Here is a 576,716-nt window from a genome sequence, read left to right as displayed (position 1 = left end):
AAAGTCAGGTAGCGTGATGACTTCAGTCTTGTTATTTTTTTTAGGATTGTCTTGGCTATAAGAGTTCCTTTTGGTTCCACATCAATTTTAAACTAGTTTTCTCTAATTCTGTGAAGAATGTCAATGGTAGTTTGATGGGAATAGCATTAAATCTAAAAATTACTTTGGGCAATCTTAGCTCACTGGTACTCTTGCCTCCTGGGTTAAAGTGATTCTTCTGACTCAGCCTCCCAAGTAGCTGACACTACAGGCATGTGCCACCATGACTGGTTAAGTTTTGTATTTTTAGTAGAGATGGGGTTTTGCCATGTTGGCCAGGCTGGTCTTGAACTCCTGATCTCAGGTGATCCACCTACCTCCACTTCTCAAAGTGCTGCGATTACAGGCATGAGCCACCATGGACAATAAGAACACATGGACACGGGGAAGGGAATATGCACAAGTATGTTTATCTACCTTTTTTCTTTCATTTCAAACTTGAAGAATCTGATGATTATGTGCCTTGGGGTTGATCTTCTTGTGGAGTATTTTACTGGAGACTCTGTATTTCCTGAGTTTGAATGTTGGCCTGTTTTGCTAGATTGGGGAAGTTCTCCTGGATGATATCCTGAAGTGTGTTTTCTGACTTGATTCCATTCTCCCTGTCTCCCTAAGGTACTCCAATCAGTCGTAGGTTTGGTTGTTTTACATGGTCCCATAGTTCTCAGAGGTTTTGTTTGTTCCTTTTCATTCTTTTTTTCTCTAATCTTGTCTGCCTGCCTTATTTTAGCCAGATAGTCTTTCTTCTACTTGGTTGATTTGGCTATTGATGCTTGTGTATGTTTCTCGAAGTTATTCTGCTGTATTTTTCAGTTCCATCAGGTCTTTTATGTTCCTCTTTAAACTTCTTATTTTAGTTAGCAGCTCCTGTAACCTTCTATCATGGTTCTTAGCTTCTTTCCACTGGGTTAGAACATGCTCATTTACCTCAGCAAAGTTTGTTATTACCCACTTTCTGAATCCTACTTCTGTCAATTTGGCCATCTCGTCCTCCATCCAGTTCTGTGTCCTTGCTGGAGAGGTGTTGCAATCATTTGGAGGAGAAGAGGTACTCTAGCCTTTTGAGTTTTCAGCATTTATTCATTCATTCTTTCTCATCTTCATGAGTTTGTCTAGTTTCAATCTTTGAGGCTGCTGACCTTTGGATGAGGTTTTTCTGGGGATTATTTTTGTTGATGCTGTTGTTGTTGCTTTCTGCATGTTTGTTTGTTTTTCTTTCAATAGTCAGGTCCCTCTTCTGTAGATAGCCACTACTGCCATTTTCTAGGGGATCACTTCAGGCCCTATTTATCCGGATCCCTCCCGCATCTGAAGATGTCACTGAGGAGACGAGAGAACAGCAAAGATGGGTGCCTACTCCTTCCTCTGAGATCTCTGACGTTGAAGGGCACTGATATGATGCCAGTAGGATCACTCCTGTATAGGGTGTCTGGTGACCCTTCTTTGGGGGTCTCACCCAGTTGGGGCCATGGGAACCAGGACTCGTTTAAGAAAGCACTTTGGCTGTCCCTTGGTGGAGGGGGTATGCTACCTTGGAAAGAAACCCACTCTTCTGGGCTGCCTAGATTCCTCAGAGCTAGCAAGAGAGAACACTAAGTCTGCTGGTCCATGGAGACCATGGCCACCCCTCCCACTAGGGGGTGAGACCCAGGGAGATCAGAGTTCTGTCTCTAAGCCCCTGGCTGGAGTTACTGGAGTTTCTGCAGGGAGGCCCTGCCCAGTGAGGAGGGATGGGTCAGGGCCCAGCCTAGAGAGGCAGTCTGGCCACTGTCTGCCACTGCCAATATGCTGCGCTGTGGGGAATAACCCTTGGGAGGAAGTCATCCAATCTCCCCAGCTCCAGCAGGGGAAAAACACAGCCTGGAGCTATAATGATGGCTGCCGCCCTTCTCTCCAGGAGTTCAGTGTCTTAGGTAGGTAGCAGCTTGCAGTGATGGCTGCTGTCCCTTCCCTGGGGAGCTCAGTTTTTTAGGCAGCTGACAGCTGCAGTGATGGCTGCTGACCCTCCCCCAGGAAGCTCAGATGGCTTAGACAGCAGGTAACCACAGTGATGATGGCTACCCCACTCCTTGAGAACTTGTTAGTCTTAGGCGGATTCCAGCTGAGTTGCTGTTGAGAATCTGCGCAGTTCTGTAGTTGGGACACAAGGGCCTGGTTGCATGGGCTCACAAAGGGGATCTTCTGATCTATGGGTTGCACAGTCCCGAGGAAAAAGCACAGTTTCCCAGGTTGGGTAGCATGCTCACTCACCACCTCTTTTGGCTGGGGGTGGGGACTCCCCTTGCCCCATGTGGGATCTTAGGCAGGCTGATGCCCCACCCTGCTTTTCCTTGCTCTCTGTGGATCACACCAACCGCCTAGTCAGTCCTGATAATAGAACCTAGATACCTCAGTTGCCAGTGCAGGATTTGCATGCTGTTTTGTTTCTTCTCAGTGGGAGCCTCCAAATGCCACTGCTTCTAGTTAGCCATCTTGGCCACACCCCCATCCCATGAGTTTTGATGAACTTGTTAAAATCACTTTAAAATATACTTATCACCATAAATTAATCAATTATTACCAATATTCTTCTAAATGTATTGCTCCTGGTGAGTGGATCACTAAAATTTACCTTCTCTAAGATATTTGTCTTAGCATTTGCCTTTCATTCCTTTGCATGCTAAGCATTTACGATTGGAACTAAAATCATGTTGAAGGAAAGGGTTAAAAAGACAACTGGGGAGAAAACTAATACTTATTAAGCACCTACTGTAAGTTAGGTATAACTATTTACAAATATATGATTTCATAAAATCCTGATAGGTTTTAAATTTTTTCTTATGGTTGAGAAAACTGAAGCTTCAAGATGATAAATAATTTTCTTAGAATTTGATTCTAAGTCCTTCAGAAGACTGAGGTTATGCTCCATTTTTATCTCTTCTACATAAGATAAATGAAGTTGAAAAGTTGTGTTTAATCATCTGGATCTTCATGTCAAAACTACCTGTGTTTGAACTATTCCAATTCATTTGCTCAAAAGCCAGCATCTGGAATACCTGCCTTGTGAGCCGTATTGTACTAAACCCATTCCCAACCTTCTCATTCTCTATGATCTTGTCCTGAGTGAAGAACTGGTCTTGCGAACCTGTTTTTGATACAGGATATAGTGTCATTGTGAATGTAAACTTATTTAGTTTCTTTGAACATCAGAAGGACCTTTGTTCATTGATCTCCTTCAGAGAGATCTGAGGGGTAGGAGGAAAGTTAAATTCCATGACTTTGTATATTTTAATCCTTTGACTTGAAATCACAAGGATACTAAACTCAGCTGGCTCATTCCAATGACCCAAGTGACAAACTGGGCTCCATCCTGAGTGAGTTTCACACAGAACAAACAGCCCTTTGTAGATTCAAGAGTGACCCAGGCCGGGGACTGACAACCCCAGAAAGCAGCTGTGCTGGTCCCCATAACATAGTCCTAAGTAGAGAGACACAGCAGACAATAAGAAAGATACTGAGACTGTGTCTCACAATGCCAGAAAAATAAAATCCAATCTTTCCCTGATTTCTTCTACATGAAATCAAAATATTGTATTTCTGGAAACATCTGGATGACAGTAAATTTTTGCACAGCTTCATCTGAATATTTGATAACATTTAGACACAGCCTGAGGTTCCTAGACTCAAGTCATCCCCTACTGTTAGGAATAATTTTTTCTTCTTTTCCTCCCCATAAAAATGGGTTCACTGTTCTTTATTTAGTCTAACAGAAGGATCCATGTACCAGCACTGCCTTAGCTTTGGTTGGCTTCAGTTACACAAACTAACCACACTCAGTTGGACGGCAACTGCCGTAGCCGTGTGCCTGCCCTCTCCAAATTCATGAGTGGAGTTTTTCCACCCACAGTGTCAGGTACAAGATCTGAAATAAGGATTAACTTCTCTAGTACAAATAAGGGGAAAATTTAAATGAAATAATACTTCTGCTAAGCTTAAGTTATGCCCAACTGCTCCCCATGCAGAAAACCTAAAAGCAGGCAGGTTTTCAACAGATTAATCACTATCATCCTGGCACTATGCTAACTTCCTTACATATATTATCTCACTTAACACTTTACCTTTTAAGGAAGGCAATATGGAATTCATCTATAGAGTAATTTATCAAATTCTTAACTGCTTGAATATATGTCTCTCTTACTTTTTTTTCAATCATAGTTTGTTTTAATCCAGTTGAGCTGCTGGTCCTCCCCTCCATTTGTGGTCCCTGAGGGCTGTCAACTCCCTGTTGCCATGAAATACCAATTACATACTTCTAGACCGCTAATCTCTCTCCACCCCACCAGCTTTCCTGCTCCTGACCACAGAGTGACAACATCAGCTGCACCATGCCACGGAAAACAGGACTCAACATTTTCGGAGAACCAACTCAGCTAAGAGTTTCCTGAGTTGTGAAAACCCTCTTAACATGTCAATATTGCACGAACCTTAATGTCACCTGCTTTTCTTTTGGGCACAGGGGTCATTAGTCATGTAAACATCTTCAGTCCAACCACAAACAGAAACAGGACGGTTGCTTTTACCCTGGGGGGCCTTCTAACCTTGGCAAGAGGGTGGTACAGCTCCATGGGCAATGTGGCAAAGTGAAAATCCTGTTGTAGTGCCACCTAGAAAACCAAGATATTGTGGGAGCCTGAGCTAGTATTTAACTTTTTGGCTCTATTCTGAGCCAAATTGGAGTTGCCTTATAAAAACAGTTGGATAACTCCTAGTCAAACATTAAAGAAAATACCTCCACAAGTGAGCACAGGCCATCACCAGTCCCTACCTATAGTTTAGGTGATATATCTTACAACCGTGTTCAACCAAGGTTTGTATGGACCCTCATCAGGTCTCAGTGTTCTTCCCTGGTTCAAAAGCCACTGACAGGACTAATGAAACTGTATTTTTCCAACTGTATACTCACTTTCAAAACATCATATCACTAAGCATAGGTATGATATTCTCAACTTCTTCTCTAGTGTATCTCTTTATTATTAATGAGCACAGTTGGTCATTCTTGGAACTTTGATTGGCTCTTATGGGGATTTTGAAGTTTAAAACAGAACATAAAGATTTATAAGTTAATTCCTTTCTGATGATTTCCTTTTTTTCTTTTTGTTTTTTCCTCCTTTTTATTTAACCTCAAATGCATTGCTGGATCCTAATGCTATGGTGAACATGGGATGAAAATAGATTCTGGTAACATGTTACAAACCACCACATTCATCCATCTTTCATGTATTCCTGTATCCTGACTTTCCACAAAAGTGTTGGATATAACTATTTTCAAGGCTTCTTAATCTGTTTCTGAAAAGCCGGTTTTATTAAAGGTCATGTGGGGAGTTGAGAAGCAAGTAAATAAAGTATCAAAATAAATCACTACTCTCTTCGTTTGTTTTTATAATGGGGAAGTGACATCATAGGGTGCATTAAGACTCAGCCACAACCACATAGCACTGCAGTATATGGGAGACTTGGTATCAAAATTCCATCGATGATCTAAAGCTCTCACATACTGTGATACACAACACATGATACTGGATTAAACTAAGACACTCCTTTCTTTCCAAAGTCATTACAGGGAAAATCATTCCCTAAGCAGGTGGTGCTTCTTACCCAATGCCTTCTCAGCGTTCTGAAGTAAAAATATTGAACACAGCACCAGAATTGGCTATTTGTTCATAGGGGAGCTGAAACTGGAATAAATTATGTACATTTTTTATTATGAAACAAAGAAAGGACTTTTGACAGCAGATCAAATAATTCATCCAGATTCAGAGTGAACATTTTATTTATACTTCTACTATGAATAGTTTTCCTGAGTACAGAAAAAAAATGAATATAAAGAAAAGGAAATAAGTCATTCATTGCTCTCTTTTTGACAGAGTCTCACTCTGTCATCCAGGCTGGAGTGCAGTGGTGCAATCTCAGCTTACTGCAACATCTGCCTCCCGAGTTCAAGTGATTCTCCTGCCGCAGCCTCCCCCATACCTAGGATTACAGGCATGCACCACCATGCCTGGCTAAGTTTTGTAGTTTTAGTAGCGATGGGGTTTCACCATCTTGACCAGGCTGGTCTCGTACTCCTGACCTCAGTTATTCCGCTACAGGTGATCCACCCATCTCAGCCTCCCAAAGTGCTGGGATTACTGGCATGAGCCACCGTGCCTGGCCCCATGCACTACTTGTGAAGAATGCTGTAGTCTCGCATTCTGGAGACGATTGGCACTTCCCTCTGATTTGTGACTGTCAATGATAAACTGACAATGGAAATAACAGTCAAGTATATATACTTTCCTCTGCTTTCAAAAATCTTACTTAAAAACTTATTAAAATTTGAAAAACAAAGCTAATACCTTATTGTTCTAATCAGAATCTGCTCAGAGTCACCAGTTATTTCCACTTATTACCAAGAATTATAGGATATGATTTTCTTCTACTCCTTATAGCATATATGCAAATATCACCAGCCCAAATTTTCTCTGCATTCCAGCCCAGAATAGAAGGTGAAAGCTTTGGGCTCAGTAAATGTTTCAAATAACTAAAAAGGCCACTAATGATGACCTTTTCATTGTAATGTGCTTGGCAGGATAACTTGTGGGTATCCTCCTTATATCCACTCTTTCTTGACCAGGCTGCAACCCCAGCCTCAGCAACTTTGGCAAAGTCTCAGGCAGAAAGAAAGAAAATAATACTTTCAGGGTCAGGAAGTCAGGCAGAAAGGAGAAGTTATGTATTTGATAAGCTGAAACATAACCTGAAAAATGAGAGAGATCTATAAGTCCCCTAAGTATTGCCTGCATATGCCCTAACAGCAACCTAAGAAAGTGGCAAGACTTCAAAGGGGGAATGGTTGAATAGGGTGTGTAAGGAGCCAAGATCTCAGACACCAAGATTGCCTGATCATAAAAATTTTCTGTGCCCAAGTGCAACACAGAAACAGCAAAACTTCAGACTAAATTACAATGTAAACTGGATTAATGTTGTAACTGCAGTTCAACTGTGGCAGACTACTGACCAATATCTGAATAAACTTCTCCAATGCTTTAGGACCAAGCAGAAACACACAGTTTTGGAGGATGGGAAAGATCAGTCATACTGATGATGAAATTTGGGGTCTCAAGATTGATAAAAAAGTTTTTAATGTGGTATTTTTCATATAAATATGTTTATTTTGTTTTGATAAGAGGCAAACGTCCCTGATATGTCAGGTGCTGTTAACATAACAAAAACCCAGTACCCAACTATGTATTCTTGAAAGTCAGAAAACCTGGTTTCTTTCCTTGCTTCTACCTTGGGTATGTGCTTTGACCTTAAAATAAGTCACTGAAGTATGCTCAGATTCCTTATCCTTAACTTGGAAATAAGTGTAGCTGTCAGGCTTATCTCACAGGGCCAGTAGACACAGAATTACCAATAGTAGTAGTAGTACCAGTGTTAGAGTTGGTGCTATTGTTGCTGTTGTGGCTTATTTTGTTATGACACATCTTGAAAATGGTATAACTTCCCTAATAACATCTTCCAATGACTATTATTAATACAATAACTGATAAACATCATACTTTCTCTGGCTGGAAAAGGTAAATGTTGCAGATAATATAAATGTGCTTTTATATATTAACTTATGTTTTGATAAATGTATTAAGCCATAACTAGAAATCAGCTTTCAGGTTATATTTCTAAAGGAGGGATAATTATAAAAAGCTCTTTCAAAAATCACTTATTAAATTTACGAACCATCTGAGGAGATGGTTGGTTGATTTTGCTCATGTGAGTAGTATTCAAATATAGGTAGTTTGCCTTTTAAAGGATATTCCAATAACCAAATTTTGGTGGCAAACTGATTTGAAATAGAGCATGGTATCTTAACCAAGCAATATTTTTGCTTTAAGTCAGGGAAACAAGAGCTGCAGAACCAGGAAATGTGGAGGAGCATGGAAAATATTTAATCAACAGTTATTCCGCTACAGGAAAATCACTGGTGTCCATAAAATGAAGCAGATGACAGCGTTGTTCTGCTTCTTAGTATTGTGGGAGGAGGTGCTAGGCATTCAATTTCTTTCACTTAAAGGGGGGAAAGAACAGAGAGCAGAATGCTGAAATCTGGTAGGGAATGGGGCTGGGAGGGTGGGGGTAGGCAGTGAGGAGAGGTGTGGAATCTACATAACATTCCAAAGATGAATTAGAGCTAGGAATTCTACTTTTATAAACTATGCAGACAAAGGAGAAATGATGAATGAGACCATTAAAAAATACCTAAGGGATCTGAATTTTACCAGTCTATAATTTGCAAAACCTTGATATTCCCTTTAGCATAACTATATTATCATGGAAAATCCTGAAGTCAGTAAGTAGTTCCTACTACCCACTAATAAGTTACCTATTACAACAATAATCTAGAAATCTACATTTAAATGTAGCAGTGAAATTCTTCCATTATCTTTGGAGTTTTTATTTCCTATTAGTGAAAAAGAGTGACTCCTCAAAAATTACTCAGTAACTGATGATCATTCTAATTAAAATCTAAAGGTAGTGTTTGTATTATTTAATTCACATGCATTATCACATATCATGACAGGAAAACACATCATTTTACTATAATATTCTATCTTGACCAGAAACACTTAACAATCTTCATTTTTTCTACTTCCCTGAGATGTTGGTCAGTCTTAGGTGCCTACTCAAAAAAGTGGAATAACCACTTGTTACACAACTAGGACTCATACTCAGCATACCAGGACAAGAGTCTGTTTTTAATTTAGACCAACTAGATTATAGCCACTGTGACCCTGGCCACTTCAAAAAGCACATAGATTCTTTTCATTGCACACACACACACAAATCAATCTATGTTGGGAAATTAGACCTCTCTTTGCAACTATCATTTTTGAGAAATAAGCATTGTTTCTGTGGGAGTGCAGGATGAACCTATTTTAAATGGATGACGTAACTAGCCCATTAGAGATGAACCAAGATTGTGCTAGAAAATAAGTGTGAACAAAAATCATCAGAGTTAATGCTGCAAAATGGCCTGAGTTCATTTGCACTGAGAAGTGCCACTTGGGCTGAATTATTTATAATGCTAAATTCCCTCATGTGGTAAATATAATGCAGTAGTTGGGAGGATTCTGTTTAGTTGGTTAGTTGTTTTTAAGCCACTGGGCCTTTAAAACCCCAATACTCTTAAATCTGGGCCAAGAGATGGGATGTGACCACATTATGTCTTGTAAAGTCTGTATTAATCTCCTTTTTCTGTTGTCTCATCTCCCGTCTCTCAATACTAAGATGATGAAGAGTAGACTAGGTAGTCATAGTATGAGACTATGCAGGTGTACATTAGCATGAGTTTATGTAGTAGATTAGATGAGTAAAAGAAAGTCCGTTACATCCACTCCTTTGCCCATAAGCTGGGACAAAGCATTTGATTTGACTGTTGCCCTTAAAGGGGTCCAGGATGCCCCCTGGTGGGGAACCAGAACTAATATTTAAACTATACTCCAGAGAATCATTACCAGTTCTTTCAGTTCTTATCCATGACTTTGATACTTATAAATTCTTCTAGGGATTATTGCGAACACATGCACTGTAATCACTCAACTTGTAGTTACTGTGGCTCCTAAGCGATGATTAGCTTTTAAGCAAACAAAGTCTATTAGATTGATCTTAAACACCTATGTTGCCAGCTGATTATTGGATAACAGGCAGAATCTATTTCTGAAGGTAGTGGCTTTTTAGAAGACTATATCACCAGGCTCTCTCTTAAAATAGCTTTCAATTGGAGAGTTTGGATTCATTCAGTCCAAATAAATGAGACCTGTGCCTAAAAGTTCAGTTATTTTTATTATTTAAATGTTTCATCCTGTGGTGATTTTGTCTCCCTCCACAGTCTTCTATTCAACATCAAGGCAATAAAAACAAACTTTTAAAAAATTGTTTTGGCAATGTAAGTAAATAAAAATATTTGCTTATTCCTCATGCATAGTCTAATTGAATGATATATTCTTAGCATTACCCCTGATATTTCATATATTAACAGACATTTTGCATTATTGGTTTTGTTCTGCAAGCATACTGTTTTGACTCAAGTACCCTTTAGAAAAACTTCTCCATCTCTTTGTACATGTCTATATTAACAGTTAAGTTTGCTGCTCCAAAATAGTACTGTTATCTATTCAATAAAGAAGCATTAAGCCTTTGTTGTTCTTTAGACTCTGCAACCCTCTTCTCTCTTTCCATCTTGACTCCAGTCTGCACACTTAGACAACCACATTTACAAGGACCAATCTTGACTTTAGGCATACTGACTTTAAGCATCTCCATATTCTTTGACTTGATATCTTTACTGTTTTTGTTAGTCCAGCCATTACTTTCTTCATGCATATTTAGTGTCTGAGTTCTTAGGTTATTTATGTACTCAGAAATCTTTGGAAATAAAACCTTCATTGCATTTTTCAGTTCTCCACTGTGCTCTTCTTGTTGAAGGCAAAGGGGCAGGGCCTCTGCTTCCCGCTACTCTTTCTCCCCGTTGCCCATTTCTCTTATCCAGGATTCCAGATTATCACTTGCTCTCACACTCCCTATTACAAGGCTATTTTCCCAATTGAAATAACAATTCCCTCATTAGACAAGTTCCTCACACACCCCAGACTGCTGGACCAGTTACTGTCTGTTATATAATAGTTCAGGTTGAAGTTATTCCTCTCTCCTGTAAATGAGTCTGTTTCTGGCACAGAACATGCTCATTACAGTGGAAGAGGCCAATTTCAAGTCCTGTAACCTCTCAACCTGGCCTGTTCCACTGTAATTCACTATCCATAGTAAGTCATGTATAACATGCAGGAGAAAACAAGGATATCAAGATATGTGACCATTGGCAAGAGAGATAATCAGTATAGTTTATCGGAAAAAAAGCTTTAAGTTGGATCAAACCATAAACAATTTCCACTTGATCTCCTTGTAATCTAGAGACAGCTTAAGTTTGTGGACTGTGTTTGGTGAGGTATCTATATCCTTTTTCTAATTGAACTCCATTCAGGTGAGGAGCAACATTGTAGAGTCAAAATAGCAGACACACAAACATTAGAGGATCTATGATCTAGACCTGGCTTTGCCATTTACTATTACCCTGCCATTGAGCAGGTCTCTTAACATCCTCTACTTGTTTCTTCTAGGTTGTGTGGGGACAGTAATGTTAATTAGCAGATACCTATAAACCACTGAATCTTCAAGACTTGGCTATGGTGAATTAGAAAAGCAAGGAATAAATTCCTGGCCAGAGCAATCAGGCAAAAGAGAGAAATAAAAGGCATCCAAGTAGAAAGAGATAAAGTTAAACGTTCCCTGTTTGCAGATAATATGACTCTATACCCAGAAAAACCCATGTTCTCTTCCCAAAGGCTCTCTGATCTGAAAAACAACTTTAGCAAAGTCTTGGGGTACCAAATCAATGTACAAAAATCAGTAACATTCTTATACACCAACAATATTCAAGCTGAGAGCCAAATTAAGAACTCAATATCATGCACAATAGCCACAAAAAAAGAGTAAAATACTGAGAAATACAGCTAACCAGGGAGGTGAAATAGCTTTACAAAGAGAATTACAAAACATTGCTCAAAGAAATCAAAGATGACACAAACAAATGGAAAAACATTCCATGTTCATGGATAGGAAGAATCAATATTGTTGAAATGGCCATACTGCCCAAAGGAATTTACAGCTTCAGTGCTATTCCTACGAAACTACCAATGACATTCTTCACATAATTTAAAAAACCTATTTTATTTTATCTTTTCTTCAACTTTTATTTTAAGTTCTAGGGTACATGTGCAGAATGTGTAGGTTTGTTACATAGGTAAATGTGTGCCATGGTGGTTTGCTGCACAGACGAACCCATCACCCAGATATGACACCCAGCATCCACTAGCTATTCTTCTCGATGCTCTCCCTCCCTCTCCTCAACCTGACAGGCCCCAATGTGTGTTGTTTCCCCTGATGTGTCCATGTGTTCTCATTGTTCAGCTCCTACTTATAAATGAGAACATGCAGTGTTTGGTTTTCTGTTCCTTTGTGAGTTTGCTGAAGATAATGGCTTCCAACTACATCCATCTCCCTGCAAAAGACATGATCTCAGTCCTTTTTATGGCTGAAGTATTTCATGTTGTATATGTACCACATTTTATTTATCCAGCCTATCACTGTTGGGCATCTGGGTTGATTTCCTGTCTTTGCTATTGTGAATAGTGCTGCAATGAACATATGCATGCATGCATGTATCTTTATAATAGAATGATTTATATTCCTGTGGGTATATACCAAGTAATGGGAATCCTGGATCAAATGTTATTTCTGCCCATAGGTCTTTGAGGAATCACCACAGTCTTCCACAATGGTTGAATTAATTCACATTCCCATCAACAGTATAAAAGCGTTCATTTTTCTCCACAACCTAGCCAGCATCTGTTGTTTCTTGACATTTTAGTAATCCCCATTCTGACTGGCATGATATGGTGTTTCATTGTGGTTTTGATTTGCATCTCTCTAATGATCGGTGATGTTGAGCTTTTTTCCGTATGTTTCTTGACCGCATGAATGTCTTCTTTTGAGAAGTGTCTCTTCATGTCCTTTGCCTACTTTTTAATGTTTTTTTTTTTTTTTCTCATAAATTTGTTTAAGTTCCTTGTAGATTCTGGATATTAGAGTCTTATATCCAGACCTTTGGGTATTAGACCTTTGTCAGATAGAGAGATGGAAAAAAATTTCTCTTACTTTGTAGGCTGTCTGTTCACTCTGATGACAGTTTTCTTTGCTGTGCAGAAGTTCTTTAGTTTAATTAGATCCCATTTGTCAATTTTTGCTTTTGTTGCTATTGCTTTTGGCAGAAAACCCTATTTTAAAATTCATATGGAACTGAAAAAGAGTTCGAATAGCCAAGACAATCCTAAGCAAAGAGAACAAACCTGGAGGCATCACATTACCCAACTTCAAACTATGTTACAAGGCTACACCCCATGTGAATAAAGTTCCCCCATGTTCTACCTGCGGTGAACAGCGTGAGTCAGAGTCCTGTGGGAACACAGAAGTAGGGCACTAACCAGGTCTGCAAGGATTGGAAAGACTTCCCAGGCCAGGTGATGCCCAAGCTGCTTTTCTTGAGATGCAACCAGATTCCCCAGAGCTTTTTATGCATAAATTCTGGGGTCAAAACAGAGAAATGTCACCCTCTAACTACAATGAGCTGGTCTCTAAGGAACCTCAAACCCTAATGGGGCACACAGGCCTTCCCTAATCTCATCACTGCTTACCACTATAGTACATAACTGGGCATCTATGGAGCCAGGTTGACCATGATAATACATCCAGAAGAAAAACTCTAAGTCCAAAAACATCGATAAGCAGGGTAGTTCTACTAAACTCTTTGTGGAAAAACAAACGGCATTACATAACACAATACACAAGAATTCTTCTTAAAAACCTCATTAACAGCTGCTCCCTTTCTTTAAGGTTCTCATGTCTGTGGTTGTTGCTGTCTTTCCTGTTCTCTGTCTCCTTGTTTAATGTCTGTCTTTCAACGAATGTCTCGATCTCTGTCTCTGTTCCCTCATTGCCTGTCTGTCTGTGTTCTCTCTAGGTGTCCCTACCTCTCTATCATGTGTCTTTCATTATTACTGTCTTATGTGTGTGTTTGTATGTGTGTGTGTGTTTTTCTGTCTCTCTTTGACTCTCTCTTTCCCTCTATCTCCACCACCTCCCCAACTTTTCCACATGTTTATTTCTCCATCCTGACTGTGGAAGGCTCTATCTCCCAAATCCTTTGTTCTCCCAATGGGTCTATCATCTTTTTTAGTATTTTCAGCTTCTTTCATTTTCCATTTCAATTTTTCACCCCATTCAGGAAATAAGGACTGTTATCTCTGAAATCCACATTTCCTAGAATATCAGAGATGGAAAATTGTAAATGCTTATAGTTTTATCATCCTTTTTCGCCAGTCTCACCTGTTATTATTTCCTTCTTTTCACTCTCCTTATAAGGAATAGAGAATTTCTTGCAATTTCACAAACTCCTTCCTCCTTAGAAGGCCCTTTCCAGCTTGTCTAACGTATGACTTCCTCCTGTTCCCTGGATAACTCCCATTCTTCTTTTAAACACTAAGTGTCACCTACCCAGAAAGGAGGCTGCCCCATTCAATGCGGAATCAGATGTTCATTTAGTGCTTCCAAAGCCTTCTGTGCTTACCCTTACAGCATTCATCACACTGATTAGGAATTGTTAGTAGGGTTTAATGTCTTCTCCATAAGACATGGCTTCTTAGACATATGAACACATGTATTTTCAGTGCATGGTTCAGGCTGGTGCTCCATAAACATCTATTTAATGAAAATTGAAATTCTAAGGGATAAGAGTGATCCATGCCAATTTCCATTTTCTTTGAAAGATTTCAGTCTTAAATTGCAAACAAAAAGAGCAATGTGCAATTACCAATCAGCCTCTCCATCTTTCTCAGATGACCTCAGCAAAGAGAGAAAAACAAACAAACAAACAAAACAAGAGTTGCAAAGGAGAGAGGAAAAAGACCAGGTTCAGTGGCAAAAATCACAAAGCAATTCTTGCAAATCATAAACTAAAACATCTTGGCTGCAGAAAGCTGCTTTTAAAGCAGAGTCGCATAATTAAAAAAGATAATTTGTATAAGGGATGCCATAACTTTGGCCAACAGTTCTCTTACCACTGATTTAAGAATCTTGGAATAGGTAATTCCAAGGAAAAGGCTTAAAATAAATGAAAATATATTCAAATTATAATCAAATGAAAATGCTACAGAGGAGATGGTTAGGTTGAATTTTTTTTCAGGGCCCTACATTTAACCATATGATATTATTTTCCAAATATCATCCTAGTCTATCTCTGGGAATGGATTTGCTTTTTAATACTAAACCACATTTCATCACATGGATGGATCCTAACCTCCCTTATTTAGTTATTTCCCTTGACCACAGATAATTTTCCATGTTATATATACAGCATATACATAGCATGATGGTAGCTTTTTCAGACTTGGCAAACTGGAGCTACAAATATACAAAATAAGCAATGGTTAAAATCTGTCCTCTTCTCCCAATGAACTGAGTTACCTGCACGAAATACTCTCTGTGGGGATATTACAGCTAACTGTTTCACAATGAAGTATAACAAAAAGATGAAAAAGGGGCAGGTTTATGATGTGTGAATGATGTGTTTAAGTCATTTTATAGACAAGCTCTCTATAAGGCACAACTATTTAACTGTAGGTTTAAGCAATACTACATTAGGTATTGTTTAAATCTTATTTACCTGGACAATATTATTGATGTGTTAATTAGCCAAATGCATACAGGGTTTCTCTAAGTGTTGGGGACTGGGTAAGGTTTCTGCTATGGAGTTGAGGGTGTGAGTGAACTTTTGGGAAGGTTGAATACCAAGAAGAAAAACAAGACTTGGCATCTATCCCAGAGAAGCAGACACTTAAATAAAGAAGAGAGACTTATAAACCTGCAATTCAGCAAAGAGGAAATCAATGGCCCTTCTGGGTCCATTCAATGGAAGGAATCTTAACCATCAAGTTTAAGATAGACCTGCCAAGGATGCAAAAGTTGAGCTAGAGTATTGGAAGTGAGTAGGGAGTAGTAGAGAAACTAGCTAGAATGGTAAGATTTAGGAGAAAGAATTGCCAGTTTTTGATGACTGGTGAATGAGGGGGGCGGGAGAGAGATAACACCTAGATTTCTGCTTTGGAAAACAAGTGTCCTGGTGTGCTGTGAGTTGTGTTCTTTGGAAGCAGATGCCAAAACAAAGACTGGCATGACAAGTATTTATTAGAGATCAAATTCTGTAGAAGGAAGGTGGAGGAAGCAGGGTTAGGTGGAAGGAGAAGATGAATCGCAATGCAGGCCTGATGCCTTGGTCAGTCTCTCAAGAGCTCTGGGTAGCATGTGGCTCATCAAAGTTATCCTGAAGGGAGCTGAAATGGCTGGGGCTTTGTGCTCTCACTGTACTCAGTAATTGAATGTAGACCAGTTCAGGAACAGCATGGTCTTAGGTAAGATGGCTCTCTGAAGCTGTGGAGAAACCTGTGGGAGCTGACAACTGAGACTGCTTGCTGACAACCTTTCCAGCTACTGAATACAAGTCTTCCTTGAGGGGTATCTGGGCAACACAGGTTGGGGCAGGAAGTGGTTTGAGTGAATATAGAGTTCTATCTTGGACATATTAAGACTGAAAGACATTTAGCCAGAGCCAGCCTGTAGCCAATTAGTTGTATAAGAAGTCTTTGAGTGCTGGAGAAGAGTTTGGTCCAGAGACATAAATTTTGGAATTATCAGTATTTGAGACTAAATTGAAGCAATGGGAAGCTAGGCAAGCTCACCCAGGCATGTAAAAATGGCAGAAGAGGACCAAGACTGGAAGCCAGGAGAGCACCAGCTTTTCTGAAACAGCCAGAAAGAGAGGATATTGACAAGGTTTAAGAGAGAATGAGAATCCAAGAAGGATCATTTCATAGTAAACAAAGAAGGAAAATTCTTCTAGGAGGAGAAATTAGACAGGAGTCAACACTTGCCTTAGAAAACTTCAGTAAGATAAGGACCCAAGTGTCAAGTGCGTGCGTGTGTGTGTGTGTGTGTATGTGTGTGTGAGAAATGAGCTATCTATAAAGTCCAGACCTCAGGATCAAATCACATCTTACCTCAGCATCTCTATCTCCATCTGCCATCTTGTCCTTATCTGTAGTTTTGAAGGAGAAATGGTCTTTTCTCCATATTAAATGTTAAATTACTTGTTGGTTTATCACATTTAACTCCTTTCTTTATATATTTCTCTTCAGTTGACTATTTCTACCAAGTACCCTTATGTTCTGCCTTATTGCGACAGATCTACCCTATAATGGCAGGTGGAAGGGGTGGTAAAAGTAAGGTTAGCTTGATGCCATCTTCTAGCTATCATCAGATTTCTCTATTTTCTTTATTAGTTACTTTTCTTGTATTAGGGGTATATTTCTATTATTTTTATCTCCTCTTCATTCATTCCTCACCACTGAAATGATTGTTCTCTTGAAGACTGTTAATAATAACTACCTATGTTTTTCTAATCTTTGTATTCAAGTTATTAGGTAGTAATCATAATTTTGGCTTTACCATTGAGGCTCAGAGAGATTATTTGATTTGCCAGAGATTGCAACATTATGAAGTGGCTTGACCGGGATTCAGACTGGCATTTGCTTGGCTGCAAAGCTTTCCTGGAACAGCCCACTGCCTTTCTCACATTCAGGACTATTGATAAATTCAGAGATCTTTTTTCCTTATAATCCTTGTCATCAGCTGCATTTGATATTTTGGCTTTCCTCTTTGTGGAAGACATCTGTTTTTGCCAGTCTGGAATTATTTTCTTCTAAATTGGGTAAGAGTATCCCAGTTTTCTCTTTAGAGACGCACCCATTTCTCTCATTTCCAATATGTCTATCTCAGCACATTAGGCTGGTCTCACTCACTCCCAGATCTAGAGGTAAGCACATGACATAAAAGAAAGCAAATATAATAAGGCCAAAAATCCTGCATACATGCCAATGTTCCTGATTATTTTAGGTACCCCATTCCTACATAACCCTTCTACTTCTAGGGGGCAATACTGATATACCAGTTTGAAACATGGACTTGCTGAAAATAACAACTACTTGTATGATTTGCTGAAATCCCTGTCCTCTTTCCACTGCACCACAATGATCCAGTGTTTGGCTGGTGTCGTCCCAATTCAGGCCTTAAGCTTGTAATTTGTATGGCCAGCAGCCACCAGAAATGAGTCACAAGCTGGCCAGCTTGTTCTCTGCAACGATTTGGGGTCTTCTCATTTTCCTTCTGCCTTGTTCTCATTCTCTATGTGGTCTTAGTGTCTACCAGACTCTTGTTCTTTCAAATTTTAATTTATGCTGACTTCCACTTCCAAAAGTGATAGAACTTGGACTTCTCCATAAATAAATAAATAAATATATATATATATATTTATTTATTTTATATATATATTTATTTTATATATATATATAATTTTTTTGAGATGAAGTCTCACTCTATCACCCAGGCTGGAGTGCAGTGACACGGTCTCAGCTCACTGCAACCTCCACCTCCCTGGTTCAAGCGATTCTCCTGCCTCAGCCTCCGAGTACCTGGGATTACAGGCACACACCAACATATACAGCTAATTTTTGTATTTTTAGTAGAGACAGGGTTTTACCATGTTGACCAGACTGGTCTCCAACTCCTGACCTCCTTTGCTCCCAAAGTGCTGGGATTAGAGGGTTGAGCCACCACACCCAACCCAAAAATATTTTTTATTGTCTATTTCTTGGTTTACTTGGGGTTTGGGGTTGTTTTCATATTTTTACTTACCAAGTAATTCTGCCCATTTCTGGTTGCTTCAGAACACTTACAAACCAAAGATCCAGCATCCGGGAACCCAAACATAGCACTAATCCATTTGGCCAATACCCAAACTTGTTATGCTGGTTTTTCAGAAAAGGAGGATCAGACAATTTTTTGAATTCACGTTTATCTCTCCTGCTTATAAGCAAGAATCTCAGGGATGAGGACCAGGTCTGGTTAACTTTTGGTTCTTACAGTCCCTGAATAACAGCATGGTAGTTATTGAGAAAATCCTTGCTAAATTAAACTGGTTGGACCCCATATGGCTTAGGATTAGAATCTTAGAATTTCAGTTTTTAACTGTGACAAGAATTCTCCCTGCAACCTGGAATGACTCAATATTTCCCTTACATATAAATTAGGGATGCTGATTGGAATTGTCTACAAAAGACTGTAATATTTTAATACCCAAAACTGAATATTATAAAATATCCTTTATGACTATTACATGATAGAGAAAACCACAAAGAAAAGAGGTTTTCATCTGTTATGATTTCTAAGCTTAATTTCAAATTTTATCTTTTTTATAAAAATGTCTTCTGGAAAAAAATTTTAGGGTTTGGAAGTTTTCATTCAAGTTTCAATATGAGAAAATCCTAGAACAGTGGAGAATCATATGATATTGGACAAGATCCAATTTTCCAAAGAAGGAAGCAGAATTTCTTTTGCACATTTCTAGTCTTTTTCTACTGTTTTAGGTGGTAGTATCTTCTTTATTTTGTTACCTGTATGGCAAAAATAGAGAACAAAATGTGTGACCACAGGAATTCTAAGCTGAATTTATGATCGTGAGAGAGACATGTTTAGGCATCACAGAGGGATGTACTTTGGTCTCTTCGGGACAATGAAGTCATCCTAAGAGTGGTTATGTCTTGCCTTAATGAAATCATGGAAAGATTTCTATTTGAAACTACCACAGGTAGAACAATACATTCGTGAAATGATAGTTTTCTTCAGTGTATAAGGATACATATATTGAAGAGTAACTCTATGTGGAAGATGATATTGAAGCTTGAAGGGACTATTAAATAACCCCCTGGTTTTCCCTCTTGAATTCTAAATCAATTGAGATGGGCAAAGGAGTGAGCCAGATGAACATAAAAGTAGGACTCCCAGGGAACATGTGACAACAATGAGCTTCCCGATTATGAGCCCTGGAACTAAGCAAACATATTCACCCACTCACTCTGGGGGAAGAAAAGCAAGCTTACAACCTTTACCACTAAGCTTTCCATATGGTCCACTAGAGCAGATTCTCTGCAGGCAGGCAAATCCCAAAGACCAAGGGGAGAAGAAGGAGCTACACTTGCCAGGTTCTCCTCCAAAACTCACCAATCTTGAAATTAGTCTGCCTCTCCTTGGGAAGAGAGAGTAAAGAGCCTGAGAGGGGAAAATTCCTTTTGAAGGAAAAGAGGAGTGAGGAATAACAGCACTTCTGGCCCCTATCAGCGCCACCAAATGATGTGTACTTGGCACACTCCTGAGTGTGAGATTATAGGGGTGAGCCACTGTGCCCAGCCTTTTTAAACTTTCTTATAGAAATATCTTTTCAAAAATTCTGGATGCTCAAAATGATGATATTATCTCAGTAATGATACTTTCCCTAGAATATATTGTTTGATGTGCTATATTGTTCTACAATGGTTGAGTTCTTAAGAACCTTTCTGTTAAATATGATGGTAACCTTGTTTACTATCCAATTTATCATAATTTATATTTCTGATACTTATACTGACCAGCTGTGGCATGAAAGACCTGCAGAAGATTTTCTTAGATGTTGATGCCTATGAAGAAGACTGAGAAAGAATGGCCAAAGGTGGGAAGCGAGACAAGAAGAAATTCTCTTGGAATCCAGCAGCGTGGGGGAGTAAAAGAAAATTTCCATGGAGGTGCATTTTCTAAGAACTATATTAAAATTTTTTTCCCATCAGTGATTTTGGCTTTGCAAGGTCACTTTCTAAGTGTTTATTTTTAATTGTACCACAGATCATTAGAAATTTGTCTTTTGGCCGGGCGCGGTGGCTCAAGCCTGTAATCCCAGCACTTTGGGAGGCTGAGATGGGTGGATCATGAGGTCAGGAGATCGAGACCATCCTGGCTAACACGGTGAAACCCCGTCTCTACTAAAAAATACAAAAAAAAACCTAGCCGGGCAAGGTGGCGGGTGCCTGTAGTCCCAGCTACTCAGGAGGCTGAGGCAGGAGAATGGCGTAAACCCGGGAGGCGGAGCTTGCAGTGAGCTGAGATCCGGCCACTGCACTCCAGCCTGGGCGACTGAGCGAAAAAAGAAAAAGAAAAAGAAAAGAAATTTGTCTTTTACCTTTCTTCTTTTTATTTATTTATTTTTTATTTTGTAGAGACAGGGTCTCGCCATGTTGTCCAGGCTGATCATGAACTCCTGGGCTCAAGCTATTCTCCAAACTTGGCCTCCCAAATTCCTGGAAATCCAGCAGAGAAGATTCAAGAAGATTCCAGAAGTGATCAAGATATTGATGTTAAACAGTTAAGTAAAATAAGAACTGAAATACATATTTGCCTCTGGCAAGTAAGAGGTTGCTGCATACCTCAATGAAAGTAGTTTTAGTCGAATGGTAGACTGAAAGCCATTTATAATGGGTTCAGGAGTAAATCATCTGTGGAAATGGAAACGGCTATTATGAAATGTAGATTTCCACTTCTAAAGATTTACTTATGAATAGAATCAAAAAGAAAGTACAAGATTTTACAAGACATGTTAGGTCATAGGAAAATGAAAGGTCAAAGGAAAATCAATGTTCTTTCATAAAAAATTACTACTAATCTAATAAACATACTGAAAACCTATAGTAATTAGTACATTGCTGATGTATTTCTACATAATGGTATCATACAATAAATTACAACTACTTTCTGTGGTCCCTGTAATTAGACCATACAGTATATGTACATATACAGTACAGTATATGATGGAACTAAATGTGATGAAAAACAATATATACAAGAGAGTTCTGAATGCACCAGGAACTTTATCAAAGGCTTCCTGGAGGGAGTAGGGCTTGGCCATTCATTAAAATTAGGTGGAATATTTAAAAAAAAAAAAAAAAAAACTTGGTAAAAAGGACAAAGATTTTTCAGGATGGCAATAGAAGGAAAAAAGGTATTGATCAAGGCATAGCACTTAGAATGCAATTTTTGTTTTTGAAATATGAAATTAAATGAAAATTCTTCCCATTGCCTGTTCCTCCTTCAGAGGCCCCAAACAATTGCTCAGCCTCAACCTTCTTCTTCTTCTTGAAAAGACTCCCAACCCTGGAATTATTAGTCAAACTAGACATGGGTCAGGGTGGGAAAAATAAAACAGATTGAGGTGGTTTATGTGTTCTTCTTTTTCTTTACCTAAGAACATATTTATAATATATCACAGGTAGTGATTACTATGTACAAGACACTAAATCAAGCACTTTTTCCATATTAACGAACTTTTATAATTTAATCCTCACTATAACCCTATAAGAAAAGTATTTCTATTTTGCATTTTACAAATGGGAAAACTAAGACATAGACAAGGTAAGTAAATTACCCAAGGTTATCCAGCTGGTAAGTAGCAGACCTAAGATTTAAACCTAAACAGTCTGGTGCCTGGGACTAGGCTCTCAAATGCTTTTCCTCTGCTGCCTTTATGCTTTTTTCTATATTTCTTGTTATTTTCCACTAAGTAAAAGTAATACAAGCTCAAGATCCCAAAAAATAAATAAATAAATAAATAAAATCAAAAGTATGCTGTCTTATAATGAAAACAATGGTCCCAAACCCCACCTCTCCCTTCAACCACTGCTTTTTAATATTTCTATGTTTATATAAGTATGTTTTAATGTAAATTTTATAAGTAATACATCTTTATATTATAAATACACATATCCTGAAAGGTAAATACAAACACGACAAAATTCCCACCTACCCAATGGTACAGACATCTTAGAAAATTGACAAATAAATAGCAAAAGCCTCCCTGCTTCTCACCTATCCCAAAGGTAATTATCAATCCCAATTTGTGTAATTCATCTTAAGAAAAAGAATATTTGCACATAACCAAAATAGATGTATCCATTGATATACTTCTTTTAAAAAGCACACAGAGTAAATGTATCATCTTTATGCACTGTGCTGTGCTTTGCTTTTTTTCTTCTATAATGATAATTATTTAATTTTTATACAACAATATTTATTATTTGAACAATCTCTAAAGAGTAGGTGTTTCACAGATAATGATATATGTGCAAAAAAATGAATTAAAACATATCCAAAGCCATGTGGTTTGGGGCTAATTCCTTGTTACGTGTTTTTACTTAATATAAATATGGGTATGTCCTGTGAGCCAGGAAGTATGGGAGAGTACAGAAGAGTACAAAATGCGGTCCCTGTCATTAGTAGCTTATTGTGAAGGTCCAAGAAAATGTCAAGTAAAGGCAAGTGTGCGTCACTGCCACCCTCTGCCCTGCTCTTTGGTCAGGGCCTCCAGTGCTTTGTTCTGCAGCTGCAATCTTAGGCCTGTCCTCCCACTGTGCTCTGAAGAATATAACTTTTCTGGAAGAAATTCCCTTCTTCAATGCTTTAGGCCAGTTAGGAGTCTCAAAATAAGTGGACAGAATATCAAATACCTGATTGATGGCCACCATCCCTAAATGATAGTTATTTCCATGTTGGTGTCTGATCATGTATCCCTGGAATGACAGACAAGTGGGCTGTCATGAAAGAGTATTCCTGGGCCTTTCAAAATGTCACCTTCTTCTGAATGCTTTCATCTAAAAGTCCATCAAAGATACAAACTTTGTTTATATCAACATCTTCAAGAGTGTATTCTGAGTTAGGAGTTGGAAACACAAGGGTTTCCAGAGGAAATAAACTAAAAGAAGTCTTCTTTTATGTCTAGTAAGTCGCTAGAAAATTCATCTTCACTCTTCACACAGGGCACTGTCTACCAAGAATCCAGTCAGGCAGATCCAAATTGGCCTATTAGATTTCGTTTGAACCATACAACCTTCATATCTGTCCAGCCAGTCTACTCAATTCCTTCTTTGATATGTGGTAGGTCATACTCAAATCGATACACAGCCTTTGTCCTGAGTGTTTGTCTTCCAAAAGAATCTCTTTGCTTAGAGATCTCAGAAAATATTTGCTGTGTTGGGGGCAGATTCCTGGATTTTCTGCACAATTGGCTTTTCTTCTTTCTTTTTCTTATTTTCTTTTACTCTTCTTTACTGCAACTCTCTTTCCCCAGTGTCTCTGTTTTCCCTGGACATTTTTCTTATGATATCCAAAACACCAAATTGTTTGAGAATAAGCACCATCCTGCACTCTGGTGGTCAGGGTCTCTCCCTCCTGGCATTTGCATTCTGCATCAATCTGCAGAAACTGGAAACTTTCAGATATTTCAGGTATTCAGATATTTCAGATATTTCAGGTGACTGTGCTCTAAGCACTCCCTTCTAATTCACAGTCCATGTGCCTAGTCCATGGATCCCATCATGCACTTTGCTTTTTTCAATTGAAAACGTGTCTTCAATCTTTTTCCACGTCAGGACACACACATCTACTTCCCTTTCTTTTAAAGGTTGCATGATATATATTAAGATTACACTATAATTTACTTAATCAATATTTGTATATATTGATGGATACTTTTAATGTTTCCAGTTGTTTTAATTTTCCTGTTGTTGCATTTTTCTTAGATTTGTTGTGAAATTGAAAGAGTTAATGCGAGTAAAAAATGTGTTTTTTCTCTCTAGCAGAAATCCAATTATAAAAATCTAACAAAAACAACTGTACATAAAAGTCAAGACCTAAATATGAAGAAGACTGAAATGTGGCATGATTTTAAGTAGTTAGTACAGTGTCAGCAAATATATCGACTTTTGCGCTAGGATTTTTTTTAGCAACACATGGCTGTAACATTGGATGTATAAAGAAGCCCTTGTAATCTCAGCATTCTAACTCACCAGTGAACAGTTCTGTGTGTAACAACGGGGAGAGGAAATGGGCGAACAGACTGATGCAATACATACACATATATCAAAAAAATAACTCTCCTCCTTTTAACTTTACTTCTCATTACTGCTCTTTCTCCCTGTCAATGGGGGGTCCAAATATTCTCTAGGCACCACCAGGAAGATGAGCTGACAATGGTCCCAACCACACATACACACATACACACACACACACACACACACACACCCCTCAAAGCTCCCTTCCATATATTCTGAGCTATAGCTGCCTCTGCTCTACTCTGTCTCATCCTTCATCTTGCTCCCATCCTCTTTCCAATTTCCAGATATTTTTTAAAATCTAATTTTGTCTTCCAGCCTCCTATCTTTCCTAGGCATTCATTCCATCTTGTGTTTCTTTACTGTAATTTTCATAGAAAATTAGCCTAAACTGGAAACCACAGGGAAGATATTTTTAAAGAGATTAGTGATTGTTAATTATAGTTATAGCCTAAAGACTATATTAAGATGAAAGAGAGGAGAAACACAGGAAATTCTGAGAATAACTGATGAATCAGTTCCTAAAGAGGGCAGTAAAGTTGGATTCAGTGTGTAAACAAAGTTCTTTAGCAAGGAAAAAAAGATTCATTCATTTCAAAATTCGTTACTGAAGTTCTACTATATTCCAGCAATGTCATAGCCACTGGAAAGTATAGTGGTACATTTTTTTAAATCCCATTTTTATGGATCTTGCATTCTAGTCAGAGGAGGCAAACAAAATGAATATACAGAATGTTAGATGGTAGTAAGCACTATGGAGAAGATTAAGACATAAACGGGAAATAGAAAACAATGTAGAGTATCAAGCAATTTTAAATAAAGTGATTAGAATGCCTCAGTGAGGACAGGCATGGTGGCTCACGCCTGTAATCCCAACACTTTGGGTGACCAAGGTGGGTGGATCACCTGAGGTCAGGAGTTTGAGACCAGCCTGCCTAATATGGTGAAACCCCGTCTCTACTAAAAATACAAAAATTAGCTGGGTGTGGTGGCAGGCGCCTATAATCCCAGCTGCTTGGGAGGCTGAGGCAGGAGAATTGCTTGAACCCGGGAGGCGGAGGTTGCAGTGAGCTGAGATCATGCCATTGCACTCCAGCCTGAGGGACAAGAGCCAGACTTCATCTAAAAAATAATAAAAATAAAAATAAAAAGGAATGCCTTTTTATTTTTAATGATAAGAAAACATTCAAGCAACAATCCAAAGTAAGTAAAGGGAAAGCCAGGCAAATATCATGGAGAAGACCGTTCCAGGCAAAGGGAACAACAAATGCAAAGGCCCAAGGCCGAGCAAGGCCACTGTAGTCAAGGGACAACAAGGAGATGAACGAGTGAGGAGAATAGTGGGCCATGAGGTCAAAGAGGCAATGGTGAACCCAATGGTATGGAGCTTTAAAGGCCATTGCAAATACTTTGGCTTTTGCTTGGCATGAAATGAGAACACATAGATAGTTCGGGGCAGAAAACATAATCTGATTTACATTTTTAGCAGAATAACTCCAGATACTATGTTGAGAATAGATTGCAGGTGCACAATGTTGTGGGAGAAAGAGGATAAATTAGGAGGTTATTGATATAGTCCAAACATGAAATGATAATGACTTGGCTGGCAAGGATAACTCCAAAGTGTGTAGCCTAAAGAGCTGCAAGGATGCGACTTGCCATTACCTGGCATGGGGAAGATGATGGGACAACTTCAATCAGTGAAGTTTGAAAAGTGTGTTGGATACCCAGTAGAGATGTTTAATAGGTAATAAGAAATAGGAGTGTAGTTCAAGAGTTTGGGTTAGGCTGGAGATACAAAAAGCACACAGCTGATAAATATTGACTCATTTTCCCTTATACAGAAAAGAAGGATGGATACTACCATGGGAAGTTTTATAATGTAGGGAAGAGAAATTGCTAATATCTGATGGTCTCTATTTTGTCTATGAAAACTGAGGCAAAGTAATCTACTAAAAGAGAAAAGGTTGAGGCTGTTAACCCACATTTAGTGAAAAAAATTGCCAAGCAACACTGAGGGCTCCGCTGGACTTGAAAACCCTGTTTGCAGTAGTTTTAGTTGGTAGTTATACAGTCTTACTTCTGCACTGTTCAGTAGCCTGTATGTTCAAACAGGGAAGAGAGTTCTTGAATTCAGTCTTGAGGATTTATTGCAGTAATGTGGAAAAAGAAAAGAGTAGCAGAAAATTAATAATTCTGGCGAGGGTATCATAGAGTTGATGACCATAGAACCCAAACTGAGTGAGAAACATGCATAAGAAGGATAGTTAAAAAATAGGAGGATGAAGAAAAGTTGGTTAATGGGCATAAAAATACAGTTAGAGAGAAGAAATAGATTCTAATATTCGATAATACAATAATGAACAACAATAATAAATTATCATTAACTATAATTGTAATTACTATATATTTCAATATATATCATATATAAGACATACATAAGGTATACTACATATTTCAATATATATCTTTTATATGATATATATACCTTATTTATATATAATATATAAGTATATTATATATATTTCAAAATAGCTAGAAGAATTTTAATATTCTCAACACAAATAAAAGATAAATATTTGAGGTGATGGATATTCCAATTACCCTGACTTGATTATTATACATTGTATATATGTATCAAAACATCACAAGCACCCCAAAATATGCACAACTATGATGTATCAATAAAAATACAAGACAATAGATAAGAAATTGATGTAGTATACTAGTATAACTCAAATGAGCTAGACATCACGTAACAGAAGTTATGTTTACAGTACCAATAGCTTCATTCACACTAACAAGAACACTACTGAACACACGATATATAGGACATTCAAAGAAGAAAACAAGTTTGTAGTAAAATCGATGCTTTTCATAGTTGTGACATTTAGTTCACTGCTCAAACTATCTTTGCTTTTTCATTACAAACTGATTTAATCTGATTCAAGCCAAAATCCCATATGCTTCTTTCTAACCTTCTCTGGAATTTTTCAACAGACGTAGGCATAATAATATAATTGCGATTGGTCAAGTCCCTTAACAAAGGACAGAATGTCCTCTCGTAGCATTCCAAAGAGATGAGTTTGTCTAAGCTGAGTGGAGTAAAAGAGACGCAATGGTCACAGACATAGAGGCTCTAGGCTTACGTTGACTTGTTTTAATTAAATAATTATCAATATGGAAGCTTTTTTGAAAGAGTCTACCAAACATCAAAATTTTTAAAAGATAAATCTAGAGACTAATGAGTGTCTTTTCCATTATGCTTCCAAAAATACCAGGGTGTTAAACAGGTTTATAACAGGTGGATAATGAGAAGGAATTCTCAAATTACATTCACAGAATTCACAGCCTGGCAGTAAGAGAAACCATATCTGGCTAGTTTAAGGATAAAGAGGACTGTATTGGAAGGATACTGAAAGCAACTGGAAATCCAAAGATGAGGTGAACAACCAAGCTTGGGGAGAATAGGAACCAGGGCTAATTGTAGACTGAGAGGTAGGAGCTGATGGGACTTAGCTTTAGAGAGCTGTTAACACAATTCAGCTTCCGCCCCCTTTAGGCTCTACATCTCTTTGTTCAAAACTCCAAATTCTTGGTAGAATGAAAAAAAATGGTCACCTAAATTAGATGCTCAACTCTGCATGAATGGGCAGGATGAGAACAGGAAGGTGGGGAATGGTAATGAAGTTTAGAAATGGAGATTCTGAGAGATCATTCCTTTGTACAGTAGACAGTGTCCAGAAAAGATAAACTATTGGATCAAACAGCCACAGGAGGTTTCTACTACAGGGAAAGACTGGCGATAAGACAAGGAACTTCAAAGGTAAAGAATAAGAAAGAAAAAGAAAAAAGATTGAAGAAAAGACATAGCCAAGGAATCTAAGTATCAGAGAAGAAAATGATATGGAAACAGAGGTGGGAAGGACGTGCCAGAGTTAGCTGGTCCAAGATGTAAGAAAGAGTACGCATTCCAGGAGAGACATCATTCAGTGTGAAGAGTCCTGAAGTAGGGGAGAGCATGTCGTGTTCGCCATGCTGGTAGAAGTCTGTATAGCCAGAGCACAGGGAAGCAATATGGAGAAGGAAATTTAGGTGGTGAAAAGCCTCAGAGACAATGTTAGGATTTTGAACTTGATTCTACAGGCAATGGGGAGCTGTAAAAGCATGGCTGACAGAATCAGATATGCCTTTTAAAAAGACCACCCTGACTGCAGCTGATTTAGCCACAGTCACCTGTAGGCCACCTGATACAGGAAGATGAAGGACATTAGGATTAGACAGTGCAGGGTTAGATGCCTGGTGCTACCGGCTGCTTGTGTGGTGTCAAGTATTATGTTGGTGCAAAAGTAATTGCAGTTTTCGCCATCAAAAGTAATGGCAAAACTGCAATTATTTTTGCACCAACCCAATAAGATACTTAACCTTTGAAATCTCAATTTTGGCATTTGTAAAGTAAAAATAACAAAATCTACCTTTCAGAGTTGTTGTCACTATTACTAAACATAAGCATAAGTTTTCCAGAGCATCACAAACAATAAATGAGTTACTTCTCATATTACTATCTTTCCGACTTTTTATTTGCCATCTAGTTTTCCCTCATCTCTTTTCAATTCTGCTGGCATTCATTGAATACTTACTGAATGTCATGTAAAGCTGAGTGCTTTATAAGCATTTTTGCATCTGAGTCTCAAAGCAATTCTCTAAGCTAAGTACTATTATTATCCCATTTTTGAAGATGCAGATACTGAAGTTTAGAGACTTAAGCAACATACTCAAAATGAGACTTCTAGGAACAGAATTGCTCTTTGAAAGCAGAAACAAGTTCCAATTTCTACTGCAGGGTCTAGTTCATTACTATTCAGACAACAGACAACCAGGTTGTATTGGATGAAAGAATGGATGAAATCCTCATTTGGAATCTCAGAAGATGTAAAGAACCCACATAAAAGTCCATAGGAGAGTTAGAAAATGACTATTTCTAAGTAGCTTAATATAAGTACTCTTTTGCTTTATTTTTTATTTTGAACTTATAGATCAGTGTATTGTTTAGCAGTTCCTGTGTAAGAAATCACCCTGAATTGTAGTAACTTAAAACAACTGTTTGTTATAGTTTGTATTTCCTGAGGGTTCTAAATAAAGATCAGAAGTCTAGCTGGACTAAAATTAAGATATCCACAGGCCTGTGTTCCTTCTCGTGGCTTTAGAGAGGAATCTGTTTCCTTGCCTTCTTTAGATTCTAGAGGCCACCTACATTCTTTATCTCATGACTCCTCCCTCCATCTTGAAAGCCAGCCATATACCATTTTCAAATCTCTCTATGATATCTACCCTGGCTTCCATTACCCCATCTTCTCTGACTCTGAGTCTCCTGTCTCCCTTGTGATTATAATAAACTCACCAAGATGATCCAGGATAATCCTCCCATCTTAAAATGCTTAGTCACATCTTCAAAGTCCCCTTTGCCATGTAAAATAACATATTTACAGGTCCTAAGGATTAGGATACGGACATCTTTGCAGGGTAGTGAAGCTAATTTTGCCTTACACAGACAGCTTCTCTTACCTACCTGGCAGTTGGCAGATTGTCAGCCCAGATGCCTCAGTTTTCCTCCACAGGATCTCTCTTTCCCCCTACAGGCTTGTTCATGCTCATAAAACGTGGTCGTCTCAGGCCTTTAGCTCAGCAAGAGGCCAGGCTCCAAAGCACAAGCAGTTTTCACATTTGCTTATGTCCTTTTGACTAAAACAAGACACATGGCCACCCCAGACTCAAGAGGTAGAAATATATACCCCACCTCTTTATGGGAGGAGTTGTGACATCACATTGTAAGAACCTTGATGCAACAAATGGGAAGAATCTGTGGCTACTTTTACAATTTACCAAAATTAACATAATATGTGAGTGAGAACTTCTAAAACCTTCCCTCTTTGATTGCAATAATTGAGGTTTTGCACAGCTATTTCCTTTGCCTAGAATGCTCAAAATGCATTATCTTTTCCTGGCCAAATTATTTACCCCTTTCTTATTATAGCTTCGGTATGAACACCTCCAGGAAAATTCTTCTAACCCCAAACCCCATATTGTTCCTGGTGCTTTATCTTAGTGTTGTCATTATAGTAAGTACTTCCTCCTAATATAGCACTTAGCACTCTGTATTGAAATCACCTGTTTATCTTCTTGCCTTTCAGCCTAGACGATAAGCTTCTTGTGGACAAGAAAATGGGTCTTAGTTTTTCACACCTTCTCTGTGACTTAGCAATGTATCCTGTATATAGTAGGTTAAAAAGGTTTTATTGAATACGTGTATTAACACATATTCTATAAACTCTGATTATAGAGTTTCATTTACCCTTTTATCCCTCAATTGCTACTAATTTTTTTAAAATAGGTTTCTTTACTTAGTGAATCTTTAATCACATAGTTTTTTTCCTACTTTGGAACCTAGCCTTTCATTGATCAGCTAAATAAGAAAGGAAGGAATTTCTAGTACTAACCATCAGTCATAGAAAAAGTTTTCCTTAGAATAAAAAGCTGAATTGTGATTTTGGTACCTTGATAATACAAATTGATTGTGTGACATTTAGTAAATCCACAAATTGCTGCCAAGGATGTTGATTTGCCAAACTAGTCATCTCTAAGGCTGTCTTCAGCTGGGTGGTCAGTCAAAATTAGGAGCTCAGGGATAACTTGACTGATATTTCTTCAAACTAAAACCAAAATAAAAGTTGAGGTATTTTGGGATGTTTCCAGGAAGGTCTTAAGAGGCTGCCTGATTGCTGTTAATACATAAGGCAGAAGGCAAAGATTTCCAAAATTACATGACTCAAGGGCTAAGACTCCAGAACTGCAGACACAACATGAGTAAGCAGACCACTCCAAATTGCCAGTGGAATTAAGGAATTAAAAAGGAGATGGTGAGTTACAAGAAACAGAGCTTGTTTGGGGAATGGATACTCTGTGTGCCTGTAACCAAGAAAGCCAGCTATAATACAAGCTAAAATGAAATGTACAGATGTTTAGTATAACTAAATAACCAAGGAGGAACCCACCCCTGTGTTATTCTCCTATGTAATATGTCATGTTCTACAGACCACGCTTGGAAGATGGATGGTTGCCCTGCACATTTTTTAGCTCAGGTAATGATATTTTTATAACTTGAGTTATAAAGACAGCATTGAAGTCCAAAGACAATCAAGTTAGCTGATGTTTAAATATCTTGAGAGTGTTTCTATGCCAATGTTAAAACTGTCACCGTTAATGCACTGAATATTTTGCAGGATCTCAGTTCATCAAACCTTAAAACAGATCACAGTTTAACAACAATAACAACAAATTCTAGGCTTTTTGAGAAAGGTTCTGAATTCCAAGTCTGCAAGGAGAATATACAATAAAAGGCACATTCTTATCTATTTGGAACTTATTCATGAGCTCACCCATGCAAATTGGCTACAGCCTATACATTGTCATTAATTTTGAAGTCTTGCATTTAAAACCTCAAAGATATAATTCATTTAATCTTGGTGACAACACTGAGAGGTGGGCATTATTATTACCACACTCGTTTTTCAAATGCAAACTTGGCACAAAACATTTAGCTAATTGTCTAAGGTTACAAAATTATCGTATAACATACTTGAATCTAACCTATTCCCTCAACCCAAGCACTACACTGCCTCTCTTAAAATATACCATGTCACTTGTCCTAAAGTGTATATTTAGCATGCATGCACATGGAGAATTTGGAAACATCCTAATATGGTCATTTCGATTTAACAAATATTTCTTGAGCCCATGTTAAGTATAAAGTTCTTTATTAGACTTTCCCCCCCAAGAAAAAACTTCATGAAAAATATATATCAAGTGATGGTTTACTGGTTTTATAATTTCTCTTAAACTAATTTTACAATTGTCTCATGAACTAATAGAGACAAGTATAAATCTGCGCCCACAAATTTAGAAATGTCGGAAATAATACTTATTCATTACAATTCAACCTATTTAAATCATTGCCACAGCTTCCCTGTGTTCACCTAGCAAGAAACCCTTTCTACTGTGTTGCTCTTCTCCTCCAGCATTGTCAGGGACTCAGTCTTACGTCATGCCAGATTCTTGGGGTTGGGGATAAATTAGTCCCTTTGTTATCTCTTAGAATCTCTGAATGTCCATTTCCACAACTTGTGTGGCTCCTGTAAGTCTGATTCCTCTGTTGTGTCTGTGCTCCACGTTTTGGGTAAGGGAATCACAGGCAAGGCTGGGAGCCCTCAGACCCAGGACCATTTTCCTTTGATGCCCCATTTTTGCCATGTTTCTTGGACATGATCTTGTCATGTCTCTAATATATGATCTTGAAATGGGGCAAGCTTCTCTTCTGATCACAGATTTCTGATCACTGACCCCAGATTTCTCTAGCACAACCGAAATTTCTTCTTTCTGCTGGATCTCAATACCAATACACGCAATTGGTATATTTCAGGATGCTGAGGTTTGGGGTGTGACTGATCCCATCACCCAGGTACTGAGCATAGTATTCAAAAGTTACTTTTTCAGCACTTGCCCCACTCCTTCCTTTCCATATTGTGGAGTCTCCACTGTCAATGTTGCCCATCTTTGTGTCCCTGTGTACCCAATGCTTAGCTCCCACTTATAAGTGAGAACATTTAGTATTTGGTTTTCTGTTCCTATACTAATTTGATTAGGATAATGACCTCCAGCTGAATCTATATTGCTGCAAAGGTCATGATTTCATTCATTTTTATGGCTGTGTAGTATTCCACGGTGTATATGCACCACATTTTTTTATCCAGTCCACCATTGATGGGTACCTAGCTTGATTCCAAGTATTTGCTATTGTGAATAGTGCTCTGATGAATAAATGAGTGCATGTGTCTCCTTGGTAGAATGGTTTATTTTCCTTTGGATATATACCCAATAATCAGATTGTTGGGTCGAATGGTAGTCCTGTTTTAAACTCTTTGAGAAATATCCAAGCTGCTTTCCACAATGGCTGAACTAGTTTACACTCTCACCAATAATGTATAAGCATTCCCTTTTTTCTGCAGACTCACTAGCATTTATTATTTTTTGGCTATTTAATAGTAGCCATTCTGACTGGTGTGAGGTTATATTTCATGGTGGTTTTGATTTATATTTCTCTAATGATTAGTGATTTACAGCACTTTTTTCATGTTTGTTGGCCACTTGTATGTCTTTTTTTGAAAGTGTCTGTTCATGTTCTCTACCCACTTTTTAATGGGGTTGTTTTTTGTTTGTTGATTTGTTTAAGTTCCTTATAAAGTCCAGATATTTGAGCTTTGTCAGATGCATAGTTTGCAAATGTTTTCTCTCATTCTGCAGTGTATCTGTTTTCTTTGTTGACAGTTTCTTTTGCTGTGCAGAAGCTCTTTTGTTTAATTAGTTCCCATGTGTCAATTTTTGGTTTTGGTGGAGTTGCTTTTGAGGTCTTAGCCATCAATTCTGTGCCACAACCAATGTCCAGAATGGAGTTTTCTTCTAAGAATTTATAGTTTGAAGTCTTACATTTAAATATTTAAATATTTAAACCATCCTGAGTTAATTTTTGTATACGGTGAAAAGTAGAAGTCTTATTTCATTCCTCTGCATATGGCTGACCAGTTATCCTAACAGCATTTATTGAACAGAGAATCATTTTCCCATTGCTTGTTTTTGTCGACCTTTTCAAAGATGGACAAGGCTGTAGGTTTGCAGTTTTACTCCTGGCTTCTCTATTCTGTTCCATTAGTTTATGTGTCTGTTTTTGTACCAGTATGGTACTGTTTTGGTTACTGTAGTCTTATGTTACAGTTTGAAGTCAGAAAATGTGATGCCTTTGGCTTTGTTCTGTTTGCTTGAGATTGCTTTGTCTATTTGGGCTCTTTTTTGGTTCTATCTGAATTTTAGAATAGTTTTTTCTTATTCTGTGAAAAATGACATTGGTAGTTTGATAGGATAGCACTGAATCTGTAGATTGCTTTGGGCAATATGGCCATTTTAACAACATTGATTCTTCTAATCCATGAGCATGGAATCCTTTTCCAGTTGTTTGTGTCATCTCTGATTTCTTTCAGGAGTGTTTTGTAGTTCTCCTTGCAGAGATCTTTCAACTCATTGGTTGGAGGGATTCCTAGGTTTGTTTTTCTCTTTTGTCTGTTGTGAATGGGATATGCATTCTTGCTTTGGTTTTCTTTTTCTTTTAGAGATGTGGTCTTGCCATGTTGCTGGTCTCCAACTCCTGGCCTCAAGCGATTCTCCCACCTCAGCCTCCCAAAGTGCTGGAATTACAGGCATGAGTCACTGCAACCACCTCATAAACTCTTTTAAATGGAGTGTAGATGTTTACAAAAGGCCCCTTAGTTTAAAAAGCTTCTGCCTTACACTTTCCAAAAACATATGTGGGAAAAAATGGCTACAGATCAGCTCTCTCCTTGAAAACCAGGAAGCAATAAATACATCTATACAAATTAGTATTTCAATGAATTAACCTGGCCTCAATTATAATTGAAATAATGAGATTACAGAGTTTAGCTCAGCCTAACACTCCTTTAGTCTAAGTCAATGGTTCTCAAAGTGTTATCCTTGGACCAGTGGCATCAGCATCACCTGAGAACTTCAAATATAACTTCTTGGGACATATCCCAGATGCACTGAATCAGAAGTTCTTGGGTTGGGTCCAGCAAACTGTGTTTTTAAAAAGCTTTCCAAATGATTTTGATTCCCACCAAGTTTGAAGACCACTGGGTTAGGCAATGTATTTCTCTAGCATGGACTGTATACTCTTGAAATCAGCTATTTATTTGTCTCCTCCGTTAGACTGCAAATTTCATAAGAGTAGGAACCATGCCAGTCTTTTACATTGTTATATTCCCATTGCTTAATATTGATGGTAGGGGTAAGGGGTATATAGTGAGTGGTCATAAATGTTTGTTGAGTACACCAATAAATGAATGAGTTAAGAGATATTTTATTTGTCTATGGGATTATCATTCTAGTTTTACCAGATTATCATTCAGAGTGCAGTCATGAACTTGGAACAATTCCTACAATGAATTTAATAACTTTTGATGATATAATAGGCCTTTGAGCCTACTTTTCTTAGAAGAACTGAAAACAGATGTGCCTTGCAATATTCCTGAGTACGGTTGTTTAACTAAATTCTTGAGTTCATTCATTCACTAAATATTTATTGAATAGCTACCTATTTTTAGGTCTTCTGCTAGTAGTTTTGGGAGCTAGATTGATAAGTAAAGTGTATTTGTGGCTCTCAAAAGAGTATTCATCTCAGTAGTTAATTAATTCTAAACGTATTACACAAATTTGTTGAGCACTATGCATTATTGGAGAATGAACCGATAAAGCCATATGTGTCTTCTGAATAAAGTTGAAAGTGTGCAAACAATTGCAGTTTACCAGCCTTGTCAATTGTTTTCTAGGACCATTCAAGCTATTACAGATAGATGGGCAATGTATCACACAAATAATTGAACATGTATATTTTCTTTTTTTTTTTTTTTTTTTTTGGAGATGGAGTCTCACTCTGTGGCCGAGGCTGGAGTGCAGTGACGTGGTCTCAGCTGACTGCAACCTCCGCCTCCCAAGTTCAAGCGCTTGTCCTGTCTCAGCCTCCTGAGTAGCTGGGATTACAGGCACGCGCCACCATGCCCAGTTAATTTTTTGTATTTTCGTAGAGACAGGGTTTCACCGTGTTGCCCAGGCTGGTCTCAAACTCCTGAGCTAAGACAATCCACCTGCCTCAACCTCCCAAAGTGCTAGGATTACAGGCATGAATCCAGCCTGAACACATGTATTTTCTTAAATCTGTTTTTGCATTTCTAACTACTTACAGATCATATTCATTTGAATGATACATGGATCCTTCAGCTAATGATGATTACTAATCATTGCATTTACTAACACTTACTGGTCCTTCACTGTGCCAGGCAGTGTCAAATACAAATTTGTGTAATAGGTTTAGAATTAATTAACTACTGAGATGAATACGCTTTTGAGAGCCACAAATGCACTTTACTTATCAATCTGGCTCCCAAAACCACTAGCAGAAGACCTAAAAATAGGTAGCTCTTCAATAAATATTTAGTAAAGCTAAGAGATCACATGAAAAATAAAGATGGAATAAAGTTTATGAAGCCCCTTAATGATGAACTCTTTTCCAACTTAAGATGAAGGAGAGGGCTTCTGTGACAGCTAGCAAGGAAGATTATTGGCCTGGGCTATAGATTAATAGATTTAGTTGTTACTTGGCTTTCTAATTAACTATCCAGACCAATGTGGCCTGAGAACCTACCTGTCCCACAAGTCTGCTCGCTGTAGTCCAAAGGTCTTGGGATGAGATACACTTCTTTTGAAGAGTGCAACAGAAGACAGTCCCATGCAGAATTATGGGCAAAGCTATATTGTGGGTGAGTTAACATGGTGGGAGCCTTTACAGTGGCAACCTCAAGAGTATAGTAGCACATGGACTGCATAGCAGGAGAGAGGAATGCACACAGTGCAAAATGAGAAGCAGCATTGTCACAGTGCTAACAGGACAGGATTTGGGCAGTGGCAGTGGCATGCTGTCCCTGAAAGTGATCATTAAACATACACGCTTACAGGAAAAATGAGAATGAACTCTGTCAGTAAGGCATGTATTTTGTATTTTTTGTTATTTTTCTTTGTATTTTTCCTAAAAGATTTCTGTAATGAATATGTATTGTGATTACAACCAGAAAACACAATATGCTGGTTTTGAATAGCACTCAGATTTCCAGGCAATCAATCTACCTGCCAACTTCGAAAGGACAAATAGCTACTTACCTTCTCTATTATTCTGTAAGCTGATATTCTAAAATCATTCTGACTTAAAGTAGAGAACTAAGAAAATAAAAAAGCAGCCCAAACTATAGCATCATGATCCCACAAAGTGACCAGGCTTTGATTGTTTTCTAATTTGGAAGGAAAAAGTCATGAAGTAACAACTGGGCACAGAGAAAATGTTGAAAGCAAAAGCTATTTTCTATATCACTTTATATCATCTAAAAAGTGATTTATATATGGCTCAAGTGATGACATCATTCTTGAATAAGTATGGGCTAAGAGTTGTTAATAGCATCCCTGGAAGCCAATCAAAGCTTGTTGTTTTGGAAATAATTATTAATCTCACTGTTTACATAAGTGTTTCTTGGCCCTAATGCTAACTGATGAAAGTCAGGGGTCATTATCCCCAGATACAAACTAGGCCAAAATGACAATATTTTTCTGAACCAATGCATAGTTGTGACAGACTGACTAAACATAGGTTGACTATATAAAATATATTACTGTGTTTTTTTTTTCCAAACAAAAAATGTGCTAATCTCATATATTTAATGCCCTAAGCCTGAAATAAGTAAACATCCAAGATTCTTCCACAGATTAATTTTGAGAAAAAGAAATGAAGAGAATAACTATAGATTGAAAAAAGCTGATATAGAAGATTTTAAAAGTATAATCAAATAAATATAGTGACTAGAGACATACATTTAAATGATGAAGCTAAAATAAAAATTTAAGAAGTGATTACTATAGGCCAGGCACAGTAGCTCATGCCTGTAATTCCAGCACTTTGGGAAGCCGAGGTGGGCAGGTCCCTTGAGGTCAGGAGTTCAAGACCAGCCTGGCCAACATGGTGAAACACTGTCTCTACTAAAAACACAAAAATTTGCCTGTAATCCCAGCTACTCAGGAGGCTGAGGCAGAAGAATCACTTGAACTCTGGAGGTGGAGGTTAGAGACAGCCGAGATCACACCACTGCACTCCAGCCTGGGCAACAGAGCAAGACTCCAGACTTCATCTCCCACACACACACACAAAAATTAGTGATTACTATAAAAGAGTAAAAGAAGAGCAGTTACTTTTGAGAGTATGGAGGGGGTTACAACTGAGACAGGGGATATAGGAGAAGTATCTAGGCTAACTGACAAAGTACTACTTCTTTCCCTGAGTGGTGATGTCAAAGGTGTTTGCCTGATAATAATTTATTAAGCCTTAAAAGTTAAATTAAAATTATTTTAAATTAGTGCATACATACCCACAAAAAATCCACATGTATTTGGTAAAAGCCAATACATTAAAAATTCTAAGAGTGGTTCTCCGCTGGAGACAATATCTCTCTCCCTTCCCTATTCCCCATGGAGGAAAGTTCGGAAATTTCCTGTAATACATAGGGACCAAAATGAGTCATCAAAAGTACTGTGGGTGCATTTTTCATTGTCATTATGACTGGAGGAGCATTAGTAACATTTTACAGGGTCAGATTTGTAAACATCCTATATAGCATAAGAAGAGCTCTATATAATAGGAAAATTATCCCACCCAAAAGGTGAAGTGTCACCCATGTGAAATTAACTAATCAATTATGATCACCTAAAGTCTATGATGCCACATTTATTTATTTCATTATACTCATTTCTGCCCTTTCAGAAGGGAAACATCATGTGTACACATGCATATGAACATACATACATATGCATGCATATATATATGTGTGTGTGTGTGTGTGTCTGTGTGTGTGCATAAAGAACTAGTCTATCAATTTCTAGGTTGACCAATTCATTTCAGAGTTTACCAAATTGTAGTTGATTGCATGTGGTTAAGCTCATGAGCTTTAGAGTCAAACAGCCTGGAAGCAAAACCTTGAGCAAGATACATAATCCTTCTAAAATTTAGTTTACTCCTTATATAAACTGAAAATAATAGTATTAGCTACATGTACCACGTAGCTATTGCTAAGTAACCAACTACCTTAGAACTTAGAGTTTAAACCCAAAACCATTTATTATTCCTTACAATCTGGGCTGGGCTGGGCTTGGCTGGTCTCAGTCAGGGCTCACTCAGGCTTCTGCGATTACCCAGAAGAGAAGCTGGGGCTTGATAGTTTAGGATGACCTTGCTTGGGATATCTTGGCTCCTTTCCACATATGTCTCATGTCTCTCCAGGAGGCTGATGGCCTGTTTGCTGGTGGTGGCAGAGATCCCAGCGACAGAAGGGAAATGTGCAAGCACTTTTTCAAGTCTCGGCTTGCATTCAGTTTGCTATTGTTCCATTCGCCATGCAAGTCGCATGGTCATGCCTCAGCCAATGTTAAAAGAAATTACTAAAAGGTGTGGATGCAAGAAGGTGTGAAAAAATGCAACTATTAACACAATCAGCCCACCATACTGCATCACAGAGCTGTGTGAAAATTACACATGCCAATAAGTGTAAAATACATAGTACAGTGCCTAGCACACAGTAAGTGCTCAATAATTGTTAGTAATTATCAGGAGTAAGAGGCTACACATAATATTTCAAGCTTTCTACCTACTGTAGCTGAATATGTTATGGAATTATAGCTGTGTCTGAATTCAAGACTACTTATCTCCACATAAACATTTTTTTTTTTTTTTTTTTTTTTTTTTTAATGCTAGAGACTTTGGAAATTTCACCAAGTTACTGAAAATTTGTTACTTAGATCTGGGTTGACTTAGTTTGAATCTATTGAAAAACTGCAAAACCCGGGGCCTGTCATGGGGTGGCGGGACGGGGGAGGGATAGCATTAGAAGGTATACCTAACGTAAACGACGAGTTAGTGGGTGCAGCGCACCAACATGGCACATGTATACATATGTAACAAACTGCACGTTGTGCACATGTACCCTAGAACTTAAAGTATAGTTTAAAAAAGAGAGAGAAAAAAGAAAAGCTGCAAAACAAGTAATAAAAACAACATGAAGATTATGAGAATATGTTCCTAGAATCTTATTAACAACAAAATAGAGTGTTAGTAAAAATTGAAATAACAAAAGAACATTTTTTAAGCATAAAGCTTATTTCTCTACAAAAAAGTTGAATAGACAACCTTAAAAACTTTGAACTTGAACCCCTACAGGTGGAAAAGTATGTGCAAATTTCTAAGCAGGGTTCTTCACAGGATTACAAAAGCAAATTCTCATTTTTAATTAATATTGTGAAATAATATTATATTACTGGACTTTGAATTTAGCTTGGAAAAGCTTTAGGCAAACAAAAATTTTCACTGACCCTTTAGAATCTGCCCTGGCCCTTCCCACAGTTCTACTTTCACACCCAAGTATGAAATGTGAAGACATGCACGTAGAAGTGCAGTTAGCATTTGGCTGTGTTAGCTGAATGTGTCTGCAAAGAGAGCTTGGTAATGCCAGGAAAGTAGAAACACACAATGAGCCTATCTGTTAGGGGACCACCAAAAAATTTTCTTCCCACCAATTATTTTACCAACTTTGCTTTCCACCCACAAATATACAAGCTGTAAAATAGATCACATTTTCAGTGTTTTGGCTAGAGACTTGTCACTAATTTTTTCTCCTGGAATATTGGATCCTTACTGCTGCTATGGCAAATTACCACAAATTTAGTGGCTTACGACAACACAAATTTAAGTAAAGGTATCAGTAGGCCTGCCCTCCTCTTTCTTTCTGTAGGCTCTAGAAGAGAATTTATTTCCTTGACTCTCAGCTTTTCAAAACCATCTGTGTTCCTTAGCTTGTGGCCCTTTTCTTTTCAAAGTCAGCAACATGGTATCTCCAAATCTCTTTAATTGTCTCTGTCTCTCTCTGCTTCTGAGATCACATCTCCTTTGATTCTGACCTTTCTGCCTGCCTTATAAAGATCCTTGTGATTATATTGGTCCCACTCAGATAATCCAGGATAATCTCCCCATCTCAAGATATTTAACCTCATCAACAAAGTCCTTTTTCAATGTGAAATAACATACTTACAGGTTCCAGAGATTAGGAAGTGGGCATTTTTGTGGACCATTATTCTGCTTACCACACCTGGTCAAAAAGGAGATTAGATATTTTAAAACATTATATAATTAATATGTATTTCTTAACTGTCAGATACAAAGAGCTGACATTTCAAATGGGAAAAGTGATATTTGACCTTCCTGATTTATAAGTTTATTGTAAACATTAAAATAATATGGAACAATTTTTGCATTCTGCATGCATGTAGAAATAGACTAACCCTCAAATTTGAGAATATGATGCCTGAACTTTTGCTTGTCAAGAATAGCAGGAGTAGTGAGAAATTTGATCTGCGTTTTATCAAAGCCCTAATCCTATCCACATTTTAATTCCAAGTAACCTTTTGCTTAATAGTATCCAAGAGAGAAAAGAGTACTTACTATGGTAGAGAGCTACTGGAAGCTGGGTTTGACTTGACTGATCATGGCCAATGCACAGTAGCTGAGACAAACTTTCCTTTCCTTTCATTTTTATTCCTTGAGGAGGGGTGAACCCATTCCCTGGTGTTATGGCCAGTAAAGAGAGCTGGATTCCCAGAATCAAAGCACTTTCACTTCTTTTACTCAGCCACTTCCTCAGGATAGAGAGCAGAATGTGCCATATAAGGCATGATTCCTGAGTATACTCAGGCAATGTTGTTCCTGGGCAAAGTGATCTCCAATGGTTGTGTCCAGAGATTTGATGGGGAATCAGATCCCTTTTATGCTGCCCATCGCTGGCTGTTGGGTTCTTCACAGACTAACATACTGAACCTCAGGTAGACCTGATCTTCCAAAATACTACAGCCTTAGTTTTCAGATCTTTGGGGTCTTTTATTCCTCAGGGCAAGTCATTCCCAAGGAGAGTTGATTTAAAGCTGATTCCAAATGGAAAACATAGACATAGCTGCTGCTTCAAATATAGAGTATAATGCTCACTCTTTTCCTCCTGCTAGGTGCCATCGTTGTCTGATCTTAATGTTAACTTTACTTAAAGACTTGTCATTGATGGTTGGTCGGGACCACTTTAATACTAGCAGAGCTCCCCAGTTCTGAATCTGGGCTCCTCATACAGGCTAGCCAACTGCCACTTAAAAGTTCCTTATACTGAAGGAAGGCTTAAAGAATAAGAAGATCTCCTTGCAACTTTTTGTTGCTTTAGCATTCTATTCAGCATATATTCACTTACTCAGATAGGTACTAAAGCCTTTTCCAAGGAGACCTTGCAACTCTACAGAGTGGTGGGCAGCTACTTTTCCTGATTAAGAATATAAAGTAATAAAATTCCAGTAGGACTTTCTGGTTTAAAGATAATGTATATGAAAGAGCTCCATAGACTTCAAAGGGCTATTTAAAAGTTTTAGTAAATTTTATCTTTTATCGGGGAATCAAGGAAAGGACATCACAAAAATTAGCCAATCTGTCTATTTGAAGAAGAACTTAGAGTAGTCTCTGATCCTCAATGGGCTTACAGTCTAATTGCAAAGATGAGGTTAAGTGTCCTTAAAGTATTCAAGAACAATGCAATACAACATTCAATCAGAAGAGAGAGACCAACAGAAATTCAAAGTAGTAAAAAAAATTAGTCAAGGTTGCAAACTGGAATAGTCATAGAAAACTTCATGAAAAGGGATGTAAGCTGAGATTTCTGGTTTTAATGAATAGATTCCAGCTAAACAGAAAGTCTATTTGCAAACCTTCTAAGTGAGGAGAGACATGATATTAAAAATTAACCCAGTGCCAGTGAGGTGAATGAGAATTGTCTTGTCTGTTCTAAAGATGTGTTTAAAGAATAGCAAGAAATTAAATTTAGTAAATTTGAAGATATTTTCTATAACATCTAAAAAATTAGCAAAGCATTTTGAGCTGATTTAAGAGATGCTGGATCCTACTTCAGGCTTCTGAACAGAGGAGAAATCCAAGGAAAACATTGTCTTCAGAAGCACATAACTCTATGGTATGCAGAAAGGATCAGAGGAATAAAAGATCGGAGGCAGCAGCCTCAGCAAGAACATGATTTCAGTCTCTCTAGTGGAAAGCCTGGGAGAACATCAGTAACAGGAAAAAAAAAAAAAAAAAATGAGCGAAGACCAGCCATATTATTGATGAAGAAGCAATTGTTTTGGAGTTTTGTTGTTGTTTAAATTGAGTTAATATTGAAAAGATGAGGAGAGAAATTTGAGGGAGGAGTCAAGGGTTGGTTACTTTTTTAACAGATACAGGAGAGATTTAGGGAGAGGCCACTTGAGTAGTGAAGGCAGAGAACTTGATTTGGCCAGGATATGTTTGAAATTGTGGCAGCATGGGACTGGAAAACTGTAGAATCGGGACTGGAGGTGAAGATGAATGCATATTCAAGGCCAGCTATAATGGGAGGTGACAATAAGAAGGAAGGGAATCTTCTTGATAGCCCTCCATGCCAGGGAGTAAGATTTACTTTGGGAAGGACAGAAACCTCTCAGATCACCTCTACTGCTCAGACTGTGATGCTGACTTCTTCACTCTGAAGTGCAGAATCTGGAGGCTCCTTGATGCTGTGAATACATTATTGTGCAGATTCATCGGCACTACCCAGATTCTGGGGCCTGAATCTAGGCCACCTGCAATGTTAAGTTGAGGAAACTCTTTCCCCACATGCCTAAATGTTAAGTTGAGGAAACTCCCCGCATGCCTAAAGAGGAGCAGTGCTCTTGGTTTTCTTAGAGTGAAGGGTCCCCTGAAAATCAGCCACATTGCCAGAGTAAAGGAGGGAAATGGAGAGGCCATCCATGAACAAAGGAAAAGGTTTGGAAAGAGCGGAATAAATTTCCAACTGGTGTGGGTAGCCTTATTCTGCAGGACATCTCAGAAAGTTACAACAGGCCCACAGGACAGCTGTCTTTCCAAAATGATTCATGGATTTTAGGCTAATGTACAGTGTTGGGAGAGAGGAGGAGTAATTTATAGGGGGAATAGGAGTAGCATTTGGTTAATCATAGAAGCTAAATAATGTTAAAGCATGCCCAGCAACTCACTCTACAGTGCCAAAACATGATTTTCTCTTCTTGCTTTTAAGCTTGTTTCATCAGCTGCTATTCTATAAATGCCATTTTGTTGGGATGGAGGCGGGGAGGAGAGTTTTTTATTGTGACTTCTCCAGTTATTCTGTTTCAGTTGCAATTTTCCAACCAGAGTGTTAAGTCCTACGGCCATAAAAACACTCCAGGTGACTGCTTTGTGTTCTGTGCCCACACTCTGCCTCTTCTCTCGATGCCCATGGGAAATGTCAGTGAATAGCCTCAGTTTGCCACTAATTTTTGTCATCTTCTACTTGGTAAATTGCTTTTCTGTCTTTGGCTTATATTCACTTCCTTTAGAGAAAGATGCTTTTCTTCAAGATTTCTGCAAAGTAATTTTCCCATTGAAACAACATAAAATAAAATACCAAATATTTGCCCTATCCAAATAATGCTTGACTGCTTAAAAATGCATATATGAGAAAATTTATGCCTCATGTCATGGCAAGCAGAAGAGGTTTAGTTGCCCCAAATCTTTACACGAGTGTGATCACCACTGAAACAAGGCAAGGAGCATGGCTAAGATCCATTAGAGAGTGTGAGCTTTGGAAATCAGTATTGATGCTAACAATTCCATAAGCATGCTCACTGGGGAGCCAGCTAAATCTTCCAGAGAGACAGAACATAGTAAGATGGATAAAAACAAGGACTGGAGGATAAACAAGACTTGGTTCCAATCCCAGCTCGGGCACTCACTAGTTATATGGTCTTGGGAACGTTATCCAATATCTCGGAGTCTCAATTTCCTTATCTGTGAAAAGGGATAATGGTATATCCATCGTGGATTCTCATAAGGGATACATGAGATCAAATCTTAAGTTCGTAATTACTAGTGTATAAGTATCAGTTATTCATTACCGACCAACCTAAATGAAAAGACAGCTGAGATTCAGGTAGAAAAAGAAAGGAGAGATGCTTAGCCTAATCAGACAGGGAAGAGATAGCAGCACAAATTTTTTATTTGCTTGATAAATTTCTCCTGAGCCAGTGATGGTTCTTGCCCTTCAAAACTTAGTATTTTCACAATTGAGTAATGATGGCTCATAAAGAAATGTAAAAAAAACCCATTGTTTCTTGGGGAAAGAACGAGTATGAAATGATGGGAAAAAAAAGTCAGCGATTATTACAGTAATCCTCTGAGTGCAAACCACTTTGCACAGAGATGACAGATTTTTCACAGAAACAACCAACGCTTGAGGTTTTTATTTCATGCAAGTCATAAATGTGTGTTTTTTTATTACTCTGAAATAAGAGGATTACTGCCTAATGGGACCATTATTTGAACACTCTTCTTTCCAGTATGGAATCATTAACTTTGTACACTCTGGGCCCAAGGCATTCTGAATTAGAATGAACCAACCTTAAATTTTACTCATGCAAACTAGAAGAACACATTCTTCTTAATGTTCATCAGAGAATCATTTTAGAACTGAGAGTGATCCTGGTCCAATTCTCATTTTGTAAATAAGGCAATTGAGGTCAGAGACTCTCACATTAGGTTACTGACTTACTCAGAAACCACACAGCAAGAAAATGACACAGCCAAGAGGCAGACCTAGGCCTTTTCCATGAAATCCAAAATGACTAATCTAACATATTAACATGTTAATCTAACAATGAACAATAAATGTTCATTGAATGAGTGAATGAATCCTAACTCCCAAATTTGTTCATTTTCTACTTCATGTGACTATTCACTTATTTCTTTTTTTCTTAGGTAATTTTTATTTAATCATGGTCCTTGAAATAGTGGTTAGAGGTTTATTTAAATAAATTAATTTTCTATAAATTTCTCATCTTTTAAAATTTATAACATCATTGCATTTTCTAATGATATATACATTGTGATTGGTAAATGTGGAACAATTCAAGAAAATAGAGTACAAATTGTTTTTGTTATTGTTATTTGTGACAAGAAAACAACATAAGAACAATCCACTTAGCAAATTTTTAGTATGCAACACAGTGTTGTTACCTCTTCTTTCTTAAAGATAGCATTTTTTCTGTCCTATCATACTCTCTAGTTACCATCCATTCTTTTTCCTTTCCTCTATACTTAATCTTCCTGAAAAAATTCATTCACATATCCTGCATCATCTACAGTTTGAAGCCTGTCACAGCCTCTCTAATACCCTCTCGGCTGGGATAACATCCTTCCTGTGCATTCTTATAGCATCACTGAGTTATTCTGTAACTATTAATCTCTACCGTATCCTTCTGTTTACTCACCTGCCTCCCAGTTGAAATGGTAAGACTCCCATGAGGGTAGGAACAAAATCTTACCTGCATTGAAGCTCTAATGTCAATTGGGCACAATGCCTGACTTATAGTAAGGGCTCAATAAATGTCTGATAAATAACAGCTTGGAATGAATATGGTATTAATTAATTTCATCTAACTATCTACACCCCCAGTGACTTGTATTGGTCAAAACAAAAGTAGAAACATTTCTATTTGATATTTTCTAACATCTGATATTGATCTACAAAAATAGAGGAATAAGGAAAAGAAGGGGCACCAAAAGCCATCGCAACAAAAGCAAAAGTTGACAAATGGGAACTTAAGAGCTTCTGTACAGCAAAAGGAACTATTCACAGAGTAAACAGACAACCTACAGATTGGGCAGAAGTGTTTGCAAACTATCCATCTGACGAAGCCTAATATCTGGCATCTTTAAGGAACTTAAACCAATTTACAAGGAAAAGAAGATAAATCAGAAGTAAGTTTCATAGCTGCTTCTTCCCATTAGCCTCAAACCAAATACGAGTCTCTACCTAAATATGTTGGGTGTTTTGAGTGTGCTTTTGACACCAAGCAGAAAGCAAATGGGAGAGTTATTCTCACCATGCTTCAAAAATTCTTGGAAGGCTAAAGGAGGGCAAAGTTGTATAATCCTGTTTTTCACAGGTGACCTAACAGAATCAAACCACATTCAAACTGGCAATGTCCTTTCGGGCTTGGAGGCTGTGCCCAAGGCTGAGTAACCTAAGGGTCTTAGATTCCTTCACACTACACTACCTGCAGCACCCATGTCCTCACCAACACCACTTCAGGACACTTTCTATTAAGCATCTGTGTTAGATTGCTAGAGCTGCCATAACAAAGTACCTCAGGTCCTGGAATAACCTGGTGGTCTTGTTCAATACCATTCATGATAACACTGATGGGAAAAAAAGAATCTATTCCCAGCCCATGCCACTGTCCATGTAGTGTTTGTTCTTCCCATGTCAAATTGGGTTTTCTTCAGGACTTCAATTTCTTCCCACATTCTAAAAATGTGCACATGAAGTGAATTTCCATGTCTATTTGGTCCCGGTATGAGTGAGTGTGGGTGTATGTGAGTGAGTGAGTGAGTGTGCCCCGCAATGAAATGGGGTCTTGTCCAGGGCTGGTTCCTGCCTTGTGTCCTGAGCTGCTAGGATAGACTCATGACTCCTGTGACATGGAACTGGAATAATTGTGTTAATGATTCTTAATTATTTAATAATTAAGATTGAATAATTTTTATTTAAATAAAAAAATTGTTTTTATTAATCTTTCTTCAATGTATATACAGCTCACATTTATTTCAATGTTTTAAATTAGAAGTGTCTTATAAAATGTGCTAGGGAGGAGTACCTATTTTTCTATTGTTTGGAAAACAGAAGGAATGGTACCAGCTCCCCTTTGTACCTCTGGCTGTGAGTCTGTCTGGTCTTGGGCTTTTTTTGGTTGGTAGACTATTAATTACTGCCTCAATTTAAGAACTTGTTGTTGGTCTATTCAGGGATTCAATTTCTTCCTGGTTTAGTTTTGGGAGGGTGTATGGGTCCAGGAATTTTTCCATTTCTTCTAGATTTTCTAGTTTATTTGCACAGAGGTGTTTATAGTATTCTCTGGTGGTAGTTTGTATTTCTGTGGGATCAGAGATGATATCTCCTTTATCATTTTTTATTTTGTCTATTTGGTTCTTCTCTCTTTTATTCTTCATTAGTCTAGCTAGCGGTCTATCTATTTTGTTAATCTTTCCAAAAACCATCTCCTGGATTCATTGATTTTTTGAAAGATTTTTCATGTCTCTATCTCCTTCAGTTCTGCTCTGATCTTAGTTATATCTTGTCTTCTGCTAGCTTTTGAATTTGTCCCTCTCTTGCTTGTCTAGCTCTTTTAATTGTGACATTTGGGTGTCAATTTCAGATCTTTCCAGCTTTCTGATGTGGGCATTTAGTGCTATAAATTTCCCTCTTAACACTGCTTTAGCTGTGTCCTATAGATTCTGGTACATTGTCTCTTTTTTCTCATTAATTTCAAAGAACTTCTTTATTTCTGCCTTAATTTCGTTATTTACCCAGTAAATAACCCATTATTAGTAAATATCCACTATTTCCATGTAGTTGTCAAGTTTTGAGTGAGTTTATCTATCTATTTATTTATTTTTTATTGTTATACTTTAAGTTCTAGGGTACATGTGCATAACGTGCAGGTTTGTTACATATGTATACTTGTGCCATGTTGGTGTGCTGCACCCATCAACTCGTCAGCACCAATCAACTCGTCATTTACAACAGGTATAACTCCCAATGCAATCCCTCCCCCACCCCCCATAATAGGCCCCAGTGTGTGATGTTCCCCTTCCTGAGTCCAAGTGATCTCATTGTTCAGTTCCCACATACAAGTGAGAACATGTGGTGTCTGGTTTTCTGTTCTTGTGATAGTTTGCCGAGAATGATGGTTTCCAGCTGCATCCATGTCCCTACAAAGGACACAAACTCATCCTTTTTTATGGCTGCATAATATTCCATGGTGTATATGTGCCACATTTTCTTAATCCAGTCTGTCACTGATGGACATTTGGGTTGATTCCAAGTCTTTGCTATTGTGAATAGTGCCATAATGAACATACGTGTGCATGTGTCTTTATAGCAACATGATTTATAATCCTTTGGGTATATACCCAGTAATGGGATGGCTGGGTCATATGGTACTTCTAGTTCTAGATCCTTGAGGAATCGCCATACTGTTTTCCATAATGGTTGAACTGGATGTGGAGAAATAGGAACACTTTTACACTGTTGGTGGGATTGTAAATTAGTTCAACCATTATGAGTGAGTTTCTTAATCCTGAGTTCTAATTTGATTACACTGTAGTCTGAGAGACTGTTTGTTATGATTTCCTTGCATTTGCTGAGGTGTGTTTTACTTCCAAGTATGTGGTCGATTTTAGAATAAGTGCTATGTGGTGCTGAGAGGAATGTATATTCCATTGATTTGGGGTGGAGAGTTCTGTACATGTCTGTTAGGTCCTCTTGGTCCAGAGCTGAGTTCAAGTCCTGAATATCCTTGTTAATTTTCTTTCTCGTTGATCTAATATTGACAAGGGGGTGTTAAAGTCTCCTACTATTATTGTGTGGGAGTCTAAGTCTCTTTGTAGGTCTCTAATAACTTGTTTTATGAATCTGGGTGTTCCTGTATTGGGTGCATATATATTTAGGATAGTTAGCTCTTCTAGTTGCATTGATCCCTTTACCATTATGTAATGCCTTTCTTTGTCTTTTTGATCTTCATTAGTTTAAAGTCTATTTTCTCAGAGACTAGGATTGTAACCCCTGCTAATTTTGCTTTCTATTTGCTTGGTAAATATTCCCCCATCCCTTTATTTTGAGCCTATGTGTGTCTTTGCATGTGAGATGCCTCTCCTGAATACAGCACATCAATGGGTCTTGAATCTTTATCCAATTTGCCAGTCTGTGTATTTTGATTAGCCCATTTACATTTAAGGTTAATATTGTTACGTGTGCATTTGATCCTGTAATCATGATGCTCGCTGGTTATTTTGCACATTAGTTGAAGCAGTTTCTTCATAGTGTCATTGGTCTTTACATTTTGGTGTGTTTTTGCAGTGGCTGATACTAGTTTTTTATTTCCCTATTTAATACTTCTTTTAGGAGCTCTTGTAAGGCAGGCCTGGTGGTGACAAAATCCCTCAGCATTTTCTTGTCTGGAAAAGATTTTATTTCTCCTTTGCTTATGAAGCTTAGTTTGACCAGATACAAAATTCTGGGTTGAAACTTGTTTTCTTTAAGAATGTTGATTATTGGCCCACATTGTCTTCTGGCTTGTAGGGTTTCTGCAGAGATATCCACTCTTAGTCTGATGGGCTTCCTTTTGTAGGTAACCTGACCTTTCTCACTGGCTGCCCTTAACACTTTTTCCCTCATTTCAACCTTGGAGAATTTACAATTATGTGTCTTGGGGTTGCTCTTCTCTAGGAGCATCTTAGTGGTGTTCTCTGTATTTCTTGAATTTGAATGTTGGCCTGTCTTGCTAGATTGGAGAATTTCTCCTGGATAATATTCTGAAGTGTGTTTTCCAACTTGGTCCCATTCTCCCTGTCACTTTCAGGTATACCAATCAATCGTAGGTTTGGTCTTTCAACATAGTCCCATATTTCTTGAAGGCTTTGCTTTTTCCTTTTCATTCTTTTTTCTCTAATCTTGTCTTCACACCTTATTTCAAAGTTGATCTTAAATCTCTGATATCCTTTCTTCCACTTGATTGATTTCGCTATTGATACTTGTGTATGCTTTGTGAAGTTCTCATGCTGTGTTTTTCAGCTCCATCAGGTCATTTATGTTCTTCTCTAAACTAGTTATTCTAGTTAGCACATCAGAATGGACAGGTAATCTACAGAATGGGAGAACATTTTTGCAATCTATCCATCTGACAAAGGTCTAATATCCAGAGTCTACAAGAAACTTAAACAAACTTACAAGGAAAAAAAAAAAACATTAAAAAGTGGGCAAAGGATATTAACAGACACTTTTCAAAAGAAGGCATTTATGTGGCCAAGAAACATGAAAAAAAAATCTCATCATCACTGGTCATTAGAGAAATGCAGATCAAAACCACAGTGAGATACCACCTCATGCTAGTTAGAATGGTGATCATTAAAAAGTCAGGAAACAACAGATGCTGGTGAGGATGTGGAGAACTAAAAACATTTTTATACTGTTGGTGGGAATGCAAATTAGTTCAACAATTGTGGAAGACAGTATGGCAATTTCTCAAGGATCTAGAACCAGAAATACCAGAAATACCATTTGACCCAGCAATTCCATTTCTTGGTATATACCCAAAGGATTATAAATCATTCTACTATAAAGACACATGCATACATATGTTTATTGCAGCACTATTTACAATAGCAAAGGCTTGGAACCAAGCCAAATGTTCATTGATGATAGACTGGATAAAGAAAATGTGGCACATATACAACATGGATACCATGCATATACCACTATGCAGCCATAAAAAAGGATGAGTTCATGTCCTTTGCAGCGACACAGAGGACGCTGCACTAACTCCAGGTAGATAGTATCAAAATCAAATTCAATTACAGGACACTTAGTTGGTGTCTGCAGAGAACTGAATTTTTGCGGGACAAGAACCTACACATTTGGTCCCTGAAATGTTCTAGGTTGAGTGTGAATACAGACAAAAGTTTTTTATATACATTCAAGAAAGTGATAAATTGGTGAGAGATAACTCTACAGCTTCTAACCAGGAGTATTGCAACCTAGGTCAACTTCCACTATAGACCAGACTATCAACTAATGTACCAAGTGATGATACTGAGCATAACTCAGAGAGCCAAACTGCAAGCCATTTCTGAGTCTTTATTTGTAAAGTTGCTTTTGACTATTTTATTTTATTTTATTTATTTTTTTATTTTTGAGACAGAGTCTTGCTCTCTTACCCAGGCTGGAATGCAGTGGCACCATGTCACCATGTCGGCACAATGTCAGCCACCCAGACTCAAGTGATCCTCCTGCCTCATCAGCCTCATGAGTAGGTGGGATTACAGGCATGCACTGCCATATCCAGCTAATTTTTTTGTATTTTTAGTAGAGACAAGGTCTCACCATATTGCCCAGGCTGGTCTCAAACTCCTGACCTTAAGCCAACCATCTGCCTCAGCTTCCCAAACTGCTGGGATTAAAGGCATGAGCCATCATGCATGGACAATTTGACTCTTAATAAGCCCCAATAATCAGCATCATTCCCCTCACTATGGGTCTCAGTGAAGATTCTGGTCTCTCATTTAGGGTATTTTTTCTTAACCCTCTTTCTGTATTCCTTTAGTGACCACATTGTGAAAGGTTCCTCCCCTTTGAGTGTGAGAAGTCTTCTCAATGTGATTTCTTGAGTACAGAAGCAGACATAAGAGTAATGGTTAAACTTTATTGAGTGCTTACTGTGTAACAGGCACTGTGCTAGAAATTTTAATTTGTTATCTCATTTTTTTTCTTTACAACAACCATAGGAGATAATGATTAGCATTATCCCTGCAGGTGACTTACTTAAAGCACACAACTCAAATATGGTGAAGCAAGAATTTGGATTCCTTCTGTACTGTTCTAAATCCTATGTTTCTATGTCATACTATCTCCCACATCACTATAGATCATTCCCCAGATGGCACAGGTGCCCACAGGAGCTAGATACCATATGACGGAGTCCTTTGTCTACAGCTTGTTTTATTCAAGGGACCATCTGGGAGTGTGGGAGGAGGGAGGTCAATCTGAGATTCCTCACTCTGGTTGTAAACTATAGCAGTTTTGCAACCTCCTCCTCTCTAAAAACCCAAGTAATAATGGAGAATGAAAATGGAATTTGCACATTGTATATACTCATTTTTTTCTTTACAACAACCATAGGAGATCATGATTAGCATTATCCCTACTTTATAGGTGACTTACTTAAAGCATACAACTCAAATATGGTGAAGCAAGGATTTGGATTCCTTCTTTATTATTCTAAATCCTATGTTTCTATGTCATACTATCTCCCACATCACTATAGATCATTCCCCAGATGGCACAGGTGCCCACAGGAGCTAGATACCATATGACGGAGTCCTTTGTCTACAGCTTGTTTTATTCAAGGGACCATCTGGGAGTGTGGGAGGAGGGAGGTCAATCTGAGATTCCTCACTCTGGTTGTAAACTATAGCAGTTTTGCAACCTCCTCCTCTCTAAAAACCCAAGTAATAATGGAGAATGAAAATGGAATTTGCACATTGTATATACTCATTTTTTTCTTTACAACAACCATAGGAGATCATGATTAGCATTATCCCTACTTTATAGGTGACTTACTTAAAGCATACAACTCAAATATGGTGAAGCAAGGATTTGGATTCCTTCTTTATTATTCTAAATCCTATGTTTCTATGTCATACTATCTCCCACATCACTATAGATCATAGATCATTCCCCAGATGGCACACTGTTTATACATTTTGAATTATTTTTATACACTCAAAGGAAAGATGATAGTATTAACAAAAGAGAACAAGAGAATTTGCATATTAAAGATTTTTTTTAAGTCTCCACAAAATGACTTCTAGCCAATCCAAAATCACCTAATCTTGTTTAGTAATGACCATTAAGAAATCATTTATGGATTTCTTGTGAGTGTTCAGAGATACTAATGGGCTTTAGAATGACTTGGGAATCTTCCTGAGGTCAAAGGAAGAAAATGAAGTATGAAGTGTTGATAAAATGTATGAGGTGACTAATGGGCAGGTTGTATATATAGATAGATAGATAGGGTCTAGCAAAAAAACATGGAATTTTTATAGCATACATTTCAACAAATGGAAATCTCACTGCCATAGCCTCTTATCTTCACTTAAGAGCCAGGAAGAATGATAACGTTGTGTGTAACCGTCTTCCATATCAGATTGTCAATGATTTTCCAGTCCTCAGGTCACTCGCCCAGCCCACCTCCACAGCCATCACACCCTCAGCTGCTGAAATCTTATGAAAAGCAGTGGGAAAATAATGCACATTTGATGAGGCACCAATAAATGACTTGCTCTTACACAGCACAAGCAGCTAATTTAAACATGATTGTTACATGGCAAACATTAATACTACAACCAGCCCATCTAGGAATCAGGTATATCTCTAGGCTTTTGCTACATATGTAAGCCAACAAAATGATACTAAATCTAATGAAATTAAGGGGTTCATAATATGACAAAATTCTGAATTGTAAGAGGCACATTCAGAGCAGAATTTTATGATTTTATTTTGAATCACACAATAGCATTCTGGATTTTTTCCAATATAGGGACAAACAGAATCATGTTTTATAGAAAATAAAAGTATTAGAAATAATGTAATAATGTAAATAGTGTAGAAAATAGTTGTAATACAAACAACAGGATAGTGGACAAGTTATCATTTTAAAAGACATTTGTCTTGAGTCATCAATGAATCTAATTAAGAAGCCTGAATGAGATGCTGAATTGTTGTTTAATAGAAATGATCCCAATTCTGGGTCAGTAAACCAGGTCGTAAGGTCAAGTCAATTATCTACATTATTCAGTGATTCAGTTATACACTGATTATGTATTTGGAGTATACTTAAAGTTTATATGAAGTATGCTTGACTTACTATGTACCCCTTACATACTGTTCCTGTATTTAAGGAATGTATTTGTTTGAGAAAAGACATAATTGGTATTTTCTAAATATAATTTTTTTAGGCATATTCGACCATCCCCATAGGAACATTAAGCTTGCTTGCAGGTTAACATTGGGTAGAGAGTCTTGAAAATAAATAGATTTTCTCAAGAGCAAGACAACAACAAGAATTATTTTGCATAGTAGGCGACAGGGTAGGCACATTGGGGATATTAAATGATATATATTTGATAAAGTATACTCTGCAAACATTTTGATTGCTATACCTTATCTTTAAACCTTAAACTATGATCCTATGTTTAATCTAAAGAATTCACATCTGCAATACATAATTTTGTGTTTTGTTTGGAAAAGAAAATCTAGAATGGTCCAAGATAATTTTTAGTACCAAGAAGGGAAGAGCAAAGCTACTTGTGAACTGGAAAGCAATAGATGCAAACACTTTCAAGGGAATACTGGAAAGAAATATGTTAGTATTTAACTGTGATCTCATCGGATGACTATATAGAATGTTTACCTCATCACATGTTGATTTGTTCTTTATGGTATGAACACAGGAAAAGTTTTTTAAAAAAGCAAATGCAGAATTGAAAAACTTGGAGCCTTGCTTTCACGTTCCATTCCTATCCTTTCACGTGTGTGGTTTGAATTGTGGTTAACAGTTTAAAAATCTGTATGTTCCCTCTTCCACATGATTAACAAATATGCAAGATAAGCTTTAGGGGTCTAGGTCAAAGTCTCCCACCACTGGCTGCCCTGTGAGAAAAACACATCCAAATTCTTATCTTTCTTCACCTCTCACCCTCCACCTCTCTCCCCCAGAGTTTTCATTAACAAGACAGAACGTTCTGTGGGAAAACTATGTAGAAAATCTAAATGTTTTAAAATATACTAGATAGGTTAATTTAAGTAAGTATGGCTCTCTCTCTGTCTTCCTACATTTAGCTAATACATTATCTCTATCTTTTTCTGGTACTTTAAAATATAATGAAATAATCTAAAACATGGCATTTGAGGGATAATGAAATAAGAAGGAACAATGAATAATTTCATTCAGCACATTATAGACACACAGTTCGTATACAGTTAAAGAATAATAAAGGTTTACATACCTTTATCTTTACTATGGTCTTTAATTCCATAGAAAAGGAAAACACGTAGATATGGCTGACCAATCCAAATATACTCAATGCCTATTAATTATATGTTCAGTAAATAGGTGTTATGAGAAAAATGAAAGATATAAAATAGAGTGTCCTACCATTGAAATGTTTAAAATTTAGCTGAAGAGACTATGTATACCTTAAACAAGATATGTATAGTTAGGAATATATTTGCATATCTATTTTGACATGTCAGAAGACAGAGTTCTGGAATCCGTAAATTTTCTTTAAGGAAGAAGTGATCACTTTTTCTTGAGGTGATCTACAGACAACCAGGCCTTCAGTTACGGATGTAATTTTTAGACTTAAGGAAGAGAGGAATAGTATAAGCAAAGGTATTAATGTGAGAAAACCTTTAAAAGCTTCTGGAAAAAGTGTGAGTAGTTCACAAGGGTCACCCAAATTCTTTAACAGTAAGTTATTGCATTCATTATTCTGCTACCTTTCTATCTGACTGGCTAAGGCCAGGTTAACTCTTTAAAGATCTTGATGAATAGATTATGATGTTATTCCCATCCATACACAGACAATATTTAAAATAAAGGCAAGAGAATCTATAAAAGGAAGTCAAAATTCTGATTTGTTTTATTTTGGAATAATAAAATTCATCGGGTGGGGTGCCGTTGGTTCTCCCACTTTGCTGATGAACTAAAGTAAATTGTCAAGACTATGCATATCCTGACATTGGGAAATCTGACTATGGCTGGAAGAATTAACTTTGAAGAATCTTATTATGTCTCCCAAAGTTTTCAGATAAGAAAGATTAGACACAGTTTCTCAAAGTCACCACTATAGGTATTTTGAATTTGATAATTCTTTGTTTTAGGGAGTTGCCCTGTGTAGGGTATTGAGCAGTATCTCTGGCCTTTACCTACTGGACAGCAATAGCAGTTGTAACAACCAAAAATGTCTCCAGACATGGCCAAAAGTCCCCTGAGAGAAAAATCCAGGGGACATTCTGGCTGTTTGAGAACCACTGGGTTAGAGGAAAGCATCAAAACTAGTAAATTAATAGGAAAGTCCATCAACTTTCCCCCTGAAAATTAGAAATACATTTTCAAACTCTATTTGCACTTGCAACTGATCAATTACTTAGGAGTGAAAGATACTTAAAATATATATTAATATATTAAGGCTAGTGTTGGGCTAAGACGAGTAGATAAATAACTAATTATATACAAGTATAAAGATTAACACAAATCAGGAAACCATTAAAGGCTATTCACAGCCAACATAGAAACAGTTATCTGCACCTAGGAAAAATACTGGAGATTAAGCAATGAAGCCTGTTAGAAAGTTCTCAGTTTCTGGGAAAAGCTGTTTTAAGACTACTAGCTTCCTTGAACTTCAAAAGCCAACAAGAGCCAGCAGAACTAGTGCCCACTTAGAAAAGGGTTTGTTTATTCTGCTTATCTGGAGCCAAAGACAACAGTCTTAATAGTTTTGAAGATCTAAATGTTTCACAGCATTTAGGAAGGACCTAATTTGTAGACAGAAGTGTCTATCTATAAATGAGCACATATTCTCACAGGGTCTTGACATATAGTCAAAACTAATTTAAAAGCATTTACATTTAACTATTTCTAAACAAGGAGTAGAGGACCAATACAATTATGAGTTGGTTAGTTTTTTTCTCTCTGTGAAGGTAGAAAGCAGAACATTTGTAAAAGGAGAGGTTGGCAAAATAAAACCACACCACCAGAGTTTTTCTGCCACTATTTTGAGAAAATTTCTGATTTCTGATTCTAAACTTTTAAGCAATTTCAATATACATACCATGTTACTTTAATCTTTGTATTCTTAGCACATAAAACATGCCTGGTGTACAGTAAGTATTTAATATATGTTTGTGAAGTGAATCAATAAGAGGAAAGGAAGGGGAAAATTTTTAATTCGACACTAGGAAATATGTAGCATAAAGTTGATTATGAAAGAAATTTAAGTCTCTTATTACTGTTTTTATTCAAATAGATTCCCATCCTCTCATTTCAAAATTTTATCTTTTAAGATGATCAAGTTTACTTTATACGAAACTATAAAATACTAAGGTAACGTCACAGAATTCCCAAAATAAGTCTGTGGGGTAGAGGCCATTATTCCTTTTACAGAAAGCATATAACATAATGAGTTCAGAAAGGTTAAGTGATGCCCAAAGCCACAAATAGTGGAGCAGGAACTCAACACAAGCTTCAATTCTAAAACCACCCTGAGTATACAGTATCTCAAGTGATGTCAGTGGAGGATAACATTTAGTTTGTTGCAGTGTTTTAATTGCACATAGTGGTTAAAAAAACATGCATTGGTGTCAGCCTCCCATCTCCACAAATTACCAGTTGTGGGATCTTCAGCAAGTTATTTCCACTCTTTGAATCTGTCTCTTCATCTGAGGAACTGAGCTGACAACATCTACCCTATAGCCTTGATAAGATAATATAAATGGAATTTCACCCATGTACCATCAGTAGTGGTCATTGTTATGCACCATTGTCAGTGTGATGGAATCTGTGGGTGCTGTTATATGGAGTTCTGAGGGTACCTAGACTGTTTATGGCAACACTAGCACTTCTGGGTTTTGAAAACCTCTTCTTGTTTTGCCCTTTTATAAACTCTCACCCCTTAAAATTTGAATTCAAAATTTAAGTAGATTACATGTTAAGATACATGTGAGGTCCTGGGTTTGGGAGAGTAGAATTTGATTGTGGAATGTAAGAGAAAGCATTCTACTGAAAAAAATTCACTAGGAAGATTTTTCTACATATGTAAATTTTAAAAGGCAATATGCATCTCCTTCATGACCAGAAATAAGGAGTGCTTGAGTGCTTATTTTGTGCCTGGCTCTGTTGTAAATGCTTTGTGCATATTCTCTTTCAAAACTGACACCAACACACTTGAGGTAGGTTCTCTATTATTGCCATCCTCATTTTACACAGATGGGGTGACAAGCACTAAGAAATTAAATAACTTGAGCAAGTTCACCCAGCTAGTAACGCAGATGATTGGAACGCAGAGCTACCTCCAGAATCCATGCTTGTAACTACGGTACAAGCTACACCTCTCACCAGAGATGTCGCGTTGCTAATCACCCACACATAAACATGGATACGGCAAAGCACTTCTGTACTTTTCCCATCAAGTTTCCCATCATAGAACCCTGTGTAACAGATGCAACTGATACCCTGCTCCATACTCCCTGGCTGTCCAGTTCACTTACAGCTACAGTAAAATTCACACACAAAAAATGGACAGCTTCCCACCTGGGCCTCTCTAGACCTTGCCTGAGGGCATTTTCAGGGAGGGAAACCTGGAAGCAGGACCTACCAAAGACCTGCACAACCTAGAACTGCAGGAGACTTAAAGGCTCTCAGGGCAAACTTTAATTTATACAAAACAGAAATTGATAAAGAAATACTCAGCCTCCCCATCCCATTCACTTTCTCAGAGAGTCCTCAGTGGAATTGAGTCTAGTGAGCCCACAGCAAAACTTGTTCATTTAAGCGCCTTGTATTGGCTCGTCACACTTCCCTGTCTCACTTCCCAAGTTCCTCCCTCTGTTTTCTGCGATCACCTCTTAAATAGACTACCTGTATCCAAGGCTTAGTCTTGGGGTCTACTTTGAGGCAACTCAAATCAAAACAAATTCAGCTGGGCATCTGGAAATTTCCTGCTCTCTCAAATCTCATAGCTTCCTTGACCCCAGCTCTACCTACATCTGATTACCAAGGACAAGGCATCATGAGAGCAGCAGGAGTGTCACGAAAAGAGCTTCAGGAGACTTTAAATCCCATGGATTCCTCAAACTGAAAGATAAACATTTCCTCTTATTGACATTGACCATTCTCATAATATCAATTCGATGTGTCATAATGAAAGTTTCTTTCTCTTTACTCTCACTAAGGACCTATGAAAGAGGCAAAGTAGAGGTGTGGAAGGGGTAGGAAGAGAAGTAAACACTGTCCGCTCAGACAAGGATTCCAAAAATTGAAAAAGGGTTAATAATCATATCATGAATGCACTGTCATTAGGAGGCCAAATGTCCTTACTAAGTGATATCTTTCTGAGACTTGTAATTTACTAGAAAGAATATACACAAACCTGGAAACATACAGACCTGAGTTTAAATGCCAGCTTCACCACAAAGGATATGACCTGGAGCAAATTAACTTCTTGGGGCCTGATTTTTCATACATGTATAATGATGTGGGAATATCCGCCTTCCAAAATTGTTAAAGGCTTAAATGAGATCATGCATCTGAAAGTTGCTGACAGGTGTTTAATAAATACCTTTCTATCCCTACCCATATCACATTACAACCCTCCACCCCACAGAGAAATAGCCATGGGCAATTTTCCTAACTCTACTCAGTCTGACACATGCAGGGATATCTGCTGATCTGTTGTATTAACCTCCTGGAAATTCTACACATTTATAGTCAAAAAATTTTACTCAATGATTATTTCTTTTTTGCCCATTATCTGCCAGATTCTTCAAGTTAACAAAGGTAAACTAAAGAACTCAGAAAATGTAGATGAAAATAAACATCGGATTTTGAAACTATTGTGAAACTTACATGCATTAACGTAGCTAGATATGTGGAAAGTCAATTTAAGATAAACAGTGATAGTTGTACCAATGATAATAGCAAGGTAAATAAATAATTATCCCTACCTCTATGACAAATAGACTATTTTTCAACAAACTAATGCAAGAGAAGGAGGAAGAAGAAGAGGAAGAGGAGGTGGAAAAGAGGAAAAGAAAGAAGAGGCAGCAGCAAAAAGCATAGGCCATCTTTTGTCTCTGATTCCAACGTAGACTCTCCTCCTTTTGCATTTCTCCCACAAAGAGTTATGTGGTTCATACATTATATGACTCTTCTAAATACACAGACATTTTAAGGATTCAGCTGAAGATCTTATACATAAAAGACTTTTTAACGTTTTGAACAACCTAGCAAAATGCTGTAGCTTCAAATTACAGAAGCATGCACAAATGTAAATAACTGCTTTCCTGGGACATGAGGGCTGGACTCTGAGGCCTCCTTACTCCGGGCTTCAACTCTTTCAGAGTAGGAGCTCTGCTTAAGATCCTACCGGAAAGCTGGAGATAGGATGAAAAGTGTACTATTTGTTCCACCACTGCTCACCCACAGTTATATCCATCCCATACAGACAGAATAAAGCACAAGGAGCTGTGTGGCCAGGGGTGTCCCAGCACCTGGCTTGCTGCACAGCCTGCCACATATGTCACAGTGGCCCATGTGCATCTTTGGTGACTTGAAATTGTGGAGAGTGGACAGGCCTCAGTCCTCTCACGGAGTCACACAACAGAAGCAATACCTGCATTTGCATGTGGGATTCACAGAAGATTTAGAACCTTCTGCAGGACATTTTCATGCCTTCCAACTTTCAGTAACTGAACTTCTTACTCTGCTTATTCTTGGACTTTTAGAAATTATTACTCAAAACTCCTGGTTGCCGTTTCCAGTTTCTATTCCTGGAAAGCAGTATTTTATTTTCTAATATTTATTTTGCCATTTGGATATAAAAACATAAATATCTGAATTTGAATACTTACCCTACCACTTAATAACTATATAAGCTCTCTGTATCTCAAATTCCTCACCCATCGGCTTGATGATATTTATACAATAAAATTGTTCTCAAGATTAAATAAAGGTAAAAAACTGTGCTATAAACTGCTACGTCTCATACAAATATAGTATAATAATTTTCTTTCTTAGAAATCAACACTTTTAGAAAGAAGACTACAGTTTACCAGGTTCTTGGATGGGGCCTGGGGTCTCTCATGCATTATCACCCTAACAAGTACTGGGCAATGATGCTGACAATGATGGTTCATTCTTGTGGGTCACATTTTGCTAACTGGGTGAAACATTGTGTCTGTTTTGTCCCATTAAGCCATTTAAAAATCAAAGCAGTACACAAGGTCACTGACCCTTCTCTAGTTTAATTAAAAAAATACTAAACATAAGTAACTCCTCTCAGAACTGAGAAAGTAAATGACATTTCAATTCATTTTCTGTGTCATCTTCTCCAACTAATATGTAGCATTTTCAGTGCATCAGTCCCTACAGACTGGACAGTGGTGGGAAAGACTTACCAAGCAACATCAAACAGCACAGAATCAGATCTTTATGGAAGTACTCCTCCAGTAAGTACTGATAACCAGCCACAGAGCCACCTTCGTATAGTGCACAAACCAATATATTCAAGCTGGAACAGAAGAGCCTTTAGGATTATCTATCATGTGGTTCCTTAGGTCACAGATGATGAAACTGAGGACCAGAGAAACAAGATAGTAGAAAAACTGATTTTCCATTTACAGTGAAGTTTGAGTTCCAAAACCAGCCTCAAGCAAAGACCTAAAAAGGAAATTATACTCATCAAAATATATACAACCTAGGAACTGGTCAGGATCCCCACCAACAAAACCTTTTTTACTCATTGCTACTGCTCCAAAATATTTCAGCACTAGCATTCATTCCATATATCGTTTAAAATGTAGGGCTTACTTTCAAAATATAGCCTCTGGAGTTGATAGACATGGAGTATATCAAAGACAAAAGGCATAAAAGGCTTTAAGTTGCTGTGAGAGAGGCAGCGAGGGAGAATGGGGTGCCTGAATGAGCTACTTCTGTCAATTCTAAAATAGGACAAAAGCTTGTTGTGGGATGCAGTTTCCTCGTTATCCTTCTTCAAGGCAGTAAAGATAGGGATGAATCATTCATTCCTTTACCTGCACTATAAATCTTAGCATCACGACCCATGCCAGTGCTCCCAGGACACAAGCTGGGAGAATGGTGGTAGGGAAAAGAAACACCTCAGGAAAACTACTTGAGACATAGTGGGGTTCAACACTGGTAAACTTTTCTTGCAATTAGGGAAGTCCCAAGGCTGAATTCCCAAGTGGGTAAAAATTTTATTTTATATGTTTTCCTCCTCTTTCCAAGATCTTCTCTGAGGACTTCGTTCCCCTACTTTCTCTCCCCCACCTCCCCCTAGGGCTCGTTATATTCCATTCATTCCATTTTTATGGGGTCAGGGTTCTTTCTGTTAGGTCAGCTGTAGGAAGATTAAATTTCTGCCAAATTATAATACCCCTCAGTTATATCTTCTTTGTAAATGATGACTCCCTGTAAAACCAAGAAGCCTTCAAAAGTCAACCAAATGAGGTTTGAATGGAGGAATCTTAGACAGGCTGATAAATGGATAAGAGGTCCCCTTTAGACAGTGTGGGGTAGTGGGATTTCCTGCACCCCAGAACCAAAAGCATCTGCAATAGCCGCTGCTTCTTTGTTTGGTTCCAAATTTGTAGGATTTACTTTAAAACAAAAAGTCCATCAGTAGCATTAGCACCAACTTCATCAAAACTAGAGGAGATCCTGAAGAACCCATAGGCCATAGTACTACTTATGCTCCAAATTAATTAAGGTTCATGAGACCAAAGGACCAAACTAAGGAAAAGAGTAAACCTCACCCTCATCAGCTCCTTCTACTTCAGGGCCTTTGCATCTGCTTGCATTTGCATGAATTCTTTTCCCAAGGATACTCCTCAGTTCGTACTTTTGCCTCACTAACGCCTACTTATCTTTCAGTGCTCAGGTGACATGTGACATCATGGAAGAGTTCCAAGATGCCGAGAATAGATCATCTCCTCTTCCCACTCTAAATTGCTTTGCTCTACCACTATATATAAATATATATATAGTCAGATGACATTAACCAACTCCAGGTATATTTATAATAATCATCTAAGGGGGATCATTCACTCAGAATTTTACAAGAACAATACCATCTGTTGGCAACAATAGTGCTACATGGTAGAGCAACAACTATGTGAAACTTAAATCATTTGAAGCACAAATCTACATAACAATTCAAAGTTCCAAGCATCAGCTTAGCAACCAACTTGGAAGCTAGTTCACTTCTAAGGTGGTATGCGTTGGTATGTCTTCTTATGTTGGTATGAAAATCACTGTACTGTAAAGATCTTGTTAAGTGGAAACAGAAATGGAAGTGTTTTCCAAGAACATATACCTGCCATAATGCCAGATCAAATAATAAAATAATTCTTGCCCTATTTTATATATCAGAATTGCCTATTTAAAAAAAGCTCTCCCAACCGTTCCACTAAATACTTATAAAAATTTTGGACAAAAATCACCTAATAAAATAAAATAAGTACATGATGTCAGTAAAATGTTCCATTGGGATTCTACAATGCAGATTTTAGCTAAGCATTGTATTCCGCCTGATTTAATGTCATCTTATGGAATAAAGTTACTTTTACTGTTCTTTATTTGTTTACTTTAACATCAAAGGAAAACTGCAACAAATACATAGGAAGTACCCGTGTGGAATGGTATGGTGTGCTGCTCACATTGCCCTTCAGAAATGAGGAATTTATTTCCTCAGCTTCTGGCAGTACTGCCAGAGCATGGCCCTCTGCCGCGAGCACTCTTGGAAGACTGTCTCAGCTGAAGAAACACGCTTTGCCTAAGATCATGTCTACTTTCAAAAGAAGCTCCTATCCAGGCCAGGCACAGTGGCTCAGGCCTGTAATCCCAGCACTTTGGGAGGCCAAGGCACGCAGATCACGAGGTCAAGAGATTGAGATCATGCTGGCCAACATGGTGAAACCTCATCTCTACTAAAAATACAAAAATTAGCTGGGTGTGGTGGCACATTCCTGTAGTCCCAGCTATTCAGGAGGCTGAGGTAGGGAAATCACTTGAACCTGGGAGGCAGAGGTTGCAGTGAGCAGTGAGATCACGCCAAAAAAAAAGAAGCTCCTATGCAATCCCAATCATTGCAGGGATATAAAAGCCCAGACACCTTACCCCAACTCTAAAGTGTCATCCCAGATCCAGAGCTCCCTACGGGACATGCTGAGGTCTTCAGCATGATAAATCTTCCTATGTTGGTATGAAAATCACATTTCAACTTCTTTCTCTACAGAATTCTGTTTTCTTCTTCTCCCTTCCACTGGTATTGATCCCCAGGGTGCTTCCTAATAAATGTCTTGCACATTAATCTCCATCTCAAAATCTCCTACTGGAGAAAGCCACCTACAACAGCCTGGAAGTGAAAGCCCTCAACAGTTACAGTTGAGTAGCTGTCAATAGAGAAGTGGCTGAAAATTAAGGGCCTGTTAACTGGAACCTCAGCTGCTTCTTCCTGTCCAAGGGCTTTGGTTTGTGTGGTTGGAAGGTTGAGGTGAGAGAATTTCTGTGAGGGAAATTTCCAAGGAAACCACTTTCTAGTATACAAATGTGTCTTGTTTAATAATGATCTGAGTGCTAACCATTCCCTAGGTGAAGGCTTTGCAACCAGGAGATATGTGACCTCTAGGCCTTTGAGCCTATGGCTGTCCCCTCCAAGCCATCCTTGGAACTGGTCTTTGCCCTCTCTGTAGCTTCTGTCCCTCTGGGCTGTTCAGCATCTCCTGGGATAGAAAGGGTAGGAATTGATGATTTATTAAGCCAGTTTACTTTTCTACGTATCCGCTTTAACAAACTGAGAATGGAAAAGAATGACACTTCTAGTTTATTTCACCTCTCATTCAAGAGAGTCCAGAATATTGACCTTTCAATATTGTATGCTTTGGTCTCATGTTATTTTAATAATGCAGTTTTTATTAGTATGGTGCAGGTCTCAGAACATTCTATTCATACAATTCTATACTTGAAATAAAAATATAAATTTAATTACATTATACTACTAACACCTATTTGATTATTGTATTTTGTTTGTTTGTTTTTGTTGTTGTTCATTCATTCATTCATTTATTCATTTTACTTGACAGATATTTATTCAGGATCTTCTATGAATCACATATTTTAATATTCCTGTGAAGAAATGTGACACTCAATGCCCAGTTGCTGACCCCTCACCCCAATGCAGTGTTCCTGCTAAAGTCAATTTTTTTTTTGAGTCCTAACTTTGAGTTTCTCACAAAACCCCCCATTCTACACAACTCATCTATTATTAGGATCTACGTGAATTCTACTAAAACATTGCAGGTGGCTTAGTAGCATTCACATGTTACATAAGTTTAATTTCTCCTCCCTCTTCCTACAGGAATTTTCATAGTCGTATTTTCTAGCTCATTCTTTCTGGTATCTGTAAACCTTCTTCTTTCCTCTCCTTCTTTCCTCTTGCTTTCTTGTCTTTGCAAGTCTTGTTTCTATTCCCTTTCAGTTTCTCGCCACTATTAGAACATTTCCTTGAGATAATTATTCTTAAAATTAAGCTAAAAAGTATCAGATCCCTTTGACATGCACTCAGGGGTATGCGTACCAAGGGAAATAAGGAGAAAATACTGATTTAAGATTAGTGAAAATGGGAATTACTTTAGTTTGGGCTAAAGCATAAAAAAGAAGAAAAGGGAAAGAAAGGGTAGCAGTATTGCAATATGTTGAACTGAAATTGTTGCATAAATTTCATTCATTCACAATTTTTAATGATTTTTAAAGTGACAGTCTATAACATTGCATAATAGCTTATTTAATCTTTTTTATTAAAAATTATCTTATTAAAGATTATTTCAGTTCATTTATATTTAAAAAAATACCCCAAGCAAAAAAAAAAAAAAAAAAAAAAAAAACTTATGAAAATGGTACTTCTCCCAGTATTCTCAAAAATTGAATATTATGTGTTAGGTTCCTAAATGCTCCACATACAATAATACAAGGAAATTTTTACTTTTATTACCCCATTGGAAGATGAAGTAAACTGCGACTAAGGAAAATGAGGAAATTTGCTCAAAGTTTCAGTCAAGGGATTTGAATTCAGGTAGTCTACCTTGCAGTTTAAAACACTCCTCATTAGGACATGATACTGTCCCATTTGATGGAAGATCTAGAGCCCTAGGGAATGTGTCTAGCCAAGATGAAAAGCCCATCAGAGTTTGTGGGTTTGGAATTTGAAAGAGAATTCAGACCTCTTGGCATTTGCATTCTCTTTGTGGTGGACAAAATGCAAACTTCTATTTGAAAAAAGGGAAAGAACATGGTCTAAATGGCTTCAAGGTTTTTGAACATCAAACAGTTTTTACCAAAGAACAGTATAATCACTGAAGTGTATCCAAATAAAAAAATACATGGATTTGACAGCAATCTGATTCACAAAATACCCAGAGCCATTTCGTGATTGTCATAGTTCCAAGTTAAATAGAAAGCTCTGTGTTGTATTCTTCTCTCTCATTAATTGATTCCTGACTGGGTATTCCTGATCTTCCAAGGGCATGCCAGTGGGCACACATGGGGAGCTTCATCATTCAGGAAATGATGTTGGCGGGCCCCAGAGGTTTGGCAGGGTGAGTGGCTTGGGGGCAGCCCTGGCTGGAGCTGCCTCCTCTCATATGGTCCAAGTCAGCAGCACCAACTGAAAGTAGGCACTTTCAGTCTGGAAATTTCACAATGGGTGAATTTTTTTTTTTCCCAGTCTTTCAAAGTCTGTGGATGAAGAAATGGGCAAGTAATTTGTGCTTGCAACTTGGTAGTGTGGGCAGCTAGGATCAAAGTAAGGGAAATTGTACAAATTGTCCACTTGAATATGAAAACAGTAAAGAAAGCCCAGCCAACTCAATCAAATATTGCTTTTTTTCTTCGAATTCTTTATTTTTATAATTCAGAAGTTTATGTTTTCAACGACTGGGTAGCAAAGTGGCAAAAGTGGCAAGATTTTGAGATTGCTACTAGAAAACCTGACTTAGAAAGCAGAAGACTGGACTTTTTATTATTTTAATGCCAATGAGGCATAATTCAAATAATCATGTCAAGCAAATTTAGGCTTTAATGACTTACAGAATACGGAGTTAGAAAATAGTTCTTCTTCAACTTGAAGAAGAAACTAGAACCAGGATGCAGCTGGAGCATAAAAACCTCACAAAACACATTTCTTATCTTAAAAACGAGAGAGCTGAACCACCTTCTCCAAGGCTCTTTCCCATTCTAACATTCCATGACCCTATTTTATACTAAATGTATGTGTGGAGCTGGATAGGTCACTTTATCTTTAGTCTAAAGGCTTTTGATAATGCATCGTAGAGTCCACCGGTTCTTTAACTCCTGTTAAAGCTCTGATCTTGTAGAACATTCCAGACCCCAACGCTGAAAGTGAGATAAACTAGACTTGACCCAGATCTGACATTGGTTAGCTACATGCAATTGGCAAGCAACTAGTTTCATTTCTTAATCTGGAAAATGAGACTAATCCTTTCACTTCTAATATTTGGTTATCAAATAATCACCATTTGTTATTCTTATGACCCTTCATAAAATTACGTTAAATATTGTTTTAATTATTTTAATATTTCTTGAGGTAGAATAATGTTAAGTAGGTTTTAATATCTTTAACATCAAGGAACCTATGAAATATAGGCAGCATCCTTAATACCATTTTTCTTTAACATAGAAATAATGTGAGATTAAAGAATCCAAGAATCAGTGCCTTACATAGTTTGGCCGTGTCCCCACCTAAATCTCATCTTGAATTGTAGCTCCCATAATCCCCAAATGTCATGGAAGGGACCCAGTGTGAGGTGATTGAATCATGGTGGTGGTTATCCCCATGCTGTTCTCATGTTAGTGAATGAGTTCTCAGGAGACTTGATCGTTTTATAAGGGGCTCTCCTCCTTTTGCTCAGCACTTTTCTCTGCTACTGCCATGTGAAGAAGGATGTCTTTGCTTCCCCTTCAGCTGTGATTGTAAGTTTCCTGAGGTTTTCCAAGCCATGTGAGTCAATTCAACCTCTTGTCTTTATAAATTACCCAGTCTTGGGTATTTCTTCATAGCAGTGTAAGAACAGACTAATACAGTGCCTTAAAAAATACATGTAAGTTATTAACAAGTATTTGAAGATATACCTTCTGGTGATAGATGACATATCAGTTAATTGACAGAAAAATTTAGTCACACTGTTTACCTGGCATTGTTAATTAATTGGAAAGGAGATGAAACCAAAGATGTTGCTGAGGAAGAATTAAAAATCAGGCAACAACACATATAAAAGTCCTCACTTAGCCAAACTCTGTCACCAGCTCATATTTGTGTATTGAATTTCATTCCAGCAAGAGCACTATCTATTAATTTGAAACACCATTATGTTTTCTATGAACACAACCGTATCCTAGAAAACTAAAAAATATCCCAAGGTTCTATAATATGAAATACTAACTGTAATTTACTTGTGATGAATAATTAGTATGTTGGAGAGGTCGGAAACATTTTATTCCCAGATATATTACATGACTTGTTTGTATCTTCTTGTACCCTAGCAGAGGAAAGTTAGTGATTCAGATTTATTGTTCTTAATGTCTCCTATAAAGTCGTTATCTAAGTTTACTTAAGCTCCTAAATCTTTGGAAATGGAAATGAGAAATTTCACCTACTGCAGATATACATCCTATACTTTAATCCATGGATCTCAGACACCTTTCTAACATGACCAAATTCTCATTTACTTCATGCTTAAATGAAAATACTCCATATTTACATGCTTTAAAACTCCAGAAATTGAGGCAAATATTGACTGCTCTGGATAATAATTGTTCAGAGACTAAATGATTCATATAATCTCACATAGATTATAGTATATTTTGAGGACAGGATCAGGTTTTTCATATTTTATCGAGTCCTTTCCACTCTCTGAGCACCATTCAACCAAAATTTCCCCAACACAAATATTGCATACCTTGAACTCCGTAAATGAGGCAGAGTGAATAATAGAATTGGTATTTTAATTTCCACTTCATACATGGTGGAAACATTCATGTGAGTTTTGTCATTGCTCAAAACCCTCTAGTGGCCTCTCATACCACTTACTCAGAGGAGAAGCCAAAGCCTGTGATCCTTTAAGTCCCCTCCTGTTTAGCCTTTCTCCCCTACCTGCTGTCCTCTGCTCTTTCATGGCCCACTCCACTGCTATCCCAGACACGCTTCTACTTCAAGTCCTTTCCAACTGCTGGTTCCCCAGCCTGGACACTTTTTTTCTAAGGCATTCCTGTGACTGTTCTGTTTCCTTGACTCCTTTAAGTTCTACCCAAATGTCGCATTCTCAACTATGCCTTTTCTCTCCACTTTTTCAAGAATTTTTCCCATTTTCCCACATTCTCTTTTTGATACTTAATCACTACTTGATCTATTGTACAAGCTATTTTTTTTATTGTCTTTCTACTGACTGTATCCTGCAACTAGAATGTAAGATTCATGAGGGCATAGATTCATGTTTCTATTTTTTCACAACATATTTAGCACTTAATAAATATTTATTGAATGAACAGATGCATTTCTGGAGGTCCATAATTATAATTTAAAAAGAGCATTTACACAAACTGGCACTAAATAGGTAGAGTCAGCGCCCTTGTCTCCCCCAGTCTCAGGGAAGGATTAACTCAGTCCTTCTCAATATCAATTTCAGTAAGTTTTCTCTTTTACCTTCTAAATCCACATTTGTGCTCCTTGGATAATCTTCATCAGAATCAACTTGAATCTTTGTTGAAAATGCAGATTCCTAGGTCCTAGTTCAGGTCAAAATCTTTGGGCAGGGGATGGGACATTTGTAACTTATATTTTTAATGATCTTTTCAGGTGATATTTAATGCACACTAAAGTGAGACAGCCACTGACAGAAATATTTTTTGGCCCATTTATTTTCTTACCATCTTTCTTCTTCTGTTCTGAGCTCTGCATTAGGGTGTACCCTAGCCAATGTCAGTCTATGTAGTAGGGACCATATCCACATGGTTCTTCTTAAATTATGCTGAGTACAAGGACATACATGCTTAAGCAATTTTTTGAGGGGTTTTGATGGAAGGGATGAGCAGAATGACAATAATCATTGCAAAGAGGTTTATTTTGACCTTCACATTCTTCCTTTTTACTAAATAGGGTTTGGGAACTAAATTACTTTCAAGTCTGTTTGTTGTTGCAATGATAAAGGCATTTTTCCTGCTTTTCATAAACATCTATCATGTCCAAGCTTCTGAATTTTTTCTGTCTTGCTCTGTCACCCAGGCTGGAGTGCAGTGGTGTGATCTTGGCTTGCTCCAACCTCCGCCTCCTGGGTTCAAGCTATTCTCGTGCCTCAGCCTCCCCAATAGCTGAGATTACAGGCACCTGCCACCAAGCCCAGCTAATTTTTGTATTTTTAGTAGAAATGGGGTTTCACCATGTTGCCCAGGCTGGTCTCCAACTCCTGACCTCAAGTGATCCACCCCACTGGGCCTCCAAAGTGCTGGGATTACAGGTGTGAGCCACCACACCTGTCCCTGAATATTTTAAGAAAAGTTTAACTTAAACATGTTAAACTTAAACAAGTTAAACCGTTGGACTCAGGTTCAGCTGCTTCTCTCCTGAAAGAACTTATTTTAGATGAAATTTCCAGTTAATATTCAGCAATCAAATAAATCTTACCAATACATCTTACCTCATTCAATCCTTTGAAATCTATTGAGAAACTTCAGCCTTGCTTATGTGCATTCTCAGAAGTATTTATCTGTATAACTCTTTGTCTCCAATGATCAAAGAGGGAAACCATAAACTTTGCAACACCTTTTATAAAACCTAGCTTCAAACTGACTTGAAGTTTTTAAATGAATGTGAGGTTTCACAAGGCAAGAGGGAAATAAAATTTGTTTTTGTTTTTTTTTTATTTGTTTGTTTACCTAAGCAGCACACACATTTTTCAACAATTTTGGTTTGGCATTACCCACAATGCATCTGGCCAAACACTATTTTTCCTTAATTTTTATAACCAAAGACATTTTCAGGGAAATTTCATCCACATGTTTCTGATTAATTCCCTATCCAGTAATGTTTCAGTAAAAGAAGTTTGATTCCAAGACCTCTGGAAAAGATTCTTTATCTACAGTTTCTAAGATGGCAGGTAAGTGAGTGTAAATAACAGGCTCACTCAAGGTGGGAGATCAGGCACGGCAAGACTGACACAAAACGCAATGAGCCAAACAGCCCTAAGGGACCAGTTTCCTCAAGGTTCTGGGAAGTTGAAGTAGCCTATTTTGACCTCAAATTCCAAGTGCGGTTAAACCAGTATCAGTTTACCAGCAGGAGTAATTCTATTTGCATAGAAACTCTACTCCAAAGGCTTGAGTATTCAATATTTATTGCATATTTAAAATGTGCCAGGTATTATTGCCACAGTCCATGGCGAAATGAGAGATTAATACTCTCTCATACTGATGTGAGTACTGATCTCAAAGAACTTCGAATTTAGTAGGTGAGAATAAGATCCAGTGAGTCAATACCAATGTTCTTCTTAAACCTGTAAGACAGGTGGTTTTTTGTTTTGTTTTGTTTTTTGTTTGTTTGTTTTTGACAGAGTCTCCCTCTGTCGCCAGGCTGGAATGCAATGGCACAATCTTGGCTCACTGCTGCCTCCACTCCCAGGTTCAAGCGATCCTCCTGCCTCAGCCTCCCGAGTACCAGGACTACAGGCGCCCGCCACCACACCTAGCTAATTTTTGTATTTTTAGTAGAGACAGGGTTTCACCATGTTGGCCAGGCTGGTCTTGAAATCCTGACCTCGTCATCCGCCCGCCTCGGCCTCCCAAAGTGCTGGGATTACAGGCATGATCCACTGTGCCCAGCCATTTAGTTCTCTACATAGGCTACATCAGCAACCTCACTCAAATCCTAATACACAAAAATACATGCATAGACACATGTACACACATACACATACACACAGGATTGTAATCTTAGATCTCAGAACTAGGATATTTTATTCAATTTAACCAAAATCTATCTTTTCATCACATATAGCATAGAAAGCATTTTAAACATGATACATGCTAAGTGAATAAAGTAATATAATGCAATCCATTTTCTTGCTTGTTTTATAGATTAATTTGCAGAACTTGAAAGAATACTGTAAGATTGGGATTGATGCCACTTGAAAGTGAAGAGCCAAACTGAAAAAGTCATAAGTATCTTCAGAAGTTCGACTTCAAACTAAATTCGAGGCCATTTATGGACAGAATACCATAGTGGGTGGTGTCATCACTATATGTGACACAGCAAGAGCTTCTACAATATAATTAGTGATAATTGCATTCGGTTTAATCAAAGAAAAGTTTACCGTAACACCAACAGGCCGTCATTTTATAGTTATCAGGTGGACCAGAAACCAGAATCTAATTGCACAGATTCTCTTAATAAAATGTTAGTCTACGTGTTTGTTTATTGGCTGGTTGGTCTAAAATGGTTGGTTTATTCATTTTAGACATTCTAATTTTTGACTCCTCAATGTATATATTGTGCATTTTACACAAATGTACTTTTAAGTGAAACTGTTGAAATTCCTCTGCAGATTAGTCAGATTATATTTTTCAAAGGGGACCTCAACAATGATATGCATTCTGCATGTTCTCCTGTCCTGTGACCTTGTCCCATTCCGAACATCAAGAGCTGGAGTGTATTTCTTCACTTCCTTGAATCTGGGAGGCCCTGTGATTATTTTGACCAATAAAGCATAGGGTTGAAGTGTGATCACATGCAAGAAATGTGATTACCCCAAGAGGACTGCACTGTGAGACGCCCAAGTGAACTGGAAAGACTCTGGATGCCACCTGCCATGCAGGCAGAGGCAGGCCAAGGAACGCCATAGCACCTGACAGTGTGAATGAAAGTCACCTTGGAGTATATCCTCCAGTCCCACTGCCTCAGCTTACACCATAGGGATAAAAGACAAACCACCCAGTCAAGCTATTCCTGAGTTCCTCACCTCCAAAACCATGAGTACAATAAAATGGATGATTTAAGCATCACGTTTTGGGGTGGTTTGTTATGAAGCAATAGAGGACCGAAACACAGACTTCTAGGGAGCTTTCTGCACTCTGTCCAAACCTGTACTCATATGTGAAAAGAAACACTTAAGAGTTACAGAAGGCAAGGTCAGCATACTGAAGAAGTTTGAAATCTAGTGAGTGCCACAATGTGTAAGACTCCAGGGAGATGATCAACAAAGAAACAAATAAGAACTACAAGTCATAAAATATTAATGGTAATAAACAGAATCCCCAGAAACTTTGGGGATGAAAGAGATAATCAGTGCTCTGACTTGAGTACAACTATCACATAAGGCTTCTCATAGGTAAATTGCATCTTTAAATAGAGGTGAGTTAGGATTGTCAGAAAGAGGGTAGACATTTCTTGAGGAAAATAGTAAGAGTGAAAGATAAAAAGAGGAAAGATAAAGAAGGAAGGGGAAAAATAGAAGAAAGGAAGAAAGAGGATCAAGAAAAATAAAAGGGAGATTAAGAGGAACCATCATAAAACTGGTTTGGCTGAAATGAAGAGCAAATTGGGATGGGAAAAGTGTATTTTATACAAAAAAAAAACCATTGTATTTGAGGTAGATGAATAAACACAAATACTCACAGAAATATATATATACACAGTGAGTTGTAGCCTAAGGAGCTACAAAAACCACACAAAGGCTTGTCATACACCCTAAGGCATCATACCCCTAATTTGGATATGAATTTGATTTCACAAAGCAAAGACATAAAATAAATAATTAGATGTCACATTGTTTTACCCAAACAACCACATTTGCGTACATCACCAGTGAGGGTGCCAGCTGCACCAAATGTCACCAGTTAGCAATCAGCCTTGGGAAACCTTGCCCCACTTTACAAGTTTCCTAGATCTGGCTATACACAGGAATCTAAGAAGCAATTAGCATATTTGGTAGGCTTTCTTGTCCTGCTGATGCCTTCAAATGACAGTTATTTATGTTGCTATCGAAGACTTGGGAAACATTGAGTAGTGTCACCGGACTTATTAATATCTGGCTGCACAATGAACCTTAGACATCATCTTAGTTCAACTGCCTTTTGCAAGTGAAAAATTGTGGTACTCAGATTCGGCCTGTTTAGGGGTGGAATCATGACTTGAACTCAGACTTCTACAAGTCAGTTTAACACGTTTCCTCAAAAAAAACTTAATATTCACCTTGAGGATTCTGTCAACATGTCTAGGAGGAAGCACAGGATAGTGAAAAAGAACATCGGAGTGGGCTCCAAAGACCTGGGTTCAATTCTTCTAATCCCTAAGAGATATTAAGGAAGTAAATTTCTTTCTTTCTCTAAGTATCAGTGCTCTCTTTGAAAAAATAGATATTCATTAGTTCAGTCATAGGTCAGATACTGTTCTAGGAACCTATGATACATAAATGAACAAAATTATAATCAATGCTTTTATAGAGTTTACATAAACATAACAAACAATAATAAAACAAGGTAACATGATCTGACTTGCTGTTAAAGGATTACCCTGGCTGCTGTGTTGAAAACTGATTCTAAAGGGTTAAGAGCAGCCGTAGGAAAACAAGTTAGAGGCTATTGCAATTATCCAGTAGCCGATGAGTGTGGCCTAGACTAGAGTGAAAATGGAGGAAGTGAAGGAAAGTAGTTAAATTCTGGATGTATTTTTACTGTAAAGCCAACAACATTTTCTGATGGATTATAACACGGGGAGTAAAGAGAAGGGTCAAGGGACTTGAAAATTAGGGACCTGAGCAACTGGAAAGATGCAATTATCATCAACTGACATGAGAAACATTCTGGGTGGAAAAGGTGTGGGAATAATGTCTGGAGATTATTTATAGGCATTTCAAACTTAGAATATCTACAAGATAGCCTAGCAGTGATGTTGAGTGGGAAACTGTATATTCAAGTCCAGAGTTTTGACTGGCTGAAGATGTTAGTATGGGAATTGTCAGCATATAGATAACACAATCTACTTGGTTGCTGCAATTGCATTGGGTAGCACATCCAGAGGGAGAGATAAGTCTTGTTAAAATAACATTTTTAAGGAGTAAAACCACCTGATTTTGTTCCATTCTGAAATCAAAAGTCTTGCTTGAAAGAATGAAGGATACTCTATCAATTATCCAACTGTAATAATCACAAGGATCCTTCATTTTTAGACTTAAAGATAACAACAAAAAGTAAATAAATGTAAATGGCTAAAAGCACATTATATACTGAATGCTATATATATTTCACTAAAATACTGATTCAGGCATAGATTTCAAAATTAATTTCAAATTACTTACAGCGTGTTTCTTATGTCTTAGCGATATCAGTCTCCTTACAATTCAGAGATTTCTGAGTTTTTGTCTGGGCATTGAACTCAAATTTATTCTTACACAGTAACTCGCAGGATTACTGAGGAGGTTTTTGTTTTTTGTTTGTTTTTGTTTTTTAAAAACCTCTGCAAAATGCTGATGACCTGACTGCTACTAAAACTCTATTCTGCATTTCTGTAATTTGGTACTTCTTTTTTTTTCTGCTTTTGACCAATTAATTGATAATTTGAGGGGGGTGGTGGTTGTTGTTGTGGTTTGTTTGATTGTTTCCTGCCTCCTTCCACAACGATTTTAAGGATGGTTTCAATAATGTATCCAATTTGAAAGGCTATCATAAAAATATGCCACAGAGCAGAGCTTTCCAGTGGTATACCATGAATGGTTTTCTGGTACACAAACATGCTAACTTCTTGGCTTTCAGGGAAGCCAAGTGTAGTTGGATGGCCCAACTCTGGATTGGTTCCCTCCAACCATAAGCAGTCTCTTGTTTTCCTGAGCGTATGCTATCGTTTGAATATGTCTCCTCCAAAATTCATGTATTGACACTTAATAGTAAATGTGATAGTATTAAGAGGTAGGACCTTTAAGAGGTGACTGGGTCATTAGGGCTCCTCCTTCATGAATGAGATTAAGGCCCGGAGAAAAGAGGCTTCAGGCAGAATTAAGCTACTCCTGCCCTTCTGCCCTCTGCCATGTGAGGATACAATATTCTTCCCCTTGGAGGATTCAGTGATAAGGGGCCATCTTGGAAGCAGAGAGAAGCCCTCACCAGACACCAAACCTGCTCCTGCCAGCACCTTGATTTTGAACTTCCCAGCCTCCATAACTGTGAGAAAATAAATTTCTGTTTTTTATAAATTACCTAGTCTCAAGTAAATTGTGTTATAGCAACACAAAGGGACTAAGCCTGCCACGCAAGTACAAGCATTTTCTTTGTTTCTGACTTAATAAAATTTAGAAAGGTAGCACCTTAATAAACTTTCTGTTTTAAGATACATTAGTTCTTGGGATCTAATGTACAGCATGGTGACTATAGTCAATAACACTGTATTTTTTACTTGAAATTTGCAAAGAAAGTAGATTTTAAGTGTCCTCAGCACTGCCCTCCCTCCTACTCCCCACACAAACATACTCACAAAGGGTAACTATGTACAGTGATGGTGTGCTGATGAATTTGATTGTAGTAATCATTACACAATGTATATGTATATCTAATAATTACTTTGTATAATTTGAATAGATACAACTTTCTCATGTTAATTATACCTCAATAAAGATGGCAGGAAAAAAGGAAAAGGACACTCTATAGTAAAAAGAAGAAAGAAAGGAAGGAAAGAAAAAAGGAAGGAAGGAAAGGATGGAGGGAAGGAGGAGGAAGAATCTAAAAAGTTGCTAGAAACAACAATATTCTTAGTGGCCAAAGCAAAAAAGGAGCCACATAAGATTTCTTTTTAAAAAAAGAATTGTTATCATGAAGAGGTCACACTTTTCTCTGAGAAAACCAAAATAACTTTTCTATGGCTCACTTTTATGTAGTGAATAATGTCCTAACAATACACCAACAGTAAAAACAATGATTAATTTTGAATAAATATTTCTATGGTATCTTTCAATATAGGATGAGGCACAATGCTGAAACACTGTTTATTCAAATTCGTTTTATAATGACTTAGAACAATAGAGCATTACTGCTCCACTCTTGGTAGTGTCCTTTAAAAAGAAATATTGAAATATATTGAAAGTCCTTTAGATATTTTTCCATAAATATTATCACAAATAACTTTTCTTTTATAAATAAAAATTGATCACTAAAGAGTTCAAAGAACATTCCCCAGGAAATGAATTCAGTACAAATATTTTGTGTTACATATTTAACAACCAACTATGCAGAAAGTAAAGTAAACATTTTCTTATGAAGAATCTAATCAAGACACAGATCTGAATAAAGGCACACCTCACTTGAATGGCCAAGAACTTACCTGCAGTGCTAACATTTTTCTTTTGCAACAGGCCTGGTTTTCAGTCACAGATGGATGAATGGCTAATCAAAACTTCAAACTTCTAGATTTTATATGGCATGTCATAAGAATTTCAACTGTGAATTGCCAGTCATCTCTCAGAATAATATAAAGCCAATTATAGTAATTCATTATAAGGATAATGTCTAATTTCAGAACATATAGTATACATGTATGCTTTCTGAGATGAGTTTTCTGTATCCTGGGGTAAATAAATATCTTGTTTTGCACTGAACTATTGGATAGAAACCAAGTAAATATCACTTGAAATCTTGCAGGATAAATGAGTTGAAAATCAGAGTGTTGATCTTAAACTATCCTTTTGACCATAACATATAGCAAGACTAGCTGAACATGGTGGTTATTTCTAGAGTGTGATAATAAAATCCAGTCCTCAGTAATTACTCAAAATAACCAGCACAGTTGAATGTTTACAACAGGATACACTCTGTTCTAATTGCTTTAAATATATTAACTCATTCAATCCTCATGACTCTTTGAGGTAAATGTATTAGAATTCTCACTAAGGAAATTCAGATACTGGGAGATTATTTCATTTGCTTAAGATTACATAACTAGAAAGCAGGGAAGCTGAGATTCTAAACATGGCAGTCTGATCCTACAGTTTACATTTTCATTATTATTTTATGCTTTCCAGTATGCAGAAGAATTATCTTTCGAGTCTCACTACAAGGGAACAACAGCCTATCTCATTTAAGCCAGATCATATCATTAACATACAATTAGAAAAGCACAGAAACTAAAAAACTCATCATGAAAAATTGCAATTATTGCTGCTTTTTCTGTAGTCTATCCTGGTGTTTTCTGAAAACTAAAGTCTATCCTTGTGATTGGCCTTTGGCCTCCTTCTCCTTCTCCTCCTCCTTCTTCTTTTTTTTATAAAGAATCCTAACTTTCTAATTGGGATACAACCTCTTTAGTCTTTTTTTCTGATAGGCAAAAACCTGCATAGCAGAGCTCTGTTAAATTATCTCGGAGTGCAGAAACTACAAGTAATTAATGTTTAATCAAAATTTATGTTAAAAATTATACAAGCCATATTTTAAAAATGAATTCTGCAAGAAAGTTTTCAGTAAGCCCATGTGATGCTCTGAAAATACTATTCAACGGTTTGGGATTTTGAAGGTCCTTTTCACATTTGGGTAAAAAGACTGTCCTTGAATTAACTGTCATTGTCATATGACATTGTCAATGTCTTAACTGTCATTGACTCTTGCTGTCAATGAAGCCTTGGTGTTTTCGAAAAAATTACACTTAGAATTGAAACACTTTAAGTAGAAAATTATTACTTAGCAAGGTGTCTTATCAAGGTTGGTGGGGAATTCTGTCACCTGCACAGTTGTTTCCATTCATTCAGTCACAAAAGAGATAACAGCTGAGATGGAAGAGAAATCACTGATAAACAGCACTGTAAAATGATTTCCTGACACGCAGACAAGAGTTTTGTTGACTGTTCAGAGACATTTAGAATAGGTCCATTTCTCTTTTTGTGAAAACTGTTGCCTAATGGTAATGAAAGGATCATATTACCGTACAAAAACATTTTTATGAGAGCCTTTACAGTAAAGAATTACTGTGTTTGTCTTTCGTCAGAGTTTTCTTCCTCATGTTTGCTTTTCCTTTTTAACTCCTTTCTCTAGCTTTGCACGTTTATGTTAGGTTTTTCTTCTGTAAGAGTGAAGAATGAATCATATAGGTAACTCTCATCCGCAAACAACACATTGGCAAAGATAGAGGGGGAAAAACAGAAGTATCAGAGAAATTATCACAGATGTTCACTTGCTATCATGAAAACTGAGGCTAGACCCAGTCTCAGAGAAAAAAAAGAACTGGAGAGTTGAAAATTTCACTTAAGTGATAGCAATCTTATTTACCAGGACAGGAGACAAGTAACTAAATAATAAATTATAAGTTTTATTTATTTCATATTAATTTTATATAATACCTGTTGCCTCTTTTTTACCTTACTTCAGGCATTTTATTAGGTCATAGGGATAAAATAATCCATGAAAATTGGACTCTGCTCTCAATTTGCTCACAATTTAGAGGGCAAGTATACTAAATAAACAATTGATATTAATTTCACAGCCATAGAATCAGTTATGCAAAACTGGAATTTCCAGGTCAGCAGTGAAAAGCTTAATCTAGCCTGTTTCAGACACTTCCAGTTTAAAACTTAGTTTCTTTGTTGTTCACATGTCAGTTAATTCAGGGATTTCACTCCCCACTTGTCCTTCCTTTCTACTTGGGTGGTGTCTGATGTTGGAGGAGGCTCAGATACCATGGTATCCAGGAAGCTGGAGATGGGAGGAGTGGGCACACGTCCAATCCATAGTAATCACCTGGCCTCCCTGGGCCTTGCTGAGGTTTAATGTGTCTTGCCTGTTCTTGGCCATTGGCCACTGAACTCACTATTTCTGGAAGCTGATGAGACTCGGGGTGCTGTGTGGCATCCAGTAGTTAGGGCCACACAGTTTGTGTTTCACAAGACCTCTTCGGGGCCACTTTTCTCCCTCCCCTTTTTTTCTCATGGTTATGGGAAAATGTTGAATATTCTCCCAAGTGATGAGAGTTTGGAGGCTTGTCTCAGGTCATCTCTCCATCATTCCCTGCCTTTTTGCTTTGCTATTCCAACCTCTGTGTATCCTGGATGTGGGATCTCTAAAATGTGGGCAGCATTTCCTGTGGTGATCCTACAAAGAAAGACACAAATCTTTGCTCCATAGGCCCCAGAAACCTATCTAGAGCTTCTATGCCAATGTACACTTGGATCAAGGGAAACGTGAAGATCCCTAACCCTCTGCTCAACTTTCTATTTTCATCTCCCTTTCTCTGAAGTATCTGTCCTCAGCCTGTCTACATGGTGGTAAAATCATTAAATCAATAGGCATTCATTCACTTTTTGGTAAATTACATAAAAGCCTGAACCTCCAGGCTTTTGAAACTCAGAGCAGAACAATGATTTCTTTCTTTCTTTCCTCATTTCTTCAGAAGTGATCAATCCTGAGGACAATGTGTATAGAAAGCCCTCAATGCTGAGACCATCAGAGTGAAAAATACGTAGTAAAGAATCTAACTGCTATCTTGTTATACATCTGTAACTTGTCTGTTTCTCTGCTAAGTCACCAGCTACATTTGATAAATGATTTATCTTCTTCCCGTTAACACATGGTGTTTAGTTAGATAAAGATCAAAATGACAATTTATAAATTAAATTATAAATGGGGATTAAAAAGGGACTCTTTCTCTTTCTATTTTGGCTGAGCTACCCACTCACATTCCAAAGTGAGCCTACTCCCCTACCCAAGTAGGACTTGTAAAGAAGATGGCAGAGAAGACCTTGTGACCTACAGCTGATCATTAACATCCAGCCTGTAAAATAGGCTGGGGAGTCTGAGACACATGAGTAGAAAATTGGAGTCCTGAGGATGTGGAGAAATAGGAACACTTTTACACTGTTGGTGGGACTGTAAACTAGTTCAACCACTGTGGAAAACAGTGTGGCGATTCCTCAAGGATCTAGAACTAGAAATATCATTCGACCCAGCCATTCCATTACTGGGGATATACCCAAAGGATTAGAAGTCATGCTGCCATAAAGACACATGCACACGTATGTTTATTGCGGCACTATTCACAATAGCAAAGACTTGGAGTCAACCCAAATGTCCATCAGTGACAGACTGGATTAAGAAAATGTGGCACATATACACCATGGAATACTATGCAGCCATAAAAAAGGATGAGTTCGTGTCCTTTGTAGGGACATGGATGCAGCTGGAAACCATCATTCTCAGCAAACTATCACAAGAACAGAAAACCAAATACCACATGTTCTCACTCATAGGTGGGAACTGAACAATGAGATCACTTGGACACAGGAAGGGGAGAAGGATAGCATTAGCAGATATACCTAATGTAAATGACGAGTTAATGGGTGCAGCACACCAACATGGCACATGTATACATATGTAACAAACCTGCACGTTGTGCACATGTACCCTAGAACTTAAAGTATAATTAAAAAAAAGAAAGAAAGAAAATTGGAGTCCTTTTTTGGAGATAATTGTTAATGGGCTATGAGACCCACCAGGAATGGGGCTAGTCCAGAGAGATAAAAGAACACGTGCATAGCTTCATTTGTGAAGAGCTTAGGGGATATGGTACACTGGACTGACCCATGCCAAGAGACTTAAAGGGCAAGAAAGGCAGAGCAGAGAGTTACGCTTTGGGAAATGAGGTGTACTTTCCTGTGAACTACATGTGTATGTGAGGAAAAAGAGGAAGCACGCCCTGACCTGAAATAATCTTCATTGAATTTTGCACAGAAGAGCCACTGGGACAAGTGTTGGAAGACTCACACTGAGAGTTGGTGTGGAGATGATGCATCATCTGTGTCAGGGAACTGGAGGTGAGAAATGTGCAAATGAAGGAGCAGCATCTGAAAACTCTGCAAATGAGAGTCAGTTTAGCTTTAAACATCCAGCGATGCTGGGACAAATGTTAGCTCACAATAGTGCCAGTCTAGTAACACTTTTCCTGACCCTTAGCTCTTCTCCACATTCCAACCCTACCTTTTAGTACTGGGAATGCCAAGAATGGCCTAGTGAATGGAGTAGAAAAAGAGAAGTGCTGATAGGGTGACAATAGTCAAAAATGACATATTGCATATTCTTAAATAGTTAAGTGTAAATTTCAAAGATCTCACCACCAAAAAATGATAAGAAAGTAAGGTGATAGATATGTTAATTAGCTTGACTTAATCATTCGACATTACATACATATATCGAAAATTATATTGTAGGGGAAAGGACTCCTTTTCAATAAATGGCACTGGAATAACTGGTTAGCCATATGCAGAAGATTAAAATTAAATTACATACCTTCCTTACACCATACACAAAAATCAACTCAAGATGGATTAAAGGCTTAAACGTAAAACCAAAAATTGTAAACACCCTGGAAGACAACCTAGGCAGTACCATTCGAGACACAGGAACAGGCAAAGATTTCATGATGAAGATGTCAAAAGTAATAGCAATAAAAACAAAAACACATTCTATCCTGACTCTCCCATTGAATGCAGCTAAAAAACCAGGACAGGACACAGGGAGTAGCTGTTTGAGAACTGAAAAGTACAGAGTAGCAGGTGGATTGGGGGAAGATACCAGAATTCAAAGTGTCACCTAACTAGTGGTGAGTTTACAACTTCCCTTTCCTCTGCTATCACCCAACCCAGCTGGAACACAAAGCAGTCAAAAATCCAAAAATAGCATAGGCACGCAAAGTAAGAGCTAGAGGAGCAGCCCTATAGTTCTGGCTCCAGCAGCGGGAAAGGGGTCCCCTAACCCTCAGGATAGAGAAATTTCCCCATGAGATTGGTAACACGTCAAGGATATTCACTCTCATCACTCCTGTTCAACATCACACTGTTAAGTCCTAGCTAGTGCAATAAGGTAAGATGAAATAAAAGGCATACAATTGTACACAGATACACAAAAAGGTCCATTTTACTCTAAAAAAATTAATATAAAAGGGGAAGGGAAAGTTGTTGGGAAATTTCTTGTTCACTCCTTTGATTTTCTGGTAATAGACAATAGCTTGCCAAGAACTTCTAGCCAGGCTGAATTGTCCTACCAGACATGCATTAAATTGTCTAGCTGAGATGTGTCTCTTAATCATACAAGCACATTACTGAAGGTGTTCTCCAAGAATTACAGAAGAACTTCCAAAAAATTTGTCAGAATAAGAACTGCCAAAAAAAAAAGAAAGAAAAGAAAAGGAAGCTTAGGGAAGCCAGACTCTGTTATTCTTGGGAAGCTTCATTGCCAAACTAAACCTCTTCAATTATAAGATAACATTTATATGGCATTGGGACGATTTCCTTTCGTACTAAGGGAATGGGGCACTTACCTATTGCTGATTTAAATACATGAAACTGAATGTTATTTCTTTTGGAAGATAAAGATCTCAGTTTCACTTGTTCAATTCTGATTTCAAAGTTGGAGGGGCGCACTCAAGATGGCCGAATAGGAACAGCTCCAGCCTCCAGCTCCCAGCCTGAACAACACAGAAGACGGGTGATTTCAACATTTTCAACTGAGGTACCCGGTTCATCTCACTGGGGCGTGTCATGTTGGACAGTTGGCGCTGGTCTGCGGGTGCAGCCCGACCAGTGAGAGCTGAAGCAGGGCGAGGCATCCCCTTACGTGGGAAGTGCAAGGGGGAAGGGAATTCCTTATCCTAGCCAAAGAAAATTGAGACACACAACACCTGGAAAATCGGGTAACTTCCACCCTAATACTGCGCTTTCCCAAGAGTCTTAGCAAACAGCACACCAGGAGATCATATCCCACACCTGGCCAGGAGGGTCTCACGCCCACAGAGCCTCCCTCATTGCTAGCACAGCAATCTGAGATCTAACTGCAAGGGGGCACGAGGCTGGGGGAGGGGTGCCCGCCATTGCTGAGGCTTAAGTAGGTAAACAAAGCCCCAGGGAAGCTCGAATTGGGTGGAGCCCACCACAGCTCAAGGAGGTCTAACTGCCTCTGTTGACTCCTCCTCTGGGGCAGTCTAAACAGAAAGCAGGAGACACCTCCGCAGAGGTGAATGCCCCTGTCTGACAGCTTTGAAGAGAGCAGTGGATCTCCCAGCATGGTGGTTGAGATCTGAGAACGGACAGACTGCCTGCTCAAGTGGGTACCTGACCCCTGAGTAGCCTAACTGGGAGACATCCCCCACTAGGTGCAGACCGACACCTCACACCTCACACAGTGGGGTACACCCCTGAGACGAAGCTTCCAGAGTGAGAGTCAGACAGCAACACTCGCTGTTCAGTAATATTCTATCTTCTGCAGCCTCTGCTGCTGATACCTAGGCAAACAGGGTCTGGAGTGGACCTCAAGCAAATTCCAACAGACCTACAGCTGAGGGGCCTCACTGTTAGAAGGAAAACTAACAAACAGAAAGGACACCCACACCAAAACCCCATCAGTATGTCACCATCATCAACGACCAAAGGCAGATAAAACCACAAAGATGGGGAAAAAGCAGTGCAGAAAAGCTGGAAATTCAAAAAATCAGAGTGCATCTCCCCCTCCAAAGGAACGCAGCTCATCGCCAGCAATGGAACAAAGCTGGACGGAGCATGACTTTGACAAGTTGAGAGAAAAAGGCTTCAGTCGATCAAACTTCTCAGAGCTAAAGGAGGAACTACGTAACCAGCGCAAAGAAACTAAAAACCTTGAAAAAAGATTTGAGGAATGGCTAACTAGAATAACCAGTGTAGAGAAGTCCTTAAAAGAACTGATAGAGATGAAAACCATGACACGAGAACTACGTGACAAATGCACAAGCTTCAGTAACCGACTCGATCAACTGGAAGAAGAGTATCAGCGATTGAAGATCAAATGAATGAAATGAAGCGAGAAGAGAAGTGTAGAGAAAAAAAGAGTAAAAAGAAATCAGCAAAGCCTCCAAGAAATATGGGATTATGTGAATACACCAAATCTACATCTGATTGGAGTGCCTGAAAGTGAGGGGGAAAATGGAACCAAGTTGGAAAACACTCTGCAGGATATCATCCAGGAGAACTTCCCCAACCTAGTAAGGCAGGCCAACATTCAAATTCAGGAAATACAGAGAATGCCACAAAGATACTCCTCGAGAAGAGCAGCTCCAAGACACATAGTTGTCAGATTCACCAAGGTTCAAATTAAGGAAAAAATGTTAAGGACAATCAGAGAGAAAGGTTGGGTTACCCACAAAGGGAAGCCCATCAAACTAACAGTGGATCTCTGCAGAAACTGTACAAGCCAGAAGAGAGTGGGGACCAATATTCAACATTCTTAAAGAAAAGAATTTTCAACCCAGAAATTCATATCCAGCCAAACTAAGTTTCATAAGTGAAGGAGAAATAAACTCCTTTACAGACAAGCAAATGCTTACAGATTTTTTCACCACCAGGCCTGCCCTACAAGAGATCCTGAGGGAAGCACTAAACATGGAAAGGAACAAGTACCAGCCATTGCAAAAACATGTCAAAATGTAAAGTCCATTGATGCTAGGAAGAAACCGCATCAACTAGTGAGCAAAATAACCAGCTAATATCATAATGACAGGATCAAGTTCACACATAACAATATTAACCTTAAATGTAAATGGACTAAATGGCCCAATTAAAAGACACAGACTGGCAAATAGGATAAAGAGCCAAGACCCATCAGTCTGATTTATTCAGGAGATCCATCTCACATGCAGAGACACACATAGGCTCAAAATAAAGGGAGGGAGGAAGATCTACCAAGCAAATGGAAAACAAAACAAAGTAGGGGTTGCAATCCTACTCTCTGATAAAACAGACTTTAAACCATCAAAGATCAAAAGAGACAAAGAAGGCCATTACATAATGGTAAAGGGATCAATTCATCAGGAAGAGCTATCTATCCTAAATATATATGTGCCCAATACGGGAGCACCCAGATTCATAAAGCAAGTCCTTAGAGACTTACAAAGAGACTTAGACTCCCATACAATAATAATGGGAGACTTTAACACCCCACTGTCAACATTAGACAGATCAACGAGACAGAAAGTTAGCAAGGATATCCAGGAATTGAACTCAACTCTGCACCAAGCGGACCTAATAGACATCTACAGAACTCTCCACCCCAAATCAACAGAATATACATTCTACTCAGCACCACATCACACTTATTCCAAAATTGACCACAGAGTTGTAAGTAAAGCACTCCTCAGCAAATGTAAAAGAACAGAAATTATAACAAACTGTCTCTCAGACCACAGTGCAATCAAACTAGAACTCAGGACTAAGAAACTCAATCAAAATCACTCAACTACATGGAAAGCGAAAAACCTGCTCCTGAATGACTGACTACTGGGTACCTAACGAAATGAAGGCAGAAATAAAGATGTTCTTTGAAACCAATGAGAACAAAGATACAACATACCAGAATCTCTGGGACACATTTAAAGCAGTGGGTAGGGGGAAATTTATAGCACTAAATGCCCACAAGAGAAAGCAGGAAAGATCGAAAATGGACACCCTAACATCACAATTAAAAGAACTAGAGAAGCAATAGCAAACACATTCAAAAGCTAGCAGAAGGCAAGAAATAACTAAGATCAGAGCAGAACTGAAAGAGATAGAGACACAAAAAACCCTCCAAAAAATCAATGAATCCAGGAGTTGGTTTTTTGAAAAGATCAATAAAATTGATAGACTACTAGCAAGACTAATAAAGAAGAAAAGAGAGAAGAATTAAATAGACGCAATAAAAAATGATAAAGGGGATATCACCACCGACCCCACAGAAATACAAACTACCATCAGAGAATACTATAAACACCTCTATGCAAATACACTAGAAAACCTAGAAGAAATGGATAATTTCCTGGACACTTACACTCTCCCAAGACTAACCCAGGAAGAAGTTGAATCCCTGAATAGACCAATAGCAGGCTCTGAAATTGAGGCAATAATTAATAGCCTACCAACCAAAAAAAGTCCAGGACCAGACGGATTCAGCCGAATTCTACCAGAGGTAAAAGGAGGATTTGGTACCATTCCTTCTGAAACTATTCCAATCAACAGAAAAAGAGGGAATCCTCCCTAACTCATTTTATGAGGCCAACATCATCCTGATACCAAAGCCTGGCAGAGACACAACAAAAAAAGAGAATTTTAGACTAATATCCCTGATGAACATCGATGCAAGAATCCTCAATAAAACACTGGCAAACCAAATCCAACAGCACATCAAAAAGTTTATCCACCATGATCAAGTGGGCTTCATCCCTGAGATGCAAGGCTGGTTCAACATACGCAAATCAATCAACGTAATCCAGCATATAAACAGAACCAAAGACAAAAACCACATGATTATCTCAATAGATGCAGAAAAGGCCTTTGACAAAATTCAACAGCCTTCATGCTAAAAACTCTCAATAAATTCAGTATTGATGGAACGTATCTCAAAATAATAAGAGTTATTTATGACAAACCCATAACCAATATCATACTGAATGGGCAAAACCTGGAAGCATTCCCTTTGAAAACTGGCACAAGACAGGGATGCCCTCTCTCACTACTCCTATTCAACATAGTGTTGGAAGTTCTGGCTAGGGCAATCAGGCAAGAGAAAGAAATAAAGGGTATTCAGTTAGGAAAAGAAGAAGTAAAATTGTCCCTGTTTGCAGATGACATGATTGTATATTTAGAAAACCCCATTGTCTCAGTCCAAAATCTCCTTAAGCTGATAAGCAACTTCAGCAAAGTCTCAGGACACAAAATCAATGTGCAAAAATCACAAGCATTCTTATACACCAGTAACAGACAAACAGAGAGCCAAATCATGAATGAACTCCCATTCACGATAGCTTCAAAGGGAATAAAATACCTAGGAATCCAACTTACAAGGGATGTGAAGGACCTCTTCAAGTAGAACTACAAACCACTGCTCAGTGAAATAAAAGAGGACACAAACAAATGGAAGAACATGCCATGCTCATGGATAGGAAGAATCAATATTGTGAAAATGGCCATACTGCCCAAGGTAATTTATAGATTCAATGCCATCCCCATTAAGCTGCCTATGACTTTCTTCACAGAATTGGAAAAAACTGCTTTAAAGTTCATATGGAACCAAAAAAGACCCCGCACTGCCAAGACAATCCTAAGCCAAAAGAACAAAGCTGGAGGCATCACGCTACCTGACTTCAAACTATACTACAAGGCTACAGTAATCAAAACAGCATGGTACTGGTACCAAAACAGAGATATGGACCAATGGAACAGAACAGAGCCCTCAGAAATAATACCACGCATCTACAGACATCTGATCTTTGACAAACCTGAGAAAAACAAGAAATGGGGAAAGGATTCCCTACTTAATAAATGGTGCTGGGAAAATTGGCTAGCCATAAGTAGAAAGCTGAAACTGGATCCTTTCCTTACTCCTTATACGAAAATTAATTCAAGATGGATTAGAGACTTAAATGTTAGACCTAAAACCATAAAAACCCTAGAAGAAAACCTAGGTAATATCATTCAGGACATAAGCATGGGCAAGGACTTCATGTCTAAAACACCAAAAGCAACGGCAACAAAAGCCAAAATTGACAAATGGGATCTAATTAAACTAAAGAGCTTCTGCACAGCAAAAGAAACTACCATCAGAGTGAACAGGTAACCTACAGAATGGGGGAAAAATTTTGCAATCTACTCATCTGACAAAGGGCTAATATCCAGAACCTATAAAGATCTCAATCAAATTTACAAGAAAAGAACAAACATCCCCATCAAAAAGTGGGCAAAGGACATGAACAGACACTTCTCAAAAGAAGACATTCATACAGCCAACAAACACATGAAAAAATGCTCATCATCACTGGCCATCAGAGAAATGCAAATCAAAACCACAATGAGATACCATCTCACACCAGTTAGAATGGTAATCATTAAAAAATCAGGAAATGGCAGGTGCTGGACAGGATGTGGAGAAATAGGAACACTTTTACACTGTTGGTGGGACTGTAAACTAGTTCAAGCATTGTGGAAAACAGTGTGGTGATTCCTCAAGGATCTAGAACTAGAAATACCATTTGACCCAGCCATCCCATTACTGGGGATATACCCAAAGGATTATAAGTCATGCTGCTATAAAGACACATGCACACGTATGTTTATTGCGGCACTATTCACAATAGCAAAGACTTGGAATCAACCCAAATGTCCATCGGTGACAGACTGGATTAAGAAAATGTGGCACATATATACCATGGAATACTATGCAGCCATAAAAAAGGATGAGTTCGTGTCCTTTGTAGGGACATGGATGCAGCTGGAAACCATCATTCTCAGCAAACTATCACAAGAACAGAAAACCAAATACCACATGTTCTCACTCATAGGTGGGAACTGAACAATGAGATCACTTGGACTTGGGAAGGGGAGCATCACACACCAGGTCCTATTGTGGGGAGTGGGGAGGGGGAGGGATAGCATTAGCAGATATACCTAATGTAAATGACGAGTTAATGGGTGCAGCACACCAACATGGCACATGTATACATATGTAACAAACCTGCACGTTGTGCACATGTACCCTGGAACTTAAAGTATAATTAAAAAACAAAATGCACACCAAAAAAAGTTAACCTTACAATTTTAAAGACTGCAAAACTGAGCCTCTTTTTAGGTACACAATGATGACATGAATGGCAGAATTGGTAATACAATAAAAGACTCAGGGAAACCTATTCATTGGTAATACATAGGGGTTGGTAAAAATATACTTGTATATACTTTCTTTACTGAAATAACACATAACATCTCAATGAAAATATAAATGCATATGTATATTTTAATTTGTTCTTAAAATAAAAACTCAGTACAAACACTCAAAACAAACACTCAAAATCCTTTAAAAAAGTATGTTGTTCCTCAGAAAAATAAAGGAAAAATAATAATAGCTTTTTAAAAATCAGGACTTTTTTAAAAAAGTTTTACTTTAAGTTCTGGGATACATGTGCAGAACGTGCAGGTTTGTTACATAAGTATACATGTGCCATAGTGGTTTACTGCACCTATCAAACCGTCATCTAAGTTTTAAGCCCCATATGCATTAGATATTTGTCCTAATGCTCTCCCTCCCCTTGCCTACCACCCCCCGACAGACCCCAGTGTGTGATGTTCCCCTCCATGTGTCCATGTGTTCTCATTGTTCAATTCCCACTTATGAGTGAGAACATGCGGTGCTTGGTTTTCTGTTTCTGTGTTAATTTGCTGAGAATGATGGTTTCCAGCTTCATCCATGTGGCTGCAAATGACATGAATCCATTCTTTTTTATGGCTGCATAGTGGTGTATATGTGCCAAATTTTCTTTATGCAGTCTATCACTGATGGGCATTATGGGTTGGTTCCAAGTCTTTGCTATTGTAAATAGTGCTGCAGTAAACGTATATGTGCATGTGTCTTTGTAGTGAAATGATTTATAATCCTTCCGGTATATACCCAGTAATGGGATTGCTGGGTCAAATGGTATTTCCTTGAGGAATCACCACACTGTCTTCCACAGTGGTTGAACTAATTTACACTCCCACTAACAGTATAAGAGTGTTCCTGTTTCTCCATATCCTCTCCAGCATTTGTTGTTTCCTGATATTTTAATGACTGCCATTTTAACTGGAGTGACATGGTATATGACTGTGGTTTTCATTTGCGTTTCTCTAATGACCAGCGATGATGACTTTTTTTCATATGTTTGTTGACTGCATAAATGTCCTCTTTTGAGAAGTGTCTGTTCATATCCTTCACCCACTTTTTGATGGGGTTGTTTGCTTATTTCTTGTAAATTGGTTTAAGTTCCTTGTAGATTCTGGATATTAGACCTTTGTCAGATGGATAGATTGCAAAAATTTTCTCCCATTCTCCCGGTTGCCTGTTCAATATTGATGATAGTTTCTTTTGCTGAGCAGGTCTTTAGTTTAATGAGATACCATTTGTCAATTTTGGCTTTTGCTACAATTGCTTTTGGTGTTTTAGTCATGAAGTCTTTGCCCATGCCTATATCCTGAATTGGTATTGCCTAGGTTTTCTTCCAGGGTATTTATGGTTTTAGGTCTTACATTTAAGTCTTTAATCTATTTTGAGTTAATTTTTATGTAAGGCATAAGGAAGGGGTTCAGTTTCTGTTTTCTGCATATGGCTAGCCAGTTTTCCCAGCACCATTTGTTAAATAAGGAATCTTTTCCCCAATGCTTGTTTTTGTCAGATTTGTCAAAGATCAGATGGTTGTAGATGTATGGTGTTATTTCTGAGGCCTCTGTTCTGTTCCATTGGTCTATATATCTGTTTGGGTACCAGTACATGCTTTTTTGGTTACTGTAGCCTTGTAGTATAGTTTGAAGTCAGATAGCGTGATGCCTCCAGGTTTGTAATTTTTGCTTAGGATTGTCTTGGTTATACAGGCTCTTTTTTGGTTCCATATGAAATTTAAAGTAGATTTTTCTAGTTCTGTGAAGGAAGTAAATGGTAGCTTGATGGGAATAGCCTTGAATCTATAAATTACTTTGGACAGTATGGCCATTTTCATGATATTGATTCTTAAAATCCATGAGCATGGAATGTTTTTTCATTTGTTTGTGTCCACTCTTATTTCATTGAGCAGTGGTTTGTAGTTCTCCTTGAAGAGGTCCTTCACATCCCTTGTAAGTGGTATTGCTAGGTATTTTTTCTCTTTGTAGCAATTGTGAATGGGAGTTCACTTGTGATTTGGCTCTGTGTGTCTATTATTGGTGTATAGGAATGCTTGTGATTTTTGAATATTGATTTTGTATCCTGAGACTTTGCTGAAGTTGCTTATCAGCTTAAGGAGATTTTGGACTGAGACAATGGTGTTTTCTAAATATATTATCCTGTTATCTGCAAACAGGGACAATTTGACTTCCTCTCTTCCTATCTGAATACCCTTTATTTCTTCCTCTTGTCTGATTGCCCTGGCCAGAACTTCCAATAGTATATTGAGTAGGAGTGGTGAGAGATGGCATCCTTGTCTTGTGCTGGTTTTCAAAGGGAATGCTTCTAGCTTTTGCCCATTCAGTATGATACTGGCTATAGGTTTGTCTAAATAGCTCTTATTATTTTGAGATATGTTCCATCAATACCTAGTTTATTGAGAGTTTTTAGCATAAAAGGGTGTTGAGTTTTGTCAAGGGCCTTTTCTGCATCTATTGAGATGATCATGTGGTTTTTGTCATTGGTTCTGTTTATATGAGGGATTATGTTTGCTGATTTGCATATGTTGAAACAGACTTGCGTCCCAGGGATGAAGCTGACTTGGTGGTGGTAGATAAGCTTTGTGATGTACTGCTGGATTCAGTTTGCCAGTATTTTACTGAGGATTTTTGCATCAATCCTTTTCAGCGATATTGACCTGAAATATTTTTTGTTGTGGCTCTGCCAGGTTTTGGTGTCAGGATGATGCTGGCCTCATAAAATGAGTTAGGAAGGAGTCCCTCTTTTTCTATTGTTTGGAATGGTTTCAGAAGGAATGGGACCAGCTCTTCTTTGTACCTCTGGTAGAATTTGGCTGTGAATCCATCTTGTCCTGGGCTTTTCTTGGTTGGTAGGCTATTCATTACTGCCTCAGTTTCAGAACTTGTTATTGGTCTATTCAGGGATTTGACTTCTTCCTGGTTTAGTTTTGGGAGGATGTATGTGTCCAGGAATTTATCCATTTCTTCTAGATTTTCTAGTTTATTTGTGTAGAGGTGTTTATAGTATTCTCTGATGGTAGTTTGAATTTCTGTGGTCAGTCATCATATTCCCTTTTTCATTTTTTATTGTGTCTATTTGATTCTTATCTCTTTTCTTCTTTATTAGTCTGACTAGCAGTCTATCTATTTTGTTAATCTTTTCAGAAAAAAAAACTACTGGATTCACTGATTTTTTTGAAGGGTTTTTCATATCTCTATCTCCTTCAGTTCTGCTCTGATCTTAGTTATTTCTTGTCTTCTGCTCGCTTTTGAATTTGTTTGCTCTTGCTTCTCTAGTTCTTTTAATTGTGATGTCGGGTATCAATTTTAAATCTTTGACTCTTTCTCATGTGGGCATTTAGTGCTATAGATTTCCCTCCAAACACTGGTTTAGTTATGTCCCAGAGATCCCGGTATGTTCTTTGTTCTCTATGGTTTCAAAGAATCTCTTTATTTCTGCCTTAATTTTGTTATTTACCCAGTAGTCATTCAGGAGCAGATTGTTTAGTTTCCATGTATTTGTGCAGTTTTGTGTGAGTTTCTTCATCCTGAGTTTTAATTTGATTGCACTGTCATCTGAGAGACTGGTATGATTTCCATTCTTTTGCATTTGGTGAGGAGTGTTTTACTTCCAATTATGTGGTCAATTTAGAATAAGTGCTATGTGGTGCTTAGAAGAATGTATATTCTGTTGATTTGGAGTGGAGAGTTCTGTAGATGTCTATTAGGTCTACTTGGGTCCAGAGCTGAGTTCAAGTCCTGAATATCCTTGTTAATTTTCTGTCTTATTGATTTGTCTAATATTGACAGTGGGGTGTTAAAGTCTCCCACTATTATTGTGTGTGAGTCTAAGTCTCTTTGAAGGTCTCTAAGACATTGTTTTATGAATCTGGTTGCTCCTATATTGGGTGCATGTATATTTGGGATAGTTATCTCTTCTTGTTGCATTGATCCCTTTACCAGTATATAATGCCCTTCTTTGTCTTTTTTGATCTTTGTTAGTTTAAAGTCTGTTTTCTCAGAGACTAGGATTGCAACCCCTGCATTTTTTTTTTCTTTCTGTTTGCTTGGTAAATATTCCTCCACCTCTTTGTTTTGAGCCTGTGTGTACCTTTACATGTGAGTTGGGTCTCCTGAATATAGCACACTGCTAGGTCTTGGATCTATCCAATTTGCCAGACTGTGTCCTTGAATTGGGGCATTTAGCATATTTACATCTAAGGTTAATATTGTTTTGTGTGAATTTGATCCTGTCATCATGCTGCTAGCTGGTTATCTTGCACATTAGTTGATGCAGTTTCTTCAGAGTGTTGTTGGTTTTCATATTTTGGTGTGTTTTTGCAGTGGCTGGTAGCAGTGTTTCCTTTCCATATTCAGTGCTTCTTTCAGGAGTTCTTGTAAGGCAGGCCTGGTGGTGGCAAAATCCCTCAGAATTTTCTTGTCTGGAAAGGATTTTATTTCTCCTTTGCTTATGAAGCTCAGTTTGGCTGGATATGAAATTCTGGGTTGAAAATCCTTTTCTTTAAGAATGTTGAATATTGGCCCCCACTGTCTTTTGGCTTGTAGGGTTTCTGCAGAGAGATCCACTGTCATTCTGACAGGCTTTCCCTTATAGATAACCTGACCTTTCTCTCTGGCTGCCCTTAACATTTTTCCTTCATTTCAACTTTGGAGAATCTGACAATTATGTGTCTTGGGGTAGCTCTTCTCAAGGAGTGTCTTAATGGTGTTGTATTTCCTGAATTTCAATGTTGGCCTGCCTTGCTAGGTTGGGGAAGTTCTCCTGGATAATATCCCGAAGTGTGTTTTCCAACTTGGTTCCATGCTCCCTGTCACTTTCAAGTTTACCAATCAATTGTAGGTTTGGCCTTTTCACATAGTCCATGTTTCTTGGAGGCTTTGTTCATTCCTTTTCATTCTTTCTCTAATCTTGTCTTCACACCTTATTTCAGAAAGTTGATCTTCAATCTCTAATATCCTTTCTTCCACTTAATCGATTCGGCTATTGATACTTGCGTACGCTTCATGATGTTCTCTTGTTATGTGTTTTTCAGCTCTATCCAGTCATTTATGTTCTTCTCTGAACTGTTTATTCTAGTTAGCAGTTCCTGCAACATTTTATCACGGTTCTTATTTTCCTTACTTTGGGTTAGAACATGCTCCTTTAGCTCAGAGGAATTTGTTATTACCCACTTTCTGAAGCCTACTTCTGACAATTTGTCAAACTCATTCTCCATCCAGTTTTGTGCCCTTGCTGGAGAGGAGTTGCAATCAACTCTGCTTGCTGAATTCCGTGGGAGTGGTACCCACTGAGCAAGGCCACTTGGCTCCCTGGCTTCAACCCCCTTTCCAGGAAACTGAACTATTCTATCTCCCTGGGGTTCCAGGTGCCACTGGAGTACGGAAAAACAAACAGAAAAATTCCTGCAGCTAGCTCTGTGTCTTCCCAGTGCCCAAACAGCTGCTCAGTTTTGTGCTTGAAACCCAGGGCCCTGGTGGTATAGGCACAGGAAGGAATCTCCTAGTCTGCAGATTGCAAAAACTGTGGGAAAAATGTAGTATCTGGGTTGGATAGCACAGTCTCTCATGGCTTCCCTTGGCTGAGGGAGGGAGATCTTTGGCTTCTGGCTTCTTGCATTTCCTGAGTGAGGCGACACCCTACCCTGCTTCTGCTCACCCTCTGTGGATTGCACCCCACGCCTAGCCAGTCCCAATGAGATGAACTGGGTACCTCAGTTGGAAATGAGGAAATCCCCTGCCTTCTGTGTTGGTCTCACTGGGAGCTATGGAATGGAGCTGTTCCTATTTGGCCATCTTGCCCTCCCCAGGACTATTTCTTAAAAGGCAGGTGGAAAACACCCACCCTCACAAAATCAGGGATTTTTAAAATGGCTTGACTTTAAGAAGAAACATCAATGAATATGTAGTGGCATCAATTCAATGAGTGGACAACCTCATCCCACCAATGCGGTTCTTTCTCATAAATGTATTTTAATCTCATTTCAATAACCATTAATGGTCCAGTTTTTAATCTACTGTTAAAACATTCCAGGTCCCAACTTTCTCCTCTCCTTTGCTGATACAGACACAACAAAAGTAAACACACAGGCTAATAAATAAATAATCATGCATGACAGAATATTCAGACATACCCTGTTGTTTTAACAACTAACCTATTTCAGGATGATGATGTCTGTAGACATGGCATTTATACTCATCAGGTATTTGGATACCTATTCAAGGTTTAGCAGTGGTGTGTTTCTTAAAGTGTTTCCTTGCCTGGGTGGTTTGGAATAAATGGAAGTAGGTATTCATGTATATAAAGAATAGCAGGTGGATTGAGGGTAAATATGAGAATTCAAAATGTCACCTAACTAGTGGTGAGTTCACACCTATAGTGCACACACATCAGACATGTATTTTTTGTTTTTGGAAATCTATTTTCCTATGAGTAGGAGAGATGGGCAAAGGAGGAGGTTATTGCTTCCCTCTTGGTAGGAGGCTCCAACATCTCCATGGCCATTTATACCTTTTAGGGAAAAGAAAGCAATTAGTTCCAAATTTTTGCAGCTGAACCCTCCTAATCTGAATTCACTGCCAGTATGCACACATTCAACAATAGTCTTTTCCCCAAATACATGTCCTCCTTCTTGATCTCTGATCCATTCAGTTTTTTAGATTATCATGTAATTGATTAGATAAAATATATATATATAGCAATAGTATATCTGGCAAAAATGCTTAATAGAATTAGTTAACCAAATACAAAATTAACAGCAACTAGCCCAAGATGATTGTACATTTCATTTCTCTCCCCCACTGCCCTGACGTTCTGTTTTGTGGAGCTAAACACAGGAATGGGGAGATTCTTGCCCTTTGGGAGATTCACTTGTCTCCTTATTCCAAACCCTTCTCATCTTTCTGTATGCCATATGCACCTACAATAGTCTCCATTTGTTATACACCATCTTGTATGAAGTGCTGTAGATATATTTCTTTAACCCTGAGAATAGCCCTGAAGCATAGCTCTCATTAACCCCCTTCCTCAAATAAATCAGTTGAGCCTCAGGAAGGTTGCAAAACTGACCCTAACATGTCTAACCATCAGAAGCTCATTGGGGATTTTGGCTAAAGTCTTGTGGCCTCACATTGAGTGAGGTCCAATGAACTCCTATAGATGTGGTGACTACATGTCCTAGTTTGCTCTGGACAGTAAAAGATGTATGTCTTTTCTTTTTGCATCCTGCCAGACTTCACATTTTTCCCTGACTTTCTTCACTTTCAGAAGCATCCCAGTTTGGACAATAAATAACGGGATGGCTGTGCCTTTGGAACACTGATACCACAAAGGGGAAAGACGTGTTTTTTGATTTCTTCCTTTCTCTCTCTCTCTGCAATTTTGCTCTTGATTGATTTTCCTTTACATCTCAGACAGCACCTATAGCCTCTCTTGGGGCATTCCTTCTAAGTTGGTCTTCTGAGAGCTTTTCTCTATTAGGATTGTATAATAAAACAGATATGCCCACCAAGAGACTCAATTGTAAGAGTGCTATTGTTAAATATGAAAAGAAAGGATTTTTAACAAAGGTTTCCAAAGTTGTCCCCACTGTTTTTCGTTTGTTTGTTTGTTTGTTTGTTTTTAAACAGGAATTAGGAAGGAAACCCAAACTAACGCTTACTGAATGCCCATAATGCAGTAAGTGCTGTGCCAAGACTTTTACATAAATAAATTTCTCATTTTTTCAATGAAAAACTGAGATGCAAAAGGATTAAGTAAACTTCCCAGGGCCTGAATAAGGATCCTAACCTTCACAGTCTGATTCACATGCTCACTTTCCCTCTCCAACATGCTGCCTCCTACTTAAATGCAAATATAATTCATTCATGCATTAATATAAAAATGTGGCTGAGTGGATTAAGATCTACATATTTCATATTTTAAAAATTTATATTTTTCCAAGGCATTTTTGACCTATATACTCTTTTCTGAGTCACACAGCCATGCATTATTACATGGGCTTGTGGTATTCATTTTTCCTTTTATTTCTTGTAGAGTGACCAATGATGTGTATGACTGTGTGATCAGCTTTAGTAGTTTTGGTTTGGGATAGAGGGTCCTTAAGTGGCAGAGAAAATTTTGTCCGTTGGTATATTGTTTTTGTTTTTTAATAAAGTTTGGCAGAACAAAGTAAGGCTTCTCCGTAAAACGTAACAATGCCAAATTTACACAGCACTCACTTTTGAATTAACCTGCAAAGTTTTGGATTATTTAAAACCAGTTCTTTAATGATATCTCTATAACATGCATTCTACCTATAGAGAGTCTACGGACTAAGAAGATTTGGGCTTGTATATACTAAGAGAACTGATAAAAAGCACTGAGCTGAAGCAAAGAAGTACAAACCAGAAAGGCCACTGCTAAGAGAACAGATTTGAGGAACTTTTAAATGTTTTCACCAGCAAAAAAAAGTGATGTTCGTGGATAATGCATACGTTAATTAGCCTCATTTAGCTATTCCACAGTGTATATTATATCAAAACATCATATTGTTTCAAGATCCCTTGGAAAGGAGAAAGTGTGAAATTACTCCAGAGACAAATGCCAGAGGCCACATGAGGAAGAGCACGGACTGGAAGTAGGCTGCTGGTTTGAATGGCAGCTTGGACGCCCACTAGTTACCTGACCTTGGACAAGTTCACCTTTCTGTGCTTCACTTTCTTTCTGTACAAAAAGGGGGTGGCAAGAGCATCTACCCTGTGGGGTTCATGATCAATGTACAAATCCCCAGTTTAAAAAAAAAAATCATGTTTTATACTATAAATACGCACAATTTTTAGAAATAGCAAATAATTTACAACAAACAAAAACAAGCCAGAAAGAGCATATTTCCGTCAATTACCTATGCTCGTTCACAAGCAGGCGGGGCTACTTTTCTGCACAGTTTGATGTCACCAACCTTCTGATTGTGGTCCCCTGTCTGGAAAAAAATGGCATTTTTGTGTTCTTATACCATGTGTGAGAACATACCTCCCATGTGAATTTGGTGGTAGCCCTCAGTACAATCCCCTCCATTCTTCCCAGCCTTCCACATATACAACGCTTCTGCTTTGTGGTCCCTGTGGCACTTTTGTGAATCTGGGGACACTCCAAGTGAATGACTCAGAATATTTCAGCAGCCAAAACCAGGGCACTGAGCATCTCTGGCCCAGCTGCAGAACCAGCCTGCCATTGGCCAGGTTCTCCTGGAATCTATCCTTCGTCCCCAGATAAACGAAAAGGAAACATAAAGGTTTCGTATCACAGCTTGCAACCAAGGGAAACTGTGAAGCAAAGTCTCCCTCTGCAACTCCTTCTGCAGCAGAATTCCAATCCCCTTGACACCAGGCCGGGACTAGAGCTCTGGAACGAATGTAATGCGGCAGAAAGAACACTGGCCTACAGACTGGGTGCTGGTTCTAGTTCTGCCACCAACTTGCTCCATGACCTTGGGCAAGCCACTGCAATTCTCAGATGTTCAGAAGCTTCATTGTCAAACAAGAGTGGACTCTATGCTTTCTGAGTTTCTTCTGGCTCAGGTATTGCAGGATTCTCTGAGTTTCTGATTAACTGGTTCTTGCTAATATATTACATTATTATACACTGTAAACAGCAAGCCTCATCATTTATTCTGCCTGTCTCCCATGATACAGAGAACACTTTGAGGACAACGTCTGCATTGTCCATTTATGCCCTAAGACCAAGTATAATGTCTGACACATAATAGGTACTCAGGAAAGGGGGTCTGGCTATTTCTTGGCTAGCCAACAGCTGTAACGGAAGTCCATTTAAGAAGGGAGGATGCCACAGCTGATTTTCAGCAGAAGAGTTACTACAGAACAGGACATACTGTGTATTGCATTTCAAATCTTATTTCAGTGGCACTGACTCTACCACTTTATGATCAGCCTTAATTCATCACATTAATATGTTTATCAGTGTAACCCACATGGCTATTTGCTTTGTTTTATTTTCAACTTTCTCAACACAAAATATGTGGGAGAAGGGAGAAAAACCTCCCCTTGTGTAGTTAACATTTCAGTTTGGAAATGCTTTTCTTGCTGTGCCATTTAAACAGATCTCACCTTCCAAAAGTAAAAACTGGCCAGAGATGCTTTTCTTCATACCCTAGCCCTTCTCTACTAGCTAGTACTGAAATGTGTTAATTGGGTTCATTAATTAGTTAATCTGTTAATCAACGGACTTAATAGAAGAACTAATATTAGAAAGAAAACAACATGAGATAGCAAGAAAAACTGTTAAATCAATAACTTTGGTGGGTCACTAAATAATATTCTGTTCAAATTTCATTACCATTGCCCAGGCTTCTGACAAGTAAACTGTGACAGTCAACATGCCAGATTCCCCAAATTAAACACACTTCTTCATAATTAAATATCACAGCTTCATTGTTCCGATAACAAAATTGAAATATTTTCCACCATGATAATATCCTTAGCAGATAATGTCATTGGAATAGAATGATGTTACCACATGATAATAGGCTCTCAATGCCAAAAGCAAGTTAGACTGTTTATTTTCAAAGCAGATCATTACATTGACTTTTTTTCCATTACCAAGTGATTGATGTAGCTTTAAAGGTGACCAACAAAAATTTCACAAAAAAATGATCTAACGATGGAGTTATGTGCTGAATGATTCAAATACCAAGGGAGATGCCACATACAGCAGCATAGAATCCATTTAAAAATTAAGCTTTACCAAACCTTCAGCAGCAGTTTGCTCTGCAAAATGAGAGCCGCTGTAAGAGTCTCCAAAAGTGCCTCAAAACACAATAAAAGCTTGTGTTGGCATAGTCCATTTCTCGATAACTATGGAATTCTGGAATAGAACACCTGTCAACAGAGGAACCTGGCGTACAACTAACAGACCTGAGCCAACTTATCTTGACAAGCAGCCTGAAGAAAGGTGGCACTACAAATACCAGGCCCCACAAACAGGCTCTGACCACAAACCAAAGAAAAGCCTTCTCACACGCCTCCTAGACCACAGCTCTTTCAGCCACTTGGGGATAAAATCCTATCAGTGAGGTCATCTTCAAATACTAAAGACTAACAATGAATACCTTTCTCTGAGACTCAAACAACCTACAAAAGTCCTTTCAGCCAGAACATGTGCAGTGCAAATGATTGCATTATCACGTTTCGTCTCTCTGCTTCAGAGGAAGGCAAAGGGAGAGGAGTACTATCTCTAAAATAAAAATACTAGGTGATTCGACTTGGAGTGGTTGACTTTCAGAATCAGATGTGGCATTGGAAAAAATACACGAAGTTCTGTACACTTCTCATTTTAACAAATATTTAATGAGTAAGGCATTGTGCTAAGGGCTGCTGGAGGTTGAAAAAGAAAACAAACAAAACCCCAAAAAAGTCTACTTTACCCATATCATGCTGCCTGCTCACTGTTATTTATTTTCTCTGCATGAAGTCATTGGGGCTGGGAGAGTTCCAACTGACAGTACTTTGCAGTCAGTGCTTGCTGCTTGCATGAGATGTGTGCCATGCACAATATTTTTGATGTTGATGTTAATTGGTGTTGAATACAACTTATTTATAATTCTAAAGAATGATACATGTGTTAGGGATGCCTGAGGCTTCAAGGGTCTAAGTTGCATGTTAAAGATTAAAAAGGAGCTGGGCACAGTGGCTCACGCCTGTAATCCCAACAGTTTAGGAGGCCAAGGCAGACAGATCACGTGAGGTCAGGAGTTCAAGACCAGCCTGGCCAACATGGTGAGACCCTGTCTCCACTAAAAAAACAAAAATTACATCAGGTATAACTCCCAGTGCAATCCCTCCCCTCTCCCCCCTGCCCATGATAGGCCCCAGTGTGTGATGTTCCCCTTCCCAAGTCCAGGTGATCTCATTGTTCAGTTCCCACCTATGAGTAAGAACATGCGGTGTTTGGTTTTCTCTTCTTGTGATAGTTTGCTAAGAATGATGGTTTCCAGCTGCATCCATGTCCCTACAAAGGACACGAACTCATCCTTTTTTATGGCTGCATAGTATTCCATGGTGTATATGTGCCACATTTTCTTAATCCAGTCTGTCACTGATGGACATTTGGGTTGATTCCAAGTCTTTGCTATTGTGAATACTGCCGCAATAAACATACGTGTGCATGTGTCTTTATAGCAGCATGATTTATAATCCTTTGGGTATATACCCAGTAATGGGATGGCTGGGTCATATGGTATATCTAGTTCTAGATCCTTGAGGAGTAAATGACGAGTTGATGGGTGCTGACGAGTTGATGGGTGCAGCACAGCAACATGGCACAAGTATACATATGTAACAAACCTGCACGTTATGCACATGTACCTTAGAACTTAAAGTATAATAATAATTTAAAAAAAAAAGAAAAAATAAAAAAATAAATAAAACTGAGGAATTAAAGCTTAAAAAAAAAAGGAAAAAGAAAAACAAAAATTAGCTGGGCGTGGTGGCAGGTGCCTGTAATCCCAGCTACCTGGGAGGCAGAGGCTGGAGAATCACTTGAACCCAGGAGGTGGAGGCTGCAGTGAGCTGAGATGGTGCCACTGCACTCCAACCTGGGTGAGAAGAGAAAAACTCCATCTCAAAAAAAAAAAAGTGAATAAAAAAAGGGACAGATTTCTCAACAGGACAATCCAATAAGGTGACACTAGCTGGTCATTGGTAAGTATAATAGCCAAAGTGTCTGAGAAACAGTGTTAGTACAATCTTTAAATGATTGCCCATTTATGAGAATAAGCACAGTAATTCAGAGCCCCTTAAATATATTTCAAGAGAGCATTTCTCAATGTCACATGTTGCCCTAGGGAAGATCTTGTCCACAAAGGGCTAACCAAGAGCTCTTCAGCCCTGATTGATATAGCTGTCCCACAAAATCCTTAGAAATGCCTTCATGCCAAGCTCCTGTCCAGTCCTCCAGCAGCTTCCGCTGTGATGTCCCTACCTGAAGGAGATTCTCCTGTCAATAAAGTTTCTAGTTCTAGGCATGCTTGGTCTAGTTTTGATTTTTCTGTAATGATCTGTCTGGATCTCTTGCTCCCATAGTCTTTGTTCTACTTTCTTAGCACCCTATGCTTCTTTTCAGTAGCACTTATCCCACTTGTTACTGGTCTAATGTCTGTCTTTCTCATTAGACATTAAGCAGCATGGCATAGTAGTTAACATCTGGCTTGTTCTCTACTGTATTCCCAAAACTTAGCACAGCCTTGACACATAGTAACGGCTTAATTAATACTCGCTGACTTTCTTGATTCTCACATCTTAATCTTTACTCAGACTCTGGAACCTGTTCATGGTCAGGGGGAACACCGAGTTCTAGCTTAAAACTCATGGAACTCAGAAGCAAATCAAACTTGCTACCAAGGTCAACTTTACCTTGTGCTGCCTTGTAATAATGCAACATTTGACTTATTCCTCAGGAAAAAAAAAAAGCCCTAACTCTGAACCCCAGTTTGCTGGTCTAGGGCTGGGACCATGGCTTGTTGCTATTGCCAGTCCTCTCTTGGTGAAGGTAAGTGTTGTATGGCTACCTGCCTGCAACCTTCCCTAATGGCTCATATTTCATAGTCTCCACCTCTGAACTCTGCCTATCAGATTTCTCAGATGCTTTTTCCTGGACTTATCTGATGCTGTTTGCGTAGACATCTTTTTGTTGCTTTTCATCATACTCTGACTCATTCGAAACCTAGTTTAGCTTTGGACAACCTTACTGCTAGAAGTACCATGCAGTTTGTATCACATATATTTTTAAAAGCTTTATGTCACTTGTTAAAGATAATTAATATACTATTTTGATGTAAAAATTTTGGAATATCTTCATAATTTGTTGTAGAAATTAAGTAAAACACATAATTCATTTAATTTAAAATTAGCATCAAATTCTCTGTAGTCATCATTTATTATTGAGACTTTTGGCAAGTTAAGAATATCCAATCTAGAAATTGCTTTCAAAAATAATTAATGTTTAATTAATAAGAAATTTAACAGGTAATAGAGTAATATGATGTTATACCTTGTATATATTAAACTAAACATTTATTAACTTCAACTTTGCTGTTATCTTTTCATATTTGGAGCCAATACATTTTTTAAGCCTCAAATATTTTTATGGGCCCCTGAGAAATTCATGGCCCCTGGACAATATTCCTATAATGTCAAAGGCAAAAAAATGCCTTGTCTTAAGAAAGATTTTTATTCCCATGAACCAGTGTAAAGTTCCACAAGCTAGCCTTTGCCAGTCTTCCAAGGCTTGCAAATCTGAACTCTTTAACGGGCAGCTGTGTCATGGGCAATAAACAAAGCTCTTCCGTTGGGTTAGTGAAATCTCCATGCTATGTTGATTTCCCCATCATTGTTAAATACTGATAATTTTTATAAAGGATTAGGACCCTAATCAGTAATCTTTTCAAAGATGTGTATCTGAGAAGCGCTGTGTCCCTCAGCCACTCAGTAATGCAAGCCTTCATCAGGCTCAGGCAAAGCGGTGTCTCCTGCCTAATGCAGAGGCCAGGACAGGCTTTCTCCTGGTAACCAGGCAGGCACACAAGGACAAACATGCCATACCAACTGCAATTGGATGTAGGTCCCAAAATAGATACTCCTGGTTATAATAATAATTTACTTCAAATTACATATGCATCTCTGAAGTATTACCAAATAATATGTTTCACAGATACTGGAGATGGGAAAACTTCGTTAGATCATACAATTCTCTCTCTCTCTCTGTCTCTCTTTTATTTCTGGCATCTAAATGATTTCTCCAGTACCCTAAAATTAGTGGAATTGGTCATGACTAAACTGTCAACTATTCTGGAAGCACTTACTTAATCATATTAGCAAGGGACAGGTAAAAATGTGATGTAATTGAGTCTATATTTGCTATTCTTCAGAATTTGTTTCTACCCACTGCATTGGCCCCACAAATAAAGGTTATTGCATGCTGTTTCAATAAGTAATATGCTGTTAATTCATCTTTCTAACCCACATAAGTCTGCTAAAGATCTGAACATGGTTAATTATTTTACATTGCTAGAAAGTTTCTCCTACATTCCTCCAGGGAGCCAACTGCTCATTTATAGATCTATCAGTGAAACACAACTGGGTTGGTCCACCAAAGACTCAGCTCCTTTGGATAAAACCTGGTGGATTTCCATCTTCTTTGGTCAGATGATTGAGCAACAGGAGCAATGTACTGAGTCTGAGAAATGCAGCTGGATTAAAGGCCTGGGTCTGCTATTTACTGCTTGTGAGTCATTGAGAATTTTTCTTAACGTCTCTCTCTCTTCTTCACATCTTCATAGAGAAAATCATGCTGGGAGTAGGACCCACCCATAAGGTCACTTGTAAAGATTAAATGAATTAGAGTAGTAAGCAGTCATAGAATAAATGTTCAATAAGTGAAATGTGATTTGTTTGTGCCACAAGGGCCCAAATATTTGGTCAAACATTATTCTGGATCCTTTTGTGAGGATGTTTTGGATGAGATTAACACCTAAGTCAACACACTGAAAGAAGCAGATTGTGCTCCCTGGTATGGGTGCGTCTCATCCAATCAATTAAAGCCTTGAATAGAATGAATAAAATCATCCGTTCCTGAGTAACAGAGAATTCTTCCTGCCTAACAGCCTTCAAGTGGAAACATTGATTTTTCTGGTGTCAAGTCTGCCAGTCTTTGGCCAGGAACTACACCATTTGCTCTCCTAGTTCTCAGGCTCTAGACTTGGACTGAGCTAAACCATCCACCGTCATGGATCTCTTGCTTGCCAATTTACCCTTCTGATCCTGGGACTTGGTCACTGCCATAATTGTGTGAGTCAATTTCTTATAATAAATCTCTTTATATACGTGTGTGTGTATATATATCATTATATATGTGTATATATACATCTATATGTTTGTGCATATCTATCTATCTACAGTCATATGCCACATAACAGTATTTCAGTCAATGACAAGCTGCATATATGATGGTCGCCTGGTAAGATTATAACGGAGGTGAAAAATTCTTATTATCTAGTTATGTCATAGCCATCGTAACATCATAGCACAACACATTATTCAGGTATTTGTGATGATGCTAGTGTAAACAAACCTACTGTGCTGCCAGTCATATAAAAGTCTAGCACATACAATTATGTACAGTACGTAATACTTGATAATGACAATAAACCACTACATTACCAGTTTATGTATTTACTATAATATTCTCTGTATTGCTATTTTAGAGTGTGCTCCTTCTACTTATTAAAGAATAAAGTTAACTGTAAAACAGTTTCGGGAAGCTCCTCAGAGGTATTCGAGAAGAAGGCATCTTAAAACAACAGCTCCATGTGTGTTATTGTCCCTAAAGACCTTCCAGTGGGGCAAGATATGGAAGTGGGAGACAGCGATATTGGTGATTCTGACCCTGTGTAGGTCTGGGCTAATGTGTGTGTTTGTGTCTTAGCTTTTAACAAAAAGTTTAAAAAGTAAAAATGAAAATAAAAACTTTTCAAAATAGGAAAAAGTTTATAGGCTACAGATATAAAGAAAGAAAATATTCTTTATAACTGTGAAATGTTTGTGTTTCAAGCTATCACAAGTCAAAAGCTAAAAAATGTAAGTTTATAAAGTAAAAAAGTTACAGTAAGCTAAAGTTAATTTATTATTGAAAACTGTTTTTATAAATTTCATGTAGCCCAAGTGTACAGTGTTGATAAAGTCAACAATTGTGTAGACTCACAACTCACCGACTCAGCCAGAGCAACTTCCAGTCCCACAAATTCCATTCTAAGTGCCCTATACACGTGTATTGTTTTTCATCTTTTATATCATATTTTTACTGTACCAGTTCTATGTTTAGATATGTTTAGATACACAAACACGACTGTGTTACAATTGCCTGCAGTATTCAGTACAGTAACATGCTGTATAGCATAGAGGCAGTACGTATAGCCTAGAGGCAGCAGGCTATACCATATAGCTTAGATGTGTAGTAGGCTATACCATCTATGCTTCTGTAAGTACACTCCATGGTGTTTGCATGATGATGAAATCACCTAACAGCACATTTGTCAGAATGTATCCTTGTTGTTAAGTAACACAAAATGTGTGTGTGTCATATATATAATAGACATTATATATATAAAATGTGTGTGTGACATTGTCACTTAACTATGACACATACACACATATACATAATATAATAAATATAATATAGTATATGATGTGATACATATGTTATGTATATGTAAATCTGGCTAGAAGATGGATGGGGCCATGTAGGAAGAAATGTGGGAAGCTTCTTGGATGCTGAGAAAAGTCCCTTCCTGACAGCCAGGAGGGAAACAAGGACCGTGATCCTACAACCACAAGGACTGAATTCCCCCAGCAAGCTGAATGACCGACCTTGGATGTGAATTTCTCCTAGAACCTCTAGACCAAAGATTTACTTCTTTCTAAAAATTCTCTCTAATATCCTAGGAGCATAAATTAGTATTATTATCTTTAAGGAGCAGAAACCAAGTTTCACAATCATTAATCAATCACCCTTTCTAAGATCACAAAACTAGTAAGTACTAGAGCCAGGATTTGAACTAAAGTCTCCTTAAAGATATAGCTTGGGGGTGGATGCAGTGGCTCATGCCTGTAATCCCAGCACTTTGGGAGGCCAAGGTGGGCGGATCACCTGAGGTCAGGAGTTTGAGACCAGCCTGGCCAACATGGTGAAATCATGTCTCTACTAAAAATATAAAAAAATTAGCCAGGCGTGGTGGTGGGCACCTAAAATCCCAGTTACTTGGGATACTACGGCAGGAGAATTGCTTGAACCCAGGAGACGGAAGTTGCAGTGAGCCGACATGGTGGCACTGCACTCCGGTCTGGGAGACAGAGTGAGACTCCATCACACACACAAAAAAGATATACATATATATGTGTGTGTGTGTGTGTGTGTATGTATGTGTATATATAGTCTGCTATACTATTTCCCTATTTAATTACTCCCATATAATTAAAGACTGCCCATCCTCCTCAGTTTTAAAATAGTGTACAGTGAGTTCCTAGTTCACTGGGTTAGGAAAAAACAGAGACAATGAGTCAGTACTTATTCGTCTGTTTTCTGCGCCAATTCCTTCTTCAGTCTCCAGGCTGTCGCCCTCTTCTGTGAATGTCCATACCATGGGTATTTGAGCTGAAGCCCTGGCAGCTCCAGGCTGCCCCTGCACCATGTTTTTTCTCTTACTTGAAGCCTTGATTAATCATCTTTTGCCTTCAAGTGAGAAACTCAGTTCTTGAAAGTGAAGAAATTCAAGAAATTCAAAATTTAGCTAGTGACTGCTGTATCAATGGGTGAATCATGCCTCTGTGAGGAGTGAGATCAACAAAAATAAATGAAAGTAATGAGGGTGGCAGCCAGGGCAAAATCACGCTTTCATTACAGTACTTTCTACCAAATAACTTTACAGTGTTCCTATCAGAAGGAAGAAAAAAAGACTTCAGAAGAATTATAATTGGCAATCCTTCATTAGAAAAATTAAATCAATCAAGAAAGGCCTCTAGTTCTTTGATTTGGGTTCAGCACATTCAGTTTCCTCACTTCGAAAGCCTTGGTTTCATGTCTCCCCCAACCCCCAACTTAAATTTTCAGCACCACGACAACCATTATATATTTTACTTGTGTATCCATTTAGAATCTATTTTCCACCATGCAAAGTCCATGAACGTTGAAGGTTTTTTTCCTACTTTATTCACAGCTGAATTTCCAGTATGTAGAACAATTTTTGACACATAGTACATGTTCAGTAAATAAATTACTTTTTTCACATCAACATCAAATTTATTTCTACTACATGATGCCAAAAAATGAGGTATAAATTATTACTAAAAATAATAATAACATTAACAAACTTGAGGGATATGTAGTGAAAATACTCCTAGTAGTGTTTGTATGGAGCTACATAACCTTGAACAGTTAATTTCTCTGGACTTCATTCATCTATAAGACAGTGAAGCAAATTAACCCTTAAGATCCCTTATAGCTCCAGAATCTAAGGATTCTAAGTTTAGGGTCAACCAAGGAAATGAAAGAAGAGAATGGAAGGGCCAATATCTCAGAATGCTTTTAATAATGGAATGGTGGCCTCAAAGGGTAAAATGGGACAGTGGTAAAAGTGAGAACAGGGTGTGGGGAAGTAGAGAAACTGGTCAGTCAACTCTGAAAAGCAGGGCAGAAATGAGAGAGTTCAAGAAGAGACAGTTCATGAAATGTTTGTCTTAGGCAATCATTGTGCACTTCAGGATGAAAGACACAAGACCAGGGATGTAATTTGTCATCTCTTAAGAAGTTGTTGAGGAAGAAGCCCTGAGTTAATAACTGCAGGAAGGAGAACTACTCAGGAACAAAGTTTTTATTGGGACCCTGGTATTGCCACTCATCCCTGAGGAGCCTCGGTTTCATGGCTGACTCAAGGCTGCTGACAGTGTCTTTTCATTCTCAGCTATGACGGTAGAGGGTGAGCTGATGAAGTGACTCAGACACATCCTTACACTTGAAAAATCCAAAGAAAATTCTTAGTGGCCCCTTCTAGAAAATCTCAGGGGACGGTTCATCTACTGCAGGCCTTTCCCCTCCTTCTTGCGTCTGCTCACCACCACAAATAAAATAATGTTTTTCTGAATACTTATTTTGTTTCACAAGTCCCCAGTCTCAAACTAATCTGCAGTTAAAATGTAGACATTGGAGGGGATCTGTCTTAGAGAAAGTTCAACTTTCTCAATAAGCACGTACTTGCACAATATTCAAAATGACTTTAAGTAAATATTTGGTTTCATTTGCTCCATTCTTTTTTTTTTTCCCACTCAGGAAAGAATGCACCAAACACATTCATGTCAATTTTCTTTCTTTTTTATTTTTTTAAGCAAATCATAAAGACCCAGCTTACCAGCTTTCCTTTTTGTTGTTTGTTTTTTTGTTTTTGTTTGTTTGCTTGTTTGTTTTGTTTTTTTGAGACAGAGTCCCACTCTCTTGACCAGGCTGTAGGGCAGTGGTATGATCTCGGCTCACTGCAACCTCCGCCTCCCAGGTTCAAGCAATTCTCCTGCCTCAGTCTCCTAAGTAGCTAGAACTACAGGCACACACCTCCATGCCCAGCTAATTTTTTAAATTTTTAGTAGGGACAGGGTATCACCATATTGGCCAGGCTGGTCTCGAACTCCCGACCTCAGGTGATCCGCCCACCTCGGCCTCCCAAAGTGCTGGGATTACAGGCGTGAGCCGCCATGCCTGGCCACAGCTATACTTGTTTAAACCTAAGCTTGATATTACATAGTTAAACAATTGTCAAAACTTACCAAGTTTCCAGCATTCATGCACCACTGGAAACATTATTAATTTATATTAAACCAGAAATATATTACCATTATTGCACTAATATCTTTCACTACAACATACTGAAAAAAAAATTGAAGTTATTTCTGTAGAACAGGGGTCCCCAACTCTCGGGCCACTGACCTGTAGCACTCTGTGGCCTGTAGGAACTGGGTCACGCAGCAGGAGGCGAGCAGTGGGCAAGCCAGCAAAGCGTCATCTGTATTTACAGCCACTCCCCATTGCTGGCAATATCTCCTGAGTTCCACCTCCTGTCAGATCAGTGCAGTATTAGATTCTCATAGGAACGTGGACCCCACTGTGAACTGCACATGTGAGGGATCTAGACGTCATGCTTCTTATGAGAATCTAATGCTTGATGATCTGTCACTGTCTCCCATCACTCCCAAATGGGACTTCAGGAACACAAGCTCAGGGCTCCCCCTGATTCTACATTAAGATGAGTTGTATAACTATTTCATTATATATTACTGTGTAATAGTAATAATAGAAATAAAGTGCACAATAAATGTAATGTGATTGAATCATCCCAAAACCATCCCCCACTCCCACCCCATCCATGCAGAAATTGTCTTCCATGAAACCCGACCCAGGTGCCAAAAATGTTGAAAACTGTTGCTGTAGAAGATTCATCCTGTCAATGTTAATTTCACAGCAGGACAATACTAGGAGGCTCACATTTCAGACACAACAGAAAAGCAGATCCATGCTGGTGTTAGTATGCAATCTTGTCCTACTACAAAAGGGTAAACTCTCACCTTGGAGTAAGTTTACTAAAAGGCAAAGTGCACACAGAGATTTCGACAACTTTAAAGACCAAAAAAAAGATCCCACCAATAAACTCAAAAGGCTATGACAAATATGGGCTCTGATGAGCTGTTTATAAATACTTTAGATACAATTATACTGAAAGTCGTGTTTGTTTGAAATCTTAAAAAGAAGTTCCTGTGGGCCTGGCGCAGTGGCTCATGCCTGTAAACCCAGCACTTTGGAAGGCCGAGGAGGGCAGATCACAAGGTCAGGCGATCAAGACCATCCTGACTAACATGGCGGAACCCTGTCTCTGCTAAAAATATGAAAAAAATTAGCTGGGCTTGGTGGCACGCACCTGTAGTCCCAGCTACTCTGGAGGCTGAGGCAGGAGAATCCCTTGAACCCAGGAGGCAGAGGTTGAAGTGAGCCGAGATCACACCACTGCATTCCAGCCTGGGCAACAGAGCTAGACTTTGTCTCAAAAAAAAAAAAAAAGTTCCTGTTAATCCTCAAATGGCACTTGTCATCGTTTGACATTTCTGTTAAATGCATGCATTGAATTACTTGTTACCCAAGCCAGAAGCTGCTTCTTACCATTTATCGTTTAGGACTTTAGCCGTCTTTTTCAACATCTATTCCTTCCTGACCATTCTCGACAATCCTCTTTGTAGTAATTTTTCTACCAACCATTTTAGTAGAAGTTGATAGCGATTTGAAGTTGCCCATCCCAGTACTACCAAATGAGGTGGAAGAGAATGAAGTGCGACTCCCATGACCTAGTGACCTGAATGAAGTAAATCCAAAGAAGTCAAAAACTTCCACCAAAAACTTCCCTGAAGACATCATCTGGGGGTTAGGGAATGTGAAGCCAAACTCATAGGAACTGTCAAAATGACTTCCACCTCCTCTCCACCAATTAACCCTTCTTTGCCATATTTTTCATAGATGTCCTGCTTTTTAGCATCTGACAGCACTTCACAGGCCTCGGCTTCTTCTTTCTTTCTTTTTTTTTTTTTTTTTTTTTTTAAAACGGAGTCTCACTCTGTCGTCCAGGCTGGAATGCGGTGGTGCAATCTCGGCTCACTGCAAGCTCCGCCTCCCGGGTTCACGCCATTCTCCCGCCTCAGCCTCCGGAGTAGCCGGCACTACAGGCACCCGACACCACGCCCGGCTAAGTTTTTTTTTTTTTTTTTTCAGTAGAGACGGGATTTCCCCGTATTAGCCAAGATGGTCTTGATCTCCTGACCTTGTGATCCACCCGCCTCGGCCTCCCAAAGTGCTGGGATTACAGGCGTGAGCCACCGCGCCCAGCCACTTCTTTATTCTCAGGATTTTTATCTGAGTGTTACTTCAGTGCCAGTTTTCGATATGCCGTTTTAATATCCTCAGTTGAGGCATGTCTCTGCACGCCTAGAACTTCATAGTAATCCACCATGTTTTAACAGATTGTTGGAGCAGGTCCAAAGACAGAAGTGATTGGCAGTGAGATACAAGGGAGGCAAAGCGGTAGCCCGGGTCTCCTCTAGGCTCCAGCACCGCTGTGCTTATGGCAGCGGCCTGCTCCGCTCTTTAAAAACAAAATCCAACTGAGAATATAACATCACTAAATCTAATTAAATAAAAAATCACTAACATTAAATGTAATCAAATAAAAACGTAAGTATTCCTCTAGCATAACTACCTACAATGGCAGTAGGGTTTCCTAACTAAAACCGAAAAGAAAATAAACTAACCAAATCCCACCGGAATTCATTGAATGCAGCTAAAAAATTTTAAAATATAAAACAGTGGGCTTGTTTTGTGAATAAGTCTGTGCATTCTTTTACTTATTTGTTTAAATTATAACTGCTGTGTTTAAACATTACAAAGAAAATAAATATATCCTTTATTGAAAGCAGTGGAAGCAATAATTTTAAATGACCTAATTAGCTCTACCAATCCATTTAGCTACTGCTTTTTAGTCAGTACTAGCAGGAAACCATGACTTCCTGAATTTGGAAATGATGCATAGCTCCTAATAAACTTACACAATAAAGTTGCCCATTTTTTCTTCCAAATGTAACAGCAACTTATCTTTATTCATTTTGTCTAAAGTAAAAATTTGCATATCATCTCAATTTTTAAAGTGATTTCTAGTAATATGTGAAGAGTATTCCAGGCATGTCTTAGCAGGCAGAGGAGGAAGGTAGACCTATTGGTTGTGTTTTCATGAGAATTTCAGGAGACTGATGGTAAAAGAAACATGCCTGGGCCTCTTGGGATTGAGGAGTGGCCCAGAAATCTGGGGATAATAACTCTTGCTTAGCTTCCCAGGCATTATACTGTTTGAAAAGAAACTCATTCGAAGGGAAGAAGAGTCAAGGCATTACGTTGGGCCGGGCACTGTAGCTCACGCTCGTAATCCTAGTACTTTGGGAGGTCAAGGCAGGGGTATTACTTGAGGTCAGGAGTTAGAGACCAGCCTGGCCAACATGGCAAAAATCCATCTCTACTAAAAATGCAAAAAAAAAAAAAAAAAAATCAGCCGGGAGTAGTGGCACACTCCTGTCTCAGCTACTTGTGAGGCTGAGGTAGGAGAATTGCTTGAATTCAGGAAGCAGTCCAGCCTGGATGACAGATTGAGACTCAAAAAAAAAAAAAAAAAGGACACTACTTTGGTCCATTAGCTAAGTTTATTTATAACAGTAAATGGTTTTGAGTACAGTATAATGTGGTATCATTAAAATTGTAAGTCCAAGCTGCACAAAGAATGTGGGTCGAGGAAGGAGGAGAGGACACAGCAATTACAATATTTATCAAGTGGAAAAGCGTATTACTAGAAGTGCTGTGGGCCGCTTAGAACACACAATGACTATAGCAAAGAAGTAATATCCTGAGGAAAAACATGAGTAATTTTAGCCCTACTGCTTCCCTTCACCCAACCATCACCACCAATAGCGAGCCACGGCTTCTAACATTTCACAAATAAGTCGACTCATTCTTCAAGTAACATGTTATACAAATAAAAGACCAATGAAGGGAAGCTCCTGTAATGATTTTTTAGATAGCTGGTGAAACATTAGTTCTGGGTGTGTGAAAGGGTATTTCTGGAAGAGATTAGCATTTGAATCAGTGGACAAAGTAAAGAAGATGTGCTCTCAATAATGTGGGCAGGCATCATCCAATCCTTGGAAGGCCTCGATAGAACAAAAAGGTGGAGGAAGGGTGAATTCTCTCTCTCTTCTTAAGCTGGAGCATTCATCCCCCTTCCTTAGACATTGGAGCTGCTGATTCTCAAGACTTCAGATTCCAGGACTTATACCACTCCCCAACACTGAGTTCTCAGGCCTTTGGACTCAGACTGAACTATACCACCAATTTTCCTCGTTCCCCAGCAGACAGCATATCATTAGACTTTTGGGCCTCTATGATTGGATGAGCTAATTCCCATAATAAAAATATATGTGTGTTATGGGATATATAGGATACACACACACACAAGCGTGTGCGCAAGCACACATATCTTGATGGTTCTGTTTCTCTGGGGAACCCTAATACAGGCTACCACACCACTTTACTTATAAATTTATGGAGTACAAGTGTGATTTTGTTACATGCATAGATAGTGCACTGGCAAAATAAGGTTTAGAGTATCCATCACCCAAATAACGTACATTGTACCTATTCGGTAATTTTTTGTCATCCGTTCTACCCTTTCACCCTTCTGAGTAGCCATTTTCCATCATTCCACACTCTATGTTCATGTATCACAACAGTTTACAGCTAAATTGGGAGCAGTGAGACTGGTCAGGATTGATTGGATTTGGGATATATTTTACAGATAGAATTGACAGAATTTGATGGTAGATTGGGAATTCACAGAACGCAGGAAGTATCATCAGATGAGTAGATTTCTATGAGGAGACTAGAGGACAAGAATTTAGGAGTCAGCTAATAGTACATCCTAAGTTTTAGATGTTCAAATCAATATGTATATAGAGTGCATATATATATATATACACACACACACACATATATATAGTTTTTTACATTTAATCATATAAAATTGCCATGTTTGTATATCAAAAAATGGATGTCAAAAATTTATATAGTTAAACCAAACAAAAATAAATTTAAGAGTAATAAGCATATAAATGTTTAAAACCGTAGCACTTAATCAGATTGTGTATTATGCAGGAGTAAATGGAGAAGAGACAAAAACTGAGCCCTGGAACACTTCAACCTTTACAGATCAGAAAGATAAAAAGGAAGCAGAAAAAGGGAACTAAGAAGAAGTAATGTCTGAGAAAAGTTAGAAAATTTTATCTTAGAAGACAATCGGAGAAAGTATTCCGAGGAGGAGGAATGAATCAAGTTTGACAAATGCTTTTAATAGGTTAAGTAACCTGAAGACTCAGAAATGACCATACAAATGAAACCAATTAGCTTTACAAAAGGCAATTCATTCATAATACTGGAAAAAAAGAAACATGTGTGCTCTAAAAAATAAATTCATTACTAACAATGTCAATTGGTAACTGTCATATGATTTCTCAAAGTTTAGGCTTTCTTTTTTTTACAGTTTAGATATAGTATACTTCCCCATTACCCTAATAGGTTTAAATAGGTATTTTTGTAAGTTAAGTCTATTGCCTAAATAATGCAGAAATATAAAATAAAATCTTTTTTTTTTTTTTTTTTTTTTTTTTTTTTTGAGACAGAGTCCCTCTCTGTTGCCCAGGCTGGAGTGCAGAGGCTCCATCTCAGCAGCTCACTGCAAGCTCTGCCTCCCAGGTTCATGCCATTCTCTTGCCTCAGCCTCCTGAATGTCTGGGACCACAGGTGCCTGCCACCACACCCGGCTAATTTTGTATTTTTTTAGTAGAGGCGGGGTTTCACCGTGTCAGCCAGGATGGTCTCGATCTCCTGACCTCATGATCCACCCGCCTCGGCCTCCCAAAGTGCTGGGATTACAGGTGTGAGCCATCGCACCCAGCCCAGAAATATAAAATGTTAAGTCAGAGATGGATTAGATTTCAAGCACCCAGCAGCATGTTCTGGTGAGAAATATCTGTACCCAGGAAATTATCCAATCTCAGAATAAATGCTCAAAAGAAAAGTACTGAAGGTTTTTGTACCAGTCATTTGGGACCTGTTGTGAAGAGATATATTGACAGAATTATGCACCAGTGGTCAGGTAGGCAGATTTTCTAAAAGAAAAAAGAAGAAGGTAAATATAATGTAATACCTAGAGCAACCACTAAGAAGAAAATACAAAGATACTCAAAAACACTAGTGATACATCAAAATGGAATCCCAAAAATTGCTTGAGTAACTCACAGGAAGCAGGAAAAAGGAAACAGAGAGCTGAAAAACAGAGAAAGTAAAGATAAAACAAAAGGGTGTTGTTTTCAAACCCATTGGTGTGATATAAGAGATGAGATATATTCAATGTCTTATACAAATTCTGGACCTATCTGACCTCTTAGGTCAGTTTCAAGTTCTGTGACATTGTGCTTCCAATGACTATGAACTGTAATAATGTCTGGCTGCTACTTAAAGGCAAGAATTTTGGCCAGCTCACTAAGACTAGTTTCACTCATCCCCACCCACCTTCCCCACAAGTAGTACAGGGAAGAGAAAATTTGGATAGATCAAGCTTTCTCTGCCTTTATAATACTATTCAATGTCCCTTGGACACATCCTGAATGGTGCACTGTCCTAGACTCACTCCATAGTCTCGGGAGGGCCTGGAAATCTAGAAATTATCTTTGTTTTCAAGCTATACAGGGATGAGGAGAGTGGACACATATCAATTATAGGCAAAGTGCTAAATCTACCCTATGAATTGCCTATGTAAGGGAAAAATCAGATCAACTACCTAGAAAAACTCAGTTTTAAGAATACTGTTTCTCAAATCCAAATTCCCAAAATGGTTCATTACAGTAGTCTCATTTTTTTTCAAAACCTTAAATGAAAAGTGCTGTTAGCACTGATATTTCAATATCATTGACAGAAAACATGAGTGGAATAACCCCTAGTGACATTTCTGGGGTTCCCGGAGATTTGCAGTGATGACAGGCATAAACGTTTGATTTTGTTGAGGAAGTTAGTAGATGGAATTTTGTGGGTTTACAAGAAGCACTTACTATGTATGTTATAACAAGATAATAGTTCAGGGTCCCTCTAAATCATAAGACCACATGCAGAATCATACTCAGCTTGAATGGCCTAGTAAGATTACCATACCACTATTCCTTGACTCCTCAAAACCATAGGCTGCTTACTGTCTTGGTCACCTATGATTTGGGGTATTTGATAACTGTAATTATATCACTTTTAGATTACTAACATCACTACAGTGGAACTTAAATTCTGTTCATCAAAGATGTGATACCAATTTTAAGCCAATATTTGTAATGACATATAGAAATTCACCTTCTTCCCCTCTACAGGCCCAAAGTAAGGACAGAAGATTTGAAATTGGGTCATTCAATAGCATTTGAAAGTAACTTCTTATAATCAAGCATATCTATCATAAAGTTTGATTCCAATTTAAAAAATCCTAGGTCTTTTCTATTTTTCTACAGCTCTACTAAAATTCATTAAATTTAAGAAATATGAAAATCCTTCACAAATAAAAACATGAAGTGAGTAGAGCTTGCAGGCAGACATTTTCTTCTATCTTGCTGAGTTTCCAGCCCCTTATTGCCCAGAACAATTTTTAAGTAGGACACACAAATCAGAAAAGCAATATAATCTCAAAATTGGCTATGATTCAGGGTTGTGTTATTGCTGTCTTCTAGGAAGCCAAATTTTTTAAAAATGAAAGAACACAGTTTTACAGATGGCACGTCAAAAACATAGAGGTTTATTTTAAGGAATTTCAGGTGTGTTTCTACACCCTACTTCTTTGCCAATTTTTATCTGTGAAGGAGGGTGGTGGAAATGTTAACTCTCTGGTGGGCTGATGACAATACATGAGCGTGTATGTGCCCATGTAACTAACATACACAGATGCACCGCTCCCACCCCCTGCAAAAATGTGTTGCCTACTTAATTCCTTCTCTCCCACTTATCCAACACCATCTAGTAAAGGGGATGTGTGAATGGATTGAGAAACTCATTCATTATGGACGAACCGTTCCATTCCTTGGCTCTGTTGGTCATGGGAGAGAAGATATGTGTTAGGAGTAAAATGTGCATGACTTCATATTGTTCAGGACAGAATGGCATGGACGAGAGCTTTTTTTGACCAATGAGAACAAGGCTCCCAGGAGTTTGGGGATAACAAATTATTAGAGAGAAAAAGAGATTTTAATGATCACTAATTATGATAGTTTATGTTCTTAGTTTATGGTAGTTTATTGTCCTTATGGTAGAACATCTATGTTCTCTCATAGATGTTTTTGAGAGATGCAATTAATAGGTGAGTTCCCTGTCCATACTCTGCTTATTTAATTCTTTGTCCTTGGAGTGGAGGAAAAGGTTATATACAAGATACTGGATGAAAGTCAATGGATGGTGAATTGGAAAATATAAGGGAATGCTAAAGCCCCAGAGAGTTTAGTTGTGTCAGAGAGATATTTTCATTTATAATTTAATATGCTGTAGGAAAAAAGTAAACTTTTTAGATATTTTTATTCACTGAAACCTTATCCATCCCTATGTTGGCATCTTAAATCCATATGAATATTTTTATTCCAACTGGTTGAGAGGTAGAGATGAATTTTTGAATTTCTAGGTATACGTTTATTTTTAGACTCTGTCATTAGAGATGACATGCTATTTTGTTTCCTGCCATAACTGATATTCAGAAAACATTCTGACATTTAGCTAACATGACCTCAAGAACTTCCATGGGTGTTCAGCTCAATATGTGGCAAAAATTCCCTTTTTAAAAAGTCTTATTTCTCTGTCAAATAAGTCTTACTTCTCTGGAAGTATACAGTGCTTCCAGATGTTAGGTTCCATTCTGATGGAAATCCAGCATGGTTCATCACTGCTTTACTTTATCCTTGTAATGTAATAGTTAATTTTTGGTAATGAAAATTCATTTCTTCTATAAGGTATTGAGCAAAGGAAACTGAAAAACTAAAATTAAAAATGAACACAGATGTCAATGGGTGATTCTAAGAAATTTAGAGTTCTTAGATTCATATTTTAAAGTGAGTGATTTTCACCAGGTACCAGGGACCAGAAATATTGGCTTATGTATGGGCTTTTGAAAACGGAGGGGAGGCCGGGCATGGTGGCTCACGCCTGTAATCCCAGCATTTTGGGAGGCTAGGGCAGGCAGATCACAAGCTCAGGACTTTGAAACCAGCCTGGCCAATATGGTGAAACCCTGTCTCTTCTAAAAATACAAAAACTAGCCGGGCATAGTGGTGGGTGCCTGTAGTCCCAGCTACTCTGGAGGCTGAGGTAGGAGAATCACTTGAGCCCAGGAGGCAGAGGTTGCAGTGAGCTGAGATCGCGCCACTGCACTCCAGCCCGGGCAACAGAATGAGACTCTGTCTCAAAATAAATGAAATAAATAAATAAATAAATAAATAAATAAATAAAGGAGGGGAGGGGACAGGACGATTCATTTGGGGGTCATTGTGTGTGTGTGTGTGTGTGTGTGTGTGTGTGTGTGTGTTGTTTAAAGTAAGGATTAAATTGTATTTTTCCACTTATAGTGAGCTAATACAGCTCTGAAATGGATGTGTAGAATAGTTGTTATACATGTAAACACTGGAGCCAAACTGTCTAGGTTGGAATCCATGCTTGGGAGTCTTCAAGTTATCCATCTCTCTGTACCTGTGCTTTAGATTTGTCAGCTGTAAAATGGTGCTAAGAATATTCATATTGTTCTTATGAGATCAAGTCAATATATATTTCAACATTTGAAACAGTGCTAGTACACATTAAGTGTTCAATAAGTGTTGTCATTATTATTTTATAGGTAACATTAGTTTTTAAATAGTCCACTGTTTCATGAATGATTTAAGTAACTAATCTATTCTTATCAGTTTTGCATCTGCACATAGGCATGATTTTGGAACCTCTATTCTACTTTTGTAGTCTATTTGTCTCTTTTTGTGACAGTGCTAGAGTAATTTAATTGTCACATATTTGCTATAAACCTTGATATCGTAAGCCTTACTCTCTCATCTTTCCTCTTCTTTTCTAAATTGCTATGGATATCCACAACTTTTATTTGAATTGCATTAAATTTACAGATTAGAATGGGAATAAATATTATCTTTATCATGTTATTTTTTCATTCAGAGATGTGGTATATCTTTCCATTCATTTAGATATTTTTTGTGTGTTTTCCCATATTGTATTAAAATATTTCTCTGTAAAAGTCTTATTCATTTTTTAAGGTTTATTGCCATTATATATGGGATTATATTTTCTGTTTAATAATAACTGGTTTAAAAGACAGAGAAATTGTTACTTTTTAGAGCATAATGTGCCACTATTTTAAATGAATTGCATGAGATTTATTATAAATATTTTTATTAGTTGTTAAATTTATTAAACGCTTTTTCTACATCTGTCAAGATGATAAATAATTGTTTCCCTTCATTCTGTAAAAATGGTGAATTAGATTGATTTTCTAAAGTTAAATTTATTTTTGCAATTAGTTAATGTTACCCAGCTATCTTGCTAATTTTTACTAGTTCTAATAATTTCCTGCTGATTCTTAAGAATGTTCTATACAAATACTTCTATCAACTTCTTTTCTAATCCTCATACTTTTTTATTTTTCCATTGCATTATATGAATTGCAGTATTATATTCAATATTAAAATCAAAACAAAAAAATAAAAATATAAAAGGCTAATTTCACAGCATCCAGGGAGGAATCTGAAGTAAGATGTAAAAGCACAACTCCATAAAGGGGAAGTCTCATGGATTTGATTTTCTCTGATGACAGGTCCAGAGATGATATTTCCATCTGGCAAAGAATACATAGGCTGCACAAGGGTCTCCTGCAAATCAACAAGAAAAGATGGGAAACCCAATAGTAGAATTAGCAGAGAATATGACTATACAATCCACAGACAGGAAGCATAAGTACCTGATATACAAATGAAAAAAAACTCAACCTTATTAGCAATCACAGAAATGCCAAACTAAAATAACAATGAAATAGTACTTCATAACCATAATTTTGGCCAAAATAAAATGTTGAGCAGTCTCAAGTCAAGATTAAAAAATATGGCAGTGAGAATCTTTGTATATGCAGCCACACAGAAGAGCAAATTGGAAATAATTACAAAAGTTGACAATATGCTTACTGTGAACCTAGTGATTATAATCTTGTTATATAACATCCCCTGCCAACGAAACCTTTTATACTGGTAAAAATATATATGTAGTATGTTCACTGTAGCATTGTCCTAGTTGGAAACAAACTAAATAGCTATCAATAGGGAAATTGATGAAATATGTGGAAATCAAGAAGAATGAACTTGTGCAACATATTGACATTGATAGATTTCAAAAACATAATGTTGAGTGAAGAAAAGTAACAAGGTACGTCAGATGAGAGCATTTCTGTAAATTGAAAGCACATACCTATAACAATACTATTTATTGCTTATTAATATATATGTAAATAAATATATAAAAGATGGCTCGGAAAAACTCACATTAAATACACAAGAATAAACGTCTTTGATGGGAAAATGGATTTGGAGATGGGGACATACAGAATAATACAATTACATGAATGAATCAAATACAAAAGGAAAGTGGGACATGGGTTAATTCTGCTATAAAGTGAGAATTATGATCAATCTAATTCTACGAATGTTCAATTTTTAAAAACTGAGAGGGAGTAAGGGAAGGAGGAACGAAAGAAAGGACAAATTTTGAGAAAAGAAAATGAATAGCTACTCTGAAGAGTCAAAATTATGCCAAAAAGCCAAAAAGAAGAGGAATGAAAATACCAGCTCTAACTCTCAAGCAGGGAATGAGTTCTATGAAGTAAATTTAAAGTGCCTAATGGAACTATTCACAAGGATCTAAAGAAAACTGGCAAGAAACATAAAATCAGCACATACCTTTAGGGTGGAAAACATCTGATACCCCCAACCACCTTCCCATCCCCCAAACTCACCACCCCTCATTACAGCCATCTTGCCAATTCTGAAAATATGGAGTTCTTTTCTGCTTGAGGAAACCTTTTGAGACTCAGTTGGCTTTTTAAATGGATAATGATAGACGTAGTGCTATATTTTAGGCAAGGATTCAGGTTTGGTGAATCACAGGGATTTTCTAATTTCAATCATCAGTAGCCTTGGTTAGTGGAATCTGCACTAGTGTGACTGATGTTTTCCCAGAAGGATGTTGTACCACCCTAATGAATCTTCCCTGAGTTCTCTCTACTCGCAAAAAGAAAATCTAGTTGACTGAATTATCTTATTTCGCTATAGTCAGCTCTCAGGGAAAAAATATTTATGCCACTGTGGTTGAACCTCTGGAAAACAGACATATGTGCAGAGAAAAAAGAAAAAAGTAAAAGAAAAAAAGGAGTGAGTGAAAGTAGCTTTAGCTGGAGAGGGATAGGAAGAAATTGAGCTGGCTTAGCCAAGAGTCATGAAGAGACTAGATGCAGAGACTTATGATAGCTTAGGACTTTGGTGCAGTCTTGAGAAATTAAGAGTTTTCAAGCCAGCAGGTGTGGCAATCCCCCAGTGAGGGACATTCATGCTGTCTTATTTGGCCTTTGTGAGAGATGCAATGATGATCTCTAAACAAACAGGTCCTCTCTGGTATGGTTTTTATACCGGGGTGCACCCATGAGGATGAAGAACCTGCGTGTCTCTTTGGAGGTGGTGCAGAGCAAAACGAACCTGTCATTCACCAACATGTACTTCATGGTCCAGTTCCAGTGCCCAGGCCTTAGAGACTCCGGGGCTCTCATCCCCTTAACCTCACATACACAAATACGTACACACAAACACTCAAATGGAAAAAATCAAGATTATGCAAGGTCTATCTAGGTCCAGTGTGTATTCTGGATCTCAAGTGCCAGGTGTCCTATGGCTTAAAAGGAGAAGGACTGAGAAAGAAAGGACCTAAAATTTGAGAAAGCCTCCAAGCCTCGCAATTTCCCAAGCTCTGTGTTAACTCAGTGACTGTTCACAACCACAACAACCCTGTGCAGTATGTATTATCATTATTATCTCATTATAACCAATGAGGACCTGAAGCTCAGAGATAAAATGCCATGCTGATCATCGTGAAGCGAGAAGCCGCGGCCAGCACCTTCACCCATTGCCTTTCTGTCTTCACCAGTTGTGCTCTTCTCCCTGTAAAATGCCTGAAAGATTCAATGGAGCAGTTGACACAAAAATAAAATCACTTCTCTATTAGAAGTAAATTGTAATTACAGATTTCAAGTCCTCCTTTTTTGATAGACAGTGGAATGATGTAAATGTCCTTAAGGCAGTAGTGGTCCTTAATTTTACTCACTAATACAGTGAGAAGATTGGCCTAGAAAATGTCTAACTTTTTTTATGTCTAACCCATTTTGTGATGTTCCCTTCCCAAAGGATATTCTCCTTTCCTACTGTCATCTAGGACATCTCATGCTGGGTGACTTCCCAGTACCCAGCCTTTAGAGGGTGTCTTGTTCAGTAACAGACCTTGCTTTGTTTCAGAACCAAATAAAACAACTCCTTACTGCCTTTACCTCCCCAGGAAATCTTCCCCAAACTGCCTGGTTTAATTTACTTCATGATTTCTGAAATGTCTCTAGCTATTGATTCTTTTGGGTAATAATGAAGACATTCTGGAAGTAATAAGAAGGCTTATTCATACTTAAGTGTGAATTAGTTCAGACAACAGGCTGTTCTCTTAAAACCCATGTGAAATTGCTCTGTGAGGAGAAAGTAGGGGTAGCATTATTAAAAGGGAAGAGATACTATCTGATAATATTGTGAAAGTGGAAGCCAGCATAACCGGGATTTTATGCAGCTGAAGAGCAATTTAAAGTGCTATCCCTCTAGAATTGGAATGGAGAGGATGTCAGAAGATGAAAAAATAGAGTAATAAACAGGTAGATGAGAGGTGCAAAGGCAGAAGGTACATTTTATCTCCACGCCAACTCTACCTATCCAACCATCTAAGGACTTGGGATTCTCCATGCAGATGTTCAGGGAGTCCGGTTGCCTGCTTCTCAGGAGTCAGCCCTTTGCAGAGTCACGTCTGCAAACCAAAACACAATTCCTAGCCCCTTCCTGGCTAGCCAAGTGGGAATTCTGTGCACTCATGGTGTAAAGTAACTGTTTCAGAGAACTGTGGCTTCTATGCTATCTCATGACAAAATAAAAGAAATTGCACTCAAATTGCAGCACATTTGAAGCAGGTAAGCTATAGGAAAGAATTATTGATGACTAGATCTTCACTTCTGTGGTTCTGTATCTCTAGTTTGTGTGGTTGGGTGGAGAGGTTTCTGTTTCATGTATTTTACTAGAAGCATATTATTAAAGGGAGTTTTCATATGATTGTGGATTCAGAGTTGAGTTTTTTTGTTACGTGTGTGTGTAAATGAGAGAAAGAGAAGAAAAATAAGAAAAAGAGTAAGGGTTTCCCCAGCCTACTGAAGTCTTTGCAAATTCTTCCAGAGTCTTTGCAAGTGGGTAACAGTTTAATCCTTACCTTTTTCCCTCTCTGGTTACTAAGAAGTAACAGGAGATGGAAACCTATTTGAATGTGGAGACTGTGCAGTGGTGTGTTCATTAGCATTCTCGTGTAAGTTTCTAATAAATGTGTGTGGTTACACAGAGATGATATAATCAGTTTGTGGGGAGTGCTGCTCTGCACACATTGCACCTGGCTTACTCCCAGCAGTGTACTATGCTACCTCTAAGAAGTATCAGGCTCCAAAGAGGCTGAGGATTTTTAACCCTCATGAGTTTGTTGGCACAAAGAAAAAGAGCAAGACTGTGTTTGGTTTTGGTAGTGCTTGTACCCAAAGAGAGATAAAAGTGCCTTGCACATAGGATGACAGTGGTAAAAACAATATCCTAGGGATTTTTATATCAAAATTAAATAAATGAGTTTATTTTAGAGAAGTAGACAGAATGCTTGCAATATCTGGGAAGAAAATGCTACAAAACTCAGACCTTGATCATTGTGACAGCCAGAGGCAAAACCAACTACAATTTCCAGGTTTTTTTTCTTTAAACAAAACAAAACACAACAAACTTTTATTTTAGATTCAGAGGTATATGTGCAGGTTTGTTAAACAGGTAAACTGCGTGTCATGGGGGTTTGGTGTACAAATAATTTTGTCATGTAGTATACCATTGTTATTTTTTTTTAATCCTCTCCCTCCTCCTAACCTTCATCCTCTGATAGGCCCCAGTGTCTGTTGTTCCCCAGTTCATGTTCATGAGTTCTCATCATTTAGCTCCCACTTACAAGTGAGAACATGTGGTATCTGGCTTTCTGTTCCTGCATTAACTTGTTAACTATAATGACCTCCAGCTCGATCCATGTTGCTGCAAAGGACATGATTTCATTCTTTTCTTATGGCTACATAATATTCCATGGTGTATATGTACCATATTTTCATTATTCAGTCTACCGTTGATGGGCATTTAGGTTGATTCCATGTCTTTGTTATTGTGAATAGTGCTGCAATAAACATATGTGTGCATGTGTCTTTATGATGGAACAATTTATATTGCTTTGGTTATATAACCAGTAATGGGATTGCTGGATCGACCAGTAGTTCTGTTTTTAGTTCTTTGAGGAATCACCACACTGCTTTCTACAATGACTGAACTAATTCATACTCCCGCCAGCAGTGTGTAAGTGCTCCTTTTTCTCTGCAATCTCACCAACATCTGTTATTTTTTGACTTTTTAATAGTAGCCATTTTTACTTGTGTGAGATGGTATCTTATTGTGGTTTTGATTCGCATTTCTCTACTGATCAGATACTGAACTTTCTTTTTATACGGTTTTTGGCTACATGTGTGTCTTACTTTGAAAAGTGTCTGTTCATGTCTTTTGCTCATTTTTTAAGAAGGTTATTTGTTTTTTCTTGTAAATCTGTTTAAGTTTCTTATAGATGCTGGATATTAGGTCTTTGTCAGATGCATAGTTTGCAAATACTTCCTCTCATTATATGGGATTTCTGTTTACTCTGTTGATACTTTCTTTTGCTGGGCAGAAGCTCTTTAGTTTAATTATATCCCATTTGCCAATTTTTACTTTCGTTGCAATTGCTTTTTATGTCTGCCTCATGAAATCTTTGCCAGTTCCTATATCCAGAATGGTATTGCCCAGGTTGTCTTCCAGGGCTTTTTTATAGTTTTGGGTTTTACATTTAAGTCTTTAATCCATCTTGAGTTGATTTTTTAATGTGGTATAAGGAAGAGGTCCAATTTCGATCTTCTGCATATTGCTAACCAGCTATCCCAGGACCATTAATTAAATGGGGAATCCTTTCTCCATTGCTTGTTTTTGTCAGCTTGGTCAAAAATCAGTTGGCTATAGGTGTGAAGCCTTGTTTCTAGGCTCTCTGTTCTGTTTCATTGGTTTATGTGGCTGTTTTTGTACCAATGCCATGCTGTTTTGGTTACTGTAGCACTGAGTATAGTTTGAAGTCAGGTAGTATGATACCTCCAGCTTTGTTCTTTTTGCTTGGCTATTTGGGCTCTATTTTGGTTCAATATGAATTTTAAAATAGTTTTTTTTCTAATTCTGTAAAGAATATCATTGTTAGTTTGATAGGAATAGCATTGGATCTATAAATTGCTTTGGGCAGTATGGCTGTTTTAATGATATTGATTCTTCTGATCCATGAGCATCGAATGTTTTTTCCATGCTTGTGTCTTCTTTGATTTCTTTGAGCAGTGTTTTATAATTCTCATTATAAAGATCTTTCACCTCCCTGGTTAGGTACATTCCTAGGTATTTTATTCTTTCTGTAGCAATTGTGAATGGGATTGCCTTCCTGATTTGGCTCTTGGCTTGGCTGTTGGTGGCATATAGGAAAGCTAGTGACTTTTGTACATTGATTTTGTGTCCTAAAACTTTGCTGATGTTGTTCATCAGCTGAAGGATCTTTTGGGCTGAAATTATAGGGTTTTCTAGAAATACAATCACATTGTCTGCAAACAGGGATACTTTGACTTCCTCTTTTCCTATTTGGATGCACTTTCTTTCTTTCTCTTTCCTGATGACCATGGCAGCACTTCCAATACTATGCTGAATTGGAGTGGCAAGAGAGGGCATCTTTGACTTGTGCCAGTTTTCAAGGGGAATGCTTCCACCTTTTGCTCATTCCATATGATGTTGGCTGTGGGCTTGTCATGGATGGGTGTTATTGTTTTGAGGCATCTTCCTTGAATACTTAGTTTATTGAGCGTTTTTAACATGAAGTTTTAACATGTTGAATTTTACCAAAAGCCTTTTCTGCATCTGTTGAGGTAATTGTGTTGTTTTTGTCTTTAGTTCTGTTTATGTGATGAACCACGTTTATTGATTTGCACGTTAAACCAACATTGCATCCCAGGAATAAAGCCTACTTGATCATGGTGGATTAGTTTTTTGATGTGCTGCTAGATTTAGTTTGTTAGTATTTTATTGAAGATTTTTACATCAATATTCATCAAGGATATTGGCCTGAATTTTTTTCTTGTTGTGTCTCTGCCAGGTTTTAATATCAGGATGATGCTGGCCTCACAGAATGAGTTGGAGGAATCCCTTCTCAATTTTTTGAAATAGTTTCAGTAGAAATGGCACCAGCTCTTCTTTGTATATGTGGTAGAAGTCAACTGTGAATTCATCTGGTCCTGGGTTTTTTTTACAATTTCCATTTCACATTCAAAGCAAACTAAATAGTTTGCCTTCTGTTTGTGGAGACCAAGTAACCGTGAGATTTTACTTCAGAAGCAAAGGTCCAGAAAGCTCTTCACATGTTTGTAACAGAGTTTGGATGCCTTATTACTAAGGCTTAGTCTGTGGCCTCTTTGGGATCCAATGCTTCATGTGTTTGCTGGAATGTAACAGAGCTGTCATGAGTCCTACTCTTTTTTTTTCTGCCTACTTTTTTGGAAATCCACACAGAAGCCGTGTTTGTTTGCAGAATCTGCAAATGAGAGGATTAGCAGGAAGCAGATAATTTGTGGGATGGGCAATAGAAGCAACTCACTCAATGAGATCCAAACAATCTTCCAGTCTCTGCTACTGTGATACAATTTAGGAGGGATATTGTAGCTTATGCAGAGCCAAACCTTTAGGAGGGACTCTTCCAGGAAATCTGGGTCTCATGCATAAGAATAAAACCTCAGGACACTCTGTCTTCATTGCTAAAAATCTCCTTTACTTTCATGCTTCACCAGGGTGGTCTTCTTGGCCTCATTCATGCCTCGTTTTTACCTTACTGTTGAGGAAGCAGTTCTTGTCATGCAATTATTACTTTTATTGAATTGTAGATTACTATGAGATGTAAACTCTTCCAACTTGTACCAAGTTCCAGCGAGTTGAACAATAGCTGTAATTCCTATAAAAGAAAACAGAGAGGCGAGGCACAGAATTAGTTAATTATGGAAAACACAGCCCAAGAACCTCTTCTGGCCTCCAATTGGCATTGAAAAACTTTTAGTAAACATAGACTAAACCCTCTGTATTTCAGAGTTATTGAAGTAAAATAGCATTTCTGCTACTCATTCCAAGATGAAAATAACGCCCTAGTAACAGCTGCAGATACACAAATCCCAGACTTCCATGAAGCCTTAAGCCATGCTTATGAAAGCTTGGCTAAACTTGATGGAACAAATCTATTGCATCTTTATATTCAAAGTATCTCATCTATAAACTTCCAGAAATATCAGTCCCGATTCACAACTAACAAAGTATCTGCAGAAATCTAGGCTTAGAGTCACACATTTGAATCACTCATGTATAATGAATAAACAAATAAATGCTTAGTGAAATCATATAACATATTCAGTAGTGTGAGCCCAGGGAAAAAAGAATCAGTGATGCATTATATGCCCTCACCTAGTTGGAAAGACATATAGAACTACTATAAAGGATACCATACTTATATAGAAGGAGCCATGGATACTATAAAGATCAACACTGTAGCAAGTTTCCCAGGAAAAGAGAAAGGAACTGAGCTGAGCCTTGAAGAATACACAGAAGAAGAGCCTATGTTATCAGTGAGAGGAAAAATAAAGGCAAGTACAGGCAAAACTGAATTGAATTCAATTATTATAAAATATGTACTGACCACCATTATGGCCAGGCATTATGGGAGTATGAAGCAGGGAGAACAACCTATTCTTTTTTAATCCTAAGAGTTTGTCAGAGGAAGCCAATGCTCAATCCCTTCTTGATGACTTTCACATTTAAATATGCAGCTCTTATTTAAACTATGTGTTCTACTATACCATCTCGGTATACAAAAAAAGTGCATAGCTGAAATGCTGATTATTAGATTCGATGGCAAGAATAAAAAGTTAATTCAAAATATTCAAAAAGATTTTAACTCTTCCATCTGAGACAACAGTCTCATTGGAATAAGATAAATATCCGGATTCTGGAGTAGGCAGTGAAATGTTACTAAATTTTGTACATGAATCTCTCCTATATATAGGGAAAGGGGACGAAAGCAAAAATAACTCACGATTTTTAAGCTGAGTTTTTAAGAAACCCAAGAGTCCATGGGCAGATTTCCCAGTTTCTGTAAATGTTTAAATAGGACTTAATTTTATAAATATAATTTAAATAACTTTTTAAATTATAGTAAAAAATCCATTGATTGTATGCCAGATTTTGAAACACCAGAGTTCAGCAATCCTAAACATGCTGGACCAAATGTTATCCAAGGTAGAATTCTTTCATAGGACTTTTTTTTTCTCATGGAAAGAGTTTTTACTCAATGATTTGTTCTATAGAATCTTTCTGTCATTCATTGTAGTAGCTAACATTTATGGTATGTTTACTGAGTGCAAGATTCTTGAGCTAAGCATTTTACATGAGACGATTTAATGCTCACAATAAATCAATAAAATAGACACTAATAGCCCCATTTTGTGATGGGGTACATGAAGCTGAAGAGAAAACAGACAATGGCCTAAAGCAAATGGTGAAGCCAGGATTGGCACCTAGAGAGGCTAACAGTGGGGGTTAAGCCCTTATCCACTACCCCAGGATGCCCTAAAGATATCTACATGACAAAATTTAGCACAGACTAAATGACTATGATACATTCTTGCAGTTAGTAATAATAGTACAATGCCCTTTCTCCCTAACAATCTACCTGTACCTAGATTGGCAAAAGAACTTTAGTATTTTTCACATAACGAATCACTTTTTATCCTCAGAGATGCTCAGAGCACTTTGCCTCTCATACATAATGCATGATTATGAAGAGAGTACAGGAATTATTTTAAGATGTAACTCCTCATTCTTTAGTTAAAAACCATTAATGTTCATGTTATTTATGCTCAAGGTTATTTTTTCCTCATTGCTGAAAACATGAGCCATTTAAAAATTATACCCAAGTGCAAGTTCTCCAATAAGAAATATTCATGCTGTAATTACAAGGTGGAAATTATATTTTAAAAAATAAAATAACACTATGTCTTTTAGGCTGCCTAGGCTAATGAAAAATGCCTTGATTTTAGTCCAGCCAGGATATATCACTAGCAGCTCCAGAATTAGTTTACCTTTTTCCTCAGAAGCTTTAACTTATCACCTTCTGCAATCTACTGTCTGGGAAGTCAAGAATGCAAACTGCATTTCATATCCTTTACACCTCGAGTTTATCTCTCCCCCCATTTAGATGATGTGATATTCTGCCAAAATTGCAGGATTTAAATGCATTCAGCAGCCTCAGTTCAAGTAGCTAATTTTCTCTAAGAAGTTTTTTTTTTCTTTTTCTTTTACATCAGGCATCAGCAGGATATCATTGTATAAACATAAACTGTTAAAGAGAGTTTTCAGATTTCGATGACATCATTTTTATGCCCCACTTAGGAGGTTTTATTTATTTTAAAAAATCATTTTATTTTTATTCTAATAACCAATCACATGGTTTTAAGTGCCCAGTTCAGAGTCTAAAATGGACAATACTTATTGAAGATTTTAGTCACATAAAACTAAATCTTTGAAGTATTTATTTGTCTATGAATAGAATTCCTTTGTGTCCTTACCTTGAAAAGGTGGTAAGAACATCTCTAAAAGTCCTGGTTTTCATTTACTTTGATTCCACAAACCTTCCAGAAACCAGAAACATCAAAATATGATCTTTCAATAATATTAACCTATAGTAGAAAGAAATATGGTTTGAACAGACAAAAGGCCTATCAAAGTGAAGCCATTGTAGGACTTGGAATTTATGTACCCTAAAGACTGAACACAACTAAAAATTGCATGAACCTAACTTTAGGGCTGGTGGTGGTGTTTTAACTTCAACATCAGGTCATCGCACCAAAACCAATACCTATTAGATGCCCTAACCATTTCTTTCTTGTACTCTTCTCTCTCTCTCTCTCTCTCTCTTTCTCTCTCTCTCTCTCTCTCTCTCTCCCCCTCTCCCTCTCTCTCTGTTTTCTCCCTGTTTTCTGATTCCTCATCTGGCAGTGGATTTCAGATCTCTTCTTCTGCAAAGAATTCCCTTAGTACATGGCACTTACCTCAGACAGCTGGTCCCACCATGTGTTTCCGATGCTTGGTAACAGATAAAGTATAGTCCTTTGATTCAAATGAGAAAGGTGCAAGCTTTCAGCAAATGACTTTCCCTTCCAAACTCATTTCAAAGAAGTTTAAAAATAATATAATGTTAACAAGAAAATGTGTTTTAATGCTCAGTGAGTAAGGAAACTCAGATTCAGTTAGGGTGGGATGAAATCCCATTGCCCTTTTCTCTATCTCTCCTCCCACCAAGGGGTCCTATTGAAAGTGCATTTATGACATGTGGGAAGCAAAGCAGGTTAAATAAAGTTCCATCATCCTAGCCAGAAGACCAGCTATGGGAACATCAGGAAACTAGAAAGTGCTAGGAACAGGAAGGATCTTGGGAAAGAAACCCCATAAAATTATTTATGAACTCCTAGGCTTTCTCTGAAGTTGTATATGCATCGATTGGATCCTAAACAGCTTAACAAACACTATGAGAACTGAACTAAGAGATAGGTCCCAGAACGGCCATTGGGTTGTGTGTACATTGGACAGATCAGAAAAGCACTTACAAAGGCTTTGAGAATGAAGCTTACATTGGAAGTGCAAGGGCCAATTGCCTGCTAAAACAAAAAATATTAACATTCTCCATAGGATTTAAACAAAACCAAGAGTTGCATAACGTAACATTCAAAATATCCAGGCTACAATATAAAATTATTTGTCATATAAAGAACTAGGCAATCTCAATCTGTATGGAAAAAGACAACCAATAGACAGCAACACTGAAGTGACACAGATGTTGAAATTATCTTACAAAGACCTTATAATAAATAAAGGAGTGCACTCTAGAAATTAAAGAAAAGATTACAATTCTCAACAACAAAAAAGGGAAGAAGATACTGGGAGAAAGATAACAGAGCCTCATTTTATAGTAATATGTCAAAATATCTAATACTTGTGCCATTAGAATACCAAAGAAGAAAAAGAGTCCAGTGTTAAAATTTTTTTGAAGGTATGATGGCTGTAACTTTGGAAATATGGTGAAATATGTAGATGTACACATTCAAGAAGCTCAGGAATCCCAAACAAGAGAAACTCAAAGAAATCTATCATAATTAAACTGCTAAAAATTAAGACAAAAATTTGAAAGTAATCAGAGTAAATGACTTATTATACATAAGAAAACTCTTCAGATTAATTGCAAACCATGGAGGTCAGACACAATTGAATACATTTTAAAGAACTGAAAAGCACTGTTAACCCAGAATGCTCTACTGTGTGCAGTGAAATAGCCTTCAGAAATAAAGGTGAAGAAAATACTTTCCCAACAGAAGAAAAATTAAGGGAATACATTATCAGCATATCTGTTCTGAAATAATTGATAACAGATATTTCACTGACAGAAAGTGAAATGATAGCAGAAGGAAATTTTGAACATCAGGAATAAAGGAAGAGCAATAGAAATGATAAATATCTATGCAAACATATTATTCTATGAGAATATATTATTTTTTCCTCTCATGTTCTTTACATTATTATTGTAGGCAGCCTTCTTAAGTGGCTCCCAATGTGATCCATCCTTCCTGGTATTCATGCCCTTGTGTAGATCCCTTTCCTTGAGTGTGGACTAAACCTAATAACTAACCCTAATGATTCTAACCAACACAGCTGGAGCATCCCTAATCTGAAAATTCAAAATCTGAAATGCTTCATAATTTGAAATTTTGAGTGCCAACATGATGCCACAAGTGGAAAATTCCACACCTGATGTGATAGGTTGCAGTCAAAACTTTGTTTCATGAACAAAATTATTTCGTGTTTAGACTCCGGTGCCATCTCCATAATATCTCATTATGTATAGGCAAATATTCCAAAATCAAAAAATGTACTGAAATTTGAAACACTTCTGATCCCAAACATTTCAGATAAGGGATGCTCAACTTGTAGAGCATGGCAAAATGAAGAAATTCACTTCCGTGATTAAGTTATCAAAGATTGTAACTCTGGGAGTGGTGGTGCATGCTTGCCATCCCAGATACTTGGAAGGATAAGGTGGGAGGATTGCTTGAGCCCAGTAATTTGAAACCAGCCTGAGCAACATAGCAAGACCTTGTCTCAAAAAGAATTTTAAAGGCTGGAGGCAGTGGCTCATGCCTGTAATTCCATTGCTTTGAGAGGTTGAGGCAGGAGGATCACTTGAGTCCAAGAGTTTGAGGCTTCAGTGATCTATGATTGCACCACTGCACTCCAGCCTGAGCAACCGAGCAAGACCTTGTCTCTATAATTAATTGAATTGAGATTCCCTTTTTTTTCACCCAGCTGTGTCATTTTGTATTCTCACTCACAATATATGAGAGTTCTGGTTGCTCCATATCTTTGTCAACACTTGAAATTGTCAGCATTTTAATTGTAGCCATTATCATAGATGTATATCTCATTTTAATTTTAAAACAAAGATACAAAGTATAGCTGCTCTGGAAAAGTTTGACAGTGTTTTATAAAATTAAACACACACTTAGAATAAGGTCTGGAAATTCTACTCCTATTTGCTTTAGAGAAAGGAAACATATGTTCATGCAAAAACCTGTACACAAATGTTTATAGTTGCTAAAATTGGAAACAACTGTGGTCCTTGAGCAAGTGAATGGGTAAACAAATTGTGGTACATTTATAAAGTGGAATATTATTCAGCAATAAAAGGAATGAATTATTTATATACGCAACGACATGAATGAATGTTAAAGGTGCTAGTCTCAGTAAAAGAAGCCAGTCTCTTTAAAAAGTTACATACTCTATGATTCCACTTTCTAAAATTTTTAATTATTGTGGGTACCTACTAGTTATATATACTTAGGGAGTACTGGTGATATTTTGATACAGGCATACAATGTGCAATGATCAAATCAGGATAATTGAGGTATCCATCACCTCAAGCCTTTATCACTTCTTTGTGTTAGGAATATTCCAATTCAACTCTTTTGGTTCTTCAAAAAATATACATAGAATTAATATTAGCTATAGTCACTTTAATGTGCTACCAAATACTAGATCTTATTCATTCATCTAACTGTGTTTTTGTACTCATTAACCACACCACCTTATCCCTCTCTCCCTGCCACCTTTCTCAGTTTCTGGCAACCATCATTCCACTATCTCCATAAGTTTAGTTTCTTTAGTTCCCACATACGAATCAGAACATGCAATATTTGTCTTTCTGTGCCTGATTAATTTCATTTAACATAATGTCCTCCGGTTCCATCCATGTTATTGCAAATGACAGAATTTTATTCTTTTTTATGGCCAAATAGTACTCCATTGTATACATGTACCACATTTTCTTTACCCATTCATCTGTTGATGGACACTTAAGTTGCTTTCACATCCTGGCTATTGTGAATACTTCTGTAATAAACATAAGAGTGCAGTTATCTCTTTAATATACTAACTTCCTTTCTTTTAGACATATACCCAGCAGTAGGATTTCTAGATCTTATGGTAGTTTTTTTTTTTTGTTTTTTTGAGGAGCCTCCATATGTTCTCCATAGTAGCTGAGGCAATCTCAAAAGGGTAAAACTATAGTGTCAGAGAATAGATCAATAGTTATGATGGTGAGAAGAGGTTACAACGGGCTTGAGGAAGATTCTTGGGATTATAGAATGATTTTGTACTCTGGTTGCAGTGATAGCTTAAGAATCTATGCATGTGTTAAACTTCACAGACTTGCATACCAAAAGAAAGCCAACATTACTGTATGTTAAGTTTCAAAATATAATTTTTAAGAATTGAGAATAAAATTATGGGCAGGCAAGGTGGTTCACGCCTGTAATCTCAGCACTTTGGGAGGCTGAGGTGAACAGATCACTTGAGTCCAGGAATTTGAGACTAGCCCGGGCAACATAGCAAGACCTGGCCGGGCGCGGTGGCTCAAGCCTGTAATCCCAGCACTTTGGGAGGCTGAGATGGGAGGATCACGAGGTCAGGAGATCAAGATCATCCTGGCTAACACGGTGAAACCCCGTCTCTACTAAAAAATACAAAATAGTAGCCAGACGTGGTGGCGGGCGCCTGTAGTCCCAGCTACTCGGGAGGCTGAGGGAGGAGAATGGCGCGGAACTGGAGTCGGAGCTTGCAGTGAGCTGGAGATCTGGCCACTGCACTCCAGCCTGGGCGACAGAGCGAGACCTGGCCTCAAAAAAAAAAAAAAAAAAAAAAAAAAAAAAAAACATAGCAAGACCTACATCTCTACAAATAAAAAATTAGCCAGGTGTGGCGGTACATGCCTGTGGTCCCAGCTACTCAGGAGGCTGAGGTGGGAGGATCACCTGAGCCTCGGAGTTTGAGACTGAAATGAGCCATGATCATACCACTGCACTCATCCTGGGAGACACAGTGACACTCTGTATCCAAAGGAAAAAAAAAAAGAATAAGCTCTTTCACCTCAAAAAGCTTATGGGTAGAAATATGTTGAAGAGTAACCAAAACACTGGTAACATGCTTTCTACCAAGTTGGTACTCAAAAACTAATCAAGGAGAAACATATTATACATGTATTTGACTCAAACAAAATTACTTATTCTCACTCTCCTAAGAAATAGAATTTTTATGTTGCTCTGTTTTATACCAGGGATTTTTCTCCTCTGGTTTGGGAACATCAAGAGCTCAAGCTCTGACAATGAGGGAATTTCTAGGGTAGTTTAGCTAAACTGGATTTTTATCTCATCCAACTAGAATACCCACCACCAGCATAACTGTGCCCTGCCGCCTGTCTGCCCCTCCTCAAGTAAGAAGGTTCCTCTGTATTGGCCTGGAATAGATCCACATTCCACACTTTAGTTCCCAGTCGCTAGGTGGAAGAATCAGGCTACTTTAAAAAGTTATGAATATTTTCCCTTGGCTTGAAATTTCTCTCTCTCTCTCTTTTTTCCTTTTTTTTTCTTTTTCTTTTTTTTTTAGGGTACCAGAAAGAAGTTGACCTAAGAAAGAGAAAGCCTAACTGCTTTTCCTGGGTTCTAAAAGCCCAAACTTCTCAAAAGGTTTTTTGTTTGGTTGGTTGGTTGGGTTTTTTCTGTACATCGTTTCAATTCTTTATCTACTGTTTACTCCTCTAACCTCTAAAATTCCTTCATCACTTCACCAAAAGAGCTCTTGCTAAGGTCACTAATTCATTCCATGTTACAAAATCTATGAACATGTTCCAGTCCTCATCTACTGCCACATGTCTTAATCATCTCTTCTTTTGCAATACTTCTCACCCCAGTCACTTGGTTTTTGCTTCTCTATCTCTGATCCTCTATTTCCTCTGCAGGTTCATCCTCATCCAACCAACATCACAGGATTGGACTTCCACAAGCCTAGTTGATAGAAAATCTTTCTGTCTCATACTCTATGCTTTTTTTGAGAAAATAGCATCCATGTCCATAGCTTCCGTCACCATACATACACTATGATCACCCTCCCAAATGCATGTCTCTAGTCAGAACTATTCTCTGAGCTTTACATCTTTATTTTCAATGTCCTGTCCTACATCTCCATTTGGAAGTCTCAAACTCAGCATATGCAAACTCAGCCTATTCAAATTGATCATATACAAAAACTAGTGTATTGATCTATCCCCTAAAATGTGATTCTACTTCCGTTTCCCCTATCTCAGTAAACCTTGCAGAACTGAGAGTTCTTTTGAACCTTCCTAACTTCATCATGCATACTCAGTCCATCACAAAGTCCCGCTAATTAACCTCTAACTCAAATCCATTAACTTCTCATCCTCTTATTTCTGGTCTACTCTAAGAATAACAATTTTTCACCTGGACTATGACAATAGCCTCCTAACCTATCTCCCCATGTTCATCTCTCTGGCCTTTCTCTAATCTGTTCTTTGTGCTGCAGTTCATGTGATTTTTTTCAAAATGCAAGTGTAATTATTTCCAATGCACCATTCCCAGCTACCTTCATCCCATCACAAACTGGTCTAGGTGACTGTGCCTGCATGTCTATGTGGGAGGGAGGACAAAGGACAGACCTACATGCATTAGTCTGCGAACGTGTCTGATTATGTGTCTCTATTATGTTCCAAAGCCCCTTACAAAGTTTCTAGGCTTGTTCACTATTTGAAATCATCTTTGCCTTTTCACAGAAAATGTCATTTATATGATAGAAATCTCATCACTTTCCATTCTTATTTTTATCTCTGTATAGTTCACAGAAGTCATGAACTACAGGGGACTTCACCTTTTGAGAACAGTATGGTAGAGCAAGAAGAGCTCAGATTAAGGAGTCACACCAATGTGAACTGAAATCACAGGTCTGTAATTATTATTATTATTGTTTTAGCCTCACTTTATTTTAAAATGAAGACATCTCATAAATTTATTTTGAGAATTTGATGAATTTTATGCAGAGTCTAGCTTATCATCTGACATACAGCAAGTAGCCAATGAATGTTTTTTTTCTTCCTACCTATATGGGGATGCCAAAGTATTCCATGCCAAAGAAAACCCCAAGATCATTTGTAAATTTAACCATAGTTTAAGTTTGTTTCACAGACACTTGGAAGTGAGTGTTGAGTGAAAATTTTATTTTGTTGCTTCTTCTTAGCTAACATATAGGTAGCAATTCCTATCCGTTAGCTTCATGCTATGAATTTACATTCGTTATTTAATCACTGCAAATTCTCTATTATACTATCCCATTTTACAGCTAAATACTGTAAATTTAGCTCAGGTTTTGAACACAGGCCAACTCACTCCAGAGCTTGTAATTTTATCTATAGATTTTGATCTCTCTCATTGAGAGACCCAATCCAGAAAGTGCAGATGAGAAATGCTGCCTTTGATCATCTAAATTTCATCAGGGGCCTATAGAACACTACTTCAGTTTGCTAAAATCCAGAGCCGGGAAACTTGGCCATATGAACTTCTTTTCACATTACATGGCAATTCTAACTTTAGGGACCCAAAATGTGCTTATTTTTTCAGTTTGATACTGCGCAAATAATCTTTCTGAAATTACAGCATTTTATACCTCTTTCTAACAGTATTAAATACCACTACCCTAAAGGATTACTCATGCAGTGTTAAAGATTGGGAATTTGGCAAGATGAAAGGCTTTTAGTTGTGGTCTCTATAAAATCAAGTATAGTTTAGGGACTGGATTTTGACCACATTATATAAGAAAGTATGTAAACCTCTATCTCTGACAAAACTGAATAGAGTTTCAAACAAACTATCTCTGAATGGAAAGTTTGAACCTGTGAGAATATTCAAAATATACAGGCACTGTGCACCCAGAATAGTTATGCAATGTGATATGCACTAATTTCATATATTGGGAAACATTTATTTTTCTCCAAGGCTAAGGGCTGAAATTTATCCCATAAGGGAGCTCTATGGCAGCACCCAAAGAAAAACACACGTTTGTCTGACATCCCACAAAGAAATCCATCTGAAATTATGAAAGATGTGTCTGGAACATTAGTTTACAAATCTGACTGCAGTTTATAGTATCAGTAAACATTTGGATTCACAAATCAATATAAAAACTACAGGATATCTATAGTTAAATAGAGCCACTGCTTTGCTTTGTTGGTCCTCGCTAACCCTGGCCTGCAGCTCTGTGAAATCTAAGAATATGGGTGGACTCTACTAATGTTTTGTGTAAGCATATCCTAGAGTAATCTAAAGGCAGTGATTTTGCTGGCTGACAAGTCTCGACTTTCCTTTAACCATATCATTTTATCATTTAAAATAGGGAGGATGTACTAAAATACACTTAAGCTTGTACAATGCTGAATATATGGCAGGTCCTTAATGAAATTGAGTCAATTGACCAACATCTCTTGGAGGGCTAATGATGCTTTTAAGAGGGCAGAGTTTAGCTAATAAACTTCTCTGTTTCTCTGCTTTATATTTTCAAATGATCAGCTAACTTTCATATTTAAAACAACCTACAGCTAATATATCATCAAATCAATTTTTTAAAAGACAAGAGCACAATTAAATGTCAAGATAGAGGGACCCTGAAGAACAGAGCAATCATTTAAGAAGATAACAGTTATGCTGAAACTTTTTAATAAAACAAATACCTCTGTATATAACTTTGAAATAACTTGAGATTGTGAAGGGAATTAGATAGAGCTGCTGAATTCCTACACAATAAAGAGGCCCACTTTCATAAGATAAAACACTATAACCTTGCATTGTTGTGGCAGACATATCCTAAGGTGATCCCCAGTCAGTCCTTTCCCCTATAGGGTGAAGGAACCTGTGACTTGCTTTCCATGGACAGAATATGACAAATTCTCTCTTGATTTGTTTACTGTTTTCTGTGAAAGGTAATAGAATGTTATTCTCATGATTACATTACATTATTACATCAGGTTCCTCAGGCTGCTGAAACAAAGTTAACACAGATTTGGCCTCTTAAAACAATACAAATTTATTCTCTCACAGTTCTGGAGGCACAAAACTTCAAGTCAAAGTGCATATAGGCCCTACGCTCTTCCTGAAGGGTCTAGGGAAAGAATCCTTCCTTGCCTCTTCCAGCTTTTGGTGGTTGCCAACAATCCTTAGTGTTCCTTGGTTTGTACCAGCGTAACTCCAATCTCCGCCTCCATTGTCATATGGCCATCTTCCCTCTGTGTGTCTGTGTGTATCTGTTTTCTTTTATAAGGACATCAGTCACTGGATCAAGCCTACATACTCCAGTATAACCTCATCTTACCTTAACCAATTATATCTGCAAAGACCTTATTTCCAAATATAATCACATTGTGAGGTTCCAGGTGGACATGAATTTGGGGAGACAGTATTCAACTCAGGACAGTTATATAAGGTTCTGTCTTAACAGGCAGAGGGAGACACTATCCATTATTGAGCTTGAAAAAGTAAATATCTTGACTTTGAGAGAAGGTTTGTGAGGGGGCTACACAGCAAAAAATTGCAGGCAACCTCTAAGAGCTGAACACTGTCTGCTCCTGGATGACAGCTAACAACAACAACAACAACAACAACAACAACAACAACAAACAGGGATCCCCATTCTACAACCACAAAACAATGGATTTTGCCATTGACCTGAGCTTGGAAAAAACCAAGCTCCAGAAATAAATTCAGTCCACTGACACCTTGTGTACTAGTCTGTTCTCATGCTGCTAATAAAAACATACCCAAGACTGGGTAATTTATAAAGGAAAGAGGTTTAATTGACTCACAGTTCCACATCACTGGGGAGGCCTCACAATCGTGGTGGAATGAGGAGCAAAGTCACATCTTACATGGCAACAGGCAACAGAGCTTGTGCAGGAGAACTCCCATTTATAAAACCATCAGATCTTATGAGACATATTCACTACCACAGGAACAGTATGGGGGAACCGCCCCCCAAGATTCAATTATCTCCACCTGGCCCTGCCCTTGACATATGGAGTTATTACAATTCAAGTTGAGATTTGGGTAGGGACATAGCCAAGTAATATCATTTTAATTGTACCCTTGTGAGACCCTGAATAGAGGACCCATCTAAACCATGGATGGGAGATAACAAAGGTGTAATGTTTTAAGATACAAAATGAGTGGTAATGCGCTCTAAGCGGTAAAAAACTAATATAATAGGTATCGTGTTTTAAAAGTTTCATTCCCTGTACTTCATTTATACTTTCCAAAGCCAAATCTGAAGGCATTTCGTCAGCTCTGAATTATATACACCCCCAGCATTTCAGTTTACTCACATGGATTTTTGGGAATGAAAAAGTTGAGTGTGTTTAGTAAAATCATAGAATTGTAGTACTCAGAAGAATCTCAGAGATTGTATATTCCAGTCCTTTCATTATACAAATAAAGAAACTGAGCCACAGATATAGAAACTGACTCTTTTGACCACAGAGATAGCAAGTGGAAGAGGCAAACACAGGTCTCCTGGGATCCAGTCCAACATTTTTTCAACATTGCAGATCCTCACCAACACACCGGGATTTTCTGAGATCCTTAATGAAAAATTACAGAAAGGCTGAAAATAAATCACTGACTTTTAGAAAATACAAATATACAGCTTTAATAAATGTCAATAATCATAATTTCCATTAATTCACTCCTATAAATGTGCTGGTCACATTTTATTTACCAAATAAATATTTGATCAACAAAAAATTAATACCATGTTTTCACATATAATCACCATTACAAAACATAAATGATCTGAAGGCAGTGCAATCCTGTAGGCAAAAGCCATGGCTGTGAAGTGAGACCCACCTGACTTTGAGCGCAAGCACTAACATTTATTCACTTATAAACTTGGAAGATCTCCTAAAACTCTCAACCTTCGATTTCCTCCTCTGCAAAATGAAGGGCATAAAATTGAGCTCCCAGTGTTATATTTAGGTTCAAACAAAGTAATAGATGTAAAATGCCTGGCATTTACATGGTGCTTAATAAATGTTAGTCTATTTCCATTTGATGATGAATTTGTTTTTAAGTAGAGAACAGTTTTTCCACTATTCAGATGTTTCTCTGAATTATAACCTGTGTTAGGGGCATTTAATGCAAATACACATTTAGTTCTATGTGAAGTGAAATTTCTTTGAAAACAAATTTCTTTTGCAAGGATTTACTCTTCCTTGGTTCCAGCTACTTATCCTTTATCCCCTCAACAAGCTTGGGAGAAAATAAAGGCCTAAAAACTCTAGGGAAGGAAAAAAAGTGTGTTTTCCTAAGGCTGAATTTATTAACACATAAGAACCACACACACACACACACACACACACACACACAAACCAGCAGCTCTAAGACTCTTAAATTAATCATTGATTAGGAGTTTACATAATTTAGAGGTAGTAATCCAAAACCTGTTTCAAATCAGATGACAGCAGAAAAGTGATGTGGAAGTAGTTACTGTTAAACTGAAATTCTTCTGATTGCACTATTTATCAGGTAGTATTTCAGATAATTAAATAGAACTATGAGTAACATGAAAGATTATAGTTATGGTTCACTTTTGCATGGGTCTGCTGAGACTTAGCAATAATGTTCAGGCAGAGTTGGAAAAATTCCAACATGGACCATACTGAATTAGGCAATAGCTGGTGAAGAAGGTTTAGTTTATAGGAACTGTCCTGACAGCTGGAGAAAAGTGATACGTGGTTCTTACTAAATGTCACATTAAAAATTAGCAGTAAAATAATTACAAGTTAATTAGAAATTTGCTGTCTTGATTTCAGATCTTAAACAATCTTTCTTGGAGCCATTTTAAGGCCATTGTAAAGTTATTTAATCTCTGCTCAGGAAAATTTATTTTCTAGCAGGTGTGCCTTAAAGCTAAAAAGTAGACATGACTTAAAATCATTTCCATGAGTTTCAAGCATTTCCACATGTTTTAGAAAATAGTAATTTCAATGTTGCTTGAAACCAGGCAAAGGTCATGGGGAGAGGAAGCTGTGAAAACCTTAATCCTGCAAATCTCATGACACATGGCATGATGCAATGGGGTTTAAAGCCAGAAGGTTTGGGTTCAAGCCTCTGCTCTGCTAATTACTAACTAGGAGGTTTAGGGTAGAACGCATGCCCCCTTTCAAACTTTAGTTTTCACGTCCAACTTGAAAATCATAGCACCTACCTTCCAAACTGTTGTTAAGTAGTAGGTGATTTATATATAGTACCTAGGCCAACAGACGTAGGCTTCCCAAACCAGGCACTGAAGCCCCCGAGGGCACTGCAGCACGCTTACATGGGAGCCATGGGGTATTTCACAGTGTTGAGGAAAATACTGCAATGCTCAAATCCTGTCAGTCACTGTGTGAACTACTAGCTCAAGGTAGTGTACAGTTTCAACATTAGATCATACTACATTTCTTTCATTGATGTCGTATCTCCGCTGAGCTAAGTTGTGGTGGTGGCTGGATAAAAAGCCAGTAAACATGAAAATCATTTCGAAACAGGAAATGAAGGTGGTGGGATCTAGTATGATTCCAAGGTCTGAGAGGTGCACAGTGTCCAAGAAACCCACACATCTCATTAGTGAATAAGTATCTGTGGTTAAGGCTGAAATAAAAATTATTATCTTTCTTTCAATGTATGTGTATTATTTTCAAACGGCTACTAAGTTAGTGTATAAATACATTTTAAGTTGTTTGGACCTAATCATTCAATTCATGGCACTGTTAGTTAGTTATTTCAGCCGAGGAATCAATTCAAACACATACTGAGATATTTAATGCCTTAAATAAAAAAGGGTTGGGAACTTCTGCAGAAAGCTACCCAATAAATGTTAGTTTCCTCTTAGACTTCGCGTTCTTTCCCATGATTGACCCTCCTCCTCAAAATTTAGACAAATCTAGCTATGTTCTCACTGGCAATACTGACTACTATTCTCAGCCTTTGCAATTTGGTGGGGCCTTATAAGCTCTGACCAGTAGGATTTGAAGGTTATGAACCCTCCATTCACTCTATTCTTCTACCAAGATGTCTTACTGTTGTGAAGAGACAGTGAAACCACAGGACCCAAGTGACCTCAATGGTCAAGTTAATATATGGAAGAAACTTTCCTAGAGAGTCACCTGGGCCCACTGAGTTAAGCCAAAGAGATCTGGAGGTTTGTTTGCTGTGAAGCATAGGCTTGTTCTATCTTGAGTAATACTCAAACTTGTTTCTGTCTTCTCCACCACTCCCCTAAATATGGTTTTCTTACTCTTTTTATGTCTACTTCTAAAAGGTAATTGGATAATAGCTGGTATTGTAGAAAAGTTGACCTGAATAATAAAGTCTGAATGGTGGAAAGCTCAAAGAACAGTTAACAGCATCAACTAAACCAGTCCAATCAATAATTATTAACAGCATCAACTAAAACATAGTGTGATTCTCCATATCACAAATTAGACAAGAACACATTCATTCAGTCAATGCCAAGCTGGGGTTTATATCTTAAGGGTTTAAAAGACAATTGCACATGTTTTAACAGTACGATTTCATTTAGGTACAAGGATATATACAATATGATAAAGCCACTTTTATATAAAATGTTAAAACTACAGATGTTCAATAACAAAATATTTTCTATATTCATGAAAATTTTGCCATACATCAAAAATAAGAAAGCAATACAAACAGGCATACATTTCCATGGTGGGGACATTTCTGACTGGGCTAGAGCAAGTAGAGGAAGTCATCTCTTCCATTGGTTATAGAGTGAGACTACAATGAGGATAGTTTTTAACAGTAGATGTGCTTTAAAAGGGAAATTTTAAAAAATTCCTTCACACTTCAGATATTAGAAAGAAGATGAGGCTGACTGGAAGGAAGTCAGGAAAAGGAGAACTGCATTCATTAAGTTCTCAATGTTAACTGAATACTGTCATGTGCATTCCAGAAATGCTACCAGGTAACTGGAACCTGGTATGTGTTGAGCAAGTGGCCTATTATCAAGAGTAGAAATCCAAGCACTTCTGCTCACTGTGTCTTGGTATTGCAGTTGTCAAGCACTGGATGGAATACTACTTTCCTTCCACAGAGATGAGACAGAGCAAGATCAGCTTCAGTAGTGGGTGTCAGTATTCCATGGCCAGCTGGTCCCTCCTAGCAGCTGATGCAAAGCAATTGGCCTGATGCACCCCTCTTGTGCTGTTGCAGAAAGACCTCATCCCCTTCCCACAGTGGACAGATAGATACTTGTGGGGTTGGCGAGATGCCATACAACACACATACTTAAGCAGAACAAAGGAATGCACATGAAGCCTGAAACAGGAAGGTTATTCCCCCACAAGATGACAAGACCAGTACAGGCTGTGAAAACTCTTTATCTCTTGGTAAAATCGTATTCTAGGTCCAAGATCTGTTCTTATGAAGCAAGAAGGGGTTGAAAGATTGCCCTCAGGATGGTAGAGCATATCTTAGCAGAATGTATAATACATCTGAATAGTTGAAGTAAAGAATACCTTTTAAAGAACGAAGTAGTGTGAGGTGGAGGCAGTGAGGAGGGGTATGGAGAAGGGGTATCATAGAATTAAGTTGGAATTAGATCACTGAATAAAGAAAACAATATAGAGTATTAGTCATTGTTCACCAATATTTACCCAGCCTCAACCTTTTGGTAGGTATTCATTATTTTAATTGAATGAATGAAAGAAGGAAAGATTTGCTTGTAAGCATAGGAAGCTATCAAAATTTTCAATAAAGAGGCGTTTAACGAACATATCCAGCAGCAGTGACAAAACTCTACTGTTGAAAGAGAACAATGTAGGTACTCTGCCTACAGTTAGTAGACTCTTGTAGTAAGACAGGTTAGGGGAGGTGAAAGTTTAAAAAACTAAAAGATGAGCACTGAAGATTGAGAGAAGCTGTTAAACAAATTTAGAAGGGCCAACAAAATAATCTAGTGGTCAACTGGATGTAGAAGTGGGAGTTCAAGGATAAATATGAATTATCTAGCAGTTTGGGGAGGGGAGAGTTGTTGCACAAATGGTGATGCCACTAATTGAGATAGAAAATGCAAAAGAAGACAAAAATAGGAGATAATGAGTTTGATGTTGAGTTTGTTTCATTTACATCTTTTTTTTTTTATTTTTTATTTTTTATTTTTTTAATTTATTTATTATTATTATTATACTTTAAGTTGTAGGGTACATGTGCATAACGTGCAGGTTTGTTACATATGTATACTTGTGCCATGTTGGTGTGCTGCACCCCTCAACTCGTCATTTACATCAGGTATAACTCCCAATGCAATCCCTCCCCCCTCCCCCCTCCCCATGATAGGCCCCGGTGTGTGATGTTCCCCTTCCTGAGTCCAAGTGATCTCATTGTTCAGTTCCCACCTATGAGTGAGAACATGCGGTGTTTGGTTTTCAGTTCTTGTGATAGTTTGCTAAGAATGATGGTTTCCAGCTGCATCCATGTCCCTACAAAGGACACAAACTCATCCTTTTTTATGGCTGCATAGTATTCCATGGTGTATATGTGCCACATTTTCTTAATCCAATCTGTCACTGATGGACATTTGGGTTGATTCCAAGTCTTTGCTATTGTGAATAGTGCTGCAATAAACATGCGTGTGCATGTGTCTTTATAGCAGCATAATTTATAATCCTTTGGGTATATACCCAGTAATGGGATGGCTGGGTCATATGGTACATCTAATTCTAGATCCTTGAGGAATCGCCATACTGTTTTCCATAATGGTTGAACTAGTTTACAATCCCACCAACAGTGTAAAAGCGTTCCTATTTCTCCACATCCTCTCCAGCACCTGTTGTTTCCTGACTTTTTAATGATTGCCATTCTAACTGGTGTGAGATGGTATCTCATTGTGGTTTTGATTTGCATTTCTCTGATGGCCAGTGATGATGAGCATTTTTTCATGTGTCTGTTGGCTGTATGAATGTCTTCTTTTGAGAAATGTCTGTTCATATCCTTTGCCCACTTTTTGATGGGGTTGTTTGTTTTTTTCTTGTAAATTTGTTTGAGTTCTTTGTAGGTTCTGGATATTAGCCCTTTGTCAGATGAGTAGATTGCAAAAATTTTCTCCCATTCTGTAGGTTGCCTGTTCACTCTGATGGTAGTTTCTTTTGCTGTGCAGAAGCTCTTTAGTTTAATGAGATCCCATTTGTCAATTTTGGCTTTTGCTGCCGTTGCTTTTGGTGTTTTAGACATGAAGTCTTTGCCCATGCCTATGTCCTGAATGGTACTACCTAGGTTTTCCTCTAGGATTTTTATGGTATTAGGTCTAACATTTAAGTCTCTAATCCATCTTGAATTAATTTTCGTATAAGGAGTAAGGAAAGGATCCAGATTCAGCTTTCTACTTATGGCTAGCCAATTTTCCCAGCACCATTTATTAAATAGGGAATCCTTTCCCCATTTCTTGTTACTCTCAGGTTTGTCAAAGATCAGATGGCTGTAGATGTGTGGTATTATTTCTGAGGACTCTGTTCTGTTCCATTGGTCGATATCTCTGTTTTGGTACCAGTACCATGCTGTTTTGGTTACTGTAGCCTTGTAGTATAGTTTGAAGTCAGGTAGCGTGATGCCTCCAGCTTTGTTCTTTTGACTTAGGATTGTCTTGGAGATGCGGGCTCTTTTTTGGTTCCATATGAACTTTAGAGCAGTTTTTTCCAATTCTGTGAAGAAACTCATTGGTAGCTTGATGGGGATGGCATTGAATCTATAAATTACCTTGGGCAGTATGGCCATTTTCACAATATTGATTCTTCCTATCCATGAGCATGGTATGTTCTTCCATTTGTTTGTGTCCTCTTTGATTTCACTGAACAGTGGTTTGTAGTTCTCCTTGAAGAGGTCCTTTACATCCCTTGTAAGTTGGATTCCTAGGTATTTTATTCTCTTTGAAGCAATTGTGAATGGAAGTTCATTCCTGATTTGGCTCTCTGTTTGTCTGTTACTGGTGTATAAGAACGCTTGTGATTTTTGCACATTAATTTTGTATCCTGAGACTTTGCTGAAGTTGCTTATCAGCTTAAGGAGATTTTGGGCTGAGACAATGGGGTTTTCTAAATACACAATCATGTCATCTGCAAAGAGGGACAATTTGACTTCTTCTTTTCCTAACTGAATACCCTTTATTTCTTTCTCTTGCCTAATTGCCCTAGCCAGAACTTCCAACACTATGTTGAATAGGAGTGGTGAGAGAGGGCATCCCTGTCTTGTGCCAGTTTTCAAAGGGAATTTTTCCAGTTTTTGCCCATTCAGTATGATATTGGCTGTGGGTTTGTCATAAATAGCTCTTATTATTTTGAGGTACGTTCCATCAATACCGAATTTATTGAGCGTTTTTAGCATGAAGGGCTGTTGAATTTTGTCAAAAGCCTTTTCTGCATCTATTGAGATAATCATGTGGTTCTTGTCTTTGGTTCTGTTTATATGCTGGATTATGTTTATTGATTTGCGAATGTTGAACCAGCCTTGCATCCCAGGGATGAAGCCCACTTGATCATGGTGGATAAGCTTTTTGATGTGTTGCTGAATCCGGTTTGCCAGTATTTTATTGAGGATTTTTGCATCGATGTTCATCAGGGATATTGGTCTAAAATTCTCTTTTTTTGTTGTGTCTCTGCCAGGCTTTGGTATCAGGATGATGTTGGCCTCATAAATGTTCAGGAGCTCCAGAGAGAGGGTAGGCTGTCAGCGAGCAGTGGGCATTGAGAGAAGAGCTAAAGACAAGAGAGTGAAAGAAATCACCCAAGGAGAAAGTCTAGGACAAAATGAGAAGAGACTTGCCAATATATGGGAAGTACCCACATGCCATGCAGGAAGAAGAGAAAAAGCTAATGAACGTGCTTGGAAACAAATATATTGGAAGAGGGGGAAAGGGAACTAAGAGAATGATACACTGCAATGAAAAAAAGAAATTCAAAAGGGAAAGTCATTAGCAAGGAGTTGTTAAACTGGATGGGAACTAAAAAGTACCCATTGGATTTGGCCTTTGGGACATCACAAATCTCAAGAAAACAGTATGATCAGAAGGCAGATCACAGAAAAAAAGCCAGCTTCTTCTTTATTTAGGAGAGAAAGGAGAATAGTAGATACAAAAGGCAGATTATGAAAAAATAACTTTTAAAATCTTGACAAAAAGGACAGACAATGTCAATCAACTTGGCATCAGCTTATCAGGTATGATTTGAGAAATGCTGGAAAACACTGCCAGCGGTAAAAAGAACTTTCCACATGGCACCCATAGTTTATTATCTAAAATTCCTCCTGCTATACATTGCTATTTTAAGTCATAAAGTTATTTTTTTCTTTTCAAGGATCTTCTTAATAAAATGCAATTATTCCTGAAAACAGTAATATCTTAAACTCTCCCTCTGAAGTGTTAGTTGACAATGATTTAACAGAGAAAATGTTGTCTAATGAGACACCAAAGGCGTCTTGGTGTTTGGCAAATAGGAAAAAGGAAAGGGCCTATTAAATGAGGATCTCTGAAGCCTCAAAGAAATAAGCCTCCAGGTGGGCGCAGTAACTCAAACCTGTAATCCCAGCACCTACTATGTATCTAGTATTTAACAGAATAGTGTTTGAAGTTAGAAAAAAGAAGAATCAGAGTTAGGTATTATTTTAATTGAAAAGTAAGTTTGTGGCATGTAAACATCTAACAAGTAATTGTATTAAATACAAATTATTTTCTTTCCAGTCTGCCATATGTTCATCTTATTAGAAACATAAATGCCACAGTGAGAATAAAAGTTCTCAATACACTGAAAATCTTTTCTCCATCAGGGAAAATTCTCATGAATATTGACTAGGGAAAAGAAAGAAAAATGTAATAAACATATCATCTGTTTTGCTTATGGTTTCTTTGTTTTGTTTTGTTTTGTTTTTTGAGATGGAATCTCACTGTATTGCCCAGGCTGGAGTGCAGTGGCACAATCTCGGCTCACCGCAACCTCTGCCTCCCAAGTTCAAGCAATTCTTCTGCCTCAGCCTCCCAAGTAGCTGGGACTACAGGCGCCTGCCACCACGCCTGGCTAACTTTTGTATTTTTAGTAGAGAGGGGGCTTCACCATGATGGCCAGGCTGGTCCCAAACTCTTGACCTCAGGTGATCCGCCTGCCTCAGCCTCCCAAAATGCTGGGATTACAGACGTGAGCCACTGCGTCCAGCCGCTTATGTTTTATTTTAAATCTGTCATTAGACCTAAATAAGTTCATTTACCTTCACCATGTTTGTGGCTACTACAAAATAATAGTTCCTTATTGTAGATACTTCCAATTATTAACCAATTATAATATTACCTTATCAAAAGTTTAAAGAAAAATATTTTTTCACTTCAAAAGTATGTATCTATTTATGTCCCTGATTTTTTTTGTTTTTTTAAATTATAAAATGCCTGTATTATGCTATGAAACCAAAACTGCTCTCTAAAAGTCTATTTTTTTAATGCTTGCAGGCAGGGATTATGTTTATTCATAGCTAGAAAATGTATTTGTTGGAGATGGATAGATAAACTTTTACCTATTCTATCACATTATTAATTAGTTGGAGAATCTGATAAGTCTAGATCTACCACTAATTTAAAAAATAGGTTTTTAATTCAAATTTTACAATTCATTTCCAATTCCAAATTTTAACTTTAATATCTGGTACAAGAGAAGTAACTGGTGCATTGATTATTTAAAGGGTACGTCACATAATAAGAATCACAACTAACACATACAGTGTGGAGATCTTGCATACAACTCACATGCAGCCTCTTGGGTATCAGCTCTTGGCTACAACTCACATGTAGCTTCTTGGGTATCAGCTCTTGGGCACAACTCACATGCAGCCTCTTGGGTTCTGCCAAAGGAACTTGAATTGCTGCCATGTGTTATAAAATGTGGCAATGTCCAGCAAATTTAAGACTTTTGATTGCTCTTTGTCCCAGACATTTTATTTCTAGAAGTTATTCCAGTGAAATAATCATGAATATAGGCAAGATATATTTACAATGATAGTCATTACAGTAGTGTTTATTGAAAAATTAAAAATTTCAATATCCATCAATAGGGGATGATTCAATAAATTATGATGTTCTCATGTGAGGAAATAATATTTCTGTATCATAACATAGAAAAAAATGATGAAAATGTTCACAAAAAAATTGTTAAGTTAAAAAATTCAAAGTTTAATATATATGGTATAACAAATTTTCTTTTAAAAATATAGCTTAGAAATGAGTAGATATAGATAATGAGCAGAATAAAGACTTGAAGGAGCAGCCCATTCAAAGTTTTCATTCATCTGAAGTATGTAATTTCCTCCTAACTGTGTTAACCTCCTAACTAGTCTTCATCTACTCCTGACAGATTGTGTGTTTGTTGGTTGGTTTGTTTGAGATAGGATCTCGCTCTCTGCCCAGACTGGATGGAGGGAAGTGGCGCCATCTCAGCTCACTGCAACCTCAACCTCCTGGGCTCAAGCAATCCTCCCACCTCAGCGTCCTGAGTAGCTGGGACCACAGGTGCACACCATCACACCTGGCTTACCTTTGTATTTTTTGGTAGACAGGGTTGTGCCATGCTGGCCAGACTGATCTTGAACTCCTGTGTTCAAGTGATCCACCCGTATCAGCCTCCCAAAGTGCTGGGATTACAGGCGTGAGCCACCATGCCCAGCCTACTCTTGAAGAATCCTTCTTCTAGACTGCAGCCACATAGTTCCAAAATGTAAATCCTATCACGTATTTATTCCTAGTTAGAAGTGCTTAAAAATGTTTCTTCTACTTTTATAATAAAGAACAATCTCCTTCTTGCAGTACTTTTTCCCTGCCTGGTTCTCTCTCTCTCTCTCCCCACCGACCCCCACCCCTTCTTGTCACTCTCCTCCAGATCTCTTAACTTCATTATCTGCATTCCTAACAACTGCATCCTAAAATTCACTTCAAGTAGACCAGGTGAGGTATTCTTATCCTCTTGGAAATAGGCATTGTTTTTGTCCTCCCTAACTCTGCACAGTGCAAGAGGTTCCAAAACTCCATCCCTAAAGAGAAATTTGCATTTCCTATCACACCTAGAAGCAGGCAAAAGGCTTTTCAATCAACCCTGAAGCAAGGTCTTGGCTAAAGAATAAACAGAAATGCACAGAGGTAGCTGGTCTCACTGAATGGTTTCTTTGGTGGGCTGTTTGGCTTACCAGAACAAGAGCAGGGTTGCCACCATTCGGGTATAGAAAGTAGAGGATCTACCTTTTCCTATCTGTCTCTGAATCGTGGTCATAAAAGAATGCTGATATATTAGCAACATTCACAGCCTTTTCCCATCACCTCTACCACTCACATCATCTGTGTGTTTTGGGGAAAATCCTTTAACCTCTCAGTACCTCAGTTTTCTATACTGTAAAATAGAAGTCAAACTCAGTCATATGTCGATTTCAACATTTCTTTCTGATAGCTGTACTCTAAAACTTGCTGCCCTTTAGTGTTCACCTTGACTTGCTTTCACCTGTGTACAAAATTGGAAATGCTGGACACACCCTAGTTTTTCCTGGTCCTATAAAAACCGTGGGAATTGACTTGACCAAGAGATGCCAAGAGAAAAAAAATTTGTGAGAAGTAGACAGCACATGGCATTGACAGATCAAGCAAAGCAGTTAGCCAGTTACATACAAATCCACAGGCCAGATCTAGGCAGCTCAAATGTTTCATGAATTTCAGAGGCTGGATGAAAGTCTGAATTTGTAAGGGCTGTGTGTATGTACGTGTGTGCATAAACTTCTTGTGTAGGAAACCTCTGAAAATGCAGACAATCCCTCTTGTCCCAAGGCCTAGACTGATCATGGCTACAGTGAGAGAAATTCGACAAGCTGTGGGACAGGACACCTCAGGAGGGTGATAGACTAACAGACCCTAATCCTCACAATAACCCACATTAAAATTCCATTGAATAGACACTCATAAAAGGGAAATGACACGTCCTGCAGGGAAAAACCAAGGTAGGCAGTGAACTCTTTCCCTGATAAGTTTTCTTACCAGTCTTTCTGATTTTACAACATGATATGTTCTGAGCCTTTTAGAGAAATGGAGGTTTCTTATTTCAGGCTAACTGCTGCTAATCTGTTCCAAATGTTAACGTCACAAGTAAGATCTGGTAATCATCGCTGTATTGAATAGATAATAGGAAGAGAGCTGACCACCATCTGGTTTGGTTCATAATACAACTTGCTGCCTAATATTGCAGAATTTGAGTTGGAAGTCCCCTGCATTTCATGAATACCACAAAAAAAGAATTTAAACAAACAGTGCTCCCCAATAGGCATGTGTCCTTATTTATAGTGCTCTATAGGTTTGTGAAATATCACATTACTAATTTTGGCAAATTCCAGGGTACATAAACAGGCCAAAACCTCTTAACATAAATTATGCCAGAGCTGCCTAATGATAATTTTGAAAATTCATGGTGCTGGTTTTCCAGAGTTATGACAGAAAACGATTCTGGAAATCAGAAACAAAATTTGAAATTGGTTTTAGTTGCATACCTCCCTTACCAAAGCTGCTGTTGCAGATCTATGAAAATATACTATATTCTACCACATGAATAACTTGGAAACTCTGATTTATCTAGAACTACCAGTCATTTTAAAATGTATTTTTGACTCAAAAGGAAACATTCACTGGTCCTTTCCAATTCCCAAATTTTCTATTGTATTACAATAATTCTGAAAACAATTTAGCTTTTTACAGAGGGAACTTCTTCTAATTATGTTAAATTATTACTGGATTGTCTAAAGAGCTTAGGAGTTCAGATAATAAATATTTAGTGACAAGGACAATGTCTATCATATTCTCATAGTATTCTTTTTTTTTTTTTTTTTCCAAGACGGAGTTTCACGCTTGTTGCCCAAGCACCAAAACCTCTGCCTCCCGGATTCAAGCAATTCTCCTACCTCAGACTCCTGAGTAGCTGGTATTACAGGTGTGAGGCACCGTGCCAGGCCTTCTCATTGTATTCTTAATACTTTGAATTATGACTGGCACATACTAGGTGTTTACTTAATGAATGGAGCCCAAGAGACCCATATGGAAGTAACAATTTCCTATTTGCTTGCACTTTAACCAGGGGCATTTAGAAACCATAACCAGAGAATGTAAAGGCTTCATAAACATTGTAGTAGCATGCAATGCCTCTTTAAGTATAACACCTATACTTACATATAACATCTATACTTGGCAGAAGACTCAAGTTTCGTGAAGATTAGTTGCTCATTTATTTAGGGATGAGAGCCCAAAATACAGAAGCAAGGCAGAGGCATAATAAGGAACATAGCCCTCATTGGTAGACTTTTTTCTTTATATGTAGGTGTCAAGTACAGAATATCTCAAGGTACCCCCTCTACTGCAAAGAAACAAGATTATTTAAGTATGCTTGTATCAATCAACAAACCCTTCATGAATTTCTTTCTAAAACTTCCATCCTAGGAATCCAATTTTTAAACATGTTAATAATTGTGAAATTTTATTTTTACAAGGCAGACTTTGTAATGTTTTTCTACTAAATATTTGTAAATATCTAAAGCCCAGTTCCTTTGGGCTAAAACAAGTTTGTCCAACCTGTGGCCTATGGGCCACATGTGGATCAGGTTTGTTTTGAATGCAGCCCAGCACAAATTTGTAAACTTTCTTAAAACACATTATATTTTATTGCAATTTTATTTTTAGCTCATCAGTTATCGTTAGTGTTAGTGTAATTTATTTGTGGCCTAAGACAATTCTTCTTTCAGTGTGGCCCAGGGAAGCCAAAAGATTAGACGCCCCTAGGCTAAACGATATGAATGTAAGCATAGATTTGCAGGGCTGGAGTATAAGTTATCTAATCTAGTTCTCTGCATCCATTTGTAGGCAGAAACATGTGAAAAAGTGTCAAAGAATATACAAATTTATCACTCCTATTTTTAAAGGCCTCCCAAATAGATTTTAAGGACATTTACTGAATGACCTTCCAAGAATCCTCTTAGAATCAAGCAGTTCTTTAAGCTTCATTTTCTACACCTTCTGGCCTACCTGTCTGCTAAAAGAGCAGCCCTCATCTCCTAGCCAAAAAGCTAATGTCTATGAACTATAAACTGCTTTTTCTTTTTTACAATATGATTTCATTATAAAAGCATGATTGAGGTAAAAGAGCAAATTTATCTCCCTTCCTTTTCAGGCTCTGTACACCATATCTCAGAAGCCTATTGTGTGTTTGCCCTGTCACCCATCCTACAGAACTCTGCAAAGAGAAGAAAGGTGCCTCTGTGGCACATTGTAACTTGTGCCAGCAAATCCCCACAGTATCAAGAACATTTCTTTGTACTGTGATGAAGGTGCCTGCCCACAGCCAAGAAAGGAAACACCAATCCACACGTGTGTACCTTAAAAGAAACTTCATATACTTTTTCCTTTCCTTCTGACAGCTCTACAATCTGGGAAACTAAGCAGAATTGGGTCTGCTTCATGCTTGGACAGGAGACAGTTTGAGAATATCCAGTACTCTAGGCTTTCTCTCCTCCCACCCCCATCCATTACCCTTACCTCACCTGCCCAGAGCAGTGTGGTAGTAGAGAAAGCATATTGGATTCCAGAACTTTCTATCAATTGCATACCCTCACTGTGCCCAAATTCTCAGGACAGATTTTTTTTTAAGTCTCTAAAAATCTAAAATAGATTTTCATAATAAAGTCTTTTTGTTCATAATGGTTGGAAGTGGGTTACTAAATTCAAAGCAGTTAAATATATGCAACATTGAAAATACCCTGAACTTACCATTCTGCTTTTTATCCCTGCATTATTTTGCTCTGCTACTCCATGACCAAGTATTTTCTCTCCACTTTGTCTATGAAATTTCTTCAGGACCTAACTCAAATTTAACACTCTGCTTGAAGTCTAATTATTAGTACCTCCATTAAACTATCCTCTGACTATCATACCCATAGTCCCTACTGTACCATTTTGGGTTTAATTATTCTCTATTTTTAAAATGTATTAGTCATCCTCCCATCCAGATTGTCAACTCCTTGAAAAAAGTTAAACTCTGAGTAAAAAAAAAAAAAAAAAAGAAAAAAGAATTTTTACTTTTATTTTCCAAACTTTCTAAACTTTCCAAACTTTGGTACAACTACTTCCTTCATCATTTACTAGTTGTGTGATTGTGAGCACGTTCCTGAAATGTACTGCACTGGAGTTCTCTCCTCTCTAAAATACAGCTAAACATACCAAGTTTACTTGGTTGTTGGGACATCATAGATGATCAATAAGTACTTGCTAGTAGCTCATTATTTTTTTAGTGATTTGGAAAGTACTTTCTAAGTACTTCAAGAATATCATTACAAAAATAAGTTTCCACCAGAAATATATGTCAGTCTTCTCTCCCAGACTTGGAGCTCCCTGAACTTCAGTACTCTATCTCTGGTGACTAACACAGGATTTTCTGAATGAATTCTCTGAACCCTGCAATATGTTTGGTTGTTCTTTCTGTGTGTTTCTTAATAAGTGGATGTACTTACACTCATTGAAGTCTTTACCTCTGTATAGTCTAGTTGCCTGTTTACATGTCTGTTCCTCCCAGTCAACTGTAAGCATTTTGAGAGCTGGCTTTATCCTTTTGCATATGCCCAGCACTTAAAGTACTCAATAAATAAATTGTAAATAAATATTAATAAATAAACATTGCTTTTTTACAAGAGGAGATAGCAAAAAACTGTAAGGCAGAGTATCTTTTCTTAAAGAATATATAATTTTATTGAAAATATATTTCCCTCCTCATCCTTCCACCCCAATATATTCCAATTTCATTAGTGGCCTGTTTAAACACTGTAGTTACAATCTTAGCATGGCATATAACTGAAGTGAATCATTTTTAAACCATTAATCTCACTTTGAGAAATGTATATCAGAGAATTAATCCACCATATACAAAATGCTACTGTCATGCAATTTTTTACTACAGCATTATGTACACTAGAAAAAGAGGAAAAATGGTAGACGGGAATATACAACAATAAATTTCAAATTGTTCAATACTCACGTGAAGATTTAAGTAGCTTTTTAAAACAATGGCTATAAATGCTCCATAAAAGCATATGAAGTACCTAAAACATAATGGTGTTTTTAAAAAGCATAACAAAAAATTAAACATGTACTGGAACTATAGCTATGCAAATGTACAGCTAAACTATTAAAAGAAAAACACCAAAAAATAATAGAAATTCTGTGCTGACTGCATGATTGTGGGTAAATTTTTACTTTTATTTTCCAAACTTTCTAAAGTACTGCTAAATTAGTAATGTGCTGTCAATTTACTATTTCTTAAGTTATCCTTGAGAAAGACCTTCAGCTGTCTATATTTTCAGGTAACTAGTTCAAGGTGAACAAAACCAGGATAGAAATGGAAGTATTTACATTTTCTTTCATTCAACACTTTGTTAGGTACTGAGGATATAAGGATGGACCAGATATGGTCTCAACCTTTAAGGGTGTATACAATGTATAAGGGAAAGAGCCTTTTCAAACATATAGCTATGTTACAGTGTTATGAACCCAATTGTTAGTATGAATATGCACGGAGAAACTCAGAAGAAACAATGATTAATTAAGTCAGTTCAGCCCAGGAAACCTTCACTGAAAAAGTGGCATTTAAGTAGGACTTTGAAAACAAGTAAACAAGTGTATCAGATAGAGAAAGGGAAACATAGGAAGACTGATGAAATGGGAAAAACTCATAGCATATTAGGCAATAGGAATGGTGGATGAAATGGTAGAAAACAAAAATGAAAGCTAACTTATTAAGTGTATGCTACATGTTGAGCACTTTAAGTGGATTATAGCTCCTTTAATCCCTAAGTAAATTCTAGGAAATGGAAATTATTATTGCTCTCATCATTACCACTTTGTGGATATGGAAACTAGTCTTACTAAAGTTAGGAAATCTGCCTAAGTAAGTTACACAGGAAGTCCTGAAAATGGAATTTTCATCCAGGTCTGTGTGCTTTAAAGACCTACCCTTGACCACCACCAATAACAATATGGAGGCTAGAAAGAACATTAATTGCTCTATTAATAAAGTTAAAGTTAATGCCATAACAAGTGCAAAATAATCAAAGTTCTTAATGCAAAATAATCAAAGTTACTGAAAGGCACAATGAGAAGCTAGAGAGAGTAGAAGACCCATTAGGAGCATAATACAATAGGCTAGTAAAGCTCTGAATCAAGAAAATGAAAAATGAATGGAGAAAGGAAATTCAAGAGGCTTTTCAGAGACAGAATTGCAGAACTCATGACCATGAAGGAGAGAAAATAGTCCAAGGTTTATACTTTGGTGACTAAAAGACTAGTAAATCAATTAACCAAGAAACAGAACACAGATATGATGGAAAAAAATGATGAATTTGATCGGGAAGCTGAAATGGCTAAACTTGTATCAGACAAAACAGACTTTCAGTCAAAAACTTTTACAAGAGAAAAAGAAGGACGTTATATTATAGTGAAAGGATCAATTCATCAGGATTATATATAAATTATAAATATATATGCACCAACATTGGAGTACATAAATATATGAGGCCAACACTGACATAACTGAAGGAGAAATAGACAGCAATACAATAATAGTAGGAGGCTTCAAAACCCTACTATCAATAACAGGTATAACAGCCAGACAGCAAATCAATAAGTGAATAATGGACCTGAATAATACTATAGACCAAATGGATCTAAAGGGCACGTACATAGTATTTTAGCCAACAGCAGCAGAATACACATGCTTATCAGACGCACATGGAACATGTTCCAGGATAGATCACATGTTAGATTAGGAAACAAGTCTGAACAAATTTTTTTAAAGTGAAATCATATCATGTATCTTTTCCAACCACAAAGTATGAACTAGAAAAAGAAGAACAAACTAAGCCCAAAGTTAGCAAGTTAGCAGAGCAAGAAAATAATAGATTAGAGCAGAAATAAGTTAAATAGAGAATATTTTTAAAACTTAATAAAACTGAGTTTGTTTGTTGAAAAGATAAGCAAAACTGATAAACCTTTAGCTAGGTTAACCAAAAAAAGGAGATAAGACTCATATAAATAAAATTAGAAATGAAGGGGAAAATTATAACTAAAGCCAAGAAATACAAAGGACTCTAAGAGACTATTATGAGCCATTATATGCCGACAAATTGTAAAACCTACAAGAAGCAAAGAAATTCCTAGAAATATACAACCTACCAAGACTGAATCATGAAGAAATAGAAAATATGAACAAATAACAACTAAGGAAATTAAATCAGTGATCACAAATCTCCCAAAAAAGAAAAGTCCAGAACCAAATAGCTTCACTGGTGAAGTCTGCCAAATATATAAAGAATGAATGCCAATCCTTCTCAAACTCTTACCAAAAACTGAAGAGAAGGGAACACTTGAAACTCATTTATGAAGTCAGTATTACCCTGATACCAAAGTTAAAGACATTACAACTAAAAGAAAACACAGTCCAATACTCTTGATGCACATAGATTCAAAAATTCTCAGTAAAATACCAGAAAACTGAATTCAACGAGATGTTAAAAGGATCATACACCGTGAACAAATGGGATTTATCTTTGATATGTCAAGGATGATTCAGTATATGCAAATCAATAAATGTGATAGACCACATTAAAAGAAATTAGGGTAAATATCACATATTAATCTCAATAGTTAGAAAATGAAATGAACAAAATTCAACAGCCTTTCATGATTTAAAAAAAAAAAATACCTCTCAAAGAACTAGGTATAGAAGGAATTTACTTCAAAATAATAAAAGCTGCATATGACAAGTTTACAGCTTCATATTCAAAAGTGGAAAACTGAAAGCTTTTCTTGTAAGATCAGGAATAAGACAAGGGTGCTCTTTCTCACCACTTCTATTCAATATAGTACTGGAAGTCCTAGCCAGAGCAATTAGGCAAGAAAAAGAAATAAAAGGCATTCAAATCAGGAAAGATGAAGTAAAACTATCTCTGTTTGCCAATGACATGATGTTATATGTAGAAAACCCTAAAAACTACACACACACACACACACACACACACACACACGAGAATCATCAAACTGTTAAAACTAATAAGTGAATTCAGTAAAGTTGCCGGACATAAAATCAACATGTAAAAATTGTTACTTTTTTTTTTTTTTTTTTTTTTTGGAGACAAAGTCTCACTCCATCACCCAGGCTGGAGTGGCATGATCATGGCTCACTGCAGCCTTGACCTTCAGGTTCAAGCAATCTTCCCAACTCAGCTTCCCAAGTAGATGAGACCACAAGCATGTGCAAGCATGCCTAGCTAGTTTTTAAATTTTTTTTGAGACAAGGTCTCCCTATGTTGCCCAGGCTGGTCTTGATCTCCTAGGCTCAACTGATTCTCTCACCACAGCCTCCCAAAGTGTTGGGATTACAAATGTGAACCACTGCACCTGACCCTAGTTGCATTTTTATATGTGAACAACAAACTATGTAAAAAGGAAATTAAGAAAAAAAATTCCATTTATAATAGTATCAAAAAGAATAATTTGCTTAGGAATTAAACCTAACTAAGGAGGTAAAAGACTTGTACACTGAAAACCACAAAGCATTGATGAAATAAATTAAAGAAGACACAAATAAATGGAAAGATACCCCACATTAATGAATTGGAAGTTTTAATGTTGTTAAAATGTCTATACTACCCCCAAATGATCTATGAATTCAATGCTATCCCAATCAAAATTCCAAAGACTTTTTTATTCCAGAAATAGGATAAACAATCTTAAAATTCATATGGAACTACAAAAGACATTGATAGTCAAAGTCTTGAGAAAGCAGAACAAAGTTGAAGGCATCACACATGTTTTGATTTCAAAATATATTACAAAGCTACAATAATTAAAACAGTATGGTACCAGCATAAAGACAGATATATAGACCAGTGGGACATAATGGAGAGTGATGAAATAAACTCATACATATATGGTCAACTAATCTTTGACAATGGTGCCAAGAATACACAATGGGGAAACAATAACTTCTTCAACAAATGGTGGTGAGAAAACTGGATATGTAAATGCAAAGGAATGAAATTGTACCCCTACTTTACACCACACACACAAATAAATTCAAAATGGATTTAAAGGCTAAATCTAAGACCCAAAACTGTAAAACCCCTAGAAGAAAACATAAAGGAAAAGCTTCTTGACATTGGTCTTGGAAATGACATCTTGGATATGACACCTAAAGCACAGGCAACAAAGGGAAAAATAGACAAGTGGGACTACATCAAATGAAAAAGATTTCTGTGCAGCAAATAAAGCAACAGAATTAAAAAGCTCCCTATGGAATGAAGAAAGTATTTGGAAACCATATATCTGATAGAGAGTTAATATACAAAATACATAAGGAACTCACAAAAACAAATCAAATTCAAAAACAAGTATCCTGATTAACAACTGGGCAAAGGACTTGAATAATCATTTATTTAAAGAAGACATACAAATTAGCAATAGGTATGCTCAACATCACTAATCATCAGGGAAAAGTCAAAACCCTTTTACACTGTTGGTGGGAATACAAAACAGTGTAGATACTATAGAAAACAATATAGAAATGCCTCAAAAAAATTAAAACTTGAACTGCTATATGACCCAGAAATTTCCACTAGTGGAAATTTATGCACACACAAAGTCAGGATCTCAGACAGATTATCTGCACTCCTATGTTCACTGCATCATTATTCACAATAGCATAGATGTGGAAACAACCTAAATGTAAATTGATAGATGAATGGATAAAGAAAATATGGCATATAAAATACCACTTGTTCTCACTTGTAAGTGGTAGCTAAATGATGAGAATATATGGACACATAGAGGAGAACAACGCACACTGAGGCCCACCAGAGGGTGGAGGTTGGGAGGAGAGGGAGGATCAGGAAAAATAACTAATGTTTACTAGGCTTAATACCTGGGTGATGAAATAATCTGTAAACAAACCCCCATGACACAAGTTTATCTGTGTAACAAACCTGTACATGTACTGCTGAACTTAAAACATCTAAAAAAAATTAAAAAAGAAATTGTGGTATATATTTAATATATACAATGGAATACAATTCAGCCTTTAAAAAGAAGGAAATCTGCCAAATGCAACAAATTTAGGTAACTTTGAGGACACTATGATAAGTGAAAGAAGTCAGCCATGGAAGGACAAATACTATATGATTCCACTTATATAAGGTTTCTAAAATAATCAATCTCAAAGAAAGAGAGTAGAATGGTAGTTGACAGGGGATGGGGTAAGGGGGAATTTGGGAGTTGTCAATGGGTATGAAGTTTCAGTTATGCAAGATGAATAAGTTATAGAGATGTGCTCTACAACATAGTGCCTACGACTAACAATACTGTGTTGTGCACGTAAAAATTTTGTTAACAGGGTAGATCACAGGTTAAGGGTGCTTACTACACAAACAAACAAGAGCATAGGGAAACTTTTGGAGGTGATGGGTATGATAATTACTTTGACTGTAGTGATGGTTTCAAGGGTATATGCATTTGTCCAAACTCATTAAATTGTGTACATTAAATATGTGCAGTTTTTTTGTGTATCACTTATATTTCAATAAAGTAGTTTAAAAATAGGCAGTTGTAACCATAGCCTATGAACAGAATTTTATTCCAGAGTGTTTTCTGATGTTTTCATCCATCAGTCAAAATTCTACATTTTAGCAGAATCTCTTCCTTTTTTATCTTGAATGTCAGTTAATACTTTAAAAATAAATATTTTTTAAATACTGAAATTTCACTGCGTTGATACATTATTTTAATTAGCAAAACTTTTAAATAATCCATATTTAAAGTAATTGTTTCAAATTTTAAAATAAACACATAATGCTGATTTTAAAATAAACACATATTTTCCCAACTATATCTGAAGTTGAAACAACACCACCACCACCAAAAATTAGCTAAACTAGGAAAGGGAGAGATTTAGTTTTACTCCATGTGCCATGATGGTACTTTTTCACTTGAGATTTCCAAGAAGTCTAAAGTAATAGAAACGTCTTTTATCTGACTTTAAATTCCTTCTGAGCTTGTCAATGAAATGAAAATGACAAATGATTCACCAGAAATCCCTGCATGTAAAGCACTATTAGTGGTAAGAACAGCCTCGTTAAGTGTTGTTCATTTGTGACTATTTGGGACTCCAATTCTGCTGAGGGAGGTTTTGTTGTTGTTGTTGTTGTTGCTGGCTAAAGGTTTCTTTTCTACCACCCCTGCATCTACCTGCTTTATTTTATTTTTCCCAAAACCCCCATAAAGCAAAATTTTGAAAAAGACTTTCTGGAGAAAACGTGTTGAGAAGGGAAGAAGGGATGAGTAGAAAAATAGCATCATCAGCCAGGTAGCATTTAAGAATAAAAACTATTTGTTTCCAAAAACCATATATATTACTGGAAGATTAAGTTTCTTCCTTCCTTTATGTATTCACCTAAAATTTAGACCAATTAATATGTTATTTAAGTATCTGTAATTCATGGTACTGGATTAACCCATGTTGCTGGACATGATAAAAATATTCAGAAAGAAAATTTTGAAAGCAGTTACTTCAGTTGGCATTTTATAGGCCTGGGAAGTCACTGAAGAGATAATAATAATAAATATGAAATAGTTAAATAAAGCCAAGTATGTAATAAGTTCATATAGTTATATGCTTTGATACAAAGTATTATCAAAACTAATTACATAGGACTTAAGTTGTCCCTGAGGCAGAACAGAGAAGACGACGAAAGGCATCCTAAGTCTTTCAAATAGTAGGCCAAGATAAACAGACAAGGGAATTCTCATGAAAAATTTTAAAATGGACATTGAAAATCTTTACCTCTTTCGTTTGATCAGAAGTCACTGGAAACCCCTAAGGAAATTCATTATGAGAACCCAAATGGTTATAGCAGTAGTAATGGTAGTGGCAGTGATTCTTTAAGCTATGTGTATGCATAATTTGATAAAACTGAAAAATGAACAGTCATAATTTATAGACCATAGTGAATTTTTTTTTTTCTTTTTTTTTTTTTGAGGTGGAGTCTCGCTCTGTCTCCCAGGCTGGAGTGCAGTGGCGCGATCTCGGCTCACCGCAAGCTTCGGCTCACTGCAAGCTCCGCCTACCTGGTTCACGCCATTCTCCTGCCTCAGCCTCCCGAGTAGCTGGGACTACAGGCGCCCGCCACCACGCCCGGCTAATTTTTTGTATTTTTTAGTAGAGACGGGGTTTCACTGTGTTAGGCAGGATGGTCTCGATCTCCTGACTTCGTGATCTGCCCGCCTCGGTCTCCCAGAGTGCTGGGATTACAGGCTTGAGCCACAGCGCCCGACCCATGGTGAATTTTTGAATAGAAGAATGCTTGTTCTAACTGTGTTAAAAAACAAAAGCTTTCTGTTGGCACTGCAGAAAGAACAAATAATGAAGGAAGGAGAGGGAAATCAATTAGAACTGTATTTCCCTAGGCTAAAGGGAATATGTATCCTGAAGATTTGAACCAAGTTAGTGTCAGCGGAACTAGAAGAAAAGGGGACAATTTAGAAAACATTTCAGATAGAGAATCACCAAAACAAGGAGATGAATAGGCTATAGGCATGCAAAGGAAGATGTTTAAGAGAATTTAGAAGGATGTTTAAGATAATTTGGAGGTTTTTTCCAACTGAGTTAGTAGGTGGAGCTGCTCTCTGGAAGAAGATAAGAAGTTCAGTTTGAAATAAGTTGAATTTGTCCATTTCTCTGTTTTAATTCATAACAAAAAACATGTTACATATGAGTATATAACATTTTTATGTATAATTATATTATGTGCATATATACATTATATACATTGAATATGTATATATTCATTGCGGAGAGACACTAATACCTTGGTTATATATATTGCCAGTTATATATATTACATTTATATATAATTATATATTTTATGTATGTATATATATTGTACATATTATACATATATATTCTAGAGAGATACTAGTTACTTGTTGGTTATATATATTGCAAGTGTCATCTCCCAGTGGTTTTTCACTTTATGGTGATTTTTGATGAAGGGAATTTCTTAATCTTAATCTTAGAATTTATTTGGCTTTTTCTTTTTTTTGGATACAGGGTCTTGTTCTCTCACCTAGGCTGGAGTGCAGTGGCACAATCATAGCTCACTGTAACCTTGAACTCCCAAGCTCCAGGAATCCTCCTGCCTCAGCTTCCCATATAGCTAGAACTACAGGTCCATGTCACCACACCTGGCCATTATTTAGCTTTCCTGATCTGAAGACTAATGTTTTTCAACAATTTAGGGGGTTCTTTCTGAATTCTACTCCCTCTTCCCTATTGGTTCTATAGTTTCCTTTTAGAACTCTAACTAGAAGTATTTTAGACCTTCTCCCACCATTCTCCACAACTATTAACTTCTGTATCATAGTCTTCATTTGTTTCTCTGGACTGTGTTTTACATTTTCTTCAGAAATTACTTCACCAGTTCTGTCTTCTGCCACATCTAGTCTTCTGGTTAATCTTCCCATAGAGTTTTGAATTTTAATTATTAAATTAATAGTTTCTATAAGTTCTATTTATAATAGTTATTTTTAAAATCGTTACCTGTGTTTTCAAGGTTCTCTTTTATTTCTTTAATCACATTAAATATGGTTGTATATTCTGTCTGATAATCCCAATGTTTATGGTTTTGGGGTCTACTGCTTTCTTACTTATGACATCTTTGGGTGTTCTTTGATTTTTGATTGCAAATGTTCATCTTCCTTGGAATTATATCTGTAGATAGAATGTGGTTGAGGCCTAGATGGAAACTAAATTCCTTGTTTCTGCCAGTTGCCGGGGTGCACAATTAGCCAGGAACATTCTAGGCTAAATTCTCAAGTGTTTTTCAGACCCATTGAGGGCCAACTTCTGCTTATGTGTTTTCAAGGAAGTTTTTACTTTTTTCTGCCACTTATCTAGCATTACTGTTACATTTTCAAGGAAGTTTTAACTTTCTTCCACCACTTATCTAGCATTGCTGTTATTTATTTATTTATTTAGAGACAGGCTGTCTGTCACCCAGGCTGGAGTGCAGTGGCACAATTACAGCAGCCTTGACCTCCCTGGCTCAAGCCATCCTCTCGCCTCAGCAGGCCTCCCTCCAAGTAGCTGGGACTACAGGTGCACACCACCATGCCCAGCTAATTTTTGCATGGTTTTTGTAGAGGTAGGGTTACACCATATTGCCCAGGCTGGTCTAACACTCCTGAGTTTAATTGATCAGCTCACCTTGGCCTCCCAAAGTGCTGGAATTACAGACATGAGCCACTGCACCCAGCCTTATCTAGCATTATTGCTAATGCAGGTAAATTTCCCTGTTGTTTCCTTCTTTGTTTCACCCTTATACATCCTCAGCTTTGCGTGGGGGTATCCTGTTAGGCTTCCTACCATGGATGGACCCTGAGTTTTCATTAGTATTCTCCACGTCCCAAGAAGCTGTCAAAATGCAAACCCAGTATTTCAGGATTCAGCAGAAATTCTCAGGACAAAAAGTACATATGACATTATCTTTTATGGTTCATGCTTTCTTTTTAGACATGGCTCCTTTTTTTTTTTTCCCAACTCATCAATGCCATTTAAAAATATGTAAATGTTTTATTTTATGTAGCATATTTAAAATCCATTTTAAACGGTAACTTTGGGTACCTAATCTCCAAAAATATACATCCCGATGTCCAGCTTTCTTTAGTTGTCAACTCAATTTTCTTTCTTCCCATATTGTACAATACCTTCTTGTTTTAACTCTGTTCTATTGCTCATGGGTCTCTGATGTAGAGTCTCCAGTTCTCTGCTGTGCTTCTTTTCTACAGTGAAAGGAAAAACTTATTTCATTAAATACATATAGCTAAACTAGACCTACATGGCTAATCTGACTTTTCATGTGTACAGCAGTATTGTTTTAGGTTTCTGGAAAAAGAATTCAGTAAAAATACAGTAAAAAACCTCTAAGAAACCAAGCATTGCTATATCTAGTGTGGAACAAAAGAACTTTCAGGAACCTTTGAAGTATACAATGCCTTTCATTATTTCCTGAGACAGCGTTTATTCAGATGCTTGATGTTGTTAGAAGGCTGGTTTGGGATTAAAAAAAACATTGCACATAAATAATTTCAAAAACTGGGGTTCTGTATATAGTTATCCTAAAATAGCTTCTTTATTTGAAAGCAGTTGCATCAGTTTAATAATAACTGATGTTCATCAGTAAATACACCTATATATGTCCAAAGGGATGCGTCAATTTCTGACGACTGTTATTTAACTAAAGGAACTAAGTTCAGTCAACAAACATATTTTTAATTCTTATAATTAAAGCAAGGTTACAGATTAGGAGGGATACACATCTGGAAGGGAAATAAAAATTGGAAAGAGGAAAAGTAAGGAGACACCTGCCACTTGAGAAGAGAAATAGGATGTGGTTCTTCACACCAAAAGCAGCAGTAATTCACCTACAGTGTGGTAATAACTCTATCAACATGGGTATGGAGAAGCTTTATTTTTCACACAGAGTAAGGTGGGATGATTTTCCCAGATATGGAGTAAAGAATTACTTTAAAAATCCAGCTAGCTAATAGATAGGTCTCCTCACTCATACTGTGAGATAAATAAAATAGTAGTGTGGAATTAGGGAATAACTTTTTTTTTTATGTTCAATCTACAGAAACATGAGCTAACAGCTCGGATCAACTGCCTGAGAAGTAAAAGATACACTTTTGTTGAGTAGCTCAGGCTTTATAAAGGAAAACTTACTACTACTTATATACTGCATTCAAAGTAAAATTAGATTTGATACAAGCTAGTAAATTCACGGGTGCTAAAGAAATGAAGTAGCAATGCAATTGAAGCAAGAACTCAGCCTCTACTGAAAATATTGGAGAGACTGATGGATTTACTACACTCAAATTTCTCTACTTTCTGAACACAGTAAGATACTGTTATTTTGCTCATCTTAGAGCTACACAAACACAGACTTGTGCACCCTAGTACCACTAAGCTTTATCTTCTGCAAAAACTTTGGATTAGGCTGTAACTTTCTTCCCCCTGAATAATTTTTTCTCCCTGAGTTAATATTAAAAAGAAAATGTAGAGCCAGCTAGATGCTTCAATAATGAAGAAAATTGTTTTGGTGTTATCCAAAGAGGAAAAAAGCCAGATTTGGAAACCTCAGGTCATTTTAGACCACACCCAGTCTGCTGCACATAGGCTGTGTGACTCCTTTTTGGTAACTTCCCAATCAGCTACATGCACTACGCAGGTTCAGCACTTCAGTCTTAAATATGTGCGGCCTGAGTTGGCTTCCACCAGCTGACTATCTTATTTCATGCAATCCAAATCATCCCTAACGTTAAACATCCTTCTAACTAAATCATACTCAGTACTAAACTGCCAGGCAAGCAAATGGCAGAAGAACAGGATTTTTAGCTTCACAGATGCAAGAACTAGTTACTGACTCATTTCAAAGAAAAAACTGACTGGATTTGTAACAAGGCTCCACTTGATTAAAGGGAAGCTGAATAATGCTAAGAATTCAGTAAACACCATAGCTAATCGGAGATGTACTAGTGATTTAGGAAGAGGAAATGATCAGTAACACTTAAAACACTTGGTAAGCTAAGGAGGTCATCTTTCACCATAGGTACAAATCAGATTCTACTTCATATTTCAGGTTCAAAGAATTTTGGAACCCTAAAGAATTTTAGGAGGAAAAGAATTTTGGAATTCCTTTTCTACTAATATCTTTGTTCATTGGGAATTAACATTATTAAAATTATAATGCTTTGTGGTATAGAATATTTTCTATAAGCACTACAATTTCTGTTACAGAACAATATATTTTATTTTGCCATATGGGAAAGTGAGGTTGTGCATAATTTCAGTGTTTTACTTTACTTCATTTACTCTGCCGTTCTAACTTACAAAAGTTTTCTGCCCTGTTGCTTATGAAAAACATGAGGCTCTTGGTTTACGTAAAAGTGGAAGGCAAGTATTTTGGAACATGTAATATGTAACTCGGGTCCTAAAAGACATTTATCTGTTCCAGATTCCCTTAGATGTAATTTGTTCCTTTAGTCTACCTGTATTTTAATGTGAAAAGAATCAGTCTGGATTAAAGTATTAAGAGAAGGCACATGCAAACGGGGCACTAGCTCCTACTCCCACTCTATAAAAACACAGATCTTATGCTATCCTTTGTTCTTTAGAAATGACGGTCTCATAATATTTTATATAGTAATATATTGACTCATTTTATTCATTTTCAAAAGCAAGGCTCTGATTGAACAAAGTGTTTCTAATTTTTTTCCTTACCCTGCATATAATCAGCTTTGTATTTTCCCAATTATATTTCGTTTCAGAGCTTTGTTGCAATGCTAATAATCTTATTCATTTCCTTGTTACCAGGATTCAATAATTTACTTTGAGCCATATTAAGTATTGCATCTAAAAGCTAAAATGAAATGAAACTGTTTATTAAGCTTGTAATAGAATGTCATCATTTACAGATGTGACACTGGCATTGCACATTGGTGTTGTTGCCTACCTTTTATTCAGTTTAATCTATTTGATAGTATTCTAAATGAAGTTAAACGTGAATATTCACAGATAGAATTTCTATCAATTACCTTTCTATCGACTCTGAGTAAGTGGCAGTGCCAAAGTAGAAGACATCAATCACTTTTCAGCATATATTTTCATGTTATTAAATGGATTTTTCAAAATGTTTTACATAGTTTTCTGAAAGAGCATTTCCATATGCCACAATTTCACATAGGATAACATTTACATATCTGAAATGAGCTTCTTTATTAGAATCTCTAAATTTAAAACTGTGTTTACTAATACAAAATGGAAATGTTCAATGGGGTATGTACCCCTTCTAAGTTCTCTAAGTAAAATATAAATAAATATTTTTCTTATTTTAGACACCAACTGGAACTTAATATAATGGCTAGACCCTTACAATAACTGTATTTTTTAACCACATTTAAGGAAAATATTTTACCATGTCTATTATTACTATAGATAATTAATCAACATTTACTCTTGAGCTATTTTTTAAATTGTCTCCAAATTTTATTTTGTGATTTCAGTTTGGAGGATGGATGGCATTCCATATACAACTAATTGACTAATACAAAACTTCTTAACTCCACGTAGCACCAATTTGAAAAACAAATACATTTTCACTTTTTTTTTTTTTTTTTTTTAAATCAAGTGCAGTGGCTCACACCTGTAATCCCAGCACTTTGGGAGTCCGAGGTAGATGGACCACTTGACCTCAGGAGTTGAGACCAAGACTAGTCCGGGCAACATGGCAAAACTCCATACACACACACACACACACACACACACACACACGCCAGGCATGGTGGCGCTGTGCTACCCAGGAGGCCAAGGTGTGAGGACTGCTTGAGCCTGGGAGGACGAGGCTGCAGCGAACTATGACTGCCCCTGCACTCCAGCCTGTGTGACAGAAAGAGACATGATCATAGCTCACTGCAGCCTCAACCTCCAAAGTCAAGTGATCCTCCTAACCTGAGCCGCCACATCTGGCTCATTTTTTATTTTTATTTTTTGTAGAGATGGAGGTCTCACTGTGTTGGCCAGGCTGGTATCAAACTCCTAGGCTCAAGTTCTCCCACCTTGGCCTCGCAAAATGCTGGGATTACAGGCATGAGCCACCACACCTGGCCCAGAATTTATTTTTTAAAGTAGCTTTTGAAGCTCAATTTCAAAAACTTGTAGTAGATCCATGTGCTATCTCATGTTTATTTCCTATCAAGCTTTGTGTCATCGAGGCAGTCACATGAGAGAGAAAAACAGAATTTTTACTAGACTCCATGCTATCTCTTATCTAACACATCTAGTTCATCATCAAGTCTTAGTCCTAATATTTCTTAAATCTGCTCCTTTTCTCTTCTCTCTTTATCCTCACCATAGTTTCATTTTTTTCTCACTTGGACAAGTCTGCCTACCTACTTTCTCTACTGGCTCAAGTCTGTTTTAGGTACGTCAACTACAATGCTAGTAAGATAATGGGTTCAATGTAGATAGCACTTTAGCAGACTTCCCTCATCTATGGAATAAAGTCCTAGCTCTATAGTGTAATATACAAAGCTGTTGGTAACCTGGCTATGTTCTGTTTCTCCATTTCAATTCTTACCACAGGCTAATTTTTATTTTAAAAAATATTTATTGAACTGCATTTGCCAGATAACTTCTTCTATGGATTATGCAGTCATATACTTTGCCCATTTTTATTGATCTTTTGAAATTCATAAATATACACTGAATTACACTAAAAGACTTTTTCTTCATTGAAAAAAATGCTGGAATAAGCACATTTTATACAATAAATTATTTAAGATTAATAAGATGTCATCAATTTAAGATAGACCAAAATTTCTGTGACCCCACTTAGTCTAAAATTGTGTTTTTCAATGGCATTACTGACCCACGTGGCTACAATAGGAAGAGCCAGAGTAAGGGAGAGGTAGAAGGAATAATATTATTCTTGGACTACAGAGGCCAATCCAAATGGTTTATTTTCCATCCAACTTTATTTTTCATTATTTAACATCCATGTTGTCTTTAGTTACTAACATCTTCAAATCATCTGTCCTTCTGTGGATCACTCCCAGAGTTCCATCATCCTTTGAATCTTCAACACCCATCAAGACCTTAAACTGGTCATTTCAAGTCTTTTTTGATCTGTAATCATCAATAGTCATGTACTACCAAGACCACAGTCTGGTGCCTGCTATAGGAAAATCTCTGTGCTTAGCAATACAAGGAAAAGTAATACACAACATTCACCCCAGAATGCACCAGTACAGTGAGAAAGAGGTAAACACATCTACTTACCTTCAAAGAATGTGGCTTTACCTCTCCTGTATGCTAGACTCTGCCCTTCAAGGCCTTTGCCAATTCCAGTGATCTTCTCTGAAATATCTTTTTGCTTGTTCTCCCGGTCACATCTAATGCAGAGCTCTCAATTATTATATTTATTTAGTTAGTTCTCATTCCTTTACCATGTTTTTTACTTCTGCTTCCAACTTTCTTTCTTTTTTTTTTTTTTTTTTTGAGACAGAATCTTGCTCTGTCACCCAGACTGGAGTGCAGTGGCGCGATCTTGGCTCGCTGCAACCTCCACCTCCTGGGTTCAAGAGATTCTCCTGCCTCAGCCTACCAAGTAGCTGGGATTACAGGCGCCAGCCACCATGTCCGGCTAATTTTTGTAGTTTTAGCAGAGATGAGGTTTCACCATGTTGGTCAGGCTGGTCTCGAACTCCTGACCTTAGGTGATCCACCAGCCTTGGCCTCCCAAAATCCTGGGATAAGAAGCCTGATACTTTAGCCCCTTAACCTGCTCTTCTCTCTCTACATTCCCTCTTTTCCTTAAGAATCACATGGAAACCAATGCCTTCATCAGCTCCTATTTAGACATTTTCCAAATAGTAATCCTTAAGGGCTCACGAAGTTCTCCTAGAGGATCACGATGTTAACGTTAATAATAGTATCTGTTTCAGTACTTACTTTTTAATGTAAATAAAAATTATTTTTAAAATACTAATCTCAAATGGAGCATTTGGAGAGCCTGGGAGTGGAAGCACAGTGAAAATAACAGTAATCATCAGAAATCAAAGGAAGGTGCTCCAAGTGCAGTCACTGCCAGACTCAACAGAGCACTGCTGGTCACGACAATGGCATTCATCATTACTTCGTTTTAAATCATCTATTTCCGGTCCCTTAAGACATAATTTATATCCATAAGCAGTCAATGACTGAAGAAAGATAATACGAGAAAATGTTGAAATATATGATAATGAGGGGTAGAAATAGGATAAATGTGCAAATTTGCCACAAAATGATCTTCCTTGGACCCATTAGCTTAATTTATCCGATTATAATTCTTTAAAAGTGTATCAATATTTCGTGTACTCCCCCCGGAAAACAATATTAATAAGATAAACTATAGTGACAATAATACCCAATATGATCTAATTTTAACTGGGAGTAAAAGCTACTAATATCTACTGTGTGTTATTTGTGAAGATATACTAATAAGTAGCAACCTTCTCTCATATGTCATCATATGAGAGTAAAGTATAATAAGTATAAAAAGTTTTTTTCCTAAATCACTTTATTACATGCCATATAAAAATTGGAAAATAATTTTTATTTGGCAGGGTCATACATTATTGAGAAAGAGATCATTCATCCAAAAAGGTTGGAAAATAATGATAAATAGCAGTGGTCCCCAAAGTATATTCCTCAGAACATCAGTTGCATGAAGTTCTTATTTTAAGAATAATGCCTTTATTATTTTAGGAAAAACTGATGCACATTCAGGTTAGAAAGTACACTAAAAAGTGCCAAGAAAAAAACTCTAACAATCTACAAATATCCCATCACCTAAATATAGCCATTGCCAACTTTTATTAAGCATCTATACAAATACATAGTTTGTAAAAGGAAACCTCAGATGAGCAGATATAATTAAAGAAAAATTGAATCATGATTATTGTAAAAATAAAATTTAAAAATAAAAGGAAAACAATACTGAAATTCAGATAAAGTTTCACCTCAACAGGAGATATGGTTGCTAAATAAAGAATCTTTCTAAGGCTAAGAAAAAAATGTTAAGAGTCTTTGATGTCACTTTTGAAACCATGTGTTTTAACTTTAATCAGTCTCTTTGTAATGAAAGATTATCACACTCTACCTTGTACCTACCCTCTGCCCCACCCTAATTTTTGCTATATTTTTCTCTTTAGCTCATCAAAGGTTAAATTTATGTTTTGCTCATTTATATTTTATAACAATAGTTCCCTATTGCTTCCGCGCTATATTTATTTTTTACATAGGAGTAATAAAAATACTAGATAACAGGTATTTCGATTAAATGGGAATTATATAGAAATCTCTTATAAACTGTAAAGTGCTAGATAAAGATTTGCTCTAATATAGTAATATCTCCCACCCTTCTTTCTCTCTACTTGCTTTTTAAAATTCTTCATCCTAGTAAGAAAAATCTACTCAGTGTGCCTCTAAAAATTATTGTTTTCTCATCTTTAAGACTGATGCATAAGTTGCTCCCTCCACTGAGAATGCCAACACTCTTATCTAAAAGTATCTGACTTTTGGTTGGGTGCAGTGGCTCACGCCTGTAATCCTAGCACTCTGTGAGGCTGAGAAGGGAAGATTGCTTGAGCTCACGAGTTCGAGACCAGCCAGGGCAACATGGTGAAACTCCGTCTCTACTAAAATACAAAAAATTAGCCTGGTGTGGTGGCGCGTGCCTGTAGTCCCAGCTACTTGGGAGGCTGAGACAGGAGAATCGCTCGGACCCAGGTGGCGGAGGTTGCAGTGAAGGGAGATCGGGCCACTGCACTCTAGTCTGGGTGACAGAGCGAGACCCTGTCTCAATAAATAAATAAATACTATCCAACTTTCAATATCAAGACCAAGCCCCTTCTCCTCCCTTGTCTTTACAGAATCCTCCAATCTTTAGTGGCATCTTCATCTGAAGATAAATATCACAAACATATTAATTCACTAGGCAATTAAAAGTCACTCTTCCAGCCTGGGTGACATGGCAAAATCCCGTTTCTACAAAAAATACAAAAATTAGCTGGGCATGGTAGCACGCACCTGTTGTTCCAGCTACTCAGGAGGCTGAGATGGGAGGATCACGTGAGCCCAGGAGGCAGAGGTTGCAGTAAGCCGAGACTGTGCCACTTCACTCCAGCCTGGCTGGACCCCATCTCAAAAAAAAAAAAAGAGTAAGACCCCATCTCAAAAAAAAAAAAAAAAAAAATCACTTTTATACTGACCTACTTACTGGAAAGCTATAGGCTGATTATACTGAAATAATTTTCATTCTTATGCCTTGTCTACAAACTAAATTACAAGGTCCTTGAAGGCAAGCTCTAAGTATTAGATTTTTGTCTCCATGCAGCCTTCTGTTTTATACATACCAGGACCACTGGTATATTCATTTTAGAAGCTTCCAGAAGCCAGGGAATATAATTGTGTACCATAGTTAGAGCATATACAGTGCTCTACATTAAGTTAGTAGATATTTAACTAAACTTTGCATCTGAGACTGCCATTGTTCAAAAGATAAAAAGAAATACACAAATTACAATGAACATAATCTGCAAATCTACAAATTATGGAGAATATAATTTAATATGTGAGCATTTGGGAGTTCATTCCTCATATTTAGAACCAATACTAAGAAGGTGCTTCTATGTCCTCAATATTAAAAAGGCACTTCTCAGGATGACTGAGGATAATCTTTATGAACATCATCAAGCATTATAGGTCAATGTAGTAGATGCAGATTAATTTGCAAGATGGGCTTGAGCTAAATGTGTAGTAAAACGAAATCTAAAACATATACTGAAAAAATTTTTAAGAAGAAATACCAGATACTTATGAGTTTACTTTTTATTCTGTTTCTCTCATAAAAGTTGAAGGGAAACAATTTTTAAATTAGTTCATTTAGATTTTCACTTGTTCTAATAAAACTTACATGATGGCATAGGTGATGATAGTTTTTCTTGAACTAAAAAGAAAACAAAAAACATCATTCTACATAGTTTAATTTCTCATATTAAAATTCCACTTGAAAACATGCCATGTAAACTGACAAAACATAATACTCTTTTTAACTTTTGGGTTTTAACATTATTATAAAATTTTATTATACTGCAAATGTAGTCAGTTATATGTAGAGTAAGTATGGCACACAACTGCAGTTGCATTTGGTGTTCTTGGAATATAATGATGCAAGTAACAAGAAGCTACTGCTTCGTTACCAAGAAGTTTAATTTGCTTTCTTTTCCCCTCTCTCTTCAACTGGCCAAAATACAAGTTCCACTGCAAATGCAACAACCAGAAAACACAGATGCCATTATAAATATATAATGCTGCCAAGTAGGAAACCCTACATTGACAAACAACAGAACTCCCCATAGCAACTGGAAGACATTCTAGGCATCATATTCAGTCTTGAGGCTATACTATAAATAAAATTTATGCATCCCTTATAACTGAAAAAAACATTTTTTGTTTTTTGTTTAACACCGACATTTACTGTTACCCAATGGGTAATTTTTCTGTCTGGTTCATATTCTTAATGGATTGAGAAATTTCCTATGTCTTTCATTCTGAACCGCTGCAATAGATAACTGCTATCACAAAGTTCCTGCTGAGCCTTAAATAAAATTGGCCACATTCAATTAAAAAAAAAAAACCACAAACAACTTTCCAACTTTACTAACCAAATTCATAGTCTGATAACCTAATTTGAGTGTCAAAGTTTAGCAACTGAATGACACTCCTTACCATTAGCTGGCTTGGAGACAAAATATGAAATCAACAAATATTCATAAGCATTCACTGTGGGCTCAATATATGTTAGATGTTGTAGGGGAAAGGAAATTGAAGACAAGTTCCCCTCGTGTACAGGAATTTTTCTTCTAGCTTTTAGAAATTATTAACTCAGGACACTAATAAATCAAAGCAGTACTTCCTTAGAGAATCTGATCTCTTGTGGCCCATCTTGCAGGAAACATTTGCCTATAACTGTTCTAAAGTCTGAACATCTAAAAGTAAAAATTTCAAGCATTACATACCAACAGATATAAAAACCAGAAGAGAACAGAATCTTTTAAAGCAGGAACAAGATAAAGGCTGTTTACCTCTGCAAATAGCTTTGGTTTTAAATCCAAACAAAGTTTCACAATTTTTTAAATATCTTTCTCCATCATAATCATTATAACATCTCAATACTTTTTGACACTGCCTAGTTGAAGAAGCCTGTAGCCTTCAACATCTTATGCATTATCTTCTCAATAAAGATATTTAGGTCTATGGATAAATTATAAAACCAGTTCTTTCTAGATTTTTTCCTAAGAAATATGCATGTATCATGTCCACCTGAAAACCATAAGAAGCCAAATAAAAAGTTATTTTCATCCACAATTTATTAGCATTTGAAAAACATTACCGGTATGTTCGGATCTCCAGTATTAAAGTTTACTCAATGGCTATGTCATCTGCAATTAAACTTCTTAAAAATCCATCGAAAACAACAAGGTTAACATACACTGTGATTGTATTTATATATATACATATATATACACACATACAATGCACTATTTATATCTTTCAAGTATTTATAATATTTTAATTGGTACAGACAACATATTAAAATTAGTCCTAATATCATTGAATCAGACTTGACAAATTATAATTCCTGAGCATGATTTATTGTCTATCTTATGTGGGCATATAGGTGAATTGTTTGATCCGTAAGTATTAAACAAAAATATTCTATCCCCTATATAGCAATCTCGAGAAAGTTACATGTAAAAACCAAGAATACATTTATGATAAGATTCCACAATTATAATAATATTTGGCTTGATTTTGATTAAAATATGCCTACTTCTAGTTTAAAATAACCCCCCCCCCCAAAAAAAAAAAACCAAGAAACACCAGCCTGCAGTTTCTATAATTAAAAAAATTTTAAACTCTAGGTGGCGTACTACTACAAGCTTGTAGGAGGAAAATTATCCAATTGAAAAATCAAACTTTTTTATTATTTCTAATCAATGACTGTTAAAACTGAATTGAAAACTTGTCCACTGACATTTGAAGTTTGTTAATAGAAAAAATTAAGTACAAATTCATGGCCGGGCATAGCGGCTCACACCTGTAATCCCAGCACTTTGGGAGGCTGAGGCAAGCAGATTACCTGAGGTCAGGAGTTTGAGACCAGCCTGGCCAACATGGTGAAATCCCATCTCTACTAAAAACATAAAAATTAGCCAGGTGTGGTAGTGCACGCCTGTAAGCCCAGCTACTACTTGGGAGGCTGAGATGGGAGAATCACTTGAACCTGGGAGGTGGAGTTTGCAGTGAGCCGAGATCGTACCACTGCACTCCAGCTTGGGCGATAGAGCAAGACTCAAAAAAAAAAAAAAAAAAAAAAAGACAAAAAGAAAATATTAGGTACAGATTCAAAGTCATTAAACTAAAAAATTAGGCCATAATTTAAGCCACAAAATACCTAATTATGAGTCTTTTTAGACTAGTAAATATTTCCTTCTGGGGAAATCTTTATTATTTAGAGAATAATAAAGTAAAACAATGAAATATTTAGCAGTATGCACCCCCAAGTTAAAAGAAACAATATTGTCTTAAACTATTTTTACATCTTCAATGTTTGTATTTTCAGAAATTCTTTCTAATATTTGAAAGACTGCATTTGTGTAGGCACTGAAGTCCTTTCCAAATACATATATTTCATTGCTCTTAATATTTGAGAACAATTCTGCTTACATGAAAAGATAGCAACATTAAATCTGCCAGGTGACCATCAGATTACTCTCCCCAGAGTCAGCTGATACCACAGGGCCCGTTTCTAAGTACAGCTGTGACTCCTGGGTATTACTTAAGAGGTAACCATTTGTTTTGTACCACGTCTGTGTCCCAGCGGCTGCAACTTCTCTTAAATCATCGTATCAGTGGTGCTATCTGAAGTTCGTTTTAGTAAGACATTCTTATACAGTCTTTCCAAATGCTTTTATTTGGAACTACTCAACTTTTATTCCTCTCATAAGAACTATAGACATATTTATCTGTGCAGTTTGGTTTTGGTCAGAGTAGGTGGGTCATTAGAAAATTACCAGCCAATGGGGCTGTGTTGTCTCCTATGTTCTCTGGCATACTACGTATGACAGGTCGATCAGTATAGTGAAACTAAATCCAAAATCAGCTGTCATTTGAGTCCAACTCTTGAAATCACTGGCTATTGTTACCACTCTGGAGACCTCCAATTTCATTTCAAACAGATATGATGCTGATTGTACACATTTTTACCTAGGGTTTTCAAAAGATGATACACATATGTTTTCACATAATTCTTACCCATGTTTTCATGTAATATTTAAGTTGCCTAAAAGGGAACTGAATTCACAATTAAAAGAAATTCTTAGTATTATATCTCTCAAATTAGTTAGGCATGAGCTTAGATTTCTTCAGTTATGAATCCATTCTGTCTGTTTGGAAATACTCACCATTACTTGGTCTACTGCAGGTAGATGTTTCCCCAGTAGTGACTTCCTTGCAAGATTAATGTCTCCAAGTTTATTGTTGGTGGCAGCAGTTTGTTGAGCTGGAAACATTTTTCAGGGTTCTCATGATTTGAATATAAATTGTATTACTTATAATGTTTACACATTCTTATATGGAGTAGGAGAGATGTAATGACCCTACTGGAATTCACCTATTTATTTGTGGCTGCAAGTGGTTTATAGCAATATGCTTCTAATTTAACTTTTATTGGCATCCAAATCTAATTATTAATCAGTTTTTTGAATTAAAAAACAATCTGTATAAAAGTCTTTATATTAAGACACATGCACACGTATGTTTATTGCAGCACTATTCACAATAGCAAAGACTTGGAATCAACCCAAATGTCCATCAGTGATAGACTGGATTAAGAAAATGTGGCACATATACACCATGGAATACCATGCAGCCATAAAAAAAGATGAGTTCATGTCCTTTATAGGGGCATGGATGAAGCTGGAAACCATCATTTTGAGCAAACTATTGTAAGGACAGAAAACCAAACACCGCATGTTCTCTCTCACTCATAGGTGGGAATTAAACAATGAGAACACTTGGACACAGGGCAGGGAACATCACACACCTGGGACTGTCATGGGGTGGTGGGTTGGGGGAGGGGGGTGGGGGGAGGGATAGCATTAAGAGAAATACCTAATGTAAATGACAAGTTAATGGGTGCAGCACACCAACATGCACATGTATACATATGTAACAAACTTGCACGTTGTGCACATGTACCCTAGGACTTAAAGTATAATAATAAAACAAGCAAATAAAAGTCTTCATATTATTCTTGTCTTCTACTATGCTCACTATAATACAAAGTTCATACTTTCTGTTTCCACTGTGGTTATTACAATTGGGTTCTAAAATACATACAAATATGCATATATGCATAGAGAGATGCATATATGAACATATGTGTATAGATAAATAAATGATTTCTTTTTCTAAAGACCACAGGCCTGGCAGGGTGCAGTGCCTCACACCTGTAATCCCAGCACTTTGGGAGGCCAAGGCAGGTGGATCACGTGAGGTCAGGTGTTCAAGACCAGCCTGACCAACATGGTGAAACCCCATCGCTACTAAAAATACAAAAATTAGCTGGGTGTGGTGGCGGGTGCCTGTAGTCCCAGCTACTTAGGAGGCTGAAGCAGGAGAATCGCTTGAACCTGGGAGGCAGAGGTTGTAGTGAGCTGAGATCACACCACTTGCACTCCAGCCTGGGTGACAAAGCTAGATTCAGTCTCCCAAAAAAAAACAAAAAACAAAAAACAAAAAACACTGGCCCATCTTCACTCCCTTCTCTTAAGAATTGTTAAGTTTTTTTAAAAAAAGCTGTTGAAAGCAGTCAATACAAATCAAGTGAATTCAGCTTGGCTTCTGAGAAAGAAAATAATAGTATAATTCTGTGTACTAATTTTAAAATTATTAAGAGAAAGATATTCAATTCAATATACAAAACAAACATGTGTAACTCAGTTCTTTACTATAGCATCTAGGGAGAATATGGCTGCCTCCCCCCGTCCAAAAAAAATAGAATAGGAGATGGGGAAAAACATACAAATAAGAATAGGGGATAACTTAAAAAATGCCACACACAATCATAACGTAAGAAGCAAAGTAACATGCAGATCTCCACGAAATCATTTGCTTCTTTCAATCATTGTTTTCAAAATACAGTCTATTTGACACCAATGGTTCTCAAATTTTAGCGGGCCTCAGAAACATATGACAGGCTTGTAAAAACACAAAGAGGACCCCACTCAAGTTTCTCATTCAGTAGATACAGGGTGGGATTCAACAGTTTTCATTTCTAACAAGTTTCCAAGTGACCAGACTTTGAGAACCACTAACTAGACCTTTCTATAGTCCATCAACCTCTCTCGGCATTCACATAATCTTTAGTCGGGAAAAACTAGGGGCTAAGAATGCCTCCAGTTTGCATTTCTCAAACTAAACAAATTTCTAAGAATTATTTTTTCCTATTCTTTATGTGTTTTATATATAAGATCATCTTAGTTGTATTACTGTGTTGTTCATGATATGCAGATTAGATTTTGTTTTGTTTTGAGACAGAGTCTTGCTCTGCCACCCAGGCTGGAGTGCAGTGGCGTGATTTTGGCTCACAGAAACCTCCATCTCCCGGGTTCAAGCAATTCTCCAGCCTCAGCCTCCTGAGTAGCTGGGATTACAGGCATGGGCCACCTTGTATTTTTAGTAGAGACAGGGTTTCACCATGTTGGCCAGGCTGGTCTCAAACTCGTGACCTCAGGCAATACACCCACCTCGGCCTTCAAAAGTGCTGAGATTACAAGCTTGAGCCACCACACCCAGCCTGCAGATTAGATTTCTGAAGTGACTTCCTGATTGCAGTTTCTTTTACTAGAGAACTAAGTGCAGACGTAGAATTAAGCTACTTCTGCAAGTAAGGTTTGTTAAAACTATACTTAAATGTGCATAGTATTTTTAATTCATTCAAATACATACCATATGCAAGCACCATGGTAGAAACTAATAAGGTAAACATGGCCAAAAACATACAGGGTCTCTGCCCTCATGCAATTTAAGAATCTACTGAGGGAAACAGATAATCACCTGAAAATATAATTAAAGTGATAAATGCTCCTAATGAAAGGTGCATGATAGTTGTAATATAAAAGTGTATGATAAACTGATTTCCAGGGTAGCTAAACCTGTGTAATAAGTAATTCAGTAACTCTTATAGCTGTCTGCCTTAGTTTCTCTTTTTTTTTTTTTTTTTTTTGAGACAGTCTCATTCTGTCGCCCAGGCTGGAGTGCAGTGGCGTGATCTCAGCTCACTGCAACCTCTACCTCCTAGGTAGCTAAACCTGTGGTGGAAATTTTACATTCTTTAGAATCAGAATTATTCAACAAAGAATCCTTCTGGGATTTTTATAGGAATTGTATTAAACCCATAAATCAACTTGGGGGCAACTTAGTTAATATATTGTCTTCCAATTTGTATAAATGGTTATGCTTCAGACTCTTTAAGTCTAGACATTTACAATCTATTATCTCTCTGAATCTATTATCTCTCTGAAGCATGTTATCTGGAGGATTCATCTGCATAAAACCTTGGTCTCTACAACCCACTATCCCAGACATCCCTTTCTACTGATAATAACCGACTGCCAATCAGAAAATATTTGGATTTGTCTATGACCTGGAAGTCCCTGCTTTCAGTTGTCCCACTCTCCTAAACTAAATCAGTGTACATCTTACCTGTATTGACTGATGCCTTACATCTCTTTAAAATGTATAAAGCCAAGTTGTAACCCAATTACCTTGGGCACATGCTTTCAGGATCTCCTGTGGGCTGTGTCACAGCCCATTAGTCACTCACATTTGGCTCAAAATAAATCTCTTCAAATATTTTAGAGTTTGACTCTTCATCAACAAGGTCCTGTAGGTGTTTTGTTGGATTTATACTTAGTATTACATTTCAAAACTGTAAATGGTGTTAGCATACAGAAACACAATTTTTGTGTGGTCGATCTTGTATTCTGTGATCTTATTAAATTCACTAGTTCTTGTAAGTTCTTGGAGATTTCTGAGGAATTTGTATGTAGAAAAAAATGTTAAATGCAAATATAAAGTTTAATTTTTTCATTTCCAATCTCTGTGCCTTTTATCCCCTTTTCTTACGTTATTGCACTGGATGTCAAGTACTACATTGAATAGGAGTGGTGAGTGTGCATATCCTTATCTTGTTCCTAATCTTAAGAGGAATGCATTTAGTCTTTCATCACATTATTTTGTAGATGCTGAATGTTTGTGGAAGAAGGAAGTATAACAACTTCATGCACTTTAAGTGTAGCTGAATTCAAAGTGTGGGAAAGTGGAAGGACATTGTTTACAATTAAAGAAATCTGAATTCTCCCCTTGATTCTGATACTATACAGATCCTCGAAGGCCAATAAATGGAAAACAACAAGAGTTTTAATGGTGGGGGCAGAGGGGGAGGGAGAAAAATGGCATTATATTATATTCTAAATATTTCGAAATAGTTATCATATTGAATGTAAATGAAATAATATCTTAAATAATTTAAACACAATTTAAATTAAAATATAATTTACCTTCTTATTCAATTAAAAATTGTTTTATAAATCAGAACATCTGAATTATAATCCCTGATCTGCTAACAAGTTATGACCCTTGCATATAACTGGCTCTCATTTTTGTCACTCTAAAATTGGAACATCACAAGATAGCCAGATGCAGCAGAGGATACCAAAAAAAATGCTGACTTGGAAACCCCTGACATCCTGGGTCTGGTCCATGCTCTGTAACATAAGAGGTTAATTTATCTGAACCTCAGATCTCCTCATCTTAACATGAAGTACAACAAAATCATCTCCAAAGTCCTGTCTAAAATCCTATGGTTCTATGAAATGAATTAAAATGAAGTTACTTTGACGGTAAGTGGGCTACAATATATAAGACAAAAAGATTACTTGAAATATTTATCAATAAAAAGTTGAAGTATATGCTTGCAGCATATTAAAATACTGGTCTTCCCTTTATATTTTTCTCTACATCCTCTTGTGCCCCCAAATCAGTATTATTTTTATGGTTAAAGCTGTGTAAACATGTCCCTTTTTCACCTCTGTTGGCTCAGAATGCTAGGTGCTGAGCTGCAATAAGACATTACTTCTTTTGTTATACGCAATTATCTGCTTGCTTTAAATGATTCAATTCTGAAATAGTATTCCTGACATGTCTAAAATAAGAATTTTACACGTTAAAAAAAGTTGAAGAGTGGATAAGCAGATATTTTAGTCAGAAACATACATGGCTGAAGTAACAGGAAATCAAACAGTGTCTTAAACAATCAGGAGTTTATTATTTCTCATGTAATAACTGGGGAGTCTGGCAATTGCTCATCTTAGTTTGGGTGTTCAACAATTCCATCAGGGACCCAGCGGAGTTTGGCAATTGCTCATCTTGGTTTGGGTGTTCAACAATGCCTTATCAGGGACCCAGGATCCCCTTAATCCTCCTCCAGTTCCATCTCTGAAATGTAACTTTCATTCTCATATTTGCTGTTTCATGGTTATTTAAGATGGCAGCTGCACCTTTAGGCATGTTGTTGGTCAGAAAGAGGAGAAAGAGGCAAAGACTGTTTTCACACAAAGCTCTGATTTTTTAATTTGAAAGGAAAGCCCTTCTCAGTAGGGTTCTGTTCATTTCATTCAATTTCTCAATTGCACTGGCCACATATCAAGTACTCAATATCACATATGGTTAGTAGCTACCACAACAGACAGAATAGATGGTTGATTTCCTTCACTGCAAAAAGTGCTGCCTTGTACTAAACAGACTATATGGAATAAAACTACCACTTCTGGTTCAGATCAATGAAGGTGCAGCCTCTGGAGTTGGGGTAAGGTCCTAATGTCTTTGAGGAAAAGGGATCCTTGCCACTATCGGATCAAATTAGGGTACTGTTAAACAAAGAAGAAATAAAGGTAATAGCTGTAGGCAACTGCCTACTGTAATGGGATTATCAGTACATTTAAGTTGAAGTTTATAAATTACTATGGAATGACAATGTGCTTAACAAATATAAAATCTTGGCAAGAAGTTATTAAAATTTTGAAAAAATAAAGTGATACTGGCCAGGCTCAGTGGTTCATGCCTGTAATCCCAGCACTTCGGGAAGCTGAGGCGGGTAGATCGCTTGAGGCCACAAGTTCGAGACCAGCCTGGCCAACATGGTGAAACCCCGTCTCTACTAAAAATACAAAAATTAGCCAGGCATGGTGGCACATGCCTGTAGTCCCAGCTACTCAGAGGCTGAGGCACAAGAATCGCTTGAACCTGGGAGGTGGAGGTTGCAGTGAGCCGAGATCACGTCACTGCATTCCAGCCTGGGCGACAGAACGAGACTGTCTCAAAAAAAAAAAAAAAAAAAAAAAAAAAAGTGAAACTAAGGCAGACAGCTATAAGAGGCACGGAATTACTTATTACACAAATATAACTGCTAGAGTAAACACTAATCCAGTGACTGATGCGGAGGAGGTTTGAAGGGGAAAAGGCAGTGAGACAACGTGCAGGCACTATTTTCTTTACAGAAAATGTAAATTTCAAATGGTTCATCATGTTGAAAATGCAGTTACTAATTTCATGTGTACAAAGAGTAGATCTTTGTTGTAACAAAGATTAGCAGAAAATTACCTTCATATGAAAAGAGTTCTTTCATGGAAGATATTAATTAGCTGCCTATTACTCATGGCAGAATAAAACAAAAATGACTGTAATATGAAAAATTAGACTAGATATGGAGAATAATTTATTAGCAGAACTATTCAAAAGGTTAAAAGCAGCTGATATTGACAATACTTTTCTTTCTAAACACTTCCAGATTGTCAATTCCTCTACAATCCCCACTTGCCCAAAGTGGTAATGGCAAGTCTGCAGATGCCTCTGTATATTTTTAGTAAAAATAAATTTAAATATATTTATTATAAATACCATAAATATTTGCTATGAACGGTTGCCATTTTAAAACCTGATTTGTGTCTAAATGAAATTTAACTTTCAAAGTCTTTTCTATTTTACTGAAACATGTCAAATACTGTTGAAGGTAGCCTAATGGTTGTTTATTATGAAAAGAGAAAAATAAAAAATTCTAACTAAGGTAATGATAGAACAGGAAAATTTTAATATTTTCATTTCTAAGAATAGTTTTAATTTTCTTATTTTTTCAAAATTAAAAATAACTCAGCCACTAAAACCCCTTAATCCCTACTCTGTATGATTCTTGAATATTCTTTCAAATAATTTACTATTAAAGGATTCAATAAATATAACTTGCATAAAAGTTAAATTTAAGTGTCATAACATATTTACCTTAAGGCATTTTATATGTAAAAATCTCAATTATGTCCTATATCAAAACAAAAATTTTACAAAGAAATATTGCTGAACTTTGGAGAATGACATGTTTTAAGCAAGATTCATCAGAAGGATATTACAGCAGATAAAACAATTCAAATAGTCCACTGGAATGTACAGCAAAATCCAATTCAACAATATAAACAAAGTCAAAATAATCTGCTTCTGTCAGCTACATATGCTGTGTCTTTGCTATCACCAGTAAGGAGTTAACTAGAAACTGAGTTCTTAAACAATATATCCACTGTGAGTATAATAAAATGAAGTTAGAATCTTCATACACAAGTTTAATAAATCATCATGGTTTATTTAACAAGGTTATTCTACATTAGAGTTTTTTTTTTTATATATATATATATATATGTGATATGAAGAGACTGATGTACAATCAATAAGTCTTAAATCTCTCTTCCATGGATTTCCCCCATCTTCCCACTTAGCAGTAAAAGGCATTTTTAGGTTTATATAAACACATTCTTTACAACTGCCTTCTTAACAGAAAATCACTGTAGTATATAAACAGCACTGGGCATTTAGTAAATAAGTTACAGGCCAATAAGTTCAATTGTGCAGTTGTGAAATCTAATGTCAAAGAGTTTTTGAAACCTTAAGACTGGGTGATCTGCAATGTTTCCAACATGTCTTCGACAGCCTTAAGAGAATATTTGGTTTCCTTCTTACTTCGACCTGCAAACTAATTTAAAAAAAAAAAAAGCTCAATTAGGCTCAATTTCAATGGCAGGTTCAAAATGACAATCTTACCTTCACATTGCTAATGAAACTTAACATTGACTATTTTATAACTAGTAAGAAATCAAATATATTCTTTGTTATTTTCAGTAAGAATAAAATTTGGGTATTAAGGACATTTTCCTTTAAGGTCTTACCTTCAGTAGAAGTGTACAGAGACTTCACTGCACACTTGGCCAGTTTAAATGTTTTAAATGTTTACATAGTATAATAACCTATAAAATCATAGATTTGAAACTATCCTACTCAGATCAAAAAAACATGAAATAAAAAGTATAATTTTAAAATGCAATTTAGCTTACATTTATGTAGGAATGTGAACCATTTCTACTCATCTGATGTCTAAACAGATTTTTACAATTTCAAACAAAGGTACAATATAAATACAAGTTATTTCACTAAACATTTTAAAGTTGCAAGTACTCTCTAAAATTATTTAAAGTAGCTCATAATTTAAGTTTCCAGATTTATTAGTTAACTAAATGATACGGTTCTGCAAACAGCTGTCAAGTAAAAACCTACGCTACACATTAAAACAACGTAAAAATGTTTTAAAGTATGCATTTCTACTTTATTAATTGTAATTTACTTACATTATAAAACTAATTGGGATTGGATTTTACTATGAAAACAAAATATAATACATCAATACATACACAAAATATACCCTATATTTGTGTATTTAAAAGCAAATCCATGGCATATTAAATTCAATATCGTACACATAATCGCTGGAGGGAAACACTGTTGAATACCACATGCTGATTTTAAAATGAGTTTGTTAACTGCACTGACAATTCCCATCATTTATTAGTCTGATTTAAAACAAAAGCTTTACTAGATAAGCAAGTGTTCCTTGTTGGAGATGGGAGAAAGTTTGTTTTATATATATATACTTTACCCATTGTCCCCCTGGTTAAATATGATTAAAATACTTGGTATTAGCAACATCTAGTGTTTTCAAGTTAACATCAAACCACTCAATACATTTTCAAGGGACTGATCATTTCTTCAAATAACAATGCTGTCTTAAGCACTTAGTACTTGATTTACGATGTGTTCCTTGTCTTTTGTAATTACCTTAATTTGGAAAACTTCTCATGACCTGTTCAGAAAGATTAAGTGATCAAGCACAGGTAACATCATAGAAGCAACAGGCTTCAGGAACTGGTAACCTGTCTCTGACCCCTCTGGCTACAGCTTAACATTATGATTCCCTCACACTTCCTACACTCTAAACCATTAGATTAGTTTCTGTAGTTGAATCCTGATTTGAAAAAGTAAATAAAGGATGTTTCTAGTGGAAATGCCAGAGGAAAAAAAAAACTTCTCATAAAAATCAATATCACCTTGCCTTTCAAAAGGCATCACGAATTTAAGGAATTCATATGTTAAATACGGTAACAGCAATATCACATTTAAAACTTTGTCCTTTTATAATTTCCCCTGAGGACGAAAGGCTGTGGGGCATGCTTACTACTTTTGCTACCCAGTCAATAAATTACACAATACACAAGGATTTACCAGAAATAGAAAGCTTTTCCTTTTACCACCATTTATGAAATATAAATAGGAATGGTCCTAATCAGATACTTAAAGGTCTGATTCTGAGAAAATTAGGGGTACAGAATAGGACATCACATAGTAACATTACCACATAACATTTATTCTAATTGCTTTTAAATAGCAAAGTAAAAATAAAAAAAAATTCTGTAGATCTAAAACCATAACATGTATTTTTAAATACAGTATTTTTCTTGGTTTATACTTAAACATAAAAATAATACAGTGTGATCTTTTAAAATTAGCTAATTTTAAAGAGTCACCTAAAATGGTGTCAACATTACTCACAATCAGTGCAATTTGGAAAAAACCAAATGAATTTACTTGTGTCAGAACAAATAAAAGAAAGTTGGAAATATAAATCTATCACTTCAAATTTAATGTGACATGCAATTATTCTGTCTATTCCAGAATTGTATGGCAATTTAACTGATTAAGTCAGAATCATTTTTTCTCCCAAATCATGATTTAATTTTCTGTTTCCCAAAAGGACAGTAACAGAATCACCGCTGCAATCATAAATAACATATAAATCACTAGCACAGATTTAACTGTGCACCAAAGAAGCATTTATCTGGAAAATCATTGTGAGTAAGTTCACATTGAAGTTTTTCATGTGCATTAATCAAATGTGTCTGCTTCTACTGAACATGTTAAACCAATTACCTAATTGAAGAGCAAATAGTAGCCATATTCTGTTTCATCATTAAGTGGAAACAAAGAAAGAAAAGCAGTTCTTGAAACCTAATATTCCCTAATTTATAAATATCTAGAAAAATCACATATTAAATATCATATACTCTATACTGGTTTACATGCTTAGATACGATTAAGAAATTCTCACTGAGATCCCAAAGATTTACCTAGTTATCAAAAATGTCATTCTCTGAAAGTTATACTCTTCTACATGATTCACAAATTCTGTATTTTTGTTTTCATACAGTTAGATTTTGCTTAAGTAAATCTTTCAAAATTCTCTGTAAGATCTACAAGAAAACTCACCAGAAAAAACACAAACACAACCAAATAATAAAAACTTGCTTATCAAATTCAGAGGTCAGTGATTCATGCATTGTAATAACTGAGATACCTTGCTTGGTATCTTTATATAATTTGTGGAAAACACATGGGTAGACAAAGTAATAGGAAAAATGAAATGGATTGTAAATGAATGAATCTCAAAAACATGCTGAGTGAAAGAAGCCAGACACAGAAGAGCACATAGCCTATAAACTCATTTATACAAAGTTATAGTACAGGCAAAACTAATGTTTGGTGATAAAAATCAAATCAGTGCTTGTTTATCTCCCAGTGGGGGATGAGGTTGACTGCAAAATGGCAGAAGGAAGCTTTCTTGGGTGATGAAAATGCTATTTTGAGTCGGGGGCTGGTAAGGGGGTATACATATTTGTTAAAACTCAGACTGTATACTTAAAATATATGCATTTGATTACATGTAAATTATACCTCAACACACCTCAAGGGGGTCTTGTCACACTGAAGAGACAAGGAGAAGGAAAAACAAAATAACTTATGTTTTAACTTCTTTAATTCTCAGAGTATTTTATTATGGCCATCTTGCAGAAGAAAAGATAAGCCAAGAGATGTTAGGTAATTTACTCAAGTTTGCATAGCTAATAATTATATCAGAGTCAAAACTGGAACCCAGACAACATGTGTCCAGCATCTGTAATCTTCTCTTTAACTACACTGAACTAGCTTCCATGGACAGAACTCATGATAGAATACAAGATGGACAGAAACACTAGATATCCATACGGGGAGCAACTGACCCCCTATTTCATATCATACATAAAAATCAATTCCAGGCCAGATGCAGTGACTCATACCTATAATCCTGGCACTCCACTGGGAGACTGAGACAGGAGGATTACTTGAGGCCAGGAGTTTGAGACCAGCCTGTACAATATAGCTGGACCTCATCTCTACAAAAAATTTAAAAATTAGCTGAGCACAGTGGCATGTGCCTACAGTCCCAGCGAGTTGGAAGGCTGAGGCGGGAGGATAACTCAACCTGGGTGGTTGAGGGCAAAGTGAGCCATGATCATGCCACTGCACTCCAGCCGGGGCGACAGAACCAGATTCTGTCTCAAAAAAATAAAAATTAAAAATTAAAAATAAATCAATTCCAAATGGGTTGTGGATTATATATGAAAAGTAAAATAGAAATTCCGAAGACACACAGAATTCTTTACGACCATGAGTAGCAAAAGATTTCTTAAACAGAACACAAAAAACACAAACAAATGACTGAGGCATTTGAACACATTTCATTTCAGAACTTCTATTCCTCAAGATCATATGAGCAAAAAAGTAAAAAGTTATATATATTTGCTTATATATATAACTAAAAAAGGGCTCAAAGCAAAAAACTAAAGAAATAAGTCATACAAATACTAATGAGAACATCAGGGATATGCAAAATAAAACCATGAAGTACCACTCTACACATGTACCAGAATGGCTATAATTACAAAGACTGACAGAACCAAGTGTTGGTGAAGATGTGGGACTATTAGAACTCTTACCGCTGGTGGGAGTAAACCAACTTGGAAAACTGCCTTTAACTACTAAAGTTAAAAATACATATATTCTATGACCCAGTATTTTCACTCAAAGATATACAGAACTGCACATACAGTAAGAACTGCACATACATGTCCACCAAAAGATCTGTACAGCAATATTCAGTATAGTTTATTCAAAATAGCCCAAACAGAAAATATTCCAAATGCATAGCAATAACTGACTAGACAAAGTATAACATTCATACAATGAACTACAGTAGAAGAAAATGAATGAACTACAGACATAAACAAGGATAAATCCCATAAACTGAATGATAGAAATATGCAAGACAAAAAAGAATACATACTGGCTGATTCCATAAACTACAGGGTTATAAGTGAGTACTCTTAAGGAAAACAACAGGAGAAATTAAGAGGACTTACCAAGAGGGCTTTGGGATGCTGCAGTGTTTATATTTATTAGCCTGGATATATTTACCTTATATTAGTCACTGAAAGGCACATTTATTACTTGCATCCTTTTTTTCTGTTATAATTCTTATTTCTATATTGTAATTTAGTAAAAATTGATTTTAAAATAGTTATGTCAAAAAAGCACTCTGAAGAGCTGTTTCTCATAAATGTCTTAAAAACGATTATGTAGTATGCACAGCATTACTTTTATATTATACAAATCTTACCTTTAAATCACACACTCCCACATACTCCCAAGCCTACTCTGTGTGGAACTCCATTACAGATCTGAGCTATCCCAAACTACATTTGAAGAAGCACAGTCTCGCTAATATTTATAAATACGCTGACTTACAATATGCCAACAAAACTAACATGCTCTATAACAGACAATAAAAATACAAAAAGGTGACTTTCGATGATGTGATTATGGAGGCATTACATTTTTTAAATCTCCTCAATTTTCTCCAACCAGAAGGGCAAAAACGAACAATAAAAAGCCAGCACCAAAACCAACATAATAGAACCCAAGCCCACAGACGACATTTCCAAAAAAACTAGGTGTCAATTTTCTAAACCCTAGAATGTGACTATGGCATCAAGGGCAGCACGACCTACAAAAGATTAACAACTGTGTAGTAGGAGAAATAGAAATAGAGGACAACCTACTACTCTACAAGAAACCAGAAACCAAACAAATCATGAATTCTTAATCCACGAAACAAGAAAACCTGAGATGATGCATCTGCCAAGGGCCTAGAAGTCTTCATAAGCTCCAAAACAAAGATAAGTGTAAAAAACTATTCACAAATGTGAGATTAGATAAGTCTAACCATCTACTATCTTAAAATCTCTAAAATATCTAGCAAACATCCTCTTCCAGAAGGACAAAACTTCACACCCTGAAGAAAAACAATTAAAAACTGAAACCAAACCTAACAGGGCAGAAACACCAGGGCAAGGAGGAGAGATGGTTCAGATAAGGAGAGGTGAGAAAAGGAGCGATGCCCAGAGGCAGCAATCCCAGAAAGAAACAAAACAAAAAGGAAGAAACACAAACTGTAACAACAATATGTAACATTTAAAGCTGACAGCAACACTTCAGAATTCAAGATCTTGAGGGCTCTAGAAACAGAAGAGTGGGCTGAAGACAGAAAATCTTTCTGGGTCACACTCAGTTCTAAGACAGACTCTCCATTCACACTCAGTTCTAAGAAAGACTGGCTACACAAAGAGGTCATATTTGAGTTCTCTTTAGCCAAAAAAGGAGGTAGCCATAGAATAGCCAAGCTGGGAAAGCTACCCTAATCTATCTCCAACTTCCTGCCATTCCATAAACATCTCCTCCTAATAGTCCAGGAACACTACCTCATTTAAACATGGAGGACAAGAAAAATATGAATCAACTTCTTAAAAAATTATGGAGAAAACATAAAATACAGAAAATGACAAAATAATTTGAAGGAAAATGAATAATAAAGGACATACAAAAATGAAGTCTAATATACTTGTAACTGAAACCCTGAAAAAGAAAACGAAGCAGAGAAAAAAATACTTGTAATTCTATAAGCAACTTTTCTCAACTAAAAGGGCTAAATTGATGTACTAAATGGGTGTACTGTGTATTTGGGAAAACTGACCCAAGAAGAATCAATAAAACAAATCGTAGTAAGACTACTGGATTTTAAAGATAAAGAAAAAATTCCTTTGGGTAACCAGACAAAAAGTCACTTATGATAAAAAGTAAGTCAAGATGGCATCATAGTTCTTGACGGCAACATTTTATTCTGAAACAGAATGAAACAGTGGGGCATGGTGATGCCTGCACCTGTAGTCCCAGCTACTTAGGAGGCTGAGGTAAAAGGATCGCATGAAGCCAGGAGTTCACTGCCAGCCTGGGCAATGTAGCAAGATCTCGTCCATATTAAAAACAAACAAACAAAAAACCAACTGAACAATATGCTTAAGATACTTAGGTAAAGGATCAACGGGTATATAAAAAGCCAAACTGTCCTTTAAATATAAAGGCTATAGACAAATAAGGCTAAAGATATAAGAAGATGTGTTTTCCCATGAGTAAATTTCTCATGAAAAATAATTTCCCAAAAATCTGCTAAGGATGAGCTTTAGAAAACGAAGATACAAATGGAGAAGTTTCAGTAAAAGATCTGAAGTATAAGCAGACTGCACAAACTTTGTTACGCAGTTTGATTAGTTTACTTTAAGGCTTTTCTTCCTTCTTTTCTATTTCTTGAGATACTTATGATTAAAAATATACTCACATACCCCATCTGCTTCTGAAATGCGACATATTTATTTATCCTGAGTTTTTAGAATTAGTTTGCATTTGCCAAATGCAGAACCACTGAGATTTCCAGATTGTAAGGTCAATTATGAAATAATAATACTAACAGATTCCTCTTGAGGGGATAAAAAGGTAGTCTTAAAATCACAAATTAATTCTACACAAAATACATTTCATAAAGCCCCAAAGGCATATAAGTCCAATGCCAGACATCTGACTTTGTAGTTTGTAGAAACAAAACTAAGAAATACATTAACTGACCTACATAGCAAAATGATCAATAAATACTAACCTGATAAGCTCTGTTTATTTGACTAGCTGCCCAACTAGCATATTTCATGTTGTCCTTTTTCGTTTTTGCACTTGCTTTTGGATTAGAAGCAATATGACTTGCCGACTAAAAACAAACAATAACATCAAAAGCAAAATTCCTTTTTTGCTAGTCAAGACAATCAAAAACATAAGGGACATGGTTGCAATGGGATGATAATAAAGAATTTTTAAAAACTGTACCAAAATAATTTTTAATATAAACATAAAATTGAATATTAGTGCTTAAAAATGAAAATACATTTTAAAATATAGTATAAATCCAAAATAGTGGAAAGGGAAAATATATTTTAAATAATACCTAAAATTATTTAATTATGTATCTCTAACAGCTCTTAAAGGTAAAACTCCGTATCGTTTAAATAAAGAAGCTATAGAAGAACACTTTATAAACCAAAAGCACTTTACCACTGTAGGATATTACTGGTATTATTTCTTGTTATTGAATTACATAAGCTTGCCTATGTCAGAATCACATAATTATTGAATATTTATAGAAAAAGGAAACTCAAAAATAATTTAGCCTGACATCCTACATTAATAGATAAAAGAAATTTAAGTCCAATAGGAGAGATTTAACTTGACCAAAGCAAAATAATGGGTCTTTGAAATAAAGGAGATCTTTATCTCTAATCCATTTCTCTTTTCACTATACCATGAGTTTTCAAACTGTGTTTCAGAGAACCAATTAGTCCCTGCAATTTGATCCACCCTCTCCTTTTTAAAAATGTATTTAAATGAGCAGTTCTTAATCTGGGATCTGTGAAAGAATCCATAAAACCCCAAAATCATATGCTAATTATTAAATGTATATATTACTGTGAAGAGTAAGATATAACTTTAATCCTATTCTTAAATATATTTTACTCTTAAAAGAATCTGACCATGTGATTCAAAAAAAGGTTAAGCCTTTGTTTTATGCCAGGCTGTGCTATAGGCTCTTTCACCTATGTCTCCGTCTCTGTCAGTGAAGAATCTATATCCCCAAATCTCACTTTTATACCTCTATGACTTTAATGTTACCTTCTTCTTATGAATTTTAGTAGATGCAGTGGTTACAAGAAAAACTATGGAGTTAACTTCCAGGGCTGGAAACCCAACTCAAATCATTTAGGAGCTCTGTGCCCATCTTTGGGCAAATTAATTAAATCCGTGTCTCAGTTTCACCACCTGAGAATAGTATTGAGAGCACCTACTCAAATACTTGATGTGAGGATTTATTGATTTAAAATAAAAAATACAGGTCAGAACAAGGCCCAGCACATAAAGTGCTATGTATAAGCTATTATTAATAATATGTTGTATATTATATAGTTTTTAAAATTAGTATGTATTTGATAAAGAGATTCTACTATAGTATATTTTCAAGCCATTGCAATTCGCTTTGCTAGAATCCAGGAAAATTTTCTTGAAATACATTTGAACCATTTTCTAATCACATTTTGCCATTCCTTTTTAAAAATTATTTCATTTTTATTTCTTCCTATCTCCATTTCTTCAATCCGTTCTTTTTCATTGAGCTGCAACTAGAAGACACTTATCAAGAAGTCTGTCAAAAGAACAGGATAAATAAAAAATTCAAAGAACTAACTGACATATTAAAGTTTATTTTTCCCAGCCTTTCTTATTTTAGAGAGGTGCTCACTTTATATACATGTCTTAAAGGTCACCAAATTATTCCTCCATTTCCCATACTCTTATTAATTGACTTTTCTAAACTCTGCATTTGGCATACCTAAACAAGAGATCATTATATACTTCCCACAATTTACAAACTGTTTTTCTACACCATAAAAAATGTTTTAATTTTATATATTAGGGATTTTATTTCTAATGTATTTTATTGGCATAGTTTAAAAATACGTCATACAACTATAATTTAGGGAAGAAATACAATAATGTTGGGCATAAACCCAAGAATATCAAAACAAGAAATCATGTTTTTTTTCCTGTTACTATTTAATTTTATAAGGGCAGATTTCAATTCTGATACGATAAAAGATAGTTTACAAAAAAAAAAAGTCAAACAGGCTGTAGTAACATTCAAAAATAAAACTGGCTTACAAGCTATTGCTCAGAATTAATTACAGAAAAATATTATATGATTATCAATAAAATACAAAAAACAGGAGAGGAGTGATTGGAGGGGATATTTGAATGGATTTTAAGTGACAGATTTTTAAAAATAACATTAAACATGCACCGCAACTCACCATATAAAGCCCAAACAAAGCTCTCATATTTCTGTTGTTCAGTTTCAATGCCTGTGCAAAATACTTTCTTGAAAGTTCGAGGTTTTCAAGTCCACCTTGGGTATATTTAACCTGTTAAAAATTGCAAAGTGCTGAAAACCGTTTATTTTACTACTTTGAAATATAGCATGGTTTCATCATACCACAGGCATTAAGTAATCGAAACAGATATTCTCTCTAAAAACAAATACAAGATGTTAAAAGAATTCACCTAAAGTTTTTAAAGCTAATCTAAAATTTCAAACATAACCTTCCCCCAAAAAGCTATTCTGTTCTACGAACATTGAGATGACTGAGTAGTTTTTAAAACAAAAATGCTGCCACAATAAAAAGCCAGAATAATTTCTATTTCAGCTGCCTCACAAATGCTTCACTTCACATTGTATTTTCTATTACTGGCATTATAAATGTGGACTTAAATATTGAATTGTCCTTTCATAATCTGTACAGACATTCTTTAATAATGAATCCCTTCTAGCCTTATAGCATTCAATTGTACTGCTATTCTTAACAGTATGCAAATTAAATAAATACTTCCTATGTCCCAACTGGCTTTAATACAAATTTCCCTGAATATGGATTTAACAATCATAATCACTATAAATGTCTCAGAAGCCATTAAGTGGTGGCAAATGTGATATAACTTATAATTAGGAAAGAAAATAGTACACAAATATAAAAATACAAGGAATTTCACTGTTTTAAGTATGTCTTAATTGAAGTCAGTATTACCACTGCAATGTTAAAAAATTTAAACTTTTATTCTCACAATGTAATGTTCATCAGATGTTTTAAACATATACTTGCTTAACATGAAGGAAATATTCTTAGTTCCATAATAATACCGAATAGCAACCAAAATAAAATTACATGCCATTGTTTTGAAAACACTTACTTCAGCATACTGCTGACAGTATAAGTGGTTGTGTGGATTAGTCATCATTAGTTCCTCTAAACAAAAGGCTGCTTTTGCATAGCTAAAAACACATCAAGAAGAGAAATTAATTTTAAAAGTCACAAATTTTTATTTTAGTTAAACCTTGAAATAATTTAAAAACAACTTTAGTGATGTTAAACAATTTATTCACAAAATAATTTACATAGCTTTATTAATAAAATATTTGTCATCTGACATTCATAAATATCAATGACATTAAATTTTATCATGAAATTAATAAACACAGGCTTAAATCTTAAAGCAGCCTGTAAACAATCAATAGATACTGCATTTTAAAAATTGGGTCACTCCTACTATATCTCATCATTACTAATAAGAAAGGCTTCAAGACTTTGGATCAAGTTGTATATAGAACAACTTCTGGAAGTTGACTGATCATTTAAAAAAATATTCAAACAGCTAATATGTAAGGAGAAAATAAATACTTTATTAAATATTCTCTACTCACTAAAAATTCTTCACAGGCATATATTTACCAACATATTCTATTACAAAGATTTCTCTCATTACTTAAGTTTACTGTCAAATGCCAAATTATAATAAAGTTATAAATTTCTAAGCCCATGAAAAATAGATCAAGTTGGTTTTGATATACACTGTGCTACTATTTAATCTTGTGGTAGAATAGACAAAAATATTGCTGAAAACCTAAGGAAAGAGAACTGCCAGAAAGAGTTCTGGAAAAACGTTTTAAAGCATGTGACTATAATTCACTAAATATATTTTAAATGTTTAATGCCATGTGACTATCCTCACTATCTACAGGAAATCCTAATGAACACAGGTGTTACAAGATTTCTTCCCAGTGAGGAACTGATGACACTACCCAACAAAAAGAGGTTACCTAAAGTTATTTTTGGCATTTGTTACCAACATACAAAAGTATCTACCTTGACACTAATGCCTGATATACTTTTAAAATTATTTTCCTGTTTCACACAAGTATAAGCTAAGTTTTACTAATTGTTTATTAGGTGTCATGCATTTTCTATGTGTGTTACATGTATTAACTCATTTAATCCTACCAAAATCCTAGGAAGAAGGAAATTATTATCACCATGCTAGAGCTGAGAATACTGAGGCACAGAGCTGTAAACTGAATCCCAGACTGTGCCACTCCAGACAGCCTGTACTCTTTAACCACTACATATGCTGTTTATATGCATTACACATAACATTGAAAAACTGAAGATCTCAATGGCAACATGAAAATGTGTACAGCAGTCACACCCAAAGGGACTGAGGAGAAAAATACACCCTGCAGATTACCTAATAATTACAGCATTTTAGATTTATGAAGGACCATATATATATACTCTCATCTAAGATCATGCAGCTATTTAGCCCTTTCCATTTTTAAATTCAAAACCTAGCATTGTTTCTTGACACATGATAGGTATTTAGTAAGACTGAACAAATGACTAAATAAATGTCTAAAACAAATGTATTATGACTACCTACTTAATATCTATTTATCAATCTAAAATAAAAGGGAAAATTTGTCTCTACCTTAAAACACTTTATCAAAAGACAGTTTTCTTCTAAACGTGTTCCTTTAATTATAAAGTATGATACCAAAAATTCATGTTGAGACTAAGAATAAAAGTTCTTAGAGCTTTAAATGGGTTGAGCACAACTGTGACACTGGTGCATAAAGCAAGATAAAATGGGCAGGTAGTAGTAGCTCTTAGGGTAAAATGAATACCAAGGTATTTTATCAAAAATCAATTAGCATCACATATGAGAAAAGGATTCCTTCCCCCAATTTTACAAAGTATGGTATCAAACTAATTTTGTGGATAAAATATAGAATTAAATAAAATTAGGGCTAGAAGGAGCTCAAGATATGGTCTAGTCCAGCTTTTCTAGGCCATTGTTAGGCCACACAAAAAGTGACTATTTCCTCAATCTTGTCAGGGATAATACATAGCCAGTACTATTCTAGGTGCATAGAAAAGTTAATTCATTATATACAGTGACTCAACAAGACTAAGAATAGAGAAGTGAAAATAATTTGAATCTACTTAAAATAGAATAACAATTGTTATTACAACGTTAGAGTCAGTACTAGAACTAAATAAAGTTTCTTCTCTTCCTTACAAAAGTATATATAACTAAAGGTTACAGTATTTGGTACTGTGTGTTACTTTACCAACATCACGATTTTTCCTTACAGAATTGTGGTAATTCCCTTTGATAAGGAATTTTAAAAGGCTGGACCTATGAAAAGGAACTATAATCACAATCATAATAAATGTATTATACTAAACTGTTCTTGCTGTATAGTATCTAGTTTCAATTACAAATCGAGTAAAAACATTTTGTCTTTCATAATGTGAATGTATTTTTGCTCACAAAGGTTGAGTATCCCTTAACCAAAATGCTTGGGACCAGAAATGTTTCCGATTTCAGAATTTTTCAGATTTTAAAATATCTGCATTATCTTACTGGTTGAACATTCCTAACCCAAAAATCCCAAATCCAAAATGCTCCAATGAGCATTTCCTCTGAGCATCATGTTGGCACTCAAAAAGTTTCAGATTTTGGAGTATTGTGGATTTCAGGTTTTCAGGTTATGGATACTTAACCTATAATACATATTGGTAGTGCTGACACACAAAAAATTAACTGTAGTTTTAAAACTTTAGAACAAGAGTCTCAATATGGTCAATGGGTGTAACATATACCCCTGGAATAACTAAAAACAAACTATAATTTATAAATCAGAAACGAACTTATAAAAGTAACTTAAAAATATAAAACGGTTATGTGGCATAATTCTATATCCCTTTTTCTCTCTATAAAAACATTAAATAGGGCTATATGAAAATTATACTACAGATATTTATTTGGAGTTAAAAATTCCAGAGCTGGGCATAGTGACACACCCGTAGTGCCAGTTACACAAGAGGCTGAGATGGGAAGAGCACTTGAGCCCAGGAGCTCAAGTTTAGTCTGGGAAATGTTGTAAGAAAACATACATCTGTCTCTTAAAGAAAAAAAAATAGTTCTAGATCTAGGCTACCAAAGCTGCCTGTGACCTATTATACTTAAGCTTATAACTGTTCATATGCAGAAAAGAATATCAAATGTTAAATATATCTAACATTTTGAAAACTGCTACATTTTTGCCACTGTGTCCACGAGACTGGTGCTAAAACTGATATCCTACGATAATTTAACATTCCACCAAAAAACTCCTCCTATAATGACTTGCTCAAACATGTCAAATGAATCATATGAATTGACTGCAATTTTCAGCTTCAAAAAATCTGTAGATATGTTATTTCCACTCACCTAAACATAAATATTCCTTCTATGTGTTCAATTAGAAAAAATAAATGGTCATTTTGTAACTACCTTCAAGACCAAAAAGACTTTCGTGATACTAGATAAAAGGGTAGGCTGACCATAGTTATCATTTCGTCTAAAAAATTTTTTTCAGGTGCTCCTACATCTTTGTATTTCTTGATTTTTTGAGATTTCTCAGTTCATTTCTCTTAAGTGTACATTCACCTCTATTTTAATAAACTCTTTAGATTCAAATCAAAGCAAAACTGAACATGGTGCCACATGGTGAAACAAATAAATAAATTTAATGGTAGGTTAAAAATAAGGTATAACCTAAATTTGATGATGAAATAAATATTAGAAATACATGCAAAAAAATAAAATTGCAAATGAAGTAGGGGAAAAAAGGTGATATATTTTTTAAGCTATTAAAGGATAGCAGACATGATAATGTTAAAAACTGATGAATCTGATTTTCTAAAAATGTAAAGTTTCTATAATTTTAAGAAGTCAGTATTTAAAAAGCATATAACAAGGATATACTTTCGACATACGGTTACTCTCCTTTACAAAAAGAGCTCTTAAAAATGAACTAAAAAGGTAGAACCAATTTCACCTATCAAACTTGTAAAGATTAAAAAAGAATCACAATATCCAATATTGTTAAGGGACTCTAGTAAACGCTGGTGTGCTGGTAAACTGATGTTAACATTCTAGGGAACAATCAGGAACTATTATCAAAACCACAGAAAACATACATCTTATTTAATCAAGCAATTTTAGTTCAAAGAAGGAAACAAAATAAAAATGATCACTACAGCATTATATATAAAAATATAAAAATACCTTTATATCTCCCTAGGAAACTGGTTAAAAATACTAGGGTAAACTGGTAAGATGAAATAATATAAAACCATTCAAAAGACACTGCAGATTGTTATAGTGACAAGAAATTTTTGACAAAATATAAGGGAAAGTATAAACTACGAAAGATAGTTTTATTTTGGGCTTTTGTTTTAAAAGGTAAGGAAGGACAAAATTCAAACTATAGTTAACTTAGGATGCTGGAATTACATGTAATTTTTGTCTTGGTCTTTATGCTTTACTGTGTTTCTCAAATTTTCTGCATTAGGCATTCCTTTAACTTGAAAAAAAAATCCTTGTTAATTTGAAATGTTTAAAAATGCTTTCAGTTAGAAAAGTTTTAAGAAGTACAAAAAAATGTTAAATGACTGTCAACTGTTTTCGAAACAAAATAAAATTAATGCTAATTATTTTTACTATATTCTAAAGATTCAATTTCATGTATTTAAATATAAGTATTATACACTGCCTCACATGCATAAGAAATCATATGTTTACATATGTGTACAAACAAGCATATCATCTATACTGAATGTGATTCAGGAAATAATTTCCTAATCAAAACCAGAGTATCTGTTTCAGAGTATAGCAGAGAACTTCAAAAATGTTCCCAGAATATAGTATACATTCATTAAATCACAGCTATTACTTTTATTTTAGCTCCCACTTTTCTTAGACTTATGCAAATAGACTTCAATCCTCTCTATCACATTATATATATAGACCACAGACAACAGACAAATGTCTTCATTCTATTTCTCATCAGTTGTTTGTAGTATGAGAACAAGGTTAAATATTCATGCACAAGAAAACGTGCATAAGAATCTGATTCTATTCTGTCAAAAAAGAAGGAAAAGAAGCAATGTCATACTTCAGATTCAGAAGAACTAAGAAAAAAAATAAAAAACATGCCTCTAGATGGAGGTTAGCATTAATGCTGTAATATTAGCAAACTTGCACTAAGACTCTGGACTAATCCTCTCACACTGGGATTTCCTCCTGTCACTACAGCAATAAAAAAGCTAACAAAAACATTAAACATCCAATAAGCAAGATCCTACAGCATTCAACATTCTTGATTATTCTCAGTTTTTTACCCAGGCAACAGAATGCTTCTACTTTGGAAGAGTTGATTCTCTCAGTACTAAGGCTAATACATGCATACAATTGACAGAATTTTTAAACAGCAGGGAGTATAATACTCTTTGTATTATAAGAACAATCTGAACTCTAAAAATTCACATTTTTGATTCACCAAAATTAAATTTAGCTAGCAAATGCAGGCCTTTTTACTTCCAAAGAATGTCATCTATATTTGAAAGAAAAACTTATTTCCTAAACATAAACAATATGGCAAAACACAAATGACCCAGTTAAAGCTATTCACATATTATGACCAGCAAATTATTGATTTATTTTCATTTAATTGTTGATTTGTTTTGTTTTTCATTTCAAACAACATGATTCACACCTTCTCACCAATCCTCTGGAAACCACAGTGCTTTCTGAACTTACAGTGATGAAAACTGCACTCAACAAAATGTTAAGTGTGTTTAATAACTTACTCATGTTCATTGATGTAAAGTTCTGCAAGTTCATGCCAGGCTTCTTGGTCTCCAACAAATCTGGTGAGAGGAAAAGAAAAAAAAAGTAAGTGTATAGATATTCTGCAAATGAACAGCATGAAGACAAACAGGAAAATCAAATGCAAATTCCATTTTAATTAAAAAAGATTTATCAGAATAACAAAACACGATCCTCTTGTAAAACACTCACTGTTCCAGATACTCATTCAGTTCCCGAATGGCCTCCACATTTTTCCCCTGGGCTTTTCGAATGGCAATCTTACGCTTTCTTGCAGCCTGTGGGTTGACATTAATAAAGGATTAGGCCCTCATGATTCCTTGGGGTTTTGTAAAGAAGGTAATTTGACTGTGCAAATTATTATCTCAATGCCAGAGAAATTCCATTGTAGAACTACTGCTTAGTGGGAGTTTATAAACATACCCCATGACATCCCACTGGGGAATTCAAACATTCCTCTAACAATCACATATGCTTTACTTTTGATGCACACAATGTATGCACCGTTTCATCCAAATAAATAACCATCCAGATTCTGATAATTACTAGCCAGCAGGGAATCCTAATCTTTATCCAACTTAAAGTCCTTTACTCTGTCTCATTCATAAGATCTGTATCCTAAGAGGTGGAGGAATGGTGGAGATTAGGGGGAAAAAAATCTCACCATGGCATGGCCTTTGCATATCATTATATAAATATGGCTTCTGACAACTTTTTCACAATTTTAAGAGAAAATCTACCCATGAGTCTTTCACAAGAATAATACAGTCCTGAAATAAAAATTGTATAATAAGTAAACACTTAAAAGTTGTATTCTAAAGTTTTTAAAATGATAAACATAAAAATCAGTGCCATTTATTGTGCATTCATCAAATATGTACCAGACTTCTACTGTTTGCTAATATTGTGCTACACAATGAAAATATAAAGATAAAAAAGAAATGATAATTCCTTGCAGAAGCTCATTCTCATGACAAAAACATATCAAATAAAAAATGTAATGCAGTAAGAGCAATGACAGAGATATCTAGAGTGTTATGAAAATAAGGAAGAGATCCTGACACATGCTGTGGCAGAGTGGACAAAGTGGAAAGACAGAAAACAAAGACGGTCCCACACGTGATACCCGTACTGAAACAAAGAGTAAGCAGACATTAAAAATCAAAATAGGAAGTTATTTATGGAAACTCATGTGCATAGTGGGAAGAACACACGAGCAAAGGCCTTGGAGAAAGCAGTACTGTATGTAATCCAAGACTACAAGTTTGAGGCTGAGGTAAACAGTCAGGGACCGGAGCACACTGTATAAATTATTAAATTTACATCCCCTCTATGTTTGCTTCAAATACAGAAGGATAAACAATGAAACATACTATAACTGAGGCCAAGCTAAACTTATTAATTATGAATAAAATTTCTTATTGTTTTATATAATATTCCACAAGACGCAGACAGAAGTAAAATGGATATGGCCTCTTTAGAGTATCAAGAGCTACTCATTATGGGGTGGCGAGTGAGTGATTTGGCTCTGAAGAAATGAAAGTAAAAGTTTAGAGAAATCAAGAGACTAATAAACAAGGGTCAGAGCAATGTTTATAATAATTGTGGTAATATTTGGGTAATTAAAAATGATGTCTTAAGAATATATATCCTTAAGCAAATCCTGAGAGTAAAAAAAAAATAAAAAAAGAATCTATATCCTTAATCAGGTCATGCCAAAGGCCTTAGTGCAATGCCTGTCACACAGTAGGCACAGGCAAATATTTTTAATTTTTAAATTTATTTATTTTAATTAATTAATTAAATTATTTATTTAATATTTTAATATATTTTAATTTTTAGAATTTTACTAAGTAAAACAAAAATGTACCACAATAAATGAAAAGTTTTAAAAGTCTCAAGAACTCAGAAGTAAAAGTAAAGCTCTGAAAGTAACTCAAACCCTAAAACCATTAAGAATTTTAGACTTAAAATGGGAGCATTGTCCCTAGTCCTCCCAACAGATGAGGGATAAATTAACATGTAATCAAGAAACTTTCTTTTGGCCATATCTGATTTCACCAAAATTTGAAACATTAATTTAATCTTTCATTTTTCATGACACTACTTCTTCCACAGACAATATGCAGAGCAAAAAGTCTGTTTTGAAATCAAAAAGACAAGAAACTGAATCCCAACTCTTATCACTTACTAGCTTTTTTAACCTCTGCAAACCTCAGTAATACTATCTACCTTCAAGCATCAATATAAAACAACTAACACAGCATATAATAATATTAAATAAATGTTATCTTCCTTTTTTAACATTTGGTTCCAGGCTTAATGTTTATGTGTTAAATCTTGCCACAAAATTCTAACCAAACAATATTTAAAGGACTGGAACAGACTTGCTTTATTTGATATTTATATCTTGTCCCAATCCTTACAGGATTTGTAACAGGAGAGATGAGATACTGTATGCAGTGAAAACTTGTTGAAAACAATTGGATTCACCTGGGAGCAGTGGTGCATGCCTGTCATCTCAGCACTTTGGGAGGCTGAGGTGGGAAGATCACTTGAGCCCAGGAGTGAGAGACCAGTCTGGGCAACATAGTGAGACCCTGTCTCTACAAAAATAAAAATAAATAAACATTTTTTTTAAAAAGAAAATATTGCATACAAATGCCACAAATCAAACAAAAAAATCAAAGTATAAATATGATAGCAACTAACACATCTATAGTAATAAGTGGCATGAACACTGTCCTGGACACTTAGGTACAATAAGTTTCATGAAGGTGGACTGAAAACACCTAACTTTGACTCACTGTTTCAGTTATTTGACCACAGAATCATTCCTCTACTGTTGAACACATACAAACACAATGTTTTCAGGTCAGCAGCTTTCTGCAGAAAACAGTTTGTAAAGCAATATTTTAGACTGTTTCAAAGATCATTAATCTTTAAAAATAACTTTTAAAAGAGAATTCTTTTGAAAATGATGGAAAATAGATGTGTATCCAACTGAAATGTGTCAAGAAGGAGAACTAGGGTATCTGAAATTTCTGATTCTCATCCTAGATTCTTCTGTAAGACTTCCTAAAAGAGGCTGTGCACAGTGGGTCACGCCTGTAATCCCAGCACTTTGCAAGGCTGAGGCAGGTGGATCACTTGAGGTCAGGAGTTCGAGACCAGCCTGGCCAACACGATGAAACCTGGTCTCTATTAAAAATACAAAAATTAGCCAGGTGTTGTGGCGCACATCTATAATCCCAGCTACTCGGGTGGCTGAGGCAAGAGAATCACGGAACCTGGGATGTAGAGGCTGCAGTGAGCAGAGATTGCACTGCTGTACTCCTGCCTGGGCGACAGAGCAATACTCTGTCTCAAAAAAAAAAGACTTCTTAAAAGAAAGAAGCAGATTTCTTACAAAGTAAATAATTCATTATTATTTTGAATTATGTCCATTTGTGGTGGCTAGCATGACTCTAAGAATTAGGCAAAAAAGAAATTTAGTATTAATTTTGTAATAACCAATTCCATCTGACAAAAACTTCAGGAAGATAGAAGACTTTAAATACTAGGCTTGGCCAGACACGGTAACTCACGTCTGTAATCCCAGCACTTTGGCAGGCTGAGGCAGGAGGATCAATTGAGGTCAGAGGTTCGAGACTAGCATGGCCAACATGGCGAAACTCCATCTCTACTAAAAATAAAAAACTTAACCGGGAATGGTGGTGGGTGCCTGTAATCCCAGCTCCTCGGGAGGCTGAGGCAGGAGAATTGCTTGAACCTGGGAAGCGGAGGTTGCAGTGAGCCGAGATTGTGCCACTGCACTCCAACCTGGGCGACAGAGTGAGACTCCATCTCGAAAACAAAAATAAAAGAAAATAAAAATAAAAATAAATAAATACTATGCTTTATTAATTAGAGAAGCATGTCCCCAAATCCCTAGTGTATGAGCAATATATTTCTCAATCATGTAAAATCTAAGATATAGCGTTTTATCTCCTACTATTCTAAAATTTTAAACAAACGTTTAAGTGGTAACCATTCAGCTATGCAAAGCCAGTCTTCCTAATTAAAATATACATGGTAGCTTAAAAAAAAACCCTACTAAACTATCATTACCATATGAGCAAAGGTATATTATTAAGTCACAAACTTTTTACTAAATAACAGCCTTTTACAGGTTAGTTCTTCTAAAGAAAATCATACTATCCTGACATAAGAACCAATCTTTATCATAATTGTATTAAATTAAGCAGATAATTTAATCCTGGCCAAAAAGACACAACAGGACCAGATTTACTCCTCCTGCCTTAAGATATGGGACATTAGGCAATGAAGGGCAGTGACTCCTGAGAGGTGGGGAAACAAACCAGGTGAGTCCCATTTTTATTACCCTGGCTCACCGCTTTGACAGTTTCAAGGGTGCTGTGCAGGAAGGGGAAAACCAGGTTGAGCCAAGTTCAGGAGTTCAGAAGAAAGAGCTGAAAGTCCATGATGATCAAAGAGGCTGGACTTCATAGGACAGAGTGCCAAAGAGAGAAAAATACAGAATAAGGACTCTGGGGCTCTGCAGTGGTCCCCTTGAGTACTTAGTTTTGTACTGATCAGTGCATGCGGGTGAGGAAACTACCCAAGGCCAGGGAAACAAACACCAGAAAGGGTTAAGGGGAACAGTGCACAGCACTGATACAGGGCTGGAAACAGTCTCTTCTACCAGTCAGCCTGGAAAATGTCATGATTCATGGGCACTGAATAGAGTATCCAGAAGGATCTTGCTTCAGTAATGGGGTATAATTAGCCCTGGTCTAAACACTGTTCTGGATCAGGTCTAGCAAACACTCAAAGGTTCAAACTATTTGCAAGTAACTTAACTGCAGCCCAGAAGAAAGCTCAAGAATATAGGAATACAAACGTGGAAAGAGAGGCAAACATGGCTGTTGAGTCTCATTTAGAGCACACTTTAAGCATGGCTCTGTTCACTATCTTGATTGTGGTGATGGTGTCACAGGTGTACACAAACATCAAAACTTACTAAATTGTACACTTTAAATATGTGCCGTTTATTCTATGTCAATTACATGTGAAAGCAGTTAAAAACTAGTGCTAAGAAGACTACATGTTAATAGTCTTGAATATTTAACAACTTTGATTTTGCATTTCTTTTTTTTTTCTTTTTTTTTTTGAGACAAAGCTTCGCTTTTGTCCCCCAGGCTGGAATGCAATGGTGCTATCTCGGCTCACTGCAACCTCTGCCTTCCAGTTCAAGCGATTCTCCTGCCTCGGCCCCCCAAGTAGCTGGGATTACAGGCACCTGCCACCAAGCCTGGATAATTTTTGTATTTTTTTAGTTAAGATGGGGTTCCACCATGTTGGCCAGGCTGCTCGAGAACTCTGACCTCAGGTGATACACCCGCCTTGGCCTCCCAAGGTGCTGGGGTTATAGGCATGAGCCACCATGCCAGGCCGATTTTGCATTTCTTTCTTTTACTTTTTCTCCTGCCAAAGTTCTCATTTTTTCTAAATATTTGGTTTGGATCTATCTTTACAAAAGTGAATTAAGAGTCTTAAAAATGAAAACTTCTGCATAAGTGATTCTAATATTTGGAGTTAAAATCTATTATAAAGTACAAAACTTCAAAAAGTACTCAGTATGATATAGGATAAATTATTTTTTAAAAGCCATTTAGGGCTGGGTGTGGGGCTTATGCCTGTACGACTGTAATCCCAGCACTTTGGGAGGCCAAGGCGGGCAGATCACCTGAGGTCAGGAGTTTGAGACCAGTCTGGCCAACATGGTGAAATCCCATCTCTACTAAAAACACAAAAATTAGCTGGGTGTGGTGGTGTGCACCTGTAATCCCAGCTACTTGGGAGGCTGAGGCAGGAGAATCACCTGAACCCGGGAGGTGGAGGTTGCAGCGAGCCAAGACTGCACCACTGCACTCTAGCCTGGGCGACAGAGCGAGACTCAGTCTCAAAAAAAAAAAAAAAAAAAAAGCCATTTCAAGTCTTAAAAGTTTTGTCACATAATTCAAAGCTTATGTAAAATTTTAAACAACAATATACAATGTATCATACATAAAAAAAGCAATTATAATAACAAAAACACTGGTTCAAAAACCTAAGATAAAAATAGAAACACATATCTTAGTTTCTGTGCATTCATACAGAGCAGTAATGGGCACTGAAGGAAGTATATACTGCAGTTTGGTAGCTATCTGCAGAATAAATGAATACATCACAAATTTTACAGCTGGAAAGAAATGAGGAGCAGGCAGTGATAATTATATCTCTTTACTTTATGTAGACAAAAACCAAAGCGCAGTCTTACACTGCAAATCCTGGGGCTCCTGAATCTGTTCATGTCTCTTTTTTGCCATAGTCTCTTGCTCTCTGGACACTTACTACTCAGTTGTACAACTCCTTATTCATATAATGTCTAACTGTGAATAGAGTCAAGCAGCATATCTCCCAAAAGCCACACAAAACCCTAGGTTTTGAGTGATTATCAAGCAACCAGAATGAGGCTCAACAAGGCTTCTTGTGGCTGTTGAGTCTCATTTAGAGCACACAAAAAACGATTTTAACAAAAACCAATTTTGGCCAGGTACAGTGGTTCATGCCTGTAATCCCACCACTCTGAGAAGGCCAAGGCGGGAGGATCACCTGAACCCAGGAGTTTCAGAACAGCCTAGACAACACAGCAAAATGTTGTCTCTACGAAAAATTTCAAAAGATTACTTGGGTATGGCGGTATACGCCTGTAGTACTAGCTAATCAGGAAGCTGAAGTGGGAAGACTGCTTGAGCCCAGGAGTCAGAGGTTACAGTTAGCCACAATCGCCTCACTGCAATCCAGCCTGGGCAACAGAGTGAGATCCTGTCTCAAGAAAAAAATAATAATTCTATCATAGCTTCCTTAGCATAATATTCTATACAATAAAAATTATGCTTAGATTTTTAAAAATAAAAACAAGTTATTCATCTTCACATACTCTTCAATAGTGGCAAGTACAGTCTTGTTAAATGACTAAATTTAAATAATAAAATTTCTGTAGGAGTAACAGCTGGTTGTCATGTGTTAACTACCTACTCTCAATTCCATTTATTACCATTGCTTCTTTCCTCATGATAAAGAGCCTTAATTTCTGAAATCAAAGTACCTATCCAGAGTTTCTTACTAACTGTACAATCTCGGGCAAGTCACTTAACTTCTCTATGATCTTGTGTGCCTATAGAATAAAGACAGTATCTGAAAGGATTATGATAATGAGATAATATATGTAAAGTGTTTAGCTCAGTGATGGCCCATAGTAAATATTTGATAAACATTACCTTTCTTCATTATCACGTCATCATCATTTTCTTCAATTCTACCACTCCTCCTTTCACCATTTTCCTCATATTTATACTCTGCTTTGTAGAAAGCTGCAGCTTTTTCTCAGTTGTAAAGTAGAAAGTAAATCTGGATGATCATATAAGCTGTTCTTTTAACTGAACATACTTTACTTAAATGTTTTAAAAAATTCACAAAATCAGAGCTCGCTAAACAAATTATATCATCCCTTAATCAATGCTAATAATTACATTTTTTGATCTCACAAAGTTTAGAAGATTTTTAGCCAACACCAATTCAAATAATTTGTCTGCAGCCCTAATTGATGTTCTGAATAAACAATCTTGAGGTATTAAGAAACGCAACAATAGTTCTGAAGAACCCATGTATGATAGTGAAAAACATGCTACTAAAAGAATACCATGAATCACAAGCAATGTACTCCATTATCCAAAAGTAAATCAACTGGCCAACAACATGGATCCTATTGTATTTTCTTCAAAGAGCACTGAATACATAAGGTTCAATCCCTGGCTTCAGAGAATTCACATTCTTTTATCTGAAATCTGTGTTAAATATAATATAAATAAAGCTGATAAGGAACAACTGAAAAGTACTGTATTGTTTAAACTGTGGAATGAGCATAAAGGTTATTGTGATGTTTACTAAAACAATCAAAGGGGATGTGGCTACAGGACAGCTAGACCCTGAATAAAGACTAGAATTGGAAGAGTCATGCTCCTGTAAGATTTTTCCAACTGAAGATATATATATATACACTAATGCCAAACCATAACTGGAAACCTATATAATTTGTTTCAAACTTTTAAAGACCATGAATAAATCTTCATCCAATTGGCTACATGCCTTCTATAATGTTACACAGAATAGGGCTAGTTAGCAATTTGTTTTGAAAGACATACTTTTTTTTTTTTTTTTATTTTAAATAGGCTACCTGGGGGAAGAGATATTACCTAGAAAAGGATTAAAGGATTAAGGCAAAATACAATCTAGAACCTCCCTCTTGCCTCACTCCAGACTCAGTGACCCAGAAGGAACTGGACAGTTGACCAGCAAAAGGAAAGCAGAATCCAGGTTCCCTGCCTCCAAGGTTTATACCTAGAAGCCTGAAAAATGTGGCATTTTAAAACCATCTTCCAGAGCAAGACACCCTCTCAAGGTAACTGGTCTTACACATTTATTGTTTATGGAACAAATGTCTGACTGTGTACTCGGGTGTATTCAGCAGCATTGTTGCCTGCAGTTCCCTGTGTTCACCAGAGATACTGAGCTCAAAGAAGAGGTTTTACTCTACTCATCACTGCAACCTGCACATTGATCCACAGTCACACAGAGGCCTGTGTTCTGTTCCCTGTAAATGGAAACATGTTCTGAGCCTGTCTGCCTCCCGCGGCTGCACCTGGTCCTCCATACCAACCCCTGGGGGTGTCCACAACCACTTGGGACAGAAGAAGGTGGAATTTCAGACAGGAGCTTGATTGGATCTTCAATGACAGACTTGGACTAGCTGTGGCCCAGACACTGGCCCCGCCCAGAATTGCCAGGAGAAAGCTTTGATGGCCCTGGAGGTAACGCAGGGCCCGCCTCCCTCTGCTGAGTCCAATAGGCACAAGCAGGCTGGCGTATGGCCAGAGTGTGTCAAAGCCCTCTGATGCCTTTCCTTTACCTTTTTTAAAGAATCCCAAATAACTCACTGAAATGACTCAAAGGCGAAAAAGTTTTACCAAAATGAACCCTTTTTCAGTTAACTACTCATCAAATGGATGTATTCGGACCCTCTCAAGTTTCTTTCCCTAGTTATAGTGGGGAACTGGCTGAGTGTTAACTGTGGGATTCACTACACCATCTTACCCTCAAGACACGAGAAGACGAACAAGATGAAAATGCAACCTGCAGAGCTGGGCTTAATTCCCACGTCACAGTCTGGTTCCTGCTACAGGAGGCTACCCTTCTCAGACAAGAGATTTAATAGGGAATTGAAGGAATAGTTAGGGGGCCAGGGAGATGTGACTGACACTGGTTTTCAAGGTGAATGAGGGGTTGGTGGAGGGTTTGGTACTACAGCTAGTCAGGACATTTGCAAATTCAAATACATTCCTGTGTGAGGCATGTTGCCATTTATCAGTTTTTGTGAATATGTGTATTTTAAGCAATAAGATTTAGCTGGTCAGACTTTTCTAGGCAGTCTCAGTGGTGCACTTCCTGTGTTGTGACTGTTCTGAAGACAGAGCGGCTCTAACAACTGTGAGAAGCCTGAATAAAAATCAACCCCCTTCCCCACCTCCCCTCACCAAAAAATAAAAATAAAAATAATCTTTACCCTTGGCACAGAGAAAATTACAACTAATTCATAAATAAAACTACAAATATTTGATATATCACAATAGGCAGAGTTCACAATTCAGGACAAAATCTGATCTTTCTGAGGTATGAAATCAACTAAAAAACAATAATTACTCTGCTTTCTGAAAGGCATTCCTTCAACAAGTATTCACTGGAAGCCTACCAAATGCTGGGCACTCTCCCACTCAATGGATAGAATTTTTTCCCCTTAAGGAAGATTCAAAGTATGAAAAGTCAATCATTTTCAAAACGCAAGCCGAAAAAAAAAAAAAAGTGCAAAACTGGTACTGGAGTAATATAAATAACAAAAGTTGTCAGTAGCCCAGTCCCCTCCAATTCCACCTGTCTTAGTTTTAGATTCCCATAATCTCTAGCCTAAGAACAGCCTCCAAATTACTTATCTCTTCTCATCTCCTTCAAAATATATCCTATTTCGATGACACATTATCTCTAAAACTAACTGATGGTATTTACCTAATCAAAATTTGACTTCATACTCCATTCTCTAAGAATAAAAATTAAAAATTACCAAGTTGTTAACAAACATAGACCTTCTTTCTGTACTTCTAGCTACTCTGTACAATGAATCAACTCAGAGGTATAAAATACTATCTTCCTCAGAAGTAAATCAGCGGAGGAGAAGAAGGTTAACTAGGCAGAGTACCAGAACTTTGCCCTCTCTTTATCAGAAGAGAAATGAAATTTGAAAAAAGTGTAAAAGGAGACAGCTCAGAAAGAAAAATACAAATGGTGGTTTAAGATTACTAAAAGATGTTCTCACTCCTGTAATCCCATGGCTGTTTAAGAATACTAAAAGATCTTCTCACTCCTGCAATCCCAGCACTTTGGGAGGCCGAGGCGGGTGGATCATGAGGTGCAGAGATCGAGATGATCCTGGCTAACACGGTGAAGCCCTGTCTCTACTAAAAAAATACAAAAAAATTAGCTGGATGAGGTGGCAGGCGCCTGTAGTCCCAGCTACTTGGGAGGCTGAGGCAGGAGAATGACGTGAACCCAGGAGGTGGAGCTTGCAGTGAGCCGAGATCGCGCTACTGCACTCCAGCCCGGGAGACAGAGCAAGACTCCGTCCAAAAAAAAAAAAGAATATTAAAGGATGTTCAGCAGTACTCATAATGCAAATTAAAACAAAGTAACATTTTTAACCATTTAGGCAACTATTAAAAGGAAAACGCTGATAATATACCACGTGGCAGTATATGGGGAAAGTGGCACTCCCATATGCCACAGAAAGTGAGTACAGATGAATAAAAAGCCTTTTCAGAAGGAAATTTGGTAACATCAATCAAAATTTAAAATCCATGGAACTCTGACCCAGACATTTTACCTCTAAAGATTCATCCCACCAATGACATCCATGGAAAAACTGTTTCTGAGAGGAAATACCAGAATCATCCTAAGGGTTCACCAAGGGGACTTAGTTAAAAAAACTTTTTCATTAAGACAAGGGAATATGGGCCGGGCCGTGGCCTGCTTCCGTAATCCCAGCACTTTGGGAGGCCGAGACGGGCGATCACGCAGCTCCAGGAGATCGAGACCATCCTGGCTAACAACACGGTGAAACCCCGCTTCTACTAAAATACAAAATTAGCCAGCTTAGGTGGTAGGGCGCTGTAGTCCCAGGAAATACTGGGAGGGAGGCAGGAGAATGGCGTGAACCCGGAGGCGGGCTGCAGTGAGCTGAGATCCGCCACACTCCAGCAAGTCAGAGCCAGACTCCGCCCAAAAAAAAAGACAAGTGGCATCCATCTAGCCTAACTCTACCAACAGGATAATGTAAAGGATGTGATGACATGCCATGATCTTTAAACTATATAATTGCTAAGAGTTGACGGTACCACACATTTGGCAATTCTAGCCATTCTCCCCGTCAGAGGAATACACACACACACACACACACACACACAAGCACACCTATTTGTGCATGAAAAAATATATCTGAAAGATCACATAAAAAAATCATTAACAGTGCTTGCCTGGCTGGGCGTGGTGACTCACGCTTGTAATCTCAGCACTGTGGGAGGCTCAAGCGGACAGATCACTAGGTCAAGAGATCAAGACCATCCTGGCCAACATGGTCTCTACTAAAAATACAAAAACTAGCTGGGCATGGTGGCACGCACCTGTAGTCACAAGTACTCGGGAGGTTGCATTAAGCCGCAGCCTGGAGACAGAGCAAGACTCACTCTCAAAACAAAACAAAACAAACAAACAACAAAAAAACGGGGCTTCCCTAAGAGAAGGAGTACCTGAGCTCAGGGATAGAGGAAGCCTGAACTCAGGGATAGAGGAACAGACTTATTTTTTTTTTACCATATCATTTTATATTGTCCACAATTTTTAACATGCGTATGACTTTCTCAATAGAGTATTTCAGAGCTTTCAAAAAGATGGGGAGAAGGTATGCCATTCCACCATTCTCTCAAATAAAAAATTCTGGAACTTCCATTCTAATTACCTTATTCTTTTTTTCCTAAGCAGGCCTTGTACTTTAATAATGCTAAGGCTTATTCATGTATTCACTTGGGATACAATGTCTTTCTATCATTTAAGTCACACACATTCCTTTAAGGCCTTCCAGACTCAAAATTCATGCAAGTCACCAAAGAAAGAGAATAAATCAGTTTCAAAGTCTACAGCATGTTCATCACATCATGCTACCTCACCAGAAGCATAGAAAAGGCTTATTCATCCTTGTGTTTGTACCCACTACCATGCACACTGCAAGCATAACAAATGTTCTCTGAAAGAATAATGAATGCATGTGAATAGGAAGCACAGCTGCTTAAAGCTTCAATGAACAACTTCATTTCTATACTGGATATCCAGAAACACAGAGGCATAAGACAAAAGGTCACGTGATCACTTTTTGACAACGCAGAGAACAGTAAATGAGAATAAAACTGGACTTTCCCGCCTTTGAGATACTAAGTTGCTTTGGAAAAAGAAACGGTGATGTCTTCTACACAGTAACTTTAATTGTTGCATATTAGTGAGCCTACTTATAGACTTTATTAGTTCTAGGTCTTTTACAGCTATGTTTTCTCCTTCAATGTCTAGCACAGTGCTTCCTAAGGACACAGGAACAAAAACAGTATCTCTACTCTTAGTAAGGGCAACTCTTTGATGGTTCATGAGAGGTATTCAATACATGTTTACAGAAGGAAGGAAGGGACTGAGAAAAGACTAGATCATGTTTGATTAAAAAAAATAATACATTTAGCAAAGCTGAATTAAGTCGCCTTGCTCTCAAATGTTTACCTACCGGTAGGGGATTTAGTTACTACAGGGAGTATCCCTTATACAAAATGCTTGAAACTAGAAGTGTTCCACATCTCAGATATTTTCAAATTTTGGAATATTTCTGTATACATGAGATATCACAGTGATAAGGATCCAACTCTAAACACAAAATTGGTTGACATTTCCTATACACCTTATACACATAGCCTGAAGGTAACAATTTTATACAATATTTTAAATAATTTTGTGCAGAACACAAAGTTTTCATTGTGTTTTGACTGTGACTTATCACACGTGATCAGGGGTGAAATTTTCCACCTGTGATATTATTTCATTCTTCAAAAAGTGCTGAATTTTGAAGCATTTTGGATTACAAATTTTCAGCGTAAGGATGTTCAATTTGTACCACTTCACACATATTCTATGGGAGGAAACATTTGGATTTCTCTTTCAGCCAGTTTTAAAAGTCACAAAAAGCAATAAAATATGAAAGGTACTACAAAGACAGAGCAATAATTATATATTATCTTATATTCTGAAGAAGTGAAATAACTTATTAAAAATTTCCAGTGTAAACTGAGACAGAATTAAAATACTGTATTCCTAATTCCAAAATTAAATTATATTGATTTTTAACCTGGGATGAGAAAAATAAAATTCAGAAGCTGTTTTCAAAAATTTGATTTCAGTTTTTTCAATCTATGGCTAAGTGAAAAATGAGTATCTTTGAAACCACAATGAAGTCTTATAAGTGAAGAATAAGTACATGAGAAAATCTTCAGAAAAAAAAATGGGTGCTTTTTCTAAGAAACTGTTGAACTAAGACAGATGGTAAGCTATTAAAATTATAAGATTAGGAAATTATTCAAAAACTTTCCAATTTTAACTTTTTATTCTCAGTATCTATATAAGCTTATAGAAGCTATTTCTTATTTTTATTTTTTATTAGACAGGTTTGCAGCTGTCAGAAGTTTTCCTTGAACTTTCTATATCCTGAGAATCTTCACAAAATAATGAAAGTTCTCAGCAACAAAACAAACACATCAAACAACAAAACAAACACATCACACACATACACATTCTCACACACACACACACACACACACACACACACACACACACGGTTTGGCTGTGTCCCCAACCAAATCTCATCTTGAATTGGAAATCCCACAATTCCCATGGATCACGGGAAGAACCCAGCGAGGTAACTGAATTATGGGGGCATCTCTTTCCTGCACTGTTCTCATGATAGTGAATGAGTCTCACAACATCTGATAGTTTTTAAATGGGAGTTTCCCTGCACAAGCTCTCTTTGCCTGCTGTCATCCATGTAAGATGTGACTTGCTCCTCCTTGCCTTCTGCCATGACTGTGAGGCCTCCCCAGCCATGTGGAACTGTAAGTCACCTTTTTCTTTGTAAATTGCCCAGTCTTCTAGGGTATGTCTTTATCACTAGAATGAAAACAGACTAACACAGTAAACTGGTACCAGTAGAGTGGGGCGTTACTGAAGGTACCCAAAAATGTAGAAGTAACTTTGGAACTGGGTACTGGCAGAAGCTGAAACAGTTTGGAGGGCTCATAAGATGGGAAAATGTGGGAAAATTTGTAACTCCCTAGAGACTTGTTGAATGGCTTTGCCCAAAACGCTGATGACACAAACAATGAAATTCAGGCTGAGGTGGTCTCAGATGGAGATGAGGAACTTGTTGGAAACTGGAGCAAAAGTGACTCTTGTTATGTTTCAGCAAAAAGACTGGTGGCATTTTGCCCCTGCCCTAGAGATGTGTGGAACTCTGAACTTGAGAAGGATGATTTAGGGTATCTGGTGGAAGAAATTTCTCAGCAGCAAAGCATTCAAGAGGTAACTTGGGTGCTGTTAAAGGCATTCAGTTTTAAAAGGGAAACAGAGCATAAAAGTTCAGAAAATTTGCAGCCTGACAATGCAATAGAAAAGAAAATCCCATTTTCTGAGAAGAAATTCAAGCCAGCTGCAGAAATTTGCATAAGTAACAAGCAGCTAATGTTAATTCCACAGACAATAGGGAAAATGTCTCCAGGGCATGTCAGAGGTCTTCATGGCAGCCCCTCCCATCATAGGCCTGGAGTCCTAGAAGGAAAAGGTAGTTTCATGAGCCAGGTCCAAGGTTCTGTGCTGTGTGCAACCCAGGGACTTGGTGCCTTGCATCCCAGCCACTGCAGCTGTAGCTGAAAGGGGCCAACACAGAGCTCAAGCCATGTCTTCAGACAGTGCAAGCCTCAGGTCTTGGCAGCTTCCATGTGGCGTTGAGCCTGTGAGTGCACAGAAGTCAAGACTGAGGTTTAGGAATCCCTGTCTAGATTTCAGAGGGTATATGGAAATGCCTGGATGTCCAGACAGAAGTTTGCTGCAGGGGCGGGGCTCCCATGGAGAACCTCTGCTAAGGCAGTGTGGAAGGGAAATGTGGGGCAGGAGCTCCCACACAGAGTCCCTACTGGGGCACCACCTAGTGGAGCTGTGAGAAGAGGGCCACCGTCCTCCAGACACCAGAATGGTAGATCCATCGACAGCTTGCACTGTGCACCTGGAAAATCTACACTCAACGCTAGCCCGTGAAAGCAGCCAGAGGATGTACCCTGTAAAGCCACAGAGGTGGAGCCGCCCAAGACCATAGGAACCCACCTCTTGCATCAGCATTACCTGGATGTGAGACATGGAGTCAAAGGAGATCATTCTGGAACTTTAAGATTTGACTGCCCCACTTGATTTCGGACTTGCATGGGGCCTGTAGCCCCTTTGTTTTGGCCAATTTCCCCCATTTGGAATGGCTGTATTTATCCAATGCCTGTACCCCCATTGCATCTAGGAAATAACTTGCTTTTGATTTTACAGGCTCATAGGTGGAAGGGACTTACCTTATCTCAGATGAGATGTTGGACTGTGGACTTCTGAATTAATGCTGAAATGAGTTAAGACTTTGGGGGACTGTTGGGAAGGCATGATTGGTTTTGAAATGTGACATGAGATTTGGGAGGGGTCGGGGCAGAATGATATGGTTTGACTGTGTCCCCACCCAAATCTCATCTTGAATTGTAACTTCCACAATTTGCACGTCATGGGAGGAACCCAGTGGGAGGTGACGGAATTATGGGCGTGGGTGCTTCCTGCACTGCTTTTGTGATAGTGAGTGAGTCTCTGATAGTGAGAGTTGATGGTTTTAAAAATGGGAGTTTCCCTGCACAAGCTCTCTTTGCCTGCTGTCATCTACAGAAGATGTAACTTGTTTCTCCTCACCTTTTGCTATGTTTGTGAGGCCTCCCCAGCCATGAGAAACTGTAAGTCCAATAAAACTTACACACACAAACACACAGACACACATATCCCTACACAAACCCCCACACACCCACTCAAAACCCTAAGAAATTTCCACAGAAAATCTCCCTGGGGTGGGAAAAGATTAAAAGTAAGCAACTATCATTTAAGAAACATATCAACTACTGTAATACGTAAGTATTATTACAGACTATCAAAGGAAATAAGCAGACATAGGGGATTTATGATCAATGCCTGAGATAAATGTGCTCTAGAAACTACAGACATCGAGTTACTGTTGTTCAATTACTAAGCATTTTACATTTTAAAATCTACAGTCAGACATTATATAAGTTTTTTTAATGTCTATTTTTAAAGAAATACTTGCCAAATAAGAGAAAAACTTCATGTATCTTTATTGTGTTAATATAACAATTTCTCCTCCTATAAAAGAAAAAAAACTCAACCTGGTTTTTGTTTAAAAATTTTAAAAATACTTATTTTCTTTTAGCAGGCATATGTGTGCATGGAAATAATGACATAAAACATTAAAATGACTGACATATTATCTAAAGTCTCTCTGTAACTTTTTAGTTAACAGGTTAAGTCTGAGGAAAGCTATTATGGCAATAAACTATAATGTTCTCAACATTAAAAACAGAATTCACCAGGGTATTTTTCAAACAAATACTACTATATAGGTACCTTTAGAACAAATAATTTATCCAATAAACTAATATACTTGTTCAAAAGTACACTAAATTAAAAGGGTATGTTTCTTCTTATTCATGTGTAAGACAGAAAAAAGCAAAAACAAAATAAAATGCCTTTATTAATTCCATATACTAATTACTGAAATGGCTTCTTTTATTTTTCATTAAGACAACTAAAAAGTAACTGCACAAATTAAACAATTTAGTATTTCATAAACTTCAAAATATTTTATGCAAACACATAGTCTACTCTTTCCAAATCATAACTAGCCCCTTTTCTAATAAGATATCTTCTAGAAGTTTTTTGTTGCTGTTTTTTTTTTTTTTTTTTTGAGACAGAGTCTGGCTCTGTTGCCCAGGCTGCAGTGCAGTGACCGGATCGCAGCTCACTGCAAGCTCCGCCTCCCAGGTTTACGCCATTCTCCTGCCTCAGCCTCCCGAGTAGCTGGGACTACAGGCGCCCGCCACCTCGCCCGGCTAGTTTTTCGTATTTTCAGTGGAGACGGGGTTTCACCGTTAGCCAGGATGGTCTCGATCTCCTGACCTCGTGATCCGCCCGTCTCGGCCTCCCAAAGTGCTGGGATTACAGGCTTGAGCCACCGCGCCCGGCCGAAGTTTTTTTTTTTTTGAGGTGAAGTCTTGCTCTGTCGCCCAGGCTAGAGTGTAGTGGCGCAATCTCAGCTCACTGCAACCTCCGCCTCCCAGGTTCAAGGGATTCTCCTGCCTCAGCCTCCTGAGTAGGTGGGATTACAAGCGCGTGCCACCACGCCTGGCTAATTTTTGTATTTTTAGTAGAGATGGGGTTTCATCATGTTGGTCAGGCTGAGAAGCCAAATTTTATTGGAGAGTCTTAAATCTATATAAAATAAAATGTGGCCCGTCACGTACTATTTAAAATTAAAAATAAAAATATCTTTCAATTAAAAATTAAAAATATAAAACCTAGTTCCTTATGTATCTTTCCATTATTTCCTCAATTAATTAATTTTATCTTTTAAATTAAACTTTAAATTGTTTTCAAGACAATCTGCCAACTTACAGTGTTAGTTGGATCTTCTTGTAAAATCCTATCATATAGCTGTACAGCATCATCATATCTATTTAAAAAGAAAAAGAAACATCTACAATTATTACCTTAAAAATATAGTGATAAATAGTAAATACAGAAAAAAATTAAACTGGCTTTAATCTTTTAATTTAAATGCATTTATAATTGCTTTAAACGCATCTATATATCGTTACCAAAGTCTTCCATCTTCATATAACAGTAAACGTTTACTACAGTTTTATTTTGTTAAGTAAAGCAGATCATGTATATAGTACTTACAGAAAATTTCCCTTAAAAAAATACTGACTCAATTTGTCCAAAGTACAAAAGTAAAAACTAGCCACACATAGCCAAACTATGAAGAGACATAACAAGCACCAGGAGACCAGATGTAGATATGGTAGAAGTATTGGCATAAACAGACCAGGAATTTAAACAACGATACGTATTTTCACGACTCTAATGCAAAAAGTAAACAAGATGCAAAAACAGATGGGTAATGTAAACAGAGATGGAAACTCTAAAAAAGAATCAAAAGGTAATACTGGAAATCAAAAACAATGCAAAGGAAATGATGAATGCCTTTGATGGTCTTGGGCTTATCAGTAGATTGGGCATAACCCAAAAGAGTCAGGAGGTTGAAGAATTATCAATACAAACTTTCAAAACTGAAATAAAAAGAGAAAAATAATAGAACACAATATCCAAGAAGTGTGTACGATAACAAAAGATGTAACATATATGTAATGGAATACTAGAAGGAAAAAAGAAAGAAATATAGAAAACATTTGAAAATTTTCCCAAACTTATGATAGACACAAAACTACAGATCCAGTAAGCTCTAAGATCATCAAGCACAATACCAAAAAATCTACACCTACACATATTCAAATTACAGAAAATCAAAAACAAAGAGAAAATCTTAAAAGATGCCAGAAGAAAAAAACACATTACTTATACAGGTACAAGGATAAGCACTATATCAGACTTCTCTTCAGAAACCATGCAAACAAGAAAAGAGTAAAGGGAAATATTTAAAGTGTTCTGAGAGAAAACCAACTTAGAATTCTGTATCCTGAGAAACTGTCCATTAACTGTGACGGAGAAATATACTCCAGACAAACAAAAATTAAAGCAATTTGCTGTCAGCAGACCTGCCTTTCAAGAAATGTTAAAAGCAGCTCTTCAGAGAAAAGGAAAATAATATTGGTTAGAACCTTTGGAAGTTTCTAATATATAAAAAAAGAAAGATCATTAGAAAATGAATAAATAAAGGTAAAATAAAATTTTTTTCTTATTCTCAATTGATCAGATAAGTTTTCTCAAAATAGTAACAGCAACAATGTATTTGGTGATTATGATTTATGAATAAGTGAAATGAATGAAAGCGGTGCTACAAATGACAAAAGAGAGGAATTAAAAATACTCTGTTGTAAGGGATTTGCCCTAACTGTGAATCAGTATAGTGTTACTAAAAAGTGGACTTGGATAGTTCTAAATACACATTGCAATCTCTCAGACAGCTATTTAAAAAATTTAAAAAGAAGTATAACTGATATACTGAGAGAGAGAAAATATGAAATTCTATAAATGCTCAATTAAATCAGAGAAGGCAGAAAACAAATGACAAAAGAAAAAATAAGAGCAATCAATAGAAAATAGTTATGAATATGGCAGATAATGAAACAACTATATTAATAATCACTTTAAATGTAAATGGTCTAAGTATACCAATGAAAAGACAGAGACTATCAAAGTGGATTTAAAAACATGACCCAACTAAATGCTGTCTACACAAAACCCTCAAAATACAAAGATACAACAGAATAAAAATAAAGGGAAGGAGAAAGATATGCTGTTAACACTAACCAAAAGAAAGCTCAGGAGCTATATTAATTTCACACAAAGCAGACTTCAGAACAAAGAAAATAAGTAGGGATATAAGAGGGGCATTACATAATATAAAGGGCTCATTGTCAAGAAAAATGCAACAACCTTTAATGTTATGTGACGAACAATAGAACATCAAAATATGTGGGGCAAAAACTAATAGAACTGCAAGGAGAAATAGATGAATCCACTATTAAAGTTGGAGACTTCCATACTCCTTTGTTAGTAATAGACATAATAGGCAGAATATAAGGACACAGTTGAACTGTACAGCACAATCATCCAGAAGTACTGAAAATAAAATTTTAAAAGACAGCAAAAAGAAAAATAGTCTGAAAGCACTCTTACGAACTAAAAATAATCATAATTTAACTGTTCCTACTGTCTAGAAAACACTACCGAATATTGTTGAGATATTAGAAAACAATTATTGGACAGGACAAAAGAATCACTAACGATTAAAAATACATGATAAACTAAACTTCATCGGAATTAAAAACTTCTCTACTTCACAAGGCACCATTTAGAAAATAAAATATTCAAGCAGGAGAATAGGGAGAAATATTCACAGCACATATATCTGACAAAGTTTTTATCCAGAATATATAAAGACTTCCCACAAATCAACAGTAAAAAAGGTGAAACAACCCAATTTTTTAAATGGGTAAAGACTAAAGAAGATACTTCAAAAAGAAGTTATTTGAATATCTAAGCAGACATGACAAGGTTTTCAACGTCATTAGTCATCAAAAAATGTAAATTAAAGCCATGAGACAGTATTTCACACACTCTAGAATGTTTGAAATAAAAAAAAAATTAACACCACCATGATTAATAAGCTCCATGCCTGCCAGTTTTAATAGGATCACACGGTTGACAAGATTTGGTTACCTTTCCATGGCTTCAAATCTCATGCCTGTTAATCGCTTGACTCTGTGACTGCCAGGGAACTGTCTTCTTAGCTCTTGAAGACAAAACTGAAAAAATACAAGAGTTGAGTAGTAATTACATTATTTATACTAAATGGGCTATAATGAGTGGCCTATATAGTCTTCAATGTGTTTTCTTGAATAATTTCATTAGTGTCATCTAATAACATGAAGTAAAATTAATCAGTAACAATGGATTGAAAGAAGAACTACGACATTACAGTGAAGGCAACAATCAGTTTAGAAACTGATCATGCTCTTAACCAGGAAAATAAGCAGATTATGAGAACCGCTAATAACTCTTCAAGTACTAATATCATATTATTCCTCCTTAAAAACTACTACTATGTGTCAGGCTCCTACTTAAATGTTAACAGCGCTTGGCATTTTCTTCCTAATTGCAGCATAAGCATTCTACTGGTAAGAACTAAGTTTTTTAGTAGTCATCTCAAGTTCCTAGCAAATAACATTAAGTGTTTAATTTTTCCCTGTTGAAATTTTATATTAATCCATAAAACTTCCTTTTTTTTTTTGTTTTGAGATGGAGTCTCACTCTGTCACCCAGGCTAGAGTGCAGTGGCACGATCCTGGCTTACTACAAAATCCACCTCCCGTATTCAAGCGAATCTCCTGCCTCGGCCTCCCAAGTAGCTCGGACTACAGGCGCCTGCCACCACGCCCAGCTCATTTTTGTATTTTTAGTAGAGACGGGGTTTCAACATGTTGGCCAGTCTGGTCACGAACTCCTGACCTCAGGTGATCCACCTGCAGTGGCCACCTGCGGTAGTCTCCCAAAGTGCTAGGATTACAGGCGTGAGCCACTGCACCCAGTCAATCAATCATCCTTTCAATCAACATATCCTGATTTGGGGGTCAGAAAATGCAGACACTAAACGGATGGAATACCAATTTTTTTGAACAAGTATCCATAACTGACTCATCAACTTGACTAAATAATCAAATATTTACTGAGTAACTACATTCTCTGAAACATATGAAGGATTATAAGTTTTGGAAGTCCTAGAAATGTTAAAGATTATACAAATGGTCCACTGAAGCATATTAATGCATGTGTGACCAAAATAATGCTATTAACTACCGATGAAACTATTAACTGGTAATAAAATAAGTTTTAATACGAATTGGAAATACAGCTTCAAAGTTTGTGGCTGAAATTTGCCACAGTAAGAAAAATATTCAAGTTAGTCAAAAGTGAAGATATGTTCATTTATTTTTTTGATATCAAGCAAAATCATATTACTTGGTCAGTCAAGCAAGCTAACTGTATAAATAATCTTAACCATTAAAAAGTTACTGTTTAACTGGATATACTGCTTTATTAATCAACAGTGTTTTCTAATTTGACTTCCTACTTTATTAAGTGATATTTGGCTATTTCAAAAAAATAAAAAATAAAAACCTCTCAAGATATAAAACTGCCACCTCTATGAATACTCAAAAGACTATGTCTCATAGGTTCTGAAGGTAATCCAACAAAGGTTTTGTGGAATGTTTTCACCACTAACAGCTCCACTAGATTTACATGTATGGTCAACCCAACCTTGAAAAGGATAATACTAATTCAGATGTGAATTTTTTTCAGGTATTTCAATTTTTTGTTTTTGTACATTTTCTTTCAGTTTAAATACAGAGGCAGCATGAAGTGGTACTTAAGAAATCAAGATGATAGGAACAACAGAACAGACGCCTCTACTTTCTGATTTATAAAATAAATATAATAATAACATCAAACACAAATCAAATCAATAAATAATTACGAAGGCTCAATAAAAGCATGAAGTAAAGCATTTAGCTTCGTTCCTAGCACAAGTCCAAAAACACAGCTATCATTACAGTGTTATTTTAAAAACTATAGTATTAGGTTTGTTTGTTTTGAGACGGAGTCTTGCTCTGTTGCCCAGGCTGGAGTGCAGTGGCACAATCTCAGCTCACTGCAATCTCTGCCTTCCAGGTTCAAGCGATTCTCCTGCCTCAGCCCCCAGAGTAGCTGGGACTAGAAGCATGTTCCACCAAACCTAGCTAATTTTTTGTATTTTTAGTAGAGATGGGGGTTTCACCACATTGGTCAGGCTGGTCTTGAACTCCTGACCTCAGGTGGTCCGCCTGCCTCGGCCTCCCAAAGTGCTGGGATTACAGGCGTGAGCCACCTCACCTGGCCAAATATTATTAGTATTTTAAGTTATGTTCTATACATCAGGATTTTCTTATGTCAGATATGTTTATAATATTGTGTAATAGTATTGAACATTACATTCTATGAAAGTCATTCAGTAACACAAAAGATAAAATTGTTTTAAACTTTCTTACTTTAAACTCTATAAAATAGGATAAGTTACCTACTAAGCAGACATATTTCAGTAACTAAATCTTTTCAGTAAAACTAGGATACTAAACAGCTACTTCTCAGGACTAATAAAAAGATTTAAGATACTTTGTCCTAAAATACCCAGTTAGTTCCACTTACTGTTCAGAGTAGCACTCAAAACCAGCTATAGAAAGCATTCCATATAAGCCATACATTAAGTCTTAACTACGGTATACAATTCATGAAGCAAATAAAATACATATTTCATTTAAATACCTACCAATGCCAAGTCATCCCGACCATAGTCTAGTGCTGCAATCATCACCTGTTCATATATGATCCAAACTAGAAACATACAGAGGTGGGAAAAAAACTAAATTTAATATTAAAAAATCAAACAAATGGAAATTAATGAATTCTAGTTTCTGATATTTCTAGAAAATATTACTTACAACTGAAAATTGATTTATTGTATTATCTCTGAAACTAAGGAAAGAACGCATTCTTACATGTTTCAGCAGTGTAAAATATGTTAATATAAGATTAAAATCTCCAATGATTTAATACTTTTACTGTTCTACAAGAGTCCTTAGACAATACATTTCGGTCAGACATTTGGCAGCCCTTTGAGCTTTAAAACAAAATGCCTATTTGATAGCTTACTACTACCAAGCAATTATAAATCCATCTCAAAATAAACTATCATTAAAAGTCTTGGGACGAAAAGTCACAAAGAAGATTAACATGACAAGTAGAAACATCATAAATGAAAGAACAGTTAAAAAAAAAAAAAGGCCCATAAATGAGTCATGTACTGAGCCTGAATGTAATAAAAGAACTTACTATCATCTCCCAGCTTAGAAGCATATTCATTAATTAATTCTTCTCCAACTTCTACAATTTGCTCACTATTTCGTGAGTTTTCTTCTCTCCATTTTCTCATTTTATCTCGCATTTCTGAAAAAAGTAACATGACATTTAAGTGTATATGTACCCAGACACACGCATACACACCAGATAGATGTCAAAAACCTGACAAGACAAAATCAACTTTTTAGGTAAGGAAAATAAACTCACAATCATGTAGAAGTCTGTGGTAGCTCAAATTTGATAAAGTAGAAAATTAACTGAACAAAGGCAACAGATCCTTTAGAAGGCTGAAACAGCATTACAACTGGTATTACGACTATCTTTAGAAGTGATGAATGGGCCAGGCATGGTGGCTTATGTCAGTAATGCCAGGACTTTCGGAGCCCAAGGCAGAAGAATCACTTGATCCAGGAGTTCAAGACCAGCCTGGCCAACATGGCGAAACCTTGTCTCTACTAAATATACAAAAATTAGCCAGCTGTGGTGGCAAGCACTTGTAATCCCAGCTACTCAGGAGGCTGAGAAAGAATAGCTTGAACCCAGGAGGTGGAGGTTGCGTGGGCCGAGATCGTGCCACTGCACTCCAGCTTGAGTGACAAAGCAAGACTTTGTTTCAAAAACAAAACAAAACAAAAAAACAACAAAAAAGAGGCATGATGGCACCTGCCTGTGGTCCCAGCTACTCAGGAGACTGATGTGAGAGGATCACTTGAGCCTGGAGGTTGAGGCTGCAGTGAGCTGTGATTGCACCACTGCACTCCATTCTGAGCAACAGAGCAAGACCCCCGTCTCTTAAAAGTTGAAAAACGACAACAGGCAAATAACAAAGTAAGTTATCCTACACAGAAAGAACTACTGGTAGTTCAGAATTAAATAAACACACTAGGATCGGGAAATGAGTGTACAAGAAGGTGAGTGAGTTTCTTGGAAGATGTTTATTTTATACTAAAGAACTTTTAAGTTTGTTTTTAAAGGTACAGAACAACTAAAAAATACTGAGCAAAAGAAAAGCAACACAATCATAGCTGTCTGACAGGAAAATCATTCTGATGCAAAAAAAAAAAAAACCTAGAATTTTATATTTTATGTGTCAATTTTAAAAATAAATAAATTTGAAACAAAAGCAAAAACAAAAAGCCCCAAAAGATAAACTGGAAAGGAGTAAACAGCTCAAAGAAAAGAAACCGGTGGTATTAGTCAGTTTTCACATTGCTGATAAAGACACACCTGAGACTGGGCAATTTACAAAAGAAAGAGGTTTAACTGGACTTGCAGTTCCACGTGGCTGGGGAGGTCTCACAATGATGGCGGAAGGCAAGAAGGAAAAAGTCATATCCTAAGTGGATGGCAGCAGGCAAAGAAAGAGAGCTTGTGTAGAGAAACTCCCATTTCTAAAACCATCAGATCTTGTGAGACCCATTCACTATAATGAGAATAGCATGGGAAAGACCTGTCCCCATGATTCAATCATCTCACAGTGGGTCTCCTCCACAACACATGGGAATTATGGGTGCTACAAGATGAGATTTGGGTGGGGACACACAGCTAAACCATATCACCGGTCATGGAGGACGTAGAGTCTACTGGAAAGAACATGGACTTGATACAGTTGGTTTGAATCTAAACTCCATCTTTTACATGACCTTACATAACTTACTGAATCTGTACTTAGTTTCCAATAACAATGAATAGATAGTATTACCTTTAGCTCAGGGATGAGCACTTAAGATTACATAAAATATACATATATATAAAGTTGCTTGGTTAGTACAAGTTTGGATATTTTTGTTTTTAAGTTGATTTTGATTACCCTTAGATAAGGGTATATACACTTACCAGTTCTTCATAGGCACCACTACTGTCTTTCACCCAGCTACATGTATTTTCCTCATCTGCTTGGCCTTTGAGTTTAGGAAACCAAATACTAGAAAATTCATGTAAAGCATTTTATAAAATGTGAAGTCCTACAAAAATTCTAGTCATCTTTATTTAAAAAAAAAAAAATCTGATAACTGTTTCAGTCTCTCAAAAGAAATAAAGGCTCTTCCCTCACTCTTTCCTCAAAGGTGGCTTAAAATTTTCATTTTACCCTTTCACCCTCCTGCAAAAGGCCTGCTCCTCAAAGCCAAGGTCATTTTATTACATACTATGTAAGTAAGCTGCTCACTGCTTGCTTGTACATTTTATTAACTACTGTGCAACCCTGTGGGATGAGCTAAAGGTCAAAGGTTAAGAGAGTGGCTATGATTGTTCTGTTTATTCCTTCCATGACAACTTGCATGAGGTGCCACTGCAGTGAGGTGACCTCTGAAAGATGGAAAAATGTCAGCTACTTAATTCTGCTGATTTCTTTAGTCCAAAACTACTTCCGCCAATCCTGTATCTTTTCCACTTCATTTTGTTATATATTCAGAAATACCACTTACAGATTCATTTACATAAACCAGTATATTCTTTTAAAAGGTTGATAACTACAGGATAATAAATTCTAAATTATTCATAGTCCCATAAAAGTATCTAGTCAGATTGGCTGCAGGCTGTTGGGAACAGCTATTCTAAAAGGCAATCTGATTTGAAAAAGGAAAGCGTTATTTTAATGCACACAGAGCTCCAGGAGAAGTATTTTTCAAACTGTGTATTACAATCCATTAATAAGGTATAAAATCAATTTAGTGGATTTCTTCCAGAATATATTGGTAGGGGAGGGGGTGCGGGGGAGAATGAAACAAAATGAACAGAATGCAATACTCATAAGAATAGTTTGTAAATGAAACTTTGGTTTCAGTTTATACATACACTCAAAGATTCATGTATATGTATACTTAATTGAGTACGAGTTAATTTGTAAAAGGTATTTCTCATTGTGGAAAAACACTCTTGGAGGAAACAAAACACTTTTTTAAAGTATAACTTCTAAAAACAACAGTGTGATACACAGTCACAAACATATTAAAATATAATAGCTGAACACAAAACAAGAAACACTGTTTGTGTATGAAAATATAACTTTTACAAAACAAGCAACATTTTACCTATAAAACCTTAAGCTACATACCTTACTTAGCTGACCCTGCCACACTCTTGAGTGCTGCTATAATAAATACATTTGTTGCACTATTAGTCACATACTATTTTTAGAAATGCCTTAAGTACATTTATCTAAAAAGTTATTCATAAAAATAAAACTGTCTTGAAGAAAACACGTTTTCACCTTTCATAGTTCATTACCTCAAAATCACAGCATCCGAAAATCAAGTCATCTTCAATTCCCAAAAATATGGCTTCCCTTCCCAATGTTCACATTTCTGTTAATTCTACTTTCTGTTAATACTACCTGACATTCCACTTTTGAATGTTGTTTCTGACTCCTACTTTGGTTATCTAAGTCCTGTGGACTCTTTTGAAGTATTTCTAAGATTTACATCTTCTAGTCTATTTCCACTGCTATTATCCATGCCCAGGCTTTCATCACCCCATGCCAAAACTGCTAGGATAGCTTCCAAACTGATCTCTCCACCCGAATTCAATCTGTAAATTACTAGCAGACATTTCTAAAGATTTACTTCATTACAATTTAAATTCTTAAGATACCCAATGATTTCTACCTTCTTTGAGGCAGTATAGTGTATGACTGGAACTTTACTTCATTATTCAACTAATACTTACTTCTTGGAGTAAATATTGTTCTTCTTCATTCAACTAATATTTACTAAATGCCTACTACGTGTCAGGCTGATCTGGGCATTGAGAATAAAGAAAGAAAAAGATATCCTATATACTCATAATGCTTAGAGTCTAACAGGTAAAAAGATGAAAATCCACATAACTTCAGATAGTGAAATTATACAAATAAAACTAAAAGACCATTATGATAAAGTTAGGAGACTGGGAGAAAGGAGGAGCTTTTGGAAAGGGTGGTCAGAGAAGGTTCTCTAAGAAGGTCATTTTCAAGCTAAGAGAGGAATGAGAAGGAGCCAACCATAAACAGCAAATCTAAATTCTGGAGAAAGAAACTAATCTGGCATATTCCAAGAATAACAGAATGACAGCCTAGGTGGAAGAACTTAATTAGTTAATAACTCAGTGGGGGAGAAGTGTATAAGAGCAGCTCAAATCACAGGACTCCCTTTTACTAGCTGTGGGATATTAGACAAGTCATTTCACCTCTCGCTTGCTTCCTCATCTATAAACTGGAAATAAAGCCTATTTCATAAGATACGTGTGAGGATTAAAAGAGACAATGTACACAAAATGTTTCATATACTATTTTCATTATTATTACCATTACTACATACACTAGTGGGTCAAACTTCAAAAACAAGCTTCATGTCCTAGCATTCACCCACTGAACAAACGAGCATTTACTGAGAGCTTGTTTTCTGATTCTCACCACTATGGCTGGTCAACGGAAGGACTGAGAAGATCTCTGCGTGTAAAGAATGTAAACAAGTAATTAAAATATGATGGAGAGATTAATGAGGTTCAGTAAAAATTCTCTTAATCATCTTCCGGTTAGAATCAACTCAAAGAATTGCTTTCTGCAAAACTTAATAATCGTGGCCACTAAGATTTTAGAAGCTCTTAGCTAATAAGTCATATCAGCTAGCTCTTGGTTAACTGTTTCCAACAGTTATTACATTTTAAAAATTTAGCTACGTGTATCCAAACCAGTTCATGCCAGTTAAATTTAATGTAATTATATAGTATAATGAAATATTATAAGCCAAAGAAAACTTAAGTGCGAAAAGAGACTGGTTTCTAAAAAACAAAGTTGGATGCTTTGAAAAGACTCCATAAAAGTAAATAGCTCTGAAAAACTGCTGTCATATTAAACATGGAGACTTAATTTAAAATATTATGAGAAAAATAACAAAAATCTAAAAGATTTATGTACTGAAGCTTCTATATTAGGGACTTTATGTTCCTGCTCCACATTAAAGAAAGCAAAACCAAACATGGTTTATTAAACATGACAACGAATTTCAATCAGCAGATCTCTACCAAAGAAAAGGCCCTGTTCTGTATCAACATGCAAAAGTTTAATGAAAGGAGCCATTGATTTTTTCTTTTTGAATTTAGGACCTTGCCTCCCATCTATATACAAAAAAGAATTCTGAACTCCTTAGTCTAGCATTCAAGACACCAACCTACCTTTCTAGTTTTTACCTACCTTTCTAGCTTACCTAGAAAGACATTTTACTGGAAACGTCTAGTGACGTTGCAAAGCATATACTTCATTCCCATACATATCTGTACTTTCCAGGCTTTGAAGTCTCATAGATCTATATCTTAAAAGGTGAGCAGAAGTTGTTTTATGAATGAGGGGAGGTACACAGTGTTATCTACATTTCTAGGGAAAATGCAGAAAAGAATTAAGTGGTGACAGCAGTGATGTTGGAGGCAGAAGGCAAAAGGAAGATGATGAGTTCAGTTTTGAGTTTTGTTAATTGTGAAACATCCATTACATGTGCCCTGTAGAACACTGGAAATATGGACCTTCAGTTTACAAGTGAAATTTCAGGGTATGTCCCTTGAAATCTGGGGCCTTGCCTGTCTTACTTAGCACTATACCCTCAAGAACTACAACAGTGCCTGGTGCAAAGTACTCAAATACATGTTTAATGTGTTATTTACTATATAGGCTAATTGATAGCTAAAATTGGATGTGGATAAGATTGCCCACAGATACCATTTAATCTATTTTAGGTATCTTCAAAGCTAATGAGAACTTTGAACCATCTTTTCCCAGAACTATGTATGTTTCCACATGCACTAAATTTTGCACGATTTCATCAGATCATATGACACTTATGCTTGCATCAATTTAAAGTCTATTGATCTCAAACTTAAAAACCACCAATAACAGATTAAGACGATGACTAAGAAACACTGAAACACCAAAAAAATGAGCAAATGGATGTAGAGAACTCAACAAAGGAAAGGCCCAAAAAGAAAGGAGAAAACAAGAAGAATGTCATTAAGAAAGCAAAGAAAGAGTTTTCCACAGAGGAGTGATCTACAATAGCAAAAGTAGTAGAAGTATACAAAATACATGTTATTATTAGGTCTCCTAGAGATCTTAGTGGAGTGGTAGGGCATGGAAATCAAATTGAGGTTGAAGGTCTGAATAAAAAGAGAGGAAGTAGGGGCAGTGAACATAAACAACTAAATTGCTCTCAAACATTCCTCATACATTTTTTGTTTTCAACAAATACTCATTTAATGCCTATTATGTGCCTGGCATTGTTCTAGGCATCCTATCCATGTCCTGCCCAAATATCACATTCTCAAGAAACTTGAATATACTCTCCTTACAAGTCTAAATTCTCTTTCCCACCTCCAAATGTCTAATAACTTCCCTACGTAATAAGTATTAATCACTTTCAATTGGCTGAAGAAACAAACCAAATAGTCTATTAGTAGAGTCTAACACAGATGTGGAAGTGTTAAACTTACTACATAGGTCTTTTATAAACAAATGATAAATTTTCCTATCACAAGAATTATAGCACTCTGAACTAACCAATTCACAACACTGCTCAGTGGAATTCCTAAGGACACACCTCTGACACACACGCCCCCAAAAAATCTGAAAACACTATCCCTGAGAATCTTTCCATCACCCTTCATCCTAAAAATTTGTTATCATAAGTCTCTGAAATAAAAATCTAGAATACTCTTTTCTTAAAAGTCCCTTAAGTTAGAATTTTAATTCTGGAAAGGTCTAAACCTTCACTTTACTAGTGAGCACACTGTATCCTATTACTTAAGCAAGTTGCCTAATTTCATCTAAGCTACTGAAATCTTTATCTAAGATACTAAAGAAATTATTTCAACGCTAGAAAAATGGTTTATAATATTTTCTGACAATGTGTTAGTGTTTATTATTAATCCCACTAACAATTCATTTAGTCAACAAATAATTACTGAGCTCCGTCCCCATGTGTCAGGCTCTAGGGAAGTGACAGTGAAGAAACAGGCCTGATCCCTTTCATCTTAGAAGAGACAAAATTTTTTTTTTTTTTTTTTTTTTGAGACGGAGTCTCGCTGTGCTCCCAGGCTGGAGTGCAGTGGCCTGATCTCGGCTCACTGCAAGCTCCGCCTCCCGGGTTCACGCCATTCTCCCGCCTCAGCCTCCCAAGTAGCTGAGACTACAGGCGCCCGCCACCACGCCCGGCTAGTTTTTTGTATTTTCAGTAGAGACGGGGTTTCACCATGTTAGCCAGGATAGTCTCGATCTCCTGACCTCGTGATCCACCCGCCTCGGCCTCCCAAAGTGCTGGGATTACAGGCTTGAGCCACCGCGCCCGGCCAGAAGAGACAAAATTTTAAAAACACAATTGGGTAAGTGCTTCAATAGTATGAGAACAGAATATATAATCGAAGGATTACAGGTGTGTTTTGTTGCTTGATTTTGTTGTTTGGGTTTTTTCTTTTTCAATTTTGGTGGGAGATGAGGAAAGGGAATTGGGCAGTAGAGTGTTCAACTAAGGCTTTTTTGTACTAGGTGAGCTTTGTGGGGAATTGATAAAATGATAAAGTTTAATGGGGGCAAGAGTGAGGCAAGGAGGGAAGAACACTCCCAGTGGAAGGACTAGCATGTGCCAGCTTTAAGAAGCAGCATAGCAATTTTGGGCATTCAACAAAGGCCAGCATAGGCAGCTCACAGAGAGAGAGGGAGAATGGCTCGAAATAAAGGTGGAGACACGGACAACGGCCAGATCACAGAGGAGGGACATAATCATATTAGTACTAGCTAATAATAACACCTCCTTTTATATAGTACTTAACAGTTTACGAAACACTTAAAAATGTTTCTCTTTTATTCCTACAAATTTGTGTAGTAATTATTTATTCCAAATCAATTACATCAATCCTCTTTAGAATGACCACAGGGTAAGGTCCAAGTTACTCAGTTAAATCACCTTGTCTGTTGGTAGCATACAGCTACTCGCCCCTCAGGATTTTACATATGCTACTATCATCTAGGAAAGCTATAATGAACATACCTTCATAATAGCACTTTCTAAAAATTATATAATATTTAAAACAGTTTTTTAAAAGCATTAAAAATAACAGCCATTTATCTACCATCCAGCTTACGGAAGATACCCTGATACAAGCCTTTCAAAACTGTGTTTATAGGTTTTTTTCTCCATTAGATTGTGAATTCCTTGGAAGTATGGACTGTGTGTTGATCCAAGATTTTGCACTAAGAAATCAACACTGTTGTTTAATATAATGGAATCCCTCAATTCAGGTATAAATACTGAGATTCACAACGTGCTAGAGGCCGCAAAGCCAACAAATCATTTAATTCAGTTCAAGTATAAAGCTTTATTTGTAACGGATTTACAACTTTATAATACCTGATACATTTATTCACGATAAAACAGAAAATATAACTTTCACGTTTTCAGGTCATTATTAAAACATCCCAAGAAGGCATTCGTTGAACAAACTAGCTACTGAAGTCTCCTGTATTATGCTAAATGCTGGAAATATGAATTCCAATTACACAAATTCTACGCCTTAATGAAACTCAAGTTTCTTAAGCACACAGAATTGATCCAAGGTTTGGCTGTTCCCAGATTCAAAGAATATATCCCACTCTAGATCAACTAAGGATAGGGAAAAGTGACCATCACACGTAAGCACGTACGTAGACCAGAGTTAATCAGTTATTTTTCCCTTCAGAAAAAAATCTACTAGTAGGGAGTAAGAAGGAAGCTGTGTTGTGTGTGTAAACGTGTTTTGAGATAGAGAGGGACAGAGACTAGACTAAAAGGAAAAGAAACTGGAAATCCAGGTTTAAGGAGAAAACTAAATGTAGAGTGGCATATGAGAATCACATTTGTTCACGCAACTTCTAAACAGCTTTTCTGCAAAGAGCTGTAATCCTCACATAGCACTTAGTAAAGGGCCTTAGAGGCCCTGTTTCTTGGCTCCAAAGAAGTAACCACCTATTCCGCCTCTTCCGCACCGCCCAGCAACCACGCTTAGAGTGTGACAACCCTAGCCCCAAGTCCCTCCCGCCCGCCTCATAAATAAAAGCGGCCCTGGGCCGCTGGACTGGCGCGGAGGAGGGCAGGTCAACCGCTGAGCAGACACCGTGGGAAACGCCGCGGAGTACGCGCCCGGGCCAAGGAAGGGGTCAGCCTCAGCCTCCACCTCAGCTTGGCCCGTCCACTGAGGGCTCTGGTACCAAAAAGAGACCGGCGAATCCAGCTCTCCGAAGGCAGCGGGTACTCCCGAACGGCTTCCCAGCGCTTTTAGTCTTTCCGCACCCGTCCCCACCCGAAGTTACCTTCCCAAGTGACATCGTAAAGCTCTGAGACCTTCGCCATCTTCCCAGAACCTAGAAGCAGCGGGGTGAGAGGGCGGGGAGACGCAGTCACGTGACGCTCCACCGGGCGGTGGAGAGTTACGTTGCTTTTTCTCATTGGCCAAGAGAGCTGTGGGGGCGGTATCTGCCACACACGTGCACGCGGCTCTGCGGAGGGGCTTTCGGGGAAGGGGGCGGAACAAGATGGGCGGAGCGAACTGGACAGTGGGCGGAGCGAGGTGGGCGGTGCGCGGTGCTCCCGGAATCTGAGAATACTCTGGCTGCCGGCAGGGCGACGGTGCTGGCTCGGCTTGAGGGGTAGGGGTATGTGTGTGTGAGTGTTTTGTTGTGTGTGTATGTGCGTGTGTGTTTTGTTTTTGTTTGTGTTTTTTGCCGTGGATTTTTAACAAATGCTGGGTTTTTAGTGTCCGCCAATCCTGGCTTTTCAGTTTTTTCTACGTAGGCGTGTTCATTCTCTTCACACTCCTTTAAGTACCCTTATTCTCTTCTTGGCCGGCCGCAGTGTAGCCTTCTGCACGAATTCCTTATTTGTCCCCAACTTTCCTCCTTCCCTAATGGGATTTGCTTTCCGTTCACTTTTTAATCGACTAAACGGATAAACTCCAAAGTTTTGAGGGAGTAAGTGGGATTCTTCCTTTGAGCTTTGAAGTTCCCTTGAATGCCCTCGTGCTAGCTTGTACCCTTCTTTAACGCTCCTCGTGCCTGTAATTGCTTCATCCATGTCTCCATGCCACACTAGGTTTGAAACTGTCGCGAGTATGTAAGAATGAGACCTTCACAGTTCCTGAACTTCGCTCCTCATTACTCCTGGGTGTATGGGGCAGCCTCCTTTCCCACCAGACTAATTGCTTTTAGGAAACTTTGAACGTCATCTCCTAGACTTAAGGAGAAGTGTTTGGACAGGAGGCAAAAAATTTGAGGATGATAAGCATATATTTAGTATTTGAAGCAAGGGGGACATGAGATTGTAGAGGAGGAATATGTAAGCTGAGGAAAAACTAAAAATCACTGCAATGCAGCTATGAGTTATGGGTCAGTGAAGAAGGGGCATTTGATTTGAGAAGTAGAAATAATCGTATCCCACAAGTCAAAAGAGTGGAGGGGTTTTTCCTCAGCTTTTTTGAGGTATAATGGACAGAAATTGTGCATATTTAAGGTATACAAAGTAATGATTAGATGTAAATGTACATTGTGAAATGATTACCACAAGCAAGCTAATTAACACATCCGTCACCGTACATATTTCCCGTACGTCTGTGTGTGGTGAGAACACTTAAAAATCTCTCAGCACACTTCAAAGTGTACAATAGAGAATTATCACTATAGTCACCATGCTGTACATTCGATCTCCAGAACATATTCATCTTACAACCAAAAGTGTGTACTAGTTGACCAACGTCTCTCCATTCCTCACCTGTCGGCTCCTGTCAACCACAGAAGTTTTTTTGTTCGTTTAAAAAAGGAAAAAAAAGACATCAGGTCATCTACCCCAGAGAAGTCACTTAACAACAGAAAAGACTAGTGAATTTATACACTTGGATTGAATTCTGAATGAGCTGGCATTCTTTCTAAACAGACTTTTTAAAAATCTTTCATTCAAAAAGTTAAAAAATACTCTACTCAGAAATTCACATGTTTTAATGCTCCAATAAAGCAACCTGGTGCAACAGGAAGAACAAGAACTCCCAGATCTGAATCCAGGCTCTACCTTTTAGTAGCTGGATGACTTTCAGCTTGTATTTCTCTCTAAACATCAAAAAGGCTCATATATAAAAATCTAATATTATCTGTATAAAAAGAAAATAACGACCTTGTGTTGTTAATCAAGATGAAAACAGATGCTGCAGCTAAAGCCCCAGCGTGGCACTCTCATGGAAGTACCAACCTATGTCTAGAAATACTGTTTATATGCTGATCAGTCCCAAACTGATAAACCTTCCCAAAACCTAGTTTGGTTGCTTGACATACTCAGATGGCTAGCTGATACGCATCTCAAAGTTAACATAGCCCACACAGAACCCTGGATTCCTGCTGTTACCTTGCACATTCCCACCTTGCTTTTCCCCGTCATAGGTGAGGAAATCATTTGCCTAGTTGCACAAGTTAAAATTATTGGAAGTACCTTTGATTCCTTTTTTTGACACCACTCCCCATATCTAGTCTATCAGCAAATTCTATATTGCACTTCCCAAAGTTCATCTGCTTTTCATATCTATTGCTACTACCTTAATCTAAGTCACAACCATGTCTCTCCTGAATGATTGTGATAGTTTCCTAGCCACCTTTGTTTCATTCTTGCTGTGTAAAATCTGGTTTTTTAATACAACAATGCTACTGGTCTTAAAAAAAAAAAAGTCAGACTACAGAAGTCCCTTGATGATAGGCCTCGAATGGCTCCCCATGGCAATAAAAATATACTTCAAACACTTTACCATGGTTTACAAGGCTTTACTCAGCCAGGTGACATCTGTCAACCTCTCCTACCTCATCTCTTACTATTCTATCTCTCCTCACTAGCCCGCAGCCATTCTCATCTACTTCCTATTCCTCAAACAGACCAAGATTCTATCTGCCTTGTATCTGGCATTTGCCCAGCTGTTTCCTTTTCCTAGAAACCATCTTCCTTTTGTCATTCATATCTCAGTTTTAAATGTATGTACTCATAGACCTCTCTTGACCATCCAATAAAAAGTAGCCCTTAGGTAATGCCTATCCATCATTATGACACTTATACTATTGGATTTTTTGTTTGTTTACTTGCTTACTTTCTGTATTTTACACCACTTTAAGCTGCTTCAGAGTACCAACTTTGTTATTTTAACCTTGGAACATCAAGCCTAGAAAAACACCTGGAGACAGTAAAAATGTTTTTTGAATGAATGAGTCAGATTAAAAATGACAGCTTGTATTAATGATTATTAAGAATAACATTTCTTAATAGTACACATATGAACTCTAGTTAAGCATAGGATGTTTTCTTTTTATAGCCAATACTTTCCTAAAAATTATAAATTCAATGAATTCAGCGACCATACCAGTTCATTTTTATATCTCTCAGTGCTTACTAAAATATGTTGCGTACAAGAGCCACTTAATATTTTCACAAAATTATTGACACTTAACATTTTGTAGATTTGTTTGAGAGGTCTAAAGCCTCTAGGAAAGCCCAAGGAGCTCTTTTTTAAAGCCTTGCAATGGTTTTTAAAGGTTACAACTAATTGAGGGAATACATATTTTCTAATCACTTCAACTAAATATCCCATAGCTAGCTACTATTGTCTGTCAAGTGGTAAGCCATATGACACTGAGTTAAAAGTCATCATTTTCAGAATTTCTAAGCTGGAAAATAGAGTAATTTCATTTTTAAGTTAGAATGGGCTGATGATTCTTGAGAACAATATTTTTCAAACTTCTTTTTCCTGCAACTCATACTAAAGGAATATGTTTTGCATTGTCACATAGTATATGTACATGTGTTTAAAACTGAAACAAAATTTACAAACTAGCTTTGTCATGTGTCTTGTCCTCTACATTTTGTATTCAAATTTTGTCAGCTACATTTTATTTTATAAAACTACTGGTGTGGCACAGGAATGAGATCATGACTCATAGTTTAAAAAACACCAATGGATATCATCTTTCCTAACCTGAGACACTAGCGTGAAATGATTTGCCCAAGTTTCTGCCACTAGCAGGTAACAAAGATAGGTGATTCATATGGAGATCAGTTGTTTAGATCATAGATGAAAGATACAATATTGAGAAAAATATATTTAGGAGAAATTTTGTCACCAACAGTACTCTGAAGTGGGGAAAATTATTGCTTATAGATTGCAACATTTTAGATGTCTAATAAAACTTACCTTCCTCAGGCACACTTAGGAAAAAACTGGTACGTCAGTGACAAGAATTCTATATTCTTCTTTAACATTGTATAACATGTAATTATAACTAAATGAAAAAAATACCTTCTATAAATAAAACTGTAACACTGAAAACATAAACATCAATCTTACCTTCTGTAACTCCTCCTTTACAAGATGTCTTCAAAGTTTTGCCTCTTACCCTCTCACTCATTGGAAAAATATTCATTCACATATGTTTAAAATATTTAATCCAGTTTTTCTGACTGAACATTGCCCAATATTGGTGACAAATACCAAGGAAATATCCAGGCATCCAAATATTAGGTTATATTAGTACTCACATTATGAATAAGATGTGTCAGACAGCACGGGAAGCATTATCTCACTTAGTGGTATCAACAGCACAATGAAAATGTCTGTAATTTTTTTGTGTGAAGCTAAATTGTGATTTGGTTTTTTTCTCGCAAGATTATGTTTGAAGAGTTGGAATGACAATAAATCAGGATGAACTAGAGTGATACAGGAAAAACTTCAAATAAGCCCACATTTTCTTTGAGGTAGGATATAAGCCAAATTAGTCCACAGAGTACTTTAGAGTTACATCTTTTTGTGGTTTACTTAAATCAATCAATATCTTCAGACATTGTGAAAGACTAAAGCAACCTCTTAAATTTAATAAACTTTGTGGCATTTATACAACGTACATTATTTCACAGGATATAAGCCAAATTAGTCCACAGAGCACTTTAGAGTACATCTTTTTTATGGTTTACTTAATTCAGTTAATATCTTCAGACATTGTGAAGGACTAAAGCAACCTCTTAAATTTAATAAACTTTATAACATTTATACAATGTATGTTATTTCACAGGATGGAACATAATACTATTCTAGTTGATTTTGCAATATTCAGCATCTTCACCAAACCATTTGTTTAGAATCTTCTGTCTGCTTTGTCCTAGTCTTAATCATAGTGAATTAGTGTCCCACATTATGTAACACAGCTTGTAACTCCTATTTACTGTGATAGTTACCCATCACAGTAAATTGGTCTCACTATAAATCTCCTATAAAATTTACAAAAGCTTTTAAATTATGTCATTGTTTCTAATTAGTGGGTCATAACCATAATCCCTTTTTATTTAAGTGGAAATATTATTCATTCCATGCCACCAGAAAATAATCTTCATTCCATGTCACCAGACTTTCATTGTGACGCATCTTGTTCAGAATGAAATTTTTCTTAGAATTTTATTTACCAAAAACCAGATTAATATGGAATTGTTTTAGGAATCTACTGAACATTGTTTTTATTACATTTTTAAAAGATTGTATAATTAATATGTTTCCCCCAAAATCAATACCCAGTCCCCCCTTTGCTGGCACAACTGTAGCATTTAGGCAGGTCTATTTTTTTTAAAGTTTGTTATCATTTGTAATATATATGTTTTTAAATGTGCCAGCCATCATTTCATACCCAGTTATATTATTTTAGACAGGAAAGGGGAGTTTCTGGGAAACATTTCCAGTGAGATTGCTTTGGTACTTTCACAGTAGATTTCGCAAACTGATAATTACCCCTCTGTGCCATGGTTGTAACAGTGAAAAGGAAAGTACATCCAGAAAGAGTACACCCAGAATTCCCCCACATGGGCAATAAATTAGATGTTTCTTTTTGAGATTTATAACCATACATAAGAGTCTACTTTTTCAAATGATATTTATTTAGTTTCCCCAAAGTGCATATTCTATTCTGATACACACATAAATCTGTGTAAATATAACTCCTTGTGCAAAAATGTATTTTCATAAACATCTCTTTTGGTTACCAAATATCCAGGAGTCCCTAAATACTATTAATGTGACCTGATGGTCCCTGAAGACCATCTAGACTCTACTTTCTATAGTAGGACTATAACTGAATCCTTTACTTGAAAAAGATGTTCAAAAAGGTGTTTATTCACAATAAATAAATTATGTTATGGCAAACTCATGCAGATATACTGAATGTCACATTATGCATGTTAGTCTATTATTGATGTAATTTTTTTATTTTTGAATAGTCCCTCTCTTTGGTAGTTTGGTAGCATTACTCTAGTTACAAGTGGCCAAGTCATTTGTTCAGACCTGTAGTTCTCAGCTATCTTACTCTGGTCACCAGACCAGAATGTCATTTTCTTTACTGGCCATCTTTTTCTATGGTCGTACTGACTACTTGGCCTAAATTGGCCTAAAGGACAATAGCCACATTGAGCATAATGTGGTCATCTTCTCTTCTAGATCATAAATCACACTCTCTTTTTGTACCTAAGAGGGCCTATTTGGTCAACTCCATGGTTTTATTTGGAAAAATGACTAGTTTCCCAGCAGAATGTCTAACAAAACTGCCCACCCCCAAATCCATTCTATTAGACCTATGCATCACCATCTCCCTCCTGAGAAAATAGCGTGATCTCTATTTTTCAAAATTTTATGTAACATAATTTTTAAAATTTTATTAAAATTGTTTATCTTAAAACTTTGAAGTAAGGAACAATAGAGACATGCTTCAAAAGCCGCCACTTAAATTGCTGCCACCTCTCTAGAAATTCTTTCACCAATAGAATATTTTAATTTCATTCTGTTCATTATGTTTCTATTACACATTTCTTTTGGATCTTTAAATAATAAATTTGAATGTGTGTTCAGTGGGGATGGAGGTGCGATGGGGGGTGGTTTCAGTTGATAAAATTTTTCTAGCAATATGCAAGATTATTTTAAGTAGAACCTCAATTGAGTTATTAGAAAACATCAGACAAACACAATTTGAGAGCCATTCTACAAAAATAACTAATACTCATCATGGAGTAGCAGTGCCATTCTATATTCCTCTTAACTAAGTTTTAGACAAGTGCTTAGTCTTAAGCACCCATTGATAGATTCTAAGTTCATATATTTGATGAAATTAGAAGAATAGACTTAAATTTATGAAAGAATCTCCAAAATAGTTTATGTTAATTACATTATACATACCATGCCAGAGAGGGTGTGGAGCACCTTTACATTCTAGGTGACAGCAATGGATTCTTTGCCTACATACATCTACATTCCTCTCATCTGTGGAGATTAATGGGTATTAATCTCAGGTTACACATTCTAGCAATGTACGTTAAGTAACTTGAGCAAGCTGATTTCACTGAATGCTAGTTTCCTATGTAAAACAAGCATGATAATACTTGCCAATTATAAAAAGGATTACAAGTAACAAACAAAATTCCTCAGAGTCTGGCATAATAATATTTTCAATGTACATATCAGTTATTGAGTACTTTCTGTATACCAGGAACTGTACAAATTCCTCTTTCTAGATTATTTTGTTTAATTCTTAAACAACCCCACTTTACAGATGAGGGAACAGTTAGGAGAGGTTAAATAACTTCCCCAAATATCTTGTGATATATTCTGTCACATTGTAGGTTCTTAGTAAACAGTAGCTGTATCATTTTGGTCCATTGGGAAGCAGACTTTGAGATGGAGTTAGAAATGCAAGAGATTTATTGGGAGCACTCTATATGAAATATAAGAGAAAGAGGAAGCAAAATTGGTTATAGAGAGCTTTTACACCATGACGCATATATAATGCCTGTGTAAGACAAGTGGGTAGGAAGAATGATTGAGCAGGAAGAGCCGTAGACCATGATTTAGATTTGACAGAGTATCAGCCAACTCATTGAGAAGCTTCTGAACAAAGATTGCCTATTAGAGGAGACCCACAATTGACAGAAATTACCAGGCCTTGTGTAGTGACATGCTCATTTATTGGCTGGGGACTACCCAGAAGGGCATGGCCCCCGCTTAAAAGCTGAGATTAATCCTGAAGGTTTTAATAGCTGGAGGCTGTCAACTTCCTGTACTACTTCAGCAAATTCTTTTCTGAAGGGAGATTCAAGCAGTATACCTCATGGCTGCCATAGTAGCCATTATTATTATCTTTCTGTTCTAGGTGTGCACTGCCCTAACACTGTTAGATAAAGAATTGTTGATGAGAGGTAGGGGTCTGTGTTCTTCAGAAGTCACTAGTGATTTGACATGGGAATTACCCATTTTAGTCAAAATGTCTTTTTCTAGTATATAATAAATAACTCAGCAATGGTTGCCTTGTGTTGAAGAAAAGACATGGTAGAATACCTATAATCCACAGAGGCTTGTTTTTGTGAGATATAAATCAGGAATCATTCATTCTTCTTATGGGTGGAGACTAATACTACTACCATTGGTAAATTACCTAGAACTTTGTATTTCTTCTTCCTTTTTTTTACTCAGATGCCAAATATATCCAAGTAATTTAGAATTTTAGAAATGTCTTTCCAAGAATAACAGTATAACTCTGAAAAATGGCAGCATTTCTAAAATTCTAGAACTCAAGGTGTCCATGAAATACTAGAAAATTCCAAAGACACTGCACTCAGAATGCCCCTAGATAGTTCAATGGCTAGCTGCCATAATACCATTGATGGTTGCTTGTTAATAAACTTAAGCAAGGCTAAATTTTATCAGTATTTTCCAACAGTAGATAATTGATTACAGGTGTGAAATATGAATGCTGCGTAAATATGCAGCCCCCCAATGTCATCTTGCTGTTCTCTCTTTTGAATGCCAAGGCAGCCTTAGTTAGCATCTGCTGTGCTGCACAGATGCTCTTCTGGGAAGGTAATTAATAGAGGTCTGTACTTTGGACTGCCAGAAGGAATAATATAATGAAATCAGTGCCTAATGGGTGGAGACAGAGTGCTTCCTAGGCTTCACATGACTAGTAAAGTTAAGTTTCAAAGAGAAGGATTGTCTCTTTTTAAACTATTTGCAACAGAAGAGGGCTGCTGATTATCTCTTTTAAAGAATTAAAGCAGCAGAATAAAACTTTGGCAGTTCTTGGGACACAGTTACATGGGACACAGTAGTTATGAATCTCAGTACACAAACTCAGGTGTGCAAGAACAAAATTTGCACTTTTATGAAACAATTTGTTTTCAACTTCTATTTTAGAATTGGGGTACATGTGCAGGTTTGTTACATAGGTTTGAAGTATAAATGAATCCAGCCACAACATGGTAAGCATAGTACCCAGTAGATAATTTGAGGTTTTGTGGTGGTGGTGGTTGTTTTTTTTGTTTGTTTTTGTTTTTGTTTATTTTTGAGACAGGTTCTCACTCTGTCACCCAGGCTGGAGTGCAGTGGCATGATCAAGACTCACTGCAGCCTCGACCTCCCGAGCTTGGGCTCAAGCAACCCTCCTGCCTTACACTGTCCCCAACCAGTAGCTGGGACTACAGGTGGATGCCACCACGCTTGCTAATTTTTTGTATTTTTTGTAGAGACGGGTTTTCACCATGTTGCCCAGGCTGGTCTCAAACTCCTGGGCTCAAGCAATCCGCCTGCCTCAGCTTCCCAAAGTACTGGGATTATAGATGTGAACCACTGCACCCGGCCCAATATGTAGTTTCTGTTTGTTTGTTTGTTTGTTTCAAGTCTTACCTCCCTCCCTCCCTATCCCCTTTTTCCCCTTATTCCCTTTATTCCCCAGTGTCTGTTTCCATTTTTATGACCACATATACCCAATGTTTAGCTTCCACTTATGAGAACATACAGAATTTGGTTTTCTGTTTCTGCATTAGTTTTTTTAGGATGATGGTTTCCAGCTACATCCATGTCACTGCAAAGGATTTTATCCTTTTTTATGGCTCTGTAGTATTCCATGGTATATATGTACCACATTTTCTTTATCCAGTCCACCATTGATGGGTACCCGTGTTGATTCCATGTCTTTGCTATTGTGAATGCTATTGCAATGAATATAGGGGTGCAGGTATGTTTTTGGCAAAATGGTTTATTTTCCTTTGGGTATATACTCAGTAGTGGGATCTCCAAACTGCTCTCCATAGTGGCTGAATTAATTTACATTTCCACTAATGGTGTATAAGTGTTCCCTTTTCTCCACAGCCTTGTCAACATCTGTTTTTTTGTTTTTGTTTGTTTGACTGGTGGGAGACGGTATCTCTTTGGTTTTGATTTGCATTTCTCTAATGGTTGGTAATGATGAACTTTTTTTCATATGTTTGTTGGCCGCTTGTATGTCTTCTTTTGAGAAGTGTCTGTTCATCTCCTTTGCCCACTTTTTAATGGGGTTACTTGTTTTTTGTTTGTTCAACTGTTTAAGTTTCTTATGGATTCTGAATATTAGACCTTTGTCAGATGCATGCTTTGTAAATATTTTCTCACATTCTTTTGGTTGTCTGTAAAGCTCAATTTTTATTTGAGGTACCGTTCTTTGGGGAAGACAAACATTTAATCTCAGTTTGGGGTTTGCCTTATCCTGCTGCCTTCACCTCTTTCCAGGCTACTCTGACTCATGTGTGAAAGTGATATTCAAAATATTTAACAAGCTATAGGCAAGGTCGCCAACTGTCATAGGAGCCTTCAAGATGGTTCCCAGCTTAGCTGGGTGATTCTGGCTCAAGGTATATCAATGGAGATGTCATCTGAGTCTATAGTCTTGACTGGGGCTAGAGGACCAACCCTAAATACCTAAATTCTCAGCAAACTATTGCAAGAACAGAAAACCAAACACCACATGTTCTCACTCATAGGTGGGAATTGAACAATGAGATCATTTGGACACAGGAAGGGGAACATCACACACCGGGGCCTATTGTGGGGAGGGGGGAGTGGGGAGGGATAGCATTAGGAGATATACCTAATGTAAATGACGAGTTAATGGGTCATGAGGACAACATACCCCTATTTACATTTTTTATCTCTTTCCTAGAAATCCTTACCTGACTTCCCCAGATTGGGGTTATGGGCCCTTCTCATATGCTCAGCTTCCCTCACTCCAAAAACACCCATCTTATCAATTATAATTATTACACGTGTCGGTCACTAAACTCTCAGTTCTGTTTGACACCTGTATGTCATGCTGACGATCTTTGCCAGAGTATTTCAATAAGTACTTGTGTAAAGACAAAGAAGAACCATTAAATCAGTGGTCACTTATTAGGGGGCTTTGTGAACCAGTAAAATTTTAAGGAAAAGCGTGAAGAGAAAAAAATAAAGGTTGCCAATTTTTTATTTTGCTAAGCGACGACATTAAAAGTAACAGCTACAATTTAGTTCACATCATTTCATCTTAAAAGTGACAGACTGGATTATGAAAATGTGGCACATATACACCATGGAATACTATGCAGCCATAAAAAAGGATGAGTTTGTGTCCTTTGTAGGGACATGGATGCAGCTGGAAACCATCATTCTCAGCAAACTATCGCAAGAACAGAAAACCAAACACTGCATGTTCTCACTCATAGGTGGGAATTGAACAGTGAGATCACTTGGACACAGGAAGGGGAACATCACACACTGGTTCCTGTTGTGGGGAGGGGGGAGTGGGGAGGGATAGCATTAGGAGATATACCTAATGTAAATGATGAGTTAATGGGTGCAGCACACCAACATGGCACATGTACACATATATAACAAACCTGCACGTTGTGCACATGTACCCTAGAACTTAAAGTATAATAAAAAAAATTATAATTTAACACCAAAGGAGTTGTAAGGATTCACTACACAACAGTCCCTGCAATAGAGGAAATTTAACTTTTTTTTACCAGAGACCAGTGACAACTTCTACCTAGATTGGCACCACATGGCTTTGAGAATGGCTAGATAAATTAGGGAAATTTGAAATGGTAGCTCATCTGTTTTCAAGGTGGCAACTTCTAGATGTTAAATTTCTTTTTAAAGAAACACTTCCAACTAACTAAAACTTGTTTCCTATCCTCATTATTTATGTCTTTAAAGAAAAAGAGTCACTGAGCATCTTGGCACATGATTCTCAGCTGGGACTCATTATCCTCTTCAAGAATTTTTTCTCTTTCCTAGTAAATCTCTGAAGAAGTGAACATATTAGGAAGTACAAACTACTGTAATTTTTTTATTTTTAAAACGTTTGGGGAAGGCTTGCTACAGTCTGATCTAAGAAGAAAAATAAAATTATACTTGAAGTATCTCATGATGCAAACCATTTCTGGCAAATTTATTTTGGATATGGCTCTTGTCTCATGCATTCAGCAAAATCCATTTGGTTAAGTTTTACACTAAAGCACAGTACATGTGTTACTGGTTTTTCATTTTACAAATTGCAAAAATTCTTCTTGATCTCAGTGACAAAATAGTGAATATATAAAAAGCATTTTCATTGGAACTGGAGCAGAAGATACTGTTACCTCTATAAATAGGTGTGGTTTTAACAAATGGCAAAGACAATAAAGATAACACAGAAGCAGTGTTTCTATTTTAAATTTTACTTATTTTGAGAACTCATGGGATAAATTACAACAGCCTTTGGGAAAGCAAAACCATCAAAATTAGGGGATGGAAAAGATTAAATCAATGATGATGTAATCTAGACCCTTGATGATACAGGAGACTCCCTTAAAAATTCTGCCTGCGTGCAGTATCTGTTGTAATGCTTTAGGCTAGGAGAAATTTCTGAATCTGACTTGTCCTTTCACAAATCTATGCTTTCTCCATATTTTTATTTTACTTTATATCGTAACTTCTTTACTTTCTTTAGGAAAAAAGAGGAAAGAGGCCTTAACAGTCTAGTTTCAGTCAATTTTTTTACAATAGTCATGTTGAAAAAAAAGCATGCTATTTTCTGTTATAAAATAATTTTGCTGGTAAATTTCCCAGCTAAAGTTCTCGGTAAAATAGTAAATCAAACAACATCCATATACAGGAAGAAAAGTTACAAATCTCATGAATTATAGAGCTCTATACACTGCAGACTTTCAAGAAGAATTATGCCTTTTCTTAATCTAGTGTTTTTTGCCTCATCAGAATTCTTTGAAAATAAAAGAATATAGCACTTTTGAAATATACAACATGTTCAATCAAACTTGCGAAAAATAATCCATTTTAATATATTGGTTGCCCTAATTAAGGCAATACCTAATTTGTTAATTTAAGGATTTTTTTTTTTTTTTTTTGAGACGGAATCTTGCACTGTTGCCCAGACTGGAGTGCGGTGGCATGATCTCGGCTCACTGCAAGCTCCGCCTCCTGGGTTCACGCCATTCTCCTGCCTCAGCCTCCCGAGTAGCTGGGACTACAGGCATAAGCCACCATGCTCTGCTAATTTTTTGTACTTTTAGTAGAGATGGGGCTTCACCGTGTTAGCCATGGTGGTCTCGATCTCCTGACCTTGTGATCTGCCTGCCTTGGCCTCCCAAAGTGCTGGGATTACAGGTGTGAGCCACCGCACCTGGCCAATTTAAGGAATAATTTAATAGAAATGGTATTTATGATTGCTATTAAATCTAGCCTGTTTTAACATGAGCATAGAACATGAAGACTCAGATTGTATATTTTTAAAATATAAAGTGGTCTTGCATGTTGTCATTTAGTTCATAAACAGACAAGTAACATCTTAAACCATTAATTTTGAGCATGAGTTTTCTCATTCTAAAAATGCTAGGAAATGAAAAACAAAAATGATGTTGGTATCATTTTTTGAGAAGTGTTAATGATAGTAGTTAAATATTTTGGAACTATCAGGAGCTAAATTTGGTTTATCACTTATGAAAATAGTTATAACTGGCAGCATAATATCAATGAGTAGATATTTGAGTGTCAACACAGACAAGATTATCAACCTGAGCTGCACACTAAGCACAATTAACTGAAAAACAAAAGTTCAACCAGAGTGCACTAGTCTGATGTTGAGAGTTTTTCTGTAAAGCTTCAAATTATGATCGTTAAAGATTAGTTACATGAAACTAACTTAAATAGGCAGGTTTTTTAAGTGAGAAGATAGAAAGAAATGATTAATTTGAGGAAGAAAAATTATAATATTAATCAGTAAAATATAAAGTATTTTGCTGAAAGACTCATGTAGCTGAGCTTCTGAAATATATCTTTGAATTACCAGTGGACAAGCCTATAAGGAGACAGTTGTTTTTGAAGAAATTGTCATTAAGGAATAGACACCCAAATGAAATTGTAGGCATGCAAATAATGATGTGAATGAATACATAACAAAAATAAGGACATGCCATTTCTCACAGTTACTGCCAAAGAGAAACTGTGTTGAAATAGTTATTTTTTCAATTGTAGCCAACATACTAAAACACTGATATTCTTAGAATCCTGAAACTTTGACTTGATTTCTGGCTACATCAGCTATTAACAATGTGATCTTGCATAAATCCTTGACTGTCACATTTGATAGAAGGTAATAATACCTATCTCAGAAGGTTCGTAAGAAGATTAAATGTGACAATATCTGAAAGCATATATTACCTGATTTTTAAGTGGTTAAAAATAAACATGAATGTTTTAACCACTTAAAATAAATTTTAAGTGGTTAAAAATAATCACTGCAATGAAGTCATCACTTCATGAATGATTTCTATTTTCTTTTCCATTCATCATTCAGCTGTAGTACAAGATGATCTAGCAAACTGTGTAATATTTTATTGGTGACTGTTAAATAGAAGTCTCATGTATATTTGAAATAATATTTCAGAAGAAGCGAAGGTAATTTTTATTAGTTACATTTTTATCTGCACTTTAATCCACCTACTTTATATCTGTAAAATCTAAAGACAGTTGTCTTGAATTTTCAGCCAGATATCCAGGAAGCCCAGATGGTTTCCTACCCTTATAAAATAACCACTTACCTACTCTAAACTATCTTTTCTATGAATACTTGAAATGAAATGAAATTGTAAACACACTGTTTCATGTCTTTTGCCACATATTATAACCTAAAATGAAACCTCTTTAACCGATAAAAACACTGCTGATAAACCCTGCTAAGACACAGGGGTTTTCCTCTCACTCTTCTTTTTGAAATTTATCCCTTAATATCCTTAGGTAGGAAAGCCAAGATATGAGTGTCATTTAACATAATTGTAATTTAAAATTGTTTTCAACTTTAGAAGGAAATGACAATTTTCAAGAAATGAATATTTATGATATTTTAATGGGGCTAACATGCTAGTTCAAGTATCTTGCATTTTAGAATCTAATATATTTCTTCCAGCCCATCACTCATTATCTTAACCGTGTTCCTTATTGTTTGCCTGCATACAGTATAAAATGGATAGAGATGTAAGAATTGGTTTTATATAGCAGGAAATATATGTAATTTTTATATTCTGTAATAATAGGCAAAGCAACAAACTCATGAACAATAACTTCTGGAAACCTTTCCCATGACACAGACTCTTTTCTCATACCACTGGTAGCCACAGTGAAAATTAAGTAACAACTCACAGCACCAGGGAATCATTTTTGCCTAAAATGCTGGTCAATTGTGGGAATATCTCTAGGAAATAAAAAAATAGAATGGGACCAGGAGGTTCCTGTTACACCCCTGATTTAGAATTCCCAGGCATACATGTGAAAAAAAAGTTACTCAAAAATGAAAAGAGAAACATACATTCTTCTTTACACTTTTCACATTTCCACCTCATTTGAAATCTTTATCAATCACTCCGTATTTATTGAGTGTCCACTTTGTTGGGAAATGGGGCTAGGGATAGAAAGAAACCTTTTGAGTCCTTATCAAGAGAGCTGAGTAGGTAGAGCAAATGGTTAGGTCATATGACATCCTCCATGGGCGCGCGCACACACACACACACACACACACACACACACACACCCTCTCACACAGCTGATTGGCTCAAGCTGAGCCAATCGGATTCTCCCTTGCAAGCATTTGGAATTGGAATTTAGAAATCCTAGTCAGCAATTTTGAATTATTTAGGGAGATCACTTAAGTTGACCTTGGAATGGCTATGTTTGGGTTTGATTAAGTAACACAGAGACATCTATTCTGTAGAGAAAGAGAGTAATGAATCAGGCACATAGAAAGTTGAAGAGATGAGAGTCCCTGTGGGCCCTGCAGAAAGAGAATAGAAAGAATAAAGTAGGGTGGTTCCCCGACTTCCCATGGTTTCCCTTTGCACAGTTTCAGTTATCCATGGTCAACCCCAAAAATATTCAATGGAAAATTCTAGAAATAATAAGTTTTAAATTGCACAGCATTCTGAGTAGCATGATTAAGTATCATGCTATCCAGCTGTCTCCCACCAGGCACACAAATCATCCCTTTGTCCACTGTATCTACACTGCACGTACTACCCACCTGTTAATCACTTAGTAGCCTTCTTTGTTATCAAATCGGCTATCTCAGTGTTGCAGTGCTTGTGTTGTAGTAACCCTTATTTTACTTAACAGTTGTCCCAAAGAGCAAGCATAATGATGCTGGCCATTCAGATATGCCAAAGAGAAACCTTTAAGTGTGTCCCTTAGATGAAAAGGTGAAAGTTCTTGACTCAATAAGGAAAGAAAATTGTATGCTGAGGTTGCTAGGATCTACAGTAAGAATGAACCCTCTGTCTGTGAAATTGTAAACAGTATATTGTTATAATTGTTGTTGTTAATAGATCTTTTTCTTTAGCGGTCATTTGGTTCCTCAGAGAAGAATTCTCTTCTTCTCTGTATTAGTCAGGGTTTTCTAGAGGGACAGAACTAATAGAATAGATATATGTATAAAGAAGAGTTTATTACATATTAACTCATAGGATCATAAGGTCCCACAATAGGCTGGCTGCAAGCTGAGGAACAAGGAGAGCCAGTTTGAGTCCCAACACTGAAAAACTTGGAGTCTGATGTTTGCAGACAGGAAGCATCAAGCACGGGAGAAAGATGTAGACTAGGAGACTAGTCTTTTCACGTTTTTCTGCCTGCTTATTTTCTAGCTGCAGTGGCAGCTGATTAGATGGTGCCCACCCAGATTAAGGAGGGTGGATCTGCCTTTACCAGCCCACTCACTCAAATGTTAATCTCCTTTGGCAACATTCTCAGACACACCTGGGATCAGTACTTTGCGTCCTTCAATCCAATCAAGTTGACACCTCAGTATTAACCATCACATTCTCTCTTAGTGCTTGTGTTCCAGGAGCAATGTAGAGGAATGGGGCTGGTGTTCCAATAATCACTATGAAAACTTGTACTTAATCCCTTTGGCTTCAGTCCCTTTTCCCTGCTCGTACTTCACTCTGACCAATGCCCCTGTTCCAGAGCTTCTCATATCTAATAATTCAACTAGAGGTTAGGACATTGGTATCCTGCAGAGTGAAAAGTCAGGAGAAAACAGGGAAAAAAATAGTTAGGTTAGGGTTGTGAGACAGGAGACAAAATCTGGAAACCTAGCCACTTTCAAACATTCTCGTTGTTTTCAGCAAACCTCACTACCAACATTCCAGCACGTTGTGTCTCCATGTCTTAAACCTTTCTGGGTGTCTGGAGAGCAAATAAGACTAAAAAGAAAACAGAAGAAAAAGGAAAGAAAGGATGTTTCTTGTAGATAACTTTCTATATAGGCACTGGGTTATAGCTTCCTTTACTGGGCACTACTCTCCATCAGCTTTCTATCTCCAGAATTTTGTTGAAATTTCTCATCGTCTTTCTTTTTCTTCATTTTTGTTTTATTTTTTGTTCTTTTTTTAAAAAAAATCATGTTTCTAGTATTCAGAATTGGGAGACAATGAATTTCTTCCATTTAATCCATCTGGCGTGTGGCATTTTGTTACAACTGCCCAAACAAATATACTATATAAGACCAAAAAAAACAAAGGGGGTGGAGGAAGAAAAATATAATTAAGTCAGTGGCACATGTTGTCCCAAGATAAAATGCATTTTTTCTTAAAAATTAATTTTACCAATATTGATGGATTATTTTCTAGAAATAGTAAAAGATTGGTAAATTTATTAATTTAATTTTTTTGGGGGGTGACTTCAGGAGGATGAGGAAATAGAGGCAGGTTTAACCAGAAGTTTCCTTCTTACTTCATGAAGTATAAATTTAGATTCCCTTCTTAAAGATGCTTCTGCTCATTATTCTTGCCAGGTCATGAGTTTATCCCCAAGGTATAGTACTTTAGGGATTTCAACATGAAAAAATAAGCACGAAGAATTTTCCTAAATTGAAGACAAACTCAATTATAATCTTACAGTTTTGCTCACTGAAAAGCATGGTATTAGCCAACAGGAAAAAACACACCATAATAGTGGTAGCCACAGCTGGCACAGTTATGAATTTTTAGGCAATGAACACACTGGCTCAATGAGTGGAACAATGATTCAGTTAATTTGATCAAGCTGAGTGATGGATCTTTGGGGATATCCCCCGAAGAGGAGAAGGAATGTCATATGTTTGCCACTGATCCTATGAAATGTGGCTTTGCTGTTAATTGCAGTATTAAGAGTGAATACAGAATTTTAGTTGACCATAGTCACTATCCTCCTGGGAGTCATCTGAAGTTTTATACATTGTGAAAAGCTTTAAAATAACTTATTGGAGTCTGAGGAAAGTCTGATTATAAACTACGTGCTAATGTAAGTAGGCAGAAAGGTAGCTTGGTCCTATTTACAAAATAAGCCTATCCTTTTTCCTTAATTTCACCTTGCTTCTACCTTTTATAGATGCAGGCAGCCATGCTTACAGTACTTGAAAAAGCATTGTGCAATGATGAGCTCAGGCCTAAGTCAGCCTTCTAGAAAATCCCTTACAATTTATGCTGATTTTTTGAGTCTTCCAAATTCTCATGCACGTAAATTTCCATCTGCTATTCTCTTTTTTACGTATAGCATAATTTAAAATGAAAATTTAAACTAAAGCAGTCACAATTAGGGATAAAGTAAAATAAAACATTAAATTCGGCTGGATGTGGTGGCTCATGCCTATAATCCCAGCACTTTGGGAAGCCAAAGCAGAGGGATCACTTGAGCTCAGGAGTTCAAGACCAGCCTGGACATCACAGTGAGACCTTTTAAACGGCCATTTGAGTGAAGAATAGGAAGACATAAGTTTTAGACCTAGCCATATTTTTCTAAATTTTTATGAGTACCAATTTCACAGGGTCTCTAGACTCAAAAAAGAATAAATATAGGAAAGCTCCTTGTAAATTATAAAGCAATGTGTAATCTATCCCACCATTTTTGGTTTTTCAAAGAACACAGAGTGATTCTGTTTAAAATGATGAAGAATGAACGTTCCAATTATTGTAATAAAATGAATTCCAAAGGATTAATTTGATGGAACTACTATTTAATTAAAATATGATGACTACGTAAAGAAAAGTATCCTAAGGCCTTTTCCAAGTCATGCATTTTCCCTATTACTGACTATACTGTCTTATTTATGGGCTGAACTGTGTCCCCCCAGAACTCTAGTATGTTAAAGTCCTAACCCTCAGCACCTCACAATATGTCTATATTTAGACATAAGGCCTTTAAAGAGACGGTTAAATTGAAATGAGTTGGTTCATGTTGGCCCTAATCCAGTATGATTGGTGTCCTTTCCAGAAGAGCAGATTAGAATACAGACAGCACAGACAGAGGGAACACCATATGAAAATACAGAACAGGGCCATCAACAAGCCAGGGAGAGAGGCCTCGGAATAAACAACCCTGCAGACACCTTGATCTTGGACTTCTAGTATTCGGAATTGGGAGAAAATAAATTTCTTCTGTTTAAGCCATCCAGTGTGTGGTATTTTGTTACATCTGCCTAAACAAACTAACACTATTTAAGACCAGGGGGAAAAAAAAAAAAGAAGGGAAAAGAAAAATACACTTAAGTCAGTAGCACATGCTGTCCCAACATAAAATTCATTTTCTTAAAAAAGTAATTTTACTGATACCCATGGATTATTTTCTAGAAATTGAAAAGGATTGGTAATTTTATTAATTTAATGTGTGTGTGTGTTTTTTTTTTAGAGAAGGGCTCACTCTGTCGTCCAGGCTGGATCAGTGGCATGATCATGGCTCACTGCAGCCTCAGCCTCCTGGGCCCAAGCAGTCCTCCTGCCTCAGGCCCTCAAGTATCTGGAACTACAGGCATGTATCACCACACCTGGCTAATTAAAAAAAAAAAAAATTTGTAGAGACAGGGTCTCACTGTATTGCCCAGGTTCATCTCGAACTCCTGAGCTCAAGTGATCCTCCTGCTTTGGCCTCCCAGAGTACTGGGTAATTTTAGGCATGTGCCACAGCACCCAGCCTAATTTAATGTTTTATTTTACTTTATTTTTAGTTGTGGTTTTTTTTGTTTAAATTTCAATAAAAGATAAGGTGGTGATGTTTTTTATCTCATCAATAAAACTGATATCTAGTCATACACATTCAGTAGTACCATCAATAGCAATGTGGGATTTGCTTTGTTTTTTGTTTTAGTAAATTTACCAGACTAAAAGCTTAAATTCAGCTACTATGCAAAGTAGCTGAATAGTAACTGACTATATATACATGTATGTATATATACGTGTGTGTATATACATTATAGTATATACAGAGAGTACATTACAAATAGAATTATACAAAGCAACTGTTTTTGAAAAATAATGTTTCCCATTAATATTTAACATGTAACTTGAATTTGTGAGACCCGATGCTAGTTCTGGCATTTTAGATTATTTAGGTTATTAATAATATTTAGGGCCAGGTATGGTGGCTGACTCCTGTTCCTAGCATGTTGGGATGCTGAGGCAGGAGGATCACTTAAAGCCAGGAGTTCCAGACCAGTCCAGACACCAAAGCAAGACCCTGTCTTTACAAATTTTTGCTTAAGAAATTAGTCAGGCATGCTGGCATGTACCTGTAATCCCATGTACTTGGGAGGCTGAGGCAGGAGGATCATTTGAGCCGAGTTCAAGGCTCCAGTGAGCTATGATCATGCGCCTGCACTCCAGCCAGGGCAACAGAGTGAGACCTCATCTAATAATAATAATGTTTAGATTACTGATGAATCACTGAAAATATTTGAAAAGTATGCATAATTTACTGATATCACCTTACTTGCTCCAAATTATGAATCATAGGAAAGAAGACCAGTGTATTTTATTTAGCCTAAATATAAAAAATGCCAAATATTATCTCCCTGTATATTATTTACTCTAGAGTATTATATTACCCTGGGATATATTATTACTTGGGGTAAATAATACAGACTAAAAATCGTACAATCATTCACATACCCCTGCATATCCCTGTTCATGGAATACCCTTATGAGGTATATTGGTTACGTTTTTCATGATTAAGGAAAAACAGTAAAGAGTCTTGGATTGTCTTCTGTGAATTCAAGTTGTTTCTGCCATTTGAAGTAGTGTTACACCACACTAGACTTGCTTGAGCTCAGAAAGGTTTTTTGGAGTGAAAGTAAGAAAGCCACAAAGCCATTTTTTAAAATTACATATAAAAAATAAAATATGTACAGTAATAAAACAGAAAGAAGTTAATTTACTTTTAAAATAATAAATATATGTCAAAGAAAATATAAAAAGGAAAATAGTAGTAATAAATGAGCATAAGCTATTTTCTCTAAACATATATTCTGCCTTTATTCTTATTTGTGAGTTGTTTGTGCTCCTACATAGGGTCAACCCCTGCATTTGTTCACTAGACTTCAAGCCTTTTAATCAACTCAGGCCATTCCAGCAGTTCTCTCTCCTGCTTCATTTCCTTTTCTCTTGGTTAATAAGCATAAAACATGTTGTCACTCCCATCAAAATTTCGTTCCCTCTATTCCCCAGATATGTTGTATCAAGGACAGAAATTACCTTCGTCTTTCTAAATCCACTGGTTCATTTCCAGTCTTCATCTTAGTTGATCTTAGTTGAGCAGCATTTTAAACAGTGGCTTCCAAGACATTCTCTTGGTTTTCCTCCTGGCCTGCTGGCCACTTTTTCTCAAACTCCTGTATTTGTTCCTTAGGCCTGGCGATATTAGAATGCCCCAAAGCTGAGACATTGAACATCTTCTGTCTGTTTACTCTCAATAATCTCATCCCGTTCCATAGCTTTTTTTTTTTTTTTTTAAAATAGAGACAAGGTCTCCCTAGGTTGCCCCTGCTAGTCTTGAATTTCTGGGTTCAAGCATTCTTCCTGTCTTGGCCTCCCAAAGGGCTGGGATTACAGGTGTGAGTCACTACACCCAGCCCAGTTCCATAGCTTTATATGCCATCTTTTGGCTAGTGACTTCTAAGTTTGTATCTCTAGCATAGACCTCTCCTCGGGCTTCAGACTCTTGTATCCAACTTCCTACTTAACACCCCCAATTGGATGTCTAATAAACATTTCACAGTTAACATGATTAAAATTGAATTCCTGATATTCGATTCTTCCAGCCTCCTCTAAGCCAGCTTCTCCCATAGTCCCCCCTTCCTCATTGTTGGCCACTCCATCCTTTCAGGTGTTCAGGCCAAAAACCTTATTGTCTTTCTTTCGCACCCCACATCCACTCTGTCAACAAATCCTATTGGCTCTGCCTTTAAAACAGATCCAGAATTTAACCTGTTGGGAATAGGCCCCCAAAATCTGGCCATAAACTGGCCCCAACACTGGCCATAAACAAAATCTCTGCAGCACTGTGACATGTTCATGATGGCCATGACGCCCATGCTAGAAGGTTGTGGGTTTACCAGAATGAGGGCAAGGAACACCTAGCCCACCCAGGGCAGAAAACTGCTTAAAGGCGTTCTTAAATCACAAACAATAGCATGAGGGATCTGTGCCTTAAGGACATGCTCCAGCTGCAGATAACTAGCCAGACCCGCCCCTTTAATATGGCCCATCCCTTTGTTTCCTGTAAGGAATACTTTCAGTTAATCTATAATCTATAGAAACTGCTTATCACTGGTTTACTGTCAATAAATATGTGGGTAAATCTCTGTTTGAGGCTGTCAGCTCTGAAGACTATGAGACCCCTGATTTCCCACTCCACACCTCTGTATTTCTATGTGTGTGTCTTTAATTCCTCTAGTGCTGCTGGGTTAGGGTCTCCTGGACTGAGCTGGTCTCAGCATTAACCACTTCCTACCACATCTGTGTCAGGCCTCTGAGCCCAAGCTAAGCCATCATATCCCCTGTGACCTGCACGTATAAATCCAGACGGCTTGAAGCAACTGAAGATCCACAAAAGAAGTGAAAATAACCTTAACTGATAACATTCCACCATTGCGATTTCTTCCTGCCCCACCCTAACTGATAGGATATATTCTCCCCTGCCCTTAAGAAGGTACTTTGTAATATTCTCTCCCACCCTTAAGAATGTACTTTGTACGCCTATCCCAAACCTATAAGAACTGATGATAATCCCACCACCCTTTGCTGACTCCTTTTTCAGACTCAGCCCACCTGCACCCCCAGGTGAAATAAACAGCCTTGTTGCTCACACAAAGCCTGTTGGTGGTCTCTTCACACGGAAGTGCGTGACATTCTGTCTCTCACCTAGATTATTGCAACTGCCTTTTTACTGATTCCTGCTTCACCTTGTCCTCTAATAGTCAATATAAAAGCTAGAATGGGACCTTTAAAAGATAAGTTAGATTATATTATTTCTTTACTCAAAAATCCTCCAACAGCTTCTATATCAGGCCTGAATATAAGGCTGTATAGCAAACTGCTAATAACTTGCTATTCTTATTGCCTATTAATTTCCCCTCCTTCCCTCTGCTCCAGCCTCACTGGTTTCTTTGTTCTAGCCTCTTGTTCATGAAACATGCTAGAAATGGTTCTACCTCAAACCTTTTGCACTGCCTAAAAGATAACTTTCCTGTGTCCTCCCATCTTCCCATCCTCCTGCTCACCAGCCTACCCCCACGAATCATTCTGTAATTTGTTCCCTCTCATGTTTCAGGCCTTTGCTCCAAAGTCAGCTTCTTAATGAGCGCTTCCCTGACAACCCTATTTAGAATACTCTGATTATCCCTTCACCCCACTTTTTTTTTTTTTAAGAGACAGGGTCTTGCTATGTTACTCAGGCTGATCTCGAACTCCTGACCTCAAGCAGTCTTCCCACCTCAGCTTCGTAGACTCCACCCTACTCCTGGCCAATTACTATGCCCCTTTCTGCTTTGTTCTTCCATGATGCTTCTCACTCTTTGATATAATGAACAGTTTATTTAGTTGTATGTTCTGCATCACCACTCACTGGAATATAAACCCAAAAAGGAGGATTATTATTTGTTTGTTCACTATTGTGTCCCCACAGCCCAGAACAGTTGCTGGCACACAAAAGGCCTTCAGTAAGTATTTTCTGAATAAGTTAACATACACACTAATATATTTATTTATTTTTAACCTATTCATAGCTAGATTTTAAATAACCCTAGTCTACTTTTAATTTGATAAATCGTGGCCAATTTATTTAGTCTTTGTCTTTCTCTTACCCATAACCTATTCATAGACTTTCTGTTTAATCATAGGACAATATATTTTTAGAGCTTGGAGGGACATTTTTTAAAAAGACTATCTTTTTAGAGCGGTTTTAGGTTCAAAGCAAATTAAGAGGAAGGTATAGAGAGTTCCTATATACCCCCTACCTCCACATATGCATAGCCTCCCTCATCAACATCCCTCACCTAAGTGGTACATTTCTTACAATCAATGAACCTGAAGGTATCTTTTAAAGTGAACAAAAGCTCTTGGTCACACTGACTGTTTATTTAACTTCTTTGGACTTCAGTTTCCTCACTGTAATTGAATCAGTCAAAGTCAGGTTGTATGTCCAGCTCATCTTTTATGTTCCACATTGAGTTTGTGTATTACAGTATCAGGAAGGTATATGTTTATTTGTCTGATATACCCCAAAATCAATCACTTTCACTGGAACTACTGAAATAAACTTCTGTTAAGGAAAATCTCCTTCCAGTCATTTAGGAGGCATAGAGAAGGCAAATGAGGGAGTTCAGGCTAGATGACTTTATATTTTAGTAAAGTGAGAAGTGAGGTCTTTGACTGAAAATGAGAGGGTTAAGAATAGGAATGGGCATCTGGGGAATAACGGAAAAGATTTAAAATAATTTGAACAGTACGTGGAGAATTTACCATGAGTTAGTTTTATTAAGTGTATACAAATTATGCAAATGCTTTTTTCAGGATAAGATCTATTAAAATAGGAGTGGGAAATTCTAACAGTTCTTTGTAAGAGAAATGCAAATAAAAATGTTTTGAAAAGATTTAAAGAAATGGTACATCTAAGTAACTTGATAGTACTTAAAGAGCTACTTTTTTTTTTTTTTTTTTTTTGAGATGGAGTTTTGCTCTTGTCACCCAGGCTGGAGTGCAATGGTGCGATCTTGGCTCACTACTCACTGCAACCTCTGTCTCCCAGGTTCAAGCAATTCTCCTGCCTCAGCCTCCCGAGTAGCTGGGATTATAGGCACCCACCACCACACCCGGCTAGTTTTTGTATTTTTGGTAGAGACGGGTTTCACCATGTTGGCCAGGCTGGTCTCAAACTCCTGACCTCAGGTAATCCCCGCCTTGGCCTCCCAAAGTTCTGGGATTACAGGCGTGAGCCACCGCACCCAGTGGCTTCTTTTTTATTATTACTATCTTCAGCTTTATATAATACTTTAGTCTCAAAACCTATTGAGGTCCTGGGGGCCAAGGTAGGAGGATTGCTTGAGTCCAGGAGTTCAAGACCAGCCTGTGCAACAAAGCAAGACCCCAGTCTCTACAAAAAAAAAAAATCAAAAAAATCAAAAAAATTAGCCAGGCATAGCTGTGAATGCCTATAGTCACATCTTCTCTGGAGGCTGAAGCAGGATGATCACTTGAGCCCAGGAGCTGGAGGCTGCAGTGAGCTGCACTCCAGCCTGAGCAACAGAGCAAGATCCTGACTCAAAACAAAAACAAAAACATACTAAGTCTTTAGTCTTATAAAGTGTTTCATATGATTTGACTCTTAGGGCTTTGAAGTAAATTGAATTTTCGGAGACTTAGAAACAATTGTAGTTTCTTGAAGTTCTATTTAAAAATTCTCTCTTGTCTGCCTATTTCTAGAATCTGAAACTATTAACATTTAGTTCTCCACTATTCTAGTTTGTTCATTTGTTCATTCATCCAACAAACAGTTTTTAAGAATCTCCTGCTTGTTGAACATTGTAAGAGAATTGCAGGGAATAAAAATTGTGAGGAATAAAAGTTATAAGGAATAAAAATTATAAGGAATAAAAATATATAAATATTGTTTTATGGATAGTGCTAGTAATTTGAGAAGGATCCTTATCTGGAACTGCACTTCCGTGTTTTCTTCACGGGACCCAGAAAGAACCCCTTGTTCTACTTCATTCGGAATATTCACTGTGTTCGACTAGTATCAAATCCAGTTTCTAAATATTTCTCTCATATGTCTCCTCTTTTCCATGTTCATTAATAGCCACCCATAGTACCTTTCCATCTCAAACACCATAGCAGGCCTCCTAGCTGGCTTTTGTGTTTTAGTCTTACCATTCCAAACATCTCTACATTGCAATTAGAATTGCCTTTTTAAATCCAAATTTAAGTCATGCCCTCATTGAAATCTCCACAAAAATCATGGTATTCCAATAGTGGAGAATCACTTGAGTTTTCTCTCAAGGGTCATATCGCCTGTGTTGTACGTGTTTTTTCTGCTGCTGCCGTTTTCCTGTCTCCCTTCCCCCGCTTTCTGTAGCTACCTAAAGTCAACCCGTGCCAACAGACCTCACTCAGGCACTACCTCAAGGAACCTTTCTTTGAGTCATTCCTTGCCTGCTCCTCTGAGTTAGAACTGTGGGTACCTCTTGAGTGCTTCCATGTAACTATGTAAACACCTCTAGTACTCATTTATTATGCTTAGTTTTCAATATCAATTGACTTGCCTCTCTCCCACATTTATTGCTGAGCAACCTGAAGGCAAGAAATGTGTCTTTTAGCTCTGTGTTCTCAACAGCTCCTGTGGTATCTAATAAATAGTAGACATTCCTTAAATGTGAATACTTTTGGGAACTATTCTATACTTCTTCTCTATAGGTAGTACTCAAACATATGGAATATTATGCCTCTATTATATCCATAATCCTAAAAATTTAAGAAACTTTCTTATCTATAATCCTAAAATTAAGAAACTTTCTTTTTTATAATTATTAACTTATTATATTGCCTATTTGTGTTTACTGTAGCAGTAAATATCTTTTGGATTAACATTCCAGAATTAATATAGTTGAGCATGATAGAGACTTCTATAGGATGATAAAAGAAGTAGCAAATAAACTTTAACAAATAATCTTTAAAAACTGTGAGTTAGACTAGTTTCTTAATGAAGCATTTCTGAGCCTTTTTTTTCTCATTAGGTTTTTTGAGATACAATCTACCTGGAGTAAAATTGCCCATTTAAAATGTATAATTCTTTTGAGTTTTGACAAATGTATACAGTTGTATACCCACTCCCACAGTCAAGAGATAGAACATTTTCGTAATTCCAAAAAGTTATCTCCATCTTCTTTGTAGTCATTAACCTATCCCCATCCCCAGCCCAGGGCAAATACTGATCTGATTTCTGACCCTATAATTGGGCCTTTTCCAGACTGTCATACAAGGATTTGGTTTGTAGCTTTTGTATCTGATTTCTCCTACTTACCATAATGTTTCTAGATTCATCTTGATGTTGCATGTATCAGTAATTAATTACTTTTTATTGCTAAGTGGTATTAAGTTGCTTGAATGTACTACAACTTGTCTATCAGCAGTTGGTGGGCTTTTGGGTTGTTTTCAGTTTATGACTATTATGAATAAAGCTGCTATAATACTCGTTAAACAGAGTTCTGTGTGAACATAATGTTTTTATTGCCTTTGGAAAATACCTAGGAGTGGGATTCCTGGGTTATATGGTAATTATTTGAAAAAATTATATTCCCATTGAATTTTCTTGGCACTTTTGTAAAAGAAGTTTTAAAATACATATATATATGTTTATCTTTAGGCCACTGCCCCACACTGATTACCATAGCTTTACAGCATTATGATCTTGAAATCAGGTAGTGTGAGTTCTCCAACTTTATTCTTTTCCAAAATGGCTTTGGCTTCTCAAGGTCCTTTGCACTTTTATACAAATTTTAAAGTTTGTATAAAACTTGTTAATTTCTACAGAAAAGTCTTCTGGGATTTTAATTGAGATTTTGTTGAATCCCAAGGTGAATTTGGGGTGAAATTACATCTCAACGATATTGACATTCCAATTCATGAACTTGGTATATGTCTCCACTTATTTAGGTCTTTAATTTCTCTAACTCGTGTCTTGTAGTTTTCAGCCTATAAACCTCCCTCTACTTTCAAAATACATATCCTAAGTGTTTCATGTTTTTTTATGCTATTGCAAATGGTTTCTTTTAATTTTTTGAAAGAAAGCATGCTTACATTTGCCTTTTATTGCTGTAGTTCTCTGGTTGACTTAATAGGACCCAATGGAGAAAGAAACATGTTGTAATAACATATTCTAAAGGTTAGCTTGCAAAGGTGTTTCTTTGTCATACACTTCCATTCACTGATAGAAAAACAGCCTATCATTAATCTTTTTTTTTTTTAAAAAAATGGAATTAGAAGTTACAAGTGCAGATTTGTTACATGGATATCTTGTGAAGTGATGAAGTCTGGGCTTTTAGTGTACTCATCACCCAAATAGTGTACATTATACTCGATAGGTAATTTTTTTATCGCTCTCTACCCTCCACCTTCCCATCTGTTGAAGTCTCCAATGTTTATTATTTCCCTTTGTACGTCCATGTGTATCCATTGCTTAGTCCCCACTTATAAGTAAGAACATGCAACATTTGACTTTTTGTTTCTGAGTTATATAAATGGTTTCCTTTACATTTTAACTTCCAATTGTTTGTTGCTGTGTTCAGAAATACAGATGATTTTTGTATAATTGATATTCTATCTTGCAATCTGACTAAACTCACTTCTGAGTTCTAGTAGATTTTTTTTTAAGACACTGTAGGATTTTCTATATTGGTGATCATGGCATTTGCAAATAAAATTTTACTTCTTCCTTTCTGATTTTGAGTAACTGTACATCTTTTTCTTGCTTAATTTCACTGGCTAGAATCTCCAGGACAACACTGAACAGAAGTAGTAAAGGGAACATCTTTGCCTTGTTTTAAATGTCTAAGAGGAGATAACAGATTTGACCACAGGGCTCTCATTTTCATTGGATGTTTTTTAAAACTGATAATCTAGGGAACATATTAGGGAATGCTAATGTAGTGAATATATGTGTAACATAGACAATCCTTTTTTCCTTAATTCAGGATTATTAATGAGGGGTAACCAACATAATGTAGATAAAGCACTTAGCTTACTGTAAAGCGTGTAGTAAGTGCCCAAAAGAGATTCAAACATTAAAAGCTAATTCAGGCCACACACAGTGGCTCATGCCTGTAATCCCGACACTTTGGGAGGGAACTGGAGGATCACTTGCCTCTAGGAGTTTGAGACCAGCCTGGGTAACATGGCAAAACCCTGTCTCTACAAAAAATACCCAAAATTTAGCTGGGTATAGTAGTGAGCACCTGTAGACCCAGCTACTCCGTAGACTGAGGTGGGAGGGTCGCTTGAGCCAGGGAAGTCTAGTCTGCAGTGAGCAGAGATCAAGTCACTGCACTACAGCCTAGGCATCACAGTGAGACCCTGTCTCAAAAAAAAACAAAACTAATTCAAATTTGAACATTAATTCTACATTTGTTGCATGCTTACTCTTTTGATAAGATCACTGTTAGTGATATTACAAATCTAATGAATATGAAAATTAAAATAACTTATTAAAGATGTGATTAAGTTAATTTAGGGTTTCTCTACCCTATAAAGAAAATAAATGTATATTCTCTCAGAATTATAAAGAATGGTTGTCTTCACAGCTCAGACTTGCCAGATTGCAACCTTACCCTGCAGAGACAGGCCTGACCAAATCAAATGTTCCTCACCGCCAACATGACTGTTACTATTTTAAAGGTTGGAATGGCCTTTGTGAAATTTTCTCCACATAGATAGGAAAATGGGTAAACATGCCTGCATTATGACCTAGCCTCGTCCCTGAGAAATAAGAAGACGGTTGACCCTTTCAAGTTCTTATGTGTGCCATCATATGTGTAAGAAGGTTTTAACTATATGGGAAATCTTGGAAATCATTATCTGGTCTTTAACCATTACTTGTTCAAGAGGAAATGAAAACATTTCTGTGGACGCCATGGAAAGCAAGGATGTAATTTGATAATCACAAAGAAAAACACAGAAAGTACATGCAGCTTTACCTTGCATTTCATTTTTGATCCAGAGAGTCCCAAACTAATTGTCTGTGCTGGTGTTGTAAAACCATAGATAAGTTTATCGATCAATTTTATCCTGAATTTTCATTTGCCTGGTATAGTTGGTTTGTTCCTTTTGGTGTAAGAATTCTCAAGAACAGAGGAGAACCAGCTAATTGCAGGTGATATGCCAAATATCTCTTTCCTGTTACACATTTTTGCTTTAAAACTAACTGATTATGTGGCTCTAATGAATCACTGTCCCTGGGACAATAGTTTCCTGACATTTCAGAAAAGCAGTTTATAATAATGCTTACATATGGGTTTGATATTGTATGCTGTTAAAAGAATCAGCAGGTCTAGACTGGAGTTTATTTTTTAAGTTTATGTTAATGATCTGCTGTATTCCAAACAGAGGGGCATGTGATTGAGTGCATACCTTGAAGCAAGAATAATTGGGTACCAGGAAGTAGTCACACTGCCTATGCAATTGTTGAGGGGGTCGGGGGGAAGAAAGATTCATCAGGCCTTCATTTCCTAACTCTGGTAATGCATGAAGAAAAGGTGCCTGGATCAACAGATAAGTACTTAGTATGATACTGTCTCAGAACGGTCATTAAAGGCCAAAAGACTTTAGTTTCAAGCGTTACCAATATTACCTACTTTAGATACATTTACTAATTTATCTTGGTTTTCTTATTTTAATCTTATCTCCTACTTTTATGATAAAAAGGCAAAACTATAAAACTGACATGCAAAATAACCTATTTGTCTGAAGTATTTATCAATATTTTCTGAGTTATATAGTTGATGTTATGAATCTATAATTTCTAACATTGTTATTTTCCTTCCTTGTGGTTATAAGCACTTACAACTACTCACCCATTGGCAACTGGCCAGTACCCCCAGGTCTTGAAAATAATTATTAGTGGCTTATGATGACTTCAGCTAATTCCTTACGAAACCTAAGAGGAAAGAACTGGAATTCACAAATTGGAAAACTTTGAGTTTAGAAAAGTATCTATTTTCTCATATATTTTAGTGCGGTCCTTTGGTCTTTCATGCATTTGTAGCCACATAGAAGAATCAGATCACAAATGAGTTTTTCTAAGGCAGATATTAAAATAATAACACTTGAAAATGATCATTAGGAGAGTTGAGATATTTTTCTTAGTTTCTGTCTCTTCATATATTTCTATTTTTATTTCTTTATTTATTTATTGTTTTTGAGACGGTGTCTCGCTCTGTCGCCCAGGCTGGAGTGTAGTGGCAGGATCTCAGCTCACTGCAAGCTCCCCCTGCTGGGTTCCCGCCATTCTCCTGCCTCAGTCTCCCAAGTAGCTGGGACTACAGGCGCCCGCCACCACGCCTGGCTAATTTTTTGTATTTTTAGTAGAGACAGGGTTTCACCATGTTAGCCAGGATGGTCTCAATCTTCTGACCTCATGATCCGCCCGCCTCGGCCTCCCAAAGTGCTGGGATTACAAGCGTGAGCCACCACACCCGGCCTCATATATTTAATAAATATCTATTTTTCTGCATAATTTTAGCTCATTTCTTTTGACGTCTTATTTGAATACTACAGATATATTCTAAGACACACTCAGTAAGCAGTCTTTTAAAACATTATTCCCTATGGACCTTTTAAAGAAAAATAAAACAGAAAATTGAAGACAGAGCTTTTTGAGTTTCTTTAAATCTCAGCTTCCAAGTTCCATTATATTCTATGCATGATTTAATTTTAAGTATAAAATTCGTAATTTTGTGTTCGTCTGACATGATGGTAAGTCAATACTTTTAAAGTTTTTTTTTTTTTCCTTTTTTTTTTTAAGTACTGCTATGAGGGCATTTGTGTTGACCTCATGAAGCAATAACCCTTTTCATTGAATTAAGAACTCTTTGACCAGAGTTGTTCTAAATTTACAAAATATTATCTTAAGAAGATTCTTTACCAGCCTTTTAAAACAAAGAACTGCCTTTCAACTATTGTGTTATTATATACTGGTCATACAAAATGCCATATTATTATTACACAGTCATGTGGATTTTAAAATTTAATTAGTGAAATTTAATTATATCAGAGTGCATGACTTCTATTAATGTTTTGGATAACTCATCTAATCAGTGAGATATTCTTAAACAAATGTTTTTGTTTTTGTTATGTCTTATTAAGATGGTTAATAGTTATCTATAAGACACAAGCCAAAGGTTTCATTCACATTAATAACTCTGCCTCAAGTAATTTCATTTGCTTTTGGTACATATGTCCACTCTTATTTCCTTCTATGCAATCTTTTAGTTTTCATTTTCTGTTTTATAAACATCATAATTATAAGTTGATTTCAATATCTCACATTTCTTTCTTCTCTGTTCGTTCCTTTTCCACATGGAAATTCTAAGATAATGCTTTTTTATTCTTAACTTTCCCTAAATGAAGACATCGGCCACAAACATTAGATAATTTAATAAAAAGCATCATGAAATGATAATATCATGAGAAGTATTGCAGGTATTAGATAGGCTTAAAAACTTTAAGTAAAAATTAATATAGCAAATAAACAGCTGACCTAGTGCTCAAATCCAGGTCTTCAGACTACTAGACCTATGCTCAAATTTCCCCCCCCAACACCTCAAAAAGGATCCCTTATTCTTATCATACATGTAATACATATTCATTTGTAAACCTTAAAAATTAAATATACAAAAAGAAAAAATAAACAATAGTAAATCATAACCAGTGTTAACATAATGGCGTATACCCTTCTTAATCTGTGCTGTCCAGTATGGAAGCCACTAGCCCTATGTGGTATTTAAATGAAAAGTAACTAAAATTAAATAAAATTTAAAACTCAGTTTCTTAGTTTCACTAACCACACTTCAAGTGCTCCACAGCCATAAGAATGGCTAGAGACCACCATATTGGAGTACTTCATGATGAAAGATTCTATTGAGGATGCTGTGAATGTAAACTTTATTTCATGCACAAAGAAGTGCGTATACACACATGCACACAGAGTTATATACTGGTTGAACAACACAGGTTCGATTCCACTGATACACAGACATTTTTCAATAAAAGTTACACCAAGTGTGGCTGTCTTTTCTACCTCCCCTTTTTTCCACATCTTCTGCCTCTGCTACCCTGAGACAGCAAGACCACCCCCACCTCTTCCTCCTCCTCCTCAGTCTACTCAACATGAAGATGTGGAAGAAGATAAAGACCTTTGTAGTGATTCATTTCCAGTTAAGGAATAGGTAATATATTTTCACTTCTTTATGACTTTATTTTCTTTTCTCTAGCTTGCTTTATTATAAGATGGCAGCATATAACACACATAATATACAAAGTATGTGTTAATCGACTCTATGTTATCAGTAAGGCTTCTGGTCAATAGTAGGCTCTTGGTAAAATTTTGGGGGAGATTTCTGACTTCTCAGGAGGACAGTGTCCCTAACCCCCACATTCATTGTCCAGGGTCCACTTTATGCATGTACAAATGTGTATTTTAAAAATATAAATGGGTCGTACTACACATAATATTTGTAGTGTGATTTTTTTCACTGAACATTTTTTTCACTGAACGTTTCCCATGTTAGCATATGTAATCTGGATAATCATTTTAAAGCACAAATTGTTCATTGTACCTATATACTATAATATATTTAATCAGACTTCTCTTTCTGTACTTTTATTTTTATTTATTTATTTAATTTATTTTTGAGACAGAGTCTCACTCTGTTGCTTAGGCTGGAGTACAGTGGTGTGATCACAGCTCACTGTAGCCTTGACCTCCCAAGCTCAAACAGTCCTCCCATTTTAGCATCTCGAGTAGCTGGGACCACAGGCACATGCCACCACACACAGCTAATTTTTTTTTTATTTTTTGTAGAGACGAGGTCTCCCTATGTTTCCCAGGCTAGCCTGGTCTCGAACTCCTAGGCTTAAGCCATCCTCCCCCATCAGCCTCCCATAGTGCTAGGATTACACGTGTGAGCCACAGCACCTGGCCCTCTTTGTATTTTTAGATGATTGTTAATTATATTAAAGTGATAAGCAATGATACAGTGAACATTTCTGTATATGCAACTCTATACTTTTATCTATTTCCTTAGGATGAAACTCTAGAAGTGGATATTTTAGACAAAAAGGTACACATGGTTTTAAGACGTTCACTATAAAGACCAAATTGACCTCCAGAAAATAGTTTAACAATACACATCTTCACCAGCACTGTGAGACCTTGCTTATTAATCCCTACACTACCATAGCTGTTAGATTATTTCCTTTTAAAATTTATGAAAACTTCATATACTTTATTTTTCAACCAACAGTCTCCTCAGAAATTTTATGTTTAAGAAGTAGTATGCCAACTAAATAAATTGCACAGAGTGTGAACTAAATCTGGAAAAAATTAAAATGTAATTTTAAATTATATATGTATATATAATTATTTATAATATGTAAAATATGACATGTGTATATAACTATATAAAATGTAAAAAATATTAAATTATATATATTTATATACTTAAGTTTCCACATATGTCAATGCTTATAATTAGAATTAACTTTCACTTAATATTTTAACAGGCACATTATTATTTTCTGCAAAACATCTTAATTATGACAAAATTGCTACTACACAGCCCATTTTGAAACCACAATAATACATTCCAGGGTGTGTTATGCTGGGAAATTGCCATAATGGGAAGAATGAAGTCACTTGGCCTTTAAGCTGGTGCATCAGAACATGCTCAAGGAAAGTAATATCTAATCAGAAGGCATGTATTACAATGGCTACTTACTTAATTGAAACTAATTACATTCTAGTTCCAATAGCATCTCTTTACTCCATATGATTTTTTTAAAGACTGTGTTCTCTAAGATTTTTATTGTTCATTAAATTTGTCTTCTTTAAAGTACCAAAACTTAGAATATATACCTTAAGCTATAAAACTAACTAGAAACAAAGCCTTTTCCTAATTGTAGAATCTGGCTTGTTGGTTCCAGTTCCCATGCCAGGTGAGTGATGATCTCTGCCCGCTTTGAGCTCACACATTCTCAGATTATGTGTTTTATACCTATAGACCATAGGCAGTGCTACTTCTATACGTTACATTAGCTCAAGTTAGTTTCTCATATGATCTAATCATCACTAGAAAGCCCTGAAGGAATAGAATGCAAGGCAGGTAAAGTTTAATAAGAAAATAGAAGCTAAGGGGCATTAAAGGGTAGAGCTGTATGGTAGAAATGAATCATTGGGGTGGCGGAATGAGAGGGCTTGGAAAAAAAGACAAATTAGTATTTTCACATTAAACTTACCCATTTTGTGAGATTTAGATTGAAAGCCATTATGGTTTGCTTCACATTTAGGTTGAGAAGTTTTGGGGAGAAAGTGAGATCTGGGGGAGCCTTGATGCAGAAGGAAAAGTATATCCTGTAGGAAGAAAGGTAGGAAGAGGGAAGATGTTCCAAGAATAGAGACTAGAAAGTATGCTCAATACACTTGGAGTTGCAACATAATCACTTCGAAAGGAAATGAATATTTATGTACACTCTGCATTTACAACTATAACACCAGTGTGACTAAAAGAAAGAAACTTTCATAAGGAAAGGCAAAAGATCCTAATCTCATTAATGAAATTATTTGGATCACTGGTATGTTAACACCTAGGAGCAAGATGAAATTCAACACATTGCTAAAATAGCACTATTGTTTAAAGACTTAAATTACGGCTCAATCATTCTCATTGACGATTAGAAACTTAATCTTTGGAGTCTTCTTCATATATAGCACTATATATTCATATATAGCTTCAATAGCACTTTGTTAAAGACAAATTATAAAGAATTTCTGCAGTTTTTGATTCAACCTGTAATTTAAAAAGCCTCTCTACAGTAAGTGATTAGTAGCAATTGTATAATGTAAAAAACACACATTACCTTCTAGTGCACAGTTTTAAAATATGTCATTCCCACAGTGGTGTATGCCTGTAGTCCCACTTCAGGAAGCTTAAGAGGGAAGACTGCTTGTACCCAGGAGTTTGAGGACAACCTGGGCAAAATAACAAGATCTCCATCTCAAAAAAAAAAAAATAATAATACAGTTGATCATTCCTTCGACTTATGGTTTATTTAATTGCTCTTGCTTCATTTTTTGGTAATATATTCTCTAAGTATAGACCATGAAGAAACCCTGGAATGCTAAGTAATTTTACCATGTGCACTTAATTAATGTGATTTCTGGATATTCCACAAGTGAATATGATGTACTTTTAAGTAATCTCAGAAGGAAAAAGGTATGACAATGTGCAATTGAGAATAATTGGAGTATGAATTCATGGTGTTATAGTAATGATGCCATAAGTGTAAGATGGAGACATTAACGTAAGATTCAGAACATAAGAGTGTCTAATGCCTCTCCCACTACCTCAGAGGAATTTTTAGTTTATAAAAGTGTAACATTTGAGAATGGCATATAAATTATCCTCTCAAATTCTTTTTAAAAAATTAAGTTAACAGTGTGCCTGATAAAGTTCCTTGGAGGAAATAAACTTCATCTGGGATTTAAAATTCTACAGTTCCATAATTTATTTAACTATATTGCTATAGAAACTATCATCACAGAAACCTTTGTTCCTTTAACAGGAATTGCAAAAATTGAGCAAAATTACACCCATTCTTATGTTTGGATTGGCAGTAAATTTCTTCATGAAACTTAGTAATTCAAGTAAATACAAAAAATAGAGGTGCAAATATTTTGTCAAGGGGGTGGGGATTAATAAAAGGATAACTTTAAAGGAAGTCTTCAAAGAGGCAATGAGGCTAACCACAATTTTAAACAATGAATGAGAGATTATCAAGTGGATAGTAACATTAGATCCTATTCTAAGTGCTGTATACACATTATCATAATCCTCAAGATTCTATAAAGTAAGAAATACAGGCCAGGCGCGGTGGCTCACGCCTGTAATCCCAGCACTTTGGGAGGCCAAAGCGGGCGGATCACGAGGTCAGGAGATCGAGACCATCCTGGCTAACACGGTGAAACCCCGTCTCTGCTAAAAATACAAAAAAATTAGCTGGGCGTGGTGGCGGGCGCCTGTAGTCCCAGCTACTCGGGCGGTTGAGGCAGGAGAATGGCGTGAACCCGGGAGGCGGAGCTTGCAGTGAGCCGAGATCGTGCCACTGTGCTCAGAGAAAACCTCTAAGAGGGTTGTCTTTGCACCTTGGTCCAAGAGCTAAGAATAAACAATTCAAGGGAACAAATGCAGAGAAAACAGTAGTCCAGGAACAAGTGTAAAGGTATGGAAAGACCAAAGGCTTTAGTTCCTGCAAGGAACTATGAGGAACTATAGAGCAATGAGAGAGCAATGAGAGCAATGAGAGAGGATGTGAAAAATTAGGAAGAAATCATCAGGCAAACCTTTTAGACCATGGTAAGGTGTTTGAATTTTATTCTAAGACACATGGAAGCCAGTGAAGAAGTTTAACCAGAAAAGAGACATGATCTCCTTCCTATTTTTAAAATGTAACCCTGTGAAGAATGGATTCTAAAATGGATATGTGACATCCAAGTGGGTATGTCAAAGGCAGTTGGAGTATAGGTGAATGATCTGTGCTGGAGATGTAATTTAGATCCCTCTAAGTGGTTAAGATTACCTAGGAATAGAGTCTAGATAGAGAAGAGGATCTAGGACTAATTTCTGAAGCTTTCCAAACTCAAGAGCTGGAGTAGAAAAGAGGTGAGAGAAGTCAAAGCAGAACTTTGGCTAGCCAAGACAGCTGTCATGATTCATGGAGCACTGATGCCCATGACTTTTGCCCATCTGATCTAATCTGCTATCATTAAATGTGACTTTGCCAATATGAGATTTCAATTTGAGCTTGTGTTTTTGTCTTGTAAACTGTGCAAATATGGATTGGATTGGATTGGATTGGATTAATGGTATTAGTGAACATCTTTTGGCCATTCCAAATCAGTATATATTAAGGAATGCATTAAGGAGGTAGGGCTTACAGTAGATACACCGTTTCTTTTTAAATGTCCAAATCTTGAAAACGATGATTGTGTCGTTAAACAATGATTCCAACATCTATTGTATCAGCCTGAAATTAATAAAAGTTGCAATTATTCTTGATATTAAATAAAAACATTTTATATCTTAAGAAAAGATATAAACTATCCACAATAAAACTGCAGTCTTTCTAGAAAGAGTCTGTGTCTGGTTGTCCAATTACTCCAGTCCATCCAAACTTTGTCAATTTTTCCCTCAAGCTAAGTTTTATTACTTTTTCAAAAAAGTTTATTGTTTTAAAGTTAGATTTAATATGGGATAAACTGTATCAAAGAAAATGCAAGGACACAAACAGCAAAAGTAGTTTGATTTGGTGGATAAATATTAGTGTAGAAAAAGCAATATATTATCCTGTCTCATTTTTTGAATTTCTATATCAAATTAAGCTGGATACAAAGTCCAAATTTTCTTCAGGCAACATTTTTTGTTCTTCTAGCAGCAGTTTTCACTTAATACAAAATAACCCTGTGGCAAATGCCCAGATTTTGTATTAACACATGTAATTTTCCAGAAGAAATGTCAAGTTGTGTTGCTGGCCCCTTAATATGGATTGATCAGATGCAGTGTCTGAGTTCTATTAAGAACATCTGAAATGAAGAGTGGGCTAGAAAAGTGGGTATGTCAGTGGTAACTTTCATATTTTGTTTCAAGGGATGGACTGGTTTTTGCTAAAGCTGCACATTTCTCTGGGCTTGAATGAATTGGATAGAATTTCAGGCTGAGTGATGAAGTACAAACACTTGCATTCAGATCCTTTGTTATTTTACACATGTATACATGGCTGTCAAGGGAGTTTCTGGTTCCTTGTAATATTCATTAGTTTTGGGGGTCTCTTAAATCCAGCTGTAACATATAGCAATAGATCTGTACATCCAATTCCAACACCTCCTGGTCATCCTGCATTGCCCATGGGTCACGTTTGTCAAAGTTAGTCTGTGAGATTTTTGGACCTGGAGTCTTGCCTTCTTCGGTGCTGAATTAATAACCATATCGTTTTTACTATGCTTGATTACATTTGACTTTTATACTGTAAGAACCTATCTCCTTTTCTTGTAAATTTTGCCAAGACTGGTTCCTATATGTAAAAGAACCAATGATATTTAACTTTTTAAGTCATAAACCAGAATAAAATGACAACCGTTTTTTACCATAAATGGAGCTTGCATCTGATTTGAGCTTACGTCTGATTTTGAGCTGCTATGGCCACAGTTTAAAGTTTACTATATACTCACAACTCGGAATTAATCTTTTTTTTACTCACTTCTCTTTTTTCATCATGGGCATGGATGGAGAAGTTGATTCCTCACTTGTTAATATATCTACCTATGTGCTACATTGCATCTCCTTTTTTCTCCCTTTGAAAATCCTTAAATTTACCTTATTTTCTACGTGTATTTTTCATGATACTAGCTTGATTACTCATTTAATATCAAGTGTTTTTTGAGCATCCACTATGTGTCAAACACTGTGCGTAAACCCTGGGGATAGAACTGTAAAGTTAGATTGACTTCATCTTGTTACAGAGCTTGGATCTAGTGAGGGAAACAGGTGGTCTATTACATTCTAGAATGGTAAGTGCTGCAATGGTGGAAATGCAGAATTCTAGGTGAACACAGGACTTGTGTAAACAATCATTTCTCTCTTCTATAGAATCAAATTCAGTAACTCTACTACATCACTTGGTCAATACCCACCATTTTTTTCTGTAACAACTTTACTTTTAGCATGATTTTACCCTCATTCTACTTAAAAGTATCATGTCCGTCTTTTACAGTCCCTTCTCTTGTGGGAATAGCTGGGTTTTCTGTGCACAGATTTATTAGTGTGGAGTACTTTCTGTACCAACTGCCAAGTGACCTGATGCTCTGTCATTCTTTAAATGTCTTCATACTGGAGGCGATGCTTACAGTAGTTTCTCCTTGGACTCTAAGCAACCTTTTCTAAAATGTCATGAAATACCCACTTTCTAGAAAGGAACATAAAGACCAGGGTCGCCAAGGACTCACTCAACATTCTGAGGCATTATGTCTGATGATCCTCATTATTTGCCATCAGTATGTGCTCATTTGTGGTCCAATGAGACACAACGTTTTTGTTTTTGTTTTTTTTAATCCCCGTGACCTCTGTCTCAGAGCACTGGGGAAATGAGCAAGTATCTCAGATTGTGTAATAACCCTTCAGGGTAACACTTGATCTAGACCCTAGACCATTTTTGCTAATTACCTCATTTATTTAAAACAAAACAAACTCCCTGCCATTTATTGAATCATTTTCTGTATCAAGCTCTTTTACAAGCATTATCATAGCAACTGTGCCATTTAGGTATCAGTATCCATATATTTTAGAAATAGAAAATGAGCCTAAGAGATTATGACTTGTCACCCAGTTAGTAAGTGACAGAACTCAGGATGTAAGCCCAGGTATTTGGACTCTTTTACATTATACTCCCTCCCTGCATTAGGAAATCTCAGATTTGTTCAGGTCCTGAGGGCACTGGAACTAAAGCTTGCAATGTCATAGGTGCCTCTTTTCCCCAGTGGTTGGTATATTTCATTAGTATTTCACCTATTTGAATTTAGAACCTGGATTGCAAAATGCAACCTGGGTTACTTGTATATTGACTAAACTGTGATCAATTGCTTAACTTCTGTCATGGGTTTAACAGATAACCTAGCCTCCAGTGTATTCCTGGAACTTCTCCTTTATCCCCAGTAGGATACTTACCTGACTCTAACATCTGACTAATGATTATTTCAACACATATACGGGACATCAGCCACCACCTGCCACCTTCCAAATTAAGCTAATTGAATATCAACTCGAATTATACCCAAGCCCAAATCGCCAAGTTCAGTGTAATTTTGATTCATGCCACCTTCCTTTGGGAACCATCTTTCAGCTAGTCTTAGCCCCAGCTGCATTTATCCTGATCTCGCTTCTCTGTTTCCCCCGGTCAGCCTCTGAAAGAATAACACAGCTTTTGCCAAACTTCTTTAGGTTTTAACTGGAAATAAGAAAGGAAATGTATATTTTACTTCAGGCTTTATTTTGTTGCTCTGATTTTTCTTATTTCTTTTAATTTTTAAGTTCCTTCTCCACTTTGTAAAGAAGTCTTTTTTCACATTTCCATTAAATTCATGTCTCTGAAGCTTTACTTCCATTATGTTACACATGTGAAATTTCTTGTCTCCTGTTACCTAATGTTCCTAGTCTGATAAACAGATTCTAACTACGATTTGATCAGAACTTAATATACCTCAGTCAGGCAGGTATATTCCCTACTTTCTTCCAACCCAGCCCATCTCAAAGCCTTTTCTCATTTCATTGCTCTTACCATGAATACCCTCTCTTAATCTCTCTCCTGTCATCCACCTATCGTTTAAGGGCCCAGTTTTATCTCCACTCTTCTCTATAATCAGCACACACTAACCTCCTTTTATATAACTTATTGCCTGTGCTACTTCTTAAAATGTACAGCTTCTTAAAACATAAATCGAGCCAAATAATTTTCCAAGCTAAGACTTTTCAGTGGCTTTCGACTGCATTTAAATCAAAATCCATTCTCCATGCCAGTGACTTCAAAACCAGGTATTATCAGGCCCCTGCCTACCTCTTTATTATTGAGCTGGAATTAACTGATTCTTTCATTAAGAAGCAAAATGGAGATAGAGAGTTCCAAGAGAAAGAAGCCAGCCAAAAGGTTTTCAGTAAAATTCCTTTTATTATTTTTATCCAAGTTAATATTGAGTAATAATGAAATTTTACCCACACGGTTCCTCAGGCCTAAGCTGATAGTATTTCTTTTTTAATTTCAGAATTCTGGACAATTGTACTTGCTGTTCTTATCCCTCTTCTCCCCTAACTGAAGACAGGAAGATTAAATAAGATCCATCAGGCCGGGCACAGTGGCTCATGCCTGTAATCCCAGCACTTTGGGAGGCCAAGGCGGGCGGATCGCTTGAGGTCAGGAATTTGAGACCATGCTGGCCAACATGGTGAAACCTCGTCTCTACTAAAAATACAAAAATTAGCTGGGTGTGGAGGCACAAACCTGTAATCCCAGCTACTCAGGGAGGCTGAGACACGAAAGTCACTTGAACTCAGGAGGCAGAGGTTGCAGTGAGCTGAGATCACGACACTGCACAGCAGCCTGGGTGACAGAGCGAGACTCCGTCGCAAAAAAAAAAAAAAAAAAAAACTCAAGATGCATTAGATTGGGCACATTCAGGGTGGTATGTTTGTAGAGAGTAATTTATTATATAGCTTCAAATAGCTAGAAGGAGGATATTGAATGTTCCCAACACAAATAAATGTTTGAGATGATGGATATGCTAATTATCCTCATCTAATTACTATACATTATATGTGCAAAACATTACTACATACCCCATGAATATGTACAATTCTTATTGTTTAATTTTAAAAATAATTTTTTAAATAAAAAAAGATTCATGTATAATTAAGTCTAAGAACATGGTTGCTCATTTCTTCCAATGGTGGGAGTGGAGTACAGCCTTACCCATTCTTTTATGACCCATATGAATGATAGTGTTGACATCCAATGACAATGTTTCTTATTTGGGACTTTGAGAGGTAGGCTTTCACCATCTTCTAACTTGATAGAAACACAAATCAACAGGTATATATATTATACATATATATACACACACACACACATATATATGTGACAGAAAAGGGGATATAAGAATTTTATAGAACAACACATACTTAATTTTTCTTCCTTTACTGTAACTTTTATAAACTACTTCTTGGGATGCAGTGGTTGGATCTTGTATTACTTGTATTACTATGTTCTAAGAACAAAAATTAGCTTTTCAATTCCATCACTTCCCAGGTTAAGGAAGAGATGTAATGCAGCAAATATTCAGAAATCTCCATTTGCAAGCAGAACATGCCAAGGATCTTTTGCTTGCTTCATCTCGTGTGTCTGGCCACTTACTGTATTTACCCACATTGGCTTCCTCTGTTGCTCAAGAATGTTGAGCTGTTTCTCACCTCAGGTCTTTACACATCTGCGCAGAACATACTTCCTTTCATCTCTTTTCATGGCTATCTCTTCCTTCAAGTGTGTTACCTTCGCAAATCTTGACTACTGCCCAAGGTAAAAGAGGTTTCTTCTTTAATCTCTGTCTTAGCAACTTGATATCTTTTTTTTTTTTAACAGAACTTTTTATAACTTTTAAATATTTAATTTATTCATTTATTTACTTTTTCAATTTCTTTCCCATTCAACTGTAGGCTCCATGAAGGCTGATTGTTTTGTTTTATTAACTATTGGATCTCCGAGGCCTAGAGCAGTGCCTGGAAAAAAGACACAATTAATAAGTATTTGCTAAAAGAATACCTCCCATTTCTCAATAGTAAGACAATAGTTATTTTTATGTACCTATGTCTTGATTCCTAAATTACCCAATACTATCTTTAAGGAAAGAGATAGCATCTTAAACCTCTTGATGAGGGATTATGAAAATTTGCCTCCAATTAAATATCAAGTGATATAGTTTACATATTTATTCATTCATTCATTTTTGTTTTTCAGAACTGCAGTTTTTGTTTGTTTGTTTGTTTTGTTGTTGTTGTTGTTGTTGTTGTTTTTGAGACAGGGTCTCCATCTGTGGCTAGGCTGGAGTACAGTCTAATCATGGCCCACTGCAGCCATGACCTCCCGGACTCAGGTGATCCTCCCACCTCAGCCTCCTGGCTAACTGGCACTACAGGTGTGCACAACAACACCTGGCTTGTTTTTTGTATTTATTGTAGAGACAGGATTTCACCACGTTGCCCAGGCTGATCTCGAACTCCTGGACTCAAGCAATCCCAAAGTGCTGAGATTACAGGTATGAGCCACTGCACCCAGAATGCAGTTCTTTACATACTTTTTAAAACCTGTATGTCTTTATAATGTTCATCAGTATCTTTTGGAAACTCCTTAAAAATTAATTTGTCTGGCAGGGGGAAATGTAGGTGTTTTAGAGTTTGAAACTTGTACAATTTGGTGGCAGGGGTCGGGGCGGCATTTGGAAAGAAAAACGATAATGGATACAAATTAGATACTGGTCCTTGGAAGGCACCTGTGTAAAAGAAGGGAACCTAAAACTGAAGCTTCATTTAGCTCTGCTGTGAGTCAGCCTCAGTCCCCGGGACTGAACTCTTGAGTGCAGCATGTTTCTTCTTGTACTTAAGTTCAGCATTTGTAAGACATAACATTTGAGCCACATTCATCTCACAGATTATTCTGTCTGACACTTAATGCAGTCCCACCCATGCTCCACACTCCCACCATTCCTGTTTACTGCATTCAAAATAAATGCCAACTGGATAACAGTGTGAGAAGCCAACCTCACCATGACAGCTGTTAATACACTGATACTAATCCCATGTTATGTTGGCGTTGCTCTAGCTTCATATTGGTCTGAAAATCTCATTCGTCCTCTCTCAAAAATTTTTCTAAAAGTCCCAAGTTTGCTTTTATCTTTTCTCCCTGAACTGTCACTCTGTATCAGAAATTGGCATCTATTTTATTGACAAGAGTAACTATTTTTTTCTGTTTATTTTTTTCTCATAGGACTTAGATTTTTGAGGGTGAGACAAATGCATAGGACAGCCCCTACATTGTCCATTTGACTTTTTCTTTTTTTAAATTTCTGACTTGCTCTATTTGAATACTTAAGGTCAGTTTTAGTTTTACTGTTGAGGCAGTAAAGTTAAGAAAAAAATGGGAATATAGTAAATATATCACTAAGAATTAGAGTTTCTCAAATAAAATTTCCTTGCAGCAGCAGAGGGGCAGCCTTCTGCCCTGCTGCTCATATTTTAGGCCAGTGAATTATTGGCTTTCACAGTGAGCTGGAGTTCAGTGGGTCTGGAGACTATCTGCCAGCTGTGAGGCAATGTTTAGGTTAAAAGATTTGTCTCAGAGATTGGGAATGCTGAAACACGGGTAAAGAAAATAAATGTCTTGAGGGACATTAACTTACAGAGAGAATATTTATCCCATATGAATACCTTGCTTGCCTGGAGTAACCCAGATATTTAACCTCTGAGGCGGCAGTTGAAGCAGAGAGTAATGGAAGTGATGACAATGAAAGCGAGAAGGGAGGGGGACAACTGCAGTGGGAGCTTAAGGGATTGTGATTTTTTTTTTTTTTTAAAGAGGAGTCCCTAGGTAAGAAACCACAGACTGGGTTCTGTTAATCAACATTTAATCAGCACGTACCATGTGCTAGGTACTGTGCTCAACAACAGGAATATAGCAATGAATAGAACAGGGTCCCTGACTTTAAGGAACATACAGTATGGTAGGAATGGGGATGGTACCACCATAAGGAGCATAGTTCTACAGCCAAGAAGCTATATTAACCCTAGAGAACTTGGTTAGTAATATGGTTTGGCTTTGTGTCCCCCCCCCCCACCCAATTTTATCTCATATTGTAATCCCCACGTGTAGGAGGGAAGGATCTGGGGGAAGGCGATTGGATGATGTGAGCGGTTTCCCCTATGCTGTTCTCATGATATTGAGTGAGTTATCACAAGAGCTGATGGTTTAAAAGGGGCAGTTTGCCCTTCGCTTATTCTCTCTCCTACCACCATGTAAGACGTGTCTTGCTTCCCCTTCACCTTCTGCCATGATTGTAAGTTTCCTGATGCCTCCCCAGCCATGCAAAACTGTGAGTCAATTAAATATCTTTTGTTTATAAATTACCCGGTCTCCGGTATTTCTTTATAGCAGTGTAGAAATGGACTACTATAGTTAGACTAGAACCCGTGGATTAGCTCACCTAGAAAGCTGCTCATTCAGTGGGAAGGCATTCGCTTATCTTCCTAAAATTTTGGAGGAATTATACGCATTTTAAATAGCTGTCTAGAAAAATTTGAACTTTGTTCTTGACTGATTTTCCAATATCTAATAATTTTCTTCCTTGGGGTCAAGGTAGAATCAGAGAGTGCAGAGTCTACACATAGGATAATTACAGGGAAGAAGAAGGAAGAACTATTTTTTATCTATTCACTCAAAAAATATTTATTAACACCAACCGTATGGTAGGCACTAGTTTAAGTTGGAGATACTAGCATGATCAAGACAGAGAAGCACTCTGCCTTCATCGAGTTTATGTTCAAGTTGAAGAAACAGACAATTAATAAACAAATAATATGATTGCAGAGTGTGATGTGTGAATCACACCCAAGTGAATAACGAATAGGGTGATGTTTTACAATGTAATTGGAAATAGGAAGGCAAGTCAGAATGGAAGGACTATTTTAGATAAAGTGGTCAGGGAGGATTCTTAATAGAGGTGAAACCTCCAGCTTTGATAAGCCACAGCGGAAGCGGAGAGTGGTAAGATCTGAGACTGGAAATTCTGCTCTGATTTTGTTATAAAGCATAGCAGAATGTCATTGAAGAATGTTAAACAAGGAGTTGTGATCTTATTTACATTTTTAAAAAGTCATTTATATGGAGACAAAAGTAGAAGTAAGAAAAAAAGCATGCATGGGAATGATAAAGACCAAAATCAGAATGGTAGTCATGTGTATATGGTTGGAGAAAGATGATTGAGATTTGGGGAGGATAAACAGGAAGAATTAATGTATATATAATGTTTCACTTCTTTAAAAAAAAAGTATGTTACCACTTAAGCAAGCTAAGAGGTGGTGATGCTGTACGCAATATTATTCTTTATTGCTTCTTATATTTGAAATGTATTTTAGGGCATGTTCTATTTGTATTTTAAAGGCAAGTTTATTGCTAATTCAAGTGTCTAGTACAGCCAGTCAGGGAATGTAAAGGCAAGAGGCCCTCCAATGGGTCTCTGGCACTTGAGACCCATATCCCCTCCAAACTAGGGCAGCTGCTACCCAGCCCTAGTTACCTGTTGCCAAGCAGGAACTCAGACCTTCTGTTGCTAGAGAAATCAGTAATCTGGTATTTTTTTTTTTTAATGTGAAATGTCCTAATTTCAAAAGCTGGCAGTTAACTCAAATTAATGAAACAAAGCAAAGCGAAATGCTATGAAGAGCGAAACAAGCAAACAAAGGCAAATGCCTGTGCACTAGATTCAGCCCTCAGGTTACCACCTTGCCACCTCTGCATAATCTCTGTTGGCAAATTTAGGCAAAATGCTGTAAAATCTTTTCTTGTGGAGACTAATATTCAAGTAGAGAAGGTGAAAATATTCCAGGACCCTGCAGAAAGAGTATACTAGCCAAGACTCCCTGGAGTCTCTGTGGGGAAGAGCTTTGGCTATGCTAAGGGAGATTCTTAGCTTCTTGTATACTTTACAGTCTGCAGATCCATCACTGTGAGAACCTCAAAAAAGAAGCCAGACTTTTCCATTGACTTCAAGGCTGTGTCAGCAAATGCCAGACTCAGCAGGCCCTTTCTATTGTATGTTAAGTTTCCAAACAGCTGAAAATAGTTTGTGCCAAGATCTCTATAAGTGTGACAAACATACAACATTCTATATGCCCCAGGAGGCCAATTAAAGCTAGGAGACCACAGATGACAATCTCTGAATATAGTCACCACACCTCTCAGGACTGATGGCCATGATGTATTTTTCTAATTCTCTCCTCATCAGAAATGAAGCCTTGGATTGAAGATTATTTATTCATGGCTTTTGGTTTAATTTTTAGCAGAGGTATTTTGGACCTGAAAATCTCCTAAAAAGAAAATATTGCCTGGATGTCAAATGTATACATTTTCTTACCAATATCATTTCATGTGAGTGACTTACATAGCCTCTTCATATAGGTCACCCAGTTCATCAAAGTTTCTTTGAACACAAACTGCAGGCACTTAATAAAACCTCCTTAAAGTGCTGAAAAAAAATCTTTACAGTATGTTAGAAATCATTTGTGAAACCTTTTATAGGAATAAAGCATTCTTAGTTTACCAACTTTCAGACCAAAGATTTAGTCTTTTTTAAAGGAACTTGATCCCATTTCTATGTTGATTGACACATCTCAAATATTTTTCAGTTCTTTGTCAGAATATTCTTGTGTCTTTAGATGTAATATATTGTTATGTACAATTTATAAAATATTGTAACATATTATTACCGAAATGGGGCTTGAACAGTCACAAGGGGATAAAATGAGCAAATGCTCGTGTGGTGTTCTCATGAATACTTGTATAACTCCCAGCTACTATGATACCTTAGAAATGATTGGCATAGGGGGAGCCTTCTTGTGTGCATTATACTAAAGGCAGCAGTGGGTAAAGGAGAAAGAATGGTACTGATGTCAGAATCTTGCCTCGTAGAAAACAAAATAAAAATAAAATAAATACAAAACCTGAAAACAAACCTAAGAAATAATATTTACACTGTGAATGACATTTTCGTATTTAGCTATTCACAATGTAAAGTAATCAAATTCCTTGAATGTTTAAACTAAATAAGCAAGTTCTCAAATCAAATAATTGCATTGTTTCCAAATGTGTATGGTTTTCTGTTCAGTTGTTTTACATATAATTTCCACTTACATTTTTATCCATTTAACATTGACTGCCAAGTAATTCTCTTGGCGATCAGCTGTATGTAGAACTTCAAAAATAAGATACTTGGAAGGTATCTTGCATAATATTACATATGTAATTCATTCTAGACAGGAATTATTGTTCAATCTATTTTAAAAAAAATCAAATCTGTATTTATGTAAAGAGACTATGGATAAATATATAGGATATAGTTAGCAATGAAAACATTTATCTGGATAAATCAGGAAAAATGAACAAACCACCCCCACCCTGCAAAGAAGGCCTACTTACACACATTGAATTTCCTCATATAACTTCATAGACTTGTTCTTTATTTTGTTGTTTAGAAGCCAAAAACAAATAATGAATCCTGCCTTCCTTTTGCTACATATTGAAATAACAAAAACTAATAGGTCAGTAATAATTCAGCTCTACAGTGTTAATCAAGCTTGATCACAAGGAGCCTTAGAAGGAAACATTCAGTCACCCTGTGGTTTGCCTTGCCAATGCCTTTCTACTCTTCTGCCTTACGAACAACACCACAATTTTGTTTGGGTAGTAATCTCCTAACCCCAGGCCCAGGGAATAAATTCTTACTAGTCTCCATTAGTCATAGGGATCTCATTCTTTATTGGTCTACATGTTTGAATGCAACCCAGTCCAGGAAAATGAGACCTAAGGAGATACTCTACTCCTTGGGGAAAGAAAATCTCTTTTCTTCCTGCCTTCTTCCTTTCCACTCTGAATATTCTCAAGTAATGCTGTAGCCATCTTGTGATCATGGATAGGGCTTGGGAGCACAGGAAGCAAAATAATTCCAGAAACATTTATTAACAAACACTTTGACATCGTTGAGCCTCTGAGGGAGCTGCCTATCTCCAGGTTTCTTGTGAAGTGAGAGAACAAAGTTCTGTATGTTTGGATCACACCAATTTGGCCTGCCACTTGCAGCTAAAAACATCTTAGCAAATACATTCATCATGAAACAATTATGCTAAAAAGAAACCAGAAACAATAAATAACAAATGTTGATTGAGTCATCATGAGGTATACACTATCATTATCTTCATTTATCAACAATGATGCCAAGGTATATAGAAAGGTTAGCATTATTGCTATCATGCTGCTGTGATCACCCAGATTTGGGGGCTCCATTGTTACATAACTTTTTGGCATGATATATTTGGTAGAAGAGTGCCTTGTATTCAGTAGCATTAAATCTTAGCAAAGCAGAGGTACAGAGAACCTTTTACACATCCAACTTGTAAGCAAAATAGCTATCGATTTAACATAAACTCATATATTATTTTAAATACGATTTCAAGAGAAGGCTGACAAACAGGCTGACAAACTGCCTCCACCAGTATTTAATCAATAGATTTTCATTTTGCTTATGAATAGAAACCAGAAAGCAAGGAAAAGTTGGCTTTTTCAACACCAATCGTGTAAACAGAAATCACTGCCAATTGTGAGGGTAGTGGGGGAGTAACTGCATACTTGGGAAATAGAAATATGGTACCCAAACTGATTTCCTATGTGCTTCCAATGGGTCGTTACAGGAAAACCAAATATTAAAGACATGATACAGAGCCACATAATAGCCACTTACTCATGCATAGGCTTTTGAATGCACAAGCCAATATATCTCTAATATGAACATATAACATAAACTGTAATTGTCTCTTATCTCTGTAATGGTTCTCTAGTGGTTCAATTCCTAAGTCCAATTTCTTTTGGCCTTCCCCAGAGTATTTGCTTTTAAATGGCATTAAATTTCTGCCTTATTTGTGTTTAGACCCGTATTTCCATCAGTACTTTGATAATAAGATGATATATTTACAGACTAGCTTTTATTTCACTTTAGCTTAAAGATTTCCTCTTTATAGACTGGGATTATTGAAATAATTAGCTTTCTTATTAAACTATAATGGAAAACGAAAGAACGGAGATGGAAGGGAATGTAGAATGTCTCCTCATAAAAATATTGATAAAACAATCCTGCTGGAGGGTAACCTCTTTTAGGATGCACATTAATTTTTGGCAAATTTTAAAAATGTTCTGGGTTTAGATTACCCAAATCACACTCATGAATGTCTTGAAATGACAGCTGCAATAATACTAGGAATGTAGAAAGTTTTTAAGTTGATTTGTCTATTCAGAAAGAGTATGGGCAAAATTTAAATTAGGTCGGATTTGTCCTGTCTCCATCCCACTAAGGTTTGTGTTTGTTTGTAGTACATTAGAAAGCCTATTCTCACTATGATCCTTTGGGCAAATTTCTTAGCATATCCAAGTCTGCTTCTCTTATTAAAAATAAAAAGGGATTCCATAGTCTCAGAGATTTTGTGACAATTACATGAGCTAATGCTTGTGAAAAGTTGTATAAAACATTAAAATTTCTAAACATCTACATTTCTTACCCCCATGCCATGAAAACTTACTCATTATGTGTCATTGTTTAGAGAAGCACTTATGGCTAGCTGTCATCTCTTCTAACTATTCGTGCTTTAAATTATTTTAACTAAAGGAAAGAACCATTAATGATGTTAATCTTGAGAAGTCCAAATTTGCCAGCCTTGTATGGTAAGCAAACAGATACATTAACTCCTTGTTCTGTATACACTGGGAAATTAATTTAGAGTCCTCTACAATTTCCCAGGTATTCCTTAGGATGGTGGGGGCCTCGGAGAGGCTTCAGCATCCAGTCATCTTTCACTCCGAGTCCCAATCCCTATTTACTGCCTTGCCTCTGTGACCTTTCTTTGTCTGTATCCTTAACCCCCTGTTAATTTCCCAAAGCTCCACTAACAAAAGACTGTTGGGTGAGTAGCCAACTTTTTATTAAACAAAACATTTGGGGAGGGAAATATGCCCAACATAGATGCAAAAAAAGTAAAATTAATCACTGGAAGATTGTTTTAAACTGAGCTGTCTTTCCATCTTTGGGTATTTCTCACTGTGTTTTCTTCTTCTATTACATTCCTCTCCTCCCTGTCCAACACCTCTAAACCCCCAGTCTGTGCCCCCATGCCCAATCAATTGAAAGTTCCCATAATATATTATGCAGAGCAACTTTTCAGTTTTCCCCAGCTCAATTTTCTCTCTCCAGACTATGCCTCAGGACCTTGCATAACTTAAAAATCTTGATGTCCATTAAGATATTTTCCTAAATGGAAGAACAGGACAGAGAACTAAGCAAATGCATTGGTATTAGAGTTTGTCTTTAAAATGTCTTGAAGCACTATGCCAGATGCTTCTGTGCATTGTTTTATTTAACCTTCACAACTCTGTTACATGGGTTCTGTTATCCAAACTCTGTAGATGAGAAATCTGAGGCCAACTTTATATCTGCCCACTTGTTTTCGTTCTTTTAATATTTTGTTAAAGAGAAAGAATTTCAAATAAACTAGATTTAAATAGTATTCTTATCTAAAAGAAGTAAACTGAGAGCCAATCAAAACCAGAAATAATGGACTCCACTGATAGAAAATAATTGGAATAAAGTTTTATGTGTTTGGGGTGTGTGTGTGTGTATGTGTGTGTGTGTGTGTGTGTGTGTAGCTCTCTCCCCTTCATTGATTTCATAGGAATATTGTAATTAGTCTTTACCATATTTATCCACTGATTATATACTTGATCTTATTGGTTATTCTGCTTTTTAAACTTATTTATAATAGTCTTCAGTCAATTATTGTCACAGCTTTGGAAGAAATTGACTTCTCTACTTTTATATCTAAGAGGAATTCATGAGTCCTTGTCAAATATGCACAATTAGTTTACAATAGTCCCAATGTTGTTGCTTCTTTTTTTTTGTTTTTGGCATTCTCAAATTATTTGGGGTTTTTGTTTATTATTTTTTAAATATTTGGGAAAATTCAACATGATTTTGTGGCATAAAGACAAATAATTTGGAATGTTATGTTCTGATCTTGTTACTCTCTCAAAATTTCTAAGAGATCTTGGGCAATTTTTAAAATTTTTCTAATTCTCTGAAACTTCACTTTAAATGGAAAATAATGCCTAGCTCACAAGAATACAGAATACATTAAGGATGAGAGGGTTATAAAGGGATCTTTAAGAGATTTTATAAGATATAAAATTAAAAGACATTTATATGTTATAATAGTATGGGTTCTAATTATGAATTACTATATGAAAATGGTTTTAATTGAGCTCAACATAAGAGGTCTTTACACTCCAAATAGTCTTAGTGATAAGAAAATGTTAGTAATCAAAAGAAAATCTTTTTGTTCTTATTTTTATCAGGTGTTCATACACATAACGAGCTAAATTATTCTACCAAAACCACAGAAACTATTATGAAAAATAATACTGTTAGAAAATATTTTTTTACTTTCAGATTTCTAAAAACACATAGTTGTGATGCTACCTTACTTTTTTTAGCAGTAGACATCATCTACCAACTTCCTACTAGAACTTAGCATGTGGGTCTCTTTCCTCTCCCTGTCCTATCATGCATACATTTGTTTCCCATCCCTTATCCTTCCACTACTGTTGAGGCACAATTTTAGTTAGATCATTGTTCAGTGTTCATATCAGGACTTTTTAAAGGCTCTTCAAACTTGTGCCATTGAAATGACTTTGCTTTCTTTACTTTTATTTTTTACCCTATGCCTGGAGTTAATAATTGCCTCATTTTTTCTTTATTTTAATTTTTTTAAATGATTTTTAGTGATGCAAATTCATTTCTATTACCTTGATCTATAATTATGATTGATTTATTGAAATAAATTAAACCCATTGTTTGGGATATTTAGAAAAGCAATTCAAATTAATAATTTCATTTTGCTTTTCCAAAGGACCGAAACAGTTAGTGTCAGCTGCAGTGTGCACTTGTAAGAAGTGAACAGTGCCTATATTTTTGCATATATTTGCTATGGCTTTTGGTTTTTTTTTCTTTTTCTTTTTCTTTTTTTATTATACTTTAAGTTCTAGGGTACATGTGCATAACGTGCAGGTTTGTTACATATGTATACTTGTGCCATGTTGGTGTGCTGCACCCATCAACTCATCAGCACCCATCAACTCATCATTTACATCAGGTATAACTCCCAATGCAATCCCTCCCCGTGATAGGCCCCAGTGTGTGATGTTCCACTTCCCGAGTCCAAGTGATCTCATTGTTCAGTTCCCACCTACGAGTGAGAACATGCGGTGTTTGGTTTTCTGTTCTTGCGATAGTTTGCTGAGAATGATGGTTTCCAGCTGCATCCATGGCCCTACAAAGGACACAAACGCATCCTTTTTTATGGCTGCATAGTATTCCATGGTGTATATGTGCCACATTTTCTTAATCCAGTCTGTCACTGATGGACATTTGGGTTGATTCCAAGTCTTTGCTATTGTGAATAGTGCTGCAATAAACATACATGTGCATGTGTCTTTATAGCAGCATGATTTATAATCCTTTGGGTATATACCCAGTAATGGGATGGCTGGGTCATATGGTACTTCTAGCTCTAGATCCTTGAGGAATCGCCATACTGTTTTCCTGTATTTTAATTTTTTTAATATACTTGCCATGAATTCCAATTCAGCCCGTCACCTCTCTGCCACTTGCTTGAATCTCCCCTTAAAAGTTTAGATATATGGGGCCAGGCACAGTTGCTGACACTTGTAATCCTAGCACTTTGGGAGGCTGAGGTAAAAGGATCGCTTGAGGTCAGGAGTTTGAGACTGGCCTGGGCAAAATAGGGAGATCTCATCTGTATAAAAAATATAAAAATTAAGTGGGAGTGGCAGCACATGCCTGTGGTCCTGTCTACTTGCAAGGCTGAAACAAGAGGATTGCTTGAGCCTAAGAGTTTGAAGCTGAAGGGAGCCATGATTGTGCCACAGTATTCCAGCCTGGGCAACAAAGACCCTTTCTCTGAAAAAAAGAAAAAAAAAATGAAGAAAGTTTAGACAAATCAGGTAGTCTTTTAATTCCATCTCTTGGAAAAATCATTCTTACAGCATTCTGACCTATTTTCATCTGAACTGTTTACACCCTGGGGACTGATTTTCTTTCCCTTGCAAGAGAGACGGGGTTTTACCATGTTGGCCAGGCTGGTCTTGAACTCCTGACCACAAGTGATCCACTTGCCTCAGCCTCCCAACGTGCTGGGATTGCAGGCGTGAGCCACTGCGCCCAGCCGAAATTATTAAATTTTAAGTTATTACTCAACCAGCAAGGCTAGTCCCTCAAATTAAATAAGGTATGTAAGTAACTAGGATAGATATCTATCATCCTAATATATATATATAATTGTAAATTTTATCCACTATTCTTTTTGAGATTCAGAAACCCTTATACATCAAACACAGTTCTAGTTACTGATGGTAAAATTATTCCTTGTCATATAATGTCATAAATCTGTAACTATTTTGGAGTAGAGTATCAGAGTACCAAGGGTTATGGCTGCTTTGTCAACTTAAAAAATTGAAAATCACTGTCTTGTAGGCTGTTTCTGTTTTCAATTTTTTAAAACTTGGCACTCAACTGTAACCCAGTATCTGCAGCAAACATAACGGCCTATGGCACCATCTCAGCCTACATCTTTGCTTATCTTACCTTATCTTTACTTTTCAACACTCAAAGCATAGACTGTAACATTATCCTTTCTCACCTATCTGCTTTCTCTTTTAGGCTCCTGGTCCTTATGAAAAGCTTCGACTAATAATTGACTACAAGATCCCCTAAACCTCGATCTAGATCATTCAATAGTTTCACCAAACTTAGTCATTTTTCAGTTTTATTAAGTTACTTAGAATAGCAGCTTCATGGAAAAAAGTAAATCTTCAATAGGGATCCAAATAAAATAGTAAATATATACAGATCATCACCCAGGCACAATGGCTTATGCCTGTAATCCCAGCACTTTGGGAGGCCAAGGCAGAAGGAGCACTTGAGCCCAGGAGTTGGAGACCAGTCTGGACAACATGGCAAAACCGTGTCTCTACAAAAATATGTAAAAATTAGCCAGATACACTAATGTTTCTAATTTTTGTAGCTCTGTCTCTACAAAAAATACAAAAAAAAAAAGGTGGGAATATGCAATTTCACAATGAGTGTAGATAAGAACTACTTGTGTTCACCAGGAAACACAGTAGAATTAACTTGTGTAGAACTCCCTGTTCTTCAGTCATAACTTTGACTTCATTTAGCCTCTAACATCTTCTCACCTCTTTCTGCTCGTGCTCCAAGTCCAAGTGTTCAATGTATAGGAAAAGGGCTATGACACACATAAGCACATCAGAGGGGTTACTTTTTATCCCATGCAAATAAATATTCACAGCTCAAATCTAGGTGTCATTAGGTACTTTTACCTTCACCTCACATCCCTGTTAGAAAAGAAGGTCAATGGTGTAAATAATCAGTTTCTGGGCATTACTCCTTTTCATGTTCTGTCCCTATACCTGCCCCACAGCATGTCAGCTAAGGAAACTAAGTTGATGTTTTAGGTGTGGTGAAACTCAGTCATCAGTTTCACACTTTGATATTTAAAGGATTTAGAACATCTGGAAGTCTGTTGATGTCTTCAACTTAAAGCTCCTAAAAGTTACCAACCTCATCACTGACCCTTCAGCTTCTGGAACGGTAGCAAAGAAAATAGAAGTGAATACACAGCAACCTGTCTGGCAAAGCTGCTGTTCTATAAACATGATTTAATACAAGATAAAAAAATAAAACATCTTGGACTGGAAAGGTGCATGTTTTTTCACTTTAAACTGATTATAGCAACTGGGCTTTCTGTCTCTGAGAATCAGTAAATTGGTAAAAACTTGTCAAATGCTATCATTTACTGCATGCTATTTTTAGAATGCATTTGTGAAGGAGAATTTGCCCTTTCCATATGGTTTAAGTTATTGGCAAAATAAAGCTAAACAAGTGCATTTTGAAAGCATGGTGCGAATGCCAGTTATTTATAGCTGTCCACAGCTATCAATTTTTACTTTAAAATTATTAGACCAATTATGGGGCAGGGAGCATGTGCTGAGCTTGAAAATATAACCAAGAGTGATTTATACAATGAAAATGATATACAAAAGGTGCTTTCCTGGGCAAAAGAGTTATTCTTAGCATTTTAGTTTATCCAAGACTCATAATATAATTTTGTCCTTGGAGAAATTCCCCATTTCATTTTTAGTATTCTGATATTTTTCCTATTTGGAAAATGCAATTAGACAAGATAATGAAATAAAAGATATGAAAATCATAAACAGGAGCCAGTATTGGCAAGTGGTGTGGTTGTTTACTTAGAAGACCCAAGAAAGCAAATTAAAACAATGGGAAACAATTAGAATTCAGTAATCCTACTAGTTTAAAAAATAAACAAAGCAATAACTTTTCTATACACACTAAAAAATTGGCTTAAAATTATACAAGAAAAAAGATTCAATTCACAATAAAAATCAACAATCAAAAATCTAGGAATAAATATTATTTTGAGATGGGGTTTTGCTCTTGTTGCCCAGGCTGGAGTGCAGTGGCTCAGTCTTGGCTCACTGCAACCTCTGCTTCCTGGGTTCAAGCCATTCTCCTGCCTCAGCCTCCCGAGTAGCTGGGATTACAGGCGTGCACCACTGCACCTGGCTAATTTTATATTTTTGGTAGAGATGGGGTTTTGCCATGTTGGTCACGCTGGTCTCAAACTCCTGACCTCAGGTGATTCGCCTGCCTTGACCTCCCAAAGTGCTGGGATTACAGGCATCAGCCACTGTGCCCGGCCAGGAATAAACGTTTTTAAAAGGTAAAGACAACATAAAATTCCACTGAAGATGCCATTATAGTGGAAGACAACATTATTTTTCTAGAGAGACTCAACTTTTTAATGATATTATTTTTAATCTATGAGTTCACTCTGATCCCAAATAGAAAACTAATTTTGTGCTTTTACCAAGGACCCACCAACATGGGCCACATCTGCACCAAAACCATGAGAAAGGTGGCCTGGGTCATTACAGAAAAGTACTACACGTGCCTGGGCAATGACTTCCACACCAACAAGCATGTGTGCGAGGAAATTGCCATTATCCCCTGCAAGAATCTCCGGAACAAGATAGTAGGCTGTGTAATCCATCTGATGAAGTGGATTCAGAGGGTCCCAGTGTGAGGTACCTCCATCAAGTTGCAGGAGGAGGAGAGAGAAAAGAGAGACAATTATGTTCTTGAGGTCTCAGCCCCCTGGATCAGGAGATCATTCAAGTAGATCCTGGCACTACGAAAATACAGAAACTTTTGGACTTTGGCAGTCTGTACAACCTGCACGTCACTCCGCCTACAGTTAGGATGAATCTTAAAACCCCTCGGGGAGGTGTTTGAATCTTTCTGCAATGCTGTAATATTTTCAGTAAACCTGGGACAACAACAGCAAAAAAAGAAAAAAACTAATTTTATGAAATGTGAAAAAAATTAAAAGTTTACATGACAGATGATTGAATGCATTAGATTATTGAGGAAAATTTTAAAGGAAAGAATAATAAAGTGGAAAATCCTGTAAATACTAAAATATATCATAAAGTTATAGTAACTAAAATAGTGTGATACCAGAATAAGAATAAAAGATCAATATAAAATATCAAAAAATCTAACAATGGATGTAAGTATATTTAAGTATTTAGTATACTCTGTGGAGGAAAACCTGATTAGTCAATAAATAGTGTTGGGACAACTGGCTAGCCATTTGGAAAATAATTAAGTGAGATTTCTACCTCACTCATTATACTAAAATAAATTCCAGATGGATAAATAAATTTAAACTAAAACCACAGAAGTAGCTTTTAAAAAAAAAGAACTAAGAAGACTGTTTTTAATAAACTTTTTAAAAAGTGATATAAGATCTAGAATTCAGAAGAGAAAGGCAGATAATTTTGACTACATAGAAAAGAAAGTTTTCTGTGTATTTAAAACACCAATAAACCTGAAAAAAATGAGGCTGACAAACTAAAAAATTAGTTAAAGGGCTAATGTCCTTAATAAATGTTTTTAAAACTCATAAAGATTCATTTTTTAAAAACCAATGAAAACTCAGTAGCAGAATGGACAAAGTACTGAACTCAAAGTGGCTGGGCTAAAAATAAAAAAAAGGCCAACTAACATATAAATCTATAAAGAGTCACTCAACCCCACTCATAATTTTACGAATGCAAAATAAAAGAAAGCAGTATACAATTCCATTAACACATAATAAGCAAAGATTGACATTTGATAAAATTAAGTATTAGAATATACACATATAGACAAAGATGAAAAATGATATTGTTTTTGAAGGTTTTTAAGTGGAAGAATAAATTTGTGCACTTTGTTTGAAGGGCGATTTGACATTATTTATGCATTAAATATAAATTTATATTAAACTAATAATTGTACTTTAGCAGTTTAAGCAGTAGATGTACTCACAAATGCTCAAAGATATATGGACAAGCAGAGTGTAAAGTCAGCCATTAGGCAAAGTTATAGCCATACTGGTTATTAAAACACAGAAATACTTCTGAGCCAATTGATAAGTGGTTGCTGCACAGAACTTACTGATTACCTCACCCAATACCTCAGCCTCTGGGCCCTCTGCAGTGGGCTTGTCTGTGGTCCAGCAATGAAAGGGTTAATATGTAGCCCAGGAGGGCACCACTAGGACCTCCCTTCAGCATGAAAGTTGGGATCCATTTTATTGGCCAGTACCCATGACAACGATTGTTAAGTATTTTCAATATCACTTCAAATAACGATGTTCACTGCACTTGTTTGAAAATATCTAAATACCCACTAATGGAAGATCAATTATGTAATTGTGATCTAACAATACCATGAAATATTATTCCACAATTGAAAAAATAATGAGATAAATCTGCATGTAATGATATTATGAATCCAGGAGCTGGTTTTTTGAAAAGATAAACAAAATAGATAGACCACTAGCCAGACCAATAAAGAAGAAAAGAGAGAAGCAGCAAATAGATGCACTAAAAAATGATAAAGGCGCTATCACCACCAATCCCACAGAAACATAAACTACCATCAGAGAATACTATAAACACCTCTACACAAACAAATTAGAAAATCTAGAAGAAATGGGTAAATTCCTGGACACATACACCCTCCCAAGACTAAACAAAGAAGAAGCCGAATCCCTGAATAGACCAATAACAAGTTCCGAAATTGAGGCAGCAATTAATAGCCTATCAACCGAAAAAAGTTCAGGACCAGATGGATTCACAGCCAAATTCTACTAGAGCTACAAAGAGGAGCTGGTATGATTCCTTCAGAAACTTCCAAACAATAGAAAAAGAGGGAATCCTCCGTAACTCATTTTATGAAGTCAGCATCATCCTGATACCAAAACCTGGCAGAGACATAACAAAAAAAGAAAATTTCAGACGAATATCTCTGATGAACATCGATGCAAAAATCCTCAATAACCTACTGGCAAACCGAATCCAGCAGCACATCCAAAAGCTTATCCACCTTGATCAAGTCGGCTTCATCCCTGGGATGCAAGCCTGGTTCAACGTATGCAAATCAATAAACATAATCCATCACATAAACAGAACCAATAGCAAAAACCACATGATTATCTCAATGGATGCAGAAAAGCCCTTCAACAAAATTCAGCAGCCCTTCCTGCAAAAACCTCTCAATAAACTAGGCATTGATGGAACATATCTCAAAATAGTAAGAGCTATTTATGACAAATGCACAGCCAATATCATACTGAGTGGGCAAAAGCTGGAAGCATTCCCTTTGAAAACTGGCACAAGACAAGGATACCTTCTCTCACCACTCCTATTCAACATAGTATTGGAAGTTCTGGCCAGGGCAATCAGACAAGAGAAAGAAATAAAGGTTTTCAGTTAGGAAGAGAGGAAGTCAAATTGTCTCTGTTTGCAGATGACATGATTGTATATTTAGAAAACCCCATCGCCTCAGCCCAAAATCTCCTTAAGCTGATAAGCAACTTCAGCAAAGTCTCAGGATACAAAATCAATGTGCAAAAATCACAAGCATTCCTATACACCAATAACAGACAAACAGAGAGCCAAATCATGAGTGAACTCCCATTCACAATTGCTACAAAGAGAATAAAATACCTAGGGATACAACTTACAAGGGATGTGAAGGACCTCTTCAAGGAGAACCCCAAACCACTGCTCAAGGAAATAAGAGAGGACAAAAACAAATGGAAAAATATTCCATGCTCATGGATAGAAAGAATCAGTATTGTGAAAATGATCATACTGCTCAAAGTAATTTATAGATTCAATGCTATGCCCATCAAGCTACCATTGAATTTTTTCACAGAATTGGGAAAAACTACTTTAAATTTCATATGAAACCAAAAAAGAGCCCATATAACCAAGACAATTCTAAGCAAAAAGAACAAAGCTGGAGGCATCATGCTACCTGACTTCAAACTATACTGCAAGGCTACAGTAACCAAAATGGCATGGTACTGGTACAAAAACAGATATATAGACCAATGGAACAGAACAGACCATCAGATATAACACCATGCATCTACAACCATCTGATCTTTAACAAATCTGACAAAAACAAGCAATGGGGAAAGGATTCCCTATTTAGTATATGGTGTTGGGAAAACTGGCTAGTCATATGCAGAAAGCTGAAACTGGATCCCGTCCTTACATGTTATATAAAAATTAACTCAAGATGGATTAAAGACTTAAACGTAAGACCTAAAACCATAAAAAAACCCTTGAAGAAAACATAGGCAATACCATTCAGGACATAGGCATGGGAGAAGACTTCATGACTAAGACACTAAAAACAATGGCAACAAAAGCCAGAATTGACAAATGGGATCTAATTAGACTAAAGATCTTCTGCACAGCAAAAGAAACTATCATCAGAGTGAACAGGCAACCTACACAATGGGTGAAAATTTTTTCAGTCTATCCATCTGACAAAGGACTGATATCCAGAATCTACAAAGAACATAAACAAATTTACAGGAAAAAAACAACCCCTCAAAAAGTGAGCAAAGGATATGAACAGACACTTCTCAAAAGAAGACATTTATGCAACCAGCAAACACATGAAGAAAAGCTCATCATGACTGGTCATTAGAGAAATGCAAACCAAAACCACAGTGAGATGCCATCTCATGCCAGTTAGAATGGTGATCATTAAAAAGTCAGGAAACAACAGATGCTGGAGAGGCTGTGGAGAAATATCAACACTTTTACACTGCTGGTGGGCATGTAAATTAGTTCAACCATTGTGGAAGACAGTATTCTTATGTATTTTATTTTAGGCATTTTAAAACATGATTGTGAGAAATGTTTCATAGATTCCAGGAAGGTTCACGGAACAAAATTTTAAGACTCCTAATTAAGGGGACTCAAAGTATCAGTGATATGATTTGGATGTTTGACTCCTCTATATCTCATGTTGAAATGTAATCCCCAATGGGGAAGACAATGTGACAATTCCTCAAGGATCTAGAACCAGAAATACCATTTGACCCAGCAATCCCATTACTGGGTATACTAGTATATACCCAAAGGATTATAAATCATTCTACTATAAAGACACATGCACACGTGTGTTTATTGTGGCACTGTTTACAATAGCAATGACTTGGAACCAACCGAAATGCCCATCAGTGAGAGTGGATAAAGAAAATGTGGCACATATACACCATGGAATACTATGCAGCCATAAAAAAGGATGAGTTCATGTCCTTTGCAGAGACATGTATGATACTGGAAACTATCATTCTTAGCAAACTAACACAAGAACAGAAAACCAAGAACCGCATGTTCTCACCCATAAGTGGGAGTTGATCAACGAGAACACATGGACACAGGGAGGGGAACATCACACACTGGGGCCTGTTGGGGAGTGGGGTTGGGGGAGGGATGGCATTAGGAGAAATACCTAATGTAGATGATGGGTTGATGGGTGCAGCAAACCACCATGGCATGTGTATACCTATGTAACAAACCTGCACATTCTGCACATGCACCCCAAAGTTTAAAGTATAATTTTGAAAAAAGAAAAAAAAGTATAGGTAATGATATTTTTTAATATCTACAATATATTGTTAAATTTAAAAGCCATGTTGTAGAGCAGTATGTATGTTATGATTCTGTTTATATATTTATATATTTTTAAGAGATTTGTTTAACAAAATCTTTTTAATATGCATAGCAAATGTCAGGAGGAATACACACTATGGTATGAACTGGGTAACAGGAGTATATGGAGGTAAGAGGGAACTCTTTTTTGTTGTTGTTTAATTTTTTTTATTTTAGAGATGGAGTCTCACTATGTTGCCCAGGCTAGTCTTTAACTCTTAGGTTCAAGCGATTCTCCCACCTTGGTCTCCCCAAGTGCAGAGATTACAGATGTGAGCCACCACACTTGTCCAGGACTCTTTCATATACTATTTTATTTATATTCTATACTATTTGATATTTTAAAAAATACTCCTATTAAAAATGATCCTGTGTTACTTATTTTAAAAATCTATTTTTAATTAACATGAAAATGCTTACTGAATCACTGATTGTGTTAGTCTATTTCTACATTACTATAAAGGAATACCTGCGACTGGGTAGTTTATAAATAAAAGAGGTTTAATTGTCTCACTTTTCTTCAGGCTGTACAGGAAGCCAGGTGCCAGCATCTGCTTCTAATGAGGGCCTCAGGAAGCCTACAATCATGGCGGGGGAAGTGGGAGTAGGCATTTCACATGGTGAAACAGATACAAGAGACAGAAGAGTGAGGTCCCAGACTCTTTTAAACAACCAGGTTTCATGTGAACTCCTAATACCTGAGCAAGAACTCGCTCATCACCCATGGGATGGTGCTAAGCCATTTATGAGGAATGAGCCCCCATGATCCAGTACTTTCCACTAGGCCCCACTGCCAACATTGGGGATTACATTTCAACATGAGATATGGAGGAGTCAAACATCCAAATCATATCACTGATACTTTGAGTCCCCTTAATTAGGAGTCTTAAAATTTTGTTCCATGAACCTTCCTGGAATCTATGAAACATTTCTCACAATCATGTTTTAAAATGCCTAAAATAAAATACATAAGAATACAAATGAAACCAATTATAGGCCACGAGTGGTGGCTCACGCCTGTAATCCTAGCACTTTGGAAGGCTGAGGTGGACAGATTCCTTGAGCCTAGTAGTTCGAAACCAGCCTGGAAAACCTGTTGTAACCCCCATCTCTACAAAGAATACAGAAATTATCTGGGCATCATGGCATGCACCTGTAGTTCCAGCTACTCAGGAGGCAGAGATATGAGGATCAACTGAGTTTGGGAGGTCGCACCACTGTACTCGAGCCTGGGCAACAGAGTGAGACCCTGTGTCACACACACACACACACAAATAAATGAAACCAATTATATTGAAATATAGTTATCAAAATATTAAAAAGAATAAATTGTGATATAGTCATAGAAGTATTTATTGACACATTTGATAATAGAAGCAAATCTAATAACTATTGTAAATTCAAAGGAATAATAAGCATAAATTATAATTTGAGGTATCGGTAACAATTGTAATGTGACATAAAAATATATATGACTTCTATCCATGACACAGTTCTAGGTATTATTAATACTACTGTGGTTTGCTGTTTTTAATCACAATTGAAGGAAATGCTAAATTCAAGTTGGCTGTTAATAAAAATAAAGATATAATCTTTCTCAACTGAGTTTACAGATCCTCAAATTCTATTTGTGGGTCACTTGGGAGACTGTGAATTCAAGATCAGGAAACTGCGTATCATAGATGAGTTTGAAAGTATTAATCTCTCATTTGAAACAAGTCTCATGTCATTCAATGTAGCTGTAAGATCCCCTTGTTTAAAGATACCTAAATGCAATGGTAACATGTTGCAGGAAGTCAGGGACCCCAAATGGAGGTACTAGCTGGAGCCATGGCAGAGGAGCATAAACTATGAAGATTTCATGGACAATTATCATTTCCCAAAATTAATACTTTTATAATTTCTTATGCCTGTCTTTACTGCAATCTCTGGACATAAATTGTGAAGATTTCATGGACATTTATCAGTTCCCAAATAATACTCCTATAATTTTTTATACCTGTCTTTACTTTAATCTCTTAATCCTGTTATCTTCGTAAGCTGGGAATGTACGTTACCTCAGGACCGCTATTGTACAAATGGATTGTAAAACGTGTGTTTGAACAATATGAAATCAGTGCACCTTGAAAAAGAACAGAACAACAGCGATTTTCAGGGAACAAGGGAAGACAACCATAAGGTCTGACTGCCTGCGGGGTTGGGCAGATTAGAGCCATATTTTTCTTCTCTCAGAGAGTCTATAAACAGACTCTCTGAGAGAGTAGAGATATTGCTGAATTCTTTCCCCAGCAAGGAATATTAATAATTAATACCCTGGGGAAGGAATGCATTCCTTGGGGGAGGTCTATAAATGGCCGCTCTGGGAGTGTCTGTCTATGCGGTTGAAATAAGGACTGAAATACACCCTGGTCTCCTGCAGTACCCTCAGGCTTATTAGGTTGGGGAAAGATCCTGCCCTGGTAAATTTGAAGTCAGACCGGTTCTCTGCTCTCAAATCCTGTTTTTGTTGTTTAAGATGTTTATCAAGACAATATGTGCACAGCTGAACATAGACTCTCATTAGTAATTCTATTTTTCCCTTTGCCTTGTGATCTTTGCTTTTCCCTTTGCCTTCTAATCTTTATTGGCCTCAAAAGCATGTGATCTTGGTTCTCCCATTTGCCCTTTAAAGCATGTGATCTTTGTGACCTACTCCCTGTTTGTATGCCCCCTTGCCTTTTAAAGTCCTTAATAAAAACCTGCTGGTTTTGTGGCTCAGGCAGGCATTACAGAACCACCAATATGTGATGTCACCCACAGCAGCCCAGCTGTAAAATTCCTCTCTTTGTACTCTTTCTCTTTATTTCTCAGACCCGCTGACACTTAGGGAAAATAGAAAGAACCTATGTTGAAATATTGGGGATGGGTTCCCGCGATAGTAAGGTAAAGAGAATGGAGTCCTCAAACGATTACCAGAACACTGCCTTTTAAATGGGGCCTTAATGTAATGGCTCACAAGAAGTTGGCTCAACTTTTCAAAGTCCGTCTGTAATATTTCATTTTTCTTTTATTTCTCCATGTTCCTATTCCCTTAAATCTCTATCTAGGCATTGACTTTTAATGTTTTTTCTTTCCCCAACACTAGCATTTCCCTTCCAGCTGCTCTGCTCTCTAATCTTGCCATATTTTTAGATTGTCTTTTAACTTGTTTTAATACAAGCTCCTTATCATGATTTTAATGGTGGTTGTAATTAATCACTTACATATCAAGATGTTTACCCTTACCTGCTATAGAGCGTGCAATTTGAGATAGTATTCCAGTAATAAGGGTGGATTTGTATTGATCCATTCACGCTACATCAGAATCCCCCACTGTGACTAATGATTCAAAGTGCGAAGGTGACTGGGATTAGTGAAAATATCAGTAATTAGAGAACAGATCAAGTTTAACAAACCTGTGTAGGAACCTTGGGTCAACTCTATACTTTGACATAATGTTTCTAACTGACACTTAAAAAAATACTGTCAAAACTTATTCTTCATTCTGAAATTATACCAAAGGTTTTTATTTTTGCTTTTCTTTGCTAGGTTTGAAACCAGATTTGAATGGTTGATGTGTGTATATTAGTGTGTGCATATGTGTATGTGTGTGTATATACATGTGAGAGGTTATTACAATAGTGGTTATGACTGATCAAGGTAGAGTATATATACATGTATTTTGATCTCAGAAAATACATATTCTAAAATCAAAGAGACTTGGAAACAGAAAATAGTCGTACATAGTATAGCTGAGTTACATTAATGATGAAACACTATAAAGTTGTGTAGCTAAGCTAAATAATAGTGGAAGCCTAGAGTAATGATACATAATCTCTCACTGTTGAAATCCCCAAAGGCCTCATTTGTTCATGATTGTATAGCATTTCCTTGGATACACTAAGATCTGTCATTATAATTTGCCATCTTTTGCTTGAGCTAATTTATGTTCCTTGCAACCAAAATGCTCAGAATAAGGTAAATGTTTTGAGCATATTCTTAATTATGAGTTTGTTTTGTGATTATTCTATTTGGGAATTCTTGTTAATTTTATTCAGTTTGTTGGGGGTACATATGTGGTCAGTACATAAGTAGCTATGGTGAGATGCCCCCAGAAGTTGGAAATAAAGTTATTTTCTTTGAATAAAAGAAGTAAGAATCATACATAATCATCAAAGTATAACATTAATTCACTCTAGAAAGATGGTTTGTAAATAGGTGACTGAGGAAATTTTGGGAATCTTCAAATAAAGTTTAATTCATCAATTTAATCTAGTTAATAGAAAGAGCAAGTTAACACAGAAGGTGACAATTAAATGTAGATAAGATATCAAATAAGAATGCTAACATATTTTCCTCGCTACCCCAGGAGGGATGGGATTCCTGAGAAGGGACATGGATTTCCTGGCCTCATAGATTATCTACCTTCACTTTAATTCATATTAACAAGGCAACAGCTTTATGATTATAACCATGTCTGTTATCTAGGTTTTCCTCTAGGGAAAAGATTTAACAGCCAGATGACAAACAGTGTTTCAGGGTACTTGACCATTATATTTCTCATTAAAAATCAATGAAATGGATTTCTGGATTGTACATCCTTCTCCTTTACTCCTGGTTAGGAGATTTGCTGATTATAATCTTTCCTTCTTGATTTACCCTCTTGTTTTATGAAAATTACCCTTGAGTAGCTTCCTGGAAAGAGTATATTGAAATTTTTAAATTTTGCCTATCCAAAGTTATCTTTATTATACAAGCATATTTGATTGAAAGATTGGTCAGATACAGAATAACTGATTGAAAGTAATTTTCACTTAGTATTTTGAAGGCTTATGACATTGTCTTTTAGCTTCCAGTGTTGCTATTGAGAAGTCTGATGCCATTCTGATTTCTGATCCTTCACATGAGATCTTTCAGGTTGATACTTTTCTACTGGAAGTTTTTTTTTTTTGGGGGGGTTTACCAGTTTATTATAAAAGATATTACAAATGATACAGATGAACACCAGATGAAGAGATGCGCAGAGTGAGGCATGTGAGAAGGGGTGTGGAAATTCCATGCCCCTCTGGGGCACCACCCTCCAGGAACCTTCATGTGTTCAGCTATCTGGGAGCCCTCCCAAATGCTTTTGGATCATTTATGGTGACTGTATTCAGTAGCTTTTCAAGAGAAGTATTTTCTTTTTAATCCCATCATTTTTATTAGGAAACTGAGACTCAGAGAAATTAAATACATTGCAGTCATATAACTAAAAACTGCCAGATGCAAGACTCAAATACAGTCTATCTAATTCAGAACTCATGTGCTTTACATTACACTACATGACAGTATATCCTTCACAGTTTTAAGGGACATGAGAGTAGATTTAATCCAATCACTTGGCCCATACCAGTGATTCACCTTCATGTTTATTTGCTTTTTTTGAAGTTCTTTCTCTGAAGAATTACACTGATTCACAGTATGGGCACCAAAATACCACTTTTAATTCTTATGGAAAGTAATTCCAACTTTTGTTATTTGAGGAATCTATGACACATTCAAGCCATCAAGGACTATGTAAACCAAAATAAATAATCCAGTGTCAAATGTCTTACTACTTCAAATATGAGTCAATACAGGTTTAAAGCATCAGCACTCTACTTGGCCAGTTGAATTCTCTTTAATACAGTTAGTCTCATAGAGGACAGCCTTGTAATTTTAATGCACTCCACACTGATTAACGTCTTAAATTCAGTTGTCTATCTTCTAAAACACTGCAAAATGTGACTCCTCTTTTAGGAGGTATGCTAAATGTGTCTTCCATTTCTTTGGGCTTTTGTGTTAACTCTGCAGTTGCTTCTCTAAAGGCATCATTCTGAAAAACAACTGGTTCAGAATGATGGCTACATTAACATGGAAAGAGTTTTTCATTTTAATTATATTTAATACAATTCTTTTACAGATAGCAACATATTAAGGTTGAATCTTATTTGCTACAATTATGCTTAAATAACATGCTAACTATATTTTACAGGGGGCCGATGTTATCACCAAATTATATACATTAAATTCTCACGGACTATTGAAAACAAATATGAAATGAAATCTTTTCCTCTATGATTCTTAAGTAAAAAGAAACAAAAGTATATAGACATAATATATAATGTATAAAATATATGATATTCAAGGTGAATGTGAATCAATTTGCAAATCCAAACCTTCCAAGTGGTATCTATTCACCTTTACATTTACCACCATAGTTTTAAAACATTCACTTAATCTTCTTATATTTGAGTCATTGTAGATACCAGATATAATTAAAAGTCCATCAGCTAAAGGAAAATTTGGACTTCTATATTACCCATTTTAGATTGCTTATGTCTCTATTATACCTCCCTCCCCCAGAATCTATCATATCAGCACGAAAGCGAAGCAAGCATTAAATTATTCATTAGCTCAGCTCTACCTTTCCTGGATTTCCAAAACATTGATTGTAAAATCGGTTATTTAAAAAATATATTTTAATTGGATATATCCCAAAGTGGGTTTTATGAGATAGTAATAGATGTCATAGGAAAATAATAAGTAAACAAAGGGTTATGTCACCAAATTAATTAAAATCTGGGTAGTTTTCCATTGCAGAATTTTTAAAAACTTCAATATGTTATAATACATTCATTATAATCTCTCTAACAAGAGCAAGCTATTGCATAAAAAATTCCAAGATGAATTTGACTGGATAATCTGTTTTAAAAGAAGTCATTTTTTTGTTCTAAAAATCAAGGGGCAATTGAAAAACACTGTTTTAGGCTCTTGTAGCACATCAATTATAGACTTTTCAAAAGGCATCAACAGATTTTAGTGGGGAACAGCCTCTCTCCCTATTGTTAATTACACATTTATCTTATAAGTAAATTGTTATAACTGGTTTCAGACTTACACATGTGATTTGAATAGCTAATCCCCAGGAAACCCTGGAGAATGATTCTATAGAGAAAAGAAGTATGAAACCAAACTGGGTTTTATACAAAGGTTCCAGAAAAAAAATTCTCTCAAGCGACCTGCTTTATAATGATAAATTAAATTGTTCCCAATTCTTTAGTTTTCCTTGTGAAACAGTTCTTGAAATCACATTTTTCTATTTCTCCTAAAGAGTTGTTACTATCTCATCACTACCAGACATCCCAATAGGAGGCATAGGTTTCCTGTGGAGATAATTTAAAGCTAATTCAGTGTTCTAACATTTATTTATTCCAGTTGTTCAAAAAGTTTAGTGCATTTTAAGCAATGGATTTTTTAAAAGTAGCCATTAATCTGTGGTTAGGTTTTCATATGCTTGTAGGTTTTGACTAGCCTAAAGGAAAGTGGACCCTAATTACATTATTTGCTCACGTAATTAATATTTATTGATTATATTTTGTGCCCATTAATGTGTTATATAATGGCATGAGTGTAGAAAAAAAAAAACAACCCTTGGTTCTGCCCTTAACTTGCATGAAAATATTAAAATATAGGGTGAAAATAGCTACAGTATAGGTGTAACAGCTGTTGATTATAACAAGCTTACTTTAACAATAGCTGTACCAGTAACACAGTACAATAGATTTTCACTGGAGATTTTCTGTCACTGATTCTCAGTGATGCTTATGGATAAGCATCATCAGAGTTTTAGGATCACTTCTGATTTCTGGTCTGATATGTAAAGAGCTTAGATATCATTACTCCCATTCTCACAACATATACAAAGCTGAACAAACTGAGAAGCACAATTCTTCTTAGATCCATCAGAGAATTGAGATTCCAGGGCTAACTGTGGCCCCCAGAACTAGATGGAGGGACAAATACCAAGAATCACAGCTGACCAGGAGCAGAAGCCCGAAGCAAAATCCTGCCACTGGAAGCAGTAGTGATAGGAAAAGTTAACATGGTGACTTTCTGAAGGCTCAATGTGGACTAGATTGAGAGTTAAGACGTCTGTTAAGACTCAGTTTTAGGATAACCCCATACTTTCATGATTTTTATCTCCAGGATCCCTAGTAGGTTCTAAGGCTGAAGCAAGGAAAAATTCCTTCATGTTCCTGGCAAGGGGAAGGAATAGTAACCACCTGAAATGCACCCAGGGCGTTCTGTTTTTCTTAACAAAGACTTCCTTCAAACTATTTTTGGCTGAGTGCAGTAGTTCACACCTGTAACCCCAGCACTTTGGAAGGCTAAGGTGGGTAGGCCACTTGAGCCCAGGAGTATGGTATCCAACCTCAGGAGGCTGAGGTGAGAGGATCACTTGAGGCCAGGAGGTCAAGGCTGCAGTGAGCTGTGATTGTGCCACTATACTCCAGCCTGGGTGACAGAGGGAGACCCTTTCTCAAAAGGAAAAGATAAAAAAAAAAAAAGGAAAAGGAAAGAAAAGAAAAGAAACTACTTTACCAGAACCTAACTGGCCTTTGGGGGAAGGGAAACAACCCCAGCCCCCATTTAAATGTCTTGTCTCACCTAAGGGGGATGGGGAGGGAGGCTGAGAAGCAATTGTGAAGGTCACAGTCCAGAGGCACAGGCTCACTAAAAGACAAGGACCTAATCATAGGACTACAGAATGCATCCTTTCTACCTACACCTTACCAACCCATCAGTCAGGCTCTTAATAATAATAGTTGATTATAGCTAAAGAACTACAGGTTCAAATCCTACTTAAGGAGTCTCTACAAAAACTCAAAGACAAAAGATGGGATAGAAACAAGAACAGTGGACCGGCGCTGTGGCTCATGCCTGTAGTCCCAGCTACTCGGGAGGGTGAGGCAGGAGAATCGCTTGAACCCGGGAGGCGGAGCTTGCAGTGAGCCGAGATCACGTCACTGCACTCCAGTCTGGGCGACACATGGAGACTCCGTCTCAAAAAAAAAAAAAGAAAGAAAGAAAAAGAAAGAAAGAAACAAGAACACTGGAGGAAACTTTAGTCCCTGACACCTGCAACTACAGTGTACAGTAAACACAGCCTAACTCTTAGCTAGACAAACATAAAACCTCACATTAAGACCCATTTTCCTTGATTCCTTTTACCTGATACATCATTCTTGACTTTCAGCAAAATATTACAAAGCATGAACAAATGCAAAAAAAGAAAAAAACCAAAAATAAAAATAAAAACAGTTTGAAGAGAGAAAGCAGCATCAGAACCAGGCTCACATACTCAGATATGGCAGAGATTTTGGAATTATCAAACCAGGAAGTTACAATAATTATGAATAATATTCTAAAAGGTACAGTTGAAAAGGGGACAACATGTAAGAAAAGATAAGTAATACAAGCAGAGAGACAGGAAATAAGAATGAAGCAAAAGAAAATGCTAAAAATAAAAAATGCTGTAATAGAAATGAAGAGTTTAATGGGCTTACGGATAGAACGTACATAACTGAGGAAGAAATCAGTGAGCAAGAAAATACGTCAAGAGAAACTTCCCAAACTGAAAAGCAAAGAAAAAAAAAAAGGAATGAAAAAAAACAAAACCCAGAACAGAATATCTAAGAATGGTGAGACAATTACAAAAGGCATAATATATGCATAATAAGTATATCAAAAAGAGAAAGAAAGGAGCAGAGGAAATATTAGAAGTAATAAAGGCTAAAAATCTTTCAAAAGCCGTAAGAGATACCAAATCGCAGAGCCAGGAAGTTCAGAGAATATCAACCAGGATAGATACCAAAAAACCTCCACCTGGGCATATCATATTGAAACTTCAGAAATTCAAAGACAAAAATAAAATCTTCAAAGAAACTGGGGATTGGTGGTGGGGAGAACCTATTTACACAGGAACAAAGATAAAAATTACATCTGACTGCTCTTCAGAAACTATGCACTCAAGAAAAGAGTGAAGTGAAATATGTAAGTTTCCAAAAGAAAAAAGCCACCAGTATGGAATTCTGTATCCAGTGAAATTATCATTCAAAAGTGAAGGAGAAAGAATGACTCTTGGACAAACAACAATTGAAGAAATTTGTTCCAATAGTACTACCTTGCAAGAAATGTTAAAAGTTCTTCAGAGAGAATGAAGAACTTCATTCATAGGTCAGAAACCTGGATCTACATCAAGAAAAGAAGGGAAGAGTGAGGCCGGGCACGGTGATTCACGCCTGTAATCCCAGTACTTAGGGAAGCCGAGGTGGGTGGATCATGAGGTCAAGAGATGGAGACCATCTTGGCCAACATGGTGAAACCCCATCTCTACTAAACATACAAAACTTAGCGGCACGTGGCAGTGCATGCCTGTAGTCCCAGCTTCTCGGGAGGCTGAGGTAGGAGAATCACTTGAACCCAGGAGGCAGAGGTTGCAGTGAGCAGTCACTGCAACAGATCATGTCACTGCACTTCAGCCTGGCGACAGAATGAGACTCCGTCTAAAAAAAAAAAAAAAAGATTGTTGTAGAAGCAGTAAACAAAAGTAAAATAACATATATTCATATATTATTTTTCTTTTTAAATATTAGTCTAAGAGCAGTTTGAAATTATAAGAACAATTTATTTTGTGATTATAGCTTATGAATAAATAAAATTAATAACAGCAATGTTTTAAAGAATGAATGGCAGCTGGCTGCAGTAGCTCAGGCCTATAAATCCCAGCACTTTGAGAGGCCGACGTGGGCAGATCACTTGAGGTCAGGAGTTCAAGACCAGCCTGACCAACATGGTGAACCCCTGTCTCTACTGAAACACAAAAATTAGTTGGGCATGGTGGGCGTACTCGTAATTCCAGTTACTCAGGAAGCTAAGACAGGAGAATTGCTTGAACCTGGGAGGCAGAGATTGCAATGAACCAAGATCGTGCCACTGCACTCTAATCTGGGTGGCAGAGTGAGACTCTGTCTCAAAAAAAAGAAAAGAAAAAAGAAAAATCTGCATGAATGGCAGCAATTGGGAATACTTTGTTATAAGGTACCTGCACTAAGCATGAAGCAGTATTGATATGGTTTGGATGTGTGTCCCCTCCAAATTTCATGTTGAAATGTGATCCCCAGTGTTGGATGTGGGCCTAGTGGAAGAAGTTTGAGCCATGGAGTTGGATCCTTCATGAATGGCTTGATACTGCCCTCATGGTAATGAGAGTTTATGGTAAGATTTTTGTTTAAAAGAGCCTGCCACCTCTTCCCTCTCTCTGTTATTCTTTCTTTTGCCGTGTGACACACTGGCTCCCCTTTGCCATCCACTATGATTGTAAACTTCCTGAGGCCGTCACCAGAAGCAGATGGTGGAACCTGGCTTCCTGTACAGCCTGGAGAACTGAGAGACAAATAAACTTCTTTTCTTTATAAATTACCCAGTCTCGGGTGTTTCTTTATAGCAATGGAAACAGACTAACACAAATATACTGTTTTTTCAAAGTGGACTGTGATTAGTTGTAAATGTATATTGCAAACTCTAGGGTAACCACTAAAAAAAATTTTTAAGTATTATTTTTTATGCTAAGAAAATAGATTCATATAAAATACAAAAAGTCACTAGGCATGGTGGTTTATACCTGTAGTCCCACCTACTTGGGAGGCTGAGGTGGGAGGGTCGCCTGAGTTCAGGAGGCAAAGGTTGCAGTGAACTGTGAGTGTCCCACTGCATTCCAGCCTGGGCAACAGAACAATGTCCTGTCTCAAAAAAATAAAATTAAATTAAAAAACCCAACTACATCAATAATCACTTTAAATGTAATTGATCTGAATACCTCAATTAGAGATACATCAATTAGAAAGGGAGGGGAAATTTGCTCAACTTGCCAATATCTAAAACAACCTACAACCAACATCACAATTAATAGTGAGAAACTTGATGCTTTCTCCCTAAGATGAGGAACAAGATAATGATGTCCTACCATCCTACCTCTCCTATTCAAAATTGTACTGGAAGTCCTAGCTAATATAATAAGACAAGACAAGAAATAGAGTTTACAGGTTGGGATGGAAAAAATAAAACTCTTTGTTCACATATAACATAACAATATATGTAGAAAATCTCAAAGAATTGACAAAAAATACTCTTGAGACTAATAAACAATTGTAGCAAAGTTGCAGGGTACAAGGTTAATACCAAAAGTGAATACCTTTCATCTGTACCAGCAATTAATAGTTGAAATATGAATATGAGTAAACAACACAATTTAATTTAGCGCCAAAGAAAAAAATAAATATTAATATTTAAAAGAATGTACAAGACCTCTATGAGGAAAACCACAAAAGTAAGATGAAAGAAATCAGTGATCCAAATAAATTCCTTGCTCATGGATGAGAAGACTCAATATTATTAAGATGTCAGTTCTTACAAACTTTATCTATATATTTAATTTAAACCAATCCAAATCCCAGCAAGTTACTTTGTGGATATTGGCAAACGGATTCTAAAGTTCATATGGAAAGGCAAAAAGACTTAGAATAGGCAACAGAGTATTAAGAACACAGTACAGACACTATCAACTTTAAAACTTCCTATAAAGCTACAGTATCAAGACTGTGGTATTGGCTAAAGAATAAATACTTTAATGGAACAGAGTAGAGAACTCACACACATACATATAATAAACTGTTCTTTGACAAAGGAGCAAAGGCAATACAATGGAGACAAGATAGTCTTTTTGACAAATGGTGCTGAAACAACTGGACATCAAAAAAATTAATCTAGACAAGAGTCTTATATCTTTCCCTAAAATTAACTCAGAATGGATCATAGACTTTTGTAAAATGTAAAAGTATAAAACTCCTAAAAGATAACATAGGAGACAATGTAGATGAGCTGGATGTAGCAATGACACCAAAACCATGGTCCTTGAAAAAACATTGATAAGTTTGACTTTATTAAAATTCAAAACTTCTGCTACTGTAAAAGATAGCATTAAGGCAATGTATTAAGAGAAACACATATATGATAAAGGACTGGTATATGAAATATATGAAAAGTCCTTAAAAACCTAAAAATAGGAAACCAAACAGCCTGGAAAGTGGGCAAAAGGTATTAAAAGATGCCTCACTGAAGACATACAGATGGCAGATAAACCTATGAGAAGATGCTCAACATCATATGTCATTAAGGAATTGCAAATTAAAACAACAATGAGATATTACTCACAACTATTAAAATGGCTAAAATTCAAAACACTGACAACTCCAAGTGCTGTTAAGGATGTGGAGCAACAAGAACTCTCTTTCTTGGCTGATGGGAAGGCAAAATGGTATAGCCACTTTGGAAGACAGTTTGGGCAGTTTTGGCAGTTTCTTACAAAACGAAACGAACTCATCACACAATCTAGCAATCACACTCCTTCATATTTACCTAAATGAGTTGAAAACTTAAGTCCGCACAAAAACCTGCACAAAAATGTTTACAACAGCTTTATTTATAATTGCCAAAACTTGGAAGCAACCAAGAAATTCCTCAGAAGGTGAATGGATAAACAAATTTGGTGCATCTGTTTAATAGAATACCATTTAGCAACAAACAGAAATCAGCCATTAAGCCACAAAGACATAAAGGGACCTTAAGTGCATATTACTAAGTGAAAGAAGCCAATCTGAGTGGGTTACTTACTATATGATTCCAACTATAAGACATTCTGGAAAAGTCGACACTATAGAGACAATAAAAAAATCAGTCGTTTTCAGAGCTTTAGAGTAAGAAAGGAAGAATAAATAGTTGGAACACGTAGGATTTTTAGGGCAGTGAAATTACTATATATGATAGTCCAATGTTGCATACATGAAATTATCACTGTGCATTTTTTGGAACCTACAGCACTATACAACATAGAGAATTAACCCTAATATAAACTATGGATTTTAGTCAATAATAGAGTATTAATATTGGTTCACCATTTGTAACAAATGTACCATCCTAATGCAAGATCTTAGTAAGAAGAGAAACTGTATGAAGGATAGAGGTGGGGAGAAGTGACATGGAAATTCTAATTTCTGCTCATGTTTTCTATAAACCAAAAACAGCTCTAAAAAATAAAGTCAAGTAATAAAGTTTCAAGACCACAAACTTTTATAATTATATTTTGAGAAGATTCAATATTTCTGGGCTTTTTGTTCAAAAGGAATGAGCACAGTGTGAGTTAAGGGCATATGCTTCTGACAGACAATGATCGTTCATGTCACAGGAATGTCATAGTGTAATATATCATTTATTTTCTATGCCCCCTTTTTTCTCTACAGGAGACTCCTCTTGAATGGACCATGAATACAACTTTAATATGGACCCTTCTGTTTCAATAGAGTATATAACTTCTTTTAATTACCTTTTCCTCCCACAGTTCCTATTACATGACTACCAATCTAAAAATTATGGGAAATGCTTTTGGGGTTTTATTAAGATTAATGGACCCTTTACTCTCCTTTATGAGGCTTTCAACTGGTACTTTAATTCTAAGGAAATATACCCACCAGTTCTGGGATGTCTGCCTTAGGAGATTAACTAGTGGTTGACTTCTTACTATACATATTCCATTAGTTTATAATTGGCCAGAAAATTTCACATTATTTTCTAACACTTGAAAGCAAAAGGGGAAAGGAAAATCCCCAGAAAGCACCAAATTGCTATTTCTAAGTGTCCAAGTGCAATTTTAAATCATAGTTGAGTTTGAGTTTGATCAATTTATTGCAACCCTGAATCTCAAGTTGACTTTAAACTTGCCTTTTCATCAAGTTAACCACAACACAGAATCAGGAAAGAAGTAGGCATTTGCTGTTATATCCCTTCCTATTGATACAAAATGCTACTCAATTTCATAACTCCCTAGCGCACTCTTAGCAGTCCCAACTTCCTGTTTCTCACATCTCAACCCATTGCACCAATATTTTTAGGAATTGGTGCATAAGTTATTATGCACCAATATTTTTAGGAAGATAAATTCTGACAATAGAATTTTTTAATGGGAACATTTTTTCCAGAATAACATGGAGTTTATTTTAAGGTGTGTTTTCAGTCAACAGTATAAAGAACAAACCAGAAACCTAGCTAATTGGGTACAATTAATATGTCCTGAAAATAGTTACTTTAATATCAAATGTTGATGGCATCTTTTAGTGACACAGCCTTCACTCAGATCTGCTTTTTGCTATGGGTTTGAAGTTGAACCTCTAAAGACATTGAAATTTGTAGTATCAAACGTCTTTTAAGCTAGAACTAAGCAAATATTATCATTACCTGAACACTACATGGTGAAGAGTTCCTCATCAGCTCGTTTATAAAAAGAGCCATAGGAAGAAGGAATGAAAGGAAGAAAAACTAAGGGGATGGACCTCTGATATGGTTTGGCTGTGTTCCCACCCAAATCTCATCTTGAATTCCCATGAGTCATGGGAAGACCCCCAGTAGGAGGTGACTGAATTACGGGTATGTGTCTTTCCTGTACTTTTCTCATGATAGTGAATGAGTCTCACAAGATCAGACAGTTTTAAAATGGGACTTTCCCTGAACAAGCTCTCTTTGTTTGCTGCCATCCAAGTAAGATGTGACTCGCTCCTCCTTGCTTTCCACTATGATTGTGAGGCCTCCCCAGCCATGTGGAACTGTAAGTCCAATAAACCTTTTTCTTTTGTAAATTGCCCAGTCTTCTTGGGTATGTTTTTATCAGCAGCACGAAAACAGACTAATACAGTAAATTCGTACCAGTAGAGTGTGTGCTGCTGAAAAGATACCCAAAAATGTGGAAGCAACTTTGGAACTGGGTAACAGGCAGAGGTTGAAACAGTTTGGAGGGTTTGGAAGAAGATGGGAAAATGTGGGAAAGTTTGGAACTCTCTAGAGACTTAGCGAATGGCTTTGACCAAAATGCTGATAATGATGTGGACAATGAAATCCAAGCTGAGGTGGTCTCAGATGGAGATAATGAACCTATTGGAAACTGGAGCAAAGGTGACTCTTATGATGTTTTAGCAAAGAGACTGGCAGCATTTTGCCCCTGCCCTAGAGATTGGTGAAACTTTGAACTTGAGAGAGATAATTTAGGGTATCTGGTGGAAGAAACCTCTAAGTAGCAAAGCATTCAAGAGATGACATGGGTGCTGTTACAGGCATTCAGTTTTAAAAGAGAAGCAGAGTATAAAAGTTCAGAAAATTTGCAGCCTGACAATGCCACAGAAAAGAAAATCCCATTTTCAGAGAAGAAATCCAAGCCAGCTGCAGAAAATTGCATAAGTAATGAGGAGTTAAATGTTAATCACTAGGACAATGGGGAAAATGTCTCCAGGTCCTGTCAGAGACCGTTGAGACCACTCCCATCACAGGCCTGGAGGCCTAGAGGAAAAAATGGTTTTGGGGACCAGGCCCAGGGTCCCCATGCTGTGTGCAGTCTAGGGACTTGGTGTCCTGTGTCCCAGTCACTCCAGCCATGACTAAAAGGGGCCAACGTACAGCTCCGGTCATGGCTTCAGAGGGTGCAAGCCTCAAGCCTTGGCAGCTTCCATGTGGTGTTGAGCCCACATGTGCACAGAAGTCAAGAATTGAGGTTGGGAAACCTCCGCCTACATTTCAGAAGATGTATGGAAATGACTAGATGTCCAGGCAAAAGTTTGCTGCAGGGGTAGGACTCTCATGGAGAACTTCTGCTAGAGCAGTGCAGAAGGGAAATATGGGGTCAGAGCACCCACACAGAGTCCTACTGGAGCACTGCCTAGTGGAGCTGTGAGATGAGGACCACCATCCTCCAGACCCCAGAATAGTAAATCCACTGACATCTTGCACCGTGTGCCTGGAAAAGCTGCAGACACTCAATGCCAGACTGTGAAAGCAGCTGGGAGGGAGGCTGTATCCTACAAAGCCACGGGGGTGAAGCTGCCCAAGACCATGGGAACCTCTTGCATCAGCATGATCTGCATGTGAAACATAGAGTTGAAGAAGATAATTTTGGAGCTTTAAGATTTGACTGCCCTGCTGGATTTCAGACATGCATGGGCACTGTAGCCCCTTGGTTTTGGCCAATTTATCCCATTTGGAATGACTGTATTTACCCAATGCCTGTACCCCCATTGTATCTAGGAAGTGACTAACTTGCTTTTGATTTTACAGTCTCATAGCGGGAAGGGACTTGCCTTGTCTCAGATGTGACATTGGACTGCACTTTTGAGTTAATGCTGAAATGGGTTGAGACTTTGGGGTACTGTTGGGAAGGCATGATTGGTTTTGAAATGTGAGGATATGAGATTTGGGAGGGGCCAAGAGTGGGATAATATAGTTTGTCTGTGTCCCCACATCTCATCTCCCCAAATCTCATCTTGAATTCCCTTGTGTTGTGGAAAGGACCCAGTGAGAGGTAATTGAATCATGGGGGCAGGTGTTTCCCATGCTGTTCTCATGATAGTGAATAAGTATCATGAGTTTTGATGGTTTTGAAAAAGGGAGTCTCCCTGAATAAGCACTCTTTTTGTCTGCTGCCATCCATGTAAGACGTGACTTGCTCCTCTGTGCCTTCCACAATGATTGTGAGGCTTCCCCAACCATGTGGAACTGTTAAGTCCAATTAAACCTCCTTGTAAATTGCCCAGTCTTGGGTATGTCTTTATCAGCAGCATGAAAATAGACTAATAGAATCTCTTTTTAAAAAGTAATAAATGGTCAAGTCAGAACACTAAAATGTAAAATAAGGGCTTTGAGTTTCTATCTCTTTTTTTTTTTTTTTTTTGATTCAGAGTCTCACTCTGTATAGTGAGACTGTACAGGCTGGAGTACAGTGGCTCACTGCAACCTCCACCTCCCTGGTTCAAGCAATTCTCCTGCCTCAGCCTCCCAAGTAGCTGTGACTACCAGCACACGCCACCATGCCCAGCTAATTATTGTATTTTCAGTAGAGACGGGTTTCACCATTTTGGCCAGGACGGTCTTGATCTCTTAACCTCATGATCCACCTGCCTTGGCCTCCAAAAGTGCTGGGATTACAGGCGTGAGCCACCACACCTGGCCGGCCTTTGTCTCTCTTTTTTTAACAGCTTTATTGAGAAATAACTCATATACCGTACAATTCACCCATTTAAAATGCACTATTAAATGTTTTTAAAAACATATTCAGAGCATTGTTCAACCATCAGCACAATCTAACTTTAGAACATTTTCATCATCCCTAAAAGAAACCCAAAGCCCATTAGCAATCAATCACCATGCTCCTCTTTTCCCACCCCAATTCTAAGCAATCACTAGTTTATTTTGTCTCTATAAATTTGCCTATTCTGAATATTTCATATAAATGAAATCATACAATATGTAGTCTTTCGTGACTTATTTCTTTCATTTAGCCTCATATTTTCAAGGGTCATTCATATTGTAGTGTGTATCATGGAATATCATTTTTATCATTTAATGAGTTGATGGACATTGGGTTATTTAAACATCTTGGCTGCCATGAATAATGCTGCTTTGGGCACTTATGCACAAGATTGTGTGGGGTATATGTTTTATTTTTTTTCTTGGATAGGTGCTTAGGAGTGGAATTGCCGTGTCATTTGGTCATTCTATGGGTAACTTTTTGAGTAACTGACAATTTGTTTTCTAAAGGAGTTGCACAACTTTACATTTTCAACAGCAATGTATAAGGTGAGAGCTCCAATTTTGCCCTATTTAATGTATTTTATAAGTTCACCTATGCAAAAACAGAAAGAAAGGCAGGAAGGCAAGAAGGCAAGAAAGAAGGAATAAGTCAGATAATGCATTCCTGCTTATAGGGTCATTCTAATGATGGATTAGACTTTTTCAGTGAGGTATTATATAAATAAAGACTGAATTACGTTGACCCTCTTTCCTACATTATCAGCTATTTTCTCAATGGAATTATAAGCCTAAATATTTTTTATAATCTTTGTAGTGAAAAAATGCAAGAAACAAAAACTGCTTATGCTTGCATGCGTGTTTTCACACAAGCATGCAAAGTAAAGGATCTGGAAGGAAATATACCCAGGTTTTAATACTTTTTATCTCTAGAAATGGGGATTACACATGAATTTTGTTTGTCTTATATTTGGTTATCTGTAGCTATCTTTTAAAAAACAATAAGCATGTATAGTTTTTTCATTTTAAGGAGCAAATATGATACTCCTGCCAGTCGCCTCATAGCACTGTTTCTAAATCTGGAACATCAGAATCACCAAAGAAGTTTTAAAAAATAATAGCCAATGTCTAAATACCCTCTTCCTTAGATATTCAAATTTAATTGATCTGGGATGATTCTAATATGAAAGCAGAGTGAGAATCCCACCCTGTACCTTCAATTTCATGCCATCTTATTTGTTGAGTTTTACAGGAAGAAAAAAATGCCTTCCTGCCCGCTGTCCGTCTCCTGATGTGAAGTTAGTTGAGGCTATTTTATTTATGGTTTGCAAGGTATTATCTCTACTGGGTTACATCTGGAGAAGTTTCCTTAGTATCAAGAGACTACTTGAAGAAACATGTGAAGAGGTGTCCCAAACTTTCTCCTGGCAAGTGTCATGGGAAGATCAGCAACTTACTGTTGAAATGAAACCATCTGGCACTTAAAGAGTTCGACACAAAGAGTAAGGTGCAGTTTTTAAGCCACTCTTTAAAAGAAAGCAGTCTTTGGCTTAATGGATAACTAATGGATAATATTTAGACAATGATTTGTCACCCAGTCTTCTGCTGCATAGTAATGAGAGAGGCACAGAAGTGATCAAGGTATGGGAGAGAGAAGATAGAAGTAAACATAGAAAACCTCAGTAAGAATATGCCTCAGTGAATATTCGACCCTATTGCCTCTTTTTTTGTAAGTACAATAGGTGGTTGGAGAGAAACATGATCCACTAAAATTCTTGATTATGGCATGTGCTGCAAAGTAACATGCTTCTTAAATGAAGAACAAAGGAACCAACTTCATGGCTGAATGATGAGGTGATGCAACTTATGTGTCTGATACCTTCAAAACTAGGAATATTTGAGTTTCTGTCAGAACGATCTATTTCTGAAACATCTGAAGACTTTCACCTTAAAAACTTGGATGCATACATTCCTTGATAAATCTTAGTCTTGGCTCCTGTTTGGCCTCTGTTTGGTGGGGTGAGAAGAGGGTTAAAGAGAACGTTTGTCTTTCTCTGTGACAGGAAGGGTAAGTACTACTGAATTTAAGCAGCTCTTATCACAAATGCAGTTATTTTTAGAAGATTTATTTTTATCTCTTTATCTACAAAGCAATTTTAATGAGTTTCAACTATGTAAAAGGCATGATAGGTACATGGGGAAAGCCAAAAATGAATAACATTATTCAAGCCTTCAAATTCTTATGATCCAGGAAAAAAAAATACATGTACTCAAAATACAAGAAAAAATACAAGTACTCAAAAAATTATTAAACACGGTAGAATGTGGAAAATTTCATGAAAATGAAATAGGGTCTGTAAGATTTCTAAGAATAGAGAGAGCACTTTTCAATGTGGAAAATATTAAATGTTTTCCAGCATTATCTCAAAGCTGAATTTCCTCTCACCATTTTCAAAGCTGTACTAATTTTCAAATGAATCTATGCACACCCTTTACATTCAATTTTGAGGTTTTTGTTTATCCCTTTCTCTCACTGAACTGTTTGTTCTTCTTGTTTCTGTATGATAAATATCAGAAGGGTTTGGTTGTTTTGGCCTTCTGCTTCCTGCTTCAGATTGCCAAATTGCCTGTTAGTTTAGTATGCTCATTTGTAATCACATTAGACATTAATATCAAGGAAGGTGCAGGATTCTTCTGGTTAACTCTGAAAATTTAAATTCAACATTTAAATATAATGATAATAATGAGAATAAATAATAGCTATCATTTATTGAGCTATTTCACTTTGTTCCTTCTGTGTGATCATCTTGTTCTAAATGTATTATCTAATTTAAATTTTAAAAAATTATAATCTTTAATTTTGTGGATACATAGTAGGTGTATATATTTAAGGGGCACATAAGATATTGTGAATCAGACATGAAGTGCATAATAATCCCATCATGGATAATGAAGCATCCATCTCCTCAATGTTTATCCTTTGTGTTCAAACAATCCAATTATACTCTTTTAGTTATTTTTAAATGTACAATTAAATTATTTTGTCTATAGTTGCCCTATTGTGCTGTCAAATACTAGGTCTTATTCTTTGTTTCTCTTTGTACCCATTAACCATTCCCACCTGCCCCCTCCCTCACTCACTACCCTTCCCAGCCTCTGGTAACTAGCCTTCTACTCTATCTCCATGAGTTCAATTGTTCTGATTTTTAGATCCCACAAATCAGTGAGAACATGGCAATGTTTGTCTTTCTGTGCCTGGCTTATTTCACTTAACAAAATGACTTCCAATTCCACCCAGGTTGTTGAAAATGACAGGATCTCATTCTTTTTATGGCTGAATAGTACTCCATTGTGCATATGTACCACATTTTCTTTATCCATTTATCTATTGTTGAACACTTAGGTTGATTCCAAATTTTGGCTATTGTGAACAGTGCTACAAACCAATATAGGAGTGCCAGTATCTCTTGGATATACTGATTTCCTTTCTTTCCTTTCCTTTTTTTTTTTTTTTCGAGACAGAGTCTCACTCTCACCCAGGCTGGAATGCAGTGGTGTGATCTCGGCTCACTGCAACCTCTGCCTCCCAGGTTCAAGCAATTCTCTGCCTCAGCCTCCCGAGAAGCTGGGATTACAGGTGCCCGCCACCACGCTCAGCTAATTTTTGTATTTTTAGTAGAGACGGGGTTTCACCATCTTGGCCAGGCTGATCTTGAACTCTTGACCTCATGATCTAGCCACCTCAACCTCCCAAAGTGCTGGTATTACAGGCATGAGCCACTGTACCCGGTGATTGCCTTTCTTTTGAATATATACCTAGCAGTGGGATTGCTGGGTCATATGGTAGCTCAATTTTTAGTTTTTCGAGGAACCTCCAAAGTGTTCTCCATAGTGGTTGTACTAATTTACATTCCCACCAACAGTGTACAAAGGTTCCCTTTTCTCCACATTCTCACCAGCATTTGTTATTGCCTATCTTTTGGATATAAGCCATTTTAACTCTGGTGAGATGACATCTCATTGTAGCTTTGATTTAAATTTTCTGATGATCAGTGAGGTTGAGTACCTTTTCCTATGCCTCTTTGCCATTTGTATGTTTTATTTTGAGACCCTTCTATCTATATCTTTTGCCCATTTTAAAATCAGATTACTAGATTTTTTTCCTATAGAGTTGCTTGACCTCCTTGTACGTTCTAATTATTAATCCCTTGTCAGATGGGTAGTTTGCAAATATTATGTATCTCTGTTTTCTAAGAATTGGTCCCTTGTGCCTTATTTTATTTTATTTGTCACCCAGTCATCTGCTGCATAGTAATGAGAGAGACACAGAAGTGATCAGGGTATGAGAGAGAGAAGATGGAGTCTCAGTCTGTCACCCAGGCTGGAATGCAGTGGCACGATCTCTCCTCACTGCAACCTCCACCTCCTGGGTTCAGGCTATTCTCCTGCCTCAGCCTCCGGAGTAGCTGGGATTACAGGCGTGCACCACCACACCAGCTAATTTTTATATTTTTAGTAGAGAGGGGGGTTTCACCATGTTGGCCATGCTGGTCTCAAACTCCTGACCTCAAATGATCCGGCTGCCTTGGCCTCCCAAAGTGCTGGAATTACAGGCATGAGCCACCATGCCCGGCCCCTTGTACCTTATTTAATTCTTTTGGTGAGGTCATGTTTTCCTGGATGATCTTGATGCTTATGGATGTTTGTCAGTGTCTGGCCATTGAAGAGTTTGCCATTTATTGTAGTCTTCGCAGTCTGGGCCTGTTTGTGCCCATCTTTCTTGACAAGGTTTTCCAGGTATTTGAAGGGACTTTAAGCCCAATAACGCTGTGGTTTTTGCAGACTCATAGAGGTACCACCTTGGTGGCCTTGGATAAGATCCAGAAGAATTCTCTGGATTACTAGGTTTTCTACCAAACAAATGGAATCTCTCTCTCTTTGCTGAGCCACCTGGAACTGGGGTGATGCAAGCACCGCTGTGGCCACCACCACTGGGACTGTACTGGGTCAGATCCTAAGCCAGAACAGCCCTGGGTCTCACCCAAGGCATGCTGTAACCATTACCTGGCCACCGCCTGTGTTTATACAAGGCCCTGGAACTCTATGATCAGCAGTTTGCAAAGCCAGCCAGGTTTGTGTCCTTGCCTTCAGGGTGGCGAGTTCCCCCAGGGCCCGAGCAAGTCCAGAGATGCTACCTGGGAGCCGGAATTGGAGTCAAAAACCTTAGAAATTTGCTTGATGTTCTGTTTTGCTGCAGCTAAACTCGCACTCAAACCACAAAACAAAGTTCTTCCTGCTCTTCCCTTCTGTTTCCATAGGCAAAGGAGCCTCTCCCTCTGGCCACCACCACCAACAGCCCACAAGGGGTTTCTGCAAGGTCACTGCCAATGTTTACTCAAAACCCCAAAGGCTCTTCAGTCAGCATATGGTGAATGCTGCCAGGCCTGAGACTCAGACTTCAGGGCAGTGCGCTCCTCTTGGCCCAGGGCAGATCCAGAAATGCTCTCCAAGAGCCCAGGCCTGGACTCAGGACCCCAAGAGCCTGCTTGTTGCTCTACCCTACTGTGGCCGAGCTGGTACCTAAGGTGCAACACAAAGTCCACCTTACTTTTCTGTGCTTTTCTCAGAGGAGTCTTTCACCATAGCCACCACAGCTGGAAGTTTGCTGAGTCATGACTGAAGTCAGCACATCTCAGAGCCCAAGGACCACCTTGGTATCACTGCTGGTTATTCAGGATCCAAGGGCTCTTTAGTCAGCAGGTGATGAATCCTGCCAGGACTGGGTCCTTCCTTTCAAGGCAGCAGGTAACCTCTGGCCCAGGATGTGTCTAGAAATGTCATCTGGGAGTTAGGGCCTGGCACGTGGGCCTCATGATTCTGCCTGGTGCCCTACCCTACTGTGGCTGGGCTGGTATCCAAGGTGCAAGACAAAGCCCTCTTCATCTTTGCTCTCCTCTCCTTAAGCAGAAGGAAGGAGTCACTTTTGTTGCAAGCTGCACTGCCCGAGGTTTGGGGAGGGATGGCGCAAGCGCTCTCTTAGCCACCCCAGCTGGTAACTCCCTAGGACACATGCTACCCTGGTCCTCTGGCCCTGAGCCTAGCCTAGCACTAAGACTTGCCTAGGAATTGCAGCCCTTGTGTCCTAGACTGTCTTTCAAGTTTACCTAGGACCCCAGAGCACTTTGGCCCATGGGGCAAGGCTTGCAGACAAAGTTCCAACTTGCTGGGATGGCTGATTCTCCTCTGGCTAAGTCTTCTAAATGCTCCCTCCATACACAGGCACTGGCTGAACCCAGCATGGCTTTGGTCTCCATTATGACAGGGTAGCACTGAGTTCAATGTAAAGCCTTTCAGTCGCTGCACTCTCCCTTATCAAGGTGCACAGTCTCGCAGTCTCCACACCCTACAACTGCAGGGACATGGGGGTGGGGCAGCATCAGCCATTCAAGACTGTCTCTCTGGTACCCTTCAATGCCTCCTTTAGAGATATGAAGTTAAAACCAGGTACTGTGATTGTTCACCTGAGTTTTGGTTCTTGTGATAGTGCTTTTCTGTGTGCAGACAGTTGTTAAAATTTGGTGTTCCTGTTGCGGAGAATTAATGGGTATAGACTTCTATTCTGCCATCCTGTTCTGTCTTCCTCATTCAATATTCAAAACACCCATGTACAATTCTTCTAGCTTCATCTTCATCATAATTCCTGAAAATGCATGTAATATCTTACGTTTGCTAGTATGTTTGGTAAGCTGTAACAATCAATGAAAAAACCCAGACAGGTTAGAGATTGTTGTCTCTCTTGTAATAGTTGAGTTTATTTCCATCTTTACATCACTTTTAAAATATATCTTTTTGTAAGTTTGTGAGTTAGACATTCTATTTCCATTCTTTTAGTAGCTACTGTGAATAAAAATGTATACATAACCTAATAAGTTTTGAGGTAAATCAATAATTCTATTCTTCTCTTGAAATAAAACAAGGATCTTAAAATGTTTTCTCCCATCCCATCATCTGTGTTATTTTTTAGTTTATTTTAGTCCACACACACATTTAAACCTAAATCTATCATTGTACTTTTTAGTCTTTTGTTTGTTCATTATTGATTCTTTTACTGCACTCTTTCCTGCTACGTAACTCAATTATATCTTTAAATTTTATTTGTTTATTTGTTTTTCCTCTAATCCCATGACAGACTATAAATTATATTTTTGTAATGTTTCAGTAAGGATCTGTAAATGTAACTTTTCTCAGTCTTTGTACATCTGAATTTTTTTTAAAAAATTACCCTTACTCTTGAATGTTCATTTAGTTTTAGTTGAGCAGACAGTTATTTTTCCTCAGCAATATGAAAATACCATTCCTTCTGGCATCTTTTGCTGATGTCAAGTCTACCATCATTCCCTGGTAGATGGACTATACTTTCTCTGGTTTCTTCTACAAATTTTTAAAATTGGTCTTTGATAATCTAAAGCTTAACCATGGTAAGTCTAGGTGGATTTTTCGGAAAATTACTCTACTAAAGACTATCTGCTTCTTGAGTATGAAGATTCGTGTTTTATTTTTCATTTTTGGAATATTGTTTCTCTCCTAATTTCTCATTCTAGAGAGAATATGTATTAGAGTTATTAAACATATGTTGGAGATTTTCATTCCATCCTCAATGTTTCTTCGTTTTTAATATAATTTATTTATTTACTAATGAGCTTATAATTAATAAATTCAGGAATAACATGCATATAGTATGTTAGGTACCATGTTACTGAACCATATACATATCTATATATCTAGATATCTATCCTCTATCCATCTATATATCTATATTGCATATAAGGTTAAATTTCTCAGATCTGTTTTCACATTTACTAGTTTCTTCCTCTTTATTTGTATTTAATACACTGGATAAAGTTTATATATTGAGCTTTTTTATCAATTATAGTTTTCATTTCTAGGATTTTCTTTTTTTCTTTTTTCAAAAGTGCTGCTTCTCTTTTAGGAGATGTTATCCTTATGATTTTTATTTCTTCCTTATTTGTATATTTTAACATTTAAAGCAAATTTGTTTTCACATTGTCCTGTAATGCATTGGTTTGGCATATAAATTCTCATTTGTTGAGACTCCTGGCTCTGGACAGGTACAGTGGCTCATGTCTGTAATCCCAGCACTTTGGGAGACTGTGGTGGGAGCATCACTTGAGCCCAGGAGTTTTGGACCAGCCTGGGCAACACAGTGAGACCCCACCTCCATTTATATTATATATATTAATAATATTAATTATATATATAATTTAAAAAGAGACTCCTGGCTCTAACAAGGTCTGTTTTCTTGAGTGTTTCAAATTTCAGACTTTGAACCTATCTTCAGAGGAAATTGCTTTCCAAGGATGTGTCATGGTTCAGGATTGTGAAGTTATCACTCTGGTGGTTTATATTTACCTCTGCTAGGTCCAATGTCTCTCAAATAGTTTTTACAATAATTTCTTGACTTCAGATTTTTTAAAATCAAGCTTGATATATGAATTCAACCCAATATTCACATAGTATTGGTTTAGATTTTTCCAAGATTATTAGTTTTCGACCATGACTTAGTACAGGCAGCCCATTTTTCTCCCTAAATCTCTAGTCCAGTGGAAAGAACTTTTATAGTCCCTTCTAGGCTCTCAGTTTTAAGTTGGGATTGCAATTGTAGCTTCCCATGCCACCAAGCCTGGAAACTCAACTTCTGCCTTACTTCTCATCTCTCTACTCTTAGGTTAAAACCTCAGTAACTTAGGAGAATATCCAGGCTCAGTAACCTTATGGGCCATTTGGCATTAGATCCCTTCACTGCTCAGATTTCAGATTGACTTTCTTCATTTCTGGTACCATGTAGTTTTCCTTTTTTTGTTTCAAACTGAGATATATATATGCCTGTTTTTAGGGTAGTTATATCTATTCAGCGGTACAGTGTTTGGAGCAGTGGTTGGGGCTGTTAATGAACCATGTTGACGAGAAATTTCAGTTTTATCTATATGATACCACCTAGCTAATTTGACTTTCTTTGTATTTTCAGTTTACTTAATTTTATTTCCATTAAATAAACCAATGGATCACATAAACTGTCCCAAAAATGCAGCCTTGAATCTTGTTGCTCTCTCTTTACATGTCACAGTTGTCACAGATAGCAAATTCCTGGAGAACAGGTACTGCATTACATGTAGACATGCATTAGCATCCCTGGAAAATGAAAATAAACAGAGTAGTATACATGGAGTATCTGAGGATCCCATTTTCCAGGAAAAATATCTTTTTCTAAGTTAGTTAGCAGCTTTCTTTTTGGCAATTCTATTTTGTGGATTCAGCCTCTAAATGCAGCTTTCTTTTCGTCTGGCAGTGGTGGTCATTGGTGTCTTCACATTATTACACTCTTCCTTTAGAATAAACGGGAAGTTTCACTACCACTTTTTCTTGCTGTGACCAAATCTCGAGAAATTGGAGGGTCCTTTGGCACCAGCGTTTACCTGCAGTTGGTTGACTTAATACTTGGTCAAATGTCATTCTCAAGCCTGAAATATAATAATGAGAAACTTTTCTCCTCTTTTTGTGAGGATGAGAGGTAGAATTATGAACTATAAAACTGAAGTGACAGGAAGGTGCTAGGAGAAATGTTCAAAACATTGATGTGATTTATGAACATGTGGCAAACAGATGTGGTGGAGTAATAGGGACCCCTATCTTAAATTTGGATCACATTTGTATCTTTCTCATACCGCCACCACCCCCAGGTTCATAATATGGTTTATTAAAATTCTCTGTGGGGTATATGGATGATTAATAATTGTTGATGACAGAAATTTGGTTTTGGTAAGCTGCACAGTGAAAGATAAATACAACAGGGCTATTTTAACCTCTGTATATTATGCTTATTAGAATGACGCTTCTCCGTAAGTTAGTCTCTGTTGAGTTTGTGTGTAATTTATGGAAATGACACCAATGACCCTGGTTCTGGAAGAACTCTTAAAATCTCTTTTGTTGTAATCATCACTTGAGTTTCAGTTGTCACTAGGGAAAATCATTTTTGGAAAAAACATAATCGAGAGTGGTTAACATATGCTTCAAATAAAATAAACATTGCTTAGCTATTTAGGAATAAAATACAAAGAAAACCTTGAGATAGGTATTAGAAATAGATATTTATTTGTAACCAAATCTAAATGCATTGTGGTAGAGAAGTCCATGGATAGGAAAACACTGGAATATTGATTTTTTATTCTCTTCCCAACTCTGACATATTTAACGTATCTGGAACCTTTAGACAAGCCATTTAATTCTTTCTACCTTTGTTGGTAGAGCAAGTGTTCTGCAATTAGTATCTCTAATATAGTTTGAAATAAAATTTTTAATAAAACAACAAATGTTAATGAGTATTGCCTCTGTGTGGCCAGGAACTCAAAGTACAAATGTGTTTATAGGAAAGAATTGGTATTTCTCTTGTCCTTCCCAATTCCTCAATATCATTTGTCTAAAAGCAACCACTATTAGTTTGAAATCATTAAATAAAAGTCCTGATATTATAAGTTAATCTTTCAAATAGCAATGTTGAAATTTATCACAAATTACAATACAAATTTAGTATTCTGTGCTTTACACAGTGAGTTAAAATTGGTTATTTGTAAAGCCGGTAATTACAGCAATATCACATAACTCCCACCTCATTCAAATGATATATTTGAAAAAGATAAAGGAAAATATTTTTAAATAATCAAAACAATGCTAGATGCCTAATGATTACTGACCTGGTGAATTTTTGCTTTGGGCTGGGACTTTGTCACACAGAACTAAAAGATTGTGTAGTGGAATGTCTTGATTTGCAGTTTTCTAAACTCCATTTCTCCTTAGCAAGAATATGGCTGGCAGTTGTCTGGAAGTCACGAAGAATGATTGCTGGATAGGGGCCTCTTACAAAATGCTACAAAAGTCAGCATGAGGCAAGCCTTTATTTAATGTGTTGTGTTAAAGAAGAAAAATAATCAAGAACTCCCATGCTTTACTTCATGCCCTCATTTTTCATTCAATTAGGGTAAATTATAAAACCAGTAACAAAAAATAAAAACACACATGGTAACAATATCATAATGCATTTGAGAAATAATGCAGAAGATGGACTTAACCACTTCAAAAAAATTTGGGAAATGATTCAGGGGTCTAAATGGAAGTCTGGAATTTTGATTACTTAGACAACTTTCTTTCAGCTCTGTTCAGATCATCAGTTTCCCTCTCACCTCTGTCAGTAATGACTAGTAACTCAGTTTTATAATACCTGTCTGTTAAAGAATGTATAAAAAGCTTTCCAAAGGAAAAAAAGAGTGAGTGTTGTAACATTTTTGATTTCTTTAGGGTGTTTCGTCCTCAGTCTAAAAGTGTGTTAAGTCATTTAGACTTGAATAACTGGAAAGTCTCTTGATTCTTTTCTAAATTGAAGTGTCTTGGTGGTTGACAATTGAAGAATGATTTACAATTCCTGGAGTACTTTGTGGATTTGGTTTTTTAAAATCAGTTCTTAATATTCAAGCTATTTGGTAGTTGGAACTTGAATAGCTAGTGACTTTTAAAATGTGGGGTTTGTTCAGTTTGAAGTATATGTCCAAACTGACATATTTTCTTTTTTTTTATTATTATTATTAGACTTTAAGTTCTAGGGTACATGTGCACAATGTACAGGTTTGTTACATATGTATACATGTGCCATGTTGGTGTGCAGCACCCATCAACTCGTCAGCACCCATCAACTCGTCATTTACATCAGGTATAACTCCCAATGCCATCCCTTCCCCCTCCCCCCTCCCTGCCATAGGCCCCGATGTGTGAGGTTCCCCTTCCCATGTCCAAGTGATCTCACTGTTCAATTCCCACCTATGAGTGAGAACATGCAGTACTCGGTCTTCTATTCTTGCGATAGTTTGCTGAGAATGATGGTTTCCGGCTGCATCCATGTCCCTACAAAGGACACAAACGCATCCTTTTTTATGGCTGCATAGTATTCCATGGTGTATATGTGCCACATTTTCTTAATCCAGTCTGTCACTGATGGACATTTGGGTTGATTCCAAGTCTTTCTATTGTGAATAGTGCTGCAATAAACATACGTGTGCATGTGTCTTTATAGCAGCATGATTTATAATCCTTTGGGTATATCCCCAGTAATGGGATGACTGGGTCAAATGGTATTTCTACTTCTAGATCCTTGAGGAATCGCCATACTGTTTTCCACAATGGTTGAACTAGTTTACAATCCCACCAACAGTGTAAAAGTGTTTCTATTTCTCCACATCCTCTCCAGCACCTGTTGTTTCCTGACTTTGTAATGATCGCCATTCTAACTGGTGTGAAATGGTGTCTCATTGTGGTTTTGATTTGCATTTCTCTGATGGCCAGTGATGATGAGGATTTTTTCATGTGTCTGTTGGCTGTATGAATGTCTTCCTTTGAGAAATGTCTGTTCATGTCCTTTGCCCACTTTTTGATGGGGTTGTTTGTTTTTTTCTTGTAAATTTGTTTGAGTTCTCAAACTGACATATTTTCAGAAATGCAAATTACCACATTCAATTGTCCTGAGAACCAATGGAGAGCAGTAACTTGTTTTTTCCAAATTGTGAAATAAGTTGATGTGCAAAAATTTAAAAACTAAGGAAAGCAGACTTTCCTGCACAGGTGTTATCGTCCCAATATACTCCCCATTCATTGTGGTGTGGCCCTGTAAGGATATCATATGTTTCGAGGTCTCACCAGTTCAAATCTGGAGAGTAAGGGAGACAGCCACAATTTCTTATATATCTTCTCAGAAAAAAAGCTAATGTTCTATTAATTCAGACTTCAAAAATAAATTTAAATATTCTGGTACCTCATGAGTGTAGCAGTTTTAAATTACCCTAGCAAGGGAACTAGTTCAACTCTTGACTACTCTTAGCTAACACAAATAAAATAATGAATCTTTTTATCTTTCTTGAAACTAGTCAGTAAGTGTTGAAAGTACATGTAAGCCTAAATAGCATTTTAATTAATGGGAAAAGGCAACTGAATAACTAAGAACTTGAAACTAGGTTCATAACTCACCCAACATTCTATTCTTATCAACTACAGGTTTGCTAAATAAGACCTTCATTCTGTCTTTCTTGAAGGGAGATCTAAATTAAAAACAAAAATTTTAAAAATGAAGAAGAAGGCTGGGCATGGTGGCTCATGCCTGTAATCTCAGAACTTTGGGAGGCCGAGGTGGGCAGATCACTTGAGCCTAGGAGATTGAGACCTGCCTGGGCAACATTTTCCTATTTTTCTATTTTTTATGGAGACCCCCATCTCTACAAAAATTAGTTAGATCCCAAAAATTAGTTAGGCATGGTAGTGTGTGCCTCTAGTCCCATCTACTCAGGTGGCTGAGGTGGGAGGATCACCTGAGACTGGGGTGGTCAAGGCTACAGTGTACCATGATTTTGCCACTGCATTCCAACCTGGACAACAGAGTGAGACCCTGTCTCAAAATAACAGCAATAAAAAAAAGAACAAAAAACAAACCCTCCACTCATTCTTTCTTTAATTCTACAATTACTTAGCACCCTCTATGTGTTAAATATCTTGCCAAGAACTGTGTAAAGATTTCAAAACAAAGAAATAAATAAACAAAATGAAACAACAACAACAAAAAACACAATCTGTGACTTTTGGTAGCTCATATTGAGGAGAAAGAAATATAACTACTACCTAATAAAAATGCTACACAATATGACTGCTGTAAAAGATGTATGTGTAAAATGCTATAGAAATACAGAGAAAGGAAGGACTTGCTTCCCCTAGGAAACTAGAAGTCACATAATGTCTCATGTTGGTGTTTACCAGGTGTAAGGAAAGAATGATCATGATCACAAGGAGGGGCATAAAAAAGAATCCTGAGCTGTGGACAGAGAATCTTGGGATCACATATTGGTAAATATGCTCGAGTCCACATTAAAGGGGGCCCTCTGTAGCATGTTAAGAAATTTGTTTATACTCAGTAGAAGCAGAGAAAAGTTTTTTAAGGTTTCCAAGCAGTGGGACTGACATGATGAGATTTGAGTTTATACAAACCACTCAGGGCTACAAAAAATGAATGGATGGGAACAAGACTTTAGGGAGGAAGAACAAACAAGAGGCTATTGTGAATATGAAAACCGGAACACACACACACACACCACCAAATGCAGTGGAATGATGAGGAAAGGTATGAAAATTAAGTTCCTCAATTCCAAGGCACTACTCTATATGTCAATCCCTGTGTCCATTCATGCCCCTCCCCTAACAAGCTCTCTCTGATATGGTTAGGATGTTTGTCCATGTTGAAATATGATTCCCAGTGTTGCAGGTGGGGCCAAGTGAGAGGTGATTGGATCATGGGGGCAGATTCTTCATTAATGATTTAGCAATATCCCCTTGGTGACAAGTGAGTTCTCGCTCGGTTAGTTCACAGGAGATCCAGCGGTTTGAAATAGTCTGGGATCTCTCCTCTCTCTCTCTCTCTCTCTTGCTCCCTCACTTGCCGTGTGATGTGCCTGTTCCTGCTTCTCCTTCCGCCATGAGTAAAAGCTCCCTGAGGCCTCTCTATAAGCCAAGCAGATGCCAGTGTCATGCTTACCACACAGCCTGCAGAACCATGAGCCAATCAAATCTTTCTTTATAAATTACCCAGTCGCAGGTATTCCTTTATAGCAACACAAGCATGAACTAAAACACCCTCTACACTTTTTGCACATTCTACAAATTTCCCATCCACCTCCTTTAAAAATTGTGATATATTTCAGACATAGGAAGGTGATAAGGACTAATATAATGAATACCTCTGAACCCACTACCCAGTTTAGGAGATAAAACATTAATACTGATTAATCTTTCTGTGTAGCCCTCTGTGTTGATAAATATAGTTTCAGTTCCATGATTTTTATTGCTAAGTGGTATATCATTATGTAAACATACTGAGATTTATTTATCCATGTCTTATAAATAGACATGGATTTTTCCAACTTTTTGCTGTTGTAATACTGTTATAAAAATTATTGTCTGTCACTTTCTATACAGAGAAGAGATTTTTTAGGTATAAACATAAAAGCAAAATTATTGTCACAGTAGTATTTTCAACTTCATTAGATATTGACAGATTGTTCTCCAAAGTGACTACACCAATTACACTCTCACCAGCAAACTAAAAAATAAAATAACATTTAAAATCGAAATAAAACAGAAGCTCTTAATGTTTCCACAACCTCACTAATACTCAATATTGTCAGACTTTTTAATTGTTACTAGATTGTACAGGAGTTTTAAGCCATTGAGTATTCTTAAGCTTTTGCTCTAAGTGAGATGTGAAGCCACTGGAGAATTTTGAATAGAAGGATGAAATTATCTGATTATACTGGCCACTAGGGAATAGACTATAAGGAGGAAAGGGATGGAAGCAGCAAGACCAAATAAGTGGCTGTTATATAACCAATTCAAAACATGATGGAGAATTAAACTAGCATGGTAGCAGTGGGGGAGTGAGAACCAGAAATATATTCAGAATCTAGACATAGTTAGAAGGTGGCACATTTTGAAACCAAAGCCAATAGATTTGTTCTTGGATTGCATGCAGAATAAGTAAGAGTGGACTCTAAGGTTTTGAAAGGAATAACTGACAAAATTCAGTTGCTGTTTACTAAGATGGGAAGGATTGCAAGAAAAGCAGGTTTGGAGGGAAGATCAGGAGTCAGCTTTGGGCTTGATATCTTTGAGAAGACTATTAGCTATTCAACTAAAGATAGATGAGTCTAGAGTAAATATGATAGAACATGTTTACAAATAGGATGCAAATAGGAGAGTTTCCTCAGGTTTTAAGCAAGCTTTTTTCTCCTTAGACCCCTGTAAGTGACATTTTAATTGGAAGCTCACTTAAGCTAGGGATGATCAAGTGACAGAAGGGGTTGTTTGTTCTCAAACTATCTTTACTACTTGGAGTTAACCTCAAGTAAAAAGCCATTTGTCTTAACATGTAACATCTACCTTCATGCCTAGTCAAAAGCATGTGCTATTAGCTCTACTAAACATAGAACCTCAAAAATTCTCTGCAAATAAGAAGGAATAATTAGCCCTCCTAGCCAGGTACAGTGGTTCATGCTTATACTCTCAGCACTTTGGGAGGCTGAGGCAAGAGAATTGCTTGAACCCAGGAGTTTGAGACCAGTCCGGGCAACATAGTGGGACCCTGTCTCTACAGAATTTTTAAAAATTATCTGGGTGTGGTGACACACACCTACCTGTAGTCCCAGCTACTTGGGAGGCTGATGCAGGAGGATGGCTTCAGCCTGGGAGTTCAAGGCTGCAGTGAGCCGTGATAGGCCACTGCACTCCAGTTTGGGTGATAGAGCGAGACCCTGTTTTTTATCCCTCACCCCTTTCCCACCCTTTCCCTCTAAGTCCCCAAAGTCTGTTGTGTAATTCTTAAGCCTTTGCATCCTCATAGCTTAGCTCTCACTTATGAATAAGAACATCTATAGATATAGATATATGTTTATATATCTATAGATATAGATATATGTATAGATATAGATATGATAAGATATATGATATACCTATATTTTATATATATGAGATGTAGGAAAATGAACCTGGATCCTCATCTCTTACCTTATACAAAAACCAACTCAAGATGGATCAAGGACTTAAACCTAAGACCTGAAACTATAAAAATTCTACAAGATAACACTGGAAAAACCCTTCTAGACATTGGCTTAGGCAAGGATTTCATGACCGAGAACCCAAAAGCAAATGCAATATATATATAATATATATATATATTTTGTGTGTGTGTATATATATATGAGTGTGTGTGTGTGTGTGTGTATATATATATATTACAGTTTCTCCACTCATTGATTCATGGGCGGTTGGGCTGCTGCCACATTTTTGCCATTGTGAATTGTGCTGCTATAAACATGTATGTGCAAGTATCTTTTTCATATAATGACTTCTTTTCCTCTGGCTAGATACCCAGTAGTGGGATTGCTGGATCAAATGGAGGTTCTACTTTTAGTTCTTTAAGGAATCTCCACACTGTTTTCCATAGTGGTTGTACTAGTTTACATTCCTACCAGCAGTGTAGAAGTGTTCCCTCTTCACCGCATCCAGGCCAACATCTATTACTTTTTGATTTGGTTTTATGATGGCCATTCTTTCAGGAGTAAGATAGTGTCACATTGTGGTTTTGCATCTCCCTGATCATTAGTGATGTTGAGCATTTTTTCATGTTTGTTGGCCATTTGTTTATCTTCTTTTGAGAATTGTCTATTCATGTCATTGGCCCACTTTTTGATGGGTTTGTTTGTTTTTTCCTTGATAATGTGTATGAGTTTGTTGTGGATTCTGGATACTAGTCCTCTTTCAGATGTATATATTGTGAAGGTTTTCTCCCACTCTGTGGGTTGTCTGTTTACTCTGCTGACTATTCCTTTTGCTGTGCAAAAGCTCTTTAGTTTAATTAAGTTCCAACTATTTATCTTTGTTTTTATTGCATTTGCTTTTGGGTTCTCGGTCATGAAATCCTTGCCTAAGTCAATGTCTAGAAGGGTTTTTCCAATGTTATCTTGTAGAATTTTTATAGTTTCAGGTCTTAGGTTTAAGTTCTTGATTCATCTTGAGTTGATTTTTGTATAAGGTAAGAGATAGGATCCAGGTTCATTCTCCCACATGTGGCTTGCCAATTATCCCAGCACCATTTGCGGAATAGGGTGTCCTTTCCCCCACTTTACGTTTTTGTTTGTTTTCTGAAAGATCAGTTGGCTGTAAGTATTTGGGTTTATTTCTGGGTTCTTTATTCTATTCCATTGGTCTATGTGCCTCTTTTCATACCAGTACCATGCTGTTTCGGTGACTTGGCCTTAGGGTATAGTTTGATATCAGGTAACATGATGCCTCCAGATTTGTTCTTTTTGCTTAGTCCTACTTCAGCTATGTGGGCTCTTTTTTGGTTCCATATGAATTTTAGAATTATTTTTTCTAGTTCTGTGAAAAATGATTGTGGTATTTTGATGGAAATTGCGTTGAATTTGTAGATTGTTTTTGGCGGTATGGTCATTTTCACAATATTGATTCTACCCATTCATGAGCATGGGATGTCTTTCCATTTGTGTCATCTATGATTTCTTTCAGCAGTGTTTTGTAGTTTTCCTTGTAGAGGTCTTTCACCTCTTTGGTAAGGTATATTCCTAAGGATTTTTTTTGGCAGCTATTGTAAAGAAGGTTGAGTTCTTGATTTGATTCTCAGTTTGGTTGGTGTGGATGTATAAGAGAGCTACTGATTTTTGTGCACTAATTTTGTATCTGGAAAATTTGCTGAATTCTTTCATCAGTTCTAAGAGCTTTTTGGAGGAGTCTGTAGGGATTTTTAGGTATACAATCATATCATCAGCAAACAGCAATGGTTTGACTTCCTCTTTACTGATTTGGATTCCCTTTGTTTCTTACTCTTATCTGATTGTTCTCACTAGGACCTCCGTTCCTATGTTGAATAGAAGTGCGAGAGTGGGCATCCTTGTCTTGTTCCAGTTCTCAGAGGGAATGCGTTCAACTTTTCCCCATTCAACATTATGTTGGCTGTGTCTTTGTCATAGATGGCTCATATTATACTGAGGTATGTCCCTTGTATGCCGATTTTGCTGAGAGCTTTAATCATAAAGGGATGCTGGATTTTTTTGAATGTTTGTGCATCTATTGAGATGATTATATGATTTTTGTTTTTAATTCTGTTTATGTGGTGCATCACATTTATTGACTTGCATATGTGAAACCATCCCTGCATCCCAAGTATGAAACCCACTTGATCATAGTGGATTATCTTTTTGATATATTGTTGGATTCAGTTGGCTAGTATTTTGTTAAGGATTTTTGCATCTTATGTTCATCAGGGATATTGGTCTGTAATTTTCTTTTCTGGGTATGTCCTTTCCTGGTTTTGATATTAGGGTGATACTGGCTTCATAGAATGATTTATAGAGGATCCCCTCTTTCTCCATCTTTTGGAATAGTGTCATTAGCATTTGTACCAATACTTCTTTGAGTGTCTGGTAGAATTCAGCTGTAAATCTATCTGGTGCTGGCCTTTATTGTTGGTAATATTTTTAATATCATTTCAATTTTGCTGCTTGTGATTGGTCTGTTCAGGGTGTCTAATTCTTCCTGATTTAAGCTAGGAGGGTTGTATCTTTCCAGGAATTTATCCGTCTCCTCTAGGTTTTCTAGTTTATGCACGTAAAGGTGTTCATAGTAGCCTTGAATGATCTTTTGTATTTCTGTGGTGTCAGTTGTAGTATCTCCCATTTTGTTTCTAATTGAGCTTATTTAGATGTTCTCTCTTTTCTTGGTTAATCTTGCTAATGGTGTATCAATTTTATTTATCTTTCCAAAGAACCAACTTTTTGTTTCATTTGTCTTTTTTTTTTTTTTTTTTTTTTTTGCTGTTGTTTCAGTTTCATTTAGTTCTGCTCTGAACTTGGTTGTTCCCTTTCTTCTGCTGGGTTTAGGTTTGGTTTGGTTTGCTTTGCTTTCTCTAATTCCTCGAGATATGACCTTAGATTGTCTGTTTGTACTCTTTCAGACTTTTTGATGTAGGCATTTAGGGCTATGAACTTCCCTATTAGCACTGCCTTTTCTATATCTCAGAGGTTTTGATAGGTTGTGTCACTATTGTCACTCAGTTTGAAGAATTCTTTAATTTCTATCTTGATTTCATTTTTGACCCAGTGATCATTCAGGAGCAGGCTATTTAATCTCCATGTATTTGCATGGTTTTAAAGGTTCTTTTTGGAGTTGATGTCCAATTTTATTCAACAGTGGTCTGACAGAGTGCTTGATATAATTTCAATTTTCTTAAATTTATTGAGGCTTGTTTTGTGGCCTATCATATGGTCTATCTTGGAGAAAGTTACATGCACTGATGAATAGAATGTGTATTCTGCAGTTGTTGGATAGAATGTTCTGTAAATATCTGTTAAGTCCATTTGTTCTAGGGTATAGTTTACATCCATTTTGTTGTTGTTGTTGGCTTTCTGTCTTAATGACCTATCTAGTGGTGTCAGTGGAGTACTAACATCCCCCACTATAAATGTGTTGCTATCTATCTCATTTCTTAGGTCTATTAGTAATTGTTTAATACATTTGGGAGCTGCAGTGTTAGGTGCATATATGCTTAGGATTGTGACATTTTCCTGTTGGACAAGGCCTTTTATTATTATATAATGTCCCTCTTTGTCGTTTTTTAACTGCTGTTGCTTTAAAGTTTGTTTTGTCTGATATAAGAATAGCTACTCCTGCTCACTTTTGTTGTCCATTTGCATGAAATATCTTTTTCCACCTCTTTAACTTGAGTTTATAAGAGTCCTTATGTGTTAGCTGAGTCTCTTGAAGGCAGCAGGTATTTGGTTGATGAATTCTTATCCATTCTGCAATTCTGTATCTTTTAAGTAGAACATTTAGGCAATTTATATTCAATCTCAGTATTGAGAAGTAAGGTACTATTCCATTCTTTGTGCTATTTGTTGCCTGTATACTGGGTTTTGTTTTTAATTGTATTTTTGTTTTATAGGTCCTATGACATTTATGCTTTAAAGAGGTTCTGTTTTGATGTGTTTCCAGGATTTATTTCAAGATTTAGAGCTCCTTTTAGCAGTTCTTATAGTGCTGGCCTGGTAGTGGCAAATTCTCTCAGCATTTCTTTGTCTGAAAAAGGCTGTATCTTTGCTTCATTTGTGAAGCTTAATTTTGCTGGATACTAAATTCTTGACTGATAATTGTTTTGTTTAAGGAGGCTGAAGATAAGGCCCCAATCCCTTCTAGCTTGTAGAGTTTCTGCTGAGAAATCTGCTGTTAATCTGATAGATGTTCCTTTATAGATTACCTAGTGCTTTTGCCTCATAGCTCTTAAGATTCTTTCCTTTGTCTTAACTTTAGATAACCTGATGACAGTGTGCCTAGGCAATGATCTTTTTGCAATGAATTTCTCAGGTGTTCTTTGAGCTTCTTGTATTTGGATGTCTAGGTCTCTAGCAAGGCTGGGGAAGTTTTCCTCAATTATTCCACCAAATATTTTTCAAACTTTTAGATTTCTCTTCCTCAGGAATGCTGATTATTCTTAGGTTTGGTCATTAAATGTAAGCCCAGATTTCTTGAAGGCTTTGTTTATATAATTTTCTTTCTTTGTCTTTGTTGGATTTGGTTACTTTAAAAACCTTGGCTTTGAGCTCTGAAGTTCTTTCTTCTGTTTGTTTGATTCTGTTGGTGAAACTTTGCAGAGCATTTTGCACTTCTATAAGTGCGTCCTTTGATTCCTGAAGTTTTGATTGTTTTTTATTTATACTGTGTATTTCATTGTAGATTTGTCCCCTCACTTCTTGTATCATTTTTTGACTTTCTTAAATTGGGCCTTGCCTTTCTTTGGTGCCTCCTTGATTAACTTAATAACTGCCCTTTCAAAGTCTTTTTCAGGTAAATCAGGGATTTCTTCTTGGTTTGTATCCATTGCTGGTGAGCTAGTGTGATTTTTTTGAGGGTGTTAATGAACCTTGTTTTGTCGTATTACCAGAGTTGGTTTTCTGCTTCCTTCTCATTTGGGTAGGCTCTGTCTGAACGAGGGTCTAGTGCTCAATGCTGTTGTTTAGATTCTTTTGTCCCATAGAGTGTTCCCTTGATGTAGTACTCTCCCCCAGGGATGTGGCTTCCTGAGAGCTGAGCTGTAGTGATTGGTTATCTCTCTTCTGGATCTAGCCACCTAGCAAGTCTACCAGGCTCTGGGCTCTACTGGGGGTTGTCTGCACAGAGTCCTGTGATGTGAACTGTCTGTGGGTATCTCAGCCATGGATACCAGCACCTGCTCCAGGGAGGTGGCAGAGGGATGAAATGGGTTCTGTGAGGGTCCTTAGTTTTGGCTGTTTAATTTACCATTTTTGTGCTCATTGGCCTCCTGCCAGGAAGTGGTACTTTTAAAAGAGCATCAGCTGTGGTAGTATGGAGAGGATCAAGTGGTAGGTGGGGCCCTAGAACTCCCAAGAGTATATGCCCTTTGTCTTCACCTACCAGGGTGGGTAGAGGATGACCATCAGGTTGTGGCAGGGCTAGGCGTGTCTGAGGTCAGACTCTCCTTGGGCGGGTCTTGCTGCAGCTGCTGTGGGGGATGAAGTTGTGGTTCCCAGGACAATGGAGTTATATTCCCAGAAAGCTTATGACTGCCTCTGCTGTGTCATGCAGGTTGTCAGGAAAGTAGGAGAAAGCTGGCAGTCACAGGCTTTGCCCAGCTCCCACACAACTCAAAAGACCAATCTTCCTTCCACCCTGCCCCCCACAACAGCATTGAGTCTGTTTCCAGGGAGTGGGTGAGCAGGGTTGAGAACTCGCCCCAGGCTACCCACCTCCCAGCTGCAAAAGCAAAAAGGACTTTCCTGCTTCCCTGCCTGTGGAGTCTGCACACCAGATTCACGCCTACCCCTGAGCTCTGGCCAGGAGTCTTCTCATTTAGTTGGAATTGTTACAAAGGTCAGTTGGAGGTTTCCTTCTCCCTGTGGCCTTTTCCCAGTACATCAGGAAGCCTGCCCCAAGGACCCCTGTAAGGCAAGGCAGAGATGGTTTCCTAGGGACCTAGAGAGCTCGCAGTTTGGGGATGAGAGTTTTTAAGGACAACTTGGTGGGTGGCAGGAAGCCAGTAAGCCAGGAGTGCTGATTTGTCAGGTCAGAGATGAAATCCTAGGGAGTCGAAGCTGTCTTGTGCTGGATCAGTTCCTGGATGGGTTGGGGTGCAAGATCAGATGAGCCAATTTATTGATCTGGCTGGTGCCAGCTGATCCATCAAGTGCAGGGTCTGCAAAATATCTCAAGCACTGATTTTAGGAGCAGTTTAGGGAGGGTCAGAATCTTGTAGCCTCCAGGTGCATGACCCCTAAACCATAATTTCTAATCTTGTGGCTAATGTGTTAGTCCTACAAAGGCAGTCTAGTCCCCAGGCAAGAAAGGGGATTTGCCATGGGAAAGACCTGTTATTATCTTTGTTCTAAACTATAAACTAAGTTCTTCCCAAAGTTAGTTCAGCCTATGCCCAGGGATAAACAAGGACAGCTTGGAGGTTAGAAGAAAGATGGAGTTGGTTGGGTCAGATCTCTTTCACTGCCTCAGCTACAATTTTGCAATGATGGTTTCAAAGGTACTCAATTAACATTAGTCAACTAACTAAAATTATAAAATGAAAGCTACCCTCATTGAAATCAGTTTAAATATGCATTCCTCAAAATTTGTCTATATAGCTGCTTTTTTTCATAATGCTTTCACTTAAAAACTGCTCTTCATATGTAATACTCATATAAAAAATCTTTTAATGGCTTTCTACTTACTACTCAGTGACTTTGTTTGGATTCTGAGGGCTTCAACAATCTAACTTCAACCTGTCTACCCAATCTTCATGCCCACTACCTTGCTTCTTCCTTTATAATTAAGATAGATTCCTTACTGACCCCAGGGCGCACAGCATACCTATTCTCTTTGCTTGACTCAAGTTCTCCCCACCAAGTGCTCTCTACCTTCCTCTAAGTTCATCTAAATCTCCCCGATTCTTTAAGGCTCAGTTCAAATTCCACCCTCTCCCTAGCAAGTTTTCCTCCATAGCTCTAGTCTTCATCTGTCTCCTTCTTCTCTGAAATCATTAAACAAGTCATTCAACAAATATTTGGATATTAAGTGCCCAGCTTTCTGCTAGTATGGGATAAAAATATACTTTCCCTGCTTTTTAGTCACACTGCCTAGATTTCATTTCTTTCTATCCAATGTACCAAGCTCTTTGACCTTGGATAGTTGCTTCACCTTCTTATACCTCTATTTCCTCATTTTCAAAATGGTATAATACCTACCTTACTAGGTGGCTGTTATTATTAAAGAAGATAATTACTTAAAGCTTTAAAGAGAGTGCTTTATTCAGTGATATGATTTGGGTCTGTGTTCCCACCCACATCTTATCTTGATTTGTATTCCCATAATTCCCAAGTGTTGTGGGAGGGACCCAGTGGGAGATAATTTGAATCATGGGGGCAGTTTCTCCCATACCGTTCTCATGGTAGTGAATCAGTTTCATGAGAGCTGACGGTTTTATCATGGATTTCCACTTTTGCATCTTCCTCATTTATTCTCTTGCTGCCACCATGTAAGAAGTGCCTTTCACCTCCCACCATGATTCTGAGGTCTCCCCAACCATGTGAATATGTAAGCCCAATTAAACCTCTTTTTCTTCCCAGTCTCGGGTATGTCTTTATCAGCAGCATGAAAACAGACTAATACATTCAGTAAAATGTTTAGTGAATGCTTGTTATTGTTTTGTTATATAAGACAGAACTGTGAGCAGGCAATTGGATGTAAGAGTGTTATGACAGAGTTGAACAGAGTGCTGTGAAACTGCATAGGAGGGGCATCTAATCTAACCTTAGTGATCAGGACAGGCTTCCTGGAGGAAGGGATTTCTAAGCTGAGGCTTGAAACGTGAGTGAAACACATACGTATGTCACTCAACTGTCTGTGCCACTCCACTGCATGCTTAATTTTGTATGTAACATTCTTTCATAAATTTCTCAAGAAATGCTTTTTCTGGCATTGCATCCTTTTTAACCCATTCTTACCCATAATGTCATACAATTCTTCCCCAAAGACCTACCCTCAAACCCTCAACCACCATTCTTCAGTAAGTTTAAATACAAGATGGGTGATTTTACCATGAAATTATGAATTAGAAATATGATTAAAATACAGAAATAAAATGTAACCTATCAAGTCTAATTTCACTTTGAAACACATTTCCATAATACCTAAAACCTAATCTCATCAAATGGCTGAAATTCATATTTTGACTTCATAATTTCAGGGTGAAATCACCTATCTAGTACTTGAACATTCCCAAGAATGCTCAATGGGGTTCAGAGGGTGGGTTTTTGGGGAAGGGATAGTGTGTATATGATTTTATGGATAAGAAATGGGCCCACAAAGATGCAATGCCATGAAAATTCTCTTCTTGAATCATTTATTCTTTTTTGTTCTTTTCTTTTTTTTTTTTTTTTGAGACAGAGTCTCACTCTGTCACCTGGGTTGCGTTGCCTTGGCACAATCACTGCTCAGCCTCAACCTGCAGCCTTGACCTCCTGGGCTTAAGTGATCCTCTGGCCTGAACTTCCCTAGTAGCTGGGACCACAGGCATGCACTACCACACCTAGCCAATTTTTAAATTTTTGTAGAGATGGAATCTCACTACTGAACTCCTGGACTGAAGTGATCTGGAAATGTGAGTCAGTTAAACCTCTTTCCTTTATAAATTACCCAATCTCATGTATTTATAGTCATGCGAAATAGACTAATACAGATATCAGGAGTGGGGCACTGCTGTAAAGATACTTGAAAATATGGAAGCAACTTTGAATCAGGACAACAAGACAAGGTTGGAACAGTTTGGAGAGCTCAGAAGAAGAGAAGACAGAAAGATGTGGGAAAGTTTGGAACTTCCTAGAGACTTGTGGAGTGGTTTTGACCAAAATGCTGATAGTGATATTGACAACGAAGTCCAGGCTGAGGTGATATCAGATAGAGATGAGGAACTGGTTGGAAACTGAAATAAAGGTCACTCTTGCTATGCTTTAGCAAAGAGACTGGTGGCATTTTTTCCATACCCTAGAGATCGGTGGAACTTTGAACTTGTGAGAGATGATTTAGAGTATCTTACAGAAGAAATTTTTAACCACCAAAGCATTCAAGAAGTCACCTGGTTGATTCTGAAAGCAATCAGTTATATATGCTCACTAAGAGGTGATTTGAAATTAGAAAACCCCATTTTCTAGGGAGAAATTCAAGTCAACTGCAGAAATTTGCATAACTAATGAGGAGTCAAATGTTAATAGTCAAGACAATGGAGAAAATGTCTCCAGGGAATGTCAGAGACCTTCGTGGTAGCCCCTCCCATCACAGGCCCAGAAGTCTAGGAGGGAAAAATGGTTTTGTGGGCCAGCTGCTCCTCTGCTCCATGCCAGAGCAGCCCTGGAACTTGGTGCCCTGCATCCCAACCACTCCAGCTCCAGTCATGGCTAAAATGGGACAAGGCACAGCTCAGGTCATTGCTTCAGAGGGTGCAAGCACCAAGCCTTGGTGGCTTCTCATGGTGTTGGGTCTGTGAGTACACAGAAGACAAAAGAGCTTTGAGAATCTCTGCCTAGATTTCAGAGGATGTATAGAAATGCCTGGATGTCCAGGCAGAAGTCTGCAGCAGGCTGCATCAAGAGCATAACCCTCATGGAGAACCTCTGCTAATACAGTGTGGAAGGGAAATGTGGGGCTGGAGGCCCCATACAGAGTTCCCACTGGGGCACTGCCTAGCAGAGCTGTGAGAAGAGATACACCATCCTTCAGACCTCAGAAATACAGATCCACTGACAGCTTTCACTGTGAACCTGGAAAGGCTGCAGGCACTCAATGCCATCCTGTGAAGGATCTGCTCAAGGTTGTGGGAGCCCACTCCTTGCATCAGCCTGCCCTGGATGTGAGACATGACGTCAAAGGAGATCATTTTGGAGCTGTAAGATTTAATGACTTTCCCACTGGGTTTTGGACTTGCATAGAGCCCATAGCCCCTTTATTTTGGCCAATTTCTCCCATTTGGAATGGGAATATTTACCCAATGTCTATACCCTCATTTTAACTTGCAAGTAACTAACTTGCTTCTGATTTTACAGGCTCATAGGCAGAAGGGACTTATCTCAGATGAAACTTTGGACTTGGACTTTTGGGTTAATGCTGGAATGAGTTAAGAGGTTTGGGGGACTGTTGGGAAGTCATGATTGGTTTTGAAATGTGAAAAGGATATGAGATTTGGGTGGGGCCAGGGGCAGAATCATATGGGTTGGCTCTGTGTCTCCACTTAAATCCTATCTTGAATTGTAATCCCTACATGTCAAGGGAGGGACCTATAATCCCCTCGTGCCGAAGGAGGGAAGTGATTGGATCATGGGGGCAGTTTCCCCCATGCTGTTCTTGTGATAGTGAGTTCTCACAAGAACTGATGGTTTTAATAGTGTTTGGCAGTTCCCCCTTTGTTCACTCACTCCCTCCTGCTGCCTTGTGAAGAAGGTGCCTGCTTCCCCTTCACCTTCCACCATGATTGTAAATTTCCTGAGGCCTCCCCAGTCATGTGGAACTGAGTCAAATAAACCTTTTTTCTTTATAAATTACCCAGTCTTGGGTATTTCTTTATAGCAGTGTGAAAATGGATTAATACAGTGACTAAAAGGCAAAACTTTTTTTGAATATATATCTCATTTTACTGTATATAATTTAAACAGTAAATATTGGAGTATCACCAAAATAGAAAATTCTGGAAATAACAGCTACCTGATAAAATGTATTGCTGCTTGGGAGTTTCTTTCTTTTGGCTGACATCAAGATTCACTGTATTTTCTCCAAGATCCACTAAAGGGAGATGTTTCTCTGAGTTTCACATAGAAAGCAGAATGCAGCAATTACATAAAAATCAATTTACACGTTTTAAATAAGTGGCCTCAGTTAGATCTCACAGATCCACATTACAAAGGATGCTCACTGTAAATTATTTTTAAAAAGTAAATGCTATAATAATCCTACATTTGGAATCAATTGCAATGCACAAATGCCATTAGGGTGACTTTTGAACTCCTCTGATTTGTGGCAAAGATAAGAATAAATGATGGACTAATTAATTTGTGCACAGTTTTAAAGTCTCTGTATCCTGACAAGTTAACAAATATGATAAATGGTAATTTCAAGCAAACTTACGTGCATTTAGCACTTTAAACTCTGGTCAAATCTGAGGGACTGTCATTGATACTGTGGAATGTTTTCAGCTTCTTAGTCTTCCTTGGGACTGGGCTCCCAAGTCAATCCCTCTCTGATTGTCCATCTTGCTGTAAATGCTGGCTCGTGGTTATGTCTCCTAACCTTGACTGTTTGCCATGCTGTGGCCTCGTTTGCCATTCTGATCAGAGACCAATTCCCTGTTTCTAGAGTTACATGTATATGCACATGTAATTTTGTTAGTGGATTTGTGTTTGCTGTCATGAATTGTAGGAAAATAAAACTAAGATGTATCATCTGCTTGCTGCTTATACTTTCTGTTAGGTACTTCTTTATTTTCTTTAAACTTCACTCTTTGTGAACAGAAAGTTTACTTGCACAATGAACCCATATGTAAGGAAATATACATATAGAAACAAATGAGGCAGAGAGGCCACATTAACTTATTCAAAGTTATGCATGTAAAAAGAGTGGGGCCACAGTTAATACACAGAACACCATACCCTTTTCCAAAGAGTGTTTCTCAAAGACTACTTGCAACAGAATCTCCTCAGGCACTTGTTTAAAATGTACATTTGTAGTTTCCACCCCTGTCTCATGGAAATCTAGAGATGGGTCCCAGAAACACTGCCCTAGTGTATCCAGGAAGTTCATAGAAATGATAGACTTTTAAATGATCAGGAAACATTGCAATAAAGGATGTGAAATCCAAATCACTTTTCCACTTGAAGCATAGTTTTATGGAAAGTGTCAGGCACCTGACAATAAGGGTTTATAGTGACAAATGTCTTTTCAGGCTGATTATGGTGTTATGCTAGGTTGATACCAATAAATCTTTTCTACAAAGCTCAAGTCTTAGTCCAGGCTGGCAGTAAATCATTTTCCCTGGCACCACAGTTTCAAAAGGAAAGCCAGTGAGGACAATATTATGAATGTTGCTTTTTTGGCACTAGTTATCTAAAGATTAGTTGCACTGGAATAAATTTTTGTCTCATGACCTGTTTTTAAATTAAGAATAGAAAAATATAGTCATTCATCCATGTAGAAATAATAAAGACTGGAAATAGTGAAGTAAACCAGAGACTAAGACATCTGAAAGGAAGGCAGCTTTCTATGCATTAAATACACAGGCTTCTTTTTTTTGATGAATAAAGTTAAGGTATACCACATTAACATTCAATGAGGCACCAAAAAAATGTTAATTAGCAAACAGGACTTTATTAGCCTGCTAGTTAGCACTAATTTAGGTTAAGAATTTCTAGATGGGGCACAGCGGCTAAGGCCTGTAATTCTAGTACTTTGGGAAGTGGAGGGAGGCAAATTGCTTAAGCCCAGGAATTCAAGACCAGCCTGGGCAATATGGTAAAACCCCATCTCTACAAACAAATACAAAAATTAGCCCGGCATGGTGACATGCACCAGTGGTCTCAGCTACTCAGAAGGCTGAGGTGGAAGGATTGCTTGAGCCCAGGAGGTCAAAGCTGCAGTGAGCCAAGATCATGCAATTGCACTCCAGCCTGGGCAACAGAGCAAGACATCTGTCAAAAAAAAAAAGAATTTCTAAAGGTATTTGTTTCAAAGAGAGATGATCAGATCCTTTCCTTCACTATTTCACTTTGAATCTGGTTTTAAATAAGGCTGGGGAAAAAAGCCTACTCTTTCCAAAATCTCAATGTATGTAAGTTTGTGGACTAAATTCACCATTAAGGAAAGAGTGCTTCTGCAAAGACACTCAGTTAAAAAAAAAAAAAAGAAAGAAAGAAAGAAAAGAAAAAGAAAAAGTAAAGTTTGAAGACAGCTGGCAGCAACAAAAGGAGACAAAGTGCCAAGTAATAAATGATAGCTGGCATGAAGAACAGTGAGTATCAACAAGAAACAGAGGGAGGAGGGAAGATGGTCCATGGATTACAGTAAAGAAAGAACATGGTTGAGTTCAGATGTTACTAATTTCAGGAAAAGGGAGAGTCTGGTTTCAGGATTGATTCAGTCCCTCTGAAAAAAACATGAGATGTGCATTATCATATAGATCTTTCATAAGGTTAGGCATAAGAGCCTCAGAGGTAAAGGAGGTTTCTTGATTAATGCTAATTGGCAATTGAAAATGAATGATCTAATTTAAAGACATCTGTAATTCTCTTTTTAGGGATGCATAGGATTAAACTATTAACTACTAGTTAATTTTAAAATTAGTTGGAGCCTGGAAGGTCAAGGCTGCAGTGAGCTGTGATTGTGTCACTGCACTCCAGCCTGGGTGACACAGTGATACCCTGTCTTCAAAAACTAAAATAAAATAATAAAGCAGGCCGGGTACTGTGGCTCATGCTTGTAATCCCAGCACTTTGAGAGGCCAGGGTGGACGGATTGCTTGAGCTCACAAGTTCAAGACCAGCCTTGGCAACATGGGCAACATGGTGAAAACCCCTCTCTACAAAAAATACAAAAATTAGTAAGCTTGATGGCGCATACCTATAGTCCCAGCTACTCGGGAGGCTGAGGGAGAATGACTTGAGCTTGGGAGGTAGAGGCTGCGGTGAGCCAAAACCATGCCACTGCACTCCAGCCTGGGTGATAGAGCCAGACCTTGTCACAATAAATAAATAAATAATAAAATTAGTTCATCCTTGAACAACACGGAGGTTAGGGACACTGACCCCCTACACAATAAAAAATAATCCAAGTATAACTTTTGACTTCCCAAAAACTCAACTACTATCAGCCTACTGTTGACTGGAAGCCCATAACATAAACAGTTGATTAACACCTATTTTGTATGTTAATATATTATGTATTGTATTCATTCTCACAATAAAGCAGGCTAGAGAACAGAAAATGATGTTAAGACCATAAGAAAGAGAAAAATACATTTACTATTTATTAAATGGAAGTGGATCATTGTATAGGTCTTCATCCTCACTGGGTAGGCTGAAGAGGAGGACGAGGGGTTGGTCTTGCTGTCTTGGGGTGGCACAGGCTGAAGAGATCAAGGAGGTGGAAGGGGAGGAAGGAGAGGCAGGCACACTTGGGGCAACTTTTATTGAAAAAAAATCTGCATATATGTGAAGCTGTGCAGTTCAAACTCGTGATTCAAGGGTCCACTGTGTCATCATTTTTTTTACTTTTTAACAAATAGCCTTTCCAAATGGGTAACAGAATTGTACCCTATCCTGACAAGTTGGGGGTGCATGAGAGGGAGAGGAGGAGGCAGCCCTTCCTGGCTCACCTGGGAAGTCTCTACCTGGGCTTATCCCCTCAGCATGGAAAGGGCAGGCGACAGGCCACCCAGGGTAGAATACAATAGTTGACTTTGATTAAAGGCTTTATCTATGAAAGAGGTGACAGCAAGGATGGAAACAATCAAATAACCTGCCTGTTCATGCTAATTCTGCCACCAGAGGCACCAAGAGAGGGCAGGAATTGAAAATGAAAATATAGTATAGTCTGTCAGCCCTCACAGCTCCACTGACTCACATGGGTGCCTAAAATAGTGGTACCTGTCCCGGCACTTGTGTATTCTCTCTTTGGGGTAGTTTTCTATATTTCTTTTGATTGGATACTGCCTGTCATAGACTCTCCAGGGAAATATGAAAAAAAGACAACTGCTGTAACCTGTATATAACATATGAAGACTTTCTGTAGCAAAGATTCTATTGGAGAATCAGTTTATAACCCTCACTACTCACCCAGAGCAGTGCAATCAGGCTTTCCTTCCCCAAAAAGCACCAATCTGTCCTTTTCAATTTCAGTGCCACTATTGATGCTCCCTTTAATGTGATTTTTCTCTAAAGAAAATGCTAGAAGAGGGACATATTATGGGATGTTCCACAGGGCCCGATGGTGTAGGAAAAGATGGTGTCTGGTCTTGATGGTAGTAGTCAAAATCAAAACAGGAGTGTGACATCCCAAACAGGAAACTGCTTTTATCTAAGGACCAGCCACTAATGATTAATCCAGGTTTGCTCTTGGCACCACGAGATTGCTCTTCTGGTCTTGTTTTGTTCAGGACATCCCTGACAGACTTGGTGTTTTCTGTGGAAAGTCCTGAGATAGCATTTCTTCAGGGCAAGTGGTAATTAATTAACCTGTTTTGTTTCATTCAGATTGTTCTTCATTCCTAAGGACTAAGGTGCCCACCTTACTATTTTAATATTTAGACTGAGTATCTGTGTTTAAGCACATCTTTTGGCATGCCTGCACTTTCAGCTTTTTAAAAAAAATTTACTAATATATCTGATTTTCAAAAAAGAAGTTCTCTAGTATATATAATTGACATATTTTTCAGTTTACTCAGCAATATTTTAAGCATGTATTTTTGACTGTACATCCTGACGACAATTCAGTATGGCTGCCCTGATGTCAAATCAATTCTTACATTGAAACCAGTCATATTAAGTTATGTTAGATATTGTTTTGTGATTGACATTTAAATATTTGTTTCCATTTTGTATTAAACTAAACAAGAATATGCTCACAAAAAGTAAAAGATAAATACAAATTATAAATGTTTATGAATGTATGTATGAAAAATCAATGTTACTATTTTTCATAAAGAAGAAATGAGTACAGGAAATATATTTTAATGGCTTTTAGCATGAGCTTTACAGTCAAACTGATCCCCCCAGCTGTGCTGAGTACTGTGTGTCCCCTGACCCATTTAAACCCCCATTTTTTTAAAATCTGGGAAATAATAGTACCATCTCTGAGTGTATGGTAGGGATTAGAGAAAATAACATTTGTAAAGTTGTAAGCATAGTGCTTAACATATAGTGATAATACCTGGGAGTTATTAGACACTATGTTTGATACTTATATCTTTGGTAGTGGTTTTTCTTTCTTTTTTTTTTTTTTTTTTTTTTTTGAGATAGTCTTGCTCTGTCACCCAGGCTGGAGTGCAGTGGTGCAATCTCAGCTCACTGAAATCTCCACCTCCCAGGTTCAAGCGATTTTCCTGCCTCAGCCTCCAAAGTAGCTGGGACTACAGGCATGTGCCACCACGCCTGGCTAATTTTTATATTTTTTTAGTAGAGATGGGGTTTCACCATGTTGACCAGGCTGGTCTCGAACTCCTGACCTCAAATGATCTGCCCTCTTTAGCCTCCCAAAGTGCTGGGATTACAGGCATGAGCCACCACACCCAGCCTATGTCTTTGTTTTTTAGTATTGGAACTCTTGAAAAGCCAGGTTATTAATTAAGTATAAAATCTCTTCCTTAGGCTGGTTAGAGTTGAAAAATATTATATTCTGGAAACCAATAGATCTAATTAAAATAAATTGGAGGAAAGTACTTAAACCGTTTATGATAGTAGAATCAAACTTAAAATCCATTATGCCCCAAATCAAACCCCTCTTCTCCACATTCCTACCCCAAATCTGCTCTGCTCACCATCTTCCTCATTTCATTCAACAGTAAATTCATCATTCCAGGTGCTCAAACTCAGAACATCAGAGTTATCCTTGACTCCTCTTTCTCCTTGCACATGCCTCATCCAATCCATCTACAAATCCTGATAGTTCTTCCTTCAGGATATTGGACTACTTATTTCCACATCCTCCACTATTTCACCCTGGTCTAATCTTAAACATTTTTTTAATCAAACTTCACTTTGGTTTGCATTCCTTTAAATAAGTATAAAAATATTCATTACTGTTTTTTCCAGTTTGCATTTTATATTTTGGGCATGACCTTCCAAAACTTCTCTATAGGTATTTTTTAAATAATATAAATCTCAAAATAAAGAATGCAAATTATTTTACTGCTCTTCATACAGTAACGCAGTTAAAACATATCATAAAACCTTTACTCAAATAAATCATGATATAAAAATGCAGTAATTCCAAACCTTTAAATGGTCATTTAATTATCAGTGTTTAATTATCAGTACAAGTTGTATTGCATTAAACTAGCAAGTCTTGTGTCATTAACTGTGGGACGACTCTGTACTTTGTCAGCATCATTTCTATATCTTTTTTGTTTCACTGTTTGCTTTTATTCTATTGGGGAATTATTAGAGCCATGAAAATGAAGCGTCAAAGAGTAGAAAGAAGACATGTGCTACTTGGCCTTTTGCACTGATCCTCACTAACCCATGTTTTCATGAGCACCAGATTCACCAAGTTTTAAAAGAGGAACAGCAAGTGTTTGATGATGAAGGAAGTTTGGATTTAATTTTCACTTTGAGACACATGGATATTATTCCCTGGAAAAACGCTGGCATTTTGAAGATGTTCAAGTGCTCTTTCTCCAGAAGCTACCAATGACTTTGACTGTATGTGAGACTCCGGTGTATCTGAGCACTGTCAGAGCAGAGATGTTAGAAACCAGATGTTAGAAACCTCCTTCATTCATCCTGTAAGATCAGACAAAGGTGTTGCTGGACTTTCCTGCCACCCAGTCCTTGAAGCAGCAACTAGCACACAGAATTTGACCTTACAGAACAGTGATTCAAATTATATGGAGCAAAACAAAAACAAAAACAAAAACAAAAACAGGCAGCAATAAGAAAGATAACTGGTCGTGCACTTTCCATGCACCCAGGACTATTTCAACCATATTTCATGTATTATTTCATTTCACCCCGAAAATATAAACACACAGACAGTTGTGAGCCTTCTCCAGGTGAATAGCTGCAAGTAGAGTTATGAAGAACACCCTAAATCTTCAGAGTAGCTCAAAACCACCTTGCAGACAAATACAGAAAAAACTTAAGGTAGAAGCTTTATAATTACAGTCAATTATGTATAGAAAATCCTTCATTGATAAGTTGTAGCAGCCCATTGAATAAACATTGGGTCCAAGATACTCCATGGGTCTAACCCAGAAGTGGCAATAATCTTGTCCTCACCATTGCTAAAATTGTTTCTTAACCTTATCCTTGTTTGTCACATCAGAAATTTGAGATGTACTAGATTTTTAAAAAGAATTCCTGCATTATTTAACATTTGTCCCTTTCCATTTTTTATGTATATATTTCATTTTCTTAGCCAAGAAAAAATTTTTCTGGGTAACTTTTTCTCTACTATTATGACTAACATTTTAATATTTTTCCCCCTAGAGTTGGAACAATGACCGCGGTATCACAAATATTTCTTACATTCATTCCAGGGAAGGAAAAAGTTTAAACTCAAGTAGCTGCTCTTTATCACTAGCTCAGGTGGTGGAAGGAAAATATCACCCCTTACTAAGTGTGTCTTCTTCACCTTTCCGTCTTCCTTTGCACGTTTTCTCAGTTCAGTCTTTGAAGTGGTATCTACTAACAGAGAGTTCAGATGACAGTCATTGCATGGTCCTTCTTCCTAAGACCCAAGTTAGCTAAACCACAAACTTGAAGTGAAATAAGTAATCTGAAATGTAAACATGATATTCTGTGCTGATTTGCGGATTCTAGTAGCCTTTTATCACCTTCTTTTGGCTCTCACACCCTGTTGTCTTTCAAATGAAAGTGAAAGATGTTACCCCTCCAAGTGGTTTATGCACTTCAGAAAATACTACCTCATATCTATGAATGGCAAATGTGGCTCAGGCCTCAGCTAATTAGCATTAGTCTGATTTGTAATTGTTTCAGAGAACAGCATGACCTAATTTAATGCAATAAGAGTGAAGCCTGAGATTGTAAATCAAAGGTTGAGGGAGTGAGCCAAACGTATGTTAATGAGAAGCAAGTAGCCTTGAGATCTGTTGGCAACAATTTTGGAACAACCAGGGAGAATCTTCTGAGAATTGGGCTGAGCTTTGGGGGGTTGCTTCTTACACAGCATAATCACAGTGCAAACCTAATTAATACACCAAAGATAGTAATAGATTAAGTTACAGATATCTGAGGTCTAGTCTCCTGACCTACCCTCATGTTAGAATATTATCAGCAAAAAGTAAGATAAGATGTACCAAAGCAGGGTAATGACATCCTTAGTGCTAGAAGAAACAAATTCTCTTTCTGTTAGGTTGCTAAGCTTGGAAAAATTGAACCTGGGACCAGTGACCATCTTCCCAGCCATAGTAAAAAGCCTGTTTGCAGAATGAAGCTGAACAGAGACAGACCATGGATGAGAGAGAGGGAGAGTCAGTGAGAGAGACAGAGAGAGAGAGAGCAAAAAGCAATAAGGCATCAGGTGCAGTGGCTTGTGTCTGTAATCCCAGTGACTGGGGACCTGAGGCAGGAGGATCACTTGAGCCCAGGAGTTTGAGGCTGCAGTGAGCAATAATGATGCCACTGCACTCCAACCTGTGTGACAAGAGTAATACTCAGTGTGTAAAATAATTAAATTAAAATAATAATTTGTTTTAAAAAAGCAAAAAGCAAAACTGAGAGAGCGTGAATATAAGAGAAAGCAGGACGGAATGAGCAAGTAAAAAGTAAAAGAGAGAAAAAGAAATGGGCCAGGCACCATGGCTCACACCTGTAATCCTAACACTTTGGGAGGCTGAGGCTGGTGAACAACCTGAGGTCAGGTGTTCGAGACCAGCCTGGCCAACATGGCAAAACCCTGTCTCTACTAAATACAAAAATTAGCTGGGCTTGGTGGTGAGTGCCTATAATCCCAGCTACTCTGGAGGATGAGGCAGGAGAATCGCTTGAACCTGGGGGGCGGAGGTTGCACTGAGCCGAGATCATACCACTTCACTCTAGCGTGGGCGAAAGAGCGAAACTCCATCTCGAAAAAGTAAAAATGAATTAGAAAAATTGCTTTTACATAGATAAAAATTTAACTTTTGCAGATGCACATTTTAGATAACACTGACTCTTTGGCAAGCATTTTTCAAACATGAAATAATGACAGAAATTATATACTTATTTTTTCAGCAATTAATCAGTACCAGATACTGTTAGATGCTCTCATTAAAAATCTGTAAGTCGACCTTAGGATTGTTAAGATGAAAATAATTAACAAGTAAAAGATACAATGTACTGTGTAAGAGCTGTTATAGAGAGAGATAATATGTGCTTTGGGAATACAAAAGAGAGAGAAATTAACTCTGCAAGGAAATGGGAATAAGGAAGCATACGGAAAAGAGTTTTCTTTAGATGTAGCAAGAAAACAAAGGAAAATAAAAGTTGCCTGGCAAATAAATTATGAATGAGGACAAGTGAAAGGTTTACATTGGTATCAGAGGCTTTAAATTTATATAAATTGGATTAATGTACTAGCCCTGATTATCAACATCCTGTGTGCTTAAACAGGAAAATTAAAACCTGCATTCAAATGTCTGCTACTAATATAACTCATGATTTTCTTCAGTCTTTTCATTTTAGTTAAAGATTTAAATTATGCAAAACAATTTTGTATTGTGGAATGGTCAGACTACGGATTTTCTTAAAGTCAAAAAGATCTGGTTTAAATCTTGCTTCTACCATTTTACTAGCTTTATGGTCTTGAAAACATATTGTTTGAGTTGTCTCAGTTTCCTTGTTTTTTTTTTTTTATTTTATTTTCATAGAGATGGGGTCTCACTGTATTGTCCAGGCTGGTCTCCAACTCGTGAGCTTAAGCAATCCTCTCACTTCAGCCTCCCAAAGTGCTGGGATTAAAGGCATGAGCCACCATGCCTAGCCTGTTTTCTCATTTGTAAGATAAAAGAAATATGCTTACTTCCTACAGTTATGATGTATACATTGACTAGCACAGTGTCCATGGCCTGGTTAAACAACCAATAAATGGTAGTTGTTAATATGAGGGTAGAGAAAAAGAGGTTTTTATTTGTTTATCGGTTTATTTCTGTAGCAAGAGCAATGGGATTCTGAATGAATAGAAGGCGCCAAAGGCACACGTTGCCTTTTCTATGCTTTTGCTTAGGACAAGATGCAGATTTCAACAACACTGTGGCATGCAATGGTGGAGATGAGGTGCAAATGTATCCCCATGTGTCCAGTGTTTCTGGAGAAATAAAGATCACATGTAGCATATTAATGTTACATCAACATTTGATCTCTTCAGATGATTCTTTCTGGATTTTTGTTTTTACCGACTATAACTTCTCTTCTTATGACTGGTCCTTAGAGAGCTAGGCAAGGGAACTGCACAGACACTTCGGGCAAATGAGAAGTTTATCTTAAAGGTGAATATTTACAAATTCTGTATCCTGGAGTACTTAGCAAAGCCGTATTTACCAGATCCTGTTTTGAGAGCAGTTTATGACTGACACTTAAAAGGATTTTTAAAAATCCTTTAAAAATACACATACAATGAGTACAAACTGAGCCAGAGCGCTATTTTTTATGTGTTTTATCAGCATGTTAACATTCCTTAGCTGTTCGTTTCAAGGGGACAATAGGGCCTTAACCATGTCGATATGTGCTGGACTCTTCCACAGGGCAGTACACTGTGCTGCCTACATTGTGGACAAAATAGGGACGTTCTTAAAGTTTCTTCACTTTGCTTAGACCAAACATAAGACCGCACCCTTAAAATAGGTTAGAGTAAAATTGCATTTCAATTTCTATTTTTTCCAAAATTTAGTTTATGTAGTTAATTGGTGAAAAGTACTATATTTTCTGATATGATATATTAGTTATAAACCTGAAGGACATTTTTCTGCTGCTAATGTAATTACGTTACATTAACAGCATTCAACTCTATTTTCAACACTGAAGATCTCACCCACAAAGCATGCTGAAGAAAAGTGCCAGGCCATGAGGCAGTTTAATGAAACTACTTCTGTTTTTCACCCCAACTCTTTGAAAGTGTAAATGCCCATGCTTTCTGGGGCATTCCAACTCTGAAAGGCAGTTTTTCTTTTTCTTTTTCAGTTTTCAGTGTATAGTAGTATACTACCATGAGACTATTTATGAAACTTCTGACTTAGCAGTTTTAAAACCAACATTTATCTTTCAAATATGAAATACTCAAATATTGCTTTGTGTACTTAACAGGGTTGGGCTCTGCACTGCAACCATACCAAAATATTTTTGGTTCTTTCATGATTCCTGTTGACCTCAGGCTTCACTCATGCTGAGCTGCTGGGAACCCTCTTCCTGCCCATGGCTTCTCAACTCCTATTCACTATCCAAGGTTCAGTTCAGTTACTTCTTCCTCCAGGAAGCCCTCTCTGATGCCTCAATTCTGAATTAGATGGCATAGATTCCTGTACATGCCTCACATTGCATTGTAGTTGCCTCTCTACTTAGCTGAATTCTCCACTGGACTGAGTTTTCTGAGATCAGAGACACTGTTACATTTACAGAGTGTATTTAGAGCTGGAAGGGACACAGTTGCTTTTCAATAAGTATTTGTTATGGTGTATTTTATTTTTGTTAGTAGGTATTCATCTTTTTGCCCAAAGTTCAGTATGTTTCCCTCACCCATTAACTTCGGGTGTGGCCCTATGGTTTGGTTTAATCAATGGAAAGTGAGCAGATCTGACCTGCAGCATGCCTGGGCAGAAGATTGAGATGCACTTGCATGGTCTGACATTCCTCCTGTTCTTCCTGCTTCCCACAGTCAGAAAAACATGTTTCCGTTAGTGGTTACTCCTCACACTCAGTTCAGACAGTGAAGACACATAATGCAAGCTGAGCCAAAAAGAGCCCAACAGAGTCCAGTAACATGAACAACAAACTATTTGGTGCTGTAAGTTGCTGACATTTGGAGATGGTTTGTTGCCACAACATAAATTGACTAATAAATAAATTAGTACATAGAAATAAGGTACTAGTGTAACAACGACAACTCAAAAAAATCAACAAAACTAAAATCTATGATATTTGCACCATGGCCGTTATAGAAGCCCAGATGTTTCATGAGACCAGAAAAATGACAACCTATACCTGTACTACGCAATGGTGAAAATTTTAGTAAAACTGTCACCTGAGATAACTTGAAAGGCAAAGAAATTTCAAGACAGAATGTTGGTAGTCCAAAATTGCTTTTTACGCTCTATAAGAAAGAGGAACTCAGAAAAAGAATTGGCCTGTTTGCAAATGAGAATGGAAGGGAAAAGGAGAATCTAAAATCCAGAGACAGAATTGAAAGATACAAGTGTTTCTCATCTCTAGTCAGAGAACTATTTTCAAATTATGACAAAATTTCAGTGTAAAGACCAAGACAAAGCATGGCTAGTTGTTTTCTAATTATGTGTACATTGTCTTACACGAAAAAATTTTAATGATTTTTACTGAATTTGAAGCACATCAGAAATTTAGCAACTTAAACAAATTCTGAATATGAAAGTACCAGAGTAATATGTGAACAATTTTAAGGATAATTTCAAATAGCATTTAAAGGAAATATTGGGAGAAGTGGAAACTTTTGTTATCCCTTAGCTTTTAGATGCCCATTATAAGGATCAGAAAATGAGAGCATAGAATTCAAAGAGGTGATGGAAAAAATAAATACATGAAATTTTTAAAAGAAAATGAGCAATTATGCAAAGTTCATTGTAAAGTGCCTATGAAAACATTTTTAGCATCCCTCACAATATAAAATTAACCTTTTCATCTTATTAAGGAAAGTATACCCAATTAATAATAATAACATCAATAATAATAAAGACCCAATCTTGGGGACAAGCAACAATTAAAGACTGTGATCACCACACCATTTGTTAAGACCTCTGATTCTTTTAAAGTGGTCCCCTGTAAATCATTTGACTTGCACAATATGGCTCAGGGTAAAGAGAATATAGATTTGGCCCAATGGAAGCCAATAGAGTCGAAATTCCTATAATTTAACCTAGAGGAATGTCTTCTAATCATGGATCTGGCTATTGGCAGGAGGTGTTAACAAGAAGCAAAGATATTAAAGAAACCAACAATGTTTTTCAAAGATTTGCAGTACCCAAAGTGCTACCATTTTGAGTGAAACAGCTTATGATTGAGCAGTAAAACTGCCCTCAAGCCCTCGACTTTCTATGAGCAGCCTGAATAGCTACTCATCTTCTAAGAAGTGCATTTTTTCCTGAAGAGGATATTGGAAAGGAAGGCTCTCCCAGAAGGTGATGCCAAGAGCCACGAAAAATCATGGACTCAGAAGCTACCTCCAGAAAACAAAACTAAGGATTGATGAAGCAGTTTCCTACTCCCAGGTTAGTGGACCTACTAAAAATTGCTCAATGGGACTCCAGAATTGCTGTGGACCCAGTGATTGCTGGGTTCTCCCATCCTTCCTGTGTCTAAATGACACTTCATTACGGATTTTCTCATTTTATGTTGCATATATGTAGTTCAAATAGTAAGTCTTTTAGTTTATATGACTTTGGAATAGGAATTTTCACCATTGCATAGCTACATTTGGGCATGAGGTGTTATCAAGATCCTGGATTTCAAGTTAGATCCTCTGATTGGATGTGACTTTGGATCTTTGGGATAAAGTGATTACATTTTGCCTACAGGAAGGAAGTGAACATTTGTTAAGAAGAAGAAGGCTGTGGTCGATTTCACTACTTCACAAATACTCGTTCCCTCTGTACCTTTGCCATCCTTCATTGTGAGCAAAATCTGTTTTTCTGCCCCACTGACTTTGGTCTAGGTCATATTACTTTCTTTGGCCACTAGAATATCTGAGTAGAAATTTTAAATGTGCTTGCATATTTCACTCAGCATAGTACTAACTCTCTTGATTTTGCCCTGCAGAATGAGAACAGCTTGTCCAAGACAGTGGCTTACTCCTTCAGCCTGGGCTATGGAGTAAAAAGATACTTGTCATGAAGCCAAGGTCTCACTCAACCAAGCTCAGCTAGACTGGGAAGAGCTACCACTCTCTCAAACTTGAGCAAGTAATATGTTTGTTGTTATAAGTCACAGAGATATTAGGGTTATTTATTACTACAGAAAAAGCTGGCTAACCCAAGTTCTAAATGAATTTGTTATGGAAAATAAAAAAGGAAGAATTATAATGTTTATAAAAATGCCTGGTTTATGTAAGAAACCAATTAAGGGTCTGAATGTACATAACTAAATAAATTCTTAATCAGAATTACTTGTAGGTAGAATTTATGGAGCTACTAGTTCAGCTGCTTGGTTATTTGGCTACTTAGGCAGCAGTTTCAACCTAAAACCAAAAGGAGTGACCCTAGACTTAGTGGGATACGGAAGATTTTGATAGGTTGTTCAGGTACTTTCCTTTCTCTAAGGAAAATAAAACAAAAAATCAAAAGCCAAACTAATTAGGAAGTATCTATGGACTCCAAATCTAAAAGAAATCTTAAATATATTAGAAGATGGATAATTGATTCCAAAGATGTTGATACTTAAGGAAGAGCCTCGCAGATTTAAAAAAAGAATTGCCAAAGTTGAATGGTTGAGATTGACTGCTTAATGTATACAACTTAAGTCTTAAGAAATTGCACTTGGCATGGAACTCAATTATATATTGTTTGTTCTTTGACTTTTCTTCATCCTGTAGTAAAGATTACTTTTTAGGTGGAAAAATGACAAAGGAATTATACTTATAAATATATTTTGAATGGTATCCATGCATCACTGAGAGAAGAACTGAATTGATGGATGTTGTGGCAAAACCCCAGGGGATTATGAGTTCCAGAGTTAATTAGAAACTACACATGCAGAAGGAAGTATCTAAATAGTCTTACATAGGAAGGTCTGTCATCTGATGACAGGGCTGACTAACCTCATCATTCATCTTTCTAAATGTTTTTGCAATTGTGAGTGCTAGCATCATCAGCTATTTTAAAATTCTAGAAAGACATAGTTATAAGTACTGGTCCCATCTCATGAATTGCTAGTTTCGGGAACTTGTAAACAATTCATCATATTCATAAAAATAATAGAAATGAAAAGAGATTAACATATATATGTCCACAACTATCCTTGTTAAAGAATTAATGTATTGAAATGTCAGTGAATCCACTTACTGAATAAGTATGTATTGAGTACTAACTGTATGCCAATCTGTTTACTACTGAAGAGTATTTTAAAAAGGACCATCTACTCCAGGAGCTCGTAATGTAACAAGTCTGTCAAGATTCATGCTTGTGAAATAATTAACTAATACACTTATGGTAGTAAATAATTCTTGTGTTAAAAAGAATGGTTCTGGAAATAAAATCTTTGGACACTTGGAGACAGATAAATAGAAGGAGAGCTAGATAGAAATCTTTACAATCTCATAGGGGAGTTTGACTTAAGAGGAATTTGATCTTACAGATGAGTGAGATCTAAGAGCCAGAACAAAGGTATAGACATATGTAAGCAGTACAAGAGAGTAAAACATTAGTGCCTTAAGGAGACTAAATTGCTGAGTGGCTTAGTGCTAAAGGATATATAAGTTATGTGACATATTTACACCTGAAAACTTCTGCATGCTTCAGAGACGGTGGTGTTACAGAGACTATGGCTAGCACAAGGAGAATGAGGACAAGCCTGTCAGTTGGGGTCACAGGGCCTCTAGCATCTTTGGTATCTTTTACTAACTCAGTGGATATCACAGTCAGCAAAAAAGAAGCATTGCTGGGACACTAAGGACTTGCCTTGATTTGAGGAGTTTCAGTAAGTTCTGGTTGACAAGTACCAGATTATGAGATCCCACTGTATGAATGAAAATAATAAAATAAGTTTCATGAACATACATTGTCCATGTCTTCACTGACACGGAATACATTCTTTATTTGCTTGAATGGGTAATACGTTTGTAGGTACTAGTAGCCTTTGGTTCTCGAGAGAGCACAGCCAAGAGATTCTCTAGGCCAACAGCTTTCCACATTTTTTTACTGTGATCCACAGTAAGAAATACACTTTAAGTCACAATCCAATAACACATTCATAACTATGTCTGTATTAATATATACTAAGCATTTAAAATTATTATAAAACCATACTCACTTTATATTAATATTTATCTGACTAGGAATTAGGCTGTGTTTACTGTTTATTGTAGTTGTGGAGTCAGAGGCTGACATTTCCTTTAGTGTCTTTGCTTTTGCCTCCGCTGTTGTCTGTGAGTTTTCATAGAGATTCCTTCAGTAGGGCCTGAGACTTACAGCTCTTTGAGCTGTAATCCCCAAGGAGGGAAAGCATTTGAGTCCTATGATTAAGTCTGTCTTATAGTGAGCTTGAGTTGGGTGTTTCCTTCCTCCATGCAGGTTATGGTTTAGAAAAACCTCAGCCAGTTAGGATCTGGTAAACAGTTTCCCTTGAGGGTAGGTTTTCTTAAGAGGAACAGAGAACTCTGGATGTATTTTTAAAACAATTACTCTTCCTTCTTCCTGCATGAGGGGATTTTTCTTCCATCTTTACAATGAGAACATGATAGGGCTCCTGGAGGTAAAACTCACAAATGTGTGGAAGTCCACTTAACATTGGATGCTTGAAATTTTTAACTCAAACTAGTCTACACTGAACAGCCAGCAATTCATCAATTACAGTTTAAAATATACGTACCAATAATGGCTCCAGCTTCCAGCTTCTCCTGTTGAGTTTCTGCTCCTGGTAAACTGTGATTCTCTATATCCACCTGTCTGTCCCTTTAGTTTTGGGGGGAAGCAATTTATCTTTTCACATCAATTCTCTGATGAATCTAAGAAGAATTGATTTTCAGTTTGTTCAGTTCCTTTTTCTTATTGTTATATAGGAATGAAAACTTTCAAGCTCTTTTAATACTTTGTTATGTGCAATGCATGCTATTATTTTCTGTTCTATATTATTGTATTGTATTGTATTTTAAAAGTTTCTGCTTATGCCCCATGAAACTATTATGGTTAAATAAGTGCTAAAAGGAAACACAATTGAATTTTTCTATAGCCTGAAAGTGGAGAAAACTATGACTCTAGAAGCAATTAAAATAATAAATTTGATTAGATAATAATTTTAAATGTGACAATTAAAACATGTAAAAATAAAGGCAAATGACTAACTGGGATAAAAATTTGCAACATACATCACAGATAAAGGGTTGCTATCTCAAATATATATATAAACTTTTTAAACTAAAAAAATGACAAAAATGAACTAGAAATAAGAACAGAGCTTATAGGGAAAATAAATATATATGGCTCTTAAATGTAAGAAAATATTTTACCCCAAGTCATACCAATAGAAGTGCAATTTAAAACTTCACTGAGTTATTATTTATTTCTTATCAGATTGGAGAAAATCCAAAAGTCTGATAACATACTCTGTTGACAAAACTGTGATGAAACAGGAACCCTAATATGCTGTTTATGGAAATACAAAATGTTACCACTCCTATAGAGTACAAATACATAGCAAAATTATGCATGATTAGCAATCCCATTTCAAGGAATCTACCACAAAGATACACTGGCAAAAATTCACAAAGTTAGGTTCCCAGGGAATTCACTGAAGTACTATTTGTAATAGCAAAGACTAGAAATAACCCAAATGTTTATCAACAGGGATGGGTTAAATGAAACCATCCTACATCAACACAATGGAGTACTCTGCAGCTATAAAAAGGAATGAGTAATATCTCTAGATATTATGATCTCTAGGATGTAATCAAGTTTTAAAAGGAGTGTTTATGATATGCTGACATTTATGAAAGTGAGGAAGAAACAACAAATTCCGGTGAGAATGTAGAGCAACAAGAATTCTCATTCATTGCTGCTGAGAATATGAAATGGTATAGCCACTTTGGAAAACAGTTTAGCAGTTTCTTACAAAACTGAACAAAATCTTACCATACTCTTCAGCAATCACTCCTTAGAGTTTATCCAAATGAATTGGAAAGTCCTGTCCATACAAAAACTTTCACACAAATGTTTATAACAGCTTTGTTAATAATTGCTGAAACTTGGAAGCAATGAAGATGTCCTTCAGTGGTGAATGGTTAAATAAGCATTGGTACATTCAGACAACAGAATAATATTGAGCATTAAAAAGCAATGCACTATCAAGCCATGAAAAGACATGGAAGAAACTTAAGTGCAATTTACGAAGTGAAAGAAGCCAGTCTGAAAAGGCTACATACTGTATGATTTCAACTATATAAAACTCTGGAAAAAGCAACACTATAAAGAAAATAAACGGGTCAGTGGTTACCAGGAGTTGGCAGATGCAGAGGGATAAATAGGTAGAGCACAGATAATTTTTAGGGCATTGAAACTAGTCTGTATGACATTCCTGTCCTGAGTAAAATGATGAGTGCAGGTCATTCTATGTCAAAAACCCATAGAATGTACCAAGAGCACACCATAATGTAAACTATGGACTTTGGGTGAAAATGGGTCAAAGTAGTTTTATTGATTAAAACAAATGTACCATTCTGGTGCAGGATTTTGATAGTGAGGGAGGCTGTGCGAATGTGGGACAGGGAGGATATGGGAAATCACTGTGCCTACTGCTCATTTTTACTATAAACCTAAAAATTCTCTAAAAAAGAACAGTCTTTCTAAAAAAAAAAAAGTCTATTTTTTAAAAAACGGAAAATGAAAGAAGGGAATCTTAAACCATACAAATGGTTACCAACAACAGCAAAAGAGAATAGAGTGGAGAGGATGGAAATAGAATATGAATTTCTTTGAAAATTCCTTACTATATACAGTTGATTTTGGAAGTATGTAAATATTTTATGTAATTATAAGACAAAAATAAAGTTGAGAGGGAAAATCAAGTTTTAAAAATAAAAAATAAAGTTGAAGAAACAAGTGGGGTAGGTGCTGTGGTTCATACCTATAATCCCAGCACTTCGGGAGGACAGGGTGGGAGGATCACTTGAGCCCAGGAGTTCCAGACCAGCCTGAGTAACATGATAAGACCCCATCTCTACAAAAAATTAGAGAAATTGGCTAGGCATGGTGATGCCTGCCTGTGGTCCCAGCTACTTGGGAGGCTGAGGCAGGAGGATCCCTTGAGCCCAGGAGGTCAAGGTTGCAGTGAACCATGGTTGTGCCACTGCATCCCAGCCTGGGTGACACAGTGAGATCCTGTTTCAAAAAAAAAAAAAAAAAGTCAAGAAACAAATGAGTGTAACATACCTAGTTTACTAACATAAACATACACGGAGGAACTATGTCAAGTGATTTAAAATACAGTAATTTGACTTTATATCTTTCAAATTACATGACCTAAGAACAAGGACAAAGGATCTGCAATGAAAGGTCTGACATATTTTATTAATCATATTATGTGTAGCTAAATTTATATTATTATTTTGTAGTGTACAAAAGCAAATGAGTAATTATGTTGGCATAAGAGATTTTTTGCATAGAAAAAGATACACATTAAGTTATAGGAGGTTAAGGAAAATCTCTCTAGCCCAAAATTTGAATTAAAAACATCAGTATGAACTCATCTATTTTTTAAAAATGTATTTAACTTTTTTCTAGTTTTCTATTGTGTCTACTACAAAATTTCAGAAGCAACAAACCTAGTGTCAATAAGCATCCTTAAAACACAGAACATGGTGTCTTAGCACCATTTTCCAAAAAAAAGAAACTAGCACTCTTTGGATAGATGGGTAATTCCAGATCTGAAACAGGAAATGTATTGATGAGCCTGCAACATCTTGTCAAGCAGAAAGCAATGAAGTTATCAAAGACTACTAGGGACTCTCTAGAGAGAGAGAGAAGAAGAGAAATGTTCAATAAAAACAACTTAAAAAGAAACCTGTATTTTAAAAAGAGAATAAAAAGACACATCAACTAGTTGTAATATGTAGACTTCATTTGAATCCTTATTCTTTCTTTCTCTCTCTCTTTTCTTTTCTTTTCTTTTCTTTTCTTTTCTTTTCTTTCCAGAGAAAGGGTCTTGTTCCATCACCCAAGGTGGAGTGCAGTAGTATAATCACAGCTTACTGTAGCTCTAATCACCGAATGGGTTCACCTTGCCCACTACCCAGACAGAGCCAATTTCTCAAGACAGGGGAATTGCAACAGAGAAAGAGTAATTCATGTATTGCTGGCTGTGTGGGAGATCAGTTTTATTATTACTCAAATCAGTCTCCCCGAGCATTTGGGGAGCAGAGTTTTTAAGGACAACTTGGTGGGTGGGGGAGAAGCCAGTGAGCTTGGAGTGCTGATTGGTCAGAGATGAAATCATAGTGAGTCAAAACTGTCTTCTTGTGCTGAGTCAGTTCCTGGGTGGGGGGGCCACAAGGTCAGATGAGCAAGTTGATTGATCGGGGTGGTGCCAGCTGATCCATCAAGTACAGGATCTGCAAAAGATCTCAAGCACTGATCTTAGGAGCAGTTTAAGGAGGGTCAGGATCTTGTAGCTTCCAGCTGCATAACTCCCAAACCATAATTTCTAATCTTGTGGCTAATGTTAGTCCTACAAGGGCAATCTAATCCCCAGGCAAGTAGGAGGTCTGCTTTGTGAAAGGAATGTCTTTGTTTTACACTATAAACTAAATTTTTCCCAAAGTTAGTTCGGCCTACACCCAGGAATGAAAAAGGACAGCCTGGAGGTTAGAAGCAAGATGGAGTCAATTAAGTTAGATCTCTTTCACTGTCTCAGTCATAATTTTGCAAAGGTGGTTTTGTAGCCTTTAATTTCTGGGCTCACGCAATCCTCCTGCCTCACCTTGGCCTTTCAAAGTGCTGGGATTATAGGCATGAACCATCATGCACAGCCTGGACCTAATTTTAAAAAACAATTTTTAAAAATTACATTTATGAAACAGTTGAAAATATTTGTAAGAATATTTCTGATGTTTAAAAATTATTTGCTGAGATAATGATATTGAGATAATATTTGAAGAAAAATATGCATAGATACATACATTCATATATAAACACACACACACACTGAAATATTTGCAGATAAAATTATATGAGACTCAGAATTAACTTCTAAATATTTTAGGGGAGGGGTAGAAAAGAATGAGGGTATTTAAATGAAACAAAATTGGCTATGAGTTGCTAACTGCTGGATTGTTGAAACTGTGTAATATATACTGTCTCATTTGTACCCAAGGGATTTTAATTTATGGAGGTGACTAAGTGCTGGCACAAAAAGGCTAAAGACATGGAAAGATTTTTATTACTTAATTTTCTGAAAGGAGGGGGCGTGTTATGCCACACAGGGCCATAGGGGAAGCACCAGTGTGGTCAGGAGGCAGAAGACAGGAGCAAGAGAAAAATCTAGCCCAGAGCCTTTATTTGGGGTTTCCATGGAAAAGGCAAAGTATAGCAGAGTAAACAGCTTAAGACTGGCCAGTTTGAATAATTCTGGTGGGCTCCAAGCTATAGAGATGGTCTCTAGTTGACTGGTACCTGGCCTTGGGATGATTTTGAGCAGGGGAAATATTGACTTACTGCATGAGAAATAAAGAGATGGTTGGTTTGCATATAAGAGTCATGCTCCCAAGTAAGATGTTTATGACCTTTAAGTATTAACAGGTCTCGGCTGGGAGTGGTGGCTCATGCCTGTAATCCCAGCACTTTGGGAGGCCAAGGCAGGCGGATCACCTGAGGTCGGGAGTTTGTGACCAGCCTGACCAACGTGGAGAAACCCCATCTCTACTAAAAATACAAAATTAGCAGAGTGTGGTGGCGCATGCCTGTAATCCCAGCTACTTAGGAGGCTGAGTCAGGAGAATTGCTTGAACTCAGGTGGCGGAGGTTGCAGTGAGCCGAGATCATGCCATTGCACTCCATCCAGCCTGGGCAACAAGAGTGAAACTCCATCTCAAAAAAAAGAAAAAAATAAAGAATTAACAGGTCTTGGGAAGGGCAGTCTCTCCCCAGGTATGTAAGGCCCCCAAATGCCAGAGCATCGAGAACACAGGAAAGAAAATATAGATAAGAAAGTTGGTCTGTGCTGGGCGCAGTGGCTCATGCCTGTAATCCCAGCAGTTTGGGAGGCTGAAGCAGGTGGATCACTTGAGGTCAGGAGTTTGAGATCAGCCTGACCAATATGATGAAACCCTGTCTCTAATAAAAGTACAAAAAGTAGCTGGGTGTGGTGGTACATGCCTGTAGTCTCAGCTATTTGGGAGGCTGAGGCAGGAAAATCGCTTGAACCTGGGAGGTGGAGGTTGCAATGAGCCAAGATCACACCAGTGCACTCCAGCCTGGGCAACAGAGCAAGACTCCATCTCAAATAAAAAATTTTAAAAAAAAAGTTTGTCCTGTGATAAATGTATGCTAAATAGATAAAGAACCTAAGAAAACACAGACCACATACATGATGTACATTATACTGTTTTCTCTAGTATTATATATTTTGAGATTTTTCAAAATAAAAAGTTTTTAGTAAACTAGGAAGAGCATTAGATAGCATGAGTGGACTGTGTTTCCAAAGAGCGTTACAATAGCACCCATTATATTGGGAAAAACTCTCAAGCCGCATCTTTCCTCCACTCTCACACCAACCACAACAATCAATACAGAAGACTGCCATGATCAAATATGTGTGTGGGTTTCTCCTCCCAACACCAAGCAGCAGACACTAGCTAGATGTCCTCCAATTCAATTCTGACACTGTTTACCTGGAGAGAGTGTCAGGTTCCACAGGCCAGGGTCTCAGTTCACAAGACTGCACCTGCTCCCTTCAGACACCAATCTCAAGTCTGAGCTTCTGGAACTTCTGACCTGTTGCGGGAAGCCAGGGACCCCAAACGGAGGAACTTCTGAAGCCGTGACAGAAGAATATAAATTGTGAAGATTTCATTGACATTTATCACTTCCCCAATCAATACTCTTATAATTTCCTATGCCTGTCTTTAATCTCTTAATCCCGTCATCTTCATAAACTGAGGATGTGTGTCGCCTCAGGACCCTATGATGATTGCATTAACTGCACAAATTGTTAGTAAAGCATGTGTGTTTGAACAATATGAAATCTGGGCACCTTGAAAAAAGAATAGGATAACAGTGATGTTCAGGGAACAAGGGAGATAACCATTAGGTCTGACTGCCTGGGAGCCAGGCAGGACAGAGCCATATTTCTCTTATTGCCAAAAACGGGTAAGAGAAATATCGCTGAATTCTTTCCCCAGTAAGGAATATTAATAAGTAACAGCCCTAGGAAAAGAATGAATTCCCGGGGAGGCCTCTAAAATGGCTGCTCTGGGAGTGCCTAGCTTATACAGTTGTAGACAGGGATGAAACACGCCCTAGTCTCCTGCAGCACCCCCAGGCTTATTAGGATTAGGAAATTCCTGCCTAGTAAATTTTAGTCAGACCAGTTGTCTGCTCTCAAACGCTTCTTCCTGATGTTTATCAGTAACAATGCCTGCACAGCGGGACTGGGAACCTCATTAGTAATACTAGTTTCGCCCTGGCCTTGTGACCTTGCCCTGCCCATTTGCATTGTGATATTTTGTTACCCTTGAAGTGTGTGATCTCTTGACCCACACCCTATTCATACACTTCCTCCCTTTTGAAAATTGCTAATAAAAACTTGCTGGTTTTACGGCTCAGGGGAATTACAGAACCTGCCGACATGTGATGTCTCCCCCAGACAACCAGCTTTAAAATTTCTCTCTTTTGTACTGTTTCCCTTTATTTCTCAGAGCAGCTGACACATAGAGAAAATAGAAAAGAACCTATGTTGAAATATCGGAGGCCAGTTCCCCCAATAGACCCACTGGCTTCAAGTTGGGGTTCCCATGACCCCCTCTTTGGGTTCGATTAATTTGCTAGGATGGCTCACAGAACTCAGGGAAACACATACTTACATTTGCTGGTTTATTATAAAGGATACTACAAGGGATACAGATGAAGAGATGTGTAGGGTGAGGAATGGGGAAGGGACATAGAGCTCCATGCCCTCCCTGGGCCCACTACTCTCCAGGAACCCCCACATGATCAGCTGTCCTGAGGCTCTCTGAACCCAGTTTTCTTGGGTTTTTATGGAACTTCATGACATCAGCATTCCTTCCCCCAGGGTATAGGGCAGGACCCTCTGAGGAGGGCCTTAAGACTCACGATCAGAAAGTCAGGGCAAGAGTAGAGTCCTGCCTTGGGGCAGGTGAATGGTGGGCAGGAGAAGGTCATAGGCCTGTCCCTGAGGTCTAACACACCCAACATTATTAAAAAATGACTGTAACAAGGGCTATGGGGGTTAGGAGCCAGGAGCTATAGATGAAAACCTGTATATACATATAGGTTTATATATATATAGATACACACACACACACAAACACACACACACATATATATGTTTCTTGTGTAATACCCTACAAGCACAGGCAAGCAAAGCAAAAATGGACAAATGGAATCCATAAAGTTAGAAGACTTCTGCACAGCCTTCTAATTTATATATATAAATGGGTATATATATCATAACACATAACCATTTGACATGCTCTTTTGGAATATGACTGCTATGGTTTGAATGTCCTCACCAAAACTGATGTTAAAATTTAATTGCCACAGTAATGGTATTGGGAGTGGGAGTTTTAAGAGGTGATTAGTCATGAGGGCTTTGCCTAGTTCCTCTGCCAGTGAATTTGCACTAGTCTTAGTACCTATTTTGATCAATGGCAAATGTTATGCTTTGTGACTTCTGAAGCTGGGCCTTAAAAGTTATACATCTTCTATTTTTACTGCTTATAATGCACCTTCAGTGAATTCAGTCACTATGCTTTGAGGAAGTCCAGACAGCCACATGGAGAGAATTCTGTGGGGAAAAATCAAGGTCTCTGATGACAGCTGCAGCTGAGTGCTGAGTTCCCAGTCAGGAATCAGCAAATCTCACACCACATGTGTGAGACTATGTTAGACCTCCAGCCATTCCAGCACCCCCATGACACCAAGACACCTCATGAAGAAGAAAAGCTACCTAGCCAATCCCTGACTTCCTGATCCACAAAACCATGGACAAATGAACTATATTTTGTTTTAAGCAATTAAGTTTTAGGTAATTTGTTACCTAGCAATAAATACTTGAATGAAAAATCTAAGACTACCTTGCAAATAAAATTATTTCCCTATGAAAAGAAAATAAAGAACTCTAATACATGTGTAATCTTTAAGCAAATTAATGAAAATAAAGAATTTCATTTAAATACACATAAAAATTTTACTTCATGATCCATGAAATTTAAGCATTCAATTTAATTCTTCTGCATATAAAGATCCAGTTTTCCCAGTATTACTTATTGAAGATACTGTTCTTTTCCTATTCTGTGTTCTTGACATCTTTATCAAAAATAAATTGACTGTAAATGCATGGGTTTATTTCTGGACTTTCTATGCTGTTTTATTGGTCTATGTATGTGTTTTTATGCCATTACCATGCTGTTTAGATGATAATAGCTTTGTATTATACTTTGAAATCAGGTAGTGTGACGCCTTGAGCTTTGTTCTTTTTGCTCGGCTGCTTTGGGTATTTAGGGTCTTTTTTGGGTCCATATGAATTTTAGGATTGTTTTTTCTATTTCTGTAAAAAACGATGTTGGAATTTTGATAGGGTGGCATTGAATCTGTAGATCACATTAGTTAGTATGGACATCTTAATTCTTCCAGTTCATGAACACCAGGTATCTTTTATTTGTGTCATCTTCTATTTTTATAGTTTTTAGATAACAGATCTTTTACCTCTTTCATTAAATTTACTCCTAAGATTTTGATTTTAAAAAAAATTTATGGGTACATAGTAGGTATATATATTTATGGGCTACTTAAGATATTTTCGTATGGCATACAATGTGTAATAATCACATCAGAGTAAATGGAGTATACACCACCTGAAGGATTTGTCATTTCTTTGTGTTACAAACATCCAATTATACTATTTTAGTTATTGTTAGATTTATAATAAATTATTGTCGACTAAAGTCACCATGTTATGCTGTCAAAGACTAGATCTTATTCATTCTATCTAACTATATTTTATACTTACTATCCAACCCCACTCCCCACAATGCTTCTCAGCATGTGACAACCCTCATTCTACTCTTTATCTCCATGAGTTCGATTGTTTTGATTTTTAGCTCCAGCAAATGAGTGAGAACATACAAAGTGTGTCTTTCTGTGCCTCACTTATTTCACTTAACATAATGTCCTCCAGTTCCATCCATGTTGTTCCAAATCATAGGACCTCACTCTTTTTTATGGCTGAATAATACTCCATTGTATATGTATACCACTTTTTCTTTATCCTTTCATGTGTTGATGGACACTTACCTAGATTCCACATCTTGGCTATTGTGAATAGTGCTGCAATAAACATTGGGTGTGCAGATATCTCTTTGCTATATTGATTTCCTTTCTTTTGGGTATACACCTAGCAGTGTGATTGTTGGATCATACGATAGATCTATTTTTAGTTTTTTGAGGACCCTCCAAGCTATTCTCCATAGTGGTGGTACTGATTTACATTCCCATAAATAGTGTATGAGGGTTCCCTTTCTCCACATCCTCACCAACATTTGTTAATTGCCTTTCTTTTGGATATAAGCCATTTTAATGGTCATGAGATAATATCTCACTGTAGTTTTGATTGCATTTCTCTGATTATCAACAATGTTGAGCACCTTTTCAAATACCTCTTTGTGGTCTTCTTTTTAAAAATGTCTCTTCATATCTTTTGCCCATTTTTAAATCTGATTGTTAGATTTTTTCCTGTAGAGTTGTTTGAGCTCCTTATACATTCCAGTTTTTAATCCTTTGTCAGATGGATAATATGCAAATATTTTTCCCATTTTCTGGGTTTTCTCTTTATTTTGTTTATTGTTTCCCCTGCTGTGCAGAAGCCTTCTAACTTTATGAATCCTATTTGTCCATTTTTTGCTTTGCTTGCCTGTGCTTGCAGGGTATTACACAAGAAATATTTGCCCAAACCAATGTCCTAGAGAGTTTCCCCCAATGTGTTCTTTTATAGTTTCACAGTTTTGAGGCCATAGATTTGTCTTTAATCCATTTTGATTTGATTTTTGTACATGGTGAGAGACAGGAGTCTAGTTTTATTTTCTGTATGTGGATGTCCAGTCTTCCCAGCACCATTTATTGAGGAGACTATTCTTCTGCCAATGTATGTCTTTGGCACCTTTGTTGAAAATGAGTTCATGGTAGATGTATGGATTTGTTTTTGGTTTCTCTATTCTGTTCCATTATTCTACATATCTATTTTTATGCCAGTACCATGCAGTTTTGGTTACTGTAATTCTTTAGTATAATTTGAGCTCAGTAATGTGAGTTTTGCTGTTTTTGCTCAGAATTGTTTTGGCTATTCTGTGTCTCTGTGGGTCCATATAAATTTTAGGATTGTTTTCTATTTCTGTGAAGAATGTCATTGGTATTTTGATAGGGATTGCAGTGAATCTGTAGATTGGCTTAGGTAGTATGAACATTTTAACCACACAATATTGATTATTCCAATCCATGAACGTGGAATACCTTTTTATGTTTTTAGTGTCTTCTTTAATTTCTTGCATCAAAATTTTATAGTTGTCATTGTAGAAATCTTTCATTTCTTTGGTTAAGTTTATTCTTAGGTATTTTATTTTATTGTGGCTATGATAAATGGGATCACTTTCTTGATTTCTTTTTCAGATTTTTCACTGTTGGCATACATAATAGAAATGCTATTGGTTTTTCTATGTTGATTTTGTATCCTGAAACTTTATGAATTTGTTTATCAGTTCTAATAGTTTTTTGGTGGAGCCTTTAGGTTTTTCCAAATACAAAATCATATCCTCTGCAAAAGAATAATATGACGTCTTCCTTTCCAATTTGATGCCCTTTATTTTATTTCCTTCTCTTGTCTGATTTATCTAGCTAGGACTTCCAGTACTATGTCAAATAACAGTGGCAAAAGTGGGCATCCTTGTCATATTCCGGAACTTAGAGGAAAGGCTTTCAGTTTTTTTTCCCATTCTGTATGATACTAGCTGTGGGTCTGTTATGTCTGTTATGTCATATATGGCTTTTATTATATTGAGGTATGTTCCTTTTACACCCAGTTTTTTTAGGCTTTTTTTGATAAAGAAATGTTGAAATTTTTCAAAAGTTTTTTCAGCTTCAATTGAAATGATCATATGGTTTCTGTCCTTCATTCTGTTGATGTGATGTATCTCATTGGTTTGCATATGTTGAACCACTCTTGCATCCTTGGGATAAATCCCACTTGATCATGGTGAATGATCTTTTTACTACGTTGTTTAATTAAATGTGCTAGTATTTTGTTGAGTATTTTTGCATCAATGTTCATCAGGGTATTGGTGTATAGTTTTCTTTTTTTGACATGTCTTTGGTTTCAGTATCAGGCTAATACTGGCCTCATAGAATGAGCTTGGAAGGTTTTCCTTCTCTGTTTTTTTGAATAGTTTGAGTATGATTGGTATTAGTTCTTATTTAAATGTTTGGCAAAATTCAGCCATGAAGCCATTGGCCCCAGGGCTTTTCTTTGCTGGGAGACGTTTTATTACAGCTTTTTTTTGCCGTTGTTGTTATTTTGATTCTACAGTAAAAACGAAATCAACGGCCAACTCAACTGCGATTGTGCCAGTGAGAACCTCAGGAGCCTAACAGAAGATAACGCTAGGAAGGGTTCAAGGAGCTGAGCAGAGATTTTTGGCTGCCTACCACAGGTAAGATAAACTTTGAAGTTTAAATCTAACCACTTTAGAAGGACTTGGTAAACACGTTAGGCTTTCCATTGAATTAGGTATAGAGACTACATGCATCAAAAGAGCATCAAGACTAAAACATAGACTTGTCTTGACAAGGAAAAACCAGACCTCCCCAAGTTAAAAGCAATCTATCTGTAACTTAACTGCCTGCTAGAACAAGACTCAACACTTTTCAGAGAAAGATCTAGACTCTCTGCAACCTATTACTCAAAGCATAACAATAAAAAATTACTAGACGTGATGAAATGGGAAAATGTGACTTATACTCAATAGAAGGTGACCAACCAAGGACATAGGTGTTAGAATTGGCAGAGAGAGACTTTAAAATAACTATGACAAATATGTTAAAACATCTACAGGAAAAGATGGATATAACATATAATGAAATGAGTAAATGAAGACTAAATATTGGAAAAGCAGAAATGAAACTGATTTTATTCACTGACAACATGATTCTATATGTCTCCAAAAATCTATTAGCTCCAGTAAGTGGATTCGGCAAGGCTGTAAGATACAAAGTCAGTATTTCTATATTGTTTCAATGAACAATTGGAAAATAACATTTAAAAATAATATAGTGTCAAAAATATAAAAATTTATAAGAATACATTTAAGAAAAGGTATAAACGATCTCCACTTTCAAAATCACAAAGCAGAAAAAAGAAATTAAGAAACCTAAATAAATATATGTATATGTCATGCCCTTGGTTGGTTGCAAGACTCAATATTGTAAAGCTGTTCTTCTCCCCTAAGTGATCTGTAAGATTGACGTATTTCTAACTCAGAATGGGTTTTTGGTGGAAATTAATAAACTAACATGAAATGTTATGTTATATGCAAATGCAAGGACCTAAGATAGTCAAAATCTTGAAAAAAGTAAAAGCAAAATGTTGGAGGACTTAGGATAACTGATTTTAAGACTTATAACACTACATTAATTAAGACAGTGTGTTATTTGCTTAAGAAAAGGCCAATAGATGAATTAAACAGAATAGAAAATCCAGAAATAGACCTTCCCATATATTCAGCCAATTGACAAATATATCGGCAATTCAATAAGGGAAAGAAAATCTTTTCAGCAAATGATGCTGGAACAACTGGATATCTGTATATTCTGACCTGTATATCACAATGTATTAGAATTTTACATAAGCCAGGCTCAGTGGCTCATGCTTGTAATCTCAGACCTTTGGGACGTCCAGTTGGCCGGATTGCTTGAGTCCGGGAGTGCAAGATTAGCTGGGCAACATAGTGAGACCCTATCTTTAAAAAAATTAGCCTTAAGTGGACTGTTAATCTAAAAATAAAAGAGAAAACTATAAAGTGCCTAGAAGGAAGCATAAAGGGTTTTTGCAATCATGGAATAGGGAGTAATCTTTGGTATATAAAAAGCACTAACCATAAAAGAAAAAAAAATTGATAAAATGGACTTTATCAAAATTAGAAACTTCTGCTCATCCAAAGGTACTTTTAAGAAAATGAAAATGTAACTCACTACCAAGGCTTAGCAGAATTATATTACACAGGTTGGATGTAATGAAGAGAAGGGTTTAATGAAGGTTTCTTCATTTTAGACTTCTTGCAGAAGAAAAATAAATAAATATGATAAATCTAAAAAGTGAGACTTGAGAAATGGGCAAGAGAGGTGGAAGTTTGAATACTAATGTTAACATCATCTTACTCAAATGAAAAGTGTACAGATAAATTTGACAGTTGATGGAATAATCAGTAGCAATTTCAGTATAATATTTAAAGCTAGAAAGTAACAAATAGAAATCAAAATAGTGATATAATTATTAAAACTGATAGGAAGGAAAAAGAAATAGGAAGTAAATGAGTGAACTAAATCTTTTTTTTTTTTTTTTTGAGAAGGAGTCTTACTCTGTCACCCAGGCTGGAGTGCAGTGGCGCGATCTCGGCTCACTGCAAGCTCCGCCTCCCGGGTTCACGCCATTCTCCTGCCTCGGCCTCCCAGTAGCTGGGACTACAAGCGCCCGCCACCACGCCCGGCTAATGTTTTGTATTTTTTAGTAGAGACGGGGTTTCACCGTGTTAGCCAGGATTGTCTCGATCTCCTGACCTCGTGATCTGCCCGCTTCGGCCTCCCGCCCGCCTCAGCCTCCCAAAGTGCTGGGATTACAGGCGTGAGCCACCGCGCCTGGCCTAAATCTTTATTATCTATAGCTGGGAGTCAATAAATGATATTCAAAGTTGATAAACCAAGAAAATATCAGTAAAATCATGTTATTTGGAGTCATCTGTGTAAATAATTCTGAGAAAACAAACATTTAACCTCTGGAAAACTGGTTTAGGAATGGAAAAGAACAGAGAAAGGAACTTTGCTTTTTGTTTCATGTCATTCTCTAACATTAGGGTTTTTTCCCCATGCATGTGTATACATTGACTTTTTTTTTTAAGACAAATATGGTAGATAAATAGAAAGATAATAGGAAGGGGGAGGATAGGATGAAGAGAGGAAAACCTATATACCTAGAGGTTATCACTGCATAGTGAGATTTCAGGTGATTTTTTTTTTCATTATACCTTTTTGTATGGCTTGGATATTTTACAAAGAGTAGGTAATATTTTTATAAACATAAGAGGAAAATAAACTGTTTCCCCTTTGTAAAAAAGAAAATCTTAAATTAAAACAAAAATAAACCTTGCTGAGTATTTTATTGCCTCCTGGAAAATAACATCTGGTGGTTTTGGAGCTATCTTGTGGGAAAACACTTTTCATAATGTCAAAGTATTATTAACTTCTCGATTTGCATCAGTATGTTACATTAAATACAAACCACTGTTCTTTCAGTGGATGAAGTCTGGAGAGTCCTCAGCCTCAAAGTGCCAGGTAGGACTGAAGAATAGTTGCCTACTACTTAAGCAGAAAGTTCTCACAATAACAGAATTGCTGTCAAATAACATTGAGTTCTTTTCAATTGCTATGGAAGTAAAGAAATCCAAAAAATACCCTTATGGCAATGTCTTTACAATTTGTACTGACATAAGCTCTTTTGGGATTCTTCTCTAAGCTTAGGTTTACACCCATAATTATGTCATCATGTATGCAGAAGTGTCATTTTTTGCTCAGTTCATGTAACTTGTTTATAAGCCTGGAAGAGCAATAGTCAACGGTGATGTTCAGAGCCATCTGCCACTTAGATACCAAAACCTGTCGTAGTGTTCCCACTAGAGCTGTGATGTTGGTTCATCTATATCTTAAATTAGGTGTGTAGAGAGTAAATTACATGCCCATAGGAATGCATTTTATAGCAAACAGAGTAGTATTCCAAAAACTAGTCATCAGGTTATCTTGGCTATTGTACATGCAGCACATCTGGGAATTATTCTCAGGAAAACATTGGGTAGAAGCTCTGACTAGTGGCTTGGACTTTGTTTGACTACTGCAAGGACTGGAAAAGAAATAAAGCACATATAAAGCTACAGTGTGTAATCTACCAAAGTTAACTCCAGGATACTAATACTGAAACCTTGATCATGAATTTTCACTGATTTTGTTAGATTATATTAATGGGTTATGATAGACTCATTCACAAATGGCATCAAAATGTTTCCAATTTTCTCATTTCTTTAGTCACAAATCTGGGCCGGGTATTTACAATACAATTTTTGTTATACATTGCATTTTCTAAAAATTGAATTTCTAAGAACATTGCTTAAAGAAATATAGCAAAATAGTTAAAAGGAGGGATTTTGAGGTCAGACAACCTGAGTTTAAATCCTTTAAGCTCCATTTGCTGTATGACTCTACTTAACACACTCACTGTGAACCTCAGTTTTCTCATCTATAAAATGGAAGTAAATTATAAGTTATAGAGTGTTATAAAATTAAGGTAATTTATATAAATCAGCTAGGGTAATGATTCCCAAGTTGTGCGCACGTTGAATTTTCCTGAAGAGTTTCAAAATATATTGATCTCTGTGTCTCATCCCAAGTAATTGTCTTTAAAATTTTTTAAGGTCCCCAAGTGATGCTACTGTGCAGGCAAGTTTGGGAATCCTTGACCTAGTGCATAATAGTACCTGCATACAGGTGCATATGATCCAAGTGTTTTATAAACGTTATCTAATTTAAATGTTTGCAACAATCCTAACAAGCATGTACCATAGTATCCTCAATTTCCAAGTGATAAACTGAAATTTAGAGATATTTGGTAACAGAAGCAAAGCCAGATAGCTACTGCAGGGCAGAGTCAATATTTAAAGCCAGTTCATCTGAATCCAAAGTTTAGGCTCTCAGTTATAATGCTGTCTAACCCCAAGAGAATTTCCTATTCGTAAATTTTTCACACTCAACTGAGGTAGAGTATATTGACAATATCAGTTTCACAAAAAGGAAAAGAAGGACCCAGAGTTAATAGTACCTACTCAGTAAGTCATAGAAACAACCCACTTTTTAATCACTTCTCACAATGGTCTCAGGCTAATGGTGATGCTGAAAGGATGGCAAAGACTACTGAGGATTGTTGCAGAGAATTGAATAAGAAGATTAGCTATGTTTCTCATTTATAAACATGTCATTTCATGTTACTAAATAGTCCTCAATTGTATTGTATTGAATTTTTAATGGGTTTTGCATTAAAACTCTCTCAAGTTTCTGTCTAGATGCATCAGGGACTCAAAAGACAAAGGTAACTTCTGAAAGTTATACTTAGCACTTACTTGTCATGTATCTTACTTGTCTACAGTAGTTATTATTTACCAAGAACTGGACTAATGTGGGTTCCAGCCATAATAATTGAAACATGGTCTATGTTCAACAAAGTCCCAGATACAAGTAATAAAACATCACCGTATATTACCTGTGACCACATCCCTCACAGAGCCATCTTGAACTGAATTTTTGATTCCATCTACTCAGGACCAACTAGAATAACTGAGAGGTGTTTTCTATTCTCTGCCATAATAGCTGGGTAACCAACTAAAGAAGAACAAAGTTGAAAGACAAATACTATCTGATTTCAGGGCACAATGGTACTCAAGATAGTACAGAACTGGCATAAAGATAGACAAACAGATCAATGGAACAGAATAGAGAGTCCAGAAATAAATCCACACATGCATAGGCAAATTTTTGACAAAGGTCCAAAGGCAATGTAATGGAAAAAGGATAATTGTTTTCAACAAATGTTTCTGAAACACATGAATATGCATATATAAAAAACCTACTCTGATTCATACTCTTTACCATATACAAAAATTCACTAAAAATGGATCAAATATTTAATGTAAAACCTTAAAACTAAAAAACTTCTAAATATCAATATAAGATAAGACCTTTGAGATCTTGGGCTTTGGGTTAGACAAATATTTCTCTTTTTTGAGACAGGATCTCACTTTGTTGCCTAGGCTGGAGTGCAGTGATGCAATCACAGCTCACTGCAGCCTGAAATTCCTGGGCTCAAGTGATCCTCCTGCCTCAGCCTGCAAAGTACTGGGACTACAGGCATGCACCACCACACTGACCTAATATATTATTATTACATTATTATTTAGAGACAGGGTCTCACTATGTTGCCCAGACTGATCTTGAACTCCTGGCCTCAAGCCGTCCTCCCACCTTGGCATCCCAAAGGCACAATCCATAAGAGAAAACAATAAAATGAAACTTAATATTTGCAAATCACGTATCTAATATGCAACTTATAGTCAGAATATAAAAAGAACTCTCAAAACTCAATAATACAAAAGCAACTCATTTTAAAAAAAAAAGAACAGATACTTCATCAAAGAAATTTATGAATAGAAAATGAGCATATTAAAAGATGCTTAATATCATTAGTCATTAAGTAAGTGCAAATTAACACCACAATGAGATACCACTGCCCACCCAACAGAGAGTCTACAATGAAAATGACCATATCAGGTATTGGTGAAGTATGGAACAACTGGAATTGTCATTCACCACTAGTGGAATGGCTCGGCCACTCTGGAAAAACTTTGGACAGCTTCTTAAAAAGTTAAACACACACCTACTGTACAATCCAGTCATTTCACTCCTAGGTATTTACACAAGAAAAATGAAACATACATTTGAATGGAACCATACAAAGATTTGTATACGACTATGTACAGCACTTTTATTTGTAATAGCCAAAAACTGGAAATTATGCAAATGCCCCATCAACAGGTGAGTGGATCAGCGAATGTAGTATATCCATTCTTCAGGAATGAAAAGTAATGGATACATACAGCAACATGAATGAATCCCAGAATAAAAAACTAAAAAAAAAAAAAAAAAAGCCAAACAATAAAAGAGTAAATACTCTGTGCATAATTTCATTTATATAAAATTTTAGAGAATGCAAACTAATATATAGTGACAGAAAGCAGATCAGTGGTAGCCTGGGCTGGGGAAGGAGAGGTAGGAAGAATTAAAAAGAGGCATGAGTATTATCTGAAGCAAAATTAATGCAGAAACAGAAAACCAGATACCACATATTCTCACTTGTAAGTAAGAGCTAAACAGTGAGTACACATGGACACAAAAATGGAAACAATAAACACTGGAGATTTGGAAAGTGGGAGGGTAGGAGTGGGGTAAGGGTTGAAAAATTACCTGTTGAGTACTATGCTCATTACTTGGGTGACCAGGTCATTAGAAGCCCAAACCTCAGCATCACACAATATACCCATGTAACAAACCTGCACATGTACCCCCTGAATCTGAAATTTAAATAAATAAATAAAAAGAAGCATAAGGAAACTTTTGGAGGTAATGGACATGTTTATCATCCAGCTTGTGGTGATAGTTTTACAGGGGTATGCATACATCAAAATCTATACACTTTTTTTTACTTTATTGTAGTAAGAGCACAACATGAGACCTACCCTCTTAGCAAACTTTTAAGTGTAAAATATATTACTATGGACTATTATTTATTTTTATGCACTTAAATATATGCAGTTTGTTTTATGTCAATTATACTTCAATAAAGCTGATAAAAATAAAAATTTTTAAAAACCCTTTTTGCTTAAAGACTTTATGAAGCATTGCCAAGTATGGCGAGGATATTTTTGTTTTATATTGTTTCTTTTGATTATAAGCTGCAGTGATTTCTGATAGGGTTAGATTTCTCATTTTTCAGCAGTAAAAGATCACTGTGTTAAAAGCCTGTTTTATTATTTAAAGGCACTGCGAATATTTTAATCAATTGTCTGGGAGAAAATAAAAACTCCTTCTACCTCAAAAAAAAATTAGCTGTACCACATATCAAAGGAGGTGGCATATAATTTTACGATGCCAATTGTTTCAAAATTCAGTAATTGGCAAGTGTATTCCACAGTTTGCAGATTTAGCTCAGATATTCTGACCCATTTATTAAATCAGGCGATTACAAAAGAGCACCCCCAGTTAAAACATGCGTTCTCATGAATAAAGATATATCCGCCACACTCAAGTACATTTAATATCAGAGCTTCCATTTCTGAAGCTTTGTTTGTCCTTTTTGGCCTTTCTTTTCAAAAGGTAAATGGCACAGCAGATTCTTTAAAGACAAAGTTACATTTCAATAAGCTAGTCTTGGGATTTGTTCATGTTCTGTGCTTGCAGTTATTTATTGCTTTATAAAGGTTATAGGTAGGTAAATATGGCTAAAGGTCGATAAAACAGAACATTTTACAGAACACCCTATTGGTTTAACATATTAAAACTTTTAGCATTTACAATTATGTTAAAGGATGAATATCTTAGAGTTATGAGACCTGAGATATTCATGGCATATCTAAATGGGAATAGATGTTTTTCAAATACTGACAGAGAAGATCCCATCACTTGCTTTTGTAATCTAGCTTATGGTAATACTATCCTAAAAGAAAGGTCTAAAAGTAAAATCCTGTTTATTCAGAATTTTGAGTAATGAGATTATAATAATTAAATATTGTGGCTTATAGGAATTGCCATATATTATATACCTGGATTTCAAATTTTTCAAATAAGTCAAATATGAAAGGCACTAAAATGAGACTCTATAATACCTAAAAAATGTTTCAAAAAAAAGATAAAGTGAGAGGAATCACTCTATCTCAATGTTAAGACCTATTATATAGCTATAGTAATCGAATGGTGTGCTATTGATGGAGGAAAATGTGGGTAGTTTGATGGAATAGAATAGAGAACCCAGAAATGGCCTACCCTATGTCAATAGCCATATCCTGGTTGTTATATTATACTTTTGCAAGTTACTGCCATTAGGGGAGACTGGGCAAAGGGTACAAGGCAAGGGATTTCTCTATATTATTTCTTACAACTGAATATGAATCTCTAATTATCAATATAAATGTTGAATTTTAAAAAGATAACAAAAATAATTTAAAAAATAAAATATGTTTCTGGTTTGTTTTAAAGTAAAATACAAGATTTTATAGCTTTGACAGGGGCTTTCATTATGAGGACGAGTTATACATAGGACTATAAAAAAGGTCTTTTTTTTTTTTTTTTTTTTTGAGACAGAGTCTCACTCTGTAGCCCAGGCTGGAGTACAGTGGCACAGTCTCGGCTAAGTGCAACCTCTGCCTCCTGGATTCAAACAATTCTGCTTTAGCCTCCCGAATAGCTGGGATTACAGGCACACACCACGCCTGGTTAATTTTTGTAGTAGAGATGGGGTTTCACCATGTTGGCCAGGCTCATCTCAAACTCCTGGCCTCAAGTGATCCACCCACCCCGGCCTCCCAAAGTGCTGGAATTGCAGGTGTGAGCCACTGCACTCAGTCAAAAAGGTCTTATTATTGGAAAGTTCTAGTTAATTGGGTTTTCAATGAATGGATATTACCATACACATAATTACATTAATAAGACCTCTGGTAGTTCTGACAATTACCCCGTAATCTTTTCCAAGGGTCAGGAAGGTGAGCCTTAGTTAGTTGTCAACCTGGAAAGCTACTGGTGCCTCCATGTGCAACCAGTGTCTAGGTCATCTGTGTAGTTATCATGTAATGCAGTAAGAAAAGATATTCTTCATCAGAGCACCAGAATACTTAGATTTTGCCTGTATCTATTCCATAATCTTCAAATATGTAAGTAACATTGTTAAGAATACACAAAATGGAAACAACTCATTAAAATATTTACATGAAATTACTTTTGCACACTATGTAAGCAAGTAATCCAACCCGAAATGTTATAATGGATGTTATATTTGTGAAGGTTTGTTTTCTTGGTTTGGTTTTTCCCTAAAGTAAGATCTTCCCTGTGTTTTCGAAGAGATTAATACTATAATAGTGAGCTGGTAAAAATGCAACACATTTTGAATTCGATAAAAAATTTTAAAACATAATCTCATAAACTTTTAGAGCTTTATCATTTTTTTCTCCCACTCCATTCCCACTTCGACAATCTTGATTCATGCCCTCACCTCACTTGACTTGTCTGAACAATTTAAGCAGCTTAATGATTGTTTTGCCTCTGACCTATTTCTCACCTCTCACCCCTAATCCATCCTCCAGACTACCCTGGGTGATTTTCCTAATAAGCAATCTGCTCACACCCTCTCTGCTGGAAAACCAGTCATTGCTTCTGATTGCCTAAAATGCAAAGTCTAAACTTTGCTTCACATTCGAGGTCCTCAGAAATCTAGGCCCAACTTACCTTGCTAGTCTTATACGTGCCACTCCTAAATACCCCTTCTATACTCTGTCCAGGTTATACTTTGTGTTGTCACAACACACCATGCTTTTCCTCATGCAAGTTTTTCCATCTAGAATGTCCATCTTTGTCTCTGCCTGGTTAATTATCTCACTTCCTCACTGAAGCTGTCCTCAACATCCTAAGACAGTTCATCACTTCTTTTTGCTCTCACAGGATTTTGTATGGAATAATAACTACTATTTACTGAGCGCTTACTAGGTACCAGGCACTGTGCCTAACTAAGCATTTTACAGACGTGATCTCATTTAATCTTCCCAGCAGCCCTATGAAGTAATCTGGCCTTTTTATGGTGTCTTCTCATTCATTGTTTTCCTGTCTACATCCTCATTAGAAGAGACTAATCTTACTCATCTTATCTGAACCACCTCCTACTATAAAAGTCTGATCAAATTGGGCACTCAATAAATGTTTGTTGAGTGAATGACTATTGGACTGAATCTAGTAAAATACACAAATTCAATAGGGCACTTTAAAAAGTAACTTGTTATAGAAGATTGACTTTACCGTACTCGAATGAAGCCACAACCCTGAGAATATGCTTCCTAATCCAAGCAGCTCTCTCCTTGCCTCTGGCATGCTGCTTGATATTCCCACTGTCCTCAAAAATGCCTTCAATTTCTTTATTTTTTATTCTTACTGCCACCAACCTAGAAGAGACCCCGTCTTGTCTCTTGCTTGATCTACTCATCCACTTTCAGAATCTGTCATCTTTGTTACTTTATACCTTAGAAAAGATCCATCCTCCTAAAATACGAGTCAGATTATATATTTCTCAGCCATATGTGGTGACTTGCACCTGTAATACTCACACTTTGGGAGGCAGAGGCGGGCAGATAGCTTGAGCCCAGGAGATCAAGACCAGCCAGGCCACACGGCGAAACCCCGTCTCTACTAAAAAAAAAAAAAAAAAAAAATACAGAAATTAGCCAGGCTTGGTGGCGGGTGCCTGTAGTCCTAGCTACTCAGGAGGTTGACGTGGAGGTGATAAGGTAGAGGATCACCTGAGCCTGGGAGGTCAAGGCTGTGGTGAGCTGTGATTGTGCCACTTCACGCTAGCCTGGGTGACAGAGTGAGAGAGACTGTCAAAAAAGAAAAAGGAAGGAAGGAAGGAAGGAAAGGAAAGGAAGGAAGGAAGGGAGGGAGGGAGGGAGGGAAGGAAGGGAGGGAAAGGAAAGGAAGAAAAGAAAAAAAGAGAGAGAGATTATATATTTCTCTTGCTCAAAAAAACATACCTGTTCTAGAAGGAGTCTTTTCTCCCAGCCTGAATTTTGGAAATCTCCGCAGTCTGGCCCCAGATTTACCTCCCACTACATTCTAAATTGTATAGTCCAATCAACCTCAAAGAGTCCCCATTCTTACCTCTATGCCTTCATTTATTGTAATCATTCTGCCTATCCGGGCTGCCTCTTTCTCCACATTGTCTATAAAATTTCTATCTCTTCCATGATGCTTTTCTAGAACACACCAGTCAGATATAACCACTTTTTCCCCCATATGCTTATTCCACTGACAGCTTATAAGAGATATTTTGAATTTTAAACTATCTTGCATAGTCTAAAGTTAGCTCTTTGAGCAATCAAGTAGACCTTTTCAGTTAACTGCCTGCCTCATAAATGATCTCCTTTTTTGAACATGTCTTCTTCCTCATACCAGGTGAGTCCTCTGCAACTGTGCTTCTACCAGATTAGCCTCTTTCTTGGAACATAAGCAAATCAATCAGGAATGGAAACCTGATCATGCTGGGCTGGCTAGATTCTCTCTCCAGAGTCAATGTTCTTGGGACCAAAAAAAAAAAAAAAAAAGTTTTTTAACCTAAGTCTGTCTCCTAATGGAGGAGCTGGGAACTAGAGAATTGTTGCCCATAGCCAGTAGTGATATACCTGTGAGGGTGGGTCCCACCAGACTGACCTCTTTGCTTACATTGATATATGTCTAAAGGCAGCCTTGGCTGGGCATGGTGACTCACATGCTGGGAGGCTGAGGCAGGCAGATTGCTTGAGCTCAAGAGTTTGAGACCAGCCTAGGCAACATGGAGAAACCATATCTCTATGAAAAATGCAAAAATTAGCCAGGCTGACTTGGTGTCACGTGTGCCTGTTGTCCCAGCTACTTAGGAGGCTGAGGTAGGAGGATCACTCGAGCTCAGGAATTTGAGGCTGCAGCGAGCTGTGTTTGCACGACTGCACTTCAGCCTGGGTGACAAAGTGAGACCCTTGTCTCAAAACAAAACAAAACAAAACAAACAAACCAACAGAAAAAGGTAGCCCTCTAGGTAGGTGCAGCTTCAGATGCTGGGCCCAAATGTATAATGTATGCAGTGACCTTGGGTAGCCATAGCACTGTCCTTTATAGCTGAAGAGGCAGAGAAAGCTGGGCTGCTGAAAGAGCAGGATGGACCAAATATATGAGGGAAAAAACAAAGAATAAACAGAGAGAGAGAGAGAGAGAGAGAGAGTACATGAGAGTGTGCTGCTGTCGGTTCCTGTCAGCTTTCCTGATACTGGATATAGACCCTATAGAAACACCGTTACTTGTGTTTTTTTTGGGAAAATCCAGTATTCTTTCAATAAACTCCCTTTTTAGTTCAAGGGCAAAATGATTCCTGTTTTAGGTGTCTAATCCCTCAAGGCCCAGGGTAGCTTTATAGAGTAACTACAAATGTCAGGCACCTGGTGGACACATATTGAATGTAGATTGGACCACTGGTTTTTAACCTTGACTGTACATTAGCAATACCTGGGATGCTTTTAAACCTACGCATGCGTATGCTCTGGTTTCTCTTCAAAACGAATAAACCTACCCACGCCTGCATCACACGGGAGACCAATTGAATTCAAACCAGGTTAGATGAGAGGACACACACATTGGCATTTTTTAAAGCTTCCTTTAACCCATTTGAGATCAAGGTTTATCTTCATTTGGTTAGATGTTATAAAACTATGTATACTGAGGGAGAGCTGGTACCATACTAAGCCATTTTCATTTACTAACTCATCAGTGTTGAATCAGTTACCAGATTACACCATCTGGGGAAAGAATCGAATAGTTAGGGTAAGGGTTGCATTGGGAGTGGTGGAGGCAAGTGTGTAAAAGAAAGGAAGGACAGGCATGAGTTTGGTACATATTTGTACCAAACAGCAAATTACCAGGGCACAAGGAGTAGCTGTATAAGCCAGCAGCTGATCAAGCAGAAGGAAATGGGGTTACCATAGTCTATTTCATTTCAAAAATATGAAATTTTAATTTTAAAAATATTTTATTTTTAAAAATTTTGCTACAATTTTAGTTTGAAGGTCAAGCCAAGACAATCTAACATCCTAGTGAGATCAGCATAATATATAGGTCAGCATTAAAGCCCTATATCTAATTATTAGTTCTATATTGATAATCTAATGAGAAAAAATGTCATTATTAGGAGGCAGCATAAACTTCTAAGAATACTAAATGTATATTTTTAAGGCTCTTTTCTTAATTTTTCCACACCTCTCCTTGAAAGCAAATATGACTACATCCTGCTTAAAATGTTAGTACTGTGCCTCTTCTTAATGTATTATCTTGTATTGTGGCTGTTTCAGTGCTTGTCTTTTGTTTTCTGTTAATTACAAGCTCCTAGAGCAAGCAGTCATGGTTTTAATCTTTGTAGCCCCCATAAGAATCATTCTTCAATTTACAGCATGTTACTTTTGTGTGTTGTATTAGATATATCAGTTAGGCATAAGTTCTGCTGCAACTAATGGTAAACCCTACCACAGTGGCTGAAACTGTGGCTTTATTTTTCTCATATAAAAGAAATCCAGATATAGGTAGTCCAATGTTGGTGCAGCTTCCCAAGGAAGCATTAGGGACACACATTCTTCTCATCTTCCTGCCTCTGCTGTCCTAAGTATTAGCCTGTCACTTCATGGTTACAAGTTACCTGCTGTCCCTCTAGGCACTGCATTTGTTGAAGGCAAGAAGGAGACAGGTTCAAAAGACCAAAAGGGGCTGGGCACAGTGGCCATCTGTGTAATCCCAGCATTTTTGGAGGCCAAGGCAGGAGGATTGCTTGGGCCCAGGACTTCAAGACCAGCCTAGCCAACATGGTGAGACCTCATCTCTACAAAAAATACAAAAAAATTAGCCAGTTGTGGTGGCACAGGCTTGTAGTCCCAGCTACTCGGGAGGCTGTGGTGGGAGGATCACATAGGCTTGGGAGGTAGAGGCTGCAGGGAGCTGTGCGATTGCACCACTGCACTCCAGCCCAGCTGACAGAGAGCAAGACCCCGCCTCAGAGAAACAAACAAAACAAAACAAAACAAAAAAACCAAAAGGAACATTCCAGTCCAGTCTATCCTAAAAGTTTTCCTGGAGTCACAGCCAGTAACAGCTCATTGATCAGAACTAGACACATGGTTACTCCGGGGCCAATACTGGAAGATGTCTAAGAAGAAAGAAATTGTGGATAGGGGTTGGGTCAGCCAGAAACATTGTACCACAAGGTTTGAGTCTAATTGGAGCTGAAAGGAATACTTAAGATTATTTGGCACCCCCTACTGAGATCTGACAGTTGAGAAAACAGCGGCCCAGAAATGTCTGAGATCCATAGCCAGGTAATGGCAGAAGAGAGACTAACCAAAGATTCAGTTATTATAATTCCTAGGCCATTTCACATTCCATATATACATGGACCATTAGAACTACTGATTTTAGAAGCTACAATTCATTTCCAAAGATGGAATTTAGAATATTGGAACTTTATTTCGGCTGTCTGCAAAATAACCTCCCCTCCCTATGAATCTTCAAAGCAGCAAGTGGGAAGAAAGATCCTCCAGTCCTTTGACTTGAAAGAAGATAAAATAAACTGTTCAAAATTTCTGTAGGACATGTCCTTTGTCAGCTGTCCTCTTGCTCTTTATAATATGGGAGGTTGTTTTTAAAATCTCGAATGCATAACAAATTCAATAAACAATGAAAATTCAAAAGTGTTCAAGTATCCAGTTTGCTCTTCTTCCTTAGTATACACTGCCCTTTAAATTTTTTCCTAGAAAAAAATTTTAAAAATGTGTTGTTGCTATCAAATGACCATAATCCTGGTCCTTGGCCAAAAACTAAACAAAACAAAAAAGGCTTTGCTAAGTATATACATTGAAAGAATTATCAATCATAACTTTTTAGTTTCCCTGCACGACTAGTTCTAGCTCCCTAGACATGATATGCACATTGCAGCAAGAAAAATAAAAATGTGTCTCCATTTTAAACAACAAATTTTCTACAAAAGTGTTAATTATTACTTCTCTATAGCTGTGTGATTTTTAATGATTATGAGTAATCATCAAGCACCACTTATACATCTTTCTTTGTGAAGTATGATAGTTTCAGTTCCTATCCTCTAAGAGCTTACAATACGATATGTCAGAAATAGAAGCATGCAAGCTAAATTTAAGCTGGGTATAGTAGAGACTTTTTATATAAACATGTCATTGGAAGCTCTCCTAATACCACCATTACAGGCTACCAGTGTTATAATAAGCTTTTTTCATCATAGTAAAAATGAGAGTCAATAAAGTGAGGTTTATACAACTAAAGTTTAAAGCTACTCAGACCAAGGTTCACATCCCATACTATTATAGACCAGGATATCTTGCTTCTTTGAGATCAGTTCTCATCTACTGTGGGGGTAAAAATAAAAGGCTCCAGTTATTGAATTATAGCAAGAATTAAATAAAATAAGCTTAACATAGTTTACCACAAATAGTAAGTGTTGAATAAGTAATAGCTATTGTTATGTTTAGGTTGATATAATTAAACAAGACAGTAGATATATGTATCTGAAATAGTAAATCATGTTAAAACAAATCAGTTATATTTTTATCATGTTCAAACATATTTGGGCCTAGATTATGTGGACTTATAACTTTTCATAAATATGTCAGTAGCCTTATACATATATGTTTAGCATATGTGTTTTTCTATCATTCATCCATCTGCTGTAGCGTGCAGCTATTTTATGCCACTTTAAGGATTGATTCAGCAATAATCTGGCTGCTACCACCAAACTCTGTTAGGGAGAATGATTTCTACAAAAATTTTACTACATAGGCTATCATTTTAAATAGAGGGAGGTGCAGCAAAAAGATGGTTTATCATAAATTTTGTAATAACCCTACATAGTTTTCCCAAGTCAATTTTAATCTGTTTGGGGTGTGTAGTTTATCGGTTATATTTCAGTTTCCATGTCAACAGATGCAATCATTGCATACACATTCTGCAGCTGGGTAGACAGGCAGTCTCCTCTGAGACTTCAACTTGCAAATAAAGTAGTGTGTGAGTAAGAGGCAAGCATTCTTCTCCAGGAGACTTAGCACTGCACTTCTAGGATACCAGTCTCAGGTGATAGCCAAAGCAAGGCTTCCAAATCCAGCTCTTTCTCCAGGTTTCTCATGGAACAACTGAGACATCTTTAACCAGGGCATAAAGACACTTCCACTTCTGCTTTTAGAATTTGGTACTTAGGTTAAATAAAACACAATGAAAAACCATACACTCAGTACCTGGTTCTCATCCATCTTTTAGGATTTCCTGTGTTTCTGAAGTGGAAATTTACAAAAACACAGTTGAGCTGTTCTGAAAATAAAACTTGGATGATGAAAAATAAAATCATAGAAATCACCGCAAAAAAGTAGGAATCAAAGAAACTTCTGTAACAAAAATTACCGAAGATTCTTTCACGATACTGTGAAACTGAGATTCTGCATTCATTTGAGCCACTTCAAAACACAGTAAAATATTTTATATGTAATTGACGCAGTTAAAAGAAAAATAATTTAAGTTTTTGTTATGGAAAATTGTCAAACATACACAAAATTAAAGAGAATAATGAAATGAGCCTTTATGTACCCACCTCCCAATTCCTCAATTATCAATATTTTGCCACTTGTTTTATCTATATACCCTGCACAAATTTTTTACCAGATTTGATTAAAGTGAATCATGTAATTTCACTCATAAATATCTACATCTCCAACTAATAAAGATATTTTTTAAAAAGTAACAGTTATGCTGTCAACTATAACAGTTAAAAAATGAACAATACTTAAATATTTAAATATTCTATTTTAAGTTAATAATATAAAAGAGATTGATGTTGACAGTTGTATACATTTTAAAATCATAAATAAATTACTTCCATAAAAATTTTTAAATTATTTATTTTTCCCACGGAGAACAAAATATTTTGTAAACATTGTTTGTTGTCCTCGGTTTTTCTCACTCTTTTTCTGGAGGAGAGATATATAAACTTCTAGTTAGTTCCTGTCATTTTATGATAACAAGGATACTCATTAAAGAAGCTAATCTTTGTTAACTGACATAACATCAGGGATTCTATGATTCTGTCTTCAGTTCCTCTTCAGTTGGCCCAGAAGTAAGTACCAAGAAGTTATCATTTCCATGTCTGTCATTACTTAAAACTAGCTAGTATGAGCAGGACAGAGGCCATGGAAGTTGAAATCCGCTAAGGAGTATCAAACAACAAACCTGACGAATCAACTAGAAGAGAAAAAGAAAAGAGAAAACAAACAAACAAAACTAGCTAGTATGTTCATGAACTCTATCTGTTTCATTAAAGGCCATTGACCAAGCTATTTCTCCATGAACACCTTTCTCTTAGAATGACTCATGTTCCATTTGTGGAGTACCAGTCTGCCTTTGCCTTTCCACTTATCAACTTTTGTAGGGGGTCTTTCTGATGTTTCCCGTGCCGATCTGTTTGTGGCTTCTCTGCCTCTTTCTCTAGCTTTGGGGATGTCTTTATCTGCCTCATTTTTCTTTTTCCCCATGTTCATCTTTTGTTTCCTCTCTAATCTCTGCCACTCCTTCATAGTTGTTAAATTTATTGAATATAAGGTGATATTTCCTATTCTTAATCTTCAAAATAGACAGAGGGTAACAGACCTAAATGTAAAATGCAAAACTACCAAACTCCTAGAAAATCAAATCGGAGAAAACTTACATGACCTGGGGTATGACAATGAGTTTTTAAGTACAACACCTAAGGCACAATCCATGAAAGAAATAATTGATAAGACAGACTTCAGTAAAATTCAAAACTTCTGCTCTATGGAAGACAATGTCAAGAACATGAGAAGACAAGCCACTGAATGGAAGAAAATATTTGTAAAAGACACATCTGATAAAGGACTGTTACCCAAAATGCACAAAGAACTCTTGAAATTCAACAATAAGAAAACAACCTGATTTTAAAATGGACCACAGACCTTAACAGACACATCATCAAAGAAGCCATACAGATAGCAAATAAGCATATGAAAAGATGCTCCACATTACATGTCATTAGGGAAATGGAAACTTAAGAATGAGGTAACACTACACATCTATTGATATGGCCAAAATCCAGAATACCAATGACACCAAATATTGGCGAGTGGAGGAACAGGAATTCCCATTCGTTGCTGGTGGGAATGCAAAATGGTGCAGCCACTTTGGAAGAAAATTTGATGGTTTCTTACTAAACAAACTTTACCATATGATCTAATGATCACAATCCTTGGTATTTACCCAAAGGAGTTGAAAAGTTATGCCCACACAAGAATCTTTACACAGATATTTATAGCAGATTTATTCATAATTGCCAAAACACAGAAGCAACCAAGACGTCCTTCAGTAGGTGATTAGATAAGTAATCAGTAATCTATGGTACATCCGGACAACAGAATAGTATTCAGCACTAAAAAGAAATGAACTATCAAACCATGAAAAGACTGAAGGAAACTGAAATGCATGTTACTAAGTGAAAGAAGCCAAGCTGAAAAGGTTGCATACTGTATGATTCCAACTACATGACCTTTTGAAAAAGGCAAAACTATGAAGACAGTAAAAAGATCAGTGGTGCCAGAGTTTGGAAGAGGCGGGAGGGATGACTAGGTGGAGTACAGGGTATTTTTAGAGCAGTGAAGATACTCTGTGGGATACTATAACGATGGATACGTATCATTAGACATTTTTCCATAGAATGTATAACAATGAGACTGAATCCTGGGACTTCGGGTGATTGTGGTGTGTCAATGTAGGTTCATCAATTGTGACAAATGTGCCAGCCTGGTGTGGGATGATGATAATGTGGGATATGGTGCTTAAGTGGAGGCAGGGAAGTAGAGGAATTTGTATAGGAGATCTCTGTATCTTCCTCTTCACTTTGTTGTGAACGTACAACTGCTCTGTAAAAGACTCTTTAAAAATAAGAAATAGATAAAACAAAGTCCTTTAAAAAATTAATTTCATAATAGATGAGATAAACATTTGGGGCTTCTCTAAAAGAAAATAAAATTGTTTTTCACTTAATTTTTTTCTTCTTTCAGACTGGTAGCTCTCTTAGCATGTTTTGTTAGAATACATATTTAAGCATTCTTATAGTTAGCTAGCTATACATTGTATGTTCACTGAAGATTATTTCCAAAGAGCTCTAAGCAGTTTTGTAACTGGGAATTTTACTCATTCTCATGGCATGCGTGCTCGTAGGATAAAATGTATTGTATGATGCTCTGATATTTGGGAAGGGTAATACAGTTTAGAGAGCTTCAAAACATCACTCAGCAGATGAGTGCAGTCCCCTTGCTAGTGCTCAGTGTTCTACCTAGAAAATTTGTAGTTATTCCAATTGGATTGTGTCATTAAATACAGATTTTTGTCAGCCTTGTTAAAAACCCTTACATCTAGAAGACGTCTTAGAGACTAACCTAAAATTCTTTCATTTTACTCATTGGGAAATTAAGACTAAGGGAGGCCAAGGATTGCCTAATAAGTTAGAAATGAAGTTAGAACTAGAACCTCAGTTTCCTGACTACCAGTCCAGTACTTTCTAGAACTTTCCCTATAATTTTGGGAAATAAGGAATCTGTTGCATGGTGTGAGAGGGCGGTGCTTGCTCTCATCAGTATAACATGCTCTGTGAGTTGTTTTCCCAGGGTCCCTGATCCTCCCACACGCTTTAAGCCAATGGGGTCTAGAACAAAGGATTACATTAGGACGGTGGCTGGAGCAAGAGTATGATGGAAGAAGGTTTAGTTGGCTTTTGTTAGCATCATGCTGGAATGCAGCTAAGGGTAATATATTAATATGTCAGGATACACTTTCAAGGCAATTTCAAAATAGAAAAATCTCTCAGTGGAGCAGAAAATATTGAAATAACTTACAAAACAGCGCTCAAGTTTACATCTGTGAAAGGGAAAAGATGTCCATTCTTTCCTCCACCTTTAATGATTCACTGTATTTGTTGGCCTAATGCAGTTGTTGTCATTTTTATTCTCTTGCATTAGTAAGTTCCCAAAGAGCATGTCACTAGATTTGATTATATGATGACATATAAATGAGAAAACATGCCACATTCTTTTTTGTGTGAATAAAGCGTCTTGCTAATAACAATGGGGAAAATAATAATATGCAGGCCCTAAATACTTGTGGAAGTGCTTTAATACCAATGCCTTTTGCTCTCCAAAAGCAACCTCAGGACATATGTTTTGGTTTTCAACCCTCAAAATGGATAAGCTCTATTTTAAGGCACTATTAGCATTATATTAGCATTATTAATTTATTATTTATTATTAGCTCTTTCTCTCATGTATTTTCAAAATTATTTGCTTTATATTTATGTTTAAAAGAACTCCCTTTAATAATGTCATTTCAGAAATAAATAAATAATAATAAATGGCATCGTTTCATTAAGAGAGTAGTCAACAATTCACTGTAGTTTTTAAATAGGTTAGAATTAGAATTACTGCTGAAAAACCACTGTTCTTCATTCTGTGTTTCCAATGAGAAAAATAAATCAATATTAGAAAATGTCACTTTGGTGAGGTTATTAACAACCTTAAATTACAGGGAGGTTCCTCTAAAGAGGAGAAAAGGATGATAAAACACGTCTACTTGAAATGGCTTCATAGTTTAAGCAAACAGCATAGCCAAAAAATGTCCCACCCAGCAGGAAATGGTAACATCCTTAAAATATTCCAGAGAAATAGACTGTTTCAACAAAAAGGAAAAAAAAATCAACCCACGACATCAATTGAATTTTGACTGAGACTGTCGAAGACTTCGGCTGGAAAAACATAATACTAGGGAATCTAAAACTCTTAAACAGCATTGGAAAATGCAGACCCTTGGGGAAAAAAAAATGTAGGATAATGCATAAAAATAAGGTATGGATACTGATCATATGTTGTAATTCAGTGTTTTTCTCCCACATTAAGCTTTGAGTATAAAACTGAACAATGTCACAATATAGCTACTTTATTCAATCTAACTAAAATACACTTACTAGAATATATACTTCCAGATCTTTATACTTCACATCTAACTTATGCTGTGAACTACTAAAATTATCTTTACAAAAATATCCCATGACACCCTAAAAATTGTTTGTAAATTGTAGTAGCTCCCCCCCATTATAATATCAAACAATCAAGAAATAGAAATAGTATGTAGTCATAGAAGTTTATATAATTGAAAGAACTGAGAACTTCAAAGTTGGTTTAAATGTTTATATCCTAGTTACCAGTTCATGGGCTTGGATAGGTTATTTAGTTTCTCTGAGCCTCAGTTTTCCTTATCTATCAGGTGGGACTAAGAATATTTACCCTATTGGGTCTCCTTTACCACTTAAGCAAGATGACAAATATCTTAGTGCATGGTAGATGCTCAATTAATATTTGTTTCTTCCATTTTTCTGATTAGGATGCAGCTTGAATTAAAACCTAGAAAAAAAATTTTTTTTTGAGACGGGGTCTCACTCTGTTCCAGGCTGGAGTGCAGTGGCATGATCTTGGCTCACTGTGACCTCTGCCTCCTGAGTTCAAGTGATTCTCCCACCTCAGACTCCCCAGTTGCAGGGACCACAGGCAGCGCCACCACACCTGGCTAATTTTTGTATTTTTTAGTAGAGATGGGATTTCACCATGTTGCCTAGGCTCGTCTGTAACTCCTTAGCTCAAACCATCTGCTGGCCTCAGCCTCCCAAAGTTTTGGGATTACAGATGTGAGCCACTGCACCCAGCCTAAAACTTGGACATCTTAAAAAGGAGACCAGGCTGGGCACGGTGACTCAGGCCTGTAATCCCAGCACTTTGGGAGGCCGAGGCAGGTGGATCACAAGGTCAGGAGTTCAAGACCAGCCTGGCCAATATGGCAAAACACCATCTCTACTAAAAATACAAAAATTAGCCAGGCGTGATGGCAGGCACCTGTAGTCCCAGCTACTCAGGAGCCTGAGACAGGAGAATCACTTGAAACCAGGAGGCGGAGGTTGCAGTAAGCCGAGATCGCGCCACTGTACTCCAGCCTTGGTGACAGAGGGAGACTCCATTTCAAGAAAAAAAACAAAAACAAAAACAAAGCAAAAAAAGAAACAGGCCAGTACTTTTTCCCCACAGATTACACAGACTGTTGTGATAAGCTGGAGGGCCACCCTGGGAAGAAGCCTGGGGAATAAAGATTTGTCTAAAGAAGAAGCCCTAAAAAATTTTAGACTCTTCAGATGGATAGTGTGATAAGCAAGAAGAAGGCTGTGTATGTATTAAGCGTGGAAATGATGTGGTACGCCCTGTCTCTCTGACATCTAGTGTATCATAGGAATCTTGGTGGGTAGACAAGTACTCTAACACACTGGGCTGGGTTGTGTTCTGTATTGCATTTTAATCTTTTCTTGCAAATCTCAATTTTTCTCAGTGAAGCCTGGTAACACTTTTTTGTGTGTGTGTGGGGTGGGGCTGTCTTTAGCAATTTAATTCTCAATATGCTGTTGTGATATTTGTTTTACAAAACGTACAGGTAACAGTTAAGGGACTAGTTAGCATTTGTATAGAATACCGCCACCTTTTGGTTAGATTTCAATGAGAAACGCAGATGCTTTAAGTGAGCTATCTGAAAATACATTTTTACAAAACTGATCAGGCAAGAGCTATCTCAAATATATTTACTTTTATTTAACAATCCTATTAGTGATTGAGTATAGTATTGTCTGGTCAAGATAAGAGTGTTCCCTCTTATTTTCTACATACTCAGTTTCTGAAAGTGCTCTGGGAATGCCACTCTTCGGCAACAACTGGATAAGCCTAAATTCATAGTTGTTTTCCTATGATATGGAAGGTTAAAGTCACTGCGGATGGCCATTCCTACTTAAGAGGTGATGTTTTGAGAAAACTAATATATCTTCATCAGCTAACTGAAGCTTCACCATTCTTACTGCATGTCATCACTCAGACATTGCCATGTGAGGTTTGTATTTTTTTAAAATTTTATTTCTGGGCCTATCTTTAAGAGCTTGCTTTACTTTTATCACCAGCTTTTTACAGATGAGAAAATTTCAACTTAGGTTAAACACAGGAAAAGTCACAGCTTGAGTGGGACAGAGGTGTCCTGGAAACTCTGTCTGATGACACCAGAAACCATTCTCATTAGACCCACGTTGTATTCCTGAAAGAGTCATGATTTATTTCCCCTGATGTCAACTCATCTTTGAAGTGAAAAGCAGGGCCGGGCGTTGGCTCAAGCCTGTAATCCCAGCGGGAGGCGAGGCAGGCGGGATCGCCCGGTCAGAGATGAGGGCCATCCTGGCTAACCGCGATTGAAACGTCTCTACTAAAAATACAAAAAACTAGCGGTGAAGTGGCTGGGTGCCTGTAGTCAGCTACTCGGGAGGCTGAGGAGCAGGGGAGGAGATGGGCCGAGGAGGAGGAGTGCAGTGGCTGAGATCTGCATTCCCTGCACTCCAGCCTGTTGACAAGGCGGAGCTCCATTAAAAAAATAAAATAAAATAAAGTGAAAACAAGAACATACATAGCAAAATCCAGTAGGGAGGCTGACCCACCAATATTCCATTCTTTCTTTACCTACCCACTCTTGAAAATTTTATTTGGTCCAATGACTTCAATCTACCCACTTATTTATCCTGCAACACCTACCTTAGCCTCTCTTTCTCTCTCTCTCTCTTTTTTTTTTTTTTTTTTTGGGGCGGGGTCTGGCTCCTGTTCTGCCAGGCTGGAGGGCAGTGGCACCATCTCAGCTCACTGCAACCTCTGCCTCCCAAGGTTCGCCATTCTCTCCTGCCTCAGTCTCCGTGCTTAGCTGGGACTACAGGCGCCCACCACCACGCCCTGCTAATTTTTCCTTTTTTTTTTTTTGTAGTTTTAGTAGAGACGGGGTTTCACCGTGTTAGTCAGGATGGTCTCCATCTCCTGACCTCATGATCCATCTCAGCCTCCCAAAAATTGCTGGGATTACAGGCGTGAAACCACGCACCGACCTCTTTTGAGACAAGTCACTGTAGTCAGGCTGGAGTGCAATGGCATGATCTCGGCTCACCTGCCTCCTGAGTTCAGCGATTCCTCGCGCTGGCTTATCAAGTAGCACGCCACCATGCCGGCTAATTTTTGTATTTTTAGTAGAGACAAGGTTTCACCATGTTGGCCAGGCTGGTCTCAAACTCCCAACCTCAAGTGATCTGCTCGCCTCAGCCTCTCAAAGTGCTGGGATTACAGGCGTGAGCCACCGTGCCCAGCACCTTAACCTCTCCCTTAAATTCAAATTCCAAACCCATATCGGTAACTTCTGGCTAGAATATTTCACCATTACAGAGATTAAACTTGACTAAAGTGGATGCTCCCTTTTCTGAAATAATTTTCCCTTCCTAACCCTCCCTAAATCACTCCTGATTTTTCCTTCTTCCTCTTCCCCCACATCATGTCAGTTACATAATCCAATTAGTTGGTTAATTGATTTAGTTCTTAAATATTTACTGGATGCTCATTGTGTCCCCAGGCACAGGGCTGGGAGCTAAGAATTTATCAACATAAATCCCTGCCCTTGAATGGATTTCAGATTATTACTTAATGTCTTTCACATTCAATACTTTCTTTCCATTCCCACTGGCAATGTTTTAAACTAACTCATGTCTTGTCAGGCCTGGTCCCTTGCAGGAGTTTCCTAGGTGGTGGTTTATCTGCTTCTATTCTCCCTGCTTGTCCCCAGGCTCACCCCCATCCTTAGACAGTGTCTAACCTTTCTATTTGTTACCAACAGGAAACTCTTTCTGAACCCTACTTGGCAATGTTCTTCTTTGCTCATATGCCGTTAATTGTTGTTATTGCTGGCAGAATTATGTTCAAACCTATTAGTCTGTGTTTTAAGGATCTTTACAATCTGCTCCTCCATTTTCAGTCCTCCTTCTTACCATAGGAATAGTTATTAAAGCATGGTCTTAGATTCCTTCAATCAGAATCACATAGGTATCTTATTAGAGATATAGATTTCTTGTCTGCCAGTGAATCACTATCTTGCGCTACGTCTGAGAAATTGGAAAGTAGTCTCCGACATCTAGGAGCTGGCTGGGCTTCGTAGTGAGGCCTTGATGTACTTCTATTGAACACAAGTAATTTCACAGAATGCCAACATTAGACAAGGTTGTTTGGTGATCATGATGACCAATCTGTAATCAAGAAGAAACACAGACAAAAACAAGAACATTGTGCAAACCAGAAGAACAGACAAATATCCCCCATCCTGGCGAGTATGACTGCCTGTTGCTTTGCCAACTACAGTTTTAGCATTCTTTGGTTTGTCCCACCTTCTAGATAAAAATTATTAAGATACTCGATCATAGAAGTGCCTCTGCTTCATGACAGCACCTAATCCAGAGCAAAAGCCTGCTTCCTTGGACTCTCCTCAAGTTTACCTAGCACAATTCCAAATCCTTTTTAATACCTTTTTACGGAGACAGTTCATGGGTTATCCACGGTGTGTAATCTTTCTCTTTGTAATTAATCCGTCAACTACAGATACGTTTCTGGTGGGCTTTGGCTGGAGGGCATTTGACAGATCACATGAATTTTCATTTTACTGAGCTCCTAAAGTAATTCTGAAGTTGAGATTGAGAACCACGGCTACAACCAAGCTATTGTCTATGTTTTTCTGTAAACAAGTCATATACATTCTTACTTATCTAATCCTTCTAGCCTTCAAAGATAACTTATTTTTTGTTTTGTTTTGTTTTGAGACAGGGTCTCACTCTGTTACCCAGGGTGGAGTGCAGCAGCACAATCATGGCTCACTGCAGCCTTCACCTCCCAGGCTCAAGCCATCCTCTACCTCAGTCTCCCAAGTAGCTGGGACTACAGGTCTGTGCCACCAAACCTGGCTAAATTTTTAATTTTTTCTTTTTTTGTAGAGACAGGGTTTTCCCATGTTCCCATGCTAGTCTCCAACTCCTGGGCTCAAGCATTCCTCCCACCTCGGCCTCCCAAAATGCTGTGATTAAAGGTGTGAGCCACTGCGCTGTGCCCAAGATAACTTATGTCTTCCTTCATCACTGAGGGTCCCTGAGCTGCCATCCCACATCATCTCCCTTCACTGAACTCATACCAGTGACACCCACTTGGAACCAAGTACAGACATTGTATTGCTCCTCACCCTTTAACATTCAGTTCACGGCCTTCCTCTAAAAAACTATGGCTGTTCAACACCAGACCTTCAGAGAAAAAGCAATTCCAATCACTGTCAGCAGAAGAATCTTCCTGAACCCTGCTTCGCAAGTCGCTTTTTGGCTTATACATCTTTTGTGATTGCTATTGCTGGCAGAATAAAGTTCAAACATTTCAGCCTGTTATGAATAAACAAGCTGGGCTGTTTAATATCAGACTCTTCAGAGCAAAAGATAAGAAAGAGAGTGAGTTCTAGAAATACTGTCTCTCTGCCAGGGTCAAACCTAGGAAGAATCCCCAAGGAAGGTTCCAGAGGACAAACAGGAGAGGAAAAATCTGGCTTTGATGAATATGAAAGAGGAAGGTAATAAATGAAGAAATGAATGAAAAAGAATGAATGAATGCTTGTGCTCCTACTGAATTATTAATCATCAGACAAGCTCGAATAGCCCTACGTGCTGATTTCATTTCTTTCAGGTGTTTTATCTTTTTAAAGAAATCGTGTATGTAATAACTGGGCTGGTGGTTGTTATAATTGTTTGATAACCCCTTTTTACCTCCATTTACTTACTCTTTCATTCATTCCACAAATATTTTTAGGCGACTTTTCATGTGTGAGGTACTATGGTAGGAATTGGCAGTACACATTTAATTAAGAAACGTCACTGCTGTCATTGAAAGCCCAGAATTTATTGGTGGAAATAGATAATTAATTATGGCATTACTCTAAATTGTGTTTAAAAAACAACTATTCAACTGCAAGGGAGGGACTGCTGGAAGAAATTACTTTAAATGGACACCTAATGAATTAGAAAGAGTAATTTTACAAAATTGTGGTGAATCATATTTAAGATATATATTAAGGTCTTTTTAAAATATGCTGTATATATCCACTTGTTCCAATGAAAATTTTTAAAGACCAAAGTTTTAGAAGTTATTTTCTAAGGTCTTACCTCCCTTCAATATACTGTGACAACTGCTATCTGCCTGTTTTTAAGATATTGCATTTCTGTCTCTCCAGCATTTTTGTGCTTTGAATCCTTTTATGTAAGTGCATTTTTCTATTTTGAAAAGCATTCTGTATAAGAAAGTCCTATGGAATCTTCTTTAGTAAGGAATGTTACCTACTGCATAGTGTCAGATAAAAAAACAGATCCTCCCTTGGGCAATATCATGACACATCACTGATAGTACCTTCGAACAATCCTGGAAGATGCCACAGCTTAAGCATACTATTGTTCAATTACCTTTTTTCCTAGAACTGTACAGACTATGTGACTAGAAAATAACCAGAATGCAGAATCCATGTCTATCTGTTCCATGGCAGCACGTCTTTCCAACATCTAGTACCATTACTTGCACCACATGGTAATATTCACAGCATTAAGAAAATGACAATACATCTCCACAAGAACTGGAGAGAACATAGCTAATAGTCTAGAGAGGCAGAAGAGGGTAGAAGCAAATAATCCAGACGACCCTGAATCTCACTAGGGATAAGACAGTGGCAACTTGAAATGATTCGTGCATGGTGATCCAAAATTCTCGTGGCTTCAGAGAAGGTATACAGAAATAAGTCCATATAGACTCACATTTCAAATAAGAATAACTTGTGGTTGGAGGAGATTACTGAAGGAGACATGATCCTTTCCTTAAGTAGCCTACAGTCTAGCTAGGAGACAAGACTAAAGAATGAGAAACAACCTGGCAGCAATTAATGGCTAGACATGATGTGCTGAGAGCTCAAACTAAGATGGTGGCAGAGAGAATGATGAGGAGGAAGAGGAACGTGCTTCTGGAATCTGGAGTTACATCCTTTTATATGTTGGCCCGTGTCAATTTATCCATTTAAAAATATTTCTAGAGGGTGACGATGCATATTTAACTGATTGCATGCTGATAACTGTAACAACTTCCACATTGACTGTCTTATGGAGTCTACCAATTTATAAGGTAATTTTAGCTTCTCTCTAGTTGTGTCCATGCAACTTTTAAGATTAAATACTTAGGTATCTTCTAAAGTCTGCCAATTTTACTGGCTCTCTGATCCTGCAGGCTTGACATGCTGGCTATTAAGACTGACTTTAAGTGATCTACTTAAACATAGTATGTTTCTATCTATTCCTCTCACTGAAGTGAATCCCTGGCTCTCCTTTCCAGGATGGGCTGGCATGTTGTGACTCCTGCCCTTTTGTTTTAGTTACCTATTGCTGTACAACAAATTAATCCCCAAATTTAGTGGCTTAAAACAGCAAATAGTTTTCTTACACAATTTCCCAGGATCAGAAATCTGGGAACAGCTTAGTTGTGTGGATCTGGTTCAGTCTGTCATGAGTCTATAGTCAAACTGTCAATTGGGGCTGCAGTCATCCAAAGACTTGAATGGGCCTGGAGGATCCACTTCTGAGATCACTCATATGGCTGTTGGGCAAGAGGCCTCAGTTTCTAAATTCATGGGCCTCTCCATAGGATTACTTATGACCAGGCAGCTGCCTTCCCCCAGAGTAAATGATCTTAGAGACAAAAAGAGAGTGAGAGAAAGAGAGAGACAGGGAAGGAGAGAGAGAGAAAGAATATACTTCCTTTTATGACACACACCATTAGTTCTATCTTATTTTATTCATTCAAAGAAAGTAAGTCTAGCCCACACTCCATAGAAGGGGATTACACAAGAATGAGAATACCAAGAGTCAGGAACCACTAGGGGCTGTTCTAGAGGCTGCATACAAAACACCCCTTTATAAAGTGACTGTTCAGTTATTTATTTGAAGTCGTTATCTTCATTTTCACCTGTATTTATTAACTCCCTCATGAAGTTAGTGTGAATGCTAATCTGTCTGCGTGTGAAGCTATATGAAGTTAATATTTTATACTTTAACCTCAAAGTGAGAGTTCCTCTTCCTCCTACTGACAGATTTTACCCTTTTGAGAATGAAAATATACTTGTCTTTTCCCCCACTTATTATCTTCCACTGAAAGCTGTAGGTTACCATTTCTTTCTTATTTTGATTTGTAAGGTTGTCAGGATAACAGCACAAAGCATTCCTTATACTCACAATGTCAAAAAGAAAATAGAGAATTCTTTCTCCTCCTTACTGCCAACTGAAAATATTCATATCCAAATCCTTCGCCACTCAGTTAACAAGCCAAACCCTATTCACTGTCGAAGTGAGCAACTGCCAGCAGTTTCTCCATTTACTTGTATCAAATAAATAAAAAACTGTACTAACCTGAGCATTGGTTTATTTTTTAAATAATTGAAACAATTTGGTGCTTGAGTCTTCAGTGTGTAAAGGAAGCAAAAATTCACCAACTGAAACATAACATGTTACATATTACCGTGGCTTGACTCTGAGCACGATTTTTTTGAAGCCAGAAATAAATTGGATATGGGAAGTCAAGGTCATGGCCTCTGGCACTCAGGAGTTTATAGTCAGGGAACATATTAGAGCTTGGGTCCTGAAACCATAACTATTGTCAGTAAGAAAGCAACGACTGTTGCTTGAAACTTTATTATGAAGAAAAAAAAGCAAGCAAGAAAGCAAAGACTGATCTGATAACACTCTTCATGCCTTTAAGGGGGCTGTGTAGATTTTGTCCTTTCTTAAATGCATGTCTACTTCGACAGCACTGAAATTGTCTGATGAAGAAATAATGCTTTTTAAAATGCCCATTATGGGATTCTCAGACAGATCTCTCCTGCTTTTGTAGATTTTAGGTAGATTCAAGTATATGAACAGATTGAAGACAGAACTGTATTCCATTCTCACTTCCATCACAGATGTGCTAACTTTGGCAACATCTCTGAGCTTACTTTCCTCAAAAGTGAAATAAAAATAATAAATATCTACACTTGCAGATATATTTTGATGATTGAAGTATATTAAAATACTACTAATAGGGCTCTCACATAGTAGATAGTCAAAAAACGTTGCTTCTTCTTCCTTTTGTGTCTTATCAAAATATGCTGGATATAATTCTGCAAGAGTGATTTTCACATAGTTGTTGCTTCATTTTCTGGCTCTGCTGCAGAATATGGGTATGGAGGGGAGCTTTTCTACCTTCTGCATGCAGGACATTACATTGTTAACTGTATTCTGAAGCTTAAAAGAGAATTGGGCTGAATATTTAAGTACTCCCCAAAGTCAATGCAAGATATAGGAAATTATGCATATTAGAATGTTATGCTGCAACATGATACATTAAGTCCCAGTGAAGCTGTGGTTCCTAATTCAGACTGTATTAAGTTTCTCTGCTTAAATTTTATTATAGTGTAGATCATCGATATCAAGTGAATCAAGCCAACTATGAAAGCATCGGTAATAAGAGAAAAACATTTTAATGTATTAAGAAACCACTCTATGAAATTTTACACAAAACACACCACTTACTTCAGAGACATTTGCTGGAAAGTTGCTAATGTTGAGTTTTATATTAATTTATGTTTACCAAATGCTTTGCAATCACCTGTATTACTCATCTTCAAAGACTTTTGGTAATGAATCAAACCAAACCACCAACCTGGAGAAGCGACTTTGCTAAAGTAGAAGGCACCATTACCCCACATTACAATTGAAAATTTAGGATAACTTGGTCTGCAATCTTTCGTAGAGCCCCTTTCACTGTTAAAATAACCAAGCATAGTCTTGAACCTTTTCACAAACATTCTATCTCCCATTAATTGAAAGCCACACTATCTCCTAAACTCCTTCTCTTTGCCCACAGAGCCAGGAAGAAGAGTCAGCACACTCTTTACACTTTCTGCTCATTCCAAGCTATTTATTGTTCCCCTAGAAACTTTCACTATATCCTTTTCCTACCAGAACTTAATGTAACCCTCTTCTTGTCATACCATCTTGGTTTCCTTGTTACAGCCATGCTTGATATATTTTTAAGCAATAAGTCCAACTCTGCTCAGCCGTCTTTGTCTCACACTACTCAAATTCGCAAAGGACCAGTATATAAACCATGGTCCAACTTAAAAAATTAACAATGATACATATGACCATAAAGAAAACAATTACACATTGTAAAAATTAGGACATTTAGTCCATGCACACCAATTTATAAGGAAGCCTCAGTAGAATCACAAGGCTGTTTGGTGAACAGGAAGCTTAGTAGGTAAAGTTAGTTAGATGGTATTTCTAGTTGATGTCTTTCAGCTATAGTTGTCTGGCACCCCTCTTCACTAAGGGCCATGCTGCTAAATAGACTGGATATTTGACCAGTTTATCAGGAAGCAATGTTTTGTAACTATACTGAAGGTACACAAGCTTCTATAGTACTTTTGCCTCCCTCTTACTATACCCCCTATGCATGATTGAAAACATGGGATATATTCTTTAGCTATACCTTTTCTTTCTTTTTCTTTCTTTCTTTCTTTTCTTTCTTTTTTTTTTTTTTTTTTAAGACATGTTCTGGCTCTGCCCCCCACACTAGAGTGCAATGGTGCAATCCAGGTTCACTCCAACCTCCATTCTTTGAATTTTTAAAGTTGAACCATGGTTTAATACTGGTCCTTGCTGAATTTGAGTAATGTGAGATGAAGAACACTGAGCAGAGTTGGGGTTATTGCTTAAAACTTGGCTCACTGCAACCTCCGCCTCCCAGGTTCAAGCAATTCTCCTGCCTCAGCCTCCCGAGTAGCTAGGATTACAGGCGCCTGCCAGCAGTCCTGGCTAATTTTTGTATTTTCAGTAGAGACGGGATTTTACCATGTTGGCCAGGCTGGTCTCAAACCCGTGACCTCAGGTGATTCGTGCCTCGGCCTCCCAAAGTGCTGGGATTACAGGGGTGAGCCACCACGCCTGGCCAATATCTGTATTATATAATGATTTATTTTCCTAGGTTTGCTACCCAGTAGTAGGATGGCTGGGTTGAATGGTAGTTCTATTTTTAGTTCTTTGAGAAATCTCCACAGTTTTCCATAGAGGTTGAACTAATTTATATTCCCACCAGCAGTGTACAGTACAGCTTGTCTTTTCTTTAATCAATCAGCATATGATTGGAATTAGGCATTCTTACTTACAGTCACCTTGACAAATCTTGCCTGGTCCTGCATGAACTATTCATCTACAGGTAACCATATCTATTGATGGTTATGCCATGTTATTTTTAAAAAATTCGCCATGTGAGGGTGTTGAGACACATGTTGTGCCCTACCTCACATCCCGTTAATGTACTTCTAGCCCAGCTGTTGCTATGACAACCAGTTGTGCAAAGTATGATGTGACAGCACCTTGTCTCCACTGCGGTGAAAATTTCTTGTTTTCTACATCAGGGAATTTTTGCTGTAGTGCCTATGGGAAACTTTAGCTATTTTGACTCACACGCAAACCTGGAAGTGTGAGCGAGTTAACACAATGAGGGACAAGAGTCCCCCCATCCCTTGAGTGGATAATGCTGAGGCCAGCTGCACAGAACTCCTCAAACTGACCCCATATGATACAACCATATTGGTTGATTGCTATACTTTTTAAGATGAGTGTATTTTTTTCCTCGATTGAAAAATGTAGGATTTACAGATTTTGTTTTGTTTTGTTTTGTTTTTTGAGACAGAGTCTCGCTCTGTTGCCCAGGTTGGAGTGCAGTGGCGGGATCTCGGCTCACTGCAAGCTCCGCCTCCCAGGTTCAGGCCATTCTCCTGCCTCAGCCTCCCGAGTAGCTGGGACTACAGGTGCCCGCCACGACGCCCCACTAATTTTTTTGTATTTTTAGTAGAGACAGGGTTTCACCGTATTAGCCAGGATGGTTTCGATCTCGTGACCTTGTGATCCACCCGCCTCAGCTTCCCAAAGTGCTGGGATTACAGGCGTAAGCCACCATGCCCAGCCAAAGATATTTTTATGTCCAATTTCACATTGGCAAGACATGCCATCATGACTTTTAGAAGTGTTGTATCAGCTTTCAAATCAATATGAATATTTTTCAAAATGTTTAGGCCAATATAAAATATTTGGGCAATTTAAAACATAAACACAGCATGAGAAAAATTTTACTGAGAAAGATAAGTAAATTAAATGTTAAATTATCTGCATAATTCTGTTGAATGTTTTCACATAAAAAGTGAAAAACTGGGAGATTTGCCCTTAGAAATTAGATATTTTTCTCCTTTTAATTTATAGAAACATGTTATGGAAACTAGTCACAAAATAAAATTACTACATTATAAATATAAAACATATAAAAGCCCTAGTACATGACATGGTCTTTGAATTTGTTTCAAGATGATTTTCTGTTTAATACTTTCCCTTAAATATTGATTGAAAATAAGAGGTCAGCCAAACATCTTGGCGATGCTAAGAAATTATATTTTAAACGCAGTATGTAAACCCTCATTTTCATTTTCTAATCTTAATTCAGAGAAGATGGAAAATACAAGTATTTTAGTCCCCAAAGAAATATTAACTCCTCAAACTGGGCTGCTTTGGAATAAAAGTCCTGATGTGCACCCTGTGAACTCAGTTAATATCACTATGAGTACTGTAATTTTTGCATTTCCTGATTTGTACTAAAATTGCAAGTATATTAGTTTAATATTTTATAGGGGTTTTGGAAGACTACTCTTGAAATTTTCAAGGTACAGGGTTGTCATTTCTCTGGAAGGAAAATTCCGGCATCTGACAATAATTCTCTGTAATCTTTCACTTGGCCGAAGGCTCTGATTGGTTATAGCCGTGGCTTTTCCTCACACACAAATTGAACAATTCCACCAGAGGTTCACTTTTTTTCTCTTTTGCTCAAAATAACAAAACTATTTGCCGTACTATCCCTTTGTCTTTGTCCTAGGTTCACTAAACTAATAGGCCTAATCCCAGGCATCTTGATTAGTTACCCAGTCAGCACAGTTACTTTTAAACAGGGAGAATTTTTATCTGAACACTGAACTTGGGCTTCATGCTCTGCAACAGTTCCACTGACCTTATTCTTTGGTCTGTGTGTTGTGGTTGTTTGTATTTTTATTTCTTTGACTTGGTGGCCCTACGCATCCACAGGGCATTCTAGTATTGACTATTGACAAAAGTCTAGTCAAATAATAAACCTTATCATACTTCCAAAGTATTTGTGGGGGAGGGGTGGAGGATAACAGGTTTTTATTCACTTATGAACTGGCTTACATAACCCCTTCCCTCCAGAACAACATACATAACTTTATTTTCACATGGTCATAAGAAACAGTAAACTTTCCTGTTTCTTATTTTTCACAGCAACATTCGTAGACATTTGAAATTTGAAGTATATTGAAAACATACTTGGAAAGTTGCTAGAAATAAATCAGTAAGGTAAGGGGCAGGTAATTTTATAATGATCAAGGTCTGATTTTAAAAGTGGCATAAAATAATCAGAGTAAATAGCATTTACTGAGAACTTCTTGTTAGACACCTATGACAAAAAAAAGAATCAGACAGCTTTAGTCATTTCCTCTCTATTGGTTTATTTCCATCAACATTCCATAATAACTCTCACCTTAAAAAGGAATCCTTTGTGCCTTTTCCTTTAAGGTACCTTCTTTACCTCTCCATCCTATCTATAGAAAAACATCTTAAAAGCATCCATACTCACCATCTTCACTTTCTTTCCTCCTATTCTAGTCTTTCATCACCTCCACTCTACTGAAAATACGTTCTTCAAGGTCATCAATTCTTTTTTTTTTTAAATAGAGACAGGGCCTAGCTATGTTGCCCAGGCTAGTCTTGAACTCCTGGGTTCAAACAACCCTCCCACCTCCTCCGAGAGTGGTGGGATTACAGGCATGAGCACTGTGCCTGGGCATAATTTCTTCAGCTGGAGTGCAGTGGCACAATCATAGCTCACTGCAACCTCCAACTCCTAGACTCAAGAAATCCTCCTACCTCAGCCTCCCAAGTAGTGGGGACTACGGGTGCACACCACCATACCTGGATAATTAATTTTTTTTTTTTTTTTTTTGTAGAGGTGGGGGTCTCACTGTGTTGGCCAAGCTGGTCTTGAATTCCAGGCCTCAAGTCTTCTTCCTGCCTCAGCTTCCCAAAGTGCTAGGATTATAGATGTGAGCAACTGTACCCAGCCAAATTAATTAATCCTTATTGAATCTAGTAGTCTATTCTCAGTCCTTAACTTATTGTACCTCTCCTGGAGCAGCATTTGATAATAATTGATCAAACTCTATTTCTTGAAATGTTTTTTTCTTTTGGCTTCAGCAACATTACACCCTTTTTTTCCCTCCTCATAACTGACCACTTCCTTTTTGGTCTCATTTTCTACCCTTTTCTTCTCTTCTTGGCTGCTAATTGTTTAAATGCCCTAAAGATTGATCTTCACTGAAATTTAAGGTTTCTTTATTATTGTAGCATAGATCTTTGAGTTCTGTGGATCTAGAGATTCTGCTTTCCAAAGGAGAACATTTCCACTAGGGGTGCATCAAGAGTCCAGTTGAACCATGAGCCAAAATAAACCACTTTTGTTTATAAATCACCTAGTCTCAGGTATTCTTTTCTAACAACCCAAAAACATACTAACACATATGACATTTCATGTGGTCAACAGTCAATCTATATCTATATAAATGTTTGTTTGTTTGTTTGTTTTTTAAGGGACAGGGTCGGTCTCTGTTGTCCAGGCTGGAATGCAGTAATACAATTATAGCTCACTGCAGCCTCCACCTCCTGGGCTCAAGGGTTTATCCTGCTTCAGCCTCCCAAGTAGCTGGGATTACAGGTGTGAGGCACTGCATCTGAATTAATATTTGTGTTAAAAATGAATGAGTGACACAGAAACAGGCTTCTTATGTCACAGGAAAATATGTATGTGGCATGGATTTGAAAATAGGGATTTTGGAGTTAGACTGTTCTGGAATAGAGACTTATTTCTATGTTTAACAAGAGCTTTATGAAATGATGTTGGGCAACTTTCTTAACCACTCCAAGCTTCATTTTCTTTAGTTATAAAATAGTAAAGATAATAACACCAATTTCATAAGATTGCTATAATAATTAAAATACTCATAATAGACATGTTATCATTAAATATTGGTCTTATTTGCTGCAACCTACTAGGCAGCAGAGAGAATGCTGAAGACTTTTACCTGTAATTCTCATTCAGTCCTCCAGATAAATCTGATAAGTTGATGGCAATTCCATGAAGATTAAACAACAGGAACAACAAACTTAGACTCACAGAATTTATTTAATACATGTGATGATACAGTGTGTTAGTCTGGATAGGTTATGCCAAGCTGCAGTAACGAACCAACCCTAAAATTTCAGTGGATTAACTAATAAAAGATTGTTTCCAACACCCAGAAAGTATGCTGTAGGTCCCATGGTTCTTCTGAGTACCTTCAATCCAACTTTTCTTCAGGGATCCAAGGCTGCTGTGTCTTGCATCTAGAACATCTTGAACACATGGTTCTAGTTCACTGCAACAGGGAATGAGTGACATGGAGAATTGTGTTTGGCTTTTAAGTGCATTAGTCAACTGACACACAGCACTTCTAAAACCATAGCACTGGCCAGAACTAGTCATATGGCTCTACCTAATTTTAAGGAAGCTGCAAAATGTGGGGGAACCTAAACTTGTTTAGTGAATAGTAAATATTTCTGCCACATCTGGCTGGTAGACTGGATTCAAAATGGCAGTATATATGCTTCATATCCTCCGAAGCTATGTTTGCCAAATAAAATACACGATACCCAGTTACATTTTAATTTCAAATAAATGATGAATAGTTTGAGTATGAGTATATCCCATGCAACATTTGGAGCACACTCAGAGTGAAAAATTAAGTGTTATCAGAAATTCAAACTTTCATTTGCTAAATCTAACAACTTAACCCAAGGGTCATATGTTTCAGACATGACTAAAACCTGTTGCTAATATGAAGTGAAGAATTATTCCCCCTACCTAAAGGTATTTACAATTGTATTTTTAAATTTTCAGCTAATAGGAGCACATCTGCAGATTGAACTTTGCTAGCCACTTGCCAATTCAGCTCACTCTATTATAGGGGTTTTTTTTTAAAGCCCTAAAATTGAAAAAAAAAAAAAAATACTTGGATCTCCCTAACCTCCATCACCAACTGAGAATATAACTAGCCTTCTCTATCTTACTTAGGTTGCCTAAGTTGCCTCTTTATTTATTTGTAAAATTTGACTTGAAAAACATCAAGGGTAGCTTGTCCCTCATAAAATCTATTTTCCTGTGACTCTATTGTGTTACATCATAGTATTGTGTCAGAATATTAATAAAAACATACCACAAATAACACTTCTGAGTATTCGCTCCCTCAAAGTAACCTCTCCAGGGGAGGTTATTCTGATGATAATGTCGTAGCTTAAATTATTTTTAGACAATGTAGCAGTATATTCTTTTGAGTATCCTCCTCTGGTGGCAAATTATTTTTCCATAAAGGTAGACTTGATTTTTGGAACCAAACAGAAGTTATTCAAAGTCAAGTCAATGAATGGTCAAATTGAAAAACAAATGTACATTATAGAATAAAAATGAGATGAGTTTATCAAATAAATGAAACTGATTTATTTTTGAGACTTTTTAAAGCTCCATTTAAAAGCAGTTAGTTTTAAGGCAGAAGTTTAAAAATCAGTTTTGAGCAATGATCATATTGCTGGAATAAGTGCATTGCTTCCACCTTTAAAGGACTCACACTCAACGGGTAATGAACTCTGTAAGTTGATTACAAAAAGTAACCCTCAATCAAGAAATCAGTGATTGATTGCTATTCATGATAAAGTATTGAAAATACAATTCCACATGATTTATTACCTAAATGCTCTTGAAAATGACTTTTATCCTGGGACAAAGCTCCTTTTTGGTGAACTTTTCAACTATGTTTAAGAAAAGAAATACTCCATAGTGGTGGTTTTCTACCTCCCAACAAAATACATACATACATACACATGTATAAAGCTTTTCTGATCTTATTCATGAAATGATTCTTTAAAAGTTCAAAAATCCATACATCGAAGATTATGTGACAAATAAAGAAAGCTGAATAAAAAGGTTTTTTTCATGGAAATGTTAATTGGTCAAAATTGAAGATTGACTTTTTACACCAAAAGGCAAAGATTTGAAAAATGAAACATATTTCTAGAGAGAAACAAGACAGACATAAGCAAATAGATCAAAACACAAGTTTGGCCATTTTTCTGGACATAGACCAATAAGGTATGTTTTATTGAAACAGCCACTGATAGTACTTAAGATTATCAGGGACACCTCTGAGTGTTCCCTACCATTGTTTTTCTCATTTCTCCCTAACTCCAACTTTCTCTTTGCTTTCCTTTTTTTATTTTTTGAGGTGCGCCTGTGTTATTGCAGGGTATCTATGTATGCACACACAACACACAAATACGTTATTGCATGGTGTCTATGCATGCAGACACAACACACACATATGTTTAAGAAAATTAAAAATTCAATTCAAAGTCATTTGGGAGCACAATTCTGAAATATTTATCTCAAGATGTTTAAATTTTACATACCATGAACTAATCATTCTAAGTTTAGGAATTTATCTTCATAATACTGTAGTAGACTGAATTGTGTTCCCCTAAAAGACATGTCCATGTTCCGACCCCAGGAATTTGTGAATGTTACTTTATAAGGAACAAGAGAGTCTTTGAAAAGGATATAATTAAGGATCTTGGGATGATGAGATCATCTTTGATTATCTGGGTGGGTCCTAAACCCAATGAAATGACAAGTGTCCTTATAAGACAGAGGCAGTGGGAGATCACACAGAAAAATGAGGAGGAAGCAATGTGAATAGGGAGGAAATGCATCCACAATCAAGGAATGCCAACAGCCATCAGCAGCTTGAAAATCCAAGGAACAGTATCTTTCCTTGAGTCCCTGGATTAGTATGGCCCTCCTAGATTTCAGACTTTTAGCCTCCAGAGCTGTGAGAAAATAAATTTCTGTTGTTTCTACCCACCAAATTTGTGGTACTTTGTCACAACAGCCTCAGGAAGCTAATACAGAAATTATCCATAAAATTAATAAATATAATCAGTATAATTTTATTTACAATAGCAAAAGTAAAAGTGTCTACAATAGAGAGAACATTAAAAAGTATACTACAGATATGACAGAATATAAATCCTATAGCAAAATAATATAAAATAATATATTCAATATATATAAAATGAAAAAAATAGTTTGCAAAACAGCCTGCAAAGTATAATTGCATTTGTTTAAAAAGATACATTGGAAGGGTTAATGTCCAGAATACATAAAGAACTTCTACAACTCAACAACAACAACAACAAAATAGCCTGGTTAAAAAATGCGCAAAGGACTTGGACAGACATTTCTCCAAAGATGATATACAGTGCTCACTTTGGCAGCACATATACCAAAGATGATATAAAAATGACCAACAAGCATGTGAAAAGATGCTCAATATCACTAATCATCAGAGAAACACCAATTAAAACCACAATAAGACATCACCTCACAGCCATTTGGATGTCTACCATCCAAAAATAAATACCCAGAAAATAATAAGTGTTGACAAGGATGTGAAGAAATTGGAACCTCTGTGCACTGTCTGTAATAATGTAAGATGGTATGGTCACCATGGAAACAATATGGCAGTTCCTCAAAAAATTAAAAATAAAATTACAATATAGTCCAATGATTTCATTTTTTGATATATTTCCAAAAGAATTCAAAGCTGGATCTGAAAGAGATAGTTGCACACCCATGTTCATTGCAGCATTATTCGCAATAGCCAAGAGATGTAAGAAACACATTGTTCATTGATAGATGAACGGATAAGCAAATTGTGGTATACACACAATGGAATATTATTCAGCCTTAAAAAAGGGAAGGAGGTTCTGACACATACTACAACATGGATGAACTTGGGGATGTTCTGCTAAATGAAATAAGCTAGTAACAAAATCACAAATACTCTATGATTCCACTATCTAAAATGGTCAATTCATAGAAACAAAAAGTAAACTGGTGGTTGCCAGAAGCTGAGGGGAGGGAGAAATGGACTGTTAACAAAAATGCATTTTTGACTTTTAGCCTCCAGAGCTGTGAGAAAATAAATTTCTGTTGTTTCTACCCACCAAATTTGTGGTACTTTGTTACAACAGCCTCAGGAAGCTAATGCGTAGAGTTTCAGTTCTACAAGATGAAAAGTTCTGAATATGTGTTACATAGCAATATGAATATATTGAACACTATTGGAATGTACACTTAAAAATAGTTTTTGAAACTTGCTAAATTGTATATTTTAAATATGTGCGGTTTATTATATCAATTATACCTCAATAAAGCTGTTTAAAAATATGTTGGTGGCTGGGCACAGTAGCTCATGCCTATAATCCCAGCATTTTAGCATGCCGTGGCAGGAGGATTACTTGAGCTCAGGAGTTCAAGATCAGCCTGGGCAACATAGTGGGACCCCATCTCTACAAAATATTTTTTAAAAACTTAGCCAGGCATGGTGGTGCACACCTGTAGTCCCAGCTTTTTGGGGGACTGAGGTAGGAGAATGACTCGAGCCCAGGAGGTTGAGGCTGCAGTGAGCCAAAACTGTGTCACTGTACTCTAGCCTGGGCAACAGAGCAAGACCCTGTCTCTCTCTCTCTCTCTCTCTCTCTCTCTCTCTCTCTCTATATATATATATATATATATATATATATATATATATACACACACACACACACACACACACACATACATACATATACACACACACACACACACACATATATATGTAACTGTAAACCTAGCAATTAAGAATTAAAACTTCAAAGTCAGACTGCCTGGCCTCAAATTCTAGCTCTACCATCTACTAGTGGTATCATCTTGGATACATTATTTAACTTTGTTTCTTGGCTTTCTCCTCTGTAAAAATAGTGTTTATAACAGTAATACCTAGATGAGCTAGTATTCATAAAGCAAGGTCTGGTCATAGTCTGTGATAAATAAATGCAACGACCTATCACTCTCAATCTTGACGTATCTCTACAAATACAGATGGTCCCTGACTTACAATGATTCAACTTATGATTTTTTGACTTTACAATGGGTTTATTGGGACATTAATTGCATTTTTGATTTATGATATTTTTGACTTAAGATGGCTTTATCAGAACATACCTCTATTGTAAGTTGGTATTAGTGATTATCTCTAAGTGGCTGTTCCACCAGAGACTTTAATTATGATCTTTTCAGCTTATCTTTTTATTACATACATGTGTGATTTTTATAATAAAAGCTAAGCAAGTTTTTTATACATACAAAGTAAGTCAGATGATCTATCTAGCATAGAAGTTTTTCTCTCTTGGTGATACTAACGAAATGCTATTTAAGCAAACATGGGCCATTTACTATATTTCAGAAGTCCTTCTAATATTATTAGTACTATTATTGAAAAACAGAAAGATACTACATTTATATGAGGAAAACAGAGTTTATAAAACCAGCCTGCAACTGTTGTTATGGTTATTAATCTCCTGAAAATTATGGTTGATAATCTCCTGAAATTTTATAGTAATGTCATTAACTATTAGTCTCACTATGTGTAAACAATAGATTGGGTGATGGAAGAAGTATTTCATATAGATGCCTTATTGATCCATTATTTTTGTAACACTGGAAAGAGCCATGGTAAATTTGGTGTTGATCCTGTTTTTCCCTCCAGACAGGGCCAGCTCTGGCCTGCTCTATCTCTCATTACTGTGATGACGGCTGTATCCAGATGCTAAACACTCCAGGGACACTCCAATGCAGTGTTAAAGACTCTGAACACTTCATCCCCAAAGAATGTAGCATTCCAAGAGAAAACAGGCCTCTTTCTGACACTAGTAAAACTGTGAAGGTGTGTGATAAATCAGGGATCAAAATGAGAGGACACAAATTCTCTGCCCCTTACAGTGAATCCTGCTCTTCTCTTTTCAATAGAGTAACAGTCATATTTAAAAATAATAATAATAAAGCTTGTACAGACACACTAATGGAAACAATGACAAAATATATTCAAACATAATGTGTTACAACAGCTAGAGGCTGCTCTAGATGGGAATCAAAGAATAGATAGCTGGAGATGTAACTAAGGATAAAAACATATGAAATGTCTTGGGCTATTTGAGGGGATTAGTTTTGAGAGGGTGAGCAGGAATAGTTTGTCCTTGGGGCAATGGTTGCTTCCATTTTCTTTCCTTTCATTTTTCCTCGTTTTTCTTCCTTCTTTTCTCCCTCCCTTTCTCCTTCCAGCTCCCACCCTTTCTTCCTTCTTTCCTCTCTTTCTTTTTACAGAAATTTTCATTTCTTTGCTGCCACAAAACAAAGACAAAGGGCGTTGAAAGTACCATTTACTTGACACATCAACGTCCCAAAGTAACATAAATTTTTTAAAATGTAAAATAATAAATGTTATCTATATCCAAGAAAAAAAATGGTGGCCCAAAATTTTTGGCTATAAATTAGAATTCTTTTTTTCACTAACAAAATCAAGTGTTTTAATCAAAACTATGTACAAGATTGTTTCTAAAATGACCACTGCCCAAGTTTGCTAACAAAAATGCTAAACAATCTGCTTCAGTACAACAGAAACACATAAATTATGGCCACAAATGTTAATTAAAAATTTCAAAACAATAAGTTTACTTGTTTTGTTAAAGTATTATGTAATCCTTAGCGTTTTTGTTTCTTCTTACTTTTTAATGAGGTGTCATTTATATGAAGTACACAAGTGTGCATCTTGATAAATCTTTCCATAGTCTACAGCCATGTCACCACCAACCAGATCAAGATAGAGAACCCCTCAAAAACAATATTTCCAAGTTTAGGTGTATAAGACTCTCCTGAGGATGCTGTTAAAAATCTATATTCCTAGGTCACAATCCCAGAGGTTCAGTATCAGTGGGTCTAGGGTAGGGTCCCTGAGACTGATTATTTAATAAGCACTTCCACTTAGAGAAACTCTGCCCTAGAAAGAAACCTAACTTAACCCAATGGCTCTAAAAGTTCTATTACTCTCTACTTCAAAGACAATTTATTGGGAAACGTAGGTGCTTTCCTACCGAGGAAGAATATGTATGACATTTGCTATCCCTGTGTAATTTTAACTTTTAGCATTGTTTTTTTTTTTCTTCGAGCCAGAGTCTCCCAAATGAAGTTTCCACCAGTCCATAGAAAAATGAAAATTAATAAGACCATAGTGAGTTATTCATAAAGTTAGATGTATCTAAAGGATTGTCATTTATTTTCAGATTATGTTCTTCCTACCTTCAGGACTTTCAAATGCTCTGTGCTGTACAAAATAATTCTAACAGTAAAATGGTATGGCCTTTTTTTTTCTTAATAATTCTGAGAAATTAAGAGATAGAAACGCTATGTTGTTCAACTTTGAAAAATCTGGGTTATCAAGCCTTCAGGTCTGCTCCTGAAATTTGAACCAATTGCCACCAGGGGAAGTAGAGTACTACAGCTTCTATGATTTCCACTGTAGGGGCATTTTTTTCTGCCAGAGCATGTCAAATTTAACTGCAGATTTTCTACTATAGTCTTCTGTCACTTAACAATGAGGAGATGAGGATATGTTCTAAGAAATGTGTCCTTAGGCTAGTTCATCACTGTGATAACATCAGCGTGTACTTACACAAACCTAGACGGTATAGCCTACCACACACTTCTGCTAGATGGTGTAGCCTATTGCTCCTAGGCTACAAACCCACACATCATGTTACTGTAATGAATACTGCAGGCAGTTGTAACACAATGGTAAGTATCTGTGTATCTAAACATAGAAAAAGTACAGTAAAAATATGTACTATAATCTTAGGGGACCATGATATAGTATATATGGGTTTGTCACTGACCAAACCATCATTACATGGTATATGACTGTACTCCGAGAAACAACCTTAGTTTCTTTTTTCTATATATAAGCAACATATGGTCTCTGTAAGAAACTTTCAAAGAATGGGAAAAATTAAATCAAAACCATCAAACCATTGTTAATGTGTTTTTTTTTTTTTCCATTTTAGTCTTTTTCTATGTACAATTTTTTAAACAAGTCAGGAATGAAATGAAGATAGAAAGAGAGATAGATTCATTACCACCTGATATTTTTCTTCAGCAGTTTCCAATGTCATTAAAAATCCTTTCTATGCAGTTTGTCTGTATAGTGTTTATCTCATGAATACATCATAATTTATTTATTTTTATTTTTTTGAGACAGTCTTATTCTGGCACCTAGGCTGGAGTACAATGGTGCAATCTTGGCTCACTGCAACCTCTGCCTCCCTAGTTCAAGTGATTCTCATGCCTCACCCTCCTGAGTAGCTGAAATTACATATGTGCACCCCCATGCCCGGCTAATTTTTTTTATTTTTAGTAGAGACAGGGTTTCGCCATGTTGGCCAGGCTGATCCCAAACTCCTGGCCTCAAGTGATCCATCCACCACCTTGGCCTCCCAAGGTGCTGGTATTACAGGTGTGAGCCACCACGCTCAGCCTCATAATTTATTTTATTAGCAACCTTTTACAATTTTTAAATTTAGAGGTTATTTCTACTTTGAAAAGAGGTCAGGAGTTCCAGACCAACCTGCCAACATGGTGAAACCCCATCTCTACTAAAAATACAAAAATTAGCTGGGCATGGTGGCAGGTGACTGTAATCCCAGCTACTCAAGAGGCTGAAGCAGGAGAATCGCTTGAACTCAGGAGGCAGAGGTTGCAGTGAGCCGAGACTGCACCACTGCACTCCGGCCTGGGTGGCAAGAGCAAAACTCTCTGTCAAAAAAAAAAAAAAGATGTAGGCTGGGTGTGGTGGCTCATGCTTGTAGTCCCAGAACTTTGGGAGACCAAGGCAGGAGGATCACTTGAGCCCAGGAGTTTGAGACCAGCCTGGGCAGTAAAGTGAGACCCTATCTCCCTCTCTACATATATATTTTAAAAGTAAATAACACTAAAGAGAATATTTTTGTACTCACTTAAAAATAACATTTTGAGTCTATCTTTAAGATAGATGCTTTTTTAAAGGAAACTGATACAAGGGATATAAGGATTTTTTAAGGCTTTTGATATATTGTGATTCAATGACCTATTGCTGTATAATAAAATCTCCACAACTCAGTGGCTTTAGAATTACAGTCTTCATGCTGTTCTAAGGGAGTAGTAAAAAATAAAAAAAATAATAACAGCCATATATTATGTCTCTGCATGATGTTGACTGGGGTCACTCATGCAGCCGCATTCAGCTGAAGGCTCAACTGAGGCTGGATGTCTAAGATGACTTCACTCATATATTTGGCACCTTAGCTGGTATATTAGTCAGTTCTTGCACTGCTGTAAAGAAATACCTGAGACTGGGTAATTTATAAAGAAAAGAGTTGGCTAACAGTTCTGCAGGCTGTACAGGAAGCATAGCAGCTTTGGCTTCTGAGGAGACCTCAGGAAACGTACAATCATGGCAGAAAGTGAAGAGAAAGCTGGTACTTCCCATGGCTGGGAGCAGGAGGAAGGGTGGGGGGGAGGTGCTATCTACTTTTAAACAACCAGATCTCATGAGGACTCACTTACTATTCAGTATCAAGGGGGTAATGGTGCAAAACTGTTCATGAGAACTCTGCCCCCATAATCCAGTCACCTCCCACCAGGCCCCACCTCCAACACTGGGGATTACAATTCAACATGGTACTTAGGCAGGGACACAGATCCAAACCACATCAACTAGGATGTTTGGAAGAGCTGGGAGATGACTTGGCCTCACTCTGCATAGACTGTCATAATTCAGTAGTCTAGCCTGAACTTATCTATAGGGCAGCTGGATTCCATGAAAATAAACTTAGAAGCTGCCAGGCTTCTCAAGACCCAGACCTAGAAGTCAAAGCAAGTCATGTGGCCAGCCCATATTTAGGGGGAAGAGAAGTAGACTCTACTTTTTAGTGGAGAAGCTACAGATTCACGTTGCAGAAGGAGACTGAGGTAAGAAGAATTGTTGTGATCATCTTTGGAACTAATCGACCATATATCACCATATTATTATTTTATATATCACCAATTTACAATAAAAAAGTGTATGCAACATATACTTCCATCAGATTGCCATGAATTAAAAAGTGTCAGCAAGGATATGCAGCAACAATAACTCTTATATACTCCTAGAAAGAGCGTAATCTTGAATGCCCACTTTAGAAAGCAGTTTGGTATTAATCGCCAAAGTTCATAGGTATATACCTGAAAAAATGGGTGCACGGGTAGACTAGAATATATGTACAAGAAGGTTCATAGCATCATCATTCATAGCTCAGTATAGCCCAAAACTAGAAACCCTAAACTTCATCGAGTCTAAAATAGATTTTGTGGAAATGTGAAATATTATAAAGCAGTGAAAATGAACAAACAATACACTCAGCAACATGAATGAATCCTTTATACATAATGTTGAACATAAAATCCAAGTCACAAAAGGATGGATACAGTGTGTTTTCATTTATGTGAAGTTCACAAACAAGCAAAAAGGAACTATGTTGTTTAGGGATGCAAACAAATAATACAACTATAAAGGAAAAAAGAGAAATTGTTACCATTTCAAAGCTAGAATAGGAGTTTGCCCCAGTGAGGATGAAGGAGGATAGAGAGGAGAATCTAGGCAGAGGAAATAGCATAACTGGATGATTGGAGCTGTTTAAATTTAAGGAAATTAAAGAAAGCCCATGCACAAAAGGAAGAACAGGAACTTACAGGCCAATTTAAGGATTTTCAGGTTTCATGCTAAGAACAACAAAAAGGCCATTGATTGGTTTTAAGCAGAGGATAATATAATCAGGTTTTCATTTTCAAAGGGTAATTTTGTCTATTGTGTGTAAATTGATTAGAGAAAGTCAAGAGTGGATACAGGGATATAGTTAGGAATCTATTTGCAGTGGCTTCAGGTGAGAGATGATATGGCTTCAACTGGTGCAGTGACTAGAAAAGGTGAGAAAAGAATAAATCTGAGATAAACTTGGAAGGTGGAATTGACAAGAGCTGATGCTTGGCAATTAAAAAAAAAAAAACAGATTGAGTTAGAGTGACTTTTATCTTCTGGCATGATCAACAGGGTGCCGTTAATCAAGAAAGGGAACACTAGTGGAGGGCTAAGCCTTGATTTTGGATTCCTGGGAGACGTGAAATTGCAGATGTTACCGAATAAGTTGAATAAATGATCTGGAGCTCAGATGAGGTGCTTGAGTCAGAAAGAGGAATTTGGGATTCATCAGCACTGACACTGATATATATATTTTAATATATATATATCAATATATCAAGACACTGATATATCTTTTAATATACCATGGCAGTAGATGAAATGGGGCATAACTGAAATACCAGGAGAGGTAAAATGACTCAGAAAGGACAGTTAGAAGCAAGAAGCAGCGAATATATTAAAACTCTATGCATAAGGTACTGTGTTTGATGCTGGGGACACAAGGATGAATAAGATATGGACCCTACTTTACTGCCAAGTAGAGGAGATGGACACTTTAGCATATTACATCTATCTTACTTGGTAAATGACAGAGTAAAGATAAGTACAAGATGCTATGGGAACTCAGAGAAGGGCAGTGAAGCCTGGAAAGTCCAGTAAGAATTATCCAGAAGCAGAAAGGTGGGAAATGCAATCCAGGCAGACATAATAAGACACAGAAGCACTGAGGCTTGAAAGAATATCATGTATGTACACGATTGCAAGCAGACCAGTATTATTAATGTACAGAGTTTGAAGGCTAAGTGACGGGACATCAGAGCAAAGAGGCAGAAAGACCCCAGTCATGGGCACCTTGGATGCCTTGCCAAAGAACTTAGGATTGAATCAGTAGGAATACAAGTGACATGGTCATATTTGCATATTAGAAAGATTACTTAAACTGTGAGTGAGGGGTGAGGGTAAACTGAACACAGCTGAACTGGTTAGGAAAACAATAAGTGGCCGAATAGTGGGTGCTGATAGGGACATAGGAGAAATACATTTGATAAATATTTAGGACTGTTCTTTAACTCCAAGAGCCTTTCTGGAAGGTCATAAATGTTCATTTCTAGTTTGTCCCAGTTTTAAAAGCAGTTGACGGGTATTTGGGGGAGATGGCGGTGGCCCAAGTTGTCAATCTCTGAATTCCTACACACCACACACACACACACACACACACACACACACACACAGAGTAACTAGATAGCAAAGCCAAAATGCCTAAGCAACATTTACAATAAAGCTAGGGGACCTCAAAATACAAGCAGGTGGTGGTAACCCCCCAACAGTCACAGACTATCAGGGTCTGTGCGGGAGGAAGAAGGTAGCCATGAAGCTGAGGACCGAGATCGCTGCCAGCAGGGGAGAGCAGGTGCGAGCAGAAGCCTCAGCAGCCATGGGCTTGAGGGCCACTGCTGAGAGCAGCCGGATAGGAGAGAGCACATTGTCCTCTTGGCCAGGGTGGTGCTCCTGCTGGCGGACTGCAGGCACTGGAGCAGTCCAGCCTGCCTGTAACTCCAAAACCTGTGACTCACCGCTGCTCCCTCCCATCTGGGACACAGCCCCACACTGAGAAGAATCTGCTGCAAACAATCCAAAGCAGCACTGGGACAAATGGGATAAAGAAAAGTAAAGGTCCAGTGGAGAGGGCTTAGGGTCAGGGAATCCCAGAAAGCAAGCCACTGACGCTTTGACCACTATGCAAAAACAACAGAAGTGGGAGCTTCTTAAAGTCAGAAAAGATTTCCTCCATTCCATCCCATTGTAAAATTTTGGGAAAAATAGAACTGAACACCAGGAGAGTATGGAGAGAAAATCCCGTATACAATTATTATTAAAAAAAAAAAAAGAAGAAGCAAATAAACATCTACAGACAAGGAATGTAGGCCAGGAAGATGTGCCCACAAAACAGTTCAAAATAGTAACTTCACATTTTAAAACAAGTCTAAGAACATTAAGAAAATTATTCAAGATTTTGAATAATGGTGTTTTGTGGAAGAATGTGTTCACTGGGTAACTCATAAGTTGCAATCAGAAAAGCTCAGCATTGAGGTGACAAAACGACAAAGAATTAGAGATAAAAGGAAAAATATTTCCAACACAAAGATGAAATGAAAAGGAATACCAGAGAAAATAAACAAAAGAGATAATATACCTTAAAAGAAATAGGAAGTGGCCAGGCACGGTGGCTCATGCCTGTAATCCCAGCACTTTGGGAGGCTGAGACGGGCAGATCACTTGAGGTCAGGAGTTCAAAACCAGCCTGGCCAACATAGAGAAACTTTGTCTCTTCCGGAAAAATGTAAATTAGCTGGGCTTCCTGGCACACATCTGTAGTCCCAGCTACTCAGGAGGCTAAGGCAGGAGAACTGCTTGAGTCCAGGAGGTGGAGGTTGCAGTGAGCTGAGATTCCCCCACTGCACTGGGTGACACGGCAAGACTCCATCTAAAGAAAAGAAAAGAAAAGAAAAGAAAAGAAAAGAAAAGAAAAGAAAAGAAAAGAAAAGAAAAGAAAAGAAAAGAAAAGAAAAGAAAAGAAAAGAAAGAAAGGAAATAAAAAAGGAAATTTAAAAGTCATATTTTTTAAAATAAAAAAGAAATGAAGAGATAGAGACTATTCTTGAAGCTAGTAGTGTAGATAAACCTTTTCCAGCAGCTACAGACAGAGCTCTGCTTTATATCTGCCACTGCCTTAAAACCATCCTCTTAGGCATCTTTGTATGTCTGTGACTTCACTTAATTCTTGTCACATGACAAGAAGGTGATGAGAAACTGGGGGAGCTATTCTACATAGGAAAGTCAGGGAAGACTTCTCTAACCGTATTCATAGTCTTACATTATCAGGTTAGTTTGATAATAATGTTAAAATATTCAAGCACCCATGAATCCCAGTTGTTCCCCTGTGAACTAACTACAGGCCTCCTTTCCTTTTTCTTTATTTCGTCCAAAAGGTACATGGGGGTATAGTTACAAATACACCTAATTCCAGACCTCGTAGAACTCATAGTTTAATGGAAGGGACAGATGGGTAAACAGGTAAGTAAACACAACATGACAAAGGGCATACCACAACTTTGAACAGTATTACTGTTCTCGTTGTTAACTCTTCTGCCTTGGGCCTCTGAAGTCCCCGGAAAACCCTGTTTTCCTGTTTGAATTCCAGGCTGAATATCTGCCTGGCTCCCTACATCATCTCAATATTTAGTTTCTATTTTTTTGCTAGATCAGTAACTTGACTTGCATGCAATACTAGCTTAATTCCCTCTAGGTCAGTTGATTACAGCATTGGCTTGAGATACATGACTTAATGTAACATGACAATTTTATTTTAAAATTACTTTCTTAAAGAGCCTGTATTTTTTGCATCAAATATTTTAAATAAATGCTAAATAAGATTTTGGCCACATAATTTAAACTGGCTATTAGCCAAGAGAATGCATTCACTGGGTAACTGTCATTATTAGAAATCTATGCTGCATTTCAGTATCACTGTATTTCTATCATTAAACACAATCACGAACCACTTGGTCTGGTAATCAGGCAGGGAGAGTTTATCTGTACTGCAGGCATTTTTAAAGACAGATAACACAGACAGAATATTCTGTAAGAGACACACAAAATTAGAAGTATTTAAACAAATACATACGTATTTAAATTATGTTCTGAACTGGCTAGTGGTTTATATTAGCTTGTCAACTCTTCTAGCTTTACCACAATTATTTTAGATTCCTCTGAGATACTCCCAATTACTGGAAATTGCTACCTTCCCACAAAGAATGGGGTAGCCACATTCCAGGGTCTAGTGTTAGGGACAGATGAGAAAGAACAGTGACGGTTCCCCTTTCCCAATATCCTTCACTTCACATATTACGAGGCCTCAGAACTAGAGTAAAATTGACTGTCAATCCTAGCTTTATATGAGGTGGTAAGTGAAGAAAGAAGGGGATTAAAGTTCTCCAAAGGCATCTTCTCTCCAAGTGATTCTTTAATAAGGATGACAGCAGGATTGAGGCTTCTGGAAATTCTCACACAAGCATTAGGTGTAATCATAGGAAGTTCCAATAAGGTCCCTAAAGAGCAAGAGAATAAGGTCAGGAAAAAGTCATCTTCTGAAGATACATACTTCAAGAAACAATAATTATTTTACAAAAAGACACAGAAAACACTTAGATGTAAGATACGTATATATTTTAATCTAATTAAACTACTCCATTAATACTTCATAACGCATCTCTATGGTCACACTTACCACATTGCAGCAGAATTCTAAGTTTTTACCTATCTGTCCCTTCTACCTACCTGTGAGTTCCTTTACATAGGGACAGTATTTTAGTCATTTTTGTTTTGTTTTGTTTTACCCTCAGAATCTAGCACTCTGTCTGTCAGAAGAGGGATGAAGAAAATGTGTGTTGACTAAATGAGCTGGGAATATAACAAAAGAAGGCAGACATTGAATTGTAATAGGCATCTGCATGTAGTATACAGGAAAGGTTATTTGATTAAAATGTTAACGCTATTTAGAAATATCTGAGACATATGGAATCAGCAGATATGAACATTCTGATTGCTAAAATGTGTGCACCACAGTAGTGGTAGGTATTCACTAGACTATTCCAAAACATAAGCCAATTTCTTTCAAGAACACATAGTTTTAGATATCTAGGTTTTGTGCACATTCATTTCTAGAGCATTTACATTTGTTAAATACCTTTTCTTTTCTTTTCTTTTTTTTTTTTTTGTTTTGAGATGGAGTCTTGTTCTGTCACCCAGGTTGGAGCAGTGGCATGATCTCGGGTCACTGCAACCTCCGCCTCCCGAGTTCAAGTGATTCTCCTGCCTCAGCCTCCTGAGTAGCTGGGACTACAGGCACACACCAACACGCCCAGCTAATTTTTGTATTTTTAGTAGAGACGGAGTTTCAATATGTTGGCCAGGCCAGTCTCGAACTCCTGACCTAGTGATCTGCCTGCCTTGGCCTCTCAAAGTGCTGCGATTACAGGCGTGAGCCACCGTACCTGGCCTACTGAATACCTTTTATGTGCCAGGTACTGAGATGGGAACTGGAACTATAATAACAGATATTCATAGTCTTTGTTATCAAGATGTTTGGTAGGAGGAAACAACAATAACAAAAAAGGTGAACGAAAGTGTCATAGGCTCTGAGGCCAGATACCATGGCTCACGCCTGTAGTCCTAGCACTTTTAGACACCGAGGCAGGCAGATCACTTGAGCCCAGGAGTTTGAGACCAGCCTGGGCAATATGGCAAAACTCCTTCTCTGCAAAAAAAATATAAAAATTAGCTGGGTATGGTGGTGCGCGTCTATAGTCCCAGCGACTCGGGACGCTGGAGTGGGAGGGTCACCTGAGCCCAAGGGGGCCCAGGCTGCAATGAGCTGTGATTGTGCCACTGCACTCCAGCCTGGGCAACAGAGTGAAATTCCATCTCAAAAAAAAAAAATAATAATAATAATGTTATAGACTCTGAGATAAAAGTTCGTTGCCAGCAGAGAGCGGTAGGGAAATAGAGAATAAAAAGATGCTTCATCCAAATCTTAAAATATGACAAGGTAATCAACAGGGTGAGGACAGAAGAGCATTTTAGACTGAAGAAACTTTATTGAAGAAACAATAAACTTGGTGGCTTACTTGAGCAGAGCTTACTATGGAAGGAGTGTAGGGTTCTGGAGAGATGAGGTTCCAAGGAACTTTATTTCATGGGCTAAGAAGTTTTGACTTCATATTACACAAAACTGGAAGTGACAGAGTATATTAAATTGCTAGGGCCACCATAACCAAGTACCACAGACTGGTTTGGTTTAATAACAGAAATTTATTTTATCACAATTCTGGAGGCTGGAAGTCCAAGATAAAGGTGTTGATAGGGTTGTTTCTTCCAAGGCCTCTCCTTGGCTTATAGATGTCCATCTTCTCCCTGTGTCTTCATATGGTCTTTACTCTGTACATATCTGTGTCTTAATCTCCTCTTCTTATTAGGACATTAGTTATATTGGATTAGGGCCCACCCCAATAATCTCATTTTAACTTAGTCACCTCTTTAAAGATTCTACTTCCAAATACAGCTATATTCTGAGGTACTGGAAGTTGTGACTTCGACATATGAACTTGGAGAGAATATAATTCAGCCCATTAACAGGGTTAGATCTAATTTAGATCATCCAGACAGCAGTGTGGACAGATGCAACACCAGGGCAGGCAGACCCTTTGGAAGACTATTACAGTGTTTAGTTTGTATGGGTGATGATCCCAAGGTTGATTTGGTTGTTGTTTTCTCCCTATCATGGCTGATAATCTGAATTTGAACAAGAGACACAGAGGGAAGCATGGCAAAGGAAGATGTTAAAAGGGTCAACAGGAATACCATGTTAAGGATCAGTGGCCTGTAGGATAGAATTCAGACTCCTTGGCACAGTCCACAGGCTTCTGACAATTTCCCTCTGATCCCTCAGTGCAGCAGACTCTTGTCCTGCCACTCCACACAGTGCACGCCCTGCCCTCTAGCCATAAAATCTCACAGTCTCCAATCACACTAGGCTTTTCCTCAAGGCCAAGCCAGTGCCTGCTCTGCCCTCTGCCTGAAATATTCTTTCTCCTCTTCTTAGCCAGCCAAACATCTATCTACTCAAGTAGAGGCGGTCAAATGTTGCCTTCTTCATGAAACTCGAACATTCTCTGGCAGCGAGGAACTTCCTCCCTTAGACTCCTGGGGGCATTCTGCCTAGACACTCTCATTTGGTGCTATGATTAGTATACATTTTACACACTTGCTACTCTAAATTGTAAACTCCTTGTGGGCTGGGACTGGCTTCCTTTGTTTCCCCAGAGCTCAACACTGTGATCACCAAATGGAAAACTCTTCAACAAATATTTGATAAATGTGTGAGAATCAAAGTCTATACTTGTTACCACCTAGACACTACCAGGTAAAGCCTTGCCCGTGCTCTCTCTGTGATATCTCTTTTTAACTAAAACACTAGGAAGACATTAAAGAAAGTCAGATTTTCCAAATTTGGAGCTAAATCTCTCTTATAAAAAGAAACAAGATATTTTACAAACCAGCAAGGAAAATTCCAGGGGAAAAGCCAGGGGAATCAGCAGAGTTTCCAATCTGTCACCACTTTAACCCATCTTGTAAATCACTTCCAGTTTAATTTTAAAGGACAAAACACCACTGCCTTCATGTCTTTTTCTATTTAAGAATTTAACAAGTGCCTCCCTTTGCCTTTCTGATCAAATCCAAGTTTCCCCATCTGGTTTTGAAGACCTTCCATGGACTGGCTCCATTTTACCCATCCAATCCACTGTCTACACAACTGTCAGAATCACCTCTCTGAAACACAGATGATTCACTATCATACTCAAAAATACTTCAAGGCTCCTTATGACCTAAGATAATTCTCAAATTCCTCACTTTAGTTTTCTACTCTAGTAAGACCTCATTTAACGCTGTCAGTAGGTTCTTGGAAACCGTGACTTTAAGCAAAATTAAGTATAATGACACCAAGTTGTCTGTTTTATTTTTCTCATCAATGTTATAAGGAAGCAACCTTGAATGAAATGACATTACTCGAAGACCTGCTGTACTTTGTTTCACTTAAGGTTGCAGTTTCCAAGAACTATCGACAACATTAAGTGGGGACTTCCTGTAGTTGGTCCTGGTCTTTCTTGTCCAGGACATTCTCCCCTATAGACTCCAATTGTCAGCTCACTTCCCGAGTTGTCCTTCACAGATATTTTTTATATTTTCCTGTTTCTGTGTCTCTACAGTGTTCAAGTTGTTCCTGAACCACCTGTACTGTTCTCTTCCATATCTGTAGTATAAATTAGCAGTCTTAATACAAATTACTTCCAATCCACTAACCTTTCCATCTGCTCTACCTCCACTGATAATCAATTCATGTTTGGGGTCAGTCTTGAACTAACAGCACCATCTGATATAGTTAATTGCTCTTTGCTGCTTGGGCCACTCTCCTCCTTTGACTTCTAGGACACCACTTTCTCTTCTTCCTCCTCTTCTGTCTTCCATGAACTGGCTGATCCTTCTTTAGCTTTTTTATTTGATCTCAGTTGTCCCGACCTCTACAAGTTGAAGTATCTAAGATTTAATCCTGCTCATCTCTTTTCTAAACACACTCATACTTAGATTTCATCCAGTTCCATGGTTTTCAATTTCATCAATAGGTTAAAAAGATCTAATTTTCTATCTCCAGCTCTATCTCCTTTCCCCTGATTCCAGATTCATATGTTCCACTGCCTAATCAATATCTCCACTGGGATGTCAAAAAGGTATCTTAAACATAATATGTCCAAAACTAAACACTTTATTTCCCTCTTTCCTAAAACTTGCATCTATCATACCCTTCCTCATCTTAGTAAATGGCCCTCAGTTCTTCTAGATCTTAGAATCAACTCTGACTCCTCTCTTTCTCATACAATCCATTAGCAAATTTTGCATTGAAAGTATGTTCAGAATTGCACTATGTCTACAACTCTTTCACTGTTACCACTTTGGTCCAAGCCATAGTCATCTCTTTTTTGAATTATTTCAGTAGTATCTTTACTGATCTCTCTGTCCCTGCACCCCTAACCCTCAAGGTGGTCTTTCTAGAGCTGATTGTGTAAACTCCTCTGCTCAAAACCCTGTTAGTAGCTTCCCATCTCATTTAGAAGATAACCAAAATCATTACCATGACCTATAAAGCATTATGACATCTGGCCCACCATAGATTCTGAGTCCATCTGCTACCACAGTTACTCTTAGTCAGCTCTAGCATTTCTAGCCTCCTTGCTAATTCTTGCAGGACTCCAAGCACACTTCTGCTTCAGTATCTTTATACTTGATATCCCTTCACCAGGAATGTTCTTCCTCTAGACAGTCACAGGCTCTCTCACTTCTATCAGGTTACCTTTCAAATTCTACCTTATATGTCTGGGTATAGTGGCTCACACCTGTAACCCCAGCACTCTGGGGAGGCCAAGGCAGGAGGTTTATTTGAGGCCAGGAATTTGAGATCAGCCTGGGCAACACAATGAGACCCTGTCTCTACAAAATTGTTTTTTAAAAAATTAGCCAGGCATGGTGGCACACGCCTGTAGTCCCAGCTACTCAGAAGGCTGAGGTGGGAGGATCACTTGAGTCCTGGTGGTTGAGGCTGCAGGTCAAGCTGATACCATGCTGCTGCATTCCAGCCTGAGTGACAAAGAGAGACCCTGTCTCTCAAAACAAAACGAAACAAAAAACAAAATCAAACAAAAAATTCTACCTTATAATTGAGACTTTCTCTAACTACTTTATACAAATTAGCAACCTTTCCCCATCATTCTCTAGCCTTTACCTTGAGTTATTTTTCTTCATATCACTTGTTACCACTTAACAAAGTATATATTTGTTAATATGTTTTTATCTACATCCTTCCACTTAAATGTTGTTAGTTTTCTTTAGAGAATGTTGTTTTCTTTCCTTCTGTATTCCCTGGACCTAGAATAGTGCCTAGCATGTTGTAAGCATTTAGTTTAAATTGAATAAATTAATAATTATCATCTATAAGACTGAAAGCTCCTGTGGCCACGGACTAACACTTATTGATTATATATTCCCAGTAACACCTAGCTTAGTACCTTGCCTATGGTAAAAGTTCAGAATGTTTGTCTAATAGAATTGCATCTTATTTCTCTCTGCTTCTCAAAGATGCTCTCTGTTCCTTTTTGGCAAGTTTTCATACTGCTACCTGTTTCCTTCCTTCCTTTGCTCTACCTCACTTTTGCCTGTTTTCCTGTTTATATTTTATTACAACTTCCTGGAATTTCGGGAAACTTCAAATTACAACTGTTATTTCTCAACTCTTAGAGGCCACACAGACTATGCCCCAAAATTTAGCAGCTTATACTAGCATGTATTCTCTGCTTCATGGGCATTCTGCCTTGCTTTCCCAACAATACTGTAAATGGCATAATGGTAGAGATCATATAATATTTCCACATCATTGAAAACATACAAGGTAACATTCATTGTAAGCAATCGATAACTATATCAACTCATCCAGAATAGTATCTCCATTTGCTTACTAGATATGACCACTCGGATATTTAATAGAGATCTCATTTTGCCTGAAACAGAACTCCTTGTTTAAGTATTCCTTTGCCATTCTACCCCATATACTGGTCACCAGAGGGGACTCAGTTTCTTAAGCACAAAGTGCAGGAATAAACTTCTTAATTTTGAGATAGAAGATTCACATGCAGTTGTAAGATCAACTTGTAAGCACAGGGGAGATCCCATTTGCTCTCTATCCAGTTTACCCTAATGGTAACATCTTGCAAAACTATAATACAGTCTAGAACTTCCTCAAACTATGAAACAGAGATAACCATGTAACCCAGCAATTCCACTCCTATACATATACCTGAGCAAACTGAAAACACATGTCCACAAAAATACTTGTACATGAATGTTTATAGTAGCATTATTATTATTATTATTATTATTATTATTTTGAGACAGTCTTGCTGTGTCACCCAGGCTGGAGTGCAGTGGTGCGAGCTCAGCTCACTGCAACCTCTGCCTCCCGGGTTCAAGCGATTCTCCTGCCTCAGCCTCCAGAGTAGCTAGGATTACAGGCGCATGCCACCACGCCTGGCTAATTTTTGTATTTTTTGTAGAGATGGGGTTTTGCCATGTTGGCCAGGCTAGTCTCGAACTCCTGAATTCAAGTGATCCCCACACCTCAGCCTCCCAAAGTGCTGGAATTACTATAGTAACATTATCTTTAATAGTCAAAAGATGCAAACTATATAAATGTCCATTTGCAGATGAATGGGTAAACAATATGTAGTCTGTAAATACAATGGAGTATTATATAAATACAATGACCATAAAAAGGAATGAAGTACTAGTACCTGCTACAATTTGGATGAACCTTGAAATCATCATGTAAAGTGAAAAAAGTGGGACACAAAAGGCCACATGTTATACTATTCCATTCATATAAGCATCTTGAATAGGGAAACCTGTACCGAAAGAAAGTGGTTGTTTAGGGCTGGAGTGAGGGGAATGGAAGGATAGGGGAGTTACCCTTAACTAAAGGGTACAAGGCTTCTTTTTGAAGTGATGGAAATGTTCTAAAATTGACCGTGGTGATGACTGCACTTATCTGTGTATGTCTATGGAACTGTATACTTTAAATGGGTGGACTGTATGGTATATAAATTTTATCTCAATAAAGCTGTTGAAAACAAAACATAAACTGCAGTAAAATAGCACAACCAGGATAATGACATAGTTAAGATGCTGAGCATTCTATTACCACAAAGATCCCTGCTATTGCCTTTTATAGCCACCCTCACTTCCCTCCCACCGCCACATCCTCCTTAACCCTTGGCAATCACTAATCTAGTTTCCATTTCCATAATTTTGTCATGTAAAAATATTATGTAAATAAAATAATTTAATATGTAACATTTGGGAACTTTTTCTTTTTGTTGAGATGGAGTCTCGCTCTGTTGCCCAAGCTGGAGTGCAGTGGTGCGATCTTGGCTCACTGCAACCTCCACCTCCCTGGCTCAAGCAATTCCCCTGCCTCAGCCTCCTGAGTAGCTGGGATTACAGATGCACGCCACCATGCCTGGCTAATTTTTTTGTATTTTTAGTAGAGACAGGGTTTCACCATGTTGGCCAGACTGGTCTCGAACTCCTGACCTCAGGCAATCCGCCCGTCTTGGCCTCCTAAAGTGCTGGGATTACAAGCGTGAGCCACCGCGCCTGGCTGGGAACTAACTTTTATTCACTCAGCATAATTCCCTGCAAATTCATTCAGGTTGTTCTGTGTATAGCTAGTCGCCTCCTTTTATTGCTGAGTAGTATTTCTAGAAATTATTTTGATTTTTACTCTTCTTTATCCATCATATCCAATCCAGGAGCAAGTCTTGTTGGTTCTACCACCAAAGTTCATCTTGGTTCTTATCTCTTCTCTCTACTTGTATGAATATACTTGTCTATACCACCATTAGCCCTCACCCAGTCTGAGAACATCAAACTGATCCTGCTGCCTTCACTCGAGCCCCTTTGCAATTCATTTACCACACAATAGTTAGAATACATTTCCACTAAAAATCTTTACATCAGGGCAGGCGCAGTGGCTTACGCCTGTAATCCTAGTACTTTGGGAGGCTGATGCTGGCAGATCATGAGGTCAGGAGATCGAGAATATCCTGGCCAACATGGTGAAACCCTGTCTGTACTAAAAATACAAAAATTAGCTGGACACGTGCCTGTAGTCCCAGCTTCTCAGGAGTCTGAGGCAGGAGAATCGCTGGAACCTGGCAGGCGGAAGTTGCGGTGACCCATGACCCGAGATTGCACCACTGCACTCCAGCCTGGCGACAGAGTGAGATTCCGTCTCAAAAAATGAATGAATGAATAAATAAATAAATAAACTTTACATCACTCTCCAAAGGCCTACCTCCTTCTTTCACTCATATACTCATTCAAATATTTATTGAGTGCCAACTATATACTGGGCATTGTTTAGACTTTGGAGAAGCGGTTATTATATTTAAAATAATGACAAAATCCCTGATCTTGTGGAATTAATACAATAGTCAGGGAAGAACAAAAGTAAACAAAATAAGTAAAATATTGTAAAACAAACAAAAAAATAAAGCAGGAAAGCAAAATGAGAGGTTCTTGTAGGCAAGTTAGTTACATTTTTAAATAGACTGGTCAAGGAAGGTCTCATTGAGCAGATGACATTTGAGCAAAATATGAAGGAGATAGGAAAAGAGCTATGCAGATAACTGGGTGAAGAACATTGCGGGTAGAGGGAATAGCAAATATAACAGGACAACATGAAAGCAGGGTGGGAGTATCTGAGGAACTGAAGGGAAATCTGTGTGGCTGGAGACAAGTGAGCAAGAGGGGAACATTTAGGAGATGAGGTCAGAGAGGTAATGGGTCCAGATGATCTACTGGCTTTTTAGGTCATTTAAAATACCTACTACATCTTTTACTCTAAATGAGACAGCAAGCCTTGGAGAGCTTTAAGCATAATTTGACTTTTAAAAATTCACTCTGGCTGCTGTATGAAGAATAAAGCACAGGAGCAAGAGGGGAAGCAAGGTGATTAGTGAAGAAGTGATTCCTAAAGTCAAAGCAAGAGATAGTGGTGGTTTGCACTAGAGTTGTAACTTTGGAGGTGGTGTGAACTGATTGGGTGTGAATGTGCCTTAAAGATTAGAGTTAAAGGGTTTGTCGGTAGATTTCATGCACAGTGTAAAAGAAAAAGTCAATGATGATTCTAAGGTTTTGAGTTTGGGGAACTATACAGATGGAGTGGCCACTGAGGTGAAGAGTGCAGCTGGAGCAGGTTTGGTAAGCTACATGGGGAAACTTGGTTTGGGACAAGCTCATGTTGAAATGCCGGGTACATTTGAGTCTGGAACTAATAGTCAGTGTTGCGGCTATATTTTGGGAGTTGTGCGGACTGCATGTAAAGCCATTAGGCTTGATGTTATCAATATAGGGCATTGGTCTAGATGGAGAAGAGGTCCAAGATCCCTGGGGCTCTTCAAAATGAAAAGGCCTAAAAGATGAGAAGTAACTAGCAAAGGACACTGCAGAGTACTTAGAAAAAAATTCCACATTCCTTACCATAATCATGACCTGACCCTTGTGAAACTCTTTAACCTTACTCCCCAGTACACACAGGCCACTCAGTTTTTGAAACGCCACACACTAAGTCCCTTCCTGTCTCATGGTCATTGTCTTTGCTGTACTTTTCAACCAACATGTTTTTACCCTGGCTCTAGTTTTAATCACTTCCTTCTCTTACTACAACTCTCAGCTAACTTGTTACTCTATCAGACTTTTCTCTAATTTTCTTAATTCCCATCTGAGTTTTCTCTAATCATCCTAATTAAATAGGTCCAACCCAACCATCTCCACCAAATTATGGCTCTTACTATATCTGAAATTTTTTTTCACTTATTTGTCTAAAAACCCACCCTCACTTTAACAATCGCTTACAAAACGATTAGCGTATGCCAAATGAAAAAGCCTAGATACTCCTCCCAGTATGCAACTTCCTGGAGATCAGGGCCCTTCTCATCTTTTCCTTTGCCGCATCCCAATGCAGTCACATTGCTTCAGCAATCAATTCTGAGGTTTCACTAGTTATTAACGGAATAGACTGCAAGCCACTGACTGGTAATCGAAGGCCAGCATTAAAAAGAGAATACTGACAAACCTACAGATAGATAGAGGGAACTGTTCCCGTCACTCGCGCCTTAACGCAAAGGGGTTGGACAACCCGCGCGCATGCGTCGTTGTCCTCTGCTCGCCAGGCTAAACCCCGCCCCTTTCCTTAGCCCAGTTTTACCATGGCACATGCGCAGTACGGGATCTGTCTGTTCGTTTGTCGGCGCTACCAATAAAGTTTTAGTGAGCACAGACTCCCTTTTCTTTGGCAAGATGGCGGAGTACGACTTGACTACTCGCATCGCGCACTTTTTGGATCGGCATCTAGTCTTTCCGCTCCTTGAGTTTCTCTCTGTAAAGGAGGTGAGGGGGTCTTTGGGCGCGAGGAAGGCGTGGGGGCGGGTGAGTTGCTGAGCAAGGCCGAAAGGCGGTGTCTGTAGCCCTAGGCCTGACACGTGCGAGGCGGTCGCGAGTTTGGTTCCTGGACGGACAGTAAGGATCTTGCGGTAGTTTAGCGTCTTCTCAGTTAAGAAGCACCGCGGTATTCGGCAGTGAGGAGGAGGGAGGTTACGGAGAGAGAAAAGACGTCTCCTTCACTAACTGTGGTGTCAGTGCCAGAGGGACGTTCGCATCAGTTCTCGGAAGTTGGTGATTCGCTGGTTTCTCTAGAGAACGTTAGAGCTTCACAGGCCGGCTTCTAAAAGCAACCTGGAGTGTTGTTAGAGCTTTTGATTTTTCTTTTGGAAACGGTGGGAAGCCTGGGCTTGGCTATGGGTTTTTGTATGTCGAGTCGTTTAGAGTGATTCTCTTACACTTAAAATAAGTATCTAGCGCTTTAATTTCCATCAAGTTGTGAGTTCTTTGCGTTTTCTTGTCTTTGATAAGTAGGACTTTCTAGAACAGCATATTTCGTCAGATGGGGACGGCGCTCCCCTGCCCCCCCCCCAAAAAAAAATCCCCACAATCTTTAAATGTGTTTTCCAGTGTGTACATTGTACTGACTTCAAGTGATTTGAATTGGTCGTTAATGTTCAATTATCTACTCAAGATATTGTGCATAAATGTGTAATTCTGGAACTTCATTTTAAAGCGTATGTCAGTCCTAAAAGTTTTATTGGACTTGAAAGTTTTGGCTAAAAGAAAATTGACATTAGTTATACCGTGAGTTTATTGGGAAATTGATGTATTTTAATAATGCAAAGTAATTTGCAATGATGAAGGAATTTTGGCCAGAAAAATAAGTGAATTCTGTTTCTGGAAGCAGACTACAATATAAGTCTACTTAGGGAACTCTAGATTTGGGGAGTGGATTTTGTGTAGCAAAGGACAAAAAGTAATAAAACAAAAACGTCCCACAAAAGCAGCTACCAGGTGGTTGTGGCTCGTTAGACAGGTATAATCCTCATATTTCTATGCACCTTTTCTAAACATAGACAACTCTGAAGTTGTTGATGTTAGGTAACGGCTAAGATCATTTTCAGTAAATGTCCAAGAATGTCTTGTCATGTAAAACTTTCTCTTGAAAAGATATATTTTTGCTTTGATTCTTCTTTTTACACCTGTATTTTAGACCTTGAGTAAAACATTCCCATCTGCATTGTTTTCTTTTCTGGAAAAGTGAGGACAGAAGATCTAGTAAAAGTGCCATATTTTGAAAGCCTTTTTACCAGCTACTTGTAGAAGTACTTCTGAACTAGCTGAACTTTATATATTTTTGTGTTCTTTATAATTTCATTTTTTTAATGGCAGACAGAAGGAAAGGAGGAATATGTAAATGTAAATTAGATTTTCATAGGGCTAGACGAAAACTATGAACTGCAGGCAGTTGAGAATCAGTGGGAAAAACTGTCCAATACCCACCTCTTTGGAGAAAATGTTGGTAAGATGACTGTAATACACCAAGAGGAAGACAGATGCTGGAGTATTTAATTACCATTTACTAAGTACATTTTATTCTTGGACAATACAGGGGTTAGGAATGCTGAACTCCTGCAGTCAAAAATCCGTTAGAACTTTTGACTCCCCCAAAACTTAATAATACCCCAATGTTGACAGGAAGGCTTACCGAGAACATGAACAGTCTTGTGTTGTATGTGTTATATACTGTATTCTTACAATAAAGTAAGCTAGAGAAAGTGGTCTTAAATTATAAGGAAATACACTTACTTTTTAGTAAGTGGAAGTACATCATCATAAAGGTCTTCATTGTCTTCATATTGAGTAGGCTGAGGAGGAGGAAAAGGAGGGGTTGGTCTTGCTGTTTCAGGGGTAGCAGAGGTGGAAGAAGTAGAGGAAGTGGAAGGGAAGTCAGGAAAGGCAAGCACACTTGGTGTAACTTTTATTGGAAAAAAGTGTATACGTGGACCTGTGTGGTTCAAACCCTTGTTGTTCAAGGGTTAATTGTATAGGGCCATGTAACTGTGAGAAATCCAAGATAAAACCCAGACATCTCACCACTAAAAACTTACCTATCCTTTAGAGTTGAATATTTTTGATATAAGGTAAAAAGTAATAAATGTCGAAGAGGTACTGATAGGGTGCTATCAAAATTGAGATTCTGTTATCTTCGGTGAGCAAAGAGTACTTTGAGGAGGTGAGACTTTGAGTTTTGAAGGCTAGATGGTTAGGATAGAGTCAGTGATCCTACTATGTGAGGATACAGCAGCCCCCCACACCCCTTTAGCAGTTTCAGTTTCTGCAGTTCCAGTTACGGTCCAAAAATACTAAATGGAAAATTCCAGAAATTAACAATTCGTAAGTTTTAAATTGTGCGCCCTTCTGAGTAGTAGGATGAAATCTGTCTCGCTCCCTTGCTTTAGACTGGGACATGAATCATCCTTTTGTCCAATGTATCCACACTGTATATGCTAACTTAATTGTTATATTTTGTTATTGTTAATCTCTTGTGCGCAGTTTATAAATTAGACTTTATCGTAGGTATGCGTGTATAGGAAAAAAACAGTAAATATAGGATTGGGGCTATCTGCAGTTTCAAGCATCCACTGGGGGGGTCTTGGAACATTTAGCTCGTGGATAAGGGGAGACTATTGTATTGCACCAAGAGAAAAACAATTTCATATATTTGTTACATTGGAGAATATAAGCCTTATGAGAGCAGAAGCTTCCTTGTGCTCTCAGCACATAATATGGAGTCTGGCATAAAGGCTTTTTATGATTGTTTAATAAATGATTGAATGAATACGTATTTGTTTCTCACTCTTTATTTTCATGTGAAGCAGGCCAGATAGTGAAATATTTAGGACCCTGGGCTCTGAATTGGAACCTTCATGACTTTGTCATTTAATACCTCTCAACAGATTCTTTCACCCTCTTAACCTTTTTTCATGAAAAAATTGTGGAAATTTGATTCTCCTTTTTCATGTGAGTACTTATATAGTATTTTCAATTGTTGCTTCTTGATATGAAGTCTGAAGTATTTGCTTTCTGCCTATGAGGCAGAATTGAGAGGCAGATGTAGATTTCAGAACAGGTCAGTAACACCTGATGGTAGAGGAGCAGGGCTGTTGAATCTATCGTGGAGAGAGACATGGCAAATTAAAAGTTATTAATAGAGTGGTGAGGAGAGGTTGCATGCTTGGAAAAGAATGTTTTTATTTAAGATTACGGTTTCTATAGCGCAAAGTGATGAGAAGTTAAGGTTTTTCTGGTAAATTTTATCAGATACAACGTTCATTCATAGAAGTACACAAATATAAATGTACTGGTCAATGATACATTTTTTTTCAAAATGAGTAGTGAATACATTTATGTGACCACCACTCAGATTAATAAATAAAACATTACAGACATCTTTAAACCTTCCTCTTGACCCCTGTTAGTCACTACTCACACCCCCTAAAGGTAAGCTGTAGTCTGATGATTCATTTTGCCTATTTTTGATTTTTACATAGGTGGAGTTAAGCATTTACCACCATGTACTGCTTTGTATGACTGCTTTCACTCAGCGTTGTTTGTGAGTCATCATGTTTTTAGGATAGCAGAAGTAGTTCATTGATTTTTCAGTGCCGAATGTTAGTCTCTTATGAGTATGCTGTGGTTTGTTTTCTCATTTTAACATTGATAGACTTGGCTATTACAAATAGTGCTCCTGTATACGTTTTTGGAAGTGCACTTTGACTATATGCACCCGTTCGTTTTGGATGCCCTGAAACAGAATTGCTGGATCAAAAAGTATGTTTGGCTTTGGGAGATAAAAAATCTTACAAAGTGATTTTATTCCTGCCAGAAGAGTGTGTGTTCCAGTTAGTCTACATCCACAGCAACACTGGTACTGTCAGGATTTTTAAAATTTTTATTGTAATTTTTAATATGCATTTACTTATGATTAATGAAGTTGAGAACCTTTTCATGTGTTTTTTGGCCATTTCGTTGTCTTCTTTTGCAAAGTGCCTATCTTTTAGCCATTTCAATTGCATGGTCTGTCTTGTCTTACTCATTTATAGGAGTTCTGCATGTAATTTGGAAGGTTCAGTTTCGCTCTTATGGCTAAATACCATTTGACCACCTTCATCTTTACTTCTTGCGGGCAGTGAAATATTGTGGCATTTGCCTGAATTTTTTTTCCTTGCAAAATTAAGTTCAGTACAGAAATCTCTTCTTTTGCTGAAGCATTTATGTCCCTGAATATTTTGTAGAATCTGTATATATTACTCAGCACACTTCATGTTGATGTGAGTTTGTATATGTATCTATTTGCTCCCTGTACTATAGGTTAAATTATGTTTTTTGGACCCTTTGCAAAGCAAAAGCCTGGTCTGACATGGTTGACTTAAAAAATCGGTGTAGTTTTTGTTTCAGCAGTGTGGATGGAGAAGCATGTTAGAGTTTATTACTGATTACCTGGATATGGAGAGGTGACAGCTATTTCTGCTTTACAGAAAAGATGGTGTGGATTTTGTTTATCCACAGCCTTGCCTAGAAAAGATAAGAGATGGTTTGTAGGGACATATAAAAAATAAGATCATGTAAATCAGAAGGAGGTTGGAATATCTATAGTAATTCTCTTCATTTTAAAAATTTTAGGTAAGTAAAATACTTTTATGTCTGTAGGGTGTTTGCTTGCCATATTGCTTGCCATTATTACAAGAGGGGGAAGTTAATAGTTTATCGTATTTTATAAAGTATTTCTTGAAATATATTTCCAGGTAAATTAGTCTTAGTATTAATCAGTTTATTTGGGGGACTTAAATATATTCATTAGAAAGTTATCTTCTTTTTCAGATATATAATGAAAAGGAATTATTACAAGGTAAATTGGACCTTCTTAGTGATACCAACATGGTAGACTTTGCTATGGATGTATACAAAAACCTTTATTCTGATGATATTCCTCATGGTAAGTTTTGTCATTAGAATTGAAGCTTGTCTTGTGACTTGAGGATATGTGTATTAAAGTTTTATGATTTATAAGAGAGCTTTAGCCAAAAGACTTAATTATTATTTGAATGTTAATGTTCTTTGGGTGAGAGGTTATATAAAGGTTTCATGTCTTCTGAAGTGTATTGTTTTTTCCCTGTGAAAGATGTGGAACTGCTTTAAAATATGGTCATCAGATACCTTCAGTTCATAGTATGTATCATCAAAGTTGTGCTTATGATTCACATTCCTTAGAATTATCTGAGAATGTTACAGTTCTTGGGTTGCTACCTTTTTTAGTTACTGCATTGTGTGCCTTAGAGATTTTTTTTTTTATTTTAATTTTGAGGCATCTAGTGTAGACATTGTTCTCCAAATATGGTCCCCAGGACCACCGTCATCAGTTCACCTGGGAGAGCTTGTTAGAAATGCAGGTTTTTGGCCACACACCAGACCTACTTAATCAAAACTGTTAAGTGAGGCCTAGCACTCAAGTTGGAGAACTACTGTGATACAGTGTTTTCCAAACCCTTGCTTTCTGTGGTAACGTTACTTAAAAAGAAAAAAAAGTGGTTCTCTAAGTTTGGGAAATACTTCTGTGTCATTTCTTCAATGCACATTACATTTTTAAAGATTCCAAGAATTCTGGCAGTAGAGAAATACAGTATACTCTGTTTAAATTGGCATTTCTCAAAATTTGATCATAGATCTTCTCCTGTGTTTGAGAAAGACTGCTCTAGAATATACTTTCTAATATGTAATGCAGAAATTATTACATTAAACATAATCCACCTGTTTGACTTGTAGTTCCCTGCAACAACAGTAGCTCTTCTTTAGTTTATATATAAACAAAAAGGAAACTGTTTCTTAGTTTCTTTTTTTTTTTTTTTTTTTTTTTGAGACAGAGTCTCTCACCCTCAGGCAGGGTGGAGTGCAGTGGCATGATCTTGGCTCACTGCAGCTTCCACTTCTCAGGTTCAAGTGATTCTTCTGCCTCAGCCTCCTGTGTAGCTGGGACTACAGGCACGTGCCACCATGCCTGGCTAATTTTTATATTTTTAGTAGAGATGGGGTTTCAGCATTTTGGCCAGGCTGGTCTCGAACTCCTGACCTGGTGATCAGCCTGCCTTGGCCTCCCAAGTTCCTGGGATTACAGGCGTGGCGCCACCGCCCCCGGCCTATTTCTTAGTTTCTTAATGAAACGTTAAGGTGTTACCAGAGTTGGTTATGTACAAGTTTTCTCCACCTTTTCATCGTATAGTAAAAGGAACAATAGAATTTGGTTTGAGAGGTTGTAGAGCTGGATTTATAGTTAAAAGATATTATTTAATGGATTTAAATTCCATTCAACCTAGTGGATAGCCTGTAATAGTAATATGTAAGCCCCTCTGAGTTTTTGTTCAAAAACTCCTGGATAATATTCACCTAAGAAAATTAAATGGGAACAAATATAAAAACACTTGGAATGAAATTTCTGCAATGGAGAATTAAATGATAGATAATTGGGTCCTACCCTTTTTTTCTTTCACCTCTGTCACCCCAAGGCTGTATATTCTCCAGTTTCCCTTAAGAGTAGGAAGAGGATTCCCTTTTCCTTTTTGTGGCTTTGTATTACTAGAAAAAAGAAATTAGGGATGGGGGACATTTCTGAGTGAGTAGCCCCTGGCATATGAATATATTGGGGATAAATAAATGTATGTATGGTTTAAATACTCTGAACAATTTCCAGACATTCTCATGATGAGTAGCACACTTTAACATGCCCATTGTAGTACTCTTTTGCATTTTTAATTAGCTTTGAGAGAGAAAAGAACCACAGTGGTTGCACAACTGAAACAGCTTCAGGCAGAAACAGAACCAATTGTGAAAATGTTTGAAGATCCAGAAACTACGAGGCAAATGCAGTCAACCAGGTAAACTCTTCTTAATTTTGAATTCAAAAAATTCTCGTTTCTGGATTAATACAAATGTTAATTCAAACTTTATCCAGTATCCCATAGTAAAAGTTCATAGGTTTAAATGAGTGCTTTATTTATTTTTAAATGTTCATTTATCCTTATTTTGTAGGGGCCATATAATTAATAAATATTAATATTAATACTTTTTTTTTTTTTTAACTTCTTTAGTACTTATCTGTACTGATTATGCTACAGAATTTCCATCTCCTATTTCCCTCTTCCTGGGGACATTTGGCAATGTCTGGAGATACTTTTGGCTGTCATAACTGGAGGGGTACTGTTGGCACCTAGTGAGTAGAGACCAGTTATGCTGTTAAGCATCCTACAGTGCACAGGACAGCACCCCTCGCGCTACTCCCCAACAAAGAATTACCTAACTCAAAATGTCCATGAAGAAACGCTGTGCCACTGTGTGGTGGCTCACGCCTGTAATCTCAGCACTTGGGGTGCCGGAGGCAAGCGAATCGCTTGAGCCTAGGAGTTCGAGACCAGCCTGGGCAACATGGCGAAACCCTCTATCTACCAAAAAAATAAAAGCAACAAAAAATTAGCCAGACGTGATGGTGTACGCTTGTAGTCTCAGCTACTTGCTACTTGGGAGGCTGAGGTCAGAGGATGGCTTGAGCCCAGGAGGTGGAGGTTGCAATGAGTCAGTGTCATATCACTGCATTCCAAAGTAGGTGACGTAGTGAGACACCATCTCAGGAAAAAATAAAAAAGAAACCCTGTGCCTGTGCAATACCTAGCGCCTTAGAGCACAACTCGTTATAAGAGAAACCTGAGTTCACTTTATTCCTGGCTGCATTCTTTCATACCCTTCTAAGCTCCATGCCTCGCCCAAGGAGGGTAGTTTTGAGCTGATAAGATTATTTTATTCCTAACTTCCCTTTACCTGGAAATAGATTTACTGTTTCGTAAGCATGTTGCCTTACTCTGACTTAGTACATGTCACGGGTAGAAGTCCTTTGGGTTATTAGAAACATTTAAAAATAAAATCTCTTACTAAAATTGAATATTATCATTTGAGATAAATCCTAGCTACCATTGAATTCACTTGAGGAATTGCTGGATATTTTGCCATGCTATACCTTTAATTTCTATGTGTTTAAACCAAATTTTTAGAGATTGGCTCTTAAGTTTTCCTTTGTGATTTGTGAAGATGTTACCAGATATTTTTAGAAAAGCAACAAATACACAATTGCTGTGCCATACTATAGCATACTATACTATACTATGACATATACTGCATATAAATACAGTCAACTCTCTGTTCTGCATCTGTGGATTCAACTAACTGCAGATTGAAAATATTCAGAAGAACCTAAAAAATAACAATACTGCAATAAAAAATACAAATAAAACTACAGTATAACAACAACTATATGATATTTACGTTGCATTAGGTATAAGTAATCTAGAAATGATTTAAAGTATATGGGAGGATGTGTATAGTTTACATGCAAGTACTGTGCTATTTTACATAAGGGACTTAAGCACCTGCAGATGTTGGTATTTGAGGGGGCTGGTGAGTAGGGGGTAGACGAGGTCTTGGAACTAATGCTCTGGGGATACCAAGGGATGACTGTATGCAGGAAAACATGCACACAGAGATATATATATACACACATTACATGCATAGGCAGAACTATATATTATACTAAACTACTTGTATGCTTTTAGAATAAGTAGTTTTAGATCTTCAGGTCACATGTAGGTGATTACAAAGGGACACCTGAAATAATCCAGTTGTTAGACTACAACAGAAAATTTAGGATGTTGTAGTTCAGTCACTCAAAGACTGGGAAGTTAAGGGATCAAAGTATGAATAAGATGAATGTAGATATGTTCACCAGTTAGAAAAAGAGGATCCTTGTAGCTTAATAGGTACTGAATTTGAGATAAATGAAAGGATCATGTGTTAAAAACTTGTAATCTTATTATATTTACAAACTACCTATTTTCAATGTGAAAACCTTTTTCTTGCAATTCCCCCTTTTTAAATTTCATTGAACGTACAGTATCATACTTAACACTTTCCCGGAAATAATCAGCCAGAGGACAGTGATTATATACGTGAGTAGTGTAAGTAGTGCAATACAGAGTTATTCACTGTGATCCACTGCAAGTGTTCAGTTTTTGTGGAAGTTCTTCTGTGTTGGAATTTCATGTACATTGCATACTCAGTATTATAATACACCTATATTTTTATGGGGACATATCTCACCCCATTAAATCTTCAAGCAAAATTGTGCTCCCTAAGATACATTATAGCATATTTCTTCTCGTGAGAAGGATAAGAAAATGTTTTCATTTTGGAAAATGCAATCAGGTGCAATGGCTCACACCTGTAATCCCAGCACTTTGGGAGGCCAAGGTGGGCAGATCACTTGAGGTCAGGAGTTTGAGACCAGCCTGGCCAGCATGGTGAAACTTCATCTCTACTAAAAATACAAAAATTAGCTGGGCATGGTGGTGCATGCTTGTAATCCCAGCTACTTGGGAGGCTGAGGCAGGAGGATTGCATGAACCCGGGAGGCGGAGGTGGCAGTGAGCCGAGATCATGCCAGTGAACTCCACCCTGGGCGATAGAGTGAGACTCCGTCTCAAAAAACAGTAACAACGAAAATGCTCATAAGGTGGGCAACTACTCTTATATCCCCTGTCCCGTGATGTCTTTATTATCAGTTTGTCTTTTACCAGTCTGTCAACATCTCAAGATAACGCAAAGCTAATTTAAGAAAAATTAAATATGGCACTTGGTTATACCTAGTGATTATGTAGGGTATGTAGCATAGCTGTCATGTACATTAGACATGATTTTTTTATTTTTATTAATTTTTTTGAGACAGAGTGTTACTCTATCGCCCAGGCTGGAGTGCGGTGGCGCCATCTGTGTTCACTGCAACCTCCAGCTCGCAGGTTCAAGCGATTCTCGTGCCTCAGCCTCCCAAGTAGCTGGGATTACAGGCACCCGCCACCATGCCTGGCTAATTTTTGTATTTTAGTAGAGATTGGGTCTCACCATGTTGGCCAGGCTGGTCTTAAACTCCTGACCTTAGGTGATCCACCTGCCTCCGCCTCCCAAAGCCTTCTAAAGTGCTGGGACTACAGGCATCAGCCACTGTGGCCAGCCAGGCATGATTTATTAATCTTGTAAATTTGTCAGAATCATCCTTTTGAAAAATATTAACAGATTGGAAGAGGGGACAAAATTTGTATATAAGATTAGTTTCTTGTAGTTTGTACATGGTACATTTATATCAGTCTCTATAATTAGACTGTATTATCTATTAGAAATCTGACCACAGAGCGCAAAAACCATTCTCAATAGATTACCACTAAGTAGACTTCTGACCTTACTAGAAATAGTCAGAATCTTCTGGTTTTATTACCTGACAGACTTCTAAAGGCCTTACGTTAGTTGTGGTGAAACAACACTAATTTTCAGTTAGAACTAAAGACATCTGAAAGTGAATTTTAAAGTTTGTAGCTCTCCTTGTATACTTACTCTTTACATTCAAAATATGTAATGTCCTGCTTATTTTATTCTGGAAGTCTTAAAACATTACGTATTTATTTAAGGTGACTTTGCATAGGTAATAATTTAGAAGTTGGATGTGCTTATTTTGTTTTCTGTGGCCTTTAAAATGCTGTAATTTTTTTTAATTATTATTTAGGGATGGTAGGATGCTCTTTGACTACCTGGCGGACAAGCATGGTGTAAGTGTTTTAAAAATATTTTAAAGGTGTCATGTTTTAATGATGCTGACTAAAGACTGGTTTGTACAGATAGGCTCATGGCTTGGCCTAAGAATATAATTTCCAGATTAATTTATTAATTATAAAATCTGGTTCTATTTTTAAAACTTCAGTTTTTATAAATTGTTGCTGATAGGAAAATAGGTGCTTATAGCTCACCTTTAGGTAACAGAAATTCTCAAAGCTTTTATTTATTCCAGAGTTGTAATAGCTGGCAGTAGTTGTTGGCATTTTATATTAGTGCCAACAGCAAGCTAAGTATTATATATTATAGGGCATAGGATGCCTTTTCTTATGGATTAACAAGTAAGGCAAACAGAATGAAATTTGAATTAGAAATGTTTTGAGCAATAGAATTAGGTAATACTTTGGCCGCCTTGTGGAACACAATGGCCTTTGAAATTATCAAAGTCTTTATAAGTCCCCAGATTCACAAATAAAGAAATGTTATAAGCTTTCCTAACCATCACTCAATCTCATTTCCCTTGTGTTAACTCAAAGCATGAGACTTTGCATATAATTCATTATTTAAGGGGTCCCCAACCCCCAGGTCATGGACCAGTACCAGGGGGCCACAGAGCAGGTGATTAGAAGGTGAGCAAGCATTACCATCTGAGCTCTGCGTCCTGTCAGATCAGTGGAGGCATTAGATTTTCATAGGAGCACGAACCCTATTGTGAACTGCGCAAGCAAGGGATCTAGGTTGCACGCTCCATATGAGAATTCAACTAATGCCCTGATAATCTGAGGTGGAACAGTTTCATCCTGAAACCACCTCCCCCAGCACAACCCCCGTTAGTTTACTTCTTTAAATAACTCCAGAGGTCAGTTCTTTAAAAGTCTCCCAAAAGCTGCCACCAAAAATAAATACCATAATCAGAGATAGATTTTAAAATATACATTAGAAGTTGGTGAATTAAACATTCATAGTTTTGACCTCAAAGACTTACGAATTACAATGGGGTTTTAAAATTTTGAATTAAAGAGAACCTAATCTTTTTTTTTTTCTTTTTAGTTTAGGCAGGAATATTTAGATACACTCTACAGATATGCAAAATTCCAGTACGAATGTGGGAATTACTCAGGAGCTGCAGAGTATCTTTATTTTTTTAGAGTGTTGGTAAGTATAAGTACCTGATTTTTTTTTTTTTTTTTTTGGCTTTTGTAAGATTCTCTTGGTTCTTCAAAATGTGTATATAGATTTGCGTTTGTTCATTAAGTTTTCAACAGTCATTAGCCAAAGAGAAAAAAGTAAAGAAAACCACTGAAAAACAGAAACCTTGTTTCAGGGCCTCACAATTTGGAGGGTGATTTAACTTGTCCTTGAAATCCAAAAGTAGGAACAATTTTATGATTTTTAGCATTAACAGAATCATATCATGTAATGGATTTATTATTATAAAATACAGCACAGTGAGTGGCACGTTGTAGGTGCTTAATATTGTTGAGTAAATCCATTATTCCTGATTTAATACTTTATGGTATGTATATTCCTTGAACTTGTTCTAAACAACTGTGGAATCATAAGGGTATGTGAAATATTTTATGCCTTAGTAGTAACCTTTTTCCAGTTACCTCTGCCTTCTGCTATTAAAATATAAAGATCAATGGTTTCTTCATTACATGGGGTGTAGATGAGTTTAAATGGTACTATTAACCATGAAGTATCCTGTTACCTTGTATTTGACAGGCTTCTAGATTTAGTGCTTTTGTTAGAGAAGGAGAGTTGTGTGAAGCCAAATTAAAAATCAGACCTTGGCCAGGTGCGGTGGCTCACGCCTGTAATCCCAGCACTTTGGGAGGCTGAGGCAGGCTGATGACCTGAGGTCTGGAGTTCGAGACCAGCCTGGCCAACATGTTGAACCTCTGTCTGTATTAAAATACAAAAATTAGGTGGGCGTGATGGCACATGCCTGTAATCCCAGCTGCTTGGAAGACTGAGGCAGGAGAATCACTCGAACCGGGAGATGGAGGTTGCAGTGAGCCGAGATGGTGCCACTGCACTTCAGCCTGGGTGACAACAGGACTCCATCTCAAAAAACATAAACGAAGTAAATAAAAATCAGGCCTTCAAATTGATGTACTTCGTTCTCACTCTGTCTTCTGTTTAGGAAAGTGTATTAAGTGCCTTCTACAGTTATCAAAACATCCTTGTTTTAGCTAGCCTCTCATTTGAGAAATTATAATTTGTTACTCACCTTGGACTTGTAAGTAGGTACTTAAAGTCTAAAATTTCTTTTTTTCTTTTTTTTTGAGACAGGATCTTGCTCTCACCCAAGTTAGAGTGCAGTGGTGCCATCATAGCTCACTGCAACCTTAAACTCTTGTGCTCAAGAGATTCTCTTGCCTCCTGAGTAGCTAGGACTACAAGTGTGCATCACCAAGTGTACATCACCACTCATGGCTAATTTTTAATTTTTTTTTTTTCCAAAATGGAGTTTTGCTATGTTGCCCAGGCTGATCTCAAACTCCTGGCCTGAAGTGATCCTCCCTCCTCAGCCTTTCAATGCTTTGGGATTTACAGACATGAGTCACTGCACCCTGCCTGTCTAAGATTTTCTAGTTAATCCTAGAAGTTGGGAAAAGACCTTAAAACAGAGACTTTTTGTCTTCCAACCTTGGAAGAGTTTCTTTTTGCCTTTATTTTCTGGTACTTTTTTCTTTACTTGTAGCTCCACATGTCGCAAAATAAAGTCTCTTGGCTGCTGTCTGTGGTTATTTTCTAGGAAATTAAATTTTCATTTTGTAGGGAGGGAGAGATTAGTATTACTGATTCAGGTAATTTCGACACTTAAATTGCATAGACAACTTCACTTTTTGAAACTCCACCATCCTTTAAATAAAAAGATTTTCTGTTTATTTCCAACTTTGCTTAAGAAAAACAACTTTTTTTTTGCTCCCATTTGTAGATGAATTCTTAATTTACAGATTAGCTGTGGTTCACTTGCAAGTGCATTGAAGGTAATCAGTGATGCTAAACTTGTAGTAACTTATCAAAAAATTCCATCAGTTTTACTTTGAATATTACGAGGGATTTAGGAGAGCAAAAGTTGATTACTTTGGAAATGTAAACAGCTTAAACCAGGATTGTAAAATCAGAAGCCTGGTATGATTACAGGTACATGAAAAGAGTTGGTTATTTATATCATTTGTTAATGCTGGGAGTGAATTTTGAGAATGAAGATTTAGTGTCATGTTAGAGTTCCAACACAGTAAATTTATTGTTGTTGGTCAGTGAGTGAATGTGCCATTTTGCTAAGACATGGAAATTTAAGGTAACTGCTGGAAATCCAGATATTGAAACTCTTCTAGCATATCAACCCTTGAAAGCGGGTTGGTATGAAGAGCCAACTGTAATGACATGGAGTTTAGCCAGAGTAGTACACATGAACCTTTTGAGGATTAAAAAACTTGCTACACTGCTACAAAAAGCTTTTATTCTAACACATATAACACATTCTAGTGTTAATAGTATCATTATATTTATGTAGTATGATTTTATATTAGTCTGAAAATTTCTACAAGTGACAGGTTTGTACTTGTAGATTTGGTGAATTTTTATGTTTACTTTTTAAAAATATGAAGATACAAGTTAATTCCCTGTCTTTAAAAAATTGGGGGGTTAGTTTTAAACTTTTGCATTGCCCCTAACAAATCTTGTGCTGGAACTCAAATGATACTTTGATTAAGTCATTGAATACTGTGATATAAACACTAAATTAATATGTTTTACATCAAAACAGTCAACATAGAGTTACTGGAAATTCTGAGAAGTTACGTTCAATTCATTTTTAAATTTTTGTCCTGTCTTGTGCCACAAAACATTTGTGTTAGGTGAGAGTTTGTTGCTTCCTATTGGCATATTGGCAGGCTAACAGTGCCAAGCTTAAAAGAATAGATATCTTTTTCTTTTGATTTAGATAGCCACTACCATAAGATCTGTGTATTTGTTTGAGGTTTTGTTAATAGCAAATCTAAAAATCTTGTTTGGATTTGGGATGAAAAATGTCAGTGTTTTACTTTAGTTAATTAATTTTATTTTTTGCAGTGGCCTTTTTTTATTTCTAAATACTTTTCTGGTGGTTATTTTAAATCTATAGTTAGGGAAACATAAGCTATGAAAGAGCCATTGTAACTATGATCTGAGATTAGAATTTGACTCTCCAAATGACCTATTGTAGGTCAGTGTTGTATAAATTAAAGCTGTGTGACCCTAGAATCTGCCCTTTAAAAAAAAAAAAAGAAAAAGACTTGTGGATTTTAGAATACATTGAGGATTGTTCAGGTACACTCTGTTTGGTTGTGAAACTTTTTTGGTTGTGAAAAAGACTTGTGGATTTTAGAATACATTGAGGATTGTTCAGGTACACTCTGTTCTTTGTGAAACTTCTGTTTGGTTGTGAAAATGACGAAACTGGTTTGGTGGGAATTTTTGAAAACTTTTGCTTTAAAAGTTATTAGCACTATTGATTATTCTATTAAAATTTTCCTTCATTGTGGCCTTTGTTCTGGCTCCATAATATATCCCATTCCCTTACTCAGCAGCTCTTTGAAATAAAAGTGATTTTAGTTCCTAGGACTATTTGTTATATTTTTGGAGCTATATCTTTCCCTCCCTCAGGATGTGAAATGTATTTCCTGTTTGTATATACCACTTCATTTAAAAATATTTTTCCTTGAGGCTTAAGACAGTATGAGTAATGATAATTTTTGGAGGCATTAGGATCTTGACTGAAAATTTCCCTCTGATGTACTCTGTTGTGATGTCACTGTAAGAATTGTGCGTTTAATACTGATTTTCAAGCATAGTTTTTCGTATTTTAGCATCTGAAATCAGAAAGTGTCTTTACTGGGTTTTTCGTTTTGGAAACATAAAATAAAAATGTATGTTAAGATTGATGGCATCTTTGACTTGATGATATATTTTAATATTCAGATGTCCTTTAGAAGAATTAAACATTTTATCCTTTGTAATTAGAACAATTATTTTATGGATTTTGATAAACCAGTTTTTAAATTTTCAGTGAATTTTGAAACATTTGTGTACTTGTGTGGCTACCATTAAATCAAGATAAAGAATATTTCTGTCACCTCAGAAAGACCCTTTTTCGGTCATGCTCCACCCATGGTCCTGGGCATCCATTGACCTGCTTTCTGTCCCTGTAGATTAGTTTTGCCTGTTCTAGAATTTTATGTATGTAAGTGGAATGATGTACTATGTATGTGTTAGGCTTATTTTTACCAGCAAGTTTTTGAGATTTATTCATGTTATCATGTGTATCAGAAGTTAGATTTTATTTATTGCTCAGTAGTATTTCATTCTGTGAATTTACCATGGTCTCTTTAATGTATTCATCTATTGATGAACATTTGGATTACTTTTAGTTTTTGCCTATTAAAAATAAAGGTGTTATGAATATACAAGTTGTATTGTGGATATACTTTGTGATAATAACTAGAACCAGGAGTGTCATGGATACATTTCAAAATGTAATTCTAGTCCCTGTGTTATTTGCCTGCTCTTAGAGTGTGCCAAATGTTATTTAGTACATTTGAAAGGAAGACTCTCAATATAGACTGAGTTTGTATTGTGGTCCCCAGTGTTTAGATTATATATCTGTAAATATGTATATAGATAAATGTAATTTTACATATGTAAATATATATGTAAATATATGTAAATCTATATACATATCTCTGCGATGATTTTCATCATTTTGATAACTCATATTTACCAAGTTCTTATGCTGTATCAGGTGGTAATTGTAATCTCTGTATGTCTCATGTCACTTAAACTGTGCAACTGAGGTGGGTTTTATCCCCATGTTGCAGTGAGGAAGCTAAAATACAAACTAGCTGTTAAGTGGTAGAGACAGAATTCTTGATCGGATTTCTGATCCTGCACATAGAATTTAACTTGTGATTATGATATCTACTTGATATTTATACTATTATGTAAAAGTACTTCTGTAAAAAATTAAAATTGAAATTTCATCTGGAGGTGTAGAGATGTTCCCCCTCTACTACCCTTACTGTTTCTACTGCTTTAGCACATCTGATTGGTTCAGAGTCAGTTTACCTACTTCTACTGCTTTGTTTTGAGGGAGTCCAGCTTTGCTCATTGTTATTAGCCTGGTCATCGTGAATGTTTTGAGTTTGTGACTGTTTTACCAGTGGATAGAAGAGGTAGGGATGGCCCTTAGTCCTCTCTTTTTTTGGGTTAAGACTGTGGTGTAAAATTTATAGGTTTCATGATTAGAAGTGTAATTTGGGGCAAGTTACACTCTATGTATTCGTTCACCTCTTGAAAATGGGAATAAAAAATAGAGGGTTTTTGTTAGGATTACAGGAGAACACCAACTTGTATTGCTCAGTACATAATCCTTCAGTAACTATTAATTGTTAATCAGTGGGCCTGTTTTTTTTTTTCCCTGTCTCCCTCTCTCCATACTGACTTCATTTGTGTCATAATTTAGAAATATTTTTTGGTTCGGTACATAATTTCTCATTACATTGTAAATGAGACTCACGAGTCTTGATTTTCCACATCTTCATTCTAGCGACAAATTACATATGAATCTAACTTGGTTTCTAAAGTTTTAGGTGCCTGAAATTTGATTAGTTGTGTATAAATTATCTAAAGTGGGTTATAGTAAGATGATGCTGCGGTTTCCTAGTTATAAAAGTTATTTTTTATTTTCTTATCTAGACTGAATATTGAAGACCTGAGTATTTTTAGCAAAGGTTTTTTGAAACAAACCAGTGTGATCCAATAAACACTTGGATAACTACAGTTTTGTGTAGAGAGCTATAGGTCTTTTAGTAGGCTAGAGGGATACATGGGTATAGAACATACATTAAGTTTATTCTTCAAGAATATTCACAATATAATTAATTATGGTTTCTTAAACAGGTTCCAGCAACAGATAGAAATGCTTTAAGTTCACTCTGGGGAAAGCTGGCCTCTGAAATCTTAATGCAGAATTGGGATGCAGCCATGGAAGACCTTACACGGTTAAAAGAGACCATAGATAATAATGTGAGTTTGACTTTTTCACAGTTATTGTCTGAAATATCTGTGTATCCTTCACCCTTTCTGATGAGGAAAAACACTATGCATTTTGGGAATAAAAAAAAATTTCAAATTAGCTTTTGTTGACCTTACAAAAATCATAGTGGCTTAACTAGTTTGACTCTCCTTGAACGAAATTGTCAAACTTCTTTTGGCTCTTAGAGAAAAAAACGTAGCCTTCATTTCTGTTATACAGTTACTGTGTCCTTTTTTTCTATGCCAGTCAAAATAACACTATGCTGTTAGTGCCAACTATTATTGAAAGTCCTATGCAGAAGACAGTTTTCATCTACAATTATCTAATTAAACCACTTACTATGAAATGTTCAGCTTAATTCTTGCTTTTAAAATGTTTTCTGAAATGATTATAATTTATAACTTCTGATAGAGTTTATAAATTAGAACGTCTTCACTGGACGTTATTGAATCTGTCTCTACAAACAGGGTAATAATTTGGAATGTCGAGGATCATGCAGAGAGAAGGCATAGGGGATCAGACATTGATCATAATGACCCTCGTGCATGCCTTAGAAGGGCTCATTTTTAATTACAGTTTTGAAGTTGATGTTTGTCCTGCCTCTTTCTTATATATTAATATTTTTTGTGTGTACATTTTTAAATCCTTTAGTCTGTGAGTTCTCCACTTCAGTCTCTTCAACAGAGAACATGGCTCATTCACTGGTCTCTGTTTGTTTTCTTCAATCACCCCAAAGGTCGCGATAATATTATTGATCTCTTCCTTTACCAGCCACAGTAAGTTATTTCACTGTGTAATTTTGGCTCTGTTTAGATAAAATTATATGGAATTGTTTAAAATTAAAATATGTTTCTCTGTCGTTTGAATTTGTTGTCACCTGTTGTTTTTTGTTTTTTTTCCTTCATGTACTAGATGTGCTTGTTATTGAAAAGCATGCGACTCTTAAGTAAATTGTTTGACAAAGTGCACCCTAAGCCTTTTAAAGTGCTATTTAAAGTGTGGTCACTGGGCCAGCAGCATAGGCATCATGTAGAATCTCAAGACTCACCCTAGAACTAAATTAGAATTTGCATTTTAATAAGATCCCAGGTAACTCATGTAAACATCCAAGTTTTAGAAATAAGGCTCTAGGCCATACTACTTGAAAGGAATATGTGCATCCTGCAAATCTTTTTATATCATCTTTGCTCTGTCAACCAGCTTTTGTTTAATCTTTTGGTGATGAGAAATTCACTGCTTATGAACTAGGCCATTCTTTTGTTAGCTAGAAATTATTTGTAAACTTTACTCTTCCAGTGGAACTCAAATACCTCTGAAACTTCTGCCCATTATTTCTTGTTTGTTTGGAATGACAGAAAACAAGACTGCTTCATGGAAACTCTTTAGTTGTTTTAAGATAATTTTTTACTCCTCTCTGCTTCCTTCAGGCTAAATATCTCTAGTTTTATTAAGTAACATAGTTTTTCAGACCCTTTAGTATTTGATTGCCCTTTTAGATAATTTCTATTCATATTCTTACAATCTAGATCTTCATAATTGAAATTTTATTCCAGGATTGTCATCTAAACTTTATAGATTACAGTGGCAATATTAGCTCCTATGACTTGTACATACGCTTTTACTAATATAGCCTAAGATTATAATAGCAATTTTAGCAATCGCTTCATGGTATGAGTTATATTGTATTGACTGTATTGGGCAAATTTTGCAATACTTTTTTTTTTTTCTCTGAGATAATGTCTGGCTCTGTTGCCCAGACTGGAGTGTAGTGGCGCTATCTCAGCTGCTGACTGCAACCTCTACCTCCTGGGCTCAAGCCATTCTCCTGCGTCAGCCTCCCAAATAGCTGGGACTACAGGCACATGCCACCATGCCTGGCTAATCTTTCTATATTTTGTAAAGACAGGGTTTCGCTGTGTTGCCCAGGCTGATCTCAAACTCCTGAGCTCAAGCAGTTCACCTGCCTCAGCCTCCCAAAGTGCTGAGATTATAGGCATAAGCCACTGGGCCCAGCCCTACATTAACACTCTTAGTTCATATTGTTGTTATTTGTTCATCTAAATGAGGATTTTATAGTTTCATTACGTTTTATCTTGTAGAAATGAAAATGGCTTCATATAACAAATGAAATAATAAAAATTCTAAATCATAACGAAATGCTATACACTTGGCTGATATCTTCCAAAATCTGAAATACCGTATGTGGCATTATCAGATCGGTTAACTGAGGGAGGCATCCTGGGGGGTTTTGCTTTGTTTTTAAATGATTCCATCAAAAGGATTCTGGGTCCTGATGAATGTATTGGTCAGTATTTAAAAAGTGTGTGCATAGGGGAATATATCCTCACTCTGTGGGGCAAAAAAACTCCTATTTGAACATCCAGTAAAGCCCTCCTCCTTAAACATTCTGATTAGATACACAATGAAAAACCACTGGATATTTGGAAGGAAGAGAAAAATGACTTAAAATTATATTTGGAGTATTTTTACCAGCCAATGGTTCTTAAACATTTTGCTCTTGGAACTCATTTACACTATTAAGAATTATTGAATGTAGTCCAGGCGCAGTGGCTCATGCCTGTAATTTCAGCACTTTGGAAAGCCGAGGCAGGTAGATCACCTGAAGTCAGGAGTTCGAGACTAGTCATGGTCAACATGGTGAAATCCCATCTCTACTGAAAATACAAAAATTAGCCCCACGTGGTGGCGGGCACCTGTAATTCCAACTACTCAGGAGGCCGAAGCAGAATTGCTTGAGCCTGGGAGGCAAATGTTGCAGTGAGCCTAGATCACGCCATTGCACCCCAGCCTGGGCAACAAGAGCAAAGCTCTGTCTCAAAAAAAAAAGAATTATTGAATGTAATTTTCTTTGCATTGGTTTTATCTCTTGGTATATACAGTAAATCATCAATATTGTCTCTAAGTTCTTGGAAAATGCAACTGTAAGCAAAACAATGAATAATGAAACCATTTTTTTTCTCATCAGCTTCATAATCAAAGAGTGTTATTTGGTTTTAAAGTTGCAGCTTCCAAGAACATACCGATTATGTTAAGTAAGGACTTAACTGTATTAAAAATCAAAACAAATAAAAAATTTTCTCATTAATGAATGGTAAATTGATTAGATTTAACACATAATAGAATTTTAATGAAAGTAACTTTAAAAACAGAATTATTGAGAAGAGTGACATTGCTTTACATTTTTGCAGACCTTCAGTTGCTGGGTTAATTGAAAACTGAGTTTTCATGCCTGCTTTCTTGCAGTCTGTTGTGATGTGTTTTAACTGTAAGATGAAAAACCTAGCTTCACACATGTAATTGGAAAAGAAAGGTGTGTTTTATTAATAATATCCTTTTCCGATAATTGTGAATATTCTTTTTTGAAGATACAGTAAAACTCAATAAGAAGTACAGATACAATAAAACTCAACAAAAAGTAGTTTTTAAAAGGTTGTTTGTAATGTGGAATCTGAAACCATGTCATTAAACTTTTTGGGATCCTAAGCTATACTGGTATTCTAGACTGTATTGAGCTATCTTGCACTTGGAATGGATCTTTCACCCATGCATGATTTTATAGTATCATTCATTGGTGGTTTGGGAAATACTTACTGGTCCAGAGAGTTATGCAGGTATTCCAGTGTGTTGACATTATACAACACCAGAAAAACCACATTCATTAACATCACTATCAAACCCATAGAAATGGTTAAGTATTGGAAAACTTTCAAACTCCCAGTGGCTGATACAGATTTTCCAAAATTCTAGTTTTTCTTGAAAGCTCTAATTTTTATCATTTGTTTTTCTTGAAGGACAGGCTCACTTCATTTTCTAGAAAATGTCTGCCAAATTCCCAAGTCTGAATGTCTGAATAGCTTTGGTTTGTCTGCCATTCTTTCAAGTAAAAATAGCGTTCTATTAGAAAAGCAGCTGGTTTATCTTGTTTCTCAGTTGCACAAGTGCTTTTCCTTAAGGACAACCAAGACAGTGAAGTGCATACACAGCAGAAGCACTTTATGAATACTTGCCATTTAGTCATACAGAAGACTGGAAAGATTAGTACTTAAGCGTTGAAATTTTTAAAAATTAATTTGTGCTACCTGATTCAAGGACGTAGTTGAAACTTTTTGTGTGTTTTTTAAAACTGCAAAAGTGTGGTGGTGAAAAATATAGGGATTACTAGTATAGTTGCATGCCACTGCTTTGATTTACTCTAAAGTCCAAGAAGAGTTTGTTTATAGTTTAGTAATTTTTAGTAACTTAACTGAGTGATACAACCATCACAAGCCAGTTTTAGAACATTTTTATTGCCCCAGTAAGAACCATCATGCCTGTGGAACTATTTTCTTTGAACAGAAACAGCCTGTGGAAAAGAAAACTACTCAGTAGTATGATGACTTTTAGTTGTTTACAAAAGTACTGTGTTTACTGTTTCACTTGCTATAGGGTCAGACTGCTGTCTTATTTTCTGTCTTGTTAAGTCGTCTTGTCTGATTTTGATTTTTGCTTGATTCTAACTTTTTCTGTAATGGAAGTATACCCAGTTGACTTGACAAATCATTGTGTCATCCATTTCCTGGACTTCATATTCTTGAAATGGGAGAGCTACTTACTGTTGAGATTGTGTGTAATTTGCATTTGTATGTCTATAATCAGTATGTGTTTTTCAGTTGTCTCTGTTAAAGATTTATGAAAAATGTAGTTTTAATTTTTTACAGCACAGTAGGTGGTTGGTTGATTGCATGTTCGATGGATATTATACATAGATTGTAAATCGCATACCTTTTTTTAAAATTTAATTTAATTTTATTTTTGAGACAGAGTCTCACTGTCGCCCAGGCTGAAGTGCAGTGCTACGATCTCTGCTCACTATAAGCTCTTCCTCCCAGGTTCACGCCATACTCCTGCCTCAGCCTCCCGAGTTGCTGGGACTACAGGCGCCCGCCACCACGGCCGGCTAATTTTCGTATTTTTAGTAGAGACAGAGTTTCACTATGTTAGCCAGGATGGTCTCAATCTCCTGACCTCATGATCCACCCTCCTCGGCCTCCCAAAGTGCTGGGATTGCAGGTGTGAGCCACCGCACTCAGCCATACTTTTTATTTTTAATATAAAAGTACTTTAGAGATCATGTATATGTTTGTCCTTAAAATTAAAGTTTAGATACCAGTGCAGGTTAAAGTCTCTTACGTCACGTGTATTACCATTTCTGCCATAATTTATTCTGAATCTAAAATGGAGATGATTTATACATTTGAAAAATGTTGAACTTTTAAATGTAACATAATATATAAGATAAAGTAGCAGGTGTAAGATAGAGCAGTGTTCACAGGCTGTCGGAGATGAGGCTTTGCCACTAAATGTAGATGCTGTTAGGAAAAAGAATCCATTTGTAATACAATGCCCTGTTACTCTCCACTTGTAGAAAGAAAGATGCAGTATTTTGTTTTCTAAATAAAAATAATACAAATTTTCTAAGAAATTTCAAGTTTTACTATTAACCAATCCACTATATGATGTGTATAATTTGTACTGTCAGACTTTTCCTGCTGTTATTTTCCTTATATTTTCTAATTAGTTTTTGGTAAGAAAACTCTTTTTCATGCAGATATTTTACCTGCTTTAGCTCACTCAAGATGACCTCCAAGGTCCTCATCTGGAAATCTTCTGAAGGTCTACTTAGTGTCCTACCTGTGTTTTTGTTTTTCTCTTTTTAAAGCCTCGCCTTCATGAAATGCACTTCCCTTTTTGTTCTTTCTTGTCCAAAGCCTATCTGTTTTTGAGGTCCAGCTCAGATTTACTTCCTTCGTGAAGTCATTTCAGTGTTTTTTGTTTAGCTTGTACTTGATGTTTAATTACTTCAAGCTGTTAAAATAAACAAAACTTATAATAGCTTCATCTCCCCAACTTGTAAGCATACTTACAGACAGAGTTGTCATTTTTCATATTCTTGTAACATACAGTAGATACTTAAGTATTAAAATTTGGCGGTATATTTTATGTTTTGATTATTAAATTTACTTCCAAGTATGAAACACTGTAGGAAAACTCCCATAAAGCTGTACAGTTGGGGAAGAATTGTGCTAGAATGAAAAAATAAACTAAAACATTTTACTTACCTAGCTTGAAATACCACTTCACAACACAAATACTGAGTCTGTTATTTAAAAGAAAAAAAAATCTAATAAAATTTGATTTCAAAACTATGAGAAGTATAGCCTGCTGTTACACAGCTTAGAATTCAAACTAGTAACATAATAAGTAGTACAAGAGCGTGTCTAATAAGTACATACAGTGGTATTGTACATGCCAAATACTGGAGAAGTTAGAAGCATCCAGTCCTTGAAGATAAAAATTGATCTGTCTTAAATTTGGTTGGACAGAGAGGAGAGATAAGCCAGGGAAGTAAAACAAAAGAGCACGTTGGTCATTGGTAGACTAACTGTTAACATATATACCTGTGGTTTTGCTCATGTGTGAAACAAATTTATAATTGCTGATCCTTCAAGAATGTGAATTGAGATAACAAAATGATCATCTCTAATCTCCACCCCTATTCCTTCCTCTCCTTATCTATATATAGATGCATACACACCTAGATGTATATACACAGGATGGATCACTTTTGCCCTATAAGGTAGGGAGTCTGCCATGTTTCAAAGTCTAGCTGGTCATGGTAGCTCCTCCCTATAATCCCAGCTACTTGGAAGGCTGGGACAGGAAGGTCACTTGAAGCCAGGAGTTTGAAGCCTGCCTGGGTAACATAGTGAGACCTATCTCTAGAACATTTTTTTAGAAATTAATTGGGCATTGTGGTTCACTCCTGCGGTCCCAGCTACTTGGGAGGTTGGGGCAGGAGGATGGTTTGAGTCCAGGACTTAAAGGCTGTAGTGAACTATGACTATAACACTGCACGGTAGCCTAGGAGACAGAGTCAGATTCCATCTCTAAAAAGTAAAAACACCTGGAGCCTGATACTGTATACCAAGGATCTGCAAACTATAGACCACGGGCTAAAATCTGGCCCGTAACCTGTTTTTATATGTCTGGCAGTCTAGAATGGCTTTTATATTTTAATTGGCTAAAAAAATGTGAAAAGAATAATAATATCTTGTTATGTGAAAATGACATGAAATTTCAATTTTAGTGTTTATAACTTTTTATTGGAAAACAGCCACTTTCTCGCTCTTTCTGTGTGTGTGTGTGTGTGTGTGTGTGTGTAGTCTGGCTGCTTTTGAACTCTAATGGTAGACTTGAGTAGTTGAGACAGAGATGATATGTTGCACTTTTGCCGCTTCATACTCTTTTCAGTTTACTGCAAATCCAAGTGATGCCAGTTATACCTGGACAGTGTTTCTCATGCCCCATATTGTCACACTGCAACATTTTATTTATATGTTATCTTATTACCAGTGTATATTTACCCTGTCAAAACAGAGAAGTGAACTTCAAATGTGATTATAAAGCACAGTGGAGTGGAGATTTTTATTGTAGGAATTACAAAGCAAAGTACTAAACATTGTAGGTAAGCTAATAATATACATCCACCTCACTGGACTATAATCGCTTATCACAACTGTCACATGTTCTCAAACTGACAGGAAAGCAACTGTCAGAAAAATTATAAGTTTTAAAAATGGAATATTAGATCCTAGCAGAATTTTTTCACAAAACTGAGTGAAAGTGAGGCTTCAAAGGTAAGTTTCTAGCCCAGAGCAGTGCCTCATGCCCATAGCCCCATCACTTAGGCTAAGGCAGGAGGATCACTTGAGCCTGGGAGACTGAGTGATGATCATGTCACTGCGCGTCAGGCTGGGTGACAGAATGAGACCCTGCGCTAAAAATTTTTTTTAAAGTTAAGTTTCTGAGGGATTCTTTTCTTTCTTTCCTTTCCTTTCTTTTCCTTTCCCTTTTCTTTTCCTATTCTTTTTCTTTTTCTTTCCATCCTGTCCTGTCCTGTCCATGTCTTGCTCTGTCGCCCAGTCTGGAGTACAGTGGTGGAATCTTGGTTTACTGCAGCCTCAGCTCACTCACTCCCTGGGCTCAGATGATCCTTCCTCCCAACTCAGCCTCCTGAGTAGCTGGGACTATAGGCTCACACCACTATGCCCAGGCATGAGTAGTACTTTTATTAACCAAGTAAGGAAAGTCATTTACCAGTGGTGATCCAGTTAAAACATGTTTTGATTTTAGCAGCCAGAGAAATCTGTCCAGTGAAATAAACTTGTTTAAAACTATTAACCTTTCAGCGAGAACAGTTGCTCTGAGTTGAGGATATTGAGAGTATGTTGCTCCAGTGAGAGATTGAAACTGCCCCCAACCTGCTAACAAACACTGAATGGCTCTGGAGGTTAACTTTTGCAGCAGACTTGACAATGTTTCTTAGTGTGTTCCACCTAAAATTACAAAAATGTTTATATGTAGAATTTATATTGCAGTAAAGTCATTTCAGTGACAACATGGTATGAATTATAAGTAATAAAAAGCCAACTGCTTTACACATTTTGTGTTCTGTCAGAAATTAAAACACAAAGGGAGACCTTCATTCCTAAATAGGATTGTAGCAGATACATTTCCAAGCTCAAATTAGAGTTGCAGAAAGTTTTAGACCTCATTGCAAGCACAAAGGAAATTTCTGTATTTCAAAATTTGAACTGAAAGTGATTAATTTGCAATGTAATGACACACTAAAAGATAACACCGATATAATGGAATTGCACATGTCTTTCTAAATGTGCTCAATTGAAATAATATACTTGTCAGTTAGTGTTTGATGTCAGCATTTACTAGTGCCTGTGCATGTTTTTACATTTTCTTTTTTTTTTTGGAGATGGAGTCTTGCTCTGTCATCCAGGCTGGAGTGCAGTGGCGCCATCTCAGCTCATTGCAACCTCTGCTTCCCAGGTTCAAGTAATTATCTTGCCTCAGCCTCCCAAGTAGCAGGGATTACATACAGGTGTCTGCCTCCACACGTGGGTAATTTTTGTATTTTTAGTAGTGACGGGGTTTCACCATGTTGGCCAGGCTGAAGTCAAACTCCTGACCTCAAGTGATCCACGCACCTTGGCCTCCCAAAGCACTGGGATTACAGGCATGAGCCACCATGCCCCGCCTACATTTTCTTTTTTCTTTTCTCTCTTTCTTTCTTTTTTTTTTTTTTTTTTTTTTGAGGCGGGGACTTGCTGTGTCACCCAGGTTGGAAGTGCAGTGGTGCAGTTAATAGCTTACTGCAATCTCGACCCCCTGAGCTCAGGTGATCCTCCACCTCCATTTTTTTTTTTTTGTAGAGACAGGGTTTCACTATGTTGCCCAGGTTGGTCTTGAATTCCTGGGCTCAAGCAATCCTCTCACCTTGGCCTCCCAAAGTGTTGGGATTATAGGCATGAGTCATGGCACCTGGCTGTTTTTACATTTTCAAGGACTAAATATGGAAAATCTCATTACAGATTACATTATCAGAAAAACATTTGCAATACTTTTTAATGATATGAACCTCTAAATTTGAAATTAATTGAGCAAAATTATTCCCAGTGAAAGAATTCCATTGGTCTCATTAGTATACCTATACTTTGGAAATTTGTTTCCTCTCTTTTTATAGAAGTATCTAGCATACTATTCTGAATTTTGCCTCTTGCCCACAAAGCCAAAAGTGTTTACTATCTAGTTCTTTACAAAAATTTTGCTGGCTTCTGAAATACACTCACATAAAGAATAGATTTCCCAAATAAGGAATCCTCCAGTAAAAATAATTAAGATGTATATGGTGCAATAGTATAAACTTAGGATAAGTAAAAATAACACACTATACAACAAACTTATAGAACGATCTGTGTATAAATTGATTTTAGATAAATTTATGATTAGTCTAAATGCGCACTAAAATGACCTACTTCGTCTTGGCGCAGTGGCTCACGCCTGTAATCCCAGCGCTTATGACTCAGCAGTTCGAGACCAGCCTGGCCAACATGGCGAAAAGTTAGCCAGGTGTGGTGGTGTGCGCCTGTATTTCCAGCTACTCGGGAGGCTGAGGCAGGAGAATCTCTTGAATCTGGGAAGCGGAGGTTTCAGTGAACTGAGATGGTGCCACTGCACTCCAGCCTGGGAGACAGAGTGAGACTTCGTCTCAAAAAAATAAATAAATAAAATAAATAAATAAAATTACTTACTTTAAAACTGATAGTAAGAAAAAACAATCATGCTTTCCTGTGTTTGTACATGAGCTCTCTGGCAAGGGAAGTAATTGTTATAAATGAGCATTGCAATTAAAAAATTTTCATTTGAAACTGGAGCTTAATTTTTCAGATGATGTCATTCAACCAGTTTGTTTTTGGTGTCTTTTCCTAGAAGTTATTTATTCTTGAGTGGATATTCTTTTTATACTTTGCCTCATTTAGAGGGCATTCAGGGTGGCTGAGTGGGACTAGATAGTATTAAGTGTTTGATTCTAGGGTCCTCTAAAGAGTTTAAACAACATTTTGTGGGAATTTGTAATAAAATAAAATGCAGATGTATTCATCATTGCCTGGGGGAACTTAGAAGATAAGGTATTGAAGCTGGACCTTGAAGGATGGCTAAGATTTAGGCTTTCGGGGTATGCGTTTGGGAGACCAATCTGTGTGGAGTGAACTTGAAGAAAGAGGAAGCTGTCAATGGTAGTGTGATGGGAGATGGAGCTGGATGGGTGATTTGGGGCTTGAATATTCACCTAAGAGAAATGGACTTTATTGACAGATAATTCTGAGATAGGTATAGTGTCTGACACTCAGAGGTGCTAAACTAATATTTATTGGGTAAATAAATAGGAAGCTTTTTGAGGAAATTAAGCAGGAGAAACAAGGGTAAACACCTAATTACAGGGCATTGTCCCATGTTGATCATCACAACAGCAAGATTTGCTAAATATTAGCCAAGACCCTATTAATGTTTACCTGACATCTATTCCTTCCTAATTCCTACTGCTACCACTTCAACCAGTGCCTTGTAATATTGTAATATTCCTTCTCCCTATTACTTCCAGTCTTTCATCCTCCGAATTATTGAAATGCCTGATTTTCTGATTAGTATGAGTGCTTTGCACATAGGTTTTCACACATTTTTTTCTAATAGGTGAATGAAAGTCGTCACTTAGTGCCTTTTGCAACAGACTGATAGCATGTCAATGAGCCTTCCAAAATCCTGTTACTCAAAAATAGTAATAGGATAATTAGCCTCTTGATTGAGTCTTCCATCTCACCCCATATTAAAGAAATAGTGGCTGGCATTCTCCTCATTTGGATTCCTGAAACTGGATTCTGTTTTTAAATTTCATTGGAGGAGATTTTCTTATAATACTCATTATGTGTTTGCAGTCTTAGGCTAGTGTAATAGTACAATCTAATGACCTGCTTTGAGAGTTTTCTTTAACTCATCCTGGGTAAGTTATTAAATAACTTTTATGTTTTTTTCTTAGATATCTTAATGCAATTCAGACAATGTGTCCACACATTCTTCGCTATTTGACTACAGCAGTCATAACAAACAAGGATGTTCGGAAACGTCGGCAGGTTCTAAAAGACCTAGTTAAAGTTATTCAGCAGGTAAAACTGAAATATATGTTGTTTTTTTTAAAAGTACTTAAGCTTTAGGTTTAACCTCTTTTTCTAAAGACTTAGTTCTTAAGGTAAAAATGTTTCTAAAAATAGGTGAGGAATACATGAAGTTTAGAAAAGAGAAGAGCCTCAAATGCGCTTTTGTTTTCCTTAAGTCCAAGATACACAAGTTGGATGTGGTAGAAATGATTATTACTGTCTGCTAGATGAACACTTAATATACATTATGTATATGTGTTTCTCTTATTGCAAAGAGTGAAGAAAATCTGGAACCTGGAATTGGGGGGTCATTACCTGTATAATTCTAGATGGGTGAACTTTATATACAATACAGTTTCAGTAGACCCCAAATTGGGGGAAAGGTTCAGGCAGCCATGCTGATTGATATTTAGTGAGCTTTTCAGCGAAACCCATAGATTAGAAAAATAACTTAAATATTTATTTAAGAGTGAATTAAATACAAAGAAGTTATTGTCATTCAGTAGGGAAAGAATATCCTTATGCTTGGGAAGTTTATTACTGTTTATTGACTAAGGGAGACTTGGTAGTAGGGGAATTCGAAAGTTTTCAGAATGCTTCTAGGATGAGACTTCAGAGAACTTGGTTTGAAAGACATTATAAGCTTAAAGTGTGGTCTGGAATCAGGATAGGAACAATTGCTTCGAGAAGATGCTAGGTAATTTGGCTAGAAATTAATGGTAAGGAAGGAGAAAACAAGAAGATTGGGATATGCTGGGGCAATCTGCTAAACGCTGTTGAATCAGACTTACCTTGACCATTGACTTATTTTTACAGGAGTCTTACACATATAAAGACCCAATTACAGAATTTGTTGAATGTTTATATGTTAACTTTGACTTCGATGGGGCTCAGAAAAAGCTGAGGGAATGTGAATCAGTAAGTATGAATTTTTACTTATAAACTAACATTGTTCTTAAATTTTTGGATATTGTAATCTTGCACTGTCTTCCTTAAAATAATGAACTAATTATAACAAATATGTTTATTAATCTTAAAAAGGCCTAAATGGCTCATGTTTATTAACCTTAAAATGACTTAAATGGCTTATGTTTATTAATCTTAAAATGGGAATGTGCTAAAGTGATGACTTTTTAAATGTTGTTGCCATGTGTTTATCTCTTTTGTGAGGGGTGTTTGTTAAAACATTGGGGGCAAATTCACAGATATATCCATAATTTCATGTCTTATCTCGAATGAATAAATATTTTTAATATTTCATATGTACAGGCAAGGTCACTTTGAATTGCAGGTAACAACTGTGTTTTTAATTTTGATTCATAGGTGGGCTTATCTTTAGAATATTTCCTATGGTTGTATTTAACATTTGTGATAAACCAGGCAATTCATTGTACTTATGAATTTTATAACGGCAGTGCCTCTTGTTGTTTAGTAGAAATTAAAGTACCTTTAGAACAACTGTGGAAGAGTTAGATTATAGTTGTTTTGATAATTAGTTACAAGTTTTAAGAAACCAAACTAAGAATTCTAACTGCTAAATGTAGTCACATTTACCAGATTCACAAGTTACTAGTCATCAGTTTCATCCTTGGAACTAGAATTTTGGCACAAAATGGGCAATTTGTTGACAAAGATCTTATTTCTCTAAGGAAAAAAATGATTATGCAAATATCCATTCACTGATGATTTTCTTTCTTTTTTATTTTTTTTGAGATGGAGTCTCGCTCTGTCACCCAGGCTGGAGTGCAGTGGCGCGATCTCGGCTCACTGCAAGCTCCGCCTCCCAGGTTCACGACATTCTCCTGCCTCAGCCTCCCAAGTAGCTGGGACTACAGGCGCCCGCCACCTCGCCTGGCTAATTTTTCGCATTTTTAATAGAGATGGGGTTTCACCATGTTAGCCAGGATCGTCTCGATCTCCTGATCTCGTGATTCTCCCGCCTGGGCCTCCCAAAGTGCTGGGATTACAGGCGTCAGCCACCATGCCCGGCCTCCCTGATGATTTTCAAACATTAGATGGAATAGAAAATTAGAATCCAATATGTTAATATGTTATTATCCATATATGTTAATTGGTGTTTTTTTGTAGTCATATGTTGCATTATTAAGGTAAATATTGGCGTATATTTATTATGCTAAGTGTTTAGGTTTTGCTGTTAAGAGACCTAGAGGGCACTTGGTTGCTGTTTTTGAAATTAAAATATTTTTAATTACACCATCTGTGGAATAGTAGCCACCTTTTGCATTCTTTTCCTTTCTAATTTCTAAGTCTACTTAATATTACAGAAATACTCAGGGCTTTAGTCCATTTATAACTATTTTAAATAGTTGGAAGAGATATATTATCTGCAGAGCATTTATGTAGAATAATGGATAGTACCAAACTTTGTTGTCTGAAGGCTACTTTATTACTTAAAGTTATCAGAAACATTGCAGTTTTTAGGTCTTTATCTTGTAGTAGTCTTTTACTACTTATTTAAATCATTAAAGATATGAACACAGTATTCTAGAAAGTGCTGTGGTATAAAACTCATGATATTAGAATGGAAAAATAAAGCAGACAAAGTATTTGATTCACATTTCATCATTAATTTTTGTTGTATTTGTACATATAGGTGCTTGTGAATGACTTCTTCTTGGTGGCTTGTCTTGAGGATTTCATTGAAAATGCCCGTCTCTTCATATTTGAGACTTTCTGTCGCATTCACCAGTGTATCAGCATTAAGTAAGAACACTGATTTGATTTGGATTTTCTACTTTAAAATTCCTGAAAATTTCCATTTATTGTGAATTTACACTTAATAGAATTCCAGTTAATTGGATTTTTATTTCCCTTTGTTTCCGGAAGAACAATGAAACAATTTGATGAAATTACTTAAAAGCCTAACTTTTGCTACAGGCTCAAATAGTTTTAGCTTGAGTGGCGTAATTTTTCAAAATACTAAGTTGAAGACAATATATGATTGTCAGTTACCTTATTGAAGAGTAAATACTGTTGTACCTTTACATAAGGAGAAAAGTGAAGTAAACATTTCTAAAATGGTTTTCAGCAGCAGTACAAAGAAGGAGATACCCACTGAATTGGAAATTCTGTTGAAAGACCACTACATTTGGTAATCCTTTCTGTTTAGTTTGTATGATTTAATTACATATTTGACTTCTCCTATAGTAAACTCCTATGACATCTTAAAATGTTGAAAGATGGAAAAATTATGGTGAATTTTAGTTGTAATTTCCTCTTTTGTGAGAAAATTTTTGGGTAAAAATTGTGAAATGTACATAACCTATTAGAAATAAATTGTACACATGAGAGTTTGAAAAATGACTAGTACCCTTTGGGCACAGAGGAAGTCAAACATAAATGTTTAAAAACCTACTACTTTAGTGTTTGCTTCTGAGGAATTGTCCATAAAACAAATTCTTTTTCTTTAATGCCATTTGTTTTTGCTTAGCCGTACTTGTTTTGCTTAATTTTAGTGGGCTGTCCATTGAAATGGTTGTCCAGAGTTAGAAGTATAGTACAGTCATGGGATTTTTTCCTATGGGAATTGAATCCTTACCTTCACAGTTTTATTAGCACTTTACTATAGCTTGCAGACAGGATTTTTTAAACCTGATTCTCTTACAAATTACATGAAAATTCCTAATAATGTAATTGGTTGTGAAATAAAGAGGTAGGTATATCATATGTGGGGCTCCGGTAGACAGTAGTAACCGAATTCTTGCATTGTTCTTTGTTTTTAAGGTTTGTAAGTAGGGCTTGTGAAAGAGGGATGTTAGTATTTTGGTTTCCTTTATAGAATTTTCTCCATTTCTCGTTAGAATATGGTCATTTGGGTGTTTTTTGGTCCAGGACTGATGTAACTACTACCCCTGTTGTGGGCCTTTTGAAAGCTGACCCTTTTTTTGCATCTTTAGTACCTAGCATACTAACTTTGTAGCACCTAATATGCTTTGTACAGTATAGTGTGAGTATACAATATAAGTATTTGTTAAGTAAATTTCTTTTGTTCTTTGTATTAGTGAACTTGGCATTTTTGTCAGTGATAATGCTTGTCTGCTTTGATGTTTGCTTCCAAGGTGCTATCAATAAGATTTGTTCTAGCTCTTTTCCTTTAACTCTGCAACCATAGATTCATTATTTTCTTTCTTGGGATTTGGTTTGTTATATTTTAACAGGAACATAGATTAAGTATGTGTCCTCCTTACTGAAGAGAGATGTGCAGCTCAAAGAAGTTAATAGAGTGGGCATGTTTCTATATACCTTTATGTGACATTACCTAAGAATTTTTCAAACTTTTCTTCATGTAGATTTTTATTATTTTCTTAATCTCTGTAGTTTTATGCTAGACAAAAATCTACAAAGCATTTTCAAACTAAAATCCTAGTGGCTTTCCAGAGTCCAAAAATATTTTTTTTTCTAGTAGTAGCATTTTCTTTCACTTCAGTTCTTCAGGTTTTTTTTTTTCAATGTGTTACTAAGATGATTAAGAGCACATAGATCAATAATGTGTGTTTTTCTTTTCTTTTTTTTTTTTTTTGGAGACACAGTCCTGTACTGTTGAGTACAGTGGTACGATTTCTGCTCACTGCAACATCTGCCTCCTGGGTTCAAGAGATTCTTGTGCCTCAGCCTCCCAAGTAGCTGAGATTACAGGCATGTGCCACCATGCCCAGCTAATTTTTGTACTTTTAGTAGAGATGGGGTTTCACCATGTTGGCCAGGCTTGTGTTGAACTCCTGGCCTCAAGTGATCTGCCTGCCTTGGCCTCCCAGAGTGCTGGGATTACAGGCGTGAGCCACTTGCACCCAGTGGTTTTTCAAATACTATGGTAGAATTTTCAATCTGAAAGCAATCTTAGGGATCTTATAATCCACAACAGTTACTTTTCAGGTGAAGGACTTTTCAGTAGAATTTTCTGTGGTGATGGAAATGTTTTATATCTGAAAATGTGTTTGTATGTGTTCAGTATGGTATACTTCAAAGATGGCTCACATTTCAAGATCTTGAAGCATGGCTTTCAAATCTCTGTGTGTGTGACAGTGGGACTTATTTTCAAATGCAGTATCATATATATGTATTTATGTATTTTATTTTATTTTTGAGATGGAGTGTCGCTCTGGAAGATATATATATATTTATATATGTATATAAGCAGATTAAAGCAGAACCCATTCACCTTGCCTATCTTACAGCTCTGTTCAGCTTCTCTCCTGACTACTAAGACACCTCTTTGGAACACAATTTTACAAAACACTGACTCAGAACAACTGCATTGTTTTGTAGCCAGGAAATTTAAGGCTCAAGGACATTAAACTAGGTCTTGATAGAGCCTACACTAAAGGTGTCTGACATTCATTGTACTGTACCTCACTGTAAATTCTTTTATATTGTGAACAACTTATATTTTTAGAAATGTCAGGTTTAATTTGTCATTTAGTGTATCAGTTGAGCCAGAGGATAAAGTTGAAAACCCTAAGTCAGCTTAACTCTGTGTTTCAGAATCTTTGTAGAGTTTGTTTTATAAACTCCTTGTAGCTACCCTAAACCTTTGAATCAGATTTATTGAGTAGGCTGTGCTACGATTTGCAGCAGGGCTGCTGTGCTGTATCTTGAGGGTGGTTATTCCGAAGCACAGCCAGAATCCAGAACCACTGCATTAGGTCACCAATTTTTTAGGCATGTGATTACAGCCTACTAAAGTAATGGAGTGAAAAAATCAATAATTCAATACCTTTATTGTATAATGAATTAAGAAGATAAGCTTCTTCGTGTTTTTAAGGATGCTTTAATGGGTTAGAAAGACAGTGGCTGGATAAAAGAAAATACCGTCAGAGTGAACAGGCAGCCTACAGAATGGGAGAAAATTTGTACAATCTACCCATCTAATGAAGGGCTAATATCCAGAATCTGCAAAGAACTTAAACAGATTTACAAGAAAAAATCAAACAACCCCATCAAAAAGTGGGAAAAGGATATGAACAGACACTTCTCAAAAGAAGACATTTATGCAGCCAACAGACACATGAAAAAATGCTCATCATCACTGGCCATCAGAGAAATGCAAATCAGAACCACAATGAGATATCATGTCATACCAGTTAGAATGGTGATCATTAAAAAGTCAGGAAACAACAGGTGCTAGAGAGGATGTGGAGAAATAGGAACACTTTTACACTGTTGGTGGAACTGTAAACTAGTTCAACCATTATGGAAGACAATGTGGTGATACCAGAAATACCATTTGACCCAGCCATCCCATTACTGGGCATATCCCCAAGGATTATAAATCGTGCTGCTATAAAGACACATGCACACGTATGCTTATTGTGGCACTGTTTACAATAGCAAAGACTTGGAATCAACCCAAATGTCCATCAATGATAGACTGGATTAAGAAAATGTGGCACATATACACCGTGGAATACTATGCAGCCATAAAAAAAGGATGATTTCATGTCCTTTGTAGGGACGTGGATTAATCTAGAAACCATCGTTCTGAGCAAACTGTCACAAGGACAGAAAACCAAACACCACATGTTCTCACTCACAGGTGGGAATTGAACAATGAGAACACTTGGACAGAGGGTGGGGAACATCACACACCGGGGCCTGTCGTGAGGTTGGGGGAGGAGGGAGGGATAGCATTATGAGATACACCTAATGTAAACAACAAGTTAACAGGTGCAGCACACCAACATGGCACATGTATACATATGTAACAGACCTGCACGTTGTACACATGTACCTTAGAACTTAAAGTATAATTAAAAAAAAAAAAAAGAGAAGAAAGACAGTGGCTGGAAATAATAAGTATTTATGTTGGGATTTTATAAATACAGCAAACATTTTAATTTGGACTTCAAGGATTTGTAATCCATGATAATGACCAACAGAGCTAAAAACTACCTTTAAACAATATACAGGAAAAAAAGATACTTTTAATCTAGAGGTTTTAAACCTAGTTGTACATTGAAATCATCTGGAGAAGTAAAACAACAAGAATTTAAGCTTAAAAATAATAGATTTCCTGCTTTTATCCCAGACCTTCTGAATCGAAATCTCTGCAATGTAGGCATTGAGAATCTGGTATTAAAGCTTCTCAACTGATGATTTTGCAGTCAGCCTTGGGGAATCATTGCTGTAAATGAGTGATTTGATAGTACTGACAGCATATTAGAATCAAATGGGAAACTGTAAAAAGTAATAAACAGAAATACTAGATGACTGAGCCTAACCATTAAAATCATTTTCTGGAGGCAGACCCCAGAGACTGTGTTTTGAAAAAGGTCCTCTAAGTGACTTTGATGCAAGATCTGGCTTTAAAAAAAAAGATTAAACTGTTTATTTCGAGATGATTATGTATCAGTTGTACGAAATGATAAAAAGACCCCCTGTGTCCTTTACTCAGTTTCTCCCATTAGTAACATCTTGCAAAACCACAGTAAAATATAGCAGCCAAGATGTTGATGTTGATACATTCAAAATATAGAATATTTCTATCACAAGGATCCTTCAAGCCGCTCTTTTATAGTGGTACCCCCTTCCCTGCCACCCTCTCCCTAATTTCTGGCAACTACTCATTTGTTCTCCGTTCCTGTATTTTTATTACTTCGAGAATAAGCAAAACTTTTCTAAACGTTAGTGTTCAGCTTCCTAAACAGCAAATATGCTATGTATCATGATTAAGGTATAATTAATTAATAGCGACCTACCTAGTAGTACAACTCTCCAAAGAAAACATTACAGATGTTAATGAGTGCCTCTTGGCCAAACACAGGGTAGTAGAAAGTAGTGAGTACTCTTTCAAAGAGCTTAAAACCAGAGGAAGAAGCAGATATTAAATAAGTGGACAAATATAAAATTACGAATTATTGAAAATATTTGTAATTTTGGGAAATTTCAAAATTTCATACGTGAAATTACACATTATTAAAAATATGTCCATATCAGTCTCTCTAGTCACTCTGCATTGGAGAACAATGGGAAGAAAATTAGATAGGGTCAGTGAATCCTGATAACTCTCTACATGGAATATCTTTAAGGCCCAAACTAGACTTTTTTCCACTGAATACTAACTATGGCAAATTATTCCATTCACTAGTTTATGCTGGCTTGTTTTTGCCTCTAATTAGTTTAAAGTTATTTGATGTTCTGTCTTTTGAGGGAGGGGAAAGGATATCTTCTTTTTCTTCCACCAAAGGACACATTTCAAATGCTGAAAATAGTATTATAAAACCCATAATTGTTTATTAAATAACTCTTTCCATTTGTAATTTGGAACATTCTCGTTAATAGATTTCCTGACTAAATACCTGTAAGCACATGTGATAGCTTTATAAAAATGTATATTAAAAATGTTTTATATGTTTCTATACAACCTTATTGATCTGTAGGATAAGCTACAGATCTGTTTACCATAAAGTATGCAACATCTGTCAAAAAAGATTACTGTGTTGGGGTTTAATTTAGTATAGCTGAATTGTTTTATCAGCTACGGTATGTGTCTGAAATTTAAAAGCTGTTGTAAAATAATTCTTAGACCAGTTTTCAATTGTAGATAAAAACAAAGTATGGAAGTAATATTTTGAATATGTATGATAAACATGTTGGAGCATACATTAATATAATTTCCCATTGGGGGTTACTTTAAGTTTTGAAGTTATTCTACTTTGCTTATTTTATTAAGTTATATTTTAGGTCTTAATATTTTTCTTAAAGTTCTTATAACCACATAATAATTTACATTTAGAATGTAAATGTATGGAGATAGTTTCAAAGGCCATTATCATTGCATTTCTGCATTATCAATAAGGTTCAGTTATTTATAAGATTATAAAGAGATATTGGAAAGTTCAGTGAGGATTTTCAGTTTTCACGTAAGGATTTAGCATTTCTCAGTTTTCTCCTGTTTTCTTTGTCCTATTTCCTCCCAATCATACAGTTAAACATAGTTTACACTTAACACTGATTCTTTAATTAGTTGTCTTAAACTAATTAGAGAAGACTTGGAGTACTTTTCTTTGGATATGCTGACTAGTTGGCCAACAGACTTCAGTGAAAACTAGACCAGAGGTTTCTATATTCGAATGGTTAAATCAACAGTATTTTGAAATAAATTGTGCCTATCAGATAAAATTTGGAAAGCCAGGTTATTCAAAGAGGTAATTAATAAGACAGGTGAAATATAGGACCTCCAGGTCCTTACTTTTCCAAGTCTTCGTTAAGATGAGAGGGTGGCGGAAAATGGTGACTGGGAGGGTTCAGAAAAGGAAGACCATTTAAATGATTAGGCACTGAAAACCTGACAGAAAATCTAGAGTTGATACAACCCTAATCGGTTCCCTAAATTAAGACTTATATATCTTGTGTCCTTAAGTGGGATCTCTGGTATTTTTTTAACTTCCTGGAAACAAGATATTTCATTTTGTGCTAGAAGCATGAACATGTTTAATTAAATTGAACTGAGAATGAAAGATTTTTTTTTGCTTTGTCTTTTGAAATAGCACTTAAGAATTCTGTGCATATCTTATTTAACATATTCGATATTGTGTTTTGTGTGTGTGTCGGTGGAACAGCAGAGCTAGTTAGGTTAAAGATATTTATAAGGGATTTACAGAACATATTTAAATATCTACCTTAAGCTGCCTGCAGACAAGATTGAGATTTTTAGTGTAATCTAAATAATCTAGAAATGTGAGTGTTTAAAATCTGGATTGGACTAGATATTTTTCTCAGAAATTCTGCATTTTGATGGATTTTGTCTTTTAGTTTATTGACGAATTATTTTCAATAACATGAGGTAGCATATTCTGGGATAGGTTAAGCCAACTTTTTGTCTTTTTAAAAATGGTTTTATTTCTCCATAGCCACTAGACCACCAGGGACAGCTTTTTATCTTCTGAGCTTTGATAGGATATTACACTTTTATTTTAAAATCTGTACTATTCTGCATAAAATTGCTGGATTGGAAAAGAATTGTAGACCTTGATGATTTCTATTAGTCCTTTTTTTCCTTTTTTTTTTTTCTTTGCTTTTTGTAGAGACAGGGTCTTGCTATGTTGCCCAAGCTGGTCTCAAATTCCTGGGCTCAAGCAGTCCTCCTTCCTTGGCCTCCCAAAGTGCTGGGATTACAGTCTTGTTAATCATTTGGTTTCTTTTACTGTGTGCATTTTCATGTTACTTAAACTAGATTATTTCCACATTCTTTAATTCAGTCACAGTGGTCATCGGTAGCTTAGATAAACTGAGATGCCATCAATAATTTACTAGTATTCCTTGGGCCTTATTTTAGGTTTTTCTTTGACTTGATTCACTTTGAAAAGTAAAGATCAACAAATAAAAGATCAACAAGCACAGTGCAAACAAAGATCCACAAAATAAGATATGGCTTAGAGCATGCAGGCATTTATGGATCTTGATGCCTGATGCAAAATTAACACCAGCTATGTTGGAATGAGACTTAGAATATGGATGTAAAGAAAGAGAGAGGGATAGAGAATTCTAGTTAGTTATTGCATAAGATGGAATTTTATTTTATAGAAGCACAGAATCTTGTTCTGTCACCAAAGCTGAAGTACAGTGGTGTAATCGTAGCTTACTGCAATCTCAAACTACTGGGCTCAAATGTTACTCAGACCTTAGCCTCTGAAGTATCTGGGACTATAGGTGCAGGCTACCGTGCCTGTGTGTGTGTGTGTGTGTCCCACTATGCATGTGTGTGTGTGTCCCACTATGTGTGTGTGTGCACACGTGTGCACAGAATCTCGCTTCATTTTTCAGACTGATCTCAAACTTCTGGCCTCAGCCTCCCAAAGTGTTGGGATTATAGGTATGAGCCACCACATCCAGCCTACAGTGAAATTTTCGTTCTATGGTCTTAAAAATCTAAGATTAAATAGCATTTCCTTAGGTAAGCTGTTCCCCAAATCTCCAGATTAGAACTGGTAGACCTTTTTGGATTTCACATACATAGCTCCTTCCACTTTTTCTTTTTTCTTTCTTTTTCTTTTTTTTTTTTTTTTTTTTGACACGGAGGTCTCACTTTGTTGCCCATGCTGGGCAACAGTGATGCCATCTCAGCTCACTGTAACCTCTGCCTCCCAAGATCAAGCGATGTTCAAGTCAAGACCCCCTTGACTTAAACTCTGTAAAGGCTGGCAACAGAGGATGTTTTGCCAACAGCATCTAACACGGTTTATATTTTGTTGAGTGAATGTCAGTGAAGGAAAAGGATTGGTTTGGTTTGGCTGAAATGTTATATTTATGAAGGAGAATAATGGGAACTTGGAAAGTTAAAAGTGTTGAAAGGAATATGGAAATAAACTGGGTATAGTAGTCTCCCTTTATCCAAGGGGATATGTTCCAAGACCCCCAGAGGATGCTTGAAACTGCAGGTAGTACCAAACCCAATACATACTAGGTTTTTCCCTGTGCACATGTAACTATGATAAAGTTTCATTTATAAGTTGAGCACAGTAAAAGATTAACAACAATAATAATGAATTTGTAACAATATGCTAGCATCACTACTCTTGTACTTTGGGGCCATTACTAGGTAAAATAATGGTTCCTTGAACATAAGCACTGTGATATCAGGGTGCTTGATCTGATAGCTGGGATAGCTACTATGTAACTGATGGGCGGGTAGCGTATACAGTGTTGATATGCAGGACAAAGGGATGATTCAAGTCCTGGGTGAGGCATTAGGACAATACAGGATATCATCATGCTAGCCCGAACAGTGTACAATTTAAAGCTTATCAATTGCTTATTTCTGGAGTTTTCTATTTAATATTTTCAGACTGAAATTGACTGCTGATAACAGAAAACACAGAAAGTGGAACTACAGATAAGTGGGAACTACTGTAGTTGGGTTGTAGAACTAACCTGCCAGCTATGTAAGATAGATGGAAGAGACTCAAGAGGTAAAGTAGTTAGAAAACTAAGAAATAGTAATGGAGCCTGAACTAGGGTAGTGACTAGAATGGGAATCAATCAGACAGTAGATATTTATTGTGTCCTGTGTATGAGGCATTGTGCTGCTAATTGGTAGACATAACGGCAATGAACGAGGAGGATACGGTGCTTGCACTTTGGTTACATGTACACAGTCTACCTTGGAGACAGATATTCGGTAAAACAACTGTAGCAAAAATAGGTGCTATGAAAGCACCCAACTGATGTATCACAGTTGGGAGAGGTGTCTTAGAAGGCTTATGAGGGTCTTATTTTAGCTGAGACCTGATAGCTTCCATGAGGATAAAAGACAGTGTATAAACACACATATATACATGCATGTATACTACATACTCTTAAATATTTTACATGCATATGTAGGTACTCTTCCATCAGCTGAACTGACTTAACCTACTTACTAAGACTGGTGTGTTTTTAATTCTGATAAATTAAGCACTGCAATGGCCCTCTTCAACCTGATCATAAAATTGGAAAAATACAAAATGCAGATTGATTGATATCAAATAGTATTTTAGATCAAGATCTTCATGGTCTGGTGCACTCCCTCCATCTCTTTTATCTGAAATTCAATGTCTATATATATAGACATATACACACACACACTATATATAGTATATAGCTCCAGAGAGTGCCCCCACAGTTTATAGCACAAACATACACAATGCCCCTCAGTTTTATTTATGTTTTTCCTGAGATTATACTTATTACTGATGCTCCTTATAGTAGGTTTACTTTTTTAAAAATTTTATTTCAATAGCTTTTGGGGTACATGTGGTTTTTTTTTGTTGTATGGATGAATAATATAGTGGTGAATTCTGAGATTTTAGCTCATAGCTTAGCTCCCACTTATAAATGAGAACATAAGATTTTTGGTTTTCCACTCCTGCATTATTTCACTTAGAATAATGGCCTCCAGTTTCATCCAAGTTGCTGCAAAAGACATTATTTTCTTCCTTTTAGTGGCTGAGTAGTATTCCATGGTTTATATATACCAGATTTACTTTATCCACTCATTAGTTGACGGGCACTTAGGTTGGTTCCTAAGTGAATTGTGAATTGTGCTGCTATAAATATATCTGTGCAAGTGTCTTTTTCATATGTCTTCTTTATACAAAGAAAGCTTTATACAAAGGTTTCCTTTGTATAACCATTATATAGTTGTCCCTTGGTATCCTTGGGAGACTGGTTTTAGGACCTTCCTGGATGCCAAAATTCAGATTCTCAAGTGTCTTAAATGAAATGGGGTGATATTTTCATATAACCTACGCGTATTATCCCATATACTTTCAGTCATCTCTGGGTTACTGTTAAAAATGTAAATGCTATGTAAATAGGTGTTATACTGTGTTGGTTTTTCATTTGTATTATTTTTGTATTCTTTTTTATTGTTTGTTTTTTCCCAAATATTTTCTATCCATGGTTTGCTGAATCTGAGGATGTGGGACCTGTGGATATGGAGGGCTGACTTTTAATATACCCTGATATAGAGGGAACATCATAAAACCTTTTTCTCGCTTAGATCATTACTTGTTGAGCAGCTGGTAAATATAAAGTACTGTTCTAGAAGCTGAAGGATTTCCATAAATGCAGAATGTTACCCTACCCTCAAGGATTTTACAGTCCAGTTGGTGAATGGAATAGGTCGTGCGTAGTACAAGTCAATAGGCACAAACACATGAACAAATCAGACAGTAGGGGTCATGGTATATAAGAGAAAGGTGATCCAGAAATACCAAAAAGTCTCTGTGCAGAGTATGAGTCAACACTGTGTACATAAAACTAAGTTTTTAGGCCCAGTTAATTAACATTGCTGTTTTTACTTTTTCATTAGCATGTTGGCAGATAAATTGAACATGACTCCAGAAGAAGCTGAAAGGTGGATTGTAAATTTGATTAGAAATGCAAGACTGGATGCCAAGATTGATTCTAAATTAGTGAGTATTATGTTAGCTATGCTACATACTATCAGTTCTTGATTATACTTTTGGGAATTCTTAACTAGGACATTTTATTACCTCCTTTAATAATTTATTTTGTTTTAATGTAAAACATTTCTTTGAAGGCAACAAAAGCCTCCTATTTTTTTTCTTACTTGGTAAATATTGTCATCTCTATATAGTGCATTAAAATATGTGCAAAGGTTATGTCATGCTTATTATTCACCTGAGAAACTCCGTCATTTACATTATGGGATCAATTTCCCTGTGTTTCCTTTTAGGGTCATGTGGTTATGGGTAACAATGCAGTCTCACCCTATCAGCAAGTGATTGAAAAGACCAAAAGCCTTTCTTTTAGAAGCCAGATGTTGGCCATGAATATTGAGAAGAAACTTAATCAGAATAGCAGGTCAGAGGTAAGAACCACACATTTTCTATTCTGTCTGGGATTTAGCAACCGTGTAATTGTTACATGAAGTTTGGAAGTGTATTGATATGAGTTGTAGCTGATTTTGTTTTTCTCTTTAAAGATATGAACATTTTAAGAAATTACTAAACAAATGAATTTTTTCTTAGATGCATTATTGTGTTCCTAGTTTATTATAAGTATTTTTCTTTTGCTTTGACTCTTCAAAAAGAAATTGTGTTCCTAGTTTATTATAACTATTTTTCTTTTGCTTTGACTCTTCCTGTGTGACTTCATTAACTCATTTCCTCAGGGTTTTCAACACATCATTTTGATACTGGCAGATGATAACTTACATGTGTAGCCCTCTTTCAAGTGTTCGAAATGTGTATTCCTTCTAAATCTAAAGAAATAGTTCTGTAAAAATGTTGATCTTATTATATGTATTAGTGCTGATCTTATACAAATGTCATTATCTTTCATCTGATATTCACATCAAAAATTAATCTCCCATTTTGGGAGATTAATTCTGCATGTTAGCAATTGAAGAAACTTGAATGGCCTTATAATTTTGGAATCCTAAACTATGTTGTTTACACATTATGATTATGTGTAACTGGAGGGTAGGAAGTCATTAGGAAACAGTTGTGGGATATGCAGAAACCCTATTTGATTGAAGTTTTAGGAACAAATTTGTGTCCGTGGAATAGTCCTTTAGTTCAAAAGGGAAGGATGCATTAGAATTTGAATTGCATATTTTAACCAAGTTTAGAATAACTGAGCCTAGAAAATAACTTTCATATGATGTTTTTTTCTGTATGCTTCAGGATTAATTTGTGTTGTTTATTGTTCCAGTATTAATGATACCGTTATTGCTATACATTTTAATTGGCCATATACTATACCAGATAATAATTTTGATGTTTGTTTTTTTCCTAAGTGGGACATCTGACATCTAGTAATTGCAGGAGTTAAGATCTTAGAATGGTTTGGCAAGAGTAGTGCTAAAGTAAATGCTGTGTCACTTTCTTGTATGTTAGTTTTTTTCCGAAAGTATTTTCTTTTCACTCTGTTGATTTCTTTTTGCATATTTTAGGCTCCTAATTGGGCAACTCAAGATTCTGGCTTCTACTGAAGAACCATAAAGAAAAGATGGAAAAAAAAAAAAGAAAAGAAAGATGAAATAATAAAACTATTATATAAAGGGTGACTTACATTTTGGAAACAACATATTGAGTATACATTTTGAAGAATTGGAATAAAATTGACTGATTCATTTTATCTTGCTGTCAATTTTCTTGCATGTGCAAGTTTGTGTTTTTTTAACTTTCTTTTTTGGAATAATTACATTCGGAGGAAGTTGCAAAATTAGTACAGAGAAGTCCATGTAGGCTGAACCCTATTTCCGTCAATTTTTTCACTTTATGTTACTGTGGTACAGTATCAAAACCAGGATGTTGACATTGGTACAGTATGTACATGAATAGCTCCCTATCATTTTATCATGTGTAGATTTGTGTAACCATCACTGCAACCAAGATAGAGAACTATCATCATCATCTCCCTCATGCTACGTTTTTGTAAGCCATACCTACTCCCAACCAGCTCTAACCCTAGGAACCACTAATCTGTTCCTCATCACTGTATTTTGTCATTATGAGAATGTTATATAAATGGAATTACATAATACACAACCTTTGAGATAAGCTTTTTTTCATTCATCACAATGCTCTTGAGAGCCATTCAAAGAGCATGGAGACCTCCCAATACTGAACTTAGCATGGGGGTCTACAAACTTTTTTTGTGAAAGGCCAGATATTAAATCTTAGGCTTTGCAGACCATATGTTCTCTGTTTTAGCTATTCAACTCTGTCATGTAGCACAAAAGCAGCCTTTGTATGTAAATGAATGCTTATGGCTGTGTTCCAGTAAAACTATTTACAAAAACAGGCCAAGGGCCAGATTTGTTTCACCTGCTGTGGTTTCCAACACTTGGCTTGGGGTATTGGTACTTCTAAGCTTTAGTCTAAGGGTGCTGAAACTAGGAAGATTATTGGTTAGGATAAGCCAAGTGCTATTTTTTTTATTCATCTGTAACCAGTATTGTGAAGATGCCAAGTATAGGGCAGGAAAAAATACATATAGAAATATAAAGAATTCTTGGTAGTACAAAATGGTCAAGGATCATGGAGAAAATACCAAAGTGTTGCATCAGTAACAAGGTAGAACAGTAACAAGATAGACCCTTTATATATGTAGCAGCTAATTCCATGAATTAAAAGTTCTTTATCAAATAGATCCATAGTTATTATACAGAACTATATGAAATGGCATATATTACTCAGGCTATGTAGAATTGAGAAAAATGTTCTCAGTTGAGAAGGAAGGAAACAAGACTTCCATGTTTCCTCCTTCACCAGTAACCAAAGGGCCAAAAGTTCCTACATGGAGACATCATTAATCACTGTTTAAGACTGTAGCTCAACCAAGCCACATTAATAGCTAACAAAGATTTCTGGATGCTTACATAGCTCAGCAGCTAAAAACAATTATTAAATATGCCCGTGGACTAGTAAAAGCCCCAGGTAGGAAAAATAGGAAGCCAATAATAAGTATTTACCGTGTGTCATAGGAAGCCAGTAGTAAGTATTTACCATGTGTCAAGCATTTTCATGTCCTCTGTTTCTCTAAACAAACTAACCTAAGGAGAAGGAAAGGAATCTTAACATCTGAATGCCTTGCTTAAGCCTGGAAATACTAAAATTTAGGTGGTATTATTTATATGTTATTGATGAGGAAGCATACTCAGATGGCTGCCTAAAGCTGGAGTCCCCAGCCCCTGGGCTGTGGACTGCTACCAGTCTGTGGCAGCATTCGATTCTCAGGAGCATGAACCCTAGTGTGAACTGAGAGCATGAGAGGGATCTAGGTTGCGCATTCCTTATGAGATACTAATGTGGCCTACCCCCGATTTGTGGAAAAATTGTCTTCCACGAAACTGTTGCCTGGTGCCAAAATGGTTGGGGACTCTTGGCTTAAGGTAATACCTAGTGCCAGTTAAAGTAAGGAAAAGACTCTCCAGTTATGTCACACTAACCTTCCTTACATCATTCGTTGTTGCTTTGTCATTAGAAATTGCAAAGAGTTAAAGGATACATATTTAGTAGGTTGTGTGAACAGGTCTTGATCCACCAAACTCTAGCTGTCTCAGCACCATTATCTTCCAATAAGAGCAAAGGGTACTCTTTTTCTACGGGTATAATCATTGGATACTAGTGGCCCCTTACACGCAAAACCTATTGGAACATAGCTCTGAAGAACATCTCTTTGATTTTTCTTTTTTCTATTTATACTCTGCTCCCTCAAGATTATTATATGAATAATTAATGCTCACTTGTACCACTTGTTTTCTTTTCACATGTTGCCATCAACTTGAAAGATGATGCCACTATGGATTACTGTTATCAATTAGAAAAAAACTATATACAACTAATGGCCATTTTTGCACATTACCAATACTTGCTCATCTTGAAAACCCATTTTTGAAGTTTGCATAATAAAAGTTACTTGATTTGGGGCTTAACCTTAAGTTTTGATAACAGGCTATTCCAGTAAAGCATTGAGCACCAAATAAGTACTCATTTTCTTGTGCTCTTTTTTTTCCCTTTACTTGCCATTCAGTAGATAGTACATCCTCCTATGTGTTAGCAGCTTTTATAAACACATCAAAGAACACCATTCATGAAACTTATGTTAAAATGTTGCTTTGAGTCCTTTAAAATTTTTTCTATGCATTCATAAACATACGTGTTTGTGCTTTAATATGAACTATACAGGAGTATTTGTAAATGTCCAGTTTACAGGAAAAAAAAAAAACAGAAACAAAAAAACCATGCATTTATCCAGTACCAATGCTTCATACCTGCTACTGAGCTTAAGAAATAGAATGGTCCTAGTAATCGGTCCTGTGGGCCCCTCAGTGATTGTATTTTTTTCTTTGTCCCTAAAAAGTGAACACTACCATAACTTTTGTGTTAATTTCCTTGTTTTTATTGTTTTATTACACAGCATAGACACATATAGACCATATATACACACAGTTGACCCTTGAACAACATGGGTTGAGGACACCTATTCACCAGTAACCCAAAAGTCAAAAATTATTACATGGAGACACATAGAGTCAAAAGTCCATGTATAACTTACAACTTCCCCAAAACTAATAGCTTAGTGATAAACAGTTGATTGATTAACAAATATTTAGTATATTATATACTGTATTTTTACAATAAAGTAATCTATAGAAAAGAGTGTTATGAGGATATAAGGAAGAGAAAATATACTCAACATTGATTAGGTAAAAATGGGTCATCATTATAAAGGTCTTCATCCTTGTCTTCACATTGAGTAGGCTGAGGAGGGGGTTGGTCTTGCAGTCTCATGGGTAGCAGGGCAGGAAGTGGAGGAGGTGGAAGTGGAGGCATGAGGCAGGCACACCTGCAAATTTAAGGAAACACTAATTCAACGTTTTTGCTTTTTCATTTTTCTCAAAATATTTGTATATGATAGTCATCCTTTTTTCACCATTTGTGTAGTTTTTAGTGCCTGTATCAGAAGGGTCTATGCCATGAAAGAAATCGAAAGCAATCTTGAGTAATCAGAACCCTTCTATCAGATATCTAACGTCGACTTGTGTTCTGGCACTGTTGCTTCTGCATTGTCTTATCATCTGGCACTGGTTCAGAAACACATCTCCATCGAGTCGTGTTTTGTTAATTCCTGTAGTATGGTGTCTGTTAGCTCTTGAATTTCTCCAAGATCTGTATCTTGAAACCCTCCATCCCCCACTTTTTTTGCCATATGTATAACCTCTTTCATGATTTCCTTTATTGGTTCTGTTGTAAATCCTGTGAAGTTTTGCCCTACATCTGGACACAGTTTTCTGCAGCAGGAATTCATTGATTTATTGTTTTGGGCATGATGGCTTTCACGGCTTTTGTTGTTGTTGTTGTTGTTGTTGTTGTTGTTGTTGTTGTTAGAACAATGTATCTTCAGTGGTGTAATCCTTCCAGACTTTCGTCATGTTCTCTCCATCTGGGTTGGCTTCCACAGCATTAACAATTCTTTCCATAGAGTACCATGTGCATTGAGGCTTAAAGGTCCTTATTACCCCCTGTTTGAGAGGCTCAAATAGATATAATGTGTTTGGGGGTAAGTAGACCACTTGAACACCTTTAGTGTTGAACTTACAGACTTCTGGTTGGCCAGGGGATTGTCCAATATCAAAAAAACCTAAAAGTCAGTCTCTTACTGGCAAGGTACTTCCTGAATTCAGGGAAAAAGCACTAATGGAACCAATCCAGAAAAAGGGTTAAAGTTGTCCAGTCTTTCTTGTACAACCAAAAGACTGGCAACTGTTGTTTATCTTTTCCCTTCAAGCTCAGGGGTTAGCAGGTATATTGAAAAGGGCAGTCCTGATCATGACTGCTTGTGCATAAGGCAGTAGAGTTAGCCTATTTCTTACTGCCTTAAATCCTAGTGCTCACTTCTCTTTCTTATAAATAAGTGTACTTTTTCCCAGAATAGGGCAGTTTTGTCTGCAATTAAAAACTTGTTCATGCAGATATCCGTTCTCTTCAGTGATTTTCTTAGTGTCTGGGAACTCATCTGCTACCTCTTGCAGCAGAAGCTGCTTCTCCTATCTTGACACTTTTTAAGCCCATCCTCTTCAAAATTATCAAACCGTCCTTTGCTGGCATTAAATTCTCCAGCTTTAGACCTTCACCTTCCTTTGGCTTTTAGTTGTCATACAATGACCACTATGTCTTGAACCATATGAGAGTCTGTAGCTTTGCCTTATAACAATCCTGCACCCACATAAAAACTGTATTTTCAATATGAGATAAAAACATTTCACAGAAAGTACAAGGTTTCTGTACCTGCTGACATAGCTGCAGCAACAGCTTTACACATTTCCTTTTCTTTTTTTTACAATAGTTCCTAGGCTGGATTCATTTATCTTGAAATGGCAGACAATCCAGATGAACATCTCAATTTACAGCACCTATCAAGCAATTCAGCTTTTTCTTGTAATGTCATGACTTCTCTCTGCTTCTTGGGACCACTTCCAGGACCACTAGTGGCATTTTGTATGGGCTCCATGGTGTTACAGTATTGTACTAAATGAAAAATACATGAGAACCATGAAAGATCACTTTTTACTGCAATATGCAATTTACTGGAGAGATGAACTGCTCATACAGAGATGGTTAGCATCACATGGCATTTTAAGTGGATACTCACCAGAACTCATTGCAATAGCACTAAGAGATGGCTATGAAATTATTACAGTGATACGGTATGAACTAGTTAATTTTATGCCTGAGTGGTTTAATACTGCATCTTTACATTTGTTTACATTTCTCTTGACTGGGAATGGGACCGTGTCTGTAAGTGTTTGTGTAAGTTTTGAAAATTTTTAACTTTTTATAATAGATTTGTGTGTATTTTATGGTAGTAAATGATAAAATAGACTAGTAGCTACATATTTTTATACATTCATGACAACTTTTTCTTAATTTTGTCAGTATTTCTCAACTATATTGTTGTCTGTGAGTTTTTTCAAATTGTGATGTGTTCATGGGTCAATTGTAGTTGGTCAATGCCTGTCCTAGACTGTCATGTTCATTTATTTATGTATGATATCTATCTGGTTCACTACTGAATCCCTAATGTCTGGCTCTTATTAGGCCCTCAATAAATTATTGAATGAATGCATCAATGAATGTTTAGAATGGCATAATGGAAAAAAAAAATTGAACTTGAAGGTAAAAGGTTAAAAAATGTATCTTTCAGAAAACTTTAATTTTCCTTTATTATCAGGTGATCATGACCAAAATCATGTATTTCTTATTCTCCAATTTCATAATCTGTCAAATGACAATATTGACTGCTTTATGTGCTTGGCTATTTGGGATTAAGTACCAATAAATAAATTTTAAAAACCACAAAACCCAAAAACATCAGAGCCCTTCTCTCTATGAGTTCACAGTTTACGTCTGGGACAGACACATGAACATAAGATAAAATGAGAAGTACTACTGTGTGTGAAAACACTTAGACGTATGAAGTGCTTCTGTAAGATACATTTTTTAAAATGGTTAAAGTCAGTTGAAGACCTGTTAAAATCATCAAGATATTGGCAATGTATGAAAAGTTTTATAAAAGTTATCTTTTTCTTGGTCTTGACTCCGTCTTGGTAATGGTGGAAGTAAAAATGGAGAGAGGCAGATACACTATCTCAGATGTTTATCTTCCTCTCAACTTCCCCAGTTGTCAAACAAAAAGCTGGACAGCATACAAAACTATTGGACTTATAAACTCACAATACTCTGACCTCGTGTTGTTTGCCAGTCTATGATTGATCACCACATATGACCACTGTTTTGCTTTCTAGCTGGTGGCTTTGTGAACAAAGCATAGCGGTACAGATATCCTCAAATACCCTCACGTACCTTGAAGAGGTCACTTGGGTAGTAAACCTTTTTGGTTCCCGTGCCACTAACACAGGAGTCAATTGAGAGCCTAAACTGGGTTTGCCTCAGCAATAGAGGCCAGTAGTAAAAACTCAGCCATAAAAACCTGCAGTAAGAAAAGTAGTCAAGGTCAGGGGCAAACTATCTGCTGGAGTGAAATGTTTAAAGCTTCCAACGAGGCTTTAATTAGACTCAAAAAAACATCCCACTGTTAAACTGTTTTGTGTTTCCCGTGCATAATTTACTTCCATGCATTTTAATTCTCGGTGATCAAACATCCTCTGGAAAAGCGCTAACTTCCTGGAGAGGTAGCACAAACACTGTTATGTTTTGTTAATTTTTCATCTCATGTATTTAATAAACAGTTTGACTGTTAGAATCTGCAAGAAATAACATTAATCTAAGGCATCTCCTATTTTGGTTCTAAAACTGTGACTCTTGTGCTGACTTCCATGTAGTCTGATGAGATTGGGTGAACAATGCCAGATTGATTCATTTTGTTTTTAATTGTTGTAAAGACCATTGAGAGGGGAGGAGAATGTTGTTTGAATTTCACATTTTGAACTGGGAAACAGCTTGGAAATGTAGGCACAATTCCAGGTAAATAAGCTACGAATACTTATGTGTGTATGTATATGTAAGTCTAATTGCTTAAAGGTATACCTCTAAGATTCCAAATTGATTGATGCTAGAAGGCAGCTGTTTGAGGACCAGAGGCATGGCTTATATGCAAAATGATATGGAAAAAAATAATTGGATCACAGAAAGACAGTGTTATTTAATCAGAATTTGAAATCTGGCAGCTCTCCTAGGAGAATAAAATACTACTGGATTGCATTTATTTGTGGACATTTTTTATCTTGCCTCTACATTGCCCCTTAGGCACTGTAACTCCCTAAACAGAAGGCATAATCATAGATACTTGGTAGACACCCACTTGTTCACTGTCCATTCATGCATGCAGGTAGACAGATAATGTTTGTGAGGTATTACAGCTGCAGTCTTGCAGAAAGAACATGACTGATTCCCTCTGCTTTCCTCTACTGAGGGAGTATGCAGCTTTTCATTTCATTTTAGAGACAAATGGTCTGCACAGGAAGGAAGCACATGGGTAGCTATGTCTTTGTTCATTTGGCTAACGAGGCCAGAGCTGTGGGTCCATCTCTGCATAAGCCGGTTAGTGTTTCTCTACTCCTAACCACAGATTTGCACTTGAACCTTTGCCAGCTGTTTCCCAAGTGCATGCCATTGGATGTGAGGGAGACCTGAAATGAGTGCAGATAGATCAGCTTAAAATCATCACAACATTTTCAAACAAAACAAAGCATAAAGCTTGAAGCCCTTAATGGCAGATCAGAAGTTTTATCTTTGTGTATTCAAAGGTCAAAACATTTGTACCACATGTGCTGCTGTCAGAGTAAATGCTATATGACAGGAACAAAAGAAGCTGTGACCAACTTGAATATTGAAACTTTTGTTATCATTTTTATCTAAAAAAATTAAATTTTTGGTGGCAAGTTAGTGTAGCCAGTCCTAGAAAACAGTGGTTGGAATGAGGATGATCTCATTGATTCAGAAATTGTCAAGAGGTCTACAAAACCAGTATGCCTCCTGTTTTAATAGAAGACATAATTAGAGAATGTTCTTAGTTGTCTAGCTCCCTTGCCCTGGGATTTGTGCCTAGTTCTTTGAGCATTTGTAGGACTCAGATTTCTCTAACAATCAATAATCCTTTTTTATTTTCTTTATATTTTCACTTTTAGTAAACATCCATCTATAATCATTTTAAGTGAGTTTAAGTGATTTTAAGTGAGTTTGAGAACAACCTTGTAATGTAAATCAGGTATTAGTCTTGAAGTTTACCTGGTTGGTCATTTGGCAGCCTTTTTTTTATCTGACCATTAGTGACTTAAACAACTCTGAGAAGAATAATTGACAATAAAGTGGAAAAAAAAAAAAGCATAGACCTATACTAACAAAATTAATTCTAAGACACTACATTCTCTGACTAGAAAACAATGTGAAAGTTTAGACATTGTTTATCAAAGGGTTTTTTTTGTTTTTTTTTTTTAAAGTTATAAACTTTTTTTCCCCTTTTAGAGTATCTGAGGAAAAAAAGTAAAAGAACTCTTTTTGGGATCTCTAGACAGTTGAATAGACAAGGAAGAACTGTAGTCTTTTTTTTTTTTTTCAGCTAAATTATCCTAAGAACACTCTGCTCCAACATAGGAATGCCATGGAACAAGAGATGGTAACACAAGATACACCAGGAGACTCGAGGTTTTGTGTGTTTGAAACTTATATTCTACTATAATTAGACTAAATTGTAGAGAAGCAAAACTAATGTGTGTGGTGTTGTTTTAAAATTTACCCAATGTTTTTTTGGTTCTGTCTTATAGGAGTGAACAAACTCCTTTTGTGTTTTTTTTTTGTTTGCTTGTTGTTAAATGTTCACTCTTAAATTTTATAAAACAAGAAAATTTTAAAGTTACCCTTTATTAAAACTTACAATTTTTTTTTTATTATATGTATTTGTTCAAAATAGAAATACCAAAGACATATAAAGGTACAAAGTGGTATGCAGTGCTTTTGTGTCCTACATAACTGATTTAAATTGGTAAGACTATTTTTATCTTTCAACTTTTAATTCTCTTACAAAAGTCAAGTAAATACACTGATTGTTATTAGCTGAATAGCAGATAAGATCTCAGTATTTAAAAGAACAGATTTCTTCTTATAAACTTGCTTTTGATTTTAATTCAAGAATAATTATGCTGGGTTCTTACGTATGACTGGACAAAAAAACATGTGGTTGTGTGTTTTGGCATGTGTTCTTCCAGATTTTTCAGTGATGCTCATGATAACCAACAAGGGAAATTTAGATTATAAGGCCTTTTTCTATACCAGATTCTAATCATTGCTCTAAGAAAAATTTCAGCACCTGTTGGTTACTTTTGCTTGAAGACTTTATGTGTAAAATGTTGATGACTTTTAGTGGTGGAGAATAGGGATGTGAAATTCAGAAGAATAAACTTTTGGAACACAATCAAATAATACCTGCACGATACTGTGCTTCTTTCTAGCCCTGTTGCTGTTGCTTGAAAAAGATTTGGGTAAGTAATTATAAACTGATTAAAAGTATAACTTTTTTATAGCAGACTTTTTTCCCCATCATTCATGTTTATAGCTCTCTCCTGAGAGCAGAATTAAAATGATAAAACATGGTTTTCAAATATATCACTACTATAAAGGATAGGAATGGGTGTTCATGACTACATACCCCCCCCCCCAACATTTGTTAAAAAGTCTAGATTTTAGTATCAAACAGAGATGTGGGTGTTGTGCAATCAACAAAGCACTGTTGTGCAATAATTAAGGAATTTTTAAACTGAAGATTAAATTGGAATGTTGTTATAAACATAAAGGAAATGGCCAACATTTTTCTTTGTATCAAAAGAAAACTCATTTCTAAAAATAAGCACCCTCTTAGTGATGACCCTTTAAAATAGTTTTAAGTGATTCCATCCACAGATGAGCTTTGGACTCTGCAGCACTTTGCCATAAGTGGTTTGCTCTTTGATCCTGTAGCCTTTCATCAGGTGTGTATCTGAAAAAGCATTGGCATGGCGGTATCGGCAGCCAGACTTGGAGTCCCTCTGAAAGTGAACATGGCATGACTGAAACATGCTGCTGGGTCCTGAAAGGTCTCCTCTGGTGGATGAATTTAAGGAAATGATGCTTAATTTCCCACTTCTAAATTTTATTTTATCAAATTGAGACAAACGTGGACCTTTCTAAAGTTACTAAATATAAAATATCTCCATGGTGAAAAAAAGAAGAAAAAAAAAAAGGCATGTATTTTTGTTATCTTTTGTTTTTCACTTCACTTTCCCAGAAATCAGAATTAGGTGAAAGCAAGGATTGAGAATGTTACCTAGTCTGTTAAATGGTTGTTATTGACCTGTGGCATTCAATTCCTTTGTAATGAGAAACTGGTTTAGTGTAACCTAAATGTTCCAATTTTATTTTACATTGAATGTTATGAATATTGTCTTTTTTTTTTTAACCCCAGATATCGTCTTAAGAAGTACAAACATCAAAGAATTATTCCTTTACTCTTTTTACTCCACCTCCCACCCCAATTCGATCCCTATTTCTTATCACTGCTGATTCTGTCCTCTATAAAGATGCCTGGCCTTGATCTTTTCTTCCCTGTTCTTTTGCTCCCCCTATCTAAACAGTCATAAGCACTGTCTTGGGATTTTTTCCACCCAGCAGTAACTTGGTGATTAAGGACTAGGCTCGAATCCTTCTTTGCCACTTAGAAATTGGCTTTGGAGAAGTTACTTAACCTTCTTAAAGAATGTTTCCAGTACCTACTTTGCAGGGCTGTGGGATTAAACGAAAAAATTCACGTAAAGCATTAACACAGTGCCTGCCTTCCTCCTCCTTTTAGAGTGAATGCTTGACACAGGGTAAGCACTCAATAAAGTGGTAATTTTTATTGTTGTTATAAAACTACCACCTTCTCTCCACTAATCAAGTCCTTGTAATTTCTCCCCTAGAATATTCAAGTTAGCTAATTGTGTCACATGCCCTATGTCCTTCACAGTAAAGATCTGTATCCACTGACTTGAATTAGTAAAAGTACAGTTTGTATATCAACTCATGCATTTAGGATTGGGAAACGAAATATTGCAAAAAACTACTGTTGGTAACTATTATCCTTTTACTTGCAGATGTAGTTGCTATCATCTACTATATCTAGGTGCAGTCATAAACAGATTTATTTTGAAAGAGATTTGTAAATAACTTTGAGAATGTATATAAATGTTTTCACTTAAGAGTATCAAGACTTTACTATGTGTCAGGCACTGTGACTTAAATGCTTTCCATACATTATCCTATTTAATTCTCAATAATGTCTGAGATAGTTACTGTTATCACTACCCAGTTTATTGAGAAGGAAGCAGGCACAGTGAATCAGCTCAACGTCATAAAGCTAGTGAACAGTAGAAAAGGATTTGAATCCAAATAGTCTCATTCCAGAGCCCATGCCCTTTAATACTAATCTATATTGTCCCCACACTTCCAGGAATAAAATAATTTAGTAAAGTTTATCCCTAAACTAGAATTTTCTGGATATTGGAAGAACAGTTCTTAGAGATTCACTTTTCAGAATGAGTAAGACCTACTATTTGATAGCACAACAGGATGACTATAGTCAATAATAACTTAATTGTACAATTTAAAATAACTGAAAGAGTGTAATTGGATTGTTTATAACAGAAAGGATAAATGCTTGAGAGGATGCATACCCCATTCTCCAGGATGTGATTATTACTCATTGTATGCCTGTAACAAAACATCTCATGTATCCCATAAATATATACACGTACTATGTACCCACAAAAACTAAAAATTATTTTTTTAATTCACCTTTCAATATGAAAAAAAACCACACCCAACTCTTTTCTAACAAATAGTACTGAGTCTGAGAATAAATGTTATCATTGGCTTTTCTTCTTTTTTTTTGGATAATCAATAAGGTTTTCTCATTCACTGATTCTCTGAAAACAGAGTGTATCTGAAAGATGGCATCTGAGTTGAGACTCAAAATCATGACCTATGAGAAATAGTTGAAAAATCTGGAGATATGTAGCCTTGAGACACCTTCGGGGAAATAAAAACTTTCCAAATAGTTAAAGCATTTAGATGTGAAAGAAGGATTAAGTATGCTCTAAGTGGCCCAAAAGGACAGCATTAGAACCATTTGTTAGAAGCAATTAGATGAGAACTTTCTAACAATTGGGACTATAACACCATGGAAGATCCTGTTCTGATAAATAATGGCAAGACCTTACTAATCAGGGTTGAAACTATTTCTACTGATCTTCCAGCTCAGAGATCTCACATTTTCAGGGAAAGGAAAGGTAGCTAGCTCATTTTTTTTGTGAGAATGTTGGAGATTTTTAAGTGTATTCACTTTGTCTGAGATGAGGGTATAATGTGAAAAGTACAATTTTTATAAACAGTAAGATTATAAACTTAATAAATAAGAAAAAAAAATTGGGATTCCATAAAACCAGAAACCTGCCTCTAATCCAGTGACAAATATTTGGTATATTAATAGCATCTATTTCTTCTGATTAAAAAACTAATATTATAGAACACTTATGGAAATTTATAAAGAAAAACAAACATAAAAAAATTAAGACCCAAGTAAAAAAAAATCCTTAATTCCCTACATTATTATTATTTTATATATATATATATATATATATATAAATTATTATTTTTTTTTTTTTTTTTATTGAGACAGAGTCTCGCTTTGTCGCCCAGACTAGAGTGCAGTGGCCAGATCTCAGCTCACTGCAAGCTCCACCTCCTGGGTTCACGCTATTCTCCTGCCTCAGCCTCCCAAGTAGCTGGGACTACAGGCGCCCACCACATCGCCCGGCTAGGTTTTTTTTTTTTTTTTGTATTTTTTTAGTAGAGACGGGATTTCACCGTGTTAGCCAGGATGGTCTCAATCTCCTGACCTCGTGATCCGCCCGTCTTGGCTATTATCATATATTTTAAGGTATTTTTTCTTACAGCCCTTTATTTTATTATCTTAATGTTTAATTTATAATTTTTTTTATTATACTTTAAGTTCTAGGGTACATGTGCACAATGTGCAACTTTGTTACATATGTATACATGTGCCATGTTGGTGTGCTGCACCCATTAACTTGTCATTTACATTAGGTATATCTCCTAATTCTATCCCTCTCCAATTCCCCCTCCCCACAACAGGCCCCGGTGTGTGATGTTCCCCTTCCTGTGTCCAAGTGATCTCATTGTTCAGTTCCCACCTATGAGTGAGAACATGCGGTGTTTGATTTTCTGTTCTTGCGATACTTTAATGAGAATGATGGTTTCCAGCTGCATCCATGTCCCTACAAAGGACACGAACTCATCCTTTTTTATGGCTGCATAGTATTCCATGGTGTATATTTGCCACATTTTCTTAATCCAGTCTGTCACTGGTGGACATTTGGGTTGATTCCAAGTCTTTGCTATTGTGAATAGTGCCACAATAAACATACATGTGCATGTGTCTTTATAGCAGCATGATTTATAATCCTTTGGGTATATACCCAGTAATGGGATGGCTGGGTCAAATGGTATTTCTAGTTCTAGATCTTTGAGGAATTGCCACACCGTTTTCCACAATAGTTGAACTAGTTTACAGTCCCATCAACAGTGTAAAAGTGTTCCTTTTTCTCCACAGCCCCTCCAGCACCTGTTGTTTCCTGGCTTTTTAATGATCGCCATTCTAACTGGTGTGAGATGGTATCTCATTGTGGTTTTGCTTTGCATTTCCATAAATGTTTTCTTTTTAAAAGTGTCTGTTCATGTCCTTTGCCCACTTTTTGATGGGGTTGTTTGTTTTTTTCTTGTAAATTTGTTTGAGTTCTTTGTAGGTTCTGGATATTAGCCCTTTGTCAGATAAGTAGATTGCAAAAAATTTTCTCCCATTCTGTAGGTTGCCTGTTCACTCTGATGGTAGTTTCTTTTGCTGTGCAGAAGCTCTTTACTTAAATTAGATCCCATTTGTCAATTTTGGCTTTTGCTGCCGTTGCTTTTGGTGTTTTAAACATGAAGTCCTTGCCCATGCCTATGTCCTGAATGGTATTACCTAGGTTTTCTTCTAGGGTTTTTATGGTTTTAGGTCTAACATTTAAGTCTCTAATCCGTCTTGAATTAATTTTCGTATAAGGAGTAAGGAAAGGATCCATTTTCAGCTTTCTACTTACAGCTAGGCAATTTTCCCAGCACCATTTATTAAATAGGGAATCCTTTCCCCATTTCTTGTTTTTCTCAGGTTGGTCAAAGATCAGATGGCTGTAGATATGTGGTATTATTTCTGAGGACTCTGTTCTGTTCCATTGGTCTAGATGTCTGTTTTGGTACCAGTACCATGCTGTTTTGGTTACTGTAGCCTTGTAGTATAGTTTGAAGTCAGGTAGCATGATGCCTCCAGCTTTGTTCTTTTGACTTAGGATTGTCTTGGCAATGCGGGGTCTTTTTTCGTTGCATATGAACTTTAAAGCAGTTTTTTCCAATTCTGTGAAGAAAGTCATTGGTAGCTTGATGGGGATGGCATTGAATCTGTAAATTGCCTTGGGCAGTATGACCATTTTCACAATATTGATTCTTCCTATCCATGAGCATGGAATGTTCTTCCATTTGTGTGTGTCTTTTATTTCATTGAGCAGTAGTTTGTAGTTCTCCTTGAAGAGGTCCTTCACATCCCTTGTAAGTTGGATTTTTAGGTATTTTATTCTCTTTGAAGCAATTGTGAATGAGAGTTCATTCATGATTTGGCTCTCTGTTTGTCTATTATTGGTGCATAACAATGCTTGTGATTTTTGCACATTGATTTTGTATCCTGAGACTTTGCTGAGGTTGCTTATCAGCTTAAGGAGATTTTGGGCTGAGATGATGGGGTGTTCTAAATATACAATCATGTCATCTGCAAACAGGGACAATTTGACTTCTTCTTTTCCTAACTGAATACCCTTGATTTCTTTCTCTTGCCTGATTGCCCTAGCCAGAACTTCCAACACTATGTTGAATAGGAGTGGTGAGAGAGGGCATCCCTGTCTTGTGCCAGTTTTCAAAGGGAATGCTTCCAGTTTTTCCCCATTCAGTATGGTATTGGCTGTGGATTTGTCATAAATAGCTCTTATTATTTTGAGTTGTGTTCCATCAATACTGAATTTATTGAGCGTTTTTAGTATGAAGGGCTGTTGAATTTTGTCAAAGGCCTTTTCTGCATCTATTGAGATAATCATGTGGTTTTCGTCTTTGGTTCTGTTTATATGCTGGATTATGTTTATTGATTTGCGTATGTTGAACCAGCCTTGCATCCCAGGGAGGAAGCCCACTTGATCATGGTGGATAAACTTTTTGATGTGCTGCTGGAATCGGTTTGCCAGTATTTTATTGAGGATTCTTGCATTGATGTTCATCAGTGATATTAGTCTAAAATTCTCTTTTTTTGTTGTGTCTCTGCCAGGCTTTGGTATCAGGATGATGTTGACCTCATAAAATGAGTTAGGGAGGATTCCCTCTTTTTCTATCGATTGGAATAGTTTCAGAAGGAATGGTACCAGCTCCTCTTTGTACCTCTGGTAGAATTCAGCTGTGAATCCATCTGGTCCTGGACTTTTTTTGGTTGGTAGGCTGTTAATTATTGGCTCAATTTCAGAGCCTGCTATTGGTCTATTCAGGGATTCAACTTTTTCCTGAATTTATCCATTTCTTCTAGGTTTTCTAGTTTATTTGTGTAGAGGTGTTTATAGTATTCTCTGATGGTAGTTTGTATTTCTGTGGGGTCAGTGGTGATATCCCCTTTATCATTTTTTATTGAGTCTATTTGATTCTTCTCTCTTTTCTTCTTTATTAGTCTTGCTAGCAGTCTATCAATTTTGTTGATCTTTTCAAAAAACCAGCTCCTGGATTCATTGATTTTTTGGAGGGTTTTTTTTGTGTCTCTATCTCCTTCAGTTCTGCTCTGATCTTAGTTATTTCTTGCCTTCTGCTAGCTTTTGACTGTGTTTGCTCTTGCTTCTCTAGTTCTTTTAATTGTGATGTTAGGGTGTCCATTTTAGATCTTTCCTGCTTTCTCTTGTGGGCATTTAGTGCTATAAATTTCCCTCTACACACTGCTTTAAATGTGTCCCGGAGATTCTGGTATGTTGTATCTTTGTTCTCATTGGTTTCAAAGAACATCTTTATTTCTGCCTTCATTTCATTATGTACCCAGTAATCATTCAGGAGTAGGTTGTTCAGTTTCCATGTAGTTGAGCGGTTTTGATTGAGTTTCTTAGTCCTGAGTTCTAGTTTGATTGCACTGTGGTCTGAGAGACAGTTTGTTATAATTTCTGTTCTTGTACATTTGCTGAGGAGTGCTTTACTTACAACTATGTGGTCAATTTTGGAATAAGTGCGATGTGGTACTGAGAAGAATGTATATTCTGTTGATTTGGGGTGGAGAGTTCTGCAGATGTCTATTAGGTCCACTTGGTGCAGAGTTGAGTTCAATTCCTGGATATCCTTGTTAACTTTCTGTCTCGTTGATCTGTCTAATGTTGACAATGGGGTGTTAAAGTCTCTCATTATTATTGTACGGGAGTCTAAGTCTCTTTGTAAGTCTCTAAGGACTTGCTTAATGAATCTGGGTGCTCCTTTATTGGGTGCATATATATTTAGGATAGTTAGCTCTTCTTGTTGAATTGATCCCTTTACCCTCATGTAATGGCCTTCTTTGCCTCTTTTGATCTTTGATGGTTTAAAGTCTGTTTTATCAGAGACTAGGATTGCAAACCCTGCCTTTTTTGTTTTCCATTTGCTTGGTAGACCTTCCTCCATCCCTTTATTTTGAGCCTATGTGTGTCTCTGCATGTGAGATGGGTCTCCTGAATACAGCAAACTGATGGGTCTTGACTCTTTATCCAATTTGCCAGTCTGTGTCTTTTAATTGGACCATTTAGTCCATTTACATTTAAGATTAATATTGTTATGTGTGAACTTGATCCTATCATTATGATATTAGCTGGTTATTTTGCTCATGAGTTGATGCAGTTTATTCCTAGCCTCGACGGTCTTTACATTTTTGCATGTTTTTGCAATGGCTGGTACCTGGTGTTCCTTTCCATGTTTAGTGCTTCCTTCAGGATCTCTTGTAGGGCAGGTCTGGTGGTGACAAATCTCTAAGCATTTGCTTTTCTGTAAAGGAGTTTATTTCTCCTTCACTTATGAAACTTAGTTTGGCTGGATATGAAATTCTGGGTTGAAAATTCTTTTCTTAAAGAATGTTGAATATTGGCCCCCACTCTCTTCAGGCTTGTAGAGTTTCTGCCAAAAGATCTGCTGTTAGTCTGATGGACTTCCCTTTGCGGGTAACCCAACCTTTCTCTCTGGCTGCCCTTAACATTTTTTTGTTCATTTTAACTTTGGTGAATCTGACAATTATGTGTCTTGGAGTTGCTCTTCTCGAGGGGTATCTTTGTGGCGTTTGCTGTATTTCCTGAATTTGAATGTTGACCTGCCTTGCTAGGTTGGGGAAGTTCTCCTGGATAATATCCTGCAGAGTGTTTTCCAACTTGGTTCCATTCTCCCCGTCACTTTCAGGCACACCAATCAGATGTAGATTTGGTCTTTTCACATAATCCCATATTTCTTGGAGACTTTGTTCATTTCTTTTTACTCTTTTTTCTCTAGACTTCTCTTCTTGCTTCATTTCATTCATTTGATCTTCAATCACTGATACTCTTTCTTCCAGTTGATCGAGTCGGTTACTGAAGCTTGTGCATTTGTCATGTAGTTCTTGTTTCATGGTTTTCATCTCTATCAGTTTGTTTATGGACTTCTCTGCATTGGTTATTCTAGTTATCCATTCTTCCATTCTTTTTTCAAGGTTTTTAGTTTCTTTGCACTGGGTATGTAGTTCCTCCTTTAGCTCTGAGAAGTTTGATCGACTGAAGCATTCATCTCTCAACTCGTCAAAGTCATTCTCCGTCCAGCTTTGTTCCGTTGCTGGCAATGAGCTGCATTCCTTTGAGGGGGGAGATGCGCTCTGATTTTTTGAATTTCCAGCTTTTCTGCACTGCTTTTTCCCCATCTTTGTGGTTTTATCTGCCTTTGGTCATTAATGATGGTGATGTACTGATGGAGTTTTGGTGTTGGTGTCCTTTCTCTTTGTTAGTTTTCTTTCTAACAATCAGGACTCTCAACTGCAGGTCTGTTGGAATTTGCTTGAGGTCCACTCCAGACCCTGTTTGCCTGGGTATCAGCAGTGGAGGCTGCAGAAGACGGAATATTGCTGAACAGCAAGTGTTGCTGTCTGATTCTTGCTCTGGAAGCTTTGTCTCAGAAGTGTACCCAACCATGTGAGGTGTGAGGTGTCAGTCTGTGCCTAGGGGATGTCTCCCAGTTAGGCTACTCAGGGGTCAGCAACCCACTTGAGCAGGCAGTCTGTCCATTCTCAGATCTCAGCCTCCGTGCTGGGAGAACCACTGCTCTCTTCAAAGCTGTCAGACAGGTACATTTATATCTGCAGAGGTTTCTGCTGCTTTTTGTTTAGGTTAGCCCTGTCCCCAGATGTGCAGTCTATAGAGACAGGCAGGCCTCTTTGAGCTGTGGTGGGCTTCACCCAGTTTGAGCTTCCTGGTGACTTTGTTTACCTACTTAAGCCTCAGCAATGGCAGGCGCCCCTCTCCCAGCCTTGCTGCTGCCTTGCAGTTAGATCTCAGACTGCTGTGCTAGCAATAAGGGAGGCTCCATGGGCGTGGGACCCTCCAGGCCAGGTGTGGGATATAATCTCCTGGTGTGCCATTTGCTAAGACCCTTGGTAAAGTGCAGTATTAGGGTGGGAGTTACCCGATTTTCCAGGTGTTGTGTGTCTCAGTTTCCCTAGGCTAGGAAAAGGAATTCCCTTCCCCCTTGTGCTTCCCAGGTGAGGGGATGCCTCACCCTGCTTCAGCTCTCACTGGTTGGACTGCACCCACTGACCAGCACCGATTGTCCAACACGCCCCAGTGAGATGATCCCGGTACCTCAGTTGAAAATGCAGAAATCACCCATCTTCTGTGTCACTCATGCTGGGAGCTGGAGGCTGGAGCTGTTCATATTCAGACATCTTGGGCGCCCCCCTAATTTGTAATTTTTAATGAAATGTACTTTACATAGTTTTACAGGTCATTCTTTTGACATAGCATTATATTATGGACATTACCTCATTAATATTTCAGATATATACATTTTTATGGAGACTTATGACTCCATTTTATGAATGTTTTTTGACATTTAATCAATTTCTTATTGATAATTTATTATGTATACAATGGTTTATTAGCATAGGTACTACTGCATTGAATCTCTTTGCATATTATTAATTATCCAAATGCTAATTGTGTTCCTAGATTAGATTTCTAGAAGTGGAATTCATAATTCCCCCCAAAGTTCTTGGTTTGTCTGGCCAAATTGACCTCTGAAAACCACATATTAATTTACTTTCTTACTATCACTGTATGAGCTTATATCTTGTTTTTTTACCAGTTTGAAATTAAAGTTGGTAGATTATGTAGGCAATTTAAAATTTTAATTTGTTTTTCTTTAAATAAAATTGAATTTCATATTGATTTAATATGTTGAATGGATAATTACAATTTTTCTGTAACATACCTATTTACATTTTCCCCCAATTTTTAAAATCTGTATTGTTATTTTTAAAGAATTTATTCATAAGAATACAGGAGTTCTTTATATATTAAGGATGTTATACTTTTATCTATCACACATGTTAAGAATTTTTGGTTTTGCTTTTTGCCTTTCCATCATGTATTAATGTATTTTGAACATTCAGAAATTTTAATTAGTATGTAGTCATACGTCTCAGTTTTTATGATTTCTTCCATTGCTGTTATTTCTTTTAACAAATCCTTCGTACCAGTTCTTTCTCAGTTAGACACCTTGTATCAGACATGGTTCAATCAGAGAAGCAGAATTAGTAGGAGACACAGAAAAAACACACACACTCGCATTTGATCTTATGCCATTGTGGCAGCTGGTTCAGCAATCTCTGTATGGCCACTGCCTTCATGTCTGATGCTGGAGCTTGCAGTCCAGAAGGCAGGTGATCAGAAGGGAAGATGGAAATAAAGTGGGAAGACCAAAGACCAGGTGGAATCACAGCTGGAGCGCCCTCAGGGACAGAAGGAAACCCAGGCTGGTTCTTGTTGCCTCTATTCTTCGGGGTGTGGTGTGAGTGTCTGCTTTTGGTCATGAGGTTAAAGACACACATTGGGCCAGGAGTCAGAGCAGAAGAAAGATGATCCAGGGGAAAGCAAAGCTTTGTAGGCCTGGCCCCTGCCTCACACTGTAACGTGAGTCGGCAGACCAATGACTGTAAAAGCTACAATATGGCTGTAGTTTCACTTCTGCTCTCCAAATCCCCCATCAGAATCTCTCTAGTTCATTCTAACAAAAAACAAAGAAAAGTTGACATATTCCAAAGCAGCCACACATCTATATGTTTTCTAGTTTTATTACATTAATTTGGGAAAAGAATGATACCTTTTCATAATTAGTCTGTCTATTCAGGAGCATGGTGTATTTCTGCATTCAAATCTGATTTTATAAAAGAAAAGTACTATAATTTTGTATAAACTTTATATAATTTCTATTAGGATTATTTTATTTTTTCTTGTTTCTAAAGCAAATGAAATCATTCCTCCCTATTTTTTTAGCCAATTGAAAGGAAAGCTATTATTTTTAGCATATTTATCTAGATTTTGCTACTTTGCTGAAACCCTGTTAATTTTAGAACTTTGTAAAGTTGATTTTCATTCATTTTCTAAGCATATCATTTTATTATTCACAAACAACATTTTATTCTTCTAACTCTATTTTTATTCACTTTTACTGTTCTGCAATCTCTGATTGATACAATGTTAACCAATAGTGAGGCTAGTGGGCATCCTTTGAATTTCCTTATTTTACCATTATGTATTTTTTATCTTGAAAAGCTATTTCTATTTCTTTTTCTCTCTTTTTTTTTTTTTTTTTTTTTGAAAATCAGGAATCTTGTATGGAATGTCATTTGACATCTACTGACATATGGGGTGGAATATGTTAATAAATTTCCCAAAATTGAACTATCTTTAATTCTGGAATAAATCCTGAATTTTGCTAGTAAAAGATTTATTTTTTAAATGTACTGTTGAAATGTATTGCTAATAATTTACTATGTAAAAATTTTAATTTCTAAGTGAAATTGGTCCAGTTCTTTATCTGTCTCAGTTTCAGAGTTATGCTAATTTCATAAAAAGAATTTAATAGGTTTACTTACAAACCCTGTGGCAGTTTGTATAGCCTGAGAAATATCTACTCTTCGAAAATATGAAAGACCTTACCAGTAAAATTAGTGCCAAGCATTTTTGTGGTAGGTTTTTTTTTTTTTCTTTCTTTTTTTTTGAGACAGAGTCTCACTCTGTCGCTATCTCAGCTCACTGCAACCTCCGCCTCCTGGGTTCAGGTGATTCTCCTACCTCAGCCTCCGGAGTAGCTGGGATTACAGACAAGCACCACCACACCTGGCTAGTTTTTGTATTTTTGGCAGAGACGGGGTTTTTCCATGTTGGCCAGACTGGTCTCTAACTCCTGATCTTAAGTGACCTGCTCACCTCCTTTGTGGTAGTTCTTAAAAATTTACTTTTTATTTGAGGGAAAACATACATGTGGTAAAATGTGCAAACCTAACATATATATAAATAACACCATGAAATTGTATACATTTACACACACATACAGAAACACACATTTGTGTAACAACTACCCAAATCAAGGTGTAGATAATTTACAACAGGGGTCCGCAACCCCTGGTTTGAGGACCACTACCGGTTGGTGGCCTGTTAGGAAATGGGCTGCATAGCAGGAGGTGAGCCGAGGGTGAGGGAGCATTACCGCTTGAGCTCTGTCTGCCTCCTTCTGAGTGCATTAGAGGCAGCATTAGATTCTCATAGGAGCGCGAACCCTATTGTGAATTGTGCATGCTAGAGATCTAGGTTGTATGCTCCTTATGAAAATCTAACTAATGCTTGATCATCTGAGGTAGAACAGTTTCATCCTGAAACTATACCATCCCCACCCGCTATCTGTGGAACAGTCCCTGGTACCAAAAAGGTTGGGGACTGCTGATTGACAGCATCCCAGCCAAATCTCTCCAGAAGTAATCACTATTCAGATTTATCTATTTGATAAGGTATTTGATTTGATTAAAATTATTTGACTAATAATTTTTATAATATTACCTTTTATTTTTCTCTAGTGAGTAGTTTCAGTGAACACTTGTCCTTTTAGGATGCTGCATTAGTTTGCTAGGGCTGCCATAACAAAATGCCACTGATTGGGTGGCTTAAACGACAGAAATTTGTTTTTTCACAATTGAACAACATTAAGGTGTTGGTAGATTTGGTTCCTTCTGAGGTCTCTCTCCTTGGCTTGCAGATGGCCACCTTCGTGCTGTGTCCTCACATGGCTTTTTTCGCTGTGCACACACATCCCTGGTGTCTTCTCATATGTACACATTTCTTCTTCTTGTAGGGACACACAGGCAGATTGGAATACAGCCCACCCTAGCAGCCTTATTTTCACTCAGTCACCTCTTTAAAGGCCCTGTCTTCAAATACGGTTACATTCTGAGGTACTGAGGTTTAGGGCTTTGACATAGGAATTTTGGAAGGACACGATTCAGCCCTTAACAGCCACCCAACAATTTTGAACACCTTTCCTGTATTTTGGGGAGTTTCCCACTTCAGGAGTGTGTACCTTGAGATGGTAGAATCCAGAAATTGACATTTTGAGCATATGCCAGGACCCTGCAAATGCCTGTTTGTTCTGCACAATTTCAGAAGATGACTTGCACATAAACCACAATGAGAAGGACTCCTTGCAGGGTTTTGCTGTGTTCAGCTTGTCCAGCGTATGACATAGACCCATTGTTTTCCATCATTTTGAAACTACTGTCACAAAGCAGATATTGCAGCTGGGCTCACTGGGCAGTGGATATAGTCACTCAAGTCTCTGTCTCTGGAAGCTGCACAGTCCTGCTCCCAACAGCATTGACGTGAATTTCTGCTTTGTGACAGTAGTTTCAAATGGATTGGTAGATTTAAATGTTATCTCATTGTGATTTTAATTTGCATTCCCTGATTTGTCAATTAGATTGAACATCTTTTGTTATATGTGTATTTTGTTTCTGCTCCAGTGAAATTCATTTTTTTCTATTTTCTTATTAGGTTGTCTTTTGAAAAATGAATCACAATATTCTTTCTAATACAATTTCAACTTTTATTTAGGTTCGGGGGCACATTGTATAGGTTTGTTACATAGCTTTATTATGGGACACTGAGGTTTGGGGTATGAATGATCCCATCACCCAGGTAGGGAGCATAATAACTAATAGGTAGTTTTTCAGCCTTACCCCTCTTTTCTCTCTCTCCCCTTTAGCAGTTCCCAGTGTCTATTGTTCCCATCTTCATATCCATATGTACCTAGTGTTTAGCTCTCACTTATAAGTAGAAACATGCAGCATTTGGTTTTCTGTTCCTGTTTTGATTTGCTTAGGGCAATGGCTTACAGCTGCATCCATGTTGCTGCAAAGGACATGATTTTATTCCTTATTATGGCTGTGTAGTATTACATGGTATATATATACACCACATTTTCCTTATCCAGTTCACTGTTAATAGGCATCTAGGTTGATTCCATGTCTTTAATATTGTGAATAGTGCTGCGATGAACATACAAGTTCATGTGTCTTTTTGGTAGAGCAATTTATTTTCCTTTGGGTACATACCCAATGATAGGATTGCTCGATCAAATGGTAGTTCCATAATGTTCTTTATACATTATTGATTTTTCATTGGTCATACATTTTGCTAATGTCTATCTTTAACTTTCTTTATGGAGACTTTTGATAAATACAAGTTCTTAATTTTAGCAGTCATATTTATTAATCTGTTCCTTTGATATTTACTGTCTGTATTTTATTTAAGAAATCTTTTCCTGCATGAGGACATAAAAATGTTCTCCTATATTGATTTCTAAAGGTTTTACAGTTTGCCTTTCATATGTGGCTGTGAAATACACCTGGAATTGACTTTGCATATAAAGTGAGGTAGGTGTGCTTTGCCACCCTATCTCTGTCATATAACAAATGACAATAGAAAGATATCTGTTTCTAGGTTCTTTATTTCCTTATTATCTTCATATTGATTTTTGACTTCATTACATTGTAGCCAGATAATAAGGTCTGTGATTCCATTCTTTTTAAGTTGGTTGAGAATTACTGTATGTGTGTGGTCAGTTTTGATAAATGCTTCATATCTGTCTGATAAAAAAGTATATTCTGTGGTTGTAGGTATAGTTTCTAGACTAACATTAGAAAAACCTTATGAACTGTGTTATTCAAATGGCCTGTATCTTCATTATTTTTTTCCTGCTAAATCTGCCAATTGTGGAGAGAATTCTGTTAAAATATTCCACTATTGTGGCAGATTTATCTGTCTCTCCTAAAAGTCTATTAATTGTTGCTTTACATATTGTGAGGCCATGTTATTAAGGGCATACAAGTCTAGAACTGTTAACTTCCAGTTCATTAGTATGTAGTGAGCCTTTATATTTTAATGCTTTTTGTCATAAACTCTATTATGTACAATATTAATATAGTGACTTCAGTTTTCTTTTAGTCAGTATTTCCTGGTATTTTTTCTAACATATATTTTGAATGTAGATTTTTTTTTCTTAAATGTGTTCTGATGATCTTTTCCTTTTAATGGGAGCTTTCAGTTCATTAAGATTTACTTACTACATGGTAAATAGATATAATTACTATTAATATATGTATATAAATACATGATATATAAATACATAAATATATTTGAAGTATTAATGTTTGTTGATACAATATATTTTTTATTACTATACACCATATTTGGATATTTTTTTCTAACATTTATTTTGTACTTCCTCTTTGTTTTATGTTTTTTATGTTGCTTTTTCTTTGTTCTTTTCTAAGTGATTGGTTTTTTCCTACTATTCTGAATCATGGTTTTTGTTTTGTTTTGTTTTGTTTTGTTTTTTTGAGGCAGGGTCTTGCTCTGTCTCCTGGGCTGGAATTGGAATTCAGTGACACATCTTTTTTTTTTTTTTTTTTTTTTTTTTGAGGCAGGGTCTCGCTCTGTCACCCAGGCTAGAGTGCAGTGGCATGATCACAGCTCACTGTAGCCTCGACCTCCTGGACTCAAGCGATTCTCTCACCTCAGTCTCCAAAGTACTGGTACTACAAGAACGTACCACCATGCTTGGCTAATTTTTTAAAAATTAAAAAAACAGTGTCTCACTATGTTTTTCAGGCTGGTCTCAAACTCCTGGGCTCAAGTGATCCAGCTGCCTTGGCCTCCCAGGAGGCTGGGATTACATATGTGAGCCACTGTATCCAGCCCTGGATCATTCTTATTAGTAACTGCCTAGATCAGGCCCAGCGTGGTGGCTCATACCTGTGGTCCCAGTACTTTGGGAGTCAGAGGCAGGCAGATGGCTTGAGCCCAGGAGTTCAAGATCAGTCTGGGAAACATGGCAAAACCCCTTCTCTACAAAAAAACTACAAAACTTAGTCAGGTGTGGTGGCTTGCATCTGTAGTCCCAGCTACTGGGGATGCTGAGGTAGGAGGACTGCTTGAGCCCAAGAGGTTGAAGCTGAAGTGAGCAGTGATCATCCCACTGCACTCCAGCCAGGGTGACTGAGTGAGACCTTGTCTCAAAAAGAAAAAGAAAAACAACAACGACAACAAAAAACCTGTCTATATCTGTAATAAAACAGATATTCTTCCAGGGACTTTTTTAGAAATATTAACATGAATATTAAGTAATCAAGATCTGGTTTAATTAAAATCTTTACCCATCTCCTAAACAATACATGAATCTTAGCATGGTTGATTCTAGCCACCTGGAAATCAACCTATACCCTATAAATATATTTTAATAATAACTTATTCTTATTTTTATTTGAATCTACAAAGACATTAGTCTTGCTGTTTTATACCATCTATATTTGTTTGAATTTATCCATATAAGCTTTTCCTTCTTGTACTTGAAACTTTCTTTGAGAGATCATGTTCCATATGACCGAAGCATATATTTTGGAATTTCTTTTAGTGATAGTTTGTTGGTGGCAAAGTCACTGCGTTTTTGCTTCTCTGAAGACATTTTTATTTCATCTTTGTTTTTAATAACTTTTTATGGACTTTCTGGGTATAAGATTCTGGCTGACAGTTACTTTCTCGTGGAAAAATTGAACTCATTTCATAGACTCCTGAGTTCATTGTTGTTATAAAAATTCTACTGTCAGTCTAATTTTGATTCTTTGGAGATCATTTATCTTATTTTTCAGATATCTCTGAAGATCTCTTCATCGTCGATGTTCTGCAGTTTCATTATGACATGGCCATCTTTGGAAAGCACTACCTGTCACAAATAATTGCCTTTTTTTTTTTTTTTAGACAGGGTCTTGCTCTGTCATCTATGCTAGAGTGTAGTGGCATGATCACAGCTCACTGCAACCTCAACCTCTAGGACTCAAGTGATCCTCCCATCTCAGCCTCCTGAGTAGCTGGGACTACAGGCCTGCCCCTCCAAGCTTGGCTATGTTTTTTTCTTTTGTTTTAGAGGAAGGGTCTTACTGTGTTGCCCAGGTTGGTCTTGAGCTCATGGACTGAAGTGATCCTCCTGTCTTGACCTCCCAAAGTGCTGGGATTACTGGCATGAACCGCCATGCTCGGCCTTGTGTTTTTTTTATGAAAAGATTTTGGATCCTCCATTCTTCTGCTCTAATCTGTACAGATTGTTCTCTGGGAACTCCTGAGCAGCTCTTGTCATGGATTTTCCTTCATTATTTTTCTGCATTGGATCTCCAGTTTCCTCATCCTAATGGTTTCTTTTTTTTTCTAAATTTCTCTTCGATTTTCCTAGAATTTGTCCTCCATTGTCATCCATGGAAAGTTTGCATAAGGTAAAGTTTTTGGTTCTTGTATGCCTGAAGATACTTTTATCAACCTACACACGTGAATTTTTCCTGAGAAATATCAGATTCCTATTCCTTTGTACATGAACTGATTTTTCTCTTTGGAAGGTTTATGGTTGATTTTCTTCTCTGTGGGCTTCTGAAAATTCATAATGATGCCTTTATGTGGTGGACTCTATCATACTGGGGATTTACATCCTTAAGTTTTGTTAAAAAAAAAAATTGTATTGTTACTTTGAAATTTTCTTGTGTTTCATTCTCTCTAGTTCTTATTGTTATTTCTGTTAGTCAGATGTTGGATTTCCCAGACCGACCTCTATTTTTGTCTTGTCTTTCCTTCCTGTCATCCTTTTTTCTTTCTTTTTCCTCTACTTTTTGATAGATTCCTGCGACTTTGTCTTTTGACACATCTTATCTCACTGATTCTTGTGTTTTGGTCATTCCCCGTCTACTGGTGAGCTCATGAAAGGCATTCTTTATTTCTGCTACACAGTGTTTTCTAGCATTTTTTTCTAACATTTCCTTTCGATTCTTTCTTCGTTTCAATCTCCCGGCTTACACTAGGCATCTGACCTTGCAAGTTGTCCATTTTAAAAAAAATTAGAGCCCTAAGCATATTAACCATTGTTATTTTAAATTCTCAGTCTGTTAGTTACAAAATTTCTGCTATATCTATGTCTATCTCTGATGTTTGTTTCTTCTGTTGAGATTGCTTTTTGTTCCCCTGTCTTTTTACCGTGACTTGTAATTTTTTGTTGAAAGCTGTATATGAGCTATCTCAGAATAGGAACTGAGGTAGATAGGCCTTTAGTAGTTTGAGGTTTTATGTTTATCTCGCTAGAAGTTGGGTTGTATCTACTGTTTGCTGTAGTTGTACATATCAGAGGCTTCAATATTTTACAATGATTTTGTTTTGTCTCCCTTGTTATCTTTGAATTTCCCTAGAAACTCTTTCTTAAGTAAAGACTGAGTCTTGCAATTCTTTTGGCAGTAATTTAGTGTTGTTATACAGGAGTCCGGTTGATCTCATGATAAGTGCAGAGAGAGTGCAAACATTCTATAATCCCATGAAGTCTCAGTTTTTTAGTGGGCCTGTGTCCTTGGGCTGTGACTTTCACAAATGCTTCTCAACCTTTCTCCCCATTATGTGAGATAGGAGGGCTAGAGGGGGCTGGAGTTGAGTAATTTCTCTTTCCTCAAGTAAGGTTCATCTCTGAGGAAGTATTTTCCGTTGTTCGATATGCCTTTTTGGTGGAGAATGCTCTGAGCCTATTTCAAAAGGTTGTTTTCCCCCCAAACCTGGGATGAACACAAGTGGATTTTATCTCCCATCTTTACCTGGTGGGACTCTTGGAAGTACAACCTGCAGAAGTGTAGAGGTGCCCCCATAGACTGGTCCCCCAGGAGTTTTTAACGCTCAAGCTAGTAAACAGTAAGCCTTTAGTCATTTATCAAAATTACCATTTAAGTGTTCCTACTAGTTCCTGTCTCCAGTGACATCTGCTTTGAGTAAGCTGATCTGTATTTCGTATATTTTCTTGTCTCTCCAGTTTTTTAGGATGGTAGCTTGTCCTATGACTTCAATTCTTTGAGGGATCGAAGAAAAGTCATTGATTTTCAGTTTGTTCAGCTCTTTTCTTGTGAAGATAGGTGAGATGACCTCCAATGTCAGGGAAGAAACTGAAAGTCTCAGCTTTGCCTTTTGATCTTTTGTTTGAAATTTTCATTATATCTTTTATTTTTGCTTTAAATTTGAAGTGCCTTTTCATATTTTTTCTTTATCATTTTAATAGCATACTCTATTTAATAACTGCAGTAGCTTTTCTTATCCTTTTCCCTCTGAGAAAGTTGTTTGTAGGTTCTTTGTTTCTTTAAGTTTTCTTCTGTTTTTTGCCTTCTCTCTTTTTGGGGGATGGTTTCCAGTCTTCTGTTTTGTTGTTTTTGTTGTCTATTTGCTTTTGCTTTAAAAAAAAAAAAAATATTTCACTTGCCAAATAAATGGTAAGCGAAATTGGAAGGATGAATGGATGAAATTGCCTAGCAACAGTCGGAGAAAAGAGTCTAGTCCTGAGAAACATTTAATAGTTTGATAGTGAAGGAAACAGCTTATTTTTATGGCTTCTAGAATTGAATATTAGTTCATTTACTTGTGTTCATCTTTTAAAAAATAATAAAGATTATGAACTTGTCCCTTTGACTAACTGATTGTATTCCATAAACTTTGATCTAATAGGAGAAGCACTCTTAATTTTGAAGCTGTTGAAGTTTTCTGTTTACATTTCTATTATTAATTTGTAAATTCATTGCTTTCAATTTAGAAATTACCCTGATATATCTTACTTTTGTGGAATATATTTAAATTTTCTTTTTGGTCTGGTAGAGGTCAGAGTATCAGTTTTGCTTGGATGCTTTAAAAAATGCTATGAAGCCTTTACAATGTGGATAGATACTTTAATTTTTTTTTTTTGAGTTTTTTCTTTGAGGCATAATTGATGAAAACATATACATTTACGGATGTATATACACGCATGTTTATATATTATGTATATACACACGTTTTTATATATTGTGTATATATACACACATTGTGAAATGATTACAATCAAGCTAATTAACATATCTATCACCTAATATAGTTTTTAAATTTGTGTTGAGAACATTTATCTATCATCATCATGTACTATAGATCCTATAACATATCATGTCTAACTGAAACCTTGTATACTTTGACCAATACTCTTTCATATCCCCCACATCCCCAGCCCCTGGTAATCACCATTCTGCTCTCTTTTATGAATTTGACTCTTTTAGATTACACATATAAGTGAGATCAAAGGGAAATTTAATTATTAATTAATTATTCACATTTCTATGTTATTTGCTTTTTCTATTTGATATGATATAGAATTTATAGTGGCATGTCAAAATTTTCTATATAAAATTTATTCCTATGTACTCCTCATATATTTTAATAATCTTTACTTTCTATATTTTGGTGCTGTGTAATTTGATACACAGACCTTTATAATTATTATTGCTTTTTATAATGTATTACGCCCCCCACTCACACATACATGTGTGTGTGTATCTCTTTTTCCCATTTAGTGCTTTCTTCCTTGAGTTCTCTTTTTTATTAATGTCTTGACATTTATTTTATTTGTTTGCCTAATATTTTTCAAACCATCTGTTAACTTTAAACCAGTATGTTATTTTTTATTTGCTCCCCTTACCTGAAGAATTAGTTTTTTATTTTTATCTAATCTGAAAGTCTGATTTTTAAAAAGGTGAGAAAGTTTCCGTGCTGTTTCTACGTAGGTTGGTGTTTTAAAATTTTTAATTTTTTGTTATTTTTTTTCATAGGTTTTTATATATTTGAATGACTACTATTTAATTTTTATTCCATGCTTCCAGTTTTGCAATGTAACAAAACAGTTTTCCTTGTAAAAACTTCTTACAATGATAGTGAATGACATTGAGGTACTATAATTTTACTGTAATTTTTCTATTGTTAGACATTAGGTTATTCCTTTTATTGTAATTGTTTCAAGAAATTCAATTAATATCTCTGGATTTTGATTTAGAATAGATTCTCAGAAGTGGGATTAATGAGTCAATCTATAAAAACATTTATAATAAGGCTTTTGATATGTAATTCCATTTTTTATTAAATTTAGTCTTCTGCCATCAGTGACTGAAACTGAATTTAAACAAATATACTAGAGTTTATGTATCCCAAAGAACATCCTCCTTGAGGTGTTCTTTCTGCACAGATAATTGTTTATATAACATGCTCCAACTACTGAAAATCTCCTTTATGAGTTGCCTTCAAAGCCTAAAACATGACCTGTAGCTATTTTCATTGGTGGTAATCTTAACTTTTTAGAATAGATTTGATTTTCAGAAATAGAAGTCTTTTGAATTCATGTCTTATGACTTAGAAGTTAGAATAAACTGGATAAATTGCCTTTAATGAAAGTCTTAGTACATATCTACCTGGATGAAGCAAGATTTTGACCCACATCTGTCTGACTTCCAAGACCATGTACTTAACCACTAGGCTTACAGTCAGCAGGCAAATATTTATGTAGTACCTACTATATTCTAAGCACTGTGGTAGGTACCAAGTATAGAGTGAGGGCCAAAATAGGCATGCTTTTGGTTCTTATACCTCTAAGAGACTAGCTTGTAAGAAACTTTCTTCTTTCAGTTATACTCTTTTAAGTAATGCAACTTTAAAAAGTTTCATCTTGTTAGTTTATAGTATTTATATACATTATCTTGTGGTAGTGTTATTTTCTTAAAAGCAGAAAGCATTAATTCTTTTTATCTCTCAACTGCTATGCATTTAGTTTTGCTTAGTTAGTACTTGTTCTAATGAATGTTTGATTTTATATTGATTGCTTTGATTCAAACTCATTTTAAAACTAGTGGCATTATAAGTTACCATCTAAGCTGGAATATATAATTGCCCTAACTTTAGGTGGTGTATCAGAGAAGGCGTTTTGACAGGGCAGTATACAGGTACTCTGAGGATATTTAAATGGTAATAAGAGGATAGAAAAATTAATCTGATTTTAGAGGACCTCAAGGTAAATTTTTATTTGTGGAAAAAAAAAAAAACTTCATTAAAATAAAACGTGGAAGTTTAATCAATATTTCTTAGGACTTCTTTTATTCCACCACATCGGAATTGGATACTTATAGCCATGCCTTAAAATACAGATCAATCTTTTTTGAATCCCGTACAATAGTAGTATTGCTTTAAACATTGTGGAAACAGCAGGAATTGGTCCTAGACTTACAGAAATAACTTATCATAAATTTGGAACCTCCAGAAAGAGGATGGGCATTGGGCATTTTCCAACTCATTTCTCTTGGCATTTATCATACTAGGGTCAATAGACAATTTAATTTTAATAGCTTAGATGCTTGAATCGTTTTTTGAGCTCTATTTTATTTTTCTTAAGTCAATGTGAGTGTATGAATCAATCACTAATTTTAAAAGACATCTAGAAAACATTTGATACCATCTCTTGAGATTTCCATAATTTTATTTATTTATTTTTTAAATATTATTTTGCCTTTGAGTGAAGTGTCTGGGCCATAATTTTATTTTGAATTCAGGATCACATGAATCATAGTAACTTCTTTTGATTAAGGAAAATTAATAATTAAGATATTTACAATATATTACTCTGAAAAATGTTTGCAACTATTTGAAATGTAAACAAAGATTTAGAAAGGTATATTTGGAGAAGATGAAAACCCCCCATTTACTCATTTGAAGAGGCTGCTGAGTTTCCCAAACAGCCAAAGTGTTTTCTAATGCTTAAATGACTTTTTTTATTGTATTTTTTTGAGACAGAGTCTTGCCCTGTTGCTCAGACTGGAGTGCAGTGGCACAACGTCAGCTCACTGTAACCTCTGCTTCCTGGGTTCAAGTGATTCTCCTGGCTTTGCCTCCTGAGTAGCTGGGAACCCGTCACCATGCCCAGCTAATTTTTGTATTTATAGTAGAGACGGGGTTTCACCATGTTGGCCTGGCTGGTCTCGAACTCTTGACCTCAAGTGATCTGCCCATCTCAGTCTCCCAAAGTGCTGGGATTACAGGCATGAGCCACTGCACCCAGCCTGATTTGTAAGTAACCATATTAAAATGATATCATAGGTGATGAAACAGGTTTGAGTTAGGCAAATTATAAGAGCCTTATTCAAACCTAATCTTATTTTGGATTTGCTGTCTCCTACTGATGGTGAGTGCCTTGTATGTTATATGTTGGGGTCTCCTAAAGATCCACTTGGAGCTATCAATATAAGAATTTTGGGGGATTCTTTTTTAAAATGCGTTGTTTGAAAACATTATTCTGATTGATAAATCTTTAGCAAGACTAAGAAAAAAGAGAAAACCTAAAGTGCTAATACCAGGAATTAAAGCGGGCTATTTCTACAGGCCCTAAATAAATTAAAAGAATAGTAATACTGTGAACATCTCTACACTTATAAATTCTGCAACTTACATTGACAGTTTCCTTGAGAGACACAAGTTAACAAAACTCATTCAGAAAAAAAAATACACAACATGAATTGCCCTGTATGTGCTAAAGATACTGAATCTATAGTCAAAAGCCTTCCAAAAAAGAAAACTATGGTTCTATTGCCAAATTCCAAAACATTTAAGGAAAAAGTAACATTAATTTTATACAAACTGGCCCAGAAAATAAAAGAAAAAGATGCACTTTCCAAACTCTTTTTATGAGGTCAGCGTTATTTTGATACCAAAGTCAGACAAAAACATTACAAGAGAACACAACAGACCAGTATTTCTTATTGCCCTTATCTCAAAAATCCTCAGCAGTATATTAACAAATCCAGCAACATACAGAAAGATAATATATGACCAAGTAGGGTTTATTCCAGGAATGTAAGGCCAGTTCAGCATGCAATAATCAATCAATATAATTCACAGAGTAAAAAAGGAAAACCATATGATCTTCTTGGTAGTTATACAGAGAGCACTTGCAACATTCAATAACCATTCATGATAAAAATTCACAACAAACTAGAAATAGAAGGAAACTTCCTTAACTTGACAAATGGCTTCTACTAAAACTATAACTAACATAATAATGGCAAACAACTGAATGCTTTTCCTCTAAGGTTGGGAACAAATAACAATGTTTGCTGTCATAAATCTTATTCAAGATTTTTCTGGAATTCTTTGTCAATGCAATAAGACAAGAAAAAGAAATAAAATGTATACAGGCTGGAAAGGAAGAAACCTAACTATTTATTTAAATGAGTTTATCAAAGTTTCAAGATACAAAGTCAACACTTAAAATTCCATTTTACTTCTATATACTAGCAATGAACAATTGGAAATTTAAAAAAATTTAAATGTATTATTTACAATAACACTGAAAACAAAACAAAAAATGCTTAGGTATAAGCCTAGCAAAATATATGCAGCATCTGTGTGCTGAAAATCATGAATTATTTGTGAAAGAATTCAAAGAAGGCCAAAATAAATAAAGGTATATACTATGTTTATGGATTAACAAATTTAATATTATTAAGATGTTGATGCTTTCCAAATTGATTTATAGATTCAATGCAATTTCAATCTAAATTCTATCACGATATTTTGCAGATCTTGACAAATGGATTTTAAAATGTATATGGAAAGGCAAAAGATCTAGAATAGACAATTTTTAAAAAGAACTTTGGAGGACTAACACTACCTGATTTCAGAGCTTACTTTACAGCTGCAGTGATCAAGACAGTGTGGCATTTGTGAAAGAATGTGTAAATATATCAATGGAACTGAAGAGTCTAAAAATAGACCCATACATATATGGTAAAATGATTTTTGCCAAAGATGTGAAGGCAAAAAAAAAACTTATTTTTTCCTTGAGCTGGATGAGGTCTGAAAAATAATCTTTTCAGTAAGTCTGTTCTAACACCTGAACATCTGTATGCAAAAATAATTCACCTTGACCTATAGCCGATGCTTGATACCAATTTTACCTTAAATTGTACCATAGACATAAACATAAAAGGTAAAATTATTAACATTTTGGGAGAAAACATAGGAGAAAATTATTGTGACCTAATTTTAAATTAGGGCGAAAATTCCAGATACAGTACAAAAAAAAATCAATTCAAAAAGAAAATTGACAAATTGAACTTCACCAATATTAAATATTATTTTAGTGTAAATGACACTGTTAAGAAAATGAAAACACAAGCCATAGACATGGAGAAATTATTTGAAAATCTCATATCTGACAAAGACTTTGGATCTAGAATATACATGAACTCTTAAAACTCAAAAATGAGAAAACGAAGAATCTAATTTTAAAATGGGCAAAAGATTTGAACAGACAGTTCAGCTAAGAAGGTATACAGATGACAAGTAAACACATGAAAATACGTTCAACATCATTGATCATTAGGACTGTGAAAATTAAAACTGCAATATGGCATCACTACTCATAGATCAGAATGGCTGAAATCAAAGACTGGCCATTCCATGTGCACAGGAAGGTGTGGAGCAACTGGACCTCTTATACATGGCTGTGAGAGTGCAAACTAGGACCCTGTGAAAACAGTTGAGCAGTATTTATAAAATTAAACATACATTTGTAAATTATAATCTGTCATCCCACTCAGTCATTTATCTAAGTGACATAAGCACCTATGTTTACATAAAAAGCTGTATGTGAATATTTTAGCAACTTTACTCCTACTCACTAAAAACTGCAAATAGTGCAAATGTCCCTCACCTGGAAAATGGATAAAAAAGCTATGGTACATCCCATACAATGTACCATATACCAATTTTACTCATCAGTAAAGATTGACTACTGATACACACATCAACATGAATTAATCTCGAATTCATCATGCTGAGATGATATTCAAAACATGATATTTCATGCAATTCCATCTATATGATATTCTGGAGAAGCGAAATTACAGACCAGTGGCAGCCAGGAGCCAGAAGTGTAACTCAAGGGATTTGGGGTGAGGGTGGGGTTGAGGAAACCATTTTGTACATTGTTCATGCTGGTGGTGAAGCAACGCCATACTTTTGTCAAAACCCATAGAATTGTGCACCAAAAAGAGTAATTTTTACTGTTTAGAAAGTAAATAGAAAAAGAATCCATCTACATCTCTGGGTTTTTAAACTTGTACCATCCTCTGGTCATTTCTGTGTAGACTTTTTTGTTTGTTTGTTTGTTTGTTTTTGTTTTTTTGTTTTGTTTTTTGTTTTTAATTTATTTATTATTATTATACTTTTTTTTTCCATATTAACTTTTAAATTTCTCCACAGATGACTCATAAAGGAGCTTGTCAAATGGCACCTCTATTCTCTCAGTTTACAAATTATTTTGCAGTAATATAAGCAACAGAACAAAAGCCAGGTGCCATCTGGGGGGCTAAGATTGAGCTACATTTGATAATTCTTACTGAAAGTATAAGGTTTTAATTATTATTTAATTATATTATAAACTATAAAATAATATTGACTTGTGATTGTAATTGTACTTACCACACAATGGTTCCAAAAGTATTGTTTCACTTTCACTACTTAGAGCAATGGATGTAGGAGATTGAACAGAGATCTAATTGGTAACTTCTACTCTCAGGAAACAAGGAAGAAGTGAGTCATCTGAAGGACTGATGGGAGAAGAGAATGTCTTGATATTTGCCAGCAAGTTTTTCTGAACAGGGCTGTTAGCCACGTTCTATTTTTCTTCCTGTACTACATCCAGTCACCTATGGTGACACAGAGAGCAGAATAGTATGGATAAAAATTCCCATGTCACATCCAGTACTGTCACTTCAACCAGTGATGACCTTTCTTTTCTGAACATCATTGCAAGTTGGAAAATCGAACTTCTTAACTTTTGTTTCCCATCACATCCTGTAATGAAAAGTAATAAAGAAAAGAAAAGAAATTAGGATTTAACAGGGAAAAGTATCAATATCACAGGGCTGGTGAAATCTACAGAGAGGCAGCATGGTATTACAGCAGGGCACAGATGTTAGGATCAGAGATACAGTACTTAGGTTCAAACCCCAGCCTGTCACTTACCAGCTATTTAGGCAAATTTCTCAACCCCAGTGAGCCTCATTTTTCCTCACTTTTAAATTGGAAAAATAACACCCATCATAATAAATTGTGGTGAGAATTAAGAAGATCACATAATAGACTGAATTCAGTATTTGGCCTAGTGAGAATACAGAACAAGAAATAGTTGTTAGTGTTGGCTGTTATTATTTATAATTATACCTTTCTAAATCACTGTGGAATAATGAAGTTGACCATATTTAAGTTTCTATCATCCCTTCCATTATAACATTTACTAGCTGTATGACTTTGAGCGTAGTATATAATTTCTCTGGCCTTAGTTTTCTTATCTGTAAACTGAGAATAAGTCTAGTAGTACCTATTTCATAATATCTTTGTGAGGATTAAATAAATTAATATTTCTAAAGCTCTAGATAGACAGCACCTGGAATGTAGCTAAGTACTCAATAAGTGTTAGCTATTACTGCTACTACTATTATTATCATTATTGTTATTATTATTATTCTCAACCAAAGATTAACAAGTACTAATTGAGCACTATTATACTGACAGTGTTGGTAAAAGAAAAGATTTGTGAGCTATACTGAATATTAAACTACGTGGTACTGAGTCTAAATTTGTAGCACTAAATACTCAAAGTATTTGACTGATTAATCAATGTATGCATTAGTAATTCAGAAAATGGACTGTGAACTAGTCAGGAATAATCAGTAAGAACGATAGTTAATATTTTGGGAGAACTGAATACATGGGGGAAAGAAAGGAAAGTTTCCTAGAGTGGGACAAGTGGAACAAAGTGCATATGGAGAAAAACGTGTTCACCGGCAGTAAGATAGACACAAGAAATTGCAAGATTGTAAAGTAATACAATGGATTACTATGTAGCAGAGAAAATTAACTAATTATACCACATATCAATGTGAAAAATCTCATAAACAGAATATGGAGTGAAATACACAAATCACAAGAGAAAACTGATATTCCATTTCTATAAAATTCTAAGGCAAAACTAAACTACATTGTTAAGGAATAACATATGTAAATAATAAAACTATTAATAATGATTATCGCAAAAGTTAGGACAGTGGTTACATCTGGGGAAGAGGAGAGAAGGGCAAAGAATGAGTTTCTAAGATATTAACAACGTTCTATCATTTCATTGTGTGTGTGTGCCTGTGTGTGAACTTGAGCATTTGCTTTACAACCGTTATTTTAACAAGTAAAAAATAACTTAAAAGTAAGTGTGAATGAGGTCTGGGAAGTCAGCAAACCCAACCAGAGAGTACAGTATGTTGTGAATAGCAGGCATTAAAACAAATAAGGTGATCCTCAATCCATTTCTTTGTTAGTGCTAAGCAGCATCCAATTGGTTGTTCCCTCCACCACCCCCACTAAGCTTAAAAATCTCACCTTCCTCAAAATCCAGAGATAAATAATGAAAGTCATCGAACAGAGTCAAGGGGTCAAAGGTACTGAATCCTCCGAGAGGAATGTTACCTCTGACACCTAGCTAGCCTGGCGGGTGTATCCGGCACAGGGCAAGAGTGAGGCGTTGATAGCCGGAGGTTGTCTATCGATATGAAGGGCTTCCCCCTTACAATTGAGGCCCTTATTCCAGTTGACAAATGACACCTCACTGAAAAGGACGATGGAATTCATTTCGCTATCGAGGCTATGGCTGAAGTAGAGTCTGATCAGTCCTCAGTGGGGAAATGGAAGAAGAGATCGAGTGAGGATAAACCAAAGGAATGTACTTTTACTATGAAGATCAGAACGAGACCACAAGCTGATACATGTGCAAATTTAGACAGCTGGAGTTTATCTCCTGTGTCCAAAAATCTGCCCCAGACATTCCATTTCTCATTGCTGTCTTTCTTTTAAACTTGTTGTCAAGGAAATAAGATGTAAGCTGAGCAGGTGGGAACTAGAAGCAAAAAGTTTATATTGTATGTGAATGCTTTTGCAATCTAATGAGCAACAAAAAGATTCATTCTGAGCTCTTTAAATGTTTTAATGGCCAACCAGGTAAAAGCTGGATATTTGAAAATATTTTCGTGTTATTTGGGTTCAATTAAAACCTCTCTCTCTCTCATAATTATTCTGCGAATAAGGTAAATATCCAAGACTAAATAAAAGGAACATTAGAATACCATAGCAGATAAGTCTTGCCTTGTTGTGATACTTATTTTGTTGTTGTTGTAGTATGTAAAGTGCTAGATACTTTACATAACCCTTCAACCACCTTTCAAAATTGTTGGTTTTTAAATAAGAAAGCGGAGACTTTGTGAAGTTAAATAACTTGCCTAAGAACATATAGTGAAGCTAGGAGGCCAACTCCGTTCTGTCTGAACTAAAAGCAAAAACGAGAGGTGATAGCTACTTTCTTAAGAAGAGAAAGGAGAGGACTTTACAGGGAACTTTATCCAAGCTGGTCAGAGAGGTGGAAGGCCAGTTCCCAGAGGGATGGCTCTATTTAGGGAAAGTCTTTCTTAACTAGTGAAAGACTGGAAGGTGAGGCTGTTTACTGGGAAGAACAAAGCTGTGACCGCTTCCTAAGGGAAAAAAAGATGCAACCCTTGAAAGAACTGGAAGAAAGTGATAGTGGATCCCCAAACTGGAAAGACTTAACACAGTATATTTGGATATAGTCATCTGAGACATTGATTATGGTCCCTTATTTGCCGCTAAATTGTTATTGAACTTTGTGCAGTCACTTCACCAACTTGACAAATATAAACCGCAACATATCATAATGTACTGAAGTTGAAGAAGTGAGTGAGGATACCTAGATCCATATCAGCCTGGCACATAGAAGGAGTAAAGATATCACATCAATCTAAATATGAAATGCTTATAAATCTTAATTTATTTCTTTTTATAAGATAAAAATAAACATAAAAAGAAGTGCTAACGTTTTCTTCCTGCACTTCATTGAATTGTTTTACCACCCATGGCTTTCAGGGACATGGGCTGAATAGGATAAGCCTTGGAGAATGGCACTTTCAACTGGAGGCCTTTACCTTGGCAAAAGATCAGCCAGGTCAATTATGCTGAGAAAAGTATTTGGCTTTAGCAATACTATGAGGGGTGTGGTTAGGAGACAGAGATGCCACGTGGGTTCTGAACTACAGCTCTTCTGCAAAAATGCCTGTAATTTTAAAATGTGGAGACCTTTGTTTTGGCCAGGCATGGTGGCTGACACCTGTAATCTGGACACTTTGGAAGGCTGAGTTGGGAGGATCACTTGAGCCCAAGGATTTCAAGACCAGCCTGGGCAATATACTGAGACCCCAACTCTACCAAAAAAAAAAAAAAAATAGGCAGATGTGGTGGTTCACATGTGGTCCCACCTACTTGGGAGGCTGAGGTGAGAGGATCGCTTCAACCCTGGAGAGATGAGAGATGCAGTGACCTATGATGAGACATTACTAAACTCAAATTCCTGGGCAACGGAGTGACGCTCAATGAGTAAAATGAGTTGAATGAAAATGGCCACCCAGTCCTCTTGTTTTCTCATTCTGATAGAAAGTATGTTTCTACTATAAGTCACAGCATGCATGCAGGAGGACATGTGGCTTGTAATACTCAGTCTCAGTGCAGGACAAGAATTGGGAGTGATGTGGATGATGTGAACTAGAAAATGGGGCAGCAGCTACTCATGTCTTGTTGATAGTTGTAATCCAGTTGTAATCCACTGGATGTTGATCCAGTCTTGCTACATTTCTTATTTTTCCAAAAGGGACAGAAATCCAACTATTAGGTAAAAATATCTTGATTAAAAAAAAGACTACCTTGGAACTAAGTTTTTATAAAACATTGTAGGGACCACATAAAGCAGGCCGTCAGCCTGATCTGCTCTGTAGTCAACTGGTTTGCAGCCCCTGACTTACTCCAGTGCCAGAAACCTGGGCTTGCAAGTGGTTTTCATTTTATCCTCCAGGGGATTGACTAGCTGTGACTTCCTCAGGGAAGCCTTCCCTGGCCAGATCGGCTACTGCACTTGTATTTTCTCTAGTCTTCTGTATATCCCCATCCTTCCTTTCTATACACTTTTTTTTTTGGTAATTATATGTTTGATGCTTTTTGTTCCTACTAGACTGTAAGTTAATTGAAGAAGGAAACTATTTCTGTGTTGGTCATTGTCATTAGGTTTCCTGGAATCAGACTGTAGTGGACTGTGAATTGTGTGAAGGAGGTTTAGTGGGCAGTGCTCTTGGGAACACTAGGTGGGTGAGGGAAATGGATTGGGCCGGGAGAGAAATGGCGTGAAAATTTTTTTAGAGATACAACCTGGGAGACAGCCATAAATAATATAGAACAAATAATTTGTGTTATGACTTCAACATAAAAATATTTAAAATGGGCATATCTTTGAAATTGTATTAAATTCTGGATTATTTACTTTTCTGTTATATAAATACTATCATTTAAGCCAAAACAACATAAATAGTTAACAATGGCAATTAGTAGTAATTAATAGTAGGACTAATTTAAAAAATCATGTGTGAGGAAGACTTAACAATATTTTGATAATATTTCTTTCCTCTGAAAAAATGATTTATTTTAACTTGTCATCTCTTTATTTGATAGTAATTGATTTCAGGATATGTTGGTGTATATTTTATGATCCATAATTAAACAGATATTACCTATATTTAATAAAAAAACAATAATGAGATGTTTCTTTCTGTATCATGATACAGGAGGATATTTTTTACTCTTTCAATTCCTTTTTCAATAATACTGAGAACTACCTACAACCTTTACTTTGGGGCAAGCTTTTATTCTTTTATGTAGTGATAAGAGTGAATAACAGTCAAATGCAAAATTCACTTTGCCTTGCACCTCTGCTCTTATCAAGCCCACATTACACTGATTTGTGGTATCAAGCTACTGTGATAACATTGATCTAAATATCTTCTCAACAAAATAATTTTAGCATTCAATACCTTGGGATTTCACTGACTACCAACGATGGGTTTTTAGACTTTTCTGCTTTGTCTATTCATTTTGTGTCTACAGACTTGTTTTGGTAGAGCAGCTGCTTATCAGTCAGGTTTTTTGCATCTAGAAGTTAATTATGTAGGTTATCCATGTCTAAATTGTCCATCATTTTTAAATATTCTTAAGCACATTGGACATCATCATAAGTTAAACCTCTCTTTATCAGGAAAAAATGATTTTAAAGAATAGAGGTAATTTTAACTTGTGAAATTGAAGATGGATTCCAAATAAGGTATAGTTTTAGTAAAGAAATGAGAAAGCTCTGTTTAACTTGGCTGCCGTTTTCTAAGTTCTAAAGAAATCTTATTTTTGAAAAATGGAGTCACTTTTATTTTCACTGTATGAAAAAATATACGGTGTTGTTGCAATTTCAGCAGCATCGAGCAATAATGGCAATCAGTTCATCCTTTGCTATCACCTCTTCGAAGGTCATTGGTTTTGAAGAGACAATATGTAAGTTTCTGTTTTAATGTAAATCTTTTTCTTTATCCTCACCCTCAATGCATTTTCAAATTAGAGAAGGACATTCTTCTTGTCCCACACTTTGAAAATATAATTTATGGTAGGCTAATATTATAACATCTTTTTATGGCTGTCAACAATGACATACATCTTGTAGGCACCTGTCTAAAAAGGCAACCTCCCTTTCCTTTCTCCAAAGTAAAAAATCTTATCAGATGTTTCTGCACATTTTAAGGAAATTGAAAAGTATCAAGGTTTTTATGATGAAAGCCTCAATATTACAGGTAAGTATGCCACTCCTCCTCCCCCTTTTCAATAATGTTGTGTACAAGGTATGTAGACATTTAGCAATTGGGACCTTATTGTTTTCTTTGATAATAAATTTAGACAGTGGAATTTTCCAAAACTTACATTTGCATAGTGCTGAATTTGCAAATAGATGAGCAAAACCGGGTTTTATTTGGACAAGATAACAATCTTTTGCATTTTCTGTAGTCTCATTGATATGAAATCTTCATAGAAATCAAGAAAATGATTTAAAACTCCATTTTTCAAATCAAAGTTCCTAAGAGCGAGAGGAAACATTTCTTGCCATTATTCAACTAATCACATATACCATAGAAAGCATGATCATTAGTAAGATCTGACAGAATCAGCTCTACTAAGGAGCCAACACATCTGTTATCAAAATTCCCCCTTTTGTTTGCCCACAGAACATTTCAGCTGGAACCTCTGAATCAGGTCATGTAACTTGACTCAACTTCATAGAGTAATTAAGGGAATGACATAATATGTGTGTTTACAAAGTATGTCCAAGCTAACTCAATGCCACTGTTTTATTTTTTTTTAATCAAATTAACTTGAATTTTAAGTTCCAGGGAACATGTGCAGGATGTGCAGGTTTTTACACAGGTAAATGTGTGCCATGGTGGTTAACTGCACCTATCAACCCATCACCTAGATAATAAGCCCTGAATGCATTAGCTGTTTATCCTGAAACTCTCCCTCCCACTGCTCCCCTCACCCAACAAGCCCCACTGTGTGTTGTTCCCCTTCCTGTGTCCATGTGTTCTCATTGTTCAACCCCCACTTATAAGTAAGAAAACGCAGTGTTTGATTTTCTGTTCCTGTACTAGTTTGCTGAGGATAATGGCCTCCAGCTCCATCCATATCCCTGCAAAGGACATGATCTGATTCCTTTTTATGACTGCATAGTATTCCATGGTATATATGTACCACATTTTCTTTATTCACTGATGGGCATTTAGGTTGATTCCACATCTTTGCTATTGTGAATAGTGCTGCAATGAACATACACGTGCATGTGTCTATACATAAAATGATATATATTCCTTATATACCCAGTAATGGGACTGCTGGGGTAATTGGTATTTCTGGTTCTAGGTCTTTGAGGAATCACCACACTGTCTTCCACGATGGTTAAATTAATTTACATTCCCACCAACAGTGTAAAAGTGTTCCCATTTCTCCACATCCTTGCCAGCATCTGTTGTTTCTTGACTTTTTAGTAATAGCTATTCTTACTGGTGTGAGGTGGTATCTCATTGTGGTTTTGATTTGCATTTCTCTAATGGTCAGTGATGTTGAACTTTTTTTCATATGTTTGTTGGCCACATAAATGTCTTCTTTTCAGAAATGTCTGTTTATGTCCTTTGTCCACTTTTCAATGGGGTTGTTTGGTTTTTTCTTATAAATTTGTTTAAGTTCCTTGTAGATTCTGGATATTAGACCTTTGTCAGATGGATAGATTGTAAAAATTTTCTCCCATTCTGTCTGTTCACTCTGATGATAGTTTCTTGGTGCAATCTTGGCTCACTGCAATCTCCGCCTCCCAGGTTCAGGCGATTCTCCTGCCTCAGCCTCCCAAGTAGCTGGGATTACAGGCACCCGCCACCATGCCCAGCTAATTTCTGTAGTTTTAGTAGAGACAGGGTTTCACCATGTTGGCCAGGCTGGTCTCAAACTCCTGACCTCAGGTGATCCACCCTCCCTGGCCTCCCAAAGTGCTGGGATTACAGGTGTGAGCCACCACACCCAGCCATTGATAGTTTCTTCTGCTGGGCAGAAGCTCTTTTGTTTAATTAGATCACACTTGCCAATTTTTGCTTTCATTGCAATTGCTTTTGACATTTTCATCATGAAATCTTTGCCTGTGTCTATGTCCTAAATGGTATTGCCTCTATTTTCCTCTAGCGTTTTTTTTTTTTTTTAATTTATTTATTATTATTATACTGTAAGTTGTAGGGTACATGTGCATAACGTGCAGGTTTGTTACATATGTATACTTGTGCCTTGTTGGTGTGCTGCACCCATCAACTCGTCATTTACATCAGGTATAACTCCCAGTGCAATCCCTCCCCCCTCCCCCCTCCCCATGATAGGCCCCGGTGTGTGATGTTCCCCTTCCTGAGTCCAAGTGATCTCATTGTTCAGTTCCCACCTATGAGTGAGAACATGCGGTGTTTGGTTTTCTGTTCTTGTGATAGTTTGCTAAGAATGATGGATTCCAGCTGCATCCATGTCCCTACAAAGGACACAAACTCATCCTTTTTTATGGCCGCATAGTATTCCATGGTGTATACGTGCCACATTTTCTTAATCCAATCTGTCACTGATGGACATTTGGGTTGATTCCAAGTCTTTGCTATTGTGAATAGTGCTGCAATAAACATGCGTGTGCATGTGTCTTTATAGCAGCATAATTTATAATCCTTTGGGTATATACCCAGTAATGGGATGGCTGGGTCATATGGTACATCTAGTTCTAGATCCTTGAGGAATCGCCATACTGTTTTCCATAATGGTTGAACTAGTTTACAATCCCACCAACAGTGTAAAAGTGTTCCTATTTCTCCACATCCTCTCCAGCACCTGTTGTTTCCTGACTTTTTAATGATCGCCATTCTAACTGGTGTGAGATGGTATCTCATTGTGGTTTTGATTTGCATTTCTCTGATGGCCAGTGATGATGAGCATTTTTTCATGTGTCTGTTGGCTGTATGAATGTCTTCTTTTGAGAAATGTCTATTCATATCCTTTGCCCACTTTTTGATGGGGTTGTTTGTTTTTTTCTTGTAAATTTGTTTGAGTTCTTTGTAGATTCTGGATATTAGCCCTTTGTCAGATGAGTAGATTGCAAAAATTTTCTCCCATTCTGTAGGTTGCCTGTTCACTCTGATGGTAGTTTCTTTTGCTGTGCAGAAGCTCTTTAGTTTAATGAGATCCCATTTGTCAATTTTGGCTTTTGCTGCCGTTGCTTTTGGTGTTTTAAACATGAAGTCTTTGCCCATGCCTATGTCCTGAATGGTACTACCTAGGTTTTCCTCTAGGATTTTTATGGTATTAGGTCTAACATTTAAGTCTCGAATCCATCTTGAATTAATTTTCGTATAAGGAGTAAGGAAAGGATCCAGTTTCAGCTTTCTACTTATGGCTAGCCAATTTTCCCAGCACCATTTATTAAATAGGGAATCCTTTCCCCATTTCTTGTTTCTCTCAGGTTTGTCAAAGATCAGATGGCTGTAGATGTGTGGTATTATTTCTGAGGACTCTGTTCTGTTCCATTGGTCTAGATGTCTGTTTTGGTACCAGTACCATGCTGTTTTGGTTACTGTAGCCTTGTAGTATAGTTTGAAGTCAGGTAGCGTGATGCCTCCAGCTTTGTTCTTTTGACTTAGGATTGTCTTGGAGATGCGGGCTCTTTTTTGGTTCCATATGAACTTTAAAGCAGTTTTTTCCAATTCTGTGAAGAAACTCATTGGTAGCTTGATGGGGATGGCATTGAATCTATCAATTACCTTGGGCAGTATGGCCATTTTCACAATATTGATTCTTCCTATCCATGAGCATGGTATGTTCTTCCATTTGTTTGTGTCCTCTTTGATTTCACTGAGCAGTGGTTTGTAGTTCTCCTTGAAGAGGTCCTTTACATCCCTTGTAAGTTGGATTCCTAGGTATTTGATTCTCTTTGAAGCAATTGTGAATGAAAGTTCATTCCTGATTTGGCTCTCTGTTTGTCTGTTACTGGTGTATAAGAATGCTTGTGATTTTTGCACATTAATTTTGTATCCTGAGACTTTGCTGAAGTTGCTTATCAGCTTAAGGAGATTTTGGGCTGAGACAATGGGGTTTTCTAAATATACAATCATGTCATCTGCAAACAGGGACAATTTGACTTCTTCTTTTCCTAACTGAATACCCCTGATTTCTTTCTCTTGCCTAATTGCCCTAGCCAGAACTTCCAACACTATGTTGAATAGGAGTGGTGAGAGAGGGCATCCCTGTCTTGTGCCAGTTTTCAATGGGAATTTTTCCAGTTTTTGCCCATTCAGTATGATATTGGCTGTGGGTTTGTCATAAATAGCTCTTATTATTTTGAGGTACGTTCCATCAATACCGAATTTATTGAGCGTTTTTAGCATGAAGGGCTGTTGAATTTTGTCAAAAGCCTTTTCTGCATCTATTGAAATAATCATGTGGTTCTTGTCTTTGGTTCTGTTTATATTCCTCTAGCGTTTTTATAGTTTTGGGTTTGATATTTAAGTCTTTAAAATCCACTTTGAGTTAATTTTTGTATAAGGTATAAGGAAGGGGTCCAGTTTCAATTTTCTGCATATGACTAGACAGTTTTCCCAACACCATTTATTAAATAGGGAGTCCTTTCCCCATTACTTGTTTCTGTCAGGTTTGTGAAAGATCAGACAAGTGTAGATGTGAAGTCTTATTTCTGAGATCTCTATTCTTTCCATTGGTCTGTGTGTCTGTTTTTGTACCAGTACCATGCTGTTCTGCTTACTATAGCCTTGTAGTGTAGTTTGAAGTTGGGTAACGTGATGCCTCCAGGTTTGTTCTATTTGCTTAGGATTGTCTTAGCTATATGGACTGTTTTTTGGTTCCATATGAATTTTAAAGTCGTTTTTATTTTCTAATTCTGTGAAGAATGTCAGTGGTAGTTTAATGGAAATAGCATTGAATCTATAAATTACTTTGGGCAGTATGGCCATTTTCCTAATACTGTGTCGTCCTACCCATGAGCATGGAATGTTTTTCCATTTGTTTGTGTCCTCTCTTATTTCCTTGAACAGTAGTTTGTAGTTCTCCTTGAAGAGGTCCTTCACATCCCTGTAATTTGTATTCCTAGGTATTTTATTCTCTTTGTAGCAATTGTAATGGGAGTTCATTCATGATTTGACGGTCTGCTTGTTAGTGTATAGGAATGCTTGTGATTTTTGAATGTTGACTTTTGTTTCCTGAGACTTGGCTGAAGTTGCTTATCAGCTTAAGAAGCTTTTGGGCTGAGACAATGAGGTTTTCTAGATATAAGATCATGTCATCTGCAATCAGAGACAGTCTAACTACCTCTCTTTCTATTTGAATACCATTTATTTATTTCTCTTGCCTGATTTCCCTGGCCAGAACTTCTAACACTATGTTGAATAGGAGTGGTGAGAGAGGGCATCCTTGTCTTGTGCTGATTTTCAAGGGAAATGCTTCCAGCTTTTGCCCATTCTGTATGATATTGGCTGTGGGTTTGTCATAAATGGCTCTTATTATTTTGAGGTATGTTCCATCAATACCTAGTTTATTGAGAGTTTTTAACATGAAGTGATGTTGAATTTTATCAAAGGTCTTTTCTGTGTCTATTGAGATAATCATGTGCTTTTTGTATGTAATTCTATTTATGTGATGAATTACATTTATTGATTTGTGTATGTGGAACCAGCCTTGCACCCCAGGGATGAAGCTGACTTAATTGTAGTGGATAAACTTTTTGATGTGCTGCTGGATTTGGTTTGCCAATATTTTAATAAGGACTTTTGCATCAGTATTCATCAGTGATATTGGCCTGAAATCTTTTTTGTTGTTGTATGTCTGCTAGGTTTTGGTATCAGGATGATGCTGATGAGGGAGAAAATGAGTTAGGGAGAAGTTCATTCTTTACAATTGCTTGGAATGGTTTCACAGGAAATGGTACCAACTCCTCTTTGTACCTCTGGCAGAATTCAGATGTAAATCTGTCTGGTCCTAGGCTTTTTTTGGTTGGTCTGCTATTTATTGCTGCCTCAATTTCAGAACTTGTTATTGGTCTACTCAGGGATTCAACTTCTTCCTGGTTCAGTCTTGGGAGGGTGTATTTGTCCAGGAATTTATCCATTTCTTCTAGATTTTTTTTGTTTATTTGCATAGAGGTGTTTATCATATTCTCTGGTGGTGGTTTGTATTTCTGTGGGGTCAGTGGTGATATCCTCTTTATCATTTTTATCAAATCATTTATCTATTTGATTCTTGCCTCTTTTCTTCTTTATTAGTCTAACTAGCTGTGTGTTTTATTATTTTTCTTTCCAAAAAACAGCTCCTGGATTCATTGATTTTTTTTGAAGGGGTTTTCACGTCTATATCTCATTCAGTTGCACTCTGATCTTTGTTATTTCTTGTCTTCTGCTAGCTTTGAGGTTTGTTTGCCCTTGGTGCCCTAGTTGTGATGTTAGGGTGTTTATTTGAGATATTTCTAGCTTTTTGATGTGAGCATTTAGTACTATTTTTCTCTCTTAACACTGCTTTAGATGTGTCCCAGATTCTGGTACATTGTGTCTTTCTTCTCATTGGTTTCAAATAACTAATTGATTTCTTTCTTAATTTTATTATTTACCCAGGCATCATTCAGGAACAAGTTGTTCAATTTCCATATAGTGGTGTGGTTTTGAGTGAGTTTCTTACTCTTGAGTTCTAATTTGATTGCACTGTGGTCTGAGAGACTGTTTGTTATGTTTTCTGTTCTTTTGCATTTGCTGAGGAGTGTTTTACATCCAATTATGTGATTGATTTTAGAGTAAGTGTCATGCAGCACCAAGAAGAATGTATATTCTGTTGTTTTTGGGTGGAGAGTTCTGTAGATATCTATCAGGTCCACGTGATCCAGAGCTGAGTTCAAGTCCTGGATATCCTTGTTAATTTTCTGTCTAATACTGACACTAGGCTCTTAAAGTCTCCCACTATTATTGTGTGGGTGTCTAAGTTTCTTTGTAGGTCTCTAAGAATCTGTTTTATGAATCTGGGTGATCCTCTATTGGGTACATATATATTTAGGATAGTTAGCTCTTGTTGAATTGATCCCTTTACCATTGTGTAATGCCCTTCTTTGTGTTTTTTGACCTTTGTTGGTTTAAAGTCTGTTTCATTGGAAACTAGGATTGTTACCCTGCTTTTTTCTTTTTATTTGCTTGGTAAATTTTCCTCCATCCCTTTATTTTTAGCCTATGTATCTTTGCACATGAGGTGGGTCTCTTGAATACAGCACACCGATGGGCCTTGACTCTTTATCCATCTTGCCATTCTGTGTCTTTTAATTGGGACATTTAGCCCATTTACATTTAAGGTTAAGATAGTTATGTGTGAATTTGGTCCTGTCGTCATGGTGCTGGCTGGTTATTTTGCAGACTTTTTGATGTAGTTGCTTCATGGTGTCATTGTTCTTTATACTTCAGTGAGTTTTTGCAGTGGCTGGTAATGGTTTTTCCTTTCCACAGTTAGTGCTTCCTTCAGGAGCTCTTGCAAGGCAGGACTGGTGGTGACAAATTCCCTCAGCATTTGTTTATCTGAAAAGGATTTTGTTTCTCCTTTGCTTATGAAACTTAGTTTGGCCAGATATGAAATTCTGGGTTGGAAATTCTTTTCTTTAAGAATGTTGAATATTGGCCCTCAGTGTCTTCTGGCTTATAGAGTTTCATCCGAGAGGTCTTCTGTTAGTCTGATGGGCTTCCCTATGTAGGTGACCTGGCCATTCTCTCTGGCTGCCCTTAACATTTTTTCCTTCATTTCAACCTTGGAGAATCTGATAATTATGTCTTTGGGTTGATCTTCTCATGGAGTATCTTACTAGGGTTCTCTAGATTTCCTGAATTTGAATGTTGGCCTGTCTTGTTAGGTTGAGGAAGGTCTCCTGGACGATATTCTGAAGTTTGTTTTTCAACTTGGTTCTGTTCTCCCCATCTCTTTCTGGTACCGCAATCAGTTGTAGGTTCAGTCTTTTTACATATTCTCATAGTTCTTGGAGCTTTTGTTCATTCCTTTTCATTCTCTTTCCTCTAATCTTGTCTGCCTGTCTTATTTCAGCAAGATAGTCTTCAAGCTCCAAAATTCTTTCCTCCACTTGGTCTATTTGGTTACTGATACTTGTGGTTGCATTGTGAAGTTCTTGTGTTCTGTTTTTCAGCTCCATCAGGTCATTTATATTCCTCTCGAAACTGCTTATTCTGGTTAACAGCTCCTGTAATGTTTTATCATGGTTCTTAGCTTCTTTGGATTGGGTTAGAACATGATCCTTTAGCTCAACGAAGTTTGTTATTACCCACCTTCTGAAACCTACTTCTGTCAATTCATCAATTTCAGCCTCCACCTAGTTTTTTGCCCTTGCTGGAGAGGTGTTGAAACCATTTAGAGGAGATGAGGCACTCTTGCTTTTTGAGTTTTCAGTGTTTTTTTGCTGATTCTTTCTCATTTTTCTGAGTTTATCTAGCTTTGATCTTTGAGGCTGCTGACCTTTGAATGGGTTTTTTCGTGGGGACTTTTTTGTTGATGTTGTTGTTGTTGCGTTCTGTTTGTTTGATTTTCTTTTAACAGTCAGGCCCCTCTTCTGTAGGAATGCTGTGGTTTTCTGGGAGTCCACTCCAAACCCTATTCACCTGGGTCCCTCCCACACCTGGAGGTTTCACCAGTGGAGGCTACAGAACAGCAAACAGGGCTGCCTGCTCCTTCCTCTAGGAGCTTTGTTCCTGAGGAGCACTGACCTGATGCCAGCGGGAATGCTCCTGCATAAAGTGTCTGGCAACCCCTGTTAGTGGGTCTCACCCAGTCAGGAGGCATGGGATCTGAGACCTGCTTAATGAAATACTGGCTGCCCTTAGTGAAGGGGGTGCGCTGCGCTGGGGGGAATCCCACTCATTTGGACTACCCAAATTCCTCAGAGCCAGCAAGGGGAAAGACTAAGTCTGCTGATCTAAAGAGACCTTGACTGCTCCTCCCCCCAGGGGCTCAGCACCAATAGTCACTGTTTTCCACTGAGTATTGGTGTCTTTGGGGAGATGAAAAAACTTTTAATTAATTTAGAGGTACTTGGCTGTTTCTTTCTGGACTTGTGAGAGTTAGCCTCCATATGCATTTTCACTTCTCTTTCTCTACCATGTCCAGTCTCAAATCCTTTTCTACATATTATACTGATACTGTACCAACAGTATGCTGTTTTGGTTATTTACCTCCCCAAACCACTTGCCTGTATGCTTTCATCTGTCATTTAAATAGCATAGTCACTTAGCCTTATTTTTTCAGTGATGTCTGGATTATGTTGGAGATAATGTGATCAATCTCATTTCTACTATCTGACCTCTTGTTACAGTAGGTAGCGAGTCAGGCATGAGCAGGGCAGGAGAGGTCTCCCCACACCCCACCGGGAAAGTCAGATAACCATCAGCTGATAGTCAGGCAGTTGGTAACTGTCTCTCTAAAATAGTAATAGGTTACAGCCAGCACCAGGGAAAGGCAGTTTCCCAGTAGGTACAAACACCTGAAACTGATAATCAGCAGCTTCCCAGGAAGATCTCAGGAACTGGGTGAGTGGGCTTGAGCATGCACATTAAGAGGCAAAATGGTGGGGTTTAACTGGTATATGACCTTCTGGTGGGGTTTAACTGGTATATGACCTTCTGGGGGTATTCCACCAGGACAGGGAAGTACACCTCAGGTGAGCATACAGACAACTCCAGTAACACTGCGCATGCTAACCTCCCAAGTGCTAGCAGGCCACTGTGCACGCAGGTGGCTCACCCTAAGGGAATAATCAAAGGAAACTGGATGACAGATGCTGGAAGTAGGCCCACATATAAAACCCTAACTCTAAGGTCAAATGGACCTTGAACAAGATGTCCACTTGTTCCTCTCCCAAGTGTACTTTACTTTCTTTGTCTTCCTGCTCTAAAGCTTTTTAATAAACTTTCACTCCTGCTCTAAAACTTGCCTCGGTCTCGTCTTCTGTCTTATGAGCTTCAGTCGAATTCTTTCTTGTGAGGAAACAAGAATTGAGGTTGCTGCAACACTCTTGGAAAATATAGTCACAGTATTCACAATGTTAAAAATTAAATTAGCACTATCTTGATATAAAGCACAACAGTTAATCCACAAAGTTGAAGAAAGAGTGTTATCACTCATGATTACAACACACTTAGGTCCCATACTTAAGTAGCACCTCTTGGAGTGATATGACTATAGATTATCTGAGAACCTCAAATTATGATTGCCAACATCAGTGGTTGGGGAAGAGAACAGTGACAGTGATTAAGGAAGATAAATAATCTCTGCTGTCTGCATTTGGCACTAAAAGCTGTGTTGCTTTCAGACCCTAGTTTTTGGGCTGCTGAATGAATTTTGTACTTTCCTCTCAACCGTCTGGCTCCTTTGTCACTGATGTACTCTAGGAGACTTCAGTAAGATGGTTTTCCAGGTTGTATTTCTCCCCATGAAGGCTTAGGCCCTTGTGCTGAAACTGTGTTTCTCACTGCCCTCCAGAGGTACTCCATTTGTGACCCTTAGTAAGAGACACCCAGGACCAGGACTTCCTATTTTCCTATCTTTGTATCTTTGGTGCCGATGTTGGCATGTTGATTTCTTCCCTCCCAGAAAGTTTCTGTGCTCCTTGTGAGCATTGGTGTCTGCTAGTTAGCAAGGAGCTCTGCCTCTTAATGGACAATGTAAAGAATCTCTACCTTGGCAACCACAGTACTCTCCATTGCCCTTAGATGAGGGCAATGGCTTCTTCCCAGATCTATACTTTTATAATTAAGTAATTATACTCAAATGATTCTTCAATTTAAAAAAAAAATCTGGGGCCAGGCACAATGGTGCATGCCTGTAATCCCAGCACTTTGAGAGGCCAAGGTGGGTGGATCACTTGAGGCCAGGAGTTTGACACCAGCATGGCCAACATGGAAAAACTCAAGTCTCTAAATACAAAAATTAACTGGGCATGGTGGTGCATGCCTGTAGTCCCAGCTACTCAGGAGGCTGAGGCGTGAGAATCATTTGAACCTGGGAGTTGGAGGTTGTGCCACTCAGATTGGGGTTGGCATTGAGATCGTGCCATTGCACTCTGGCCTGGGTGACAGAGGGAGCCTCTGTCTCAAAACAAACAAACAAACAAACAAAAAATCAAATCTGCTGTGTGGTGATTTGGTGGTTCTTGCCTTTATGGATCTTTATCTGGCAGTTTCCCTAAAATCAATTTAATTTCTATCTACTATAAGTTAGGGTCCTTGTGGGCATGCATGATATTCTTTTATCTTTGTATTTCTATCACCTAATCATATAATAGAAGCTCATAAATGTTTATTCGATAAGTGAAGTTTGTGTAGTCTACAGATGCCTTCATATGGATGGTAAAACAATATAAAAGTATTTGAGATGTTAGTACAGAGGAAAAGAAAATATTTATCGGTTTATTTCTTAACTGAAAACCTAAATTTTATTCTACCTTTGATACTTCCAAAAGTGCCTGAAGAAAAGAACTATACTGAATAATACTATAAACTCAGACTCTGCAGAACAACAGAAAATTTAGTCCACTGTTACAGATGACCAGACAGTTACTGTGTATACCATGTACATTTTTAAGGGAGGTAAGACCACTTATTACCTAGACGGAGAAAGCACACATTAGGTAAATAACAGAGTTCAGCTGAATTCTAGAAGAGCAAGACACATAAAATGTAATGATGAACAAATACATTTGATGGGTTTGGAGAAGAAGGAAAGATAGGAAGGCACATGGGGCCATCTGGACAGTGAGATATGTGAGTGCAAGGGGTAAGAGGAAGGCAGCCAGACAGGACAAGGTAGGAAAGGACACTTACCTTCTTGTTACATGTACAGTCAGTTTCCAGCATGCAAACTGAAGGTAAAACCCTCCAGCATTTAAACCCATGCATCAGACTCTAAACCACTGAGGTCATATAGTGAGACATGTTGCTCTGTAACCCTGGCACTCCGCATGGTTCTGAGCACCAACTAGCACCTTGATGAGTTTGCTGACACATTGAATGGGGACTCTGCCTTCCTCCTTGCAGGAAATTCTCCCTAGAGCCCTTTCCTTTTGCTCTGAGGAATTGTCCCCTCGGACCAAATAGTACACATCAGTACCTTGGATGTCCATAAAGTACTTCCAATGATATTAAAGTCCAAGCCTTGAGCTGTATTTCATACCTGGAGACTCTAACTCAACATTTCATTTTCAATTGCTTGATGGAGTACATTCTAATTTTTGGAAAACCATTCAATTTTCCTACATGCCACAGGATGAATAGGAAGCTCTCCTGTAAGAGAGGTCCTAAGTGGGAATTGCAGTGAGTCCTGGAGTGACTTAATACAATATAACGGAAATAAAAGTCATCTCCCTTCTGTTGTTCCATTTCTCCTCTTCCATGAGCAAATGGGAATCATGTTTAGGGCATTATGTATTCATTGAGGGACTGTGACCTTAATCCATAAAGCCCTATACAGTTTATGCTTTGATTACCTTAAAGCCTGCCTCCCACTATACTTGTCCCAGACAATCAAAATCGCCCCACAATGTGCCTGCCAGCAGTTCAGTTGCAGTGGGCCCAAGACCGAGCCATCTGGTAAATAGCATTTGGCACACGGTTTCTTTCCTTAAGGTGATCTGACCACACCAAATCGTTTGCTGGAAGTGTTCTCCCTTCTTGCCATAATGCTGGGCCAGTTTTCAGAACTCATATTATTGGAGAATACAATAATTAACAAAAATAAACTATAATAATTAATCTGATGAAACAATGTCTCCAGGAGGAAGTTATACATGCTTCTAAATGATGAAGATTAAATTTATAAGTTTTTTTGTCATCATAAGCTGGTGAAAAAAGTATAAATTCAACCAGGGGCAGAAGGGAAAGAACAAATAGTTTTGGAGAACCTACTACCCGTCAGAAAGTTGATATGTTTTCTAATCTGACTCACAACTCTATGATGCAGATCTCATTATTCTTATTTTATATATGAGGAAACGAGAAAGGTTAAGGAACACTTCTAATGGCACATGAGTAGTAAGTCATAAACTGGAGATTCAAATCCAAGTGTGCTGGCACCAGATACCAGTTCTTTATACTTTGTAACCTAAATAATCTTTTTCTGAACTTTGTTTTTATTTATCTCCTTTACCTTGCCATTTTATGTCATCTGCCATCTTTTCATATTTCTTAATCATTTCTCCTTTTGATACCCTTTAAAATAACTGTATTTCTGATTTCCTTTCTGGTCTCTAACAGCTTAAGCCATTGTCATCTTTTCTTTACCAGTGTATTAACCCATAATTGGCCTCATATTTATTCTTTGTTCTCTACCCATGATCATTGTTAAGGAAATAAATTATGCTACTCTCTTGCTCAAAATCCTGCAATAGGCTTACATCACAACTTAGAGTAAAATTCCCTCTTTTGATGGCCAAGAGGGTCCTGCATGATCTGGCCCTCACTTTTCTCTCTCCTCTTGTCTCCTTCCCCTGTCCTGCAGGTTCACCTCACTCCAGCCACACTGGTCCTCCTGCAGGACCTTGCACACCAAGTTCATTCCTGCTTTTGCACTTGCTTCTCCCTTGTCTTCTCTCTGATCTTTCCTTGGTTCACTTTCCTACTTCACTCAGATCTCTGATGACCATTCCCTCTTAAGAGAGGGCTCCCTTGATTCTGTATTTCTCAAATAACTGTCAGCTAGTCCCACTCTAATTCCTTACCCCAATTCATTCTTCTTCATAGAACTTATGACAAACCACCTGAAATTATAGTAGTGTTAACATGAACTTAGTCTCTTTTTGTCTGTCTCCTGCCACTTAAATATAGGCTCCATGGACAGAAGGATCTTTTCTGTCTTGTCTGTCACTGTATCTCAGGGTCTTGAAGAATGCCTGGTTGGAGTAGGAACTCAGGAGACACTTGTCAAATGAATAAAGATGTACTTTCACAAATGCTTCAGTAGTGTTCAGGGTGATCTTAGCAAATTACTCTTTTGGTCTTTGAATTATTCCTTCTCATTTGTCTATTCCATTTTTTAGTTATATCCTTACTCTAGCAATTGATCACATACTGTCTCATGATATATTTCGTATTACTTAAATAACTTTTGTACAATATTGCTATCATTTGTGTGTTTCTATTTTTTATCTCATTGACAAGCATCACAGTAACTTAAGCATGATCTGTACTACTCTTAGTATCTCCCATAGCAACACATTTCTTGTGATACCACATAGCAGAAATCAATAGCCACTTTGATATTTGATGATTAAACTAATGACATATTATTAAATACCTACTATGTGCAAGACAGTATTCTAAGTGCTGTTTTGATATTATTTCTTTTATCCTTTTAACAGCAGTCTGAAGTAGGAATTCTCATTCTCATTTTGTGGATAAGAAAACTACGGTTGAGCAAGGAGTGACTTGCTTAATTAGGGTTGTACAGGTAAGTAAAGGTAAAATGGGTCTTAAACCTAGATACTGACTGGAAAACAAATGCTCTTTCTACTAGACACCATAGCTTTGCCATACATCTCTGTTAACACAAAGATTTACTTATAAAGCTCAATGACTCCCAAACCACACTGAGCTGACTTGTATACTGTGGGGGAAAAAGAACATGCTTAGTGGAGTATGTTTCTTTTGATGATTACCTTTATGTCTTGTGCTTGGTATAAAGAAGGACTGGAAAGGGAACTGACTGCACTCAGAAGGCACTTAAAAATGCAAAGCAGGGGGTCACAAAGGGTAAAGAATGATTTTGAGTCCATTTTCATTGTGTTCCCCATGACTTGAGACCAAAGGCACATTATGTTTTTTGCTAAGACCACCCTGAACACTGCATGAGGCAGTATGTGATCAATTGCTAGACTAAGGATAGAACTAAAAAATGCAATAGACAAATAAGGAATAATTCAAAGACCAAAAGTGCAATTTACCAAGATCACCCTGAACAGTACTTAGCAAGTTAGTAAGATCGCCCTGAACATTACTGATGCTTTTCTTCTCCTCCTCATGACCATTGTCCCCAGTCAGGCCTTAAACCTAGGAAAGTGTAGCTCTGATTAGAATTGAGAAACTCAAGGTGGAGCCTAAGAAGAAAGAGAATCAATCGCTAATTAACCACATTCCAAGTCTCCACCGTCAACCAAACCACACTATATCCTTGATTTCTTTGCAAGCATGGTGTCATATAGGCAACCAAGGATACAGAATCCAGCTTAAAAGGTACAAAAGGTGGGGAGAAGCACACAGCAGGTATTTTGTGACTTGGTGAAGCTTGTTTCATGAGATTTTTACATTTGCTGTACTTTCTTATTCAAGCTGATTTTTCTCTTTCTTTTCTTTCTTTCTTTTTTTCTTTTTCTGGAGACAGGCTGTCACTCCATCACCCAGGCTGGAGTGTGGTGGTGTGATCACAGCTCACTGTAGCCTTGAACCCCTGAGCTAAAGGGATCCTCCTGCCTCAGCCTCCAGAGTAGCTGGGACTACAGGTACACCATCATGCTTAGCTAATTTGTGTGTGTGTGTGTGTGTGTGTGTGTGTGTGTGTGGGTGTCTCATTATGTTGCCAGGCTGATCTTTACATTCTGGCTTCATGCAATCCTCCCGCCTCAGCCTCCAAAAATGCGCAATTATAGGAGGAGCCACTGCTCCCAGCCTCAAGAGGCTTATCTAAATGCCATCGTAAATCAGTGGCTCCCAAGTTTCATGTATTTAAGAATCACCAAGGCATCCTATATGGAAAAGCAGACTTGAGGGTCCTCATTGCCTTAGGTAGACTTTGAGAACCTGAGTCATAAGTACCTCCAGTTGATGCTGATAACACATGATCCATGGAGAAATATCAGTCTAAATAACCTTTTCTCCCTCAGATCTTTTAACTCTGGAATTGTGTTTTAAACCTATGAATAATATATTATGTCTCACATGAGCGTGGAGGAAAATCGAATATCCTATTGTGTTAATATTAAATCCAATATCAAATCCAAAGCAATAATCAGCCAAGATATTCCTTTTGCAATGGTTTAAGTCTTTTTTTTAAAGCCTGCTAGGGCTTTTAATGCACAGTCAATCTTTTAAATTAGACATCAGCCAAGCGTTAGCTCACAATCTATATTGCTAAGTACTAAAAGCTGGCCCAGAGTTCTGGCAAGAAAGATGAGCTGTGAAGAGTGAAGCTTGACAACCAAAATGGTGTGAAGTGCTTAGATCACCTTTGGGGGAATCTTGGCACTAATGCTAATCTCTATTTCCCAGAAGGTTCCTTTAGTGTCATACAGTGGAGAAACCATTAGCAGACACACTGCGAGAAGATTTTGATTGCTGCAATGCATATATGCTACATTTTCTGGGGATTTTTTTTTCTTTTACTGCTTTAATTGCACTAAATTCTCTAAATAATTACTGAAAAGCTACATTAGACTCAAAAAAAAGATACATATCATGGTCCTTGCTCAATATACCTTATAAGGGCTAGCTAGACGTGGACTGGTACGATATTAATTATGATGGAATATGAAAGGCACTAAACAAGGGTATGAACAAAGTGCTCAGAGCTCAGAGGGTGTGAAGAACACAGAAAGGATGATATTTGAGCTAAGCCTTAGTGTGTAAGTAGCCTTTCACCAGGCAGAGAATGCAGCAAAGGCCTTTCTATAAAGAGGTGTCACCTTCGTATAAAACAATAATAGCAACTGACATTTACTGAGAACTTATTTGCTAGGCATTATTATAAGCACCTGTTACGTTTTATCTCATTTAATTCTCGCTCTAAAAAACTCTGTGTAATGGGTGCTGTTGTAATCCTCAGTATATAGATGAAGAAACCCAGCTGTGTGCACATGTGTGGAATACTATTGGGTAGCACGAGCAGGTCAGGCAATGGCAATGGCATGATGTGACCTCAAGTCAACATTGGAGGCATCAAAGCTAGGTTGGATCCAAGTGATGAAGTGCCCTCATCACTTATTCAGGTGATAAGTGCTTTTATTACATGGAAGGTTTTGTTTATGTTTCTTTAAATTAGTGTTTGTTATTATGAAAGTAGCACCTATTTATGATTTTAAAATCTGCAAAGAGCATACAATAAAAAAACCATGCCAAATATTCAGTTCCAGAGCTTCCCTCCCAGGAAACAGCCATGATCATTAACTGCTTATGTATCTTTGCAGAAATAGTGTATGTATAAGCATCTTCTTTATTTATCCTTTGTTGCATGCAAAGGAGGATACTACAGAAATCTTGCTTTGTATCTTGAGATTGGTCCCTATCAGCACATTTAGATCTATCTTATTCTTTTCCACAGCTCCATGTTTTCAAATTATGTAGTTGAACCATGTCTTATTTAACCAGTTAACTAATGATAGACATTAAATACATTGTAGTCAACAAACAATGCTGATTTGAATGTTTTTGTCTTCAAAACATGTGGATATTACTTATAGGAGATCCTTCTCCAAGTGGAATTTTTGTGCCTCTAGAAAATAATTTAAAGAGAGGAAAGGCATGAACAAGCTGGCCTTTTAAAGCTATGAATCTGGCAGCTGTGTGAAGGATGGAGTGGAGGAAGGAGCAATTAGAAGCAAGAGACTGGTCAAGAGTCTCTTGATTTCTTCAGGAGAGAGACAGTGAGAGCTGCTGAAAGTACCAGCAGTGTGCATTGGGAGCAGAAGACAGAGTAGAAGAAGAGTTTACAAACAGAGTCAACTGAGAAAGGGTTTGCACAGCCTTTCTGACTGCTCCTGTTTCGTCTCCTGCACCTTTCTGTTTTCCTCTATGCTGTTTTTGGGAGATACCCAGAGTCTATGATCAGAAAGGATGTGTGTTCACATCATGACCACCTTTATCTTTCAGGGTAAGAATATGTTTTTAATATTTTGAAATTAGTAACCACAGAAAAGTTAAGGAACCAATAAGCTGCGGGAATATGTGTAGAGAAAACCCTTTTTTCTTATAAAAACAGTTCCCAAAGTGACAGTGAGTTATATTAATGGTCAGGTGAGCTCCCAGTTCTACCAGGTGTTAGTGTGGATGAAGCTGTATATATATATATCTATACATGTATAGATATATATGTGTATATATATCTTTTATTGCCATCTCTTTTGTCCTTTTCCTTTTCTCATACCAATAAAAGCAAACTTGTTATCCTTTCCTAAGGGTAACTACAGTACCCTCATTAAGCCCCATGATTTCTTTCATTCATTGTCTAGTCATAATCTTAATTACCCCTGCTTTAAAAAGCTTAACCTACTTAAAGGAGAAATAACAAACTAATCCTAGTTTGACAACACATGTGCATCGCATCTGGCATTAGGAGCAACAGGGTCTATGGAGCCTCTATCACTGCACGGCCTCTGAGGGAAAATGGCAGAGAAGAGGAGAAGGCTTACAGTTGCTGTCCTCTTCTCTCCCCTGGCCATGCATAAAGGCGGCTTTGGGAATAGCTCTACTCACTCCAAGCCTGGGCTCCGGAGAACTCCACAGCCCATATGCCCTCAGGCCGTCCAATCTTATGTAATACAGAAATGAAGCAAAATTCCTCCCAGTGCGGCTGCAAGTCAATTAGAATTTGAGAAATATAAAACCGAAAGCCAGAGAGGGCAGACTGCCAGTCACACAATGTGCCCTTCTGCCAGGGTACACCTGCCCCCAATGATATGTGTGCTAATGTTTATTCTTTCTGGTAAAAAAAAAAAAAAAAAGCCCCAAGTGGGGGCAGCTCCCACTGCTTTGGCTCAGAGGGAAACCCAGCGACGTCACCCACCTGCGCTACACATCGAGCAGGCCGGTTTTGATGACGGCATGGCAAGACAGTAGTTGCTGGTCATTCACGGGGGAAAAAGGGGGATTCTGCAACTTGGAAGTCTTTTAGGCGAATGGTGTTTGCAATATGCCCAGGGCCTCTTCATGCTTCCGTTTTAATTACTATCATTCTGCTTTCCTGGAGGAATAAGAAAGGAAAAGGAGAGTTGAAATGGGAATCTTTCAGGTGGTGGGCCATATTTGTTTGTTTTTAGTGAAACTGACTTTATTCAACATATTTCTTCTTATTCCTGGGTACAGTGAAATGCAGAGCAAGTGAAGGATCAGAGAAATGGGAGAGGTGAGAAGGGGACGATGGGGTAGGTTCTCAGCTCCCTTCTTGCTTTCATGTTTGGAACATTTCTCTTAAGGCAGAACTTTCCGAACAAAGTGGATTTCAGGTGTGCCAAGATACTGATATTTCAGGTCACAGGTCAGGGTCAAAAAGGGCCTCAAGGTGCCTTTTCTATGTAGCCCAAGTCACCTTCAAATGTAATGCTTTTCTGTGTATACTAAGATATACAATTTTTGGAGGCCATAAAAAATACTGTCTTAGAATCCAAGAGTCCCAATTTTTGGATAAAAACTTCTAGTTTTCTAGGATGTGTGTGCATATGTGTATCTATCTATCTATCTATCTATCTATCTATCTATCTATCTATGTGGTTGTGTGTATGGAGAGACTTAATCTAGCATAGCAATTAATAGTATATGCTTTGGAGTCCTGCAGATGTGGTTTGAGACTCAGTTTTACCACTTTCTCACTATGTGACCTTGAGCAGGTGACTTAGCCCCTCTGAACCTTAGTTTCCTGGGGGATAAATAGCCACTTTTCAGATTCATGACCTTGGGCAAGTCACTTAACTCTTTGTTCTTCAGTTTCTCATCCATAAAATAGGGTAATAGTACCAACTTCATAGTTTTGCAGTAAGGGTTAATATGTTAACTCATATATTGACGTATGAGTTAACCTGTCTGTCTGTTGATCACTTAGAACATTGCTGGTACATAGTAAACTATAAAAGTGTGAATTATCATCATCATCCTGTAAAGTGTTGAGCACAGGGTCATATACATGATAGCTATAATCACAGGCATCATTATTATCTTTATAGTTAGCTGTGGGGAAGAGAAGTGTTTTTGTCACCGCCACGGAAAACCAAAATGTGTGGAGCTCGGTCCATGTGGTAGCAACTGCTGAGAACACAGGAGATAAGACTCTCATCTGCATGAGTCTAAAACACACAATCTAGACCACACAGCAGCACAGGCGACAAGCTCCCTGTGGGCTTCTTATTTGGTTAGGAGTTTCTCCTCTTCACCCCTTTCTTTTCAGCCTCCCTTCATCATGTTCCTGTTTTTGTTAATGCACTTATCTACCACTTCTGCTACTACTTCTGCCAAAAAGACAAATGGGAATATTCGTGTTCTTTGGAGCTGCTGCCAAGGAAACCGTGGCCCTGGGGCTTCCTGGTGTCCCTGCAGTTGCTCTCCATGCTGGCAGCTGAAGGAAGTCATACTCACGGGGAGGCGTGTGAAGAGTCATCAAACGCTGAGCAGGGATGAAGTCTTATTAGAACAGAGGAATTACTAACGAGTTGAGTTTTCCAACAGGAAGATAAAGCAATCAAGATCAGGTCCAGGTAGGTGCCCTGTGGATCCAGGGGCCCTGGGGTAGATATATAGTGATGGAGGGTATGGCAAGATGCCCGTCTATGGGCTTCTCTTTGCTATTCATCATCCCATAGAAAAGGTCAGTCTGCCCCATTTCTAGGAATAGAGCAAAGCCACTCCCAAGAGAGGAATAAAGTAGGAGTCACCTCCCCACTTTCCCTTCCTTTCCCCTTATGCAATAGCATGACTGGCAAATAGCTGGGAAGGAGGACAAAAGTCAAAGCTTGAACCCTCCATCCAAAGGCCATTCCAGAGGCCATTCCAAAGCTCCCATTACAGCAGCCTTGCACAGGGGGCAAGGATGGCTAAGTTGGAGTCAGATAGACCTTAGTTGAAATTCCAGCTCTTCTTTCTTTTGCAACTAAATGACCCTGCTCAATCTATTAACCTTCCTGCTTCTTGAGGCCCTCATCTGAGAGATGGAGTTAAAACGATTGAATACATGGTATTGTGCCTGAGTTCACAGATGGGAAAAGCTTGCCACAGTGGGGCATGGCAGTTGCTTAGTCAATGGTAGCTAATTTTATTCTACCCTTGTTATTATAAACGTTAAAGTCACATGCATACTACTATTCAGTGGGTTCCACTGCCGCTGCTAAGACTAAATCATTCCTTTTTCGCTCATATCTGTTGGCAGCAACCTGCTGACCTTTGTTGACTCCACTCACTCTTAAATGCTGCAAACAATTTCACTTCTAATCTAGATTTTACTTGTATCCAAGTGCTCACTTTTTTACATATATGTTCCCTGAACTCTGCGCTCTCCTTGAGCCACCCTCCCTAATCAGGAGTAAGGCTGGCAGAGAAATCACAGTCCCAGATCCTTGTCACTCAAAAACCCCAGATCCTGCCAAAGTCTTTTTCTGTCCCATCCAATCTGACTGAGGAATCTTATAAACTGCAGATGCATTCACTGGCCACTTGCTTGAAGCAGGAAAGGAGAACTGATCCCTCCACATGGAATGATCTCTGGGAGGGAAGGTGAAATGGAGACTAGGTTACACAACAGGAAAAAGTGCATGAAATCTTGCCATCGATGGGCTCCTATTGGAAGTTTATTTTGGCGTCTGGTTTTGAAACTGCTGTGCAAAGTCAGCTACTGGAAGTTTCATTGCTGTTTTTTGATGCAGGAGGATTATAAATCCAACCAAGTTTCCCTCAAACTTCTTCTCTGAGATTGTTTCAAAGAAAAAAAAAAGAGAGAGAAAATGTTGCTGGTACCTTCTCCCTCTGAAGCTATGGTAGTTTCCCCAATGATCATTCTGGAGAGAGTTCTGACTCAGGATTCCATAAGAAAACCCAAATGAAGACATAAAAATAAGCTGTGGGCCAACAGAGGGGATGACATTAGATACTACAAACTGAATGCTGGCTCAAAGGAACTGAAGCTTTAGTGTGAGCAGTACCTCTTTGATGATTACAGACACAGGATCTTCTCTAGTGAGAATAAGGAAAATGTGGTTTATCCTCTTAGAAAGCAAGTGAAGAAGGCATCAGGCACCTAAAGAATGACTCTGCAATCAAGGATCCTAAGCCTTAAAAAACTGGCAGACATCTATGGTAGAAAATTTTGCTAGCTTCAAAAAGAAATAAAGAGGAAGAGCTTTAACTCTGGGTGAGGGCTCAAGTTCGTAGGCTGATTTAATGAATGCCTGAGTAATACTCTAAGTCTGTGTGTTTCCAATACCTCTCTCTTTTTGCTCCTAAACAGTTTCAAGCGATGTTATCTGGGAGTGTATTAAAATGGCTCAGGATATAATTATACTTGTCTTCTTGGTCCCACCTGAGTGATTCTCTCACTATCTCTTCCTACATCTAAAGAATTCTTGTCACTAAATTCAATTCCTGAATTATCTGGTGGCTAAGACGTGTATAAAGTTCACTGTGCTCTAGACATATCTAGTTAAAGAATCATAACTACATTCGTATTTGCTGGGTTGCAGAACTTCACTAAGGCTCTCATCCCCTGACTCAAAGGCATAAATAATGCAAGCAAAAAGATCAAAGAATTCTATCCTTCCAAAGAAAATTTCTATTCAATGTAAGCACATTTACTTTGATGGCTATTTTTTTTGGGACAATCTATTTTTTTTTCCTGTCCTTCCATTACCAGAGGAATTATTAATTAATTCAACAAATGTTAATTGAGCACCTACTATGTGCTGGAAACTCTTCCACGTGCTGAGGATGTAGTAGTAAAAAAACCAAATTTATGCTCTCATGGAATTAAATTATACTATTATGCAGTAGATCAATAGCCCACTACATTGTATAGTGCTAGCGAAATAAGTGTGATGAAGAAAAATAAAATAGGCTATCTAGTAGAAGACTTGTTTGGAAAGCAAACTACTCCTTGGGTAGAGAGAAAGTAAAGCATTAAAATGTCAGGTAACATTCATTCCATATAGTTTTTCCCTGATTGCCTCAGGACTTCCAAATGATGTCAATGTGTGTTCAGTAAAAATAAACACATTGGCGCAGACATAGCGACATAGGTATATGTCATAAAAAAAGAACCATGACCCGCTTTTAGTTTTTACTAAGAATTGACTGTCTCATGCAGAACAGTAGTCACCTGAGGTGGGAATAAACAGAAATAAGTTTATGGTGTTGAGCTTGACATGCCTGATGTAGTTATTTTTTGGCTTAAATTTTTAAATTAAAAAAAATTAAATTGTGGTTAAAATCATATACCATAGATTTGTTTACTTAATTATTTTTATGTGTATATTACAGTATTGTTAAGTATATGCCCATTGTGATACAGCAGACCTCAAGAATTTTTCCTCTTGCATGACACAACTCTATGCCTATTGAATAACAATTTCGTCTTTTCCCCCACCCCCAGCCCCTGGAAACCACCATTCTACTCACTGTATGATTAAAGTTTGATTACTTTAGCAACCTCATATGAGCGGAATCAAGCAGTAATTGTCATTTTGTGATTGGCTTGCTTCACTTAGCACAATGTCCTCAAGGTTCATAATGCTGTAGCAAATGACAAGGATTTCCTTCTTTCTTAGAGCTGAATAATGTCCCATTATGTGTATATACCATATTTTGTGTACCCATTTATCTTTGGATGGACACATTGTGGTTATTGTGAATAATGTTGCAATGAATATAGGTGTGCAAATTCTCTTTGAGATCCTGTTTTCAAATCTTTTGGATACCAGTTTCATTATTTTTGAACCATTATATGATGTGTTACCCTGAATGAAATGCCAGACTCATTCTCCTTGTAATTTGTAGTGGTTCCCTGGTTTCTCCAGCCACTCTGTATCAAACACCTGGTATCTCCCAGAGCCTGAAGACTCAAAGAAGAATTAAATAAATACATAAAAGCTAACACTTCTATGGTGACTACTATGTGCTGGGCACACTTCTAAGTTACCTTTGGGAGGTAGGTACTGTTATTCTCACTCCTGGTTTGAGGGAGAATGCTGAGGCACACAGTTAACTGGCAAAAGAAAGATGAGATGTGGTCCCAGGAAGTCTGGCTTCAGAATTCTGCACCTAGACCCTCACACCAAACAATCTCTCTTTTACCTCCAAGTGTTCAGGGTATGGTATGATAGGACTGACAAACAAGGAGATGACTGCATTCAGCATTCCAGGAATCGCTGTAGCGAAGATGCTCAAACAACTTGCTTTGAGAACATGGAGCAAGATACACTGAACTCTATACACTTGGGAAAATTTTTTCTGGGGGCAAAGAGGCTTGGGTTGAATCCTGATGGTTCAGTAAGAGGGTCAAATGAACAAGGGGGAATTATCAAAAGAAGTAATGGCATTTAAGGTACTTTCCTGGTAAAATAAAATCTGTGTTTTTGCATATGTGCTATGCACATACCTGCATTTGATACCTGCTATGCAAATGCTTGCTGCATGTTAGACCTTATAATAAGCACTTTATGTATTCTCTTATTCATCCCTAACAAGGCACTGAAGGGCAGATATAATGATCCTCATTTTACAGATGAGGAAACTGAGGTTCAGAGATGTTAAGCATGCTACCCAAGAACACACAGCCGAAGTCCAAACCTGGTTTGTTGGTCTCCCAAGCTAGTGCTCCTAACACTCTGCAAAGCATAAAGGAAGAATGGATGATGTAGAAGCCAGGTGCTCTCCACCCTTGAAAAGCCCTGAGGGTACAACAGCCTGGGCAAAGTTGTGGCAGGATCTGGTCCACTTTGGCTCACTGACTGATAAGCCTGAGTTGAGTACATGGCAGAAAAGGGAAGGTTAAGAACAGGGGCAAAGTAGCAAGATCTTTCTTTAAAAAGAAGAAAGCTGGGCCTCCTCCTCCCCCAACCTGGCGGTGCGGCACCGTGGTGGCGGGGGTGTTTGGTTGCCTCAAAGCCACTGTGCTCCCAGTTCTAAGGTTGCAGCACAAGCCTCTGTTCACCTGACACCCTTGAAAAGCAGAGCGAGTGAAACAGTGGCTTATCAAAAGGCACCGGAGGTCTCTGTTTCTGGCTGGGCTCTACGGTGGACTTGACATTCTGAAAGCACTTGTAGATAGACTGCCAAAATGCCAGCTTAAAAAAAAATCCAAGGTAGGGTCAAATTTTCTCTCCATCTACCGTCCTCTCCCTCCCACAGGGTAGTAATCACATCACAGAGAAACCTGAGTGCACTTATTTTTCGCTGCTTGATCCTATTCACCTGAAAAATGTAACTTTTGCTGGAGAAGATTCAAGGAGGAGGTGCTGCGTCCTGATTTATTGCTCTTTCCCTGAGAAGTTTTTGCTTCTGAGAATTCTATTGTGTCACAACTGGGGTAGGATTTAGCTCTTACTCTGAAGGAACTGAGTCTTGGTAATGAGATTAATAAAACACATGATCTGGCACCTCAAAGCACTGTGATGTGGCAACTTATGAAGAATAGAGAAGGGACAGTTTGTTAAGTTGCTTTACTTTTCTTGTGGGACTTTCAGCACTCTCCTGATACACAATGCTGGGCAAGCTCACAGGTACCTCCTAGACTCTGTGTCGTGCCTACACTCCCCTAACTCCTGACACACAAAACAACAGATGCCCTTGATAAGGGGAACCGACGATGAATAAGTGTATTTTCCCTTCAGTGACAAACATTCTTACTGATGTAGGTGCCCAGTGAATGCATGTTAAATGGATGATCTGGGATTTGGGGAAACAGTGGAAATGGGGGCATTTGGGGAAACAGTGGAAATGGGGGCAAAGGGCTTGGAGAGAGTGAGGAAGAGAATGGTGATCCACATGTGGGAAGACAAAGCTGGTGTCATAACCTGCTCTGCTGTCTCCACCCACCAAATCCTTTGAGATCCTGGCTTGAACAATCAGAATATGCTCAACATGTCCACATGGAGGACAGCCTTTCTCTGTGATAAAATGGTTGGGGAGTATTTTTAGGAGAATTTCAATCTGTGTTTATTTTGGTGCTCCAAGAGGAACCCAAACCCAATGACATCTTCTATTTTCATGACACAGTCATGTGAATCAGCACTGGTCAGGACTGGTCCCTGGACAGGTTTCTTCTCAGAACTGCCCCCAACGGTGTGAAGAGGAACCTCTTATCGTTTCTTGGGCCCAGCAACTATATTTCTGTAGACAAGAAGAAAAGAACATTTTTGAGAAATATATGAGATGATGAAAGAGGATTGCCTTCATTTTATTTTATTTTTTTTCCTAGTTATAGCTCCACTTGCCTTGATTTTAATTAGGAAAATAATACAATTGCTTTTAAATGACAAAATACACAATTACAGTTAGGATCATGATTTCTGAATGTGTGGGGTGCTTACGTACATTCTTACTGGAGCTGTGCTTGAACTCTTGAATTCTAACTTAGCTGTTGTAAAGTCATTTTTCAAGCTTTTTACTAAGTTGGGCGTCAGAATAATTTTATACACAGTTGTGCTTAATACTTCCGGAGTGAGAAAAATTTATGAAAATGCTGCCTTTTTTTTTTTTTTTTTTTTAAGGCAGATTTCCGTCGTGTGTGGTGGCTGGGAGAGCAGCTGTGCCTTGGGCCTCAGCTCTCCTCCTGCTTTCCCTCCAAGGATGGCCCAGAAGGAGAACAGTTACCCCTGCCCTATGGCAAGCAGACGGCTCCAGCCGACCTGGAGTACCCTGCCCTCGCGAGTCTTCCCAAGGATCCCCACCGAAGCTGCGCGTGAGCTCCTGAGCTGCGCAGACGCACAGCCCGCAGCAACCCCTGCCATGAGGTGGTGGAGAACAGCTGTGGGACAAGCAGCATCTTAACGCGGCCCTTCACGGTCGACGACCTTGAGACTGGGCGTCCCCCGGGCAAAGACAAGTTTGCACATGTGTACTTAGCTCGAAAGAAGAAAAGCCATTTCATCGTGGCCCTCAAGGCCTTCAAGTCTCAGATAGAGAAGGAGGGCGTGGGGAGCACCAGCTGCACAGGCAGATAGAAATCCAGGCCCCCGTTCAGCATCCCAAACATACTGAGTTGCTACAACTACTTTTATGACCTGAGAAAAATCTACTGAATTATAGAGTACGCCCCCGTCACCTCTACCCGCGAGGAGCTGTACCAGGAGCTGCGGAAGAGCCGCACCTTTGACAGGAAACGAACAGCCAGCATCATGGGGGAGGTGGCAGGTGCGCTGATGTACTGCCACGGGAAGAAGGTGACTCCCAGACATAAAGCCAGAGAATCTGCTCTCAGGGCTTGAGAGCGAGCTGAAAGTTGCCGACTTCGGCTGCCTTGTGCACGCCCCCTCACTGAGGAGGAAGACAAATGTGTGGCGCCCTGGACTACCTGTCCCAGGAGACAATTGAGGGGCGCGCGCACACAGAGAAGGTGGATCTGTGGTACATCGGAGTACTCGGCTATGAGCCGCTGGTGGGGAACCCCACACACAATGAGGCCTATGGGGGAATCATCCAGGTGGTCCTAAAATTCCCCCTTCTGTGCCCATGGGAGCCCCAGGACCTCATCTCCAAGCTGCTCAGGCATAACTCCTCAGAACGGCTGCCCTGGCCCAGGTCTCAGCCCAGCCTGAGATCCAGGCCCATTCTCGGAGGGTTCTGCCTCCCTCTGCCCATCAGTCTGTCCCCTGGTGGTCCCTGACATTCACTCGGGTGCGCCCGTGTTTGTAAGTCTGCATATGTGTAGGGGAAAGGAGCGGTCATGACCTGTTCCCTTATCTGTCTTCTACTTCCTTTGTTTAATAAAGACTAAAGGTTTTTTTTTTTTTTTTTTTTTTTTTTTTTGGTAAATAAGTGTAAAAAAGGAGAATTTTGAAAAGATCAAATCAATTATGAAGCCTTGGTCTACAATGCTCATTGTAACGCTTGAGTTGGAGAAGGTGGCTTCAGCTTTAATATGTTGAGAATTAGAGGAACATTAAGTGGATTCAGAATCCTAGTGGACTTCTCTAGACAGCACAGCATGCTTGGGAGATTTCCTGGGGGATTCTGAGACACTGTCAGATCTTAAGCTCAAAGGCAGAGCGAGCTATTCATAGCTCTTGTTCATAGCTCTATCCGGGACTATTATTGAAGACTTGCTACCCAGTGAGGACTCAGTAAATAACTGTTGAATAAACTCAGTAAAATAAAATGGGAAAAGTCAGTCTGAGACCTGTACTGGGTTAGACACTGATAATTCAGCAGTGAATAAAACAAAATCCCTGATTTAGGGCAGTGCTTCCATTCTCATGGTGTAGTGCTAGTGTGGAGAATTTCATCCTAATTATTGCACAGCAATGCATTTTTTTGCTGAAAAAGTATTTTTTTTTTTTTCTGGAGTGAATTGCACCAAATAAATTTAATTTCTGATCACTTTTCTGCAGAGTATAGTGAAACCACTTCTAATATTTCCATTTTCATTCTTATTTTCTTACTTTTGTTGAGTTCTCTTTTCCTGTGAAAATTTTGTAATGAAATTTGATTCATCAGTTTTTTTCCACATCTAGTATTGCCAAATATGGCTTCTTTCATTTCTATGTTTTTAACCCCCTTTAGACCCATATTTTTACTAAGTCTAACACTCACAGGTAAAATTGAAGATCTCACACTTTAACTGTTGCTGGTCTTATTTTAGGTTGACTGATTCTACCATTTGTTATAAGAGGACAAAACATGGTAGCTTGTATTTATGTCCTAGTTAATTCTTGACACCCTGCAGGATAGCACTGCCTCAGGAGTGAGTCTCCTATGTTGCTAAGTCAGCTCTTTGGATCCCTTTGGGTGCTCTGTTCAGAGTGTCAACATGTCCTCTTTCATCTTGAACTTTATCATTCCCAGGACACTTTAGACGTTGTATGTTCCAGCCAAATAGACTGCCTATTGAATGTTGCTTTCCCAACCTGAGGTCTTTCTTTCTTTCTTTCTTTCTCTTTCTTTCTCTCTTTTCTTTTCTTCCCTCCCTCCCTCCCTCTGTCACCCAGGCTGGAGTGCAGTGGCATGATCTCGGCTCACTGAAGCCTCCATCTCCAAAGTTCAAGCGATTCTCCCGCTTCATCCTCCTGAGTAGCAGGGATCAGAGGAGTACACCACCACGCCTTTTTTTTTTTTTTTTTTTTTTTGTATTTTTAGTAGAGACAGGGTTTCACCATTTTAGCCAGGCTGGTCTCGAACTCCTGACTTCAAGTGATTCACCTGCCTTGGCCTCCCAAAGTGCTGGATTGCAGGCATGAGCCACCACACCCAGCCTTTTTTTTCTTATTTTTTTTATTTGTTTTTTCAGAAGGAGTCTCACTGTCGCCCAAGCTGGAGTGCAGTGGTGTGATCTTGGCTCACTGCAACCTCTGCCTCCTTGGTTTAAGCGATTCTCCTGCCTCAGCCTCCTGAGTAGCTGGGATTACAGGTGTGTGCCAACATACCCAGCTAACTTGTATTTTTAGTAGAGGTGGGGTTTCACTATTCTTTCTTATGTTTTATCAGTTCTCTATGAAGATGTTACTGATCCTTCCTATCAGAGGTAATTTTTTTTACATCATTAATGACACAGATATTATGTCGTTATGCTATGCTATGTTATGCTATTATTTATTTATTTGAGACAGGGTCCCACTGTGTCACCCAGGCTGGAATGCAGTGACACTATTATAGCTCACTGCAGCCTGGACCTCCTGGGCTCAGGCAATACTCCTGCCTCACCATCCCAAAGTGTTGGGACTACAGATGTGCACCACCATGTCTGACCTATTTATTTATAATGTATTAATGACCTTGTCTTATTTTCCATATTGATCTTAAAATTCCTCAAAGGCAGAGTTTGTATTTTATTTATATTTATGTCTTATAAAATTATTTTTTAAAATTTAAGTTGAGTCCATCTTTGAACCCCAACTGCAGTAGGCCGGAAGGATCATCAGTCTCATTCTTATGCTTGCCTCCCATTCACTCACTGCCATGACAATCTTGTTCTAGCTATACTGGTCCTTTCCATTTCTGAAGCAGTGTCCAGTCTGTACCACTCTCGAAGTGTGGGAAGTTTGGGCATGGGGGATTTCTGGGCCTAGGCTTCTTGGTATCCCATAAGTTACCCACTCTGGTCTTATCAACTCCTAGGGAGACTGACCTGAGATGAGTTTATTTTCCATAGACTCCTTTTCTCTTTTCTTTTCTTTTCTCTTCTTTCTCTTCTCTTCTCTTCTCTTTCTTCTCTTCTCCTTCCTTTTCTTTTCTTTTCCTTTCCTTTCCATTACTTTCCCTTCTCTTTCCTTTCTTTTTCACCCGATCACCCTTCCCTCCCTCCCTCACCCCCTTCCTCCCTCCCTTCCTGTTTCTTTTTTTTTTTTTTTCTTGAGACAGGGCCTTATTCTGTTGCCCAGGCTGGACTGCAGTGACAGCATTATGGTGCACTGCAGCCTTGAACTCCCCAGCTCAAGCAATCTTTGCACCTCAAACTTCCAAGTAGCTGGGTTACAGGTATGCGCCACCACGCTAGCTAATTTTTTATTTTTTGTAGAGAGAGGGTTTCTCTATGTTGCCCAGAATGGCCTTGAACTTCTGGGCTCAAGTGATCCACACACCTTGGCCTCCCAAAGTGCTGTGATTACAGGTGGGAGCAACCGTGCCTGGCCTACATTTCTTTTCTTTTCTTTTTTTTTTTTTTTAATTATATTTTTAGTTCTGGGATACATGTGCAGAACATGCAGGTTTTACACAGGTATACACATGCCATGGTGGTTTGCTGCACCCATCAAACTGTCATCTACATTGGGTATTTCTCCTAATGCTATCCCTCCCCTAGCCCCTCACCCCCTGACAGGCCCCAGTGTGTGATGTTCCCCTCTCTCTGTCTATGTGTTCTCATTGTTCAACTCCCACTTATGAGTGAGAACATGCAGTGTTTGGTTTTCTGTTCCTGCATTAGTGTGCTGAGAATGATGGTTTCCAGCGTCATCCATGTCCCTGCAAAGAACATGAATTCATCCTTTTTTATGGCTGCATAGTATTCCGTGGTGTATATGTGCCACGTTTTCTTTATTCAGTCTATCATTGATGGGCATTTGGGTTGGTTCCAAGTCTTTGCTATTGTGAACACTGCTGCAATAAACATACGTGTGCATGTGTCTTTATAGAAGAATAATTTATAATCCTTCGCGTATATACCCAGTAATGGGAATGCTGGGTCAAATGGCATTTCTGGTTCTAGATCCTTGAGGAATTGCCACACTGTCTTCCACAATGGTTGAACTAATTTACACTCCCACCAACAGTGTAAAAGTGTTCCTATTTCTCCACATCCTCTTCAGCATCTGTTGTTTCCTGACTTCTTAATGATCGCTATTCTAACTGGTGTCAGATGTTATCTCACAGTGGTTTTGATTTGCATTTCTCTAATGACCAATGCTAATGAGATTTTTTTTCATATGTTTGTTGACAGACTCAATGTCTTCTTTTGAGAAGGGTCTGTTCATATCCATTGACCACTTTCTGATGGGGTTATTTGTTTTTTTCTTGTATATTTGTTTAAGTTCTTTGTAGACCCTGGATATTAGACCTATATCAGATGGATAGATGCAAAAATTTTCTCCCATTCTGTAGGCCTGTTCACTCTGATGATAGTTTCTTTTGCTGTACAGAAGCTCTTTAGTTTAATTAGATCCTATTTGTCAATTTTGGCATTTGTTGCCATTGCTTTTGGTGTTTTAGTCACGAAATCTTTGCCCTACCTGTGTCCTGAATGATACTGCCTATCATTTCTTTGCAGGTTTTTATGGTTTTAAATCTGTAATCCATCTTGAGTTAATTTTTGTATAAGGTGTAAGGAAGGGGTCCAGTTTCAGTTTTCTGCCTATGGCTACCCAGTTTTCCCAGCACCATTTATGAAATGGGGAATCCTTTCCCCATTGCTTGTTTTTTGTCAGGTTTGTCAAATGTCAGATGGTTGTAGACGTGTGGCCTTATTTCTGAGGTCTCTGTTCTGTTCCATTGGTCTATATATCTGTTTTTGTACCAGTACCATGCTGTTTTGGTTACTGTAGCCTTGTAGTATAGTTTGAAGTTAAATAGCATGATGCCTCCAACTTTGTTCTTTTTGCTTAGGATTGTCTTGGCTATACAGGCTCTTTTTGATTTCATATGAAATTTAAAGTAGTTTTTTCTAATTCTGTGAAAAAGTCAGTGGTAGCTTGATGGGGATAGTGTTGAATCTATAAATTACTTTGGGCAGTGTGGCCATTTTCACGATATTGATTCCTGCTATCCATGAGCATGGAGTTTTTTCCATTTGTTTGTTTCCTCTCTGATTTCCTTGAGCAGTGGTTTGTAGTTCTCCTTGAAGAGGTCCTTCACATCCCTTGTAAGTTGTATTCCTAGGTATTTTATTCTTTTTGTAGCAATTGTGAATGGGAATTCACTCATTATTTGGCTCTCTGTTTGTCTATTATTGGTATATAGGAATGCTTGTGATTGTTGCACATTGATTTTTATTCCTGAGACTTTGCTGAAGTTGCTTATCAGCTTAAGGAGATTTTGGGCTGAGACAATGGGGTTTTCTAAATATCCAATTATGTCATCTGCAAACAGCGACAATTTGACTTCTTCTCTTCTTGTTTGAATACCCTTTCTTTCTTTCTCCTAACTGGTTGCCCTCACCAGATCTTCCAGTACTATGATGAATAGGAGTTGTGAGAGAGGGCATCCTTGTCTTCTGCCAGTTTTCAGAGGGATTTCTTCCAGCTTTTGCCCATTCAGTATGATATTGGCTGTGAGTTTGACATAAATAGCTCTTATTATTTTGAGATATGTTCTATCAATACCGAATTTATTGAGAGGTTTTTTTAATTATTATTATACTTTAAGTTCTAGGGTACAGGTGGATAACGTGCAGGTTTCTTACATATGTATACTTGTGCCATGTTGGTGTGCTGCACCCATCAACTCGTCAGCACCCATCAACTCGTCTTTTACGTCAGGTATAACTCCCAATGCAATCCCTCCCCCCTTCCCCCTTCCCATGATAGGCCCCAGTGTATGATGTTCCCCTTCCTGAGTCCAAGTGAAGGGGTGTTGAATTTTATTGAAGGCTTCTTCTCCATCTATTGAGATAATCATGTGGTTTTTGCCATTAGTTCTGTTTATGTGATTGATTATGTTTATTGATTTGTATATGTTGAACCAGCTTTGCATCCCAAGGATGAAGCTGACTTGATCGTGGTGGAGAAGCTTTTTGATATGCTGCTGGATTCAGTTTGCCAGTATTTTATTGAAGATTTTTGCATCAAAGTTCATCTGGGTTATTGGTCTGATTTTTCTTTTTTTGTTTGTCTCTGCCAGGTTTTGGTATCAGGATGATGCTGGCCTCATAAAGTGAGTTAGGGAGGCGTCCTTCTTTTTCTATTGTTTGGAATAATTTCAGAAGGAATGGTACCACCTCCTCTTTGTATCTGTGGTAGAATTCAACTGTGAAACTGTCTGGTCCTGGGCTTTTTTGGGTTGATAGGCTATTAATTACTGCCTCAATTTCAGAACTTGTTATTGGTTCATTCAGAGATTTGACTTCTTCCTGGTTTAGTCTTGGGAGGGTGTGTGTGTCCAGGAATGTATCCATTTCTCCTGGGTTTTCTTGTTTATTTGCAGAGAGGTGTTTATAGTATTCTCTGATGATATTTTGTATTTCTGTGAGATCAGTGGTGACATCCCCTTTATCATTTTTTCTTGTGTCTATTTGATTCTTCTATCTTTTCTTGTTAGTCTGGATATCGGTCTATCTATTTTGTTAATCTTTTCAAAAAACCAGCTCCTGGATTCATTGATTTTTTGAGGGGCTCTTCATGTCTGTATCTGCTTCAGTTCTGCTCTGATCTTAGTCATTTCTTGTCTTCTGCTAGGTTTTCAATTTGTTTGCTCTTGATTCTCTAGTTCTTTTCATTGTGATGCTAGGGTGTCGATTTTAGATCTTTCCTTTCTCCTGTGGGCATTTAGTGCTGTAAATTTCCCTCTAAACACTGCTTTGGCTGTGTCTCAGAGATTCTGGTACATGTGTATTTGTCCCCATTGGTTTCAAAGTACTTATTTATTTCTACCTTAATTTCACTATTTACCCAGTAGTCATTCAGGAGCAGGTTGTTAAGTTTCCATGTAGTTGTGTGGTTTTGAGTGAATTTCTTAATCCTGAGTTCTAGTTCAATTGCATTGTGGTCTAAAAGACTGTTTGTTATGATTTCTGTTCTTTTGCATTTGCTGAGGAGTGTTTTACATCCAATTATGTGGTCAATTTTAGAATAAGTACGATGTAGTGCTGAGAAGAGTGTGTATTCTTTTGATTTGGGGTGGAGAGTTCTTTAGGTGTCCATTAGGCCTGCTTGGTCCAGAGCTGAGTTCAAATCCTAATTATCCTTGTTAATTTTCTGTCTCATTGATCTTTCTAATATTGACAGTTGGGTTTTAAAGTCTCCCACTATTATTGTGTGGGAGTCTAATTCTCTCTGTAGCTCTCTAAGAACTTGCTTTATGAATCTGGGTGCTTCTTTATCAGGTACATATATATTTAGGATAGTTAGGTCTTCTTGTTGCGTCAATCCGTTTACCATTATGTAATGCCCTTCTTTGTCATTTTTGATCTTTGTTGGTTTAAAGTCTCTTTTATTAGAGACAAGGATTTTAATCCCTGCTTTTTTTTGTTTGCTTTTTTGCTTTCCATTTACTTGGTAAATATTCTTTTATCCCTTTACTTTGAACCTATGCGTGTCTTTGCACATGAGATGTGTCTCTTGTATGTAGGACACGGATGGGTCCTGACTTTTTATCCAGTTTGCCAGTCTGTGTCTTTTAATTGGGGAATTTAGCCCATTTACATTTAAGGTTAATATTGGCATGTGTGAATTTGATCCTGTCATTATGATGCTACTGGTTATTTTACCCATTAGTTGATGCTGGCAAGGTGGCCTAATAGGAACAACTCTGGTCTGCAGCTCCCAGCAAGATCAATGCAGAAGGTGGGTGATTTTTCATTTCTACTGAGGCACCCAGTTCATCTCATTGGGACTGGTTAAACAGTGGGTGCAGCCCATGGAGGGCGAGCTGAAGCAGGGTGGGGCGCTGCCTCACCTGGGAAGCACAGGGGTTCAGGGAACTCCCTCCCCTAGCCAAGGGAAGCCGTGAAGGGACTGTACCATGAGGAACTGTGCATTCCAGCCCAGTTCCTACACTTTTCCCAAGGACTTCTCAACCCGCAGACCAGAAGATTCCCTCAGGTGTCTATACCACCAGGGTCCTGGGTTTTAAGCACAAAACTGGGTGGCCATCTGGGAAAACACTGAGCTAGCTGCAGGAGTTTTTTTTTCATACCCCAGTGGCTCCTGGAACACCAACAAGATAGAACCATTCACTCACCTACAAAGGGGGCTGAAGCCAGGGAGCCAAGTGGTGTAGCTCAGTGGATCCCACCCCCATGGAGCCCAGGAAGCTAAGATCCACTGGTTTGAAATTCTTGCTGCCAGCACAGCAGTCTGAAGTCAACCTGGGACACTCGATCTTGGTGAAGGGAGGGGCGTCTACCATTACTAAGGGTTGAGTAGGTGGTTTTACCCTCACAGTGTAAACAAAGCTGCCTGGAAGTTCGAACTGAGCCAAGTCCACCGCAGCTCCGCAAAGCCACAGTAGCCAGACTGCCTCTCTAGATTCCTCCTCTCTGGGCAGGGCATCTCTGAAAGAAAAGCAGCAGGCCCAATCAGGGGTTTATAGATAAAACTCCCATCTCCCTGGGACAGAGCACCTGGGGGAAGGGGCAGCTGTGGGTGCAGCTTCAGCAAACTTAAATATTCCTGCCTGCTGGCTCTGAAGACAGCAGTGGATCTCCCAGCACAGTGTTCGAGCTCTGCTAAGGGACAGACTGCCTCCTCAATTGGTCCCTGAACCCCATGCCTCCTGACTGGGAGACACCTCCCAGCTGGGGTCAACAGACACTGCATACAGGAGAGCTCTGGCTGGGATATGGCAGGTGCCCCTCTGGAATGAAGCTTCCAGAGGAAGGAACAGGCAGCAATCTTTGCTGTTCTGTAGCCTCCGCTGGTGAGGCAAAGAGCGTCTGGAGTAGACCTCCAGCAAATTCCAACAGACCTGAAGCAGAGGGGCCTGATGGTTGGAAGGAAAACTAATAAACAGAAAGGAATAGCATCAACATCAACAAAAAGGATGTCCACACAGAAACCCCATTTGAAGGTCACCAACATCAAAGACCAAAGGTAGATAAATCCACAAAGATGAGAAAAACCAGCACAAAAAGGTTGAAAATTCCCAAAACCAGAATGCCTCTTCTCCTCCAAAGGATCACAACTCCTCGCCAGCAAGGGAACAAAACTGGATGGAGAATGAGTTTGACGAATTGACAGAAGTAGGCTTCAGAAGGTGGGTAATAACAAATTCCTCCGAGGTTGACGAATTGACAGAAGTAGGCTTCAGAAGGTGGGTAATAACAAATTCCTCCGAGGTAAAGGAGCATGTTCTTACCAACGCAAGGAAACTAAGAACCTTGAAAAAAGGATAGAGGAATTGATAACTAGAATATCCAGTTTAGAGAAGAATATAAATGACCTGAAGGAGCTGAAAAACACAGCAGGAGAACTTCGTGATGCATATATAAGTATCAACAGCTGAATTGATCAAGTGGAAGAAAGGATATCAGAAATTGAAGATCAACTTAATGAAATAAAGCATGACGACATGATTAGAGAAAAATGCATGAAAAGAAATGAACAAACCCTCCAAGAAATATGGGACTATGTGAAAAGACCAAACCTAGTTCGACTGGTGTACCTGAAAGTGATGGGGAGAAAGGAAACAAGTTGGAAAACACTCTTTAGAATGTTATCCAGGAGAACTCCAACATAGCAAAACAGGCCAACATTCAAATTCAGGAAATGCAGAGAACACCACAAAGATATTCCTTGAGAAGAGCAACCCCAAGACACATATTCATCAGATTCACCAAGGTTGAAATGAAGGAAAAAATGTTAAGGGCAATCAGAGAGAAAGGTCAGGTTACCCACAAAGGGAAGCCCATCAGACTAACAGCTGATCTCTCTGCAGAACTCCTAAAAGCCAGAAGAGAGTAGGGGCCAATATTCAACATTCTTAAAGAAAATAATTTTCACCCCAGAATTTCATATCCAGCCAAACTAAGCTTCATAAACGAAGGGGAAATAAAATCCTTTACAGACAAGCAAATGCTGAAAGATTTTGCCACCACCAGACCTGCCTTACAAGAGCTCCTGAAGGAAGCACTAAATATGGGATGGAAAAACCGATACCAGCCACTGCAAAAACATACCAAATTGTAAAGAGCATCAACACTATGAAGAAACTGCCTGGTCTACATTTCTTTCTTCTACCCATTTAAAATATTTAACATAAACTCTTCAGTAAATTTTTCTAAAGCCACCCACAGAAAATTCATCTTCGTCAAGCAGTTTCTGCCTTCTTCTCATCAAAATTATCAAAGCCAAGGAAATAGTAAGGGCCTGGCTATCTGCTTGAAATGGGGAAGGGAAACTATAATAAATGAAAATGTAGTTGGGTGGAAAATCCTTCCACAAATTAAAGGTTGATAGACTGGCTCTGAGATGTAAACATTTATAAAAGTGAAGGGCAAATCTTAATAGCTTGACTCAGGAGACCAGACAACTCCAAGCAATACAAAACAGGAAATAAATACTGGCATTTGAGCTCCTGGGAATTTAAGCATGAGGAAGAACTGCCAGAGGGTGGATGGATAGGACTCAGGGGTAGAACACTGGCTTCAGGACGACCAACAGCATCCAGATGAGATTTTGGCTCTGGAAAAAGAGGACACTGAGTCACCATCACAATAGGGTGTTCAAGAAGGAAAAATTTAGTTACCGGAAAGAGATGCAAAGATTAACCCTGTCCAGAAGCAAGGATGACTTCATGCTGGGTTGCTGAGTCACTGAGCTACTTGCTTATGGTTTCAGAATTCCTCCTCTTATAGAAGAAAGCAAGATTGGTCCCCAAGCTGGGGGTGGGGCTCAACTCTTACAGCAGAAATTTGAGTTGCCCCAGGGATGGGGAGTGGAGGGGTGGGGGAAGGAGTGAAGAGTGAGTCAGACAGGCCATTAAACCAGACTCTGGATGCACAGTGTTTGAAAAGGACACTGGCATAAAAATTAGTCTTCACACACTTCTCCACACATGGATGCCGTCAACACTTAACTTTAAACATGCTGACCAAAATAAAAATAGCCTCCTTTTAAAAAATCGCCACTTGTATTTGCTCCTCGAAAGGTCAATTGCAGCAATCCAATGTAGAATATACTCATATGTTGAAAAATATGCTGACAATATTGTTCTGATATTGACTGTTAGTGACGTCTCAAGAATGAATAGTACATTTTCTGAGAGGATCAGAGAGCACGTCATGGACAATTGACAGTTTATGAATCACCAGTCAGGGAACACTATGTTACGATAATGCTAAGACTTTGAGTTGGGCAACAACCATAATTGTTGCAGCGAAAGCACTTTAATGTTATTCAGTGACTTCATAGGTCTGGTTTCTTTCCATTTTAATCTATACTACATTCAGCAACCACAGCAAGACTTGTTAAACTATTAGTTAAATACATTCTTCCCCTTGCTTCATACTTCCAACAGATTCCTCATGTACTCCATGTCAAGTACAAAGTCTTTCTGTCAAAGAGCACCATGATTTGAACTCTCCACCAATCCGTAGCTCCTTGGAACTGTCTCCAATTTAATCTGTTCTCTAAATATGTCAGATTAATCATTCAAACTTACCTTTCACTTTTCTTTATGCTGTTCACACTACTGGAAAAACTTTATCTTCTTCTGGACATCTAAATGCTGCCATCTCTTAAGATCTACCTCTTGTTCCACTTCCTCCATGAAACCTTTTCCAGTAACACTTGCCAAGAATTTTCTCCCTTCTTCCAACTCTCTAGATTTCATACAGAAATGATCATCCACCTAACATCCTCCTCCATTTCCTTCTTCTTATGGAATCCCAATTTTATTCCGGCCAGCTTTTCTTTTCTTTTTTTCTTTTTTTGAGCAAGGATGTTAATATTCTGGCTACTGAAACATGAGTTTCTAGGAATTGTTCTGCCAATATAGACCTGGCACGACTTTTCCTTCTTGGTGCTTCCTTTATATTCTTTCTAACATCTAAACCTGAAGTTGCAGATGGAGCTGTCATTTTATGTTTACAAAATAAACAAAGGAATGAAAGCTAAATGCTAACCATGACAAAATGGAAAGAGGGAAGGAAACTGGGATGTTGACAACATCATGGAGCTACTGTCCCAGCCCTGTTCTACTTATCTATAGCCATACGTTTCTTTTTATATGAGGAATATAAACCCCTATTGGGTAATTCGCAATAGGTCAGTGGATAATCTATACAGTTTAATACAATTTTTATCTAATATTGACATATATTCAGAGTCAATATCATATGATAAATCAATTATTCTCTTTTTCTTTCATCTTTGTTAATTTTCTCTTTCCAACTAGATATTATTGCTTTGTAGATGGATGTGATTTTAAATGTCTTTATTTATATTTCATCACTATTCTTCTTAGACATTGCTTGAGGAGTCTAATAAGTAAATGTTGTGCAAATGCTATTGAAATAAATTACATCAATCAGTCAATAACTCTTTAATAATATGAACTATGTGTTCAGCATAGTAGGCATCATACCAACTTAAGGGAGTTTGAGTTTTGGAATAGTTTCATTGTGACACTAGAAATCAGATCCCTGCAGATGGGTTTTAAAAATGTATTTGTTTTAAAATGGTTGCTAAGAGTCTTTTCAGTTACATCTCAGTACTTAATTTTATTATATTTTGTTATACTCTCAGGAATACTTGCACTTTCAGTATTCAGTGTTAAAATAGAATAATTAGATAAACTATGGAGTTGGGCAACCTTATAGGACCTAAGTAAACTCTATCTTAGTAGAGTAGTTATTATGGAATGAATAATATAGTACTGTGAGGATACTCTGGTAACAAATTTCCAATACAAATTCAAAGGAATATTCTTTCTTTAGCTGTGGAAGAAGCCACTTTGCAATTGAGGAAGTCTAGAATTTGAACTTTTAAGATTGTGGATAAATTGTTTATATAAAGTTAACTTTACTAAGAATGATGAGAATAAGCACTGGAGATAAAAATGGTGAGCCCAGTTACTAACATGCTTCAGAATAAGGAAGACTAATTAAAAGGTAGATGGTAGCTGCAAGGAGGTTCAGTAAGGAATATTGCCAATGATTATGTGTTGGTATCCAGTATTGCTATTAAAAAAATTATTTAATTATGTTTCAATTTTTACTGAAATATTTTTAAATGTCCAAATCAATGGATTTCTTTTATTTGTTCTTTATTATTCTTTTTGAATTTTGTAATATTTTGGCAATGTTACATGGTCTGTTTACATGCTCTGTGAAACTTATTGAAGTTTTTTTTTGGTTGCTTGGTATATAGTCAGTTTTTGTCAGCGTTCCATTGTTGTTTGAAGAGAATGTACAGTCTCAGTTTTAAAGATCTGAAGTTTGATATGTATTTCTTGAGTTCATCTTGTTAATTATATTATTCAGATGATGAGGAAATTAAGTCCATAGCTTAAAAATCATTTTGTGCTGAACCAAGAATAATATGTATATATGTTATATAACTAGTTTATAATGTTAAAGGGAATTTGAAATTTTAGAGAATTTGTAAGCTGAATCCTGTGATTCCGAGTTTAAAAAAGAAATTGATATTAGGTTTATGACTTCAAGTTGAAAGTTAAGATAATTTGCCTAATTTTAAAACACTATTGGAATATTTGTATTAAGAACTTCAGATTAATTCATTCTTTCTTCCTACCCCACAAACTTAAAAACACACACAATTTATTAGACAAATGAATTGTATAAGTTCTAGGAAGGATTTTCTTAGTAGTATTGTGTGCTTGCCTATTGGAATATTTGTATTAAGAACTTCAGATTAATTCATTCTTTCTTCCTACCCCACAAACTTAAAAACACACACAATTTATTAGACAAATGAATTGTATAAGTTCTAGGAAGGATTTTCTTAGTAGTACTGTGTGCTTGCCTACCCAAGCATTTAAATTTCCTCAAAAGGAAATAAAAAATACTAATCTAAAAAGTGAAATTTAAATACTTATAAAAATTAATTAAATCCATAAATTGAACATTTATGTGGAATTTATTCTACTTTAGTTAGCCAAACATTAAATAAAGATTCTCCTGAAAATTGTTCTTGTTTCGTATAAAATTTGCTACATTTGCAGATGAAAGAACTTTTTAAGGTGGACTTAAAAGCTTAAGGAAAATTTGTGGTTTTAGTTGGGAAATTCATTACATAGAATATTTAAATCACACATAATTCAAAATAGTCTTTTCTGGGCACAAAAGACCTTGTTGAGCATCAGAAAACTCCCATGGATGAAAATTAATATTTTAATCAAAATTTCAGAATGGGGGAAGTTGAGTATGGCATTCTAAACAAAGAAACGTAGAAGTCTCAATGAAAGACTGGGAAAATGGAAGCATGAACAGTGGTATGATAGAATCATCCTACTCTCAATTAAAAAGAATAAAAGAATACAGAAATAGAGAAGTTGTACATGAAATTTGGAAGAAGGTCATCTATATGCTACAAGCTTTAATAAATTTGCTAGACTAATTGCAGATGGGACCAAATTTAAAAAAATCATTAAGGGATCTACAAACTTCCCTTTTAATAAAGCAGAGTAATTTCACAGAGTAAATAGACAAATATGCTAGAAAAAAATACTATCAACATCCCCTAATTTTGAGGGGCCAGGGCTGGAATTAAAGAATGGGGCACCATGGAATGGATCATGGGAATTTCATGGGGAATCTCTTTCACTAGCACAGATTCTTACAGTTTGGAAGCAGAATTTCCAATGGCAAATGTGGTCATACTAGGTAGGAAGCAGATTCTCCCATCACCATGGGCCCCTTTAGAAAGGAAAACAGACAAAGGCTTATCATGTACCTGGATTTATCCTAAATAGTAAAAATTAGTGAACACATATGTGGAGGGAGTGGTGAAATAACCTTGAATGGAAGGGTTTTGGGATCTGGAAAAAAGCTTGAGTTAGGGACTGGCTCAGAGCAGTAGGGAGAGTGATATGAGGCTCTATTTTTGCCCTGATTTCTTTTCCTTCCTAGACTATTTACACTAGAAATTAATACTTAATATTTACTCTCCTACTTCTTTCTGTAGTTGCAGAGGAGATGTACAGGACCCACCTCATTAGAGTTCTAGATTACAGATTGGCGAGATTGGGAGGTGGGTGGGTAAGAGGGAACCTGATTCACACTAGACCCTCTTCAACCTTCTGGTTGACTGTACAATCTATGTTCTTTAATGTAGATTTGAGACTGTAGAATCTATGTTCTTTAATGTACATTTGAGAATCTGTAAAGGTAGCTGATATGGTTTGACTCTGTGTCCTCACCCAAATCTCATCTCAAATTGTAATCCCCACATATCAAGAGAGGGGGGTGATTGGTTCATGGGGGCAGTTTCCCTCATGCTGTTCTCATGATAATGAGTGAGTTCTCATAAGATCTGATGGGTTTTATAAATGTTTGGAAGTTCCTCCTTCACACTTCTTCTCTTGCCTGCCACCATGTAAGACGTGCCTGCTTCCCCTTCCACCATGATTGTAAGTTTTCTGAGGCCTCCCCAGCCATTGTGGAATTGTGTGTCAATTAAATTTATTTTCTTCATAAATTACCCAGCCTTGGGCAGTTCTTTATAGCAGTGTGAAAGCAGACTAATACAGTGGCATATAATTGGCTTATTTGTATGCTCAATTTGATAGAGGAGTGAAAATTACTGTGTGTAAAGCATACAACAAGCACACATAACTACCTCAGTATATGCATTTATTAATGTATACAATATATCTAATGGGTGGGGCTAAATAGGCAGCTAGGCCAAGAGGGACGTTAGGGAGACCGAATAGCACTGTTGCATTGATGGTTGATGTTAATAGCAACCAATGACAATTTGTCTCTTTGCGTTGTAAAATGGTGTATATTAAATGTATCTATCTTCAGTCTCAGTGAAGCCAATCCATCCCACAATAAATTACAAGAGAATAACCAATATTATCTTATGTTTGTACTTGTTACCAGATCCTACTTATTACCAGGGAAGCCAATTCACAAGCATTTTAGCTAGGGTATTTGCTACGACCATGGCTGAAATCAGATTGTGGCTTTGTTAAGAAAATTGGACAGGTACAGCTGTATTTGAAATTGTTAACTGTTCTCTGGCTTTCTTTTACTTCTTTGGCTTAAAGATCAAGTGGCAGCTAAGGGATCTATAAATGTGAAATCATGACCAAGTGAACAAGGATATACTTCAGGGCAGCAGTGTGGTTTAGCGAGAGGAGCAAGGCCCAGGGTTAGACAAATCTGTATGTCTACCCTGACACTGTTGCTGACTAGTGTGTCCTTTTGTACAAGTTACTCTAGTTTCCCAGGTCTAGAAATGTGGTAATACTACCTAGTAACTGTAAATATTAAATTCAACAGTAAATCTAACATAGTGCCTAAAACATAGAAGATGCTCAATAAATACAATCTATCCTTTAAATATAGCTTATAATTTATTCTAGAGGATATAAATAGTTTCTATTCTATGAATAAAAAGAAATATATAGGGACCCCCAAACTCAGTTGCACATGACAGCAGCCAATTGTATGATTCCAATTTGAATGATTCCAAAACTCTGAAAAACCCTACTATTCTAACTCCCTTCCTCAGTCCAGTATATTTGGATACCTATTTACATTGTAGGGCTCAAGGTAGGAAGTCTCAAAGGCAAATGACATACTTTCATTTTTTTAAGAGAGATTAAATCTTATTCCATTATTTTCTGTTGGATAAAAATCATGCCAGGTATTTTGCTATGTTCTACCCATACATAGAAATGAGTGTTAAGGTGAGGGGATTAGGAGGTGTAGGGGATACGGGAGAAGTTAAGATGAGAAAAGTTAAAACAACAAGAAACAGTCTTTATTTCTCTTTCATCTTACGTTATATACGTCCAGTCACATATACAGAGTGTCTGAGAAGGTGGGTGTGTAACTGGCTTCTTGGCATGCACAGTTTAAGTAATGAAGTTTAGTCAGTAGTAAGTGTGAAACAGCCAGCAAATATTCCCAACTCCTTCAGTCTATGCAATAATTAGCATATGTGACATGCAGATTAGGTGGGGAGAATTGTGCATGGGAGATTGGGGAAACGGTAAGCAGAACTGTGGTTTTAATTTTTAAATGACCCAAGTTTGTTTCTTTGCATTAAATAAATTCCTGTAATAAGCTGTTAATGCACATATTAATTTAGTTTAGTTTTTTTTTTTTTTTTTTTTTTGAGACAGAGTCTTGCTCTGTTGCCCAGGCTAGAGTGCAGTGGTGCAATCTTGGCTCACTGCAACCTCTGTTTCCCTGGCTTAAGCAATCCTCCCACCTCCCAGGTAGCTGAGCCCACAGGCCAAATCACCAGGCCCAGCTATTTTTTTTTTCTGTATTTTCTGATAGAAAAAGAGTTTCACCATGTTGCCCAGGATGGTCTCCAACTCCTGAGCTCAAGTAATCCACCCGTCTCTCAGCCTCCCAAAGTGCTGGGATTACAGGCATGAGCCACTGTGCCTGGCCTAATTTAGTTTACAGGTCAGACCTCCTGGGTAGTTTATAAGCTCCTTAAAGACAAGTACTATGTCTTATTTCTCTCTCTACACCCTTCCTCTAGCATAGACACTCTGTAAATGTTTGGTGCATAAACAAGTAAATAGATGAATGATCACAAAATTAAGTGGCCTGCAGTTGCTGAGCTGAATGTGTCCTACAGTTCTGAGAAGGTTGAGATTATAACTTTGGTAAAATATTTTGGGGCTAATTTTATTCATTGGTGTGACTACAGAAATATTGTTATAATACTATCACAAATTGGAGCCCCACTAGCTTAATTGATAAGCAGGGCATATATGTGTGTATGTCTTTAACCTGATCTGATCATTACACATTGTATACATGTATAAAAATATCACATGTACCCCCAAAATGTGTACAGCTATCATATATCAATAACAAATACAAAAAAAGCTGTTAGTTGGCTACATGTGGTAGGTGGGTTTTCATTGCAAAGAATTTGGTTATGCGTTGATCTGAACATTTCTCATGAAAAAATGGAATTTGGCTGGGGTTTCAGAAACCATGTGAAATAAATTTGGTCAGAATAAAGCAGTGACTTCCCTCTATAAATCGGACATGGAATCTCTAATTCACCATAGTTCCCACCTACTCAGTTTCCTCATTTATGTGACCTATCAAATCCATAATGGTTGTGTTTGTGACCCCTGCACCAGATGATAACCTGGGAAAAAAAAGAAGAAGAAGAAGAAGAAGAAGAGGAGGAGGAGGAGGAGGAGGAGGAGAAAGGAGGAGGGTGGCCGCCAGACGCCGCTGCTGCGCTGCTGCTGCGCTGCTGCCAACCGCTGCTGCTGCTGCTGCCAGTTGCAGGATCGATCGGACGTCGGATCGATGCAGATCGACTGATACAACTGTTTGTGCACTGAGAGATGAAGGGATGGAAGATTCCAAATTCCATTTCACTTGGCTGCATAATGGTGCATCATTGTAAACAAAGACTAGCCTTTCCAAAGCAGGGGTTTGTAGTTAGAGAACTTGGTTACTGAAGTGGAAGGAGTACAATGAGTGAGGACTGGGATTGTACTCAGTCCAAACTACCTCATACAGCTCTCTGGTTCTTAGAAGTCAGCCAATTCAATTTACTTACATTTGGCTTTCACTTTCAGAAACACATACATTGGATGACACAGTCGCTTATATTTGATTTACTAATATTTCACAATGATGCAGCAAAGAACAGGCCAAAGTACCTTTGACACATGAGATTTATAGCCAGTGATCAATCTTGTAAATACAACGAATTGCCACAAAAAAGGGGGAAAGAACAGATTCTTTCCCAACCAGGAAAGAAAATCTTAACCTACTCATTTGATGGATGAGTATGTCTTTAAAAAGGGAAAACAACAACAAACAAATAGAAAACATTTGGAATCTAAAAAAAAAAAAAAATCTCTCTGTGCACCCAACAATCATCAACTTCCAACACAAACTTGGTGGGTACAGTTAGCAAACTGAGTTTTCCCTCTTACCTTAAGAATATTAGCAAATTGCAATGATTATACTCTGAAAGAAATATGATATTCTTGCACTAGGAGTTTCCAACAGGAATACAGCTTCTACAGTTGGCAGGCTCTAACTGACACTCGCAAACAGGTCCAGTTTGAAAAATGAGGATTCAGGATGCAGTGAGCAGCATGTTTTTCTTATTATTTTTTATGCGTATTTAGCCTTTTGGAAAAAAAAATTAGAAAAACCTCCTTGGAACTGAAACTCAAATGAATTACAAATGCCATCCCTTCAGGTTTTCTCTAGTTCTCACTTTCTTTTTTTACTGTGATTTAAAAAACAGGGGGTGGTGGGAAAATTTACTCTTTCTTAGATTTAGGAGAAAAGCAATTTTGATTTTTTTAAAGTAGGAAAGCTGTGTAGCAGGTTGGCTACATCTATACACATTTCATCTACATTCATCTACATGCTGTATTGCCGGTGGTACTCTGACTTAATATCATTATATTTTCAAATGAGAAGCCCACCTTTTCTGAAATAATATTACTTTTTTTAGCTTTATGTAAAAATTCAGAGGAGTTTTGCTTCATTGGTTTTTTGTGAAAGAAAACATTTCCTTTGCAGTTTGGAATTAAAAAATATAACCATTTGAGTTGTTTTCCTTTTCCTTCCTCTAAAACCAAGAAACATATTTTTCTTTCTGCACTGAGACCATAACTAAACTATCAGATGACCAGTTGGGTCCTGAAACCAAGATATTTATAGTCTGTAAATATTTTTATGGTGATAGTGGTAAAGAAAGGAGTGGTCTCCCCTATACACAGACTCCCTTATGATTTTTTAAAAATTGTACATTAAGTTCTGGGATACATGTGCAGAATGTGCAGGTTTGTTACATAGGTATACATGGACCATGGTGGTTTGTTGCACTCATCAACCTGTAATCTACATTAGGTATTTATTCTAACGCTATCCATCCCCTAGGCCCCACCTACTGACAGGCCCTGGTGTGTGATGTTCCCCTCCTTATGTCCGTGCATTCTCATTATTCAACTCCCACTTATAAGTGAGAACATGCAGTGTTTGGCTTTCTGTTGCTGTGTTAGTTTGCTGAGAATGATGGTTTCCAGCTTCATCCATGTCCCTGCAAAGGACATGAACTCATCCTTTTTATGGCTGCGTAGTATTCCATGGTGTACATGTGCCACATTTTCTTTATCCAGTCTATCATTGATGGGCATTTGGGTTGTTCCAAGTCTTAGCTATTGTGAACACTGCTGCAATGAACATACGTGTGCATGTGTCTTTATAGTAGAATGATTTGTAATTCTTTGGGTATAAACCCAGTAATGGGAATGCTGGGTCAAATGGTATTTCTGGTTCTAGATCCTTGAGGAATCACCACACTTTCTTCCATAATGGTTGAACTAATTTACTCTCCCTCCAATAGTGTAAAAGTGTTCCTATTTATCCACATCCTCTTCAGCATCTGTTGTTTCCTGACTTTTTAATGATTGCCATTCTAACTGATGTGAGATGGTATCTCATTGTGGTTTTGATTTGCATTTCTCTAATGACCAGTGATGATGAACTTTTTTTCATATGCTTGTTGGCCACATAAATGTCTTCTTATGAGAAGGTCTGTTCATATCCATTGCCCAGTATTTGATGGAGTTGTTTGTTTTTTTTCTTGTAAATTTGTTTAGGTTCGTTGTAGATTCTGGATATTAGTCCTTTGTCAGATGCTTAGATTGCAAAAATTTTCTGCCATTCTGTAGGTTGCCTGGTCATTCTGATGACAGTTTCTTTTGCTGGGCAGATGCTCTTTAGTTTAATTAGATCCCATTTGTCAATTTTGGCTTCTGTTGCCATTGCTTTTGGTGTTTTAGTCGTGAAGTCTTTGCCCATGCCTATGTCCTGAATGGTACTGCCTAGGTTTTCTTCTGGGTTTTTATGGTTTTAGGTCTTATGTTTAAATCTTTAATCCATCTTGAGTTAATTTTTGTATAAGATGTAAAGAAGGGGTCCAGTTCCAGTTTTCTGCCTATGGCTACCCAGTTTTCCCAACACCATTTATGAAATGGGGAATCCTTTCCCCATTGCTTGTTTTTGTCAGATTCGTCAAAGATCAGATGGTTGGAGATATGTGGCATTATTTCTGAGGCCACTGTTCCATTCCATTGGTCTTTATATCTGTTTTTGTACCAGTACCATGCTGTTTTAGTTACTGTAGCCTTGCAGTATAGTTTGAAGTTAGATAGCATGATGCCTCTAACTTTGTTCTTTTTGCTTAGGATTGTCTTGGCTATATGGGCTCTTTTTGATTTCATATGAAATTTAAAGTAGTTTTTTCTAATTCTGTGAAGAAAGTCAATAGTGGCTTGATGGGGATAGCATTGAATCTATAAATTAGTTTGGGCAGTATGGCCATTTTCACAATATTAGTTCTTTCTATGCATGAGCATGGAATATTTTTCCCTTTGCTTGTGTCCTCTCTTATTTTGTTGAGCAGTGGTTTGTAGTTCTCCTTGAAGAGGTCCTTCACATCCCTTGTAAGTTGTATTCCTAAGTATTTTATTCTCTTTGTAGCAATTGTGAATGGGAGTTCACTCATGATTTGGCTCTCTGTTTGTCTGTTTTTGCTACATAGGAATGCCTGTGATTGTTGCACATTGATTTTGTATCCTGAGACTTTGCTGAAGTTGCTTATCAGCTTAGGGAGGTTTTGGGCTGAGACGATGGCGTTTTCTAAATATCCAATTATGTCATCTGCACACAGAGACATTTGACTTCCTCTCTTCCTATTTGAATACGCTTTATTTATTTATCTTGCCTCATTGCCCTAGCCAGAACTTCCAATAATATGTTGAATAGGAGTGGTGAGAGAGGGATCCTTGTCTTCTGCCAGTTTTCAAAGGGATTTCTTCCAGCTTTTGCCCTTTCAGTGTGATATTGGCTGTGAGTCTGTCATAAATAGCTTTTATTATTTTGAGATATGTTCTATCAATATCTAGTTTATTGAGAGTTTTTAGCATGAAGTGGTGTTGAATTTTATTGAAGGCCTCTTCTGCGTCTATTGAGATAATCATGTGATTTTTGTCATTGGTTCTGTTTATGTGATGGATTACGTTTATTGATTTTCATATGTTGGATCAGCCTTGCATCCCAGGAATGAAGCCAACTTGATCATGGTGGAGAAGCTTTTTGATGTGGTGCTGGATTTGGTTTGCCAGTATTTTATTGAGGATTTTTGCATTGTTGTTCATTAGACATATTGGCCTGAAATTTTTTGTTGTTGTGTCTCTGCCAGGTTTTAGTATCAGGATGATGCTGGCCTCAAACAATGAGTTAGGGAGGAGTCTTTCTTTTTCTATGGTTTTGAATAGTTTCAGAAGGAATGGTACCACCTCCTCTTTGTACCTGTGGTAGAGTTCGGCTGTGAATCTGTCTGGTCCTGGGCTTTTTTGGGTTGATAGGCTATTAATTACTGCCTCAATTTCAGAACTTGTTATTGGTCTATTCAGGGATTTGACTTCTTCCTGGTTTAGTCTTGGGAGGGTGTGTGTGTCCAGGAATTTATCTATTTCTTCTAGGTTTTCTTGTTTATTTGCATAGAGGTGTTTATAGTATTCTCTGATGGTATTTTGTATTTCTGTGGGATGAGTGGTAATATCCCCTTTATCTTTTTTTCTTGTGTCTATTTGATTCTTCTATCTTTTCTTCTTTGTTAGTCTGGATATCGGTCTATCTATTTTGTTAATCTTTTTCAAAAAAACAGCTACTGGATTTGTTGATTTTTTGAAGGGTTTTTCATGCTTGTAGCTCCTTCAGTTCTGCTGTGATCTTAGTTATTTCTTGTCTTCCGCTAGGTTTTCAATTTCTTTGCTCTGGCTTTCTTTTTTTTTTTTTTTTTTTTTTTTGAGACGGAGTCTCACTCTGTTGCCCAGGCTGGAGTGCAGTGGCACAATCTCGGCTCACTGCAACCTCCGCCTCCCAGGTTTACGCCATTCTCCTGCCTCAGCCTCCCCAGCAGCTGGGACTACAGGTGCCCGCCACCACGCCTGGCTAATTTTTTGTATTTTTAGTGGAGACAAGGTTTCACTGTGTTAGCCAGGATGGTTTCGACCTCTTGAACTTGTGATCCGCCCACCTTGGCCTCCCAAAATGCTGGGATTACAGGCGTGAGCCACCGTGCCCAGCTTCTCTAGTTCTTTTAATTGTGGTATTAGTGTGTCAATTTTAAATCTTTCCTGCCTTCTCCTGTGGGCATTTAGTGCTATGAAGTTCCCTGTAAACACTGCTTTAGCTGTGTCCCAGAGATTCCAGTACATTGTCTTTGTTTCCATTGGTTTCAAATAACTTATTTATTTCTGCCTGAATTTATTATTTACCCAGTAGTCATTCAGGAGTAGGTTGTTTAGTTTCCATGTAGTTGTGTGGTTTTGAGTGAGTTTCTTAATCCTGAGTTCCAATTTGACTGCACTGTGGTCTGAGAGACTGTTTGTTATGATTTTGTGTTCTTTTGCATTTGCTGAGGGGTGTTTTACTTCCAGTTATGTGATCAATTTTAGAATAAGTGTGATGTAGTGCTGAGAAGAATGTGTATTCTGTTGATATTTGGTGGAGAGTTCTGTAGATGTCTATTAGGTCCACTTGGTCCAGAGCTGAGTTCAAGTCCTGAATATCCTGGATAATTTCATCTCATTGATCTGTCTAATATTGACATTTGGGTGTTAAAGTCTCCCACTATTATTGTGTGGGAGACTAAATCTCTCTGTAGGTCTCTAAGAACTTGCTTTATGAATCTGGGTGCTCCTGTATTGGGTGCATATATAGTTAGGATAGTTAGGTCTTCTTGTTGCATTGATCCATTTACCATTATGTAATGCCCTTCTTTGTCTTTTTTTGTTTTTTTCTTGGTTTAAAGTCTGCTTTATCAGAGACAGGGATTGCAACCCCTGTTTTTTTTTTTCGCTTTCCATTTGCTTGGTTAATCTTCCTCCATCCCTTTATTTTGAGCTTATGTGTGTCTTTGCACGTGAGATAGGTCTCCCAAATACAGCACACTGATGGGTCTTGACTCTACCCAATTTGTCTATCTGTGTGTTTTAGTTGGGGCATTTAGTCTGTTTACGTTTAAGGTTCATATTGTTATGTGTGAAATTTATCCTGCCATTATGATGCTATCTGGTTATTTTTCCTGTTAGTTGATGCAGTTTCTTCATAGTGTCGGTGGTCTTTAAGATTTGGTATGTTTTTGCAGTGGCTGGTACCAGTTTTTTCTTTCCATATTTAGTGCTTCCTTCAGTACCTCTTGTAGGGCAGGCCTGGTGGTGACAAAATCTCTTAGCTATTGCTTGTTTGTAAAGGATTTTATTTCTTCTTCACTTATGAAGCTTAGTTTGGCTGGATGTGAAATTCTGGGTTGAAAATTCTTTTCTTTAAGAATGTTGAATATTGGCCCCCGCTGTCTTCTGGCTGTAGGGTTTCTGCAGAGAGATCTGCTGTTAGTCTGATGGGCTTCCCTTTGTGGGTAACCTGATCTTTTTCTCTGGCTGACCTTAACAGTTTTTTACTTCATTTCAACCTTAGCGAATCTGACCATTATTGTCTTGGGGTTGCTCTTCTTGAGGAGTATCTTTGTGGTGTTCTACATATTTTCTGAATTTGATTGTTGGCCTGTCTTGCCATGTTGGGTAAGTTCTCCTGGATGATATACTGAAGTGTGTTTTCCAACTTGGTTCCATTCTCCCCATCACTTTCAGGCACACCAATTAAACATAGGTTTAGTCTTTTCACATAGTTTCATATTTTTTTCTAGGCTTTGTTCATTCCTTTTCATTCTTTTTTTTCTCTAATACTGTCTTCATGCTTTTTTCATTAAGTTGATCTTCAATCTCTGATACCCCTTCTTCCACTTGATTGATTAGGCTTTGGATACCTGTGTATGCTTCCCAAAGTTCTCGTGCTGTGTTTTTCAGCTCCATCAGATCAATTATATTCTTCTCTAAACTGTGTTTATTCTACTTAGCATTTCCTCTAAACTTTCTTCTTTTGTGTGTGTGTGTGTGTGTGTGTGTTTGCTTTTTTTGTTTTGTTTTTGTTTTTTAAGAGATGGAGTCTTGCTGTGTCACCCAGTCTAGAGTGCAGTGGTGCGATCTTGGCTCACTACAACCTCCGCCTCCCGGGTTCAAGTAATTCTCCTGCCTCAGCATCCCAATTAGCTGGGACTACAGGTGCATGCCACCCTGGCCCACTAATTTTTTTGGATTTTAGTAGAGACAGGGTTTTATCATGTTGCCCAGGCTGGTCTCAAACCCCTCAGCCTCCCAAAGTGCCAGGATTACAGGCCTCCTCTCACTTTTTTTTCAAGATTCTTAGCTTCCTTGCATTGGGTTAAAGCATGCTCCTTTAGCTCGGAGGAGTTTGCTATTAGCCACCTTCTGAAGCCTACTTCTGTCAGTTTGTCAAACTCATTCTCCATCCAGTTTTGTTCCCTTGCTGGCAAGCAGTTGTGATCCTTTGGAGGAGAAGAGGCATTCTGGTTTTTGGAATTTTCAACCTTTTTAAGCTGGTTTTTCCTCATCTTCATGGATTTATTTACCTTTGGTCTTTGATGTTAGTGACCTTCGAATGGGGTTTCTGTGTGGACATCCTTTTTATTGATGTTGGTGCTATTCCTTTCTGTTTGTTAGTTTTCCTTCTAATGGTCAGGCCCCTCTGATGCAGGTCTGCTGGAGTTTGCTGGACGTCCATTCCAGACCCTGTTTTCGTGGGCATCACCAGTGGAGGCTGCAGAACAGCAAAGATTGCTGCCTTTTCTTTCCTCTGGATGCTTCGTCCCAGAGGGGCACCTGCCAGATACCAGCCAGAGCTCTCCTGTATGAGGTGTCTGTCAACCACTGCTGGGTGGTATCTCCCAGTCAGGAGGCACAGGAGTCAGGGACTCACTTGAGTAGGCAGTCTGTCCCTTAGCAGAGCTTGAATGCTGTGCTGGGAGATCTGCTGCTCTCTTCAGAGCTGGCAGGCAGGTATGTTCAAGTCTGCTGAAGCTGCACCCACAGCCATCCCCACTGCCACCCAGGTAATTTGTACCAGGGAGATGGGAGCTTTATCTATAACCCCCTGACTGGAGCTGCTGCCTTTCTTTCAGAGACACCCTGCCTAGAGAGTAGGAAACTAGAGAGGCAGTCTGGCCACAGTTTCTTTGTGGAGCTGCGGTGGGCTCCGCCCAGTTCGAACTTTGAGGTGGCTTTGTTTACACTGTGAGGGGAAATCTGCCTACTCAAGCCTCAGTGATGGTGGACGCCCCTCCCCCCACCAAACTTGAGTGTCCCAGGTGCACTTCAGACTGCTGTGCTGGCAGCGAGAATTTCAACCCGGTCATTCTTAGCTTGCTGGGCTCCGTGGGGGTGGGATCCGCTGAGCTACACCACTTGGCTCCCTGGCTTCAGCCCTCTTTCCAGGGGAGTGAATGGCTCTGTCTTGCTGGCATTCCAGGAGCCACTGGGGTAAGAAAAAAAACTCCTGCAGCTAACTCGGTGTCTTCCCAAATGGCCACCCAGGTTTTTGCTTGAAACTCAGGGCCCTGGTGATATAGGCACCTAAGAGAATCTCCTGGTCTAAGGGTTGTGAAAACTGTGAAAAAAGCATACTATCTGGGCCAGAATGCACAGTTCCTCACAGCACAGTCCCTCATAGCTTCCCTTTGCTAGGGGAGGGAGTTCCCCGACCCCTCGCACTTCCCAGGTGAGGCAACGCCCCACCCTGCTTCTGCTCGCCCTCTGTGAGCTGCACCCACTGTTTAACT

At 37.2% G+C, this 576,716-nt stretch overlaps 2 protein-coding genes, 1 long non-coding RNA gene and 3 pseudogenes across 9 annotated transcripts; 2 read left to right on the top strand and 4 right to left on the bottom strand.

The window, feature by feature from the left end:
• Positions 1 to 22,405: 22,405 nt before the first annotated feature.
• Positions 22,406 to 25,093, bottom strand: LOC110743994 (annotated as a pseudogene).
• An 87,014-nt stretch (positions 25,094 to 112,107) lies between these two features.
• Positions 112,108 to 114,121, bottom strand: LOC110743886 (annotated as a pseudogene).
• A 72,766-nt stretch (positions 114,122 to 186,887) lies between these two features.
• On the bottom strand, positions 186,888 to 237,189 carry EMC2 (ER membrane protein complex subunit 2). 3 transcript variants are annotated; one of them, XM_003903070.5, is made up of 11 exons: positions 237,079 to 237,189; positions 227,745 to 227,858; positions 227,182 to 227,246; positions 224,538 to 224,623; positions 221,748 to 221,805; positions 203,946 to 204,031; positions 203,735 to 203,794; positions 197,952 to 198,033; positions 197,018 to 197,128; positions 194,767 to 194,871; positions 186,888 to 187,548 (listed from the first exon to the last, which is right to left on the bottom strand). In XM_003903070.5, the coding sequence occupies exons 1-11, from the start codon at positions 237,116 to 237,118 to the stop codon at positions 187,462 to 187,464; spliced, it is 894 nt and encodes a 297-aa protein (XP_003903119.1). In that variant the 5' UTR covers positions 237,119 to 237,189; the 3' UTR covers positions 186,888 to 187,461. The 3 variants fall into 3 exon arrangements, with proteins under 3 accessions (XP_003903119.1, XP_017817716.1, XP_017817717.1); XM_017962227.3 differs by lacking the exon at positions 194,767 to 194,871; XM_017962228.3 differs by lacking the exons at positions 186,888 to 187,548; positions 194,767 to 194,871; positions 197,018 to 197,128; positions 197,952 to 198,033 and adding an exon at positions 202,604 to 203,005.
• A 157-nt stretch (positions 237,190 to 237,346) lies between these two features.
• Positions 237,347 to 480,729, top strand: EIF3E (eukaryotic translation initiation factor 3 subunit E). Of its 4 annotated transcripts, XM_009213484.1 has the most exons (14): positions 237,347 to 237,414; positions 373,934 to 374,057; positions 440,659 to 440,773; positions 442,589 to 442,706; positions 446,429 to 446,471; positions 447,526 to 447,630; positions 453,424 to 453,549; positions 454,211 to 454,335; positions 465,009 to 465,135; positions 465,943 to 466,044; positions 467,741 to 467,850; positions 478,937 to 479,039; positions 479,324 to 479,458; positions 480,545 to 480,729. In XM_009213484.1, the coding sequence occupies exons 3-14, from the start codon at positions 440,716 to 440,718 to the stop codon at positions 480,581 to 480,583; spliced, it is 1,191 nt and encodes a 396-aa protein (XP_009211748.1). In that variant the 5' UTR covers positions 237,347 to 237,414; positions 373,934 to 374,057; positions 440,659 to 440,715; the 3' UTR covers positions 480,584 to 480,729. The 4 variants fall into 4 exon arrangements, with proteins under 4 accessions (XP_009211748.1, XP_003903117.1, XP_021798253.1 ...); XM_003903068.3 differs by lacking the exons at positions 237,347 to 237,414; positions 373,934 to 374,057 and adding an exon at positions 435,596 to 435,780; XM_021942561.1 differs by lacking the exons at positions 237,347 to 237,414; positions 373,934 to 374,057 and adding an exon at positions 436,043 to 436,061.
• Positions 425,096 to 435,418, bottom strand: LOC108587336. Of its 2 annotated transcripts, none has more exons than XR_004185900.1 (2): positions 435,247 to 435,418; positions 425,096 to 425,276 (listed from the first exon to the last, which is right to left on the bottom strand). It is a non-coding gene; the product is annotated as an uncharacterized LOC108587336 (long non-coding RNA). The 2 variants fall into 2 exon arrangements; XR_004185899.1 differs by lacking the exon at positions 435,247 to 435,418 and adding an exon at positions 429,088 to 429,192.
• Positions 480,730 to 538,336: 57,607 nt separating the features above from the next.
• Positions 538,337 to 551,596, top strand: LOC101015142 (annotated as a pseudogene).
• The last annotated feature ends 25,120 nt before the right edge of the window (positions 551,597 to 576,716 follow it).

Source organism: Papio anubis, chromosome 8 (assembly GCF_008728515.1).
Source record: "Papio anubis isolate 15944 chromosome 8, Panubis1.0, whole genome shotgun sequence".
NCBI classification, from domain to species: domain Eukaryota; kingdom Metazoa; phylum Chordata; class Mammalia; order Primates; family Cercopithecidae; genus Papio; species Papio anubis.
The sequence above is the reverse complement of the archived record's forward strand: the minus strand, read 5'-3'. Positions and strand labels throughout refer to the sequence as shown.

Excerpts from the sequence above, each read along its gene's own strand:
- EMC2 (XM_003903070.5), bottom strand. The coding sequence starts at position 237,118 with ATGGCGAAGGTCTCAGAGCTTTACGATGTCACTTGGGAAG. Across the intron at positions 224,624-227,181 it reads GTCGGGATGACTTGGCATTG|TTTTGTCTTCAAGAGCTAAG; the intron begins GTAGGTATTTAA and ends GTATTTTTTCAG. Across the intron at positions 197,129-197,951 it reads ACTGTCAGCAGTATGCTGAA|GTTAAATATACCCAAGGTGG; the intron begins GTAAGTGTTTTC and ends AATTTTTAACAG.
- EIF3E (XM_003903068.3), top strand. The coding sequence starts at position 435,607 with ATGCGCAGTACGGGATCTGTCTGTTCGTTTGTCGGCGCTACCAATAAA. Across the intron at positions 442,707-446,428 it reads AGGCAAATGCAGTCAACCAG|GGATGGTAGGATGCTCTTTG; the intron begins GTAAACTCTTCT and ends ATTATTATTTAG. Across the intron at positions 447,631-453,423 it reads TTTATTTTTTTAGAGTGTTG|GTTCCAGCAACAGATAGAAA; the intron begins GTAAGTATAAGT and ends TTTCTTAAACAG.